This window comes from Gymnogyps californianus, chromosome 1, assembly GCF_018139145.2.
Source record: "Gymnogyps californianus isolate 813 chromosome 1, ASM1813914v2, whole genome shotgun sequence".
Classification (NCBI taxonomy): domain Eukaryota; kingdom Metazoa; phylum Chordata; class Aves; order Accipitriformes; family Cathartidae; genus Gymnogyps; species Gymnogyps californianus.
The window spans coordinates 180,099,668-180,676,383 of record NC_059471.1 but is presented as its reverse complement, the minus strand read 5'-3'; the positions used below and the strand labels follow the sequence as shown (position 1 = coordinate 180,676,383).

At 40.7% G+C, this 576,716-nt stretch overlaps 5 protein-coding genes across 10 annotated transcripts; 2 read left to right on the top strand and 3 right to left on the bottom strand.

Annotated features, from left to right (window-relative positions):
* Positions 1 to 75,686: 75,686 nt before the first annotated feature.
* On the bottom strand, positions 75,687 to 80,386 carry LLPH (LLP homolog, long-term synaptic facilitation factor). Its single transcript, XM_050906124.1, has 3 exons — positions 80,336 to 80,386; positions 79,994 to 80,177; positions 75,687 to 76,567 (listed from the first exon to the last, which is right to left on the bottom strand). The coding sequence occupies exons 2-3, from the start codon at positions 80,172 to 80,174 to the stop codon at positions 76,404 to 76,406; spliced, it is 345 nt and encodes a 114-aa protein (XP_050762081.1). The 5' UTR covers positions 80,175 to 80,177; positions 80,336 to 80,386; the 3' UTR covers positions 75,687 to 76,403.
* A 303-nt stretch (positions 80,387 to 80,689) lies between these two features.
* TMBIM4 (transmembrane BAX inhibitor motif containing 4) lies at positions 80,690 to 89,169 on the bottom strand. Its single transcript, XM_050898924.1, has 7 exons — positions 89,063 to 89,169; positions 87,208 to 87,316; positions 85,809 to 85,914; positions 84,258 to 84,291; positions 83,147 to 83,264; positions 82,610 to 82,655; positions 80,690 to 82,006 (listed from the first exon to the last, which is right to left on the bottom strand). The coding sequence occupies exons 1-7, from the start codon at positions 89,157 to 89,159 to the stop codon at positions 81,800 to 81,802; spliced, it is 717 nt and encodes a 238-aa protein (XP_050754881.1). The 5' UTR covers positions 89,160 to 89,169; the 3' UTR covers positions 80,690 to 81,799.
* Positions 89,170 to 145,171: 56,002 nt separating this feature from the next.
* Positions 145,172 to 162,173, top strand: HELB (DNA helicase B). Its single transcript, XM_050902872.1, has 14 exons — positions 145,172 to 145,219; positions 145,276 to 145,405; positions 146,734 to 147,108; positions 149,594 to 149,820; positions 151,197 to 152,069; positions 153,101 to 153,272; positions 154,058 to 154,199; positions 155,176 to 155,306; positions 156,352 to 156,436; positions 157,917 to 157,976; positions 158,564 to 158,768; positions 159,651 to 159,785; positions 160,036 to 160,482; positions 160,989 to 162,173. The coding sequence occupies exons 1-14, from the start codon at positions 145,172 to 145,174 to the stop codon at positions 161,076 to 161,078; spliced, it is 3,120 nt and encodes a 1,039-aa protein (XP_050758829.1). The 3' UTR covers positions 161,079 to 162,173.
* Positions 162,129 to 396,794, bottom strand: GRIP1 (glutamate receptor interacting protein 1). Of its 5 annotated transcripts, XM_050892301.1 has the most exons (25): positions 396,662 to 396,794; positions 272,740 to 272,820; positions 246,099 to 246,234; positions 245,012 to 245,157; positions 241,444 to 241,527; positions 240,505 to 240,580; positions 238,976 to 239,121; positions 212,413 to 212,560; positions 210,621 to 210,790; positions 206,373 to 206,528; positions 205,526 to 205,681; positions 200,140 to 200,326; positions 199,205 to 199,350; positions 197,506 to 197,586; positions 189,731 to 189,800; positions 189,333 to 189,478; positions 184,696 to 184,840; positions 183,454 to 183,602; positions 183,102 to 183,290; positions 179,485 to 179,638; positions 174,999 to 175,110; positions 174,809 to 174,853; positions 172,115 to 172,348; positions 164,862 to 165,008; positions 162,129 to 163,798 (listed from the first exon to the last, which is right to left on the bottom strand). In XM_050892301.1, the coding sequence occupies exons 1-25, from the start codon at positions 396,792 to 396,794 to the stop codon at positions 163,562 to 163,564; spliced, it is 3,474 nt and encodes a 1,157-aa protein (XP_050748258.1). In that variant the 3' UTR covers positions 162,129 to 163,561. The 5 variants fall into 5 exon arrangements, with proteins under 5 accessions (XP_050748258.1, XP_050748266.1, XP_050748273.1 ...); XM_050892309.1 differs by lacking the exon at positions 206,373 to 206,528; XM_050892316.1 differs by lacking the exon at positions 206,373 to 206,528 and having other exon boundaries at positions 205,526 to 205,678.
* A 151,547-nt stretch (positions 396,795 to 548,341) lies between these two features.
* Positions 548,342 to 576,383, top strand: CAND1 (cullin associated and neddylation dissociated 1). Of its 2 annotated transcripts, XM_050895650.1 has the most exons (15): positions 548,342 to 548,569; positions 552,671 to 552,814; positions 563,587 to 563,741; positions 565,537 to 565,660; positions 566,079 to 566,335; positions 566,420 to 566,525; positions 567,034 to 567,179; positions 568,122 to 568,414; positions 569,096 to 569,237; positions 569,871 to 571,364; positions 572,148 to 572,243; positions 573,967 to 574,136; positions 574,235 to 574,399; positions 574,637 to 574,744; positions 575,828 to 576,383. In XM_050895650.1, the coding sequence occupies exons 1-15, from the start codon at positions 548,502 to 548,504 to the stop codon at positions 576,050 to 576,052; spliced, it is 3,693 nt and encodes a 1,230-aa protein (XP_050751607.1). In that variant the 5' UTR covers positions 548,342 to 548,501; the 3' UTR covers positions 576,053 to 576,383. The 2 variants fall into 2 exon arrangements, with proteins under 2 accessions (XP_050751607.1, XP_050751615.1); XM_050895658.1 differs by lacking the exons at positions 563,587 to 563,741; positions 565,537 to 565,660 and having other exon boundaries at positions 574,039 to 574,136.
* Positions 576,384 to 576,716: the final 333 nt, after the last annotated feature.

The following is a 576,716-nucleotide window of genomic DNA, read 5'->3' as shown; positions in this document are numbered from 1 at the left end:
AGTCTCCTGAGAACTGTGTTATATAGTGAGGCATTAACTGTAATTTATATTAGTTTTTTTTTATGTTTAGGAAGAGGAGAATATATTAACATTGAGGTATAAATTGCAATAAATCTGTCTTGGTCCTAAAAGAAAACATGTTTTAAACACACGTTTCCACCAGGATACCTTTTCTGATTTGATTATAGAATATAGATGTGTTCAGCTGGAAAAGAAACTCCCATAAAAGGTTCTATAATCAAAAGGAAATAATCACTATCTATTAAGTTGGACAGCCCCACTCACTTTGAATCAGACTATCTTGCTTAGAGAAAGAAAAAGCTTCGCCCTGTGGTAGCACGGATTGCGGCGCAGATGGAGCTTGAAAAGTTGGGTTGCTGCTCTGTGCTGAAGAGGACCATACTTTATCGCCCTTTCCACCAGATTGTGTGGAGATATTCAAGAAGTTGAAAAAATCTTTAAATGCATCACTCTAAATCCTTTAGGAGTTGAACATATTAAGATGACAAGAAGAGTATGTCATTAAACCATAACTACCCTTTTTGGATTACCTGGTATTTGTAGATTTATTGGCAAGATGGCTTAAATTAGGGATATATTTTTAGCCTGCAGCATTACATAATAAAATAGCAGCAGAATTCTTTGCAGTAAAAAAAGGGAGGGGATGGGGGGCAGTTTATTAAAACCAACACAAACTTCTCTGATTTTGCGCTTTCGCCTGCACAAAGAGGTGCTCCATGGTTACACAATCAGTAAAGTTTGCAAGAAAAGCATTTCCATTACCCCATTTTGCTCAGGAGTCGTCGCCCTGCCTTTCGCTGCAGACCTGCTGTTTAGTCTGAAACTGAAAATTAAACCCAGAACTTCAGCTCTCAAAGTTAAATACTCTGCTTTACTGCCAGCACACAGCCTCACCAGTGTCTGTGTGGTAAGATCTATGATTAAACTCTTCAGACGTTTTTAAAAGCATTTTACAAGTCTGTTAAGCTTTAGTGTTTTTGTTTTGGTTTGGTTTTTTTTTAAGAAAAAAATCATTTAGCTGAATTATACCACAAAGTCTCACATGAACTCTGCTGAACCAGATCGGAGAACCCAGCTCGCTATCTTTCAGAAATATGTTTCTCATTTGGGGGGGCTTTTCTGAGCACAACCCGGGGAAGGTAGAGCCCTGTACATTAAACTCTCTCCTTCAGAAACAAAAAAAGAAAGGAAGAGAAAAGCTGGGGGACACTGAGGAAGAGCGACGGCAGCGGCAGAGCCCCCCGCGCCCCTGCCCACCCTGAGGCCTGCACTGGCGGGCGGCAGCATGGCGTGGGCTGCTCGGCCTCGGGGCTGGCACTCGTAAAAATGTCACCGGTGCATTTCCACTGTGAAAGGCTCTTTTATCTTCCCTTCCCGCAGCCCCTTTCCAGTGGGTACGCGGGGCCGGGCCCGGCGGCTGCCGCTCGGCCTTCCCGCATGGCTGGGCCCTAATGAGGTGTGTGCGGCTCTTGGCTGCAGGTTTTCAATCTCTTTCTTATTACTTCAAAGCTGCTGCTCCGAGGTTCAGACAAGTTTGATCACTTGGCAAAATCTCTCAGCTGGGATTCAAAAGCGAAGACGCTTTATTTTATTATTTATCATTACAGATAGATAGCTGTTCCCAAACCGCAGTTGCCAGTGGCTCCATGGACGGAGCCATAATGCTTTTTTAAGTGATAAAGGATTGGAGGTGAACAACGTCTGGCAGTTGCTTCCTGTCTGTAACAAGCAGTCGTTTTTAGCGGGGGGAAAAAAGGAGAATAGAAATCTAACAGGCCTTACTTTATTCTCCTTTTCATGTTCTAAAGTAGGAGGGGGCAAAAGGTAAATGATGTGGGTTTGACCTCCATTTCAAAGCCTGTCCTAGTGTTCCTTTCCCTACTCCATTCTGGGAGACCTTCACCGTAGTCCTTCCTGTCTCGCTCAACACAAAATATGCACAGAAATTGGCGCTGTTTCAAGTACTACAGGGGCTCAGGAGGAAGGCAGACTCCCTCAGGTTTACCTGTGTGGGCTCCAGTATCCTTTTGGGCTTTGCCGTCTCCACTGCCACAAGAAAGTGGAGCTAATGCAGTGACCCACAGCATTTCAGTGAACTGTACAAGCCTAAGCATTTTTAAAGATTGGCATCCACCTTTTTTTGCTCTTTCATCTAATTATGGACATATGTATTAGTGATTAGAGACTATTATTAGAGCCTTGCTTGCCTTACACTCCAGTCTGGATTTTGGCTTTGGAGCGTGGTGTGCTGTGTGAATGTAGGGCAGTTTACCGCTCCTCCAGTTTACAGCCTCCACAAGAGGTTTGTAAGAGCAGCTTCCCAAAGTTGGGGTTAGTCCAGCTTGGTTGTATATGTTTCTAACAGCACCGCTGCCTTCATTTCCTTAATATTTTATTTCCTTCCCACCAGAACTGTTTACATCTTGTGGGGTTGAAGCTCTCAAAGACAAAATACATCTCTGTCAGTGTTAACACAGCACCCGCAATTGCTTCAAGCACCATTTTCGCTTTGGATCTGTGCTTTGCAGACTTTAAATGGTGCTGCCTGCAAGATTCTTCTGACCGGTACTGAGATTTTGCTGGAGATTTTCACTCCTTTTTTAATCACATGAGGAATAGGTTTTTTCAAAGTGTTTTGACCTGCTTAGGTCAAAAAGGCACTTGCTATAACTCAGATGCCAAAACGCATTTAAGAAATCTGGCCTGACGTAATTTAGACAGCTGAGTCTCAATTTCAAAAGGCTTCAGTAGCGCAGGCTTCAGCGCTGAGCGACCTGCTGCCTTGCAGAAACCTCATTGATGAGTTAACTTCAGGGCTGCTCTAAAATCTGTGGCAAAGTTGGGCACCTGGAGCTGAGGTTCGTTCAAGCCCATCTGTAGGAGATGTTGAGAGGCAGAGCCTAAGGCAGGTACTTTTTAGGGTATCTAAACGTCGGCCAGCCTAATTCCTGTCTCTGGAAGTTCTCAGTGTGAGCCCTCCTGGATTTAAAAATCTTGTGTCAGATAAATCCTTTCTCTCAAAGTAACCAGAGAGACTCATTATCACTCCATTATATCAAACAGTTCTCCTAGTGGGAGATAAGCTAGGAGATAGAGAAATGTTTTTGAATCCCCCTTAATCTAACAGGAAGAAGAGACTTGAATCTATGTTTAAAGAAGGCTGTTCTAACTTAAAGAGGAATGTCCTGTCTTGTCCTGTCCTGTCCTGAGGGGATCCTCCTGAGCACTGTCCTAGTCCCCTCCAGTTCTGAACCTGTTACTCAAGGACCAAAACTTGGCCAAGCCTTGTGAGACGCTTCCTCCAGCAGCAAAAGGGGATCTGTAGGAGCGGTTCCTGGGTGTGCAAGGATGGTAGCTCTCTCTGACCTCTACCACTGTTGTTGGCCTGGGCTGTGCTCACCAGCAGCTGAGTTCCAGCGCAGCCCCAGCAACTTCGCTCTGGCTGCCCCAGGTAGTTCCTTTCCTCCAGCAGCTGGGGGTGTGGATTATCCAGTAATCTCCATGAGCAGCCTTTTTGCTAGTCAAGCAGTGTTGTTCCAGCAGTGAAAGGAGAGGACACCCTTAATTTGCTTACTAACTATGCAGCTCAAAAGTCACAGGCTGGTCACCTGCAGGACAGCATCAGTGTTTTGCTTTATTCTCTCTGCTCCTTTTGCATCCCTCACAGAATATTTGATTATTTATATAAAAGTGGAGTGGCTTCAACAGGGAAAGATGCATCCTCCATACACAACAGCTTGGTGGGTAGGCTTCTTCCTAGAAGGTAGAAAACCCAGCTTGAAGTATCTGCTTCAAATCAGAGAGCATGGGGATTTCAAAACAAGTCTGCATATGAGTTTCCAAACCAGTGCTATTGCATACATGCACACTCAAAGATAAGTCTTATTCTTGCTGTCTGTTGTGCATTGCCTTCTTGAGCATGGAAACTTTGCAGACATCTCCAAGTCAAAATGATCGTTAAGGCACTTGCCAGCCCTTAGACTGCTCCCAAGAGCAATAGGTAGCTCTGCACATGCCCACCAGCATGCACTTGGGCATTGGGAAAGGTAAGCGGCAGCTCAGCAAGGCTTGCTGGTATCCAAATATTGAACTCACGCTATGGCCTAGACTGTAGTCTTTTGAAGGCCAACATCCTTACGTGACAAGGTGGACCATTAGAGGCTAAGTCCATGGGAACTTACACATTTAAAGCTAGAATGTTGGTTTCCAGTCTTTAAATCTCAGCCCAAACCTGCCCCATCAGCTGCCATCTCTCTGTTTGTCTCTCTGTTTATGTTTAATGTCATTTAAGTACCAAGAGTTTTGCTTCCTTGGGGGGACCTGCCTGCTCGCTACCGCCAGGGCTGTCCCATGTCTTAGTCAATGACTGCAGAAACAGTGCTGGGAGAGGGCAGGGGGTCTCAGAACTGCTCTGTAGGCAGTTTTTAACTGTGCTTTTAGCCACCAAGTTGGAGAAGTTGTGCTCCTTCTTGCGTGCTAGCAGTGACAGCACACACAAATTGCTTGCTTTTGGGCTGGTTGACTTATATGTATTCAGATACGGAGTTTCTGTATTGAAATAATTTCCTTAGGTGCCCTTCTTAAAAACATACTATAATCCAGCAGTAAGAAGAGTTGTGTGGCCTTTCTGTATATGGTCATGGTGATCTCTTCTGCCCTAATAAATCCTTTTATTGTGATGTGTGAAGTAAATACCTGCAACAATTTGAGCTCTGAATCCAGCTTCTGGAATTAAACTTTGCCTTACTGCTGAGTGACAGCTGTCACTGAGCTCGCCAGTGCGCTTTGCCGAGTGAAGTAGCTCGAAGCAGCAGATCCCACCCGAAGCTTCAAGCAGAGCAAACCTACTCTGAGTGTCTGTTAGTGCTGTAAGAATTTCTGAAGCAGTTTGGTGCATTGGCTGTGGAGCAGTCAGGATGGCACTGTGTCTCAGCTGGGCACAGCCTGGGCCCCTGCGTCTGCAATAGGAGCCACTGGCTTCAGGGACTCCTCTGAAAATATTAGCTTGCATGCCAGGGGATTTCAGACAAGTTAACAGCAGACAATGGTCCACAGTTTGCAAGTTGCTCTTGTCAGCAGTTCTTTTTGACATATCTATTCAAGCATACCCTCTCAGGCTTAGAAAGCAGCCAGCAAAATCTGTGCCAATAGCTAATACTTTGTTATAAAATAAAAGCTCTGACAAATTCAGAGGCTCCATATGTAGCATTACTGTGATCCTGCAGTTCATCTCACAAAATTGGTTCTAGTTTTTTAAATCCACAGTTCAGAAATTCATGAGCAGAAGGTGAAAAAACTGAATTGCCTGCTGAATTGCCAGTGAGTTTCTTGAGACAAAGACAATTAACCTTGAAGTAGCGATGAAGGAGCTTTGCCCCAGGGTATAAAAACAGAACAAACATTTTTACAAAAATGCCAAAGAGTTGCCCTTCTGCAGGTGAGGGGAATGTTCCTCTTAAACACCAACAATTGTCTCATCACCCGGCTTTGTTGTGACCACTTTGTAGGGGTCCACCAAAAAAAGGAACGCAGAGGACATACAAAGACCGAACTAAGCCTGTCTGTTTCTGAGGACATCAGGATGCTACTGGCTGCTTGTGCTGCCAGAAAAATAGCCTGCACCAACCAAATGTGGATCACCAAATGGAGGTCTTGGGCGGCAGGTAGAGCTACATTTCACCCATGCAGGATGTCATGGGAAGGAAGACTCTTGGGAACACGGGGTGACTCTGACCTGAAAAGATGCTGTAGTTCAAATACGGTCATTCATTGCACAGCTGCATTCTGGATGGTGCCGTCTCGGAGCTTTAGGAATGAGGTGCATGTGCTAGTGGTTATCATTTCGCATATTCCTGCAGTATACACCAGTTTGTTTTTCCACCGTGGAGAACCTTCAAAAGCAGAGGCTTAGTGGGTCCGCGCATCTCGACACTGCTGTTCTGTGCCCTTTTAGGTGTCCCAGGGGATCACAGACATCCACACAGACCAGGCAGGCGTGACACAGGAGACCAGCAGCCTTCTGGTCTGGCTGCTGGATACCAGATGAGATACCCAGGCATCTAAAACAGCCCCAGGCTCCTATCTTCAGGCAACCAGATCCCACCAAGGATGTCGTATTTTGAAATTATGTGTTGGGCAAGCCCAAATAGGCATACTGGCTGCAGACAGCACTTCTAACTGAAGCCTGCTGTCCTGCCTCCTGGTCCTTTTTGTTACCTTCACCACTTAAATCAGGGCTAACAACAGTGGTGCCAGCCCCCTGCAGAGTAGCCCTTCTGAGGGCAGATACCTGCTGTGAGCCATTGGGAAACATTTGTCCTGTCTCTCCTGCTGGGGCCCAACATCAGTGAGAGGCGAGGGTCCCAGTCCAGTGTCCGCATCTGCCAGCTGCTTACCGGTGATACCCCTCACGAAAAGACCTGTTAAACATTTGTGCACATAGGAGCTTTGGAGAAAGCCTTCTTGCTGCTCTTTTTTGGGAGACACAGCAGCTCGCCATCACTCCCTGCTCGGGAGGGCAGTTATAGCAATTAAGGGTGGAAACAGCACAGGGTGCTGGCTTGCAGTTTGTCATACAGTATCACGCTATGACCTGTAGCAACTCAGGATAAATGTATCCATGCACGGGACAACCAAGGACAGGAGGTGCCAAGTGTGGCACATCCCCGTGTCAGGCCCCTGAGGATACATGTATGGGGGGCACACGGATGCACGAGGAGCCACCTGGGATATTGTCTTAGCAGCAGGGAGTAAAGCCTGAGCTATGCATGTGAGTATTTACCCTGCCCTTCAGGTGCTTGTCCTATTCACCCTGAGCTCTGCGTGGCTGTGGCTCCCCTGTTAGCCGGATCCGACCTGGTTAGTTTGAAGCTTTCTCAGGTTTCTCTTTGCAGTCTGCAAGGCCAGCCTCTCGCTAGCTTGCTGCAGCAGAAAACAAATAACCAGGGGAGTAGCTGTTCAAGGCAAAACTGGGTCGATGAACATTTACGCTCAATTAACACATGTCACCATTCTGTCTCCACAACTACAGTGAACGCACCTAAAAAGTGAGAACAACCTGAATTAAGGCTGCCATGTAACCTGAAACCTTTGCTTCTTGGCTGAGCGCTTCCGGTGGTGGTGTTGCTGAATTTATGCTCTGCATGGCTATCACGCTGTGACTGAGTGACTTGGATTTCTAACGTCTGCTCTAATGACCGTGCTTTCCTCCTTGATTTTTGCCCTTCTCTTCAACTTGATCAGAAGCACATCTGGACTTACAAAGTATTTAACTCCAGCCCCAGTTCCTCCTTTGACTTTTGACTCGGGGACTGATCCTATGATACATGGCTATGCCATCGACCTTGGTGGGTCTGTGAGGACTTGTAAGTGCCTGGAGGGTGCTAACTGATGGTAAAGTATCCTTTCCCTGAGGTGCCCAGTGCCCTGACATGCCAAGCAACGCACTTCAGTGAATGTCTGCCTGAAATGACTCAGCACAGAGCCAGTTTGCAACTTCTGAGGGGTACACAGTTTTCAAAACGCCTGCCCCCCTCCATCTTTTGGGGAGAAGTGTGTGGGGGGGTGGGTGCTGTAGAGGCAAAGGGTGGGTTGAGGATCACACCTGCACAACCTTCTGGTATTTGCAACCAGTTTTTCACAAGTGCAAGAAATCCCTCTCTGTTCCTGTCTTATACATCTGCACTTTCTCTTTCAGAACCTCTACTCGCTTCTTCCTTTGGGTCCCTCTATGCATATATGTCTGATTTGTATTAGCCCTTTGTTTGAATTGTAAGCACTTCAGAGCAGCAGTCATGTCTCCATCTGTGTCTTGACAAGGGACTTACATGATAGGTTGGCTTAAAACCACCCATCTGTAACTGAACTATCTTAGGCTTTTGCAAGGCATGAACTTAATGAAGGAAAGTTTTCTTTTTGCTGCACAACAATCTGATCCCTTTGCCAGCTTTTCTTCACGAAAAAAAGTCTTTCCCAAGACTGAAGTGAATTTGAAGTCTGCCAGTCTCAAAATTTTTTTAATAATTAGTTTATTATTTAAATATTTGGGGGAGGGTTAGCTTGAGTTTTGGTTTCTCATCCTTCCAGGTACTATAGGTACACACATTTGCATGTACATATGCAGATGAGAGAAACTCATCCTTCATTACATGAACATACATATATATACATGAAAGAAGAGCTTCTCATTAATTTTCTTGGGCACTGTAGCAGGGGCTACAAGGAAAAAAAAATATTGTGAGATTCACAGTAAAAATCACTAGAGTGGGCAACTCTTTAACTAAAAACAGCTCTCTGTGGCCACCCTGGCTGGGCTCTGAAGTATGTCCTTCCACATACTTTGCCTCTCCCCCATCCTTCTTATGCTGTGATCGGAAGTCTACCTTCATGGAAAATGAGTCCATCAGGTTTCAGTAGTCTCCTGACAAGCCAAGCATAAAACAAAGAGAGCTGCTGCTCCGCGCCGTCTTCTGGGAAACGATGATGAGAGGCTCAGGGCTGACTGTGGTGCTGTAAGGAATTAAGCACGTGATCATCATCAAATACCAAAACATGTCTACCTGTATTATGTTAAGAGCACAGAACCCACAGTCGTAATTTTTAACTGAAGTACTTGGCTTGGAGGCAAAGCCGGTGTTTGCCACAATCATCCCGAGTCCTGAATTACCAAGGCTCAAACCAGCATATTTCGCACTGTCTCTCCACATGCAGCTCACATTAGCCCTTCGTTAGGTGCCTGTAGATACCATTTTTCTTCTTGACTGAAATGTTGTAACAGTCACAGTCCCGTTCTGCGGGGAAGATAAGCAGGGAAAATGCATTACGCGTTAGTGGGATTCGATGGAGTGTGAGCTCAGGTCCCGCAGTGCCGCCAGGGACGGGGTAAAATTCGCTTAATCGTTTCGTGAGTCGGGGATCATTTTTGTAGCAGCACTGTGAATATAACCCTGCTACAAGTGGACACAAGTTGTTGTGAGGAAGAAATTGTTCATCTGCATGATCGATCGGTGTCTTCTGGAATTTAAATATTAATTGAAAATTCAAGGTCAGAGGGCAGCTGACACTTGACTTTGCTCTCTTTCCTCCGTCCACGGCTTTGATCATGCTACATCTTTCTTTGTGCCTGGTGCTCGAGAGAGTACCCCAGGGTCATGGCCTGTTTCCTAGTCAAGAGGTATAAACCTACTGGCTTAAATATCTGAGGCCCAAGCTTTAGCGGGGGGTGGAGGTATGAAGGGAGAGTGGGGAGCATTTGCTTCATGCTTTTCACATTTCCCACATAACCCAAAGCAGACTAAACAAAACCAGTGTGAAATCTCATGGCTTGATGCTGCTATGGTTATATTTTTTAAGCTGTCATCCATTCATTTATACTTATGTTTATTCCCTGGATTTACAGCTTTTTTTCAGCCTTTTCTTGCGGGGAGGTGGGGGGGGGAGGTGGAAACCTTTTGAAAGGAGGATTGCAGTGAGCAGTGGCCTATGATTAAAGCCCAGTGTTTTTCCTTGATGCCGCTCCTCCGCAGCAGTGTCACACATGGTAGCATTTAGGAGCCCTTCACAGCTGAGGTGTTTCAAACACTAATGAATGGAAGTTTGGTCGTATAACGCAGGCAAGCTTTAAGGCATGCTTTGCTGAATGGTGTACTGTAGTGGCCTGGGAAAGGAAGAGAGTTATAAATTGTGTCAGTTAGCCACCCAGACAAAATGAAGCCATGTGGAAAATCAAATCTATTAAAGTATGAAGACTGTTATAAGCTGTTTTAAGCTGGTCATTCTTAAAAGGTCTCAGTTGGCTGAGGGGGTAAATTCCTCTTCTTCCTAGATCTTTTTCATGTGCTGTCTTAGGCAATGATGTGCAGCATTTGATAAAAAACAACTTTTCACTGACAGCACCTTTTATCAGAAATGTTTATTGCCCTCAGTTTACCGCCTGTGTCCTGAAAGGTACTGCATATTTGTTAAATAAGCAGTGTAAGAGCATCGCATTTGGTCAGGCTTGCTGAAGGCAAACATGAAGGCAGCACTAGAGCGGCGGAGGACAGCCTATGAGGAAGAGAAGGCTTCCCAGAGCACCCAGAGCACATCGGATTTCTGCTCAAAATGCTTTCCATTTTCTAGCTGCCCACGTCTGCTGGCCGTAAGAGGCCCATGACAGAGCACGGCACAGATTACTTTCTCTTGGCACCTCCTGGGGCAGGAGGAGAGCCTGGCAAGGCAAAGTGGGGGGATCAGAGAGCAGGGGACCTTCCCCTCCTCCCCAAGGTGGCTTCTTGAGATGACACAGCAGCTGTAAAGGGCATTTTGTTAGCTCAGGAGGTAATTGTCAGCTGCGTGAGAGAAGAGTGAGGTGGCAGCCTGAGATGCACAGTCGCCACGGTATTTATTTTTTCTGTTTGTGTATTCTAGGAAGAGACTGAAGAAACGTCCTCACAAGAGTCTGCAGAGGAAGACTAGGAGACCGCACCATGCAATTTCTACCTCATCAGCAGTTGGGTCTTTTGAAGGGAGAAGACACTGCCTTGACCACTTATTTTCTATTGCCATGGTCTTTCCACTTTTGCCTGGGGGGAAAAAAAAAATCGCATAACCTTAAAAAGGATTTGACTAATCATCATCTTTGTAATCCCTTCACAGTCCCAGGTTTAGTGAAAAACTGCTGTAACACAAAGGGGACACAGATTAACGATGCAACTTTTAATTACTGTTTTCTTTTTTCTTAACCTACTAATAGTTTGTTTGAGCTGCTAAGTAAGGGTGAATGGGTCAAGAAGAGCTCCGAATCAGGTTTATGTCATTCACTGCACTGCATATAAACAAGAAACTTGTAACATAGTCATTATAATGGGCATTGAAATAGGAAAGGCTGGGTGTATAACACTAAAGCCTTGCAACACTTCCAGCAACCCACTCCCTACTTAGTGAACTCCCTGTTTTAGAACACCAAAGATAAGGGATAGATACTACTCTTTTTTTTTTTTTGTAACCTTCTTGTAGACTTGTACTTGATTTTTTTTTTTTAAGACTTACTGTTATTTCAGGAAAAAAATTGAAAGCTGATCTTTCACTTCATTCAGCTGGTAATCGGAAGAAAGAAATCAACACGAAAAAGGTACTTTCATTTTTCAAAAGGGAAGAAAGACAAAGATACGTTGTATAGTTATAGATACAAACATATCAGCAGAAGTAGTAGTAAACAAAATTAACAGCCCTCATCTTCTGGACGATAGGAAGCCAGATGGAATCGGCTTTCTGTAGAGTCAGGCGTTTTCTATGGAAACAAAAATGACTGACACCAAACACTCTTAAGCCATTAATGACTAAGTCTTTATCGAGAAAAGTGTTTTAAAACATACAGAAAGGTACCTCAAAATTAATCATGAATTCATCTGAACAAAAATAATCCAGATGTTTTGCTTAGTTTCAACTAATTCCACTTGCCCTGTACCAGTATTTCAAAAGAATTGAATCTCTCCTCATTACTCATCAGTCATGATGTAAGAACCAACACCATGTACCTCAGCTAAGCTCGTGCATTACTTTAAACAATGTATTTTGACATAGGATGGTTCACTGAGCACCTCTGTGCCAGTGGCATTTCTCCATCTTTTCATTCAAAGCAGCACTTTTAGCACCAGATGCAATATTACCCCACTATTCAATACTACCTCTGATTTTTACAAATAACTCAACAGACTGATAAATACATGCTGCTATACACATTCAATGCAGGAAATTTTTACTGGGTAGATAATCATGAGTATCTGCATTTTCCCCTTATTTCTACTTCAACACTTAATTGCAGTTAAGGAAGCAATATCTTTATTGTGTTTCGGCATGACTATGTATTTTTCTTTCTCTTGGTTTGTTTTTGTTTGTTTTTTTTTTTAATGTACTTACCCTATTCTCTGCTAGACTTCTGTGTAATGTACTGTTAACTTGAATATATTTTTGTACTGAATTGCTGATAGGTTTGTGAGGATAATTTTCTTCAATGACACTACATGACATAGAAAAAAATTTAGCTGTAATGTTTAAATATTACTGTCCAAGTTTGTACCTCAAATGAATTGTTTAAAGAAATGGACTAATTGATTGACAAAGACCTACCTCCAGACTTTAAACGGAATGAACTTGTTACTTTCAGCATTAGTTTTGAGACGTTTGAAACAGTTAGGACTGCAACTAATCCCTAATTCAAAACTATTTTTGTAAAATAACTTGTGGAAAATGAACACATTTTAAATTACTTTCGTATTAAAAAAAAAACCGAACAAAAAAAACCCTTCAAAGAAACTTGAAGCTTTGTAGGTGGGAAGCAACAAGCTCAGCTTTTGCATAATGCAATCACAAATATGTGTTTTTAAAAAAATAATTAGTAGATTGTAAGAAAATACTTGACAAGTATTTTCATGTATTTTACACAAATGTGATTTTGTAATATGTTTCAGCCAGATTTATTTTAAATGCTTCGTATGTAGAGGTTTTTTATTCTCTTCTCTCTCACTTTTGTTGTTCTTTCTCTCTCTCTCCCCTCCTATTTCGTTTTCTCTATTTCTGTTTTATTTCCCTTCTTCCTCTCTTTCCTAGTCAGTACTTTGTACCATTGTATTAATAACTGGGCCAGGGGTAGTTTCTCAGGAAGGCGTCTGTTGGTATGGCTTTAGTACCGAGCCAAATGCAGTTAAAGATAACTACTTACTGGCTTCTTCCAAGAGGCAGTGTCAAGAAATGCGGACCTCCTCGAAAGCCCACGGAGGTTTCAGTGACGGAAATCGCTGAGAAAGAGCTGATCCGAGTATTACAACTAGGCACGTTAATATTAAGTGAAAGAGAAATAATCCTAGCTGTACAGTAGCTCTAACAGGCCAAATCCAGTATCACTTGAAGGCAGTAGAAGGAATTCTGCTGACTTCAAAGGGCATTGAATCAAGCCTTAGCAAGTCCCTTTTGGGGTTTGGGGTTTTTTTTGCATTTTTTAAAACCACAGTATTCAGTGGATGACACAGAAATAATCGCTGGGTGTGTGTCACACTTCAACCTCCGAGAGACTTACCACTCTGATGAACTGAATCTTATATTTTCTATATATTGTAGTACAATCAAAACACATTACTACCTCTTAGGGCCTACTATACCTCATTTTTTCAGACTGAAAAATTGCATGTGGCCATTGAATCAGTGAGAACATCATAAAATTTTTTATATATATAGTTTATTTTTGTGGGAGATAAATTTTATACGACTGTTCTTTGCTGTCATTGGTCACTGCTAACTAAGACTGGACATTTAACTCTTCTACCATTTCTGCAAGAGAGGTGTGTTTGCAGGAAAAAAAAAAAACGCTTCAAGATGTTTGACTACAGTTTACTTTTTCTTTTGAGTGTCTTCTAACTTTTTGCTTTGTTCTTCGTGTAGAGTTGCTGTCTATGATTGTACTTCGAATCGCTTGCTTGTTCAAAACGTTCCTTTGATGGATTATCACAGTCTGTTCAGCACAATAAACATAATAGCCTCTGTGATCCCCATGTTGTTTGATTCCTAGACTTTTGTCACAGTTCCATAAAATGGGTAATAAAGTTTGGTCACAGTGACCAAATTTGTAAAAACTTTGCATGCAAGTAGTCTTTTTTTGTCCCAGGACCGTAGGCGCGTGCCTGAGAAGAAGTGCATTTGCTGTTAGGGGCCCCAGGGGTGGGCGCTCGGCAGAGGGACACGTCTTATGAGGCTCCCCTAAAGCTGAGGCACCCATTCCTGGCCTGAGGCTCGCTGTGCCGAGCTAAGGGCTAAGCCGTGCACTTGGGGACCGGCGATCCTACCCACCAGACAGGAAACACCATAGCATGGGCCAGGCTGAAATGAGTTTTGTTGCCTGGCCTTGGACCTGCCTCTCAGGGGTCCACCAAGACGGTGAGCCTTCTCCTCTTTTTAGGCAAGATCGCAGTTTACATCCAAGTTTATGGAGTTTCCATTATGCGGCCATTAGGTTAAAAAGAGCAGGTACTCAGAGCCGCAGAGACAGGGATGTGGCTGGGTACGGTCTGGGGCACAAATTAAGGAGCTCAGGAAACTCTCCATTAAAACTTAGACTCCCCAAATTTGTCACAGGTGAGTTGGGCAGGATTCTTTTGGCTTCTCTTCATTTGCTTTTACACGGTCCTCTGGCCTGTTACAGTGAGATTTAAAGATTGTGGTGCATGTCCATTGATTCGTATTTGCAACCACGCCTCTCTCACCTAAGGTGACTGTTCGGATATTAATTCCTCAGATGTTTAGGTTTACACATTCTTTGTGTTCACCCCTTTGCAAACTCTCCACCTAATCTCTTTTGGCCTAGTAACCTCTGCTTTCCCAGGGGCTTCATGGCATGTTCCCTTTGGACTCGGTTACTTGTAAAATAACCAAAATACAATCACAAAAAAAGCATTAAGTAGTAACACCCATTCAGTCCTGAGTCAGAGATGTGAGTAATTGCATTCATCACATTACGTATCCTCCTCTCCTTTCTCACCCTAATCAGTGGTATTAAAGGATCCTTCCACTTTTCAGTCTTCCTGGTGGTCTTCCCTGTGGTTGCCATCACTCGGCTCTTCCTGTTATTTTATCTGATGTGATGCTCCAGCTGTAACCCGCCCACCTGATGGATCAGCCAAGTGGCTGAACTTCTGCTACCCTGTGCTTAACTCCCGTCTACTTCTTATTAGTCATTCCTCCAGCTTGCTTCACTCCCACTTCCCTTCTCGGGGCATCTTCCAATAAACTTCTGCACGCTTTATGCCACAGTGGGACTATTTGTGTGTATAAAATTAATCGGCTTCTGCAGGATCGAGGCCTGCGTTTGTCTAGCAGCCAAGAGTGCTTTATCCAAGAAGCCTGTGGCAAGGGTCATATTAAGTTTCTGCTTTTGCTTTCCACTCCCACCACATCACATCCACAAAAAAACGGGGAATTACTGAAAGCTGGCGCTGCCAGTGCCTTGCACAGCAATTTAATTGTCCGTAGCTTTTTTTAAAAACCAAAACATCTGGTCTGGTCATCATTAGAGACAGGATCCAGCACAATGGCAACAACATGTTCCTCTGATCACAAGAGAGGAGTCAGATTTGTCACACCTCAAACTTCACCTGAAGCCTGAATGAAGCAATGTTTCTCACTGTGGCACCTCTGCATAGATGGATGTAGAATTTCTGTCTCTCAATTCATCCTTTTTTAATCTCCCACCATCTTACTGTTCACATTAATTTTTAAACATACAAAAGTACTTCGGCATATAGCCTTTAGTACAAATAAAGGTCCAATTGCTATACGCCTGCTTGATTCAGAGATAATACCAGTTGAAGCTTTATTACATCTACTTGCTCAGTCAAACGAATGTCTGCCACTGTGTTATATACATTGTCTGAAAAATGCAGACATCCTTGCTGTCTGGACATTTCATAGCTGGCACAGTCAGTGTGGGTTAAGGCTCTGTTCCTGCCTTGCTCCTGGACCCACAGGCTGTGTGCCATGCTAGGAGACACTAGTGACAAGGAAACCTCGATCCTCTTGCCACCCCACCTCACTCGCAGGTGCACGAGGAGCGAAGCCGCCCCGTGCACGCACTCCACCTTGCCCTGGGATGTCTCCGGCATGCAGGTCCCACTGTAGCGGAGTTGCTGCTCTGACCGTCCTCACGTCCTTCGGTCGGTGTGATGACCTCTGCTGTTGCTCTTACCCTCCGGGCTGATTCACCTCCATGTGACAACAAGGTTTAACATGTCTTTTTTCTTCCTACCTTTTATTTCCCTTTGCCACCCAAACAATCTTTTGGCCTATTGGAAATTTTTTTTTCATTTCTTTCCTTCCCACCTGTGATTTAATGCTTTTTCCCTCCTTTATTGCTCCAGACTTGCAGTTCACTTGTTCCAGTATTCAAGAAAAAGAAAGCATCTTCCTGTAATTAACATCCTCTGAAGATACATGAATGTAATTACGATTAGCCTGAAGATAACAGTCCACTGTGGTAGCAGTTGAAGTGGGAAGCAATCTGCCTGTTTACACTCTAAAACAAGGCTGCAGATGGTTGTGCTCCAAACCTGCAGCATGGGATTATCATCAGCTTTTATCTGCTAGCAAAAGGGGAAATTGAAACATTAGGAGATAAGACACAAGTCTTCAACAGTGCTTCCCTACTAAGATGGGTCTAATTAAGCACAGCTAAAAACATTCGCATTGTCATATAAAGGAGGAGCTTTACATCATTGTTAATAATGGCTAGGGTAAAACTGGAGCAGGAATCCAAACATATGCTACATTAAGGCACGCTATTAAAATAATCAGTGAAAGAAAATAACAAATGAAAGCTGGGTGGATCTGAAAAATCAATGGCAGGCAGAAACATTAATTAGTCAGAGAGGAAACTTAGCAAAGGCAGAAGTCCCATCAAGAAACAAGATTACATTACATTATATACGAATGTCAGCTACAAAATATTATGTGGGACCACCAAAGATTATGATTTTAATCATAGGGGTTTTTAATTCAGAAAATCTATTAAATATATATAGTCCCTTAAGGCATTTTATTCTTAGTTCAGGGAGTAGGCAGAAAAATAAGCACATTTTTATTGCATTGGAACACATTTGCCATAAAACCATAGTTTTAGCAATATCACATAATAAAAACTAAAATTTAAATCAACATTTGAAAACAAATCATCTCAGCAGATGCATAGAGGGAGTTACTTTGGTCCTACATAACTGCAGAGTATTGTCTTTAAAGCTACATCATAGTCTAAGATAGGGGTTTTATGAGGCCTAACATGCTCTAAAGGTGTTTACAATGAATTACCACTCCTAGACTGCAGCTGCGCTTGGGGCCAAGACAAATTAATCTCTATCTGAGGCACTGTTATAAGACTATTTGTGCCAAAGGTTCGTGATGTGCGCAGTTTGGGATGGTTTAGGTCTGGCATTTATATCCCAACAAGCACACAGTAACTTCAATGAGATCCAAGACCGTGGGGAATGTCACCCACTGGCGTCTCCCCCCGCGATCCAGACTTTTGGTCTCCCCAAAGCAGGAAAAAAGCAGGAGAAAAGCAGGACCACATATGGCTGTTCTTGTGTTACTAGCAATGCCCTTGAGATCCACCTCACTGTCCAGTTACAGTCCCCATAGGTCTCAGAGGTACCACCATGACTGGGCAACAAGTCACCTTACTTCTGTGCAGGGAGAAAGGGGTCTTGCCCTGAACAACACTGTGCATGGCAAGGCTCATGACACAGAACTTGTGTTTGAGGTGGCCATAACAAAAACCCCACTCTCACCTTTGCAAACAGTTTACAATCACGAGATGCATCTCTGTTTGTCTTTGGGTGCATGAAACTATACAGCAGGACCATAACTGTGACTGTATCTTTTTAACACTTTTAAACAATATATATATTTTAGATTTTTCAAAGGCTTCTGGTGGTTCTCCATCACATGTGCCTCTGGCACACTCAGCAAAGTGTTATATTGTATTTAAAACAACAACACAGCAATGACACAGCACACGGTAGGAGACTAGAATGAATGTCAGAAGCCTTGTATTATCCAGACCAATAAGGACATTTGTTTCATAAATAAGTTTCAGTGCATCATCATTCACAGTTTTATAGGGGCAAAAGTTACAGTTTCTGATTAAAATCCTTAGAATTAAATTGCTTCATCAGCACTTAATTATCCGTGCTGGGAATGGAAGCCAGCTTCCTTCTGTCAGAATTTGACACAAAACACCTCGGTTTGGTTGTACGTGTGTGTTACATGAAAATAGTCCCCATCTTTCTTAACCAATACACAAAATTAAATGGTATAGCTCCTGATTTCGATAGGAAATAGGCTTAAGAAAGGAAAATAGGAAGTTTTCATTTCCTATGGAACACAGGAAGCATTCATAATCTTCCGTCTATCCCCTTTCCCTTAACAACTTCAAGGCTGTTTCCATTCTTTTCAGTAATTAGCCTTGACCTGGAAAGGATGACCTCTACTATTGCCTTTTTCTCATGAAGTCTTGACTTAGGTCAGCTTGTAATGCATAGATTTACCTTTGTACTTTTCTGAACTCTACATTATGGGGAATCTCAAGGTCTTAAATACACTCCTAGGACATGCAGCCCTGAAAGTAACTCGTCATGGATAAGTAATGACTTTTCTGGTAACACCAAAACCTGCAAAATCATGAGGCTAAATAGGCACAGATGGAGGTGCACACAAATGACAGAGGCAGCGATGAAAACAGTGCTGGGGGGTTGGGTGAAATCTTACTGGAGTTGCTCACGGCAATGAGTGTTAGCAATAATTAATCTCTTTCATGGAAGTAAAGGCCAGCTAAAGTTGCAACCTCTGCTCCGTACACAGAAACTAGTGAAAGACATTTTATTGTTATTATAGTAAATTATATGTGAAAAAAGCAAGAGAAAAACAGAAGCGGAGAAAGGAGCGACACAGCGATGCAAAAAGCACTGGGAGCGTGGCTGGAGGAAAGCTTAGCAAGAGTGCTTTTGGCCCAAGTGCAGACTACGAAGACTAAACCTGTGAGCAAAGAAGCTGTGCATGTCTCCTCGGTCCGCTCCTGCTCTGCTCAGGAGACCAGACTCAGTGCGTTCCTCACGAAGAGGCAGGCTTAGGTCAAGCAACACCTGACTCAATTTGTCTTTCTAAATGAAACTACATCCAAGGCCCTGAATTTGGGCTAATTGCTTGGCTTGGAGCTGGGAAAGTGTTCGAAACCAGTCACATGTACACATGCAGAGCAGAGCAGAGGGCATCCCAGAGTGTATCAGCAGGTTGGGACTGCTGCCCCTATTCACACCAGCTGTTTGAGATGGAAGGCTCCTGATATTGTGGTATTTACACACCTTGCTTCTCTTCTGCTCAAATACTTTATGGAAATTCAGAGGCTAACACACAGCTCCTAATAAATTTAACATTCTGCTGTTTGCTTAAGCATAGGTGTGAGTTACTCCTCATTAAAAATGAGGAAATAGATCAATAAACTATTCAGAAGTAACCGCTCCCTGCCTGCTCCACACTATCACAGCTAACGCACCAATTCCATTACACTCTACAACAGAGTTGCTTTGAAATACCCTTACTGGTAAGATCAGGACTTCTGAAGCGCCTTTGAAAGTTCACCAAGCATGGTACAGTCTAGGGGCCTCATTCTAGATGATGCTGATCACCCTGCCTCTGGGACCTGGGGGACTTAGCACTTCGCAGGATCTGGTCTTGAATTTGGCCTCGCTTTAGTTCCCTTGCTAAGGCTGCTGTACTGTATATAGACCGTTACATTGGTTTACATGAGGTTTCCCTTTCACCCATTGTTGTGGGTTTCAGTAAAACTATCCAGTGGAGACTAAGCAGAGAAAAGCCAACCTTCATCTGAGAAGCTTCCAAAACACTTCCTATTTTTGTAAGTTCAATGCACCTGCACCAGCCCCACAGTTTTGCAATGGGTGATCGAGATGTACAGACGCGATTTTACACTGCCGAGAAGGTGATGTACAGAGACGTAAGGCTACAGACACCTTGGGTGTGTGTCTCTCTCTCTTTCCCAGTGACAAAAGTCCAAAGGCTTCCCTGTTCCGAGGGGACTAAGTCCCCCAGTGACAGAGCCCTGCAATAATATCAGCAGTGCAAAACTTTGGGATAAGCTCTTCTCCCCCACCACATGCACGAGGGCAGTTAAAGACACTTTGACAGCTTCAGTAAAATAGAGCGGGTGCCCTCGTAGTCTACGGAGGTGCAGGGGATTGTACTAGAGCAGCCACACCGTGTTTTCAATTGAGGCAAACGCCCACAAGCTAAGGAGGGCTGACCCCAGGAAGCAGTGGGATAGTAGTAAATAAAAAAGTAAACTTACGTGTTTGGTGTTGATGAAAAGTTAGTGGTTTTTTTTCCAGATAAAGGTCAAAAGAGTAGCCAAATTAAACAGGTTTTCTGCATTTAGAAGGAGATCTGTGTCACCAAGCTTTAGTCATTTAAAAGTTAGATGTCTCATCTAAGGTTTTCATCAGCCAGAGGGCAATTCATTCCTTCCTAAAATATGGGTCTAAGCTGGGTGGGATGAATCACTGATCCCTCCCCACTGACTGTTCAGGAAGCTGAGACAGTGTTGTTAACCTAGCTCCAAAAAAATGGGAATATGGGTTGTTTCCAATTACATTGCTGAGCTGAGAGCTCCTACTCATGAGCAATTGCTCTAACCCTTGCACTCCTCTTCCAGCTGTGTCTCCAAAGGGAGACAAGCCTGTTGTCTTCATCGCGTGCACAGGGTAGGTGCATAAAATCCAGAATAGGGTTCAGGCTCTGTGTCCCAGTTTCACAGAAATAACTAACTGCAGACTGGGAAAGGGACAGAGTCAGTATAGACAGACATCTCCCCTCTGAGCAAGCACAACCCGTTGCCTGGAGCAGGCAGGCATTCCCATACCTGTCCCTTGAATGCTACTTGTCAAAGGCTACGGTAATTTCAAACTTAAAGCTTAGAAGTATTTATTCACACGCACCAGTCCCTCCTTTGATGCCCCTAGTACATTAGGGGCACTAAGATCACACATGCTTTGAAGTCCTGCTGTACAATGCTGTCACATACCTGCAAGGAGATGTTAATTTCTTATATTGTCAGTTCAAGCCTCAAACAAACTTGGGTATACATCTAAAACGTGGAAATAAAAGGCAAAAATACAGTGTCACGTTATCACTACAGTTTCTTATCATGGTGTATTTTGCTTATGATTTGTCCAGCCCTTGGTACGGCACTCCAGAAGTGGGGGGAACACCATCAACAGTCAGAGCAAATACCAGAGCTAATGCGAAGCTTGCAGTCTCCCAAAGGATGGGTGGGCCAGGTGGGCTGCACCAGCTGAGCAGTCAGTGGGAGGCATTTTGTGTAGTATAAAATAGTTGTTTTCTGGTCTTTCTTCATCTGATTTCTCTGATTTTTCAAATAGTTTCCACTTAAAATCACCTGGAACAATTCATTATATAAGAAAGGCTAATTAGAGGTATAGACTAAAAAATGTATATGGCCTCAATCACAACTCATCCTGCCAAAGTACACTTCTACACAAGACATCCTTACCTTCCCTAAAAAAAGTCTCATTGTAGTGAATGTAACACCTACATGATTTAACTTCAGGCTCTTTCTGTCCAGTTACGTTCCTTGTGGGCTGAGGATGAGACACAGGAAAAAATCCTCAAAGTTTTAAATTTCTGGTGGAAAACAACCATCTCAGCTGAGACTTGCTGCTCAGTGCGTGCACTTACGTCACAGACAGCAAGGACAAATATTTCTAATAAGAGCCAGCAGCTTCTTTGAGACTTGGAAAGTTCATCAGCGCTGCTCTTCCTGATTCAGAGCAGATGACGGCATCAGGGCATGGGAGACTGCAAGCCCAAACCTGATCAGATTCCCTCAGCTATAGATAATATCGCAATTAAACATACCAAAACATGCCAGACACTTCCTGCGATTTGGATTGGTTCCTTAAAGCCAATGTTCGTTTCTACCAACACTGCCGTCAGGCTTGGTCCTGCTGTGCCGACTCTGCCCGTGCTGGGTTGAGTTTGAGTGAAAACTACACAGTCGAGCCTTTGAACGGAGCCTAAACCTCCATTTATGCAGCCCAGTAAAAAGGCTATAAAAGGAGGCTTTTGAATTATCATTGTCTAGAACGTGATGTCATAATGATAAAACAACATCAGGAAATGATAAAAATATGATGTACCTTTTTCACTGTAAATCCTTTGTGTCAGCTTCCCAGATGGTGCGAATCTGTGTAGCTCTGGGAAATCAATGAAACCACTCTGCCTTACGCCACTGAAGAAATCAGCCTATCAAACTCAGGCCAAAACACTTTCAGAGTCTCCTCGGCTGAAAGGAGGAGAGGGGAGATGCACAGGAGCAGCAGAGGTAATATCTAACAGCACTTCCCTGCAGCTGGGGGCAGGTGCTCTAAAGGCCCATCTGAACGCCTAGATTAGACCTCAACGAGGTCCAGTTAGAAGGCAAAGGCATATTCTCATTGTACGAGAATAAATGAGGAATGACCCTGCAGAAACCACACTTACAGTCATTTGAGCACAATATGTATGAGAAAAGTTTCAAGCCTTCTGAGATTTTTTTATTTTTTTGCATTCATGGGTTATACGAAACACGTTCATGCTGCCTTAGATATCCCATGGGTTGTGGTATCTTCAAAACCCCCCAAAACATATGTTCTGCCTTCAAGCGTTTTTGGAGTCAGAGCCTGAACTCAGCAGTATACTCCACACTGGGTGTTACTATGCCGAGACAGTGCTTACTTCTCCATATGGAATTAATTTCAATAGATGCTATCAATTCTGTATGAATCAAAAGCCTCCTCTTCTCTCCAGCCTTGGGATGGTCTGGATTGAGAGCATGGATGTCCCCAAAAGCAATAAACCACAGACAACGGGGGGTTTCTTTGTACCCTCCTTTGAAAACCTTTTGAAAACCTCCCTCATCCACATGCTGCATCCCAAAACCATGTCCGGGGCAAACATGGGGACGGCGCCGACCCCCCAGCTACAGCCCATCCCCTTGCTGCCCCCAACACTGTGTGCTTCGCCTCCTCCTCCACATCCTGAAGGTGATGGTGACCCCAGAGCCGGGGTGCTGTCGTGGAGGTGACCAAGCCGAGCACCCCACCAGAAGGTGCATCGGGGAGGAGGTCCCGGCTGCAGCGGTGGCCGCGGCATCAGCGGGGCCGTGCTCTCACCTTCAGCTCTTTGCTGAATCATAACTTTACAACCCTGCAAGATCACAAGAACAAGCGCATATGGGAAAGAAAAGAAAGAAAAGAAAAATATGAACAGGAACACTAAAAGTAATATCTAACAACCAGCTATCACTTTCCAAATATTTTTCTTCTATTAATTTTAAGGGGGAAATCATTTGGTGGTAAATGGGGAATAAACTAAAACCATCTGCACCCTGCTAGGCAGCTGTCAGAAAGCCAGGCGAGCTCTTTGGGTATATAGGCCTGATGTTTAAATCCACTGAAGCTATTCCAGCAGTGTCAAGCACACTGATGAGAGCCCTTTCCAAGCGCCACGCGCGAGAGGCCGACGCTATTGTTATGGGAAGAATATTGCTAAGATTAGAAAGGTGCGGTAGAAAAACCACTAAAATGATACAGGTTTGCAAGAAATGCATTGTGTCAGGAGATTAGTCATATGGCACCCATCTATTTTAGAATAAAAGGAAACTAGGAGGGCAGAGAAGAGATCTCATGGATTGATGGGATAAGATGCCTAACACCGTATGTAATTTAAAAACCAGAGGTCCGGACTCGAGCAGAAAGGGAGGGGAGCAGCCTATAAACAATTTGAGAAGAATGTCTTAATCCAAGAAGTAGTTAGCAGATAGCCTGATGGCTAACTTTGGCAGTTTGATCTAAGCAGCGAACACCAGCAGTCCTGGAGGAGGGAAAGGCTTTTTGAAAAAGGAGTAAACTTAAGAGTATGTCCCATTGACTAGATTTTTGAGATAAGGTTAATGAGAAATAGGTTGATTTGTACTTCCTGAGTTTAAAAGTGCAGATCTCCATGGATCGTAATGTCCTGCCTGGCTGCTAATGTTCATGTGTTAAATAAACACAACTTCTCTTCAGAACATTAGGATAGCGCAATAGTACTTTTTCAGGGCAAATCTAAAACGTGTCTTACTCATTTTATAGGATCGGAGTTATCTGGGGAGGACGGAGAAGGGTCAGCATTTATGCTGCAAGGTACTGAAAACACTTAATCTGAAGATTTTGTAACTCTACTGGGACAACCAGCAATTCAGCTGGTATAACTACAGATGTTACTATTATCCATGAGTTTAAAATTTTTATCCTACTGACCAATCTTTTCAGAGGGTAAAAAAGGATGTATTTATTTTAATCCATTTTAGATCTCAAGCTGCTTCCTTTCTCCTTGCTCACATAGTGTAGCAAAGGGCACATAAAAGTCTTGATCAGCCTTGCCTGTATCCTTCAATATTGCTCACAGCCTGGTCCCTGCACCCTTTCTTCACAGAGGAAATAGCCCGAGGGGGAAGTGGGAGCCCTCCCATTGAGTTTCACAGGGCCAAGTCTCTCCCGCAATTCTCAGGCCAAAGCTTGGAGTAAATACAGAGATTTGCACTGAACTCCAGGCATTTTGGATTACACATTGCATGAATTACAATGTTTTGCCAATTATTGTTGCCTCTCTCCTTCAGCTCTTTTCACTATGCAGCCTGAAGGGGCAGAATGGAAACGTCACTCGCACGCTGGCCGCCATGTTTTGTGCTATCTGTCACGTCTGGTTTTGTACAGCCGTACCTCGTCCAGAGCCACGGACCCATGTACCAAGCTGGTCTGAGTGAAGACACTCAGTTGTATGCCTGCAAACAGGTTACTCTGCATGCACCCAGCAGATGGTGCCAGATGGAGGAGGTGGAGGTGATGGGCTACAGGAGAGAAAATGGTGGGAGGTGAGTAATGGAAGCTGTGGAAGAAAGGAAATGCGTGAGACAGAGGAAGAAAAAGGCAAGTTAGGCCTGAACTTCTAGGAATCAGAAGGGAAAAATAAAAACCAAAAGAAGGGGTGTAAAGGAACATGAGGTTGGAGCTGCACAGCCACTTTAGCCGGGCACAAATCTGTGCTGCTGCTAGGAGCAGCCTCTCCTCTCCCCTCTCCCCTGGTCGTTTCCACCATTTTCCTGTTCAATCTAAGCTGGCTGGAAACAGCTAAAACAACAGAAGTAGAGATGCTGTCCCATGATCCAGTTCAGGGGCAGCCACAGAAGGGCTTGTGAGGTCAGGCAGGAGCCAAGGGGACCAGCAGCGGGAGGCTGGAGCTGGGAGGGCAGCACTGGGTCTCTGCCAGATTCGAGTGCTTGGGAGGGGTTGGGGCTGTCAGGGTAACTCCTGTGTGGCTGAACGTGACATCCCAAGCCCTGCAAGTGCCCACCTTGCCATGGCTCACTAAGCTGTCTAGAGAAGCCCATCTTAGTTGGCACCTACCTTAATGAGGAAAGCAAACCTTGTGTTTGAATGCACTGACTCCTGGGTGAAGGCACTGGGCTGGATTTTCCCAGTGAGGACCTTGGGCTCTACAATCACTCCGCTCCCCTTCAGATACTCAGGGAGCTCCCCCTGGACAACCCCCATGAGCACACACAACTGTGCACGTACCCGAAGTCACCAGTGTTGGCACCCTGCAAAACTTAATAGCCACATCTCCAGACTGCCCTGACCCTGGTGTCATGCAAACCTGCTGAGTGTCATGGAGAGAGATGCATTCTCCAGCACCTGTGAATCAGACTACAGCCCTCAGCAGGAGACACAAATGTTTCTATTAATTTCCAGAGGAAGATTTCTGAACTCCAGGGAACTCCAAAAACACAGCTCTTTTCTATTTCATCCTGTAGAGTTGTTGCATGGGAAAGAGAAGTCTTTATTTTAAAGGTTGTTTCCTTTCTTTCTTCAGCCCCTTTTTGACAGTGCGTTTCCCAGAATAGGTGCTTGTCCCTGGGCCAAGAGCACCCTTTTTGCACCTATATGCCCTTACCTACATTAGGTATTGCAACCAAATGAGATTCTCACATCTAGTTTCTCTAGTCAACATGAGCAGCCAAAGCTGTGAGTGGGGAAGGCTGAGAGCCGGCTTGCATGGCACTTGCTGAGGTCCTCCCTGGTCATGCTTGCACCTCAGCTTTCAGAGACCTGGGTCAAACTTTGATTCAAAGGCTCTGGGATAGGATACAAGTGAAGAAAAAAATTCCCCTGTCCTTGTCTGAGTTCTCCTTTGGCCTTGCAGGGTGGCCAGTCTCTCTTTCTCCTGCATCTGCGAACAGTACCTCTCGTGAAGCTTAAAAGTTAAAACACAAACAGCAACAGCGCTTCAGATCTGTGTTGTAACGCACCAGGTTTTCATTACTACTTTCATCCTATTTGCTTCTAGCAGAAGAAAGTGAAATTAACAAAAAAAGGATTAAAACAGTACCAGAGAGAGAGAATAATATAGATATGGTGAACTTTTCTTCCTGGATTTTATTAGTAAACTCCAGTAATAGCAGCTTAAGTGCTAATTATTGAGAAATAATCTTTCTGCTCTTAATTCCGTACCCCTGAGCAGAGCACGTATCGGCGCTGAGAAAAACCTTTAGTTCCACATCCATTTGTAATTTGTGGAGACATGCAATAAAACTGTAGTAATCTTGGATTACAGCAAATTGCTAACTCTCACCCTCCTGTTCCGTGATCAGTTCCTACCCTGGAGTTACGGCAGGCGGGGACTTGTTTGTAGCCACAGGGTTCGTGCTTGTCTGAACCGGGGAAGCGTTCAGAAAGACTTGCATGGACTTGCTGTGGCATTCTTGAAAGCTTTTTAAGAATTTAAGTATATGAAATCTCATTCATACTTTAAAGGGCCAAGCTTTATAAAGTGTGGTACAATCTGTAACCAAAATCAGAATAGACTTCTCTATATTGGAAAGCGTCTTTCTAAACCTTTGGGGAAGTGAACCTTTTTGTTCAGGTGCTCAGCAAGTAGACTTCTCTTCCTAAGTGCTCCTAAAATGGTTTTGCTACAGATCCACCATGTTTCTTGAATAAAGCTATAAGCCAAGAGAACCTTTCTGTGAAGGTTTATGAACATTTTCCTGTGAAGCACAAGTCAAACAAAAGATCAAAGCCATACACTGAAAAGAAAAAGAAGTCAGGGGGGAAAAAAGAACGGCATGTTTTAGGTGGGAAACCTATTTGGGGCAATTTAGAAAAATGCTTTAATAGCTTCTTAATAAAAAATGAATTACTCCATCCCAGTGGACACAGTGTATAAATATTAACATTTCAGCTTTATAGTAAATGCTGGTCTTGTAGTACTTTAGCAGTCACATCACAGAGCAGTTTGAAAGGAGGTGCAGGGCTTCATACTAACAGTGAAACCCATCTGCTAAGTGCTGTTGGAATAAAGCAAATGCCTCTGAGTTTTGCCTGAAAGTTTGCCGGAGCCACGATTTCCTCTTTCCTCGCAGAGAATAAGGGTACTTATTACACCAGCCAGTTCTGAGCACTGGCCCAGCTCCAAATATAGGGTGAACAGGGGAGCCTTTTTGCATGGGGGGAGCAGGCAGCGTTGGGAGGTGCTATAAGAAAGGGTGCTGGGATGCAGTTTTCCCCTGGGCTTCCCCCTGCTTCTGTGCTTAGAAACCCAGCAGAGGACTGCCTGCTGCCTGTCCCAAAAACGCAGCCCCTCCACCCTCGCCGTGTAAGGATGGAGTGGATGTGTTTGTTGCAACCGTCCAGGTGATGGGAGCCAAAACATGTTGTTAGTGGGGTCATCGGATACTTAAAGTGCATGGAGGGACCAATTGGTGGGGAAGCCAGGCTGCCAGACCAAAGCGTGAGGGCAGCATTAGTGCTTGTGACAGCAGCACTGTCCGGGGTGAGCAGCGGTAGAAGCACAGAGCAGGACTGGGTCGACATTTTCTGGTTTGTATTTCGCATAAAACATTAGTTCGGGAAACACATACGGTATCCCACATGTGGTGGGTTAGGGTAAAGCTGTCAGATGCCTTCCCCGGATTATTTAGGAGCCCACGCTGCAGGCAAAGGCACTGATCTTTACGACCTCCAGTCGCTGCCAGCCTCTCCCGCCACTCGCATGCCCTGTCCAAAGCCCGCGCCCTCCCGGGTGAGGATTGCAAGCCCTCCGCCGGGGACGAGTGATGAGCTCAGCCAGACTCCTCCTTTCAGAGCAGGAGACAAATCTTCCCTTTTCCCCTCACCAGCTGCAGAGCAGCCACCTCAACCCTGGGGCTGCCCTGGTGTGTCCCCTGTGCATCCGCAGCAGTGGATCATGCTGGGGGGCTCGGACCTACTGGGGACATCAGCAGGATTGTGGTGTGGGGGATCTGCCACTTCAGCACAGCTCAGGTGACGTGTACGGGTCTAGATAGACATGTCTAAACATGACTCTGGTACCAAAGTTATGGCATTCACATGGATTCGGGTCCCTAGATGATTTCTAGTTTTCCTCCCATGACTCGCTAACTACTTGGCATCTCCTCTGGACTAATCTTGATATGTCTAATCACTCACACACCTTCCCGACGTATTCTGCTGGATGGGACCAGGGCAGGATACCGAAACGACGGTGGTCTGACTCTCTCACACCATTGGAAAGCCGCCACTAAAGCTGTTCATAAAGTGATTGCTCTTCACATACAACAACTGTTCGATTACTGAGTGTATCCGGACTGAACACATATTGAAACAGCTAAACACACACCAAATACGGCCAAGAAATGCTTGATCATAAATACATCAGTTGTGGAATAGTCTCATAACAGTGTGGGATCTTAAAGTTTTGAGGAGAGGAAGGTTATACATGGGATAGTTATTACATTGTAAAGGAATTTCATTTCAACTATTAATGGGAAAAATAAATCATGTTTCTGGTATTGTGAAAATAAGATTTTAAAGCAAAAAAGGAGATGAGCATAGTATGGGATGGGAAGAGGATGAGAACACTGAGCCACACCAGAGTTGGTTTTAAAACATTTCCAGCTGAAGCAGTCACATACTGTTGTCTTAACTCGGCAATATGTGCCCAAAATGGCTCCCACCAAGGACTAAAGGCTGGTTACGGTCTGGCACCAAGCATGCTCGAAGGGATGTCAAGGTCTGGATAATCACAGTTAATAACAGTTTATCCCAACAAGGCTCAGGGATACACCCAAACGTGCCCCGTATGTCCCTGTCTGCGTAAACCACTAAACTTCTGTGCCAGGGCTTTGGACCAGACAGGCCAAAGGGCAGATGCTCACTGCCACAAGCCACCAGCCTGAAGATCATCATGTTGCCACTTAGCCCCAATCCACGGGGTCTTTGTGGTGCTTGCTGCCAAGCCGGTGGGACTGCCCCTTACAGCAATGCCTTTATTGGGGACCACTATTTTTTAATATATTGTAACACTTGTAAAGCACTTTGCAACAATAAATCTTTTCATTATTTATGACATTTTCCCTGCCTCCTCTCTCAGCATGATAATATACTTTTAAAATAAACATTATCAGTTTATACCTTCATTAAAACTCTATATATGCTCTTCTACATCCCCAAGGCATTCGCTGGAGTCATAATTGTTACCAGCGTGTGACGTAAGAATTCAAGCCCATAAAACCCGTTCATAGACACTTCGCAGCATATGCCGTTTATTTGGCTTTCCATTAAAGGTATTATGTTGCCATACTTTGCAACCATAAAAGAGTAAATAATTTCAAAGGATTGCTTGATAGGAGACTTCTGTTTTAAATGGAACTTGGGTATATGTGGGAAATTGCTGGCAAAAATGTACCTAATTGACCCATTGCTGTGTACGTCTTCTTAACTCCCGTTTCAGCTCTGCAGGTAGATCACACTACTGCAGGGTGTTTTGGTGGGGTGGAAAAGGGACTACGTGGGGCTCCCCGTATGTTTCCAGTGCTTAGCACAGTGAGCCAAGCGTTCCTCATGGTTTGTTGTGTCCCTGCTCCGGGTCCACTGGAAAATCCTTGGGCATAGGCAGCCTTCTGCTGATGGCTGCATTGCTGAGACTGTCACCTCTGGAGAGCCCTCTGCAAACCTGCCCTCCTCTTGAGACCCAAAAGGTCTCTAGGCCTTGCACATTCCTGGCTATCTCACAAGACCAAAATATTCATTAAAAAGCCTTGCCTTTTACACCCTTTTGGTTCCTTCGTCATAGTTCTTTCCCTAGTTTCACTACCTGAGGCAGCTTGTCCCACTTTTTGATTCTGAATGCTGCTGCATTCGCAGTGAATGGGCTGAACGAGATGACCAGAGATGAACAAATGAAAAATTAATATTTCAACTTTTTTTCAGAACACATTTTCATAAATAGCATTGTGAAATATTTCCGCCATTTTACCACCCAAAACAACTAAGCCTCGCAAAATCCAATTTTGCTTCTTAATGAGTTGTATAAAAATCTTGATGAAAGATGCAAGTTCTGTTGTATCTGTTCACTTTTAGAGATTGTCCTGTTAACACTGTTTCATTATTCAAGCAGTTTTAGTTTTATTCGTCATTATATCGTTATCAGAGATAAACAGAAAACAGGTAGACTCACATGTAAGCACTGAATTATGCCCCTGGTCAAAAGCGGAGCACATGATTACTATGACTTTGATGCATTTGCTATTCTTAGGCTAAAGTATTTCTGAATATTGTAAAACAGCAGTTTTATCTCAGCTTTCTGCTTCCTCCCAAAGAAAGTCCCAACGCTACAGGCACACAACTGAATAACTGAATGCATATGGATAATTCCACTGAATTCAATGGAATATGCACGTCTGGAGACTAACGTGTATAAAAATACTTACAAATGGTGGCTTACACTTTACAGTTTGCTTGGCTAACAGACTTATCTTTCAACAAGATTTAATACCTAGCATTGCTAATACTATGACATAAAATCACATCTTTTTTTTTCCCTTCCCTATTTTGGAGTGAAAGTATGCATAGCAGAAACCTAACAGAAATATGGTGCATCGCTGCCATTATTTTGCCAGATTGCAGAACTGTTCATTGTAAGCCAACATTTTCCTCATTTGCTATTGTTACAAAGTGTAACAGATGAATTTTGTGGCACTAAATCATAAGAGAAAACAAACAGCATATTGAATTAGAAACCCAACACTTACTGCTGGCACCAAACCCAGCATTTCAGCAGACAATTAGCACATCTGATGTTTGCAGCTCCAGATACATTCTCATTAGAAGCTGATTCCAAACCAGCATGCTGCTCCAACAAAGGCAAGTTAGATACAAAGAGGACCCAATTCTGGTCCTGCTGTAACCGCTGGCAAACTCCCACAGTTTTCAATAATCAACTAGATTGGGTCCAAAATGCAGACGTTAGATATACCATGAAAGAATGACTGTTTGGAATTTATTATGCAGCAGATATGCCACCAAACTGGAAATTCACACAGGAAAAAAAAAAAAATCACATTGTGCTTTTAGCTTGGATAGGTTGGAAATGATGTAATAGAAGCATTATGATTTATAACAAATTTATGAGCTATGCAGGCAAGCCGTTCTCCGGGGATATATGTGGTAAATGGAGAATACCAGTGGCAAATAGAATTTACATCAAAGCAATCCTGTAAACCTCAAACACTTATTACTCTATTCATGACCTTTGTTAGTACACAGAAGTAGAATACAGCTTAACATAATGTTAACATTTACCTAAAATGAAACATTTCTGTTTAAACGGTTACTGAAAATGAGATGAAAACTTTACGTAAGCTACATAACATATATTTTTGACATTATGCACCATTATTTGAAAGCAAGTTGCCTTTAAAGGCTGATGTAAGTTTATTGAATCAATACACTTCAATGCAAGGGGCTGCTTTTCTGATAAAATATCCGTGGCGTGCCTCAGAGGGCACGATGTGAAGCAACGTGTAACGTGATTGCAGGCTTAAGCAGGTTTTCGGCCCTTTTTTTGTGGATGCTAGCCCACATAGCAGACAGCAGCATGTAATTCACAGCTAATGGCAAACTCCTTCTGCAGAGATGTGGATTTCTGTACCGCTGGCCCCAAAATGAAGTTACTTCATGCCCCTAAAAGGGGAGGAGCAGCAGTCTCAGGGTAGTTTCCAGGGAATTTTTCCTGCTATTTTGCAGTTTTTGTACTACCAGGCCTGGTCTATGAAGAAATACTGCATAGTAGCAAACACAGGCCATACCAGGTGAAACTCTGCATCACACCGGCACACTAGGCAGTAAGGATTTCGTACAGACACTTGGCAAGGGAGGTGTGTGAAGGGAGGAGGGCTAGAGGGGTAAAAAGGCCTCGGTAGGGCCGTGTACCAGGTCGCTCTCCCTTTGGCTTGCACTGCCTCTCTCTGAGATGACTGGTGAAAACATTTATCGCCTCACCTCCACTTGCTCTTTCCAGCAGGGCTAATTTATTAAAGTTTTCTGGGCCTTGCACCAACCCACAGCGGCCAGGAGACCGTGGCAGCTGCCAGGCTGGAGAGGTCCCGGCTGTGCTCCACCAATGGATGTCCTGACCCGGTGCTGAGCAATCACGGACTCTTTTTTGTGGATGATGGACGCTGCCCATCTTGCTTGCACAGGCTGGGCTTCCCCTAGAAAATTCTCTAGAAATTCTGTTTCCCTTTCCCCTCCCGATTAAGTTTTCTAGATTAAGAGGTATTTCTTTTGCCAGTGGTGGACTTGTTTGCCTGAGTATCAGTGGATCCAGAATATGCTCTTTTTCTAGGTGTGATCAGGAGACCAAATTAGAAAATTAGATGGCTGTGAGAACACTAAAACACTGGAAACCCTCTAGATGCTGAATTATGTCAAAAGGAACATTGATGGTAATAAATGCCTCCTGTTGCCAGCAGGTTGAGGGAGGTGATCCTTTCCCTCAGCACTGGTGAGGCCACACCTGGAGCACTGCGTTGAGATCTGGGCTCCCAGTAAAACAGAGACATGGACATACTGGAGAGAGCTCAACAAAGGGCCACAAAGATGATGAAGGGACAGGAATATCTCTCCTATGGGGAAAGGCTGAGAGAGCTGGGACCGTTCAGCCTGGAGAAGAGAAGGCTCAGGGAGGATCTTACCAATGTATATAAATACCTGAAGGGAGGGTGCAAGGAAGACAGAGCCAGGCTCTTTTCAGTGGTGCCCAGTGGCAGGACTAGAGGCAACGGGCACAAACTGAAACGCAGGAGGTTCCTCCTGAACATGAGGAAACACTTTTTCACTGTGAGGGTGGCCGAGCACTGGCACAGGTTGTCCAGAGAGGTTATGGAACCTCCATCCTTGGAGGTATTCATAAGCCATCTGGACACAGTCCCGGGCAATCTGTTCTAGATGGCCCTGCTTGGGCAGGGGGGTTGGACAAGATGACCTCCAGAGGTCCCTTCCAACCTCAGTCATCCTGTGATTCTGTGGCAACCCTGACACTATACCTCAGCCAGTGCACCATCCTAGGGCACAGGAATTGAAGGAAACTAGATCAGAGCATCGAAGCTGGATCCCTCAGTCTGAAGAGCAACTGAGTGGGTTATTCCACTAAGGTTGCTCCTGCCATTCTTTTAATATTCAGTCATCCAGCAGGAGACTGAATAGTTTTTAAGTCTTCATGAAAACAATGGTATATTTATCTCAGACTTAATCAACAAAGGAAAAGAAGGATGCTACAAGGGTAAGCTATTCAAACATAAGTGTAATGTTGGATGTCAAACAATAGCATATTGTAAGTAATACCAAAAAAGGTTTACTCCTATAGCAACATTTAGGGAAAACATATGATAACAATAAAAATGATTTCCACAACCTTTTCACCACTTGTTCCATGTGGGAACGATAAGTGATACTCCTGCTCTACATTTTTAAAGAAATATTCCTCACAAATTATACGTTGCAAGCTTTGTGCACTGAGCCTCTATTGTGCGTGTGTTCTCCGTTATTGCTTTTCTGGAATATGAATTGTATTATGAACACCAGTGTGTAAACTCCACTTGGGCTCATTTAAAGTCATTTCAAGGGGCTGTTTCTAGCCCTGAGATCTACCAGAATTAAAAGAACAGTTTGGTTTTGAGTCATCTTCCCCTAGTTTTCATTTGAGCACAAATATTCCAATTCGTTCTTTTTTAAATCAACACTGGATGAGACCATTAAATAATATACATTCGTCAAAGAGATCATGGTCATGATCTGCATCAAGGCACTGCCAAGAACATATATGTGTATTATTGCTCAGTTCTGTGCTCTGGCTTACATTTTTAAGCCTGCGTCAATTCACAGCAATAGTTTTGCAGCCAGAAGAAAGTGGATAAGCAATGGATTTTGTTTTATTAAAGGATTCCTCCAGCGGCAAGACACATGCCTCTATCAGTGGGCTCAATGAGCAGAAATATTACAGTGTCTTGCATTTCCATGCTTTTCGTCAGAAGACCACAAAAGCTTTTGCAAACTCGGATTACGTCAGTCGTTGCTACAGCCCTTAAAAGAGGTGAAAGTGTATGATGGCTCTGGTACAGATGGCTAAACTGATGCAAAGAGAGCTCGAGGGCATGATTATATGAGCTGCAATCACACCTTTGATGGCAGCATGGACGTAAAGACTTGCTCCAGATTACACAGTCAAACCGTGGCAAAGCTTGACACGAAATCAACAGCAACTCCTTTGTTCTAGTCTGGCCTCCTTGGGCTGGGTTTCATTATGCTGCTTTCCTCATATCCCTTTCTCTTAAATACTGGACTAGATCAGACAATGAGATTTTTATGAAATGTAAAGTCTTCTTCTCAACTCCCTAAATCATTTTTAAAAGAGGGATGGTTCAGTGATCATATCTTGTGTTACTAGCCTGCCCTCACATTTCAATTAACAAGGCTGTTGTTTCTTTCTGCTTGTCCCTGTATTTCATGTTGCCGAAAATAGCTTTTAAATATGAGATTTTTGCCTACACAAAAAGCAGCAATTTCAGCAGAGCAGAAAAGCACAGAGAGAAGTGGTATTTTACTCCTCCACTTTTCTTTCCTCTTCATCGCTCTCAGAGTTATACCCAGGTTTATCTGAAGCTGGGGAGCATAAAGGAGCCTAGGCTTTGTTGTTGTAACATTGCTTTCTATGTTCCCTTTTTTATTTAAGATTTTGAGCTTCAAATCAAAGCCACACATTTGCAAGTGGCCAGACCTAAGTGCCCCTTAGCCTTTCCCAGCCTGAGGTAGTCTGGCAAAAGGATCTCCTTCGCACTAGGCTATTTTTACTGGTTTATTTTTAAATTCAGAGTTGATAAAGTGTCAATTTTTCTTCTACTGTAAATCAAGATACCCTGGTCTTTGTAATTAACTCCAAATTGTTGGTCTGGACATGAACTTCACAGTGAGTCCCTCCTCTATCCTGGCTGACATTTTCCCATTAATTTCTTTTTCCTTTTCATCCATTCATTGGCTGATGAGCCTATAAATACACTTCATCTGCTTTTACTTTGCTTTTTAAGCATAAACCAATACTGAACACATTGACTTGATTATGTCCAGAGGCAAAAGCCTTGCATGTTTCTTAAGTCACAGCAATAGCTTGAAACTTGACTTTTTGCTCCTTCGGTCCGTTAGGATAATCAGTGGGTCACCTCCTCCTACACCCAGAGTAAATAGTGTCATGCAGAAGAAATGCCATCTTTGAAAAGCGATAAACACCATCACCGCTTACAGCAAATGGAGCAGAGGGCAGAAGAGCGCAGAAAAGCGGTAAATAGTGACCAGGTGCTCCCCTGCTCCCTGCCCCAGCGCGTTTTGCAGGCTGCAGGAGTTTCCTTCCCTCCTCCCCCAGGAGACCTCTGCCCTCCCCAGTTTCTACTGCTATATAGCAACCAATTCTTTCTGGGAGGTGCTGTCAATTTTATCCACAGCCTGTCCATGCACTGACATCCCCTACCTAAATTAACGCTTCCTTCCTCTAACCTTAATGTCCAGGCACCCTTCTTGAATAGAGCCACTTGGCTCAACTCATGCAGAGCATTAAAACCCCTGTGAGGATCCCAAGGTATTTTTTCACATCTAACTTTTCCCTGGTGGCAGGGGTTAGATATCTCAGCGATTTTTAAAAGGTGCAGTTTGTTGGCATCTTTGACCTTTTGCCTGGTGAGACCACCACAGGCTCAGCTTGATCGGCGGTCGTCACCGTAGCCCTGCCTGCAGCTGTAGCTGGAGTTGGTCTCACCAGCGAGCTCCAGGACGGATAACGCCCCGTGCAGGCAACCCATGGCCAAGGAGCTCATGGGGGTGGCAAAGCATGATGACATGGGACCAAGGTCCTCATCACTTGCAGGAGGCAGCTCCTGCTTGGGGAGTGCTCCTAAAGCTGCTCCAGACAGAAGCCCGCACTAGCCAGGACCCACAACTTGAAATTGCTCAAAAGGAGATCTGCCGAGCTAAGAAAAAGCTAGGTACCCCCATCTGTTGGAGTTGCCCTCTGCGGGAGGGCAGCAATGAACTGCAGGGGCCAGGCTGGAGGGATAACTCCTTATCCAGCACAGCCACAGCCGCACCAGAACGGCACACACAGAGATAAGCTGAACGTGGCAGGCATCGGGAACATAACACGTATCCTGCAGTGTATTATCACAAGCTCTTCTTTTTCTTGCCTCCCTCCTGAAGCGTTTTTAAAAGGAGAATCATTGGGAAGTAGCTGTCCTAAAACAAGAAATGTAAAAGCTGTAGTACATTATTCGTAAGAATTGCAGATAAGAATCAGATTGTAAAAAGTGGTTCACTTCTGACATTGATTAACATTACATTTTGCATTACATTTACATACATTAAAATTACATTTTGCATTATCTTTGCTTTCCCAGATGGTTTAGCAGATTTAAATCCTTCAAAGAAGTTAAGTCTCTTGCTAGCAAACATATTGCAACAAGCTTGATCAAATGATAGCTCTGGTTCTTAATGCAAGTACCACAGCAAAAATAACATTCCTCCTATATCAGCAATTACAGGCAGAGAAATTGATCCAAATCCCAGAGAAATCACAGAAAGTTTACCATTGGTTACAGGGGACTTTGGATTAGGTCCTCATTTTGTATCAAGTCCCAGCCCTGTGCAACGTATGCATCAGAAAAGGTGATTATAGCCCATCTCTAAATGAGGTTTCCCACGAAAAGCAGCAATTCAGTCTCCATGATAACAGCAATGCCGCGTGCTGCTGGAATAACAGGATGCAAAACATCCTTTTGAAAGTGTGCGAGTGCTCCTTCTCTGTTGTGAGCTTGGCAGTGTGTGTTTAAGCTGCTGCTGCGAGCTTTCCTGTAACTTTCATCAAAGGGGACATTGGGTCCTAGTTCAAGGAAATAATCTAAATCATGCCCCTTTTCAGACTAGAAAACCATAGTTGGTTTTACTTTGTTTAAATTTAATTATGTGATCTGTTGTATTCTGGTCATGAATGGCATTAAAATAATCTATCGGTAATAAGCAAACAAATCAAAAGAGTGCAAGAAAATGAAAACCGGGGCCAAACTGCTAGAATTCTGAGATGAAATGATAAAGCAATCCCTTGTCCTTCCTACCAAGGTTTTGCAGATTTCAACAGAAAGGCATATGGAGCTGAGGCTCTGACAGGGAGCTTGGCCCCTCTTCCCACTGGCCTCCACGGTACTGGAAGTTTTTTCTTCCAGCTGCTTGTCAGTATCTGTAGCACAGTGGCTTCCTTGAAAGAAACTTTCCAAGGGAAGAAGTACTAGACTTGTGCTATTTGTCTATATTTTATTGTGTGTGAAGATAATTCTGAAAGCTCCATAGCTTCTGTTGTTCACTCCTATTCTTGTGATCAATACAAGTCGTATTTAACTCAATCCCAGCCAAGCAAAAGGGGCACTGATGCCTTTCTCAGATAACAACAGGCCAGATGCTTTCTGGTACCAAATTTCCATTCCCAGATTTCCCCCCCTGGCACCCTCTTCCCGCAGCATGGAGCACATGCTTTCGCTCTCACGGCTGAGCATGGCTGCAGCCCCCTCCCCATCCTCACTTCAGTAGTTCCTGGTGAGAGGTTCCAAAAGGGACCTTCAGCTATTCCCAGGACATTGCCTTCATACAACAATTGTTTGCTACCTTCTTCCTCCTCTTCTTCCTCCCTCGTCCCCTCTACACCTGCCTTCTTTTTCCTTCCCTATTCCCCAAAGTGCTCTTTCTTTTCCATTTAGCTGCTCCCTTCCTAAACAGGCTTTCCATGACCATGACAAGGGGAGAAACCAACGTGGCTTTTGCCACCATCCCTACTTGAGTAGATGCTGCCTGTGGATCCCATTGCACCTTGCAAGCCTGGGTGAGCTGTCAGTGCGAGCGCAGTGCCATGACATGGTGGCAATGTGGGCTCTGAGACCTCACCAACAGGCGTGGACCTGGCTGCCAAGCCAACCGACCGGCAACAGGGTGCGAGGTTGGCTGCTGGTAAGAAGTAGCGCAGCCATGTCATGGTGGCGGGTTCCTGAGTTTCCCAAAATGCATGATCTGAACGGGACTGTGCATATGAAAGAAGCTCAGCTTTAACCCCAGCACTCAAAAGGCAACACAGGTGTGGCCACAGGGTCGAGGATGCAACAGAGCATCTCTCTGGGAGAGCTCAGCTCATGTGCTTTGAGAGTGAGCACGTCTCTCCACCCAAACCTATGCTTACCACTGTGTCCTCAGGGAGACAGTTTGGCTTTAATATATCTGTAGAGCACTTGCATGCCAATAGCATGGCATAAACAACAGCACTGTTCTCCAGTTGTACAATCCCAGCTCGTTAAATAGCATTAAAATCCCATGCGGAGAGAAAAGGAGCAAGTGCGTTCTCCCTCCGACCAGACTCCGGTTGGCTTTGGAGGGTGGGTGGATGCCAAGTCTGTGGGAAGATTAAATACACAAAGCACCCAGTATCGATACCTTCTTGCAATATACATATTGCAGTGGTATGTCACCCGGCCCGGCTGCTCCACGTTATTTATAACTGCCTACGTGGCTGATTCATGTCTCCTGAAAACTTACTGCCACAGCCTTGTTTTGAAAGGAATGCAATGTCCCACTCCCCCAGCAGCTCCTGCCGGACCTCTCCTTGTCTCATTTATTAATTCATTCCCTGCCAAGAACAGCACGGTGATGTAATAATGAAATGTGCTTTGAAATCAACATGATATAAAGGACTTCTGCAAGGCTTCAGGCCGGCAAAGCACTTAAACACACGCATGACTTTAAGCATGTGAGTGGTAGTCCCGTTGGTTTCAACAACGCTACACATGTGCTTAAGTGCTTTGCTGGATCGGGGCCCACATTTGACAGACAACTCAGGTTATGCCTTAAACAAAGAACCTCTTTGACACAGGATTTTTCGCAGAAAAACACGGAGTTTCACGTAATCCTTAGAACCGAGCGTAGAGCCGGCGCTGAGCCCACAGGAGCTGATAGCGAGACTCCCATCGGTTTCAGCGAGGTGAGGCTTTTGCTCCGAGATCTGGAGCTGCATGTACATTGCGGCTGCTCTGCCCTTCTGACTAGGGAAAAAAAATTACACCATTAGTTTTTGTCAAAGAATCGCAAATAAAAATAACTGACTTTTATTGGTTACAGGCCATGTATGTGGTAGCTGTGCAGATTTTAGCTGTGTTATTCTTGCAGGAAAGTCTAAAGAAATGATTCTCTTGTCTACAAATATAAACCTGTCAAGGTTGAACAGTTATGTTCAATGTCATCGTAAGCAAAACTGACGTTTTATTTACTCATTTGTACCACCAGAGTGTCAGCTCAGCAATGATTAAAGCTGTCAGTAGAATCAACAAATAGTGTAAAAACACCGAGCTGCCAGTCCAAGTTTCTGTTTCATTGAACATGTTAGTTTGAGTGAAGCTTTGCCTGAATGTTTTGATGGTTTTGTGGCTTATTTTCACTAATTAATTTGCTTGGCTATTATCCTCTGGAGGCAAACAACATAATTGACAAATAAAATGGCTCTCATTCATTCATTCACTCAGTCCTCCAGAGGAAATCCTGTGCGACTGGATGTGAACTTCCAGCTGATCTGTAATTTTGACCAGAACCGGTTTTTTATGCTGTTCAGATTTCTGTCAAGGAGTTGAAAGTCACCTGTCTAAAGAAGAGATTAATCCAAGTCTAGTCGCTGGAAGATAATGTGCTTGAAAGAAATGACCTGTGGTGTTTACCTGTAGAGAAAGACGTAGGTTGCAGAGGCTGTTGGAAGATTTGCCTCAGTCTGTTTATTAAAAAGGAAGAGGAAGGGAAAAGAGGGGAAACAAGAGGAAAAAACCACCCTGGCTTTTCAGACTTCTTCTCAAACCTCAAAGCTTCGCTCAGGTTGGCCTGCAAATTTTATTGCTTTGTTCACACACAAAATTTAGCACTGGAAGCACTTAAAAGCCAGGTTCAGAAAAATAATTTGCTCTTGCTGCCAACGAGAGGGAAGATTTTTTCCTCGATTATGTAGACATAGAGGGTGATACCACTAATTCCAAGATTCGTGAAAAGACAGATATGGGGCAGTTGCTCAAAATGGGTCACCAGTGTGGTGTTCCTAGACAAAGAAATAACATTACACTCTGTGTACTGTAATAAAATAGCTAGGACTTGCTGTGTGACTACTCTTAAATCACTTCCATGACAGCTATTGACTTTCCTGATGGAGCCCATCAATAGAACTAAAGCTACATGAGCATTTTACAGAAGAAAAGAAGTTTTCTTGAGAAATGATTCAGGCAAGCATCAAAACAATCAATAAAGCAATCCCATTCGTGTGCAGGCGAGCCTGATCCTGCAGGAGAGCACCCATGCCTACAGACACAGATCCATTGAGCTGCTCCTGGTAGGAAAACTGTGTGCAGGACTACTGTGTGGCACCGCCGGCATTTGCACTTCACTTCCTTCATGTGCCGACTTGTTGGCAGGACCTGCCCTTTTATCACAATGCTTACATTAGGCCCGGTCAAAAATAGATCATGTAAGTATGTCACTGAATGTCTGACGTTCACAGGCTGGTTTCCACCATGGTAGCAGATAAGATTTCTGTGGCTTCAAGCAGTCATACCGTAAGTACCTTGTGGCTTTCAGAGTCAAAAGTTTATCTAATTCTTCTCAAAAAGTCCAGAAGCCAGGGAGAACTTGGACCAGGGAGAACTTCTTGGACCACGAAAGTTACAATAACATTTACAACATGTAAGTGATGTTTTTGTGTTTACAGCTGAGTGTGTAAAGACACCAAGGCAGGGTCACCAAAGCTGTCTCCAAAGTAAATTTGGGTTAAAAATTACTTATTTTATTATTATTATTTATTTTATTATAAAATTATTAGTTATCAGCTACAATTTGATAACAGTCCAATAGTAGTATATGTTTGTGCCAGCTATCTAAATGCTAATAAAATGCCAGGGATGAGCAGCCACTGATATGCTTTATTCTCTCATTTAGGGGATACTTCTATTTGGTTCCAGGAACATCTCTAATTTTAACAAAAAATGCCTTCTGAAGTCCACTTTCAAAGCATTCTATTGAGATCTCCTGCCCTCTTCATTCTGTTTGTCTCACACTTTCATGCTGCTGCAGCACTTAGTGTGCAGCATGCTCTGTATTGACATTGTTCAGCAGAAGTAAAGTCCTCAGTAGATTCCTGTAAGCCTCTAAGTCTTCCCTCTATAAGAGATCATGAGTGTGGGTCTGCATTCCTCTCAGAAAACAACAGGATCCTATTCATAATAAACAGCCATTTTCCAGCACGTCCTTTTAATATTTGTTGTTGTTATTGTTCTTTAAAAAAAAAAAAAAAAGAATAAAAACCTGGAGAAATTATTTAGTCTGGCAAATGCTCTAACAGGGCACACTTGGCTTTACCTTAGGTGACCACCTACTCGGTAGGTATGTAATGAAGCTGAAGTATCAGGGGGACAACATCTGGCAAAGGCTTGTGAACTACAATTTTCTTTTGCAAGTGGAAAACCATATCCTGCACCAGGTCTCAGTGGGGTTTAATGCTGTCAGAGCATACAAGGTTTGTTTTGATCTGTTATGGAGTAACACACATAGCTTTCAGTTCACACTAATAACATCCCCGTGCCTGGGGTATACACCAATCCAGAGGCTACTAATTAAAGGTTAGAATTAACCAAACACAGTTCCTCTACAAAACATATGAAACTTATTAAAACTTAAAAGTGACGGCTGGTTCTCAATATAAGCAAAGCAAAGAATGCAAGAGTATTGTGGAGGGTTATTTAAGCACATTTTATTTCAGCATATTAAAAATTTCCTGTGTGTGCCAGTTCAGCACATAACATTTTAATGTTTCATGTGAAAATACAGAAAACTTTTAAAGAATCAATTATCGGTCCTGCATATCATAAAATAAATCCTGTTTTCAGTATTACCATAAAGCTTTTTATGTTATTGTGATCGATCTGAAGGAGGTTTTTTCAAAAGTTCACAATTTTAAAAGCAGAGCAGCACAACCGTGTTGCTAGCCACCTTTTATTTATTCCAGTTACCAGCCGAGCATTTTGGGACTAATCTCACGAAAAGGGGTACTCAGACAAATGGGGTGTGTAGCAGCTATTTCAAGCTTATGATACTATTTCAATGAGTAAGCATAACCAGGCACTCCTGTACTAACAGGACTTGATCTACAAGCAGAAAACCCCTTTGAAATAGGGGGAGCGACGTAACCTGCTAACTTTAACCCTCTTTTCTTCCATAAGCCAGCGCGGAGGGCATACGATGAGTGTTATGCAATTTATGTGCCCACTAGATCCTCCTATTTACATTTTAAAAATATACCCTCATTAAGCCCTCCAGTGTTATCTATGATCTTTGAAGTAAATGCTTTTGGTGCAGATAGGCTATCTCTGTTGGCAGAGCCTCCTTTCCTCTGAGGCGAGTGTCTTCAACATGTTGCAGTCTGTACCCTCAGCCTGATAATGTCTTCACATGGAGCTTAATGAACTCATTACCCTTAATGCTGTCGTAACAAGATAGCTTGTAAATGTACTTATTTTTAATTAGGTCTATTCAGCTGTGTGAATTGAATTATATAAGACTAATTAATTAATGTAATTGAAGACCTCGTAAGGATAGGGCTTCTCAAACTGGCAAAACACAGTTTTGTCAAATCCTTCTGTTCCCAGGATTAATTAAGGGAGACCTGGAAATAGCAGCTTCAAAGCTGGTAGAAAAACTTAAAATCTGTTGAGGAATAATAGTTACTGCAAGGGTTTTTTCCTTAACAGTGATTTTTCTCACTGCTTCACCTCAGTACAAAGAAAATAAAAGGTAAGACTATAAAATCTGCACTTGTAAGCCATTTAAAATTGGGTTAGGGTCCTATAGCTTCTAATTAAAAGATAAGAGCTGAAATCACTGAACATAGATGTATGTTATTAAACTGTGCACGTGTTGGTTTACAGCCAACACAAACCTTCCTCCCACAGGCTCCTTTTTTTTTTTTTTTGGATCAAGCTGAAACATTACAAAGACAACACCACCGCACATTTGTGCAGCTCCGAGCACAACAGGGCTCTGCTCCGTGGCCGGGGCTCCTGGGTGCTATGGGAAAACTACTAATCCCCAGTAACAAATGCTCTTAAACATAGCAGTGAGTGTTACACCCCTGTTACCAGAGCTGGCCCCTGAAGCCCACAGCTATGGAGCCCTGAGACAAGGAGATCTTAACCACTGTGTGAGGATAAACAGAGCTTTCTTCTAGCCATTTGGCGCAATTTAGGTGGTATTGAATATGTACAATAATGTAGGCTGTGAGATTACTAGTCTCTTTTCTACCCAAAGATAGTTATCTTTTTATCCTCCTTAATAACAGGGTTTTTTTTTAAAAAAAGTCATGTTTTTGTTTGAAAACACAAAACCAATATGAATAGTTGGTGTATGTTAGTAGGAGAGGAATGATGAGAGGTCCATAGCCCTGTCCCTTCCCTCTCCCTCCCACTACCAGTTCAGCATAGAGACACCTCATCACCTGAACTGACATCGTCTCATCCTTCAGATTAAGCCTCTGTCTCACCCTGGATAATAAAATCTGTCAGACAATGGTATGGTCCATGGTCACAAGGGCCGTTGTCCAGAGGTAAACAGGGTCTGCATTGCCAGCTGATTCCCCGAGGACTGCTGATAGCTACCTGCCAGCTGGACCACAGGCAAATCATTGCGCGATTGAGGAGCAAGTTTAACCATTTAAAAGAAAGTGGTAACAGGAAAAGCCATTTTGAAGTGTGTGTCCTTTAGGAATAAGCAAGGTGCTGAGGCTTTCTGCTTCTGGCTTTCACAAGGACACAGATATTAAACCTATCATATACCTATCATAAATTAATATATATATGCTATTATAGCTACTACCTATCACACAGTAGTATCACCTATAAGTAGTTGGCTGGAAATAAATGCAGAGCTTCAATAGAAGAATGAACATACAGTTTCCTGAGTCCATCCCACCTCTGAGACCCGTGACTTCCTCAAGCAGAAGGCAGACACTACTTTAGGTTAGAAATTATCAGGAGCTACCCACAGCTACTGCAGCCTTGGGTACCACAGTGGGGAAAGCCTGGTTCCTGGGTGAGCTGCTGCAGACTGCTCACATCTGACATGCTCTAGCCCTATCACAAAGTATTTGGCACAGGGCTTCCCTGGGCACCATGTCATAACGGTAGCTTTCGGTGGCTTTTCTGATCACAGTGCCCAAAATAACAAGAACGCTGCATTGCAGCCCGTCAGACTTGTTTTTATGGTGTGACGTGAGGATGTATCCTGTCACGTCCTATGGGGCTTGGTAGGAGTGTGCACGGAGATATGTGAGGGTTCAAGGCTTCCTTTGATACCCTCCATGTGGAGGAAGCTCTTATGGCTAAATAAACTCACCAAGACTTGGATAGTTGAGAGTCTGACATGTTGACAGAGTGTTCACTAGTGTTCAGCTCTGTATTAAGTTCTGCCATTTTCCCACTTACGATTTGTTATTCCTTTTCATATTTAAAAATGTCTTAGTGGAGCTTAGTATAGAATGTAACGTTTGTTTTCTTTTCTGTCCTCAGCAAGGAAAAGATATGTTTATAGCTGTAGTATTGGTTATTATATTGCCACATTTTTCAATTCAAGAAATTGATCTCCCAGAGGATAAACATTGTAATAGGTAATAAAACCTGAGAGCCCAGTCAAGGTCTTTCTAGTAAAGGATCAGTCATCTTTACCTGCAGTGAGTTTCAGGAGGTTCTCTCCATTCGAGCTGTCAGTTACATACTGGGGAATGAGCAGTGGTGTGTGGTGATGAATATGTTCTTTCTGCACAAAAAAAGGAATATTATGCTAAAGCAACTGGCCTCTTCACCTGAAAGAAATACAGTTAAAAATTGTTATGCAACAGCATTCTTAGCCACCATAACACAAAGCGAACTACAAGGGAAGGTAACGGTGTCTTGCTCCCTTTCAGTCAACACTCTCTCTCTGCCAAGTATTTCTAAATGTCGCAGGAATGTAGTTCATGTGTTTCACAGATTATGAGCTACTTTTCCCAGTGCTTGACCACCAGACACAACAGCATCCAAATGCAACACAATGGTAATTCAAACAAGACTGCAGTTCTTATTACATTATAGGTGTAACACTAGAGTGGGAAAAAATAGATCTGTGACTCCTGCACAAGTCCAAAAAATGCCATAATGACTCCTACCATACAGAAGAAAAGCCAGGGGAAATAAAGTGGTAAGATAAAGAGCAACACAATTAGCAGGGCTGAGCCTCAAATCCCTTTGATGGATATAGCTTATCATCAGGATGAGCTCTGGATGCCCAGCTGAGTACACAGTCTGTAAGTTGTCCATAATTTTGATTATTTTGCAGATAAGGGTGCCAAAACCTTGTACAAATTGCATCTATGGAAAGGATGCTTCCAGCTGAAGCTGGTTCTACAGCATGAGCCTTGTGGTATGTCCTCCAAAAAAGCAAAGAGGGAAGGAAGCAGGCTACAGACACAGCTTTCCTGAAGACCTGCAGTACTCTGCACCTCCAACTACTCTGGCCACAATCCTGGAAGAGCACAGGCACGAAGGCTTACCTTATTATCACAGATAGTTCCAAAAATGCTCTCTGATCGCTCCCGTAATACAGAAAATAATCTCATCCAGGATTAGAGACACAAACTTTAAATAGTCAAATTGTACCACACAGGCACACAACTAACTGATTATGGGAGAGAACATTCTTTAGACAATAACGCTTAAGACCATTAACATTATTTTCCATTCTGTATCCTTAACCTGATTGTGAACCTTCCACTCCTAAATGTGAATTTCTTGCCTTTCTGTTTTCTATGAACGGCACTTCCAACCAGACCTTGAACTGCAAATACGTAAAACTGTTTTTGTCAGAAAGCGCTTACCCAAATGTCTCTGGATTTAGTGTAAGCTTGCCTGCTTAACCTCTCAGAGGTCAAGATGTTTTGTAATAACTAGATTTCACCAGGAGGTCAGATGGTATGGTGAGGACCTCAGGATAAAATCTTGAGGAAGCTTGTGTAATGCCCAAGGGACTGGGAGAAAGAGTAGAAAGAAGAGCCTGGGCATTTCTAGGATGAATTCTAAATTTGGCAGCACAGTGACTCACGCAAGTCTCTGTTCGAAACAGCATTATAATGGTAGTTACCAGGAAGCACTGGAAAATATCCAAACGTGTGAAGAAAGTGAAATGAAAATTATGAAATGGAAAGCTTTCATTTTTCAGAGGAAATAGTGACCATTTCAGTCTGTCTGAATTGCAGAAGCGACTGATATCATGTAGGAGACATACCTGCTAACACACAGGGTTCAGGCACCACCTCTTGCTTACCCTGACCTGCGCCATGCACTCCCACCCCCAGGTCACCAGCAGTTGCATACCAGAGCAATACTACTAAAAGCCTTCGAGGGCTGCATGGATTTGCTCCAAATGAGTCACTGCCCCTAGCTCTTCTTCTGTAATTTTTATTTTTGTTCGTGTCTTCTTTTGTCTGCATTTAACAGACATTGGGAAGGTCTTTTTCAGCTGATTGTATTCTTCTTGCAAGGTACAATACTGACTATACACAGCAGAGCTGATGGCCCTTTCCACTGTGGTTACAAACCGTGGGTGAAGGCGTGAAATTAATCTCCATTCAAAGTCAGCACCTACCCCACCGGGGTGGCCCAGAGTTAATCCCTGGCCAGGATCTCAGCACACCTCGCCAGTCTGCCATGGAGATAAGGACCTACTCCCAGCTCCCAGGGAGACTGTAGCTGGGAAAAGTCTTCCTAAAGTGTGCAAGGTGGTGCTGAGCACGCTGTGCAGGTGTCTCTCTCCTCACCGAGGCTGTCTGGATTCAAGGAGAAGAACAGGCATCCCTGTGCCTCCTTTCCCAATGGACCTTTTTTGCTTGGTGTCCTCAGGCCAGTGCTTGGCTCGGCTGAGTGGATGTGGTGCAGGAGGAGTGGTGGAAGAAAGAGGGTGCGTCCCAGGCCCTGCTTCCTATGTTGTTTTTGTCTTTATCTACAGATTGAAATAAATTTATAAAGAGGCCTGAAAGCAGGAACCAGACAAATAGGTTCCCCCGCTTCCAGTCAAGACCCTTCACCATAAGATTAGAGACATAGGCTCTCTTTAGCAGGATCTTCTTCCAGATCCACGACGTTTGCACATCTCTGTGCAGCTTCAGCGGGGTGCTGTGCTCTAGTATAGCCTAAACCTGGTGGCCAAAGTACTCACCTGGCTACAGAAGCTGAAGTTTCAAGTCCCTTGAACCAAGGAGCACCTGGAGCATGCATCTCCCTCCTTTCTGGGCAAGCCACCAAGCCACTCTGCCAATGGGGACAAACAGCACCAGTGTTTCCAGAGAAACCCACGATTATTATGGTGCTTATGCCTAAAAATTGCTTTTATCTGCTGAATCTCACTTTTGCAGACGTGGCATTGCCCACGTCCATGGTCAGCAGGTTTCCCAATGCAGCTCCGGCCTGGGCACCCGCAACCTTCCTCTGTCCCCTGCCTCGTGTGACTACTGTGGTGTCCACCTCAGCATCCCCAGGGCTTCACCTATACCACTGCACTGACTTTTCAGCGTGATGCCAAACTGGCAGCATCTCCAGCCATGCACTGGAGCTCCCAAACTGGGACCACGCCAGAAAAATTTGGGGTCTTGGGTGTTCAATGGAGCTGCGGAGGAGGGAGAGGAACTTCTCAGGTTGCTGTCACAGATGTAATCTGCACTTCAGGTCCCAGACTCATCCCTTCTAATTTCAGGTGCTTAACTGAGGTGCCTAAATTAGGAGCCTGGTCAATTCAGTGTCCCTTGACAGCCCCTGGAGAGAAAGCGGGAGAAGGCGAAGCAAGGGGTTGCGGGTGCTGCTCTCCTCCTGCCAACTGCTGAGGGAGCCACAGGGCTCTGCCTCCAATTTTGGGAGCTGCCACAGCCCCATTTAGGGAGAACAAGCATGACTCTGGGCGCTGGGAACCCCTCTGAGCCTGGCATCGCTGCTCCCAGCCTCCCCCAGCACTTCAGGCCCGCAGGTCCTTACCACAGAAATAACATTTCTTTCTTCAACAGAGACCTTCCTTCGCATAACAGATGTCTCAATGTAAGTAAAGTTGATCAAATGGAATTCCAGTGAGTAAGGGTCTGCCCTCTTTGGGGGAAAACAGGACGGTGCTCTTCTTGCCAACGGAAAGGTGCACAAACAGGCTTTTCTGCAACATTCTGCTTCTCTGCAAAACCTCAGCTGAAGAGGACCCAAACTTCCATAACCCAAAACATTCAGATAATTATTCAGGGTTTCCACCAAGGCCCTACAGGGTGGCGGCCCACCACAATTTCATTTTTTACCCCTACACATTTCCTTCCCGGGAAGCCTCCACCCACCATTAACCTCATCTAAGATAATGCCAAAAGAAACAAAGTTTTCTTTTTTTTTATGTATAAAACATTCAAGCATCTACCACAGAAACCACCTGATGGCTCAATTTTCACTCTTCCTTAAAAATCCTGCGGATAACTCATGGTAAATACAAAGGCAAAAAATACTGATTTCTACATACAGCGGATGCAGAACCTGCAGCTTTGCCTTAAACTGGCTGGTTTCTGTCACTACTATTTTCTAAAGAAAACATCTCGGCATAGAGTAAACAGTTTAAAACAAGGGAGTTTTTGAGGGTGATAGAAATGCTGAGTGGAGGATGAGCCAACTTCACATTTCCTACCAGCTACTGAACATAAGTGGAGCTTTCTCAGCTCTGGCTTTGTACGGGGAACGGGTGTAGGTGTCAAATCGAGGGGGAAGTAGTGTAATAGCAGGGAGTGTATTAGTAATATGTACTTAGAAATCATAATAAGGCTGAATCACAAGTTACTCAGCACTTTCCCCATTTATAATCTTGAAAGCTTGTTATGACTAATGCAATAGGCACTGATCTGGCTCAGCATATGGCTCTTTAAACAAACATAGACACTGCAGGGCCAAATCACCGTGTGCCAGGGCTTGCACCACCTAATTTGAGATGCCTGTTATGGATACAGGAGTCTGGACCTTTTCCCTGGGTGCTGACCTCCAGCACGTGAGGGGAGTTAGTGGTCTTTGGAGATGCTCCAGAAAAACCCACACTGAGGAGAAAGAGGGTTTAAGAGGTGCATGCCACAGCTCCCTCTCCTCTGAGCTCGGAGGCTAACCTCTCTCCTTCAAAAGCAGGGCAAGCCTACTTTTTTATGCCCTTAATAGCCAGCTGGCAGGGGCAGCTATGTTTCTTTATACAGTAATGCAGTGGCAGCAGTGCTCATCCAACATGTGGGAGATCCAAATTCGATTTCCCTGTCTGCCTGCAGCCACCCAGGCTCCTACCCCCCCTGTAGATGGAGAAGCCATTAGGTAAGATGTATAAAAAGATGCTGGAGCAGATGCCTGGATTCCTCCACCCTGAGGAGCACAAAGATGTACCAGCTTTTTCTTCCTGGCCAAGTAATTTCTATTTTTGTTAAGCAACAGGGGTTGCCCCAGCAAGGGCAGAGTACGTGGAAAATTGATCAGGGGATTAGCCCCACCTCGCATGCAGAGGGTAACCACAGGACAGCCAGCACAGGGCGGCACATTGCTCTCCTCATCTTGCTGCCGTTGGACATTAAAAGAGCTGTTGCTGGGTTAGTGAGTGACCTGTTTTGTTAGGCACAATATGACAAGGAGAAATACCTCCTCCACGGGTCCCAGTAGACCTTCAGTCCAAGGCAGACACCCGCGTGCCCAGGTCTCTCAGAGGCTGCCTTCCCCGTGCGCAGGAGCCGAGCTACCCCTGCCTGGGGTTTGGAAATGGAGAACTGAAGCGCTTCCAGAGTTTCATCCCCTGCAGCACCGGGCAGTGGAGGAGCGGCAGATTTGAGGCTCTCAGCCTTGGAACAGCTTCCCAAATTCTTTCTGATTCCTGTTGGAAGTGCTTGGGCTCCTCATGAACCTGAGCTTTAACGATTTACTGCTGCTTACCTTTCTGTTCAGAAAGAGCAACCTGTTGTGTACAGCTGAGGCTCAAACCTGCTTCTGTTTTGAACTGCAAAGCTGTTCCCACTATTAGACACAATTTTTTGAAATTCAAGGAAAGGAAATACACTACAATTAAAAACATAAAAAGTGTATTTGATTGCTTTCAATTGATGCTCTTTCTGGAGAAAGGGATTAGTGCTGTAATGTAAACATACTCTACTCACGGAAAAATAAGTAGAAATTCTTGTGTTTTGCCACACACGCGTTTAGCGTCTCAGCAGACAAAATCTGAATCTCTTCCCACCTCATTCATTGCTGATCCTTCATACACAGTCTGTATTAGCAGAGCCACTGGCTCCAGAGATATGTCCATAAGTAACCATTTGTAGTACACAACTTCAAAGAGGAAGGAAAGATGCTAAAATTAATTTAGTTGTCTAGGAATCTGCATTGTCTCCATCCCTGTAACACCTGAGCACCTGACCATCAGCAATGTTTTTATTCTCACAACATCCTCGTGTGGTCGGGAAGTGCTATTATCCTCCTTTCTTAACCCAGTTGCCTTAGGAAACTAGGTTTATGCAACCACACTGTCCATCTGCTGTCAGTCTCCTCACAAACAACTTCTGCACAATTTCAACCAAATTTAACAGCATAACCCGTGCCCAGCCAGTCAGGGTCCCAGGCCCTGCTGAGCCAGGTGAGGACCACAGCCCCCTCAGCCTGAGGCGCAGGGTGTCCATACCGTCCTGTGGCGTACGCTCAGAGCTGTAGGGACAGCTTGGGCAGCAGCTGCCTATGAATCCTGTTTGCTTCTGTAGAAAGTACCCGGGACACATTTGGAAAGGGTCTCTCAGCCGATTCCCCTGCCCAAGGCTGGCTACCTGCTGTCACCATGAAGGCAGCTGGGATAACAGAGTATGTCCTCCCCATCCAAACTGTGGGTCAGTGGATGCTTGCATCAGCATCCATAGTAGCAAGAGCCTAACTTTTCTCCCCAGTTTTACTAAAGTAAAGCACCTGAGCATGGCATTGCATCCATACAACGTCAATGCAAAAGGGGTTCGGTCTCAGACGTGGACCTGCCACAGGGCGTACTTGTATCCCAAATAGCACGCACTGTGGCAGGGAAGATACTTGTAGCAGAATCAGGAACTGAGCCCACTCTTTAGCATTTCGGATCAGTGCCTTAACTGCAAGCCTGTCCTGTTTCTACCTTTATACACTGGAAATTAAATAAAAAGTCAGCAATAGAATGATTTTCTGTGGGGACATTTTTCTGTGCTTTGCTAGTTGTGGATGATACTTAGATACTGTTGCGCACTTGGTATGTCCAAAAGGAATAGACTACCTGCATTAAGCTATTCAAAAAAATGTCAGACCTTCAAAATGTGTTTTGCTTAACAGCCCTCATAATTGGCATACTCACAAGGACAGCCTCTCCACTACCTCTCCCTAATCCCTCACAAATAAAGTGACAGAGAGCATACATGCATATGACTATGATGTGATGGATTTTTCTTATGTCTATTACATGTTAGAACCCTTCCTGTGAAAATGAACAGTCACCACAGTATACATATACTGAGCAAATGAGTGAAAGTATTTTGCTTTTTGTCTTTGCAAATGGAGTAAACAAAATTCAGCAATCTGTGAAAAATTATTACTAAAAATTGGCAAAATTATAATTCTATGTCGTGGTTTAACCCCAGTCAGCAACTAAGCACCACGCAGCCATTTCCCCCTCCCCCTCCCAGTGGGGTGAGGAGGAGGAAAGGAAAGAAAAAAAAAAGTAAAACTCGTGGGTTGAGATAAGAACAGTTTAATAACTAAAGTAAAATATAACACTAACAATAGTAATAATGAAATATAATAATAATAGTAATGAAAAAGAATACAACAAAAAAAAGGAAGGGGGGGGGAGTTAAAAAAACAGTGATGCACAATGCAATTGCTCACCACCCGCTGACCGATGCCCAGTTAGTTTCCTGAGCCACGATCCGCGCCTCCCAGCCAACTCCCCCCTGTTTATATACTGGGCATGACATTCCATGGTATGGAATAGCCCTTTGGCTAGTTCAGGTCAGCTGCCCCAGCTCTGCTCCCTCCCAGCTTCTTGCACACCTGCTTGCTGGCAGAGCATGGGAAACTGAAAAGTCCTTGGCTTAAGATAAGCGCTACTTAGCAACAACTAAAACATCAGCATGCCATCAGCATCATTCTCACACTAAATCCAAAACACAGCACTGTACCAGCTACTAAAAAGAAAGTTAACTCTGTCCCAGCTGAAACCAGGACATTCTATAATATAATATTTCCAGATTTCTTAACAAGGCTGAAGTTTTCCATTATCTGCTCTGAAAAAGATAAGAAAAGCATAACATCCTCAATGGATTAGAAAGGGTCTTTAGTATTTATCTGCCTGACTGATGAAGGTTAAGTATTTTTAAAAAGTGTGGTATTCTGACATCAGTCCAACAACACTACATCTCTGAACTGTACTTAAAAATAAATTCTTTCTTCTTTCATTATTCCATCACGATAATGTGACTAATGTGAGCTACAAAAGTATTCTTCATGTTCCAGGCTGGATGTGAATGATAAAAAAGAAGGGACTATATTTCAACCTCTATTAATGGGCCTATCCTTTTTTAAATCCTACCTAAAATGCAACCAAAATAAAACAGACACAACGACTGATCCGCATAGCAATGAAAAACTTGCTTTGTTGCAGTGAGTAAGTCTTGCTTAAAGCACATTAGCTGCTCTGCTGCCCTCGTCAACATAAAATATACCCCAGCATACGGGTATAAAAAAAATGATTGTTTTGAATCCTCATGAAGCTCCATCCTCATGGTGTGGCTATGCATTGTCTGCTGAAGATCACCTGAAGATTAGGTCCCCTCTTTTGTTACTTGAATCCCAACTTACCCTGACAGAAGCGAGAGGAGAATCGGACCCTTCAAAGAAAGAAATTATAGGGCCATAAACTGGGAAAAGACTTAAGTGGCAGTCTAATTTGTATGTACATGGGAAGACACATAAGTTCTAAAATCGCTAAGCATTTGTTTAAAATAAGTGAGTGCTTAAACAGTTTGTGTTTATGGAAAAAAGAACTTCTTGCATTTTCCCATATCACATACTGTAATTTTCATCCAGTTTAAAGGAATTCACTCATACTTACTCAGAAACTAATTCTCTTTTAGTTGGGGGTCTCAGAGAAAACATCAATTTTTTATTTTATTTTCTATTTTCTTAAGAGCTAAAATGTATTTAAATAGTCAAGAAAGGAAGTGGAGTCTGAACTTGTTAGAACATGTTTCCACTTAATGCAAACAAATAATACTTTAAAATATTCCATTTGTTTTCCAGTTGGAACTGACCCATTCTATTTTATGTGATGATTCAGTTATAACTCAACGAAACACACCGGCAAACTCAGATCTTATTTTGAAATAGAATGGTCTCTACAACACGATACTTTTAATGGCTTGCTTATAACTTTTTTCCTTCCCTTTCTTTTTCAAATCGCTTAGAAGTTCCTAAAATATCTATTTAAAAGCTTCCCTGCACAAAAAGAAAGAGCCCAAAAGAGTTGGTTATATCTTTAACATCAGGAAATGCATGTAGTAAGAACATAATAAGTAATAAAATCAGTGTTGATAGAAAAATAAATATAGCACTTTTGCCTGGGTTAAATGTCAGATGTAAGGAAGTGCTGAACATCCTTACTTCCTATAGAATCACTCATCCTTCCTCTACTGAGGCTGTTTCCAAAAAGGCTGTTATTAAGTCTGGGAAAGGATGTGGCAGCAAAAGACGGTAAAACACTTGAACACATGTGCTTTGTAGACCTTTCTACTATGAGCAACATTTATTTCACAAAGAGAGCAAACGCAATGTCCGATGAAGAAAAGTAACCCACCGGTTTCCATAATTGTAGCGGGGCTTAGGTAATGCACTATGCAGTGTTTGATTTAAAATGTTAAAATATTAAAAGAAGTTTTGTATAGCATAGTGTTCCTATCAAAGTGAAATGACTCATAAGAATGCTAAATTCAAACCAGATGGGCATAAACACTCACTGAAAAAAATCAGATATTTAGAGGTCAGCATGGGTCTTCATAAAAATGAAGACCTTGTCTGAGTTACTGAAAAATGAACTTCAGTGATAAAAGAAAAAACAAGAGAAAGTATTAGTGATTTTATTTTAATTATACAAGCCACTGTCAATTAGGAGAACTAACATTTACAAAACTTTACATTGCCATTTTAATTTGAAAAAGATGGCTGTGGCAGTCCTTAGACTTCAGACAAACAGCAGCGTGGTGTCTCCCGCACAGGGAGGGAGTGAGGGATGCGGGAGTTCAGAAATGCTACGCTAATATTCTGCAACAATCCCTGTGCTTCCCACCGAGGAGTAACCCCGATTACGGATTTGTATGGGACAGAAATCTTCCGCCCCGGCTCAGCGGCATGATGCCAGCCTTCGCTTCCCTTTGAACCAGACCACAGAGAGGGGAAAAAACTCTCATTCATGCTATCATACCAAAAAAGTTCATACCACCCAACATTGCTGCTGCTCTGTTGTTAAACGTGCGTGTTGTTTTGTTTTCCTTTCCTTGTTTCATCCATTTCTCTCTACCATTTACAGATTGTCTGGAGCGTGTACTTATTTTAAACTTTTATACCCTACCAGAAGAAAAATATGTGGGCTCAAAATTAATATTGTTTTTGACTTATGGTGAAATTCCAGTAATGTTTGACTTGGATCACTAGACCTGCGCGTTTTACAGAGAGCAGAAAGGAATACTTTTCGAGCTGAAATGTGTAATGGGAGTTCCCTACTGTTTTGTTGCTGGGATCTTGGACAACAAAAAAAAAATGATGAGCATATAACTTATTCCTTTTAAAACATACAGACTAACTAAGTGGAGAAAATAAGGGTTCTACCTATGCCATAAGCTATAAAGGCATATGTTTGTATCCCTGTTCCCTGATTAATTTGTTAACCGCTACCATTCAACCTCCTAATAAAAAATGATTGTTCAATGTATATTACTGTCAACAATTTTACATTCCAAACCATAATCTCTTGGGGCACAAGTCAGCAAAAGATATGTGTGGCTTCCATCGTGCAGAAGCCCACACAATGCTGTGGAAACCAATTTTTCTGGGCTTCTGGGGCCTCCTGCGAAAGGGCCATAATTTTATTTTGCAGAAAAAAATGCCTGTACTTTTGGCCTATGTGTTACTGCCATTAGCAGCATTCTAAGACTAAAGGTAAGGGGTGAAACTTGGCCCCAGCAGCATCACTCAGAGCTTTGCTGGTGAGGTCAGAGAAGCGAGGGTTGCCTGCAACGTGCAGGGTGATGCTTTGCAGGGCAAGCTCCAGAGCTGTCATTACAGTATCCTGAAGGCTGCATAACGCAAATATTATGCATCTTCCCTTTGGCGGCTCTTTATGATTGATCCTTTGTTTTGCTGTAACTGAAAACATTGAAAACATTGCTTGGAGATCAGACCCCTTTATCAGGCATTGCTGCACACATCTAACTAGGGAACTTGCCTTTGAAATGCTTTGGGTCCCAACAGATCTCTCCAAATCATACGCATGACTGTCACAAGTGGGATACTTGCAGCATTCATTCTTAAAAAATGTTTTCAAATGTTTCACTTTCTGAGGCATTGAATACCGTTTGCACTCTCTCACTACAAAATTAAGGGAGACAGTCCTCGTCCACCAACCTACACCACTACTATTACCCATTTATTTCCTAAGGCTTGCTTCAGCCTCGTGCTCCTTAGAGTTGAACACTATTAGCCATTTCTTATTAATACTATTACTATGGCTTAGAACAATTATTGTCAAATGCTTTGCCAGCCTCCAGTCCAAAATGTCCTCTTGATGCCCTTCAGGTCCAAACCACTAAAACCTCTCCCTGCCAAAGGGTATAAACTGTCAAAAAGACAACAAAAAAGGTCCCCAGCTCTGAGCAACCGCAGTGCCAAACAAAACCACAGGACTCTTGGCACTTCCAAAAAATCAAGCAGTGTGCGTTCATTTCACTGTACCCCATTGCTGGCACCTGGTCTAGCACAAGGAGTCCACATACACACATAAACACATGTCTGTGCATACGCATGCATACATACATATGCACCCTTCTGTAATGAACACTGCTCCTTCAGCATCCTCATGGATAGGCCTAAATATTTCAGAGAAGGCTGGGAGGAAAACATGATGGTCAGGGCTTTAACATTTCTGCTTCTTTGAAACAGCCCAGAGCTTTTTTTAAAAACCACAGGATAACCCGGGGCAGGCATCAATGAAAGTCTCTACATTCTAAAGCTCAGATGCCTAAAGCCACATGTGATGGATTGCAAAACTTGGACTTGCCTCTGTCTGAAGGGCGAGGAGGTAAGAGTTCAGGTGCAAGGAAGTAGCCGGGTGGGCAAGAAAGGGACCTGAAATGAGGGGGCAGGGACCTGGTGTGATGGCCAGAAGGAAAAGGCAACAGCAGTGAGGACTGGGGGAGAAATGCGGAGAACTTCTGGCCAAAGGGAGAACCAGGCTCGAGATGAACCTCAGGGTGAGTCTGCTCGCCAGGTGTGACGGGGAGCTCGCACAGCACAGTGAGAAGTTTTCAGTGCATACAGTGACCAACAGCTATGGGAAACTCCGCTGCATCATGAAATCCCAAACCAGCCATCGGAAAAGGCTGGAAGAGCGCTCCCTGGTCACCAGGGACTATTTCCTCCATTTCTGACAGGGGAGCTCCCTGGAGGGTATTCAGACAAGCACTGTGTCCTGGAAAGTTAAGAAACATTTTGTATGATTTGGCATACCTGGGCATTGCCAAGGGTACAACGTGATTGTTGCCCCAAATGAGAATCGGAGCACACAAGGCATCTTCCCTGAGGCACCCTGAAAGCCACGGGAGTCAATCAAAGCAAAGCTGACCATAATGACGTTCCAAAGCCTGAGGGTGAGGGAGGAGCATGACAGGGAAGAGCTGGCGAAGCTGGCCCACCACAGCATGCCTTAGCAGGACTGGCAGGAGATGCCAAGCACAGGTTCTGACGGGCCGGAAAACCAAGGCACAACTTCCAAGGAGGTAGATTTTGGTGTCCCCAAAACTATGGGCAGGTCACAGGAGCAGTTAGAAAGATGCCAGACTCAGCAGTCAGATACAGCAAAGGAGTACTGAGATCACTGCACGCTGGGGGGATGCCGGGGGCCTGCCGGGGTGTGGCGGGTGAGGGATTCATCCTTCTGCTCCCTGAAATGACACAACAAAACAAACGCTGACAAAAGAAAGATGTAACAACCTGGCAGAAAAAGGAAGGTTGCGGGAGGGAAGAGACATCAGGAAATCAGTCTGTTTGCAGAAGACTAGCAGGTCAGCTGTGCTGGCAGCATCTTCATAAACATTTCTCTTAATGCTGAAGCAGTTTAGTTTTATAAGCATGGGGTCCTCTCATGTGGTTACTGAGCATGAATCAAAGACATTGTGGCTCAGCACTGCCCTATTTTTTTATTGTAATTTCTTGAACATCTTAGGGTTGCACAGCCCCAGCAAGCCCAGCAGGGCTGGAGGCTGAGACGACTCCCCTCCTCTTGCCCCCCGGTGAAGGGGCCCAAGGGTGGGGAGCCCTGGGTCACAGAAATCCCCTAGAAAGGGGGATTTGAGAAGAAGCGTGAGGCCAGGCCACTGAGTGGAGGAGGTTGGTGGGGGAAACGGGCAGGAAAAGGTGCTGGGGAGACACAGAGCCCCAGTGAGCTGCGGCAGCTCAGGCTCAGCACGGGGAGCTGCTGCTGTCCCATCCCTGTCCCCTTGCCCACCCAGGTGGCCCACCGCAGAGGTACAGCTCTCCTGCCTCACGCCAGTTGTCCTCCCACTTCTCCTCACTGATCGTCCTCATGTTCCCAGACCTCAGGAGCATCACTGCAAAAGGGAAGGTACGCAGGGCCGAAAGCCCAGCAAGGGCAGAGCGTCCCCGAAGGACAGCGAGGACAAAGCCTGAGCGCAGAGTGTCGGCTCTGGGACAAGCAGAAAAGAGAGAACATCTGCTCCGTCTGAAATCGAAGGAAAAATAATGAAAGTGGGCCATTCATTTTTCTTGTGTATCTGGCTGGTTTCACTTTCTAGTTTTCCTGCCACAATTTTTGAGCTACAACTAATGGGAATTTTCCAATCCAAACAAAACAAGCAAACCAAACAACACAGCCCTGCGGGATTACTGTGACGGGCGAGGGGGAGAAGCAGGCTTATGAGAAGGAAAGAGCGAGACTGCAAGTGCAACGCTCTTATCTGCTCTTTTGTTAGATGATATTAAAATAGCTGTGACCCTTTTTTTCTTCTTTCTTTTTTGGGGTGGCAAATGAGACAAAAAATTGTTTTGAGCAGGGGCTGTGCCTAAGCTTATTTCTTGGTTCTGGTTGACAAAAGGCACCAGACAATTCTGGTTCCCCAATTGCCCTGACCAGCGTGCCAGAGCCCTCACCCACCTCAGGACATGGCTGGGGAGACATCAGGATGCCCGTGGTGGGAAGTGCTCCCCCTTGCCCCCGGGACAGCTATCCTCCGAGCTGTAGAGCCCTACGCTGTGCTCAGACACGACAGGATGGAAAAGCTGGGCTGGGCAGAGCCGGATCCTCAGGTGGATGCTGTCCCACCCCCCCGTGAGGCAGTGAACAGACACCTCCTCTGGGTCCAGCCATGCCGGTGGAGAAGACAGTCACCTCCCACCGCGTTCTGCCGCTTGTCACTGCCCCTCCGCCGGATGCGATCCCTGCCCCAGGCCTGTGGCGGGGCTGCTCACGCCAGCACTCCCTCACCTCTGCCAGTCAAAACGAGACAGTTAACGTCAACGGCGCAAGGAGCGGGTTGCTGCTAGCTTGGAGCCAGGGCGGTGAGGGGACGGGGTGGTCACCTCCGCTGCTCGCAAAGCACCCGCCTGGCTCTGCCCTGAGGGAAACCGCACAGACAGGCCCTGCAGCAACGCGCCGGCCCCGTCAGCGAAACACTCGCGGTGCTGGTGTGGTGCCGTGGCCTTCCCCACTGCCGAGGTGGAGAAGGGAGGTCCTCTCTGGAGAGCTCCAGGCCATACAGCCTCCTTCGCAGTGAAACCCCGGCCCCGCTGAAGTCAGTGTAGGAATCCACTGGACGTCAGTCAGCCCAAGGTTTCACCCCGCCCGTCGATTACTAACACATTTTGTAAAAACAGACTTAGATAAGGTTCAATAAATGTCTTGGGGTGATTTCAGATTGCTTTTTCTCTGTTTTAGGAAAGCGATTTGCTTTCTGAAAAATGCCTGCGCAAGTTTCACACCTTTTTTTTTTTTTTTGCATCGTCTGTTGTTATTTATAGGCTCTACAGATGGAAAAGACCCATTAGGTCACCCAGCGCTCCCTGCCAGCGCAGGACTGTTCTCCAGCTAACATTTATTATAGTCTTGTTTAGGCTAGTTTCACATGCTCCAAACAACGAGGTTTCTGCCACTTCCCCAGGGAGAGCAGTCAGCAAGTTCATACCACTGACCCACAGGAAGGCTTCTCCTCATTTTCTTCAGCCCATATCTTCCCTCTTCATATATCTCTTTCCATTTTACACTCTAATATCTATTTACCATGAGGTTTTTCCCTCGGTTTTGCCTATTGCTATAGGCCCCGCTGCTCCATGGTGCACAGAGCTTTTAAGACTCTGTATGCTGGTAGCGTGGCCCCTAAACCACCCCCTATGTACTCCCCCACTACATGAATGAGCATCCCTCCCCCCCCCAGCTGTTCCCGTTCTGGTGCTCTCTTCTCTAAGCAATTCTCCAGTTTGTACGATACTTTCTGTTGATCACTAGCTTGGAGTACAAAAGCTATATTGCAGGTGTGATTGTACAAGGGAAGAATTACTTCCTCTGCTCATCTGTATGCTGCGTCTTCAAACACAAACCCAAATTGCAAAGGGAGCTTTGCTGGCAGAAGGCACAAGAGGTTCACATCTCATTTACTGCCAGCTACCTCCACAAAGTGTCTCTTGATGGTCCTGTTTTCTGTACTTCCACAGCCAATTGAATGTGCTTCGGAGTATTTCTGTCCCATAGAGTTACTCAGGTTTTTCCAACTCAATGCAGCTTATAACTTTTGCATTTTAAAAATAAAAAGCAAGTTGCCTTGTAATTGTTTTCTCTATTCTCTGTAACAAACAGTGAACTGGGAAGCAAATGAGCCTTATATAGATAAAACACGAGGTATGAGTATAATATATATAATGGCGGGCCTAACAGAGTAACTTGTCTTTGGAGGAATATTTGGGGTTTGCCAACAGTAAACAAATCAGACAGATTCTATTAATAAAGTCATTCTGAGTGTCAAATTATAGAAATTAGCCTTCTTCATTTATGTGACGGAAAGCAGCGTCTGCTGTTCCAAGAGAAAATGAAGTAGAAATAAAACTGTCAAGAGTGTTAAGCATTTCTCCGTCAAATTAAAATACAATTACAGAGTCAGTGCTAAATAACACGTTGGTTTGCATGGCACACGTTGCACATGTTCGCACAAGAAAAACAAACAGAAGAAAAACATAAAGAAATAATTTTCTTTGTCTGTTTCACAATAAAGTGTGCAGAGCTCCACAGTTCACTAGTACTATTTATAAAGGAAAGTAACACAAAGCCAAAGCTGGCAAATTGAAAATACAGGGAAATCAAGACAAAAGCTCGCCCAATAACCACAAATGGAAGGGATCATCTTGTCAATTGAGAAGAAACATGAGGAATATGAATACCAGTTTTTTCCCTAAACCCTGAATGCTGATGACTCCATCGTGCTTTAATTTTCTACCCCTACACATGCCCTGCTCTGCAAACTTCCCACATACTTTCACTTAATTTCAAAGTGGAGTCCCTCTCTGAAACGGCACTGTAAACATTTCATTGTGGGGTCCCATGTTTGACGTCTGTCAGTGATTTTCAAATCAAAACTCCTCAGTTAACAAGTAAAAACCAGATTTCTTTTTGTCTATTTCTCAGCGTTGTAGTCTGCAGTATGAAAAGCAAACTTGGTGCTGTCCGATTCACATATCACCCGCAATAAAGACTGGCATCTGGGGGAGAACCCACTCATGGAGGAACAGCTGGATTAGGATCTGGCTGGTTTACCCTCCTGCTGCGGAGTCACCACAGCCAAGAAGGGTAAAACACTGCCGGGGCAGTATGGCCTCCATACCGCAAACCTCCGACAGTTGCTTGCAGTCCCTTTCCATGAGGTTATCATCTATGGAGCTCTGCTGGCAAAGTGGTGGTTTCAGCACTCGCTAATCCACTTTCATGCAAAATCTACCAGGTTAGCTTAGATGGTTTAAATTGAATTAGCCCTGCTGCTGTTGCCTAAAGTAGATTAGGAGATGCTTATATCATTTCTCCAGCCAGAAAACGCTAGCAGGGAGCAGTCAGAGGAGGGAAGCCTTTTTGGCAGGCACGGAGAGACCTAAAAATCATCACCCTGCAGCCTTAGCCTCTGGCATGCCAGAATGCAACACCCAGCCGGATGGCCCATCTCCACTTGCCGCCTCATCTGTATAACGTCACTGTGCTCCACCTGACCATTTCCAGAGCTCCAGTGAATATTCCAGACTTCAGCGACCAAAACGGATTTGGAGAAGAATCAGGATACCAAATCCTAGAGAAAGAAGGACATGTGGACTGTTGCCATCTAGGTAACAGAGCTATGATGCTGCAGAAGACCTATTGCTCAAATTAGTGATGTTTTCCGTCATAACAATACCACTCTCCAGGCTGCCCAGCTCACAGCTAATTGGCATCCTGACTTCACTCCAAGGCAAACAATTATTCTGAGTGGAGAGAGGAAAGGGAGAAGAGAAATCACAGTGTGGAGAAAATGGGAGGTACTGGTACAGTGTGCTGGTTTTGGCTGGGATAGAGTTAATTTTCTTCATAGCAGCTGGTATGGGGCTATGTTTTGGATTTGTGCTGGAAACAGTGTTGATAATTCAGGGATGTTTTTGTTATTGCTGAGCAGTGCTTACACAGAGTCAGGGCCTTTTCTGCTTCTCACCCCACCCCACCAGCGAGGAGGCTGGGGGTGCACAAGAAGTTGGGAGGGGACACAGCTGGGACAGCTGACTCCAACTGACCAAAGGGATATTCCATACCATATGACGTTGTGCTCAGCCAAAAAAGCTGGGGGAAAGAAGGAACAAGGGGGGATGTTCAGAGTGATGGCATTTGTCTTCCCAAGTAACCGTTACGCCTGATGGAGCCCTGCTTTCCTGGAGATGGCTGAACACCTGCCTGCTGATGGGAAGTGGTGAATGAATTCCTTGTTTTGCTTTGCTTGTGCGCGCAGCTTTTGCTTTACTTATTAAACTGTCTTTATCTCAGCCCACGAGTTTTCTCACTTCTACTCTTCCAATTCTCTTCCCCATCCCACCAGGGTGGAGTGAGCGAGCAGCTGTGTGGTGCTTAGTTGCCAGCTGGGGTTACACCACGACATACAGAAAGAAGGGGCTCAGAAAGCCCTTCTGTGAAGGCATCATACTGGATTTTTGCTAAAGGTGTTTGCAACACAGAAAGACTCCCGTTAGTCCCAGCTCAGCCACTCAAGCATTTGGTCCTGTGAGCTCAATTTAAACACATACTTGCATGTCTCACCAAATGAAGTCCCAACCCTGCAAGTTCCAGTCTCTATACAAAATAAAGTGCATCCCCGAACGTTACAGGGCCAGGGCCTAGGATGGACTTGGGTTTGTGCTGAAGTACTTTGCTGAACCAGACTATAATAGCACTACGATTCATAGCATTTGATAATGAGACATTGTGTGATGTGATGCAGAAATTAAAGATGAGAAAGGAACTGAAAAACTTACCTCTCTAATAAGGAGTTATGCTACTAGTATTAAGGTAGATGCTTCCACCTAGTGACTTATAGCAGTAGCTTATAGATTTTTACTTTAGAAGGCTGGATGGCAGCTGCAGCAGAAAATGAAATTATAGAAAAATATCATTCATCATCTGTAGTCAAGAAGAGACACAGCAACTTACCTTACAAAGGGGGTCTGTACATTCAGACATCAGCAATACTCAGAGTATCCTTTCCACAGACAATGCTGGCCCAGTGCACGCACTCTGATTCACCTCTGGATAAACGGCCACCCCACTATTTCTGGCTGTGCTACTGATAATCCTGCCCCCTCCAAGCCAACATATGGCAGAGCAGGAAGGATAACTCCTGGTGAGAGGAGGTGTTTCTGACATCCTAGCGGTAGGGAGGTCACCAGAATAGCAACTCCATCGAAGGTATTGCCAAACTTTTCCTTCAGTTTTAAAACGCGAGCGCTGCAGGTTTTTTGTATTCTTTAGTAGTGCAAATGCACGTGTGCTAGGTTTGGCCCACCAGTGCATTAGCAGCAGCAGCAGCTTCAGAGCCCAGTACTGTTACCCTTCTCCTCTACGCTATCTTCCTCCTCTCAAACTCCTGAGACTTTATACACACCTGCATGTGCAAAAGTTACTGACTTGAGCGCTTACAGCAACAGTCAACAAAAAAAGAGAAGTGCTCAATGTTAAGCTTCAGGATCGCAGACTTCAGCGGAGATCCTTAGGCTTTGATGCCTAATGACTCTTTGCAATAAACGGAGAGCAATAAGTGGCTATGCAAAAGAGTCAGTCTGCTGAACAGGCAGCTGTCTAAAATCAATCCCATCCACTTTAAGATGCATCCTGAATCTTGTCCCTCTCTGGAAGTGCCACATCCAGGACTAACAGGAGATGCCTGCTCACCTGGAATTGACAAAGAAGCTCTCTAGAGGCTTGCCTGCTGCTTACATCCTTCCTCCCAAAAAACTTAACAGTCTTGTCTTTTCAGATACTACCAGAGGAGAAGCCCCACTAACGCAATAGTTTCAAGGCACAAATTCTGCTTGCAAGGAGTCAAGCCCTTCCGTCCTGTCACCCTGTGGCTTCAGCTACCAGGTTGTGGGCTCTACTGGTTGGGAAGGGAGTGTGGGAGGGAAAGAGGAAACTTTGGGAGAGAGACATTGGGCATCCCTATGCTAAAGATCTAATCTAAGTAACTCACCCGCGGCTTTCACTGCAGTTAGCGAACAGAAGTGGGCAGAGGACAACACATCAGTAGATGCAAAAGTAGTCAACAGAAATTAGATTAAATATCCCCTTGAGCTGTCCCTTACTTCCTCCACTGATTGAAAAGGGAGCTAAGGATAACCAGCTCTCATTAAAGCATCTAACATAAAGAACCTAAAGCTGGAGCAAATGAATGCTGCTCTGATTTCCCAGCTGTGCTTAGGGAGGTGCTATCAGTCTGCAATAGTTTTGCACATGACCAGAGACACGACTATAGGCACCAAGTGAACAGAAGAACCCAACAGAGAAGAACGGAGGAAGCTTTGGGGGCAGCTAGGGCATCTTTTTGCTTCACAGTTTTGAAGTTAGGGCTCCCATTTCTGTACATTTCTGCCTCTGTGTTCCCGGTTTCCATTGAACCTCATTTTTCTTTGGCTCTGGCTTTACTCCCTTGGTCATTACAGACTGACCTGTAAGGCAGTGAGCAGTCTACCCTGAGCAGATAAGTACCAACCTTATCTTGAAGCCCACAGTTTACCCCTTTGAAGTTAAGCAAGTATCTGTGTGTTTAGCTGACTCGGGACCTAAACCAGCAAATGCGTGGCATTGACAGTAGAACTCAATGACCTCGGCTCCCCTGGGCAAGAAATCAAGAGACAGCGGCAAAAAAACCACTTGAAAATTGTTTTAAAAAAAAAAAATTAAAGCTCAAAGTTAGCGGTGTGCCCAAAAGTATGACAATTTTTAAGAAGAAAACAGATTTACTCATTTTGGTAGATGGCGTGTAATCTCTACGTAGCTTCACTTCTCATGAACTTCTGTAACAAAGCTAGTTCCCTTGTTAAAAGGCTTGATGCACTCCCATCATTTTAAAGTGTTCTTATTCTCTTATTGTATAGCTGTAGTCATTGCAATGTTAATGGTTTTGCTAGTGTGTTCTCTCTCATTTATGCTTTACTGAACCGACATATATATATTAACCTCTCACTAGTTAATGAACTCTGGTAAGACACGGCTCTACATCCAGCTGAGGTCAGAAAGGAGGGAAAGCGCATTATCATCTGGCAACTTCTAGCTATTTCATGTAAATGAATTGTTAATTGTACTCCAATAATAGTGTCAAGGTGTCTCAAAACGTAAAAAACCCAAATACATCACCATCAAGCACAGAGAACTTGGCAAAACTGTATGTCATTAAGATTCTTACTGATAATTTCAATTACAGCAGGGAGACATAGGAAACAACCTTCTATCTACTGTGTAGGTAAACAAGAGCTTTGGTCATCACCTCTCTATCACCTTTAAAGGTCATTAGCCTTAATGATCACAACCCTCTGAGCTACTCACCGGTGGCAAAGCCAAGCGGGACTATGTTGTTCATCCCATCAGAAGCACTTCAAGTCATTGAGTCAACTCCTGAGGAAAACATGAAATGCTTCTTCAAAGCTCTTGTTCTCCTAGATTTATACTGTACTTTAATTTTATTTACAGTCACTGAAATCTCTGTATTTTATTAAAGTAAAATATTTGGATTTATAACATTTGAATGTTTAAGTTAATACTACTGTGTGGGTATGCACACATACATGCATTCACACATGTATAGGCATACATATGTTAAGTTTTAATTTTTTATGTTATAAACAATAAAAACATCATATAATTTATTGAAGTGCAGAAGACCTATTTTCCCTTCCCTTCTTCTGACAGTTTCTCTCTCGCCCACATGGTTTATATGAATGATATTTATAACGGAGCTGGTTTGATCTGATAGAGCCTCAGTGAATTTACTGCTGTTTCTGTCCCACTGTAACTGAACCTGACAAGAACCAGAAGAATCCGCAGTTTTATTTTGGGCTTTATAGGTTTTTCCTCACTCCCTTTTCTCATGCCTGGATGGGGTCGGCAGCTAAAGACGACCCACACATTCTGCAACAACAGATAGCTGTTAGGCTGCAGGACTTGCAGGATGAGATGAATTGCTCCTTTGATCAAAACCAGGGTCGATTTGCCCTGGCTAATAATTGGTTTGTCAAAGAAAAAAAAAAAAAAGCTGAACAACAGAATTTTTTTCTTTACGAAAGAAATGTAATCTTTCCCTGCATGTAATTAATAGTTGTAGTGTTCACAAATAACATATGCTGCATACAACCATTAGCCTTACTATTTTAAATGTACTGCTGTATTTTCCAAGAATTTATAGGATTTTGAAAATGGATGAGCATTTCCTCTTTGTTGAGACAAACATATGTTTCTGTTCCTCTTAAGATTTTCTCCCTAACACTGCATATAAAAATGAAACGACTTGCCTAAGTGCTCTGGATGGCTCAGAAGAAAGATAAATGGGATTTAGATTTCATCCCACTAAGGAGGAAAGCTGTTCAGGCACTCACTTGATAATTAAAGTTGTTTTTTTAGGGTAAGCACTTGGTAGCTACACTCAAATATAAAATTGTTTTTAATGATTGGTTTTGCTTTTGATTTTCTTATAAGTGTTTTTACATAATAATACATTTTTGCTGATCTCAAACACAATTCTGTTGCAAAAACAATTGCTGTAGAACAAAAAAAAATTAACTGAAGGCTCATGTCATGTTAGCAACGTGTTCCTTTTGTCGAGTTTTCAGGTACTCCAAACTCAGCTTCCCTGAAGCACATGAACGAAACTTCAAGAAACTGCACTCCCAGTAATTCATACTAGAATCCAATACAAGCTCTTTTCTATCAGAATGTATCCACATTTATTAGCAATCACCAGATGGGATCCCAGTGTAACCTCAGGGAAGAAAACTAATGGCTTTCCCATCAAGTCATATTTGGATATGCTCCAGTCACTGTTAACATATCCAAATTCATTAGGAGCCACTGAATCCAAACCCTGTTTAACGCAAAAAGATACTTGGGAAAGATCATTTTGGAAATTATTTAATTTCCTTCCACAGCAAATTCACATTACATCTAAAAGTGAATGAAAGCTATGGGTCCTCTGTTTCTCATGAAACAATCTCTAAAGATATCAGGGCAGACCAGAAGCTGCATTCGTTGGTTTCTATTTTTGTGTTAGTGAGGTTTCTGACAGAAATAAGATCCTAAAATGTAGAGACTGTGAATGAAAGAGAACAGTAATGATAATATTTTAAAAATTGTTTCAAATTTATTTAGAAGTTTAATTTACATTTGAAAAAGTTTTGCAAAAACTTTTTGCACATTTTATTTTCATTTGTTGTTCTTTAATGAAAGCTGGAACTTCAGCTTCTCTTTTTTTTTTTTAAGCTTTAACCTTTGTTTCCAGGCAAACCAATAGCAAAATTCCCATTCACTGAAATTGGCAAGTTTAGATACAACATAAATTTAGTTTATTTGTATAGATTTATGCAAACTAAATCTATATCTAACTTACATTTTTTTCAAGTATGAATCTATTTCTCCAAGTTAAGCAACATTTATTTTCTTATAACTTAAAAAATATTTTTCAGTTTTAAATATTATTCCATAAATTCGTTCAACTGTATCACTGTGTATTTGTTTTTTAAATTACTGTTTAGATAAAGAAACCTTGTTTTCTGTGTTTTTATTAGAGTGAATCTTGTATTTTTAAAATGTTTTTTTCTTTCTAATTTTATATTGTTTTACTTTATCTTACTCCTGAAATGCTTAAGATTATTTTATTTTTCTCAGCTTCAATGATAGTTGCAGGAATGGATGCATTTGTGGTAACAGTGCTTGTTGGTATAAGAACAAATTTTTTTTCTATGCATTCCTAAAAATAAAAACAATTTTTTTTGTGTGAATGTATAGAAAACAGTTTTTGTAGTTTCAAAACTAACTCTACCCTAACACAAACAGTTATCCTTTTCAGTGTTTCTGAGGTTACTTCTAGAATTTTAAAAAATCCAATTCATTTTTAACCATGTGAAACTGCTGGTTTAAATTATTGCACATCATTACTTTTGGACAATGAAAACAACACAGGCATTTTTACTTGTCTCTGGTCAACTTCACTTCTGGGTTTCCCTGACACAGGACCTTAGTTGAAATCACCACGTGGAGATTTTAAAATCCAAATAAAACAAGCAAATATAAAACAACTCTCTTTCCACTGAGTTTCTGAAATTTTCATTAAAGCGTTTCAGTTGATTGATAAGAGGCTTTTCAAGAATCCTCCTTTTAAAAACAAAACACTATATATCAGAAGTTGTAGATCCCTTTGTGTCCTTTTCTGGAAAAAGGACATGTTTAAGGGGGAAAAAAAAAAAAGAATTAGATTGGGGAAGCATTCACATCAAGTAGCACTTTTAGTATATTTTTAGAGGGTAAGTGAAATCAGTAGAAATCTGAAGTGGTTTTACACATTTAAATGTCACTACTTATTGGGACAAAAAAACCTGACAATAATTCTAGCAGTTTTTCAGGCAGTTAGGAAAACGGTGAACCTAAAAGCACTAGCAATACCCACAGCAACCTGCCCCCCCCCCCCCCCCCCGACTATTGCAGAATATCGCAGTGTTCTGCAACATACACAGCGTTAAGCGTTTTCCTGCAATTCATACGTGCCCCGATTGGAAACCTAATGATATTTCTTAAAGGAAAAAAACATTGTACAGGGTGTTAGAGCTGTGATTTCTCACACGGTCCTTGAGCTGGGGACACACGTTCAAAGGTCGGTCTGGCTCCCCCCCGCTGCCCGCCGGGCCGGGCCGGGCCGGGCCGGGGCTGCCGCGCTCCCCGCCGCCTCTCCGCCGCCGCTGGTGCCACCTACCGGGCAGCGGCTTCCAAAGCAAACCCCGGGCTGCACGAAGGCTCCCTGCCCACAGGACGGGCACAGGCAGGCTTCCTGGTCAGGTTGCTCCTTGGAGGGAGGCTCATTCGTCAAAGCGTCTTTCTCCAAATATCCAGAGATGATGGTCCGGTTAGCGATGCCGGTAACACCTTTAGGAGGAAAGGGACTGAAGCCACTAACTCATTTCATCTGTGTCACTGTTGAATTTGAATCGCTCTTTTAGGAGGTGATGCCATTGAGCACTAAAACAGATAATCCAGTCTCTCTTACCGGTGAATTTGGATGACGCTGTTACAGACAGTGAAATGCTGAGAAGGTGACTGGGGAAATACATTGCCCGGTGTCCTTTTTGCTTCCTCCTCCTCCCATCACTGTTACAGGGCAATCACCAGACATGGAAGCACAGATTCATTTCCCATTGCTGGGAGTATCTGTCAGGAGCTTGTTAAGGAGTTAGACAAAAAGCTTCTTTTCCATAGGAAAAAAAGAAAAAAGATTACTTCCTCAAACTCCAATCTCTCTACAATTAGCAGGGGATGAAATTCTGGAGATGAGCTTTGACAGCACGTGTTAAGGACGTGCATTGGCTGTTAGCATCTTACTGGCTGGCTAAAGAAACAGAACTGCAAATTTATTTTTTTTTAAAGTTTTATAACAATCTTTCTAAAATACTGGACACTTAGAGGGCTTAGGAGATTAGTATTCATTTTAAACAGCAAGCAAAATAACAATAAGAAATCCACATGCAATTTTCTCCCTCAAGAGAGAAAAAGAAAAAGCCTAGTGCTTGACATGCACTTAGTTACCCCTTTAAAAGGGATGGATAAAAACATAGGTCTCTGTGTATAAACACGCCGTACCATATATTGGAGCGATGGTTCCTAAAGTTATTGCATCAGCAGACCAACCTGTAATCTTTCCCATGGATGATCTTACACCCTGGTCTTACACTCAAGGAATTAAAATTTTTTTGTCTTCAGCACAGTAACAGCTAAGGCTATGATGAGCAGTCCAGGCAACTGCTAGTATATGGACCACACTTTGGCTGCAGTTGCTCTAGAATAAGCATGGCTAACCTTGCGTCATTTTCACAAGAACTCAGACAGCCTTAAGAACATTTAGGAGAGAAAAAATAATAAGTGTCTGAGGGCACCATGCTGGGGTTCAGATGGGTCAGTCTGCAGCTCCACCATCAGCTTCCCACATAACTTGGTGCACTTGGGTCTCCAGGTTCTTTCTTTGCATCCTCTGACAATACCACCCTTCCAGGGGGGTGCAAGAAGTTTAGAAAAAGCAGTATGTCATATCTTTCATAATTATTTCTCACATGCAATTTAGTTTTAAATATCTTTTTGCACATATCATAGAATCACAGAATGGTTTGGGTTGGAAGGGACCTTAAAGGTCACCTAGTTCCAATCCCCCTGCCATGGGCAGGGATACCTTCCACTAGACCAGGTTGCTCAAATCCCCATCCAACCTGGCCTTGAACACTGCCAGGGAGGGAGCATCCACCACTTCTCTGGGCAACCTGTTCCAGTGCCTCACCACCCTCACAGTAAAGAACTTCTTCCTAATATCTAATCTAAACCTACCCTCCTTCAGTTTAAAACCGTTACCTCTTGTCCGATCATTGCACTCCCTGATGAAGAGTCCCTCCATCTTTCCTGTAGGCCCCCTTCAAGTACTGGAAGGCCGCAATAAGGTCTCCCCGGAGCCTTCTCTTCTCCAGGCTGAACAACCCCAACTCTCTCAGCCTGTCTCCATAGGGGAGGTGCTCCAGCCCCCTGATCATCTTTGTGGCCCTCCTCTGGACCTGCTCAAGCAGGTCCATGTCTTTCTTAGCTGGGGGCCCCAGAGCTGAATGCAGTACTCCAGGTGGGGTCTCATGAGAGTGGAGTAGAAGAGGAGAATCACCTCCCTCGACCTGCTAGCCACACTTCTTTATATAAAGTGAACTAACTTGGATTTTGCATTTGGGGTGAGGATATTCAGCAGCAGTAGTGATGATGATCTAAACCTGAGACTCTATGAGCAAGAAGCTGTTGACACACACAGCCCTCCCTCTAATCCTTCATGGAAGTCTTTTGTATTCACTTGCGAGACAAACTGCGGCTCTGATCCGCTCTGCACTGAGTTCTGTCACATTTTGCAGAAGCAAGATGGACAGAAATTAACTGTAAGGCTTATAGCGCCAGGCCAGGAAGCGCAATCAATAGATTTAAAAAGTTCTTGTTTCGTGCACAGATGTTACAATCCATCAAAGCCAAATTTACAGAATTTCTGTTGTCAAAGTAATTTGAAGACTCAAGGTAGCAAGCTGTAGCATGGAATAGCTGTTGCACCTATACATTATGAATTTGTCAGCTTTCAAAAAAAGAGACATTATACATTTTTCACACAATAGCGACAGGTATGAATGGATCAGCTGGACTGAGTGGGATGAGCAGTACTGAGACAACAAACGTGCCTTTGTTTTCTGAAATACTGTCCACAAACCCCATTTCTGGTTAAAGGCAAAAGTTTAAAAATGCTATAAAATCTACATCCAGACTTTAGAAGCCTTGCAAGAAAATTAACTGCAATTTGAGAGAAAAGATGCTAAATAATAGTTTACCAAACCAGAATATAACTCATAACCTTCATAGTCTCCTGACTAGTTGACTAGATTGAAATCAGAGGAAAACAAGTCACTGATTGTTTGCTCTCAGTATACAAGCCTTTCATAAAGCAGTCCTCATGCTACCTCGTGTAGGACCCTTGATACACAATCCTCTGTTGCCATACCATGTACTGTTTCTAACATTTCAGACCTTTTATATCGATATACGTGCATCAGAAAAATTAGAGACCTGCGAGAGTGATGGTAAAGTGATTGGGAAGAAGGAGAGGCAGCAGCGCAAAAATCATCCTCTTCCCATTCTGCCTTCTTTTCCTTTGAATACTGTTGCTATTGATAAGGGAGAGTTGAAATCAGAACACTGGAGTAGTGTAGGAAGAATAAAAGGACAGTGGGAACGGGGGGCTTGTCACAACTCTGCAGTGTTTATTAAGCGGAAGAAAGTTGTCAGTTCTCTCTCTTAGCTCAGGGGGAAAAAAAAAAAATCCCAATGTCTATTTCTCCTGAAGTAGGAAATCATGAACTGGGCAGCGCAGCTGGAGAAGGGAAGGGGAAAAGTTGAAAAGACGAGCCTCTTCCTGCAGCAGTGAGCTTTTAGATGGCTCAGACCTCCCCTGAAACCTCACCCTTCGATAAGTTAAAATTGATGGCGAAACCCTGGCCTGAAGAGAGCAATTCATTGCTTCAGACTCTAATCATCCCCACAACCGCCATAACTCAATTAAGACCATGCCACCCAGAGGAATAGATTGCTTTGCACCTCTCAGATTTCTGCAATGCTAAGGCTGTAGTGCTATCATCTCTAATACCAGACAAGTTCACACTACAAATCTGATACAGATCAGACATCCAGCTTCCATCAAATTCACTAGAACCCATGCGACTCTTTAGGCTGCAGGAGGAAAAGGTAGCATAGTAGAAACAGACACACAGTATAAAGCCTTTGTATAGACAGAGGGCTGCTTTTGGTTTTAAAAAAAAAAAGTTGTGACCATGTATCAGAGGAGCACTTTGCATCATGTGGCCATTACATTCTTCCTCCAGTACTAGACATCCCCAAACCAGATTTAGACTACTCCATAACCACAGCGTCAGCTGCAGGTAAAGCCAAAGATAAAGCAAACGGAAAGAATCTGTAAAAGCTTCCAGCTGACTATATGCACCAGTGGAGCCTATGTTTTCTGAGCGTTACAGCAAAACATAATGGGGACTGTAAGAAAGAACACCGACCTCAATTATTCTAATACTATACCCTCCATTGAATAACACTTTCAAAACCACTATTCAATGCATTTGCTTGACCCCATCTCCAGAACCTCTCCCCATCTTCAAAACGCTGCACTGCGTGGTGGCTGCATTAAGAGCCACTGGTGCCACAGGAGAAAAGGCGGCACATGAGATCAGTGCTTAAGCAACAGGACTCTCACACGGCCCTGCCTTCACCAGCCGCGTGTTCCCAGTCTTGGATTGCCTCCTACTGACGCCGCTTCTTGTACAGTAAGGCTGTAAACAGATCCAGCTGAAAAAAAATGGGGGGAAAATAGGAATATTTTCAGTGTATCCCAGCTAGATTAGTTCCCCAACCCACTTGACTACACAATGCAGAAAAGAAGGTGTCCCAGCGCAAGAACGAGTTACCAGAAAAGCCCAGGAACTGCACCACCACCACCAGTTATTTTAGGCATCTGAAACAATTCACCTTAAAACCAAGTCCTGCATACCGTGTCAAAAAGGGCAGACATTGTCACCTTCTCAGGAAACTGCCAACAATCTGTAGGACATTCAGCAATTTGCTAATGTAGTTTTTATACTGTATACACACACACACATTTTATACACATAAACATTTCAATAAAATGACAGTATTGAATTCTTTCAGTTCTGGCATTTATGCTTGTAGTTCAAAAATGCCTACATTATTTCCCCTACCTTTCGTAGGTGCGTGAAATACAGCCACCACAGCACTCTGCAGGTAGGTGGCAGAGTTAAGCGGTAGGAAGTTTCAACAAAGCAGTTTCATAATAGCAGTTACACAATTTAAAAAACCCAACTCTGACAATGCCATTTCAGTTACACACTTTCAGACTTCCACCAGTTTGTTTAATCAACTGCAACCTTTTCTCTGTCAATCACAACCTAAAAATTTTTTTTAGATAAAGATCAACAACTTATGATACAATTAAAACACTGTTTAGAGGCAGATGGCTTACTACTTCAAAAATCCCTCTAAGGACTTTTCCAAAACCTAATAAGTTTAAATTCATTTTCTATTTTAAAGAAACACAAATTATTTTTTCATTAACTGATCAAACAGAATGTGTTTCAGATTCAGCAATATAAATCAAATATTCAATGACAACTAAAAATTTGGTATTCACTTTCAAAAAATAGAGCTGCTCAAAGCAGATCTAAAGCAAATTCCAAATACAAAATTACAATATCCATATATAGTATATGCTCAAACCCTAAAAGGTAAAATTTTCCTGCTGCATCTGTGACTCTACCTCTGAGGTTACATCCGTGCTGCACATTTAGCCAGGTTCCTGCTTTATCCTGGACACCATGAAGGAAATACCTCACACAGCCAGTATTGTTTCAGCTGGTAGGAAGCAACTGCTAAATAAAAGATCAGTGCAGCGTCTGCCATCCCTCATTTGAGAGTCAAATCCTTAATCTGGTCACAAAAGCAGCAGACTAATAAATTTGTGCAACAAAGCTCAGGGCTAGGTCATAAAAGCAGAAATAAGAAAAGAGTACTCAGTTGTGCAGATCATTTTCTCTCATAGAGGAAGGAGTAGAGGCAGAACTGGAACAACTCCAGAGAGAGGAGAGGGTAAGACAAGTACAGCGGTGGCAGCCTTGATTAAGATGAGACAGAGTATGGCTGCGCACCGAAAGAATGAAAATAAACTGACTCTGAAGCCGTACATTTAAATGGCAGTACGTTGCCAGTATGATTATCTCCACTCAGGAAAAGCAGTCTGCTTTCCCAGCAGCAGCTGCTTGAAAGTAATCTGATTTACAAATAAGCATGTAAAAAATAGCACCATGCTTACTCTACAGAAAAACACCAAATTGTTAGCACTTAAAACCAAGAAGCTCCCCTCCACCACTCCCCAAAGCACACATTAAGCAAAATACAGCCTACGTCATTAAAACAGTAAAGAAATACAAACTGACTGTTCATTCCATTTCTGGATAAACATAATTATGAATCCTAAAGAACACTTTCCTCCATGTTAATCAATTTTAAAGTAGTACTAATCTAAATACTAACATTTGATACTGAAATCTAGACCCATTTATCTAATAAAAAAAAATGAATTAAGAGAAGCATCTGTTTTTTAGCGGGGTTATCATCAACTTAATGGTATTATTTTTAAAGTACGAAGTTATTAATGGCATATAATTTGGTAAACTTTGATCTATACATCTTACCAAGTCTCATTAACTGTCAATGTATGTGAAAACAGAAGATGCATTGGTATTTCCTCCACCACCTTTGTAGTTCTTCACCTGAGCAACAGAATACTTTCCCCTTAACAATAGTAATAATAAAAAACCCATGTATTTTTCCAGAAAAACTGAATTTTCTATCAGGTTGAGTTCTTCTTAGTGGATTTTAGCACAATTTAAGCTAGCGTAATTACTTTTAGAAGAATAAAGTGGCCATAGGAAATAGGATTTATCACAACAGACACATATCACAATCTGTGGGCAATTACAGAACGTGGATCCCATCCTGGATGAAGCTGGACAAAGGTTATACTCTGTATCGATGAATGGTACTTCAACAGGCAACATACTGCAGGACCGGTACTGTAATTATTTCCATCCTTGAAATAAGAGACATTTTAAAACCACAAGCTTTCAGGGCAACTAATTCTTTCATCTGTCATCACATGTTATTGCCGAGTAATACGCAACCAACTGTAGCTAATCACATATAAATGGCAGCTGTTACGCAATCATGCCATATTTTATCCTATGCCCACATTGTAAAGCATGATAGATGAATACCTTTTTAAGAGGAATAAAAGGCTACTGAAAATACATATGGAAAAGTGAATTCTCATTTACTTCACTAAAACTTGGAAAATGTCTTAAATAAAACTTTTATTTCCAATCTGTGCATTTGCATCTCTCATATTAGAATCAGTTTTACTTTCAGTTATTTAGTTCCTACAATATTTCAGTTACAGAGAGCAGTGAAATACCTCTTTGTTCCAACAACTTTCTCTTTGAGAATTAAAGTCAGACTGACACTTTTTTACTTACAGAAGCCTTGGTGTTGATTTCAGTGTATAATCTCTTTTAAGTTACATGTTAAAAGCCCGTTTTTGCTAATTACCAGATGTTAAAAGCAACACAAATTGGCGTAACAAAAGTAATTTTACAGAATAATTTAAAGGATATGGTGAGTTTACAGAATCCTTTGGTTATATTTACTAAAAGACAAGTTACATTGACAAAGACCACAGTACAAAAAACATTTACAGTTGCATTATTTTTAGGATTTCTTTTAGCATTTTCAGCGCGCACAATATAAAAGATGAAGACCCTCCTCCTTCAAGAAAACAGATAACCACAGACACTTAGTCTATTCAAAGGCACTCAGCTTGCTTTTTGTATTTTTTTTTAAGTTCGGCAGACACCAAGTTGATATTACTTTCATCATTTGCTGGCCTGTCTGTCTCTTCAAAGGTTCATGCAACACAATAAATTATACTCGTTGGCCAAGTACAAAAATATCATGTACTTATTGGGGATATTTATTTTGTGAGTAAAATATTCATGATCTTACAAAACTCTGCTTTTACCAGACTAGGCCTTTGGCCAATTTTGGTTTTTTTTTCCCTTTAACACGCTGTGCCTTCAGCTTCTTTCTCTGCCTGGAATTCATCCATATTGGGTACTGTCCATGCTGGTCTAGAAGAGTTTTTTTGTTTCGTTTATTATCTACATCCATTTTGCAGTCATCTGAAAAAGAAAGGTATTTATAGTGAGTAAAATACATGAATCCGCCTCATAGAAGCTATTTTATTACCAGATTCACAAAAATGATACAAAAATATCCCTACACACAAAAGCATGTGTGTGTAGAGAGCTGAAGGCTTTATACACTGAAAGCGCTTTCCAAACCAATACAACTACAACCCAGGAACTTCGACAGCTGATAGTAAATATGCAGAATTTTCCCTAAAGGCCCATGTCTGGGCAAAGCACCTTATTCTTTAGTCTGCCATCTGTTCCAATACTGTGTCTAAAAACATTGTGTGTGGTCTCCATCAAGTGCTGCAACCATACAGGAAGCCATAGGCTTACTGAAACATATGCACAATTAAACACCTTTTATGATGTAATGTTTAAGATCTGTTCTAAAAAATTAAATTGAGTGGAAGATGAAGACAGGTAAAAAGAATAATAAAGAGAAAAGCTGAAATACAATGACGGTACTGAGCATGAGCCAGTGATGCTACGCTTGCCTCAAAAAGTGAGCACGAGGTAAAGTCTAATATATTTAGAGGCAGAAATAGAGGATTAATCTCTAGGATCAGGAAGACTGCCTGTGACATGGTCACGCCAAGAACGGTGTCCCCAGCTAGCTAACACCACATGAACGTCACGTCTCGGTGAGACAACAACACTACAAGGGGAACACCTTGTTAAGTATAGATTTGAACTGCACCCTACTATTTAATTTCAACCTTGTTTCCAAACCCTCCGCGTGCAACTCTAAAAGCTTTATCACGAGCTTTTACAGACAGGAAAAAAGACTTTTTTCTGTTGTGCCTGTCTGATGTTGGGCGACAAAGTTCATGAGGAAAAGGCCAACATGCTGCTTCAATAGTTGAAGCATGCTGATAGTCTACAGGGATCTGCACCACAGAGATGTGCTTAGGGAACCCTGAAGTTGGGATACAAATACTTGCAGTCAGCAGAGAATCAGCAGAGGCCTACTGCCTGCTGGCACAACCAAAGGCTGATCCAGCATGGGACAGGCAGCAAAAAAAGTCCCAGCTCCAGAATCCTCCTGAGACATCAGAGAAACACAACATGACGCCTTCTTAACAGCGTTGGTTTCCAAATGTCATAGAAGGAGAGATGGCCTTCAACAACACAACACAAAAAAACCAACACCCCAAGAAAACCAATCCTACATAAGCTGCTTCTCTGATTCCTGTCCTATTGAGGTTAATCTGTTACACGTATTTTGCTGCAAAAAACCACATCCACAATAAATGTCAGCTGCAACGTTAGCTAAATGAAGAAATACTCCTGGACAAAAAATACCAGTTGTTCACATAGCACAACATTTTCATCACACTTTGCAATCTCAGCGATGCTGTAGGAATCAGTAACAGGAAGAAACCTACTGAACAGAAGTGATCCAAGGACATAAAGAAAACCTATCAAAGGGGTTAAAGACAAAAAGACCAAGAAAAAAAAAGCTATAAAAGTAGGAAATCAAAGCAGACTCAATGGATATGATTACTTTGAAAAATAACATGCATGCCCACAAAGTTTTAAAAACAGCTACAAAACCATTTTTGATGAAAGGCTAGCCAGACCTTCCTTTTTTTTTTCCCTAACAACAAAAACTGGAACAAAAAAAAAAAATTTCATAGTGTGCTGTGAAAAATACCTTAAAGTACCACAGGAAAATACCCCTAACACATACCTTCTTAGGCTGGAAAATTATTCACCTATCTATGGAAAGCGCATATTCTGCATGAAGCCTTCAGCTACTTCAGTCCCTTGTAACATTTTGCAATGTGAACTCCCTTGTGTCCACAAACAGTGCTGAAGAGTCCTCTCAAAGAAGACACCATTATTTGCACAAAGCTTGCAGTTGTTTTGTGAAATATATATATACACTTTGGTATTTCTGAGGCTGCTATCTCTCTGCAAACGCTGAGTGAAATTGGCCACTTGTAGAAAAGTTGCCAGCAGAGTTGGAAGGGGGTGCAGGAATAACAGATAGCCAGGCATTTGCTTCAGAAGCTAGGTTTAAGACAACGATGTTTCCTCTGGCTTCAGCATCAGAAGGCTGACAATGTCCCAAAACATTTTGGAAATTCAATCCTAAGAATCTCATGAAAAACAACTTTTACATCTGGTTTATGGGACAAATCAGAACCATGGATAAAATTACATGGATAAAAGTACAAATTACACTCCAAGTTACCCTTAATTGGGCAAGTATTTTTATATAGCATTCCATTTTCAATATAGTTTACAGGCTCTGCTATTCAACCTCACAACACCTCCCTGTCTTTCCTAATTTCTGAAACACTGACAAAACTGGCTGCGTGACTGACAGTGATTACTAGCATTATTCTGTATCCCCAATGTGGTGTCCCAAGAGACTTCTGCATGCCACATAAAAAGCTTACATCAGCAATATCATAACAGCTTAAGTAGCATAAATTGGAGAAGAAAAAAGGACTATGATTTAGTTTAGACTGCAGTTTTGGAAAGAGAAGGTGTCTTTCTGACTCCTGTCCAATATGTAGCTATTTAAAACCTTTGTTTCCACTTCCTGGGCTACTTCCGTTACAGATTACATCCTATTCAAGGAATAGAGAGGAAGACGGCTTTATCTGTACCCACCTAATGCCACCTACTCCCGCAAATAATGTGCAATGCAGCATTAATTAGCATACAAAAACAGGGTCCCTACTACCTCTACCTTGAGACAGTACATTTAAAAAGGAAAAGAAAAAACACACTCTGTTCTTGATAAATCTCTGTAAAATTACTTTATATTTAGGTCCAACTTTCATATATTTAGTGTCCTCCTTAAACTAGGAAGGAAATTATATGCTATCTCCAGTTTAACTGCAAATATAATGCTGTGATTGGAACAACTGCTAAGTGATGAATCCTCACTCATCTGTCTTCACAAAGAGATGTCTCGCTATAAGATATTACATACTTTACATCAGAAGTTAATAAGCTTGTTCCACAAGTGAGTGGATGCAATACAGAAGCTAATGTTGGGAGATGACCAGATTCAACGATTTAACAGCACCTTTTGGCTTTAAAAGATAAAGATTTGGTTTTCCAACTCACTATTCTCGGCCTGGAATAATTGTAAGTCTGATCACGACAGTGAAAGTCACAGGAACAACAACAAATAATACCGCAGGACGTCCCTGCAACTAGGTGACTGCAACAAAAAAACCTGGTATAGCGAAAAAAACGCTAGGACTGTGACCGGGGGCGGGGGGGAGAGGGGGACGGGAGGAGAAGATAGCCGGGCACCCGAAAGACAGGTCTGGGGCCACCCAGGGCCCGCATGACACCCGGCGCGGGCACCTCGGCCTCCCGCGGGGCCTGGTCTGGTTTGCCAGCGGGGCCCTCCCCGTAACTCCAGCGCCGCCCAGCGAGAGCCCAACTCACCCCCTTGCTCGAGGACTTTCTTGGCGGGCAGGACGGTCGCCACCTCCTTGACCTCCTCCATGATGACATCGGCGTTGGTTCCCAGGATTTTTTTCAGCCTGTCCAGCTCCTTGGGCGCGTTCTTCTTCCTCTTCTCCGCCCGCATCTTCCTCTTCCATTTGCTCCTCAGGCTCTTCGCCATGTCCTGAGGGGAGGGAAGAGAGAAACAGTGAGGGCGAAGCAAGCGCAGGGCAGAGGAGCCGTTAAGGCGGCGCGGGCGCCATTAGCTCCGCTGCCGCCCTCCCAACGGCCCTAACGGGCGGGCAGCGCGCGGACACGGGGGCCGCCCCTCCCCCCGCTCACCCCAGCCACGCACGAGGCCCGCCGTCCGCCCTCGCGCTAGGCTGCCCTCGCTGTCCGCGCATGCGCAGGCCGGCGCAGGCTGACGCGTCAAGCCCCGCCCCCGCAGAGCTTCCCCAGCCTTCCGCGGTACGGCAAGTTCTACTGTAACTCTCCGAGCGAGCGCGCAGGGGCCGCTCCGGCTCCCGGCCGCCAGGGGCGGGAGGAAGCCGAGCCCCGCCCCGCCCCGCCCCGCCCCCTTCCGACTTGGTGCTTGTGGCATGGACCAGCCGTGTGCTGCAGGTGTGAAATTATGTCCGACCACCACCGAGTGCAGAGGGTGGTGGGGATGGATGAAAAATAAACACGTATTCCATCACAAGGGAAAAAGCCGAGTTTTATTCTTAGCTACCACCACACATTTCTTCATGAAACCCTAAGACACAAGAGAGAAATCATCACACTCGCTCAAAACAACTCGCAGTCGTACTTCAATAGCCTCAGTCACATTCCAGCACGGAAAGCATACGGTGTCACCGCTTGTGGTAGGACACGGGGCGTTTCCCAAGTACTGCGTTGCCTTTTTGCTAACCTCTCACTGACAGGACAGGCAAGTGGTAACAATACTTCGACTTCAACACTGAATATGAAGTAAGAAAGCCTTTCGACGTTGTTTTTACCCTGCCTGCCCTTCCAGGATTTCAACAGCTTGGAAAGCAGCCACTGTCGCGGCGCCTCTCCCCTGTCAGCAAGCGCTTGCCTGTCCAGCAAGGGTTTGCAGCGTTCAGTCTCCGCGCCCTGAAGCTCTCCAGTCTCAGTTGCAAGAACAGACTAAGTTTTCCAACTTTTATTGACAGACAATTAACCTTAATATACACAAGTCCTTAAAATGCCAGAATCCACCTCCAAATGATTTTTCAGAACACCGAAAGGCAGGCAATAAATAATACTTAAATGAAGAACACTCCCTTTAATTGTTTTAACACCCTCCCAGCTTACATAATAATCTGACAGCCCTTAACAAGAACAGAATATCTGTTAGAGACAGCATTCCATTTTACCAAACAAAAACTAGAAAAAAATTTTAGCTTAGTAAAACATTGCACAATCATAAACTCAGGCTACCCTTATGTGGTACACACACTTAAAATCCCAAAGGAAACATTTCCAGCACCTACAGAACAGCAGAGAAAGGCTTACTCTGGAGCAATCAGAAGTTGACAGACATTTTAATTGTGAATTATGTCAAGTGCAAAATGATTAAAAAAGTGACTGAAATGACGACAGCATGTTAACTACATAAAATATATATTCTAGAGAAGAACTTTAGCTACATAAAAAAGCCTTTTTTTTCCCCAAGGAGGGATCAATATTCATGGAATGAAAAAGTAATAAAGATTCAGTCTCTAGAAGACAGAATTACACAGTTTGCAGATCATTCAAATGCTTAACTTTATATACACTATAGTCAAACCACACCGCTTTTGACTACTTTTTATTAAATGCCTCCAGTAAACGCAGCAGGTGTAAGAACAGATTGATGATGTCCAAGTAGAGATTGATTGCAGCCAGTATGTACTCTTCAGGGGATAATTTGTGCATCAGCAAATGAGTGTCATAAATAACAAATCCACAGAACAGAAGAGCTCCAGCAGCAGCAAACACCAACTCTATTGTCTCACTATAGAAAAACAACTGGAGGCAAACGAAACATGAACAAAAATTTTGTAAATTTCATTTTCTTTTTAATATTAAAATCCCTGCATAATGATATGCCACACTTAAAACAAGGATACACACTGTCTTTTTACTGTTAGGCACACGCAAATACAACATTACAATGACATTTCAATGTTCTTATTTCATATAGTCCCCAGTCACACAATCTCTTGAACTAAGTAAAAGTGCCTCCACTTAAGAGAGAGGAAGCTCTGGTCTCCCGAATATTCTGGTCTCCCAAATATTAACAGCAGAAAAATTAGGAAAAAAAAAAAAAACAATTAAAACCCAAATCTCCTTCCCATTCTCTCAGTCAAGTAGTGGATCTTGATTGACAAATTTTGTCAATCAATGCAAGTACCACTTTTACATTAGCAAGAACAGCATCCAACAAAAATTTGAATTGGAAATGAATGGTTAAAAGATCACCAGCATGATCTACAACAGCAATGGATCTGGTAAGGAATTTTCTTTCATTAAGCTATATTGGACTGTCCAAAACCTTTTTGTTATACTAGAAGTTAGTAAAAGATTTATGTTAAAGAATATTTTTTTAACCTTGAACACAAGGTATCTTACCCTCAAGAAACCTGAGAAGATTAAAATCCACAAACAAGCGAAGAGGCTGAAAAAAAAAAAAGAAACTGTGAGCAACAGTATCTTTTCTTTCAAATTTTACTTAAAATCTTTTCTCTTCTTATAAAACCTCTTCACAATATGTTTGGTAAGTAAATGTCCATAATTCTTAGATGCCAACTGTTCATTGGTATCAGCAGTAAAATTCGGTTTTATAAAGCTGTCAAAAGTCATGTTCTAACTTTACTTTTTTAAAAATATTTGAAGCAGCTGCCTTCTGCCTCAGTGAAAAATCCAGGTAAACTAGTTTTCTAGTGTAATACTATGGTTTTAAGAATCATAATCACAGAAAAGAATTTCTTACCAAGAAAGCAGAACTGCATAAAATTAATAATTTAAGATAAATAACACCCTCACCATTCCCTTGCAACAGGTTCTATTGACCTGTATTTCTTATTATATCTGCAAAGCTCGCTTTAAAAAAGGAAAAACTATCTTAACAAAAAAACGATTAAAAAAATGATCAATATGACAACATACCCTGCTCCAAATTTGCTGAAGTCTCTCTTTGACTGCAAGGTATATGCAGTCAGTCCAAGAAATACAGCAGTAGTAAGTATAAAGGCTTGCAAGACGATGGACACATCATAGAAACTCACTATAAACAGAAAAAGTAAACTGTCATTTATAGAACACTACACTATGTATTTGCTAAGTTATCTTTTGAAGAAACAGAATTTTAAACTTTCACAGACAGGAAAAAAAAAATCTTAACTGTGAACAAAAAAAGTAAATTATGCCTGAACTTGTCTTTGCACTTCAAAATCATGATCATAGGACTCATGGACCCTTGCGCTAGCGAAGTTTGACAGTTACCTTATAGCTGTAGCTTCTTAAATGGAAATAACATATCTTCCCAACTCACAATAAAAAAACAAACAAAAAAAGAAAATAAGAAGTATTTTAAGCATAGATATGTGAGATCTTAAGGAAAAAGCTATCTGAATTTTTCATGATACTGAAACAAGGAAAAAAAAAAATCAGTCCTCTGTAAAGGCTCATAAAATTTTGATTAGGTGATAGGAGGGGAAAGATAAGAGAAATGAGTGGAACCTTTTTCTTCCCTTCTTCCTCCTTAATCTTCCCTTTCTGCAAATGATGTTTTTTTTCAGGAGAACATAAACCACAATGAAGAGGTTTCACCTTATGCTAGAAGCTACAGTGCAAGGTGATGCCATGACTTGTGCGCACACCACCCCATCTCAACCCTGACAACGAAGTACAGAACTCTCCAAACTCAAAGTCCCTTGGAGGAAACTGAGGGGGAAGATGAGGATATTTCACTTGCAGATCAGCTCTGCTGAGAGCTGCCTTATAGGAAAGAACATTGCTAGCTGTACCGAAAGAATGGATGGCACAACTCATTTCTCACTTCAGGTTTGTACAGTTTCAGTTCTGGATCAGAATCCAGTTTTCGTCCCTGATTCCCTGTTTTTTGCTAAACTCATATCACTGTCATTAAAATTTTCAAACAGGGTATTTATTATCATTTTAGTCACATCTAGGAGCCTCAGATGGCAATTAGTACAACATATTGGATTCCTTTTCCAATTTCTTTATGGAATCAGACAATAGGATGGCTACCATTTACCTGTAATGGCAACTGTCAGTGCTTCCAGTAGGGTCTACAAAAAGTAAAAACAAAAAATTACAAGCATAAAAAAAACCCACCACAAAACACTTAGACGGAGACTTCACATGCAATAAGTCCCATTCTGCTACATAATCCCAGCATGCGTTACATTAGCTCTCCTGTTAAATCTTTGTATATGAAAACCTGTTTAGTTTTCAACAAAATGGCAATCATACTGTCTTACGGTGCTGGAAGTTGTTGTGTTACATAAAAAGAATACAATATAAACTCAAAACGAATGACAGACAGCCCGCATAGAAAAATGACATTTAGGTTTTCTACTCAAAGCACACAGTATTCTTATCACACTTCTTACAAACTATTCAAGAGGCTATAAAATTAATACACTCTTCATATCTTGTTAGACAGCTAAGTGTCTGCATCAACTTCCTCTTCCCACTCGTCCTTGTTTTGAAACAGCTAACTTAAAATCAAACATATTATTGATGCCTGGGCTGAAGGCCAGTATGGGCCCTGAGTTTTTCTAAAAGATAATTTCAAATTAAGTTTCATTACAATAAAATATGAGAAAAATCTCTATGCCATGAACCAAGAGGTCAGAAATAACAGAACATTCAACCCATATTCTGTCTAAGCCAATTTATCACACACAGATTTGAATCTGTCTATTCCTACACAATGTAATACTTAAACTGTCATACCACAAACTCCCACACCACATTCGGCCAAACTATTACATCACTCCTTGTTACAGGTGCATTTTTGAAAGTTTTTAAACATTTTACTCTCCTGCAAGAGTTCAGAAGTCAGGGAGCATATAACTGTGTTACCATTTAAACAGTCTATTTACTTACACAGCAAAGGTGTCTTCCTGTTATATCACAAATACAATTTAGGCAACTCCTAAAGCATCAAATTCTAATTGTGCTACTGTGACTTCTTTTCAGAAGACTCGTTTGCTACATAATCCAAAATATCCAAGAGCAACAGTTGGCCCATATCTACAAATTTGCATCATCAGGCAGGAGACTGAAATTTGAGGACAGGTCTAATTGACCTGCCTGTGTTGGAAACATGCTCAGAATTCAGCATCAAAAAGACAACAATTAAAGAAATAAACACATATGGCTGGTTGCATTTGGGTCTCTGCTGGAGGCTGTCCATTAAACAAATAAGGTAACAGAAATGCCTCCTCCTTTCCTACTGAATGGTTTCACAGAAAAATCACTGACATCACCAGAACAATGAAAGCAGATACATAGATATATTTATACACACACACACAGAACACCCAAACCTTGCTCAACCTGATTCCAAGTTCTAACACTCATCCTAAAAAGATGCTGGAAGAAACCTGACGTAGAGGCTATCTAGGAACAACCTGTGGACAGAATCTCCAAAAAATAACTCAGACCTTCCTAAGTATATAGGGTATCTTTCAAGGTATACAAGAAAAACAAATTACCCACCACTAGTTTGCTTCAAGGAGTTCATCACAATGAAAGATATTCTAGGGACTATTAAAATTGAATTTATATAAATACTTACAAATCCAAAAAGCAGGTATAAATTAACAGGATGCTGGTGTCTGTAGAGGGTCAGTGCCACGATTATAGCCAAAGATCCAAACCCAGATATCAAAAGCAAGGCAGGCCTGTAAAGTTCCATACAAAAAAGTCATAAAAATGAAAATAAAATATCTGGAAGACTAAAAAACAGTTTACATAAACCCAAGTTTTTAAGTGATCACCTAGATAAAGATACTGCTCCATATATCCAAAGTAAATGTAAAGCAAGTTTTACAGTAAAACTGCTCTAAAACATACCACCACAGATAATCAGTTACAAATAGGTGTGTCACAAGTAAAAACAATTTTTTCATACTGAAGCTAAACACTGCCCAGGAATCCATCACCTGGAGATGAACCCATATGAAGAGGAACATCCATCTGTACTGAACTAACAGTTTTAAAGTATATGCAATATTTTGCCTATTAAGAACTCCACATTCAGGGAACTGTTTTTTATAAGCACCTGAATGCAACAAACATGGGCACTAACTGCACCAAAGAAAATCAGTACTGACCAGTAAGTATCACTATAATTAAAACATTCAAGCAGCCCTCCAAGCAAAAACTGGACCAAGATCAAACACAAAATCACAACAGTTCTAAGTGAGCAGGACGATTTTAAATTATCAGATTTAAGTAGAAAATTGTAGTTTTACAACCTCTGTTGTATACACTATAGCTTATACAGAAACTTTCATATAGTGTTTGATGCTCCTTTTTTATTTGGGCTTTAAAGTGAAAGTAAAAGCAAAGTCTGCAAGTGCACTTGGGGGAAAACAGAAACGGGACTCAGTGCTCTCCTCCTTTCCCCGGTTGTTCTTTTCCCCTGCTCGTTCACCACAGTTTGGATTTTGAGACTTGTTTTTTTCTCAGGAAAATCTGAGAGGCGAAAAGAAGCAAGCCCACAGGAATTTTAGCAGACTACTTTTCAGTAAAAAAACAAAAGAAGATGAGGGAGGGAGGGAGAGGAGTAAGACATGATTCAGCTTTTTGGAACAGGTACCTATAAACAACAGCATTCCAAACAGATCCTAAAAGTAGATACTTAGACCATAAAACAAGAAATGTCAATTATTGAGATGTTCTGCAACTGATGTATAGGTTTTCATAGTGTAAATATTAAAATAAGCACTATTAATAACGTATTGATTAAAATAAACTTTAATGATAATAATAAAATTAAATTTTAATAATAAACCAAGGAGAAAAATGTCAGACAAGAGAAGTTATTTCCTAATCAGGTTACAAATTTTCTCTTACAGAATCAAAACACAGGGTATAACAACGATTAGGAATACTGAAGTGTTCCAGAGCAACAAACTATGTAAGCTATACTTAACACACGATGAACAGCTCCGTTTCATTTTAGTATTTACCTTTCATGAACAAATGCCTGCACTCCAGTAGAGTACAGAAAAATAGCAGATGTGACTGTGGTCAAAAGAACTTGAATGGAAAGAATGGTGTAGACTTTCCGTAGAAAAGCTAGAATAAGGAAAATAAAAATGAAATCACTTTCGAGTTACACTTACAAAGTTCAACAGTCAATCAGATACAAGTTTTCTATTTGATAAGGAACCATTAGAAACTTTTTATTCAGTGAAAAAGCACAGGGTAAAGTGGTAAGAAGCCATTTTTCCTTAAAAAATTGACACAGTATTCCAGCAAAATCACATTTATTCCTGGACATCATTACTTAAACAATAACAATGATGGCAAAAGAAATACAAAAAATATTTGCAAGGAATTTACTTCAGACTATTTTAAAAACTACATACACCTAATCTCAATAAGAAATTACTAACAATATACCTTCTCCATCAAGTTACTGGTATCTAATGGACCTAAATGAAGAAAGATTAACTTGGAAGTTCTGTGGAAGACAGAAACAGCCATAAAAGTTTAAAAAGGAAAAACTTTTACAGTAATATCTATGTGATTGACCTTCTGCCATGTTAAATATCATTCATCGTCATTTGCGACTTGCATTGTACTGAATGGGTATCTACAGATACAGACCGCTAGAAAAAATAAAAAATCCCAGAATTAAGCTAACAGGCTTCATAATTCTATAATTATGAAGAGTGGAGAGTGGTTCAGCACATACAGATCTATCATACAGATATTCTCTGTTCTGAATGGAAGGAAACCAAATGCATTAGGCAAAATGCTCTGAAAGGAAGAATAAACTTACAGGGAGAATCAATTCAATCTTTAATAGCACAGCCTAAACAAGTTTAAGAGCAAATACTGTGAGAAGCTGAATTACCTGCTTGCAGCAGGTAAAATTAAATATACTTGTAAGTCATGAGGGACTGGCGTCTACTTTGTTGTAATAAACTGAACCAGCCTAGAAGTAGCCTGCCAGCTGGCATAGCTTTCTCCCCACATTATTACGTGCATCAGCAATTTTGCTAATGACAATACCTGTTTCGTATTTCCTATCGCATCCTTTATTTTCCAAACAAGATAAAACTGTATTTTTATAGGAAGAAGTCTCCTGTTTATCACAAATATCTAATAAAAAATTCACAGCACACAGCTGTTTTTATTCCAAGATGTATCCACTAACACTATTTCAGCAAGGATTACTGATTAGACACCTTCTACAAGAGTATTCAATGCATTTGAGACCTGCGTATTAACAGCAAAGCAACATTTCATGGCTGCTAATGTGACCTTAGAGCATGCAAACGCTTCAGCAGAAGAGACAATATTTTAATACTTCACAGAAGAAATTCAAATCCCTCAGTCTCCTGGTTAAACTACTGTAATTATGGGCACCAATTTTAGCATTTATGCATCTCACGTATCATGTTTGGGCTTCAAAATGCATCACTCTGGGGAAAATCAAGTCTGAATCTATATGCGTTTAATCTCTTTGATAAAAAGGCCCACCCCCTATACACTTAGATGATAAAATCTTTCGCCAGCCACTGATCTTTCTCTTACCCTTGATGCTTAACCTGGACTAAGTAATGCCCTGGCTCCCCACTCACAGCCTTTACCCAGAAGGTTAAAATATTGCGGAGAACCTGAATTCAGCTAAACGCCACAGGCGATGGGGTTAACAGAGAGGAACTTGTTGGGAGCACTGGGGTACGACACCCCCTTTGACCGCCCAGCAAGGGGAGGCAGCAGGGGCCTCTCCGCAAAGGCTGGGGGGGGGGGCGAGGTGGAGAGACTCGGGGGAGGGGGTGTGTGGCAGTCTTACTCATCCCCAGTCCCTACCCATGCGGATATGGACGCTGGCCGAGGCCACGTTGCTGCCATAGTTGAAGTCATCTTCGATGGAGCTCCGCGGGTAGAGCTGCTCCGCCGCCGCCATCACCGCCGCCGCCGCCACCTCCTCCCGCAGCAACGGCGACAACCGCCCCGCTTCCGGGAGAGACAGTCGCACTCCGCACCGCCGAGCAGGGCCCTCCGTCGAGCAGCCGAGCTCGTCGATCGCGGCTGCCCGCCTTCCCAGGGGGCGCTGTGGGGGCGGCGGCGGCGGCTCTGCGCGGCACCGGCCCGTAACCGGCCTTGCCGGACTCACTCGGCCCTTCCCGCCCGGCCTCCCCCGCTGTCCCTGCAGGGTGGGCAGAGCCTGCAGCGGGAGGGAGGCAGGGCTGGGGAGAGCGGCGGCGGCCGCGGGTGGCGGTGCCAACGGCTGCGGCCTGACGGGTGCCGCGGGTGGCCGGTGGGTGTGGGACTCGGCGTGGTATGCCTGAGCGGGGAGTGACCTTGGGAGAGAAGAGACACCCGCGTCCTTTAGCTTTTACATGCGGGATTTGCATGAGTAGAGTAGGATTGGGTTTCCTACAAAGATCTGTTCAGTGTACTGGCATTTACCCACGCAGGCCTGCCCTGCGCATGGTTCACGATGGCTTGAGGAAGCGTTGTGTTTGTGTTTGTCTTAAACACCATTTCCTGTGTCTATTTTAGGTCTGAAAAGGTCTCGAAAGGAAGTTCCAGTGACTGAAAAATCAGCCCGTGTACCGGTTTTCACCTTTGGTTCCACTCTAGCTGCTATGTGGAAAGAGTTCTCCAGCAAGCTGCGGCTACCCACAGCTACAAACACGTAGCTGCATTCAGCAATAACTGATAAAAAGAGTCTTTGGGTGTTAATGCTCTCCATCAGTGTACAGCCCCCTAGAGATGAGTTTCACTTCTATAAACCTTTAATGCAAAGTAGAATTTTATTAAGGCTTTCTCCTGTTTTGTGTCCTGTCCTTCAAAGTAAACTCAGTTCAGTAGAACACAAAGACGCTCAACATTTCTCAGGCGTCACGTAGCACTTTGTACAGTCAGACTTCATACTTGTGGAATTGCCCCCCAAAAGTTACCCAAGATGGTAGCTCACGTTTAGGAATCCACAAAAGCTAAGATTTTGGGATGTGGGATGGGGAGCACAATATGTTATTCTTCAACTTGTGAATATTATCTAAAGCATGCCAAGAAACCAAAGTGATAGACACTTTAGAAATGTATGTAATAGATCAGACTAAAAGTGCTTTTAAAAATTGGAAAATAGTGGCCTCTATTCAGATTCTCAAGGGAGAAGTAAATAAATTATATGATTCTGTGATGAAATAATTTTGAGCACAGTTCTACTGAGTTGACTTAAGATATTACATTTCAGTTGCAGATACAAAAATTATGAACATGACTTTATATTCTGGGAAGTATTTATGGTTCTCCTAATGTCATTTTGCATTTTTAGTTGCTGCAGAGCAGGATCTTTCAGCTTTAATCCCGAATTTGGAGATTTGTGCATTGTCTGCATTGCTGAATAGTAACTGTCTTGAAATAATTACGCTGTCTGCTTTCTTGCGCGTGCCTCTGCAGAAGAACAACACTGATGTTCTACCAGAAGAAGCATTTAGAGTTCTGGACAGGCATCCGGTGTTGTCTTCTCCTAATGTGTGCAGTGCACTTTTCTTTAAAATGCCTCTTGGAGATGGCGTCACTTCTGTGCAAGAAACAGAAAATTTCAGAGCATTGCCGCAGAGTCGACTCCTGCAAATAGTTTGAGCCTAGAGATGATTGAAGGAGAGACATAATAGTAGTCTTCAGATACTTTATAAAAGGCTGTTGCAGTTCTCCAGCTGTGGAGAAAGTATCACATAAGAGGTAGTGTGGCTTAAACTGCAGTAAGGAAGGTTCATGGTGAAAAGTTGAGAACTAATCAGGGTAAAGCTGTAGAATAGTTAGCCTGGGGTTTAGGCACAGGCTGGGAGACAGGAGGTTGCAGGAAACAGGCATGTGCACCTTTGCACTTTCGCACACCCACCTCCTGTGTGGAAGATGTTGGTCTGATGTAAGCCACCAAGAAGCAGTAATGGGCTTATTCAGAAAGGCAGGAGACAAAGCAGCAAATGATTCAATGACGCTACTCATGAGCACAATCTGCCAGGGTTGCCACAGATAGGAATGGAAAAATAATTTACATCTGCAATACCGATAAAGCCTGCGATTTTCATGCCAAAAGAGAGCATCATTCTTGTCTTAAGGTCTTTTCCTGTTACTTGCAGGCACACACAGAATGCACTGTGCAGTGGGCAGTGCTTTGGAGGGACTGTACTGAACCAAGGTTTAGTAACACCGAGCCTGGCTGAGTGCTTTCAATGTCTTTGCAATTTTCCATTCCTCACTTGGGAAAGTATACCTTATAAAACGCTAAATATGCCTTATAAAAAGCAAAGTATGTTTTACATTGCCTTTCTTTTCTGTATTTGATGTTTCCATAAACATACCTCCATCACACTATTTTTATTTGAAACCGCTGCAGTCCCACAGTGACTTGCTTAGGACTGGCTAGACGCTTCCACTCTGCGTGCGTGCATGCAGGGGTGAAAGAGCTTTCTGTTCTCCAGGTTCTGGTTTGGACTCCGGTATGGGGAAAGGAAGCTTGCTCTCGCTAGAGCCCTGGTTAAGGACCACGAACTCGTCTGTGCCTTTTGTTCTGTGTTATACATAATCGGTGGCTTTGCTGGAAAAAGCCCATCTGGCGCTCGGAGGTACTTGGGAAAGGTACTTGGAGCCTTGCCAGGATTCTGCTTCTTTCCAGAGGTTTGTTTTTAAATCATTGTGCCAGAGCCCCTTCGTTTGCTGCAGCTTTGAGCAGTGTTCCCGGAGTGACCCCTCTCAGCATCGCTTTGATACACATCTGTGTATCTTCACATCATCACGGCTGTTGTTGCGGCAGGACTAAGCGGTCTCCTCTTCCCAGATTGCAAAGTCCGTGACCTCTGCGTGGCTCCGTACAAATACATGAGACATGACTGCTGTAATATTGCTGGAGTGTGGGGTGTCCGGTTCCAGGAGTCACACATGGGGCCCTGTGGCTGCCTGCCAGCCTTTCAACAAGGAGGTAACATCCAGGCAATTTGTGTTCGGAACGGCACGGCGCGCGCAGTTTGGATGCGAAGCGATATGGGAAAACAGGAGAGAAGTTTGATTATATAGGTGCATCCGCATGGACGTTAACCATTAATTTATCCCTGGGTGAACTTTGTTCTCTCAATTTCAAAATAGCTGGCTACTTAAGTTAGAGGGATCATTTTATTGTGTGACCCTGAGGAATCTTAATTTGAAGAAACGTGAGTTACTGTGAAATTATCCTCACACTCAAAATATGATGTTTTCCATGAGTAGTGGAGACAATCTCATAATTGCAAAGTTCTTCCAAATTATATTTCAAAACGTACAGTACGTAGCTGCGAAATTGTCATGATGTTCTTACAGGGCAGGAAAATAACAAAGAAACTCAGGAACAGATGTGGCATCTGTTGCTCTAAAATCCCTGATGGTGAATTTTCAAATCCACTGATCAAGGGAAGAGAGTTCATCTTCTTTAGTACTTACAGTTTCATGAGAAAGGCTCTACCCTTTAGCAAGCAGGTCACCAAGCCAACCTTTCGTTATTCCAGGATGAAAAACTTCTCTCAGTGTTGCTTCAGTTTCCTAGAGCCCACATCTTTGCCTAATGATACGTATATTCTTTTTCCTATTAAATCCCAGCTGCATTATATACTTTTTCATTATACCTCACCATATTGTAACTCGATTAGCTCCTTTATTTTTTTTCCTGTGCATTGTTGATAAGACATGCCAGGTTAGTTTTGGGTCTTGGACTCACTGGAGGTCTTAGATGCAATAAGAAACGGGTTGCGGCTAGGACCGGAGCTATCTGGTGGCACTAGTCCATCAATGTGGGGGGTACGAGCTTACCTGCCAGGGAGCACGATGTGGAAGTTAACTGCCTGGACCTCTATTTTAAGGATTGTGAACAGCCCTTGAACAGACATGTTGGTTTGACTGATGCGATTTGGTGAGACATTTTGAATGGGGTCAGGGTGGGTATGTTTCCTTTTGAAAACAGGACTTCAGGATCAATATATCTCTGCAGTTAATAGAGTAGTGCTGGTAGTTAATAAATTAATCCTAGCATTAAAAGTCTTCTCCCAAGGTGTTTGTCCATTTATGCAAGTCTCATATTTTTCAAAGGTGCAATCTTATTTTGACAAGCTCAGGTATTTTATATTTTAAGGTCGGGATCAAGCTGAAAGCTATCTTTGCTTATAATCCCACCTTTGTTATTTTAGTAACTGCTGGAGTTTAAAAAAGAGTGTTACCATTTTATTCCATGTGTAGGACTGAATCCTGGGGAAATATAGAGTGCTACACTGACAGCCCAGTTATAGGTAATTTTTCCTTTTTTATGGAAGAAGGGTTCTTTGTTGTTTTTTTTCCTTTTCTTTTTCCTTTTCTTTTTCCTTTTCTTTTTTCTGTTTTTTTTTGCATGGAGGTAATGTTACAAACTAAACCAATTTAATAGCTGCACTGCCTCATGAAATAGAAGGGGAAGGATTCTTGAATTTGTTTCTCTGAATGAAACATCAAAACATACCCTGGTTTGAGTTTGCTATTATTTTGTTCAGTTTCAATTTAGCAGTAAGAGCTGCTTGAATTTTGGGAGTGCCATATGGAGTCTGTTTATAAAACACTTAACTACTCTTTCTGTACAAATTCCAATGTGCTTTAATAGTCTTCACTGGACAGCCTACATCACCTGTAATGGCTAGTCATTCTGTCATCTAAAACCTGGGTGTACTCATGTAAATTAGTTTATCTAAACCTTTGAGCTTATTTTGTCATGAACACTTTTAATTCTGAACCTTTTTTTTCCTGGCATTTTGAAAAGTTGAGGTCAGATTTGCTTATTTGTTTGAGTGTCTAGTGCAATCGGATCCTGATAAGAACTCCCACATGTAACAACAGTAATAGTCTGTATGCTGTTAAAGGAAAAAAAAATCCTGCATTTAGAATAGCAATGGCTTTGCAGCTGTTGGTCGGGTCTACTCTGCAGAGATTGAAGAGCAGGATTCAGCTCCAGATGAAGACAACTACATTTAGGTGTCTATAAATAGGTGTCTACATGTGTACTAAGTGCCTAAGCAACCATTACAGTCAATGGAAATAGGGGTGGCATGCAGATGCCTAACCATTAAGTGTCTGGTGCCGTTTTATGGCCCTCAGGGTATTAATCTCAATTCCGTTTGCTCCTCCAGAAAGGCACTGAGCTTCTGTAAATCCTCTGTTATATCTGCAAAGCCATGCAGATGCCTTCGGTACCCCGGAGCATCCTAAAAGGCACTGGATGCCAATTCTGGGATAGGGACATGGCAAGGGCAGAAAAGGGGGAGGAGGAGCTGGCAAAAAACATGAAGGCCGTTATTTCTGTGAAAGAGCAGGCTTGTTGCTGTAGGTTCACCCATAAAACCAAGTCAGCAAACCTCCTTTGATGGAGATGCAGTCCCTGTCTCTGCTAGGACAGCTTTATCAGGGCAGAAGTACCTACACAGAGTATGGCCCCCTCTATTCTGGATGCATATTGGTGTTAGGAGAGCCGGGAGGAGGGCACAGCTCGCCCTCAGGCACTGCCTGCACCAGGGTTTTGTCTGGAGTGGCTTCATAAGGCACAAGGCATGCCTGAAGTTACCTCATCTCCTCACGCTGCTATCACACGCAGGTTGACCCCAATGTGCAGAGGCTACTTGCAACTCCTGCAATGCCCTGAACAGGCTCTGGGAAAAGAAACTTGAGATGTTCAGTGTCTTTCACCATCTTCAGGCAAAAATGCCAAGAGCACCAAGGGGGCTTTGGGCCATGAGGTGTGGTTACCCATCGAGGAGCCCTTAGTTTTCCCACGCTTTTTTTCCACAGGCTTTCAAGACACTTGCTGGAGCTTCACAGCGTTGAAAAATAGGGAGGGAAGGACGAAAGTGGTGTCAGAGGTTTGTTCTGATGCTGATGGAACAAGAGTGTCGGCAGCCTCATGCAGGCTCTTCGGGAAGTGGGTCAGTGGCAAATCCTTTGCTTATTCACGAGGTTAATTATTTAGTTGTGTGAAGCAGACCAGCGTTAAGTCTCAGTGTATGTGTGCCAGATATATAGTTACTGCTCATTTTGCATGAGGCAGAAACAAAGTTCATGGCTCCAGACATAGCAAAGTAGTTCCACGTTGCTTCAAGGCACTTTTCTGGAACAGCAGTCAGAAAAGAATAGTACAGATCCCTAAATACCACACTTGGTCCAGCAAAGGAGAAAAGAGTTGAAGACAGGTCTCTCATCTGAGTATTTCCTAGTGTTAATTAATATTTAAATACCACTTTTAAGAACATTAGTGAGTCTTGTGTAATCTTGACATTCTCAGACACTAGCAGGAAGAACAGTGTTTTATTAGTCAGCCAGAGGTTTGAATAATCACTGTTGAATTTTTAGCTAGATGTTCCTTTTAAAACTTGCTTTTGAATGATGTGCCTGAGAAATATTAGTCATTGGTGTGTGGTACCTTTGTAGAGATTATGGGCTGGACAATTGTCTTTGTTGAATCCAGCGTTTTTTCAGCACTCATGTCTGCATCATCCCCATTTGTCCTGTTGAAGATGTTGTTTGGACAAACCCTGCCTCCTGCGAAAAACTGCTCAGGTTTTTTGGCAAGTGGAATTAGGGTGAGATATTTCCAGTGCTTTTAGGATTGAGATGTATTAACGCCGGGTGTTAACGCTGTGACTTAAAAAGCAGAAGCATCACTTCTCCTGCAGCAACAAAGCAGCTCAGCAGCCCCGGTTCATTTAAAAAGAATGAATTACATATTTCACTCCATGTCCAACTCATCAGGTTTTGCCTACAAGGACTGCTATTAGTGGCATTACCTCTACAAAACATGTGTTGTCCATTTCAGTAAAAAATCCATGGTGCTGCCTTCTCCAGAAGGATGTCTCTACTAAGAGGTGAGCAGGTTAGAGTGTGGATTTACACCCAACAGATCTGTAATTTCTGTGGTGGCTGTCAGCCCACTACCACTTGGGATCAAAATGTCCACACTGTGGTTAATAACAGCCAACTTTCGGATATGTGCTGGTTGAGTGGGCTGTAGCATGTAGGTCCTGTCTTGGTCTTGCAAAAAGGTCCTCTGCTAAGACACCAGCTGTGCTTGAGCTCTCACCCTCCTAAAAGCGAGGCATCTAAGTTACGTAAACAAGGGGAAGGGGAAAGTCCATGTTGAGACATACCCTGTATGTCTTTTGCTTTTCAGGAAAGCACAACCATATCAAATTGATAGGTCAAGTACACTTATTTAATTTAAGGGAAGATATTTTTGACAGCACTGATTTTAAGCCTGTTTCAGAAATGGTTGATACTGAGCATGCAGAAAAGCAGCCAGAACTATGTAGTAGTGGTAGTTATGCTAAAAAACCTGAGTGATCCAGGTAAATTTCTACTGTAAATCCCTAAACTTGGCCTACTGTCATCTGTGTGAGATCTTACTGACCATTCTGTAAGCATGCATCATTTGGAGCACATCTGCATTGTATTACATCCTAATCCAGTTATCCAATACTGCTTTTGGTTTTGAGAGATCCCTGCCTGAGAAAAATAGATTTTAAAATTATTTTAGAAGATGGTTGTCTCTATATCGTAATGAGTCAGCCATTAAAGTGATTGATTCATTAAATCTAATACTTGGTGTTAGACATCTAATCTAATTAGAAATCTAATATCTCTGCTAAAATATTAAACACATTCATTAATCCCTGCCAACAAAAGAATTGTAATTGCAAGTGAACCTTTTCAATGGTGCTTTTTTGATTCCTGGCCAAAAGAAATAATTGTTCACAACTGTTGTGCATTACTTTAAAGCACTATGTCCGAAGTTAGCAGCTGTGTTTTAGATGCTACCACTTTAACTGAAAATCACTGCAGGGGCAGGATTCTGCTCAATCATCTCTGGAACAATGAGAGAATGATCTGTCAGCTGGCTTCCGAAGCATCACTTCCAAGGTATTTTCTAAGAACTGGATCTCAGTCTGAAGACCCCTGTGCTCTAGTATATAGCAGGATTGAAATGTCTGATTTTACATGGCTGTGATGCAAGTCATTCCAGGCAAAAATGCCAAAAAAAGGCCCCCAAACCCAGCATAAGCTCCTCTGGCAAATTAAAAAAAAAAAAAAAAAAAAAAGGCTTTTATAAAAAAATCAAATGTCTTCAAAAAAAGTCAGACCCAGATGCCCTCTGCCATGCCTCTGTGTTCGTTCCTTAAATACTAGCAGACTCTCCACAAACAAATCACACAGTATGGACTTTAACTCCCAGGGCTGCCGAGGCAGACTCTGAATTTCCCAAGTCAGTGGAGAGTTTCTGTGTGGAAGGCTTCCTTGCCTAGCGCGTGCCCTCCCTGCATTAGAGCAGGGGGATTGCACCTCTGTTGGTATGCCTGGGACTGCTTTATAGTTAAACTGCTGGGTTTTTAAAGTGCTTTGCAATACACATGCATACACAGTTTATTATGAAGATCTGTATACTTTTTTGAGGGTGTGGAATAGGGCTGTATTTGAGATTGCTTGAGCCAGAAGTTCATCCCAGAAAGGTGGGATTTACAGTCCCACTTAAAAAAGCCTTTGATCGCCAACATTAAGTAGTAATTTTAGCAGAGTTTGCATGGCTTTGGGACTGCCTTATGACTTTGCTCTCTCCTAAACTGGTTCCCTTGTTTGATTTTTATACAATGATTTGTTTACAACTGCATGTTAGCCTAGGTTAGAAGGAATGCGGATGGAAAGTGCAGCAGCTCATCCTGAAGAACTTCAGGAGCAAACATTTCCAAAGATAAATTTTAACAGACAACCATATTTTGGTATAACTCTGTACTGAATAACTTAATGTGTAGATCATAATCACTATGAGCTGATCTGCGTGGGGGCTGCTGTATGTGCTCACAGGAGGAGGCGATGGGCACACGGGTTGGTGGCAGGGAGAGGGTGTTGCCTTTTTGGGTGGCAGCCTGCGTTCCAGCAGCTTAAACTAATTATAAAGTCACAGTTTTAGTTAATACTTGGCCCAACTATTTCCTTTGTGGAGATCACATTCAAATGTTATTCAAAGCAAAAAATTAGTCTTTCAGTAGTGTTTAGGCTTGGGACAGCATCAGAGAAAATAACTTTTCCTGTGCAGCAGGACTGGAGCTCTGGTACACGCCAGGTACCAGTGCAAAAGTGTGTGGCTCAAGGCACGGGACAGGACCAGCTGGTTCCCAGCCATGCTGTGGTGCCAACAGTTTGAATATTTCTTTGCCAGTCTCAGAAATACATGTTGTGGCTGGTATTTCATGTTGGGCTGCTTAGGATTTTTGCCCAGAGATGGAAATGCACACGCAATCTCAAAATACTTTGAAAATTGCCATGTCTGCATCTATGTCCTGCGTGGAGTGGATGACAGAAGTTAGGTGTTATCTGGATAGTGAATTCTCCCTTAAACTTTCTCCAAAATCGTGTTGCTTTTCTCTTCACGTTCCTATGAAATTTGCACGTCGCTGAGAGTTTGCACTGCTATGGTTACACTCGGGAAGCACTTAGGAGGCAGCTGAAGGTGTCAGTCCTGTCAGATATTATTTTGGGGGAAGAAATCCCAGGCAGAGCTCCTCCTCCATCTAAAATACACATCTGGAACATTTTCAAATGCATATGATTTTATTGAAGAGCTAAGGGGAACAAAAGTTTCTGACCTCATGATGTTTTTGTCTTTCTAATACAAAAAATGGAGTAAATTTTGCAGTGCTGGAAAATGTTACCTAAACATTCCTTGCATCCTATGTTCCAGGAAGTAGAGGGCATCATTCATCTAATTAAGGTTGTGTTAATGGCACTTTAGGGCAATATTAGGGAACATTGTTTTGTCTACTAGGCACTCCAGAAATACAATACCTGCATGAACCACCCCAAATATTCTGTAGCTTTTTTCAGAGAAATGTGTAGAAACAGCTTCGGGCATGTATGCGTTCTTTTTGGGGGGACCAGTTGTAGTGGTGGTTATGCTGATCTGGCTGGTTGTAGACAAGAGCTTTCCAGAGGCCAGTTTGCAACATATGCATTTTTTTAACTCATGTTTTTAATTGGCTGTGCTCTGCTGAATTTTGTAGAGAAATTAATACACTAAAGTAAGCTATGAAATTCTAACGATGCACTGATAAAAATATATAGAACTCAGTGGTTTCTTTCTCTTTTTCTTTTAGGAAACAATTAGTGTAGTATCCATCCCTGAATCTCATCATTAAGGTAGAAAAAACTTAAATATGCTTTGATTGACAGTTTCTAGCAGCAGTGATGTGGGAAAAGATGCTTTTCGTCAGCCCCACATATAATTGTAATTCTCGTTGAAATTCTTTCTGTAAATAGGTTGATGCTGGGAATATAGTTTGAGAAGCTCGCATGCTTTCCTGAAATTTATGCTTCCCATGATGGCAATAAATTACAAAACTCATGTTAAGTGCCTTTGAGTTCTCAGAATACAAATGTAGATTTTTTCTTCAGAGGCTTACTGTCATTCTGCATCTGTGAAGTTTGTTACTTCTACACAGAATAGAAAGCAAATATAAAACTGCTGCATTTTTGTAATTTTATAGATGTTTTAATTCATCAACAATCTAGCAATATGTAGATACCATTTATGGTATCATTGATGGTATTTCTAAATACAGACTAACTGTAGCACAGTTTTATTTTGGCTGTGAAACTGTAGCTTCATCTCTTAGGTTACATCAGGCTAAGCACTAGATGTGTACCACTGTGTCCCATCCCACTGATACCACTATCCTGAAGTAACAAAGGATAAAGCTTCTACTTTAATTAGTAAAAATTAACACTGGGACTGTGTCTTTTATGTGAAAAGCTCTTGATTAACAAAACCCCAATCAGGTTTCTGACAATAGAGAAAGTGGGTTTATGTATCAAAATATGTATTGCTTTCAAGCATAAAATGTTTTTAAATTAATGTTTAAAAAATTACATACATTTTAAATAGCAAAAAAAGAAAAGATTTTGCTTTCCTAATAAGTCCATTACCAATGCAGCAACATCACTCTTGTGACACAGATGAAAAAGTAGGCTAATATAAGTCTTTGTGAAATATCATGGATCCACACCCAAAGGACAGAAAATTGGCCACTGTACCTCCGGCAACATAAAAAAATGAACAGCAATAATGCTATTTTGTTTACGTTGCTTTATTACTTAGCATTTGGTTCTTCCTAAAAATGCATTACCACTTCATTATTACTATTTACTTTTGTTGTAAACCTTGTTTTGGTCTTTGGAGAGACTGAAGAAGAGGAGAGATTGAAGGGCTCCAAAATGCAAAGAACACAAAAGAGGCTTGAAGTTTCCCGTACGTCTCCAGCTGTGTTCCTGCCTTCAGCACAGGTGTAGGTGGTGAGTCCCCAGTGCCTGCCAGCAGTGCTGGTTCTCGATCACGGCATCGCTGCTCTGAACTGCGGTATCTGGAGAGAGGGAAAATCCCCTGCAAGAGCGCCTCACTTTTCTCTCTGCCTCGTAGTCCCAGAGACCAGCTTCAGCATCCTTGTACCACTCTCTTTTCAATTATTAGTTTTAATTCTGTGGACACAGCAGTGAAAAGAGTGTAATAGTGGTGACAAAAAGAGGAAAAGAACCATGAAGCTGTTATAATTCTATAAATGGTCGATAAATAATGCGCAGCTTTCCATGAAAAACCTTGCACCCCCATATCAACTTAAAACCATCAGAGGTGAAACAGAAAACTTCAGTGAAAACTTGCTGGTTGGAGAGGAAAAGTTCTTTGAAGTCCACAAAGCAGATACTCAGAATCAAAAATATGCTATTAATTTTTTGAAGCAGGTGTAAGGTAGAAATAATGGTGCTGTATGAAAACAAGATTGCTGCCTTACTAAGATCTTGCCCACTATTTCCTTATCTTCTCAGCTGAAAAAGTCTTAACTTTCTTAGGCAATGTATGTTGCACATGGATAAGTGAGGGCTTCCAAAGAATGGATTGGTGCTGAAGATACTGATGAGATATTCTATTATTTCTGGCAGTGGTTTTGATCTACACTAGCTTTAAGGCTATTACCTGTGCAATTTCAAAGATTTCACATGGAAATGTTGGACTGGATCTAACAGTGGGTTATGGCAAAGTGGTCCAAATACAAATATAAATAACAGAAATTACTTTAAAATAAGGCTGAATTTTGGTTTAATATTGACAGTTGCATGTTTTAATAATGTGTACTCCTTGAGTCCAAAACATTAATATTTTGCACAATTCCATTCAGGAATTGTATGTTTTTTCTAGTTTTCTTTATTTGCTAGTGCTTAAGAGTACAGAAGCCCAGAGACTGACCTTGCTTGTAGTTAGAAATGTATTCACGAGCGGCTTGCACATCTTGAAAACAGTGTGTGTTTCAGCTCTACTGTTTCAAACTTCCTGGTCATGTTGAGGTTTGATTTCAATATGCTTTAAATAATAATAGTTTTCCTCCAGGTCTGGCTGAAAAGAAACATCATGAGCAGCGCAACATTAAATAATAAAGGTTTTCTGAAATTTGGGGTGAGGATCTTTAGTGATAAATACATATCAGTAAGGGGACTTTGAACCTACTCTGTACTGATGGGGGCTGAGATAACTAAGCGGGAATCAGTAGAGATGTGCCCTCATATTCCACCGCATGTATGTACAGTCTTTGGGTGAGGGTAGTGGCCATCCCTTTGAGCTAGCAGGCCAGGCAGGTGGTGCTGTACGTAATCTGAGTCTTTTAAGTGTTAATTTTATCTATGTTTATTCTGGTGTGGGTTTTTGAAGGCTACTGGGTGGCTTTAACAGGAGGAAAATTTTAACTAAATGACTTGAAATTCCACTCCCCGGGATGAATGCTTAGAATAGAACAAAAGAAGAAGGGAAAATTAACTTGCCTTTTGCTGTCAAGAATGTTACAAATAACTCATTGGCTAGTGGTATTGAGACATCAGAGATGATAGAAAGCATCTGCACATGGTTTTATCTAATTTATGTACATATGGAAATACTGTAATAATTTTCTTGGGTTTTGTTATGCGGTGTTGTCTTGCAATTTTACAGCGGTGACTGAGAATCCAAGGTCCCTGCCATTGAAGCTGAAAAGGCACAGGCTTTTTGCGTGCTTGTTTTTTGGGGGACTTGCTATCAGTCTGATTTCTGTTAAAGATGGTTTAATTAAAATACAATTGTTGAAGAAATGGTACTAATTAGCATATATGTGCTCCCACGAAGTGTAGCTTATTCCCATTCATTATGGACAAGAGTGTGAACTGGATCTCTTACAGCCGTCCTGGAAATACTCCCAACGCAAGAGCGCTCCTGGGACCTTGTGCCTGTCTGCAAGCAAAGGAAAAGGAAAAGTCTTTGGTATCTTCCCTGGCATATGTTTATTCTTACCTTTTATTCTGGCAAACACGCGACTTCTTGCACGTTCCCCTGTGGCCCGAGTATTGGATGTAGGCGAGGTAAATGACTTTGCATTTTCCCTTTATGATAGAGGAGTTGCATCCCACATTAACAAGTCTTAAGAACATCTGCGGACTGTAACTCACATACTGATTATATATGTTTCCTGCCTAATATATGGGCAAAACATATGAAGAAACAGTGGAAACTCTTTCATTCAGAAATTGAAGCTTTGCAGTTGTGAGTTGATTTTATGTTTTAGCTTTTCCTTTTCACATTAACTTCTTGCCAAGCTGCTTGTAAACGTCCTTTGTCTAGAAAATGCAACCTTTTCAAGAGTAAAATATTCCAGGGGTTAGCTGAAACCGGTCTTAACAGTGCTATTCTTCTGGCTTCATGCCTATGGAAGTGGTTAATGGTTGGAATTTATGTCTCAGAACACATAATAATTTCTTAGAAGAAACTGGATTCAGTCACAGCACAGGCATTTTTCTCTTCCTGTCATTATATTTTGTGAGGACTTACTTATTTCCTGCAATCTCAGCCCATGTGAAGAAGAGAATGATAAAATTTCTGCATAATTTTTCTGAGAATACATTTATACTCCAGATGACCTTTGGAGTAAATTTGAACTATTAGTTTTTCCCACATATTTATAGCTCTGGCCGTGCATCTTTGCCAGCAAATCTTACAGGCTTTATCCACCAAACATTTATTTATGGTAAAAAAAACAATTTGCACTTGGAACACTATAGAAAAAGTTCAAAGCCATTACATTGACGTTAAGCTTTCATTTATAGTCTTATTTTTTCTGTATTGTCATCAGCCAATGTTACATTCAAGTTCATAACACATTTACCTAAGATGACTCTTTACTTCATTTAATGCCTTTTTGTGGTGATAATTATCGTCTGTGAAAGTGATTTTCCTGAGACCACACTGGCATATATAAAATACTGGTCCTTTTCTTTCTACTGAGCGATCAAGGATTCAAAAGCTACCTTATGCCTAGGTTTCTTCATCCAAGCTTACATGAACTAGATGGATATTTCTCAGAGAATGGGCTGTGCTGCTTTATATTAAGAAAAAATAATGTGGAAATCTTAATTTACAAATAAATACTGGCAATTCCATTTTGAGTCAGACTTTATAAAAATATTTGCTTATACTATACAAGGTATCCTGTTGTTGACTACATTAAAATATATTCCCAAAGAAAAAATGTTTGCTGGAGAGTTGTATTGGGTTTGCGTGGCAAGGTTTTGGTAGCGGGGGGGGCTACAGGGGTGGCTTCTGTGAGAAGCTGCTAGAAGCTTCCCCTATGTCCAATAAAGTTAATGCCAGCGGGTTCCAAGACGGACCCGCCGCTGGCCAAGGCCGAGCCAACCAGCAACAGTGGTAGCGCCTCTGTGATAACATATTTAAGAAAGGGAAAAGAAGTTACAGGGGAGTAGCAGTTGCAGCCAGAGAGAGCGGAGTGAGAAGATGTGAGAGGAACAACTCCGCAGACACCAAGGTCAGTGAAGAAGGAGGGGGAGGAGGTGCTCCAGGCGCCGGAGCAGAGATTCCCCTGCAGACCATGCTGAAGACCATGGTGAGGCAGGCTGTCCCCCTGCAGCCCATGGAGGTCCACGGTGGAACAGATATCCACCTGCAGCCTGTGGAGGACCCCACGCTGGAGCAGGTGGATGCCTGAAGGAGGCTGCGACCCCGTGGGAAGCCCACGCTGGAGCAGGCTCCTGGCAGGACCTGTGGATCTGTGGCCCCATGGAGAGAGGAGCCCACGCTGGAGCAAGTTTGCTGGCAGGGCTTGTGACCCCGTGGGGGACCCACGCTGGAGCAGTCTGTTCCTGAAGGACTGCACCCCGTGGAAGGGACCCATGCTGGAGCAGTCCATGAAGAACTGCAGCCCATGGGAAGGACTCACGTTGGAGAAGTTCGTGAAGGGCTGTCTCCCGTGGGAGGGACCCCACGCTGGAGCAGTCTGTTCCTGAAGGACTGCACCCCGTGGAAGGGACCCATGCTGGAGCAGTTCATGAAGAACTGCAGCCCATGGGAAGGACTCACGTTGGAGAAGTTCGTGAAGGGCTGTCTCCCGTGGGAGGGACCCCACGCTGGAGCAGGGGAAGAGTGTGAGGAGTCCTCCCCCTGAGGAGGAAGGAGCAGCAGAAACAACATGTGATGAACTGACCGCAACCCCCATTCCCCGTCCCCCTGCGCCGCTCGGGGGGAGGAGGAGGTAGAGAAAATCAGGAGTAAAGTTAAGCCTGGGAAGAAGGGAGGGGTGGGGGAAGGTGGTTTAAGATTTGGTTTTATTTCTCATTATCCTGCTCTAATTTGACTAGCAATAAATTAAACTAATTTTTCCCCAAGTTGAGTCTGTTTTGCCCATGACGGTAATTGGTGAGTGATCTCCCTGTCCTTATCTTGACCCACGAGACTTCCATTTTATTTTTTTCTCCCCTGTCCAGTTGTGGAGGGGGAGTGATAGAGCGGCTTTGGTGGGCACCTGGCATCTAGCCATGGTCAACCCACCACGAGAGTACTTTTGGTTTGAGAATTTGATCTGGATTTGTGTTTGGGATTTTCTGCTTCCATGGTGTGGCTACACAGTGCTCTGTACATCTTGCCACACTGTGGGACACCAGGGCTGTTACGTTACTTCCACCCTGGACAATATCCGTGTAAGCTGGTTCTCGTTAGATATAACCAAATGATGCTCCTGAAGAAACCTGGAATGTGGAGAAAGGAGGGACACTTGCGTGCGATTGAGCTGAGGCCCCCATGGAGAAATACCTGGGTGTACAGGCTCCAGGGAGAGACCGCGCTGGGCAATACAGCTGCGTTACTGGCATGCGGCATGGAGGAAGTGCTGCTCTCCACAGATTTACGTTAACTCATGGTTTCCTTGAGCAATGACCGTGAACGTGTGTTAAGGGCCCAATTCACCCGTGCCATTAAGAACTGTTTCTTTTTAAACACACCTTTAAGTCCGGTCTCAAAATATACATTTAAGTGCTTTGCTGAACTGGGGATTAAGTGTAGCACCTGTGTTATCTTATACATTGGGCTTATGCACCGCAGGCATTGAAGAGGGTCAAACGGGAGATCATTTATCCTAATTACTGTGATGTAGAGGAGCAGCAGGGGGTAGAGAGGCAAAAAATTCTTTAATCCTGCCATGTATAGAACAAAAGCATTTTCAGCACCCTTTCAAGACGTGTGATGGCGCATAATCTCCCACGTCTCTGTCAATCCTTTTATAACCACACTGAAAATGGATTTGCCCTGTCAACATTAGTTGAGAAACCCTTGAAACCTGCAATAGCAATAGATTTTTCCTAACATTAAATGGGCTTTGAAAGCCTCCAGTACAACTCAATGTAAAACACTCTCCGTTACCACTGGTGTTCATACCAGCCCAATCTCTTCAATGTCTGTTTTAAGCATTTCTTTTTTATAAAGGTGAGAAAAAGAAGGTGTTGAGAGTCTTGGTATTGCAAATACATTTGTACTTCTTTAGCAGTATTGTCATAATTTGTACTGAAAAAGAGTAATATGAACTTCAGCCCCTCTGAAAATGTTGCAAGGTTATTTCTTAATTTTGATGATGATTTTTAATGAAGAAAAACACATTAGACCATTCAGGTGGAGGGAATGTATAGGAGAGTCTACATCAAAGCCCATCAGTAAATATTCAGTCTATATTCAAAAGCAGAAGGGTAGCAATTATCATATGGTGGTTTTTTAAGTTTGCCATTTACTGTTGTGCTTTTTGAAGTGGAATTTTTGTATTACACAGAGCACATGTTTAGTTACAGTGCCTCGGTTTTTATCGTGACGGTCTCTCACTATCCTGGCAAACTTGTCTGAATATATTAATAGGAATAGCCGAAGCTTTTCAGTATTTGCATACTATTCAGCCCTGCCCTGTTACATGTGTCAGAATAGCAAGGTATGTCATAGAAATGACATTTTCATACATGCTGTATAGTATGCATACACAGACAGAGCAGTAGGAACTAGCATGGCATGACATGTATTTAGAAAGCAACTGCTCTATACAGTATAACTGCTCTAATTCTGTCAAAACTTTTTGGTTTTCAAATCTTTGGGTAATAAATAATTTACTTAGTGTTGCCCAGTTGCCTAGTTTTCTGAACAGCTCTTAGCAGAATAAAAGGCATTAAAGTGACCTGGTTCTGCGTCGGGGACCCCATTTCAGCTCAGCCCAGGGCTGTCCGTCCGTGCTCCAGCTACAGCGTAGGTGACCCCATCCCCATCCCTGTCCCAGCCCTGCCTGGCTGTGGACTCTGATGACCCAGACCCTGACTTGCAGACTGACTTTCCGGCTTGGCCTCGGACCTGTCATGTCATGACAAATGTATCTGGCAGCGGGGCTGGGGGATGCCCCTGGCTGCCCCTCCAGCCTGCCCTGTTCCCTTGCTGGGTCAGTGGGATGGGCCCCGGCCTGCCCACCCCCATGGGGGTCCCCCATGGGTCCTGGCACCCTAGTCCTTTGCAGTGACTGTGGGTGCTCAGTCCTTCCATAAACATCATACAGGTGAAATCTTGATCCTCCTCAAATTTTTGTTGAGCTCAGTGAACCTGTGAGTGGGAGTCATGGTGCACCTGCAGAAGATTCGTTGTAAAACAAGAGGCTGAATTTTGCAATTTCAACCATGGTTGAAACTTCATGGCTATTCTCGGTTATAGGAAAGAAAAAATTGAGCTGGTTCATGGTAATCACTTCTGTCTTCTCCACATAATATGAATTCAGATGGATGGATTTTACAGGAACTAATATACAAAGATGGGCTTTTTGCATGAGGCCAAGTATTTGTAATTTAAGGTCAAAAAGGAATTTGGTTTTGGAAGTTATGAACAGCTGAAGGGAGAATTTTGAATGGAAGCAACTATTACATTAGCGACGCACTACTACTAATAAATACTGAACGGTGCAGTTAGGCACTGATCCAGTGTATGCTTACTTTAAGCATCTGCTCAACTTGAAAAAATTTAGGGAATCTCACTGAAAGTGATAGACTTTTTCAGCTTGTTCTTCCAGCACATACAAATGGAATTGCTTCACTGGAGCTATAATGCGCAATAAAATATTAATATAATAAACAGAAAGAATTTGATGCATTAGGAAAATATAAGCATTGAATTTCCTTTGCCTGATTTTTCACCCTCCCTCCCTTCTTTCTCCCCCCCACTTTTCTCATATGTAAGCTATATATACATCTATATATAATTCCAGTACAAATGTACTTTTGGATGACCATAATCAACCAAAATTATTGGATTTTGCTGTGTCATGTCTGAGATCCCATGTGGTACTTCAGATTTGCACTGAAAGTAAGGATACCAGTAAGTTCTGGAGATACATGCCAGAGGAGTTATTAAAATGGGGCAAACCCTCTGTAAAATTATGTCTACAGCTATGGAATAGCAAATACCAACTTCTGTAAACCAATAAACAAATATTTTTTCTAAATTGTCTGATTGAGAGAGGGGACGATCTCAATTTAGCATTATTTGATATAATGTTAAATATTGTGCAATGATTTTACCATTATAAGGAATTTAAGCAATAAAGAATAAAATCATTTGCTAAAAAAAGATAACTATTAAAAGATATTTAATAGCTATAGTTGGTTATTCATGTTTTATTAATATTTTATGATCTCAAAAAATAATGTAACTTTATTTTATACAACTTTAGGATATAATGGAAGTTTTGACAGGTTTTGTAGCAGAGATAAAGAGTCCAAAACACTCTGTTGGTGAGAGTCACAGTTTAAAAAGGCATGCTATATTCCTAATTTTCTTATTTTTGAATGTAACTAGGTTATACTTTTTCTAGCCAGAAAGATGTGATGGTGAACATGATGGAGAAAAGTAGCTTTGATTCATGCCTTGCAAATGCTTGGCCTAGTATGTCAATGTACATCATGTGCAAAGCTGAGGCCCACAGTGGTAGAAGTTTGTATGAGATGATAACTTTTATGATTAAAATGGTATTTTACAACAGTAGGAGAAAGCCAAGAACAGGATCAAAAGCTGGGCACAAATGACTGCATGGTCTCTACCAATTAAAATCAGATACCAACAACAGAAGATGGGAAGAAGATCAAATATATATAATTAAATACAATTTTTTATATTTACTGATCTTTTCAAAAACCCCATTCATTCTCCCCAACTGCCTCTCTGTCACATGCTATGTCAGGACTATATGGATTCGGGCACCAGTATTGCTAACGTGCTGCTCGACACAGATGGCTGTATGTGGAGTGGGAAGAGCTCCCAGCCATGCTGTAGATACTCTGGAGCAGTGCGTGTGGACCCCGGCCTATGCAAGAGTTGTCCAGTATTCTGGTTTTAAAGATTGCCAGCACGGTAATGGTGGAATGCCTTCACTTTAGCTGGTTACTTTGCAATCCTTAATTTAAGTTAGGTCAAGGTAGAAGCAGCTAAAAATATTTTTGCATATAAAGTTGAAACAGATCACACAGCTACAAAGATCAATGAAGACACAACTGGCTTAAGGATCATAGGATCACAGGATAATTCAGGCTGGCAGGGACCTCAGGAGGTCTCTAGTCCTACCTCCTGTTCGAAGCAGGCTCAGCTGCGAGATCAGACCACGTTGCTCAGGGCTTTGTCTAGACTGGTTTTGAAAACCTCCAAGGACGGCAACTGCACACAACCTCTCTGGGCAACCTTAGCCCTGCCTGACTGTCCCTCATGGTGAAAAATGTTTTCCATATAACCGGTCTGAACCTCTTCTTTCAACTTACTTTCCTTGTCTCTTGTCCTTTCACTGGGCACTGCAGGGAAAAGCCTGCCTCTGTCTTGATAACCTCCTCATAGGTACTGGAAAGCTGCTATAAGGTCCCCCTGAAGCAGTCTCTTTCTCAGGATGAAGCAGCCCTGGTCTCTCAGCCTCTTCTCACGGGGAAAGTGCTCCAGGCCTGACCATCGTGGTGGCCCTCTGCTAAACTTACTGCAGTTCATTGATATCTTCTTCTTGTACTGGGGGACCCAGATCTGGGTGTGGTATTCTAGATGCAGTCTAAAAACACTTTGATTTTAGTTGAATCACGTCTCTGATCTGTCTCAGCCGGAGGCTGCAAAAGCACTGGTGCCAGCACAAGGCAAGGAGGAGGCCCAGGCTGGTGAGGGAGCGAGGAGGACAGAACTGCCCTTGCTGGCAGCCGTGTGCACTGAGAACAGCTTATACAGCTCTTGTGCAGTGTTGGGAAAGGTGTCAGCTTGGGGCTGCCCGTGAGGACAGTCTCCTCTTCTTGCATTGGCGAGGCTCTTCTGGCACTAATGAGCCTCGGGTTCCCTTTTCCATCCACACCCCAATTTTTGTGCAACCCCTTCCACACAAGGGTTGTATTTCCAGAAGAAAACCTCAGGTGGCAGCAGCATCATAGCTTTTGTAACCGGTCCTGGTCTTCGTGCAATTCTCCCTTGTGCCACCAGTCATTAGAATTTGTTAACCAGGGGCCCTTGTGCTTAACAACATTATTAGCAAATCATCAGCCTATCGAAGAGTGAAAGTGTTTTTTCCTGGCTGATTTAGTGATGTACAGATCTCATTTGGAAGGCCTGCATCCATGTTTTATATATTCATGCAAACAATGCATATTTTTATGTATTCATGTAAGATGGATTTGGGTTACTTTGGGTTGATAATGTGTTTGATTTGAGTTAAACCTCTTAGAGCACGCTCTGAAAAATTTTCTGTCTCCTTTAAGATAGACAGTCATCCACTTTCTGATTTCTTGTATGTGACGATATGTGACCAAAAAGGAGGGAGGAAGGTATTCAAAGGATCACTAAAAGGGCAGTAGGGAATACAGAAGGGAGGAACCTGGGAGTAGAACAAGCAACAAAAAGTTAAAAGGAAACATGGTGAGAGATGTAGGAAATCAGACGGAGAATGCACAAGGGAGGAAAAAGCTTGAGCGGAGTTGGAATAAGAGTTGTTTCTCACAGCTGCGTTTTCGGGGCTCTTGAACACCTGCAGTTCCCTTGCACTGTTTCAAGGCACAGTATCGCAGAGATCAGCTTTGGGATTTCCTGCTATTCTCACTTGCAATGACTGTGTGTCTCCATCTAATTGTTTTTTTTTAGGCACTGGGCACTAGAAAATTCTATACTTTGAGTTTCACTGCCAGTCAGCCACAATCTTTGAAGTCTTTCACATCATTTCCTCTTTCAGGCTCCTGCCATTAAAGTATACCTGTAGAAAACAATAAGCACCAAAACTTTCTGTTCTCTCCTCCCAAAACAGACAAGTGAGCAAAGAACATTCCTCTTGAGCATACTGGTTTTGAAGTCACATTTTTGCGACTGGACAGAAAAAGAAAACAGTTTAAAGATCAGCAGAAATATTGCCACTGAAAGGGGACTGGCAATGGGCCACTTCTCCAGCCTGGCCCTGAAAAGACCATGCTTCCTGATACCCACAAGAGCTTGCGACCTTCTTTTACTTGACTGCAGCATTAGAACAAGATTGTCGTGGTCTTACAGGAGTGAAGAATGGACACCAAATGACATCAGCTCCTTCTGCACTGGAAAATAAAGAAAATGGTAAATTTATTCCGTTTTACTGGACTCTGCGGTATTTTTGGTACATCTGCTACATTTGATAGTGATTACAGCAGTGTCTCTGACGCTGCAGTGTCCATCTGTTAATGTCACCTTGGCCTGGTTTAGGCACAGGTGAAGCGGTTATTTGGAGGAGCTCATGGGCGTAAGGTGACTGAAGGTCTGAGAAAGGGGCAGTCCCACTCCCTGCTGCTACTTTAACTATGCCTCAATGCAGCACTAGAGGGTGGAGTAGAGAACTACAGCCCTAGCTGTATCCTCTCTGCCCAGGACTAGGATGAGAAACGGGAGCAGTTTGCATCCACATGTACCATCTCGTGCTATATGGGATTCGTAACGGGAAGGAACGAATGGTAGACTGCATGCATGGCATTGCTGTTTTAGAGACTACTGCCAAGTATGGGTAATGCCACTTCTCAGCACAGTTTGCAGAATGCATCCAGGAAGCAGAGAAATTAGAATGGAGCGATGCTGTGTAGTGTTAAGATGCCAGTGGCATCTCAAAGCTGGTGCTTTTTTTCAGAGTGGTGGGTGATCTCAGTAGGCTGGTCTCCCAGGTCGGCATCCTACAAACGCTGCATCTCGTTATGCAGCAGGCGGGTAGGTGAGCAAGGCCAGATGTCTCAGATGGTGCCCTGAGATGCAAGGGATGCCTATGGAGCAAGCCAGCCTAAACACCATGTTGTGTGCTTTTGCTTACTGTCATGGTTTAACCCCAGCCAGCAACTCAGCACCACGCAGCCGCTTCCCCCTCCCCCCTCCCAGTGGGGTGGGGAGGAGGAAAGGAAAAAAGTAAAACTCGTGGGTTGAGATAAGAACAGTTTAATAACTAAAGTAAAATGAAATACACTACTAAGAATAATAATAAAATAATAATAATAATTAAAAAAAGGAATTAAAAAAAAAAACAAACACAAGAAAAGACAAGTGATGCACAATGCAAGTGCTCACCACCCGCTGACCGATGCCCGAGCAGCGATCCGTGCCTCCCGGCCAACTCCCCCCAGTTTATATACTGGGCATGATGTTCCATGGTATGGAATATCCCTTTGGCTATTTCGGCTCAGCTGTCCTGGCTGTGTCCCCTCCCAGCTTCTCGCACACCTGCTTGCTGGCAGAGCATGGGAAACTGAAAAAATCCTTGACTTAAGCTAAGCGCTACTTAGCAACAACCAAAACATCAGCCTGTTATCAACATGATTCTCACACTAAATCCAAAACACAGCACAATACCAGCTACTAAGAAGAAAATTAACTCTATCCCAGCTGAAACCAGGACACTTACTCAGCAGAAGTACAGGCACATTCTCACACTCCGTCTAGATTGATGTCATACCTGAGCAGATCCTCCTTGAGTCCCTGTTGCTCAGATCAGCCAGGCTCTGACCTGTGAGAGGTCCCACAGGCATCAGCAGGGCTACTCAATCTGTGGCACAGCTGAGCACAGCCACAAAATTGGATGGTGTGGTGGGTTGACCCTGGCTGGATGCAAGGTGCCCACCAAAGCCACCCTATCATTCACCTCCTCAACTGAACAGGGGAGAGAAAATACAACGGAAGGCTCGTGGGTCGAGATAAGGACGGGGAGAGATCACTCAGCAATTACCATCACGGGCAAAACAAACTCGATTTGGGGAAAAGAATTAATTTAATTTATTACCAGTCAAATCAGAGTAGGATAATGAGAAATAAAGCCAAATCTTAAAACCACCTTCCCCCACCCCTCCCTTCTTCCCAGGCTTAACTTTACTCCTGATTTTCTCTACCTCCTCCCCGCCAGCAGCACAGGGGGGATGGGGAATGGGGTTGCGGTCAGTTCGTCCCACATTGTCTCTGCCGCTCCTTCCTCCTCAGGGGGAGGACTCCTCACACTCTTCCCCTGCTCCAGCGTGGGGTCCCTCCCACGGGAAACAGTCCTCCATGATCCCCTCCAACGTGAGTCCTTCCCATGGGCTGCAGTTCTTCACAAACTGCTCCAGCATGGGTCCCATCCATGGGGTGCAGTCCTTCAGGAACAGACTGCTCCAGCGTGGGTCTCCTGCAGGGTCACAAGTCCTGCCAGGAAACCTGCTTCAGCGTGGGCTCCTCTCCCCATGGGTTCACAGGTCCTGCTAGAAGTCTGCTCCACCACGGCTTCTCACGGGGCCACAGCCTCCTTTGGCATCCACCTGCTCCAGCGTGGGGTCCTCCACGGGCTGCAGGTGGATATCTGCTCCACCGTGGACCTCCATGGGCTGCAGGACGACAGCCTGCCTCACCATTGTCTTCACCACGGGCTGCAGGGGAATCTCTGCTCCGGCGCCCGGAGCACCTCCTCCCCCTCCTTCTTCACTGACCTTGGTGTCTGTGGAGTTGTTCCTCTCACATATTCTCACTCCTCTCTCCAGCTGCAGTTTTTTGTTTGGTTTTTTTCCCCTTCTTAAATATGTTATCCCAGAGGCGCTACCACTGTCGCTGATGGGCTCGGCCTTGGCCAGCAGCGGGTCCGTCTTGGAGCCGGCTGGCATTGGCTCTATTGGACGCAGGGGAAGCTTCTGGCATCTTCTCACAGAAGCCACCCCTGTAGCCCCCCCCGCTACCAAAATCTTGCCACGCAAACCCAATACAGAAGGGTCTCCTGGACCAGCGCTGCTGAATCTCGGTGCAGAGCAGAGCAGGGGTCTAACTCCAGTGCCATCTGCTGAGCCCATCCTCCTCCAGCACACCGGCACTTGCTCCAGAGCCTTCTCGCCTCAACCACCAGTGGTGGTGTATAATAAACATTTTCTTTGGGCAAGACGGTAGGCGATTTTGAATCGCAGGTGAAGTATATAAGGCTCCAGTTGCTTCAATACTGGAAAGAATGGGATGAAGAGCAAAAGAACCTCAGAGTAGCATTTCCTCCCATAGTAACAGTTTTCTAAAAACTTCAGAGTTATTTCTAAGTAATATACATATAAATAGCCCTTTTTAAATTAATTATTCCCTAGAGATTATTTTACGTCACTTTATAAATGCATAGCCTAATTAAAATATAATTGTCGGTCTATTAAATACCTGATTCGCCCATATTTCTTTCTGTTTTATTATTACGAAGCACAGTATTTTAAATTGTGAGTTGACTTCAGCATGGGGTTTATATTAATGTATAATTATTGGGTTTACTTATATTTGTGAGGAGAATTGTGAGATTTCCCTGGACAGCCTAACAGATATTTTGCATAAACTGATTGTTTGCCGTTTTAAGCTTGCATAACTTCTTCCAGTTTTGGAAGAAATAATTGCAAAGCTTCCAGAATTGCATGCATTCATTACATGTGAATTGGCACTTTTATTTAATTTGAGTCTCTTACAAGGTGGTCTGTGGTCCCACACACTGTATCTTGTTCTTGCATATTTTGAGGGAAAGTTTCTATAAAGCATCGATTAAGTCACTGTGAAATATGAGGCAGTCTACACAGGCTTGGGGATTGAAGGAGTGGGGAAAGGACTTAACTCCCAATAAGAAAGCTAAACTGATTAGAAAATAGAAAGGAGAAATATTTGGATGAATCTGGAGTGTACAAAGTGACTAAAATTGGGTTCTGGCAGGTTTTTTTTCTGTTGCAGTGGGAGGACTACAGAGTCACAAATGGATGTAAAAATAGAAGGCCCAGGCAAAGGTTGTTTCCTTGTGATGTGTGATAGGGAAAATGGGTGAGGAAGCCCAATGTCTCCGGCCTTCTCTGCAGTGGGAAGTTTTAGAGCCGTTTTACCAATGTGGCAACGGCGTTGTTGCTTAAAATGGAGCAAACACTGCTGTAGACAGGCTTCGGGTGCTTTTACAAGGTGTCACCGAAATCTGTCCAGATCAGGTCCCCACGTCCCAGCTATCAAAATCCACCTGCTCTGCTGCTGGGCTCCACCGGCGGGGTGCAGCAGTGGTGTCCTGGTTTCGGCTGGGACAGAGTTAACTTTCTTTTTAGTAGCTGGTACAGTGCTGTGTTTTGGATTTAGCGTGAGAATGATGTTGATAACACTCCGATGTTTTAGTTGTTGCTAAGTAGTGCTTATCTTAAGCCAAGGACTTTTCAGTTTCCCATGCTCTGCCAGCAAGCAGGTGGGCAAGAAGCTGGGAGGGAGCAGAGCCGGGGCAGCTGACCTGAACTAGCCAAAGGGCTATTCCATACCATGGAACGTCATGCCCAGTATATAAACAGGGGGGAGTTGGCCGGGCAGCGCGGATCGTGGCTCGGGAACTAACTGGGCATCGGTCGGCGGGTGGTGAGCAATTGCATTGTGCATCACTGGTGGTTTTTTGTTTGTTTGGTTGGTTGGTTTTTTTCCCTTCCTCCCCCTCCTTTTTTGTTATATTCCTTTTCATTACTATTATTATTATTATATTTCATTATTACTATTGTTAGTATTATATTTTACTTTAGTTATTGAACTGTTCTTATCTCAACCCACGAGTTTTACTTTTTTTTTTCCCCCTCTTTCCTGCTCCTCACCCCACTGGGAGGGGGAAGGGGGAAGCGGCTGAGTGGTGCTGAGTTACTTACTGGGGTTAAACCACGACAGGTGGGAACTTTAGATGGACAAAGTCAGAGTAAATTCTTGCTGTCTGCTGCAGAGAGCATGGGCCTTTGAGACACTGAAGGAACTGCCAGGAGTTTGTGTCTGACCAGCATATGTTTAAAACAACAGCCATGGTGCAAACGCACCTTCAGGCCAGGATGGCCCAAGGAAACATGTAGACGATTTCAGATACGTAATTACTCTCTCCAACTTCAGCAAGACTTCTCAAATGCTTGATATTTCAAACATGTTTTAAGTGTGGGCCAGTGTCACAAAACTGTGACAGCTTGACATCTCATGCATGACTGATTTGTGACAGAGGTGGCAGAGTGGCCAAGTGCTTTAAAAGGCTCTGTTTTTCCATCCCCTCTTCCCTGGAGGAAGGGGGAGCATCTTTCTCCGGAGATACATAGGTTTATAGTCTGTATTTTACTAATTATTCAGATGCAGTGATAATCAGTGCACACACATATACATGCACTTTTTTCTTTTTCCATGTCAATAGTTATACTTTATTTTTATACGTATACAGAGAAACAGAAAAGTCACAGAAATGCAGCACAGAGAAATAAGTGAGTCATACAACAGTCAAGACAGGCTGTAGTCCAGAACCTGCAATAAGAAGGTGGAAACAGTGCAGAACTTCACTGATTTCAGTGAGATGGCACATACCTTCTTCGCAAATCAGGATTTTAAATAGGGTGGGAGAAGATACAGTGAAAGGAAAGACATAAGGAAAAAACAAAATAACACAAAATCAGTACAGCACAGAGATCACTGTGTGCTAGGACAAATCATAAGAGAGAGGAGACCCACCATATGACAGCTACAAAAAAATTGGGGGAAAAATATGAACTTTCCAGACAGTGAAAGTGGCAATGTAAAATCACAGATCAAAGCACAACACATAACATCATACAGGTGCAATCAAAGCTGCCCAGTAACATTGGGTTATAGTTTTGAAACTGCAGAGCAATATCCTATGCAAAAAATGTGTCATTTAATACATAGCTTTGACAGATACACAAATTCTGTTACCTAAGATGTGAATCTGGATTTATAATGGAGTGGCATCAAGCTAAAATAATCTTATCTTGATGAAGGTTTCACTAACTGTAAAAGCAAAGTGAACACAAGGGCAATACTAACTGTTGGCCAGGACCCCATTGTACTCGGCACGGTATGAATGAAGACTCTCAAAGCCCAGTGCCTCAGAGAGTTTACAACCTAAATAACATAAACCAGATATTAGAAATCAATCTGTGACCCACTGAAATTAACACAAGGTTTGCACTGATTTCAGTGAGGCTGGCTATCAGCCAGGCTCTCTACGCAGTGTAAGAATGAGATTAATAGATCTGAAGGCCAGAGGAGACCGCTCTGTTATCTAGTCTTAACTTCTCCATAATGCAAGATTTAGGATTTCCCTAAGTCCTTTACTTAAAATCCAACTGCTATTGACCTAAGGCGTAACTTTTAGAGAAGTGTCCATTTTTATTACCTACACTTTTAACGGTAAAGAACTCACTAATTTCCTTAGGAACAGGCCTATTTACCAAAGGTTCCCAGTTTTCATCTTGAGATCCATCAGTGGTTAGTCCATTTAATGCATGACGTTGGCATCTCTTTAGCTGCTTAGTCAAAATGTCATGCTAGGTCATGTCTCATACAGATATCTACATGTATTACATTCATACCACTCCCTTGCCAACAAAATCTATAATCTGTAAAAAAAAGGCATGTTAGAAAGCATTGGGTTTTTTTTTTCCTTCAGTCCATTTTGATTACATCCATGATAGTATCCTGCAAATAAAGAGCCAAAAATGGGTTCAGCACTACAGTGACAGAAGGCCAAGCAACCTGCAAGTCAGCATTAGTCCTTTAGACTTCAAAGACCACCTAACAATTACAATATCTCCTGCCAACCACTGATAAAATATAGCAAAATTCACCAAAAGTCTTTTTCAGACCCAAATGCCAAAGATCTTTTCTGTCAAATGAAGCTGAGTGCAGGAAGAAATTACCAGACTACCTTTTAACCCTGCCTGTGCAAGGGCTGTGATTCAGAAAGCTCTTGGGAAAGTCAGTCACTCTGACTCTCAGAGTGCCAGCAGGGACAATGTGAAGCCCTGGAGTGTTTGTCTAGGGCAAATATTACAGATGATGATATTCCAGAGTAAGGAAGAGGTGAAAAAACCCACAAAGGCTGAGGTAGGTAGATATTGTGTGATGTCAAAATGAGTCAAGAAAATATAAAGTATATCTTGATAAACCATAAAAGATGATAAAATTTCAAAATTCAGAAGAAGCTTCAAATTAATTGTGTTACATTTGATTCCGCATGAGACCATGGATCCAGATTCAGTCGATGAGCTGGCAATTCTGGGTATGCCTAAACCATGCAATTGAACAATGCAATGCTTTGTGAACTGTCTTTCAGACTGAGAAATCCAGCATGGTTTCAATCAATGACAGCTCCAATCTTTTTATCTAGCAGGGGGACTCGATAGAAAATTCACAGGAGACTCAAGTTTGTGTGTGCCTGAATGTCTGTCTTACAACGCAATGGAGGTTTAAGAGGACAGGATCATACAAAGTAAAAATATTATAGATTATTTATTATCAAGATAACACGAGCAAGATGAGAATATTTAATTGCTATATGTTGGGAAACAGAAAAAGCAACCATTACTGTAAAGGACCTTGTAGCTTTCTGCTATTTGTTCCTTTTTTGCTCAGCCAAAGTTACCACATGCATATCTCTGCAAGTTTGGGAATGGTCAACAAAATCCTCTCTGATAGCTACTGTGTAGGTGCATGGACACACAACAACTTTGCAATTCAGCATTTGCTGAACGTGTTTTTCAACACAAAAAAAGTCTGCTTCATTCAACTTCATCATAAGATGGAGTTTTGAAGTTACACAGTCTCACTGCTTACTTCACTAAAGAAATCACCAGACAGCTGGGGTGTCAGGACCATCTAACCTTCTCCCATGCATGGCTTCAGCCCAAGTTGAGCACGCCGGTTTCTATAGCTTTAGGGATAGCTAAGGAAATCCCCACTGAGGGCTACTTCGCAGGCACAAATACGTGCCCTGTCTCAGTGCGTGCTCCCTGTTGTGGTGTGCTGTGGGGCTGCATTGGTGTTAGCACATGCACTGCCCCCACTTTGCACAGGGGAAAATAAGGCTTAGAAAGATTTTACCCAAAACGCCGTAATTTCCAACTCGAGCCACTCCTCGATTTGTTCGATTACAGGAACTGTATCAAGACAAAGCAGTTGATTTGGCAAAAGCATGCTGGATCCCACCAGAAGGACATGCAGGATGTTCTGCATGATGTTTAGTCCAAGTATGCTCCTCTTTCATCCTTTTCTGAGACCGGACTTCAGCAAGTTCTCTTAAGAGCTGAAGTATTAAAAAGAAACAGTTTCATTAGAACAGGAGGAAATATTTTTATAAAACCCAAGTAAATAGCATAAAATTTTATGTAACAACATTGTGAGTGAAATAAACAGCTTTTAGGTAGGCAGGAAAGTAGAAATGCAAATCAGTTCACAGAATAAGGGACAAGAAGGTTGTTTACCAGAAGGGTGTCATCCCAGGAAGGGGAGAAGACATTTAGCAAGAAATAGATGTGTACTACAGCTCAGGATGCATACAGTTTAAGAAGAAGAATTCAGGTAGAGCTTAGACACAGTATTAGGCAAAAATTTAGAAAAGATGCTAAAAGGAGTGCCAACTCTATCCCTAACCTATTCAAAGTGAAGACCTTCCATCAAATGCTCTAAGTGAAAACAGGCAGCCTTAAGGTGTGAAAAAAGATTCATTCCAGCTGAAGAATGGGACCACAGGAAGGAAGGAAGGAAGGAAGGAAGGAAGGAAGGAAGGAAGGAAGGAAGGCAGGCAGGAAGGGAGGGAAGGAAGAGAAGGAAGGCCGGCCAGCCTAAATAATCCCTTAAGAAATGCAGTAGTAGTGTGGCAAGAGACTGAGAAATCATGCATTTGCAGTCCCAGTGCCCAAATAGCAGCCAGAAATGGTGCACCCTACCTTCCACTGGAGTAGGGAGTCTGAACAATAAATAAATCGTGTGAGTTTGGGAGAGGCTGTGATTCCCACACTCTCCATGTATGGCTGAGGGCTTGGCTCACGTGTGCCCCTGAGCCTAATATTGAGGCAAAATGCTCCAACCTTCCCAGCTCAGTATCCACCATAACACTCTGGATTTACACTTACACCAGCACTCACAGGAGACCGTTGCTCTCCGTGTCTTCCATGGGTCAGTCATGGCGCATCTCAGCAGCTCATCTTCTTGGGGAACTGCTGTCAGTCCTTGGTGGAGGTATCAGGAATTCAGCACAGCCTCCCTGTTTTCATTCTGAATGAAACAGCAGACCCTTACACTACCATATTAGCCATGGAGTCAGATAATAGCTGACTAGTGCGTCTGAATATGTACTCTAAATATTATTGTGCAGGTGTAAGATCTCTTTAGGAATGTTAATTTCTGCCCTTTTCCCCTAAGACAGTAGCTACTGTATTGAAAGAAGGAGACTTCCAAAATAGCAGTTATTTTCCCTTTGTGTTGCCTGTGATGCACATCTGAATTTCAAATCCACCTTTTATCCAGCTATATATAAATTATCTTTCCTTTGCCATCACCTTAGTCAACATGAAGTCCATTTACATGTTAATATTTTCTCCTCATGGACATTTTACATTTTTTTGCTGAAGTATTGTATCATAGATGAATATCCTGTCATTACCTTGAAATGCCTATAGCAGCCTTGGTAATAGGCTGTATTAAAGAACTGTAGACAGGGAGTACCCAGCTTGCCCCAAGAACACCAGACCTATCATGGGAAATGAGCATGCAGAAGGCCCTGCCCAAAGGATCTGGATTTCCACCAAGACTGTGTTATATGATGTGTTGTTGACATGTTGGCTAATGACTAAGGCTAGTCATGTTCTGGTCACAGCTGGTGAGCACAGCACCCAACTGTCACATGGTACTAGCTCTCATTTTTAAGTTTCTAGATTATGTAGGAAGCAGGTTAAAAATGCACTTAATTGTTACCTTTCTTTGTAAGGTGTGTGACATGGGAGCGGAGTGAGTCTCATTACAAGATGAGACATTGCAGAGATCTGCTTAGTAAAACACCATGGAAATAAAGCATCACTCTATAGATGGATTTGACAACAGGGAAGGTTAAGAATTCATGCACGTCTTCCCGGAGTTATCTGTGGCAGCATCATTTCACTGTACCATGCCACATGTCACTAACCCCTTTGCTCTCCAGGCAAGGACACAGCGCAAGTGACCGGAGAGGGCTGCACCACCAGGTTGCTGCAACCTGCCACCATCCAGGAAGGCCCCTTCGAGGCAGCCCTCTGCTTTTCTGCAGCACAGGGCTGTGGCTTTTCTGTGCAGGATCCTGCTGGCCAGCAGATCCAGGTAGCTGGCTATGCTGGGATCTTGGGTCTGGAAGCAAGCAAAGGCTTTCCAGGCAAAATGCCTTTGGTGTTGCATGTGAGGAAGTTATGGTGCTCGTTGCAGGTGCTTCCCAGTGCAGATCCAGGGACACAAGAACATTCATATGTAAAAGGCAAAGGATTTGGAGGAAAATGGTGAAGTGGCAGGATGTCTGAAGCTGACGGGGTCTTGGGCTCTGGTTTTGAGTACAACTTGTATGATAGAGAGGACAGAGAAAGGCAAACAAGGGTGTGTGTGGTAAAAGGGGAGAGAAACACGTGAAGATCAAACAGGTGGGAGACCCCTGTTCAGCAAGAGGTTTGGCTTCCTTGTGGTTTTTTTTTAGCAAAGGTTTCTTGTGGCATTGAAACGAGTTCACCCAAAGTTTCTGCCAGGGCAATGGCCGAGGGTGGGGAATCACTAGCCATACAGGAGTGAGACTAAGGATTTGATAACACTTCCAAGATCACAAATCAGACCTCTGTGGATGTACATTCCTTATAAGAGTAATGCTATAGATAGGATTCTGAGCTGGGATGTCAACACTGAACTGAGTATTACTGTGGGCACCAGTGAGGGCCACAGAAGTCAGGCAGATACCAGGATCTATGGTGCTGTGAGGTGCAGACCTTGCGTGTACAACAAAATCTTCCAACAAAAACCTTCCATGAACATGGCGGTTGGCATTCATCCATCCTGACAGCCCCCAAGGAAGGAGCTGGAGCCAGTTTCTTTCTTGTGGCATCTTGCATAGAGCAAGACAGGCATACGTAGTATTAAGAGACTGGAAGGCAGACATAGTGTTTGCCACATTCCAGGCAGCTGATAAATGCTTTGCCCAGTTGAGAGGGATTTCTATGGCTTTGCTCCTTGCCCAGAATGGCAATTATGCTGGGAGGGATGGAGGGGAATAGTTTCTAGTAACGCTGTTCCTGTGTGTATACAAATATTCCCTGCCTGGGGCTGGCTCATCACACAAGATGGCAATCCATGCTTCCCTTCCCCCTACCTTCCCCTCCCTCCTCTCATCTCTACCAGCACAGCAGATTCCAATAATAAACCCATCACTGTGAAAGCCAGGTGTCATCCAAATTCATTTGCTGCAGCATTTGATCTATCCTCTGCTTCAAGATACAGGTTTCAGAGTATTTTATGAGATACACTTCACAGCTTTGTATCATACAAGACATTCTGCAGCATTTTATGAGCTGCATTTTATAAAATTTTATCAAATATTATGTAGAATATTTTAGCAATAAGATCTTTTTTAGAGGATCAGTTCCAGTACAAGCTTGCATACATATGAAAATGCACAGAGAAAAAATGGGAACATCCTCAAAACACTGTTAACACTTAACCTTCCAGAAGATCTTTGCTGGGCTATTTATTTTGTGATGGAGCTTGTGCACAAGGAAAGTAAAATGGGGTTTAAGGCACAGTGACTGCTTTACTATGGCTATTTAGCTTTACAAAGCAGAGATGCCTCAGTTCATCCAGTGTCCTCTGCACTGCGGAGTAGCCCAGGAGGGATCATGGGCTGAATAGCATCACCTTATTCCTCACTGGGCTCCCCTCAGCTTTCTTGAACAAGCATCATCTCTGTCTCCAGGTCTCATCAACCACTAACACATCCTCCATTTGGCAGACTGACTGTACAGGTGCATCTGCAGCTCCGACTGTTCTCATTGCAATTATTTGTCTTCCCCAGTGCTAGGTAAAGCACATCACGTGCTGCCAGGCCCCGCACACCTGCAACCCACAGCCACCCCTCCACCTTTCAGACACCCCGAAGTACTACAAGAGCTGATTACATCAGGGATCTGGGAATCAAACAGTAAATGTCCCCCAAGAGTGGGAAGAAATTAAGAAGTGGCACCTGAAAACTGTGGGAATCTTTTTTTGTCATGGAAATGGAACAAAAAAACCAGTCATTATTTGTTAATTTTCTCAGCTTGTATCTAAACCCATGCACAGGTAAGATCCATCTCAGCTTCTCAAGGTCTAGGGAGGGAAGAGGAGGATGTCCGAAGATCTCCTTGCGGTCACACGAAAACAAGGCCAGGTGCTGAGGAGCAGCAGCACTTCTCCAGTCTTTTTATGATGCTGGTCCTTTCCGCGGGCTGGGTTTCAGATCTTCAGGGCTGTGCTCCCCTGGCTCAGGCAGCTGAGAAAAGCCTTGCCTGAGAAGTGCTGCTGTGCAGGAGTCCCTGCACACCTGCAGACGGACATCTCGGACACAGCCCATCTCCGCCTGCCACGAGAGGTCACTTTCTGTACAGCTCTCTGGAAGAAACAGACCAGTCCCATTTAGCAAAGTCACTATGAAATATTCAACTTTGTGTTTAATTTTTAAAGTCTTTTCCCATTTGTTTAATGGAAGCTGAAACACTGCCATCACTGTCAAGCCCAGGAGCAGTGTTGTCTTGTCAGATCTTTTTGGGTTTACAGAAAATGGCAATATTCATACTTGCATTACAGCAGCAGAAAATAAAATTGAACATGGCATTTACATTTGCAGCATGAAAATTCAGATCACTGAACGCAACATCAAAGTTATTTAAGGTCCTAATAATCTATACTTGCACACTGCTGGTGTTGTGTCATGCCAGTTATTTTGAAGGATGAACTCTGTTTAGAGTTACTGCAAAGGAAAGGAAAAAAATGCTGAAAAATAAAATCCATATATGCCAAAAGAAATCCAAACAAAAGGAAAGCTGAATAAGAAGAAATATAAGATATAATTTTCCTCCATTAACCAAGGAAAAAAACAAACCCAAAAACTTCAGGGCTAGTTTTTGATAATTTATTCCTAAATTGCTTTCTGTTATTTTGAAAATTCCAGCTTTATTTACTTTTTTCTCAGGCATCAATTGCTAGTCATTACTTGGTTATGTCAATGAAAACAAGAAAATCCTCAGGTAATAAATTCTTCTATTGGAAGACAATAACAAACCAGACCATGTTCTCTAATAATACTGTAGCAAAGGATCATGAAATATAGAAGAAGCACCTTAAAATAAAAATTGCACTGTATTAAATGTATGGTTTAGGTGGTCATCATGTTTCAAGCAGAGATCTGCTATGCTTACAGAGAATTGAGCAATTGTGAGCTTTGTTCCATCTTCACAACCCCTGTAAATTTTGGGAGAAATTGTCTCTGAGCTAGCAGATGTGTGAGGAAAGCATTTTGAAGAAAACTGTCTCTCATTTATTAATATAACAAAATGAGTCTGATGGCTTAAATGAAAGAACAACTCTGGCAGCTGTCGAGCTCTTACAACCACTATTTTAAAACAAAGAGGAAGGAAAAACCCTATATAGAAACTCAGTGACAAGCAGGAATCTGTAAAGCCAAGGATGAGAATGGAGTAGAAGAGGGACACGCATATATTGCAAAGGCAGGCAAGCAGGAACATGTCAGTGTTACGGATAAGGATGAGTAAGTGATACTGTCGTTTTCACAGTACACTAACAAAGAACTAAAGCGAGCTAGGTAACACAGTCATTCCAGCACATTCAGGTTTCTGTTGTTTATACTGTTCTCTGTTTTATATGACTATTTAATCCCAGTTAGGCTTTTTGATTTTGCGCCAGTAGTCACAGATGTAAAATACAAGTACAGTATACTTCAGGCGCATACCCTGGTAGGTCTGCTAATTAGCTAAGGGTCTTAGGAGGAACATGAGAGATGGTCATAAAAAATGTCAAAACCTCCAAAATTAACAAGGTAACTAATTCTGTCCTGAAACTGGGAAATATTTCAAAGCTATGGGAAGTAAAAAATGTAGCTGTCATTCAGCAATTCTAAGATGAAAAATACATCTTAATCTTTCAAAAAGATGACATAAAATAATTGCTTTAAACATCTTTGAAGAGTCCTCTTGGCACACTTCTACAGTTTCTGGCTTTCCAGACTTTGGTTTCGACTCAGGAGAAACTCAGTCGCAGATGCACGGCTCTGCGAGCTCCAGACCCCTCTCCTGCTCCAGAGACTGGATCACTGAGAGCTCGAGCTGGAGCTAGGCTCCGGCACCCCGTATTTTGGGCACTAAAACCGACCCCAGAGCCCTGCCCTTGTTTCATGGCAGGTGCTGCAGCTGGGAATTGCAGCTGAGCCACACGTGAGGCCAAGAGCCCGAGGAGGTGGCCAGCAAGGAGTACTCAGCAGGATGTTTTGTGGGCCACACGTGGTCCGAAACCCTGTCCATCTTGGTAGATGGGCACCCACATCAGCTTGGAGCCTGCGGCTCAGGAGAAAGGCTTGAGGAGCTGATCTGGCATGAAAGAGCCATCGGAGATGTCCACCGAGACCCAAGGACCTCACTGCCCTGTACCAGCTCTCAACATCAAGCTTTGATCTTGCTCCTTTTCTTTTACTTTCCCCTATGAATCTTTGATTTCACTAGGGGATTAGGTATCTAGAAGGGCTGCTGAAGCAGATCCCATGGGGAAGTTAGGAGAAAAAACACCCCAGCTCTGGATCCTCACTGGGCTTTGGGCTGTTCAGATCAGGTCCATGTGCAGAGACATGGGAAGCTTTGAAGTAAATAAGCTAGGTACCCAGGGTGCTTCAGTAATTCCAGAATGAGGGAATTACAGAGGGGGTTTGAGTTGTAATTTTGGTTTTATGTGCCTAATCTCTGCTTAAATTCAGGTGCCTTTGGAGATTTTAAATCTGACTCTAATTTGAAACGTGCTGCTACAAGCTCTTTTCTCGCTGTCAGCTGAAAAGCAAGGGCTCTGGGAAGTTGTCTGGGGAAAGGTAAATCTTTTCTATCACACTGAGCTACTGTGGGTGCCAAATAGAATGAGGCAGCTTTAAAGGATTTTCCCAAGTCAGCTCAGAAAAAGTGATTATATACGATTTATGAACCAGCTTCTCATACATTTAATAATGACTCACCATTTCCTCCACTTGCTAGATTGCTAAGCACTGATTTGGATGCTCTGATAGAGCAGCATTAATAAGAAGCTGCGTGATTTACCTTGAGGTGGTATTTCATTCTCTGAAGATAGTTCACATCTCTGATATCAGAATGAAGGAAAATAATGCTTGCATAAGATAAGGTATAAATATGGTATATTCAAGGAATGTTTTTAAACTGCTGTTCTCAGAGGTGTTTCAAATGAATCTGAATTTCTCCCCTAAACCCTGTGACAGGTCAAGAAGAGAGCCAAAATGCCCTGATCATAGGTAACTGATCAGAGAGTCTCTTTAAGGTGAAAGAATTTAGGAAGGTATCACCTCCAAACTGTTCTGTCTGCTCATCTCATCATGTTTAGCATGACTTGCACAATGACAATCTGTGTCATTGCAAAAATAGTCAATTTAGCCTAAACTGCTGCTGAAAGCTGCTGAACTAAACTGACTGACTTTGTGCAGGAGCGGATGAGTGCTCAGGCAGCTGGGTGTCTGGCTTCACCTGGGTGGAGGCTGACAGAACCGGAGAAACAAATGGGCTGTGATAACATCTGGTCCATCTGACCACAGTCTAAAGTCTCAGCTCCAACATTTACTGGCATGGCAACTGGACAAACGTGTCGTTCATCAAGAGATAGAATAGCAATATAAGCAATATATCAACATATCAAGGTCTTAATGGAAATAATTAAAAAAGGAAGCATGATTACTAGGAAAGAAGGAAACCCCTGTTCTGTTCCTGACCAGTACTATGTTGGAGGGTAAATATCCTGAATCCCATTGGGCTGGTCTTACAACCACTGAAAAATCCTTTTTCATAAACACCTTCTTCTTTCAAACTTAGTAGCAGCGGACTATGTTGGCACAGTTCAAAATACACACGTGAAATTTGAGTTCTACTGTGAAACATATTGTGGAAGAATGACCTGGTACATTTGCATGTGTGTTGTCTTTCATTAATTCAATATCAGATTCAATACATGAAATTACTGACTATACCTTCATTAGTAATAAAAACACAGTCTGAATATAAGCATCTGTTGATACTGTGTTAAAGAATTCAGGGGCTCTCCTGTAAGCAGTCTCACTCATGAACAAAACAAGTCAGAACGTAGCAAACACCATTCTTCATTAGAACTAAATATACAAATAAGTTATCACACAAGTATGCCTCATGGGAACAGCTCTCCTAAATTAAAAGTAAATACATGAGAAAAGTTTTAAATTTTAAAATCTATCACATTAGTATAAACAAATTTGTATGATTCTTGGAATAGCTGTTACATGAGCAGACTGTCGCAGAAACACTAGACTGATAGCGATGTATTTTTAAAGTCTATTTTCCTTAATGATACCAAAATGTAACGGTCACATTGAACAGGAATGTTATGTTGTAGTGAGGTATAATGGCCAGATGAAGCAGCAATATTAGGTCATAACACTGTGACGAACACAACTTACAGGTTCAGGATGTCAGTTGGGAACTAGTACTACACGAACTCTAACCAAATCTAAGCTGAGAACGATGACTCAAAATGCGCCATCGCTCACCGATAAGGCGAGGCTCTCAACCTGCAGGAGTTTTTGCGGGCAGCGTCCCGACCCACGGGGAGAGTCCCCGGCTGCAGACCCGCTGCTCCGAGGAGGACTGGCTCCATGTGCCCTCCGGCGGGGCTCCATTTATACCCTAGGTTGGATCGGGGCTTGTGGTCATGTATGGTCAGTGGTCTGGAAACTTCTCTTAAGTGAGGGGTTTCACTGGTTGAGGTGGTTTTGGCAGGCTCGGGTGGCTGGGGCGGGTGGCTTGGGGCCCAAGTCACTCTGCTGGCCAGCTTGACCCCCAAGCCATGGCTTCTAGTTTAACTCTTTCCTTCCAGCGGTTGAGAAGTTTCGGCCTTTATCGGGGCAGGTGCACCTGCCACACTCCACCCCGTGACCACAGTCACGATCCAACTGGTTTCTTTGGAGTGGTGGTGCAGTCACCTCTTGCCTCCAAAGTTAAAAGGGAGCACAGTTTTGGTGAGGATTGATGCTCATTGTGAATCATCACTTTGTCAGCTATTTTACAATCATAACGGAACATCTATTAGGGCATCTACTATTTGGGTTAGTTCTAAAGGAGCATATTTAACAATGGAGACAGACCGCGTTAACGTATACTTAACACAGCTTATTACAGTGCAAATGGCAATAATTAAGATTACAATCATTATCAGGGATTGCAAAAGATTGGTTAACCATCCTGATAGGGAAAACCCGAACGCACTGAAAATCTTTCCCAACCAGTTGATGTTTAATGCGGCAGCAATTGCCTCTGAGTCCTTTGCTACTTTCCTCATTTTGTCAATTTGGGTTTGGAAGGGTATGGATACATTTGGGATATAAATGCAGCAGTCGTCTACTGATAAATTCAGCATTCCACACATGCCTTGTTCCTTTAGCAGCATCAGGTCTAATACCACTCAGTGTTGGGCAGTCATTTTGCTGGTGTGTTGTAATTGCTCATTCAAGAGTTCTAATCTGTCAGAGGTAGGATTGGCAAAAATAGACACTTGCATGGTTAGGTCATGAACGGCTTGTCAGTTTTTGACAGAGGCAGTCCCCATTCCGAATGAGGCTTACAGCCACCATCCCAGCGTTTTTGCTCTTTGGCATGTTCCCTTCTGTAGCGGTTTTATCTCCCGGGGGCTGCGATCCCACCGCTTATGGGGTATAGGCCCTTCTCGGCAAATGGGACAAAGGGAAGGCACAACTAATATGCAAGCCATCCCAGGAACAGTTGGGTATAGCCGGGAATACAGATGGCTGTCGGAACACGCCCACAGTAGATTGGGAGGGGCAGGCACATAAGACATTTGGCATACGCCCTGTATGGGTATATGAGGAGGACAGTCTCCATAAGCATTACATTTTAAGGCAGTGGGCTGCACATAGCTGGTTTTACTACACAGACAGCCCCGTACCAGAGCTTCCCGAATGGGGGGGTATAACCACAATAATGGGATTTTATCTATGTTCTTGCATTGGATTTCTGTTTGGCAATCCCAAAGTGGGGATGTTTTTACTGGTGGTGCCCCCCTTCTTTGCCCAATCCAGTCAGGTCCCCAAGTGCAACTGAGGGGGCATTCTTCCAAGGCTCCCTTGAACCTTGGTTCTTGACAAGTGTTGGGGCAATCACTACCATTATGCTTGGGGTGTTTAACACACCAGGTGGTGTTTAACGGTTCAGTATATTGCAAGAATGGTCGTCTGTTTTCCATTGGTCATTGGGTTCAGTAATTCCCCAGGGAACATTAAAGCATGGCATTGTACCATTAAAACTCCACCCTGTGGCTTTATCAGGGGGTAGGAAGAGGTAATTACATTTTGCCTTCCATATTGAATTGGCACTTATTGCGCCAGGTGACCAACTATAGATGGTGTGTGACCTCCATCCTTTCCATCCGTTCCCCAGGCCTAGCTGTGATTATTGCGCTGTTGCCATGCAAGTTCAAGGGTTAGTGATATATTAATATTTTGCACAAAGATTGGTAGGGGGTCCTCAACTGACTTAGGGGTGGGCAGACAGGCTGTTATCGAAGTTAAGTTTACCATACGCACAAATCCCACTATCAGCTGAGCCACCACATTGCTGTCCAGATTCTTGTTGTCCATGCCCGCTGTTGTCACTGCTATCAGCAGGAGTGTCCGAATGGTTTGCTGTTGCTTTGCATGGTCCTGCAAGAGAACAAAAATTGCACCTCGGGCCTTCGGACCGGGCCTCAGAAATCAGGAATTATCCATCGAGCACTTACGCGATGGCCTTTCCCATTCCTATCTAAGGCCTCCCAGGCATGCAAGCCTCTGGGCTTTGTCAGGGTCATAGGTACAATGCCAACAGAGGGCAGTTTTACCATGATGGGTTGGCCTGCATGTTTTTCTGTTGGGAGCCGACTCCTTTGATTGTCAGGTAAGGGGATGTCGCTTGTTAATGGTTCAGTTGGGCAAAAGGCTTGAATTTTTGGGTTTCCATACCCTCCCCAGCGGTTGTTAACAATGAAGATGGCTTGTGGTAATCGTGTATCCCAGTTGTGACGTGAGACAACAACATGTTTCTTAATTAAACCATTGGTGCGTTCGACCATACCATTAGCTTGGGGGTAATATGGGTAATCAGAAGCACCCATCTGATACCTTCTCCTCGTGCCCAGTCCTTTACCATAGTGGCCGTAAAGTGTGACCCGTTGTCACTTTGGATACATTCAGGGAATGGGTAAAACACTAAACCATTCTTTCAGGACTCAGACTGTTTGTTCCCTGGTAGCAGCATTAAGTGCTGTAGCCATAGTCAATCCCGATACCACCTCTACTCCTACCAAGATGTATCTTTTCCCGCAGGACGGTTTCAAGGGCCCAATATAGTTGACTTGCCAGGTGCTCCAAAGGGTCTTTCCTTGTCTAATATGTTGGGGAGGAGCCTGGTTTGGGTGGTTGGCTTTAAGTCTTATTTGACACTGTGGGCAAGCAGTAATGGTTGCCTCACATGCTTTCATTGATATTGCCCAGCCTCGGGATCGGCATTCATAGTAGAGGTCTGCTTTGCCTGAGTGGCCTCGCTTAATGTGTAACCACTCGACTAAGCGATCCCAGTCTCCCTTTTTGCAAGCAGCTACTCCGATTCATGCCAAATAGTCTACTTGCTGATTCCATTTAGTGGTGGGGGTCTCATCCCGCGCATGGCCTTTCACCCACCCTATTTTTAAGGGTCGTGATATTCCTATTTCCAATAGACGCTGCCAGTCCTCCGCTCTCCACACCTTAGTACGGCCTATTTCCCACTCTTTAGGTTCCCAGTGGCATATCCGCTCAGTAGCGCCCTTATAGACTGCATAAGAATCAGCATAAATAGCAGTGGCACCATTTTTGGCGGCTAGTAGGAGGGCTCGTAGCTCTCTGACTTGCACACTGCCTTCTCCCTCTTCCAGAACAGTCCTCCCAGTACCAATTTCTAGTGCTACTGCTTTGTATTGCCGTTTTAACCCTATCCGCCTGGCAGATGCATCGGTGAACCACACCCCCTCTGTTTCTGAGTCAGTTGTGAATTCGGGTGCCTCCTTGAAGGGGGAAGGCTTACAGGATCGGTTTAATAGGGCTGGATCTGGGTTTATGGGTTGTTGTAGTTTGGACGTTTTGGCTGGGCCCTCCTTCAGGGGTAGTAGCTGGCTAACTGCCTCTACATACGCATACCACTTCCGAACTGTGGCCTTTTGGGCTACACCCTCAGGCGGGGGTGATCCACTGAGGATCAAATTTAAAAGGGGGAAAGGGCCTTGCACTACAACATTTTGTGAGGTACGCAATTTTTCTGCCTCTTTGATTGCCCTGGTAAGGGAGAGAACTCCCTTCTCCCAGTCTGAGTATCACAGCTCGGTCTCCTTAAATGATGTGGAGGAGAACAATAATGGTCTAGCTGGTCCTCGTGGTCCCTTTTGGAACACGTTGCAATACGAGGCGTGGGCGACAAATCCCCATTCCACTCTCAGTGGGTCTCGCGGATGTAGGGGGCCTAATCTTTGGTGGGTTTTAAGCTCGTCCTTTAGAATGTTAAGGGCTTCAGTGTGCTGTCAGGTCCAGTCCCATTCCCTGCCTTTCCACAGCAAGTTATAGAGTGGGCAGGCGATTACTGAAAACCCCGGTATATGTTTCCTCCAATAACCCAATGTCCCTAGTAATTGTTGTAACTCTGTTTTGTTGTTTGGGATTAGCCCCTTCTCTATGGCGCACAAAATGTCATTGGGCACTGCTACCACTCCAGCTATCCACCAAGCTCCCAGGAATTTAATTTCCTGTCCGGGACCTTGACATTTGGAAGGCGGCACGTCCAGCCCATTCTTGGTTAACAAGTCCCATACGGCTTCGGCCGTTTGTCTCACCTGTTCTCTCTCATCTCCACCAATTAAGATGTCGTCTATGTATTGATAGATGTGGATGCCCGCTGGCACTTCTATTGTATTAAGGAGTTCAGCCAGGGCCTTGTGGGCAATGGTGGGGGAGTGTTTGTATCGCTGTGGGAGGTGGTTGAAGGTGTATTGTGTCCCCTCCCAGGTGAAGGCAAACTGGGGTTTGTCCTCTTCCCTTAGGGGAACCATGAAAAACACATCCTTTATATCTAGGGTAGCCATCCAGGCGTGGGCAGCAGCTTGTATTGTGGTCACTATGGAGGCTATGCTTGGTACGGCGGCAGTCGGTGCCAGGGTATTATTATTCAGCTTCCGGTAATCAATAGTTAAGCACCACCGTCCATCGGGTTTGCGGACTGGCCAAACCGGGAGTTACAGGGAGAGTGGGTACGGCTTATAATTTGCCTCCTCTCAAGATCATCAAGTAGTTCGATAATACCCCGTCTTGCTGCACTGGGCAGGGGAAATTGAGGAACACAAGTTCATTTGGAGTGTGGTAGCACAGGAGCGGTTTGCAGAACTCTTACGTCTGTGGCTTCTGCCTCTCTGCTTCCAAAACTCCACACCCTGCCGCCAGGCAGGCACCACTGTCTACCTTCTAGCACATTGAATCCCAATATATTTCCCTTATAAGGACTCAAAGCCACTTCCATAGCCGTCATTCTCTTTTCCCCAGGTAGCCAGAGTTGAGTTCAAGCTATGGGACATTTCCCTGCCACCCCTGTCACACCTATTATGTTTATAGTCTTTCTCGATGGTTTGATTCCTAGCTTATCAGCTTGTTGTCTCTTTAGAATGCTCATTTGGGCCCCTGTATCAATTAAAAATTCTAAACTTATTCACCTTGGGCCCATGGGGATATGTATATAAGGTTCCTTATCAGCAGACCATTGGCAGGAATTTACCATGCGGAGTGGGTGGCCCGAATCCCAAACCGCAATCTCTAGTTTTTTAGTTTGTTTGGTTCCTCTTGCAGAGGTGCAAAAGGGTTGGCGGTAGGGTGGTGAGGAGGGGCGGTCACCTCTTTGCTTCCGGGGCCCTTATCCTTCCCCTCCAGCAATGTCACTAGCCAGCAGATGTGGCTGGTGGGCTGCCCGTGCAGCATCGTTCGAGGTGCCCCCGGCCTAATGCCTTTCACCAGAGATCATTCCTCTCCAGGTCATGGGCTTTCTCAGACCTCCCTCGAGAGGGCTCAGTCTGTCGGGGGGCGGGGGAGGGGGTCTGCTTTGACGGAGGGTTTCATATAGTTTGCCGGACCCTCTTGTTCCCGTCGGCGCCGCCACCTGGATCGCTCCACCCCATCTCCCCCCCATAAGTAACTATACGGTGCAGCACTTCCCCCCAAGCAACTACATGCTCTGGATTTTGGGGCTCCCGCCGATTACATTCTACGGTCCCTTGAGTCCTATCCCTGAGGGACTGGACATGTATTTTTAACGTGTCCGGTAGTCCCCTAATGAGAGGTCGAAGGTGGCTGGGGTCCACCAGTGCAGCCATGGGTATCCCTTGCTGCCCCCTTCCATACATCGCCCAAACACAGGCGGCTTTTTGCACTCCTTCCGCCAACTCCAACAATCCCTTTACCTGAATAGTAACAGGCTCTCCTCTCTCCTTGGGGTCCACACCCCCAGCCCAGTAAGCTACTGGAGACATTATCGACCCATCACCTGCCGGCCCGTCACTCAGAAAAACACTCGTCTTCGCTTAACAGCACCCGATCTCCCCCCCCCCCCCGCCAAAGAAACGCCACACGAGTACTCCGTTTCGGTTTCGCCCGGCTTGCGCGAAAACCCGGCTTCAAGTTTGCTAAGCTCGGGTCCTGTCCAGGGGGTCATGCGAATGGTAGTGCGGGGGTTGCCACCATGGCGGCCCGTATGTCCCTCTGTCTTAATAAGCAGCCGTACGTCCTTTTCTTCCAATTCCTCCACCTCCTCAGAGGCCCTTTCCTCCGGCTCTCTGCAGTTATTTTCATTGGGGTCTCCCCAGATGTCCCCATCCCATTCCTCCGGGTCCATGCCCGTAATCAACTTCCGAATTCGGACAACACTGGGGGGCTTTTCTGCTTGTGCTAGCATTAGTTCAATCCTTTGTTCTAACAAACGTGTATGCTCCTCTTCACTCTTTATCTACCTCTAGCTGTTTTAGTTTTTTTCCTTCTAGTTTTTCGAAGTATTGATAATGATCTTGTGCCCGAGTCAGGCAGGCGCCAAGGATAGCACACACAGTTCCTTTCCCCTTGCCATCCCGACGTTTACTGCGGCATTGTTCTATTCTCTCCACGACGGCTGCTGGGTCGGACTGCTTCTCCTTTGCCCAGGCGAGTCCCAGGGGAGAAGGCGCACAGCCGTGCTGCCGTAGCAGTTCCTCGATCGACATCCTGCCGACTACGCCAATTACTGTCACAGAAACACTAGACTGATAGCGATGTATTTTTAAAGTCTATTTTCCTTAATGCTACCAAAATGTAACGCTCAAATTGAACAGGAATGTTATGTTGTATTGAGGTATAATGGCCAGATGAAACAGGAATATTAGGTCATAACACTGTGATGAACACAACTTATTTACAGGTTCAGGATGTCAGTTGGGAACTAGTACTACACGAACTGTAACCAAATCTAAGCTGAGAACGATGACTCAAAATGCGCCATCACTCACCGATAAGGCGAGGCTCTCAACCTGCAGGAGTTTCTGCAGGCAGTGTCCCGACCCACGGGGAGAGTCCCCGGCTGCAGACCCGCTGCTCCGAGGAGGACTGGCTCCATGTGCCCTCCGGCGGGGCTCCATTTATACCCTAGGTCGGATCGGGGCTCGTGGTCATGTATGGTCAGTGGTCTGGAAACTTCTCTTAAGCGAGGGGTTTCACTGGTTGAGGTGGTTTTGGCAGGCTCGGGTGGCTGGGGCGGGTGACTTGGGGCCGAAGTCACTCTGCTGGCCGGCTTGACCCCCAAGCCACGGCTTCTAGTTTAACTCTTTCCTTCCAGCGGTTGAGAAGTTTCGGCCTTTATCGGGGCAGGTGCACCTGCCACACAGACTGATACACAAAGGAGCAGGAAGAGTAAAAATATTCCTTTATTTGTTAGAAAACCTTTGCCACATGTCACGTCAAGAAATAATTTTTTATGTTTTACATTTTAAAACTAGCTTTTCTGGGACCATCTTATTAAACAAATAATTTTGGATGCAAAGATCTCACTGTATACAATAGGTGCATCATTACTGTTTGGGGTGTTATGAATGCTGTGTGAGTAGTGCTAATACAATGAAAGAGAAATCATGATTCATTACTAGCTTCATAAGGTATGGGATTTACCAGTGGATTCAGTTAGTGTTTTGCCTTTCTCCCTGGAAAGCTGTAGGTGAAAGGAAACCTGCTCATAATTACTAATCAAAACTCTAGCCAGGAAGTGTTTTCTAAATAGGCTTAGGTGGAACAGTGTTGCTTATTAAGAGCGGAGATTTCAAGTGTTGCTTTTTTTCCTTGAAAAACTGCTATGGAAAGTCTACCTTCCTGTCCTGGTTTCGGCTGGGACAGAGTTAATTTTCTTCTTAGTAGCTGGTACAGTGCTGTGTTTTGGATTTAGGGTGAGAATAATGTTGATAACACTCTGATCTTTTAGTTGTTGCTAAGTGGCGCTTATCTGAAGCCAAGGACTTTTCAGTTTCCCATGCTCTGCCAGCAAGCAGGTGTGCAAGGAGCTGGGAGGGAGCAGAGCCGGGGCAGCTGACCCGAACTAGCCAAAGGGATATTCCATACCATGGAATGTCATGCCCAGTATATAAACTGGGGGGAGTTGGCCAGGAGGGGCGGATCGCTGCTCGGGCATCAGTCAGCGGGTGGTGAGCAATTGCATTGTGCATCACTTGTCTTTTCTTGGGTGTTATTTCTTTTTTTTTGTTATATTCCTTTTCATTACAATTATTATTATATTATTATTAGTAGTGTATTTTATTTTGCTTTAGTTATTAAACTGTTCTTATCTCAACCCACGAGTTTTACTTTTTTTTTTCCTTTCCTCCTCCCCACCCCACTGGGAGGGGGGAGGGGGAAGCGGCTGCGTGGTGCTTAGTTGCTGGCTGGGGTTAAACCACAACACTTCCTTTGCTTTGCTTTATATTGATTTTCTACTTTTTCTTTCTGCATCCTCAGAAAGAAAGGACCTCTTTTTCTTTTCAATGCTCACATCTTCCCCCATTCCTCCATAATCTGGCATCTTCTAAAATTCTTCAGCTTACAGTTCGAGGTAGCCCCCAGATTTGCCTGTGTTGGCCCTCATCCCTCTAGCTCTGCGTGCTCTGTCAGGGCTTCCCCAGAGTGCCGTGTGACTGGAGATGCTGGGAGGAGACTCCTACACACTGCGGCCACCAGTGCAAACTCTTCCATCACTTACGAGAGAAATCTTGGTTAGGTTGCAAATGTGAGAGCTCCACATTAGACTTACCGTTCTATTTTATCTCAGCCTATTTGCCATACCTCATGTCAAATTTTTTGCTTCAGAAGAAATAAAAAGCTCATTGCAAAAACCACACCAACCAGAAACTAGGAAACAGCCCTACAAAAAACAGAGCACACAACTCACTACCCGTGAAGGTCACTGTGTACCAACAAAAGGGGAACAAACGTGTCAGTAAAGAAAATAGGTTCTGGTTTCAGGGTGACAAAGGAATTGCTACGTTCAGTCAAGAGTGAAAAATCTTTTAAGTTTTGAAAAATCATCTTACAATTTTATTTCTCAGATATGACAAAGTCCTGGCCTACAGTGATAGCTAAAGGTCTAACACATTTCCAAAGGAAAAGGAGATTAGGTGCAGCACTACATCAATCCCAAAACACAGTGCATTTCTACCAATCCATAATGTCCCTGGCATTTTGATTGGGAAAACTTAATTTTCACTCTGTGTGAGGACCCCAAAGGGAGCTTTATTCTTTATTTTACTCTCTCCTATGCTGAAACCCCCCCACATGGTTTGAGCAATTTGGCTGTCATCGTGCATTCATTTTCCATGATATCTTCTGATCCATACTAGATGTGTGACCCAGCACAGTGTTATGTGAGCATTTTAACTTTTTATTAAGTTCAGAGCTGCCATATCCCTCTTGTCAGAACTACTTCCATTCTCCAGGTGATTTATTTAGGATGGAAGCTGGTCACAGAGAAAAGTGCATAGTGGCATTAAATCCCAGTGGATTAAAAATCCTCCTGACCTCTATGCCCATTGCTGCTTGACAGCATCAATCAACAAGATCTCACCAGTCTTCTCAGTTTTTCTATTATTCACAAGCCCTTTGTATCAGAGTGCCTTACACAAAAACAAAAGGAAGGGTTTACAGTCTGTTATTATCTATCCAGACCTGGAAGCTGTTGGGATGAATGGGAGGACTGTAAAGTTCTTTCCTGTAATGCTGGGCTCTATAAGTGTCTCTCATCTGCTCCCGCCCCATCCCTTCTCCTCTGTAAATCCTCCTTGGAACCCTTGTTTTTCCAACAGAATACCTATTGGGAATGGCTGTTTGAGGAAAAAAGAGAAGAATGAAAATCAGTGAGAAGTTAATCTTTGTATTCATTAATTTTGTTGTTACAAAAGAAGATGAAGAGTTGCATTTAAGCTGTTTTTAGCTGTAATCCTAGCATTTCCATCTGTTCATTATGCTTGTAAGACCACATGAAGAATATTGCATTAAATTAATTACCAGGAAAGTATAGAAAAATTGGAGGAACCGTAACAAAAAAGGGTTAGTGCACAACAGCGATTTATTTATGAAGAAAGATTAATAGCTAAATTCAGGAGCCCAGCTGAAGGGAAATAATTGGACAGACTCTCAAAGGACCCTCTGGAAACAGGCTCAAACCTCAGACTGTGAAAGTCCTTACTCATTTTTATTTAGTCCTCGTTCAAGAAAAGCTCCGGTTAAAAATTAAACGGGGGGAAAGTGGCTACAAATATTTTCCAGATCTGAGTATCAAGCAAGTCTTTATATAGCTAACGTGAGGAGTGGCCTTTGGTGGCAAACAGCTGGAAAGTAGAACTGTACGCAGGTAAATGACTTCTCTTGGGAAGCTTTAGTGGCTATCTCTGAACCAGAAAAGAAAATAGCCAGGATTGGTTCTTTGGTCCTGAAGCTGAACCACGAGAAGGGGGAGAAATGCACTCCGGGCCCAGGCATCTTCTGGGGTGGTGCTTGTTGGCACGGGCCAAAATGTGCCAGGGCGCCCACAGCTGCATACAGTGTGGACGATGGCACACCTCTGCTTCAGCCTCTGTTCTGGCCCGGGTTAGTTTGCAAATATAGATGTAACTGGGCCCAGAATCATGTCCTGACAGTCACGCAGTATCATACTACTGGCAGTAGGGTGACCTTCTGCTTAGGAAAATAAAAAAAATACTGTTAAGCATAGAACATACTAACTTCTTCAGTCAAATCCTGAGGGAAACATACCCCCCATTTATTCCTCCCCGTTATCAGACAAATAATCTTGAAAAGCAAAGATGAGCAAGTACAGAACAGTATTTAAAACATATTTACTAATATCCTTTTGTTCGACAGTCTCAAAAGACAGAATTTTCCTTTTCTGAGACCCCGTTTTAATTTTGAGTTTATTAACTAGATCTTTGGTGTTTGGTTCACCAGGAATGTAGAGATTACACCATTACAGAACAACATAGCTCTGTAAGTTATAAACATAAATGAACAGTCTTGTATTCTCTTGCAAAAATGCAGACTTCTGCAATTCACAAACTATTTCTCCTCTAAACCATTAATTATGACAGGATACTGGAGGGGAAAAAAAGCAAAACAAAATATTATCTCATGGTCATTATAGTTACCCAAACTTTCATTACAAATAGCACTGGGGGATTTCAGGAATTTAATTTCTGGGTTTTTTTTCTCTTTTCCTTAGCCTTTTCATTAATGGAACACATTGGGATAGTGTAGTCCTTTTTTTTTATATAAGCCACCAAGATATAGACTATTTTAGAAACAGCACTGCAAAGTATTATCCACTACAAAACACTGTTAAGGGAGGTTTTATCTGTTCCTGGAGAATTATATAACAGTTCTGGATTTCTCTCCTGAGAGATACAAACCTGTAAGCATGACACGGAGCCTGGTAAATGAATGTAATATATTCAAGCAGAACTCTGTACACATACATTTAATTATAAAAAGTTATATATTTTTAGGTCCGTAGCAGCAGCCATTCTATCCAGAAAGTTTTTTGTGTTGGCGTTACTTTTTCCTCCCTCAGACATAGAAAAGAAACTCGTAACCCCATTTTTTTTAATGCTCTGCAACAGTGTGGTTAAGTTAAAGCAACCCTGATCCTACAGATGAGGTCACCATTCTGTAAGGGGAAATATATGCCAGATGCTGCAAACATTTTGTGGTCTTGGGACGAAAGAAGAATGAGACCTCTCTTCCTGCTACCAGTTTTTTGGGGAAGTTAGCCTTGCAACACCAAAGAAAGTATTTTTGAATTTGCTTTTAAAAACGATTCTGTCATGCCTTTGAATAGCAAATAAACGGCCATAAAGAACACTGCCTATAAGAAAGGCAGGTAAGGGCTTGTCAGAGCATATTTAGTATCCATTTTCTTGACAACCTTGAGACTAGAAACTTTCTGATTTTTAAAAGTAAGCCTAACATTCCTATAGCAACAAGTTTCCAAGATCTTACGCAAAAGAAGAAAATTCTCAGCAATGCACCTAATCTCAGCAAAAATAACACGCTCATTAACAACAACTAGGAATACCAGTCCTACTTAATATTCATAGGATCTTGAATCAAGTTTGTCTCTCTTGTGTCTGATCAAGAGAGAACATTGTTGTCTGTCAAATATGCTGTACTTAGCATTTTGATGCAGCACAAGCTGATGTTACTGTGACATACTGGCAAAGCCCTTTTAGATAGCTTAGATATAGAGAAAATTTAGGATGGCTGCATTAATATCAAAGAACACGATAGGTGGCCTTACACTACACACTGCATTAGGTTCTTAAAGTGTTACTAGCCTGGGCATGTGAAGAGCATGAATGTACACAATAAGGGTTTGATTATATCCAATAATAGTTGAGCATTTTCTATTTGACACAGCAATTCTGGCTTCTGTGTTAAATACCATGTGCCCTGAGGGAACGCTGAAACAGATTCTGTCCTATGTTTCTTACAGACAAAAGAATAAGAGGATGCTGAGACACTGCACAAGCTATGAAACAAGAACCAGTAGTCAAGGCACAAAAAAAGTAATTGCTGAACTTTTTTAAAAAGAGATTTCATTGTAGAGGGCTACATAGAGGACTATATGGGCTATATAGAGGACTACAAGCTTTATGACATTACCAAACATGTTTGTTTCTCTACTTTTTAGAAACAGGTCTTTTTAAGTAGGATTTTTTGACACCTATTTCAAACCATTTGCTCTGCACACTGCATCAAGGCTTTATCAGGTTTTTTGGATAATGAAAAGGTTGTGTTGGTTTTTAGATTCTTCTGAAGCCTTTAATAGGGAGCAGTCCTGTGTTAGAACTTTGAATTAAATGCAAAGAACTTGTCTTGCTTCCTAAAGCTCTGATAATGCCAAGCATGTTTTCCAAGCAGAGCTCAACATTCTTGCTAATGCTATGGTTTATATTGGCAGAGTTCCAAGTCAAATCTCTGTATCTGTCCTGACCAGGAGGATCTATCCTACAACTCTCAAGTTTTCAGAAAGCCCTTCTTCTAAACAATGATTAAGTATGCTGCAATATGAGATTCTTATAACAACTCTCACCTTTTTGGTTTTTCAATGTTTACATATGTCTCAAGCTCTACTAGTTTGATACTTAAAGCCTGTGAGACAGATATATCTCATTCATGGCATGTTTGACATCTTCTGAAATTTGTTGTCTGGGGAAAAAACAATTTCTGTGGAATTATCACTTTCTGCCTTATCTATAGAAATGTCATCCAGCTGTGACGAGATGTCACATGAGAAACTCTGGTAAGTAGCAGTTTTAATTTATCTGCAGTCAATTTACAGCCCCTTTTCACTAGCCACCACCTTCCAAAAGCTTCCGTATGTTGGCACCTGTTTATGGGATCCCTAGATCTCCAAAATCACCATCCTCTAATATTAGGTCATGCTGGTGGTAGCTGACAACTCCTGGGCCTCATGTCGTCTTCCAGGAAGCTCACTACTAGCAGTAAGGATAGCTCACTGTCATTCAGATCCAGCACATGAATTTAGCATCTTGAAAGGCAGCTAGGCTGGCTTGCTGTTGTCCATAATTTCCCTTCCTGAAAAGTACTGCTGTGGAGATGATTCCTCTATGGCACCCTGAAAGACCATAGGGAAAAAACAAAATCCTTCCATCTCAAGAGGAATGAAAGTTTAAACCTCTCTCTGCTACTCCTGCCTCCTGCTGTGCTAGATACATCCCCTAATTTCATGCTCTGAGGGCTTCCAGTTGATGCTCTTGAATGGCAAACTCAGACTTACGGAGTTTGGGAGACAAGAATCTCTGGAATCCCAGCAAAGTATCAGGTAGCAATGAGTATCCAAGCGAAATCTGAGACTGGGGGATCCCCCCTGGTCCTATTCAGACTCAAAGATGGGCTGCTAGTCATCCCTTTAAAGGGGATGTCTGGCGTGGGGCAACACTAAGAAATGTAGCAAGTCTTATTTAATTCTGGAGGCTGGCATTAATATAACCCTTAAGTGTACAAATGGTACCTGCCAGGATGTTCTTAAAATTGTCTTCAGAATAGGATTTCAAATACTCATTTAAAGGATGGAGATTTGTATGTGCATACTTTTTATTAAGTGAAAACTTGCTACTGTGTATCAAGACACAAAGCAGTAAGAGGCAGGACGAATGATCTCTGCTTGTTCATTGTGACTATTTGCTTTTTAGGGCGTTGGATTTTTTTCCCACTGAATGCAGCGATATTGAGTTCAAATTTATAAACAGATTTTTCCCCATGGACAGAAGAGTAATAACTTCTTCAGTATCATGTCAGATTATACTCTAGGAGTCATGAATTATCATGGCAGTGATATTATGGTGCATTAGAAGGTAAAATGATAGGGTTGTCAAAGCGTGTTTTCCTTTTACTGTACATTCTTGGGTTTTGGAGTGGAATTTAAAGTGAGACATGATGGAGAGAAAGTTAGTCCCCAAAGCTGATCTAAGATTTTGAACTATTTTTCAAACTATGATTTAAAACCTTCATGACAGAGTAATTTTTGACTGAATCTCCTGGCCTTGTTCATCTGTTTTTTAATGTTTAACAATCTTTTCTTGCACATATGTGTTGTAAATTTCTAAATCTATACAACTGCTCATTTATTTTTATATTTTTCACTCTTATAATATGACTTTCATGGATGGAATCCTTCTTGTATTAGCGTTAACGATTCTACCATTGACTTAATAAAATCGAAGATTTACTTTAGCTTCTGTCTCTAACTGTATAGGTAGCAGTATTGAGTAAGGGGAGGAAAGAGAACCAAGCAGATGGGAACCTTAAACTTGGCTACACTGTGGAGATGAGCAAATCATTTAGTCCCAAATTTTCAAAAGGATCCTCTAATTCTCAGTGCTTGACCACCTAGCTCTAGAAAACCAATCTTACTTCACCTGAGCAGCAAATAGTCACATTTTTGAAAATCAAGGCTTACCTATTTAAAGCTGGGCATACAGAACGCCATTCATAATCAGGATGCATCTAACCCTCGTTATCTGTTCCTCAGCCTTTACAAAATAGAATATTTCCTTAATTGAATGACAAAGAGGAATGGAAATGTAAGACACTATACAGGAATTCAGCATGTATAGTACGGACTGTAGAAAGACAAGGAAACTCCAGAGTCAGGCTTGCTGAATACGGTATTAAATTTGTATTTTCAGAATAGACTGGGGCACTCAGACACCCAGTTTCACTTACACAAATACACAGTTAAATGTGAAATGATGTTTCATAAGAAAAAAGTATTTTAAAGCACTGACTCAAATGTATCACTGCATAACACCATTAAGCACTTCAGTAAGCTAATGCTTTAAATTTTTTAGATTAACACGAATGTCTCTGTCCCCTCTCCTGTATCCCTTTTATAGGCCATGTGTTTTCAGCCTGCCATATAAAAGAGTTATTTCATTATCTGTGAATTAAGCTGGAGAAAGAATACCATTACTTAAAGTTAACTCACACTAGATCTGAAAACAACTATTTCAAGAGTCTATGTTTGCATGAGACTTGCAGCTAGTTTTAAAAATCATAAAAGTTGTATTTACATGTCGTCTTTTTATAGATATTACTTGACATAGTAATGTAGCTATTCCCAGAAATGGAGAAGTGGCAGAGAACCATGCCAGGACAGAGGGAGAGTCCACGCTCCTGTGTGTGATTGAGCTGAAGGCCCCTCAGTTTTGCAAGAAGGAAGGTGGTGAAGAGAGGGCCATTGTTTGTAGGGTAGTCCTGTGGGTGGACCGCCTCCTGGATCGTGCGTGGAAAGGGATCATGAAACAATGTGAAAAAGGATCGGGTCTCTTTTAGCTTAGACCAAAAGGAAATGTTGTATATTGATCTATTTTATTATAGATCACTTTTTCTAAGCATATGTACAAACAACATTTGCTACTGTTTTGAAGGGTATACCTATGCTGCTGACAGCTTCTCAGAAGCTGGGCAAACTATCTGCTGCTGCGTCTAGACTGGTACATTATATTTAGTATAATATTGGGCCTTTCTACGTTGCACTTTGGTCTGGAGTGCAAAAACACCCAGTTACTTAATTTCAAATGGAAGAATCCATCAGCCTTTGCACCAGCACCTACTGCTTTTGCCTCTCCTTTAACCTGCATGCCAGTACTCTGAAGTGGCAGCAAGACATCCATAGTGGCCTCCAGTTTAGTTAGTGTGACATCAGTCCAAAGCAAAACAAAGGAGAAACTGGAAGAAAATACAGTTAAAAAATTAAAGAGGGGGCAAATGAAAACACAAGAGACAGCAAAATGAATTTTATTTTTTGAAAATAAACCTTATCAAACAAACTCCATTTAATTCTTTGATGAAAACATCTACTAGCTGATATGGGTGAACATGCAGAAATACAACTATGTGACATTTTGTTAAAAAAAACAGAGCTACATAATAACATGGCAAATATTAACCTGTTAACTACCAACCAGTGAAAACCAGTTTAGAACAGATCCTAGAAATACTTGCTTTCATCACTGAATAGCAGGATTTCTGGTGGACTTCTGGAGAGATCAATACTAAACGTGATATGGCTTGGTATTTTCATGGATGAGCTGCAAGAAAACATGAAACTACTGTTTGATAAAGTTTCAGAAAAGGCAAAGATCTGCAGTGTTGAACAAAAGCGAAGACTAAGCAGCTATGTGAACTGCCTGGGTTACCATACAGGGAAGTATGGATGGTTTTAAATGAGGACCTCCTGGAAAACGATTTGCAGTTATACATAGTATTATACGAGACTGGGGGGCAGCTGGGTGAAATATAACAGGATATATTAGAAATCTGATTTTATGATTTGATGGTTTTGTGATTGGGGTCATGTAAAGACACAGGATTATCACCCGATTTATTAAAAAATGCACTGTTTCTGCAGTAGGGTACCAATGCACGAGTACAAATGATGGCGAAGTGAGAGCTGGGGGTCGGGGCTCAGCCCTGCCCACGTCCGGCGCGTGTTTCTTCCACCCCCGAGAGGTCCCACCGCAGTTACCAATTCTGTGCCCCCCCGGTGCACAGGCGCCACTTTTGTGCATTACCCCGTTGCCTCGAGCGCAACTCACGTGCCGGGCTCCAGCCGCCAGTAAGGCCCGCACCTCCAGAGGCAGCACGGCCTCCTCACGCTGCCCCGCCGCCGCCGGGAGGAGAGCGGAGCCGCGGCCACCACCGACACCGCGGCGGACGCCACATAACACCCGCGCCGCTGACGAGGCCGCCTCGCTGCTCCGTCCCGCTCGACGACTCCTTCCGCGCCGGCTTGTGGAAGGGCCGGGCACGTGGGCTGGGCGAGGGATCCTGCGGGAGGGCGCGGGCCAGTGGCGGCATGGCGGCGTCCGGCCGGCAGCGGGAGCCGGTGGTGGAGCTGTGGGGGGTCTGCTGCCTCCGCGGCGGGCTGCTGCTCCGCGGCTGGCGCTGCCGCCTCCGCAGCGGGCGGCAGCGGCGGACTCGGACTCGGAGGCCGAGGAGGAGGTCGAGGAGGAGCCGCACTTGGAGGAGGCTGCCCTCCTGGAGGCTTCCGGGACGAAGCTGGCGGCCGCGCTGCCCCCGCGCCGAGGCGGTGAGGGTCGGCGGGAGCGGAGCGGGGCCGGGCGGCGGGCGGGCAGCCGCCGGTGTCCTCCCGTGCCCGCGGCCTCCCTCGGACGCGGGACGTTGCGTTTGAAAGGAGTGAGCTGTACGCGGCCTCCGTGCCGGGCCCGGCCCTGCGGGAGTGGCGGCGGCGGCGCGCGCGCAAACTGCGCGGGTGGAGCGGCGGCTCTCCCGTGGCTCGCGTGTTTGGTCCTGTGCCTGACAGCCTCCTCGCTGGGGTCGGGGGGCCCTTGTCTGCTAATGTCGAATGTTTTAAAAGTAAATCAAATCGAAACTGGCTCCTTCCCCGGTTACTGAATTCATTACAAGTAAAGGGAAAATGATCCGAAGCAGGATAAATCTTACACAGGTAGTAGAAGGGTAATGTAGTTTGTGCTTTTGTATGGCCACATAAGGAAAACATAAAGTTTTTCCATTCAAGTTAACTTTACACAAAAAATGCATTTTTTTTTTCTTTTATGACGTATAAGAGTGTTGATACTTGACATTAATGATTCCCTACTTTCTATTTAGTACTTAGAAAAGCAGGTGACATTGGAGCAACTTCTGCCTAGCAAGAATATTTTATCTGAAAATTGCTTTAAAAATGGGTAAATTGAGCTAAGTAACAAGAGGAAAATAAATGGACAAGTTGTTCTAGACCCAAGAGCTACTGGTACTCTGGTTTGGTGAGAAAGAGATCCTGCTAAACATAGATGCTCGGTTTGTTCTGGTCGTAGCATTTAGTCCCCAGTCATGGATCAAGGAATGGTGTATTAATTATTGAGAGGGGAAGAGGAGGCAAACCAGGTCATACAAAATGTTAAGAGTTTATTGTATTAATTGCTTATAATTTTGGTGGTTTCAGTTGCAGGAAGTATTTGGTATACAAATGTATCTGAAGAGAATGCAGGCATTGTGATGCAATACTTCGTGGCAAAACTGTTTAAAATTGAATTGCAAACTTGGCTTGGCATTAATGGTGTAATATTAAACCATATGCCAGTGTGTTTAATTGGCTTAATAAATACTCATATGCAAGTTTAATTTTGTAGTTCTGACACTTTTAAGTTTCAGATGCTTTTAAGAAGCAGTTCTGGTGCTTGTTTCTGAGGTTGGTTTTGCTTTCATTTCTAAATAGTACTGGAAAGACTGACATCAGGAAGTTTATGAAAACCCCTGCTTTACTTTTACTGCTGCTGACTTATACAAAAAACAAAAATAAGCTTTGAACAAACGAAACTCTTTTAATCAAACCAAACTTTTAATCTTTATAACTATCAATTAACAATGGTTTTCTTTTTCTTTTTAATGATTCAGTTGTTATACAAGAAGACAACTCCAAAAAGGAGTATGTAGTAGTCGGACGTTTTCCATTAGTTGACCCTTGGTGGAGAGTTAATGTTAAAGCTAAAAAAATGGGGTCGAAGTACTTTGTGCAAGGATATCCATCGTATTTTCTGCGGACTGATATAGAAGAAAACAACCGACAAGTCTTTTCGCTCTTTCTTAAGGAATGTGCTGTTCCCGAGGATTTTAAACAAAAGTTTTTTACTTGGCTTCCTATGGAGTCTATGCTGAGTTTTAGAAATCTTGAAGAAAAACTAAAACAGTTCCAAGTTTCACACTTACAGACAGGGGAGAAACAAAGAGACACCAAGGCTTATGACATCTTTTACTATGTTTCGAAATCATGTAGGTATATCCTGTGCTATTTTGATTGTTTTATAAGCTACTGAGTTCTGTCTCAGATACTGTGTTCAAGCTAACATGTCTTCATATGAAATGTATATTCAAATTAATTTTGAACATGCAAAGATTCTTTTTTTTAAATTTGAGGACAGTGGGATAGCTGACCAATTAAAGATAGGCATACAGTTAGAAACACATAAGGACTTTCCTGAATTCTGTAGGCTTACTAAGTAGAATTGTCTGTGCTAGGGATGCAAAAACACTGGTGCTGGCTTCCTGTAGTTTATTCAGATATAACAAGGCTTATCAAAAAATGGGTTCAGCACTGCTTAGACATGGTGGTATGGCTTTTTAGGAGAAATACGTGCTCAGAAATAGTATAGCTGCTGCTTTGTAGTACAGGGGAACAGCGAATGAGCTCAGTGGAGTCCACATCAGCTGCACTAAATAGGCTCTGTAAGTGTATTTGAATCCTGCCCATCAGCAGATTGGTATGGCTGGGGAGCAGAGTGCGGAAACACTGGAGTGTCCCCACATGGAGATAGTTCAGGACTGCTGAGGATCCTGTTGGTGTGACTACATGAGTGTTAGAGATTGGATCAGGAGCGTGCTTTTGAAGCAAACGTCCCTCTTGTCCCCATTGTGATGCAGTATTGACTGTATTCCTTCTGAATGAAACCTAAAAGATGTTTTCCAGTTGCACACCAAAGGTACTCCAACCCCTAATGGGCATTCAATCTGGGGGACCAGACTATAGCTGGTCTGAAGCAAAACACTGAAATACAGAAAGTCAAGACATCTGAGACATGTCTTCTGCACTAGCTCTCTTGTTTTGCTCCAATGATCTGTTTCCATTATACCGTGTTCCTGATGTGGACACAGGCAGTCCTGGGTTGGTGCTGTACAGAGCTACTTACGTCTCGGTGCCATGGGACTCAGTACTCTGAATTGGAGGAGGTCTTTTAAATTCAGCTGGAGCTGTGCATAAATCTGTACAGACACGTTGGGTCTATCTACTGTTATGTGCAAGCAAACGAAGTCTTCCAGTACCTGGTTTACTGGAGTGTCAGGTCAAAAGCTGGAGGTGACTATTTCGGAGATCAAATCATGTCTTAACAGGAGAGTTCAGAGCTTCTGCTGGACTTGAGCTGACTTTACTCCAAATCACATGTGTAAGGAGAGGAAAATTTTCACAGTCCTATGGATTTTCAGGCTTTTTGTTCTGTTTTTGTAATGGTAGAAAAGTTCTTAACCCCTGTTTACAGACTTTACATCTTTTCATGACCACAAAGGGATGGGAATCGATAGTGGTAGAAACTCAGATCTAGTTTGCTGGGTGAGTTTTAATGGGATATATGGATCACTTTTGATTGAGCCTTGTCCAGTATGTTCATGAATCTTCAGGGGTGAAGATTGCACAGTGTGCCTAGGTATCCTGTTAACTGTTCTTGTAGTTGGTGGATTTTTCCTAATATCTAACTTAAATTATTGTGCTACAAATTAAGCTTTCTCCTTTCTCTGTCATTGGGCAATAGAAACAACAACCCACCCCCCTGTATGTCATGTTGCTACTATTACTATTGTAATTTTTTTTCTGGTTGTCATTAATTGTTACGGGCTTGAGCAGTTTGTTCTTCAAGCCTTCATGATATTTCTGTGTGGAAATAATGTGTGTTGATTCTCCACGTGTAAATTAAGTACTTGCTTTAAAGGGAAAAGGTTTTATCTTTGCCTTTCTGTAGGTAAGACAGTGATAAGAAGAAGTACTTAACTGAGAAAAATTGGTGTTTTAAATTTGGAACCACAAAGTTTCCTTAACACTTAGTTAAAAATTGCACTGTTGTTTTTTTTTCTTGCCAAGAGATAAAACTTCTAAAAGTCTCACTTTCTTCTGAAATTTGCTTCACTTTCTTCTGAAATTTGTTTTTTAAAGCAAGGTATAGAGCAAATCAGTTTCATTATCCCCCTTTTGCAGATCCCAAGACTGATACAAACAGGGAAAGTGATAGCTTAAGTTTGGGGTCATTGAGAAAGCCAGTGGAGAGCACTGTTTTCCTAAGTTCCTCTACTGATCTGATACTGCAAATTTAGAAGCCTCTTTTCTTTTTTTGGATTTTAAACGTTCTTCTGTACGTCTGTATGAAAATTATCTTTAGGTAAGAGGCAGGTGTGGTAAGATCCGAACTGACTTTCTACAAAATGCTATTGAGTATGCGGTTTAAACCAAGTGTATAATACATATTTTCCAAATGAGTACATTTAGTTGCAGTTTTTGTCATCTGTTTACATTATTTTTTCCCAAGGCGGTTCAGGGAAAATAGGCTTTAAAAGAATTGGAAAAGGATTACAAAGAATAAGAAACTGAAAGAAATTTGAGATGTTTTGGATGTAGGGGAGGCAGAAGGATAAAAGCCAGAGTCAGTTTAAATTGCCTTTACAAGTATCTTTGTACATTGCTTAAAACTTTCTTGGTTTATGGTGCATACAGTTGCAGGAAAGGCAGTATTGGTAGCTCTGACTTTTCCAACGATACTGGAGTTCTTGCCGATTCTTCTGCCACGCCATTTTTGTTGTCTGTTGGATATGGTGTCTTGGCAAAGAAAGACTGAAGAAAACAATGGTATGGATGGTGAGGAAGTACATTTTCAAGACAACATGCTAACAAAATTGGATGAGATATTACAGAATGAGCCATGGAAACTTGGATTCAGCAGGGTAAGTAATGTTAAGCAGGGTAAAAAATGTGGTGTTTGTTACATTTGAGCTTCATTAGAATACAGTGCTGTTTCAGTTATGTTCAGTTTATTAACTGGGCATTTGTAGGAGGTAAGCTTAGTTCATTTGGAAGTGAATGATGTATTGGACTCAGTTTTAGCAAAGGGGTTTTTTTTCCAGTTGGTCTATGATAAATTCATCTCAGAAGATTTTAAAAGTGGTTTTGTTACAAGCATTTGTTTAGTCTTTTCTACAAAGAACAGAAAATTAAATACTTGAGGTTATTGGGCCAAAAGTAGGAAAGCTAATTTAAACCCCTCAATTGTCATGTTCAGTTTTATACTGGCAAATGACATTTTCTATTCTTAATACATAGAACGGTATCCGTGCTTTCATAGTAAGGTAGATAAGGTAAGTAAGTAAGGTGAATACTCTGTAAGAGGGCATCTGATCTAGTGGTTCTCCATTTTTATAATGGGATTTGCAGTTGTTGCTTGCCTTCCTGTTTTCCTTTGCTACGCTTGCTTTGCAACTTTGCTGCACCTCACCTTAGCACTCCTGTACCTCAGATGGGAGCTATAGCTTAATAGTTTAGAAATGTGATTAGTTAATCCCTCTGCTTCAGCCCCCCAGTGCTTTTACTGACAGGTGTTCTGACTTGCCTTTAAGACCTCCAATTTCAGAGGTTCAGCGGTCTAGCCAACATATTCCAGTGTTTCACGTCCTTTCCTTTAAAAAGCTTTTCCTGATGTCCAATTTGTCTATTCCTTGATGCAATATAGACTTGTTGTTCTCTTGTTTCTTGTACCAAGGACCTGCATTGTCACTGCAGTTTTTTTATTGCTTGAAGACTCTCTTCAGCTTTTTCTCTTAAGGCTCAGCAAGTCCAGTTCATTTTTCTTTCCCTCAATAGTTCATCTTGTTTGCGCATCTCAGTCTTTCACTATTTTGTGGTAGTCTCTGTAAAGGTTGTGTGTTTCTTGAAGTAGCACGTTCAGAATTGGGTACAGTATTCTGGCTAATGCCTATGCTCTGTTTTTGCAGTTTTTGTGCCTTTACTTGAAATTGTGCTAATTAGGTGTGCATGAGTTCTCCCTAATACCCAATTTCTGCGCCAGGTTTTTGATTTTTGAAGTTTCTGTTTTATACAGAAGGGCGACTCAGAGGAATTATCATTCCATCTTACTTTTAAGTATCTTGCTTTCATATAGCTTGAAAAGCATTATAACTTCATACATTATGAAAAATGCATAAGTTTTTGTAGACTTCCACCCTCTGAATTGCAATTTGTATTTACTAGGAGGAGCGTTATTCAGCAAGAGGCTAACATCTTCTGAAATAAATATATGTTTGCTTTTATTCTTTTTGGGGAGAAGATTACTTATAGGGAACTGAACCTTTCTTACTGTGAGGCAACGTGGGCCGCCTTCTGTCAGTGTGAACATCTCCTCTGGAAGATTCCTGAGTTGCAGAAGAATGCATTAATTCTGTATGATCAACTCAAGAAACAGTGTAGAGAAATGGGACACACTTATGAAGATCAAGATGAATTAGCTGATTTTGTATCTAAAGATATGTCCGTTGAGCATGTTTGGCAATCTCTTGAATTTTTGAAAGATCAGAACGTAGTGATTAGGGAGAAAAAACTAGTGTTTCTGCCTCATCTTTACAAATCTGAAAAAGACATTGCAAGGTATATAGGTGAACTTCTGTCAAACCACTCGTGGCAACTGGATGTTGATGCGAGAAAGATACTTAATGTTTCCCAGACATCAAGAGAAATGGTAGATAACAAAATGAATGTTACCCAGGCTTGTGAAATGGAGCATCTGGAGGAAAATAGTCCGGACAGCCATAACTGTGAAAATCACTTTCCTGAAAAGGAAGTGGGGTCTACATCTGGTACCCAAAGTAAAGCAGAGGTAGACTTAGATCAGGTGATTGCTGTGAAAAAGATTTGTTCTAATCCTGTCACAATCATAAGTGGAAAAGGAGGCTGTGGGAAGAGTACAGTAGTTAGCTGCCTTTTTCGTCACTTAAAGCAGATGGAAAAAGAAGTGGAAGCTGCTTCTAAGGACTTTGAAGAAGACCTGGATGCGTCTGAGGAGTGGAATACCTTTGATCGTCATGGGGAGTCAGAGCATATGTACACAAAAAAATCTTTGAATGTACTATTTACTGCACCTACAGGGAGGGCGGCAAGCCTTTTGAGTGAAAAAACTAAGCTTCCTGCATATACACTCCATCAGGTAAGGAATTTTTTTTTTTTTTTTTTTTTAAATTTAGTTCTGAAAGACCTGTTGGCATTGTCCATTCTTGTTTTGGAAAAAAAGCTTGTTACTGAACTTTCCTTATGAAATGTGTAGCTATTAATGATAATGCTTAGGTACAGCTTGTCAGCATTTGAAAGTCAGTGTTACATTTTGGGGAATCATAAATCAATCATTTGATATATGTTATTTGCTGTAACTTTGGGGGTTTTTTTCTACTTATACACATCTCAAATTTGTGTCTTTCTAGGGCATCTGGTCTTTTTAGCTTCTCAGTTTGTTTTTTTTAATTAAGGCAGAAATACTTTCTAGATGGCAGAGCTGTTTTCTAGTGTCCTGTTGTCTGGCAATCATACTGATACCTGCACATACATGAAGAGATCAGTAGTCTGGGGTTGAATAATGAGATAAATTTTGTTCACACGGTGTTTTCTTAATTACTGTTAAATATTGTGCAAATTTTTTTAGAAAAAAGTGTAAAGCAAACTCTTTGTTAGTAAACTTAGGTCAAGTCTCTCTTGTCCCAGGTAGTGGAAGGTGCCAAGAAGATGTTGGAGGTGTGGAATAACCTGTATAAATCAAAATTGTAATAACGTAAAAAGTACTGTGGGCTTATTTTATCTTTGGGGACTGGATAGTTGCTGGTTCCCCTTCCCCATGCAATGTTGGGGATTTATTAATGTCAGCAAGTTGTAGTAGGAGGTGTTCTGTTACTGAGCAACCTAATGGCTGACCTTATATCCTTTAGGGTCCCTGCAGAAAAAAAAAGGATGCATTTCTGTGCTTTTTTTGTAAGTAAGTGTTGATAATCTCAGATAGAAATGTATTCACCAAGGAGGAAAATAAGACTGAATGGTTGAATCTTCTGAGTCTTTACAGGTTTCAATTCAGAATTTCAGATAATAGCTCTAAATACAACATTAGAAGATACCACACTCTGGCTACTTCTATAAGACAGTTGTTTACAGCTGATTAGTGTCAGAGCTTGATTTATTTTGATTTGTTTCTAGATCATCTATAGTTTTAAATCGTGGAGGCAGAGTGAACATGTACAGCCATGGAAGTTTTCTGCTGTGACGATTCTGATTGTGGATGAAGGAAGTTTGGTGTCTGTACACATTCTTAGTTTAGTTTTAAAACTCTTGTGTGAGCATGCTCAGCTTGCCAAACTTATTATTCTAGGTAAGTGAACAGCAAATTTAGCATCATACAATATTTAATAATACACAATATACAGTGTAAGTATCAGAGCTGCCACTGGTCTCACTGAGTCTCTTAAAAACCCCAGAATGTTCCATTGTTCTGTACTTGGCTATTTCTGCTTATTCATAAGGTCAGATGAGATGGACAGTTTTCCATCTCAGCTGTCGGTATGAAAGTATCAGTATCTCCGTTCTCTGTTTAGCAGTGTTTTGTCTGATTCTGAAAGTATTATAACTTCCATGTGGTAGCTTACTACATCTTGCAACTGGAAAACTTTTCTAATTTCCTTAAAGAAGCTAGTGTTAGCATGTTAATCACATGTTAGAAGGGAGGTTTCATGTCATTCTTAATGCTAGGATCATCTTGTTTTAATTCAAAAAGGAAAACAAAGTGAAAAATCAAAATTGTCTGCTTTCTCAGAGGTTTGCTTTTTGGCATGCCATTTATGGCATTTGTTTTTAAATATGTAACTTTCAAAATGTATTTAATAAGATGTGATCACTATCAGCGTTCATCACGCAGAGTGATTTGCACCTGCTAGTGAAGCATTACTGAGTGAGGAATATGAAAAATTTACACTACAGCTTGATTCCCCAAACAAAATTAGGTTCTTAAAAGTTTTATTTCATGTGAATTGTATTGAGGAAGCATGTTACTATGTAGGGGGTTGATTATTTATTGATTCCAGTGGTTTTTTTTCAAGACAGTTTTTAACAGATGATCTGTTACTGCTTGTCACAAATACTCATCTGCATTCTGTTCAGGTGATACTAGACAGCTACCAAGCATAGACCCAGGAAACATGTTAGCTGATATCTTTGAGGGTCTAAAATCAAGAGGCTTTTCTGTGGAACTGCGAACTAATCACAGAGCTGAATCACAACTAATTGTAGATAACGCATCAAGGTAGGATTTCCTTATGTATGTAAGAAGCATTCTTGTAGTAGGCCTTGTCCTTTACCTGCAAAATAGTAGTGCATCCAGATTTGACTCTGTAGTACTGCTTCTGTTACAGTTTCTTATTCAAAATCAGTAAAACTGGTTTTAAAAACAAACAAACCAACCCCCAAAACAAAAACAACAAAACCCCACACATTTTTCCAGGAGTATATGTATTGGACAAAAAAATGTGTGTGCTGGAACGCTCTTGAATTTTACAGGATGTATTTCACTATCAAATACTCTCAGTTGTTTTCAAATGAGTTGTGCATGCACAAATCACTTTATGCCTTCTGAAATGACTTACAATTGCTTCTCTAAAAAGGAAGTTTTAATGACGTTGCTGGTAAGTGTGACAACAGCTAAAACAGGCTGAATTACACTGAGAGTTTAGATGTTAAGGGCCGTTAAATCATAGTTTATTTTTTTGCTGTATTAATACCTAGAACCTCTAAATGTTTCCAGCATTTGCATTACTTTTGGTCTGGAAACAATCCTGTTTACTGTCAGTGCATGATTTCTTTTTTAAACCTCAAACAACAAAATCTAGGTCCAAGTGCCCAAGACCTTTTGATGTTGATTAGAATTTGAGAATATTCTGAACATTTGCAAGATGTCCAGAACTACTAAGTGTTTTACAAACACTCTTACTTTTTTTTTTTTTGATAACACTTCTGTGTTACTCCAGTCTGCTCTGATGAGAAGAACTGTATAGGTGATACTAAGTATCTACTGCAGTGCTGAAGGGTTTAGAGAATAAATTACCAATTTTTTAATGTGAAATTAAATTTTGCTCAGAAGAAAGAGTTTTTGGTGTATGTAGTGTAGCTGACCAAAAATTTATAAATTGTGAACTTGAGGCTGATGCAGATGATGATACACTGGAATCCTTTAACTGGAAATAATTTTTCTTTTCTGTTTTTCCTCCACTGCTCTGGTCAAGAATCTCTCAGCGGAAGCTTCCTGAATTTGATGAGGTGCTGAAAGTTTCTGGTTGGAATGAGGAAATGACAATGCCAAGCCCGGAGAAGAAATTCATTTTTATTGCTTTGCCTCCTGGCGGGGATTGTGACGGTACGTGTGTACAATCAGTTTGTGATCTTGACTTTCCCTTTAGTAAAGCATAGACTATTTGGCTGGAACTAACATTTTGAAAAGACTTTAGTCTGGTTTTGTTTGTGGTATAAATTTAAACGCTAGATTCATAGGTTACCTTTTGTGTTATGTAAGTGCACACAGCACGACCCGTAAGTGCAAAGGGTACACTGTAGAGCTCCAGCTCACCAGTTATGTTTTGAAATGGGGTTGATACAGCTTCCACCAGTGTAACCAAATGTGATCGTCTTTTTATGTTGTAGCTGGAGCTGTCAAACCTTAAAAGATTAAATTTTTCAGAGGTGAATCATTTAAGTAAACAGCAACTGTAACAGGATGGGGTGTTGGACAGGAATGTGCTCCCAACTCTAGAATCAAGTTAGGAAAATGGAAGCAGAGGGGACACCAGTATTTCTTTAAAAATGTTTTGGGGTCAGGGTTAGGGCCATTGTTTTTGGTTTTTTGACCTTTATTGGGTAAGTGGATTGAGTGGCCTCTACTTTATATGCATCAAAAAGCTTCAAGGGGAATGTGGAAAAAAAATAGTATGAATATTATCACCTTATTTTACTATAGTAACTTACTCAGCAAACAGAATACTAAAAACGGATTTCTTCTGTGAAATCTAAATGTATAGATCTGTGCCTTAAAAATGTTCTATCTTTACCTCTTTAATGTGCTGTATCAAAACTTTATTTTGCATGAAAAATGCTCTATGCAGCTGTTTAACACAGAGAAATAAGAATTTCTCACCTTCCATATCACTCTTGTCTCTCAGATTTTAATAGTGGGATAACTGCATGATACTTTTTGGGGGGAGTATATATGTGGGTGTTTTGTGGTGTGGGGTTTTTTTTGGGGGGGGGTGTTTTTATGTTTTTTTTTTTATTGTTGTTTTAAACAAGTTGAAATGTCATTGAAGCAAGAAATAAGCAAAGGCAATTTCATATTGAATTATGTTTTTCTTTCTTAATTTGTTTGTTCTGCATATTTAATGCCTTACCTTTTATGTCTTCTAAAACAGATTTGCAAACTGCCATAAAGACTTTACTTAAAAAAGGACCAGGATTGCAGGATGCCAAAGAGTCGCAGTTCATTGCTTTCAGAAGGTAATGGAGCATGCAGGCAGACATTGAAAAAATCCTTGCTAGCAGCCACAATCTAAAAATAGCTGAATGTGTTGAGTTGGAGAGACTAGTGGCAATGTCATAAAATTACTAGAGAGAACAACAGGCCAGGTGTCTTTTCCTGTACCTTCCGGTTTCCCCCAGTCTCTCCATGGAGAGTCGCTTCATTTTTCTATAAGCTTAACATTGTTTTGCACCATGATTTCTGCCTTCGCGTTCATGTTCGTCTGTACTGTTTATGTTAAAGAAACAAAGGATGAACATAAGTGGTCAGTTTTTGTAGTAGATTCTCTGAGAGCCTGTGCTCTGGTGTTTGCTAACAGTGCAGTGTTCTTCAGAAGCGAAAGGTGGGGGCTTGACTGCAGGAGGAACCCACAAAATACAAAGAAATGTCCATATTCAAATGTATCCCATCGTGGCAGATGTGAATTCCAGGGTGCGTGATGGAACATGTAATCTACTGTCTATGCATGCTTCTGTCACAGGTGGACATTGACCAAATGCCAGAAGATACTTGCATTGTGACCATGTGACAAGGGCCAGATTTAGTCATATAATCTGATGGGCATTAGTGCTTCTGCTGGGCAGTGGTGAATGCCTACAGTTTGGATATTTGGAAGCACGATACTCGCCATTTCAGAAGGGATGGAGTGTAGGGCTCTAACAACACACTTTGAAGAAAGATTGGAAAGGTTAATTATCACTGATAATGTGAACCGTCACAGCAGCGTGAATAGTACGGATGGCCTCACAGAAACACTGCAGGGATAAGTGTAATGTCCAGTAGTAGTACCAGTAGTCCGTAAACTTACACTTCTGCACAAATGGGTACTTAAGAAAAAACTCTTCCGCTTTTATTTGTGAAGAACCTTTTCTCAGCAATTAAAAAACACCCACTATTTACAGGTTACTCGTGTGCAAATAAGCGATTTATAAGTTTTAGCTAGTTCACCTGTTTGTTGTGAATGCCGAGTAACTCTGAAATCAATTTTATTTCTCCAATCTGCATTCAGGTACAATACTCTTATTAATGATTTCCATATAAGATTCTTCTAGCATATATTTATAGGTACTTAATCTGCATTTAAAAGTTAAAATTCCAGGTCTTTAAAAAGCAAATAAATCTTCTGACTATTTTTAATACATCCACAGACAGAAAATAATATATCCAGGCTTTAGTTTTTCTTTAGTTTTCTTCTTTATCTTAAAAACAAGTCTAGCTAATCTAGGTATGCATCGCAAACATCCTTGCCTCACTTTCTATGGTATTTAGACAAAACTGTTCCTTTACTGCTCTATCTTCTAAACTCTGAATCAGTGATTGTTTTAATTGTTGGTGGAAGATCATAGCTAAAGTGGGCTTTTTCCATTATTTATAAATTAATGCTAATGTGACATTGCATGTAATTGTATGTTTTGTATATCATGATTTTTGTTCATGTTCTTGTTTTGTATGATTTAGGCAAGATTGCGATCTAATAAATGAACTTTGTTGCCTGCACTATTCAAATCATGTAACCAGGTAAGCCAGTGTTTTGCAATTTTTCCTGTGAACAATCTCACTTTGTTTTTGAAAGTGTTACAGCCAGGCCAACAACCTAAAATAAGACTGTAAAACTTTTAACGTTTCATCTAGATCTGGTTATTTATGTTAGAAATCATTTGTATAATAATCTTTCTTTGATGGGTTCTTTAATCTCAACCTGGACTGTGAACAGAGATAGCATAAACTGTTTGCATTTCATTTAAATTGTCATTATGTGAATTCCAAGATTTTGAGTTACTGCTGAATATGTAAAATTGACATAAAAGCAACTTGAAAAAAACCCTCAAGGTTAATTATTTTTTGCCACTGTATGATTTCTAAATAGATTCTGAAATATTTTTGCAGGCAGGATTTTGGTGCTACTCTATATTACTGTTTTTGAACAAAAGGTTTTACGAAAGTTCAAGAAACATCTTTTAAATGTGAGTTGTCTTAACTGTTTTGAACATTATTAAGGTTTTTAATCTGGTCCAAGTATAGAGAGGAGAAGGAGAAGAAATACTGAGAAATGGTAAATGCATACTTTGTAAATACATTTCTCCCTCTGTTTTTCTCTGACCTAGAGACCATAAAAACCGACTTTTATTTCAAATCAATGACAAGATTGCCTGCATGCGGAATACATATCTCAAGGATCTCTTGCCAGACCGTGGTTTCAGAGTGGATCCTAATCTCCATGAACACAAAAGTGGAGAAACAGCCCTCACTACAGAGGCTGCTGAGGAGGGCAAACGACTATGCAACGGAGATATATTTTTCATAACAGGGGTAAGTCCTTGCTGCAAGAACTTGCACAAAAAACCCCAGTGGCAACTGATTCAGTCCTTGTTGAATCCCCAGAACAAAACAATTCACGCTTTATAATTTTAGTCCATAATATATACTTAGTTCTTCTGCGAAACTATCATGTGAAAGGCAAGAAAGAGGCAGACTCACAACAGAGAATTTAAAAAAAAAAAAAAAATCTCTGGGCATTTTTGTAAAATGTGTTTCAGTTGGTCTGCACGTGTCCAGTGTAAATAAATTCTGTAAATACTCAAATGTATTGTAATTGAAATGCATAATGTTTTGGATATAGGTAGAAACATAGTCTTAAGTAAAGAATAAAGCTAATGTTACAGCTTGAGTTCTCCTCTGGCAGAAAACTAAGCTGACCAAAAAAGACAGCAACACAAAACCCTGTGTTTTTCTGCTGGGTTCAGTGAGTTAGTTGAGTTGACTCAGCAGAGGGTCCGGTGAAAGTACCAATATTTGTGCATGGGAAAGGGGGACCGTACAGGGTTGGCGGGAGAGAGAGGCTCTTCTCCGTTTGTGGTAACAAATTGTTAAATGGCCTCGCTGGTATTATTTCACTGTACCCTAGGATAATCTAAATTTTCTGGGGGTTAAAACTGCCTTTCTCAGCATTTTTCTTACTGAACAGAAGGAGTTAGGGTAGGCCCTGTACAGTGAAACTATTTTCCTTTAAGGTGGTCAGTGAAAGATAGCAATCTTTTGGGTTTAGCGTCTTCTGAAACTATTTCACTCAGTTGACATTGCGGCTATTGTAATTGCAGGGAAAGCTAGCATATGGACGTATGCAGATGTATAGACATTGATCAAACTGCTGATACAAGCTTACTGCTGAATGTTCTTGTGCTATTTCTTCAGGATGTAGAAATTGATAAACAGCGCTTATTGACCATCAGCAGCACATATGGCTCCACTTTCACTGTGAAGTATAAGGCACTGAAGAAGCTATGTCACATAAAACATGCATGGGCCAGAACTATTCACACATTTCAGGTAAAAAAAAAAAAAGCTATGAGCTGATAAAACTTTCTCATAGCTTTATCTTCCTAATGCACTGTATTTTCACATGAAAGAATAAGCCATCTTGAAACTAAAATTCCTTGAATGCAGGATAGAAAATACTCTTGAAAGTGTCCCCACTTGTCTCCAACTTCCTTGTTCTTGTAAGCTGTCTTTTTTTTTTTTTTTTTAAACTACTTATTGGAGATCTTAATTTGATAAGGCGTTCTTAAACACCTTTCAGGGTTCTGAGGAAAAAACCGTTGTCTATGTGGTTGGCAATCCTGGCCGTCAGCACTGGCAGCACGTGTACACAGCCGTGACCAGAGGACGCTGCCGTGTCTATGTTATAGCCGAAGAGCAGCACCTCAGGAGAGCAGTCACTAACAGGAACGTGCCCAGAAAAACTCGCTTACAGAGATTTTTGAGAGAGGCAATCGCAGAAGCAAGCAACTGTCCCAAACAAACTTCCTCTCCCCTGATGAAGAGCTGGCAAAGTCAAGAGCTTGAGACTCGGTCTGTTTCAGTAACTCAAGGTGCTCCTGACCCATCTGAACCTCTGACTGACTTGATTAAACAGGAAGGGTCAGCAGTTCTCAATAAAGAAGAGCAGATGGGCAATTTGCAGCAAAATCTGTGTAAAAGACAAATTCCTGCAGAGAATCCTGAGGGTGCTATGAAAATACCCTCTGTAAGTATCGGTCTCCTTACTGAGAAAGTTCAAAACAAACTTTTGCGCACTCTCTCACCACTGCAAGTCACCTGGATACTGTTAGGGTTGTTTTATTATTTATTTAATAATTTTCAGGATGACCGGTAATTGGTGAAGCAGTCAAGTTTGGCAGATGTTTTCCCAGAGCAATATATGACTAATAGGGAAAAATAAGTTACAGTGTCAATAGCAGAAAATTTATACATCGTGTCACTCATTGGAGTGATCTGTTGGCTAGCTTAGCCTGTATTAGCTTAGTCTTTGTGTACAGAAGTTAGTTTTTAGGAGCTGACCTGCTGTGAAAGATCTATAGAACATGTAGTTGTTGATTGTTATACAGTCAAACATGCTTAACAACAGATGCTTTTTTCATTATATCTGATTTCTGAGCTCTCTCATGGGGAATGGGTTTGTTTTTTTGAAGATGTTACTGTATTTTAGTGCTGGTTCAAACTCTGATAACATTTTTTGTTTCGTTGTGACAGGCAACAGTACAGGATTCCCCACTTGGGTCTTCCAGACTTCAGAATCTAACTTTGCAACAACCGACTCCTAGGAAGCTTTTCAAAAGCTAACAAACAATATTAACTGTCCTCGCTATGAGCCCTTCTTGAACCTGTTCCGTTCAAGGTTTTTGGAACAGAGAAGCTGGGTATGCAGATGATTTGCAAAGCCTTTCCTGTATTTGCACGCTCTATGAAGAACAGCTTGTTTTAAAGTGAGCCTTTAATATTTTCAGTGATCTGTTTTCAGTAGGAGATTCCTTGGTGCATCAGTCATCAAAAATCATATCATTCTTTTGTTTTGGTGAAGAATGAACTTACAGGTCTTGGAGGATCCAGACATTCCCTTAAATACATGGGGCTTTCTAGATTTAAAGCCATCCATACCACGATTTATGTTATCTCCTAACACTACAGCATTGATGAGAAGCTGTTAGTGATGTGCCAAAACTGCAGTTTGCTCGAGTCAAAAATAGTTCACAAAGGGGCCACCTTTAGATTTTTCTAATGTGGCAGAATTATGGGCATTAAGCTTTGATGGGTTATGGATTTTAATCTGGTTATGCATAGAACAAGAAAGTTGCAATCAATCAGTGACATCAAAAATTTTTCCCACTTCGTACTTGAAAGAGATGTAGACCTTGCCATCACTGCTTTAGCTAATAGTTACATGCTGATCATGATCTTGGTAAGAAAAGCAGAATTCCAAGTCAGAGTTCAAATAACATTCCACTTACTTTCAACCTTTTTTTCTCTACTATGTGACTTGCTGCATTGTCATTTTTGAGATTAATAAGTTGAATGTTTAATCAAATGTCAGACAAATTGTACTAAAATTTGGACAGCTTCCTTGCTTTTAACAGTTTTTTTTTTTTTTAAACACATATGATAGGAAAAAGTGTATCACAAATATAAACATGGTATTTTTTGCTAAAACTGTGGAAAAAATATAAAGTAGGAAAATGCTATCTATCTCATTTTTAATGTCTTTAAATCACTGTTTATTTCAATTTATACAGTTTTTCCATACAAATATTTGCAACAGTTTGAATTTCAAAAAACATAACATAGACAATAAATATCATGCTATTAAAGTATTAAATTTGTACAAAAATACTTTACAGTTTAATACGTATTTGTTACAAATAAAAATACATATTTAAGTGACTCATGAAGGTTCGTTTTGTTTTTTTGTTTGTTTGTTTTTTCTTTTTTTACATGATTCAGCATTGAATGTCATTCTGACCTTTTCTGGCAGTGCTGAAATAGAAATCGGAGATACTTGTGTGTGCAGGGCAGGTGAGCTTGTTCATGTATTGGAAACAGCAACAGGGATACAGTTAAACAGCCTAAATTGACCAGAAACAACTCTGTAAGGTGACTGCTTAGATATGGAGACTCTACAAATGTACAAATCCAGTATCTTTATATTCACCAATAACAAGAATTACTAATAACAACTTGAATACCGGAAGAAACCAAAGCAGCTGCTGGTGAGCATATAAAGCAACTGGCAGTATTTTATTGCTTGGGGGGGAGAGGGGAGAATTTGTGTAATGTGTTTGTAAAATATATTTACAATTTTAAATTCTAAAAACGTGTTGCAGGGGGTAATGTTTATCATAAAGAAGGCTGAAAACAGCATATTAAATGGGACTTTTGTCCCTTCAAGAAACCGTTTGACTTAAAAAGCTCACGTGTGACAGTACAAGTTTACAGGGTTATGGATCATTAAAGAGCTTTTGTATCAGTCTTCCACTGACATAGTTTAAAAAAAGCCATTTTCTTTTAAAACCTTTCTAATTTGTCTGAACTCATTTCAGTTTTACTCTTGTCAGTAATCCTCCTTCAGAGGTTTTATCCCACTAAAAAAGTCTCTGCTTAAAAATCCCCACAGGTTGCAAGACGTACTATTAAATATTTCATTGCATAGGGAATAACATACGTTCTAACAGAATTTACCAAAGTGGGGGAGTAACGTTCACCGCGTACTGCAGCTTCCTACAAGCATTTTGTTAAAACATCCAAACTGCGCTCTGTCTGAAGAGTGCACCCTTCTTGCCAGCAGAATAAAGGTCCCCAAAATTACAGATCTAGGCATTTAACAAGAAAACCCGGTGCGGCATACCCCTCTTCCTTGTCCATCAGCCCCCACCTTTCTGATAAAATGTTCTTAAAAACTATGTAACCTGGACACCACTGTTAGCAGAGGTTAACTCCGTGCTTTTCCCTCAAACAGCAGCTGCTGATGGAGAGGAACATTTAAATCACGTTTAAAACAGCTCCCCAGTTTCTTATTGGGGAAAAAAAGGCCCTTACGATTTTTCGTACTGTTGCTAATGCTAGATTGTTTAGAACGGAATGACTTGACTTAATGAAGAATTAAACTTTTTCAAAAGTAACCATGAATTAATACAAGCCTTGAGACAGACAGACTGACCTCCTGTGCTTTTTAGTGCTATATAGCATCTGAGCCTCAATCTCAGAGAAATCTTAAAGGGATTTAGCACCATAATTGTCTTTCATGACCAATGTCCCACTAAAATGGTTTTCTGCTATAATGTATTTGTAGGATCCCGTGTCTCTGCATTAGCATTAGCGTGTCCACTCTGCTGAAGGCAGGCATTATTCTGATCGCTCCAGTCCCCACTCGCTGAAGTCTGTTGTTCTGAGCTTCCTTTCTGAGATGCCAGTGGGTTTCTGCTAATCACTAGTTCCAGCTTATTGCCAGATTCTGCGATGAGGGGCACAACCAGACAGCAGTCAAAGTCTCTGGTGCGAACGTGGTTTACCTGAACAATCAGAAGATTGATTTTTGTTCCCGTTTTAGGAAAAAGAAGTGAGATCACAAGAGAAACAGATTTATCCTTGAGACTATGGAACCTTATTTAAATATTCCAGGTAGAGAATCGTCTATGCAAAACTATTTAACCATGGTGTCCGGTCTGAAGACACCAGTTAAGTTTTCTACTCACCCTTGAACAGAACATAGCTAAAGTGGGCATATTTACACTGGTGCCAGGTGTTGGCAGCTGTCACAATGCCCACTCCACAAATGACATTGAACAGCACATAGTTTTCCTGTCTTTCACGGTGTTCATTAATTTAAATGCAACAGATCACATCTAAAATTTCAATTCAGTTCAGGTCTTCCCTGGTTTTAATTAAGATACAAAGTTTTTTATTGGGCTAGTTGACAGAAATTTAGTTTTTCCATCATGGTCCAACTTGGCACTGTGGGAAGCGTGGCGCTCAGTGAGTATTACATTAGTACAACTACGCCAATCAACAACTTGGATTAAGCACAGAAACTATTCTCAAGTCTGTATCAAGAACAGCAAAAATTACAAATCTGCCTGGAAACGCCTTGGGAAATTCCAACTTTCCAGTGAGCATTTGTATGTTTCCTTTGGAGTTCTGAAATACCTAACGTTCTGAAAGAATTTGTTTCTTCAAATATGACTTTACAGAAAAATCTAGCCTTAGTGCCTCTGCATAAAAGCCCAAGTCACCACGAGGTGTTGCCTTTCCTTACCGAGGCTCTAAGCGATTTACATGGCCTGCAGCACAGAGCAATTACGATCATTTGTCCTTCTTCCCGTCCCCCTACACACATCCTTTCCCAGCAGAAATACGAAAGAACAGTACTGCTCATCATTTAAAATATAAAAAGCAATGTAGATGATAATAAGGCTGTTCCAAATAAGTGATGAAAACACTTCGTGCAGTTCTCTACAATCGCGTCTGTGTAGACGGATACCCAAACACCCTGCAGTGTGGTTACAAATCTTTTTACAAAGTAATCCGTATGTCATGTCCCTTCAGGCTAAACCTGTGTGGTGCCGGAAACATTACCTGTAAAAGTCTGTCGTATGGTTTTAAACCTCCCAGATCGCCAGGGCCAGCTGGTCGAATGTTTTTAACATACACTCCTTTTTCCAATAAACCATCTGAGACGCTGAACCCAAAGTCGTCTCCATCCGAGTCCTTGTACAAAGTTACCTGTGGAGGTGATGTGACATGATGAGAAGGAATAAGAAAAGTTTGTCCACGTTTCTACAAGCATTAGGCAGGCTTTCTTCCTAGGATGGTTTTGGTGGGTTTTTTTTCACATTAGAGAGATCACTTACCTACTATTTGGTACTTACAGGATTAGAGTTGTCCCCATTTTGACATTATATTAATATTCTCAGAAGCCACCTTATTCTTCAGTAATAAACAGCCCTTTTCACTTCTGCTTGTCAGCTGGAAATTTGTGGTATTTAGCCCACCTTTTGTGGTGTCCTTATTTTGAGTCTTAGTTTTTTTGTTGCCCTGTTCTCTAGTTGCCAGGATCTGAGTACAAGATTAGGTTTAGTTTTGCTTCAGGGATGAAGACCTGGCCTCAACCGAACAGCTGGTGTCGTGTCTTCCAAAACTTCCAGAGGCCGTAACCACCACCGGCACCGTAAGCCCTAGCCAGCCTGGTTTTGGCCAGGCAATGGTCCACCCTGGAAAGCCTAATCTCAAAAGTGCTCAGTATAAGAGTTTTAATGCAATCTTTTAAGAAAGTACGAAGAAGGCTCCTTCTGAAAGAGCTTGCAGGCAGTGTTCGTACAGTTACATAGCCATGAGAGGGTCATTCAAAAGCAGGAAATAGAAGTTAATAAAACTGTTAGGAGAAGGTTTTTCAGCTGTTCAGAGAACAAGTCCTCACAGGTAGTTTTTTTAATTCAGTTACTTGATAGAAAAAGATTCAGAGACTTCTTTGTAGGTATGTGGTATGCTTAGGGTTTTATTTCTGTGAGGTTTTTATTTTTTCGTGCTTCTCTCTCACGTCAGGAGTGCAGACCTATGCAAGTAAATTGTGTGAGTCAATGGTGTGACATCTGACTGATGCTGGCACAAAACGCGTCTGCAGATAGATACAGTCACACAGTCAAAATTGTGCTTTTACTGCTATAGCTTATGTCACTTTGGGTTCAAAATACTGGTTTTATCATACCTTGGCTGATAAAATGACAACATTAAGAGTGCTCTGTAATTTTATAATGGCTTGGTACTAGTAATGCTCCACATGCTGCATCCTCGTGTGTGCCAGCCACTGAATTCCATTCTGGTGTTTCTGAATTACGGAATCATTCAAATTGAAGGGGACTTTGGGAAGTGTCTAGTCCAACCTCCTGCTCAAGGCAGGCCAAGACCAAATTCAGATCGGGCTGCTGAGGACTTGGTCAGTATTTCAGAGAAGAATGCCAAGGCGCAGCAGTGCTGGGGCACAGCGCTGGTTGGTGCTGCCTTCAGAAAGCTTCTGAGATCCTGCCTTAACTGCCATTGTGAAAAGGTAAGCAAGAACAGGCAAGATGATGATTGTCTCAAAGCAGGAGTGAAGGATTTGGTCAGATCAACAAAGAGCACAGATAGTTGGTTTTGGGTTTTTTCCCTGCTCTCTGCAGTCTTCTTGACTTTACTTGGCTTTAGTGGTCTATCAGCAGTGCTTTAACCAGAATGAAACCAGACTCACTAGGAAGTTTGGTAGCTATCCTGTTGCTGCCAGTTGAGAGAAGTTAGATATAACGCCAGCTGCTGCAGCATTAGCACTGTTTTGTCTGTAGACGTGGACGGTGCATCGCTGAGCTGCTGTGAAAACACCTCTGTCTCATGCCGTGGCAAGCACAAATACCCACACAGTATTCATCCCTTACTTTACACCAGTTCCCTTGTTTTTTCTCCCTCTGTACAGCACAGCAAAGCAGAAAGCCACACCTAAAGTCCCATTAACTAAGCTGAAGGCTTTCTCCCTGCCAGTGACTTTTTTGGGTATGGGCTGTCATTTTAAACTTCCCAGTGGCTGTTGTGTTTAAGCTCCTTGTCTTCTTTTCTCCCTTCTTCCCCCAAAGTAACTTGTTGCTGAACCTGTCATACCTCCCTCCATCTCAGCATGGATTTTAGGAGTCAAAGGGCATTTCAGCTACTGACAAACCTATCTGCAAATTCAAAATAATTCATCTTAGAATGACTTTAATTTGTATCAACAGCTGCTGTACCAGCAGGACTCTGGGAAACTTCTAATAATTTGTTATCAACAGAGGCTTTTCTTTGTGATATCATAGCATGTCTAACATGGCTTTGATCTGAAGCATGTTTGAAGCTGCTATGAAAGTGCCCTAAGACTACCATTCCAGCAAGACTGAAAAAGTTAATAAAGCAGGGAGATACATTTTATTGACAGATTTGTGTGTATTTCCTGGCAAGAATGAAAAATAATTAGCACTGGACCAAGACACAAATTCTCTTCAAATGAGATGATAACTTTTTTTCCACACCATCACAAAGGATAGGAGTGCTTCATGTTAACTGCTTCTTAAAGAAGCCTTGAAAAGTAAATGTAAAAATATTATACAGTGCCTAAGAAGAGAAGACTTAGAATATTATGTACTGTTCTAGCACAGACAGCACAATTTTTAAAAGGAACTTCCCCTTTCTGCTTACTCCTTTTCTTTTCCCCTTCCTCTTCCTTCAGGCACTGGAGTTAAATGGAGCTGGATCCAACCTCAGATGAACTACAGAAGCATATGAAACAGGGGACTCCTGAAGTCACCTAGACTGTATTCTTGTCCTAAGGCAGGATCAACCGCATCTAACCCATTTCTGAGAGACATTTATTTGTCCTGCTTTTTAAAATCTCCAGTGATGGAGACTCCGCAGTCTACTAAAGTAATCCCTTCCAGTGCTTCTGATGTTTTCCTTGGGTCTAAACTAAATCACCCTTGCTGAGAGTTAAGCCTGCTGCTGTTCACAGAGAACAAGATCACTTCATTCTCTCCTTCTCTGCAGCGATGTGAAACAAGGCTTGTTTTTCTCTGGACTCCGTTCAGAAAGTCAGCATCCGTCTTTAATTTTCAGACCCCAAATGGGACACTCTTTTACAGTCAAGACTTCATCAAAGCCAAGCTAGAGTGGAGAATAATTCTGCATGTACTACAGATAGTGGTCCCATCTGTATAGTCTAGGACAGTGTTGCTTTTTTCCTATTTTTAGTGAGTGTCTATTAGCAAACAAAATACATGTAAATTCTGTTCTACAGATCTATAGGAGGTGCCAGTCCACATTAGCTCACCTTATCTTGTGTCTTGTCTACAATAATGCCCGGGGAATACACATCCTACTTCATGCCCAGCTTGTGAGTGAAAAAATGGAGCACTGCAAATGATAAGGGGCACGAAAGCGGAGTTTTGCTGTAGAGGGACAGTGGGAAGTACTGCAATGGGGGGGGGGGGCAAGGAGGGGAGCCGAACTTGAGAATGATCATCCAAAGTCTTTTATTGCCCCCCACTTGTTGAGGTTGGACTTTCCTGATTTATACAGACTGAGCACTCTGGAAGGGAATTACTCACTACCCTACAATCACAACTTTCATGTATCAAAATATTTTCTCATTTCTGTGGTTCTTCAGATTGACAGATCCTAGAATATTTTTAAAAACCACTTCCCTTATGGCTCTCTTGTCTTGACTTTTGGTTTATTTAACAGGAGCTTGGAAATTAAAGAAACTGATGCTTACTCACTTATAGGATGAGGTTACGATTTAACTTTGTTGCATGTTTGACAGCTGTAACATTTTATAGGTGCAAGTCATCTGCAGAGAACTTTCTTTTGTATTATAGGTTATAATTTTGGGGCTACTTCTTTTTAGGGCAGCATATATTCTTCAAAGGGAATCTCAGAGTAAAAACCCTGCTATCTGAAATACCCAGATTTTTATTTAATAACAGGTATGGGCAAAGCCCTACCACACAGCTTTCTCATCTTCACTTGCCAGTAGCCCTTTCTGAAGGGTATGAGATTGCAAGCAATTCATGCAACACCTAAATCATGCTGGTTTATCTGTACTTCTGATCACAACTGTTTGGAAGGTTTGATCTCAATAGCATAATCTCCATTATGGGCAATTTATTAGACTTTTAAATTCACATCAGGAGCCTAAGGGAAAAAGAAAGCTGAAATGGAAATCTGATTTGTATTTCATAAGCAATTAAATAGTTACAAAGTTAAAACAGAAGCTTACAAGTTTTGAGTCTGTTTCTATGCCTCTCCCCCCTCTCAAATCTACGGGAAAATGCTTAATTTAAATTCATACATCTTGCACAGATCAGCTATTGAGGTATTTTAACCGACTGTAATTTTAGGTTAATGACTACTTGCAATAATAATATTGAAAAATTATCTGATGTCTAGTGCATATTTTTGCTCTCAGAGGAATGCACGCTCTATGAAACTTTTAAAAAATGGTCTGCTATGACTTTTAGAAAAATATTAATCTATATGATTACCTAGGTAGATAAAATCAATTAAAGGCGTTAATTGAGTACTGATATAGCAATATGCTATCCAGCTAAATTAAAAGTTACTTATTAAACCATCTAGAACAAATGTTTGAAGAGATTTGTATGACACTTATCTCAGTCCTAGCTTCCTCAGGACAAAGACAGTTCAAGTACGCATTTGGTGAATGTCATGCAGTGAAGTAAGAAAGAGCAGTGAAGAATTCAGGTTAACTTGCTGCAAAGTTTGCAGCATTCAGCAAAATAATCCTCAGGGCTGTGTTACCTTTCTGACAGGTGTATATCTGAGAAGGACAAGCGAGTAATGTCATCTGCTCACCATGCTGTTCCGTTAGACTTACTCATTTGTGTTTGTAGCCTGAGCAGTTTTCATCCAGTCTTCTTCTCTCTTACCCTATGCAGTTGGACTGGCAATTGATGTATTTCATTTTTATGGCTTTTTCTTTGGTAGAATCATATATTCTTGCTCTCTCACAATCAGATTATGAAAAACCAGTGGAACATCAACCTTAGCTGGCCCATTTTCTGCAATCAAACCTAAGGTATGAACTCTGATCTATAGGGCACACAGGCCCTGACTCAACAGGCATGCAGACTCATCGCACTGAGGCAGTAAATAGGCACCTGACCTGTCCTGCTGAAGAAACTGGGAAAGCTCAGCAGCATGCAGTCAAGTACATGCTTGAAAGTCTTGCTGAGGTAAGTCTTGGGCAAGCTATGTCTTAGCTTGTATTTGAAAGACTGTTTACATCATCACAGTTTTCCAAAACAGTTCTTATTTCACTGGTTGTCCCATCAGTGGCCCAGCTGATGAAGACATTTGCCTGCAGAAGGCAGAGCACATTTGCCAGCAAGACCTGTTATGAAAAATACTTAAAACAACGCATTTATCTGACAGTGAAATGAAGTCATTCCTGTGGCATTGCAGCTCTTTTGGAAAACTATCATTGGACAAGCTGTCCATGAGAAATAGCAACTGAACAGGTTATTAGTGTTAACCTAGAGGTCTAATACAAAAATAAAGGAGGAGAGAGAAAGTAACAGGCACGTTGCTACACAAGAACCGGTAAGAAAACTAACAAATAAGAGCTTGCTAAGATGGGCATGAATACAAAAGCAGCCCATGATGCTTGGGTTAACCTGCACGTGTGATCATAGGGGTACAAGCCCACTTTGGTGAATCAGACCGCAAGATCCAGTCACTAGTTTCTGTTTTTCTTAAACAACTATAAGGATTTGGAAAATCCTTGGTGCAGGTTCAACTTTTAGATTTTCAGAAAGGAAATGACTCTTTTCTGGATGACAGAATAGACAGTATAAGCAAACTCAACATCACTTCAGCAGACAAGGGAAAAGTGGGTATATTGTCTGAACAAAAACTGGAAATTATTAAAACGGAAGCTCACAGCAATCTTAAAAAATAGACAACTGAAGAGAGAGAAAGCTCAAGGACAGGGTATTTTTTACTGCCCAGGACTCTACCAGCTAGCAGCTATCATAGAATACCGAGTCATTAATAGAAATCTGACTCCTCCTTTCCAGGAAAGGATTTATTTTATCAATCATGAAAGGCTGGTTTTATAATCCATAGGAGAAAACCGTGCCTTTGCTGAATGTGAGCACACCATGAAATACCTGCTGGTGTAATTTTGTTCTATATTTCACATTTACTCGCCACTCAGGAAAACTGAGCACAGTAACTAACTCCATTAATCACTTCACATCAAGCTGGAAATATGAATAGCTTAAAACTATCACAACACATCCTATTGATTGTTTACATTGGCAATGGATTCATTTTCCGTATATAAGATCCACTCTCTACTATCTTCTGCAAACGTTCATCTAGCCCATACTCAGTGAGTCCTTACCTCACTGAACTAAACTGAATGAACTACAAACTAAACTCAGTCAAACCCGCAGGGACTAGGAACCAAACGAGCTCTCTTGAGAATGACAACATGTGACATCTTAATGAAATTTTTCCATGCTTCTGCCTCCTCCCTGGGAAGATCTCAGACCTTTAAGAGGATGATGGGTGCAGGAGATGGGAGGCTCATTTCCATCAAGTAGAACAGCATTATAATGTCCCCCAAAGATTTGGAAACTCATTGCTGTTGTCGCCTCACGGGACTTGAGACTTAAGCTGGAAGGTTGTTTCCTCTGCATATCTAAAGATACTTTATCCAGTACTTCCTCGGGGTGCAGAGCCACCTTCATATCACCAGGTGATTTCAAAAGTCCTGAGCCGTGAAAAGTTGCATAGAATGAAGATTATTTATCCTTTTTAGAGCAAAGGAATTATAAAGAGAAGAGAAGCAATAGCTAATTTGAAATAACATTCTATTTTATGTACTTCGAGTCTCATGTATTTGATTCAAAATGAGTGTTAATTTGAAAAAGGACCAATGGGAGCCCCAAACCCTCCTGAGTAATTTCCTAAAGAAATGTATTTTCTAGAAATTAAACTTCGCTTTCTTAATGAACACATTTTGCAGAGATGAGTTATTGGTATTGTCAATTCAAATCACCAGTGGATCCTCCTTGCAAAAGAGCAGTCCCTTTTGAGGATTTGTTGTAAAACGAAATAGTAGACAAGGATGCATCTTATTTGTTTGTTTCCCCCACAAGGATATATCATTAATGTGCTTGTAAGAACTAATATGCATGGCCCCTAAATTACATCTGTGGAGTCATTATAAAAAGTGCTTACTGTATTGCCATATAATTAGATTCCCTATGCTGAATATATTATTTCAAAGCTGTCAGAAGAAAATTACAGACCTTGTGTAACTCCACAGGAGTTGGTGACATGATTTCTTTCATTTCTTGCTTCATTTTTCTCAGAACCATGGACTTTCTCCCCACATCTGACGGCAATGTGTTGCTACGAGTAGCTTGACTGTAATGTGGCCTTACAGTACTTCTTTCCTGGAAGCTGGCTTGTCTTCCCAGCTGGTTACGAGGTTGTGGGTTTTCATGATTCAAACTCATTGTACTTCCTGACATAATTGTGGCCTAGAGCATTAATGAATAGGTTAATTTTTAACACAGAATGTGGGTTAAGTAAGTGGTTAATTCATAGCAGTAGGAAAAAAGTCTCTATTCTTTGTTAAAACACAATCACTCAGGGCACAGCAAAAGGCAAGAGGATAGATGTTCAATCTGCTTGCAAGTCACTATAAAATAAAGGACCACAACAAAACACAACAACAATAACAGAACCCTACGGGCAAACGTTTTCAGATGGCATTTCAAACTAAAATACTGAGCACTAGAACGGCTATGCTTGTAAGCTAGTCCCCTGGCAGACTGAAGAGTGTGTAGTATAATTGCTTATTTTAAAAATATTTTACATGTAAATAAAATGTCATTTAAATTGCGGCATAATTGCATTTGTTGGAATCGGAGCTATAGGAAGGCATTTACAATTCAGACTGTGCGTGCAAGGTAAAAAAATGTGAGTCAGCAGAATATGTGGGCAGCTCTAGAGTCAGCACTGGCAGAGAGCGTGCCCGGATACCATCCCAGGCCAGAAAAAGCTCAGTGCAGGTAAGCTCACTGCCTGGAAAGAAACTTTGCATAACATGCATATTGCAAGAATAACTGCCTTAGCTTAGCACTAATACTTCAGAGATACAGGCCCCTGTCTCACTGCTGTTTTTAATCTCAGTAAAAGCTAGCCTTTTATGTTAGATGCAAGAATACATGGAGGGTGAAATCTTGGACGGGAGTTGTCTCATCCACTGGGTGGAATGGACTGACACGTAAAGCACCCGTGCACAGCAAGGAGCCTCCTCCCTTGTGAAAAGCTTTCTGCTCTGGGGAATGGGAGGCAAACGCGCTTCGGCGCAGCCACCGTACAGAGGTGCCACTGCTGGGATAGGGTACGCTGAATTTCCTATTTATTCTCCCTGGTGCCGATGGACGAGTGAAAAGGGAAATTAAAAGGCCGTAACTTGAACTCTGACTGGGACAGGATGCAGGCAGCCTGCTTGAAAATGAGAAGTAAAAATGAAGGGGGAAAAAATAAGGGGAAAACAGGCAAATAAATGTTTGCTTCTGACTCTGGTGAGCATGTCTGTCACCCTTCTTTCTCCCAGCTCCAGCACTACTTTCACTACGAGATAATATGTTGTAGCCTTAACAGTCTCTCTTGTGCTCAGTAATGACTGATATTACTGCCTGATGGAGCAAAAGCATCCAGAGGACTTGGAAAACAACAGTTTTCTTTGCTCTTTGGCGGAAGACCTTGAAATGAAAAATGATAAGGAGTCCTTGACTATGCAATGGCACTTCATAAAATAGAGGCATCACCATTCTCAGCATCCTGACATACTGAATGAGTCTTGCTGTCTTTTCAGAGCTGTGGGTTGTGCAACAAGGTGATGCTATAAATGATACAGCATCTACAGTTCTGAATTTCACTTTTGTGAAAGGCTGAGGAAAATTTGACGTGTTGAAGTAACTGAATTCTGGTCAGCATGAATGATCTATTTCCATTTCGGAATTATCTATTTCCATATCCTTTTATTGTGCTCTGAATATTGAAAATTGCAAGAGAAGCCTGCGGTACTGAACCATATCTAACTATGGAATTAAACCAGTATAACATTTTCTCCTACATTTCTCTGGTTTGCAATAACAAATACATGAGAATCACATTTTGCTACCCATACATGCAATACAAAAGCCATAAATCTGAGGAAGTAAATTAATCTGAACTGAAAAACTTTCACCCAGTTATGCCATTCACATTCCTCCTGGCTGCTAAAGGACTTTATATAACATAAAAATGAAAATGAGATTCTGCCAGTTTTGCAGCTCCAGAAATTTAAAAGAACATAAAAGAAAATATTTTAGGACCTTTCATTCCATAGCTTTAAGTGGCAGTATAATCTTAATTGTTCTGATTAGACAACTTAGAGAGAAGGTGATTAGAAAAATAAAGACTCAAAGTTACTCTGTCTCTGTTCCCTTCCCACTCTACCCCCCTCACAATCTAACACAAAGCATGGTTAGATTTGCAATTAACTTCAGGATGAAAAGTGAAAATTTTTTACGTAGTGAAGAAATTGCTGTATAACGAACATTTCTCACATTGGCAGCTTTTTTTGCAGAGTGGTAAGGTTATAGGTAAACATTTTGAAAAGCCGATTTTCTTTTATGTTCATCTTAATCACATTAAGTTTCAATTTAAAAGACAACCTACAACATGCTAAGAAAAGCTGCATAAAGCGTCTGTCAGAGAATGGGATGCATTGCTGCAGGAAGGTTATGCCCACTTAAGAAGTTCTGCGCCATTTGCTGCCTGTGCAGACAGCATCAATGGTTATGCACAGCAGAAGCTGCAAGTCAAAAGCTCTGGGGTGAACATGTTTATAGAATTTTGGTTGCATTGTACAAAAGAAAACAGCTCTGGTTAGGGGCGGGGGAGGCAGCTGCACAAGCGAAAATATAAAGGTAAAGGGTAGGTACCAAGAGAGTCATGTTTCTCAAACACAGACGCCTGTCAGCCTTGTCCTGTGGAGAGGGGTTAAAGCTTTTAAATGAATTGGTGTGATTAGTGCAACTTAAAAGAAAAAAAGGAGAAAATAAAATGAATGTAAACCAAACCAAAACTATTATATTTCTCTATAATTGGAAAGAAAGGTTAAGATTGTTCTACCTCTAGTTCCCTCAGAATTCCTGACTGGCCACAGGTCTCTAAATCCTCCAGAGCCTGAGACCAGAAATTTTCCTCCTGGTCAGCCTCGGTGTTATCATGGGTACCTGCGAAGCTAGATTTACAATGAGAGGTTAAAAAAATGTGGACTTTTTTCCCCTCAAAAAATATATTTTACACATGTGCCTTGCCACAGATTGCAACTTGAATGACAGAAGGTTACGGTAGGTAGGCAGGAGAGTGGGGAAGAGTTGCCGATCAGGAGAGGCTGGATGAACATGCAGAGCACATGACAGACAAGTCTTCTCATAACCTGGCAGTCGCTAGCAGCTGGCAGGATCTGAGCAGCCAGTTATTCAGTAAGGAGATAAATGGATTCCAAGAACAATTCAATACACATTTTTACTGGATTAAAACTGGGACGCCCCTATGAAAATTAATGAATCAACCAGTAGCGGTGTGCAGAGCTGCTCCGTGCAATGAATATTTGCAATAAAACCTTTCAACCTCACAGACTTCTCCCAGGGGATATGAAAAGAGCCCTCATTTTTGCAAACAGCATTTTGCAAAAGAGGGATGGCGGTGCTTTTTACCCGATTCCTTCAGCCTAAGCTGCATTTATCGTTATCAATTTAAGCCCACCTGACTGCCATCATATAAACTGCTCCAGTCATTTCATACACAAACACAGAGAAACTTTCAGGGATGCAGCTGTCTTGCATGAAGACTTAGGTCTCTGGTGTTTCATAAACGCACCGAAGCCGCCTTATTAGCACTCTTGAGCAAGATGTTGGTGACAGCGATGCTTTGGGAAGTTGCCCAGCAAGAGAGGTCTGATAAAAAACGCCAACTCTGGACAGCAGCAACACAGCCCAAAGCAACACCATTACAGTGTATGTGTGTGTGGGGAGGAAGCAGTTTTTTGCTGTCTTAGCATGAGGAATCAGCTCAATGAAGGTTCACACAAGCGTCAGAGCTGCTGCCCCGGAGGGGGCTGACTATGTGAAAGGCACAGGGGAAGGATGAGGAAGGACAGAATGAGAATTCACCCTTTTGGTGGCAGCAAGCTGTTACTTTGGAGCAGCTGCCCATGGACTGCAGCTAGTGGTGCTTAACAGCACATAAACAGAGAAAACACTATTATGGAAGCATCTGAGGCCTTGCTTGACAAACAATGTATTACTGAGAACAGCATGAATGTAACACTATTAACAGAATAGCTTCTAAATAGGAGAATTGCCCAGCACAACGGACCACAGCTTGAATGCTTCACACACATGCTACTCTGCCTTAGAGATGCTTTCTTACAGTTACAATCAGTCAAGCAGACAACGGTCAGCAATGATTCTCCATCTAGCATCAGTGTCTCTTCTAAGATATTGCAATAGATACAGCAATGGTGAGAATACCTACTCAGATCACAGATGCAATTCCTCCCAGGCAAGATAAGGAAGTATTTAAAACATGATTTTAGAAATATCCTTGACTTCTGAAATTAGCTCTTTCAATAAACCTAAGTAGTTGTTTTAATAGCCAATGTTGAACATAGACTAATTTATCCATTACAATACCTTTCTTTATATTGCATACTAATATTATAATATAAAATGCTACTTGAATTAATGGACAGGATTATTTGAGGCAATTGTCTGTGACAGCAAAGACTGGATTTCTGAGAACTGGAAGTCCATTTCTTCTCCGACTTCTGTGAAGTCTGAAATCATGATGTCTATACGTCTGGACCTCTTTTTAGCTGACGCAATTCCTTTTTCTGCCCTCACCTCCTCTTTTGCCTTTTCTCTGAGTCTTGTCTCCTGGCGTGTGAAATGCTCAACTTTTGCATCTCCATTACAGCCATGTGAATAAACTGATTTGTAGCTGAACTACTGCACCAGAAAAAAAGAGGTACCAAAATAATTTCTCATCTAGATGGCTTTTTTTTCTGAAACCTGAGAGATTGATTTTATGTCATGTGAAATATTTTTTGACCTATAACAAATATATTTGGTTTTCTGATGCTTATTCAAAGAGCCATCAGAAATTTAGATGCACAAAAATGCTGAAGGAGAGGTAGTGGGACAGATATGAAGACACAGGTGCCTATGATTTGGTTCTTATTGCCATATGAAAGACAAAATAATTTTTTTTTTTTTTTTTAGTTCAGGAGGTGATAGGATGTTCTAGGATCTGGCAGACTCATTCCTGTAAGTATTGTTTTAACGTGCAAAAAATTTGCCCTGGAGCAGGAACTATAACAGACTTGTTCTTCTTGCCAGTGATAGGCAGACACCAGGCTACAGAGCAGTTTAAGCTCTCTGGTTTCATTTGCTTTCCAACTGAAATTTCATTGTCACTCAACGGCATGTTAATGATGTGTTTTCTGCTTTTACCCTGTTTTTCTCCTTTTTCTCATTTCAACTGTTTTTCCTTTCTTCCCCCTTCCTCCCCCCCCGCCCCCACCTCAGCCCAGCTGGATCTCACTCCTGTGCACTCTTTGTTCTCCTACCTGGAAGTATTCCACTCTTCCAGCTGTCCCCCACCTTTCCTTTGCCCACCAGAGGCACCTTTCCACATCTTGCCCTCCTTCTTCATGCTCCTGATGCTCTCTCCCCCTGATCTTTCTACAGAAGTTTGCTTTAAATGGTTTTCTTGATTCTCTCCCAATGTCTCAGTCTCCTTCTGTTGCCACATATTCTTGGAAGCTGTGCTACACAAAATAAAGGTAAGAAAAACATTACTTTTTAGTGTTAAAGAAGAAGATAAGTTGCTTAGCTAGAGGCAGACAAGAGGTGGTTTTCTGGGTATCCCTATAACAGGCTGGAAGAATAGACATGCCCTTCTCAAATACTCCAGCACTTGGTATAGGAACACCATCAGGTGTGGCATAATCCATTTTACAGATACAGGGTTAAAATAATAATTATTTTAATTTGTGTCATATATCGCAGGTGTAAGTCACATTAATAAGTGACAAGACTCTTTAATGTGCATTCTTTCTGTTGAATAGTGCTTTAAAATGGTAGTAGAATACATGCTTTTCATTTAGAAGATTCTGTATTTTACAATCCAGCTTCCCAGTTCACTACTCATCAACTTTTACAGCCTATTACTTATGTAACTGCAAAACAGTAGGTGTTCTGGAATCTATGGCTGCATCTCATCTGCAAAACAAAATATGGGCTTTAACTGTGGATAAAGATGCTGCTATTAAATTAAAGATATTAACTTACCAAGAATGGGAGATATGAAGAAAACTATGGTAATTTCCTTTATTAAATATTGTCCACTACTAGCCTATGAAAGCTTATAGTATGCTTCTGGCCAGTAGGGACCAAAGGAGCTCGATACGGACTGAGCGTTCACACTTGCCTAGATCTTTGCTATCATCTTGCCAGACTTGTCTCCAGACAAAATGCCACTGGGCAATCTGCTGTATCAGAGGATTTGTCATTCAGATTCTGAAAAGCAGCATTGGCATCTAAGCTTTGCCTTGATTTGTATTTCAAAGGTAACAGACTGGACCTTATGGATTTACTTATCCAGTATGTTTATACAGGAACCAGGAAGGTTTTCCTTAGTACTAAACTTGAATTTTTCACAGACTGGGATCTCAGGCTCATTGTGCTGCTACATCAAGAAACTGTATTTCTAATGAAGGACATGCATGTCTGCAAGTCCTGAGGATGGGTACAAAGAGCACAGAAATCTTTCTAACTGTGATGTCTGTCTTCCCTTGTCTGAGGAAGAACTGTTCTTTGGCAGGAATTACCCAAGTCTCTGCAGTGGTTCCACTGCCAGATCATCCTTAAAATAGAGAATGAGACTTTTGGGTCTTTCACTATCTCCAAGCATTGTCAACTATGCATTTTTCCCTCAGGAAGTTCTTTTGCCTGCAGAGAAATTCATTGAAAAGGAGATTTACTTCTCAGAAGAAAAGGAATGAATGCATGGCAAACTACCATAGCTTTGGACAAGACATTTCTACCTGGATCACTTTGTTCTCCTACTGAGTCACTGCAGATGTCTCAAGCATTTATGGAAGAAGACTGTAATTTCTGCTTCTTTGCCCAAACCAAAATGAAGAATTTTCATGGAAGACAAAAGATTAACATGTCAGTTGTCTTTAGCGGATTTATTTGTAGGTTTATTTTTGTGGAGTAGAAAACAGAGCAGGTTTTTTCTGAAGCTTACCCAGGGGAATGCCCTAATTTTTTTGTTTGTTTATTCTTAAGAGATAAATGCTGTGTTTTTTTGTCTGAAGTAACTCAAAATAAATATATGTCTTGGTTTTGGCATCATAATCTTCCATAAATGTCACTAATCTATCCTAATAAGTTTCATGAAGTATAAATACTATATCTCGTATTTAAAGGAAGAGCTGTTACAGCTGCATTAGGAAAACATAATTTCATTCCAGACAGTAAGTGTTCATTTTTGAGGCACTGCTGCAGCTGCAAATCAGAAAACAGAAACTTGTATGGGAACTTACCTGCTTGCTGTAGGTCGGTCCCATTTGTCATCACTCAGCCCTGTATCATGAAATGGGTGGTTTCGTGGTTTGCTTGGAGGGGACAAACTAGTCTGTTTAGGACTCCTCCATTCATAGGCATTGAAGTTGTATCCTGAAGCCTGATAGCTGTGTCCTAAAAAGATGCATTATATGTTTACAGCACTGTGTATGTTGTAATGACAGAAAAGCACATCTCTGAAGCTGGGTTCTCTAGAACTTGGATGTTGACTTATGATTGCTACCTTTTTTTTGCAATAGTAGTCAGATTATTTATGACCTAAATTATGCCTGGAATTAGGTGTGCTCTAGAGCTTCTCCTGTGAAAGTCCATTGAAAGCAAAATCTTAAATATATCTAACACTGTTCTCCTACTGTTTATGTCTCAGCTGCTTCTGATGTTTAGTTCTAGACATCTTCACAATTTACCACTTTCCAATTTGACATCATACATTGAATACTAGTGAATAAATCACGTGTGTTACGGATGTGTTAAATATGTGTTAACGTGGTCATGCGCAACATGCCCCAAATTAAACCTAAGCTATTAAGAAAACTGCGCTTCAGACCTATTGAAAAAAGAGTTTGCAAGGATGCATTAAAAAACCCCATCAGCCTGACTTTTCAGATGACTAGCCAGAAAGTTTTTTCTTCCTCCTGGTAACTTTCTCAAATTTGGAAGCAATGCAGCCAAAAATTAGTGACATATTAGTGTCAATTATGCACAATACTACCAATCTGCAGAATGGCTACCTAGATGCAAAAGTTGGCATGGTGCAGAGGCTTTGAGTGACCACTAACTGAAGTAACGCCAGAACAGGAAAGAGGGCAGCTGTCTCCGCACCGCTGAGGCAAGGACTCATTAATACAAATGCAGGACTGTGCTGTCACGGCCCTGCGCTGCCCTGCATAAAGGCCAACATGGGAATCTCTGTACCCATGCCCCTTTGTGGAAAGGGGACTTGCACTTAGCAGAGCTACTGCTTTTTGCTAGGGCTCCGAGAGCTGAGAAAAGGCCCATCTCACGATGGGCACACATGCCCGGGACCAATATACACCCTTGGAAAGCTCACTTTGCAGAAAGTGATTTCTCTATCAGCCATTTCGAAATACCTCAAGGCCATGTAAGTGGCATCAGACAGCCTTTATATCTGAAGAGTTTATTTCTGGGTGCTTTTATCATACAAGCAATGTTGGTATTAGTTCAATAGTATTTCTTTAACTGAATTCTGCGTAATTTGAATTCTAGGTAGGAACCAGACAGTCTGGCTTCCAAGTGATGTATCAAGAAGAACACATGGATCGACTTGTCACAAGCTGATGCTGATCTGGTAAGCAAAATCCATTATGGTAGAGCTGCTATATATATATTTCATCTTGACATATTCCTTTTCTAGCTCTATAGTTGGCGTTTTCTGATGTGCATATTGGATTAGGAAGTTCTATTTTGTTGATGACTAACAAATATCACTGCTGTCACCTCTCTAAAGAGGGCAATTTGCTTCCATAAATCAGTCTAGACCTGTCTCCCTCAAATCCCATGTAACTAGAGTTGTATGCATTTTCCAGCTACTTGGCAGACATAAACATACTCCCAGATTCTAGGAAGGGTTTTGGTTGTAAAAATGTAACTGCTGTGTGGGGAAAGCTCCGGATTAGTAAGGCAGACACATTAGACAAAGGTACAAAATGGGGTATTAATTCAAGGAGAGAAAAGACTGCTCACCAGCTGTAATTAGTAACTAATAGGATAAAGCATTATCTGGTGTTCCAGAAACATTCCCCGAACTCCTCAATTTGCTTACCCTGTGCTTATGCCAAGAAAGGTTTGGAGAGAAGCCAAACTCAACTTGACAGGTCAAGACAGAATGAACTTTAATAGAAATGTGGGTCACATTGGTACCACAGCAAGGGATAAGGCGCAAATCTGATTACAGTCAGGCTGTTTAGCGGAAGTGCCATGTATCCAGCCAAGTCTGGGCTGATTTTTTCAAGGGAGTTAGAAAAAAATCTGCTTTGAGATACTGGTTTAGTTTTGGCATGGCATCCGAATCATCAGGACTTTGGAAAGCAGTCTGGGCCTCAGTCCTTTCCACAGTTGAACAATTTGCTCCAAATATCATCAATTCGCCCAGGAAATGAGAACTATCATCTTGGCACTTTTTCAGCAATACTTCTCCTTAAAAAATATCACAAGAAAATCTAACATGATTTATTTTGGTAAACTAACCAAAACAGTTAAAAACAGAAAAGGCGACAAATTCATCTCAACTCTAACTCCAGTGAAATACAAATTATACAGGGGGACTATAGCCCAATACATTGAGTACTAAATAAAATGTTATGTGTAACAGTAAATTAAAAGTAAAATGTAGAAAACAGGAGTTATAATTAAATGTATTGAGACTGTCTTGTTTGAAGTAAGTTGATGCCAAATATATGCAGTAAGGCTAAGAAATACTTAAAAATTAAAGAACGGAAAAAAATGGCCACTAGCGGTGACATCAGCTACTTCTTGATCTCAAGTAGCTCAGCAGATTTCAAAGGAAACGTTCTGCTTTCCAGAAGAAACTGCCAGTGTTATCACTGAGCAGGCATATTAGAGAATAGCAGTGAAAGTCATCAGCACAGAACTTCAGTCTATACGGGAAATCTGCTGGGCAGAGCTCGGTTTCAGTTCTCTCTGTGAGGGTACAAAACAGCTGTCCGTGAGCTACTACCCACACTCCTGGAAAGCAACAGAACGAAACAGGGAAATAAAATTGAAAGGATGTGTGCAAGCAGAGTGAGTGAGAAAAAATTATTTGAGGTAAGGATCTACCTGTCCAAATACCTGCCAGGTAGTGGGAATACCTGCTTTACTACGGAAATAAACATTTTAAAGAGAGTTAAATAAAACACTGAAGCTGTGTGGAAGTTATTTTTCTTGTTATCTAGAATATTACAAGATGTCTGTATCCATCACTGCCTAAATAAATCTCTTACAAATTAAAATGAAATTATTTGAAAATCCTATATAAAACAATAGCCATACAGAAGTAGAAAATTTAGCATTAAGGAAAATCATGTATTTAAACAGAATGATTGTTTTTGAGACCTGAAAGTTAGATGCTAATCCTGCAGGAATGAGGAAGAAGCAAAAGATTTACAAATCATGAGCAATGCTTAACGTTCCCTCTTCAGCAGTTTATAATAAATCTGTTGTCAGCTAAAAATTACTGCATATGGGCATCAAATTCATGAACAACTTCAGTGTGTTCTGTGCCTTGCATTGATCTGTATTTGAAGGATAAACTCATTTAGTTGTGGATGAGCTATGGACCGGGCTATTCAGATGTCAGTAAAGCTAACAAAAGCCTGTTAATGTATTGATAAATGCTTCCTAACACATCACATTGTCATGAAAGAATGAATCTGAGGCCAGCCAAGTGTAAGAAATCATGCTGCCTGGTGAGGTGTGTGGTCATAATGAGACACTGGCACATTACAAAGTACAAGGTTTAAAGTTGGTACAGATAAAGTTCTCTTTAAGGCAAAGGCAGGTCAACCATGAAGGCGATAATTTCCACTTTAAATGTCAACTGCATTCTTGATAGTACCTTGATTTCCAAAGCTGGTATCAATACCAGAGCCATCCCACGACTCTACTGCGCTGTCAACACTTGGGACTGTAGTGGAATAGATGTCTGAGAGTTTGCCAGATTTCTGTGCAGCAGGAGTTTCATCTTCAGCATCAGTCAGTTCACTTATGTGACCCACAGGGACAGAAAATTTCTTGGGACTGGTAGCTGAATAGGATTATAAAAAAAAAAAGGGGGTGGTGGTCATTGCTTTACAGCAGTTCTAAGAATATGCTTTTTACTACCGACACGACATTTTTCCAGGGATGGCCTAAATGCTTGTTAATCTGTAACAACACATGTATTAAAGACGACTGATGCTACCCTTGGCCATACTCACCATCTGTCTGCTTCTTGATTTTCAAGGTGACAGTTTCTCCTGCCATCTGTAATAAATGAATGGCTTCACTCAAAGGTTTTCCTTTCAGACTGCTACTATTTATTGCTAGGATTCTGTCTCCTATGTGAATTGCCCCAGTCCTACAATAAGAGAGAGAAGTAAAACATTGAGAAGAGAGCATAAAAAGCAACAAAGGCGATTTCTTGGCATATTTGGAGCATGAAAGTCTCATCTCCCTTTCTTTCTTTCATTTTGCTTTTATAGCTGTGTTAGAGAGTAATTCTTTTGTTAGAAACACTTAAAGCAAGTCACCTTTGTTGCAGTGACAATAGCAGAGCTGAGGCATGGAGATGTGGATTTCTGTGTTACTGCGGTAGCTGAGTTAATCACCTATGGATGATATTCATTGCAGCCCACCTGTTTAAGAGCCATCTCAGACAGCTCAGTAAGTTCTGAAATGAGTCAAGTTTCTAGAAGTCTCACAATATAACAGATAATGGCAGTGTGAGCAAGTAACCAGCTATTTCACCAACATGGCTTTCAGGATGGATCATATCAAGAGAAGAAAATAAGTTCTCTTTGTGTAAATGCACTGTTTGTTCTGCCTGTGCACAGTATCATGTTTTGTGTGCTCTAAGTTCTCTCTGAAACCACCACCAAAGGTACCAGTTGCAATGACTCTACCTATCTTAGAAATAACAAGTGATAGAAAACCTTAGCATTTTCATTATTCTCTATCCATCACTTACCACGAGGACCATTTCTACTCCTCAGATAATGCTCGCTATGGTGTACGTAAGTGCACGTACAGATGGAGTGTGTGTATACAGTAAATGGCAGATAAGTATACCATAAGTTCAGATAAACTTAGACACATGAAGTGCTTTCCTTACCTATTGTACTATACAAGGCTATTGCTTTTAAAAGGCTGCTAAAATGTTCCTGTGACTGAGCAGTTTGATTGACTAGTCTTTCCTAGGTGATTTATAATAAGGACCACAATCCTCTGCTCTGTCTTGTACAGTATGTGCAAGAACATCCTGTTAAGACATTGCTCATGCTCCTGAACTTGGCAATGATCAAAAAACAACAGCAAAAAGATTATAAACTCAGATTTGGAGAATTATAAAAAAATAAATTGCTAAACCATGAAAATTAGCATCTTCAGGTAAATAAAATAAATCTTTGTCTTGACAAAATGAATGTTTAAAAATAATTTGCTTTCCAATTTACCTTTCAGCTAATCCTCCTTTTGTAAGGCTGGAAATGATTATGGGATCAAAGGGCTCTTCAGTACCAGAGATTGTAATTCCAAGAGGCCCACCATAGCGCTTGAGCTCGACAGTATAAATAATTGCTCCAGAGCTCTCCTGTTCATCTGCAATAAATGCCAAGGGGATGCAATTGGTTTCTTATGAAAGAGGGAATGAAAAAAACAGCACATTCAGTGTAGTGACTGGTAATCAAACAACATTTTCAAAGGATTACATTTCAGATGTACTTCTTAATCATATGCTACTGGATTATTTTGAAGAAAAAATTCTCTCTTGTGCAATTTCTTTTTTATTGCCAAAACCTGATTACATTGAAGTCAATAGAAAAAATCGCCTCGTTCTATTAAGACTAAATTTTACTCTGTTTAAAATCTTTATGTCTTCTTTCCTATTAAAATACAACTTCAGGCTATTTTGTTACAGAATCACAGAATAGTTGAGGTTGGAAGGGACCTCTGGAGGTCATCTTGTCCACCCCCCCTGCCCAAGCAGGGCCACCAGGATCAGGTTGCCCAAGACTGTGTCCAGACAGCTTTTGAATGTCTCCAAGGATGGAGACTCCACAACCTCCCTGGGCAACCTGTGCCAGTGCTCAGCCATCCTCACAGTAAAAAAGTGTTTCCTGATGTTCAGGAAGAACCTCCTGTGTTTCAGTTTGTGTCTATTGCCTCTTGTCCTGTCACTGGGCACCACTGAAGAGAGCCTGGCTCTGCCTGCTTTACATCTTCCCTTCAGGTATTTATAGACATTGATAAGATCCCCTCTGCGCCTTCTCTTCTCCAGGCTGAATGGTCCCAGCTCTCTCAGCCTTTCCTCATAGGAGAGTTGCTCTAGCCTCTTCATCGTCTTTGTGGCCCTTTGCTGGACCTGATCCAGTATGTCCATGTCTCTCTTGTAGTGGGGAGCCCAGGACTGGATGCAGCACTCCAGAAATCTCTCACCAGTGCTAAGTAGAGGGGAAGGATCACCTCCCTTGACCTGCTGGCAGTGCTCTGCCTAATGCAGCCCAGGAGGCTGTTGGCCTTCCTTGCCCCAAGGGCACATTATTAGAAAAAAGACAAGTTACTACTATTGTATAAATACTGGTACTCATCTGTTTCTTGAACTGAATGGAAGGTATTTAGAATCAAAGATAATTCAGAAGTTTTAAAACCAAACTTCCTTAAAAGAATTGTAGGAAAAGTCACAAGTCATGATAAGATGAGCAGCTGTCTTACTAAGAGAACCTGAAAAATTTCCCATGTTTTTGATGGACAAGTTTTAAGCTTTTGTAACAGAATAAAAAATAGCTTCTGAATTCTGAATTATCAACTAAGTTGAATAATAACTCCATTAGATTTGATTTCATTATATTGCATGCAGTCATTTGCACTATTTTGAAATTTTAGTCTTACCAAACAATCATCAGAAATGGAGAAGAACTAATCACTGGGTAAGCTTAAATACAACATATTTTCCTTAAACAATACCCAATAGGTGTTGCAGCAACAAGAAAGGCTCCTGTATTTATACAGTGCATGCTCTTTACATATTATAAAAAAAAAATCACAGCAGGAGAGCAATCAACTGCAGTATCTTTGAGTTGTGAAGGGATATTTTAAAATTTAAAATGCCAGATTTCTCCTCAGATCAAAATAACAAATGCTCCCTTGCCCATCTTATGATATTGGTATACAGCCAGGATGTCTGGCCTGGCGGGCAACTTTTCCTGGATCTGTGGGTAATGACATTTCGAATGGCTCAGCGAGTGTGGAAAATGTCTAGGACGCACATTCTGTAAATGTTACTAGAACTAACCTGAGACAAGTTAGAAAATTCAAATGTTCCCATTTCTGTTCCTGTAGATAGAAAAACTCTAAAAGGAAAAAAGACACCTGCATCGCTAGCAAAGGTTCAAAGAGTTGCTTTCTTCTAATGCTGAACATGGTACTTCAGCAGAGCTGGAGAAATGCTAATATCTTTGGAGCTACTTTGTTTCTTCCCAATTTGCAGAAAATATAGGCCTTTAGCTTCCCCCCACCCCAACCCACTCCTATTTCCCCCTTGAGGTTCACTTTTTGCTACACCTTTGCTACTGTTTTGCCACTGTTTTTTAAAACATTTTTTCTTTAGCATTTCAGGAGACCCTCATTCATTTTAGATTTCAAAGTATCTGAAATCTGCTATAAATAATTTCAATTAGACTTTGACACTTAGTCAACTGTTACAAGAACCATTTATATAGAGAATTTTGTTCTGTAGGTCTCTGAGTAGCTGTCCATTTACATTTGAATCTGTTCAGTTACACCAATCATGTCTGGATAAGACACTGTAGTTGTGTGAGAATCTTGATATAGATATATGATGTAACTGTAAAATAAGCAATGTGAATGTGTAAAAGAAAACCATGGAATAAGAATCCCACTCAGACTAAAATCTGTACAAGCCAAGAGAGCAAAGATGTTATTTTACATGGGTGGAGACCGAAATCCACGTTTCAGTGACAGCAACAGAAAATGTGTACCAACTTCAATGGAAATGGAAGCTGTCCTAGAAACATATTAAGTCCACAACGTGAGGGGGAGTAGGGGGACGACATGACACACACAGGACAAACCCACAAGTGTTTAAAAGTGTGGTAGAAGTTATTTCTTCTTCTACATGGCTCTAACTCATGCCCCTCTTCTATGGTCTGTTGGTAATTTCTCTGCAGGGTTATTAATGAGACAGAGTCTTCCAAATGAGGGGAGGAAGGTGAAGGAGGGATCTTAGGTGCAATGAACACTTAAAAGACAGACTCCCTCTTGTGCAGGAGAAAACTCAAACTTCCTTCTCCAGGCATTTTTCCTGTCAATCTTCTGCCAAGTGTAGTTGCAGTTTGCTCTTCATAACATACCTGGTTTGCTCAGTTTTGCAAAGCAACTGTCAGTCAGGTGTCCCTTTGGATGTACAGCCCATGGCCAGTCTGGCCAGCCTCTGCCCAAGATGGATCAACTATGTGTAGCAAATCCCACCTCACCACCTGCGGGGACCTAACCACAATATCCTGCTGAGCAGTGGCCATTCACATTGCTGGCTCAAAATTTACTCCTGAAAGCCAATTTGCACGAGGTGCTAAGTGCGTCTGCCTTTGCTTTGTACTGATCGTACTGAGAAGGTACTTTCTGTTTGCTTTCAAAAGCATTAAAGGAAAAGAGCATTCTAGTGCAATTCTAAACACCATTTCAACAGTTGCACTTGATTTTAAATAATAAAGTGCAGCAGGCTGTGCCTTTTTGCTGTGAGATTGTATAGAGCTTAAGACAAGTGAATCTGCAGTTCATGCTTTTGTGTAATGCTGTAATATAAATCCCAGCAGTAATGGTAGTTATAATTCTCTAACTTCCTTTGCCACTAGAATGCATAACAGAACTCACTTTATTATCTCCAGATAGAAATTCTGCTCTTAGGGAATCCATAATGGGGAAGATCCAGGAATATTAATAGATGTAGGTATGCAAAATAATGGCAGCTCCATTACTTCCACCGGCCTGATCAGACATGGCTCCTCCATCAGCCATCCAGCACAGCGTGTAAAGTACTACTTACCTTTAAGCATGTGAGCAGTCATACTGAAGTCAAGTTTGTAAGTTTATGGATAAAGCACGCACTTCACCACTCTGCTGGAGAACTGAGGCCTATGGATCCATGCTTTGCTAACCATGATTCCAATTTTAAAAGCAGAGAAAATCTCAATACACTGATAAGAGAAAGATCAACCTTATATGGCTGCATCTGAGGGGAAACAGCCTTTCCAGATGTCCTGGTTTCGGCTGGGACAGAGTTAACTCTCTTCTTAGTAGCTGGTACAGTGCTGTGTTTTGGATTTAGTGTGAGAATAATGTCGATAACACGCTGATGTTTTAGTTGTTGCTAAGTAGCGCTTATCTTAAGTTAAGGATTGTTCAGTTTCCCATGCTCTGCCAGCAAGCAGGTGTGCAAGAAGCTGGGAGGGAGCAGAGCTGGGGCAGCTGACCTGAACTAGCCAAAGGGATATTCCATACCATGGAACATCATGCCCAGTATATAAACAGGGGGGAGTTGGCCGGGAGGGGCAGATCGCAGCTCTGGCATCGGTCAGCAGGTGGTGAGCAATTGCATTGTGCATCACTTGTCTTTTCTTATCTCTGTTTTTTTTTTTTTGGTATTCTTTTTCATTATAATTATTATTATTCTTAGTAGTGTATTTTTATTTTTACTTTAGTTATTAAACTGTTCTTATCTCAACCCACGAATTTTACTTTTTTTTTGTCCTTTCCTCCTCCTCACCCCACTGGGAGGGGGAGGGGGAAGCAGCTGCGTGGTGCTTAGTTGCTGGCTGGAGTTAAACCACGACATCAGAAAACTGAAGACCTCATTTTGCAGTGCAGCTCCTACAGGCAATATAGCCACTGAGAAAATTCAAAACTTTATATGCCATTAAAATTCTTTGTAGTGTAACATTTTCTGATTAGCATTAGCATAAATCAGCCATGTTTAGAAAAAACATTTCACTAAAATTTAAATGCAAAAGAATAACCCTATGTTCTAAAAATCCTGAAAATACACAAGAATCTGCAATAGGCTCATTGCTAATACCGGAATTATCTTCATCTTTGCGGATCTTTAACTTCACAAGGTCCTCACAGTGCTGAAGGATCTGGACAGCATCTTCCATTGAGCAATTGTCAAGTCGAATGTTATCTATTGCAAGCAACTTATCACCCAGTTCGAGTGTCCCAGTTCTGTGAACAAGCAAACAAGCGTACATGAAACTCCAGTAACATTAACGCAAGGTATCTTAGAAGGTATGAACATTATTATAGAAACAAGATGGATTTTTTAAAAACAATTATTTCTTAATACGCTGGACTTTTCATTTGTAACTGCTTTTTACAAAAAAACCACACGGTCTCTTACAAGCTCTCTCTGTTTAAATTGAGTCTGGCTGGCTACACAATGGAAACAGATTTTTACTGGGAGCTTGAATGTCTTACCTGTGAGCAACACTTCCTTTCTTGATATCAGAAATAACCAGAGGGTCCCCTGGTTTTCTACTGGATGGAGCTGTAATAAAGAATACATACAAGTATCTGTTTTTATTTCTAGATATGCAGATGGGCTAATTCTGTCCATAAATCAGTACTTCATACACATTATTTACCCGTATTATATTCCTCCCCTTCCCCTAAATTGTAAGTACATGAATACATACAATCATCATCAGCATACTAGTAAGACTGCATACTCCCCAAAATTAGAAAATGCCAGAATTAAGGTGACTGACACAAAGTGAATTTAACCTGATATGTCTGAATTCTGGGTTAGGCCAGGACTGAACCATGCGAAGATATCACAGTACAGCTCCAGTGATCTATCATAAAATGCTGTGTAGCTACAACACATAAGGAAGACTTTCTGTTAGTAGAACCTTTCAGCACAACTACTAATGCTGATCTTTTGCCAGAATATTTCTGTCAGTCATAAATCATGTTTTATTATATCCCTAACCAACAGAGCTGCTCTGGCAAAATATCTAGAGTGGGCTAGCCCACATTCTTTACATCCACTTTTGTCTCATTCAGTGCTTCAGGCAGAGGTATGAAGATAATGCTGCCTGGGTGAGAAGGAGGAATCTACTTCACAATAAATGAGATGCTGTGGATAGTGGCCATGCATACCATTGGGCTAATACACAGCTATCACATCTGCACAGATGTAGCTTACATCACACAGATGCTTGCTTCACTGTGACTTGCTGCTTCCTCTGAAGTAAACACGTGCCTCTTGATGAGTAACCTTGCTCCTCTCTACTGCTGCTGGGCCTTAGGCATTGTGGACTTTTCCCCACTTTGTACTGGGGATACCTACTAGAAGCCCTGCAATTCCAGCAATGGTCAAATTAGTAAACCCCCCACCAGTCCTCTCCTTGCACACTTAACTCATTTCTTCTTGGAGGTATCTGACATAACTTTCAATTTTCTGTCTGTCCATCATGGTTAAAAGGATGCTCTGCTCTACAATGACAGTCATTGCAATTCTTTACTGACTTGTGCAAAAGTATTTGACAAGTTTCCCTTGGCCAGGAAATTTGCTTAGCAATTTTGCTTGACTTTTGGTTGCGTAGGAAGCAGTTAACTACCCCAGAGGAAGAAGATGATGATTACTACTTCCAGAGGACTGTTTTTTGGAGCAGCTTCACGGAATGCATTGTTTTGGAGGGTTCATCCATTTGCTGACAGAAGACTGCACTGAAGATCTGATATGGTAAGCAGTAGGCTCAGAACTTGAGGGTGATGAAAGATACATTTTTAGACAATGGTGTGGCACCGGCTCTCCGCCATCGGGAAGTATACCACCTACAGCTGCTCTGGCCAGGAGGTAGTCCATGTGGTGAATGCAGATTGACTTTTGGGACTGCTGTTAACAAAGAGTGTGCTAATATTAAAACATTGCCACGTGGTATAAGGCTCTCAGTTCTCCTGAAAGCGCTACTGGTTTTTGCACATGTAGGGCTCTTCAGTTGCCCCAAGCCATTTCTGCTCTGTGTACTGAGGCCTCTGCATTCATTCACAGAAGGTACTTTTCATTTAGGCTGCAATGCCTAACTGACAATCACCCAAAAAGCTACCCATATTGGAGGATCACCTACAAAATCCTGATGTCAGTTACTTTAGCAGCTCATGATTCTTCTCTTTGATGGAAAATGACAGATCTTCACCTACAGCAACCACAAGGTGTATTAATAATGACATTTCCAACACAATATTCTAACAGATCTTGTTAACCTTGGCTGCCCTGACCGAGAAAGCCTTTGAATGTCCAAAGGAAATGTTTAAGAACTGCTAAATAGCCATATTTCAAATGCAGTGTCTTGAAAGTCCAGAAGACAGATGTACAAGGACTTTCAAGAATTTTCAGAAACTTGTCTAAAACAGCACGCTTTCAGGAAATGCCTATGTTGCAATTTAGAGAACAGCAACTAACTTTTTGCAAGATGTGTAATTTTCATAGCTTGTTTCTCATACTTTCACACCATGAGTCAACTATATCTTATACGACAGTTCCATGATTTACTTGAATTCTTTGGGTTTGTTTCACCAGTTAGTATCTTGTTAAAATTTTAAAGTATCACTTTGGTGAACTTTTTTTAATAAATTCTACATAAAGGTTGCCTTATAAATCTCTGAGGTTATATACCACCCACTGCACAATGTCTGCAGTTTGAGATTTGAGTATTGAGATAGTTTTTATGAAACTGCTTTATAAAAATTACCAGTACTAAAGAAAACAATCCATTATTGTTCCAAAAAGAAGAGAGAAGGAACCAAAATGGGGGAAAGAGCACAGCTCAAAGTGCGAAGCCACAGAGTACATCTGGATGCAAAGGGTATGATATTGCACACAAAGTTATTACAGTTTCAAACTGAGTAAGTGTGAACCAGCAGTATTTTGTCAGTTACCCTGGGCTATTAATTGTGTCTGGTGGATGAAAACCTTTTTGTAGGCAGCAAACACAGCTCAGTGCGAAATGAATCCCCCCATGCTGACAAGCCCTTAATAAGCAGCTACACCACACTTTGTTTTATTCTTGTTCAATGCTCATGACATACTTACTACAAACTATTCAAGTTGTGTTGCAGAGATAGAATCATTAATTTCCTCCTGAACTTTTGTACTGCACATCACCACAGCCTAAGATTGCCTCCCAAACACTAGCGAACAGATGCTGTCCCCAGCAAGAAGATTGAGTACTATTATCCTGATTTTACAGATGAGGAAAGGAAACACAGGAACATTTAGGTCAAAGTATGACAATTTTCAGTGAGCAATTTGAGATATCCATGCCTTTCTTTCTCACAATAGTTTGTAGTATATAACAGCTTCTATGCCCAAAGCACAACTACTGGTATTTTCAGCAACAGCTGCAGATGCTCAGCATTTCTGCAAGTGTGACCCCAGGATCTCAACGGTTTCCACAGAAAATCAAGCAGCCACCTATGGAAAACGTCTCTCTCTCCCTCTCTCCTTTTCCCCTGCCCCGTGAAATGACTCATCTCAGCACAAGTCTATTGCAGAGAAAAGGAAAAAAACCCTAATTTCTCCAGGGTAGCATTAAACCGTCTTGACCATGCGATCACCTCCTTTTTCTTTCCACAATCCTCCACCTCATTCATTATGCAGCCTCCATCCCCTTTGATACACACCACTGTTTCATCTCTCCCCAGAGAGCAGAGAAGCAAGAGACTCAGTGAGAAAGTAGTATTTGACCGCTTAATTAAAACAGATATCCTCATGAATTAATGCAAGTTTGAAGTGACACTGTACAGCTTTAAGTCTCCATTTTTATGTTTCATGTCAGAATTATTTTTGGTTTTAAGAAGCAATTAAAACCAAAGCACCTTACCACTCACCCATGTCCAGCCTTCTTGTTCAAGTTCCAGCTTCCCCTACCCCTGATGACACCTCAGCCTCTCCCCTTGTCTGCTGTCTCCCTGTTATGGCTCTCCACTCATTTTCTCTCCTTGTCCCATTCTGCTTGTCCACTGAAGATCTCATCTTTTCTCCTCTCTGGTCCAGCTGTTAGTCTACCTACCGTTGAGCTTTTGTAGAGACCTTACACAGTCTGTATGATGAACTACAAGTGGACTGAAGAGTGCATAAAGTTGTACAGATACTAAATTTAGTGTTGCAGCTGGAAGGCTGATCTTTAGCAAGTCGTTTGTTCTCTCTCTTTAAATTACTCTATGATTCTAGGTTTCCGTCCCAGGCTTCTACCCTACTTCTACTGGTAAAGACACACTTCCCCTGCCTATCCCCCACCACTTGAAAGCAAGTTCAGTGAAGTGTTGTCAGTTTTATAGATCATCTGTTCCATTAGGTTAAAAAACCCCTCAAACAACCCTTCTTTCTTATTTCACTGCTAACCCAAAGAAAAAAAACAATGTGACTTAAACAGATTTTGGGGTGGACATCTCACCTACCACCCAGGCAAAACTCACTTACTAGTCTCAGCCTTGCTTCAAGTTTTGGAGTTTGATCAAACTCTGAACAAACTGAACAAGCAGAGGAAAATGCTCATGGGATGGAAAAATACTTTTTATACAAAGTCAGTTCACTTATCCACAATGCTGGTTAACAGCTACTAGACTTTTTAAAAATAGTGTGATTATTAAACAGATGAAAGAGCTTTTTAAAATTAGACTGATGTAGCTCTTTTGTTCCTTAAGTATTGGTTCACGTGGAGCAGCTGAGAAACCTGCTGATTCTTCAGGCCCCGTCTTGAAAATAATTACTTGTAACATTGCAAAATGAAGTTGAGTTTGCTAGGTGAAATCCCAAAATATACAGAAACATGCTTTAGAAAGTAAATTGTCATAGTCAATGCTAAATATCTGTAGATATTTACAAAGCTTGTTTCTGATGAAATACAAAAGCAATAAAGCGGACTGTAGTATAGCTGCTAGTCAAAATGACTTAGAATAACTGATGGTAGTTTGGGTGAGATTCTGATATTCTTACCAGCTTTGCAGCTTCTTATTCCTTGAGTAGTCCCATTAGCTTCAGAGAGATTATTTATGAAACAAGGTGCTGCTGTTCATTACCAGTAAGGATATCAGAATCTTACTTAAGAAAGAAAGAAAAGGAAAAAAAAAAGAGCTGTTAACTACAATTACCAGACTGTACTAGTAAGTTATTTTATTGGACATCATTCTATGTATTTAAAAAATATTAGTCTATGGTAAAGTAGCCAGTGACACAAAAATTTATCTTTTAAAAAAAAAAAAAAATCTATATTCCATTACATGGTCTAAAATCAATGACACTGGCAAATAAATTGAAACAGATTTGAACAGTACTAGATCTACTTGAAAGCCATCCTTCTTCTAGGGAATGGTTCTGTTATAAAAGCATAATCACACACACATGGACACTGCTGTGTCACGCTTTATTTGGATGACATAATTTTAACAACTGAGACATTCTAATTGCTCCAACCAGGTAACTGGGTGTGAAAATGATGGTACCTGAAGCACGAAATAGATAGTCACTTATATTTGCAAACTGTGAAACAGGCTCTTTATTGAGTATAAGTAGCTATTAATAGGAAGATTAGACAGATATTGCAGAGATAAGGGAAGAATGATAGGATGATAGCAGTCCAGTATATGTGTGAAGGCAGCAATGGGTAAGGCCAGTATACTGCGAGGTAACCAACATGCACTATCCAAAACTCAGTGCCCTGGATTAACATTAACAATGATGTTCATGAAACTTTCTTCTGTCTTACTTTCTAGTGGTTTCTGCTATCTAAGGGGATTTTGATTTTTTTTTTTTGTTTTGCTTTTTTTCTGGCATTAATAAATCTGAAACTAAGAGAAGCTTAGTCTCTTCCCCTATTACATGTCATGTTTTTCAAAGACCATGAATTAGCTTAACTGTCTTTAGTGTTGTGTGTCACCTCAGATATGCTTTCAAGTACCTGGCTGTAACTCCATGCAGCCACACTTGGTGTTTATTACCAGGGAAAACAACACAAAGAAAGAGAAATAAATTCCTCTTCCAGGATGTCTGCCTCCTAACAGCTGACTTAAAAGAACTCTTAGACTTAAAAATAGGCATAGGGTCAGGTACCGACCTGAGGTGGGCTTACATTTCCCTTCTGACAAAAAATGTCTGTCTTGTCTGTCAGGTGAGGTCACTTCCTGACTTTCTCATCCAAATCCCGAACTAAGCTGGGGATATGGAAAGCAAGACAGGCGTTTCTCTGTAATGTTTTTATAGAGACAGCACTTTCACACTCACCATTAACTCCACTACCTTGAGAAGAGAGAGGATGAAACAGGTCTCTAGCACTTAAACAGATCAAGCTCAAAAGTGAATAAACCTGATCTCCTCTATCCCCCCTGTTTAAACCTGGTCATACCAACTCTGCCAAGTTTCCCTTAGTATTTTTTTTTTTAAAGAAATCATATAGCTTTCTGACAATATTAGTAATAAATGGCATGCTAAAGTGCCCTGACAAAAATTTGACAAAATGAAAATAAAACGCTTATATTCTTCAAATCACACTGCCTCATTTAGGAGTTAATTAGGTAGAACAGAGCAAAGCACTGAAAAGCAAGCATGAAATGCAGCAATTCAAGACTTCTACCAAGCAAATTTACAAACTTTCAGTTATTAGTATAAATCCTTTAAAATCAAATAAATAATTAATCCTAGACACACTTCATATGCATTAAATACTATTAATAAGTGGGATTATTATATATGACAGATCATTTAATTTAAACATTAAAGATACTGCAGTATACTCAGAAGAGCAGAGCTAAGATCAACCAGGTGTTGCTCTGATTATATAAAGCACTAATTTTATGAAGCACTAACTTTTGGAATTAAGTTCCAAGTCAGGAAGGTATGCAACGTTTAGAAGGGGAGTGCTAAATACGAAATCCCAAGAACATTAGCTTTCCATTCAAAGTTTACTCCTACAGACAGAAAAAAAGTACAGGATGTCTGAATTCCAAAAAGCAGCACAAACCAAATTACTAGGAAGACCGTATTTTTACAATAATCCTACAAACCGTTACCAATCCTAAGAATAACATTTAAATAGAACAGCCTCTCTCCAGGTTTTCTCATTTCTCAATATTTTCATTTGCACAAATACATGTAGACCTATGATTTTGCTTCAAGCATCACATCATATCTTACAGAGTCTAACAATTACTCATTCAAGTGTGCAATGCAAGCAAACAGGCCTGCAGTGTCTCTCATTTGTTCCTCAGATGTAATTCTTAGCACTGAGTTCCCGGCTGTACTTTTGATTAACCTTATTCCATTGTGCTGGTAAAAGCTTTGAGAATATAAGTCAAAGCACAATCTTCCCCCAAGACACATGAATAACTCCAAAGAAAGACTAATAGTCTAAGAAAGGCCACAACCGTAAAGGAATGTTAATGCTGGTGAGACCAGATTCTGCACTGTCATTAAGTACATTAAAAAAAAGCCCATTAACTTTGATATGGATTGTTCTTCTTTCCATCAAGGGCTGAACTTGGTATGCTGGAGTTTACCTGGTCAAAATCCAGTCCTAACACAGCGTTTACTGTCTGCTCCCAAAATAAATAAGTATAGAAACACTTTGATTTCAAACAACAGTAACAAATACTTTTTGAGAAATAGACTACTGCGGACCCTTGTTATCTTCTTTAGCAATCTCTGAAATCCCTAGTGAAAGGGGATTTTGCTATGTGACCTGCATGTTTAGGACTGCCCACTAGTTTTACAGATTGAGGATGTATCTTCAGACTCTGGGTTCTGAAGCAGAAAATAACCCCATGTATGTGGATCCTCATGCCTGTGAGAACCCTTGAGTTCAGTGGGGTTCTGTTCAAGAGCCTGTGAGAGACCATGACAGAGTTTGCTTAAAACTGCCCGGCTATGGAAATGCTTTTGCATGGGCCTAATTCTATTGACTTCTTTTTTCTTTTTTTTCAATAATTTTAATGGGAGTTAAATATGTGCTATGCATTAAGGAACAGGTCAAGCTTTAGGCCTGGCGAACTTCTGGCTTCTTTAACTACTAGAAGGGGAGTATAAACCTGTTACAGAATGGTCTTTCATTAGAGACAGAGCACTGCTAATCATCCCTTTCTAGAAAAAGGAAAAAGAAGTTTATACCAAACCAAACATGAGTCTATAGCTACAGGACCTCCTATCTGCAGATTACCCCATAAACGTGGTCTTAAAAATAAGCACTTTCACTTACAACTTATGGTGATGCCAAGTTCCACATTATGCTTCTTTGGTAGTTTTACATGAAACGTTCCACTGCTTGGTATAACTGATTCTATAAAAAAAATATTTAAAATGTTAGATAATTTATAAGGCACAGCAATTCCAAGTGCATGGAACTAAACATGTAAGTTGATGAAATCACATCAGCATCACAAGCCACAGATGAAACACAGGTACTGAAGTGAAGGAAGTAGGACATACAGATTATGATTTATACCTCTATTGGTAATTTCATGGTAACTCAATTTTTTTTAAGGTTTAACTGAATTTATGGAGATTGCATGGGCCAGCAGCCAGCTGAGACCACAGGTTTTTAGCTTGTATACAAGTTCTGTGAGCACATGTGAAAATCTTAGTGCTGGCAGATAACTTTTAATTAAAAGGACAGGAGATCAACTCCTAAGGATTTCAGGCCTTTGTTGCTGTAGGTCTAACACATTTTTAACTGTCCGCTAAGGTAACTGCCATGGATTTTACATCTATTGGGAAGAAAAGGAATCAAAACATCACTAATGGAGAAGTGCCTGGAGCTGACTGAGGCAAAAAATACTTGAACACACAGCACTGTATTTGAATCCTGACTTTTGGCATCACTGCTAGCAAAAGTTTGGGCCTTGGCCTGAAAAGGAATGATTGAAATTACAGCTATGGAAACATACATGTGGCAGAGAAGTCTAACCATGAGTATGAGTCTGCTGTCATGGAGCAAATGGGAGGAGCACAAACAAGTCCAGGCACTGAAATGCATGTGACTTCAGGTGCATTTAAATGACTTTCTCATTATTTGGTTTTCTTATTTTTTAATATTTCACTTCCTATGTATATGAATGTACATATTGCATTTGGCTTTTTTTTTTTAACATTATACTAGATGCATGTATACTAAAAGATTATACAGAATTACTCTAGGAACCTTTAGCATGCTTTTGACATCATAATTTACAATACCATTAACAATAATCACACTATGCAAACTACAGCGCATCTGACATTGTCATGACTTCAGAGGAGCTACTGTCAGATGAACACAGAAGTCTTAAAAGTTTTTACTATTTACATAGTGGGGTAATGCACATACATAACGTGTACTTGTTTGATTTACACAATTTGTGATTTTATAGGTGTATTCTGTATGCTTAAGCACATTACAGAAAAAAGGAAAGCCATTAGTAATAATAAAGACTCACCAGCAACATTAACAATGATTTTTCTGGCTTTTATTAATTCAATTTCTATTATTTTATTTAGATTGTTGGTTTGAGATACTGTAAGTGAAACTCTTCAGAGTTTTCTGCTTATCCACCCTTTTATAATACTTTTCTGTTTAGTAAAACATTTCATTAGCTGGCCTGTAGAGGATTTGTCTCTGCTCAGCAGAATATTTCTATCTCGGCAGAAAAATGTCCAGAAATGGAAATAACTCAGAGGAGGGACTGTCACCAGATCTTACTACAGGACTTGTAATTTCTATTTGCGTTCTGAAGCACGCTGCAGGGCTACACGAAATGAGAAAGCTGTACAAAAAGACACACGTTTCAAATAGGTCACTTGAAAACTGAATGGTGTATATGTGAGAAGGAAGTCTCCATCTTGGATGCTTAACACTCGCAATGTAGCTGGGATTTATTTCTTCACTTTTCTTGCAAGACAGAATAACAGTGCATTCATACCTGCAACATCAAATTCTATTTCCAAAGTGACCTTGTTGGTGATAGAGGAGTCTCTGAGCAGTTGATTGGCCTCATCAAATGTGCTGTCTTCCGTCGGGATGCCATTTATTGCCACTATTCTGTCTCCAATTTGCAGCACCCCACACCTTGGTACACAATGATACGAAACGATCATCAGATGTGCACGTTACCAGAACCAGGAATATCAAACACATTCAACCTAACCTTGAAGGAGAAGTGTGGCATAGCAGCTCAACAGTCTACCCAAGCACAGAGGGAGACAGGAGCTGCTGCTGCCTCTTTGCACCAAGACACTATCAAGCACTCCCAGCATGGGTCATGCTCTCCAGGTGCTGGGACCCAGGAAGAGGGGCACAGCCTTCATGCCTCCACCCCACCCATGGACATCACCTCTGCCTCTGACCCAGGGCTACAGGTGTTGTAGCTCTGCAATGGCAGCTAGTACTCGCCTGTGCAACTGCTATTGTTCTCATGCCATGATTAAAGACATACCTAAGCATAAAAATGCAATTGAAATGCTGCAATGAAACCATTAGTAAGTCAAAACCCTGGTACTCCCTAAGATTTGGTTCTGTACCAAAACTGAACAGAGCTGGATATGGCCTCCCCCCATGGCACGCTGAATTATCACTATTTTGACTTCAGCGATGTTTCTGATTTTTTTTTTTCCTTTTGCATGAATATAGCTTCCAGTCTCCTGCTGGAGGACTCTGGATAAAAACATTGGTGCTTGTCATTCTTCTTATAGCTGATCAAGCATAGGAAATATCATTGTCAGAACAGACAGTTTATTACTTGCCACACTTCCACTGAGCAAGGCCTTGCAATTTATCACAAATTGAAAGCAACAAGCCCGAAGTACCCCGAGGAATGCTCACCAAAACGTACTTAGCAGTCAACTGAAAGAACCTCACCTTTCCGCTGGACTGTCAGATTCAATATAGGAAATGAGAGGTGGAGAAGACAAGGTCTCAGTAGCAAACACGCTACCCTGGAGCTGTATCCCAAACCCTACTATGGGGTCAGCTGTCAGCACTACTTCTGTGGTTTCTGTGTGGACGACCTGCCCAGCCAAACCAACAGTGCTAGAGGCTAAAGACACTATAAAACAGAGCAGACCAGGAGGAAAGACATTCATACACAGCAGAAATTTCATTGCACTCTGAGAAAATTGATCTGTACAATAAACCTAGTCAATGAAACATCTCTTTTAAAGTCAATTTAGGCTAAAGTTTATAAATTATGTATAAACAGTTACGACATAGAAGAGAATAGAAAACATCTGGTTGTATGTTAGAATGCAAAAAGATAGTTCTTGTACTGAGTAAAATAAATGCGTTTGACACCCCCACCCCAAAAATCTCAGAACATCCTTGAATTCTGTTTGCATTAGGTTTGAGGCGTGGATGAGCAGAATTTTCACAGGAGCTAAGGGAGTTGGAGGCGCAAGCCCAGCTGTTATTCAGGCCGATTCCCACAAATATTTTTGAACATCTCACAGCAATGCATTGTTGTTAGCAGCAAAGCACACGGCCCAGGCTTGCTTGCAAGAAATAAGGATGCCTTCCTCTTGTACGTGTCTACTACATATCAGCAATTTGTCAGGCTAACTGGGTAGTGTAAGTTGAACAAACCCCTCTGTTTTAGCAACGAGTATATCTCATGAGATTGTGAGACAAAAAGTTCTTTGGGGTCTCTCAAAGGAACTGGGGGACCCTTCTGTGAGAAACACAGGCAGCTACTTCTGTACTCCTGATTTACTCCCTCTCTCTATTCTCACTCTTGTTCTGAACAGGCTGCATTACAGAACAAACCAAGATAAAAACAACATTGAGATTCAGTGCAATTATCTATGAAAGGAGGAGACTGCACCTTTGGTTCTTTGATCTCTGCCTAAATGTCTATTGTATCATTGTTCGAATTCCCCCAGTGACAAACTACTGCCTTTCATTATGTCATACACAGAAAGCTAGAGTTTTTCAATTCCCGTTCAGACCAGTAAAGTAATGATAATCCTCCAATGCCGAGGATTCTGAATGTTTTCGTGTTATAAATCTACGCCATTATCTCTCCACCTCTAATTGCATTCAAGATCCATTTCTGCCTGCAGTAGCTACTAAGAATTAGACAAAAGTTCATGGTTTATCTGAGGGATAGTTTAGTTCATGGTTTATCTGAGGGATTGTTTACCTCTGGATTCTTTTTTTCTTAGATGTGGGAAAAAATTAGTTCATGTTTTTACATTATAGATAATATTAGCACAGCTGTACAAAGATGTCAGAGATTGTATAAGTATTTTCCGCACTTTGGGGCTACAAGCATTAGACTTTTGCTCTGAAATAGTCAGTATAAAATCTGATTAATGTGGCACAGTTGGCAATGACAGTTCTGTTGCAAAAGTTTCACTTGCCAAAAACCTCATGAGTTTCTGTTTTCTCCCAGCAAAGCTCCTTTCAACTCTGAAACCATCTTTTCTAAATTACTGTGAATTCTCACTCATATCTTGTTTTAATTTTCCTTTGTAAGAATTGTGTATTATTTCAGTTACTCAATAGCTTCCTTCTTACTGTTTCTTTTATTTGCACTCAGTAAAACATGCTCATACCCAAATGTAAATACTAGTAATCTGTTCTTACAAATGGCCACCAGCTTTAGCATTTACTGCATGTGAGAAATAGGTTTCTCCAGCCCTCAGCGCTGCAAAGGCTAAAATATGACTAAACCAGATAAATTCAGAGTTAACATAATACCAGATCCCCTAATGCACCTTCTAGAAATGTCTAAATTTAGGGCATCCAAGCTCAGAAAAGTTCTGTTTTCCCTTTCTTTAAGGTGATACAACAATTACTTGTTAGCTGCACCTTGGTTTCCCATCACTTATATGGCCATTCCCCCTGTGCAGCAGGCATCTAGCTGACTGTAACTTTCTTACTCTTTTTCTAATGCCCTACCAGGAACTTAAAGGTCTCACAACATTTACTTCAACTTTTAGGACAGCTAAGGTTTTAATTCACACTGGGAAATTAAGTTACTATTTGTGGGATTTAAAACTCACCCAGATAAATATTTTGATGATGTGGACACTTAAAAGTGACAATTAGGAAGTTCTCCCACTCTCAAAGAAAACAAAACAGAAACGAACAAAAAAAGCAGAGATGAAAATACCATTTCCAAATAACGTAAAAATAGCTATCTGCTAAGCCTCTGTAAAATGCCACAGGTACCCAAAACCATGACTTAGAGCATGTTTGGGTTTGTAACTCAACAATAACCGCAGCAAGAAACACTGCCATTTTTATGGCTGCTTGGATTTGAAGTTTTACAGGCCAGGAAGCAGCCTCATTGATTTAAAAAGGGGGCATGGATGTGTATGTAGTTCCAGTGAACTCTGGTTGCTACTGCTAGGGATACATTTTAGCATACTTGTGTAGTCTTTGTCCAACTCTTAGCAACAGTCCTGTGGGCTGGTTTACTATATGCTCTGCAGTTATGTAAATAATATTCTTGAATTTGAAGACTATGTACTTGTTACTTTTATTCCTGCAGCCATACAAGAAGCAGAGCAAGATGTATTTAAAGCTACATATATGGATTACTATGCCTGCAGTCTCCCGCTCTGACCCTTGAGAAATTGCAAAACGTTCAGTATTCCTCCCAGTAGCAGCTAACTTGGATGTGCTGAGAAAACAGCACCCATGCACATCTAAGACCCTCTCTAATTTCTACCAGATATGCAGCCCTAGTAACTATCATGTAGGTTGGTATAAAATTGTATCTCACTTTCAAGTACTAATATGGACCTATTACAATGTACTTCAGGATTCAAACTTTAACCAAATAATAATCTAAGTGTTTCTACAATGAATACCATACTTTAAAACCAAAAAAAGCAGAGGAAGAATAAAAATTGAAAACAAGTGGCATAAATAAAGCACGTGACAGCAGGGCATGCCTTCAATTTTTACAGCCACGTGTTTGGAAAGATCTGTGTAACTAATGCAATGATTGTAAAATCATGGCCATAAAAGTCTTGTAACCCCCTGTACCATCACACTTCATCATCATGAATTTTGGCATGATCACATTAAGTTATGCAAGTTTTCCTAAATAATTGGCAATGTAAACCTTATAGCACCCTTCACCAATACATCCTCTTCTTCCCAAATGACATCCTAAAAGATTAATTAAAACTTACATTAATAAAAACCTCAAATGATCCAATTGGATTAAAGAAAAAAAAAAATCCCACTAAAATTAAGAGTGTGCGCTATTCCTGTTCTATGAAAAGGACAGCAGTCGATACTACCTGGTTCTCATGAGTCTCCCACAAGGGGAGAGGGGCAAGGTTTTCCAAGTCCTGTCGATGGAAGGTGGAAGGGTACGGGACCAGTCATTCTCTATCATGGTCACCTGTAGCACATTCAGTCCAGTGTGGGTCTCCTAAGTTGGCTGTTACTGCAGTCACAAGTATGGGTATAAGTCTAGCAACAGGAGTAAGGAACTCTGCATGGGCTGAAAAGCAAGCTCACAGAAAGGGCAAGCAAGCCTGGCTGGCCAACCAGTTCCTCCAAAGCCAGCTCTGATGCAGGCTGATGTAGTCACTGCTCGTAGTCAGGTGCACACTCACTCAGTGATGGGGCCAGTTCCACGTATTTTGTAATGGTCTATATCCAGACCTCACAATGCAAATGCATAATAAACTACCCCACAACAAAGCCTCATCCTAATTCCTCCTAGCTAGAGATTTGTTTAATTACAGCAGCCTGTCATCCCCAGGGCCTTCTGACTTGAGGAACCTTTCAGGTGGGCTGCAGTGCTTATGTGACTGTCCCACTTAAATCTAATGTCACTGGCCTTGTTTTGAACCTTTGCAGGATAGCAAATTGCAGGGCAAGGCTTCCTTGAAGGAAAAATATCTGAAAAATATAACAACACAAGTAACAGCTGTCTCCAAGACCCATAATAGGATTAGCTTTCAGGATTAACAGTCCTTTGGTGGATGGAACAGCTATAATATAGCACAATCAAAGAACTATTTTTTGCATCCAGCATTATTTTACTATTCAAATCAATTACTGTTAGTCTAACATTACTACTGTTTCTCATGTGCATGTGAGGACACATAAGAGATGGACCCCTACTGATACTATAGCATGGATGGACGCACTATCTCCCCGTGACCCAAAAGAATGCATTAGAAGCTAACATGTCAACAGATGAGTTGTGAAAAATGGCTGATCAGATTAAAAATCAAAAATGCACTTACAGGCAAACATTATGTAAAAATATTTGCTTTACGAAAGAAATAAGAACGAGCAAGCAACAAAAAACTGCAAGAAAGCAAAACCTCAGTTCCTCTCTCAAATGTTTCCTCGCAACTCCATAGTGACTGGCCTTAGTTGGAGGCTGCTGGTTTGCTCTGATTTTGCTATGCCCATGGGAAATCTTTAATACAGGGCAGCAGCGCTGTAATGTGCAGCAGCTCAGTTTTTCCAGAGTGGACCTGTGAGCATTATTAGCCGGAGCAGACGATTTACAGAGCAGTTCTCACTTCCCTGCTCTGGAGGAACTGAGCTGCTGAGAATCACACGAAGATGGACAAGCCAAAAGGAGAGGTGGCACTTTCATGGAGTCTGGGAAAGAACGCGCTCATACAGCCATACTCTCTGGCCCAGTGAATACTTAGCAATATGCAAAGTGGAACAGCCTGAAATATATCCACCCTGGCTTGGCAAATTACTGACTCATGGGAAATCCATGCTTTGAATCCCAGAGAGTGGTCAGAAACAAGACTATTTAGGCTTCGCTGTTATTTGTCGCTCTTCCTCACAAAAATTACTGTACAGGTTATGGTGTAGATGTAAACATTAAAACTATCTAGGAGGTACTGTGGCAAGCTCTTCTCCTTCCATAACGTGATAGTTGGTTGAGCTTACCAGCAATCTGTTTTTGACTATTCAGCTATGAATTCTATTCCCTGATGGAAACGGGAAGAGTTGAAAAAGGAATTTGAAAATCACTTCAGTAACGGTATAACAAACTCTTCCAGAATTGTCTGAAGAAAACATTGCTTTATATATTTCAGATGAGATAGTTAAGCTGCATGGCCTCTACTCATCTCATTTTAGCATTGGAGAAATATTTTTACGCTGATGTTTCCCTACATCTAACAGAAACTCCAATTGTTCTCTCTTCTGCCTAGTATATATATTAATTAAGGTACTTTGTACCTTTTTTCTGTATCTTCCCCCTCCTCCACCCATTCACTGCACATTTTGAGCAAATGCTGTTACCACCTACAGGAGCTTTTGAAGTCCTTCTTTTTCATCCTCCGCCTCATCATTGTCCCACGCGGGCTGGTGGAGTAGAGGCTGCGAGGTAAGGTCCCCATGTTCAGGGAACTCAGGCTGTATGCACTCATGGAGGTAGGAGAGAAGGATGAAGACACCAAAGCTGCTGTAAGAAATCAAACACTTGGCATACAGCACTCAGTCTTCACGGAAGAGTGCGGCACATGCCTGTAACTCATCAATGAATCAAACAATGTGTATGATGCACAGGAATGGTTTGTGCATTTCCAATAACAAAGACATTAAACCACATAGGTGACCCTACGTAAAAGTATAGCCAGCATTTCATGAAAATACCTGCTGGAAGCTAATAAAGGTACTGTAGATACAAAAAGTACATTCACAGTATACAACTTATTTTAGGCAAAGCATGTTAAATTAAATTTTTCAACACGTATCCATGAATCAATGCAGATCAATATGTCTAGATACACTGATTTCAGAAATGCCTTTTTGTAGTAGGTAATTTCTGACAAAAGATTTGTAAGCAATGCTTTGCATTCAAAAATCATGCTTTATATACACTACTCAAATCTAATGGTCTACTCATATATCAGAAGAGCTGATTCATTCAGAATTTTCAAGCCTTTTCCTGTCTACAAAGGTTGCCTTGTTACAGAAAGGAAAAGGTGTAAAATGTCAGAAATAACCTTGGCATGGCTATGAAAAAGTGTAGCATCCATAAAAATGAAAAGGTTTTAGTGCCTGAAATGGGAAAAGTATGAGTGAAAGAAGAGGGGAGGGAGGAGGAGGCAGAAGAAGAGAATATGTCAGCAGGAAAAAGCGTGGAACATTACGAAGGCTTTTTTGAGGAGGCGCTTTCTGGAATTTCAAGGCTGGCATCCTGCAATGGTCAGGGTGGTAGGTGTTATAATGGTGGTAGGTGAGGAGGCTGCTGTGGCTGTTGGCACACGAATCCCAGGTAAGTTGCCTGTTGCTTCTTTGAACCTTCACTGCCCGCATGAAGGGATGATGGAAAATCAGAAAACAAAAGGACCAGAGAAGAGGGAAAAGTAACTGAATTGCACAAACAAACAAAAAAAAGAAGTCCAAAAATGAAAATAAATTGAAAACAAAATAGAATAAAATAATAAATAACCTGGTCTTGTCTTCTTACCAGTGGGTGCTAACTTGAGGAACAGAAATAATATTTTTTCTCAGAATAAATGCTTCTGATTGGGTTTTTTTGTTTTCTTGTATTTGTTTTTAAAAATATTATTACTGAATCAATTTATAATCTCACTCTGGCTTTAGGAGCTAAGGTTGCAAACTTCCTTAGAAAATACTAAGGTATTACATATGACCACTAACTGAAGGTTAATAAATCTCTGCTTGCATTCATCTACATTAAAAAGACCAACCAGATACTATACATAGCACTGCTTAGAGTGGAGATGTTTACTTGCCAGTCATTTCAATTTACCGCATTGACATTTTAATTTTGCCACCATCTATTGTTGGCATTACGCTATTCTGTGTGGTAAACGACTTCCCTGGGCCAGCAGCAGAAAAACTCTATCCTGAAACCTGGTTAATAAAGAAAAGAGTTCTTATTGATTAGCTGGATGTGCAATTTAATGTTTTTTTTTAAACTTGATCTTCAAAACTTTAAAATGATCCTTTTCTGGATGAAATTTGAGACCATATTTGATTGCTGATTCTATGTATGGGGAGTCTGGGATATGCCAAAAGCGAAGGCCAGTATTTACCAGGAGAACAGGAAGCATTTCAGTTGATGTGTCAAATATTAAAGGAAAATGATTGAAATCACCCTTCATTAAATACAGTCTATTCATCATTAAATTCAGCATAGCTGTGTCCTTGCTGAACTGTAGAGGAACACTTCAAACTGGGAACTATTCACTGAATTTTTTGTCTTTAAAACACCGAGGGATTCACCCGTACTATGAAATGTAAGTTACAGTCTTTGGCCCATGAGCTGTATTACCTATGTCTCTCTGCTACCTGCTATATCTATAATGGCTGCAGACACATATGACCCCATGCTGGACATTAATAGTAGCCAAAAATCTTGGCTGTTTAGGCTGGACCCACACCTTGTTTTCACACCTTACTCCATGAGACAAAATAAGGGGGAAAAGGGTAGCCACCACAGCAAGCACTGCGCAGTGCCAGAAGAAAAGCTATCCTTTTGTTTCACTTCATATTACATGAGTAATGATCTGCTAATTGTCTGAATATATTAACCCTCCTCTGACTCAAAAGCAATGCCTGTCACAACAGCGAGGAGTAAACACCAGGGACAGGAGAGGAAAAGGAGAGTACAGAGGCCCACCATGTCCCCGCAAGCCTTGTGGGGTGGTCAGGACTCTGGAGGCCCTGGCACTGCCAGGCCCGGCCCTGTGTCCTTGATTGGGGTGCCCCGGGCCTGCGTCCCTCGCCGAGAGCACCCCTGCTGTGCCCTGACATGTGTTTGAATCAAAAGAATTCTTCCCTCCCCCCCAACAGATAAGAAAGGGCAGGGTGGGGTGCGACACCAGCACCAGGAGGACAGCTGGGCGCCACCCTGGGGTACCTCACCCACTGGCACCAGTGCCAGCAACCTCAGAGACTTTGGAAAATCTCACGTCAGCCGGAAGAGTCCCAGAAGCAGCAGCAGTAGCCTGATATGGCCATATGTATCTTACAGACTTATCATATCTTCTCAGATGAAACTGTCTTTGATTACGCGCACAGGCAGAAAGATTTCCGAAATTTAACTATGGTGTAAAAATTAAAATCTGATATGAACAATGTGGCCAGGTGTATTTTCATTATTTTCAAGTTGCTGTGAGCCTTGTTTAATTAAAAAGACTGCTTCCAGCAGGAAATTATCTGGTAGTCTTTGATTTTTTTTTTAATGTTTTATTTTCACACTGAGAGTAGAGATAAAAATGTCCTACAAAGTGGGAAGGTACACAAATTCAGTTTGCTCAGCTTGTAGAAGGATAATCCCAATTCAACAAAAGTTCTGTAAAAGAAAATCCTATTGTGTGTAACCATAGTAATTTAGTGGTAATTTGAGCTATTCCAACCCAGGGTTGTGTACAGCAAACATAAAACTAATGGGGCAGCAAGAGAAATGAATGTTAGCAGCACAGTATAAAGGAAAAAAACATGATAAAAATATCTGATCTTTTATAGTGCTCTCCATTTTATTTTAGGGCTAAAATTTCAATTTATTTTATGTACTGACTTTCCTGCCCATTTTAAAGTCCTAACATGTTCCATAAGACCAATAACTGAGCTCAACAGATACAGCCCTAATGACTCAGCTTATCCCAGACACATAAAGGGAGCTTTTCAAACTCTGCAGCATCTAGGCCATACTACACCTGATGAAAGGTTGTTTCCAAGAGGGTACTTGCTCCCATAAAGCATGTTACATCTTGAATTGGTCGTGATATTGGAGTAGCACCACTTGGTGAGGGGCTGGGAAGGGCTGTAAGCATCCTAGTTACTCTGTCTTACTTGAGAAAGCAACCTTAGCAAGATTTCTCCCCAGAAGATGTTCTTATGTAGCTTTTGCAGATCCCTTTGATAGGATTTCATAACGGCCAGTTCTTAACTCTGGCATGGCAAGAGCATTGCTTTTTCTAAGCATCTACACTGGGTTAAGGTGACTAGCACATTAACAGCATCAATTTGTTTTAAATGTTGGTTGAGAAACCAACTGCTTCAAGTAATACAATCATCTACACAAATCTTTGGCCCTAGTACTCATCTTCCCAAAAGAAACACTCTTCAAAGGTTCTTTAACCAGCCAGAAATTGATTGTGTGACATCTTTGCTTCAAAAAAATGAAAGATCTGTTTGCAACGTACTGTCATAACTGAAAAGAATGGAAATATATGGCAAAATTTGGTCTCCATCTCATTCTGCTTCTGCAGCATCACTCCCTGCTCCCTCGCCCCTCTAACTGGCTTAAGTAGAAAGGTGAAAGAGGTGCAGCTGAATAATGGAAGAACATGGTATCACAAGGGCTACTTTTTGTTCACCCTGGTCTAGGATAAACTAGTGTCTCCTCAGCCACTAGTTCAATATTCACCACTCTGACAAACTGACTAGAGTGTTGCTTATGCAGGAACAGCCTGGATCTTAGATAGATGTCGAAGAACATTTACCATCACTGACATTTCTAGGCCTCAGAAATCTTGTCTTGGTCTAAAGGAGACAGAAGCACAGGCTCAGAAAATGGTACCACTGGTTCATGCTGCAACACAGGTGCCTATTCTCTGTGTATTTGATAACTCTTGTTACTACTTCAACGTCCATCAACATGTGGTATTTTAGACTGAATTTATGAATGCTGTGAATTAGCCACTTTCTCAGGATTAGTTAGAAGACAAGACAGGCAGCCCCCGTCTTCAAATACTAAGACATTTTAGATATATTTGATTTGAAAATGGAAAGACATTCTCTTCAAGCATGTTGGTATAAAATAAATATCATCGTGAAAAAGGGCTGGGATCTAGGGAACTGTTTCCAAACAAACCTTTTTCATAAGCATTGACAATGAACCCATGAAGCAATCTCAGAAGTACTTTAAAATATGATGGCAATAAATAATAATGCCATTAACAAAAGAAAATACAGGGGGGTTTTGAGGTATTTTAGGGGAGAAGAGGTGTTATTAATGAAGTGGTCATAGCAGACTATCAAGTCAATATGCTGGGAAGAAGTTGGCTGTGGTCCTTCCTCCCCCCTCTAAATTTAAGAAGCAATTTAGAGATTCATTTACTGAAGTACCTAGTTGCCCCCAATGATTGCAACAGTAGAGTCAACAGGTATCTTTATGTACACCTACAAGTGTGCAGAGCCATTTCTCAGTAAAACATTTCCCTCTCTATCCACAGGAATCTCGGAGGGTACATTAAGGCCAAGAAAACACAGAGCTTCTCAGAAACTGCAGCAGCATAACCTGGGGAGCTGAAACAACATTTACAGACATAACTGCCGCAATAGCTTTCTTGGCCATTCAGCAAGGGCAGGCAAAGTAAAAGACAGAAAAAGAAAGGGGTATTTGGTGCTACAGATCCTCTTACCATGCTCTGGGCCTTTCAGCGCTAGCCGTGTCTGGTGGTGAGGAAGGATCTCAAGTTTGACATTATCCGCTGCATTAGCCAAAAATTGCGTTGCTTCTGCCAGTGTACAGTACTCCATGCTGGTGCCATCAATGGACAGAATATGGTCTCCTACATGTAATGCACCACATCTATATAAAAGGGGAAAAACTCGGTATGATCAGGTATGCTCTTTGCTTGGAAAATGAGTTTTACTGCCTTCAAACTGGTCATGACAACTATGAACGTGTTCTTTTTTTTCGAGAGAGATTTGTGCTTTGTAGGCATTGTCACTGGTCAGACTTTATATCTATTAGTACAAACCTTAAAAACAATTCAGTTAATACAGTATATGCCAAGACATCACTCACAGAACTGGAATGGGGTAGCTGACTATAAAAATATGTGTGAATGGCAGCAGAATAAAATGAGAAGAGCTTAAGGAGACTCAAATAACTTGGTCACATATCCCTCACACAAGCACCCAGTTCATCATTTTTTGAGTTATAGTTCAAACATTTATTAGTACAAAAGCTGTAAATGACGATGAAATTATGCAGTAGTCAAACAAATAATGAAACCAGGGCTAGCATGGTGACTTGAGGAGTGGGGTGGGGAGGGGGCTATCTGCTAAATCTCGCTGCACTCAAGAGACTGGCTACTGGATGAGTTGAGAAATGCAAACACAGCAGTCAGCATCCCGACGTACCAGTCAAGTGGACAGCTCCTTTAATTGGTTACCCCCTGCGAAATGGGAAAAAACAGAGGGAGAAAATTAAAGCATCCTGCACCATTGAACTGGAGAACACCCCTGGATCAATGGCCGTCACTCTCAAAGTTTCTACTGTAGGGAAAAGCCCACAGAGGAGCTGTAGACTCACTGCTACAAGTGGGTGCTACCAAAAGCACCGTTGTCAAAGAGGAGTTACAAGGTAGGGTGACTGGGGACATGCAGGAGGAATTTGCTGCTGAAACATAATATTTAAGAAATTTTTAGATAGAGATATGTATATAGAAATATACTGTATATGTATAAACACATACACACACACACACACACACACGCGCGCGCGCGCGCGCTCCAGAAAAGATCCCACAGCTCTGTTACAGAAGTTTAGACCACTGGGGAAAAATATCTATCTTTTTTTTTTTTAATGGTTTAAATGGTTTTATTTAAAGGTTTAAATGAAGTGGAAAAATTACAGCAAAATAACTTCAAAATACAGAAGCCAGTCTTCCTAATGCCTCAGTCATATTCTAAAATATCAATAAAAAAATCCAGACATAAGGAGTTCCATTTCGCTGTGCCACAAGAACGAGTGATATATTCTAAAAGAACACTTCAAGGTTGCAAAGCCTCAAAATTTACTTCCCTTGACAGCTGTTCCATATCGTGGGCTTACTTTAAGAATTCCAGTGGATTATTTATTTTTTTAAACACTAATATCTACCACAGCATTACATTTAATAGTCAGAGCAGACCTCTAAACTCCTGTGTTGCATAGTGCAAGCAGATAGTCACATATTACATGGGGGCTGGCTTATGTCATTGAATACTACATGAATGAGCTAAAGTAAATGTAGTAAAGTCTTAAACTCAGCGGTATGGAACAACGATCTGACAAAGTGCTAATTTTAAGACCTGCAACCTTGAGAGCATCTGGTTCAGTCAATTTTATCAAAAAAGGGAAGGGTTTCTTTAAAACCACACCAAATGAAAGTAGAAATAAAATGGATGTATGGACCTGCAGTGTCAGCCCTCTGTCACACTCACCTGTCTGCAATACTCGCAGATTTGATTTTGTCTATGACAATGACCTGTTTGTTGCAGCACATCGAGGTAGTTAGTGCAACCCCAAGAGCAGCACCAGGAGTTTTGGCAACTTCAACTAGCAGTGGCCCAGATGCTGTCGCTACTGAATCTGTTAAAATTAGACAACAAAAGATCAGTATTATACCAATGTGGTACTTATGCCATTTTCTTATTTTCCCACATAAAATCTCCATGGCTATTCTATTTCTCTAACCAGACAATGTGCCACTTACAGAAATTCTGGAATAGCATCAGTTTAGGTGTCAAGAATCAGCTCTTAATGTTGAAAATAATAAAAGCAAGAGGAAGCTTGTGAATCTGGGATGTCTGGAAGCTTCTGAGTGTGTCAGAATCAGAGACGGACCAGGTCAGGGAACCAGGATGTGCTAGCAAATAACTCTCTTGAACAACTGAAGCTAAAAATTACCTGGAATTTAAAACAGGCATGCTGAAGAAACAGAATCAATAAAAAAAGTAGAAACTGATCTGAAAAAAAATGAATAGGTGAATAGGTTAGAGAAGGATGCTAAATTAATTTTCAGAAAAGAAGGGGAAGGTCTGTGGACAACAGCTATAATAATCAAATGAAGAAGGCGAAGAAAGGGTCTACCAGAAATCCCTTACCAAAAAAAAGGGCAATTTAGGAGAAAATGGTGAAAGTGCAGGAGGCATGGCAGCTAGAAATAGTAGGAGTTAAAGCAAAATGCATGTGAGGAGGTTCAGAAGATTCTTGTAATATCCTGTCACTGGATAAAGTACTGCCTTGCAACAGGGCACAGATAGTAAATGACCCACACTGAAAAAAGAAAGCAGAAAAATAGGCGGCAGCAACAGTCATGATTGACGACTGTGGTGAGGAACTATGCCCAAGAGAGACAAGTGCTAGACAGAACAAAGAAAAAAGACAGCAGGCTGCTTCCCAAATGCCAAAACAAAGCGGGCAGTGATAAGGGTGAAGTGTATTCTGGAGACTGCCTGAGAACTCCTACTAACCGATACCCATCGATCAACAACTGATCTCAGTGGAGTAAGATACAGTAAGTGAAGGTGTCCTTTAAGGACATAAAAAGACCGAGACAAAGAAAGTGATATCAGAAGCCTTTGGAGGTGTTTACAATCAGAATAAGGAAAAAATGAATAAGCAAAGACTTATGCTGGAACAAAGTTACCAAATGTCCTGCTAGCAAACAGGATACATTTGTATTCACAGAGTACTGGAGCCTACTGTAAGAATACTAAGAAAACATTCAATTGTGATGTCTCTCAGAAGTCCCTGAGATTGAAGCTGTAAAAGAACTGCAGCTGGGCTTGAAAGTATGGAGGATAAGACAGATATAAGATATTCCATTCAGTCTTAAATCTAAAAAATCAGTCCAAAAATGTCATTCTGACACAGAAGAGAAAGACTGTGAAACAGTGTATTATCGTACAAAACTAACAAGCTATATGATGATACAAGAAATTGAATGAGAGCTTGATTAACACTCAGCTAAGGTGCTTTTCCTAGTTAGAGAGTAATGTAGGTAAATTGGATATAGAAATGGAGTGAAAAAAGGTGCTTGGATGGAATAACATACAATACTGTAAAGCATCAGTTAATTATTATAGAACTCCTTTTTCCCCCACAACTTGAAATCATTTTTATACTCTTGTTGTCTTTTTTTCCAGTTAGAAACCTGAGGGTTTGAAGGGGAGATTTAGTATTTTTGAAAATGCCCATTAAATCTGAGTGATTCATTTTTGTGCCCAACTAGGACTGACTTTTTAAAGGCTGAACTTCCACGGGCACTACCAAAATAAGCTGCTCCACAAATCTGAACCGAACTTTAAATTGTGATCCAAAAGAAGAGAGTCCACCCAGCAGCATTTCTGCCTGGAGCTTCAGGCACTAATTAGCTTTAAAGCTGGATGAACTGCCCTCAGCAGCTACCTGTCCTTCTCTAGCAACTAAAGGAGGAGGTTATCACAATCAAACTCCTGTCTTAGATGCTTTGGTTAAGGGTCTAAGTAAGGCAGGACACATGCGGTGACTTGCATACAGCCAAATAAGCACGTGCAGCAGAGCAGAATTTAAGAATTCCCGATTCCCATTCCTGTGCTGAGAAACAATTATTTTCTTCTTGAATATTCCACTGGTTTCTAGAGCTACAAACAAGCTCGCGTTTACAAACATATGGGAAGAAGACTCAAACGTTTGTCATCAGTATCGTGACAAAGGTTTGAACTTGCATCGATCCAGAAAACGGCAAAGCTCAACTTGTTATTGGCCTATCGCAAGTTCTTTCTGTAACGACTGCCTTGAGGAGAGGAGAGGAAACTAAATGCAAATATCTGTTGAGAATGAGTAAATCTTTCAAGATGCTGCTCCAGAGTTACTTGAGAAATGCACGATCAGCTTATGCCCTAGCGTGATTTCCCAGGTGCCTGTTGAAATGCACAGGGAAGGCAAACCAAGGCAGACAGGATGAATAAATAAGGTAACTACATTAGAGGAACCAGAAGAGAAGAAATGGAGTGTGTCTAACCGTGGAAAATAAACACAAGGAAGAGAAATCAGAAAGCAATAATCAAGCACACATTCCCTGACAGAGAAGGATTAGTTCATCATGTTGAAGTAAAGCATGGATATGAAAAATGAATCATACAGGTATAAATTATTCATGTGTGAAGATGTTTCAGTCATTAAGATATTTACACCGTGACTGAAGCACTTACACACTATGTTGATTTATTGGCTATGTAATTACATAAGATATACTGATGAATGTTTGCGTGAAAAACGCTCTAGATTTTTGATTTTGTTAATCATTTTTCTCACTTTTGAGCACTGCATCTCAATCAGTACAAGAGGCTTGATTAAAACCTCCCAGAGGAAGCAGCATTGCTTTCGGCATGCTAATACATTTCTTCAGCTAGATAGCAGCATACCTTTTTTATTTGACAGTTTAAATCACTGGCAACAAGGTTTTTTATTCTGAATAGACTTTTATGATGTGTAAATATACTATATGATATATAAAAAGTTTTGGATAAAATAAGCAGTGTCACCACCCTCCCTCACCTCAAAACATAATCACAAATGATTTTTAAAGTTGAAAACAAATATTTTTTATCCTGATTTCCAATGGAAATAAAGCCTAAGTGATCACATTACATGCATTTGTTTGCATACTTGTAAATATATGTACCTGCTAATCCTTGCCTATCCTCATGGCTTGTTGAATACAGTTCAAAAACTGATGGGTGGTGGAAGACAGAAAACCTCTTTAGGATTCCCACAGTAGGGCAAGCCAAAAAGTGAGCTGCTTGTATTAGGCAGCAGAGAATCTGCATGTGAAACAGTACTTAGAAATGCCCTAAAATGGGAAGAGCTTCAGTCATAGCTTGCAATCAATATTGCCACTAAATCCATAGGAAACCAAACTTTATTAGTCTATGATGCTTTTTTTTTTTCTTTTTTTCTTCCCAAAGCCTTCTTGTACTTCAAGCTGGGAAGTGCTGCTATACTGTGAGCATCTTCCTGTAGGAACGCTGAGCTCTGTTGCTACTATCTGTGCTCTGCAGCTTCTCACTTCTCTAACTGGAAGGTTTTGGGTGCTTTCTTATTTTTTTCAGAAGTCATGGCAACACAAGGCACAAATAATTTTTTTGAGCAGCTTAAAAGAGCCAGACAAGGAGGAAGGATGTCAAAACACATTTTGACCTTAAAGGGACAGCTGAACCAATTGAAACACACAGCTCCACAAGACTGCTATTGATCTTGCCTGGATGCTGCTGAATCTTCTAGCAATGATGTGAGTGACAAGTGGATATCTTACTATCTCACACTAATATTCCTCTTGCCAAGCTTCTTCCCTATTAGGTGTCCACAGGCTAACAATTTTTTCACCTTAAAATTGTATATAGCAGGTCCATGTAGCCTTCTCTGTTGTTGTCGTGATTCTCTGACTGAAAGCAGTGAAAAAAAATATAGCAAGTCTGTGCTGGTTCAGATCAGTAAATAAATGCATAGTTCCTCAAACCTTGCAGTTCTCCCAATGCAAAGTTTTAATGCTTTTGTAGCAATGCATTCACAGATCTAAACGTGTCTCACTCCTGTCAAACTAGAAGACAGTATTTCACAGAAATAATTTTTCTTGGTCAAAAAAGTGTGCTCTCCTGCTCCTCACACCTTTCTTTGTTCCTTTCACACAAAATCTTTGCAGCCCACAGATAGCAAGTAGACCAATCTCTCCCTCAGGTAGGAGCTTACTTTTGTCCATTCAGTTCTTGTAAGTACACCCAATTCTTTACCTTCTCTCTCTTTTTCTGTAACCCTAATTTTTATACCCAGTACCTGTGTGCCTCATGCTCAGACTAGTCAAGAAAGCATAATGTTAATTAGAACCATGGGACACCCAGATTATATTTTCAGAGCAGTAAGCCTCATTAAGCTCAGGTGATATGACATCTGGATATCTTTCTACAACCCTCCTAAAAGGAAAACCTCTTCTAACCCTAAAGCGCAATTTCCAGTACCAATATCCAAAGACTGGACCAGTAGGTAGGTGGATCACAGAGGTGTATTTTACCGAAGTTAGGGAAGATTGTTGAGAACTGGAAAAAATCTGAAATTTCTGACACTCTCTCCTTTAAGGGCAAGAAGTTGGAACATTTACAGCAAATCAGCTTGAAGAAATCAGTTTGAATCCCCCCATCACCCCCAAATGCCCTACACTTTATTCTTGCCTTCCTCTACTCTCTCTGTGCTCTTTTTTTAATTCACAAAAATCAATTATTCTTTTCCAGCACCCGCTCAGCAATCATACATGCTACAGCTCTGATATATATGGGACAGTCATTGATTGTTCCCCAATGAACCTGTTGAGTAAACTCTCATAGAAAGACCCTCACAAGTCCTTAAATGCAGAAATGCACCACAATTTCCTTAAACTCGCTTTCTTTAAGAAAAATACAACAGAATGTGTGTGGGGGGTGTATTTATGTATGTGAGCCAGTGCAAGTTACAGAAAGGGTCCAATACAAAACACTCTATTGCAGTCAGTTCTTACTTTAGAGAGGTTGAGACAACTGACACGCCACCGTCGGCACTCAGCGCACAAGTGGAAGGTACTTAGAAACTGCAGTGGTGTGTCTGGTGTGTAAGGCACAGAAGGGGATGACAGCAGTCCCAGCTCCTGCAGCCAAATCTGGGCCTTTATTTGCCATATCTCAGTCTCAATCAAGTATTTACAGAATAATCGATGGTGGGGAATGCACAGCACTTGCAGTTGTGTCAGTCCATTCAGAATCAGCGTGTTAGGGATTAGCACCCCTGTTTTCTGTATTAAGTAGCAGGAGTTGAAATGTTAAAAGCTTTTTATTTTTTTTTTTTTACAGAAATGGCTCAAAATCTCAGGTGTCAGACATACCATAGGTTTATCACCAGGAGCTTTGAGTATCTGCCATTCCTTTGGAAAGCTAGATTGCTGAATGCAAAAATCAGAGTTGATACATTTCTTACAGGGCATTTAAAATCCATGGCCAGTTGTACAAAATTTGAGCCCAGGTAACCAACCCAAAGAACAGGCAGAACAGACTGGATGAATTTTGTTTCTAAAACCTGTGGCTCTAGCGGTGACACTCTCCACACAGACCATTTTGCAAGGCCCTTTACAGCACTTCTCAGCTGACAGTGGAGCAACTTAAAAGCACTCAGGGATTCTGTGTGCATTCACATCCACTTTTCTTCATTAATCAACAGACTATTCATTATTGTCAAACAGTATCTTAAACTGCACTTAATGAATCTTGTCATCCTCCATGTGGTTTGCTTATTGTATTCTTAAGGACTATTTTTTTTAAATGAAAACCAACCCAGAAATAAAATTCTCTGTGTCCATTAAAAAGCTCTGTCTATAAGACTGATACACTTAAAGTTGTCCCAACTCCTCACAGTCCAGTAGCAAGATTGTATCCCTATCTGTGATAGTGAGACTCATAATCCGCTGTCATACCGTGACCCCACTATTTCCCTTCTCATGTTTCCCTGAGACTGCCCTAGCGATAGGTGGTCAACCTCCTCCAATTGTCTGCCTTTTCCATGGTCTCCAGCAAAACAAGAGCCCAAACCAGAAATAGCTAGTTACTTTACTGGGTAAGAGAAAGATTTGCTGGGAGTGGGGAAGCTTTTCTCCACCTTTCTCCTTCTTCTGTGCTTCTCTCTACTAACACCTTCTTCTTTCCCCAGGTTTGTAGTTCACCAGGGCACAGATGCAGAGATGAAAAAACCCACTTTTGGCACTGTTTTTCAGCCACATCCTAAAATATTCCTTAGGCTACCTTGCTAACATTTTAAATTTCCTTTGTAGGGGCATTTTCATTCACTCATATTTAACACCAACCTGATGATTAGCTAAGTCTCCCTTACACACACAGAGCTGACTGATGGTTATTGAAATACTAAATTTTTGGGGGTGGGAGGCTGCTTATTTATGTAATACCCTTTCCTTGTACTCCAAAGATAATTTGATCTCAACAAATCCCCGATCTCCATTTTGCAAAGAAGGGAATATTAATTACATATTTTTTAAGATGATCTAATTAAGAAATTGAGATTGGGATCATGGGTCAATGGTTTCAAGAGGGAAAGTAGCAGCAAGGAAGAGAGGCAGGAATAAGACTTCTGCAGTGTCTAAAGGGCACAGGAACAACGTTCAAGATGCCCTACAGCTGGGTAGCGCCATTATTGCTCATTCAGAGCAATATTATTTGATTCCCCATACTTTTGTGACTGTAAAGGTCATAAGTGAACTACACACAGGGCCCTGATGCACAGTACTGGCCTTGGTATTCTGTTCTACTAATATTGCATAATGTTTGCACCCTGGCTTTGTTCATGCTTCATTTAGCAGAGTAACCTTTTTTCATCTCAGATCTTATGGGAAAACTAGAATCAGTGCCAGCTAGCAAGCTCTGATAATGATTTCTGAAAAGCTTAAAGTCATTGACAGTGTTTCTAATTCTCCCCTGAGAGCTAGAATACAAAAAATACTAATAAGCTTAATGACATGTGAGATTTTACCCTAAAATATATTTTGGAACAGAGTAAGCTGGCATTACATATTGTGAGCAATATTTGGGGAGAGAGGGTGGTAGTTTCTTTAATAATAAAACAACTATTTAAAAATTAAATATTGTTCTTGTTCAAAGGGTCAGCGGCAGTCTCCAAGGCCCAACTTACAACCTACCACAAAATATGCGTGCTCCTGGTGTTCCCTTGATTATGGAGTATCTGTGTGTTTCAGGCAGGCTGCAGTGAGCAACATTTATTCTAATTTTACCCGGCTCAGCTAGAATTAGAGGGGCAAAAACAGTACTAAAAAAAATACAAAATAGTGTCTTTTTCCTTACTGACAGTACAGCATGGCACTGGAGCTGCTGGGCTACTAATTGAAAGAAAGATCACAGAGTCCACGGAAAAACATGAAACTGCTGCTAAGGAAAAAAGCCACCAATGGCATTTTACACGCTCTCACATTTAGAATAATCAGATTTCAAAAATGAAAAATAGGGATAATTTCAAGAGGATGCCAACAGAATGAGTAATAGTGAAATCAGAGGGACCTCTCAACCTCAGAATGGAAAATGGAGACATTACTCTCTAAACGAATGTGCCACCTATCTCATCCCCTATACACAAGCAATTTCACATTCTTGTCAACTGACTGGCACAGTCTTTCCATTTTCCCCTTCTCGCATAATTCCTGCAGTTCATTTATATGCCTCTAATTCAGCCAAGTTCTTCAAATCAAAAGCTTAGGAGCTGCCTTTACCTACTTTCATACTTTGCAACCTTAGCCCCATCATCCTTCTCAGCTAGGAAATGCCTGCTAACCAGTTGAAGAACCATCCCTGCCCTTCAAAGTGCTCACACCAGCGTGGGTGGGGATGTACTCAAAATCCGCTTGGGACTTTCTCAGACTTTCTCTCATGTTCAGACCACAAAAGCCTGCCTAAACCCCTTTCACTTAAAAGACTTTCCCCAGTTCTTGGGACACTCCTTCCTCCTACTAACTCCGTTTCATGCTCAGACATCTTTCATTTTTACTAGGCCCCTTCTCTGCTCAAAAGCTGTATTAAATCCCAATCTCTTCATTTATCTGTATCTTTCTTTTTGTGTGCCCTGTTAATCTAAAACCCGATTTATCTATTGCTGAATTTACAACAGAGAGGGAACATGGTGGATGGAGCCTGTACAGAAGATCCTGGATCTGCCTCTTTGAGGCTAGTCTGAATGCATTTTAAATAAGCCCAGGCTCTGCAATTTCTTTCCTTTGTTACCTTGAAAATGAATACTACATAGAAAATTCAGGTGGCACTTAAAGAACTACTGAGAACTCCAATCTCCACCCCTGATGGCAGCACATGGTTTCAGAACTTGGGAGCCTACAATACACCTTTATGGTTAGTTTGGCAACCTGGGCCTCAACCATCACCTTTCTATTGAAGGATGGCTCCTGAAAACCACCCTGAAACACTATATAGCATTAGATTGATTGTGAAATGTTTGCCAAAGTCAGCAGCGATGGAATTCTGCCTGCATTTCATTCCAGGAATGGAACTCACATATAATTACTTTTTAAAACCATCTCCCCAAATAAGGAAGACCCCCAAAATGGTGCAAATAATACGTAAAGTCCTCTGCTGAGACCTTGCAATACAAAACACTATTTTCTCTATTGCGCAAAGCATAGATAAAATCACAGAACCATCGAATCATAGACTGGTTTGGGTTGGAAGGGACCTTTGAAGATCACCTAGTCCAATCCCCCTGCCATGGTCAGGGACATCTTTCACTAGATCAGGTTGCTCAAAGCCCTGTCCAACCTGACCTTGAACACTTCCAATGATGGGGCATCCACAGCTTCTTTGGGCAACCTGATAGATACATACACATGTACAAAAGAACTTCTCATACTTATTTTTTCTTGCAAGTAGGAGAGGAAATAAAATACACAAGAACTTTGATTTCTTCAAAACACTCCAGCTCTTGCACGATTTTGTACCTGACTGATCACAGCAAATAGAACAAATAAGGACAACACAATCTGCATCCCTACCTGCAAACGGAGACACAGCTGGTGCATCAAATTTTACACCTGCCAGCCTCAAAAGTATGCCTGTAAGTACACACTACTATAGATAATATAAGGTGCTGCAGTACACATAAATAATGCCTATTTGCCATAATGACCCTAAGTTTCCATTTAATGGGAACAGTAATAATTAGAGCGGGACTGGATTCTCTTCAAAAGCCTACAGAGCACAAAGCCCCTCGCTGCCAGCACTTGACAGATGGGAACAAACACTGCGAACATCCAAACTTTGTGTCGAGCTGACAGTTCCCATCTGCCCAGGGCTCTACCAGGATAACGACGTCTTGGCTAATCCCAAAAGCTTCAGAGCAAAGGTGTTACCTGGACAGTTTGGACATCTTGATAAGAGAGCTGACATGCACACGAAACAGTTAAGGCAAATAAGGACATGTCAATGCTGTGGTAGTGAGATGGCTGAGCTGTCCCTGTCTCCCCGCCACGCCAGTGGGAGCTGAAGCCCTGGAAGCAGCAGAGCCACACGAGCGAGGTGCTGGGCCTGTGACAGCCACTTCTGCTTCTCACCAGGGTGGCTGACCCAAGTGCAGCCCCACTCCCATATGGCTGGGCTGCTTGGCGTACTTGAGGTGCGTGACTAGACCTTGCTCAAGGGTCCTCTGTAGTGAGCCATACTGTCTCATACATTCACGATTACTTCTTATTTGCATGTGTTAGTGACCTCTGCACACAAGCTAAGCACAGTCTCTGCCTTGGAAAGCTTGGTGTGCTTCTGCTAACACTGAAAGCAACAGGCTTGGTTTGGTTGAACAGAGGAGTCTAAAACACTCGTCTGCAAAGCCTATTAGGTGAGTATAAACCAGAAGAAAAGAAAAATTAAAGTAAACTCTACATCGTTGTTCATAACAGGTAATATGAATTTCTGATGTTACAAGTTTGTACTATCAGTACCACTTTTTTCCCCAAAACCTTTGGTCTCCTTTCAATAATCTGTGCTCTAGCACAGCTGTCTTATAAATAATTGGTGCATTGGCACAGCCACGGTATAAAATGCTACCACGCAGAAGGCTGAGACTGAGATCTGACCTTGACATTTATGCACCGAGGAGCAGAGTGAGAGTTTTGCATCTCTCAGGGGTTGCACAGGATATTTTGCTGTTCAATGCCAGCCACTCATGAAATGGAACTTTGGTAGAATGAGTCAAGAAACAAGCTTATGAACTGCCTTCTCTTTCCGCTTTGGTATTGCCTGAGCAGCAGTTCAGCAAAAACATTTCAAAGAAATAGAGAAAGTAATTTAGGTAAATTGCCCTCAAATCCAACACAGAAGCCATGGTTCTGAACATAAGCTCTTTGATGCCACATTGCAAAAATAATCCAGGATTGCTTACCTGTTGCCTATACATTTCCAGCTTTTCCCTTCCCAGTGCTTCTTTCAAGCAATACAGAAACAGTACTACTGGGAGTATTCACACATTTAAAGTAAAAAAAAGTTTCTATATCCCCTGTTCTCTGCAGCGTGCACTTCCAGCAAAAAGAATTCCCGACATTTCTTCTCCCAAAATCCCAACCAAGCAATAACCTCTAGAAACTCAAGCACCCCACAACAGACAGAGTCCCAGCAATGAGAAGTGCACTCTTTCATCTGCTTCCTCAGTAGGCAGCCTGCCAGCTTGCTGCCAGGGTCACCCTTGGCAACATTCCTATGCGGCTCCTCCTTTGGCGCAGGACAAGCCATTTACCTCCTGCCAGAGCAGCTCCTGCTGCCAGGCTCAGAGGGACTCCAGGTCCTCTCATGACCCTGTCTGATGACTTTTTTCTTTTTGAAGATGTTCCAGTGCTCATAAGGTACACAGATTTGTAATTCAGTAACTCAGTAATTACTGAATTTGTGTAAAGGAGAAACTGTGAAAAGACTTTTCCGGGTGTGTTTCTTTTTTTTTTTGACAAGTGAAAATCCACCCAAATTTACCTAAGCTGTAAAGACCTTGAAAACTCAGAGGTCACAGTGCTCAGAAGGCGGCTATTCCATTCAACACTGCTGAGCTGACCATAACAGAAAGACTGTGCTTATGCAAATTGTAAAAACCCAAATGAGGAGTTGATTAAAATCAGCAGAACATCAATATAAATCATTATAAAAATACATGCACACAAAAAAAGCTCAGAAGTTTCTGTTTACAAACAGAATGACATTAAAAGGAAAATATTACGGTCACCATGTGGGCACAAAGCACTTCAAACTTAATGAACCCCAGAACGAATATTGCCTGGATGAACTAATTTTTACCTCCCTTCTTTAATTAAATAATCACATATTCTTCCTTCTTCAAGAGCCTCATGTGGAAGGTAGACAGGGACTATCTAATGAGTAGCAACACTTTTCCCATTTTTTTCCATGCTCATGCCTTAATTACTAAACAGTGTTCTCAACCTTCTCTGAGCATATGTGGTGGGGGGAGAGCTGGTATGGTGCAGCCTCTGAATATTCATTATAACACACGTTTATTAATGATTTTATCTTATAACCACCCTTTAGAGCAAAAGCATGGCGTTTTCCCCACTGTATAGATAAGCAAATGAGGACCAAAGAAATGAAGGTCGAAAGCATCCATTAGTCTGGAGAGGATGATTTGGGACACCTATGCTGGGATCCACTGCACCAAAACATAGGCATCTGTAGAGCAGACCTGAGGTAGCTACACCTGAGCTAGAGGCCTAAACTCCCTCTACAGCCATCAGAGAAAACTGGCATTTAAAAAATGTGTTTCACCTGCCCTAGTTTAGGCATCTACAACAAGATGAGACGAGCTATTCTTTAGAACATTCCTCTCACTTGACTGTTTTTCAGATCACTTAGTACTATGCAGCAGGTGACTGATGAAGGAAAAATGTATGCAATCATTCCAATTAAAATCTATATCATAACACATATGTTCCAAGGCATCTGAGTAAGGCTGCATGGGCATCTTTAATTCTTGCTTTTCCCATCCCCGAAGAGCTGAACTGAAAGGAACTTTGCAAAGACAAGAAAAAACTTTCCCCAATATACACAAAATCTTTTGGAAAAGTCATCACAAAATGCTGCTTCTCCTAAGCACACTGAGCTGTACCCTTTCAAAGACTTCCAAATGTAGCTGAGTCTGGGTGGATTATCACTGGGATAAGCCGAATAGACTTTCCTGAAAAGGGCTTTCTCTCCCTCAACCAGTACCTACTGAATTGCATGTCCATGTTCCAGTGCTTTAGAAAGACACATCTTCACAAAGAAAACTTTCTCCAGCTTTCTCATCATAGGCAAAATAATTCTCTAAACTCATTCCTGGAAATGGCAGAACAATTTTGCCTGAAAATGCTTAAAAAATAATAAATTAAAAAAAAATGCAGACTTAGGCAGTTACCTGGGGAAGGTGGAAGAGGGCCACAAGAAAAACCTTAGCATAAACTGCTGAAGTTTTCACTGTTCTTAAAATCATGGGTTTAACTGTGAGGCAGTTTAGAGAAGTCTCAAAAAAGCCATTCCTCCTGCAAGGGGGATCATAAAGAAGCACAGAAACAACACATCCTTTCTTCTTTGTTTTTCCTGATACTTCTCCCACATTCCATATCTAACTAAAGAATGGCAGACTGCATTGAGACAGACCAGCAGCACCAATGCCTCGCCATGACTTATAACATCAAATGCTAACATTTGAAATCTGGTCTGTTATGTTGTTGTGGTTTAACCCCAGTCAGCAACTGAGCACCACGCAGCCGTTTCCCCCTCCCCCTCCCAGTGGGGTGAGGAGGAGGAAAGGAAAGAAAAAAAAGTAAAACTCGTGGGTTGAGATAAGAACAGTTTAATAACTAAAGTAAAATATAATACTAACAATAGTAATAATGAAATAGAATAATAATAGTAATGAAAAGGAATACAACAAAAAAAAGGAAGGGAGGGGGAAAGGAAAAAAACCAGTGATGCACAATGCAATTGCTCACCACCCGCTGACCGATGCCCAGTTAGTTCCCGAGCCACGATCCACACCTCCCGGCCAACTCCCCCCTGTTTATATACTGGGCATGACGTTCCATGGTATGGAATATCCCTTTGGCTAGTTCAGGTCAGCTGCCCCGGCTCTGCTCCCTCCCAGCTTCTTGCACACCTGCTTGCTGGCAGAGCATGGGAAACTGAAAAGTCCTTGGCTTCAGATAAGCGCCACTTAGCAACAACTAAAACATCAGCGTGTTATCAACATTATTCTCACACTAAATCCAAAACACAGCACTGTACCAGCTACTAAGAAGAGAGTTAACTCTGTCCCAGCCGAAACCAGGACATATGTGAAAGCCAAAAAGTAAATAAAATGAAATGCATGGTGGCTGTTCATCTAAGAGTTTCTCTAGCATACTCGAGGGTGGAGACACTTGCTGTGATCTAGATCCAAACTGGGACAAGCTATAAAACTTATCACAAAACTGGTAATTTCATGCACGTACACTCTGTTCCCATGCTAATGCTGAAGTACCAGAAGAGAAATATCTTAGCAAAGAGGCGAAGAGAAAATGGGCCTGGCATGTTCCCTTTTCGTTAGTACACAGGAGAGGACTGAATGGTAACTGGGTACAATTAAACAGTGTAAACAGCACTATTTTTAAATAATCTGCATCAGAGTTAGGTCCTTTTTACACTTCAGACTTGAGTTGGCTGTAGTATACCTAAAGTAGATGGTCGTATGCTGGCAACGAAATAAAACATTGATTTAGTGGTGCAAACAGTGCTTAAACTAGAAGACTTCTATGATGGCAGAAGACATTTTTGTTGGTATAAACTGGGTGTCCATTTCATGAGAAATGAGGAGGGAGGCAAGAAAGCACAGCTCTGCTATTTATTTCCCTATGAGCAAAGCTCTTCAAAGGTAGGACAAGAGCCAGATTTTTCTCCTTTGGGTCCTATTTTAAATCCCAGCTGAAATCAATGAGAACCTTCCTACTGAGTCAAACAGGCTTGGACCAGGCCTTGGCTAACCTCATGAAAGGCACCTGATGGCTGACCTAAGGATTAATAGTTCTTGTCATTCTAAACACTTCAGATGACAGCACACTGCAGCACTGCCGTGGCTAGGGATTAGATGCAGCTTCATGTGCATGCAAAAACTAATAAATTCTGTGGAGGGAATCACCTAGCAGAGCATATTCAACAATCAAGATAAAACTAAACATTTAGCTAAAAATGCAATTCCAGGGTGTATTTAATACTTGAATTAAGCATTTATTTTAATATGAGGAAGTTAAATGTGAATAACAACAGCTAGTTATAAGTTGCTGGTGGCCTCCCTGAGCCAAAAAATGGCAGGAGGAATTGCAGGGAGAGTTTGTTTTAGATTTTCTTTGCAGCTATGGGGGATTTTGTGCCAAAATCATACTAATGACAGAGGGGAAACCACAGGCTCAGTGTGTCTGCAGTCCAGGGTTTTTTTTCTTTCTTTTTTTTTTTTTTTTTAATTTAAGCTGCTTGAAGCCTTTAGATTTCAATTAAGGACTCAGGCAAGATGACTTGAATCAGCAATAGCTTTTGGATATAAAATAAAGGATAAAGAAGAACCCAACTAGGAGTTTTTAAAGCAAGTGTTGAGGGACTTCCTAAGTAACATAAAACAAGTCCCAAAGCTCTGCCGCAAGGTGTACATATTAACATCTTTTCATGTATATAACCTTTGGATTATCTGCCAGAAAAAAGTGAAACTAACCCTGTAATTCAGAGGCAATATGGGTTATAGATGTTTGTATGTAATACAATAGGAAACCTTACCCTAGAAAGCCCTTTCTTTCTCATTAGCATCCCTATCTCTGTTCCCCCATTGTCTGTCTCTTTTCTCCCCAGAGCCTCATTGCCTCTGATGCCCTACAGCCTATTTCATCTATTGGCAAAGCCCTACTCTGCTTCCAATTTCATGCAGGTAACCTGAGGGTCTGGATCACCACGTGACTTGACTCACTTCCAAGAACGAGTGCTTTTATACTGGCGTGGGTTCTGCATGTAAAAATGCAATTTTATCAGCCAGGGAAGAAACATCTGGAGGCACATAAGAGGAAGGAAGAAACCTCAGCTTGCCACAGCTTTACCTGTAACCTTGGGAAGCTGTCATACCCTTCATTACTCATCTCTTCAGGAGGGCTTGGCACTCTTTTTTTGGCTGCAGTGATCCATGACTTTTCTGCTAGTGTCAGAATTGCAATTAAAGATGAAACCGGTGAATGGTCTAGATAAGTACTCTTTATAAAATCACTGCCACCCTCTTCTCCTCCTCCAAGAAGAAAACAGGTAAGATTTAAATGAAACCTGCAGTCAGGTGCTTGCCTTCAGTTTACTTTGAATGCATGCCTAATTATCACAGAAACATCATTTTGTTAGGGTCCTCCAGCATCTACATTGAAATAGCAACATGACCAATCAATAATAGCTGTCAGAATATTCTTGCCATTTTCCTTACAAATGAAAATAGTGAGGCTCACAGAAGGTCAAACACCACTAATGTGAGTCACCAATGAATTGATTAAAAAAAGAACAATCCAATGATTTTTTGGCTGAACATAGGCTAACACACAGAACAATTTTTATCCATACTGTTTCCCCCAACCAGTCTGATAAATATTGAGTTCATAGGCTAAAAAATGATCTCTTTAAATGAACAAAGCATGGTAACCATGCATTTAGGAAAAAGATGCAAAGACAGGTTATTATGGGTGTTTAAAATTACTGTAGGGCAATGTGGTTTGAATAGCAAATGCACAGAGAACATAACATTTCACTCATCGTGCAGCTGAGCAACACCATCGGAAGTATAATTCTGTGTAACAAGATCATGTTGTAAGATGTGTCACCAGTGCAATTACCTTTGAGTAACTATGCTGATTTCAAGATAAACTCACTCAGCTTAGATGTTGATTTTTTTTTCCCTACGGACACTTCCAACTCACAGGCCTTAGTACTGTCTTCTCTGAGCAGTACATGTCTCCCATGTGCTGAATACTACATGGTGCAATCTCACAGGATCTGCTTCAGATCTCATTCACACTGGTTTTGCACTAGAGCACCATTAATTGAGACAGTTTGTATTTAGGCAAAATACCTAAAAATATTCATACTTTAAAATCCATCCTTTTTCAGCATAAATGTTCTGTAAAATGATGAATGAACCATGAACCTTAGTGTAAAGGGATGGAAATCTGCCCTACTGCATCCCTATTTAACCTCTTAGTTTATGCCCAGTACAGGTGTTCCAGGAAATGATCTGAGGGATTCTTGGGTTTTCTCCCCTTGGCCTAACCTGTCAGGCACAGTCTGGGTGTGTCATACCAATAAAAAAACAGTCAAGAGGATGGAGTAGTTCGGTTCTGGATTTTTTAAACTTTTTTTCCCCTCAGGGAAAGTCTTGGGAGACATTTAGTGTTTTCCTCCCCCTGGAACGGAGGCAGGAATGGAGCCTTTGCTGCTGCTGTTACTTAACTTAGAGATGGGACCTATTAGAGACAGCTTCCGGGGTTACAACCCAAGTTCTCTGTAATATAAAGAAAATCAAATCTGTCTCTTATTCCTTAGTCTCTTGGATGACTGCGATGCTACTAAACCAAATCCAGGGCTGAATTTTTTTAATTGGATTTTTTCTGATTACAGAGTTTCTCTTGCATTGAATTGCATGGCACATGCAGAAGATCCTTTAATCTCCAAGAAGCTTAATTATCATCCTCTTTGTAAAACTTTCACACCTGCACTCTGAATTTAAGCACTTCAGCTACCTGCTCAATTTTTTTTTCAGACCAGCACAAATCAGGATACTTCATTATCCTTGTTAGTCTGCTGCTGACCAGCACGCTAAGTAACAGATAAGCCAACTTACTGAAAGACCTCTTGACTAACTTCCAGCCAACCAGAGGTATAAGCATGTAGCAGAGATGGCAATTCTCTTTCCCACTGCATTTCATGGCACATCTGGATAGCCCTCATGCAAAGTGGAAAGATTTGATTGATCCTTTTTTCCCCATCTTTTACTAAATATATATGAGGGTTATTTGCTCCTTCCCTCTGCTTGCTTGGAGCCTGGATGGTGGACTGGAAAGGTTCTTACAGCAATCTCCTCCTTCCATCATTTGTTTTTAAATACTTATTAAAAGAAGCACAACAGCATATTTTTAATAGGCAGAGGCTGCTTCCATTTGAGGATCCAAACCCTTGTATTAGCATCTAAAAAATTCAGACCACGTGCTTTGTGAGGAGATAGGAGGATAGATTAGGAAGGCTCTACTTTAATAAATGCCCATCATGAAATACATTAGATTTTCAGACTGATTTTTTTGAGTTGTGCACTACTTAGACTAACTGCATACAAGTACAGGTTTCACCTTCCTGACAAGTCTTTGAAGACAAATTTCTCTGTTACTCTCAGTACCCAGTAAGTAAAACATAGAATATTTTCATATACGAAGCGGAACTTGGAAGATAATAACCCCCCCACCCTTTCCTAGTTATTTATGACAATTAAATTGTATTTTTAGTTTTCTGTTACAGGGACATCTCATTTCACCTTTACAGTTTTTTCTCCCATACAAAGCAATGTTTATTAAGCTGCTTTTAATGAGGCCATGGTTTCAAAAGCACTAGAGAGAAATGTTAATTGGACCTGTTAGAGTAATTTGTAACTTATATGGTTCAGCTAAACTCCATTTATTTCTCCCTAGGGATGATCAAGAACTTAGTAAAGAAAGAAATATCTGTAAGATTTATGAAATCCTTGTAAAACATGACAACTCCTCCCTTCTGTAATCATCTACTAGCAACATGGCTATCAAAGTGTAACAACAAATCATAACCAGGCAGAGAAAAGAAAGTAAAAAAATTCTATAGGGCAAATACACTTGGGAATCATAGACTTTTCTCATTAAAACATCTCGATTTTAATTGCTTACAGCTTACAACTTGGCCACAGTTCAAACATTTGGTGTGATTTTTTCTTATGATGGTTACTTCTCTCGGGCTGTATTTTTTTTCTTCCCTTAGTTATTTCAGCTGAAACAGGTCAGCTGTATCTGAGAGCATCATTAGGGAAAACCATACTGTTTTGCCCTCACACAGAAAATTCTGTAGGCTTTATATTGAAAATTCATGTGTCTTCATTACCTGACAGATCTGGCACAGAGAATCAAAAGAGCCAGGAGGAGGGGAGAGTAGGACTTTTTGGGCAAGAAGGGGTGGAATTGAGGTGAGAAGGTGATTGATCTGAAAAGAAGCTGCAGTACAAGAAACTTGGGAATGGTTTGCTAAGAGACAGGGACAGGAGAAGGGGGTAAAGAAGGACAGGCATGAAAACTGTAAAAGGCCATTATGGACGGAAATCAGCAGTGTGAGAGAAATGTGTTGGAAAACTACCTAAGCCTTACTTGGCAAAAGACAGAAGAAAAAACTGGGCTGTAACGAGAGGGAATAGCATGTTGGGGACTTAGGACCTTCTAGAAAAGACGACCCAAACTAGGTCAGTAAGGAAAGGGAAAATCAAGCAGCTGCTGGGAAAAAAGACAGTAATGCAGCTAGGAACCAGGACAAGAACAAAGAACAGAGGAAAAAAGCATCATGCTTGCATGAAATGGACAGGAGGGAACAAGGGATCCTGAACATTTACATTCTCCGCTGTCAGCAAACGTCTTTGAAACCCACTGGTCACATGTGTCTCTCAAGTCTTTTCTGGTCCCCAGGAAGACATACGTACTGTGCTGGACAGCTGGCCTGATAAGCTGGCTAACAGGGAGCAGACTGGTGGGCTTAATGGTTCTCACTCTTTTGAGGAACTATTTGGGTACAGACGTAATGTCAGATATAAAGTTTTTCCCACAGAGAAACCTAGGTAATGGTACATAAAAATGTGTCAACATTGTTAAGGATGTAAGCTCACACAAATATTGAGAAACGACAAATTGACAGTTCCTTATGCAACACAGTGATACCACTCATTAGACAGAGAAATACTGTTTTCTTACAAGGCTGTTTTCTTTCCATTCCACACCTCTTTCACTACTCAGCAGTCCTCATGATGAAACAAGTGTCCTATCCATAAGACAAAGCACTGTAAGTTTTGAGACAGCTAGCAATGAATGAGTTGGGTGGCATGTGTGTAAGGCATAAAGAGGGAACTGCAAGAAAGAGAAGAAGGTCATGTAACATGGAGGAGACACCTGAGTGCTGCTTTGAAGTACCAGATTCTCTTTCTGTCACAATTTCTGTACAGGCTGAAAAGGACATTTAAACCGTATTGGTCACTAATTGCAAGCATTTTCTTGTTTCACTATCAGCAGTCAGCAGCAGTATCTCTTGATCACACAAAGTACTGATGAATCAAGAACTGGGTTTTGAATTTGCCAACCCAAAATGCTGGATTTTTTTTTTTAAAACCATAATGCCTATTTACCTTAGGTTTCCATGCTACCCATTTGTCTCAAGAGGTGTTAAAAAGGTATTTATCTTCCTTTTAAACCAGGTAAATAGAGTGGATAAAAGCAGGTAAGCAAGCAGGAACTGATGCCTGACTGATAGATATCAATCCTCTTATAGGCTCATGATGAGACTCAGTGAAGTTAGCATGTCATATTTAGTAGCAGCATGAGAGATGAAGGGTTAAAAGGAATAACCCCCACTTGCTATTGTAAAAAAGCAGTCCTGAAAGCCAGAAAACTCTATAGCAGAAAAAAATCACAAGCCTCAGACTTCTCTGAAGGAAAAAGCCTCTTTGGATTCCAAGGATAAGTCATATCCCAAAACAAGTATCTTTCGCTAGATGAAATCCTAACAAGCTAGCACTACAGAGAGAACGAACTTATTGTATACCATGTATATCCATGTCTGACTGTCAGTTCATACTAATGTCCCTGATGCAGGCATCTGGCACTGACAGCAGAAAGCACAGTGTGTTTGATAAACAAGGAACTTGTACAGTAAGATGAGACACTAACGTGCCATAGCATGTAGATTTAAATATCTGCTTAGTTTGCGCAGTGTGAATGTGAATCGTGCACTGGCCTCCAGGAGAGTCAAAAAATCCCACGTGTTTAACCTAGTGACACATCTGCGAGTGGATATTTCTGTAACTATTAGAGAGAGGTATGTCTATGTCATCTTCTGCCTTAAGAAAGAGCCAATACATTTGGAATGACCTTGGGACACTGAGGTTTTCTCCTTGAGATCTGCATATTGCCTGAAGCACTCAAACTGTGGCAGGATTAGGGCCTCAGGAAAAAACCACCAGGAAATTAATAACTTTGCATTCAGACAAGGATCTGGGCAGTGCCTTCAATAAGCCTGTGGTCACATACTGAAGACAGAAAGAAAATTCAAAATGAATAGCTGCATAAAAAGGTTATCATCTCTCCTGTGGGTCTTGTGACTGAACTGCATGCACATCCAGCTGGACAGAGGCTGAGCAGACAATCTCAATCCTGACATTTCCCAACTGGCACATTCAAGTTTTTGACTTCAAACATTGTCTTCTAGCATAACTTGTGTATGTGTTTGTGTAGCAGTATTTAAAGTAGAGTAATACTTCAACTGATACAGCTATTGTGACCTTTGCTTTGCACATGAATTTTCATTCAGTTTGTCTCTGAAGCAACATAAAAGAGGAAGTGTTCTTTAAAGGTTTAAGTAACTAATTCATATTTAGAATTTCAAGGGATCTAGGTCTGTTGCTCTGTGACAGCCAGGAGACCTGCAGTTGCAGTCAAATGCTAGAGTACACTACCTATCTGTTCTGTCAAAGACTTGTAAGAGACAAAGGAAATGTTAATTTTAAGTTTGTAAAGAAACAGAAGGAAAAAGGCAGTGTGGAATCCTACAGGCTTCCTGACTTTCCTTCAACTTTCAAGGTCTTGCAACATTTATAAGGTTTATGAGGATCTTGAGTCTGTCCTTGGAGTCTCTGGAGGTCCTGTTCCTTGGTCTTGTAAAACTCTATAGCTCTTAAAGGTCTCCACAGCTCTGGACACGCTTGAGTGTTACTGCTTTATGAAACTTAAGGGGCAGCCCGTAAGTTGTTTTTTCTCCTGTATTTCTTGCCTTGCACAAATTACTGAAAGTCTACACTGGATCACAGATTATCTCACCTGATGTTTAAACTATGCAAGCTTTCTCTCCCTAGTGCTCTTCTTGTCAGGCAGAAATACTCAAGGGTGAGGCAGATTTCTTTAAATGTACTCTCATAAAATTGTTACGGCCTTTTGTTTTTTGTTTTTTTTTTTTGAATGGGTGAACTTAAAGAGGCAAAAGGCTTGGACAGTGTTTGTTAAACTGCTGTCAGATTTACTAGCAAATGATTGCATGAACAATTCCCTTTCTAGAAAGTTGTATCAGTGGTAAATGTCAAGTTCAGAAAATTGAGGGTGTTGCTCTAGCTAAAGTTGACCGGTTCTATGTCAGGGTGACTCTGGTAGCTTGGGACTAAAAAACAAGCTGATCATATCTGTTTTGCAGAGAACAATTACAGGATGCCACATCCCAGCAAATCTATTCTGGCTCAAATAAGTGCCAGAACTGTTAAAGAAGCCAGAGAAACATATGGAATTTGAATGTGCAATATGTTCCTTCATTCCTGAAGACCACAGAGTGGTTTGAACTAAGAAGCACCCAGTGAAGAGATGAGAGAGAAAAATGTTGTGTCTCTCAGGTGCAAATAGCTAACTGTCGTGGTTTAACCCCAGCCAGCAACTGAGCACCACGCAGCTGCTTCTCCCTCCCCCCTCCCAGTGGGGTGGGGAGGAGGAGGAAAAAAAAGTAAAACTCGTGGGTTGAGATAAGAACAGTTTAATAACTAAAGCAAAATAAAATACACTACTACTAATATAATAATAATAATTGTAATGAAAAGGAATATATAAAAAAAAGAAATAACACCCAAGAAAAGACAAGTGATGCACAATGCAGTTGCTCACCACCCACTGACCAATGCCCCAGCAGCGATCCGCCCCTCCTGGCCAACTCCCCCCTGTTTATATACTGGGCATGATGTTCCATGGTATGGAATACCCCTTTGGCTAGTTCAGGTCAGCTGCCCCGGCTCTGCTCCCTCCCAGCTTCTTGCACACCTGCTTGCTGGCAGAGCATGGGAAACTGAAAAATCCTTGGCTTAGGATAAGCGCTACTTAGCAACAACTAAAACATCAGCGTGTTATCAACATTATTCTGACACTAAATCCAAAACACAGCACTATACCAGCTACTAAGAAGAAAATTAACTCTATCCCAGCTGAAACCAGGACACTAACAAAAGCTTACTTTTGTGCCAAAGTCCTGGCAATAGCTAATAGTTTTGTTTAACTACAGTATCCTTGATTCAAAGATTACCCCAGCAAGAACATCCAAGATTTAAAACGTAGATTGCTCAAAAGCTCAGCAGCAGCAATTTGTGAATCAGAGTTACATAAAAATGTTATGGGCCAGAATTTAAACTCAAGGTAGTCATTACCTTTGAACTTTTCTGAATGCTCCCTTTCAGAGTAAATATGGAAGATTACCCAAGCAGATGCAGTCCCAATTACAAAGACAACAGAGAGCCCAGTAGCACCATGGCAGATTTAGGAAAACCTGAAGGCAACCTGCATCTGCTCTGCTTCCAAATGAATGTAGTGATAAACTTTTATTTCTCGTTTTAGACAGGGGCAGTGTGAATCTCTGTTGGCAGCTTGTTATTAGCATTGCATTCTCATTCTCATTCTCACTCTAACTGAGGATGCCTGACCTATAGCTTTCAAGCTGTGAGCAGCTTGTTAGGGCACTTCACCCAGACCACTGCCAAACGGTGAGAACTTCAGTCTTCCCAATCGAAGTTTATAGCTTGGAATTAATATTTGCTGTTTGGTTGCCACAGGAAAAGATTCAGGCTGCAAAATTATTTTGGCGGTGGCAGCAAGTCATTGCTAGCCACCACCCTGCCTCTACTCCTTCCCCTCCACAACATGAAGGGCACATATGTAGTCATATGGCACAGAGAGCTGCAATATTCAGATCTCTCCCACTACTGGATGAAAGTAGGTGATCCACATGACCATAAAGGTTGGACACTTCGGGTGTAAGGATTACAAAGAAAAGTGATAAAGCCCACAAAGTTTATGTTACTTCCACACAGCTGTGTGTAGGGCAAGTCACCATATCCACCTCCTCTGCAAACACTGAAGCGCAGCATGATTAAAGCCTCACAAAATTAAAAAATGCAGGTCGTTTCCTCTAAAATCAACAAGGAGTATAAGCAACCACATTGCTTCATGATTGGAGGAGGTGTTTTGGAAAACAGACATTTGGAAGACTGCTACCTCCACAACTTCAAATGTAACTTTTATCAGGTTATAAAATATTTTCTCAGAAATAATGTTTTCCTATTTTCTTCAGGGATTATCTTGGTATTTCCAGACTCCTACTATTTCAAAGTGTCTTTGAAACTATGCAGCAGTACACTCCACACACCAACCTGGAAACATTTTCTGCAGAAAAAGAAAAAAAAGACCCAACAAGCTAACAACATCTCTTCCAAGAAGCTGAATTGACAAGTTTATTTCCTAGGACCCAGCTGAGCAGGATACTTCAGGATGTATTTAAGCAAGCACAAGCGTAACCCCAGAGAGTTCAATGGGACTAGCGACATCTCCTACATTATATACACACTTAATTACCCTGCACAGAACTCCTTGATACTTTTTTTACTCCAGTTTGTCTAGGTTCCAGAAACAATAAAATGTACAAGCTTCCCAGGTGACCTCTTGAAGACTTCAGGTGAATGAACTAAACTTCAAGAAATATAGCACCTTTGAAACAGCTTACGCTTACAGGAGTATAAAAAGTCAGTTACACACTACAGGACTGTAGCTGAAAAATAGTTCAGGATTATTTTCTTCATCTAGTGTAACCTTTTCAAATCAAGTTCCAATTTCATGCTATCAGAATATATTTTATGGTTCTTTCCAGTTCTGGCCACATGGAATGCTACTTTACAGGATATAACCATCTGCTAACAGAAGAGAAGATATTAAAGCAAGTAACGTTACAATTATATCTCTATGAGTAAGATATTCTACTGAAGGTTTATAGCGGGAGGACCCTATAGAACGCACCAGACTTAAAACTTTTGGATTGTTGCCCCCTCTCAGCAGGCTAACCTACTAAATGAGTTTCAAGCATGAGTTATTGATAAGCCACCTTACCCAATGTTCTTCCTCTTGTTTTAGCCTAGTTTCATATTCACATCAACCCTGAGGTGGCATTACAAATAGCTTGTCTTGTGGGTAACACAAGAGTTGGAGGAATAGAGTAACATTTCTGTAATTCTTAAATTTCTGTTCATGGCTCATATCCTCCCTTTCATGTTACTCCCAACTTTGACTTCACTGCTCTTGAGCAGAAGTAAGTGAAGATTCAAGTCAGCACTGTTTTCCTGGGCCAGGAATCAATGGATCAGGATGAGTGATTTTCAGCCTTTGTGCCATGGTCATAACATAACTGCAAAAAGCAAACAAAGCTTCCCAACAAAATTTTTCACACCACTGCCAGAAAACTATGCAGGGTGTGCAAACTGGAAAAATCAAAACCTACTGGGGGCTAGACAGAATCTAACAAAATCATAATGCATTAGAAAGAGAGCCTACTGGATCCCTCCTTATTTCTTCTTGCAGACACTGCAGGACCACCATCCCATACATTTCGCAGTGTTTGATTCCTTTTTCCTTTCTTCTTTCTGACTACACAAGTCTCAGGTTCTTCTACCTCCTTAAGTTTCCATAGGATAACACATTCGTTGCCAGGAAGGCAGGAACAATAAATCCAGATTTGTTACTGAGAACAAAAGGGAGATAGTTGAGTTTATTCAGAGAGAGAATGACATGAAGAGACTGACTGGTAGGTACTGCCTGTACAGTTGTAAGCCTGCAATTTCCAACTAAGATCTGTATCCTCCTGCACTGAGCTCTATCCAGATAACACTGAAAAGAAGGTTCCTGCCTTGAACAACCTGCAATTTAGAGCACAACAGAGCTTCTCATCATGTGGTCTTGTCCTCACACAAACCTGCAAAGATTTTTAAAAGATCCTCAGTGAAATTGAGGCTGATTCCCTTCCTGGGGTATACAGGAGAATGGGGGTGGGAGTTTTCTCTGAAATGCAAGCCTCGCTGGGAACTTTGTCTGTCTAAAGCCAGGGGTTCTTTTTTCAATGAGACCTCGCTCTTAGAGAAAGTGCAATATAAAGAATCTGGTTTTAACTGTGATGATAGATAGGGTTTGGTCATCCATCATCTTCCAAAGAAAAAGAAGAAATAAATGAAAACACCTAAATTCTAGTTCTCTTCAGGTTACCCTGATCACCTGCTTTTCCATTTTCTGCATGGGAGGTTCCTGCCCAGATGCTGAGCCGTCTACACCTTTCTGGACGTGAACCTTGCATGACTGTCCAGCAGCCTGCCAGACACCGTGCAAACCTGTCACTCCATTCTTGACAGTTAAGTAAACAAAGATATATATATATATTATAATAAAAAAAACCCCCAACAACTGTGTCTTGGAGAAGAACAAAGAGGGCTGTTCCAGAATAAACAAATATCTGACATTATTCTTCTAAGTATTAATCTTTTCCAAGGCTTTGAAGTTTGACAGTGCTATTTCACAAATTCCTATGAGGCTGCTTTACTGCTAGGCTAGAAATCTGACTGTGGAACTGAGGAGGAAAAGAAGAGAAAGATCCCCAAACAGAGAAGAAATATTTTAGTCTGACTGGTGAGTATTTCCATTTCTTGCTGCCGTGAATTTTCTGTGTCTTGCAAAAATGGTGGGGATATGGCACCTTCCAAAACAAATGGAAATAACTCAATCCCAAATCTGTTGTGAAAAGTCATCTGCTCTCCTTGACTTTCCAAAAAACCTCCCATATCTTCAGTGAGTTCAATCAAAGTTTGTATAAAGCCTAAGCTCATTTTTCAAGCCATGATTTGCCACCTCTGCATTTCTTAACATTTTCTCTTCCCCTTTCTTTTCTATGTGGCAGTTTTGTGACTTTTTAATAATGTCTTGGCCACCTAGCAGCACTGGCAAAAGGCAAAAGAATTCCTGTAAGAGCAAGTAAACCTCTCTTTCATGTGACATAGAAATGCTTACACTTCATTAACCTTTATTATAAACTAGTCACTGGAAAAGTTACTTTGCTAGAATCCACACTATGGTTTCAGTCTACAAACCATGAAATGTCAGAATGCTAAATTACAGTAAAATACTGCTCACCTCCTTATGAACCCAAGATTAATGACACGGTGCAGAAGGGAATAGCAGTGCTACTAGGAGCGTAACAGGTCACAACCACTTCTAAAATAGCTCATCAAGAACAGGCAGCAAAACTTCACAGATGGTTCCCAGAACTAAAGCCCCACTTCTCAACCTACCCATCACTGAGACATCGTATTCAACCAGCAGAGTCGCCTCCTGTCCGCACTGTTTGAGAATACTCATGGCTTCAGCATGTGTCGTTCCGAGCAGTCGGATCCCATCAACACTCAGCAGTCTGTCCCCGGGTTTGATTGTGCCCTCTCTAAAGGGAGATTAAAGGAACGATCTTTATTAATATAAGATAAATTGATTTGGAGATAATACCATTTTTATGCAAAGCGATTCTCTCGCACCCTCTCTGACATCCATCCCTCTTGCCTTAACACTTAACATTTACTTTGACAGCGAGAACGTTCAGAGGGCGCAGTGGAAAGGAAATTGCTTTAATTGGAAAGTCAGCGACTGGAAAACGGCTTAACACATAGCTAAATAATCAAGTCATGTTAAATTGCAACTAAGTATAGCTTCTGCTTCAACATATGCTTTCTTTCTGCCTTGTCCACACAACTCCTTTTTCATACATACATAAACACCTCCTCCCCCGATATTTTCTTAAAAATAAATACAAGGTGCAAACACATGGGTGCAGAAACAGATTGCCAAATGTGAATGTCCATTTACTGATTTTCTTCAAAAATATCCCTTACTTGGAGAATTCAATTTTTCTTCTCTTCCTACCTAAAAATAATTTGGCTATAAATGTACACTGTCTCCCAGGCGTATCTCATAACGTATTCAGAATTATAATAGAAAATGAAGTACTAACATTGTCAGCTCAAGAACTGGGGAGACAAACAAGGAAGCAAGGGGGATGAGGGTGGGAAGAAAGGGAGGGACAAAAGACAAACGCTCTCTTGAAATGTTTGCTTCTCAATTAATGTTTCCAAGGTCAAAAATGTCAACATAGGCTACAGAAAATCGGCCTGCTTTAAAGAAATTGCCCTTTAAGTTTCTTTAAGGGTTTAAGGACACAAATGCCATTTTTGAAAATATAATTCATACATATAAATAAAGGGAACATTCTTTCTTTATGTAGATACAACATGGTATTACACACAAATATGTTCATTGGGCCAAAACATAAATCTGTACTCAGAAGTTGTCCAGGTGAAGTTATGTGTGAACTCACATGCAGATATGTACAAACGTCTTAAAAGAATAATATAACAACACCCAAACACATGACAGTCTTTTTCTCAAGTGCAAGAGAAAAAGACTGTGGTGTTAAAGAGTATAAAAAGCATAATTAAGAGCTACGCCAGTTGTCTGAAGGCTGCAAAAAAATGTGCTCTGACCTATTGCAGGCATTTGTTCTAATTATTCTAGGTTGATTTTTGAAAGTGTTTAATGAGAAAGTCTTGAAACATGCAACATACTAAATTAAAGTCCACACACGCCATGATGTGCTGAGCCTCTGTGGTTGCCTATTACTGTTATTATTATTACAATTAAATGCATAAACCATTAATTTCAAAGGAATAGGTTTGAACATATCTACTTCACTCCAAATCCTAACTTCTGTCCCACATAATTCACCTTTCTCCATTTCTCTTTCACATGCACTCCAGAGAAAGATGAATTGTACCTGTCAGCAGGCCCTCCAGGTCTAACACATGTTATTACAACAGGACGAGATTTATTTCTGTCATCGTGTGCTCCACCTAGAAAGGGAAAAGTGAGAGAAAGCACACCTTCATTTTATGCTTTTTATGAAAGCTCATTTCCAAAAGGCAAGCCTAAATCTTGCAGCATGCATACTTACAGATAGGCTAAAAAGGTCAAAAAATGGCCAAGCCATTAATATGAACCTCCACTGAATTTTATGTTAAATAAAATTGACCTACTGTATGGTATAGATGATTCTTTATAAAATATTTCTACAGAGTGATTCTTAATAAATGTATATTCTTTTCTTAGAACCTCTACTCTGCAAATCCGATCTCAGTATGAAAACTTACTGTTCTGCAATGCTTGCTGCACAGAGAAAAAAACATCCGTACTTCATGTATACTCAGAATAATGAGTAGTCACTAAGGAATTTATATATTAAATTTAAAAAAAAGTTTTCCCTGAAGAAACTAATAATTCATCATTGGGGTATATTATTTAACAGCTGCATGTTTTCTTCTGTTCTCTAAGTCATTGATAATACTTTTGTTGTACAATTCAGACTATCAGCATGATTAATCAGATTTCATACCTAATTTACACAAATACTATATGTGAATCTTTTTTAAGAACTACAGTCTTCCTGCTGATTTCAGTGGTAGCAGAATCTGGTCTTGTGTGAAACGAAGTTTGTCATGTTCTTGGCATAGTTGATTAATTACTGTTCTTCCATAAACAAAAATTAGAGTGGTTCATAAAAGCAATACATGAATGTATGGAAAAAGTAATACATAAATCACAGAGATTTTTATGAACTGTAAGCCATAAATCTTGAAATTATTTCTTATTGCCATAAAAACTTATCGCTTTTTTTGCTGATTTAGAAAATACAAACAGTTCAAATTTAATAACTCACCTCTTATTACAAATCCAAAAGTGTTCCCCTCTTTATGTAAAGTAACTTCCACAGTTCTAAAGATGAGACCTGATCCTTGTACAGCTAAAAGAAAAGATTCCAAAACTTTATTATTATTATTTTTCTAATTATACACACAGATTTGCACCTTTTCCAATTTAAGCTAGCTATTGTATTTCTGGTCATACAATTGGAAAGACTCCACTACAGAACAGTCAGATTAAAGACCTATAATTAAATACAACTCATCCTCTTTTTGAGAGAATTTTGGGCCAGATATTTTGCAGATTGCCAGTGGTTTGGAAAAAGAGCCATAGATGCATGTAACAGGTGAGGAATTTGAGCCTTACTGTTTAAAATGTGGCATAATTTTGCTTTTCTTATAGTTACAGAAGAGAGCTAGAAAAGATGGAAATACACAGTGAGACACAAAAATGACAAATGAAATTCTTAAAGCTATCTATGGAGTTGGTTGTTCAGCCATGAAAATATTTGTTTGTATTGCTTAAAGTCAAGACAGTCAAGATTTTTTAGGGTGTATCTCTAATCTCAGATTACTAGATTAAGATGAAAAAGGTATTTTGTAGCATAAAGATTTGTTATTTTTTTCCTTTTTCAAAATGTTACATGCTCCCTCATCACTAGCGAGTAAAAAAATCTGTGACTTCTAGTCGAGTCAGTATTTTCTCTGTAAGCACTAGAGGAGTGGTGCACAGCTGCGTTAGGAGGTGAGAAGCCTAATGCACAGACCAACACATTTGGGTGTGATAATCCACTTTGCAGAATTTGAAACCACCGCTGTTAAGAGACCAGCAGCCAGTTTACTATTAGCTTTTACAGGAAAAACTTTGGCAGGGTGTAAGAATGCCCTTTTCCAAAGGGAAAAGGACACTGGGCAAAATCACACGCATGCACGCTTCCCAGCTTCCAGTAAGATACTGCAAACAGTGCAACACACATAAAGATTAAAAAAACCCCCTCTCTATAAAATAAATGTTCTGTGAGCAGCAGAACTAATGAAAACTTATGTCCTTTAATGCTTCTGCCTGCAGTAATCAGAGTTTCCCTGTCCCCTGTTAGGATACCCCGAGGGGGCAATGGACACCACAGGCTACACAGCTAGGGAGGCGTGTGCTGCCGGCCACGAAAGGCCCCAGGAAGAAGTGGTGCCCCCTCAGTGTTGCGTGCCTCTCTCTCTGAGGACTCCCCTGCTCGGGGACTCGCTCAAGTGTCTATTTCCATTAAATGCCCTGTAATGTACTTTTTTTTGGAGTCTTTCAATCCCTATTAAAAAAGTTACTGCAGGGAACCAGAAGAACCACCCAGTGAAATCACATAACTCTCATTTCCTTAGGAAAACAGGTGAAAGATGGCCCTCCAAAGCATTCCTCTGTATTGCAGTAATTCCTGCTACAGCTTGAAGATCAGGATCGTGTTACTGAAGTCCATGCAGTTGTTTCCTTTTCAGCTAGAAATGTTTTACTCACAGAAAAGGACCAAATTATGGGGAGGAGAAGACAACTCTTGCCTTCATTCCTATCAACAGAAAGTGGCACTGCGTGTAGCTCAAGCTGAATCCACACTTCCCAATCTGCTTGGTGCGGCCTGTAACCTCCACTGGGGACAGGCAAAACTTGTCATTCAGCAGTGAGGAATGGCACGCAGCATCCTTCCACTTGGGCAACAACCATTCAGGTGGCTGTCCTTCCACCCCAGCCTCAGCCTGGGAGGGGAAAGAAGTCTGTAGCCTTTAGCAACAACACAAGGCAGATGCGAGGCAGGCATGGGTCATGTTCCAGTTTAAAACGTTGAGGTGGCTCATGCTGAAAATGGCAGCTGGATGCTCCTGCTGTGAACACTGCCAGACAGGGAAGGAAGCACTAGGGAGAGTGCAATTACTAGGGCTCAGCCAGATTTAATCCATCATTATTAAAGTACTGGCATTTCCCCGCTCTGAAACCATGATAGTCCTCTCTCTGAGGGGGCAACCATGAGAACAACAGTAGAATTTCATTATGTACGGGGCAGGGAAGGAGGTGCCAGGACTTCACCATGTGACCTACTGGAAAACTTCTGCATATAATGAGGGCACTGTGTCTAGCTTGTTCACTAGAAGTTAATGGGAACAACTAGACTGCTAATTATCTCCAACTTTATTAGCTATGCTTGCATGAAGAGATCAGAAATTCCAAAGAGTTCAAGAAAAAGTTACGATTGCTACTGTAATTTAGCATGTCAAAATCCTGTTTCAGTGGACAAGAGTGTCACATATGCCCAAAGCGGGTTAAACGGAAGGAAGCCCACTTGGTTAAGTGCAAAACAAATAATGCTCATAAAACAATTACATCTCCAGCAAAATAATTCTGAACTCAGCTGACTTCATTAACTCAAATACTGTTTTTGAACATGAAGTTCCCTTACCACAAGTGAACACTAATCAACAGAGAACATTCAAAACATATTAAGGTGGTTGTCAGGAGGTCATAAAACCAACCAAATTCCGTAATTAAACTAACTCTCCAGCTGCTAGAAAGCAGTGGGGAGTTCATCCCTTCTGAGCACCAAAGAGAGTGATGGATTTTTTGGCTTCTATTGCAAGGAAAGTCTTTATTTAAGGAGACAAGAGCTTCCTAGTTGGCTCCGCAGATTTTTCTGGCCAAACACCAGCAAACCACATCTTCTCCCCTCCAGTGAGCAGCATGAAGGAGCACACACTCTTTCAAAAGTGGGACTGGTGCAGCCCCCTTGGTGCCAGACAGCCACCTGTCACTCACTCCTTCACTTTAGGTCCCAGGTTTCCAACTCACTGTTTCTCTAGCTTTCACTTCATACCTGATAGCCTCAATTCCCACTGATTTTCTCCTACAGACACACAGTCACAGACATAAGCACAAAAAGAAAGAGCAAAGGAGAGGCAAGGAAAACATTCAGTAGCACTCTGTGACTTTGGTGTCAGCATAAACTTGTATTTTGAAGAAATCCTCCTCAGCAAGAAGCCCTTGTTTAAGTCACTCAATTTTTGCAGGTTTATGTATCCCCATGGCCTACCCCACTGGGTCTTCTGCTCTAGAAATGAGATGTTGCCTAAAAGTGATGTCAGAAAAGGCTGGAAAAGTCCCAAAGTATGCTGTTTATCTGGGAGAGCGGGAGGGTGCTGCAAGTGGAGAGAAGGAAGGAAAAGGCAGAGGCAGAACTCACAGATATTCATTGGTCTCACATCTCAGAAGATCTTACTGTAACAAGAAGGATTCTCTTGCCCTGGAATCTACCTAATCTAATTCCCAGTATTCAAAATTGTAAACAAACGAACAACAAAAAAAATAGTGGAGGTTGACAACTCTGCTCTGTCGTTGGTGGGATTTATGCTCCTAAACCACCTGAGCATCTCTAAAAGCATCCCCCTGTACTGCCAGTTCTTTTGTACTTCTTCCACGCTCTGTGATAAGCCAGAGGAAAAAATTATAAGAAAACAACCACTACCAAAAATGAAGATCACCAACCATGCCTGTCTCACTGCTGACATGTCTGCTATTCTGCATAGGTTTCAGTTTGCTCTGCTATTACTTACAGACTGGAGGCAGCTCATACTCCACTTCTAAAACAACCCTCTCGCCAACGTTCTTGAGCAGGCTGATGATTTCATCGTGGCGAAATTTGGTCAGGTTGATTCCGTTCACAGACTTGATGTAGTCCCCTACATCCAGCTGGTCACTCCTAGGAAAAAGTACATATTCCTTTTGTTAAAGACAGATCTGCTGGACCAAACTAAATCCTTTAAATTACCGTTTAGTGATGGTAAGAAATATATATTTAATTCATCTAGATTAAAGCAAGTTGATCTTTCAAATGGAAAGCGGCATTTTAAGATCTTAATCTAGTCTAGCTTGTTAAATATTAAAAGAAGAACACTGTTGCATTATTAATTTCTGATGTACAAAATCAGCTGTACAATAAAGGAGTTGGATGATTTGACTGGTTTGGGCATAGGATCTGGGAAATTGTCTTCTTCATGTCCCCACCTTTCTCTCTCTTTTGGGGAAGCATTCAAAACTATTTTTTTTGGACAATAGTTGCGTTCACAGCTAACATCACAGCTACAGGAGACAGGCCACAGCCCAAAAACATGTTCTGCTCAGTTACTTGAAATGATTTAGCTTAACCTTTATCTTTTGACTTGTTTCACTCATGAATAACAGCTTTTTTGTTTCCACTGTAGTAGTAAGCAAGGTAGCTATGATTTTAGATGCTTAATCTTAAAACCAGCTGATGAACATTTTTTTTTAAAATTAAATTATGGTAGTACTATGGTTAGTTTTTCCATTTTAATTTTTCCCCTCAGTATTTTATGCTGCTTCTCTCAAGTTTTTGTTCAAGGACAAAAAAAGAGAGAAATAAAATGTATATAATTTAGAAGAAATTTAATTAGTCTTATGACGACTTTCAAATATCTCACTGGTATTTCTAGTTTTTGTCAAAGTAGTCTTGAGGGAAGAGGGGGACCAGCTGTTGCTGTTTCTCTCTGAGCTTCTCCAGTCTGATGGGCTGCCATTATAGATGCATCTAGTCACATATTTGTTAGTGACCTTTCTGATGCGGTACGTATTTCTGAAGCAATCACATCTTATAATGCATTTTGCGGCTTGAGATGTGGTTACCTAGCAGCAATTCCTCCTTGACGAAGGTTAGATACTCTTGGTTTCCCATCCTTGTCGATTCCACCTGACACTGTAAGCCCGAGGGTGGTGCCTTCTTTTTTCATTAATTCAACTATTGTTGAGCCCTTGAATTCCTCTGTTGAAAGAAAATTATTGGCATTATTAAAATTTAAGTGATAACACAGATGTTGCCTTTCTAAAATGTCATCTACTTCCCAAGAAAATCATTGTCTATGTTAATAAGGAATAACGTGTACATCTGGAGATTCTTTATGTTACAATTCACAAGTTCTGTCTGCAAGGCTCTGCATATAGATAAATCTGAGACATATGTTCTGTAAAAGGTTATTAAAAACTACACCAATGTGCTAGTATACTATACAGAACCAATAAATACAAAGTCTGGCAACACTTACAACTAAAGGCAGTTGTTTCACATTTTTAAAAAGCTATCTTTTCTTGTTTTCCGCTTTCTCCCTCTGAACCCTATGTTTTATAAAGTACTTCAACTGATTAACTAAATAGAAGGGTAAAAGACACAATGATATAACAGTACTAGAAAATTTTAGATCCAGACTCACTTTGAGGTCACTAGTAGATGTCAGCATTAATCAAAACAATTGAACATAACAAGAATCCAGATGGAGACCGAATGTAACGGATCTTAACAGCTTTATTCCATATTCTTATACAAATAGATCTCCACTGTAACCCTGTGAAATCTCTGCAGAACAGGTATAAAGTAAGTGAAGGGCTTTCATAGTTATAGTTGTACATAAAATTTGCCTCACATGTTGTCTAGGACACCCTCTCCTGCAGTTTGCCCATTTAGCATTCTTGGAAAATGCCAAGCTAATCTCACAGACCTCAACAAATGCAGGTCACCAGCAACAGAAAGCCTCGAGCTCTTGCAAAGAGATGTCCTTATTGCACATGGCTGGATAGGCAATCTACATATGCACAGTTCCAGCAGGGCTGCAACTGTTTGGAAAGCCACAAGGCAATCATACCTCATGTCCAGTGTTCCTAGTCAGAGAAGACCTATTAAATCCACCAGCTGTTGAGATATTCTGGAAAAATGCATGAAGTCCTAAAGATCCACTCAGAAAATGATGACATCCTGGAAGGATCATCTGTCTCTCTCATCATTTCCATATGACTGAGAAGATGACCTAATATATCTTGACCTCAGGATGAGGAACAACTGCCCTGAATGAGAATTGCCAAACCTGAGCAACACAGAGGTAATGGTGGCAGGCAGAGGAAGACATTCAGAAGAGCCTCCAGCCCTGGTGGAATACCCTGTAAACCTTGGTAGTACTTCTAATAGGGTTAACTGCTTAATCTTTTGTAGACATAGCATCACCCTATGCAATGTTCCTACTCCTTTCTAGGTGGCTGACAGGCTCTTCTTTCCATTCTGGCTGATGATGACCTCACTTCAGTTATTCACATTTTTACCATTATACAGCATGACTTAAGTGCTTGGGCAAGAATTCTCCTATGCTTATAAAGCTGCTACTAAGACAAAATCCTGCAGTGTATTCGGTCAGCAGCATGGGTTGTTGAAATGAATATTTAAAAAGTGGAAGGTGTATTTGTAAAAAGATAAGATTACAAGAGACTGTGGGACTGTTTAAAACATGCCTCTATCCAGTCAGAAGCAGACAGTAGCACAGCTACCTGGTGCGTTCTCCAACTTGGCTGACACCAAACCATCATTTGGCATAATTTGGAAGCTATTGAGCTTCCACAATATTTGCTCACATCTGGCCTTTTGACAGTTCAGAAAGATCAGATGTGATTACCTGCATCTGAAAATGTAGACATGTTGCATAGCTGTAGGAGACGTTATGGACCAAAATGCTGCTTTCAGTTTTATAAAAACCTGCAAGTATTCATAATGATTACAAGAGTTAGTCATGGTACTTACTGCAACCAAAAATACTGTACATTTGCACCCATGATGCAACCTCAGGTGCTTGGCCAGGGCGTCACACTTGTTTATTCAGGGTTTACTCAGTCGTGAGATCTGGAGTCAAAAGGAGAATTCTCCTCTCTCCCCCACCTCCCAAACTGAATCCTTCCTTTGTACTTCTCAGTAGTACAATCTGGTTCTCAGGACCATCTAAGATTTTTTTTTTAACACATACTTTGCCAGAATGTGTATACAGGACATCAACAATGTGCTGCACATGCCTAATCTTTTGCCATAGCATAATACTGCCGTGTGTTTTGATCTTTTATATAGGTTCTGAGTTTGCAGTCCAATGCTGGGAAATACTCTGCTGCCTGAAGTGACATGTGGAACAGATGATCCATGCAGTGTTTTAGGCTAGCTAATGATTACACAGTTCCCTGCAACTACTGGCATGGAAAGTAACAACCAGGCTTGTTCCTTCTCACCATCCATTCTCACAAGTTTCTGTATACCTCTGCCAAGAGAACAGGGACCTCTAAACACTCTTCCTTGGTAGGCAGGAGGGAAAGATGCACCAACACTAGAAGGGAGTGGTGGTGTGAAACACTCATTGCGAACTGACAGATAAGGTCATCTAGGAGTACGCAACAGTTTTGTTAGGTTTGCCCCTCTGAAAGATTTTGTAGCTTTTGTTGTACATAATCATAGCAGGAAGAAATTAAACTACCTAAGCTGGTTTTGCTTATAAGAGACTGTTATCCCTGGAAGTGCTCTGAACCAGGCCCATTTGATACCCCAGTCTCTCTGTTTTTCATCTTTGCTTTCTTAAATCACACATGATTACTGTTCTTATAATGCTATATATTACATGTTTACTCATCTGCATTGCTTTGACATTATTATTACAGACTAATCCCACTGGAGTATTATCAAAAATCCCAATATCAGAACAACCCTGGGACTTCATTTCCAATCCAACAAGCAACCGCATCTGTACGTGCTATTCCCCAACTAATGCAAGGTCAGTCTCTATTCTCTAGTTAACACAATGCTATGTTACTCTTTGTGGGTCAAAAATCAAACTACTTCATGTATCACCTCACTCAGAATTCATTACTTGTGCCAACCAGCAAACTCCTAATTAGTTAGAAGTCTCTAGGGTCTGTTCTTTCCTGCATGTACTCCTACATTGCTAATAACATTAGCATAGCCAGCATCAGAAGGGAAGGCAAAAAAGTTATTTCCAGATTTCTTATGAGTAAAACAGGAATTGAATTTACAAGTCTTCTCCTTAGTGGTAAACTGAATATAGAACACGAGCTTAAGAAATGTCTTCTTACTCCATAACAGTTTATGAAACATCAGAACACCACTCCTGCAGTACAGCTCTGTGATATGAACCAAATGAATTATTCTAAAATGAAACTGTGTAGAGAAAAGATGGCTCTAAGTCTATAAAAAACCCAAACCAATACCATTTTACACTTCAGATGGAGAAATGCACTTGAGAACTTCTTCCCCTCCCACCATTAACAACTCCAGCAGCACTCAGCGAAATGCAGCTCACACTGGGTCCTGCCTTCCCTTGCCCTGCGGAGGGTTTCGGGACTGCCCTGGGACTTCCATCGCTTCCTGTGGCTGCAGGGGCGATCCTGGGCACACGCCTGTCCATGCTGCACCAGTCGCCCTACAGCTTTGCTGGCATCCACCTACCTCCGGTACGGGCCTCAGGAATCCTGCTGAATACTGGAGATGGGCTTGGCAAGGGGAGTGCAAACATGCAGACTTGTACGCACACACATACTGGTACACACATGCAGACATAAGATGGAAAAGAAAGGTTCTGCTCCAAAGAACTTCGTTTAAATCTCCAGTCCTGTAAGGTAGAGCATACACAGCAGCTGAACTCTAAAGAAAACATTACGCTGCTGTTGTTTTCTTAATTCCTGGTCTGGATGCTTCTCTTAGGTTTGCTGCTGCAATACCATAACTGTGTGTGCCTGACCTGCAGCAGGGTCAGTTGCTGTAACGAGACTATGATCTGCCCTGCAACCTAGAAGACTACAGGAATACTCAACATAGCACAAGAAAACTTCAAAGATAAGCAGGTGCTCAAATACAAGACTGGGCAAATCTTACTGTAAGAAGATGAATAAATGGAACAACTTGCAGGTAAGTAAAAACCAAGAAACACCATGTCAAATTAATTTTTCTTCAAGGAAAATAGTATCATGATAAAGCTTCTAGAATTTTATACATGATCACACTTTTTGTAATTTCCTACCTTTTGCTGTATGTAAATAACATGTTTTAATGAATAAAAAGCATGGAAAATAAATTGACGCATGAGATTTCTGAACCTGGAAGATATTCACTTCTTCAAAAAGAAAATTAAATACTAGACTACAGAAGAGATTTTTTCACAGAACAACATTTGAAAGCTGAGAGAACTCTTAATCAAAAGTTTTATCATCTATTTCCTATATTCCTACAATTTTATGTCTTAATTTACATATTAAAGTAAAACTGAAAAACATTTGCCTTCATTCCAGATATTGAGTGTCTTTTCCATCTGTTCTGTGAAATTTCATTTTAAAATCCAAGAAAATGCCTAAAATCTACACAATCAGGTTAAGTGCTTGTATCCTCCACCTAGTGAATGAGTTTGTGCAGCCGGGACAGGGCATAAATGGAACTTAACCTAAAAGTAAAAAAATACTTGCTGTTATTGATCATTTCCTACCAAAAGACATACATAATCAATAAGTAAGTAATTGGTAAGTCTGTTGAAAATACAGTCAATGCTGTCCTTGTATGGATTTTCCCTGTATGTCAGCAGAAATTCTGCAGAGGAAACATTTTGCTTTACATTCTAGTAGGCATCTCATGGCTTAATAAGAAATCACATAAAGTCAATTCTTAAGAAACAGATAGCAGTTTGTTATACTGGGGACATCACATCTACTCAATGTTTCAAGTCCTGTGAGCAGGTGTATTTCTCTGAGTGTGACAAGAGGGATGTCAAGAGATGATGAACATACTATTCCTTTTTGCCCTTTTCATGACTGGCTGTCATTAACTCCTAAAACACAGAAATTTTTATTAAAAACAAGCAAACATGAAGCTGACCTTAACCTACTCTGTGCCGTCTCTTCCAGCCTGTGGAGGGACAATCCCCAAATCAGTCCTAGTTCAGAACCCAGCAACCCACAGCGGAAGACACACTGGTATGAGGTGCATCAGAGCGCATCTATGAGGCACAACATACTGCAGTTACCAACGGGACTGTAAATTTAAAACAATGCCAATGCAGGTTGCCTTGGGTCAGCGGCCGGGCTAACGTGACTCTGAGAGCTTGGATACATGTTGTAAAGGTGACACGTTGTACCATCTTCAGTGAAAGCAAGGGAGATGGGTAAGGCTCAGGTACTTGCAAAAAAATGCCTCAAACAGACTCAGTTTATGCCAGCAGCTATTTTGGTTGTGTACAGGGCATTAGACAAACCTTTTTTTCTTTTTTTTTCAGCTATAAGAGCACCTACAAGATGACTTTGCCACTGCAGAAATACTATCTAAAACACAAATACCTTCCACCAGTGCTTATAAACTGGAAAAAGTCTGACTGTTGCCTGGCCTAGGCATGACATAGAAAAGCAAATAATAATATTTTATGATCAACCACATGCCGTGATATACCGGATGTGATCACATAACTCACTGAAAACACCAGGCCTGCAGGACACGGCAGCACAGCTCACATCTGGGTCGCTGGTTTCCTGCCTCAAAAGAGCTTAGTTCTTGCGCTATTTGGTTTTGGGTATGTTTTTCATATTCTAAGGCACAGAAATAGATACCTTGGCAGCCAACTCTCTCTAAATCAAAACTGAGGCATACAACAGGGGTGGTCTTCAACTTAGCATCAAACATAAGCATTACATTTGAAACTCTGTTTATAACTCAAAGATTAGAAATTAATATAAATATCCCAAACCTGAAATCAAATAACCACCAACTGAAAGTCAGTAATGGACAAAAAATGCCTCTTCATTCTTAATGACATGAACCTCATCAATTTCTTAGCAGAAGAGTATTGGAAGAAACACTTGATATACGACACAGGTATTGACACAAACCACAGTAACTTCAGTAATTACATTTCAGGAGTGAAATGTTTAGCAGGACTGTACGAGTAAGACCCTTTCTACAAAAAGAACTGTTCTTTGTGAGTGTGACAAAGAAAAACCCACAATCAGCTGTTGGAGAACTGCATTTCATTTTTTACAGTGACCAGAGTTAAACCATTATTACCTTCCAAAGGCTTAACATTTCCATCCCACAGCCTACAGTGTCATTATAACAAACTGTCCCAATGCTTCTCCAGCAGCAGCACAGCCATGCTAGCAATGGCACATGTTCAAGAGCCAACATCCTGCTTGTGTCCGAATCCACCCCTCGTAGACAGGAGTGGTAGAATACATCCGCCAGAAAATGCAAAAATGGCATGGCATGGTGTAAAATCAGTTTTCACAGAGAAGCAGCTTCATACAGCAATGATAAGAACGATTTCTGTACAGCAAACTTAAAAGGGATGGTGCCATATGAGGATGCAAAAAAGGCTGCTTTAAACTTAGAGAGAAAAGTGGTCCATGGAAGCAGCTGTGTAAAAAGCAGAGAGGTTTCTCCAGGCTAACTGCAGCAGATATGCAGACTAAGGTGGGAGATGGAAGGCCACGTGGCTAGAAGCTTCTTCACAGCAAGACAAGTGCTGGTGAAGGAACAACAAGCTTTTTGGTCCTCCGGATAGTCCTGCTCGCAGAAATTCCATAATGAAATACTGTTTTCAAATATGTTTTTTTAGTTTGCTTTTGTTCACAATTGGGTTGCACAATAATGCCAGAAAACAACAAATCAAGAATACATGTCAATACTCAAAATACTCCCAAACATTCCAAGTACTAGCAGCCTAAAATTATTCATGATGTGACTTTGACAGGTACTGTGCATTCAAAGAGATCAACTTGAGTTATCTCAATACAGATGACGGCACCTGATTCTTCTAAGAGCTGGGGCTACTAGGAATTTTTGTCAGTGACCACTTCTGAACTCTTCTCTCTGTAGTTTGTTTTTCACCCTACATCAAGGACTGAAAGTATCAGGCCACACACAGTCAGAAAAACAACAAGCCCTTCCCTCTCTACATTTTCTTGAGACGGCTGGTGACAAGGCTTATGGAGGAATAAATTGAATGCAACTAGTAAGGAGATATGTGAAAACAATTTTATTTTTTCACTCCACCTAGTGGACTGGACTGTGTGGGAGAGCCCAATGGGGGGGAAGGGCAAAATCACAGCCACTGAGAAAATGTTTAAAACTGCCATGCCATTTGGAGGGGTTCTTATTTTTAAGGTATCTTTGTCATTTTTTGCTCATATGCTTCCTGTTTTCTTAACTTGTGTAGATGTCCATAAAGGTGGAACGTAATACAATGCAGAACATCTGTGTAGAAAGAAATTGAAAACATACAAGTTTTATAATCCCCTATTATAGGTAAAGAATCAAATTACAACTTGAATTCTTGTAAGTATATTGCAGAACAATCAACATATCTTAATTAAAATGGATTTAGATAGTAAGGTAAGTTTCAAGTTTAAGTGTCAAAAATAATAGAATTACCATTCACAATCCCTGCGCAAATCTTGTTACAGAAATTCAGTTAGAGGAAAAATTATTAATAAAATTATAAAATATCAAAACATCTGGCTTCAGTAAATATGAATACTTTACTATTGTAAGTAGATGCGGATTTAGTGGAATCACAACAAAAAACTTTTTTTTTGCATTATTACCTACGAAAAAGATATTTTTAGCCCTGACATGCCACCTTGCAACAGGGTTGGAATAAAGATGCAGTGTGAACTACAAACTTGCTCAATGATGTAGTCTAGTTAAAGCACATCTATTCCTTGAGCTAGCTGTGAAGTTCTAGTGTTTTCATTGATGGCTTTCTACACTATCCATTGATCACTACCTGCACGCTTGAAGATTTGCAATGACCAACTTCCTTATCTTCGGATAAGGACCCATTCCACCTTGAGGCACTTGCTAGGTTTCAGTAAGTTCAGGCATTTTTCTGCTTCCACATTATCTGTGGTGGCAGTCAAATCCCTGAACATGTGCGGGGCCCAAAGCAGCTCACTAAACAGTCAAGGTGGAGCTTTCTGAAGCAAGGACGGACATTGGAGGGTAGGGCAAAACAAGCACAATGATGAACGACTCGATGGTCTCAACCTTCACAACCTCTTCAACAGACGTTACAGGGCTTTCCAGAGCTCAAACCTCTTTGCTTCCACACAATGTCATTTTTTTGCTTGGGTGGGGAACGGGTAGTAGAATGTACTTTTGAGCTAAAGCTTACACCCACAGTTATCTCAAATTTGTATCTCCCACGTGAAACAAGTGTCTCCTTTTGAAAATTTCGCTTCACGCTATAAGCAACAAAGTCTTAAACTCAAGAATGGCTTGTGCATCAGCAGTGCTACCCTGAACACCTCTGCATGTCTCTGTTAAACACTATTGATGAAGAAAGGACAGAGCTCCATGACAACATCAGTCCTCTCTAGATTTCTGTCTGAATTGGATGTAGGCTTCAGTAACTCTCCTCCCTTGTTAGTGGAAATCATGCTGTGCAGAACAGCACAGAGCTTTGACACTGATGTGGTATTTTAATTTATAAAACTTCTTCCCATAATTCTGATGGATTCACTTCCAACTTCCTCTCCATTTCCTTTATTGAGAAATTAGCACCAAGAGAATTCTTGCTAATTAGTGTTTATTTGTACTGAGGTGACACTATTCACAAAAGTGCGGCCTGACTGTTTCAGTTTCTCTGCTTTCTACAGTTACCAAAATGGATCAGGCAGGATTGATTACAGGATTGATTGCAATTGTGCATTTCAAGGCAGGAAGGAACCACTGAGAACAACTCTCTCGCTGATCTCCCGAGTGACACAAGCAGAGAAACATGATATAGTGATATCTGCAGCTACGGATTACCTTTTAGAAAGACATCCAACGTGGCTTTGAAAGCATCATGTGATGGAATATCTGCTACATGCGCAGCTAATTTCTATCTGAATTGGGAGTAGACAAGTCTTCAATCCCAAGATCTCATTATACTACGACTATTACATTCAGGATATCCCTGCAGATACAGAACTGTAACCTCTGGTCAAATCACCTCTTAATCTTCTGTCCATTTTAGATTAAGAACTGCCTGAATTGCTTATGTTTTTGCCATTTAAGACATGTTTTGCAGCTCCTTCCAATGTTTCAACATCCTGTGGCTACCAGGTAAGTTTTAGCAATAGTGCCATTAAATCCCATTTCTCCATTTGAGCTGTCATCCATTTTTACTAAACACACTTTGAGTTGCCTGTTATGGTCTACAGTTGCTACATAATTTAACATTTTAGTTAGTACAAAACATCAGTTTTCCTTTTTATGACATGGAGCCGAGACCACTAGTATCATGGCAAAATTGAAGCAGTAAGGACCAGAAAAGAATATAGTAATGGTGTCACTCCTTTTTAGATAAACTATTGTGCAGGCATTCAAATAATGGATGGTGAATTTTCAAATACATATTATGATGACTGAAATTTGGAGGAATGGGCCAGTAGAACTCTTCCTAGTACTTAGATTAAGGAGCAGATATTTAAGTTTTTAGGGGTCATATATGTCTTTGTTTGTAGAACATACGAAGTTGAATGATACACATGCCCTGTCTTTCTACTTGGTAGTATTGAGGGAGATTCAGCATGACAAAATGGTTTATCAAAGTCTCTGTGTGGAAGATTAGACAATCCTTGGAAAAATGGAAAATGAATGAAAAAAATGGAAAATGAGAGTGAATACTTCCTACAGATTTTACCTTTTGTCCTTTGTGCTCAGTGATCACTGATACCTGTATGGTTTGCTTACTCTCTATCTTTGCGGAAAACCACAACTCAGAAATGCCCGCTTCTGGGAGATGGTAGTTCAAAAATAGGCTGAAAGAATGCATAGTTATGAATGTTTTAAAAAGTGATCTGATAATGACTCATTCTTTTTCTATACTTCAGTCTGATATAAAACTAAAGTTATAAGGATGGCTTAGGGGTGAATTTAATATGCAACACCACCTGACAAATAGGATGCACTGAATTTTTTTATTAGGTGTTTATAGCAGAAAAAAACGCCTGTGACAAAAGGACCATTAACTTACTCAACATTCAGGGTGAAGAAAAAATACAGTTAAAGCCAAAGGAAAAGAAGGGTTAAAGAACTACTAAATAAGCTACTGGCTTATATTAAAATTTGCCAAATCACAGGAATAGTGATGACTTTAGCTGTCAATAAGCATTTAAAAACCCCAAGGATTTACTATTTCTGTAAAAGAAGTTTGGCAACAGGAAAAAAAAAAAGGAAAAAAAGAAAAGGAATAATTCAGGCATTTCTCGGCTGCTAACCTGTGCTCTGTAACTCTCTAATCAATCTCCTTACTTATTCCCTAAGGTTTAATGTATGCATAATGAACTAATGGCAAAGAGGAATGAAGACAGATGCATTCATCTGCATGAACTAACTTATTAGATAGTCAAGCTTGCTGAACAAATCACTGCAGCGAAACAGTAAAACGCACAGCTGCAAGAATGTACCTATGTGATTTCTTTTGCCATCTAAATTGCCAGCATATGCCACAGAATTAGCACAGAAACTGAAATGGCATCATATTAGCACCTAGTAATATTGCACGTATTAGCCTGTGAGACAATAGGAACATTTTACATGTTCAGGTCACTGCAAGAAGCTGTATGCAGGTCTCAGCGAAAATCTGAATGTGACATCAATGTAAGAGGCTTATATTATCCTGGAGCAGTCTCATTATAGTATGCCGCAGGAAAAGAAAGACTTTCCTCTGTCAAACTCCAAAATGTGATGCATGTTTCACAGGCAAGTTTTTTGGTTTTTCTTTCAACATTTCCTCTTACCCTCCAGAAACTTCAGGTGAAAAGGAACAAAGATGATTACACCTACCTCCCTCTCCAAAAAAATTAAGACGTTAGCTATATATTCTGGTTCACGTCTACTTCAAACACACATCTTGTTCATTGTGTCTATTGCAATGGCTTTCTCTCCTTTCAGTGACCAGGAGGTTAAGACAAAGACAGACAGGTAAGTGTCTCTATGAATTGAAGCGATAGCTAAAATCTTCAAATAGACTGAAAAAGATACATATTCAGCTAAACAGTACTACCTGGAGGCTTCAATGACATCTTTCATTTCAAGCAAAATGCAATGTACAGAATCTCAACAAGGATGCAAATAGGGGAAACTGCTAACACAACTCAAAGCACGCCTGTTGAAAATACTTACTTATTTTAAAGTGAGACAGTCTGTGAAAAAGAGCTGTCACTTTAATGAAGGCTGTTCTTAAACAGAAGGAAACTGCCTGCTTGTGAGCACTTCTTCAGGTTGCTGAATCCATGCAAACAACTCACAAGATGTGACTGTCCCTGTTTCGCTCCTCCTCTGCTGTTAAAGGATATACTGCCTTTTTTTTTAAAGGAAATATTTAAATTCTAAATAATTTTAAGCTTACAAAATCACCTAAGGAACCTACCAGGCCTCTCTCAATACAGAGACCTCAGCACAGAGATATTCTGTTATCCTTTACAGTACAATTTGCAAACCAGAACTAGAGGAAAAACTGTAGGAAAACTGTGTTTTTACATTTGCTATAGTTCCAGTTTGGTATAAAACTTCTGAAAGTTACACAAATAAGTGCATTCTGAAACTTTTTTCTTTTCCAGATATACCAACATGTGGTGTTTTTGAAATGAAATAAACTTCTGCTCCCTGTGACCTGTATCTTTTTGCTTCACTGCTGCTTACACTGGGCTGCTCCCAGCTGTATGCTGTACTGCGTGCCCAGAAGCCTGGAAAAGCTGGGGACCCCACACCAGAGTAGTTCACGTGCAGTTCAGTTATCCTTCATCATTGGATTTATGAACTACCTTAGGTTTAATAAATTGACGCTTTTCAGCTGAAGTCTGCATCACTGGGAAATTTCCATCTAGATCAGGCACTGAGCACCTGCAGTTGCCATTCATTTCACCTGAAAAGACTGGTGCTCAAATCTTCTTTTTCTTTGTATTACCATACTGTTAAATTGCTTTGAAAAATTGTGATAGGCTTACTCATGTGACTAAAGCAATCACAATGGCATAAATCATACATTGCTTGCCTGTCCCAAGTACAATATCAAATGCGTCAACCTAAACTAGTTGGATTCCTTAACTCCCATTTTCAGCCACTTTAATGCAAAAAAGCACCATGATTTAGACTTTAGAAATAAAAAAACCTAATCCCCCCCTTTGTTTTTCTGTGTCAGATTAACACTTTGACAGCAACAACAAACCATTCCCTTTGCTTCCTTTTAACCCATTAGCTCCTGGTGAACAAACTGACCAGAGATCTAATTACAGACTCAAATTTTACAGCTGTAACTTCTGAAATCTTTGAGGATGTCACTCCAGTCCTTAACTTGTATTAGATACTCAGATTTAACAGCTTGTTTTTTTCCTGACTCACAGCCTATCTTGTAGTTTGGGCATACATATGAAGGATACCATATGACAAACATGCAGATGTGTTTAGCATTTCTGCCATTTTTATAACATCACTTACCTTAGCACTGTTAATGGGAACATATCATACCAGTTTGAATGTACCTTATGAGCTAAGATTTACACCAACAAAGAACATCTGGCATGATAGGATCTGTTCTTACTCATAAGTACGCAACAAACAGTTCATTAAAATGGCCAGAAAGATTAGCATCATCTATAGACGCAATTTGGGATTTACTAAGGAGAGCAGGAGAGGCTGCTGATGGTATCTAATCCTGCACAGAGCTATTTATTTAATTGGAGAATTCAGAAGAACCACTAATGGTAAATGTTTCTAGACAGGATCTATCTAAATTCCCAGAATTTAGCTTATCCTGAAGGTCACCTCCTCCAAGATTTTTTTGACTGAAAATAGATGGGAAAGGTGATTTCTGCCTGAACAGAACTATCCAATAAACACAGTTGCCCTAATTTTTTCTTGGCATTTGTAAAACACAGTCAACTATTGTACGGATTTTTCTTCTAAGCCCGCTCTGCATAAATGTCTTGCAGGTTCCACCCCCAAAAACCTTTTCTGCTAAGGGCAGATTTACATTAAAAAAACGTCCCCAACATGACTATATAAGTGTGGATATAATGTCAAACCCTCCCAGCAGAGATTAAGTCATAATGGGGGAAAAAAGAAGCCAAAAAAATTTAGACCAATTTGTCAAGCAAAAGAAGAGAGACAGCACTTCTGTGCTGACGTCACTTTGCCCACCCGACGTCACTTTGCCCACCCTGAGGCTTTGCTCATTTAGAAATACTGCAAAATTCTTACTGCCAACCAACCCAGCTTCACCAGCAATCTTTTCCAGGAAACACCTAGTTTATACATCTTACAGAATGCCTGTAATAAGAGTCTTTGCTCTGGATTTTCTTTCCCTTCTTGGCTTAGCAAAGTCTGGAGCAGGTGATCTTCAGGCCATAACAGGCCTGCACATTCTTCATGTTTTTCCCCAGTAAAGACCCAGAACTTATGATGGAGATAGAGATACCAGCCGAATGTTAACTGCTGCCACTTGATAAGAATATTTGGTATGGTTTTGAGTTTATAATGTTTAATTTTAAATCATACATGCATTAGAAAAATACAAGATGATGCCCTGATGTCTTCTGATCACCACGTATTGACTACTGGTCAATGATATTTTTATAGGGGAGTGGATATATTAAAATATGCATTGGATCAGCATATAAAATGTTCTAGACTCTACTCCAACTTTGTACATAGAGAGAATTGGGACTATAAAATGTATCCACAACTTGTCAAAAATACTCTGAGACTCCCAACACCCTTAACTCAGACCATGAAAAGCACAGCTGATCAAACATCATAATCATGCCCAGCTATCATCCTAGTTGGCTAGCACTTAAGCTAGACTTACTGCCTTAAACAGCTTGTCTATTATTTTCTGTGGTGTGGGATTAAGTAAGTCGAGCTCCATGATTTTTATTATGTTCCCATCCACTATATGCTCTCTATTGCATCATTACCTTTTGTTAGTGGCTAAGGAATAAAGCTCTTGGATTTTAATGGTCTCATTAGACTTAGGTACAATCCTCATCATAAAATTGCAGAAATTCCTTACTAGGCATCTGGTTTTGTAGCTACAAGTTTGTAATGACTTTCAAATACACTTGCTAAATTTTCAGTTCCAGAACTAATGACATATCTTTTAGCCAGAACTCAACCTGAACACTTTTTGGAAGAGCACGTTTTTACTCCCATGTGAATATGCTCCATGCAAGTTATTCAGAAATTATTATTAATTTTAATTGTACTGCAGCATTAGTTATTCTTGATAGATTTGGTCTATTTTGCTGCAGTCTTGGTCTAATGGCAAGATTTCCCTATATGACCTCTATCAGTTTTTACTTCTCACTTTCATTTACAGAAGCAATATTTTGGGGATCAATATTCACACTGTGTTACCAGGTATGATCACTCATGGTTTGTCAGTGATATCTAAAATTCAGCTGCAGCATGTGTCCCTCATTTTTCTATGACATTGGGTTTTTACTACCACAAAGGTCATTGCTTATTTTCTATATCATTTATCTGACAAGTATTTGGGGTCACAATGTCATCTAATATGGGAAGAAGGTCTTGGCAGGATCTTGTCTCAGTTAACTGTTAAGCTGGGCTCATTTTGCTTCACTGATAAAATCAATTAGCACTGAAGATTGGCACTTGTTCCTGCTTGGATTGGTATTCACGGTGTCCTTCCACCAATGTTTTCCGTGAATAAGAGCATTGAAATCTCTTGATTTTGGCCTTGTTGCTATTTTACACTATTAAAATACTCCTTGTTTTGCTTTCGGTACTCTTTTTAGTTTGTTAGTAAGTGAGACTTTACTGAAGAGCCTTCTTGACGGTTTTTTTTCACACAACATTAGTGGATTCCCAAGACCATGCAGATACAAAGTGAGAATGATATCTGCAGTTTGGACAAGGACAATAAATAAAAAAGATAAGCATCTGTGTTCTAATAGCCTGTATATCACCTACAAAGTTAATAAAGTCTCCCACTCTATTAATATAAGAGGTACGAATGGATGTACGTACCTATATATATAAAAAAAAACAGGTGCCCAGTAAATTAATTATGAAATTAATGTGGACAGAAAAGGATTTGGGAATCCTGACAGGTGATCAAAACTCTCACTGGCCAGAATAATTAATGCAAACCATGAATATATAAACAAGACAGTTTTACACAGCAATACTTAGTACCCCTTTGTATTTAGTGAAGTTGTGACCATCACTTGAATGCTTTATCTCATTCTTGTGACACGATTCAACAGGATTATTACTAACCAAAGAGAGGGCAGGAGAGTCAGAAAAGAGCTTTCAGAATAGTTAAAGAAAGACGCCTGGGAGCAAAAGACCCCAGAAAGACAATTTGTTTACTTTAAAAAAGGGAAGATTAAAAAGTGATTTCATAATGAAGTACCTATAAAGGATGAAGGGAATTTTGATGAAAAACAACTCTTTATCACAAATGAGATGAAGCTGAAACCACACATACTTAAGCTAGAAATAAAAGCAGTGAGGCTAATTAACCACAAAAGGCTGCGATGGATTTTGTATCACTGGCAACCTTAAAAAGATTGAATGTCCTTCTAAAATATAATTCAAATACAAGCTGAAATATAAGTAAATTCAGGGAAGTTGTATATTTAGTTTAGATGGTCACCAAGGTCTCTTCTGGCCCACAAACTCCATGTAAATTCACAATAAATACAGTAAAACCTGAAAGGATGAGCTCTTTGTTCTTACCACAAACAAAAAACTAGTTTGTAATGATGCTATAATTAACTTGTGGTCTTACAGCTCCTACACAAACCAGACATGCCTAATTCTTATTCTACACTATGAGGCACAAATTCATATCTCTGTCTGCCCCACCTACCAGGGATGCGATGAGGAAGACACAAAAGCACCAAAATCTCTTTGCCTCGATTCTAAGAAGGATGAAAATGCTATTAAACAAACAAGCAAAGAGACAACCCTTTCTCCATCCACACGAAACACTTTAAACCACTTCATATTGGCAAAATAGACATAAAATTTTGTAACAAAAAAAAAATTAGATTTTGATGTAAAAGTCAAGGTTTACAGTGAGAGCTAGTAGCTTTGACTCACTGATATAGTTGAGAAGAAGAGGCAAGCTATTATCCAGATCTGGGATAGCATATTTTGGTGTGACAGTGCTGCTATCTTGGTAGATGATATATTATTTCCTTGCTGTCTTCATGCCCTGAATTTATAATCACTGCAGAAACTGAATGGGAGATTAAAAAAAAAAAACAGATGGAAAGCATGTATTAACTCCTTTAAAGAGGTATTGGAAAATACATTAGGAACATCATTTAAAAAATCAAGTTAATTATCTACAACTTGTAAGATAAAAATAGTCTGTCAACTGCAAAAAGACCCAAGTAGGCAAATGATAAAAAATTATCCTCAACTTCTCAGATTAGCAAATTACTCAGACCTTAAAGGAACATGCCTGGATTTCTTTTGCTAGTCATATGCTTCTGCCTACAGCGCTGTGGGACATAGGACTTTTGAAAGACAGCAATGCCCTGCTGGGTCAGACTAACACTCCATCTAGTCCTGCTCCATCTTGGAAAGCAAGAAAAGGAGGTCCTGTTTAGGGAGAGAATGAGAGCCTGCCTACTTTGTCCAGTCCAGTCCCGCCACAGCTCCCCAACATCCAGTACCATCACACTAGAGGGTACAATTCCTCAGTCTTTGTAGTATTTACCTGTGAATTTCTTGCCAATTAATTTGTTCAATCCCTTCTGAATCCACAGACTCAGTCTGCATCCACGGGTTTACTGCTTACTCTTCCTCTCTTGTGATACTGGATCCAGGAGGACTGTCTCAACTGAATGATGCTGAAATCAGTTTTTCTGTTGAATCCACATTTTTGCTACAATACTGGACTGATAATAGTATAGATAAGAATGTCTAAATAGATTTCCACCCAAGAAGAAAAAGATATTGCCTGAAAATTTTTTAATGCATTTCCTCACTTCTGAACAGAGTGGGGAACCTGAGCATCCTCATGGATCTTCTCATGTAATTTCCATTTTTCTGAAGACACCCTCCCTTCCTCCCCCATGAAAACCCAGCCGTGCTATCCTGTGGAAATGCAGTGGTTTTCAAGAGGTCAATATCGAGCTTTAGCTTCTCAGTTAACTAAAACAACAAAGAACCTCTGGTGGCTGTAATGGGCTGTTCTACTCCACAAGGGCCAGTCAAAGTCCAATTTCACAAAAGAAGAGTTTTACAACTTCTTGTGGACAGCAGAGATTATAGGGATTGATGAGTCTTGTGTTCAGCCAGGAACGGACTGTGATCAGTTACACAATCACAGGGTTACAGATCTCCCTGTGCTTGTCACCTCTTGCCATGACCTTTAATGACCACATGGCTTTCCTCCCTCTTTCCAAACTCACCCAGACTGTCCAGCTTCTCTTTCCATACCTCTCAAGCCCACTCTTGACCATTGTTGTTTAGCTTTTCCTGGTTTCTCTCTCCTCACATGGCCTCTACAGCCTGCTCCCTCTTCTAACTGAAGCCTTTAGAGGAGAATAGATTTTTCAACAGACGTCACCAACACTTTGATTAAAGTGAATGAAAGCAACCATCACAAGGATGCTTTCCCTTCGCAGAGTTCAGAGAGCATGCCGAAGTTGTGCAGGAAAACAACCAGGAGATGGGACTCCCAACCTCAGGAGAGGCACTGATGCCTCCCAGCCTATTTTCAGGTCCCAGGTGCCATTGAGAAACCCTGTGGTATCACAGTGACAGCAAGGCAGGTGCTAGGGTCTTGTGCTTCAAACTAACAAATGGCCAATGGAGTACATGCACATGTACACACTGCAAGCACATTTGCTGAATACAGAACGATTCACTCAAAATTGCCATCTCTGCCCCAAAAATGCGTGTGTGCAAGGGCTAAATAGCTGAGACAGTTTTTTTAATGATGTTATAGATACTATATGGGACTTCATCCTCATCATACTACACATAGCTAAACTGATTTTGCTGGGAAAAACTGCAGCTGGAATAATTTAATACATTTTATTTTGAAGTGCTGAAGTTTAGTAAAATTATATGCAACTAAATCCAAATATCCATAAATGAAGGTGTTTGGTACCATCAGCAACAAATCCTGCTATTGGCTGTGCTCATAATCAACTTTTATATAGAAGTGAAAATAGTTTAAAGATATTTAACTTTTCAGACCTCATATCAGTTGGATATTTGAAAAAGTGCATGTTCCTCATGTACAGTATTACCTTTAATGCATTTTCTTCCTCATTTATGGTGAAAGGAATGAAATTAGATTGTTCTCTATTCTAATCTTTTTCAGTATTGAAAAGCACTAGCATGGTAGCAGATCTGTAAAGAAAATGTATAAATAAACCATCAACAATCTCATTTAGGTAAGAACGCAGTAGGCTTTTTTCATTTGCTACGAGAGCTAAACTTCTTTTGGGTTTATCTGTGTATGAAACATGTTTACATGAATGCCATATATGAAATCGTTCCAACAAAGTTATTTTGGTGGAAGGGAGGGAGGATAAGGAAGAAATCTTACTTCTTTCAATATTAAATTTGTGAAAGCAAATTCAGGAATTTCCAGTGTTGATGAGAAGTAAAAGACATGTAGCTCCACAGATGCTTCACAGACCATTTGATAAACCTCCAGCAGGTTAAACAAACACACAGGGAAGACTGTAAATAATACAGCAACTGCAGCCTCTCATCAAACATGAAAATCAGCAAATGACTTTGCAGATATAATAAACACCTCAAGTGCAGAAAAGCTCACTAGCCTGTGATCTGCATTTCACAGGTCAAAACATTTGCTTCTGCTAGGAAATCAGCCAAGATAGTTACCATAATAACTGTGACTGCAGAGGTTATTGCTAATGGATTTCTAAACACTAAAAATCTCTTCAGTGGCAAATCTGAGCATTCTGTGCTGATTTTAAAAAGTACACAGTAAAAGGAAGTGTCTATGAGACAAATGCAAATTGAGGGAAAAAACTGCTTTTGTAGACCATACTTCAACTTCCTAACTCGGCCTTTACTGAGATATATATATTATTTTCAGGTTTTATTTCTGCAATGAATTATTTTTTCCACAATGAGAACTATGAAAAAGGTAGGGGATGATTTTGTGACAGGTTTCCTCAGGCAAATCATGTTTTTAATCTGCAAAACCAGTTAGCCAGTGAAGACTACTTAGTATTTTGGTAGGGAATGAAGGATTAGGGCAAGTCAGCACAGCATCCGTGAAATCGGAGTGCTTACGAAATCTGAGGGAAGCTGAAGTCAAAGGCAAGGCAGGTTTCTTTTGATGAGGCTGGAAAAGGTGATTGAGGTCTGCACAAGTCAAGCAATGCTGCTTGAGAAGGTGGCTGCCCTGTAGCAAATGATGCAAAGGAGGCTGCTGAAGTTAGCAGCGCTCTGTCAAAAAATAACGTGATCGTTTACATCTTCTGTGGTTTTACTTGACACAGGAGTCTGAAGGAATTGGACCAAGTTAACTGCAAGCATGAGAACAGCTATTTTTGAACACCCGCTGTCTTGCCAATGCCATATTAATCACAGAGGAAGACAAAACTGGCTCTGGAGGTGTGTTTGCACATAGGTAAACATCTACCCACCGGGGATGGATCATCTGTCTGTCACATTTGTCAGTCACTGTGAAGCTGGCTCAGATGTTAACAGCTGAGCTACAGCAAGAATAACCTGGGAGCTGTCTTCCCTCCTAAGCAGTGTCATTTAAGGAAACTTGTATCCTTGGATCACATCAGAAGTATTTAATTTTTTTTTTAATCCACGTGGATTTTTTTCCAATTCCTCCTGTCTCTCTTTATTACTTTCTATATTTCTCCCTTATTTCTGAGATTATCTTGTAAAAGAAAAATAATGCACTCTATCTATTCTAGTATTATACTATGCTGTACAGACCTTTTCCTCATTTAATTGTAGCACAGCACACACTGATGTTGAATTCAGCTAACACAATTCTATTATCAGCAACTCAAGCACATCGTAACTGGATCACATGTTCTGCCTCTAACTGCAATCTATACTGGATCCTGGAATTACATATATATTTTAACTCTCAGTTATTTTCTTATTTCTTCACAACGTTTGCTTATTTTCCTACAGCAATATATTTTCGTTTTCAGGATTAAACAGACATTTCTATATGTTACAAAAAACCCAAAATCATAGTGAAGAAAGTAGAGTGGTCTTTAAAATTCTTCAGCTTCCAGCTGACCTACATTCGAGTTCATTAGCTGTGGGCAGTAGACAAACCCCTCAGGAAAGCCACATTTGGTGTAGCCTGAGACAGAATATGAACATATGCTGCACAGCGGGCTGTGGGTCAGGGAGGGGAAAAAAAGGCGTACTTTTGTGTTTTTGTGAACAGCTAAATAGCACCTGTATGTGTTCAGAGCCAAGGATCAGAAGAAAACTGCCTTACTGCTTTCTACTGACATATACATTGTGTATTTAAACATTTCAGGGCCTGAAAATTCCCAGGACATTAATTATTGGTTTTATTACAATAATTTAGTATTTCATGACTTCTCCTATGAATATTTTGTGTCCTAAGCAATTACTGAGGACACTACATCATACACTAATTATTTTTTCAGTATCAGCTCTGTAAATATTATCCTTGCAAGGCATTTTAAGGTTCTTTGATTTGCGTGTGCGCCCTTCTAGCTCAGTAGTTCAAAATTCAGCCTACCCTAAAATTATGTTTGCTTAACATTTCATTTTTGCATTAAAATTCTGTTACCAAACTCCCCAAAAACGAGGCTGCAAAACTGCTAATAACAGCAATACCAGAGCTTGAGCCATTGCAGAAGATGCACTCAGGGCTGTGCATTCACTCTGTGTTTTCCCTCCAGTTTGATGGCTAGCCCTGTTTTTGAGATCAAACACTGCACTGAAATAGGAAACCTGTATTATAGCATGCTTCAAAGAATCAGGTAGTGTGGAAAGAAAGTGCAGTAATCATGCATGTACAAAGGAATCGAAAAATCTGGTCACTTTAATTTCAGACTTCAAAGTCTTGACAATTTTCCTTCAGAGTAAAGTGACCCATTTTAACAAATGACCTGTTAGTACATCCCTGCAACTGCATACAAAACTTGCAAATGACAAATAGTGAAAAAAATGGTTAGAGAGAAACACAGGCTCCCCATGGTGTAGAAAATGTCAAGGGAATGATATATAACATCTAGGTTTGGTCCTTCCTGCTCTTCTCCGTAAGGGTTGGCATGCACTCTCACCATAAATACAATCAATTTGCCTATTCAGAAGATCACGTATCACCGTGGAGTAGAAGCTGGCTGGAATGAGATTTGGGAAGGTGTAACAGCTCCTGTGGGTCCCAGGGGCCAGCACAGCTGGAGCACAAGGGTTATGTGGGAGGTGAAACAACAGCGGATCAAAGACAATATGATGGACAAGACTTCAAGGAACTTTTGCTAGGTGCGTTGAGCAGGGCAGAAGGCAGGCAGCTCTGTTATTCTTCTGTCCCAGAGAAAAGGAAATTTCCTCTGTTTGAGGAAATATTCCCAGTATGTCTCCTCGTTATTTGGTGCCGGTTCTTTGAACAAGAATTTGCTTAGGAGAGAGACAGCTACATGACTGCAGTCCTCCTAGCTAAACTAAATCTCTGAATTCACAGATGATGCAAATAGCTGTCCCAGATTACAGTTTGCATTATAGCTGTTTTGAGCCCTTGACCACTTCACATTTCTAGAAGTCTCCCATAGCGCAGATGTCTAAGTCAGTAGATGCAAGAACTAAAAAGTACGGATTTTTTAAATTTAATGTCAAATAGACAGGGTACAAATTAGATTTTCCCTAAAAAAAATAGACTTTTGACCCAATCAAAACTATTTGCAGAATTTAAGTGAAACTTACTAATGATTTCAGCCAACAAAAATAAAACATTGAGAAGCTGAAACATTTCAGCTCTTTAAAAACTGTGGGGTTTTTGACTATTTATTTTAAAATGTTTTTTTAATAATAGTAACTTTTAAGACTCAATACAAAGCACGTACAGAATTGGACTAAAAACAAAATGAAACTTTTGTTGCAGATTTTATGAAATATTTTAATCAGTCTCAAATTTATAGTGTCTTTTTTTGTTTCATGGAGGAATTATTTTTATGCTTGTGTCAGGTCATTTCTTTCCCCTCCATCCGCCCAGTTTTCAGTGAGTGAATTGAAAATAGACAAATAAATAAATGAAGTGAACAATTTGCACAGCATTAGTGTTGACAGATTTCTCCATGTTGTTAAAACAGATAAGAGGGCATTGGATTTTAGTCTGGAAAGCATGGGAGCAGCTATTCAGCCTGTCCATATTCACGACAGCACTGAGAACATGCTTATCTTTAAGCATACGTTAAAGTCTCCTTGATTTCAAAGTGCCTCTTTAACAGTGTCATCAGCTCTTGACATTGTATCAGTACTGTTGGAATATTTCATGCCCTTTTTAAAGCTCCCGCAGGAATAAGCAACCACAGGAACGACATCTTTGACTCAAGTGCTATTGACCTAATGCTCCCCTGTGGCTAGGGACCGCTTCGGACCCTCGGCAAGCCAGGAGGAAACCTCAGCCCAGGCACTCAAGGGGAACTACGGCCATTTAAACCTTGATTCAAGAGGTTAGCTAACAAGGGAGTACCAAATACTTTATTTTTACATGACAGATGTTTTTAACTTTATCTGTGATTCTGAGGGAAGGGTCTTACCCGTGAATTTTGAAATGCGTTGCTTTCATTTTTGTGCCTAAGTGCTAGTCCGACAGCGATAGTTTCCTGAATGAGGCAGAATACACACCCCCTTGGCTTCTGTAACCTACTACATGGGCAGAGTAGCAATAAGGTTTCATTATATACTGGTCGGCAGCCCAAATTTAAAGGTTCAGAGGAGAAAATCTGTTTGTTTCTTACTTTGCAGGCCACTTGTCAAGCTGGCGTTACCTCAAGCCTCACTTCTACGTGAAAAAATGCTGACTGTAAAGCTAAATAATGTTTCAAACCATGTATATATAACTAAGCACCTACACATCTGCAAAATTAAGTCTAAGTTTCAAACTGCAATTATATTAATGCATATAATTTGAAATAAATATAATTTCAGCAATTCTGTAAATCCCTTTGAAAGGATCTGTTGCTTGTTGATTTTGCGCCATGTGAAGACATGATAAATATGACATGTAGTCTCATCACATGAATAATGCATTCTGCATCTTAAGCAAGCAAGTTCTGCTCCAGAGAGATGCTTAATCCATTCCCTGCTTCTGGGGATGAAAGGAATTAAACACAGTGCACTGATCTCACAGTATGTGCTCATTTGACTTTAATTATAAAATGATTATTTCAAGTTTTTTTTCCTGTAAAATAAACCAAGCCTGAGCTCCATCTAACCTCTATAGAATTATATTACTTCTCTGTGCATTCAGTCTTTGCTCATCAATACTGAACTTTCAATACAGTTTCACATGGAAGGATAAAAACAACCTCTTGGGGTTTACAGTTGATATAGTAGTTTCAGGTTTCAGTAGTTTCACAGCAACAAAAGCTCCCCTTTTTGATATCTGGCCAAAGGAAGGAGCACTGGAATCCTTTAAAGTGAATTCAAATGTCATGAGAAGGAACTTTCACCAGGCACAGGGAGATGACATGATCCCACTCTATGCTGGAAGATTTACATGGTGCATCCCGGATATGTATTTTCACCAGTATTTTTTCCACAGACTGTTCAAACCCGCACAAAGCTCAGTATAAGATCATTTACCTTGCTAAAAACCAGAAGCTTTCTCTTGGCTGATTCAATGGCCAGAGCATTCCTTGGGAATTGGACACCTGCTGTCCCTGTCTCAGGAATGACAGAGCGTCAAGTAGATTAGACAGCTATACTATCAAAGGCACTGCCATGCTTCAAGCTTGAAAAAACATTACTTCAGGAATGTGATGTTTTATCAGGCATACCATCTGGGGGGAATAGAAATGAATGCTTTCCATGCAGTGTATGCTCTCCATGTAAGGATCACTGACAGTAACTCCAGCTGACATGTCTCCATCCAGGTCTAGAAGAATTTACCAGGTTCATTGCATCATACCTTCCAATTCAAAAGCTATTTGGAGCTGACCGACATACTGTCAGAAGTGCGATCCTGCCCCCAAGCAAAAGCGGCTGTACTACTTCTGCTCTCAAACTAGTTAACGCTACTAGTTAATACTACTAGAACACCTCCTACTGCCGAGCCAAGCTGGCTAGCTGGGATGCTTCTGCATCTGTGTCAAGACTATTCCATAATGTGGATAAACTGCCCACAGACAAGCAAGAATAGATGCTATTTACAAGGTGCTAGCTTACATATGAAATGCGGGGTCAAATTTTCTCAGTGTCCAAGTGATATAAACGTTTATGGGTTGTTTTCAGAAACTTCAGTCAATTCCTAAATGTTCAAGTTACTTCTCAAAATAGTACTTAGTTTTACAAAGCTATTTATGTATCTAAACCCACAACATCCACTGTGCTAGAATGTGAATTTGTCAGGGCATGAAGAAGTTTTAATTATTTTTTTTTAAATATCCGACCAGCTCAATCTCATTTATCCTTTGGAGTTCCTAAGGTCTAGAGATGCAACAATGCATTAAGATAAATGTCTTCACTATATTAAAAGCTGAAGAACATACATAAGCTTAGATCAGTTTTTTCAGAACACCTGAAATGAAACAGAGTACGTCTCACCAAACACTTGTCAGTATTATCTTTCTGAACAAACTGTGACTTATGCAGAGCACACAGGAAAGATTTATCTGCAATGCTCTCAAAAACTCCAGAATATACAGCAAATTTTTAAAAAATTCAAAATAAATGGTCATTAGTCATGACGACTATTCAACACTTGAAATTCCTAATCTTATCAAATGCTCTAAAGAAAAATTGCACCAGTTCAATTTTCATCAAACCTTCTCTTTAAAGAACACAAGCAAAAATCATCAGTTCTCAAAATGTCATGTGAAACCATGAACTTCAGTCTGTATTCAGACCTTAGCATAAGTGTTTTACAAATACAGTAACCACACCATAAATGATAATTACTAAGTTCACAGTGAAAAAAATCAAAAGATTTTTTAAAAAGTAGCTACTTAGTACATTAAATATTAGTGACCTATAAGTTAAAGCATTACCTGAAAAAGTACCTGTATAGAGGTCTTAATTTACTCTGAAGAACAATGAATCTTGATTTGTATTGACTTGGAGAAAAAAAATCTGGTTGGTGTTTGTATAAGTAAAGATTTTCTCGTAACAATAACTGCACACTGGACACTAGTCGTGTCATTTCACAATGGTTATGATCTTCATGATTCTACCATAAAAATAACAACCTTTAAATCACTAGGATGTTTTCAACAGACAAAAATGTTCATTATGAGCAACAGTAAATCATCCAGCTCGCTCTCTCTCACACATGCACACAAAGCATCCACAAAACATGTACTTTGGCCCTTCAGAAACACTATAGCTATTGGGATGAGATCTGAGCCTGGCAGTGGCAAAGGTCTGAGCTCCATCCCCTGTATCCATAGCCTCCCTGTGGGTTGTGTGACTTTGTACAATAATAAGGCCATGGAGTGCAGAGAATATTAACATTAGTCATTAGAAGGTGGGTGACATGACCTTACAGTTTCTGATCTCTATTGCAATACATCTTCCCTCCGAGTCAGAGGTTACTGTGCTTGAGGTGAGACTGGCAACACCAGTTATTCCGCCTGTGCGCAACCTTTGTCAGTGTTCATTTGTTTTCATTAAAAGATCTCTAAAATTTTACTTGAGGTGAAAATCCCTTTAGATTGCTGCATAACATATACAAAACTTGCTTTTCATGGGCATATTTTGCAGACTTGTTTGAAGTAATTAAAAGAGACACAGGTTCAAAGATCACATATTTTAAACACTGATCTAGTGGTCCAGCTTTGTGCGATGCAATGACAGAAAAGACAAGGATGGGCATACGTGTGGCAGAAAATCACATGAAGATGAGAACTCTGACAGAGTGTTGCTCTGCTAGATTTCTGAGCCTGTCCGATCAGCAGTGGAAAACATGAGCCAATCCCCCTATACCACCGAAACCAGATATCAAAGAACAGATTTCATGGGGCCTGAAAATACGTAAGCCTCTGATGAAAAGGTTGTTGCGATCAATGTCTGAATTCTGCTGCAAAAGACAGAGACACAGGGATGTTCTTCATAGCAAAAGCTCGAGGTAACCTAACTGCGGGAACTCCTTACAGCTCCCATGGAACCTTCCTTACAAAGTTGCTTGGTAGTAACTGTAATTCATTTGCTTTTTATAACTAGTTGAATTTTGACTAGTATTACCTTGCTGTTCCCAAACAAGTTAGGTGTTATAAAAAGCAAAGCAAGTCTTACCTGGAATACTCTGTCTCCTCACAGACAGTGCTCCATCAGGTGCCTTTGCCTGGTTTGCAGACTTTGTGTAAGGACTCTCATCTAAACAGAAACAAGCAACACTTCCAGTTACTGTTAAACATAATGTTAAGAACAACATAATTTTTACCCAATACTGTGTGAACTAGCAATGCAGAGCACAAGAGCTGCTGTGAGCTAGATGAGGATGGGTATTTCTGAATGCTGACTTAATGCTCAATGTCACGTTTAGACTTGATGACAAAGGCTCTGAATAGCAGAGCTGGAAAGGATGGGGTAAAACTCAAACTGGAGATAATGCTTAGTTGATGACAGGTTTGCTATACAAAGGCCTTTTCGGTTTTAACATAATCATAGAAATTTCCTTTTTCTCATGTTAAAAAGCTTCCCATGTCAAAGACTCAAGTGAGAGAGGTACCATCCCCGTTCAAGAGTGAAAGGCTTCCAGAAGCTTTTGAATATTCCAGCTGTAAAGATGCACTCCTTTTCCTTTGGGATCTGTCAGTGGGTGGCTCCTTTTCTGTCGTAACGATTGATTGGGGAAAACATCAGAAAGCTGTTGCCAAATAGGCCAGGCACATTTATGCCTGAAGAACAGCACTGTAACAGTCTGTGTCTAAATAGGAGGCTACGTGGAACACCTACTGATCAACCTCAGCGCATAAGAGACCACTAATGGTGGGATGAGCAGATGAGTCATCAATTAAAGGCAGCATTAGGCAGAAAGTGAGTCAATTCTACATCCCTCTTAAGAGCAGAACGACAGCAGGGAAAAAATCAACTATATTGTAGCTTTAAAAAAGACAAGCTATAAGCTCAGGAAAGAAATGTGAATAAAAGAGAAGAAATAATATTATGCATTTTATTATTTCAATTGAAAGAAAGGAATCAGAAGAAATTAGGCTTCTGTCTTGCTTGTCCTTTAATCAAGTGCTCAAACACTTTAAAGTACTATCAAATCCTTCTATTTGCATATTTTCCTCAGGTTGCAAAGGACCGATGCATTTACAGCATGTGCATGAATACATGCTTAAATACAGATCAATGAGTAAAGGAATCAAAGACTATGATATCTGGTATAGCATCCTCAGATCAAGTAGAAAAATAGAAACATTTTCTGGAGAATCGGTTTTTCTTTTCAGCTGACACTCTTGACATTATAAGCCTTCTTTGCTGATTACACTATTTACGTCTTGCAAAGTCTCAAACTCCTTTAGAAACTTGCATCAAAGACAGCAGTCCATTTTTATACAAGTGAGATAAGGGTTTGGTCAGCATAATTTAACTTAAAACCAGGTCTCAGAAAGAATTGACTAGAAGAGCTGGCTGGCTTTTAAAACCAGAACCTCTGCAATGAACTCTGCTACTGTTAGGCGGATGCAGTAACAAAAAAACCTAAATGAATTAAAGAAAAAGAAAGAAAAAGGCAAAATATTGTTTTATAGCCATGCACCTTGATGAAAATGCAGCAAGTAATGAAGAATATATATGGGTAAAATACCTCAACAGCCAATATAATTGTTTTTTCTACAGTAAAATGAACTCCCATTGCTTTAGGACTACATTGTTACAAGGAGAAAGATAACAGGCTTGACTATACTGTATGCTAGTACAAACTCCAAGAAAATAAAGCTGTCAGCTACAGGAAATACAGAAGCATGAAAAAATACAGATCCAGCTACACAATTTAAGAAAAAGGTAGACATGTAAAGCTTTATTCTTCCATTTGAGGAAAGTGGAAAAGCTAATATTATTTCATATGCAGAATATACATCCCCTCATTAAAGAAAAAAAATAAAATAAGAGTGAACTAGAGCTTCTGTAGGAAGTAGGATTACCTTTTTTCTTTCATAGAAGGGGCACTGCTGAGCTCAAACTCAAGACAAGGCTCTCCGAACAGCCTTGATAACTCATATCAATACCCAAAAAATAGAGCTCATCAATAACATGTGGCTTACATGTCCCATCCATTATTATTTATTTGCAGGTGCTGAACGTGACAGCAGATAGTGTGACACACACATTTTTCTATTAAAAAGTGGGCAGGAAACATAATACAATTTCTCAGGAAACAATGGATGGTGATGACTTTTGGGCCCTGTTTGAATGTGTGTCCTACACATGAAAAAATCTATCAATTTACAGAACAAAACAGTCCTCTCCTAGTCAGACTTATTACATATGAATTCTTTTCATCAGATCGGAGAGAGAGCAAAAAGTAAAGAAGAATTTCCACAACCAGACCTTTTTCATTGAATCTTTGTCACCGAGTGTCCTGGTTTCAGCTGGGATAGAGTTAATTTTCTTCTTAGTAGCTGGTACAGTGCTGTGTTTTGGATTTAGTGTGAGAATAATGTTGATAACATGCTGATCTTTTAGTTGTTGCTAAGTGGCGCTTATCTGAAGCCAAGGACTTTTCAGTTTCCCATGCTCTGCCAGCAAGCAGGTGTGCAAGAAGCTGGGAGGGAGCAGAACCGGGGCAGCTGACCTGAACTAGCCAAAGGGATATTCCATACCATGGAATGTCATGCCCAGTATATAAACAGGGGGGAGTTGGCCAGGAGGGGCGGATCGCTGCTCGGGCATCGGTCAGCGGGTGGTGAGCAACTGCATTGTGCATCGCTTGTCTTTTCTTGGGTTTTATTTCTCTCTCTCTTTTTTTTTTTTATATTCCTTTTCATTACAATTATTACTATTACTATATTTTTATTATTATTATTGTTAGTATTATATTTTACTTTAGTTAATAAAGTGCTCTTATCTCAACCCATGAGTTTTACTTTTTTTTCCCGATCCTCCTCCCCATCCCACTGGGAGCGGGGAGGGGGGAACAGCTACATGGTGGTTAGCTGCTGCCTGGGGTTAAACCACAACACTGAGCAAATGAGTAAATCAGCTACAGTCTCTTGCTGGAATAGGATTTTCCCAATATTGCACTGTGCTGGGAGTACCTGCGGTTCAGAATAAAGGACAAACCTGCAAATCTTTCTGGTTAACAGCACCAATGAGGGAAGGGGAGTGCACGTTCAAATTACTTACTAGGGAGCCTGAACAAAAAGTTTAATATTTTCTACATAACAAATAGCAGATACTAAAGGTAATGGAGACTACATATGTAAGCTAGTATCATAATTTAAGCATATTAACATTGAAGACTTCTCAGGTATTTATATTGTTTAGGTACTGTAGGCATGCAATTGTGTTACATTTCTTAATCTGTCTACAGACTTTCACAGCAAAAAAAAAAGAGGCCCAAAAAGCTGCTTCATAAACTTTTGAATCCCTATTAATGCAAAATACACCCAATTATTATTGGGAAAGAATAACGAGCCATTGTATCATTGGTGGACTGGGAAGCTGTTCCCAGGACAGGAAGGAATTCTCTTTCAGTCCCCATTTAACAGTAAAATCACACTGCAACATAACTAGAAATCAGTGTAAAGGACTCCCAGAAGCAAAGGAAAACAAATATAACCAACTGGAGAAAGAATGCTAACAGCCTTATTGAGATGCTTATTTGAGACAGAAAAGTAATAAAAAGAGCAGACAGATGCAGAAATAGATGCCATCCTAAAGAACAGAGTAACTAAAGAGACAAGGAAGCCCTGATAGCACTGAGATGTCAGACACTATTAATGCTGTCAAAAAGGGAAAAATCTGTTTGTATGTATTAGCAAAGTCGTATGTGTGGCCACAAGAATTTATTATCAAATTATAATTTATTGATGTCCCCATCTGCTCTATAGGTAGCAGGGAGGGTCTTAAAACACGCAAAAATGTCTCATGATAGCAGTACCTAGAGAGATTTGTCTGAGTGTTTTGCATTACCAGCTTCCCCCTCTACAGCAGAGTTAGCCTCCATGGAGATGAGACCCAACCCAGCAAGCCAACACCCTGAAAAAGCAAAGGAGCAAATGGATATGAAGCATTCCCCCACAATGGGAGACAATAACTCAAAATTAGGTAAAGCTGCAACGTATTTAAGAAGCCACACCTACAAAGCAGAGGGAGAAACAGGCTAGATTCAGAAGCATAAATCTCATCTAGCTACACCCCTAATACTAATATAATCCAACCATCAGCAGGGAGCGAGCCATAGTCTGTAAAGAATTCACAGGCCAAACTGTGTCGTCCCTGAGGATGGAAACGCCTTCACCTGGAACACGCAGACAGGCAGCTGCAAACCCTGCCACGCACTGCACCAGCTCCTGCCCGCTGCTGGAGGAATCGCACTGCAGGTGGCCATGTTCCCTACAGCGCGACTAGCGTAGCTATGCGGATACACTCTTGGAGCTGCATTAATTACATCACTGGTTCTTTTTTTTTTTTTTCCCTTTTTTCTAATTTCCTCTGGCTAAGAGATTAGACAGCCCACGGGAAACAATTTCTAGCAAGTCAGTAGGTCATATTACGGTGACTGCTATGCCAGCAGATCTCTTCCCTCAGTGACTACAGGAAACAAACCCTCTTATGCTATTAACAGGTGGGGTCATTTTTCCCCCAAAATCATACTTGCATATTGTTTGCAGTTGCCAATGTGCAATAGTGAACAAAATGCCCACTGTGTTAATTCACCTCCTTCCTGGCAGAACACAGTGATAATCTCGGAAGGAACATCTTGCAGATTACCGAGATTCTTAACCAGCAAAGCAAAATGATCTTCCTGTTTTCTCCTTTTGCTTGTCCTTACGAAAGCAACAGCCACTAATACTGGTAACAGCAGCTCACATATCACCCTTTCAAAGCTCTGCACACAATTCTTCTAATTAAAGACTGCAAAGCTAATGATCAAGTGGACAAGCAAGTAGTCCTACTGCTTACAGCTATTACTGTAGACTTATTGCCTTTAGCTATTGACTGTGAGGCAGATAAACAGCTTTTTGCACTTTCCTGCCTGCTTTTAACCTGGTGGCATCTCTATGCTGTAACTGAATGATTCATTCTTTGAGTTAGGAACATGCTGTGACCCATTTATATCATTCTGCGTTGCTCTTACTATACGGGGGGGCCTCTGTCCAAGACTAAGGGCTCTACACGCTGTAACAAACCAACAGTAATGTAACTCTACAAAGATTATACACTGGACAATGTGTATAGATATATATAAAGTGCTTGGTACTGTGCTAGCAAAATGACCATATGAAATCTTTAGATATTTGCTGTATTCAGCTTAATATCCTTTGAAGGATACCAACTGGGAACACGTAAGAGTGAATTAAAGGAAAGCCTAGAGATATTTCCTCAACAGCCAAGTCTAGGCATTCAACGTATCGGGCGGTTTATGGCCGCTGAACCGTTTGCTTGTCTCTCGAGGTAGCTGTGAAAGCTGTTGACACAAAGATGTTGTTTACAGATGTGGTAAAGGCTAAGAGCACTCCCTCCTTCAAGTCTTCACAACAGGTTAGAGGATGTTTCCTTCACTGCTGCTGCCGCATGTCCAGGCGATAACTACTGAACCCAGTAAACATGTCCAAATCCTGTGCAGCACCAGGTGGCCCCAGGAGGTGACTAAGCACAACTGCGTCCTGTTGGATACAAAGGGGAAGCCTCTTCCTGCCCCGCTGGGAACAGCTACAGAACAACTCAGTGGCTGCCACTTTGGCCTTCCTACATGGAGAGGAAATATGAAGATCTTTCACTGTCATATCTTGTCTCTCCCACACAACAGCTCGTTCTCAGCTCTACGTCACCACTCGTACCTGCTTCTCTTCTGCAAAGCCTGCATTCCTCTGGGAGAAGGGGAAATAACATGGCACCAAATTTGTAAGTGAGGGATTTCAAACGCAGGGGAATTTTTTAATATTGAGGAGCTTGGAAGCTATGTTAATTTTTTTCAACAGTAGATGTGAAAGCATTATAAGGGAGAACAGAGAGTTTCTGTCTTTCAGTTTTTCATTCTCATTCTTCAACAGCTTACTTATGTCTCGCAACAGGCTAAGCCACTCTTTGGCCAAGGGAGAACTGAATTTAAACCTTTTTAGAGTTTGACCATGTAGCTCCTAAGTAGACTTCAGAACCCAAGCAAGTGAAATCTGAGGTGTTCCTCAAACGTTCCCCACTGTGAAGCATCTCCAACTAATGCGAGTCCCAAGACTCCACAAGGAAGCACATTACATCTTCAGCTGGCTACACATCCAGCTGTCTCAGTGTACGGGAGGAGTAAGATTGACTGCACCTGTTGTTGCTTACACCATTTGGGATAGCACACACCTCAGACTAGTAGAGAATCACATACCTGTACAGAGGTAGAGGATGACAACACAACAAGTTGTCAAGAAGGTAATTACAGCTGAGAGAAGAACGTCCCCAAGATTAGTTTCTCAAAAATTAAAAGCACCAGGGTCACAGTTATTACTTCAGGCATTCCTAGATCTGTAATATCCCATTCACAGAAATTTGCCACTCATTAACTTTATAAGGAAGAATATTTTTCACTAAAAGCAACAGATCTTTATGAATCCTGCCAGCACAGCACAAAATACCATAGGGTCTCATACTTCCTATATCTGAAACTTATCCTGAATTTTATCTTTAAATGGCATAAAGCTCAGCATTATCTAAAAGCATCATTTTTGGCACAGTACCATACCCGTGACAACTGGTAAATTCTGACCTACAGCATTCTCGGTTATCCCCACAGCTTGCAGCTAGAAGCTTTCCGAGATAAAAATAAACATGTATCCACTGATGTCTGTGGTTTACAGAAGCTCTGAAGTTGAGGAAGGCTTACACAGAGTCTCAGTACAACTTTTAGGACCACTCCTGCAGCAACTTACTCTCTTCTAAACTCAGACCTTTCTGTTAAAGATCTTCCATTCTGTAAGAAAGCTGAAATATTTACTGGAGCAGGGACTCGAACCCCAGTCTCACATTCATAGATAAGTACCCAAACTCCCAGCTACACAATCATTCAGTCTTGCTTGCTCACTCTGACCAATGTTTTAGGTATGTCATACAAAGTCAAACAGATTAAAGCTATCTCCTTTACCATCAGTTCCAAGCACTGCACTGGATCAGGTAGAAGAGGGAATCTGAACTCAAGAACCCCTGTGTATCCCTGTAAGCAACCTAGCCACTACAAAGTCACCAGGACCGCTCTAGAAAAATGCCCCTGATCCCACGTAAGCTCATCTCCTCAATTCCAGTTCTTTGTTTCTGGTAAAAATGCAAAAACATTTGCTCTGAACTGTTGCAAATTCTGGAAAATCTAATTTTCAGGTTGATCTACAGTAATGGGAAGGGAAAAAAATATCAAGAAGGGAGTTGAAGCTTGGTTATCACATTGCCCTACAGCTTCCAGCTGAGAGGATTTCTACTGAAGACAGCGAACAAATCTTTCTCCCTGAACTTAAAGACCAAATAATTCTGAACAAGAACTGACTAAATAACTCTGAATATTTATGCAATACCCCAATCAATGTAACCAGTAGCAGTCACAATCAGTAGATACCAACATAACTGAATCTATAACAGCTGTAACAGTTACAACAGCTGTAAATGAATCATAGCAAGAATACTACTACCCAGACCTTTTTTTTTAATAACTAAAGCTTATAAAGGTAAATGGAAGTTCTAAAACTCTGATAAGTTTTACAACTGAATTATTAAATACACTTGAATCGATAAACCACGTTGAAATTTGGTGGGAAGCAGTGAATACTAGGAATTTTACTTTGGCTGTTGATGGGAGATTTGGCACAAATGTTTTTAGCCTGGTGTAACTTTTATCCTTAGTAACTGTTATTGACAACAATAATGAAAAAATATCTCAGAGAATGTATTTTTTCTGGGAAAGGAGGATGTTTTTAAAAAATTTACTTTTAAATAATGCAAAAGTCTAGAGAAAAATTAACATCCTGGAACATTCATGGTTACCACAATGTCACCACAGCTGTGTCAGAGCATAATGGACTATAAACAGTTGAAAAAAAGAGACAAAATTGGCTAAGTTCTTTCAGCAGATGTATAATGTACAGATTTTGAATGTATATGCTTCATGAAACAACAAAATGCCAACAATTTGCTTTGCCCATATTCTAACCCTTTCAGACTTGTTATGGGAGCTCCAACCGTGAAAGAAAGCATTAATTTCTCCTACTGGTGCAGAGGAATAACAATTTTTCGAGTTCCTTTTAGAGCTATGGCTTCAATCACTTCCAATGAGACTTCATTTTTGAAATGGCAATGCTGCTGTTCGAAGTAGTGCTTAGAAATATCTAAAATTTCCTAAGAGCTGCATGTAAAGTAGTCATTAATGAACTAGGCTCCAAGTAGGACAAATATGAATGTATTTCATCTTAATCCTTTCTTATCAAACTCTGTGCTCAGTGCTCTCCAGCAGTCTTTATTAAGAAAACAGAGTTTCAAATGCTTCCATAAGTAACACTTGTTGGTGTGTGTGACATGGAAGAATTATGAGAAGGAAGAGTTAGAATATCCTTTGGTAATTTTCTTTCCCCTATTTAGCAGACGTGTCTTCTGGTTTTCTTAGAAACTTAATTTTAACAGTTATAGCACCCAATGAATAACCGTGTTGTCTCTCTAAAGTGAAAATGTATTCAATTTTATTATACTTTATGTAAATTTAATTCTCTTTTTTCTGAATTATATGATTACTTATTACAGTAGGAGCTCAGTTTTAATCTAGAAGCAAGAGAAGTAGAGTACTGTGATTAATCATAACCGTGAATCCATTTCCTATTGATATTTACAATACCTCAGCAAGCTTGACCGTTTGAAAAATGATCTGACTATCCTCCAAGTTTGCTTGTCCAAAGTTAATTTCCTAAGCCTGTGCTTAGGCACCTGAATGGAAATACTTGGTTTCCTAAATGGCTAAGTATGCTGATCTCCTCCCAAAGCTATTTTGCTCAGGAAAATTCAGAACTTTCCAAGACCATCTAAAACATGCAGGATCTGCAGAAAGCTGAAAACATGTCTTGAGATATTAGCATATGGTGAAATTCACTTCAGTGTATTATCTAATAAAGAAGTAATCCTATTTAAATAATACCCCAACCACAAACTACTTCAAATCTGATAAATATGTCTTTTTGTTTATAGAGCATCACGCATTTGTTAAGGGATTAAACGCGAATGCCATAAACCAGAATCATTACTGAATCGTTACATAACTTTAGGATTCAAAGTGAGTTTCACTCCCTTGTCCTGAGCTTCTGTTTATTGTTTCGGGAAATAATACAGGCATCACATAAGTGAAATGTGTGATGCTTAACCAGAGCAGCTAGAAATTGAAGAAGCTGGGACAGTGAAAAAGCTCAAAGAAACAGAGGATGTAAACTATTTTCCTCTGTGAGACAGTCTGGAATTTTTCTGTACATATAACTTCTGCAGAAAATCTTATTCTAGAGGATGGGGCTATAAACTTTTTCATTTAAAAGGAAATGCCTAAGTCACACAGATCTCACTGACAGGAAACATTTCCAGATATTCAACCTATAGTTTTTGTTCTGAACACCCACGGTTTGTTAAGAGTTGCATCTTGGTCCATAGGAAGGTTTTGTTGTCCTCCCTGCATGTGTGTTTAGGAACATCACATCGCTCTGATGTACCGCTGCATGCTGGCATTGTGTGAAGGGGCCATACATAAGCTTTTTGGAAAAAAAAAATATTGAAAACTGTTTTCTTTATGAAGTTCTAATTATTGAAGAGATTCAATTATATTGTTTAACATTGGTAAATGCTAAATCAGCATCCCTCAAGAATATTTGAGCCAAACTTGACAGAGGAACACCAATGTCAAGAAGATGATAAAAGTTCCAACAAGGCTCCTGGAGAAGGGAGTTGAGCAAAGGAGCGAGACCTGAGCCAAGGCAGCGGCCAAGGGCCAGAAAACCAGATGGCATTAACACCACACCTCATGGAAAAACACTTTTATGAATAGATACTTACTTTAAAAATACATCAGTGACCTTAATATTACCTTTTATTCTCTACCCGTGGCTCAGCTACCTCTTCCAGATGGGATTTTGCTGGGCTGGGAAGACAGTGATAGCTGATTAGGGGAAAAGAGGCCAAGCCGTATCCTGTGGCTCCTGGACGATGCCCTCAAGCTAAGCCAGCATGCTCCTGACTGCCATGGCTGCCCACGACCGTGCCTGCTTGGGATAAAAGGCAATTGGCTTCCTGGCGGGGAGCATTTCACCGTATATTAACAAAAGACAATGTGTGGTATGATCTGCTATTACATTTGTGGTTAAAATGCAACAGGAAAAATATATACTGGTCATTTGAGCTGTGCATATACTGCATGGCACCTCCACTGTACCAGCAGATCTTAACAGCAACCTTCTTGTGCTTCAACTGTTCCTGTGCTTTCTCAGCCCAGCCTTGGTGGAGGTTTTCCCTGCAGTCTTACTGCTTGAAAATTAAAAAGTAGAAGTCATGTTTGAAACTGCTGTTAGATTCTTTTAAAGCTTTCTGATTTTTCCATTGGGGGAAATAAAATTATATATTCCCCTTTCCCATCAGTATATATGTATATGAATAATGATCGTCTAGGAGTACTCACGAGGAAGACACCTAACACCTTCTACCTGTGCAGACCATAATGCAAAGCAGATCAGGAACATCTGCCCAGGCTGCTAGCATTACAGTTGACATGGATTGGGGGCAGAGAGGGTATCAGCTAGGAACTTCTCTACTGCACGCCAGGGAAAGCAGAAGCTAGTTGCACGTGTGCTGGGGGAAGGCAATGATAAAGGTTAATAGCTGAGACAGTGAGACTGCCACTGAAGTTGTACAAAAAGTAAGTAAAATATGTTAAACTGTTTAGAAAACAGGAGTTTAGTTTGCTTCAGGAAAAATAAGAATAAGCAAAGTCACGCTACTATGTTCAAAGACAAGAAGTTAGGAAAGGTAATTTTTTCATGAGGTTAGTTATCCTGCCTCCATTCCAGTGCTGTACTAATGCTATCTGCAGTAAATTATATCGTGTATTTTTCAGCCTACTTGTGTCTCTGTGTGTCTCTAGTGATGACATCTCCATTGCTTTCCTCTGGAGACTGCTCCACAGGATGCATCAGATCTCACAGCTGGAAAATAGTTCCCTCCATCAGACTACAATTTTCTTTCCTTGCTTTAACTGTCATTCTATTACTCCTAATAACATTCGTCCCCTCTTCAAAAGATCTTATAAAAAAATCTCTCTCATGTACTGTTCATTCCAGAAATCACACAGATTACTGTGCTTACTGCTTTAGGCTAGGATCCCACCAGTTCTTCTTACTGGGCATGACTTACAACAAAGACTGGCTGATCTTGTCACTAAAGCACTGTGTACACGCTGACTGGGATATCCATTTGGTGAAGAATCCATTTGGTTTCTTTAAACCAAAAATTTGCACAAGTGTAACGCCGGTGTGGACAACATGAAGAGTAAAGCATACTTTTGCATCTTAGTAATATGTTGTATGAATTTACAGCATTATAGTTATCCTTTTTAATCCCACTAACAAGCTTTATTTGATTCATAAAATAATTCTAACACTGCTACTAGGAGCTGCATAAACATCATACCAGCACCAGTGTATTTATACTGGCATGCCAGTGGGATTGCCCCACTTATTTATAGTCCAAATGACGCACCTTAGTCCAAATTGACATGGCTCAGGCTTAGTGAAAAACTGATCTTTCAGAATGTAGTTCTTTCAGGAGTCAGGCTATAAACCTGGCACCTTCCTCGTGTCCTTGTGAAATACTCTCCTACTTTCAGCCCCTACCCTGGAAGAGTTTACTCTATATATCCACAAAGACTGTGCTATAACTTTGACTAAGTTCAGTTGTCAGCAAAACTTCACTGTTTTTGGAAGCTGTGACAAGTTTGAACACAGTGCAAAGTAAGTCTTTTTAAATAAAGTACTGTGTGCTTTTAGGAGTGGGAACAAAGCATAGTAACAAAAGAGATGTCAAGTTGACAAAACAATACATACATATTTGTTTTACTTAAAGCTCGCATAAAGCCTAGGCCACCTTCTGTGCTCCAGACAGCATCTATCCATGCATCTGGTTCTTTATGGCAAGCCTTTTAACCTGTCAAATACTCTTTATCTGCCAGTGCCTCCCGAGTCCTATTTAATCTCAAAGCTTATTTAGGGCAAGCAGTTCATTGTCTGCAGTATTCCTCAAATGCTGTAAAATGGTAATTATTAGAACTGCTTGCCCACATCCTTGCCTACATGCAATGTAGCCCATGTCTGAATCAGCTTTTTGTAATCCTATAGAAAATACAACAATAAGGAAACAGATACAGATGGATGTGTGACATACATGAAAAATTATACCCCCACAACCTTCAAGAAGGCAGGCAAATAATTTTTAATCTTTCCATGCGCCAATCCCCCAAGCTTTTTAACCAGGACTCCTTCTCCTTTAGGAATTCACAGCTGCACATTTACGACGTCTTTGGCTCTGAAGCTCCTAGAAACAATGACAGCATCAACCTATCACCTACCACAACTGCAGGTAGAATAAACACGGATTTCATTTTTGCATAGTATGAAAACTCTACTTATACTTTTTGTCCAAACACTACAGTAACGGTGAGGTAATTATTAAGTCTTTCTCTGTATTACCAGTATATTGCCAGCACTTTCAGATCCATCATAACACTGTGTGTGTGTGTGTGCACGCGCACGCATGCACATGTGCTTAATTTTAATGACGGGTTTATTTGATTTGTAAAATAATTTCAAAACAGACAGCAGAAAGCAATTAAAAATAACAGGAAATCTCACACATTAAAAATAGCTTGAACCAACCTGACACAGTATCAGATAAAGGACTCTGCAGAAACACAGCATTTAAGGCAGAAGCTCAAACAAACCATCCAGACTTGCCATGTTCTGAAGGTCAAACAAGCCCTGGTTTTGGCAGACCAACAGCATGATGAATGCCAGAGTCCAGATCACTCTATCATGGCCAGTCTGTGCCCTGTCCAGGTTTTTACAATGAAGGACTGAGGGAAACCAAGCTGTTTTTAGGAGCCAGAATAGAATATAGGCAATTAATAAGACATGGTGTATAAGACTTCAGACCCAAGCAAGTGCTAAATATATTAATATCTGCACGCTATGCAGTCAATGAAATACATCTGTAGTAAGCTCCTGAAATAAGAAAGTTAAGCCAAATAGGCCACACCATTATTTCACAAAGACATTACATTCTTCATTATCTGAAGTCTCTAAAAGGAGAGCCTGGTGCAGAATACAGTAGACATTAATGTAAACTGCCATTGGCAAGGAAGGGAGAAACACTCAAGATAAGAAATGACAGAAAATATAAAAACTGCAATTCCTAAGCAAGAACAGACCAAATGCTTTCAATTACTTGCTGTAGCTTTGAAATCCAGATGACAACAATATCTTATTAACCATCTCAAGAAGCATCCGTATAGCCAGCATCACTACCCCTATCAACCAGAAGATACAACTGCAGGCACAGCTGGAATTTTATTGACCAAATCAACAAGAAAACACAGAGGACAGGACCTATATCAATAACCGGGGCACGATGTCTGACAGATGACAGTAGAAGTTTGATCTTTAAGGTATTTCAAGAAATAACTGGTATTTTAAAAAAATGCCAATGAGTCCAAGCTATGATTTCTGTATTGCACAAAGCAAGCACTTTGCTGCAGAGTCAAAGAGAACGGAAGAAGAGCAAAGCAAGCCACTGAGACCCATAAGAATTGCTGGTTAAGGCAGTGGCCTTTAACCTGTTGTCTGTCAAGCCCTGAAAGATCACAGACTACTGCGCCACATCTCTTGAAAGGTCCCTAAGAAAAAAGATGCCTTTACTCTGTACTGCAATCTAATTATGGAACATACCTATCAAGGTGTGCAACACCACTAAGTATCTAAACAAAGAAGAATGAAGCCATTAAGACTAACAGGCACAGTCGGCTGCCCCGAGAGCCTGAAAAAAGCAAGTTTCTGCACTCCACAGCCAATACATTCTGCCTTCCAGGTCTTATAAAGGCTCGAAGATAGGCATTGGTTTTGGCTGGCTAGAAATGTAAATGCTTCTGAAAACAGTTCCTAACAGGAGTTAGGACAACAACCGCTGACTGCAGAACAAGTATTGTTAACTCCTCTGATGGACAGTGCCTGTTCAATGTGCTTTCAGCTTCCCTGGTGCATCCTTTCAGAAGAGAATGTGGGGAGGAGGTGCACTCCCCTGGAGGAAGGGAGTCTTGCTTCTACTATTGGGGTCCGTGAGCACGTAGGGGGATGGAAGCATCAGCAGGGCATGGTGTAGTGGACGGAAGAGAGCAGAAAGCAAAAGCTGATAACAAGAATCACTCGTGAATGTGCTGCATGAGCACTGAATAGGAGGAGGACCTCCTGGGAACCCGAGAAGCCCTTGCAGAGTTTGCAATAAATAAATGAATAAATAAATAAATAGAACCTGTTTGGTCCAAAAGTCTTGCTTGGTGGGGGGGAAGGGAGACTGCTTACTATAAATTAAACGTCTAGGCAGATTTACTTTAAAAATAACCTGGGTTCCCATCAGTCACTTTGAAAAATAAACACATTAAAACACACCAAAAGAGGTCTTCCAGCAGAAAGAACTGCCTTTCACTACGCATAATACAGGACTCACTTGAATTATTCTTTGTGAGGCGTATAAAACGTCTTGCTAACTCTTCCCCCGTCTCCTATACTCCACAAAAATTCCATTACTATTCCTGTCTTCTTGCCTTAGGAGAAAAAATAATAATAAGCTCATTTTTTTTACGAGGTTTATGGGTGTTCAAAGTTGTCAGTCACCTGCCATTTCCATGCAAAGTATAAACCCAAGCAGACTTGTCCTTGAGGGAGTTGTAGGGCAGCTGAGCTGGTGGTATTGACCCTAGGCTTTCTGAATCCATACTGTCTCAGAGCTTATCATAAAAATGTTTCTCTTGCCATCAAAAGAGGCTTCCACTGAACAGCTCTGTGAAAGCAGCTCCTACACCTCATACTCCTGTATAAGGTCAGACTAGAGGCGAGGGATGCTAAATAACAGAGCTGTGCTTTTGCATGTTCCACAGCAGCATTCATTCTGCCTGCTTCCTTGTGTCCACACTCCTTCCCTTCATAGGGGCATTACATTTTAACAGCATACGTGGAATAGAAGGAATAAAAAAAGGAGATGAGATCTGACAGAAAACATAACAGAAAATAAATATATGCAATGCATAGGATGCTGTGTGTCAGATAAGGAAGAGGGAGAGAAGAGGAAAACAAAACTAAATCAGGTTGCAGAAGGAAAAGAAAGGAAGGAACAGTATGGAGGGATGAATGGGAAGAGACTAATCCCACTTCTCAACTCCTTCTCAATCCCCTCCCAAGCTCCTCTAACAAGCTATATTTCCTTTGCTAATTACACAGTAGAACTGAAGCAGCCTGATTTGAAATCACACAGAAGTTAAAAGTCCTCAGCTTTGAGTTTCTACTCCTAATAGCAGAAGGCCAAATTAGAAAACACTGGAGAAGCTGGTTTGGCAAGAGACACCAAGAGACCAGTATCACAGCAGGAATTAATACTTTGCTGCTTTCCCTTCCCGAGCTGTCTCCTCTGCTTCTGGGCTAATGATCCTCCCTGTGAGAAGCAAATGAATAAGGAAGATAGCAAGAGCTGTAAATATATTTTCTATCACCATCACCAGCTCAAAGTACCTGAGTGGGAACTGAAAACAAGGTATGAAGTTCAGGAAACAAAACTCTTAATACTTTTCCAACCATGCAGGAATTTTTGGTTCAGATACTTTCTTTAATATTCTGCTTAGCAGAGAAGCACAGATAAAAATGACAGTGTTACTGCTAGCATTATATGGACGGAATAAAAATATAAAAGTGTCAATGACAACCTAAAGACAAAACAAAGTGAACATAAAGTCTCAGCACAGAAATTATTTCTTTAACCATCACTGTTTTGCACAATTTTTCCCTTCTAGCATGATTTTTTCAGGGACTGGATTAGCCTCAGGATTGCTTCCAGTATAAAATAAAAGTCTATTGAGCCTTGCATGTAAAAAGAAGTTAATTAGAAGTTGAATAAAATTACTACAGATATCAGACAATGTCTATTCCCCAAGTTCATGCCAAGATCCATATACATGTAATGTTTCATACAAATAATATAAGTTATTTCATGATGTTCTTTTCAATAAAAATGATGATGAAGAATAAAATGTTCCCATTATCCTTTCCTAATAGATCTATTCAAAGTAAATCAGAAGTTAAAACAAGTAAGTTAAACACAAAAGGATTAGTCTATTCATTGACATTGCCAGGATAATATCTTCAGTTCAATCAGATTGGTTACTATATCAATAGTAAGAGCAACTTTTTTCTTTAGCCTCTGCTCTGAAAAGTGTGTCAATTTAAGGGACCATTTGTGCCTATTAAAGCCCAACAAAAAGGCAGTGGGAATTTAAAGTTAGTAGGATGCTTTAGACTCAAACATGGGTTGGATGCTCTCCTGATTTGGGCTGCTTTCCTGAAGTGGGATTACATGCCCTGGCTTGGCAGATATTCAGGCACATGCAGGGCTTTTTGCTCTCTAAGTGCATTTTGAAAATCAAGACATGTACTCACCATTAATACATTTTTCTGTGGGGCTATGTCGTATCATGTTTTATAATGTAAGGAAAAGTATGCAAAAATCCATCACAAATGATATCCTGTCACTTCTAAACACACTTCTAAAACCTGGAACTTAATATTAAGTTCCTAAATGCAGCTATGACAAAACAAGCCACTATTGTAGCGGGTTCCCACTGAATACACTGGCAAATTGCAGTGAGCACGGCTGTGTGCAAGTCTGACACACAATTTCTATGTAAGAATCAAAAAATGGATACTGGAAGTCATACATTCATCATTTTAGTCTCTTTTAAAATGAATACTGTAACATTTATTCTCATAAAGATCATAAAAATAAATACTCCCAACATAGAGATTTATGATACAAAACAATACCAATTTCAGAATAACAGCACTTTGATATAGAAAGGCCATGAAAGATCATCCAGCATTTTGGTATAAACACACAATCTATTTTGAAATTCCCAGATGTGTGGGCTACCATCCCTTTCTTCGAAGATTTTATCCGATATGTGCTCATATACACTTTAAAATAGACCAAGGTCTATTAAAGTGCATCGAAGTCCTGAAAGAGAAGAGGCTGCTATCCGTTCATGCGTATAGACAGTGAGCTACGGGCAAATACCACCATTGTAGAGGCTTTCCATTTAAAAAAACCTCAACTTTATTTTCTTAATTTCCCTTCTCTGCCCTAATTTACTGTAAAATTTAAAAACTTCCTAACCATTTATGCATTCTTTGCAATTAATCTCCAGTCTCACACAAATTTTAGCCTTTTCTAGTGTATTATGGAAAACAATGAATTTGCGAGCAGATAAACAACAGAGCAGTGCACATTCGTAAAGGTATGGGTGCTGATTTGACTGACTGAGTCGTTTTATGAAATCTTGGCTAAATGAACAGAGAATAGCTGTCATGGATTATAATTACAGCTCCCCTGGACAATCTTAGTCAATCATAATTTCTTCATGTTGCTATTTTAGCTTGCCAAAAAACCCCCAACTCTGGTAGTTTTCTAGCTCCCCATGCGACTTACAATATCCCTAGTCCATTGTAATTTTTTCTTCCCCTGCCAATTCAAGTCAGTACACTGAAAATCCTCAGGACACCCCATGGAGTATAATACTTTACACTTAACAGTGACACTGGCAAAGATCAAGGATGGAGAAAGACATTTTAATTTAGCTGATGGGTTCAGCAGGCAGATATTTGGCAAATGTGACACATTACCCAGATCTGTGCTCCTATTTCTACCACCTCCAGCCTTTTACCGATTAATTTAGGCCAATCGTCCAAACTCATGAAGCACCATGGAGTAAGGCACAGCAGTCAACCCATCCACAAGATAGGATGATCAGCACTTAAAATGCAACTCTGTGAACCTCTATCGTTATTTTAATGACACTTTATGTGCTGATTTTAAATATAACAGCTGCTTCTCTCAACTTCTAGCTACAGGATTTTGCTAAAGATCACCTTTAACATTACAATGTAAATTCAGTGAGATCATACATAAACAGAAAACATATTAGCTACTCAGTGAACAGTAAGATTTGTGGGTTTAGGGATTTGGCTTTTTAAAACGTTCTATATGAACTGGCTAAAATCAGGAAATAAATTGTGGTATCAATACTGGCACAAAAGCCAAATAAACATGAAACCAAGCATTTAAATAATAAAAAAGTCTACAGAGCTATGCTCACAGCTTAAATCCACATTTTTCCCTAGGAAAGGACTGCACAGTTAATTCCAGTTATGAGACACTACACTTAAAAATGAAGCAATAAAGTCCCCAGGTGGTAAAAATACATCTTTGCTTTAGCTGGCCTCAGAAATGCCCCCAAAATAGTGTATCATCCGACCCATCACTAGGGTTTTACAGAACAACAATTATTCTCTTCTTTTCTTTCTTCAACAACATTGTGCAAGGAAAATAGTTCGATTCTGTAAAATATATTTTTTAATTTGAGTTTATCAACTATTTATCAAGTAATTTGAGTTTATCAAGAACTTATCAAGGGAAAGCCACTCTGGAGAAATTAAATCTTATGTGGAGATCTTCATGAAGTGCAACTTATGACCATTTCCAGCTCTTGCAGGAACAAGTTCAGTTAATCTAGGTTCAATTCACCACAGCCTGATGGCCGGCACTGACCCAGCTCCACTTGTCATGGAGTTTTTCCCCGCTGTCAGACACGGCTGCTGAGAACAGTTAGCAAAAAGGAGAAATGATCCTGCAGGCAATTACATGTGTCCTCCCAGAAGGGCTTCAAACAGGAGAGAGATCTTGAACTACATCGAAAGAGAAGACCCCGTGCAGAACAAAGTACAGCTACGTAGTGACCCATGTTTCATCTGGACTGCTGCATTTGATGCTATTTGGAGATTATGGGTTTTTTTAATGTGTGCAGCCACATAAGCCTATGCAAGAGATCAAGCTTATGGCTTACTGGGACTTAGAATTGTAACTGCCACCCAGAAGCACTGTTTTCCCCCCATAGCAGGCGACATCACCCTCCCCAGCCCCATAGTAGGCACATTTTCTATTACAGCTATCTGAAACATTCACTAAAACAGGCAGAAATTTTCAAGGCTGCGGGAGCAAGCTGACAATCTGAAAACAGATGATCTCTGCTGCTAAGAATGTTTTTAGGAAAAAAAATGGTATTTTAAAACTTTCCTGCTAAAGCTACCAGAGATAACTATATCTCCGACTTCCCCCTGGTCTCTTCAAATATACTGCTCATTAGCCTGCCTTCATCTTTGGTGTCTAGCTACCACCTCTCCCCAGGAACACGAGCATGAAGGAGGGAGGGAGACTGCCCTCGTTCCCTGGGCTGGCTTTTGAATGCAGCTCCCCATCTAATCATGCTCATCACTATTCACCCTAGACCAACAAAGTCATAAAATCAAATTTTAGTAACTTGCTGTAAAGTAAATTTCAACAAGATCATATTTGTAGATCTGTATTATTAGATCTTTCTTTAACTGGACCAACTATGTCTATTGTACTTCTCCTCTTCTCTTCATCTACCACAACCTTCCCAGCAAGCAACACACACGAGTCTAGCCTGAACACAGACCCAGCGAACTGGTGCATACACCAGTGTGCAAGCTGGCTACAAATTTAGAAATTTGGCTGACAGCAGAGCTCACCTTTGACAGAAAAACTATGTACCATGAACCTCTCAGCTATCCGCTGATGTGGCCCTGCCAGGAGAGGCCATGAACACCGTAGTGAGCACTATACTCTGTGCTGCTCATTGGCTCTGCAGTTGGGGGAGGACTTGAGCCAAGGTCCCCCGGATGTGGGACCAAGAGTTTGGGAGGTAGGAAGAGGAGAAGAAACATGATTGTATTGTCTTCAGATACGAAGACTTAGCTCCTCAGATCATCCAAGGCCAGGCTCTGTCCTCAACCTGAGGTAAAATGCAGAAGGGAAGGTGCTAGAAGATGACTTGTGGTATTGGAGTCAATCTGCTAATTTCTCTATTGGCTTTTTACAAAACTATTAAGTTTAAAGCTTCCACTTGCTTTGACTGTGGGGTCCAAATAAATATTTCCATGGCTAATTGAAAAAGAGGTCTGAGGTTTATTTGGAACAACAACAACAAAAAACCCCTAACAAAACAAAACCAGAAAGCCTGCAGCTACTCACACTGTTACAGACAGTCTCTTCCTGCTTTCTTCAGCTTCCTCTCCTCCTTTCTCCTGCACAACAGTCTCCACAACTTAAAACCCAGCCCTCCATCCCCAAGCAACGTAACTACAGATTCAGTCTTTTCATGTGCTATAAGGTTTCAAATAGGAGACACAGGTCACCTCCTCGGTCCCCCAGCCGCAGGGCTTTGGGATGTCCGACTTCGCCCCCCGCCAGGGAGGTGGCCGCTCTCTAGACCTACTCCTCCACCTGACAGGAGGATTGCCTACGCGCACGCTCCCAAAGGCTGTACTGATCCTTCAGCCTCAGGGAGCATCAGATCTTCACAATTAAAGTCAGGAAGGCCTATTACAGAATATAGCAGGCAAGGAGTGGTATAAAGGGAGTATCACTTTTTTTATGAAAAAAAAAAATTAATTCATTCCAATTGCCTTCTCTGAAGCAAAAAGAAATTAAATCGCCACAACGTTCTTCTGAGCTGTAGGCGCCAGCCTATGCTAAAGTCACTGTTTCTGAGTGCATGGAGGTTGCCAGAGCCAATGTTAACTCAGATCCAAGAGGAAACAGCAGGATCGTGAACAGATACAGCTCATTTTGCACTAAGCTGGATGGCTCCGTACCCTGTAGTGCACGCCATGCCTCCCACTGCACTTGGGCTCTTGCAAGCTCAGAGCGTGCCGAGCCCCGAGTTGTCATGCTGGTGTATTACACAGTCAATGGCACTTACAGGCAGCAATTTATGTTTTTATGGTTGCCCCTTCCTCCGTTTCTGTTACACCAGTGTATCTATTCAGGTTACCCTCAGCTCTTCCAACTGAGGGTTGTGTCTGTTAGAGCCCTGCACTAAGCCATCCTTCCTCTTGTCTCCACCCTGCTTGGCCATGCTGCTCCTGCCTCCAGCAGGCCAACATACAGAAAGGTTCAACGGCACACCTTCTTCAGTCACAAAATGCAAGCTTTCTTGAAATTGAAAACTATGACAGAAATGCATTATTTGCTGGTATTTCCTTGAGAGGAAAGCCTGGCAGACGCAGGGTTTTTTTTGGTGGGGGTCTTCTTTAAGAGAGTAGACAAACCACTCAAAGGCAACAGTGCAGCCTTTGCAGATTTTGTAGCAATCAGGGAATTTCAATAAAAACTCCCTGCAGTTGGAAATTACTATCCATTCACAAGCAATGCAGACCTCCATAGGAATGCTTATTGTTTTCATGCAAAACACTGTGCTACAGAAGCAAATGCAGTTTGTGTAAACCAAATCTTGTGAAGTAACAGCTAAGCTCCAGCCTCCCCATTCTGGGTACAACGAGTACAAAACGCAGTAGTCAGCCATTTTGAGTGAAGATTTGTGCCTTTGACCAGGATAAAATCATTGAAGCCATTGAGGCCCACAGGGCAATGGGCAAAGACAGGGCGTCTGCACCTGGCTGCTTTCCCCCCAGCACGGCTCCCATGGAGAGCCGCAGGCATGCCTGGTGAGGTCTGGGCTGCAGCACCCCTGGTGTGATGAGATATGTCACCTCTCATAGATGCCCAGCAGTTTTTCACCCTCTACTTAGACAAATGTCTGGCATCTGGATAAAAGCCAGCTGGTGTGGGTCCAACTCAGATACACTGGAACTGTCGGCCAGCGCAGGGATGCACTGAGATGAATATCCAAATGCAACATCTGTTCCCTATAGCACATCCTCCCAAATCGCCATTGATCTTGAAACATTATTAGGCTTCCCCGTGGTCCAAGATTAACCCAGCGAACAGATGTGTTAGCAACCCTCAAAGGCAGAAGGGTTTGCTTGTGTGGGACATGGCCCATCTTCTTAAGGAAAAAGGCTGATAACCCAGATGCCCTCCAACTCAGCAGAAGGGGAGCCAACCTTGCAAGAAATAGGTCAATCAGGATAATAAAACTAACACCAAAAAGGAGAATGGCTAGAGAGAACAAATGAATATTCATCTAGCATAAAAATCAAGATTTGAGAAACAATTTTATTTGAAATTCCTAAATATGGAAAGAGAAGATACTGTGTCTGCATCACAACTAGAAATCTGTGTGCTAGACAGGAGATGTCAGAACAATTAACATATAGCGAAAAATTTAAGCTGATAATAATAAAAATATTGGGGTGATAAGAAAAGCATGATTAGATAATTAAAATGAGTAATTAAACCTTTTTTTGGAAAGGAAGTGTGAGCAAGAGCAGGTTAACGGATGATACACCATCTAGAAATGCTGTTCCTAGTTTATGAGCCACTGATATTCCATTGATATGGGAGAAAGTGGAAGTAGATGGTGATGCACAGAAGCCACAAACTATCAGCTATAGAGAACTGCTATAAGAGTTTACAGGATTCAAGAAAAAGTTTGTGATTAGCAGAATTAAAAAACAACAAAATCTCCGTGCAGTATTTTAGGAAAAAGAATCACGATTGTCATATGGCTTACCAAGTATAATGCAAACAAAGAAGTGGCGATTACAATATTTCTCTTCTGTAGCTGAGAAAACGCTGGATGACATAATATATCATGATAATGATAAAAGAGTATCTCTAATCCAACAATAACTTAGAATGACGTTAAACAATGTTAGCAAGATAGGCAGTCCGGTATTAGCAGGTCTGGATGACTTCAATTCAACAGCTAAGCCAAAAAGCTCTCTAGATCATCCATACTGATTTTCAGTAACATTTTTGTAATCATGTCAGTTTTCCATTACCAAACATTTTTTAAAATTGAGATCAATATTTATCTACAGGCTGCTCAAATTTAAATAGGATTAATTCCTTAATTTAGGGAAATCGGAGGCTTGTGTTACACAAGTCATACTACAGGATCACTGCAGACTTTTTTTGTTTTAAGTCTTTGACTGGTACATTGAAGATAACCACAGCAAACAGTGATAAACAGTGAGATTAACTGGAATCAGGTGGCCAGTTCCATGGATACACATTGTCTATGACCCATGAAAACAAATTAAAAGGTACACAGAGGTAACCATCACTGCTGAACTGCAGCGCTGTGAAAGCCACCAATGCACAACGCTGCCGTGCAGGAATTGCCCGAGCCCCCAGAACAGACGCTGAAGAGCTGAGAAAGTTACCTGAAGGTGAGGCAGGAGCCCTGATGCACTGGGCAGCAGGGCAGCTGCGCTGTGGCGTGCCAGAGAGTGGCAGGGAGGCACAGCCAGCCCCTGCTGAGGGACGGGCAGACAGCAAGGGGAGATGGTCAGAGGGAGGACATGCCCCTGGCCACGCCACCGAGGGCACACTGTTTCGGCCAGGTCGCCTCCGGCAGTGAGCTGCGGTGCTGACTGGCTGTAAGCCATTTGAGAGCACCATGAAACACAACTGTGGCTTGGCGTCACCGGGACTGCAGCCACCCTTGGCAAGGCTGGAGACGGTGCCCCTGGCACAGCCCCAGTCCCGAGCCCAGCCCAAAGGAGCACGAGAGGCTCCGGCATCCCTTCTTCAACCCCATGCCAGCGAGGCACCACCAGCAGCACTCGTACTTTCACGCTGGACAGATGAGAGGGGTCAGTCTCCTACACAGTACCAGACGAGTGGATGAGCTGCACATAAACAATGAGATTTGGCCAGAAAGGTGTTGGGGAGTTATCACGGGCTTAGCAAATGCCTGCGTGAAAGGGATACGCATCTCAGTTTGGGAAAGTATGGACTGTGTGGTCAGCCAGGAACACACAAATAAAGACACTAATTAGTAGTAGGTGCACAAAGAGTACCACAGATGGAGACTCTATAAAGCACCCCCCCAAAACCTCTATAAAATTCCAAACTAATTATGGGAGAAAACCCATCCTAAAGCGGTTCACATTTAAGGACAGGACCTTTACAACCATAAAAGTCATTCCTGCACTGTCCTTGAAGGCAGACATGTGATAAAGAAACCGGTGCTGTATTTTGCTATCTATGCCACGCTTACCTCCGTATAAGCAGACACAGTGCTATGCCAGCCTGCTGAGGGACACGAATGAGCGTGTGCATAATTCTCGCGTAATACATGAATGAATTGCCAGCGTCTTTCCCTATGAACCAGCAAATAAGGGAGGGAGAGCCACGACCACAGTCAGAGACCAAGACCAAAGCAGAGAGAAGAGGCTGGAAGAAGCAGGTTTCACCTCTGAAAACACGTGGGAAGGGGACTGTAAGAAGCCACCACCGGGAACAGGCAGTCTCCCTGGGGAGGAGGGACAAAGCATGGGTGTAGTCACTGGCAAATGCAAGTGAACGCTTTCTCGTCCCCTGGGAAACACAGAGCTATCCATTTCCCTCAGCCTGCACTCAACACAGACGGAGGTGAACATCTCCTCCTGCAGCCTTCAGGAAAAGGCAGGGCAAGGCAGAAGCTCCATCTTCTCCAGTGCTTGGAAATGACTAACAGTTTACATGAACAGGGTTGCACAACCCGCTGTGTGTGCAGGAGCATGTTTATCTTCCACTACAAAATGGAACAACTGCTGCTACAACTGTTTCAAAGCACAGCTCTTGGAAAGGCCATGGCATTACAATTCTGTGTTTTTTTCCCTGAGTTTCTCAGCTGTTTCAATTTCTAGCAGAATTAAGTTGTCTGAAGTTGCCCAGCTCCAGCCATGCACAACAAAGATACATGGAAGAGGCATGTACAAAAAATCTGTGTATTAAAGCGTGATGCACAACTATTTCTGTTTCAGGAAATTTATTTCTGTAGGTGGTAGGAGTTTCCTGGTGCTCGTAGGAACATCATGAAATATTTACTACACTTTTATTTCTCTTAACTGCAAAAAATAAACAATCCACGTCACCTCCCAAGGATGCACTACCTTCTTGTTGTACTTTGAAGTCAATAATGAAAACCTGGAGTTTGAAACATGGGGTTTGCATCCTGGGATGTGAGGTGGCAGATGAAAAGTACAAACGGGCAAGAACACAAATTGCGTTGCCCGCAAGGTCACTCACCGGCATTCCCCAAACACATACAGCTGGCACGCAGTCATTCGGCAGATACCCAATTGATATGCAATAGCACTTTTTTTTTTTTTTAAATTAAGGATTTTCATATGTTCTCAACTGCAGAATATGTGACCTGACAAGTACATGCAGGCACAAAAGCTTACGTGAGATGACAGGAGAACAGAATAGAGAGGAAAATATATCTGAAGTGTACCCAGTAATAGCTTCATTTGCCTGTTCCCCAGGGAGATCTGAACTGTTTTCTGTGCAGAGGCTGTTAAACAGAAAATTATTTATTGGAAAGTTAATACAGCACGGTTAGAAGCATTTCACGTGAGCTGTTTAGGTACACAACAACCTCTACTTACCAGAAGAGAAATTGCATCCACCTAATCAAACAGCTGGGATAAAACTTGATAATTTCAGTGGGAATAGTGAAGAGGTTAAGCAAGGCGAGCCATCCCTGCCTTACACACAGAAGCTCTGAGGACCCCCTCGCAGGCAGGAAGGGCTCCAACGAGGGCAGAGAAGGAAGCACTCACTTCAGCATCTCCACATCTAAAACCTGCTCAACAACACGATGAAGTTGCCCTCACAGGCCATTGCGTGGACCTATATAAACCAACAGTCCCTTTTCTTTCAACGGCTGTCTGATCAGAAGGGATACAATTAAAACTGATATTCAGTGCAATCATTTTAACCTTCGGAATTACTACTCAACCGAATGAATACAGACTGATCTGCAGCACATCAGAGCAATTACTTCGGCTTTCATTCATGATGGATGCGGCCGATTCTCATCTTCCACGAGACTGTAGAGACCAAGAGACTTCTCTGAACCCCACGACAGCAGCCATCCTGGCTCAGCCGCCTGCGATGCAGCAGGAAAAGGGACTGAATACACCACCTCATAAGGCTGAGCCTACACCTTCTGAAAATGTGGACTTCGATGGGGACCACCGATTCTTGGTTTGCAACTCTCTCCAGGAAACTGGAGGAAGCAATGAATCTTCTCTCAGATCTGACTTTTATAGAACGTGTTTCTAAAGCTGCTAACATAAACCAGCTGTTTGGTAAAGAGTAATATTACCATAACATATTCTGATGCAATTGTCTGTTTTATGTAGAGATATTGTACATATTCTGAAACAAATTACATGCATTTTGCTGGAAACTTTCAAGTGATTTTTCATACAAACTCTAGATTAGAGCTAGGGTGGTGACAGATTTGAGAACTCAAAGCAAACAAAAAAAGTTTAAAAAGGGGGGGAGAGTTTGAATTTAAAGAAAATGGGTATTGCTGCAAAATAATACAATAATAATACAAATAATAAATCTCATTTTGAATCAACCCGAAACATTATCTTCAATCCAAAATGAAATGCTTCCTTTTATTTTCAAGTTATTTAATCCTTAAAAACATTCTTTCTTTAAGGAAAAAAAACATTTTTTTAAAGTAAAAAGCTCCAAAATATTTTGAAAGAAAAGAGTAAAGATCTAATTTTGAAAATGCTGAAACAAGACATTGCAGCATCTGGGGAAATCATCTTTCTTCTTCAGTCAAAACTACTGGCAATAATCATCCTTGAAAATGCAAATACTTCTGATCCCTATCTAACTCTGCTTCTCAGCAAATTTATGACTTGTGAGAAAAGAATTTTCCCAGCTTTATTCATGAAGTCGGAGGTAATTATCACTTTTTCAGCCGATATAAGAGTGAATGTGTTGCTAATCAAGCCCGTGGGAATTAGAAGAGGTACAAAGCAGTTTGCACAATTCACAATTATTCCAGTGAATTGTAAATGATATTAGAGCATCACTTTCAGTAGTAGCAATAGAATACCTCTCCAAACCTAAATGAAACAAAGAAATCATGCACGACACGTGAACTCTCAGGCAAAAAGGAACAACATACCTTTTTTTCACCAACAAACATAAGAGCCATATCCTGCAACGCCATTACAAATCTGATAGCGCAATGTCCGAACCAATGCTAACAGGGGTGACGTGATGGGGTAAGTGGTGGTTTATTTTTGTCATCTTATGTCAGTTTTCAAGCAATCTGACCTCGTCCATTTAAATGCCATAGTTGGCTAAGTTGGTATTTTCCAACATCTGTAGTTATACCCAGATGGCTGACTTGAAATGACTGCTACTAATACGTGCATCAGAGGCATTGTTTTCCATACATGCCAAGTATCAGTGATGCCCAATAAAATGAGCTGCAAGCACTCAATGCTGTGTAAGAATAGGTTGATTAATACTTTCAGAGATGGAGAGATTATTTTACACCCAGCGAGGACATGTGCTAACTCTGAAAGGTGCGAAACTACTGTTTCTTAGAAAACATAATTCCACTTTTGTTGATTCATCATTGCTGCAAATGAAAACTGATAGCTGAAATTTTTCAACTAAAAGAAAACACACTGTATTTAATAAATACATTTATAAAGCACACATCTATTTGCTCTTCTTTTCACTGGGTTTGAGCTTATTACAGTATTTTGACATTATTCCTATTAGGCATTACAGTCATGGTCGAAAACGTACACACGGTAGATGGTTCTGCATTAATAATGGAAAGCCAGGTGACACATTCACGTATTGGATTCTGTGACTCCTATGTTGTTCCACCTACAGTGGGGAAAAGCATCCTGCTGCTGTTCCAATAATATTCAGAAGATTGTTCTAATGGTCTTTGACTGTTCCTTCTGTTTGTGGATACTAAGAGGTCAAGGAGACAATTTTGCACCCAGGAACGCACGCATTGAAAATTTCTGATTGTTGGGATACATCATTTAACACTACTTCTTTTTTTTCTGATGCAGAACATTTCGGTTTGTCCTCTCTTGAGATTACTGTGCATTAATAAAATATAACACAGTGAAAATTATAACTGTCTAATTACAACTTAAGTGTCCAAAACTTAAAGAAGTTAGAGAGCAATGAAGTTAAAAAAGCTTCTACAAAGCTAAGTCCCCTTTTCAACTGCAATATCTCAAAATCTACCAGAACCATAAAACTATAGCAACATAGATAATATTTCCAAAGAAACTAGTTGAGGAATTTTATAATTCAACGTAGTACTTAAACATACCAAGTCAGTGAGATTTAAGCAAGTCTATAAAGTTAAGTTTTGTGTATTTAAATGCTATCCTGAGTTGGAGGGGGAGGTCTAAATTCAGTATATAAATATTAACTGTAATATATTACAGCAAAATTATTTCAAAAACATTCCATAGAAAGACCTCTATGCTTCATTATGCAAATATATACTCAGAAATGCCTTGCATGGATTCTTAAATTGGCAAGGATACAATTTCCATCATACCTTATCCCAGACAGCTGAATGTTGGCAGCCAAATTTCCAGACAACATTTAAGAAGACAAACAACAACAAACTTCAAACCTTTGAGAGATGCAGTTTGCATCTGCCACGTTATATAAAGACAAATGCCAATGGAAACCACATTTGTTTTTACTGTACCACAGAATATGAAATATTCTGTGGTACAGTAAAATATGAAATAAGATTCAAAACAGCCTAAGGGATACAGCCAACGTCGGTGTTGGGTACCTACACTGAGACTTCATAATGGCCTTTAGGTCTCCAGATTCCCATAATGTGATCCTAAAAATCCTTGCTTAGCTGCCACCAGCCTCTGAAGGCATGACAGACTCCTTAGAGAGAGCAAACCACAATTTCCATGTCAAGTGAGGTCCCATAATACCCGAAAGGACAGTTTCTGCATCTTGTTTTTGACAAGACAAAGCAGCTGGAAGTATTCGATCAGAACTCAGAAATCAGGCACCCTTCTGCCTAAATAAGTCTACCATATCTTTGGCTTTACTCAGAGATTTTTTTTTTTCCTGCCTGGATATATAATTAAAGCAGATCTTAAAGGATTTTAAGAAAAACATTTGTCACTGATTGGACAAACTGCATACTAGAGGAAACATGACCTACTGTTAAGGCAGTATCTCAGGAGACAGGACACGAATTTGGTTTTATCTGCAATCTCTTTCATGTGGAACACTGAAATACTCCCAGAAGGAGAAGCCAAGAAGCCCTTTTCCCAGGAAGGCAAGTTTCTGTAAGCTGCAAGCGTACAACTTCTCTTCTGCCGTGTTTCATCTTTGTCCAATACTTTTAGTACAAATGCCACCACTGTGCACCATGAGAAGAAAAAGAGTATGTACTATCGCAGCCAAGCTTGCAATGGTGTGGCACTGGGACTTCTTTCATGATGTGGAGGTAGAAGGTATAGGCTTGAATCCTCTATGATTAAAGAGTGGAACCTAAGTCCCCACATACTGGTGAAATGGACTATCATACAGGAGCACACAGAGAGAGATTTTCAAAGAAAAGAGTGACTTTTTCCATTCCCTGTCCCACTTAAGTTTTTTAAGAAAGGCTATGGGCATGTGCCTTCAGAAGAGGAACGCACAGACTGTAGAGCTGGGGCGGAAAATACCATATTCCTGCAGACCCAAGAGAATCCCCCAACTCACCTCATTCTCAGAGTTACCTCCTGGCTAATTCAAGATACATGCAAGTGGTGTGACAGTGACAGGTAAGCTCTTGCTTACTTCCTTGTCCGGCTCAGGTCTTACCTTGTGATGGTCAATTCTCCTTGTACACTGCAGAGAGAACGTGGGCATCTAACACAAGGTCTGTGTTCTAGTTCAGGGTCAAGCATACTAGAGATGCACCTACTTTCTTGGCGTCAAAGCGCAGATCTAGCCCTAAATGACACACGTAACATTTTCAAAAGTAACATGGGCACTTATGTCCCCAAGTCTCAGTGAAAAACCCTGTTAGATTTCACCTGCCAGCTTTCACATACTTCTTGTTAAAAGAAGTATTTATGGTTTAAGAACTTTTCCCCAGCATTTGTTATATTTGAGTGAGTAGTTCCTTCAGAAAGAGACTTTTTAAAAAACTGTTCAGACATTTTAGATGTAGAGCTGCTGAACAATAGCAGTTACGTGTCTAAATCTTACGCATGCTACGGATTTCTAATATTACATTTATTAGTCCAAATTATTTTATATGGAGGGGGAAGATGACTAAGTTATTCCTTCAAGTACATAATTAGAGATGGGCCATATTTTCAGAACTGGTAAATACCTAGAGGCTGTTAAAATGAATTTAGTAATTAAACATACTACAGAATATTTCCATATTATTTCTGTAATTTCAAGATCATCTAAGGAACCTGAAGGTGCACAAGTCTGTGGGACCTGACGAGATGCATCTGTGGGTCCTGAGGGAACTGGCGGATGAAGTGGCTAACTGACTATCCATCATATTTGAGAAGTAGTGGCAGTCTGAGGAAGTTCCCACTGACTGGAAAAGGGGAAACATAACCCCTGTTTTTAAAAAGGGAAAAAAGAAAGACCTGGGGAACTACAGGCCAGTCAGTCTCACCTCTGTGCCTGGCAAGATCATGGAGCGGATCCTCCTGGAAGCTATGCTAAGGCACATGGAAAATAAGGAGGTGACTGGTGACAGCCAACACGGCTTCACTAAGGGCAAATCATGCCTGACAAATTTGGTGGCCTGTTACGGTGGAGTTACAGCATTGGTGGATAAGGGAAGAGCACCTGACATCATCTACCTGGACTTGTGCAAAGCATTTGACACTTGTCCCACATGACATCCTTGTCTCTAAATTGGAGAGACATCGATTTGAAGGATGGACCACTCAGTGGATAAGGAATTGGCTGGGTGGTCGCACTCAAAGAGTTGCGGTGAATGATGTCCAAGTGCAGAGCAGTGACAAGTGGCGTTCCTCAGGGGTCAGTATTGGGACTGGCGCTGTTTAATATGTTTGTTGGTGACGTGGACAGTGGGATTGAGTGCACCCTCACCAAGTTTGCTGATGACACCAAGCTGTGTGGTGCGGTCAACACGCTGGAGGGAAGGGATGCCATCCAGAGGGACCTTGACAGGCTTGAGAGGTGGGCCCATGCGAACCTCAGGAAGTTCAACAAGGCCAAGTGCAAGGTCCTGCACGTGGGTCAGGGCAATCCCAAGCACAAATACAGGCTGGGCGATGAGTGGATTGAGAGGAGCCTTGAGGAGAAGGACTTGGGGGTGTTGGTTGACAAGAAGCTCAACATGACCCAGCAATGTGCGTTTGCAGCCCAGAAAGCCAACTGTATCCTGGGCTGCGTCAAAATAAGCATAACCAGCAGGTCGAGGGAGGTGATTCTCCTCCTCTACTCCACTCTCATGAGACCCCACCTGGAGTACTGCATTCAGCTCTGACGCCCCCAACATAAGAAGGACATGGACCTGCTCGAGCAGGTCCAGAGAAGGGCTACAAAGATGATCAGAGGGCTGGAGCACCTCTCCTATGAAGGAAGGCTGAGAGAGTTGGGGTTGTTCAGCCTGGAGAAGAGAAGGCTCTGGGGAGACCTTATAGCAGCCTTCCAGTACCTGAAGGGGGCCTACAGGAAAGCTGGAGAGGGACTTTTTACAAGGGCCTGTAGTGATAGGACAAGGGGTAATGGCTTTAAACTGAAAGAGGGTAGATTTAGATTAGATGTAAGGAAGAAGTTCTTTACTGTGAGGGTGGTGAGGCACTGGAAGAGGTTGCCCAGAAAGGTTGTGGATGCCCCCTCCCTGACAGTGTTCAAGGCCAGGTTGGATGGGGCTTTGAGCAATCTGGTCTAGTGGAAAGTGTCCCTGCCCATGGCAGGGGGGTTGGAACTAGATGATCTTTAAGGTCCCTTCCAACCCAAACCATTCTATGATTCTATGATAATACAGAAAAAGTTTCATCACTGCCATTTTCTTTAGCACTGGAATTTCCAGAGTGTTGCACTGAAAAAGACTTAGAGCCAGAGCACAGGCTCAAAGGTCTACAGCTCTTGCAAATAAGCTTCCTCTCTGGAAGCCAATCTTTAGAGAAGTCTGAATCACCAGGACAATTATGAAGATTTTTACACAGGACTTGAAAAGGCGATAGATAATGAAACCACAACACTGATAAAAAAGAGGACAGGCCAAGGTGCTTTTTTGGCATTCACAGAACTGTCAATCTCAAATAAAAGCAAAAAGAAATCTGATGTGCAACATGTCCTAGCCTCCTGAAGTCTTGCAGAGGAGACAGAAGTGTGAAACTTGAGCTCTTTTTGAGAAGAAGGTTTTGAAAATCTGAATTCATAAAACTTACAGTAAAAATCCTACTATTTGTTTCAAAAGAAATTTGCTTAAAGAAAGTATGAAAAACTAAAACCACAGAATATTTGCAAGTTGAAGGATGATTTGCAGAAGCCCCTAACTGCAAACTAAATACTTTTGCCAAATCTCGCTATGATCTATATGCATGAGAATGTTTTCTAATGTAGGAACCTGAAGATGTAGTAGTGCCTGATCTATTGCAGTTGGACTGGATATACATACTTAGATGTGGCAAGGGGATTCGTGAGGACTGACAAATAAGACACTTGCCATACATCAAACGTTGGTCTAGTGCTCAGCACATGCTTCTGCAACAGCAACTCAGAGTGTAACAGGTGTCATAAAATAAGTTTTTCAAGGTTCTTGCATTGTAGTTTGATTCTCTTGGGACTGATTTTGCTTTTAACAAGTTTCATATCTCTCAGGATATGCAGGAACACAAATCAGTATGTATGTGCACGCCATATGTGTGTTCATGTGTGTTCATGTGCGTGTATATGTGTATATTGATCCAAATGTCTAGCCTACAAATACATGTTCGCTGTCTTAATAGCCACATAAATACGGTACACAGGTTTTTAACAAATACAAAAGATGGTCACACTAGCATGTAAGCATAATGCTGCAAAGCCACCAAAAAGACAAAAGCAGAATGCATAATTAAGAGCTTCTTTTTCCTGCCACTAATTACATTCGCATGAGAACGACTCCAACCACTATCATTTATCATTTCTGGCGATGGAAATCTACAGTTGTATGGTTACATATTCTATCCAATTGAGAACCCTACTGCAGCATTAGAAACATTTGTTTTAGCTTATTACAATATCCTTGAGAAGTCTTCAAGAAATATTAAAACATACAGCTACATCTCTTGCAGTACTTCATAGTTTACCAAGCACATAAGACTGACAGGCAATAAGGACGCAACTGGCTGCCAGCCTAATCTCCGTAATGACCTGCATTTCACAGTTGTTAACACAGTTATCAGAGTCACACTATCACCATCATTCTGAAGAAACGAAGTGGGAATGACAGCAACACGCTTTTTCTGGGGAAAAAAAAAAACCAAACCACAAAAAAAAAACCCAAACCAAAGCAAACAAAAAACCCAACAAAATCAAACAACCCCCCCCAAAGTCCCCAAAACCTCAAACAAACAAATAAACCCCCACCAAACCTAAAATTTATCCTTTAATAACAATATTCTCAATACATATTTTAATGTGATTTTTTCCAATGAGTCTTACTATTTATATTAAGATGCAAGCTGCAGCAGTATTTTCACTGGGGTGTGCTTTTTCAAATACTTATGCAGATGCTTGGAGAATCAAACCCTACAAGACTAATTAATATACACAAAATTCAGGTAAAATTATTCGTATCAAAATAACTTTTGAAAGAACACATGCAAACATACTGGATGGCTCATGCTAATACATGGAAGATAATTAAAACACAGGCTTCTGAAGTAAAACTCATGAAGAACCAACTATAAAACAGAATGTGATCTTGTTTGAAATCTTTCATCTCAATCTTTGAAACTTTTCCTCATCCCGAGGAATTTAGCTTCTTTATAAGGCTGGGAATTATTTAACCCCCAATTAGAATTTCACCTGAACACCTTCTCTACAGCATTCCTCCATCTGTGGCATAGTAAAAATTACTGTGTTAAAAACTGTTAGCAAGTAAAATGTCACAATTTTATATTTTATGGTTTAATAACTTCCTTCAAAATGAATGCAGTACTTAATCTGTGCCCAAACACTACTTGTGCATGTACAGAAACAGTGAATATTCGTAATTTTTTTATTAAGTCCTTGCAAACTTGGGAGTCACTGAAGTAGGAAAGGTCTTCCAATGTCAACTCCTATGTCAAGATCCAGGCTGGTAAAAAGACTGATCCACTTAGTACTTCACCTACTACGTTGTTCATTCTGAAGCTAAAGCTGAGGGGAGCATAAAATAAGTTTTTCAAGGTTCTTTCATGGCTCTTGGGACTCATTTTGCCTTTAATAAGTTTTATAGCTCTCAGGATGCTCAGAAACACACAACAGTTCCTTTCTTAGAAGCCTGTATCAAACTACACCTGCACCCAGCTTAATATTTCTCCTTTACCCTTGGTGTCTGCACCGAGCAATGATGGGAGGCCATGAAAAACTCTCACAGACATGGTGCTTTCTGGGCAGTCTGACTTGCCAGTCATCTTGTGACCAAAATTCTATGATTCTCTCTCCACCTCACTACCTGTTTTTAAGGTAACAAAAGAAAGGTCACTGTAACCTCCAAATAAAACACACAAGCATCCATTAACATGACATCTTCCCATCTTTCAGATTTTATAAAAATATGGTTGATGTTTCCCACTATGTATAATTCCTTGCAGAATCCTATTTTTCAACACTGAGAAACAAAACCATTTCAGCAAATAACTGGTGATTAATCATGATCAATTGTCACACCTAATTTAACTTTAATTCTATGAAAAAGTTTTCTGTACAATCCAAAGTGAAAATATACATTTTAATGTGCAGATGAAGAAAGTGCCATAGCATACCCAGCATCCATCAATTTTTTTTCCACCAAGAAAGTAGATATGCAGGTTTTAAAATACTAAACGATTGCTTCTTTTTATGAAGTTATTTACAAAACTACACAAAATACAGATATATTCGGCATTATTTTTCAATTGCTTTCATTTATTGCTATTTCTTTGAGTCCTAGCAGTTTACAGTACTACATTTAAATGTTTCAATTGAGAGGATGCATCAGACCTTACCAAAAGCTGAGCTTACTTCAAAACTAGAAAAAAAAAAGAGCTTTGTACTTTTGAAGAAGGAGCTTGCTGCAGATTCTGAATATATTTTTAAAAAAAGATGAACAGACAAACTGAGAGAAGCCATCGTAGCACTACAACAAAGTGACAGGTACAAAACGAAGAGAGAACTGCACTGTAACACTGCTCTATTAAGCTGATAGAGCTGCCTGTGTATCCTTTTAGAAATGGTAAAACTACTAAGGTGGTGTAATTTAATGCAGTGTATCTTTCCTATCATCCTAATTTCCAGTAATGTCCCTTTTCGTATCTGTCCTTAAAAAAATTACTGCAGCAATTTGTTAGTTGTAGTAACTATTCTTTCAACTCTTGGCTTAAATACACTACACAATTCACAATATTAGAATATGGTAGGAACTATGCACTGAGCAGAGAGTTAGGTGCCAGCAAATAAATGAAATACACAGTTTAAAGTTTTGGGGTGACACAAGGACAACCGCATATATCCCCCAGGAAAGTAAAGCTATTATCAATTACTTGATTGCTCAATAGAACTGTCCACTTATATCACAATTTGACCAAAAGCACTGGAAATCCATACCAGCACTTAATGATGCATTTAGGAAAATAACATTGCATTAATAGTTTGAAACGTGACTTTGGGTCTATCCTCTGCCTGGGAAAAGATGTAACTTGAAACATCGTTCTCCTGAACGGTATATGCCAACATGGAACTTTGAAATTTCTATATGTAACATGAATTATTCAGCATATGTATGAAAATGACATCATTTTATACTGGGTGACATGTGGATATTGAATGGCTATTCCCAACTGCAGCAAGACTTTAATTCCTGAAACATTTAATTCATCTTCCACAAATAAGATATCTAGTGAGAAGCAACTAAGATACCTAGTGAAAAGAAGCAACTTAAAGGAGGTCAAAACCAAATTCAATGACAAAGATGTGTTTGCATAGAGACAAGTCCTAGTGGTTAAACCAAAAAATCATGAGTCTGGAGATACCAACATCTTCTCAGTTAACGTCTGTCACTCAAGTCCCTCTCCTTACAGCTGCTTCTGGAAAGCTCATTTGCTTACTTATACTTAAAGAAATGTCAGGATCCATAGTCAAGGTCAGGTTATTTACCTTTCCTTGCCTCCCAAAATGTTAAGCAAGAAGCGTGGTCAGGCAACATGAGGTTCTGCTCATCCCCATCAGATTCATCCTCACCGTGTTTGTTTCCTGTGATGGTGTAAATCCAGAAAGCCCCACGGGCAGTAGGTGGGAATTAAAGCACAGAAGCCTCACACGCAAGTCCTGAGGTGAAATCATGGCACCCCAGCTCAAAAGCAAACTACCACAAAGCATGATAACATTTCTACTCTAACCTCTATAAAGCTTTAAGAAAAAAAATTATAAGAAGGACAAGCATCAAATGATTTTCGCCACGTCCTGCCCTAGGCTGGGGTTGTATCCATATCTTTGTCTAACATCCCTAGAGAGAGGATGAGAAGAGACTGGAAACTCACTCAGAGCCCATGGGAACTGCTGAGGATGAAGTGGGGACTTGTCCGGACCACAGCTGTTAGTCACGTCTTCCTTTTATTTTGTCCAATACACAAGGCTTCACAGTTTGCACATGCAAATAGGAGCCACTCCTGCTCCTTACGTCAGGGTTGTTTTGAGAAGGGAAAAAATGACTATAGAGAAGAAATCAGTATGCGGTGTACACAGAAGCTGTTACCTTTTAACTTCTTTAATACATAAGCACAATTGCCTTAAGGGACAAACATCAACCACTTTTACACTATAAAAATAGTATCTGCTAATTTGAGTTATCTTCTGCACAGCAAACTAGGAGACAAAATGCTGGCCTCTGTAGATGCTGGCATCTACACAAAAATCAAAGAAAACTCCTATTTTAAATTAATTATTGCTGTTACATTACTTTAGGGTTTGCAAAATCAGTTACAGGACAGATTTTACTCTGAAGAGGTTCCCTCAAGTAACGAACAAGCAGGTAATTTCCAAAAAACTCTTACAAAACTAAACAGAGATGATCTCAGACACAGAGAGGAGACAGGGAAGCACAATTGCCAAGTGCTAAAAGCTTACAAAACCCTAGCAGCTCTCTGTCAAATGACTGACCTGGAGTGCAGCAGCGAGTGATGTTCGGCAGGCTTGATGCCACATAGCCATGAGGAATTAAAACTATTTCCAGATAAATCAGAATATTCTTGTCCATCCTCGGAATGAAATATTGCCAGCATCCTCTTAATCGTTCCTCGCTCAAAACAAAGAGTTATAATTCTCTACTGTTGTCAGAATGAACGTTCACAAAGTCAAACCCCCACAATTCTCTCACCATTCTCCACTCACAACGTTTTTCATTTTCCTCATAAATAAGAATACCAGTTAAAACCAAGAACAAATGAAAAAATATATTACAGGATGTAACACTGATTAAAACTATTTTTTTTCAAGGGATCTGTAAAATCAAGTTTGAAGAGAAAATACAGTCAACTTGATAGAACATCACAAATACAGCTGTGGATCTGTTCCAAAAAATGAATTTACCAATTTTCTATAATCAGAGAGTTTCAGTCAAAAATATATGACTTCAGCCAAAAACCTTCTCATAACAGAAGGATGAACTCTGTACAACTTCAATGCGTAAAGCGATGACTACCAGTTCTCAACGGTAGCCCAAACTACTGCCTTGTTAAAGCATTAACAATCCAAAATACAGCTACCTAGAAGTGCTAGAAGAGGTTCTGAATAAAAATATATGAAACAGTATAACTGCTAAGGTTTGAAGACTGACAGTTTAAGAGTTCAGTCAGAAAGGCACTTGATTTGTATAGAGTAAAAAATATATTTATATAAATATATCTATATAAATATATAGATATAAAAATATTTTCCCAGCTAGGCAGCAGAAGCGTGAATGGCCTGCAGCATTTTATTTCACAGTGTCTTCCACTCCTGAGAATACTATACTACAGTGGTATTAAGATGATTACTTGAGAAATGGTTGAAGCAAGCCATCATTTGCCAGAATATAAACCCAGAAATTAAATTACGGCCAACATTTCTCAAGCAGTTAACATTTTAACTAAGTTTCTAAAACAGCCAAGTAGTACAACTAGTTGACAGGTATCTGCCACATCAGTAAAAGAGTGTTTTAACACATTATAAGCCATTGTTATAAAGAAACTTTCTGACTCTTGATCAATGTAACTACGTATTAACAACTTGTTAAAATATCCACTAATAATTTATTAAGCCTTAATAAATTACAGCCGGATATAGCTGTGACCTTTAATAACATGACATGCTAGAGAACAGAGAGGCGTTAAAAGACCAAGGACTTTTAGTCCTTCGGACAAGGACCTTAGGATACGGTCTTTAAGTGACCAAGGATCACTTCAAGAATTAAGACTACTGAATGCTATACAAAAGTCGACGCATTTCTCCAGCTAAGGCTATGTGATGAATCATCATGTCTACATTATACTGCTCCTGCAGCATTACAGCTGGAAATGATCTAGGGATCAGCCAGAGACGGAGTCAGCCAATTAGCACCCCTCAAAACTCCAAGCTATGACCTTTTACCTATCCCGAGTGCAATAGATTTGATAGGAGTTGCAGAAATGTTCTCCCAACATTAACTGTCAGGTAGCTGCTCGATCCCCAGTCTATCTCCATTGCAGATAATGATACGGCTCTCCAGTCAACCCATTAATGAAGTTCAGCTCCATTTCAGGTGAGAATCACTGACTCAAAATCCCTTCCAAATCTCACCTGGCCCCTCCGTCCTCTGGAAAGGCCACTGCTCTTTCCCCCGTTTCAGTCAGTCCAGACCCGATCAAAACTTCCATCAGAGGATCTTGCAGGAACTGTTTCAGACACATTTGGTCCATGGTTTTCTCCACATTTCTGGACCCGTAACTTTCAGTCAACTTTGCCAGACATGTGTCTCAGGAAAACAGTTTTGCTTAAACTTTGGCTTCCAGTATCAAACTAGCTCCCCTGACATAGCTTTCCTTCTGGTGATGCAGGAGCTCATTTATGTTTACTTGTTGTGGTTTTATATGATGCTTGAGCATCTCCTGAAGAGGACCTATACAAAGTTATTACACCCACATCCTTAGCTATTTTTTGCAATGCTTGCAAGGACTGTTTCTTTACTGTGTTTTCCAGCTACTTCTGGTGCCTCTGCAGTTTAAGGAAAATTTCTTCTTACTCTCTCTGCACCAAGATTATCTCTTCCAGCTGATACTTTATATTCACAAATGGTGTGAGAATACACTTTATTCTCACAAATGTCTCTTGGCTTGTCCTGTCACTCCATCCCAAGTTTCCCATCATGATTATCAGCGAATATTTGCACTGGCATATATACTTGCCAGCCAGTCAAGTCATCACAGAAAAATTTCAGCTTCCTTTTAGATAAGAGCTTTCATCCCACCAGGCTTTGCTTTCATCCACCTTTCTCACAAGCCATCCCATCCCAAGTTTCCACACCAAGCTACAGGTTCCTGAGCTTTGAGTGGGACAGTGCTCCTCAGCTTTCGTTCTCAGATCTATTTCTGAGCCTCACCGGCCAGGGCCAGCATTGGGGTTGCAGGGCAGGGCCAGCTGAGCTTGTCTCTCCTCTTTAACTCCTTCTTTACCATGGCAGCTTTGGCAAAGAATGCCATGGACTTAAAAGTGTTGAGAGGCACGTAAGAGGCAGCTGAATTTAAAAATCAAATGCAGGAAAACAATTACTGACCATATAAGTATTGAATTACTTTGGGCCTTATTGTCCTTTTTACATGGACTACTGGTTTTTTTTGAAAAGCAATTAATGTTTAAATCACGGGGATTTCTAGTATAGTAAGATGCTATTCCATGGGCAACAGATAAATTTAACAGGGTTCTGATTTCATTTACAGGTCTCTTGCCAATACGATCCCAGGGGAAAAATTAAAATCCTGAAACAAACCTAGGATTCCCAACCATGAAAACAAATAGCACCTGCAGTCAGTAGTTACAACTATCTAAGCCATCAAAGCAAGTCTTTATATCGGAGATGACCAATCTGTCTGGGCGTACTCCTGCACAAATAAAACCATCACAAGGAGGACAGCCACCCCAGCACGGGCACCACCTACACTGGGAGACTGAGGAAAGTGGGGATGCTCCAGTGGCTTCCCAGGAGTCCTGCTCCATCGGTGCAGAAGAGGCTTAGGCAGTGCAGAGAGCTTGTTCCCAAGGCAGTCCAGTGACCCCCATCTCATTACTTCGTCGTTTCCTCCTAAAAGTAGTGGTTCAGATTAGCCAGCAGCCCCGGTACTAGCACAGCCATGCTGCTGATCAAATACAGAGCAGCTCCAGCTATTGCATATATTATATAACCATTGCATATATATCTCTCTAGCATTTGAAAAGCTTCACAATCAGACTCTTGACAGCTTTTCCGTACTAAAAGGATTCAGCATATGATCTCTTTATTCTTAATCTGATATCTGGGGCTGGAATGCAGTATGGATTCAGATTTCCAGCATTCGTACCTACAATTTTGGTTCTCCAAACTTTGTTTGAAAAGCTACACAGAATGCTTTCAAAATCAAATGTGAACTAGTAAGATCAGAAACAGAAAAATAGATTTGGATGTGCTCACTGGCACAGACACCACAAAGGGAGCAGCTGAAGAGAAGGAGGTTAAGAACAGAACCTTAATGTAGTTCACGATTCAAGGAGGTGGTATTAGATAAGCAAATGCTCCAGTAATATGCCGAATCCATTAGCAACTCCAAATCAGACAGACAGTCCCCATGGATTCGTGTTACAAAACCTACATTTACAGGAAGACTGTTTCCCTTTGCAGGAAAGGCTTACCAAGAATAAAAACCCTTGTAATGAAAACCAGCAGAGAGAATAAATTACCATAAATTCTTTGTATTGCAGCTGCACGGATAATAACGTGGGTATGAGCTTCATGCTCTCCACATGAGAACACTCCTGAATATCCTGATGACACCCTGATTGCAAACAAGGATGAAGAAGCTTTAATCCAACCACATTCTCTCTCTTTCACTCACACAATCCATGCTTGCTGTTCTTCCTATTTAAGACAAAGTTGATTGTGAAATAGTAGGTCTGATTTTGTTTATCTTAAGATCTAATAAAAAAACCCCTTGACAGTGCATACACATCTCCACCCCCCACCCCACACATGATTTCAGGAAAAGATGAGATTTTGAGAGTCTCTCTTATACATGACTGAATTTTCCAGATACGTAATTTAGATATTCACTTCATAAAATATGTAGCAGATATGTTTTCCAGAATATTCTCTTGAAGAAAGAGCATTAGCTATCATTTTCCAAGTCTTTAAGATGTTTATGGAGTGAACACAACTTTATTCATCTTTTGCTACATGCTGTAAAGTTACCTTCTAAACTACTACTATGTTTTACCTATTTTATATTTATCATCCAAATCGGAACAACAGTGGTTATTTCTTTACTCTCATAAATTCAGATCTCAAAGAAGAATCAGGAATTTGAGACTGATTATTCGAGTGTCCTGCTACACTCTTCCTCATATTACAGTATTTTTTTAAACTATGGATTAATCTATGTATTAAAAATTCATCTATGCAGAGGTCAAATTTCGATCTTTTTGCATACAGATATGCAACAATGCAAATGTGACTGGTTGCAGAGAACGTGACTGTTCTAGATTTTAGATTTATCTCACTCTTCTAAGGAAATTAAAATCTAGAATTATTCCCTCCCACACTGTGCAAATCTTTTATTGTAATTATTTGGGATTAGGACTATTGCATTAGCTATAATCTCTGGTTTCAGTAGTATGAGAGCCTTTGTATGTAAGTGTCCACACATGTGTATATATAGACACATGTATATTTACATAAATACATATATTCTCCATTTTTTATGATTTTCAGATGCCTTAATATTTTCCACAACAGTGAAAATTAAATGCTGAATTTAAGTTTGCGTTTCTTGATTTCATTCACAGATCCCTTGAAAGTAGTGCATGGACTGAATAGTCCATGGGCCGCACATTGAATAACATTATTTCCATCTAACCCTTCGCTAAACTATTCTAACTCAAAAAACTTTAACGCATTTAAACCATTCAGATCTCTACATCTAGATTTAGTTTCCTAAGTTACTGCAGCTTGGAAAAACTGACCTTTTTCACCTCATTCATCTTATGCAAAGAATTTTCCTCATGTCACTACCCATTACATCATTAAGTTTTGGTGGAATTATATGCAGATTTTCCATCCGAGTTTGTAAATTGTTCACGATAACTTTGCAGGAGTCACTTGGTGTGACGTCCTCAGCTCTGTAGTCACCTACATTCACCTACATTTGCCAATCCTAAAGTTTGGTTCTGAACAATAATTGTCTACTCTATTCTTTTGTTATTCACCATAATTTTTGACATCTTCAAATATTCTTCTGTCTCCATCTGTTAAGGCATAAGCTCCAGATATCACGGCATTTGATGTCTCAAAGACAAATGGTGGAGTTATACAACACATTAGATAGAAAGATATTTTGTTCTTGGATAAGCAACACAATGATTTTAGTTCAATTTACTGTTTTTCTTCTTTCTTCACAACTAATCACAATGAACCTCAAGTGTTAACAGAGTAAAAGCAGTAAAATTAAATCATATTCTGATTCTCAAACTTGGGCATATAGTGAAATCTCGATCAACAAAATAACTGAAAATATAATTATTGATCAGCTTGAGAAAATAAGTAGAAAAGCATATCAATAAAGAAAATCTGAAAATTCTTTCAGCTAACCATAAATCACTCAAATGCCTGAAAACACAATGTTTCAAACAGGTTACCAAGCTTCATCTCTTTTGGTATGTGTACACAAAAATGTCACCGTGGGACAGACTAGGGAAATTAAGAGGAACCACCATAAATACAAGCCAGCTTCGCTCTTTCCAATATCATCCCTCTGCTATTTCCTTTTTATGGTAACACTGATAGTAGCATTTGCTGTGAAAAGATCAGCGGAAATGTCACTTACTTCATTACTCTATGACTAATTATGATTAAATAGATGGGGGGGAGCTAATTACAGTAATTTTTTGGCTCCTGAGTAATTCCTGAGCAATACTTGAAGCAGAGAAACTTCTCATGCAGTGAATGAGCATGCGAGTAGACGCATGGCTGTGCTGAGTGCTACCTTCAGTAGGACAACACACTGGAAATGTTAAGTTTGGCCCTAATTTCTTCTTAGGCAGCTATCCATCAGCTTTCATCAGTATCAAAACCAGACAAGTTTAAAATTGCAACAAGTAAAAATTCACATACAAAGAGACCAGATTCTTTGATTTGTAATGGGTATTTAGCTATCAGGCTCCAAACTTTCACCAAACATAAAATCACCAAAAGCAAAAATACCCAAGTGCTAATATATTTCTCCTTTTTACACACCTGACTTTTTTTTTTTGGTTCTTTCTTCTTGACATAACCAACTATAAAATATTCTATTTTAAAAGTAAGTGTAGCAGAAAGAAGACACTGTCAAAGTAACTTCAAAGTTACCTATACACACTTGGTGTCCCACAGATGCACTTAAGTCACCTTTTTTTTTTTGCTACCCAGGGCATCACTTGAACCCCTGACAAACTGAACTAGTGCCTCAGCACGTTGACCTGGAGTTCTCAAACTGGGATGCATGTACAGACACAGCATGCCAGACACAACATGCGAACCACTTCAAAATGGTACGTAGCCTGTGTGGCTAATGCCTATTCAAGAAGGTCCTACCTCCCCTATTGTCCAATGGTAGAAATCAGGTAGAAGTTTGGAAGTCGGTTCCCTAATCTGTCGGGGAACCATGAAAAAGAAATAGCCTGGATTCACTACTGCCTTTATGACCTCCTCTACCCAGCTACTTATTTGCAAAAGTAGAGGCACTTCTTTTGACAGCCAGGAAAAAAGAAACAACACCAAAACACACAGTAGTGTGGAACAACACGGCAGGTCTTAAATATGCATTGAAAGTCAAACTGACTTGGCTAGAACTGTTAACTACCATTTGACTTATGGCTAAATTGAGATCTGAAATCTTGAAGACAGATGCAAAGCTCAGTACTGAGTGCACCACATCCCAGCCTAACCACTCCAAGCTCTCAGTCTGGGTAAATTGTGAGGATGTGAATCCCATAAAGAGTAAGGGCAGAGTTTATACTGTGATCAGAAAAATTACTCACATTTCTGTAGGGACTACGTGAAAATTGGATGAAGATTTTCTGTTATGTTGGACAAAGGAGATCTCCACACTGTGCTACTGCCACAGATGCAACAAAAGAGAAGTCAGTCTTACTCCCTGGGGCTAAAGTTACTACCTCAATGCAGCTGTCAGCCAACACAGAGCAGCTGCTGTTCAGTATTACATAGCATATGTGCATAAGAAGTGGCTCTCAGACTTGCGTTTGCAGGAACTCCTGCTGCTGGTGGTTTGATGGCCTTGCCTGAACCATCCTGACATGGTCCATAATAGCAGCGTAGAAGAGGGAACTGTATTCTTCCACAAAGGGAGCTCAAGCGCTTCCTAAGGCGTAACCTACCTTCCACTTGCTCCTGCTGGCGTTTGGAAGGGCTCCTGCTGCCTTGGAAGCTCCGTAACACTGAGTAAAAGTGGCCGTCAGGCACATTTATTACTGTGTTACACAGCTCCAGAGTGAAAACAGAGACAAGATGCAACTAGACAGTCTTCCGGACTGCTAAACTTCCCAAGGAACCTCACCAACACTGCACTTCTCTGCATTTTTTTTTAAGTAGTAAAACAAAACCTAACATAGAATCCCTTTTTTCTCTGTTTCTTCTCATTCTTTGAGAAAACAGCTATTAATTACAAAGTTTATGTTTGTTTCTTTTTGAAGCATGCAATTTCTTTTTACTTTCAAGGATTTTTTTTTTTTTTTGGTCCGGTAAAAAAGAACTGCTCATACTACATATTTGCTCAGGTTGTCATGCCTTCTCTCAATTACTGCTTTTAGCTCAATGGAACAAGAACTGTGATAATGTATGCTTAGGTTCAGCAAAATGGAGTCCTGACCCACAGGTGCTATAACAATATCTTAGGTCTACAAGAATTTATGTACATGTACATAAGCATGTCGCTAAAGGAAAAAAACATTCACTCTGTCACTGGAAAAACTGAAATACTCAAAAGGTGCCCTCCTTTTGACTGCTGGGGAGAAGGCAATGATATATCAACTTAAGCCTCATAATGTGGTAGGAAATTTCATCTTTGTTATTCATGACTGGCTTGTGATATAGCTGAGAACAACATGCCCACAATATCTTTGCAAAGCTGCACTGGTCTCTGACAGGTCACAACACATGCTGGATGCCCAAAAAAAGAAATCTAAATGCCAGAAACAATTTATTCTGCCAGACAGGGCTGTCAAATTCTAGCTCATTAAAAGCATAAATGTTTCCTTGAGAGTATTGTGGATTTAAACTGTATTTTACTGATGACATTTACCAATGCACTATGGTAATTCAGTCACTTGAATAGCTGGTATTTCTTTGCTAAACATCTTTCTCTATTCACCACTGAGAAGCAAAGGCAGAGGAAGCCTGTTAGATGAGATGTTATTTCCAGCAACACTTTTTTCCCCACAAAATTATGCCTTGTGTTTGCCTCTCCATAATTAGTCCAATCTGGAGTAATTTTTCTGCCCCAAAACACTTTCAGGGAAGCCTCCTTTTCTACTAAAAAAGTATTTCCCAACAGCATTAATAAAAACTGCAGATGAGCAGTTCAAGGGATAAGATAAGAGAGGTTGCAGTGGAGACTTACATAATACTTCCCCTTTCTCTGTAATAACAACCTTCTGGGCTGAAGCTTTCTTTTAACCTTCGCCCAGGGCTGAATATGTTGAAGACAGAGTCTTAAAAGGTTCCTAAATATTAGAGGAGTGATCCTCTAAAGCAAACTCCCAAAAGAAGAAGGGAGACGAAAAGGATGAGCATCTTTAAAACTTCATACACTCACAAGAGGGAATGACACAGTGCCTGTGGTAACACTGTGGTAACTCAATTTGATGATCCAGAAGGTCCCATTCATTTATATTCCTAATAAATTTAGAAGATTTTATATAAAACTTTTAATTACTTCCAAAGCTAACTATCATATTTTCCCTTGGGGGGAGTGGGGGGGGAAGTTATGAAAAAGTTTCTTTTTGCTCACAACTCACATGAACTCGGCCCTTCGGGATAGTCTTCACCCAGGGCAGTCCTCCCTGTGTGTCCCCCGAGCAGCCCCCTCCCCGGGCCAGCAAAACTCCCGCGGGGAACACAGGTAGGGCAGCAGAAATGAGGTTACCTTTTGTCGATTTACTTCCAGCTGTTTGGAGAGGTGCTGTAACCTACACTGACAGAGAGACTCGCCCGCTTAGGGGCTGTGCCTACAGCGGGATGTTCCGGCGGCAGAAACACATCAGCACCGCCACAGTGGCGGAGAATGAAATGCAGACAGGGCACTACTCCCGGGAGTCATGCTGGGAGACAGATTAAGCTGCAAAAATGCAGAAATCTGCCTTAAAATGCAGGTATGCTCTTATCCCTATTCCACAGAGTACCTCAGATTCAGCAGATCCCCAGACAAAGTATTTATAAAGCACATGAGAGAGTGAGTCCATCCTTCCCTGTCGCACCTGGGCACCCAAGGAACCAGAGCCCATTTCCACCTGAAGCCTCACCTCGCAATACATTCCTAAAATGTCTAGGTAAGTACTACTAAATAATTGTAGACTTTAACTTTATATGGGATAAAACATTTTCATAAAATGACCAGTTTTTAACCTCTGCTGTTTAACCCTCGGCAGCTCGGGTCCCTGTTTCTCCTCACATGGTGTGCACCTTTCCAGCAGCAGAGGCTGTGCCCTCAGCACAAGCCACGTCTGCTTCACCTCCAGCTTCTCTCACATCCCCTTCGTTTCTCTTCTTTTCCCCTTTGTCCTCTTTCCCGTTTGCTCTGCAGAGCTCCCGACAGCGCTGTATCTCACGCTCCTGCCGCTCGTTCCCCCGGTTGCAGCTCAGCTCACCTTCACTCGCCACCAGAGCACCCACAGCCCCCCAGAGCACTTGGGGCCATGGGCCCCACCAGCTGACTGCAAAGCAAAGGCCTGCAATGCGTACCATCTCTTTTCTCCTACCCTATGCCACCCTTCTCCTTTCCATGTTTCCTTCATCTCCATTCATGTAATTCTGTGGAATTCAGATACTTCATTCAAAGCAATAAAAATTCCCGTGGGCACCAGATAGGCACAGGCAGAGAGCTAATTTGGTTGCAAAGAAAAATCCAGTGCTCTCATGAGAATGCAAGGATGGGCGTATGTTTTTGCACAGTGGCAAAATTTGCAATGTCTGTCCCACTGTACCTAATACATGCTCCCGCCTAGCGCTCTGCTCCAGCCTGCCTCACACTTCTGTGCCGCTCTGGGACGCTCATCCAGATTGGGTTCCTGACAGAAACGAGATGCTGCAGTATTTTTGAGTCTCTGCCCCCTGATGTCTGCTAGAACTATTTGAAACAGCAATGACACTGAAGACAAACTCATGAAACATTTGCAACGCACTTCTATCCTGTGGCAATGCTGATACTTGGAAAGATGCTTGTGCAACACCCCATCCATGAGCCAGCCTGGGGTTTCATTATTTACAGCTCAAATGTCTCGCCTGCATTCATATTAAAACTGGCACCACTTATCAATAAACTATTTTTTTTTAAATTTCAATTAATCTTTAATATTTAAGAGAGCTACAAACTGCCACATAATAATCTTTTTTTTTTTTTCATTTTCCTCAGAATACTTTTGAGAGAAGTACTGCTATCCCCATCACACAGCTAGGGACAAGGCACAAAGTCCAAGACACTTGCTGAACTTCTGTGCAAGAAGTTCAGCAGGAACTAGCCAAGAACTTCTATAACCCACCCAGCTCCCGCAAATCCAAACGTGCTGGGAAAAACACTCCCTACATCTTACATTTGCAACAGATACCAGAGCTGCCATATCAGATATCAGCTACTAATATCTGATAGATATCAGATAGCTAATGGCCACTTACCATCTCTTTCTATGACTGTTTGTGGCTTTCTCTTCACACCTTGCAGGCGCCTGCACACAATTAATTCAGCTTATCTAAACCAGAGATAATTTCTCTGCAGAACTCCAGCCATACACACATTCTCAGACCATCAGGGCTGCAGCAGTACTCCTTTAAGTAGTACGTGCTTGATTTGGGAAGTAATGTCTGTCTTTTCTGTCAAAGTTTCACACAGATTGGTTAGTATGCCGCTGCACTTTAGATCATCCTGAATAATTAATAAAGAGTTCGCCAGTTCTTGAATATATTAGCAGTGAAGAAATATTACTTGAACTTGTGAACTGTGATTAGCTTGCTGCAGAAGAGAAAATCTTTTCTCTTCCCTTCATTACTTCTTAGAACAATAAGTTCAAAGAATTCTTTTGAACAAAAAGACAATATTGCAAACTACTAATACTCATTAAATATAATAAATCCGCCTCTTTTGTTCTACACATACACGGCGCTGGAAAGCCTAAACAGCAATTACAGAAGGAACATCTTCTTAACAAAAATTAATCTCTCTCCCTCTCCTTCAGCGATCATAACACAGGCACTTACCATTCCAAAGCAATCTTAAAACAATCCTGGCTAAAGGCGTTCTTAAGTGCAAATAAAAAAGACAGGACGGGTGAAAAATCTAGAAGGGAAAAAGTCATGCAGTCTTCTCTGCTCTCTCATAGTCTCTGCCAACTTCAGTAACTGTTCCTAACCAGTGATGCAGAAACAGGAGTAAGGAGGCCGGGGTTGTACCCCAGACTGCCATGGACCAGCTGGGTGATGTAGGGCAGGTCACAGCCACTCTTTGCCTTCACTTTCTTATCTGACAAACTGTTTCTCAATAAAATATATTCTGAGTTTTTTTAAATAAATACAAAACAAAACAAAAAATCCAAGTCCCAAGGAAAGGGATTTTTAAAAAAATTATATTTACTTCATTACAAACACTAAAAGCAATGTCAAAACTTCCCTTGCTGACAGACTTGTCTACCGCTCTTCCCCGTGGACTCTCTCCTATCTTCTCTTGAAGTACGCACTAATGGCTGTTTTTGAGGAAGGGCTGCAATGCTGGAGGCGGCCCTGAAGTTCCCACATGCTAGCAGAAAAGAAAGTTTCCAGATTTTGTTTCCACTCTTTATTCTTTCACCGCAGTTTGTTTACTAAGTCAGAAGAAACACAAAAGTCACTTTTAGAAATATAATGGAAAAAGATTAGAGATGTGGACAACTTGGATAAACAGGTGTTGAGTACGAAAAACCTCAAAGCATATTTCCAAAACCGCAACTGAATGCACAAAGCCAGCAAATCCATGCTGACTGCCTATTTATAGAACCTGTCAGCACACTTAAGAGTTTTCTGAACATTCAGAACTAATTTTAGAAAGACAGGGAACTAACCTATGTTCAAAAGTCCTTACAGATATTGTTACTTGTGATTTTTACTTCAAAGCAAGCTGTTGACTCAGTTCTATTACTGTAAACTTGTAATTTTATAAACAACTTAATGACAAAAAGAGACCACATAGTTAGAATTACTATTAAAATAATGTACAGGCTGGTAACTTGCTGTCACAACCAGGGTTGATTCTCTGGAACACTGGAAAGTTTGTAATAAGATACTATACAGCCTCGTTGTCAAGACCTTAACACCATTTTAATTTCATGCTGTGCTGGTTTATATTATAACATATATATGCATATGAATTATATATGCAAGTGCAGCAGTGACCTGACCTGAGCTTGCTTTGGTGCCCAATAATTCCACACAACACAGCACCTCTCCTGTCCTGAGTGACCACCATAACAGATGGAGCCCAAAGTCATGGACTAAATGAACTCAGCGGACATTTTGTGGACATTTGTGGACATTTTACAGACATTTCACAGGGGTGGTCCATAGACTAAGGGAATGATATCTGTGTATTGTATCAAAGGTGGTGGTTAATGAGGATGCATTGGATAGTGTGGAACCTGAGCATGATGTAAATGGTATGGAATAAGGGGTGGAGAATGTGCTGGTTTTGCCTTGGGTAGAGTTAATTTTCTTCATAGTAGCTAGTATGGGGCTATGTTTTGGATTTGTCCTGGAAACAGTGTTGATAATTCAAGGATGTTTTACTTATTGCTAAGCAGTGCTTACACAGAGTCAGGGCCTTTTCTGCTTCTCACCCCACCCCACCAGCAAGGAGGCTGGGGGTGCACAAGAAGCTTGGAGGCGACACAGCTGGGACAGCTGACCCCAACTGACCAAAGGGATATTCCATACCATATGACGTCATGCTCAGCATATAAAGCTGGGGGAAGAAGAAGGAAGGGGGAGAGATGTTTGGAATGATGGCGTTTGTCTTCCCAAGTAACCGTTATGCGTGATGGAGCCCTGCTTTCCTGGAGATGGCTGAACACCTGCCTGCCAATGGGAAGGAGTGAATGAATTCCTTGTTTTGCTTTGCTTGCGTGTGTGGCTTTTGCTTTACCTGTTAAACTGTCTTTATCTCAACCCATGAATTTTACTTTTTTTTTATTCTCTCCCCCATTCCACTGTGGGGGGAGCGAGCAAGCGATCGGCTGTGTGGTGCTTAGTTGCTGGCTGGGGTTAAACCATGACAGATGCTTTTAAAAAAAAATTTCTGAGTTCCTTCTTGTTGTAGTCGCTTGTGCACAAAGAAAAGTATAACCTACATTCACAATTCATCCTTCGATGCTTTAAGCCCCTAACCAATTTTTAGATAACTGATCATCTTGTAAACTGGAGTGCACCATCCTGCCTTTTAGGCTTGCTTTATCTCACTATTGGAAACATATTGGGAGCATAAAAATCTATGTCTGAGGAAAGGATCTATATGTGCAGTAGGTGATAAATTATCCCGAAGATACACTATAAAGCTTTGATGGGTGAAAGACAGACCACTCAGCTCCTTATGCTATGTGCTGTGTAACAGCAGCTGACATCTTTATCAGAGTGCTCTTATTCTGTTTCCATTACAATAATATCCAGAACAACTTCACTGATCTGGGTATGTTAAAAAATGCATTCCTGCCTCTAACAAAGAGACACATTTCTGTAAGCAACTTTATGCAGTAGACACAGCTTCCTAAAAGGCCTGTTCTTGGGGCTAATAAAGGAAAAAACCGAACATGTCCCTACATAAATTAACCACAGCCAAGGCTCTGTAATGCACTGCTTGAAAGGCAATTTTTAAACTATGAAGTGGTTAATTTAGCTGTAAACCTGACCAGCTTACACATTTCAGCAACTTTTCACTATTGTACTACACTGTTATACTTAACGTAATTATTGTAAATTGTGCAATTTTGATTTAGCATGTATATTCAATGTGATTACCACAGACTCTTTGGTATGCGCAGCATACTGCTCAGTGCCCAAGGTCTTACAGAAATAAATTTTTGGGAAAAAAACTTAGTATTTCTCCACCACACACACAAAAATTTCTACAATACAAGCAGCTGTACAAAAAGCAAATTTGTGGTTGCACTTAAAACTTCAAATGTGGCATTTCCTTATATTCAACTGGTCCGAATATAAGGTACTGTTCTCTCTGAGCCCAGTACCTCTCACAGGGAGATCTATAAAAATGGCTACTACTTCAGATTCTTAATATAGCTCTTGGCTTACCTTGCTCTTTTGGGATAGGAAAGAGATAAAAAATTAAAAGAATATATAAAAATTAAAAAAACCTCTTCTCAGTGCAAATTTTAGTAGCTAATATGGTAGAGAAGATACCTTTTCTCTTTTCAGAACTGCTTACCCACTTTTAACATTGCTTAAAATATATATACATACACATATATATATCTCCAAATACATATAGATAATCACAACCAAAAAGAGACAAAGCCAGCAATATTTCAGCTCAAAGGTAAATGCATAAGAGATTTATGCATGAAAGAAATCAGGTAACTACAGCACAAACTCCCATCCACCATAACCATTTTAACTGCTATTAAAAAAATTTGTAACTGAAAAATAGCGTAGAAACAACACACTGGTGCAGAAAAAAGGATTTTTTTTTGGTTCTTAACTAGATAAGACTAGATCTAAATTCAAATCATGTCTCAGCAGGTATGAGACAACGGTCTCACACAGCATCCTTCTTGCAAATTGCATCATCAAATAAAATAATACTTTTCTTCCATGGTTGCTTGTTAATGGACACAAACATGGAGCTTTGCCTCAGCTTGGTAATATGCAATTTCATTACTGAAAATGTACTGACCTCCAAAATAAAGACTTCCAAAACTGAAGTGTAATACCCATTAAGGGAACTGATCTCATAGTATTTTAAATTTCCTGCATGAATAATTATCGTGCACTTCTTGTTTGCCACATATTTTGCCCTAAGAGGGGGTAGTTGATACAGTGGAAATATGGAAGAAGGCTTGGTGTACAGCAGCCTCAGCAGATGCAGTGGCCCTTGTACCCAGAGAGGCAATACGGCACGAAAGGAGTGCACAGACCATGGGCAGCGGTGAAGGAGGACCGGGGGGGCAGGGAGGTTGGACTAGATGATCTCTGAAGGTCCTTTCCAACCCAAACCATTCTGTGATTCTACGGTTGTGCCTGTGTCCTATGATTGGCGTAAGTTTGAGGGTAAAGGACAGGGAAGGAGATCACTGTTTCCATCTGGAGATGACCCTGGAGTTGAGGATGAGAGAGGTACGGGTTGTCATGCTGCAGGGTCTGACTCACGGCTACGGGAAAGAAGAGAAGCAGTGGGTCACTGACCAGGTTTTGGAGAGCGTGCCCACACCTATATGGTATTTTTGCCTTGAAATTCACTCAGAACACTTGAAGATTCTCCTGCCAGAGATTTTTAAATGACAGACTAAGCACGTGTAGCAATCCAAAGAGACACAGCTCTGCTTTTTGCTTTGAAAGGTTAAGATGAAGCACAGGAAGAGGGGAGTGTAATTGTTGTAAAACACAATGTTGCCTGAACATCTCCCTGTTGGGAAGAATTGCTTTTGGAGAGTCTCCAGTTGCCCAGATGAGGCATTTCGTTTACATCCTTATCTGGAAGAACAAGAAATGAAGTTACAAGCTTACTTTGTCAAGACAGGCATGAAAAATGACATACACAAGTAAAGGAAAGCAGATATTTCCACTTTTTGATGTACCATTAATTGCATGTGTATCATTTATTAAAAACACAAGACACTAATCAAGTGTGCAGCATACCTATTTCTTTTCACCATAGCAGGGCCTGAAAGATAGTAAAGAAATGATTTTGGGGAATTGCACAAAGGTACAGGATTAGCACAGAAGAAAAAGACCCTAGCAGAGACAGGCTGGGGGAAAGTACGCAAGCAAGCAAAAGTGCTTTTGGAGCAAAGGAATTCAATGAAAGTGCCAAATCCCAGGACTAGCAAGCTAGAAGAGAAGGGGATCTCCCAGCTGATGCAGCAGCAGGAAATTGCCAGCTGGTGGCAAGAGTCCGCTCCACACTAACAACGTGAAGGTCCACCCCTGTCCTCAGCTAGCCTGACTGTGTTGAGCAGTCCGTAACTGGTGTCTAAGATGCAAAAGCCAAGGCCATAGAACGCAGAAGAGTTAGCTAAAAGAACAAAGGTTTTACTCAAAATGGTGAAAATTCAGGAGCCTGTCAATTAGGACAGCAACACCGGTCCGGCATGCATAAGGCTTACAGGAGAATGTATGAACATACCTCTAGACTGCCTTTTTTTTAATCGACTGTTAATTGTAAGACAAGCATAAAGCATACTTCTTTAATGCAAAAAATCAGTAGTATCATGCTAGGTCCTATTGGGAGGGAGTGGGAGGAGCAAGGAGTCTCAAAGGAAGTTAAGATTATTTCAAAGGAGAAAAAACCACTAGCCTGAGTTCTGTTGAATGACAGAAGCGTGAAAGAATTAAGATGGCTATGATGTATAAGAATATTGATTATTCCCAGGGAAACTGTATTTAAGTGGAGCAACAACTCTCATCAGTGAGAGACTAAATTAGTGCCCAGATCTGTCTTACAAAGACATCAGCAGACAAAAAGGTTCCTCTACTCAAACCAGGAAAAGAGAAAACGCTGACTTCCAACCTGATAAATGTGTAATAGAGCTACCAAAACAGAAACATTTTACACATACAACAAAAACAGGCATTATCCAGCACAGATTTGAAAGAGAAGCAAATCTACAGAGGAGGGGATGATTAATAAATATTTGAGTTCATATGTTTTGAACAATGTGGCCCCATACAGCAATCTAAAGAACAGGAAAATGCATTATATAAGTTTGGTTGTGATACTCTTCTCTTTTCCCATTACTGACCTCATTGTATTAGCATCTTACTCTTTCATGATTCCGCAAAATAAAATACTAATTGATTTTGGGCTATACTGACTAATAAAGATTTCTGATTTTTCAAGCTAGGCTGATACAAATAGTTTCATTCACATATGGATGTGTTTCCAGCTGCACAGTAATGGCCATTAAATGTTTCACAGTACCCAAGCTAAAAAACAGAAGCTTCTTATTTGCAGACACATAATGCTACTATAATGTTGGAAGTTTCCACCAAAAAACTGAGCCAAAATCCCAGACCAAACCTTTTTACACAGAGAAGGAAAAATTATCAAACATAACAGAATTTTTTTTTTAATTAAGTTATTTTTAGAAACTAAGATATGGTCATTTCTGAAGAGGGAAGGTGTCTTATCCAGACAGGTTTTCACATAGCTGCTTTAATAATCACACAGGACTCAGAGTAAGATGCAAGTAGTATTTTAAAGTTCTGAGCGATAAAACCAGAGACTACAAAGATTTACAGTAACATAAAATGCACACTGCTCTAACAGGCAAATTAACTTCACAAGTGTGAGTGCAGCCCTGAAAAAACACACGCTGCTATCCATACTTCATCCCATACAACAGTCTTTGGCATCTAAAGCATAGATAGAAATAGCTTACGAAAGACATTAAACAACAGAAACTCATCCTGGATATAGGTCCTGAATATCACTGTCGGTTGTTCCCAGTAAGGCAGAGCATGCACTGACCCAGGAGGGACTCCTCTGAGTGGTTAGCAGAAATACAAAACAATTATACCCCACAATAACTTTAGCATTTCACTTAGAAAAAAATCCTCCTTTTAGCAATAAAAAAAAGAAAAAGAAAACAGGAACCTATCTTCCTAGCAGGAGCACAGCACGGGACATGTAAGGATTTCAACTGAAAGAGCCCCTACACCTTTCTGTATTCAGAGTTCTTTGTTGCCTGACAGTAAATTGCAAGGACGGTCATATTTAAAAGTAAAAAGATCAGCCTGTGTATCTGGAAGGCTGCAACGGAGCCCCTGAATGAGTAAGAAGGAAAGCACGTTACCTTTAGCAAGTCTCCTCAGGATTTGACATCGGCATTTAAAAGAGACAGCTATCATTCTCGCTGCCTGCCTCCCCTGGCAAAGCGCGCTCAGGGCTCTGCTCGGGTGAATGCAGCAGAAGCCTGTGAATTCCTCCTCCCGCACATACCAGGCAAAAGGTAGCCCCGGCGGGGAGTGACAAAGCTTAATTCCTCTCGGCTGATGCAGAGATCAGCTCTGTGTCATCCGGCAAAGCTGTGTCATTCACTACTACCACCACCACCACCTGCATGGGGAGATGAAGGGCTTAAAAAGCAGTATTTCTTTAAAAGCTAGAAAGCATCCAACTGCAGGGACACGGATATTAGAGGGAGCCGTTCCCCAGTCTCTCACATTCCCTGACTGTGCAGGGTGTGATGGTTGCTGTGCCAGGCAAAGGGCCCCATGTTTCAGCAGACGTGGTGATTTTTCTCCTCTTTCCTCACATCTTTCCTTTCCCTTACTGTTCCCTCTGGATAAATAGGGCAAAACCACCAGGAATCCTACTTCTTGGGGAGAAGGAGCCTATTTCAAATGGAAAACATTCTAATCAAAGCATATTAAAGATTTAATCTTACAGATCTGTAGGGAAGAAGAAAAGAAAAAGCCTGATTTTATCACCAGGAAAGCTTTTTGACAATTGTAGACAAGTATATTACAGCTGTTGAAGCACAGACCACAGGGGGAGGGAGAGAGTCGGAGGGAAGTGATGGATTGTTGTGTGTGGGCAGGACTGCCAAGCATTTGATCACACCAAAATAAATAAAATGATGCTGCACAGAAAACACACAATGAATCAGGTTTTCTCCCCTCACTAGAGAAGAGAGCAGCTTTTAGTGCACCTGAGAATTTATTTTGCCAACCATTGCACCATTTGTAAGATTTTGTAAGATTTCTTCGGCACACCAGGAGTTGTGTGTCCTCTTATGCCTATTCAGACAGCAAATTAACCTGCTTTTAAATTCATTCAGAAAACGATGAAGTGGAGCACACCACTTAATCAAGAGCTCCATCCCACCTTTATGGAGCCAAAAAATTACTGAAGGACAAAACTCCACACCCATTCCAAAAACCAAGCAAGCAAACCAAAATAAGCCATATAAAGTTTGTCAAGTCAGATTTATGCACAAAACCCAAGTGCTGCATCAGATACTCTCCTTTAAAACAACAGACAATTATTTCTTTGTAAAGACTTCTGCTTCACTTGGGTGATATATTTAAAACTGTCTTCATATACTCTGTCCCATTCACTTGCTTTGATTGCAAAATTGCTCAGTTTATCTTCTGCCATCTTTTATCCATCACTACATTTAATGTTAAGGTCCAGCATTAGGGTGCACATCTTCTACCGTCACCTACAGAAAGCCAGGAGGAGGTACGGACAGCTTTCACACTTGGAGCCGTTTTTCTCTCCCTGCCTGCTCCGCGCTGCATCAGCAGCTCCGTGCTTCCCATATTCCAACTCACTATTACAGTGATTGTTTTTCTTATTTTTGTTTTATTGGTTACAGCAACAGCCGTATTTCCAAGGCCAAGGTGAAACATTCCATCAGCACAATTGCAATTGCCCAGACAGGCCCGGTGAAAATTGATTTTATTTCGTTGTCATTAAAACCAGATAGGGGTAATCGAGTCATCTGTTCGCCAACCTTGTTATCGCTTCTTGTAGAGGCTGTTGTATCAAACAGCTGTAAAATTCAACCAGTGGAAAAGCAGACGCGCCTGAAGCCGTGGGCTGGTCACTCCAGCCCTGTAATCGCAGACCTCCGGCCAGGGATGGACAGGGCGTGCAAGGAGGGGTGAAACCAGGGGAAGAAGGTGGAGGTCTAAGCCAGTGTAATTCAGTGGTCCGGAAAGAAAATGGAAAATCTTGGACTATCATGAAGGGGAAAGAGGAGAGGAGTTGTGTATTCTCGTCCTCCCATAAAGACAAAATCAAGAGAAGAGTAAGCGACAGTGTCTGCCAATACGCTTTTTGAGGAGAAAATTTGCCACCATTCTTCCTTGCCACCTCCTGCTCAGATAACAGGACTTCACACCAATAATACCAATCAATACCACCCTGTATCCAATTTCCTTTCTCTCTGCTCTACTGGAAAAGCTGTTCCAGAGACCATCACAAGGCTACGGCCTCAGCACGCAGCCCTTGCTCACGACTCTTTCAGGTTTGAGATGCTGAAGCTGCCCTGAACTTGCTGCTCCCTTTCTGCAGACCAGCATCCAGAATCCTTATTACTGTCTTTTCATCTGCCAGATGCCCGTCCTTGATGCCGTAAATCTTGTTGCGCTCAGACAGACCCATTTAAACACCTCCCAGAAGATACTGCAAGATGATTGTTTAGCTGCCCTAATATTGATTCTACCCAGTCAATACAGTCAAGGAAGACTGCGTAGAGTGTGGCGTCAGCACTGTCTACATCAGGTAGACAGGTCTCCACTCCCACCTCTTTGGAGACGGACCTTGCCATCACCTGCCAGCATCAGAGCCCGGTGAGCCTGCAGTGCTCCTCCCGCCCTTCAAAAGAAGGTGTTTTCGGTGAGCAGCTCTCAACTTGAGAGTCCGCTTTTGTCTTCTCTCCTTCAGAGTGCAATTTTGACATCCTTGAGGACTTCTGCTGTGCAGAGGACAGCAAGAGGTTGTATCTACACCATGAGAAAGAACTGCTCACTACTGACCTTTGTGGTCTGACTCCACAACTTACCCTGGTTCAGCCTCCTTGGTAGAGGCGGCAAAAGAGAGCACACTTACGGAGTTGGAGGCTGCGAAAAACAGACTTCAGACACAGGAGAAAAATCAAGCCTTTGTGTAAGGACATGCTGAGCCCCAATGGGATTATGTAAAAATGTACAAAACTGTAATAACAATACAGAAACTGTGATATATATGCAAAACCAGCTGCAGACCTGGTCAGATAAGGCTTTACTAACAGAAAAGATGTAGCCCTTGATCCGAAAAGCTTATTGTATTGTTTACTACTTCTTCTAGATGACTGATGCATATGCTAAATAGCCTCTGAAGCACAGCAATAGTCACTTCCAACCAAGTCAATAGAATTATTTTTTGTTTATGTTTCTTCGGACAATTTTTCTGTCCTTGCCGAAGGAGGTCATGTGCAGATTTGAATTCCTCAAAAAGATTTCGTAAGACAAAGATTTTGTACTTCAAGTACAGCACTGAATGTAATGATATATTGTATTTACTGCAGGGTTTTTTTTCCTGGTTTTTGGCAGTTCAAGAAAAGTAATCCAGTTATTGGAACAATTTCTAAAATATTCACTTACGATGCTCATGGTTTTACCACCTTCTTGCAGGACAGTGATCACTAGGATTGCCAGAACTGTTCTTGCCCAAAGTCCTGCTTCTGAAATGAATTTAAGTATACCTCAGGTATTCTTAACTGTTCAGAATATTTTTTTTTTTACCAAATTAAGGATTTTGTGATTATTAAATGTCTCAACTTTCCAAAAGTCAGCCATCATTTTCTGAGGTGTCAGTCATTCAGCTCTGCAGATGGACTCAACTGGTTGTTTAGGAGAAAAAATGGGGGAGGAGGTAAAAAAAAAAAAGGGGTGGGGTGGGAGGAAAGGTAGGTAATGTAGTATTAGGAGATCAAAACCATTCAGACATACTGAAAACTTATTTATACTCTACATACCACAGGTTAGAGTCTTTACTAATTACATTTCTTCCTTATTAATTAACAGAGGTACAAATTTTATTACTATTTTCTCTGGGCTTATCTGTAAAAATCTCTTTTTTCATTTTGATCCTTTTGGACAGCATCATGAATTTGTATCACATTTATTGCTGCACTCATTCCTTTCTCCAGGAGTCTGAAAGGTTATTTATAAACTCTAGGATATATATAACACACAAATATTTTCTCAACTGAATTTATATTCATAAATACTCAGTAGAAGGTCACTAGATGAAAGCAGCTTATATTTCCATATGATAAGACAGGCAGTATAATATACGTATCCTATTTAACACCATCTTCTGGTTAATCTTATCAGATCACATTAGCTGAAATAAATGAATCAAAAAAAAGTTAAGATCTATTACACTTCTCTGCAGGATAAAAAAAATTATGTAATGAAATTTCTCTAAATTAAATTGAAGATTATAACCTTTATATAGCATGACATTTAGATACAATCAGGAAATTTCTGTGAAAATACAGTATTCAATGAAGAATCCAAGTTCTGCAAAATAGCACATTGTGTTTGCAAAAATGGAAAAATGCATTTTTTTATCCAGAAAACCTAACTCTAATATTCACACCCTTCCATTTCATAGGAATATATACACCCAGAAGATACTCACTTGGTCATAGCGATGTACACCAAAGAGCTAGACCTTTAAAGAAAGCCAACCCATGGGGTTCAATGTAGACAGTGATATACTCAAACTACAGCCTCAGTAAAACATTAAGGCAATCAGAAAGACATACAGCTATCAAATGTTTCATGTGTCAGGAACACAATGATATCTAGTGGATCCACCTGCATAAGAAAATTGAAATGAAATATGAAGTCTGAATGCATTACGATTGTGTACAACTCAATATTTTGTCTCACCGTTTTAAAAGATACCACTGGCACCTACTACATTATTCAAATCAAAAGTCAGATTTTTAAGCAAAAGGAGAATTAATTTAGCTCTGAAAATAATGAATGACCGTATGGATACTTCTGTTTTGAAAACTGAAACATTTCCACTATTGTATTTGATACATCCTTATATCAATCAAGAACTAGCAACAAAACCAAGAATCTCAATCTTAACAAAACAAAATTTGAACATTTTTCATCCCAGAGAGAAGAGCTGTATTCCCATGCAGCAGCAGACTCAGTCAATCCAGTATTTTGCTGGATACTGCTCTATTTCAAAGATATCCCTTCACTACAGGGAAAGGGAATAAAAAGGAAAGTGCAATAAAACCACCCTGTTATTCCCCAGCACTCAGATTATAAACGCAGACAACTTGTCAGCTTTGCATAATTTGGAGGGTCTTATAAATTTATATTTTTATTAAATCAACTACAGCAGTAATTTCTAGCTATATTAACCACCTTTGCAACACTATCGGGCAATTTCATGCAGACATTGCAGCAGAAGGCTTTAGAGGTCATTAGAAGTCATAAAAGGTGCTCTGGCTTCAAAGGATCATTGCTGGAGAACATTTCATGGAGAAGGTGCAGCATGTTGGAAAGCAAGGACATGTGTGTGCTGAAAGTGGTAACAGATGACAAGAATAAATCTGTTAAAGATCTGAGTTGATGCCAAAACACCATTGCTGTGGCACCATACAAATATGGTGGCTTCATTGCCTAGGAATAGATCAGTAAAAAATAATTCAGAGGCTTTCTGGATAGAAAAAAATCTTAACTTACTGGCTCCAAGCAATGTTAGCCTTTTTGAATTGGCAGGTATTAAACAACTGATGGTAAAATCAGTCAATATTGCCACATTCTGGGATGGCTTTTTGTTAAAGTGTTTTATAATACAGCAAAGAATCACATTTTAATTGATTTTTTTTTAAAGTCTGATTTAATGATATATTTTATAAAATTGATAATGTAGTATTAAAGGAAACAGAATACATACACCTTTTCTGTATGAAAATAACTCTCCAGTACACACTACCCTCTAGCGTAACATAAGGAACGGCATTCTCTACGTTATCCTTCACAGCAATCCCATGCCAGAGCTTCACAAAAACGCTTTGTCTTACCAGTCCATATCAATTACTGGCAAAAATTAACTGTCCTTTTCAGCGAAACTGCGTTGATATACAAAGGTTGAGAGATGTTTCTTACTGGAGAAACTGTCCTCAAAAGACCTTTGAGATATGTAGCGCAACTCTTGACTTTTCATTCCTAACCTCATTTCAGTTGCTAGCAAAACAAGCTGTTCAGCTTTTCCCAGGCTTTCCTAGCTCCAAATCTTTGTTTAAAAATAATTAGGGACTTAAGAGAACTATAAAATATAAAGATGCTGCATGTACTACAAAAATTAGAAACTTCTATTAGCACAAGTATGTTGCAGTCTCTCAAAGGTAATTTCAAGCATAGCCACAACTAGTTGAGATTTAATTCAGAAAGAAGTCTCTTCACGAAACCAATAGCTTGTGAACCATTTCAGATATCACTCCATTTCTAGTATGTACATGTGTCTGTACCCCTTCTTTGATTTCGTTTACGACGACAGAAGAGAGTGCTTACTTTCTGGAGCATTACTAATAATTTGTCCTTGCATCTTCTGAACCAGCAATTGGTAAAGAACCTATAATTTTTTAAAAATACAATGAAATAAACCACAACCAAGGTAGTCTGTCTGCCCTCCCAGCAGAAGAAGCAGTGAAAGGACTAAGAACCACAAACAGCACTGCGCCTTCCAGGATGCTTGCAGATCTCATGGAGGGAAACAACAAGTAACGACCCTGTTCAATGAACACAATCAGCCCAGCATGGGCTCCTGCCAGCAACATGCATATAATTACAGGCTCTGGGATTTAATGTAATCTCAAAACTAAAGGATGACTCTGTCTTACAAGTAGCTTCCACATGCTGCACTACATGGTTAAAGAATCCTGTAATTACAATTTCTGTAAGGCTTTGTACTTTGTAAAGGCTTTTTCAATTAGTCAAAATGATGACCTTGCTATTGCTAGATCAGTCTTTAACAAAACAAAGCTAAGCATTTCCTCAAAATTACCATACTGGAAGTGGGGACAATCTCTTACACTTGGCAGAAAACAGCTGTTTTTACTCTCATTTAAAAACAAAAAAATATTATGATTCCACTGAAACCACTTGAACAAAAGTGAAATAATTATACCTCTCTCTAGCTATACCGCTTTGTTTCCATATTTTTATCAACCTATTTAGCAGCCATGAAATTGGAATATCACACGAGAAAATGAAATGTGTATTTGGAGGGATGAGTCTAGAATATAACGTAAGGTCATTTAATCTACTACAAGAGATTTTTAGGAATTAACTCAGTAAGTTTTTATGTGCAAGTCTTTGTATTCAAGGTACCGTCAAAAAGGACGGCAATGGAAGATTATAGCTCTAGAGATGCAGCACAAAGAAGGGATGGCGCAAGCAGAGTTTCAACTGGCAATATCTCCAAGCCTTTGCAAGACGAAGGGAAACGCCGATTCACCGACACAGTTGTATTCCTACCTGTGCAAGCTGCAGGAAGACATGGTAGCAGCTGCTTTTCCAAAACAGAGTGGGTTTCTATACTGAAACTGGGTCACACACTGAATGTTTGCCTGCGGTATGAGCAACAGCCAGCCAACTGGCACCAACTACTGCACCTTCCCAGGCCACATTGACTATTTCATCCCAGAAGCAGAACTGGTGTGCCTGAAAACCAAAGATAAATGGAAAATCCAGAAAAACTGATTGGATATACAGGACAGAGAAAAACAAGCATCAGGGGAAAGAAAAAAAAATTATTGCAGTTTAAACAACGGGTGCTGACTCTCCCGATTACAATGTGTTTGTTGGATAGAGCTGTTGACTTGCTAGCAGGTTCACATTTTACTCCAGTTCCCAAACTTGCGCAGCACTGTCCTGTCCCTACCAAGCCGTGCTACACCGTGACACTAGACACACAAGGGGGTACCACCCTGGAAGCAGACGGGTAGGTACTGAGCAACCTTTGGATGAAGTTTGACAATTCCCTAACAGGAATGGTGTGATCCTAGTGCTGATGTAGGCTTGTGGTATGAACCTTGCAGTTTCCAGTTTGCTGATCTCTGCAAGAAGAAACGATCACTACCTTTTGATCTGTTTGTCTGCAACATACTTGCACACTAGGTCTGCGTGCGCAGACCTCGTAGAGGCTTAGAGGTCACATTACAGCACACTGCATCCCAGGCTTGCCCTGCGTACCTTCCAGGAGTTTTTCCTTTAGTGATACAAAATTTGACTCGTTTGGAAATTTTGCCATCTTCTGAGGACTGACAATCAGCCACCGTTAAGGAAGAATGAAAAACACAGTGGTCTGTTACTGTAGTCTGGTTTAACACACAGGGAACTGGAAAGACATAGCAGACTTGGGGTGAGGAAGGAAATCTTCCTGCCACGTGAGAAGGTCCTTCCATGCCTCCCTGGATCCTTCTGCAGCATGAACACGCTCTGCTCCCCTACCGTCACGTGAGAGCACTACTACACCTCACCAGTGCTGGTACGGCTCTGCCTGATGATATTTTACAAGATTGGTGCCAGGTATTCTGTGGCCTCCTGAGACGAGCAATGTCAATACCCTATAGACTGCCCTGTACTCAGGTTCTATTGCATAGCAACCTGTGACTCAATGACCAAGTTATTTCCTCTTGTTTCGTGTTCTGAAGTAAAATTTGTGAGAAAAACATGGCTTTAGCTGGCCTCAAATTTGAAGCCTAGCATCCACACCAGGTCTTCTCTGGCATCTTCTGAAACGACGCACCTATTTGAGAAGGCACAACCCTGAAGTTTCCGTGCAAATACATCGGCGTTCGTAGTCACAGGCAGAGTGTTGTATCTTTGTACAGCAGTGTATCACAGCATATGGCCAGTATCATTGACACTTCTGTACAGCCCTTAAATCCCAAGCCTCTGTTTTAGGTGATGATTTTTAAAATGAAATTAATGAATAATTAAGGCATTTTGGATCACCATTTGAACTATAACTGTTTAAAAGGTATTTAAACCTCTGAGCAACAATCACAGATAAAAAATAAGAGCTGAGACCTATTGAGACTTGTGTGCTCTTCCACTGCAGATATTTACATCCCACTAGGGACTGCTGCACCACACAACGCAGTACACTTTGAATTCACTAGCCTAGCTCAAGACTTGGAAATAAAGTGAGTTAGTCTGAATTAATTCTGTGTTACTATGACCAGACTCCATCTGGCAGCTAAATGAGAACTAGCTTGGGTATCTCCCAGTGCTGCACACTGTAAAAAAACCTCTGTGTGTTACCAAACACTTTTATCATCATAGTTTAGTGAAAAGACACACAATTAAGCATACAAACACAAGACGTAAGAACAAGGAACACAGACCGCACCTGCAGTACCAGGGAGCGTATCCCAGAATACGGTGACTCTGAAAATGACTGAGCAGATCATTCAAGGTAAGTAAATGAACAACTGCGACAACAGGTTTAATGTAATCATTGCTTGTATAAATGGGGAAGGACTGAGTACAAGTACCAAAAAGATTGCTACCTGCCTTGTGTAGGGAGGCCTATACTAGAACCCGATATTCAACTCCAGGATCTATGCTGGGCTTTCTTTGGTTTGGATTTATTTGTTTGTTTGTCTGTTTTTAAAAGGTTGAAAAACTGGACAGGGTGCAGAGAAGAGTACCAAGAGTGATTTGAGCAATAAAAATGCCTCATGCAGTGAAAGACTCAGCAAGCATAATATCATATTGGAAGAGTTTGGACAGTGACCTGATTACACAGTGCATAAGAACTGTCACAGGAAGGATGTGTTGCATGCTCAAGAGCTTCTCCATCACTTGATGGACAAGGGAGGCAATGAAAAGCTTCACAGGAAAAACAAATGGTTGGAACTTAAAGACAGTAAAATTCAAACTAATCACCACCTTCTGATGGGAAGATCTACTGACGGATAAAACTATCAAAATGGTTCTCTGAAGAGCCACTGCCTGCCTGCCTTTCTGGAATGCGCATTTTTGCAAAATATCAATTATTGGACTTGCTGTAACAATAACAGGCTAGATGCTGCATCCTGCTTACACAGGGGGTAACCAAACACCTTACATGTCTTTTCTTGCCTTAGAAAGTATACGAAGCAAAAGATGAGATTGTGATGGCCTCCTGCTGTCTGTATCTACTTTAAACTGCTGCTTTGAATAAAAGAAATGGACACTTAAAAAATGGACTGGAAGAGTCTTCAGGCTATTTTCATCCTTAAAATACTAGTCAGGTTTGCAGAATGGTGAAATCTATGCAAATAAAATGTAATTAAAAGATAGGACTAGCTACAGAACATGTTTTATCAAATATATAACTAACAGTCATATAAAAATCTTTTTATAATCAGAATTCCTAACGTGTTAGAAAAACTGCCCTATTATGCTCCAAAACTGCTCCACATTCTCAAAGTGCCAACACTTCAAGAGCAGGGAAACCCTTTTGTGCACCACCCTCACCCCCACACATCCCTTCCCTTTTGCTGTAAAAGAAGGGACAGGATCCACAGCAACAGACAGCAAACACGCATGTGCAAAGTAGCACAAAGCATGTTATTTACATCAGAAAAAGAGAACATCTATAACTCGTATGACTCAAAGGAAATTATCACCATGCTTTGCTCTCAGGAAACAGTTAACAAAACAAACGAAGGAAAGGTTCCTAGGCAAGGGGTTGAAGTATTTGTAACATAAGTCTCAAAAGCAAAAGGTTGATAACCTCAAGCTTGTTTTAGTGTCATTCCTCCATGGATCATTAGTGCTTTAGTGGTGTCCCGCTGCTATTTATCACACTTTTTATAGCTCCTTCTAAAACACTCTTCAAAAAAGTTCGAAGCTTGGCCAGATAACATTAACGCTTAAAAGTCTGCATACATATTTATCAGGTTTTTTCCCTTTTTTTTTTTTTAAATCAGAGAAATCCTACAATCTCCTAATGTAAACATATACAGTAATGATCAATAACAAACTGGGAGCAGCTAAATACAGAGGCAAAACAATGCATTCAAGAACAGCCCAACAGAAAACTAAAATATGCCAGTCAGCAAAACAAACGTTACTCTTGGAAAATTAAAAGGATAACCGAAAGAACCAAAGCACCAGATGTCTTCCTATAAAGAACAAATTCTTCCTGTATTATTGTAAACTTATCACTTGTAAACTATCAATTAGTAGTAAAAAGTCATTGTTTTAATTATTTTTCTAATACTCCAACGTTCTTATACAAAAACCCCCTCACATATTTCTTTTGCACTGTCAGGTATGAATTAATAGCTTATCAACAGACATCAAACTGCAAGTTCTGTATTACATTTCCACTAACCAACTAGTAATTTTGCCTGGAACTTGCATATATTTTTTTAAAAGCACAAACAACCCCACCTTGAATTCCTGACGAGTTCAAAGCTCTCAGGCTGGCTTTAGGGGCTTAAGAAGAGTTACAGCCTGGACCGGTCCGAACGCCCCCGCCAGCTGCCCAGGCTCAGAGGGGAGACAGACAGGCTGTACCAGCTGCAGCCCACCTCTGCCACCCCAGCGCTGCCCTGAAAGCTGCCACTTTGCTTCATCATGTCACACAGTCAAAAATCATCTTTTTGAAGATGTTTCACATGATTCAATAAATCTCAGTGAAAATTTCTTAATACCTCATTCTAATTTTTCCCTTATTTTCCCACCCTTTTCTGCAACTATTATGACCTTTCAAAATTTCCCTTAAAACTTGTCTCCTGTCTTCATAGATATCTGGGCTCTTCTAATAATTATCCATTGGATACAAATACATTATACGCATAAATTTTTATCTTTTCTCATAACCCAGACCTGAAATCCATCTGCTGCTTTTTACTGAACCCTTTCTGTTTGCTCCTGTGTTTCAATCTGGGAAGCAGCCGTAATTTAATTTAATAGTCTTGGTGCAGTCCAACAGACATTTAAGTAGGGGCAGTTACTTTCCTGTGCCTGTGACATGCCCTTTCTTAGTACAGCATTAGTAACTCCTTTTTGCAAGCATTACTGCTATTAGTGTATAGCAAACTTAACTGCCATTCATCCACACTTGCCACTCCCTCTATGCACCACTGCTTTCCCAGCTTTCCATTCATAGTATATGATCATATCTTGTATTATTTCCCCATAGATCCATTAACTGGCCAAATCATATGATATTCTTCTGCATATTACACGTTTCTAGTTGTTTTAAAGACTAGTTAAACACATCTCCACTCTTATTACTATGTAGGTCTCCTGATGTAATTTCATCTGCTAATTTTATCAACAGTTAACAAGGTTGTTATGTCACTACTGCCTTCATTATCCTTGAGTCAACTCCTGGGGCTGTTTCTCAACCAACTCATTTTGAGGTATTTTCCCTTGTTAGATCATGAGCATTTAAAATTCACCAAACGTTTCAAAAGACCCACAAACATCCTGAAGTATTGCATCAAGCACTAGTATTTCTTCCATTAACTTTGTATTATATTCCAAACTGTGACAGAGTTTATTATTTACAAATCTATACTGCTTATTAACTATGGTCACATTATCTTCAAAACCTGAAATCCTTCTCCCTCTTTAATGTTTATTCAATATTTATTTCATTACTGAAATTTTATAGAAACCAGCACTAAATTAAAGAGAAGATCGCAGCCAGAGGCACTTCTCTCTTTTTTTCCCTCTCCTCTTTTTAGGTGCACGTATTAACGTATTCCATGGCATGTCACTAGCTTTCCGTTCAAACGTAAGGTCAAACTCTACCTGGACGAGCACAAACAGGCTGCATCTATAGATACCAGAGATCAGTGTGTTCACAGCCAGAGACAGAAAGTTGGCTATACTGTACACTTGAATTTCTTTGTATTTGTTCATATGTCACAGGCTTTATGAACTGGCTCGTACAGCAATCACTATAAAGCACTTACTTTGTTTTCCCCAACATACATTTAGGTTTGCATCACGCCAGCTGCTGCACTTCAACAATGAAAATAAACTTGGTACCACAAAGAGAAGGCTGTGTACAGATTCTCTCTATGAACTTACTTGGAAAGAGCTACATAAACTTAATTGATCAAAAGGGAGTCACAAAAGGATGAAATATTTTGCAGAGGCATATGCTAATGGTACTGCACCAACCTCCAAGACCTGCTGCCTTACCGGAAAGGTCCATAAAACTGTTGAGGTGATGGAAATGCTCCCGAGCTGCCGCTTGGAATGCAGAAACGGGATGGTAACTGTGCCATTTATTTATTTATTTTAAAAATAAAGCAAGGAGAAAGGGGCCCGGGCGTTTTAACAGGAAATTAGAAAGCTAGCTGATATAAAATCACCACCTATCAAAGCTTTAACAGCCCAAGTTCCCCTCCCCCCACTCCCCATTCCCGATCTCTCGGCTGTATCCAAACGTTCACAGTGCTGCTAATGGATAAAAATGGAAACAAATGTATGCAACAAATCACAGCGGGCTCCTGTGCCAGCTTCCCCCTTCTGATTCATCAGACCCAGATCTTCATACTGCTGCTATGTATTAAAATCAATGTTCTGTCTCTTCATTATTGTCATTATTTCTCTTTCACTTCAGAAGTTTCCTTTCCTTCAGATTGCTGCCTGACCAGCCTGTCAGGACATATTTAAATCAATATTTTGTGCATACGCGCGTGTGTGCCATGCATCTGGATGCCACCTCATTACCATCTGAATTCCTGCCATTTCTGCTGGGGCACAAAAACATAGGGGTAAAAATCATGTCAAATGACAGAAGATTACAGCCATCTATCTCCATCATTTAAAAATCTGAAGTAACTGCAGATTTTGCTATCAGCTCATTTCATACCTGATAAGAAAAGCTAAATAAAGATTGAATGCAGCACTTTCTGTGATGCATGAAAATGCAATGCAGCTCAAGCAGAAGGCATTAAAGATTCATCCTCTACTTGGCCAGAACTGGGGCTTCAAGCTGCTTATGTCAACATTGCCTACCACACCTGGGGCTCACCTTCCAGGTCATGGAGGAAAACCCCTAATGGTGCAGGCTGTTAGTAGGGAATTCAGACATTTGGAGTTGGGTGAGTGGTAAAGTTACTCTTTGGGAGGGAGAAGCCCTACCGAGAGTAAATGCAACTGAGACAGCCCATGTTTACGAAGCAATTGCTATCGCTGGTTGAGCTCCAGGTCAGAGAGGTTCTGCTGGTACTGCAGTCCGGCAACAGGGATGCTGGCTCCTGCAGTACTGCCAAATGCACACTGGAGGAAACGAGTGAGGCTGCAGGAAGTTAAGATGCACAATCCTAGTATAGTATAAAGAAACAGAGTGTAAAAAAATATATATAAATAGCAAATCTCTGCTTGCTTTCATTTGGATACAAAAAGCCTCCAAAAAAGGAAGCACCTTCCTTAAGTTGGTCGTAACGGAGGTACCCACTGCACTCCCTCCCATAACAACATCCCTGTGTCTTGATTTTCTTCTTTTAATTAGAAGCACAGCATTCTCCTGAAAGAGGTGTTTCATTTATGCCAGTTCATGTCTTATTGACATGAAGACGAGCCTACAGCTACTAATGTCATTTTCACATGAGGCTTCAGTGAGGATGCTAAATTTTCTCCAAAATAAGTGTAAAAAAATTCCCCTAAAAATAATAATCCACATTTACACACTTAGCCACACACAGAGGCACACATTTTCCACTGACACACTCATTTCAGGCTGTGCATTTTAAGCCTGTTAATCTATGAAAAGATGATGACCAAGGATTCTTCACTTGGGGGGTCTCCGAGTGGTGCACATGTAACACCCTTCTGCTGGGTGCGTGGTGCTGCACTTCCCACTGGCCTCTTCCCAGGCATTTTAAATTGACAGATTTGGGATGTGCCTGCATCTGAGCTGTAGACAAATCTTTTCCCTGCCATTTGCACAAAGATAGGGCAGATATTAGAAGGACTACTTGGAATCCTGGAAATACTGAATTTATTACTTCAAGATCCTATCACCAAAAGCAGAGAGGAAAAGTAAGCAGTTTTCATAAATTTTGAAGTACTTCATTTATATTCATTTTGTCTGTTCTTTCCTAGTCCGTTTTCATTTTCTCTGATAAACACACATATAAACCTCAACTGCAAAATACAAGACCCTTTAAATAAAGTATCTGGGTCCCCTATCAACACTGAACTTTTTTTTTTTTTTTTTTTTTTTAATTAAAGCCTGGAAACGAACCCTATATTGACTGTATCCCTTTAAGGTCTGAGGAGAGGTAAACTCAAGTTCCTTTCTCCACTTGCCTTCATAGGAACTACTGGCTCTAATCTTTGATGTAACATCTGGAAGCCTGTATGAATAAACATATTCACTGATATTTTCCCTTAAAGTTGAGTTTACGACCTAAAGCTGTAATGCAATAGGCTACAGTGCTGAGATCATCAGAAGCACAACAGATGTCTCATCCAGAATTTGCAGTTCTGGATCCAGTCCTTGGCGGGATCTGTTTTAGCCCTTTAAGCCAAAGAGGAGTGGGAAGAGGGGTAGGACAATACTGAAATGCCTACATGGAGTCTGGAGTTCAACCCCAGCTCAACGGAGAGCTGCAAACCAAGGGAAGACTACCCACTCGCTCTGAGCAGAAACAAAGACAGAAGAGAAAACGGGAAAGAGGACTATAAAGGTTCATTTTATCAGAGTCATTAATATTCAGTTTATTCCACATGAAACATTTGTTTCAAGGGACTGAATAGCTCAGAAGATTGACTTTGATTTTGGGAGGCTTTCATTCGTAAGCTGTCAGTTTGGATCCAGCTGAGGGAGGTACTGATGGATGGTTTCTAATATCCAAGAGTTGCTTAGTAGCTTATGACAAATGACAAAGCAGTTGCAGAGTGAGTTATATAGTGAGTCAGCAGTCCTTTCCCAGAAGGTTCAATACTAATTAAGAGGCAACTCAACACCCTTTGTGTAAAGCTGCTTGGAAACTTATGCCTAGATATCAGAAACAAATCACAACTGAACTAAACACCTTAAGCTTCAGCATGGAAATAAATAACAGCCCTACGGTTATATCATAGTGCATCCTTCAATACCCCCATTATGTTTTTATTGGAACAGTACATTTAGCATAGTTATATGATGCCTGGCTAACAAAAAGCCACTTTTTGTTCGCTCAAAAATACTGTTAGTGTTGAAATGTTCACCTTTTATTTAAAATAGCACTTCGGTGGACAGGCTCCTTCTGAAGTCCATCATCCAAATCCGATAAGCGCAGTCATATGCTAAGCAGGACTAAGGACGAGGTCCTGCAGGAAGGCACTGAGCTATGGCTACTGCGTAGCTAACCTCCTCCTGGCTCCCCGGACAAGACAGTTCAGGCTGGGATCAAGCCCCGTCTTTGGCTCTGGAAGAAAACTCTGCCATTAGCAATGGACTTGAATGATGGTTCGCATCACATCCCTTCCTCTCCATTTAACGTTATGCTGAGACCAACAAGCTCATTTCAGTGACATTCAACAAACAGACGGAGACTGCCAAAAAAGAAAAAGGCTTTTTTTTCCCCTTTTCTTTCTGAGTTGCACTGGTTGCACGGTGAGTGATGAGTAGGAATGACAGACACCCACAACTCACCCTCAGTCTTTCGCAGAGAATTTTCTCCTCTTTTTAATCCATGCCAGCTCTGCCCCAGCCGCAGTGCACTTGCCTGAAGTGCTTCAAGCACTGCAAAGTCCTGCCTTGGGGGCACCGGTTTCTGATACTTATTTTTTATTGAACACAAAAGTCCTATGAAAGGGCTCATGTAAAACTTGTGCTGTGCATTTTCACAAAGAAAACTGCATTTCAGGGATGGGACATATCTAATTGCAAGGAAATGAGTTACAGCAAAATGGCAATAAGAACAGTAGTTCTTACTACTACTAGTAATAAAAGACAGCCTCAATTAAAAGTTACAATAACAATGCAAGGAAAGATACAATATGATACACATTAATAGCCTGCTCGAAATCTCCGCACAGAGTGGCGTTAGACACAGGAAGTCATCTTCTGAAAAAGCTAATGAATCATTTCTTAACAAGGAAAGGTCATGCCTTTGATCAATGGGTCTAAGAATTATAATTAAGCAGAAGACCCATATCATATATACTTCACAAAAGGCTATTGTGTTTTAGAAAATTGCTCTATTTTGGGTTTGGTTTCTTTTAATACTATGAAAAGGTGTTTGGGGTTTGTTTGTTGTGGTTTTAATTTTTACAACCAGTGTTGTTTTTGCTCCTTTCTTCGCATAATATTTAAAACATCTCCCTGGCACAAGTGACAAAATCTAAAATTCCATCTTTCCTTTTTTTCTCCAGCTGCTTGTGAACCATGTGGTGTTTCATTCATGAGTAAGGAGAACATGTGAGTTAAGTCAATAATGAACCAGCTTTAAAAACAAACAAACAAACAAACAAACAAGGACAGCCACAAAACAATAAGAAACTCAATAAGACCCAATAAGAAACTCAAAAGAACAGCTATGTAGTAGCTCTTGTAAATTTTACTATACCAAAAATAAGTCTCCCACTACTTTTTGTACTTGGCCACAATGAAAGTTTTTTCTAAAACTGAAAGCATACTTTTTTTGGTCTTTTACACCATTTCTCTATTGGAGAGCTATAAGAGTTCACATCTCAGGAGAAAAAGCAATTCAGTGGATTGTTAAATTTGTCACCATATAAATCCTCTTCACAGCATTTTTTCTGAGTTGATTTTCAAGGTTAAGAGCTGTTTCCCATACTCCTCTGCTATGTTAGATTATTAAACAAGTGTCATAAAAGAAGGCTTTAATTTTGTAAGAGATTAAAAAGAAGTTTCCCTTCATACCTTTAGCTATCAATATGCTACAGTATATATACTCAACATTAGAGCACTGGTGAACCTGCTGCAAACAAAAATCCCTGACGATGCAGAAGCTTCCTTCACCCTATACAGGGTGCAAGAAACAAGCTTTCAGGGAAGGCAGCTGTGGTTTATTTCATGCATCACAAACAACTTTTGGGGAACATCTATTTATTTTGCATTTAGTCATGTTCTTACAGTGCTCTTTTTTCAGCATCTTTTGGATGCTACTCAAATGAGGCTTTCCTCCTCCATGGTCAGGTCTCTCTCCTCCTCACTTTCAGTTTGTTGAAGGAGCACCGGAGCAAAACGCACCCGGACGTTTCTGCACTGAGTGTTTGTTGGGAAGACAAGACTGAAAACCCAAGATTGCTCCATGTTTGGAAAAGGAAGCAGAGAAGGTTGGAAATGTTTCAAATCCTCTCTGAGCATGAACTGGCTTTCAAAACCGCCTCGGAGGTGGCTCTGTCACTGCCAACACATCGCTTCTCTCCTGCCGCAGACTGGTCCACTGCCTCCACAGGACAGATTCCTTACGCTGGCTCGAATGCCTGTGACGAGGTCATGTTTTAGCTCCTCCAGGCCTAGGACATAGCGTGCCCTGCGACAGCACCACGGGATTTGAAGTGACGCATGCCATCAGATGCCAGAGCAGTGACTGGGAGACAAACTGAGTGACCAATACACAAAGCCCCATTAGTTTGAATTACGTAAAGATAAACAGGAATATTTTCCAATAAAAACATTATGAAGATTGTTTTACTTATGCCAAAGCAGCACTTAGGGGTTCTTTTTGAAACAAGACAGTTTGTTTCCAAATACCTCAGGAAACCCCACCACCACTCCCACCCTCCAAGAAAAAAAACAACTCAGGAGACAGAGTCACAAATGTGGAAAACTGCAACCTTTCAGCCCATAAGAGGACCATGCTCCTCTTTAATCAGGTATCTTGCTGTGACAATGTTCTTTTAAAGACCAGGACCGGCATGATTTTTGTTTAATTGGAGTTTTTTGCATGGTTTAAAAAAGATTTTCTGTGAAGAGAATTGAGTAACAAAGAAAAACGACCTTATTTTGCTAAATCCTTAGATATTACCACAATTACAGCAAAACGGTGAAAACAGTCATCTTGCCTGATGTGTCTGCAACAAGGTGATAATTATTCAAACTCTCTCTCCCTTTTATTTAAAAGTGAAATGTGATAACACTGATGCACTTATTCACCTTTTTTTGATTCACAAGCACAAATCCCTATCAGGGTTTTCTCAACAGAAAATACATTTCTGCAGCATACGGAAAAGATGAGTATGAGAACACACAGCAGAGAACACACACCTGCAGACCCATACACCAACACAAGCACCCCCTGTACACCGATGAGAAGTCCCAGATCAGTGTCCATCGTCTCCCTCTACTGGCAAGAGCCGCCGCTTTCCTCTTCCAAAAAATACGTTTTTGCTGGCTTTGTAACTTTTAACCAGCATACAAAATGACAGTGTTAGTCTCATTAGGCCACTTCGAAAGGCGGGGGAAGACATAAAAGCCGTAAATTACTCCAAAAGGCAATCCAAAATACGAACACTGCAGTATACTGAGCCAAATCTTACCCAGTGCTTGTGACTGGCTGCTTTGCAGTGCACGTTTGCAACCAAGATAACTTAGAATCTAAGCAGCTTCCTAGCAAATTCCAGATAAGCCTAAAATAAGTATCCAGTATTCATTTTAATTGTAGTTTGCACAGTAATGTTCATGGAAATGAAATTGGGCTCTATTTGCTCTTCGCTCCATGCAAACTTTCAGATTTTCTTATTAAATCCAGCCTTAAAATAAATAATGTAAGATTCATGAAATAGTACACTGTGTTTCATTTAAAATATTTATGGAATTCTCTAAAAAAGAAAATCACTACTTGCATTTTACTCTGAAACTTGAAAGGCGAGAAGCTGGATATGCATGAGGGAGCCTGAAGGGCTGCAAAGCCGCCCCAGCCCTACCATCTGCCTGCTTTTACTGTGCCTGGGATGCAAGGGACCAGCCGAAACCAGCTGGGAGAGGTGACCAGCCTGCTTTGTTTTTGGCTAGATGAATTACAGAGACAGGCACATTATTTACTCCGTCTTCACTGTTTAACAGAATAAATTCTTATGACCTGCCTCTCATTTCAAACCTGTGAATTGTTGATCTATTGGATTTTTTTTGTGGCTGACATCACAACATTTCATGGAAATGTTGTATTACTCTAAAGTAACGCTCACACTATTTCCATAAATGTGAGCATCCAACAAACCCCCTGTTATAGACAAATTTAGAGAAGTTTGGGAAGTTGAACGAGCACACTACATGCATAAAAGCCTCTTTTAATGTTTCCCATCCCCTCTTGTCCCCTGTGCTCAGCCGCTAGCACCACGAGGCACAGCATGCAGGGAAGGGGAGCCCTGGTTGCTGAGGTGCCCTGCCAGGGTCTCCAGAGACACAACCACATCCCGTTGTGCCAACAGAACTACAGGGAAAGTGGCACAAAACAGCAGCCAGAAACCAGAAGGGACAGGGACCCTTCACAGGAGATCGCTACAACCTTCAAGGAGGAGCCCCACAACCTCCAGCCCCCTTATCACTCCCATGCAACACCCGGCTGTTTCAAGACAAATGCATGGAAAAAAGAGGACCCCATAAGTTTCTTGAGCAAAAACAAATCAAACTTCCACAGTCAAAAGAGCGCAGCCTTTCTACACTTCAAACAAGATGAGAGTGGGCCCAAGGAGCTGTTCGTGCTGTGTGAGGGATGCCTTCTCATGGAGAGGTGTTCCCACAAGCACGACCACTAAACCACATTTCCAAAACCACTTCATCTTGGGGGTCAAGACTTGTAACAATTCACCAACTGAAGGCATTGCAAAGTATGTCAAGCGGAGCGACATCTTGCTTTGTCCCAACAGGCTGTGTGTGTTGACTTGACCGTACAAGGATGGCCAACAACCACATCTGGAAACGCACAGGCCGGCTGACTGCCCAAGACCTGGTGAACGCAAACTCCTTTGGCTATCTGGGATCGCCACCAGACCACCATGTCTAGAAGCACTCAACTGCCTATATCAAGGGCACAAACCTCTGCCAGACAGACATTGACCTAGGACCATGACTACAACTACAAAGCTACGTGTGCACTCCAATGCTGCTGTAACAACCCTGCCATCCCAAAAGGCTTTTCTTTAAAGTTAAGAGAAAATTACAGAGCTCCTTTTCCCTTCTTCAGGACCACTCTGGACTTGTAAGATACACTAAGTAGCAAGCCTAGGTCTCTGCATACTTCTTTCGGGTTTTGAGCATGTAATGGGATATTTTATTTTTCAAGGGAGGATGGAAAACTACCTTTTCTTTTTTAAGTAAAAACAGACTCTATGTAACCATAGGAGTCCAGGAGCTGGACCCATTTAAGAGAGTTCTACAAGCCTCTACATATTAGAAGATAAATTTTGAGGTAGCAACACAGGTACATAGGAACATGGTCATTAAGATGATAAAGAAACAGATTTTATGGCTATTTTCAGGAAGTTGTTTTAAAGCTTGCTCTCAGTGTCTCCCAAAATATCTTTCTAAAAAAATTTATTTTATATGCTGAAGTAATTATACGGTTGACACAACTCGACAAGCCTCTACTACGATCACAAACACACAACAAACTACTAGTTTCACATTGTTTATATAACTTCCCTCATACCTAAACACACAAACATTCATCTGTACACTTGGTGATCTGCACACACAGTAAAAATGGTATCCAGATGTCAATATTATCAACTTCTTCAAATCATAAGCCTGATACTACAACCACCATTTAAATAATTATAAAAATCTGTTGGGTTTTTTGCTTGATTACTACTTCAGTTCCAGAAATATGCTTAATATTTTATTTAAACTCTCTGAACATCGCATGCTTCTTCATAAAGGCCTTTGTCAGAAAAATCAGAAAAGAACTGGATTTTATACAATGCCTGTCATCCCAGAAGGCTTTATATATAAAATAAAAAGCAGAAGCGCTGGCATGCTGTTTATTTAGGCAAACATGGCACACATGCATGATCAACAACGGCTTCTACAGGCACGAACCTGCTTTTTTTGAGAGAAAGGGAGTATTGGCTACAATACTGAGGTTATTTTCAAATTTCTTTCAGAAAGTACAACGGGCTCCTTAATTTGTACACAGCCAGATGCCACAGGTGAGTAAGGGGAACTCTCATTTATCACAACCAAGAGATGGTTCTCCTCACAGAAAGCATGGCTGTAATATTTCATTACAGTCTTAGCAATACAGTAACAACCCAAATATCTTAAAAGCAGGGATTTTAAAACATGTCGCAAAGAAACTTTTATAACGGGAGGGAATTCCTAAGATACACCAAGCTAACTGCATGCAAGTTTTGCACTGATACAGGTTAAATGCTGAAGATACAGAGGAGCAAAATACGTTTCTTAAATTCTGTAGGCAGAGGGCAGCATGCTCCAGCCATCAGCGCTGTCTCAGTGCTGCCTGCCTTTTTAATTAACATCTCTCACAAAAAGAAGATCATCTTTGTGTAATGGTGACTCTGAAACCTGAGGATACTTAGTCATTTAAAAAGGAAGCTGACTACATACATGCTTATGATTTCAAAAATGTGCTTTTTATTACAGATGGCATCTCTGTGTAGCATAAAAGAAATTAGGTTGCGGTCCTAATAAACGTTAATCTTCTCAAGTCAGTAAAAACTCTGCTCCAAAACGTCACTGCAGCTTTGCAGAAGGAACACATACGAGTGATGAAAACCAAAGTGCGGGGAAAACAGAACAGGCATTATAAATGACAACTTGTCTTGTCAAGCTCAGCCATCTTTTAAATCCAAGAAATACAGTGCCAAAATGATTCATATTTTTGGAACCGAAAAGTCTGAAGAATTTGATCTTAAGCAGATCATTTTTTTAATTGACTCTATAAGGCTGTCTGCAAGAGTTCGACATTTACACATAATGATAATGTATATGAGGCAGTAATTACCATGGACTTTTCTTTAATTATAACTGATAATGCAAATAAATCCTATGTTCCTAATTGAAGAATGTAATTAAGTCTGAGTAGTTCAGGGGGAAGACATGCAAACATTGATTTTAAAATCAGGAGAATGGCACACATTCCCACGTGGGAAAAAAAGGACTGTTGTGGTTTAACCCCAGCCGGCAACTAAGCATCACACAGCCGCTCGCTCACTCCCCCTCGGTGGGATGGGGGAAGGAATCAGAAGGGTAAAAGTGAGAAAACTCGTGGGTTGGGACAAAGACAGTTTAACAGGTAAAGCAAAAGCCATGCACGCAAGCAAAGCAAAATAAGGAATTCATTCACTCCTTCCCATCGGCAGGCAGGTGTTCAGCCATCTCCAGGAAAGCAGGGCTCCATCACGCATTAACGATTACTTGGGAAGACAAATGCCATCACTCCAAACGTCTCCCTCTTCCTTCTTCTTCCCCCAGCTTTATATGCTGAGCATGACGTCATATGGTGTGGAATATCCCTTTGGTCAGTTGGGGTCAGCTGTCCCAGCTGTGTCCCCTCCCAACTTCTTGTGCACCCCCAGCCTACTCACTGGTGGGGTGGTGTGAGAAGCAGAAAAGGCCCTGACTCTGTGTAAGCACTGCTCAGCAATAACTAAAACATCCTTGAATTATCAACACTGTTTTCAGCACAAATCCAAAACATAGCCCCATACTAGCTACTATGAAGAAAATTAACTCTACCTCAGCCTGAACCAGCACATTCTAAATCTTTTTTTCCCATGTGGGAATCCATGTGGGAACACAGAATTCCCTTCCTCTTTCTACTCATGTCAAAGAGCATAAGAAATCCATCCACTCTAACGAAAATGAAATTATTAACCCTGCTTTGCCCTGCTTACTAATGATACAAAATGGTTTCTCACATAGCTTTATCCAGGATTTGAAAAGTCCACTTGCTCACAAAGAAGAGAAACCATTTTGATTTTGACACATCAGCACTGTGAAATGTTCGAGGACTCTGTGAGCATCCCCAAGCAAAGGGAGGATTGTTAATGAATAGAGAAAGGCAATCTGGGGACTGGGGACAGAGGGGAGGAAGACTGAAGGTAGAGGTGAGATCATCTGAGATCCAAGAAACATCCCTAATCTAAGTTTAGTTCAAGGAGGTAACTTAATAAGTAAAAACTATCCTAGGTTATATTAAAAAAAAGTTGTGCAAAGGCAGTATAGAGTGAACTTTCAACATTTCAGGGCATGCCATTCCCCGTGGGACTCACTAAAGCTGACAGTCCATCGGCTTGACCTTCCCTGCACAAGCACTCCCTAGGAATTGGAGTTTGAAAGTTCAAGCTTTACATTTTGTATCGGCTGGTACTGGAACAGCCCCAGCAGGAAAAATTCAGCATCTCCGCTGAGACTCCGCTCAGCTGGGCTCACGGCCGCAGCCTCTTCCAGGAGATGTGGAGAAAGCCAAAGGTGATCACACCAAAGTCACCCACCTTCAAAGCATACTAATACATCCTCTGGAGAAGCAGAGAGCAGCAGACTGGCTGCCTGGTAAAAGACAGAAGAAGGAGATTTCTAAGGGAAGAATTTCCATGGAAGTCTAACCTTTGAGATTAAAAGACAGCATGCCTAAACCAGCAACACCTTCAGCAGGGCCTCCGCCTGACTTGGCTCATTCTGCATCAAAGAATCATGAGGAATCCTGTAACACAAAGTATTTGCTCTGTACAGCGGACGGCTCTCATCTACATCATCTTTGGTTCAGCTATGCCTGAAGTTGAGGGACAGATCCTTCTCAGTTAAATACTTGGGATAAAGACTTAGATTCAGGCAATTAGTTCATATGAAAATGGGACTACAACTTTGCAGATGATAATCTGAAGAAATCTGATCTATGAGTGAAAAAGAAAATTCTGTGCAATGCTGCAGGTTTTTTTAGAAAAACACCTGCATTACCATTAGCTATAATAAACTACATTGGTAAACAGTGAGCATCTCAAGGGCAGCTTAAGCAGCAGACTATATTTGTCAAATGATATTTAATATAAGCTTGTATTCTGAACTGGACTATAAAATGACACCTCAGGGAATCTGTGTTTCTTGTTTCTCCATTTTTGTCTCAAACGTGATCATTTTCCTTTGTTTTCTAGGTGCAGACATCAGGCTTTCCCTGTTCCCTCCTGTCCCATGCAGTCTGTAGCAAGACTGCAGGGTATATGAAACGATGCTCAACCCCTCTGCAGTCAGAGGGCTTGCACAGCTCTCCTTGGCTAGGACAGACTGAACAACGCTGTTAGCACGTAGCACTGGAAAGTATCAGCCCATGTTATACTGGTTTATTGTTTGCAGAAAGTTCACTTCAAAAGAAAGCAATACCTCTGGGTGAAAACAAGGCGAACTCCACAGCCTGGCAGGCAGACCTGCTGCATAAGAAAACTCACCTGCAACTGTGATTTTATGCATGGCCAAATGCCACCTGTATGACAAGAACAAGAGTCCCTGCTTGAAAACCATCCTCTGATCCCGTCTCCCCCTCCTCGCTAACTCTGCCTAGCTCCTGAAACAAGCTGCCATTCACTACCCAGAAAGCAATACCAAACAAGTTTCCCCCAGAGACCACAAGCGCCCCTGTGGGACCTTGCTCACATCATTAACCCGGGCAACAACACACCATACAACTGCAGCCTGCCACTAGCCCAGAGATTAAAAAAACAGAACTAAGCTGTGTGCTATTAAAGAAAAGAGAATGTTTAGAGCAAATTAAAAAAGTCTCCCTCGTGCTTTTTCCTTCCCTCTCGTGTATGTTGCACACAGTAAGGGAGAGCGCTCTGCTTCCACCCCTCCCAGCATCAGGAGATTCCTTACTGCTATGTGATTCCATGTGCATCAGCAGCATCAAGAGGTTTTGAACCAAACCTTAATGCTCTGGCAGGTGAAAGGGATACTATTTTTGTTTTTGGAAAGCACAATTGCAGTGACTTCAGCCACACCTGGTTCAGAAGCACTTCTTTAGTCCAGCAGATACTTAAAATATTCACCCTTATGCTCTGTTACAGAAGACAACTGTTACTATAGTTTGCAACTAGTTTGTAGTCATCTCAGGACTACAAAATATGCCACAGGTATTTCACACACAGCAGGGCGTTGTTTGGAACAGAAGAAGAAATTCTGCAAATAGAGCCGATACTGAAGGAGTAGACTTTATATGGAATACTGGGGGAAAATCTGCTTAGATATTATACAGTACATAGATTCTCATCCTGTCTTTTTAAATCATTAGTCACTCCAGTTCTTTCTTGCTAGCTGCATTTATAGCTTTTTTTCCCTGTACATTCTTCACTCTATTAATAACTACTGCAATGCATTATAATGCCATACAGAAGTTTCAACATGTGATAAACTATCATTCCAGTCTCAGAAGGAAAGATCTTCTGAGACATGAGACCCAACAGAATTAAAAACCCCAGGAAGCTGCATAATCCATAGCCAATTAATATCATCAAAGGCTCAACAATTATCAGATGACAGTTTTCCACGCATCTTGTCGCAGAACTGAGGTGCGCAAAGCTCCTGCGCTTGCAATGCTGCTCTGCAAGGCAGGGACTTGCACATGGCATTGAAAGCACGTGTCAGCTGGACACTTTCCACCGGGCACCATCAGTCCCTACAGCAACAGAGATGATCTGACAGGCTGACCGCGATAAAGCTGGCAGTTTGCTGACCTCACCTTCATAGCTGTGGCCCACTGCTCTGGCAGATGATGCCCAAGTCTTCCAGAGCAAACCAGAGACTGCAAAGCAGCAGCGCTGTTGTCCAAGAAAGCACATCAGGGGGCAACCTAAGAGCATCCCTGGTGGAAAACTGCTCGCTGACCGAGTTGTTCTTTAGAACATGAACAAGATGGCAACTTTGGGGAATCTGAGTTGGCATTTTTCCTACAAGAAGGGGGAAAAATACCAAAAAAGGAGTTGGAATGAAGTAGGTGTCTGAAGGGAGCATAACTGGCAAGGCAAAGGCTGGGACCGGATCCTCTGCAAGAAGAGGAAAAGGCAGCATGGCATCAATGTGTGGGAGAGCCTGGAAGGCAAACTCTCACTGACATCCTAATTAGGGGTTATTTAAATAGTAAGGTTATGTGCAGTGCTATTAATTCCAGTGGGGGAGAGTAGGAATAGCAGGGTTGAATTAAGAACTTAAATTCTCTTGCTAAGAAAACAGTCATACCCCAAAGCTCTTCAAAGTTTTTCCATTAATTGTACAGCTCTTTGAAGTATTTTTTGTTTTGCTCAGCTTCATAGTCTGTAATTTCAGGTGGTGCTTCTTCCTGGATCTAGTCCAGTGGATGTGGAATGCTGTATTATGATTTGAGTAGTGGAATGTTTGGTGAACTGATGAGTCCAGAAAAAGCAGGAGGGAGGGTTGTTTTAGAAAACATGATGTGAGACAGGGCTGAAGGAATTACATTTTTTTACTTGAATTTAGGAATTTACATGTGTTCAGTTTGTCTACCTCTTTCCTAGTGTGGTACCCAAATACCACAGACAGCATCCACAACGGCTTCACCTGGGGCATACAGTCTTTATAAAACTCAGCAAGACTCGCGCTCTTTGCAATGGCATCTCACCACTAAGCTGCTTAATTTGTCATCCACTAAAAAAGAACACTGATTCTGCTCTGCAGCACAGCTGCTTAGCTTCTTATTTCCTGTTTTACATTTGTACATTTGATTTTTCCTTCCCAGCTGTGGCTTCCACTGAATACCATCTTACTCATTTCAGACCCTTATCCTAATTTATCCAGAATATTTTAAAGTCTGATCCTGTCCCATCTTCAAAACATTCATAACCCCTTTCAGTTGAGTGTCATCCACAATTTTGATAAGTATCTTCAAATTCATTACGCATATCATAAAAGAAATATTGAAGACAACAGGGCACATGACAGAGCCCTTCAGAAAACTGACTCCCGCCACTTGGACTATCAAGTCACTGAAAGCCAAACCTTTGCTGCAGTCTTTCAACCCCTGCAGAAGTCACTTTATAGAGACTTCATTTAGACTACTTCCCTGGTTTACATAGTACAATGCTGTGCTGGCGAAATAGTGTCAAAAGCCTTACTAAAGTCAGAATGGATCACATCTAATATTTCTTTCCTAGCCTTTCTGCCCATTAGTCTGTCAACGTTGGGAATTGGACTTGTTTTTGACAAGTCCCTATGGTTATTCCCTCGCTACTTGCTAAGTACTTGCAAATTATTCAGTAATTTATTCTGGGTTTTTTAACACCTGATCTATAATTATCAATAAATTCTCCTCTTTCCCTGTCAGAGACCACATCCATCTCTGCCCCTCCCTAGTCCTCTCAGACCCCCTCTCTCTCCCTCCATGAGTTCTTAAGAAATACAGCACTAATGATTCAAAGATTGCTTTAGCTAATTCCTTAAATACTCTGAAGTAAATTCCAACAGACACTCCTGACTTGAAACCACCTACACCTTTAGCCTCTTCTTCTTCATTCTTGCCCACACTTTCGGTTTCCTTCCTAAAAGCCCTGAGCACTGACCACGTAAGCTCCTCCCTTCCATTTCTCTCCTTCCGACCCCAGTATCCCTTTTCCTCAAGTAAAAAGCTTTTCAATGATGATAGATTGTGTCTTACCATAAACTCTGCTTTTGTTTTAAAAAAAAACCCCAACATTGCAGCTGGGCATGGCTGCTGAGGCACTCGACCTTGCTCAATTATGAAGACATTTTGTGGCAATGCCACAAAGACACCTCAACGGGTAGGAAGGCTGAGAGACGCTCCTTTTCCCTGGAGCTGGCTGGAGCCAGCTGTGCCAGAGCGGGAGCAATTCCTCCCTGTGGTGGCAATGCCGCTGCCTTCCCATGGGGAGCGGGGAGGGGATGGGCAGCCATAAGCTCCGAATCAGCACATCATCCACTTCCCTGACCAGGCACTTCTGCAGATGTCTGTGTGCTTCTGGAAGGGCCCTGAGGGCTGCATCCTGGCTGCACAAACCCAGCACCGAGACGGCAACAGAAACAACATTGACGTTTTAAAAGCAATGTTACAGGTTGAGCACAGTGTTATCTTCGCTACTAAATCAGTATCAAGATCATGTGAAAACCGACTTGCATAGCTTTTCTGCGGATGCTAGTGAAGAGTCAGGAAAAAGTGTGGTGAGTGGAGCTAGTGCTGTGTGAAATTGGTGTAAATGACTGAAGAACTGACCCAGCAGCCTTGTACACACAGCCCCTGCGCTGCCAGCATCACACCACTGTGGTGAAGAAAACCTCATCCTGCGAGTCCCTTCTAGCGGCAGGAAAGCAAATGTCAGTTTAACATTACTAGCCAGTGATTTTCATAAAAGCCAGTTAAAATAGGAAATTTTGTATTGTTTCAGTTCGTTCATTCAGGAGTATGGGACATATGAATGCTCAGACTGCTGAATGAGGGAGAAGAGATGCAGCCTCCTCTCACTTGAGAGAGGATGAGGTTGAAATAAAAGAAAAAAAATGTATATTCAGTTATACATGCCCTGATTCAGCTGAGCTCTAGTGCCCAACATATACAAAGCTCTTTTTCATTTGAGCTAAGCAATGATTTTAACTCTTCAGCAGTTGTAGAAAGCTGTTTCACCAAGGTGCGTTTCTGAGGGGGTTAGAGGAGTTGCTGCCTATTGCCTGAACTTGGATTTATGAGGCAGGAGCAGAGCTAAACATGGAAAAGCTTTGCTTACATAAAATATTCCTATAAGGGGACCACCTGCTATTTATGCCTGGCAAAGAGCAAAAAGCCATGCTGCAGGTGCAGAAAGACAACACTGATTTGTTGCAAACCTTCAACAGCCACTGGAAAGCCACAGCGCAGCGATGTGAGTTTTATCAGCTCTTTGGACAGAAGACAAAGCGAATGATGAGGTGATGACCTACATGCCAGCTCAAGAGCAATTAGCCTGGGAACTGCAGCACTTTCACCATTACAGTGAAGTGCACTGGAGGATGCTCACACGAAATAGAAGCCTGCAGTGTCGGTTAAGTCCTCTCAGGCTAGGAGGAAGGGTGGGGAAAAAGAGGAAGAGGAGGGAAGAACAGAACCGATATGAATGGGAAATTATTATTCAACAAGCAAGCATGATATGCTAAGATCCTAAGATGTAGTGCAATAAAACCTCTCATTTATTTTTGAGGCATATTCTCATTACCACACTCTAGGCTGTATCAGCATTTTCATTTTTATCTATTTCCAGGAGACTATAACCCAACTCTAAAAATGTGTTTGTGGTGAAAACTGGCACACAAGCCTCAGCCTGAAAGAAGCTTTTCATTTCTGTCAAATAATTTATTTGTCTGAACAAAATGGTAATAATAAAAAATGATAAAATTTAGAACTCCTAACCTGTATTCTCTCTGTTCAAGGCCTTATATTTAAGTGTAGTGCGCTACTGTTACACTCATCAGCAACTGATTTAATTTTTTCTTTTTGTAATGAAACACTTCTTGTGTTTTATTACTTTCTTCCTCTGTCTCCCCCCCGCACGCTTCCTTTCATGCCACGTTTTCCTGTGCGAATTCAGCAAGCATTTCTCATTTTATTTCTTTCCACTTCTCTCCATCATGTTCATTTACCTCTGAAATACACTCTCTCTTCTCATCTCTTTCTCTCCCTCAAACCATCCCATCTCACACTGCACAGACCTGTTCCCTGAATCTATCCTCTGCCCCTCTCATTCATCACGATGGACAAACTAAAACCAGCAAGCAGAGGTAAAAATACCCCTCATAGTATCAACGGCGAGAAGGAAGTATCTTCTACTACAGCCATTGAAAAGGAATTGCTCCCCTCCATCTCTCTTGAGACATGGAGATGATGAAGAGCAGCATTGCACAGGTTGCAGTAGCCCTGCCGCTGTGCCCAGCATGCCTTAGGTACAAGGGCATTTGTCAATTTTTTGCAAAGGTAAGATGGGGAAAGGATAAGTTAACAATTGTATCTGATTGGAGATTTCATGATGGAATATATTCGGTTAGAAAACGCTACTCTAGCAAAACTGAAGCACCACACCTTGGATGACTCCTCAAGCCAAGTACAGAGTAGGCTTTCGGAGCCTTTAGATAGCCAACTGTCTTGAGCGTTTCTGCTATTTCTTACCTCAGTAGAGCCCTTAAGCCTCAGACATCTCCACCTATTCATGGCTTTAGACACTACTGCATTATAAATACTAAACAATTACTAATGAAAACGTGGGACCTGTAAGCTGGCATTTCTTTTCTTTGGGGACGCTTCACTTTTAATTGTCATTTGGAAAACTTGGCAGTGTTAGGACCTGGGACTTGTAAGTGGAAACACAACTCTTATAGCATCATAAGAATGACGCAAGAGGTCGGTCAGAGGTCATTTTGGGGAGCTCACCCGAAAGTCTATGCCTACCTTAAAATAATCAAACCACAGCATATTTAATTTTTAAGCACTAAAGACTGATTATAGAAACAAATATTCTAGTTAAAAAAAACCACAAGAAAACACAATTCTTAGGAGTAATGTCCCAGAACAGCTCAGCTATCTGTCATACTGCTGACAGTTGGAGCGCACAGTCTATTTACTTTCTTGCAAGCTTGGTGGATACACTGTGAGCCATCCCAGTATCACATAGATTGAAACTATTGCCACACATCATAAACAAAATCTTATCCTACTGTAAGACCTTGGAAGAAACAGTATTTCTCCTCCATTAATACATTTTCTGAAATACGCAGACTGTGGATATATTTCTACTTCTGAGATAGCCTATATTTATTGTCATCATTCAGCTCCGAATCTGTTGCATGGCAGCTTTCAGGTGACTCTGGAGATGGTACAGTGCCACCTGAAATGAAGGGTTCTCACTCACAGCACACACAAAATGTGTGCTTATTCTTCATTTACGATGATTTTACTAATGCACTGCCCTCTGTGCAAAAGATAGTGAGCTTCTGAGGTGCAATTCAAATGCCCCTGACTGCTCCAGCCATTGTGGTCTCTAAGCTCTGTCACTTTGTGCCTGTTCTGACTCTACAATGCTTGCCCCATCCTCCTCTCTCACTTATGCATCTTTTACATCCTTTCTGCGTTTCTTCACTCTCAAGACATACTGCTCCTATACCAACCAGCCTAGATTTGTTTCATCCTCCTCCTCTCCAGTTCCTGAAGCTTGTTTTAATTTTCTCTTATTTCTGTATGTTAAAGGCAAATGAGTAAGATTCTCCAGCTGATACAGAGCTGAGCTCCATTCCTGCATCCACTACAGCTGTGTGACCCTTAGCAAATCACTTAGGGAGAGCTCCAAGACATAATGATATGTTATGTCTAGAAAACTCACACAGCCCACTCCCGACAGCTGCATTTCTGGTGGGCTCTTTGCCCACAATCCCATGATGTCCTCACCAACTTGCGAGGGCAGGTTCTGGTGGTGGACACCCAGCCCAACTCATACAATCCAGGGTACCCCGAGCACTGCCAAATGACTTCTCCGAAAAGAGAGCCGGGATTCATATGACGGTCAGTTCTGGGAAGCCACACCTAAAGGCTGAGTACACCTGATGAAACTATACTCCTACCAGCATTTTAAATTATTGATGATTGCTAACCATAGTAGCTAAGAAGCCAAATTATGTTTCAAAAACTATTATGCTGAGAAAACAGTGAGTGTAGCACAGAGTGTGTGTGTAAGCCCCAAAAGAGCCTACGGTGCCAGGCAAGACAGAAGGCAGCAAACGGATACACGGAGATGGTCAGAAAAGGACGAGGAAACAATCAGACAACTCTGGTCCAAGCCCGTCCACGGCCCAAACATGCCAGAAAGCTCACCAACAACCAAACCATCACATCATGGATACTGCCTTACAGAAGTGAAATACAAGGTTTTATATTGCGTTTCTACTTTTTTTGTAACAAGACATAGATAAATAATTCAAGCATTTGGTGAGTTAAATAATAAATGCAATTGAAAAACTAATCTAGAGCTCTGGATAGGATACATTTCTGTCTGCAAACTTTCCCAGCTTTCCACATCCCTGTAAGAGTGTACCCATTGTTGTCTTCTCATGTTTTCTACAGAACTTAATTGCATATTGTGTATCAGACAGCAAATCTTTTTTAAAAAGGCATTTAAGTTTTTCATACTTCTGTAATTGAGCATAACTAACTTACCAAATACCCATTTCTTTACGAGATCTGGTTTGTATGTTTTTTCCTTGCTGTGGCTTCCCAAAGTTAAGATACAAAATCAAAGCAGCTCACTTTAGCAAAGAGAGGAGACGAAAACTCAATTAAAGCTTTATTTACAAAGATCAAGCACTCTGAAAAACTGAAGCAGAATTTAGACATTTGCAGTTACACTGAAAAAAACAAACTAGATGGCTTGAAAAAGGAACTGATTTAATTCTGTGGTAAAATACAACACAGAGATACAGATCTCCAGCAGCGTCTGCTATGAAAACCCTAATTTTTAAAGTGTTGAAGACCACCATAATATGCTTAGTTAGTTTTGCCAATCTGATGGTGAAATAAAAAACAGTAAGGTACTAATATTTTTCAAGCTGACAGGATATTAAAAAAAAAAAATCAATTTAAAAATTTCATCAAGGTGACCAGGGTATCTGGAAAACAGGATAGTTTTGAATAAAGCAAGTACATTACAAGGAACTGCAAGAGGAGAGGGGAAGAGGGCCATGTTATGTGAAGAGTAAACAAGAAGGATTTTTTTTTTTTTGACAACTGTGAAAAAGGATCAAAAATTCAAAACTGTGAATATGTATTATCATAAATCTAAGTAAAGTCGCAATGTGTAGGCGTTCAGTAAGTGTAACTGGGAACATTTTGGAACTATTCATAGAAACTGTAAGTCTCAAAATAATGAAAACCACAAACTTGAATTAAAAAGTTTTTAAAAAAATCAGACATACAAATTGAAAAAAAATGAGCAAAGTGTATAAGAGTCCAGATGGGGGTGGGGGACAGAAATCAAATTTTGATGAATTATTACACTAGACAATGAAAATGTGCAATTGTATTAATATTACAGGATAGCCTTGCATATAGAAATTGTATACAAACACATAGTCTACATTTATGCCATTTGTACTGAAGCAATAACTGTTCAAACTAAACAAACCCTCTAAAATGGAAGGAAGGGAAAAAAGATGAAAACTTGGGGTGACCTCAAATTTCATTTGGGCTGAATCGACATGGGGAAAGGATTCACCAGCTACAGAGATAAAGCAGTTGTCATAAAATGTATGCCAACATTTGGCCTGGTAACAAAAATTACTTGCTATGAATAAAAACAATACAACAGAACCTTTTAATTAGCAACCATAAGCAATACTAAAGGAAGTATGTGAAAAAGCTTCTGTTGACTGTGGAACTATGGAACACTGATGCGGAGAGAAACTGTAGAAAGCACAGTGAAAATAGAAGAAACGTACAGCATAAAATGTGCCAGCATTTATATTTATTTTCTTAAGTTATTCTGTAAAATGTGGACATTTCCATATAGTTTTGCTTGTCAAAGCAGACTTGGTTGCAAGCTATTATCTGGACACATTGATGCACCATGACAGCTTTTCCAAACAGCATCAGTTATGAACCAGAAGACCTTAGCCAACGGCTGTGGGGTGACCCAAAACCAGGGAATTCATTCAAATATAAAAGTATATGTATATGAATAGTTAATTAACACAACTGTAAAAATAATTAAAAATACATTTTAGCATAGTGAAATACCAAGCAGTACAAAAAACAAACCATAAGGCCAAGCACAGGCCTGGTGCAATGAGCACAACACTCGTCATGATTATAGAAACAAATGCATTTATTTCAAGTCTGAATTTGGTGCCTACATAACTCAATGAATCATGTTTCTCCAAGAAAAAAAAAGGAGTATAACAAATAACATGAACACTATGTTAAGAGTTATGAGACATTCAAACTTAAAATCAAATGAACGATTATATTTATATCATAGTGAGTATGGAAAACAACAGAGAATAGGGACAGCAAAGTATAATTCATATTTGAAATGCGAAGCTAGAAAAGGAACAGTAACAAAACAAAACAGAAAAAAACCTGCCAACGCCTTCATTATTATCTGATCTTCATTGTATTTTTGAAGTTTCAGTGAGACCATCAGTGCAAAATTATATATAACCAAAAATCCCAACTTACTACCAATTTTGTAAGCTAAATTTCTGTTGTGCCTCTCTGAAAGCTTTTTTAAATATCTTCAATTGTTATGGACAGTTATTCTTCAGTAAAATGAGGCTTTTAAATACTTTATCATTTGTCTCAACATGTTGCTAAGCCTAAAATGATTTTCAGTTGCTTAGATTAAATGACTTTCTACTGTGCTGAAAAACAACAAATAAAAATAAAATGCCTTATCACTGTGGGCTTTTTACAATTGCTTCAGGAAAATAAGCTTTGTGTTAACGCCATGTTTAACTTTGCTTCATGCACAGCAGACATCTACGATGACTCTAAGCCAGAAGACTGGTTAGCCAAAATAGTCAGAGGCTTTCCATGCTCAGTACTTCTTTCTCCATCAACGCCATCTTTCCTTTTAACTACTGCTCCTCATATCATCTTTGGAAACATCCAATCACGAGTGAATTTTGTTCTAAAAATTAATTGTGCAGGAGGATACTGGTGCATTACAAAAACCTACCAGAAGTCTGAAGATAGCATTAAACGCAACATCCACACTACATCTTCATAGCTTCTATAAAAATCACAATTTTTACAGGACCATAAAGGAAGCTGTAGAAGTTATGTCAGCTTTTTTTTTTTTGTCTGCAGCCAGACCAACATATCGAGATGTCCTTCTAATTGAAAGTAACAGGAGGTCTTGAACAGTGGAAAGTTCTGTGTAGTAGAAACCACTGGCAAGAAATACAGTGCAGAAATGTTTGGCTGCAAAGAGCCAGCCTGCATTCACTAGAGTTTGTTTATTAGGTCTGGATCAGTGATGGATCAGAGCCAGCTGCTGAGAGGTGGCCAGACTGGCCACTCCGACCTTCTAGAGAGATCTCAACACAGATTAAGAGGCAGGTTCACACTCTATATAAACCCTTCCCCACCTACCCCAAAACAGCCAGCTCTCTATCCCAAGAATAAAAACAACAGGAGAAGCAGCGAACAGGAGACTGCTCTTCACACAGTGGGCAGCAGACCTGGGGAACTCATTGCCAAAGGACACTGTAGTTGCTTAAAGTTTTTCAAGAGAAGAATGGATGAGACCATGAAACAAAGCTGTGTTGATGGTTATTAAGTATAAAGCCACTTCTTCAAAGGTCCTAAAACAGAAAAAATAATTGAGGCTGGGAAAGCAGAGTATTGTCTATGCTTGCACACTCTGTTCTTGCTACTCCATTGGCATCTGCTTACAGGTGGAGACAGGTCAGTAAGACACCACGGCTATTCTTATAGGCAGAACCCAAGTCTTCCAAATATCCCCTTAATTTTTCTAGATGTCATGGTGCCTTCCCTGCCTTACATATTGTCTTCTTGGGCAATGGTTCAGGCACACCGTAGCCATAGTGCCTCCTAACGCAGGAGACATTTCTCTCACCCAGACTGCTGAAGAGTGATGGTGATCCTCAACTCAGACACAGACCCAAACCATGCCAGTCACATATCCCCAAGTCCACATACAGCAATCAAAGTGCACTGCAAATCTCCGCCAAAGTGGCACTGCCCCTCACCCTGGTCTGTATCTCCTCACTTCAGCATGGAGTCCCAGCAGGGAAGCTTCTGTAGCACACATCTTCAAAGCTCTTCAGCTTTCTGCATGGTGCAAACCCAACCAAGGCCAGATTGAGCTCTCTGCCCAGGGCTCAGATCACCCCGCTCAAAGGACCTTCCCTGTCAGCATCAGTCTTGCCCACCTCCTCCTTTCCCACTCAACCTGTATCCTCAAACAAGGAACCTACCTGGAAAAAGGGGCAACACTGGATGTTTCATGAACCTGCTGGATCACCCCCCCATGCCACTGCTCACACTAACCGATGGCTGTGTTTGGCTTGACCACCTTGTATTACCATGGCTTCATACTGCCTTGTGAACCAGATTCAGTCCACAGACCACCTTTGGCCACCTATGGGTTGCACAACTGAAGGTGTGTGCATGTAAAGAAATCACTGACCACATAAAAGTTTATCTTATCAACAATAACCCCTTTATTCTCTAACAAGAGACAACTCGGGGAAATGTGCCCTTCAGCAGAAGCAATCCATAAGAGGTGCAGCAGAGCCAACGGCTTAGTCAGCAAGGGCAGAGGGGGAGAGGCAGCCCATCCATTTCAAACAATGGGAGAAATAGGGCACGGGGGAATACTGTGCCAAGGAGAGGTTTTACTTTATTATCAGTTCACATTAAAATATTGTTATTATTCAAAAGTATTTATTCAAAAGACATAAAATGAGGGTAGAGATTTGGGTGAAGAAATATTGTTCAGGTTGTAAGTCTTGGGTGACTAATATTGGGGTGTTAAATCTGGTTGCCAAAGCCCAAGCGGCCTGAATTTCAAAGACACAGAGAATCTTCAGTTAACACTGGTTTTCATGACGTTTGGGGTAGGCAGGGCACCAGATTTTACAGCAATGAGAAATATTGCTTAGGAGAAAAATATTTATCAGAAAAGGACATATTTCCTATTACCATTATGAAGAGTTAGTTCATAAATTGTATCAGTTAGACTTCTGTCTCCCATCAAATCTTAGTTGTGGAAATCTCAGGCTGCCTGAGTGGCTCTACCAGAATTTGCTCAACGGTTTTCCTGTAAAAATGAAAGATTTTATAAAGATTGGTAGTTGGTACAATTATAACTAATGATAGATAACTTCACGGGCAGCCTTCAACAGCAGTTCTATAACAAGACGTGCAATGAGTCCTCATGAAAGCATGCAGTGATGGTTGGAAATTCACCCCTCACCACAAAACCAGTCATCCATGAATCGTACCAGAAGTACAGCTGAAAACTGTAGACTGTACAGCTCCATCAGAACAGTGGTTCTTTGTCATCCTCCTTTTGTTTTTTACCCCTCTGTGCCACAGGCTATATCAAGGATCTCTTTAGGGCAGGAATTGCCTTTTAATTACATACACAGGGCTTAGAGCTGCAGGGCCTTTGCCTTGTTGGTACCTACATTCTCCTCTAACACATACTAGAAACAGTAAAGACAGCAGCGTCCGTCTGTACTTCTGACCAGGCTTTCTCACACAAATGCATGCAGTCTAAGGACTGCACATCCAGGACTACTACACTGTGCAGTCATCCCACATGGGTGCACATCAACCAAGCTGTGTGCAACACATGCACCCAACTACTCTTCTCCAAGCAGTGGACCAACTGCACGGAACCTTTCTCTGAGAAACTTACATTCGTTCTTTTTGGCTATTGAAAATTTATCTTGCTAAGAGGAGACTTTTTGACTTGTGTTTTGCTTGGTTTTTATTTGCTACCCAAAATGACTGTCTTATATATTACTTCACTTGCATTCACATGACAGTGTACTGATACATTTTACTTTTCAGGAGGAAAAACCCTCAGTATAATCTCTTACTTCTGACAGCGTTTTCAGTACCTGAACGCTTGTACACATTGAGAATGATGGCAAATAATTATGGTCTGCTGTGATCTTTGGCAACAGCACCATTTTTCCTACCAAAAGACCAAAAAAAGACAGATGAATGATTCTGTTAGCTATTCAAGCACGTTGTATGAAAAAAACATGCGGAATGATCTTTAAGGCAATTGCTTAAAATAGCTTTCTAGATACACAATACCAAAAGCCATATTTTCATCTAAAGGACATCAAATAATTTTCTACCTTTTAGGTCATAATACACAATTCTCCATACAGCACAGAGCCTTACTGCTCTTGTTTGCAGCTGGTTGTCAAGGGGTTTTTGCAGGGGAAGGTTTTGATAGATCCATTCTATACAATGGCAATGGTACATTCTCTCACACACTACAAAGCTATCGAGTAGTTTTTTTTAGAAACTACTGTTATTCCACTCAACATGAACTGCTTATGCCTCCAAGAAATCCAATTATTGTTACAGTGAAGCAAAACACTAATGATAAAAGGTAAGTAAAGGTAGTAATGACTGTAATAAATGTTGTCAAGCAAAGACAACGGTAATTGATGTTATGCAGTAACATAAGGAGATACCACTACTGGTGTGACAACCCTGAAGTCAATAGGGTTTTGCCATAACGGATATAGCCCAGTGTCTCTAATCCTAAGCAGTCACAGCACAAAGAGGTATTTATCACAATTTTAAAACAGTCATGTAAATTCAGAACTGCAGACACATTAAAGAGTGCTGCATAGTTTAACACATGGATGAACAAGTAATTAGACTTATTTGCTTGTGGATTAAATGCCTGCAAAATAAAAGGCTTTTGTTCAGTCTGATAAAAGAAAAGAAAAAAAAAAAGAAACTCTTTTCTCACATTTGCACTCTATGCTGCAAAAAATAAAGAACAATGAGATTATGCTTTAATTTTCAGTACAGCCATGCCTGGAGGATTTTGGGAACCTTACTAGAGAGCAACAAAAAGCCGTGTGTCAAAACAAGAAAAAGCATACTGGATTGTATTTTCAGGAGTCACTTAAACTCTGGGAAAACTTATACATCATTTAAATTTTCAGTGTCTTCAGTGAAATGGAGACTGTATCACATTCTAAGGAGGTATATCACATTCTAACTGCAACATCTCCTTGCCAGGTCATGTGAAAATACTAATGAGTAGACCAAGTGATACACCATTCTGTGACCTCCTTTCTTAGAGAAAAATATGATCTGAGACCACGTATGAGCTAGATCTCCCCACCCCGCTTCGCCCCTACCCACAGACTTCTCGCTATCAACACAAGTGGAAAACATTCAGCCCTCAATGACAGTTCAGAGTCACAGCCTCTGCGCCCTCATTTTTTAAATTCCAGTAAGCAATGGGTAATGTTTCCAGCAACATCCCAAAGAAAGGGAAAAATCCTTTTTTTCCTCACAAAATAAGTATCCATGTCTCAAACTCAGTCATATGTAAAGATGGAGACTTTATATGGTGGGGAATAAATTCCAAATACTATGACGGAAGCAAAAAGGGAAAAGGAAGGATACCAAGCAGGCTAGAAGTAAAGACAAAAAACCTAATTTTAATCCTTCAGCTTTTAATCTTGATAAATTTATTTTATATGGCTACTGTGCATATCTTGCAATATCTTCCTCAAATACAGTATTTAATCAAAACAGGAGGAGGATAAAGAACATGAGCAAAGAATAGAAGTACTCTGGTGAAATCTCCATCCTCCATTTACGTTTCACCTCGTGGGTTTTGTTATATTAATATTACAATCAGATGTGTAAGTTTGAATATTATCTATTCATAGAAATTCCCCAAATAGCTTCTGACTAGAGACAGAGGAAAGATCTCAATACACTAAGCATATAACGCGTAGGAAAAAACAGGAAACCAAGACGACAACAGAAGAAAACAGTACGCGTACGCCACTGGGCTAGCCAGGATGTGTCACAGCGCAGTAGACCCAAAGTTTCCTCAGCAGTCCGACAAGACCAATTAGCATCTTGTAATAAGACAGAGAGTATCACAAGACTCCCGAAAAACACTATTTGGGTGATTTCAGACGAGTCAGTCATTTTATCAGCTTGTATTTTGAAAGTAATGAGGCTACTTTAGTCCAGCTAAAAGTGAATAAATCTTTAACTGCCCCCAACAATCTTTTGCATTTCTAGAACAACTGCAAAATGGATTGAGATGTTCCTATCGAAAGCATAAAGCTTCTATTGCTGCACCCTTTCTGGAGAGATTTAATAAACTCTTTTTCAATTGCACTACTTGAAAAAGGAACATTTGCCTGCCTGCCCACCAGTAAGGAAAGCACATCACAGTTTGGCAAGGAGGAAGCAGGCAAGATGAGAGGAGCTGCTTCACCCCACACTAAACATTACTTGGTTCCCACTGGATCCCTATGCTATACTTTTCCTTTGTGTTATGAGGACAACTTCAGAAAGCAGGACAACATAATAAAGCTAGGGACAGACAACCCTGTTATTACTGCTGCAGAAAATAAAACACAGATTAATGTCACTAACGCACGTGTCAAAAGAGATAATAATGATGCGTACAAATGAATCTTCTCATCAGGAGCAAGGAACATAAGCACCACCTAAAACTGAATAATAATTACATACAAATCAAAAATGACATTGCCAGCTGCTAAGCACACATTATTCTCTCAGATTACCAAAGGGTTTGTTTTCCATTTTTTCCCTAAAACTTGCTAAGTCTTCCTTTTCTATTCAAGTGACACAAATTATAAAGTAGCAGAGCAGGCACTTGCATTCCCTAGGAAGAGAAATGTTAGCGCCATCGGGTAGCTTGCTGCTTAGAGCTCTAACTACCCATTGTGCCAAGATGAAGATGCAGATGTGCAGTGGAAGCTGGTAACAGAAAATAGCTTTTCTGAGTCAAAACACTGAAATGGGTTATAAGTTGCGATAAATGCCCAGTTTTTGTTTTCTGAAGCATTTACTAACTATGCACCCCAGATTTTTCAAGTCTCTCTCTTACTTCTTAAGATTTGCATTTATGCATGCTCTAACCACTGATGTTGCACTAAGATTCAAACACAGGGCAGTCACATTCAATAAATACACACGAGTCATGCCCTCCCAACCTCAGCCAAGAAAAGTCTGGCATATAAAATCCTGCTTTGGTTGTATTCTTCTGATTGCATTACTTGCCATTTTTATAATCACTATTTCATCTATCTTCCAAAGACAGAATATAAGATCAAGTACCACAATCACACACTTTTTGAACTAATAATTTCTTTTACGCTGATCCTTTTTACTCGAGTTCATACCCTGAAGATATAACTGAAGACAAGCACCAGATAGCTTCTAAGCAAGCTATTTACCAAAGGCATATAATTAAAAATGTAGTATCATGAAGACAAGACCTAACACAACACATAAAAATAAAGCATTGAGCAATGTTAACTTTTACTGATGTCACACTTTATCCAGGAGTTTATCATCTGCATCCAATCTGTCAGCTGGATGAGACAAGATTTTATTACTGAATGGACACAGTAAGAGTTTGCATTAAGCAGTCAAGGCACTAGAAAAAGACAGACCACTTTATGACCTGGACTAGAGAATTGCTTTCTCCTGTACATCTTTGCTTAGAAATTGCTACAATCATTTTTGTAGTCTGTAGGTATGGAGGTACATTAATCTTCTTTACATTTTATTGCACATGACCTATGAATTAAATCCTCTGTCCCATAAAGATTACAACCTTCCTATCTATATTATGACACGATCATAATTTTAAAGTACATATATGCTATTTAATAGAAAGGGGTATGTTAAACAAGAATAAATAATCACCACAAATAAAAACTAAATAATAATTAGGGTAGCAAGTAAGTATGTGAAATTTATTAGACAAGCCGACTGAAAAGAACACTTTTGGCTGGATGTTAGTATGCCTTTTCTGCTAGCAACACACACAAGCACAAGATACTTTCATTTACTTCACTCACAAGACTGCTGAATTTTATATTCTTCCAGACAGTACTTAGGACGTAATAATTTCTTTTTTGACAAACACTGCTAAAATCATGACAGCATTCTTAGCAGAAATTGGCACAACAGCAAAATGAAAAAGAATCAACTCATTTTCTGCTGAACATTTATTTTCAGTTGGTCTGTAAAACCAAGATCAATTTGCTACTTACAATGATTAATAACTTCCTTGTCCTTGACAAGGCACTCTATAAATTGTTACAGGCACAATAGTACATAGCAATACTGTTAAGGTGTCTACTTACTGTGTATTTGTTAATATTTTATTGTGGCAATCTCTCATTTTATACTTGTGAGACATTTTTCTTATTTTTAAGTGGAATTTCTCATATTTGTTCCCGTTGCCTCTGTCCTGTCACTGGGCACCACTGAGAAGAGCCATCTTCTTTACTCACTCTCATCACACACATTGGTAAGATCCCCTTGAGCTTTCTCTTCTCCAGGCTGAACAGCCCCAGCTCTCACCCTCACCCTCTGTTATGTCAGGTGCTCCAAGCCCATAATCATCTTTGTGGCCCTTTGCTGGACCTGCTCCAGTATGTCCATTTCTCTCTTGCACTGGGGAGCCCAGGACTGGACCCAGCACTCCAGGTGTGTCTCACCTGGGCTGAGCAGAGGGGAAGGATCACCCCCTCGACCTGCTGGCAACGCTCTGCCTGATGCAGCCCAGGAGGCTGTTGGCCTTCTCTGCCACAAGGGCACATTGCTGCCTCATGGTCAACTTGGTGTCCACCAGGACCCCCAGGTACTTTTCTACCAAGCTGCTTTCCAGCTGGTCAGCCCCCAGCACGTACTGGTACATGGGGTTACTCCTCCCCACGTGCAGGAGTTTGTACTCTCCTTTGTTGGTCTTCATTAGATTCCTGTTTGCCCATTTCTCCAGACCGCCGAGGTCCCTCTGAATGGAGCACAACCATCTGGTGTATCCGTCTCTTCTCCTAGTCTTGTGTCATCAGCAAATGTGCTGAGGGTGCACTCTGTCCCATTGTCCAGGTCATTAAAGATGTTAAGTAGTATTGGTCCCAGTATCAAACTCTGGGGTATACCACTTATGGCTGACCTCCAGCTGGACTTGGTGCCACTGATTACAATCTTCTAAGCCTGACAGTTCAGCCAATTTTCCGTCCAGCTCACAGTCCATTTACCTAGTCCATAATTCAATAGTTTCTCTGTGAGGATGATACAGAGGACAGCGTCAAAAGTCAAGATAAGGAACATCCACTGCTCTCTACTCATCCATTCAGCTGTCATCTCATTGTAGAAAGCTATCAAGGTTGGTTAGGGATGATTTCCCCTTCTTAAATCCATGCAGACTGCTCCCAATCACCTTCTTGTCCATCAGATGTTTGGAAATGCTTTCCAGGATTATTTGCTCCATCACCTTTCCATGGACTGAGGTGAGGATAACCAGCCTGTGGTTCCCTGGATCCTCCTTCTCGTGAGCTCCTTGCTCATGCATGCAGGCCTCCTATCGCCTTTCCTTCGTTTCCTGCACATCAGGATGGACCAGGCTTGAGCTCGGAGGAGGTGATCCTTGAAAATCTACCATCCCTCTTCTCTCCGGCACCACATTCCAAGAAACTCTTCCAAGCAGGTCTCTGGATGTGCCAAAGTCTGCTCTCCTGAAGTCCAGGGTCGTGATCCTGCTATTTGTCTTGTTCCCTCCTCACAGGATCCCGAATTCCACCATATTATGGAACCTGCAGCCAAGACTGCTGCAACCTTCACATGCCTGGCCAGTTCCTCCTCATTTGTAAGTATGAGGTTCAAGAAAGCACCTCTCCTCTTCAGCTTATTGATCATGTGAGCTAGGAAGTTATCATCAGTGCACTCCAGAAACCTCCCGGATTACTTGTGCACTGCTGTGTTGCTCTTCCAGTAGATGTCAAGGTGGTTAAAGTCCCCCTGAGGACCGGGTCCTGCAAACGTGAGGCTTCTTCCAGCTGCCTGAAGAAGGCATCATGTACTGCTTCTTCCTGATGGGGCAGTCTGTAGCAGACACCCATAACAACGTTACCTACCCTGGTCTGTGCTCTGCTCCTGACCTATAAGCTTTCAGCTGACTGATCATCTCTCTGAAGGCAGAGATCCATGCATTCCCCCTGCTCTCTCATATGAAAAGCAGCAGCCTCTCCTCACCTTCCCAGCCTATAGTCATTTGTAACTGTGTAAGCAATTTCTCCAGCGATAAATAAATCCCAAACGTGTTTCATCTGGAGTACTTACTAAATTAGCAATTTTGAAGTACCCTTGTGATGCTGGTAGGCACTTCAGTATTCATAATCAAATCATAGCTAATACCTGTAATGGGCTGCAATAGTGCTTCAGCACCAAGCGAGAACTGGATAAGGTTAACCAAAGACAGGCGTAGCTTGCCATCCTTCTCAGAAAAAAACCAAGGCAGTAAGTGCTAACCGGATATAACATTTTGGGGAACTGGCAAATAGTTCTAGCACCCGAGCCAACAGGTGTTACAATTACTTTCCGTTTCTCCTTCTGTGAAAGTCAGAAGAGCAGCTTTTAATTGTGTCACAAATAAGACATTCCGTACGCTAAGGCTGATGTTCCCTGTTTTCACTCATCTTTGAGCAACAACACGTTACAAGTGACATCCTATATACAAAATCATACTTCTATTTCTCCGTCAGCCTCAGTTTTCAATATTTAATATTCTTTTTCTTTTAAGTAACACGTTTAGATCTTATGGGCAACACACTACAATGAGACATTGTCTAGGGATGACTGGTCTAGAGGGAACGAGGAAAAAAATAAATCTGTTTTGCTCTACATTTCAAACAGACCATTTTTGTTTTAGTGGGCATTTCCATTTCTGATATCGGCTTCTCCAGCTTAACTTATTTCTGAGCCATGTTCTTTGTGAAAAGTGATTTTGGCTCAAATATCCCAAGAGAACAAGGCAGAAAATACCTGTACATGGACGTTTTCCTTTTCCGATGAAGGCTTTTGGACAGAGACACTTACAAACAGGTTTGGACCCTTTCTCACCAAAAATATTCAAAACACACTGACCCTCTCAACTGTTAGGGAAGATAGAAAATAGCATAAATTGTTCATGCTTTTAGGACAGGCTCTGATATAATACTGGAAACCCTGTGGATTTCAGTGTAATTTGCCACATCCCGTCATTTGCCAACTGGCTGTAGACTGCATTTCTCCAGTATAACTCTCTACTGTGTCCAGTGACTAGAAAGAGCATATATGCTGGACATCACCAGAGTAGAAGTCCATGTGATGCTCCATCTTTGCAGGCAAGGTTCAGAACACATGAACAAATGACTATTTTGACTAAAAAGGGTCCTGTTACAACTGGATAAAAGCTTATGTGCTTTCATATTTCAGCTCTCAGTCACAATAATAATTCTATGGTGTCTTTGACAGACAACCTTAAGTGTCACATCACACAAACTATCTCCTAAAGTTTACATATAATCTTACCTTTCTTTGTTGCTTGGATTTATTTAAGACAGTTCTACTGGGGATACCTTGAGGAATTTTTCTTCACTGGATTCATTTAAAAGCTGAAATTCCACTGGGTTGCAACAGCTTTGTCTTGAAATTTAATGTGCACAGACAGCAAACCTGCAGGAGTTTCTTTCAACAATAGCAGGCTTATTACTTGCACTGCATTTTTGAGCCTCAAACAGGAAGATGATACAGAAAGCACAGGCTCACATACTGCATCCTGGAACATACAGCATCCATTAGACTCTCGTTTGGGAATCACCTATTTCAAAATCTCCTGATTTCAAGTACATACCAGTCCACCATTTGGCTAACCAAATGTTTCATGGCATGAAAACAGCTTGAGTCCCACATATAACTAGAGTATGAAGGTCATTTCAACAGACTAGATGAGTGCTCTGTTTAAGAAGCTTGCCTATGCTAACAAATCGGGCAAACTTCAACTGGGCAAAGGATCCAGCCCTGCTTCCAGGCCAACAACCACACTAGGAGGTGCATGGATGATAAGTTTCTTTCGAAAATATATCTGGGAAATCCTTTGACATTTGCATCTAGTTCACAATACCATTTGTTCTGATTCTCAGTGTCAACTCAAAATGTCAAAATTTCTTTTGATTTGGAGTCCACAGCTATTTGAATTTTTTTCTCACAACATCTTGCCAAAGCACGGGCTTGCAATGCTTCCCAAAATAAAAGTTACAAAGATTTCAGCTGATAGTTTCCTCACCTTTTTCCCTTACAAACAGCCTCACCATCTTCAACATTAGCAGAGCTGAGTGCGCAGCTTATGGACAGTTCCTCTATCTAAAGATAACCGTAGCGATCTCCTTTATGGGCGCTGCTGTTAAAACTAACTTCTATAGGAAATGACCACTACTCATTAGGGACAGACTTAGTTTTTATTCAACAAGGACTACTGGGATGTACTTTCTGTGATATCCAGCTATGCACTGTCTTCAAAGCGGGTGGTCATGGTCATTCAGCTGTTCCTCATAGGTTGGCAAGTTAGGGAGGATGTTTGTAATTGATGGGGAAAACACTGAAAAGTAGGTCGAGTACAACAAAAGGTCACCGGAGGGGAACAAGGATGTTCAAGAGGGAATTCAATTCTTCCAAGCATGCGCAAATGGGAGCTTTGGCAGCTGTGGCATCCAAAGACTACAGTGGGGGGGAAAGCACACAAAAACGAACAAGTAACCCCCCTTGTAGCCACAGAGGAATTTATCTGTGTTAGTCTCTACTATCTGCATTTACATTTTACAAGCAATCACACAAGTTCAGTGCTACAATTCCTAATTTAATTAATAAAAGCATGTGCATTTTAACAAGAATTCGTTCTCCAAAACAGACTGCTCTCCACAACCTATAGAACAACTCACTGATCGATATGAGCCCAGCGCTATGCTTGCACTGGGATACATGACTGAGGGAAAACCTTGAGAGCAAAGACAGAGTAACACAGTTTCTAACTTTTATGGGGAGTACTTGGAAAACAATTTTAACTGTCTAGAGAACTGAAAATTAGTTTCATATTTACATACCTACATTGTATGTGTACACTTGTGTGTATACATCCATCTCATGTCCACACCACTTACCCGGGGGGGACAGGTTGCTCCCCCATAAAAGCAGTTTTGGGCAGCAGCAGCTATGCTTCCAGTAACACACAGCACAAAGGAACGACCACCTCTGGAAGCATCTTCCCATTTGGACCATTTCTAAAACTGCTGCTCAACAGGGCTGGAATGAAATCAGGTAAACATTTAGGAAGATCTTTAAGGAGATGAGGAGAAAAAGGATGCCCGTCAGTTTCTTACAGTCAGTAGAAAAGGACAGCAGGGTGGGAATTTACTTTGGTTTGTAGGTTTATTGCACAGTTTGACCTGGCAAATGCAAAGCATGACCCCATGGAGCTGGGGCTGCTCCCATGTGCTGTAGGGAGGAGGCTCTTTCTAGACCACAGGTTAATACTATGCTCTCCTGTAGCTTAATCAGCTCTGGCAATTCATCTCCCCTCTCGGTTCCTATACCTGAAATTCGGGAAGCAGGGATGAAGGTGACTGAAAGCAAAAATGCTCTGAGGAAATGAAATTAATCCCAGAGGGTTTCCTGACAGAAGAGTCTTTCAAGCACTCTGACATGTTTTCGGGGCAAAACCACTGTCACGCCTGGCAGTCAAGGCTCAAGCGATGCCTTGGCGTTGCTTCACGCTTCAGTGGAACGCATCGCTGAGCTTCTCGGGGCCTGGGCATGCAGCCGGCGCTGCTTCAGCTCTGCCTACTCCCTCTCCTCACAGAGGCAAAAGGGACACACTGTCTTTTTATGTATTCTATATACATGTGTGTTGGTAATATCTAGACATATAAAACATATATAATTATACATGTAAGAAGGAAAAGTAACAAGAAAGGGTCAGACTTCAAGGGGAACCCAGGGTACAGCTGCATGAATGAGAGCAAATAGACCCAAGCTCACCCTGCTCTGCTCTGTCTATCTGCTGCAGTGGATGGAACTACTTTTTTTGTCTATTTTTAACAGTATTTTTAACTCTCTCCTAATTTTACAGCAAAGGTTGACAAAAACAAGGACAACTAATTAAGTGGTTGTAAAAGAAAACTATATAAAGTAAATATTATGAGTGAACATAGAAGAAAACAATGATCTTCGATATTTTAATCCCTGCTTTACCACACTGAAAATCTTGTACAAACATGAAAATGTGTACAAACATGGATGTTAACTTCAGATTTCAGCAGAGCAAAATATTTTTGAGTGTCTTTGCCTTATGGGAAATTCTAGCAGAGTAAGGCTTTAAAAAAAAAGTCACTGTAATTTCCGTTTTAGGTTTGTTAAACAGTCACATCGTAACATTTAATTGCATCTTTTTGTAATGTACTTTCTTGCTACATCCAGAGTTGAGACGTTTCTCAGTAAAAGAAAAATACTTCCCACAGTCACAAAACACTTTCAAAACCTCAAGTGACAGCACAGTTTCAGTGATAAAACAACACGGTTTTGTAGCACACAACTGCCTCTACTGCGCTCTATTAATTCTTGCTCGCTGACATTACAATCACCCTCTGCATTGTTTGTATTTTAATAAACCTCTCCAGAGCCTGCTTTTAATTAGAGATATATATACACATACCAAACTCCTGGTTCTTACTCTTTTATTGGATAATTTTATTTAAATTAGTGTTCAAGAAGCACTGAAAATTCCCACTCCATCTAGCAAGATTTCCTCATTACCACCAAAAGCTTTGATTTCTGCAAGCCTGCTTACAGTGTCCATCACTATAACTCGACATATCTAAGAGCTGAACTTTAAGACCATAGAGAATACAAGGAAAAGAACTGTTACTTCATTGCATCTGAATACAAACCCCAATGTTTTGCTTTGGTTTGGAGGTGGGGGTTTTTTAGCTTTAAGAACGTTGTTTCTCATTTCTTGGGCCACAAAATAGTTCTTCACAATGGGCATACTGTTAAAGCCCTGCCATACATTCAAGTAGCACAATGACGCTGAACCTATGGGTCACCAGAAGTATACATCCAACCAGGTGCAGCATCCCAGCTGCTCCCTTCTCCAGGGGCCTTTTGGGCAAAGTCCAGCTGGCTTGCCAACAGCAGTCCAGTTGTGGTCCATGCCCATCTACCAGCAGGTGCTGAGCACACATCAGATGTAAGAGCAGCTACCGGCTCTCTCAGAAGGGGGAGAGGTGGGAGCTCAGTGTTACGGCCAGAACAAAAAACGCCTCTGTATTTGAATTATGTCTAATAAAAAATACAAAGTAATCTGTAACTTTATTAGACTTAATTAGTAACTTTGTGAAGCCCTGGAAAATCAATGTCATGAATAAAACTCACGGGGAGACAGGAGACATGCAGCTGTACAGTAAAAGGAATTCTTTCATTACTTTAGTGTATTGACTAACTGGATTAAGTATGATCTTTGCAGAAGTAAAATGCAATCACTCTTACCTACTTCAAAGGCCTCTTATTCAGGCCATGTTTCCACTAAGTCAAATCAACGTTTATGTTGCAAAGATTTTTGTGCACTACTCCTATAAGGTTACAGGCAACCGCTCACAGGCAGATGATGTTTCTGAAGAAGCATACAGCTTCTGAGAGATCACAACATAGCTAATAAAACAATCACAGCCACCACAGATCCTACTGCCTTCTAATTTGCCTTTTTAAGGCCGTTGTCTTTTTTGATGCTGGACTTCTGATAATTTTGATCATTTAGAACTTCAGTTTCTCTTTTTTTTTTTCCCAGACTTTTCAAGCTGTGTGACGCAACTGCCATCTCTGACATGAGAAGCTATGGGAAATAACAAATGAATACAACCTGGCAGCTTCCCTTGAGTGACTTGAGTCCTCAAGGAAACAATGCTGTCTACTGACTGAGAGCATTAATAGCCCTCTTTAGCCCATTATGACACGGATTCTCTCAACACAGTATCCCAGCTGCCTAGAGCATCTTCCCTCAAGCACCAGGTTGAGCCACAAGCTTGCGGGAAGCTCGCTACCAAACCTTATGTTCTGGAGCCCTTTCTGGCCTGTCTACCCCATGATTATATGCCAGCTGCGTTACACAAATATTTGCTACTAACATGACTGCTTTATTGTAACGCATCAAGTATATGCCTCTCTCAAAACCAGGGTATTATGAAGAAGCTGGAACAACTGTTCAGTGATTTAATGCTGCTCTAGAGAGCACTGCAAGCCACTCTAGACAGCATGCTGTCCTGCATGTAAGTGGATTTTTAGGAACTGAGTGATTTCCTTCTTCCCAGAAGGCCGGAAGACTTTTCTTAAAATATCTCAAGTATGCGCATGTGTAAACCCACACACAAAGTAAGTCACTGCAGTACAGGACTACCACCAACAGCACACAAACACAGGGACACCTCTGTTAGGGCAAAAGATTTGCTTCTTTTCCATGACCACAGTCATGGAAAGACATGCTACAAGTTGCAATTTCAGATTATTTGTATCACATGTAACTATCAGAAATTTCTTGCATTACCATGTCTGATGCCTCAAACAATCCATGGACACTTGCGCACATGTGTATGAGATATTGTATCATTTTAATGACCTTCTACAGCACAAGCATACCTTGAACGACCTCATGAATAAACGTGCAACTAATACACAAGAAATACACAGAAACCACCAAGCCAAATTCTATCAGTCAACGTCACTATGCTAAACGCAGCTCTCTGCAACCCAGGCATCTTCCTTGCAACATCTGCTATTCCCTTAGAGCAGCACAGGGAAGCCATAGGGGAGTGACAGCGGGAGATGAAGATCTGGCCCTATATGTTTGGGTTCAATTCTGAAAAGAAGAAAAGCAATCTCCAAGCAAGATGTGGGTATGGGCTAACTCATTTAAAGCACTCCCTATAACCACTGCTTGTAACAAAGTCCAAGCTGAAGAATTTGCAGCAAGAATGTTCAAGAGGTACCTAACCTTCCAGTGCACTAGCATTACTATTACATTACAGATCTCACTGTGTTAATCATTAACAGCCTGGAAACTCATGTTGAGAGAGAGGTATGATAGCAATGCACAGATATATTCATTGACATTTAATATAGTCACTTTGATTAATTATTAAATCTCTGAAACGAACTTGGTGCTTGAAATGGCTTTTCAAAGCGTCCAGCATTCCCATTAGCAAATTAACTTCACTCCCAACAGCTGGCATTAGTTGCTTGGAAACAATTACATTATTTAAGACATCTAAACACACTTCATTTAATCCACCAACCCCCAAACTGGTTTCCCCAAAACTGATAGAGTCATCCTCTGTTCAACAGATTTACATATTTGTGGTATTCACTACATAGCCTGACATTAAATTTTCAAAAATAGCATCTTTGCAATCACTGAACCTACACTTAATTTCATCCAGTATGCCCAGCCATTGTCAAAGTTGAAAGTAAGAAGCATGAAGATTGCTCAAAAAGATGATTCAAATTTTACATATTTTTATATATATATATAAATATATATATATAAAAATATATAGAAATAAAAATATATAAATAAGTATCTCTCTCACAGACAAAATTTCTACTCAGGCACAAATACATGCAGATGAATATAAATTATTCAGGCTAGCCAATCAGCCAGTACAGGAAAAGGTACTGAATCAAAACACCAAATATATCTAAGGTAAAAATATAATAATTGCAAAGTGGTTTTGTTTCCCTTAAATCAGTAGGTGTCTCTCTGAAAAAAAAAAAAATTTCATACAAACAGCCAATATCTAACCAGTATTAATTAGACAAGAAAAAACTCACAGCTACGAGCATTTTATGACTGTAAACAAAGAGTAAATATATCTTGCTGACAAGAAGAATTAACTATTTTCGGTTTTCTTCCTCACCATTTTCAGCAAAATTTTATTTTTCCCATAAACATTTTAAAATGCACTCTTCCCTAATTCTCAAGAAAGTACTGGTTAGGTAAGCGCAGGATCTGATTTGACCCAAAAAGGCTAAAAATGGGAGCTGCTGCATCGCCAGTGCCCGCCCGCTAATGGAGCTTTCAGGAAAGGAGACGAGGGAGAACCGGGGCTGGGCAGAGGCAGAGAAAGCCACCCCGGTGCAGGACAGGTACCTGCCCGCAGCCACCCCGGCGGCTGGGAGGCAACTTTCAGCCTTCGCTGTGGGAGCAAAGCCAGGAAGCCCCACCAGCCCCTACCACCACCTGCACCGCAGCAGCTCGGCTTAACACCGACGCACGTGGATCTTGAGCTTCAAGCAATAAGAAAAGGTAGGAAAAAAACGGGTCTAGTTCTTGGCCCGACATAGTCCCTCAACAGACCAAGATAGGATGTGGCTGAGATATTGGAAGGAAGCTCTGGCCTTCTGCTGGCCACTGTTCGTGTCTGCTGTGGCAGTGCTCCAAACCTGCTATTTAATTTTATACCATTCATCAGTCTTACTTGGGGGTGCATGTGAGCCAGTTAGTTTAATTTTTGTAGAAACAAACCTCATTCCCTCACATTTTTCAGCATCTTGGTTTCAAATTAAATAAAGCAAGGAAGTTAAAACAGGTCATCTTCATTCTCTACAATAGTGGTGGCTCCACTGGTGGCTTAGTAAAAACAAGGTTTCCAACACAAAAATACTGACGTATTATTTTTAGGCAGCTTTAGGTCTTAGAATATTGGAAAAACAAGTTGTAGACAAACTGACATTTTTAAATAATTTTGTAATTCTGCATCCCTGAATGGCTCCTGAAGTTAAAGGTTATCCAAAAGTCACAAACCTTTTCCCCAGAGTAGACTCACAATCTTGAGATTGACACATGCTGTTCTGTACAGAAAACAATACACAGAGGGGAAAAAGCCCATCTATTTGCATCCATTTGCATACTTCATAAAATCCTATGTAGACAAAACTGTTCTTAGCCTTCAAATTCATCAGCGTGTCAAGATAAACCAAAGCACACATAGAAACCATAACATATTTTGCCTTCAGTAGGACTGCATCTGATGTACCGAAGGAGAAGGTGACCTTAGGCCAGACTGGGTGCTAAGGTCCATCTAGGAAAACAGTACTTATGCCTGCTAATGAGCACAGATGGGCATAGAATGGACATGGACACTGTCCTGTCTCTGGCACCTCCTCACCCAGTGCCTCTGCTCCCAATTCCCACTGTAAACAGCAGAAATATATAGACTGTCAATGAAGTAAAAAAAAAAAAAAAACAAACAAACAAAAAAAAGGGGGCAAAACCCCTCCAATTTTCTCCTACATTTCAATCATTCTTCAAGAAATGACAGGCTAAGATTTGCTTTACTATTTATCAGCAATTAGTATATATTAGTAAAAGAAATTGCTGGTGTCCCCCCATGCCAAGTGCTGTCCATCAGATCATGAGCACCACAGAAGTATCAACCCCAGGGGACAGACAGGCAGCCTGCTGGTGGACAGGCCTGGGAGGGAGACGTCCCCAACATATGCAATACGGAAGAATGTCTTCATGTCAATTAAATATTTATTTTCTTATTCCCCATGGCAAAAATACAGAGCTGGGGAAATAATTTCCAGATAGAAAGCCAAAGATGTTTGAAGTGGTCATAACCCTTGAGGATACAGGAACTTTGCCTGTTACGGAGGTTGCTCATTTTTTTTCCCCCTAACAATTCAAACAGGCTCGCTGTGTGGAAATGCAGCTTATCTACACTTGAGGAGCAGCATAAGGGGATTTTGTACATGCTGTTCTTCAAGTAAGTTACTGCTTGAAACTAATGATTCCCGCACGATGTATATACACACACACACACATATGCATTTGAGTCAAAATTTCAACATCAAGTGGTTTTTCCCCTAATAATTGCTCTCACAGGAGAAGCTCAGAGGAAGAAGTGCCCATGCCTGCCCCCTCCTCCCCCCCGGCCCCACAAACACGACCATGACCTTCACACAGCAAGGGCAGTCACTCAGTTCTGCATTAGACTTAAGTCTAACTGCAGACACAGAGACCAAATGTATGTTTGATCTCTGCACTGCAACCCTAAGCTCCAGACTTAAATGATTTACTCCACAGTGACTGCACCTCAGAAGTCCGCTTTGTTGCAAGTTCTTCAGGTCTTTCTTTTCACACATCTGAAGAAACAACACTGAGCTGCTCTAGCAGAGAGATCAATATAAACACACAGCTAATCTTTTCCCGCTTCCAACCTTTTACGCCATACCAAAAAACCTCAAGCTGTCACTTACCCACACATGCATTTTCTACGTATGTATACAAACATGCTTAGCTCCTGTCCAAAACTCAGTCTACCACTTCAGCATCCCCACTGGCCTCCATACCAAAGGAAGCACACCTTTGTTTGCTTGGATTCTGTAATACTAATTGGCTTTCATACAGTAAAGAGCAGCAGCCATCTCTTCTCTAAAGCTTGACCTGAAACCATTTTCCTCCAAGTGAATAAAAATTTAAAAAAAAATCACTGTGCTTGACAGGCAATTTAGCACATTTAATATTTACTACAATACATTTATCTACTTCAGTTTTTGCTTCAGTGGAACAGCATTTTGGGGTCAGCGTTAAATAAGCCTCGCTTTTTTTCCTTTTTTTCCCCTCCCTTCCTTTCCCGCCCCCCAGCAACATTACAGTTTAAAACGTTATTATTATTACATGTTAAAATTTCAAATTCTAAGTGAAGGCTCATGTATAAAAGATATTGGCAAGAATAACTGGCTTTTTCAAAGAAAAGAAATCAGCAGTAAACTGTATTAATCAATGATTATTGAATTCTGTGCTCCAGGCTAGTGGTTCCTGTCAACAGTGGTCCTTCAGCTCCAGGTTTTCCACTTCAGCTTTAATGAACAAGGCTGAAATCATGCACTAAAATGAAATAATGCAGAACTAATCAACTGGCTTTGTTTTTGAAGTCTGAACAATTTCACTTGTGAACCAAAATGAAATAAAACTGCGCATGCTTACAAATTATGTTAGAGGAAACAATCCAGGGATGCTGATCTCTCAGCCAAAATATCCTTTTATCTCTGCCTGAAAGTGGAACAGAGTACAGAAACACAACACAAACAACAAACATTTGGAAGAAACTCTTAGAATTACTATTTTATTCTACCCATACACACCATTTTCTTTAGGGTTCACTGCTACAGACCCCTACGTCTAACCTCTGCCAGTGGGACTGCTCACACTAATGGAGTTACTCACATACCCAGCATTTGCAGGACCAAATCTTTGGCTGGCCTACAGCAAGACACAGCTGAGACAATACAAAACCTCACAAAAAACACTGTCAACTCTACAAATCTGCTTGATAAAATAAACACCAACCAGGAAAAGTGCAATCACTGCAGACAGATTTTTGAGCGCTTTGTTTTCCGTGCAGCAGCTATAAATAAACAAACAAATAAATCTCCCTGTGCATTTTAAGATGCATGGAAAAACACATCAAAACCCAAGACCACAATCTCTGAATAAAACAGCTGAATTTGCAGATGCAAAGGCTATTTGAACTTCACTTCCTCTGCTTCTTCCCCGGACAGCTTCCTATTCACATTTTTTTTGACCTAGCCTTAAGCTAAGGCATCCCCAGCGGCCTTAGGTCAAGCCTAAAGGCAGGCCGTATACATCTTGAGCTCTAGACTATGCTGTCACATCAACAACCGAACATTCTCCTGGTTTGCTGAGCAGCACATGCAATTCTGTTTAAATAAATAAGTAGAAAGAGCAGCTGGCAGTCACAATACTAGTGCTTTTTAAAAGAAAAACACATACTGTAGACCATGATCAGGAGTTTTCCGCTTTGTATTAATAAGACACACATCTACGTATCCATCCTTTCTAGTCCGATTGCGACTAGAAAGCCCTTGTTTGCATGAGGGTTTAAGTGACTGCAGATGGGATGTGTTACCTTTCTCCCCTTTGCAATGATTTCATTTTATGACAAAACTGCAAGAAAAATCTTTCTTAGATTGCAAATTCAGGGGGTACTGTGTACTGTAATTGTATTTTTCAAGTACTTTAAGGGACTTCAGGATATGTGAAGAGAAAGGGATTCCAGGCTTATAATTCAGAAAATTAATGAAATTTCTGCTTTGGGAAAACAAACAAACCAATAAAACAGGGTCACTCAATTGCCCAAGGCCCAGCTGAAGAATTAAAGAACTATATACATCAGTAAAGGCGGTGAAAAAAAGGATAAAAAAAAAAAGACGCCACAGTACACAGTGGGCTGAATGTAATACCAAAATACCTAAATGTGTGTTCTCTCATTTAGATATCCTCACCTAACCTCTCCCTCCACACCCTGGTCCTTGTTACTATATTAGACTGGGCTTCAAAAATGGACAAATTTTCCAGATTCCACAAGCTGAAATTAGGAGCCTACAGACAGATAAACCATCCAGTGATCTTCTGGGAAACACTGACCATTTCCAATCACTACAGTAATCAAAAGAAAAATTCAGGACAATTCACCTATTAAACTATTACAGATTTTTAAATATTGCTGGTTTCTCAGATTCTTTTTTAAGTTTAATTTAGCTGTGCATTTAAAAAATATAAATTGCTACCAAGAAAATATGAACAGTAATTATAGGAACAATTTTAACTGTTTAGAGAAGCAGTTAAAATGAGCAGAAGTGATCATGAGTGTTTATTAATTACTTTCTGGAGGTTACTCAAAACCAAGTTACATTTTTTTCCTTATTTGTACATGTCCCTATATCAGTTAGTGGTAGTTCACATATACCTAAGGCCATAAAGCTGCTGCTGCTTATTATCCATTAATTAATCATATAAGACATACTTTCCAAGTCATCAGGACTTAAAAGACGTTTTGTCACAAAACAAGAGATCAATGACCAAAACTACATTTTCCTTACCTGCAAATTAACTGACAATTTACCAGTGCACAAAATACCAACCTGTTGAAGCTATGTAAGCATTCATTGCAAGCAATTACTTTCACAGAATTTTAAATATTGTCTTAATGAAATATTGTGAGAAAGATATAGGGTTTGAGCATTTTCCATATATTAAAGCTATTTTCATACAATGGAGCAGTGTGTTACCTTGGCTGCCTTCTCTACTCACATTGATGTAATCTGAATAATTATGCCACCAGCACTACATTTTTGTAAGAGACTTAAACCAACAGCTAATAAACTTCTGTCATTATCTATGAGGAAGAAAACAACCTACTGTGAATGGACATGTGGCTGTAAAAAGCCCAATTATCTGTACAGCACGAAGGACCACCAACTCTGGGCTGTAACTAGAACAGCCTTCGACAGTTGTGCTCAGTCTCTGGAAGCAATTTGCATGACACAGTCTGCCCTACAAAATCCACAGCCGTTCAGATTCCTTTTAAGAGCCTAAGTTCAGAGAAGTAGTGAAAAAAAAAAAAACCAAAAGAAAAGAAACTAGAAAGGAGCACTGTGTTCCATCCACCCAAGACCAAAACGCAAACACTGAACTGCAGCATGCAAATCAAGTACCAGTTACAAAATTATAATGTTCAGTGCTTTCTCCATCCCTTGCGATATGCTCAGGAGTGGCGGTATTTTAAAGGGATGGCCGTACTCCTTCCAGTAGGCAACCTCTCCCTCCCTGCTCTCCTGTAGCGCAGAGCTGGGTACTCCCTGTCTGAATAAGCCAGCAAAGATACGCACGACAATTGAGAGAGCAGAGGAATGTTATCAAAACCTACCACATTCCTAAATATACTTCTATTTTTGTAATTATGTTTATAGTATACCAAGAAAAATGTAAGCAAATCATTAACGCCCTAAGCTCGAGCAGACTTCTCTCTTTTTTCCAGGCAGGGTATGGCACAAGTGAACGGGAACAGATTTAGAAGTGCTGGGGATGCCTGCGTAACTCCTCTGGAAATCTGGGAAGCCCAGGTGAAATAAGGGTTAAGTTACAGAGGGAGCACTTCAGAGACTACCAAAGCGTCACTAAATTCATAGCGATTTCAGAGAGGCCAGCAGTTCCACCATCTTGCTGCACCCCACTTCATTTAATTATTGATGGGCAGTTGTAACCACCAGCCTGAACAGCTTTGGTCTCTCCATTTCAGAAGCCACTCCCGTCTCCTTTTAGCAATGAAAGGGAACGTAGCATTTTCATGACAAACCACGTGAAATTCTACCACTGCTCAATGGAAAATCCATGTTCCTGCTTTCCAAATTGTAAATGCCACCAGACGTATTTAGATTTACTGACAACCGACCTGAGCACTGCTGCTGCTGCTGGCAGCACTCTGCCAGAGATGCAGGCTCTCTCCCAACTTCCCTTCACAGGCATCTTCCCGTTTCCCCTAAACTAGGCTGTCAGATGCAACATCCCTGTCAGACAGCATGGCAAACATCCCTTTTGATTTCAGCGTTAATACAGCTGGCACCGCAGCCCGCAGCTCCTGCTGTGCTCATCTCTTGTTGACTACACAACTTCAACTGGGCTCCTACAAATGAGGTGCAGGTAGCAGGTCATCAGGGCTTTAAATTATTTTCTACTCTAACCTGCAGAAAGCAAGGGCAAAAAGCTAATATCACCCAGTATTTAAAATATGTATTTGTGTACCATTCATTTTTTACTGCATTTATTTGTAATACATTGTGAATTTTTTTTTTTAAATAGAGATGCTGCCAGCTGACAGAATAGCAACAAGGTGTATTGTTGAGTGAGGAGTTTCCCCCTCTGGGAGAGAGACGGTGTTATCAAAATAACATAGACCTGAGCAGCCACATAGCTTGTTAAACACACCCAAAGGAACAAAATTTGACAACGCAATTTACTGAGTTAATACTTCACATGGTATCTGTATACTTTCGATTTCACTTTCTTTTTCATAGTTTCAGTCAAACAGTATTTCCCCCAGAGCTGTCTTTAATCTGTCTTTTCTTCTTTCTGCCTTCCACAGTCCTTCCTTCTTCTCCAACCAAAGTTCCCTTTCATAAAATCACATAATATTTGAGGTTGGAAGGGCTCTCTGGAAGTTCTCTGGCCCAAATCCCCTGCTCAGAGCATGGCCAGCTTTGAAGTTGGATCTAACTTAAATAGGTAGATCAGGGTGCTTGCAGCCTTGTCCAGTTAAGTTTCGAGTATCTCCAAAGAAATTTCTCACTGTACCATAAATATCTTCCCTTCCATCTTTGTCCTCCTCAACTCCACACCCAAGCACGTACACACAGGTCTTACAAGCACCAGGCCTACACCTACAAGCCCAATTTTGACACCTGGAAAACCATCTCTGATGGCCTATCTCCAGTGTCAGCTTTATGCAGAAGACATGGTATCCGTGTGCCTCACACAGGGGCTCCAGATTTTATATCGTGTTTAGCAAGTACAGAACAGGCTGGGCAAATCTGAAGGGTTCATTCCTTGCTTTCCCTCTGTGGGGCTGTAGGAGCAGAGCAGCAATGTTCTCCACACCCCACAGATTCCTGCAGGGTGGTGAGATCTCACACCTCCTCTAGCACCCTGCTGCTCCCGTTCAGTTTGGCTCTTCCCTTCGCCACCTTTCCAAGGATAGTTCTCCTCGAACGTCTCTCATCATCTGTTCAAAGTGCCCAGGGACAGCCAAAAAATAAACCTGATTCTTCCCTCCTCTGTCCCACAGCTGCCCACAGTGCTCCCGGTGTCAGCATGGAGACTGTACTAAAAAATGCACTGAAGTGCTACGTGTGTGATCAGATCCTATGGCCACTCACCAAAATTTACTTCTGCCATCTTGACACCAAGGAAATTTTGGTTCATTTATAGCAAGTATTATGTCCGTAACCTGCTGTTATGGAATTTCCACTGCATGCTAAAACCCAAGGAACTGCTGCTCCATATTCTCTACTACATGTGCACACACACACACGCAAACCATTAACAAACTGCAAGCTGCAAGTGCCAGATTTGAGAATTCCTAGCAAGCCTCAATTCGGCCTCCTTTTGCATATGCATTACAACACAATCTTTAATTACCTGATCTCCTACTTTTTGCATGAGACCTTGTCTCATTTAATGCCCAAAATAAATGATTTTAACTACCCAAAAAATTATTCAAGACCTTGTTTTCCCCTCATTGCTCAAAGTGTAATTCCATGCCTTAGTTCCCACACACTATTCAAGCCCTTCTCTCTGGACAGACATTAATTTCTTTCTGAGCTCTTCTGTGGTGCTCATCACTGTAGCATTTGAGAGCTTAGCAAACACTAATTTACTTTCATAGCATACCTGTGAAGGAGAGGTAGCATTAATCTCATTTCATAGGTGGAGAACCACAGCACAGAGAGATTATGATCAAAGGTATGCAACAATTTAAAGGTTGCAGCCTGAGATGCCTTATGACTGGATTTTCAGACTAGTCAGGCTTATATAATTTTTTATATATACAAACCATACTTCTCTTAGCATGCTACAGCAACTTGTGCCAGACATCTGCAAATTCAAGCTCTCAAGTCAGGGAAACGAGGGATGAGCCCCAACGGGAAGGGTGGTGGGAAGGCCGGGACTCGGTGCAGCCTCTGCCACACGCTGAATCCATCACAAGCGCCACAGCAAAAATGAGCAGGTAGTCCTTCGTTAAAGAGAAGCCAAATTAAGGCTCTGTAGGCACCCTTAGTTCTACTGCCTTTTAAATTTGGAGTATGTGTCCTCAGAACTGCAATAGTCTTGTATGCTGATTTGTGTATAATTTCCTGGGTTTCAGAGGGAAACCAGAAAATCCTCCGAACAAAATCGGTAGCGTTCAGCTGCCCGCGTCATCAGCAGTCTGGTCACTCTTGTGCCCAGCCACAGCACTACCCCTGCCCTTTTCTGCTGAAAAACATTAAAAAAAGTTGCCTAGTAATTTCTGCACATATGATGAGGACTACTAAATTTGCCTTATACAAATACTATCTATGGTAAACAGGTGTTTATAGTCACGCTGATGATTAATTATAGCTGCTGGCATGCCCTGCTGAAGAAACACAGCAATCATTCAATAACTGTTTATAATCTCATCAGCAAGGGGCTTATATTGTTGTTTCCTTCTTTGTTCCACTAATTGTTTTAAGTTTTCCATTGGAACTGAAGGCCAATATTAAAACTGACACCTCAGTAGTTGCTTTTACCTCTCTCTTTAATCTTAGTTCATAAAACCTGATGTTTCATTCACTTCACAATATCCAAGGGGAAAAAATAATCGCATCACTACATGTTCATGATGTAAATTGACAAAGTCATGATTAAAACCATAACTTACACATCATTTCAGGAAGTGGGAAGTCCAGACCTTTCTAAATTCCATTGTTTGAACCTGAATATCGTATATTCTAGATTTACTAAAATATAAAGGGTGCCAAATTCTCTAAAACACTGAAGGTACAACCTCATACCAGCAACCACTCTAAGAGGAGGAAGACCTATAACAAATACATTTCTTGAGCAGGGACAATCAGGATCTTTAATTATTCAGTAAAGAATACAACTGGAAAGTAAATGAAAGAAAAGTAGCACAGAAATTGTACACTCGTAATTGCTAACAGGGAGAAGTGTTTACACTTCATGCAAAGAATTATATAACTCGGGTCTCATTATTTCAACGACTTAAAATAAATAAGCTGGTTTCCCTCAAGTAACTCTAAAGCAATGTTTTACCATCCATGCTCTGCGCTGCCCCAGGAGTCTAAGGGCCACTTGTAGAAGAGCAACAAAGGGTCATTTAAAAAAGTAATCCTATTGCTAACAAACTTAAACTGGCTGTTGCACCACCGCTTTAGGAAAAAACAAACGTAAAATTTCTGTGGCCTGTTTCACGTATAATGAAAATGTTTCACCAAAACCGGCACACACCTGCCTGGCTAGAACAAATGCATTGCTCCAGTCCTGCAGGGAACCCCACAGCCTTGGGTGCCTCACTGACAGACCCTGCGACTGGGTATCACGCTACTGCACGAGTAACAACACCAATTTAATTATCTTTGAATTTATATAAACAACGTAACGAGGCTAAAGCCACTATTCAAACAGCTTAAGCATCTACAAACACAAGCCCCATCCCAAGACTTACATGCTTTTAACTAATATAAAACAGGAAAGGAGTAAAATAAAATTTTAATATATGCATATTTCTTACGGGCTTGGAAGACCTAAATAATTTCATGGGATGCTGAAGAGCTGCTAACATTCTCCTTTTTATAACCCATTCCTACTAGTTTGCTATCTATAAAATGAGAATCATATGTAGTTCTTCTCCACCTCTTGGGTTCTTCTAGAAAGGATACATTCACTAACAACCATGATAAACAAGATGGTAGATAAACAGGATCACCTCTAAAACACACACATAGTTCATCAGAAGTCAAGCGACCCTTTGCAAGAGGATGCTTGTCACGAAATACAAAACTGCACTTGATGCAATGACCAACTGTTTAAAAAAACCCGAGAATCTAACACACATGAAGATGAAAAAGCAACAGAAACAGCATGAGGGTACAACACCTTTATCTAACGAGTGCCTAAATTTTATCCAAAATGGAAAATGTTGTAATTGGCACCTGTACAGAGGGTTTTAGCCTGGAAATGGATGCAGAGACAACAGTCACTTGCTACAGAGAGTTAACTCTGGCCCAGCCGAAACCAGGACACACTTTTGTTTCATTCAGAAATCTCTGAATGAGAAAGTTGATACTGTCTGTCCCAGCAGTAAAGCTCAAATAGAGTTGCCGCCTTTATCACCGTGCCTGGCTTGCAAACTGACACTGGATGGTAGCCCTGTGATGACAGAGTCTCTCTGGACTTGGGCATCACATCCCATTCCTGCTGAACCCGTGGTGTTGGGGCTATCCAGACCCCAGGAAAAAAGCGACTTATGGAAAAATAGACAGAAATACTGAAGAACTATAATCCATTAATGAAAATCTCCAGGGTCCAACAATCATGAAACAGTCATTAAGGAGAAGGAAATAAGAAGCTTAAATAAATTTTAGTTATTTTTAAAAAGATTATTTTCATTGTGTTTTCAAGACCTGCCATATTCTCTGCTCAGGTTACCAAGCCTTTTTTCTTGCAGACTGCAACAAATGTATTACCTTTAGTTTCAATGAAAGCTGAGATTTTACTGTACTGACGTAATAAGATCTGTGATGGGAGGAGAACCCCCCCCCCACGTGCACACACACATCCAATTAAACTGCAGACTAGCAACACACACAGTTTGTAAAATGAAAAGCGGTTGTCCTGCATTCCTCACCCTTAAGATCAATTAATATCTCTGCAACCTGAGCTAGAGATATTCAATGTCCTTGTCACCACATTACTCATAAAACCATTAACTCTTTTACAACTCCAATCAAATCTATGAGACTGCCACAAACAAGAACTATTTGTACCAATTTACGAAATGGAGAAAATCTTGACAAGAGCAATGCTGCTACTGACCGAAGCATTAAGAAACCATAGGCATATCACTTCCCTCGGTGTTTTGTCTTAGTGCTATTTCAGTAGCAAGTCTCTTCTATCAATATTTAATACAGCTTTAAAGCCACCCTGGGTATGAAATGCAAAGACATTTGTTAGTAAGATTTTGGCAGCTGAGGGAGTTTCTGCACTATAACATTGAGTCATGTTGGAGAATAACACCCAAGCGAAGTTTTTCTGCTGACATCATCCCAAATAGCGTATCATATATCCAATACTCATTTTAACTAATTATTCCCAGATTCCAGTCAACAAAGAGGACATTTTCAACTCTGAGTTCTAGAAAACTTTCAGTTTTTCCTTTTTGCCTTATTTGCTAGGCTAGGAGCCAAACACCTTACCTTCACTTTCCAATGATGACACAGGGAGAGATGGGACAATTAATGGAAAGAAGGGGAAGATCATCACATGCATTTTGGAGGCAAATTTGAAGAGGTTGACTGTCCTAAAACTGAGGAACCAGATAATTCTCACGCAAGAATTGTGGCAGAATTAATAAAGGGCATCACAGAGAAAAACGATACATGACTTCACCGCAGATACACTATAGCAGACTACTTTGTCTAAAATATCAATGCTCTTGTCAAACAACATATACTAGGCCTTGACAAAGGATAGAAGAAAATCATTCATGGGACTCTGAGTGACTAAATGGAACATTTTAAGGTCAGGCCTAAAAAAATGGGACCTTTCCGGTTAGTGGGAGTTTACTAGTAGAATTCTTTAAACATTGTTTTTTGGGATCATTCTTTAATATTTTCATTGCATCAACACAGAAAATAAAACCTTTATGCCAATGGACTATGCTGCTGACATCACGTTGGGAAGAACAACATAAGAAGAAGAAGAACCAATGAAAACAGAGTATCTCTCAGGAGGAGATGGATGACAGAAACCAGAAGTGACATAAATAAGACAAAATTTAACAGTCAGCGTTCACAGCAATGCCCTCTGGACCTGCACGGGCAGATCATGACAACCACGTTCCGTGTGAACTACAAGGTTCCAAAATTGGTTGGAAGAAACCCAAACCCTTCCCAGTGTTTTGCTAAATAAAAAACTTAGTGCTGAAATCAGATTGGGGTGGGGAAAGAAGGGATTTGTGTTTGTTTTGGTCAGAGGTGACCAAATCCAGCTGGGTCCCCAAAACACCTTCCTGCTCCAGACTAGGCTGAAACTCAAAGGTCTTGGCAAAACACCCTGACTTCAGCAAAAGGACATATGTCATTTTTGGGAGCGTTCCAGGCAGCTCTGCTACACAGCATTCCCGACGTTCGCTATCAGTCTTGGTAATAATATAACAAGGGCCTTTTTCATGCAAAGGCTCATTAAAAGGAACAGGTTGAATGGCAGTGCCGTAATGCTGCGCAAGATAAATATAACGCTTTTTAAAGTGTTTTATGAAATAAGCACCAACTTGTCTGAGTAGGTTGGGTAGCAATTTCATCACCCATTATGTTCACACTGCAAAGTCTCACTGAAATGAGTATTACGCCTGCACTACTAATGTCAATATGTGTTTGTGTACCAAAATTATTATTTTTGTTATACTAGCATTACGTAGCACAGAAGGAGACTCTTCAGAAAGATAAGAGAGCTGATGTTGCATGTCAAGACAAGGATATCCATTTAACTGAACCCAAATGGATGAAATGTCCAAGCAAAAAGACATCTGACTCGAGAGCTGGGGTCTCTTTTTTTACCCAGGGAGCTTTAGGCACTACTGCACCTTCCTTTCATCCAGCTGTGTCCTAATATCACAGCTAATGTGGTCTTCCATGACAAAGCTTCAGAGGAGTAAAGACAGTATACCTAACAGCACAAGCTACAATATCCCAATATCCAGGCACAGCTGGGCTGAGGACAAACTAAAGTCACCTTTTTCCTGTGATTCCCAGAGGCCTATTCTATTTTTAACTTTGTTTTCTTTCTGTTTGATCCTTTGGTTATTCTAATGTAGTTTCTGCATTTTCCCATTAATTCTGCCTCCATACAACCACTCTGAGCAATACTATGAACAGAGGGAAGAGAGAGTAACAAGCTTATAAAGTGATTGGCTCAGACAATCTTCAAATGCACTGGCTAATTGGATATATAACTCATAAATGACAGAGGAGGGATGGATAACAATGCAGGGAGAGGAAACTAAATCTAAAAAAGCTCCAACTCCATTCAGTTGAATGAACAATAGGTCTTTGATTTCATTAGCTCTGATATTCTGAAAATCGTACCAATAAATACGCTCTTATTCTCAAGCACACATTCTTCTAAACGTATGAATGTAGAAGGAATGGCTATTAAAAGCTCTGCAATTACTCTAAATTTGCACTGTAAACAGCATAACACCAGACCATAATTAAATTAAATATGAAACATTTCATTGTCCCCATTACATGAAATTCAATTTCAAGAGAGCATTTATAGTAGCACCAGCAGCATCTTTTCACATTTTGTACATTGCTTTAAGTAGCTACCACACCTATCCAACCAAAACAGTGACACATATAGCACACGGAAAGACCAGACAAAAGAAGCACTTGAGGAGCAATTGTGTTTGATGTGGTATGTCTATAAAGACTCCACGGCTCAAATCTCCTGTGACATGTTTGGTTTAAGTATCTGCGAGAAGTTGCGAACTCCTTGTGCATCCAACTCCACAGGACTGTGCACTGTTTTGACCATTCAATCTGAGTATTGTGATCACTGTTGTAAACACCGCTTCAAAATCTGACACAGATTCATCCAGTCTGAAATACTTATGACCTCCACAGGCTGAAGTGTGTACTATCCTTTTATTTTCTAAGTAGAATAAAAGGAAAAACCTATTAGATAGTTGGCTTAATCTTAGTGCCTCACATTAAGTCAAGTGTTAATAATTTATTAATGAGCATTCAAGAAATCCTTATTACATGTGACAGTTTTTGGAGGAGTTTTGCTTTCTTATTTAAAAGACCTTCAACAACAATAATCAGCTAGGGAAATATTTTGACATACTGCTTTGACACGTTCCTTTGATTTACATATTAAAGCAAGAAAAAGTTACGTGCTTTCACTAACACGTATCATTTTCACAGTTTTCAGTGCTAAGTAGATTTAAAATTTTTAGTTCTTGTGTAGAAGATTTTATGTCAATATGTTACCTGTTAGGACTGCATTGTCCCCAAAACAGGTCTTTTTCTTATAAGAACTCCGTCTTAACAACATAGATAAATTATAAGATTATCAGCATGGTAAATTTTCTTAAAAATGGAAAGAGATCAAGATTGTATTAAGGAGAAACCCAGCAAACAACCAAACACCCTACATTAGTTTACTTTTGGAGATAGGCTAGCATGGTGCACTGGGAGAAAACCAAGAAGAAAATCTCTTGCTTCTTAATTTTCCACGGGATAGCAGTACTCTGGTGCCACAGGGCACAATGACATTCATTGTTTTGTCTTAAAACAAAGGTAAGGTTCTTATGATTTATTTCAGCAAAGTGGAAATGAAGCCAAATGATGCAAAAAGATACCGACAGCCACTCACATAGTGCAGAACAACAAAACAAGCGTGTCAAACTTCAGCTGCTCAACTAAAGGCACAGCTTCACTGCAAAGCTCCCAAACCACCGGCCAGAACAGCAGAAACCTTTTAAAAAAGGTAATTTCTGTGCATGACTGGTTCTACTGCCACCACCTCACCCCTGACAGCACTGCACAATACCCAGGGCAGGGGCTGAGCGCAGCTTCCCTCCCACCGTCCCCGTGGGCACCTCTGGGCACGTCCCCTCCTCCGGGAGAAGCCCAAGGCAGACAGGCAGCTCCAAAGCCTGACAGGTACAGGGACAAACCCTAAAAAGCTGCAGGGAACAGCGCACAGTTTGCACAGGGACTTCCGAGCAGGCGGTTTGTTTTGGTTTCGGGCGAGCTGCTGCTGTCACGTGAGCGCAAGCAAACAAAACCCACCACTTAATTCTTCACGAGTGGTCCTGGACCCGCAGCGAGGAAGCAGCCCACTTGAGTTACTCGCTCCTGAAAAGACCAGGTCACAGTCGAGGCTCAGAGGACTGACTCTCCCTCGATAACAAACATTAATCACCAACTCCAACTTACAAATGAGCGATCGCTGCCTTTATAGTGCTTTAAAAATATCCACGCGGCTTTCCGAAGGCAATCTACATGGGCTACCGCCATCCTATCGCTTCTTAATACAAAGTGTTTTAACAAAAGGTTTCCAGCAGTCAGACTGAATTAACTGCACCTGAAATCTTACCCGGGTTTGCAGACAGACCCCGCTTACTTTGAGAGTGGCTGTGCCACTTCAGCTGCTTTGTATTGTTCATCAGCAGTCACAGCCAGATAAAGCCCTAACAGGAACCGATGTTTTAATACTTGCATGAGGCTCAGATTCTAGCAAGGGAGGAATATTGTTTGCGTTTTTTGGGGTTTAGGGTTTTTAAACATCTTAAAAGCATAACATTTATCACAGCCAAAGGAAAATGAGGTTATGCAAAATACTTACTTCGAAAATGCTCTGAAGCATAATAGTAGACGTCCTCATAGCCCTCGTGGTAATCCTCCTCTGGCCGGTACTTTTTGCCTTTTCTTCTTCTCGATCTTCTTATCTGCTTGACGAAGCCCAAGAAGCGCTCCATCTCCTTCCTCAGCAGCACCAGCCGGCAGTCCCCTTTACCCTCTGCTTCACAAAGAGCTGTCCCAGCATGAATCAACCGCAAGCACTGGAGCAAAGCTGCAGCCTCTGACCAGCCACTCCAGTACCATTAAAAAACCCCTCCCTTATCTCAGCTGTGACTAGGAAGCATACTGTTTTCCCTTTAAAAAAAAAAGGGGGGAGGGGGGTGGACTTTATCAAATCTACTGACTGGAATAGTTCAACGTGAAAATACACAAAGGAGGAAAATATTGAAGCAAAAGGAGAAAGTCAAGATTCCAAGCAGTTATTAAACAGCAGAGGACAAAGTTGAAGAGACCTGCCTGCCAGCAAGGGGAAGCACAGCACTGAGAGCTCCCTATCCTGTGTCTCCATCATTTCAAGAGGGGCTGGGAGGGAGGGATAGATGTTAGTCAATGGACTGAACCATATCAAGGCAAAACAGGTTTTCATTTGCCAGTTAAATGCTGCCCTCGTATTTACCCTGGCACAGGCTCAGGAGCCCGTTTGATTTCATTTGTTGTAAGAAGAGGAAACACACCGATCCATTTCTGGTATCACATATGCTGGATGAATAAATAGCAAAGTGGTTTAATCCATATACACAGCCCACTCACCGGCAAGTGTGTGCTGAATGTGTTAATTGGAGCAGCAGGGAGAAAGCTCGGCAGCTGTTAAAAAATGACACATATACCCACTGGGCATTAGTGTATTCTAATCACTGCTAGATCTAAACATTAAAAGGCACTCCACAGACAGGTCTCCTATAGAGTTGGCCAGGCTATATGGCAATAGGCAAACAAAGGAAGCGACATCACAAGCATACCACGACGATATTAATTTAAAATCCCAGCAGAGTTTTAAAAACTTTAAAATTAAGGTACGGCAGACTATCCTTTGCACAGGATGACAGGAGCAAAAAGCCTGAAAAGGCGCTGGCTCTCTTCTCTTGCTGCGTGCCTGAATCCCACACGCATTCCCTAAGATAAGGCTGGAATTTCATCCGTGCTTCTGATGAAGTTTCCCTCCCGCACAAGAACAAAAGCAGCGCCTGCTCGAATCCTATCACGTTGGCATCCGCCACGGGTTTTTTTTTGTAACCACGCTCCCGCGAGCCAAGTGAGTTCTCTAGCCCAGCAGGACCTCTCTGTCTGCTGGCACAAGTCGAGGATCAATCAGTCGCCTCAGTCAAACCACGTGCCAAACACGGTCGCCTGCACCCATGCTCGCAGGAGATACCATTTTGCACCATGAGCATGAGGAAGTCAGAGAGTCTTCCTGTAAAACAGATTTTACAGGATCATCATCTGGAAAACGAAGAGCACGCAGAGGTGGGATTAGTTTCTGGTGATGCAGACATTTCAGTGAGTCATTATTTTGCAAAGAGCAAACCAGGGCAGTGTTTTTAAAAGCATAAAAGTAAAGCAAAAGCCAGGATTGCAATTTATTATTGTTTCAACAGAAGTATGCAGAGATTGATCAGAATTGAGTTGGGATTTTCTAGTTTTGAGCATGTAAAAGTTATTGGTAGAGGTCAGCTAGACCGGCTATCTGAGGGTCCTAAACCACACACACACTGAAAGCAGGCACTGGAACTCTTCTGGGCTTGTTCCAGCTTCCTAGGTATTTTAAAACTATTGTCACAACAACATACCCATTTTATCCATAAGGGCTCAAAAAACCCTGGATGCTCCTACCAAGCTCCCCACAGGAATACAGACTCATCCTCCTTAACCTTACCAGCCCCTGCTTTTCCACTGTGAAAATGCAGCCGCTCTTGCTAGCTGATGAACACCCCGAGGGCACTACCAGAATTATTTTTAGTGTAACTTCTATAAGGAGGTTGTGTTTTATTACAAGTCTGTTTTTATCACACAGCTTTCAACTTTCAAAGGGTAAAGACCTTAGAGGAATATTATGGGCATATTACCAAAAATAAAAACGCCAATAAAACTTTTTATATGGATCTTTAAGAAGGCACCACTGTATGTTCTGAAGGTTTCAATTCACGTGTCTTTTCTGTGCTCTGCCACCAAGCAGCAAAAACATTGCATTAGTATCATGAAACATGAAAACCAAACACTTAGCCTACAGCAGAGGCAGCACTCTTTCTTTCTGGAGAGGGAAATGTTGTTTTGATGCTATATTTGCTCCTGTAGAGCACTCTCCCTGACAGATGTGCAAAGAGTTATTTGTAGGTGTCAGAAACATTCATCTTGAAGACAGAAGTCTTGCAGCCATCACCGTTGCCTAAAGTTAAATTATAAAGTTCAATTCTAAATGATACAGCTACTTTTTAAAAAAGAGAAAATGTAAAACTTTCTTGCTCTTAAGTTGTCCTCTAAATGAGAGCTGGAAACTGGAATCGAGCCGACACTTTGCTTTCATCAAGTAAGTACACCCTTCTCCAGCGCCGCTGTTGCTAAACACGCTGCTGCAGCAGAAGCTTCTGCTGGAGAAGCAGCTTCCCCAGTCCTCAGCGCACCCCAGGGAGACTTCGGTCCTTTCCATAACAAGACCAACACAGCAGATAAGCAGACAAGGGAGCAACCAAATGATCTTAGCTAGCACTGTAAGCACCAGATGTAGTGTACCAACTGCCTGACCATTTTCTAGAGAGAACCGATCTAAATTTGGGCAAATTTTGAACTTTGGAAAGCATGTCATTACCTTGCGCAACGCACCTTCCCTTCTCTCCCCATGCTCATGAGGTGCGCATCACATACAGATATGGGTAATGTAGTAAAGCAGAAAAAAATGCACTAAATGGTATTATTGGTCAGTGCTCATGGTAATGGCTGCCACTTATCTTGTATGTAAAGCATGAAGGGGTTGAGGGGGAGCACGAGCACTCCTCGGATAAGCACAGGGGGTTCAAGCTCTGCTGCTCTGCACTGTATCCCACCAACTACTACTGTCTACAAAGGACAGGCTCCATCTCCCACACCGAAGGTGCAGAAGCAGGCCCACAGTTTCTAACACACAAGCTGACAGCCTTGCCAGCACGTAAATTATACACCTGTTTCCTTTTGCATGAATGCAAACAGCAGAGACAAACAATTTCAGCATCTTTATATTTTATTTATTTATTTATTTATTTATTTTTAAACCTAGAACAAGCTGAGCTTTTGATAGGATTCTCCCCACCCTAAAATATTCTGGTATTCAGGGCAATTTAAAGAGAAGGAAATACCTTAACTGCGGGCAATGTTGTTATATTTTAATAGGAGTCAGAGTATTAAATGTTTTACTATACTATAAAGATTTCTAAACAAAACTCATGTTTTATATGCATTACATACTACCTCTACTGCTTTGCTGAGAACACTGGAGACATTCATTAGCCTCTCCTCCTGCCATACCTGTAAATATTTTATCATAGTCCTACTTTCAAAGGTATAAGCAGAGAATTCAGTTTCACAAACACAGTTTACTGTAGTTAGAAAAAAACCCCAAACAGCTAACTACTGCTTTCCCCATTGCTCAGGATTCACCCTTCTGCAGCTTCTTGTGGTGAACAACTCATTCCTTCATGGAAATGAACATGGCTCTTGCAACCTTCTGCTTGAAAAGGAATAAAAAAGCAGAAACATAATAGACGCATACTACAGTTCCAGAAAGGCATATTGATTTTATGGGAGGAGCAGAGAAAGAAACAAACATTGGCTTTCAAATTTTGAAAACGCAAAACATCAGAGATGACAAGGAGTTTCATCCCTTAATGACAAAGAGAATAGGATCATTATGCCCAGAGGGCGTAAAATCAGGTGTTGGTTGATATTCTGAAGCGCGCTCTGAATTAGAATTTGGAGAATCAATTTTCTGGTGTTATAATGCCACAACAGAAGTTGCAATGTAAATATGTCTCAAGCTCTTTGGCTCATCCTTTCTCCATGAATACGCCTACTCCAATCAAAGCAAGTGCTCTCTTGCCATTTCCAAGGTGGCTTCCTTAGAAAAAACAAGGACTGTCAAGCTGTCTCAAGCACGATTTGTATAATAAAAATTTTGCCAAGTGACACCAATTAGATAATATTTACATTCTCCATTCTGATAACTAAGTTAAGTTAAGAAGCAGCTCCATCAAACTGGATCTGTCTCAGGTCAGTGACTTACTGGAAAAGACTTCATGGCAGTAATAAAACAAATATACCATTAAGACACTGTCCTTTTCAAATAGTTGAGCTGAGGCATAAATGCTTTTGCAGCCATGGATAATTCTCTAGAAGACAGATGCCAGCATTTAAGCTTTAACTTGCCTTTGTACCCATTGCAAAGATTAGGTCTCTTATCATGTAAAATACCTGCATTTAACATTGTACTTGCACAAAATTAGCTATGCAGTTATCGAGGTAAACTTTCACAGGTGACATTCCTATTTTCTGCAGCACTTTTTCCAGTATTTGGGGAAAGCAGTAGGAAAAACATTTTGGTATCCAAGGATAAGCTGTTAAGGAAGTAAATATTTAATATCTGAGTGGGCTTGCAAACATGATGCTTTGAAACCAGAGCCTGTGTATGAAGCAAGCCTCTCTAACATTTTGTATCACAAATACAGAGTGGAAATGGCACCAAATATTAACAGTTCTAAGCAGGTATTTTGCATCCTGTTCATCAGCATGTTTCAGTGTTTAAAAGAAAAACATTTTAGATGGAAGAACCCTCCTGTGTCTCCCTCTGCTTCTCCAGGCAGCCCCTAAAAGCCTTCTGCTGGGGGAAGGAACGCTCCCACTGGGAGGCAGCCATGTAAAAGAGCACACAACGGCAGCCGCAAAGACCTACCTTCTTCAGGTTATTCTCTTGGAAAAAAACCCACAAAATTATAAATGCACAATACAAAAATTAAGATGAATATAAACAGTTCTTGGAGGTTGGCTGAATAGAGAAAATAGTTCTTTTCCCTCTTCCCTCAAGCCCCTAACCATAAAGATACAGCAAACCTCAAAAGGAAAGAACAGACTGTTTCTTTTCTGGCGCTCTTTCAACTGAGGGATGTCTTTGATAATCTGCTGTCGTTGTTTCTGGAGACCAGCAATAACAGACAAAGGAACTATTCCTCTTATTCATCTTACAGTATCATCTTGCCTGACCTTCTAGTTTTTCAAGAGCAGATGTTTGTTTACATGCCATAATTGCTCATGTTAAGGCTGCAATTTTCCACTCAAAATTTGCCCTAAATATCTTGGTGTAAAATGTGAGCTTATCAATTTGAAAATTATGAAATGCCTGTAATTTACAATCTGTTAAGCACTGTAAGAATGTATGGCCCATATATGCCAAAGCAGTGTCGTGTACAAAGTCAATATTGTGTGTGAGGAGAAACTAGCAGCCCACCACCCTCCTGAGGTACCACCGTACCACATGAAACCCTTCTTTCTGAAGCAAGCTTCTGAACACAAGTTCTGTGCTCTTCCTAAAGATGCCTGGAGAGACCATCAAAAGCATGGGACATACTAAATATTACACTGCACATCTCTCTCATTTGACAATAGAAAAAAAAATGCAGAATAACCAGTGCACTATCTCTGGAATATTGCTGCATGAGAACTGGATGGTGATAAAATACTGCTCATCCACTACTGTTATTTTGAAGATCTGAAACTTTTTATATACTGTTAAATTATCAGTTTGCTCTGTTACAACATTACACTTGTTTCACAAGTCATTCATACATTCTTGTTATTCGTTGCTCACAGACAATCGTAGACCATTGTTTTCTTCTGCTCCTGAATTAAAGAATGCAAGACTTAAGAACTGGAGTTCAGCTTTTCTGTCACCTAGTTGTAAATTAACTGGCAAATTTTTTTTTCTTTTTTTTTTTTTGCAAGTGAACACACACATTTTCAAGAGAGACTTGCAACTGCCAGCAAATACTTGGAGGAGTTCTTTATTGTATTTTATCATCTATATATTATTTCGTATTAACATTCCCAATGGTTTTGCTTTTTGCAACATTTTCTCTCATGTAAGTGTGCACATAAAATGGTGAATGCCAATGCAGTGAATGAGGATAAAGTAGAACACAAAGGATAGAGGAAGAGGCTACATTCATTTAGAGGGAATCGGGGGGCTGCTTGTGGGTTTAATACAAGAATGCTGCCTCTCGTATATGGAGAATGCTGAGAAATCTTTGTAGCACTGTTTTGAAAGGGTCACTTGTCAAGTTGAATTTCATGCAGAATGTATGCTTCGGGGAAAAGAAGCTTCCCCCCCGCCTTCAATTCCGCTGAAGCAGTTTGCATACATTCTGTTTTTCTTCTTCCCTTTCTAGCCTATTTGGCTTTAAATAAGCGAGTAATCAGAATACACGAATATGCAGAAACAAATGTTAACTTGACCACCACCAAGGAAATACAGCTTAGGTAAAATCAAGTACAAAAAAAGTTTGAATTTGCTTAATATTTTGTGACACCAATAATCATTCTACAAGAAAAGCTAACCAGAGTACTACTCTAACCATATTTAAAACCCCTCAAGGGCTGAAGCAGTAGACTGATATTTTAAAATACTAAAACTAGAACATAATTCTTTGAGAAGTCTGAATTAAAGGTGTTTTCATCTTTCTAAGGAAACGTAGCAAATGGCTAGAGGGAACACTACCAAGACTTTGCATACTGTGTCTGTTTTATGCCCAAAGTATATCTCAAATGAACTATGAAATACATATGGAGAAGTGGATTGGAATATGGATATGGTTTTTACTCCTCACTGAGTAAAAAACATTATCTTTCCCTAATTTTCGAGTCTTCAAAAACTGCACATTTCAATTCTAACCATAATTAAAATGTCTGTAGAGCACTGGAAAGAAAGAATAATTAATTAATTAAATTACAGCTCACTAGAACAAAAATACCTAGCAAATACATTAAATGAAGTTCTTACACAAAAGCATCAAAATATTTTCTTAGGCTGCATACCATAGACTACAGGAGCTATAAGGTGCCATCAAACAAGGCTGAGGTAGGTGGGATTTCACAGTTAATTGACAGTGGAAGACCTGAATGTGATGTGTGAGATTTAACTGAACATCTCTTTCCATGTAAAAGTTTATGCAAGAGACTTTTTAGTAAGTGACATTAAATGGCTTTAGTTTCTTTTACCTCGTGAGATTAGCAAAAATGGTTGTGGAAAAGCCTCCTGCTCATCCTCCCATAGATGCATTGTATCCTACTCACTGAGACTCTTCCCCACCATCTGTGGCCACAGCCTCATTGAGCAGTGAGCTCTAAGTACACACACACACACAGACGTATTCCCATAGATTATCCCACCCTACTTCCATGGGCATAAAGAGGTTTCATCTTAAAACACAAAGGACCAGCATGACACGGGACACTAGAAAGAAGCAACCTCCACGTGCCATTTCATATAAATCTCCCTCTCTGCCCGTCTTCTGTCTGATATCAATTCTCTGTATCAGAGATATCGTATGAAAGATTTAAATTTACGAACTCTTTGGTGCAGAGGAATGTCTGTACTCCCCAGCAGCACCATGATGGGTGTTCTACCCCTTCTCCTTCTAATACTTAATAACAGTAACCATTTGGGAGCAGTGAAAACCTTGTTATGTTTCATTATTGAAAACATCCACCAGTCATGTATTGTGCATTTCTCTGATCAAAGAATTATTGCAACAAGAAACTTTTGTAATTTGTTTAATAAATTGAAGGAGCGGTTAGAATTAATAAAGGACGGGCAACAGGAAAGAAATCTGACAGGGAAAACTGCAACTAGGAAACTGGAGCAATGAAAAAGCCCCTCTGGGAAAAAACACAGGCATCCAGAAAGTGATTTGTATCCTGAGCGCCGTATGTTTTATCAGGGTCAAGATATGGTGGATAAATAGAAAGATTTTATTGCAGGTGAGCTCTGAAAAGAAGAAAATTCTGCTCAACAGTCAAGAAAAGACAACTACAGACAAATTCTCCATTATGATCATGTGAATTTACAATTAAAGACTATGTAAATATATATGCAAATTAAACCATTCATCTGGAGTCCACTACCCTAGAGGCACAGGCCAACATGATGGCAATGAAGAACCCAGTTGTTCAGATGGAATAACCCTTCTCCTTCTCCCTAAATACCCTCCACACCCAGTTGTTCCCTTTTTATTTTTAAATCCCGAGTTTTAAGTAATTCCTGTTGTCCTTGGACAATCTGAAACCGCAAAGCATACCAAGTAGAACGAACACAGACTTGAAAAGCAAAAGGACAACTTCACATGTAACCTTACGTTAATGAGGCCCATGTCCACAGAACTGAAGGATCACAGTTTCCATCCACAAACTCTCGGTACAATAGCAAGGCCCATTGAACATTAGTGTGGTACTTCATCTCCCTCATGCCAAACAGCAGTTTGGGAAATGAGAGCTGCTGACACCTCTTTATGGATGAGGTTTGACTTCCCTTCTGTCCCCATCCCAAGGGCACAGAGCAGGTTCTACAGTTCAGATTGTAATTTGTTTCCTAGTGCAAGTCCACCTTCTTCCATCCAGGAAAAAAAGAGAAAATCTGCTTTAAGCTGCTGCTAAGAGGTTAACAAAGAAAATAGAGACAAAGCAAATACATAGACTTCAAAACTGTCTGCTCCATTCTCCTCCATGAGAGCCAGTGTTCCTGGTTTTGAATGTTAAGAGGCAAACCACAGGGAAAAAAATGCATTGCATCCTGGGCTTGTCAAACTCATCCACTTGTGCCACGAGTTTTGACATTTTCTGCTGGAAATTCACTCTTACAAGTAACAGCTTTGCCATATAAAATTGTGGGACTAAATATATAGTGATCATTTGTTCCGAGTTGCACCCTTCACAGGGTAATACAAATACTTCTGTTTTTGTTTGTAAAAGACTATGAGATTATTGACCTTAGCAGACATTCCAGAAGCGATAGGATTATTGAGGTTTCTTCTCTTTGAAAGCTGATCGTTCCCAAACAAAAGATTACTTGGAACTTACATTCTGTGGCACTTAGCAGAGACAAAATAGCCTAATTTTTCAGACTCCCCTTTGATGATGCTTTGTACTTCAGGATTTACTTCATTCCTCTCTTGTGGCCCCCCTCGTCATTGGTAAATACAAATGCTTGTCAAGGTGTTCTCAGGAAGTCATCCCTAATGCATCCACTTTAACACACTTTTTAACACACATTTTCATCCTCACACTCTCTTCCCTGTTCTCTTCAACCAGATCCATATCTTCAGGCGTTTCTTTCTTGGTCTACAGGTTACGTTGCAAGAATCTGCTACTGCAACTATTGGAGTTTTTGCTCCCTATGATGTATTTGGACACCTGAGTAAAAAATGTGCATATCAAGAAACACATAGCATTCCTCTTTGTTAATTAGGAAAGCCACAGAAGATGAATACACTGCTCAAAGAGCAAGTTCCGTATTTCCTCACACATACATGAAGTGGCAGAGCTCGTAATTAATCACCTCAAGATTCAAGAGACCAAGATACTCGAAGACTTCAATTTTTGCCAACACCAACCAAATGATAAAAGAAAAAATTAAGGAAATTTTACACCAGACCAGATAAATTATTATCAGTCAGTATACAAAACCGACACAGCTAACTTCCCTATCCTAAAGAGTTTTATAACTCATTGCAGATATCCCAGCTGAGAAGCATTTTCACTGTTTTAGATGCTCAGTATATATCTATAGACAACAGTTCTAAAAGATGAAAATTCGGACTGGATGTGTATTTTACAAACTGACTTGTTAATTATTGGTATTTTGATCACTCAACCATTAAAATTTTGCTCAGAAGCACTAAAGCAGCTCTGTAGACACGCTCATGCATTCTCCCTGGTTTTATACCATATTGTACAGAGTATCACATGGTATTGACTGACATTTAAGATTCTTTAATAAACTATTCTGGAATTTGCAATTCTTCTTTCTCCTTAAAAAAACCATAGGTCTGAGTTTAACCCCTTAAAAAAAGGTGTTTCAGGTAGTTACAATTTACTGTTCTACTCCCTACTCTTGGAATTGGCTTGCCTGTAAATTATTCCATGCACTACTTGTTCAGGTGGAGATCACAGCCTTTTTGTACTTCTATAATATAGGATCTGAATCTACAAATTTTCTAAGAGCTTAACCTCACACACTGTCCCACTGAGCTGAACATGATGCCCAGTAGTAGTGAGCGCTATGATAATGACCAGTTGCTGCATCAGACGCTCACAGCTGCACTGGTATTGCCACATCCTAACTTCAGATGCAGTTGTGCCACAAGTTTTGTTTTACTTAAGAAAAACGTAACTGAAATGAAAATAATCTCACACTCATTTAAAGAAGAAAAAAAAAAGGTCAACTTTTTTGTCGAACCTAAAGATCGTATTCTGGAAGCTGAGGGTGATAGCTTGACATTTCGTTTTCCAAGAAGTCTAAACAACCACAATAAATTTACAAATGTAGACATGCCACACTGTTAAATTTCATTTCACGCTCAGTAAGCAAATATTATCAAACTGTAAGTACTGTCATCCTCTGTCTTTTTAGTTAGAAATCTTGTAGCCAATAAAGGTTTGACCTTGAAATATTTCACAGATGGATGAAGTCGCTTAATTTGCTAGTCACTTTGTTACAGATTTTGCAGAACTGCAAAGTTAGGTCACATTTACTCTAATTTCACTTTACAATAACTTTACAAACTGCATCATCAGTAAGAGTCACTAAAAGTGCATTAATGAACCATGTGTCTGAACTGTCATGAAAAATTCAGTTTTGAAATTAAAATGCTGAGATAATACAGAAGCTAAAGATAATTTTCTTTATATTTAGTACTCCTAGAATTATTTTTAGTGCTAAAACATAAAAAGTAAACCCGTACACTATTTTTGTGGAGATTCTAATACATTGACAAAACTACTAGAAGTTTTCTTTTTATGAAGCCAGTGGAAAAACATGGCCTTGTGTGAAGGGCTGACTGACTGTTACAGTATGTAGACATAAAATTCTGTTCATCAGGTATTTTAACATGGGCTGAGTCTACACTGATGTGTAATTTAAAGGGAAAATTCCAATGCTGTTTACTCAAGGGACAGCTATTATTTTCTGATACTCCTACTGCATGTGATATACTACACCAGAGTCACTATACAAAACAAATAACCAAATATATACAACTGCTACCTTTTTAATGATTTAGCTAAAAAAATCCTGTTCAGTTACAAGACATCATAACTCATTACCACCTCAAATCTCAGAGAATACATTAAATCACATTTTTTTCAAAGAATAAAGATTCGTTTCAGTCTAATTGTCAAATAAGACTAATTGAATAAGAATTGTGAAACTCTGAAAAGGACTTAGGAACTCTAATGAGTTGTAAACTACTATAAACAAACAAGGAGGTTGAAAAATAAGCATTTTTTATCTTCCAAGAAAAAAGAAAACAAAAAGCCAACAAAAGTTAATTTGAAGTACTGCTTGGTTGCTTCTAAGCATGTTCTTTTCTGTCCCAAATGATTCCCTTCTGAAAGATCCACCATTTCCATCGCACCAACACATATCCCAATAACTGATTCCCCGCAGGGCATACAGCTACTCTGAAATCAGAAAGACTCTTCAGAGAATAATATCAAGCTCCATTCTGCCCATGTCTGGAAACAGTCTCTCTCACACTTTCGTTCCCTCCTGCCTCTATTCTCACATAGAGAAGCCCGTTTGAATGGAGTAAGACCACTGCCCGGCACATTGACTCATACTGCCTTTTATTCCCACAGTCACAGCTTCCATCTAAGTTGTCCATGGTTTGATTTTAGACATAAAATGCAAAATATTTGGACCAGACTCTTCTTGGTCAGTATGTTTAAATTTTTTATTTTGGTTACTGTGAACTTTAAAAATAAGTTCTCCAAACACTATCATCTACTGACGCCAATGGGAAAAACTTTCATTGACTTTCAAGGAGTTTTTTGTCAGATCCTGAATTCAAGCTTTAGGGGTTACTCTACAACAACCTAAAGGAAATCGCAGGCATGGAAGGGCAGGTGGGGGAAGACCCTTTCTTTTGCTGCTTGTGTCATTGATGTCATCAACTGTTACTCAAGAGCACAGAGTCTAAAAGCTGAGACCTGGCAGGTAACGGCAAAAACAAAGCCTGCAAGAGTTGGGGGAGAAAAAACACTTACAGATCTCATTTTAAAAAATGACGACTTTTTAATACAGTGTATCTGCGTTACAGAACTGATGACTGTTACGGCGCTATTTTTTTGTAACAAGAACAAAGGAATGGAAGAATTTCTGTCGCTAATTTTAGAAAAAGACTAACCATCTGGTTTAGGAAGACTAGTCTATACTCCTTAATAGTAATTACGCTAGCTGGGCTAAAATCAAGTCCTGTACTAATGCATGCATTAATGATTTATGAGCATTTATGTCTTTTATTTTACCTAGTGTATTTAATAACCTCTTGAGGGAAAGATAAAGAATTATGACTCACATTTAAATTTATCAAATGAGGATTTAAATTCAATTTAATAAGATGGGTCCTGTCTGCCAATGCAGCCGATCTTCCCAGGATCCCTTCTGATGCCACTTCCAAGAGATGAAAGGGAAAATGTGACACTGGATATTAACTTGGAGGCATTGTTTCCAAAAACTACATTGTTGAAGCCTTTGTGTGCCTACTAATATTTGATAAGCTGCTTTAACACCAGCTCCTGGACTAAAGTAAATGAGAATTTCAACTTGTAGTTCAAGTACAAGTTTAAAACATACAAAATTTGGGAGAAAAGCTTGAAAATGTCATTTAAAGACATTCTTCATGTCAAAAGGCAAAATCCAAATAAAGCCAGACCCTCCCCTACTAACTCTTCACACTTACTCTCCCCCCTATTTTTCCCACTTCTACAATAATTTGAAGTCCTATATTGGCAGTATTGTTCAGTTCATCAACTAACTGTCTTGAGTTCAGAGTCCTTCAATCTTTGTGCAATGAGAAGCTAACCTATAGAGTGGGCTACCATTCCAAATAATCCATATTTCTAAACAGAGGGAGGGGGGAAACCACAAGAAAACCAAAATACACACCCATTCACAAAATACAAGGTGAAAAAACATTCCATATGTCTGTGAGAAATCAGCACAGGACTGAGATATTAGAGTTGGACTATGCTTTTCGCACTGGGCAGAGCACCACTGACTTCAAGCCAAGCATCACAGCGATTCATGGAGTCACAATAGGTACCAGCACCTTGAAGCCATGAAATGATGCATACAGCTTAACCACTGCCTCATCCTACCAGCTCCTTTCTGTTTCTCACTCATCAACCCTCTCTGGCCCCTAGATGGGCAGTCTGAGCTCAAAGGGCCAAATATCACAGTACCACCAACATCAGGAGTCATACACAGACTGACAATTATTCACCAAGGGAAAACATTTTCAAGGGTTTTTTTACACTCTCAGCAAGTTAGTAGGTAGTGAATGTTCGAGCAGATGAAGTCACAGTATTTGAAACAATATTAAATTGGCAGCACAGAGTTGCAGGGGGTTGTCTAGAAACGGGGTTATGCTAATGCCTGTATACGTTTGCTCAAAAATTTACGCAGAACAATGTTTAAATTATGTTAATGGCCTGACTGCAAGTGAAGAAATGCAATATTCAAGCCACATGCAGGCCTTCTTCCAAGCTCATGTGTATTTATTTTTAACGGGCACATCAACATCTGTTAAGCACAAGGAGAATTAATTTATTTTGCCCAGTCACAATTATGGTTAATATGACTCAGACTCTTTCATTAGTCTAAAACCGGACCTAAAACTAAGGACCAGTCATTTGTGGTCATTAAAAGAGTCCATAGCACTTTCATGTAAGACACGTGAGTACAGATGTCCTGGACAAAATCTCAGCAACTGCTGGTAATTCCACTACATTTGCATGAGGCAGATTTTCCTCACTATTGCAACTAGAGAAGCTATGGCTTGGCTTGTGATAATTCAACAGTCTCAAAGCCATTAGTAGTCATCTTTGAGAACTCCTGGAGATGCGAGACAACTAGAAAAGGTCAACTTCAGTCTTAAAAAAAAAAAAAAAGCAGAGACAGGGAGGGAGGGAGAGGAAGATCTTTATACAGTTGGCATTAAACTTTCATTCAAGGAAATACTGGAATTAAAAAATGAAACAGAACAGCTTGAAGGCACCTGGAAAAAAACCCAGCCAACCTGGATTTCTCATGATTAAATCATGTCAAATCAGCAGCAAGACAGTAAACCATGTAGACAAAGAGAACACAATAGATGGTATATGTGCTAACTAAATATTCTCACAAGTACGTAATATATGTCACTCTGTTAAAGAAAGTTTGCCTATCTCAGGGTGAATGCAAAACTGATTGGAAAGCTATACCAAGTCCAAACAGAAAAGCAAATAATTTGGAACTTTTTGGATCCACAGCTATTCAATATTTTACCTTCTATACATTATACATATTCAATCCTTTATGTGAAATTTCAATACTTATCTATCTAGGTCATGAATAAATCCCAACACAACACCAGTCTTAGACCAACTGCTAGCACTCTGGATGAGCAGATTAGAATATAAAATAAACAGATTGAAGTAATCATCTGAAAGAAACAAGATGCCTTTCAATAGAGAGAAAATGCAAGATATTCCAATAAGCAGGAATATTCAACTATATAAACTGAGGATGAAGAACAAGTGATTAGGTAGGTATTACCCTGAAAAGCATCTGGGGACCACAGTCATTCATTAGTTGAACCCAGCTCCATAACACCCACTATTTGCAAACTAGGCAAACATACAGATGTATTTAACAGGATTATACCAGACACAAAGTTATTTCTCTGCTCTCTACACTTGTAAGGTCTCAACTGGATGTTTCTGTCCACAGTTAAGATGATGCAGTTCCAAAAAAAAGTGTGCATGGATTAAAGATCTGTGAAATTTAATCTGAAAAAGAAACTAAAAAGAAAGCAGAGAAGACTGATGTGGAAACAGAATAAACAGTACAGAAATGTCAAAGACCATGAAAAAGAAAGAAAACCTATTTTCCATTATCTACAGAGATGTCTGGAAGATTCAGGTGGAACATAAGGTAAAACATTCAGCAGATAAGGGCAGTGAAGTGTGGGATGGTCTGCCAGAAACCCCAAGAAATTCCACTAAAGCAAATGCCAACTCCTGCAGCTGAGATGGAGTAATCCCACTCAACAGCCCAGGCACCAACTGGAAAGGAAAGCCGCTCTACAGAAAAGGACCAGGGGGTCCTGGTGGACAATACATGGTACATTAGCCTGCAGTGCATCCTTGTAGAAATGAGGAGCAACTCCATACTGGGCTGAATCAGTAAAAGCACAGGCAGCAGGTAAAGTGATCATTCTCCACAATTCAGCACTTGTGAGACTGCATCTGCAGCATTTTGTCCCATCTGGAGCTCCCCAGTAGAGAAAAAGATAGACATATTGAAGCCAGTCCGGTGGAGGGCCACCACAGTGATCGAGGGATGGAGCACACAATGTATGGAGAGAGGCTGAGGGGCTTGAGTTTGTTTAGTTTCTAATCTTTAGAAAAAAGATTAAGGGAGAATCTAAGTGCTGTTTTCAAGATTATGAAGAGACAATCAGGCTCTTCTCAGAGGTTCACTGTGAAAGGACAAAAGGTAACAGACACAAGTTGCAGAAAGGGAAACTCTAATTATTCCAATTAGATAGAAGGGAGGAAAAAACCTCATAATAAAGATGGTAAAACATTGGAGGACATTGCTCATAGAAGACTTACCATCCTCAGAGTTATTCAAAATTCAGCTGAATAGGGGCCCTGAGCAACTTGACCCAACTTCGAAGGTGGCCCTGCCTTGAACAACGGGCTGGACCAGATGACCTCCAGAAGTTCCTTCCTACCTAAATTATTCTGTAATTCTTTGTGATACAGTGTCTGTGAGGAATGACAGAGATAGTGCCTTGGGCTAGGAGACCGACTGTACAATCTCCAGAGGTTCATTCCAGCTTTTTTCCTTCTGAAATCCTGAAGACTGAAAGGCGCTAATAAATCTTCAGACAGAGTACGTGTTTTCTCCTCTTTGCATGAACAGTAACTCATTTATTTTAGCTAACAGGTTATAACCATAAATAAATATACAATATTACATACTTAGAAATTTAATACTGATAAACTCAGAAATTAATTTCAGATACAAGACTGCATGAAAAACAAGGGAGAAAAAAAATGACAGAGGAGAAAGTTACCATAGTCAGCATATAAAATAACATTTTCAAATACTTCCTTATTCCCTCTGCAATTCCCAGAGAGGCTCACAGGCACCTTGCTGACAGCCAGAGCTGGAACCTCTGCTGAGTACTCGGCTGACAGTGTGTAGTGACAGCGGAATACACAGTGCACAGTCATTGCAAGCAACTTTAAAATTCTTTTTTAACTTTCAAGGCCTTCGCAGCACAAAAGACAAAGGGAGATTGGTTGTATCACATAGGGAATTCACCTGTGGATCTTCCAAAAAGATTCAAGGAGGGAACAAAACCCCTTCAGCTGATCACCTATAAGCTTTCTAAAACTAACTTCACACTGGAAGTATGATCATACAGCCCTATTTTCTGTATCTCACAGAGTCTAGTGGCCACTGGTGATGTATGCAGTCCACGGAGGAGAACTAAACCTTAAGTATAAAAGACATTATAAAGTCAGAAAATCTTGTAACATCCTGTCTCACATCTGGATATCGTTTTGAATGTTCAGAGGCAAAATAAAAATGCTTCTTTAAACTTAAGACCAACACTAATTTCCTTCAAGGTGCAGATGTAATGTTTTGTCCTCACTATAAATAATCTGTTGATAAATGTGTCATGGAAAAAAATGAAAGAGCTTGGAACTGTTTACATTAATCCATTAGTGGCAGGAGAGACCGCAGTAATACCAAATACCTAATGTGACTGATTTGTCAGCTTAAAAGAATAAATATTGCTTGCATGATCAAGGTCTGTAGTTTTTGCCATATTTTGTGTAAGGAAAAAAACATGACTACCAGGTGAAATATTGGCCAGCAGACTTTTTTTCATAACTCTCTTAAAAGGCAGTATTCCCCTTCCTCCAACTACACCTGTAAAAGTCTTTCAACACTACAGTTCAATTTGTACTGAATACTCCAGCACAGTTCCCAAACTCTGTGAAGAAAGCTTTTTAGATGCACCTCATAGGCAGGCAAAAAATCTTATTTTCATATATGCAGAAAACAATAGAATGCTCACTTTCTGAGAAGCCTGAAATCTCGACCTGCATATAAACATCTATTTTTTATATATATATATGTCTCCTTTTATGGTAATTCTCATTATTTTTGGTGATTCAGCTATATGAAATATGCATATATACATATTACCTGCAGAGAATAAAGGCAGAAACTGGTATGATCTTTAAACTTGGAAGTGTGTATGTATAACTTGAATGAAATTAACAATTCTGCTACAATTTAAAATTAAACAAATATATATGCCTATATACTCCAGAACCTATATACGTATATCTAAAGACATGCACACAGAGACCTTTGATTGAAATATGAAATCTAGATTTTAAAAGCTTAAGATTTAGTAAGATTTTGATAGTTCCATACTTATCTGAGATTAACTTTTCTTACTTTTACCATGGTAAAAATTTGCTTTTGTAAAACATGTTGTTGCCTCGGAAACAAGAACAAGTGCATGTGCAATATGAATAAAAATTCAAAAGCCTTGGATGAAACTACATATACTAAAAATGACTCATTTTTCTCTCACTACCCTACATCCGAGTCAAAGATTTAATCATTACTATAAATAATGTATTTGTGACCTCAGTAATAATTTAATGGTAAAAAAAAGACTTGTTAACCCTCCTGAATAATAGGAAAAAAGGTATTTTATTATTTTATACTTATGATACCTTTTCCAGCAACCATTACTGGAAGTTTCTCTCTTCAAAACCAACTGGCATGCTGTTACAAAAATTTTAAACTAACGGTACAAGAGAACGACATAACTCTCAGAAGTTCACAGAAAACTAAATAAATTATGCCCAACATGACAAATTGAGAGAAGTGCCAAGATGTTTGGCAGAGGCTCTCTCTAGCATGACTGGTTACCTACAAGAAAAGGAATTTCTGCTTCAACTTATAAGGGAAACCTACTATTTGCAGGTGTAAATTCCAGAGATGTTTTTCTTTGAACTACAGATCTCCCATGAAAAGCAGAAATTGTCACAACATTTTTGTGCGCTATCTGAACATGACATTTAGTTATTGACAGAACAACACGCACAGTCAGACAGCAGTCTTTGTCAATAATGATACTTTCACATAAATGCTGTTTGGCTGGGGTTGGGGTTTTTTTAGATTTTGTACATTAATAAACTATTGTGCATCTGACAAAAAGAAAACCTCATTTTTTTATACTGTTCATTCTAATGAAATCAGTTTGCTTTCCAGAATATGGAAAACAGGTAATACCAATGACTTGCTTAATTTTTAAAGTATTTTCCTTAGCAACAGGAAACTCAAGATAATTGCTGATAGAAAAATTGGTGTAACCTGATCCCATGAAATACAGTATTTAAAAGACGTGCAAGAGAGGATTCTGACGCACTGACTTAGGAAAGGGATTAAGTTAATACCACTTCTCTTCTGAACACTGCGTTTAACACATTTCAATTATATATCTTTGTTAATTTATGAGTTCTCATGTCTGGGCTAAACTTGTTACTAGACCACGAGAGGTATGAAAACAGTAGTGGGATTAAGTTAACAGCTGGAAAACTTAGGTCGATTACTTACACCTACAAAATTTCAAGAAACTGCCCGGACTACTAACTAGACATTCTAACTGTAAAACCAGAAGTGTCATCAGACAGAGGTGCTTTGTGGCAAGCTCTGCATTGCAGAGGTAGGAAACAGATCAGAGGGTTTGTTGTTGTTCTCATTTCTCAGACATAAGAATCTTGATCCATCAGTTTTTATATTACGCAGTGCTATTCTAATGACTTCAAACACTTGCAACTAGAAAGTATCAAATTCTTTTGCATGGAAAATAATAAAAGGCTCCAAATAACATCAGAATAAATGCTTACCCATTTGGTGTATTCAAAAGGAAAGAAAAACTTAAAAGCTACCCAAGAGGCTAGAAAAATAAAGCATTAAAAGTTAACCCTACCAGTTACAAACACACTCAAATATAAACAATAACCCATGTGTTAGAAGAGATGTTTTTGTCATGTTTAGAAAAAAATATTTGAATTGTCATAGTCTCCAGCTGTCTTTCTAGTCACCATTCCAATAATTCTAACATTTCATACATGAAATCTGTTTGTGCTTCCTCGTGCTGTTCATCCCACTTGCCTTTTGCTTGACTACAGATGACCTCTCTTGCAGTCTTGCCTTTTTTCTTTCTGCCTTTCAATTCTCCAGACTTTCTCAGCCATCCTTATCTTTTCCTTATCCTCCAACAATCTTTCTTCCCTTCCAAACTCAGTTTTACTCTTGTAGTTGCCCATACTGTTTTCAATGACCATATAGCCCGCTGCTTTTCTTTCCCACGGAGAGGTTAAACGTGCCAGCAGAAGCACAGCAGGAACTGAGAAGAGCTGCTGAACATCTCGTGCAAGAAAGAAGCTGAAGGCTCTTCCAGCCAAACGGCATTTCAGCCACCTCCTTCAGCACCTGCCCTTCCTCCCTGCTCCCTTCACCCCCAGCTCCCCCATCTCTTTCTTCCTGTTGTGCCGCTGCCTCCCTCTTCTCTCCACTGCCTCTGATTTCTGCTTTCTACCATGCCCCATATATGCATTTTCCCCTAACCCCAATATTCAGATTTTATACACATATATATGCACGTGTCTATGTATTGACATACATCTTTATAAAAAGATAAAGCCTCTGCCTCTCCTTATTACTTTAACTTTATTTCTGCATGTATTTTCTTCTCAAGAAGACTCATGGTACATCATACTCAAGAAGCACAAACTAAGCTTACTTTTCTTACGAGTTAGTGAAATTTACATAGCCAGACTCTAATTCCTGGGTAAATATTCCAGATATTGCAACAACTGTACTCATTAGAAGAGAACATTGCTTCTGAAATAGTAATTACAGCTGTTCTGAGCCCAAGAAAACTGTGTCTCCAGCTCAAAGTCTTCTGATTCCTTTAGTGCCGAGGCTAGCAAACTTTCAAAGCAGGGTGACAGGCAGCTGTGCTTTTGTTTTTCAAGTTAAAGGTTAAGCATGCCAACAAAAACCCAGCAGGAACTGGGAGATGCTGCTGAGCATCCCATCTCGCCTCAGCACAAGACAGCAACTCCTGACTCCTGCTGAACCAGGCTCCCTGACTCCAGAGATGCTTCTGCTGGTGCCAATGTCAGGGCAAGCAGCCTCAGCTCTCCCCTCCCTCTCCTCACACCGCCTCTGCGGCTCCCATCCCACCACCTCTGCGCCGCTCCCTTTGCTGAGCTGGGAGAGCCATCCAGGACATCGCACCGTGAACCAGGTCAGGGATCAGATCCAGGTTAAAAATAAGCTTTCCTAGGAGAGTCTAGGACCCATGCTATAGGCAGCTGTCCCCTCCTCTCATGCACCTTACAGAAATTCCGAAATGGTAGCACAGCTGTAGCTTTAATGTGGCCATCTGCCACTTGAAAAGACATTCTCCATCATTAGACTGTACTTATTTTGGAAGGAACATTGAAACCTACAATATTAAATTAATTTCCTCTTTTCTCCATTGCCACTGCTGCTGACGTACGTAATTCAACCTACTCTTTGCACAAAGGGCCCGAAATTCTCCATTTCCACATCCTCTTGAGTAGACTTTTTTCTCCCTAAAGCTCTATAAAGGCTGCCTGATGCAGATCTCTCGAGTTGTTTTCACTGTTGTCTTTGAAGCGGATTCATTTTCTTTTCTTCCCCAGCTCTTGCTCTGTAAGAACAACTCCAGGTAAAACCAGGAGGGTGTTCACGCGAGTGAAGACAGCGTCACCATGAGCGATGCTCACCACCATGAGCAAACAGGGCAGGCTGCTGCACCTGTGCTGAGCTACGCCATGGGTACGCAAGGCAGCACCTATCCGTGCCAGACAGAGGCCCAGGTAAGGACTGGGATCTTCCCACAAGAAAAGAGCGGCCATTGCTAAACCTGTCTGAGCTTCCTCAGTGAAGGATGGACTATTCAATAATAATTTTCAGGCATCTGTCACTTTTGGACACATCTCAGAGAGATACAGGAGTGCTTAACTTTCCAGCTCAATGCATTGCTGAGACAGGTATTTGGAATGTTTTTTTAATTATTTGGCTTTGAAAAGGATCTGAACGACAAACACCTAAAATGAATTTGAAAGCTGGGATCTCTATCATTGAGCCTTTCTCTCTGTTTCCTACCTGTTTACATTTTTGTCCTGCTTTTCATCTCTAATACACCCCAGGAGAGCATTTCTATCCCCTGCTATCTCAGGAAAAGGGCGATGATGCTCTGCTGAGCTGTTACTGCGCCTGTTAATCAGCAACAGGACTTTTCAGAGGATGGTGGAGGATGGAGACACTGGGGTGGTGGGAAGCTGGGGACTAGCATGCCTGTGATGATGCTGTCTACAGGAAACACAGTACTGTGCTACTGGCACTGGAAAAAAAAGTTCTGCACTTCCATCTTGCACAGGTTTTTCCTGTGCTTTTAGCTTTGCTGCTGAACGCCCTCCCAGACCAGACCTCTTTAATGGTACAATGCACAAGGTAGAAGTGAACACAGGCAGAGGTCAGTGAAGGACCTCACCTCTTTCAACTTAAAACTTTCAGTCAAAAACCACGTTCTGTGAGCAAAGCTGTGTGACAAAACAGTCTAAATAAATATCAACCAAGTAAATATATAATGAGATACAGTATTTTTACTATTAGGAATTTGAATATTTTACACATCTCTAAAAAGATTCCAATTTTTTTTAAAAATCATAAGATTGCAATGTGAGAGGTCTGAGTTTTGGAGTAAGATTCTTGGCTAAGTATTCCCAAAGTCAGAGAGCTCCCTTCCAGGGAGCCTCGGTCCTGCAAGCATTTCTTCAAGTGACAACAATAACGATGAGAAACACTAACCCATGACTTGGTTTGGACCAGATAACAAAATGATCCTCACTCACAAAAATGTTAAAGCAAAGTGTGAATAAAGCTAAAAATACCATTTGAGCAGAGCAACAGTAACAGAGAAACTATAACATGAATTCATGAAGCAGCTTCAGTGTCTGCCTTGGAGACACTTGCTCACTTGCCAAGTCTGTCAGAAAGAATTAACATGTCAGCGAAAAAAGGGTATAGTAGATGAAAACATTTGTTTGAAAGTTATACTGCTATTTTTCATCTTTCCACAGACTATTTCAAGCTTTCAGGCATGATTTGCTGTTTTTCATCTTGTTTACTGTAATTCTATCACAGTATCTATGGGCACATGCATCCTGTCCTTGATGCTTATATAACAACACCCCCAAAAGAGAAGAGATTAAAAAAAGGGGATACTTTGCAACTTTCTTGATGGCTAAGAACAGGCAAAGGATTGTATTAAAAGCATCTGGAATTTTAGGACAGAAGTTTCAGGTTAAGGATCTGTTAAGAATAAAGAAGTCTGTCTGAAGCAATAGCTGAAGATGTGATGACCTGAACAACAGAATTACTGTCCAGGTTTCAGAGCCAGGGGCCATCACAATCACCCCCCAGCCAGCAAGGCCACATACAACCCCAAGTTCAGGTCAAAAGATTTGGTTATGAGACATCCAGGGAATAATTTAAGAAAAAGAATGTACAGATGCAAAATGATGTCCTAGGTTAAGTGTTTGGAGTAGGTTTGCACTGAATGAATTGTCTGATGGAGTTATTTGGATAGCTTTTCAATCAGCATATAAGCGGTGTCCTGTGTACCAGGACTGGATAGAAGAGAATGACAACATACACTTGTGGATTCAGGTAACCACATAAAAAAGCCAATTTTAACTCTTCTGACCTCAAAAACGGACACTGATAGAGAAACAAAAGGAAAAAAGGAGCATGTGGCTTACTGCAGAAATGCCTTCAGCAAAACCAGCTATTAAACCAACTTGCAAAAGTATATTAAACTGTAATGCAATGGAGACAGAAGGTTCATCCTCAAAAGTCAAATAGTCATCTTACCAAGAATTAAGATGCAAATCAATCAGAACTTACATGAAATAGGTTTACATGCAACTTCCAGTGGGAAAGGATCGTCAAGGCTGGCTCCAGCCAAACCCCTGTACTGTGAAGTGCAGCATGTGTACCAACAAGAAGAGACTTCTGTGATGGAACACGCAAACCCAGGTTAGTTATCAACAGGTTGAAGCATTTCTGCTGGAAGTACAAGGGATTTTTAAACAGAAATTTTACTCTTACTGGTTGACAATCTTGTCATGGACATGTCCAGGAATACTTTGATTAATCTGACACAGAAGTAACTAGCCTCCATTAAATGGAGCGTCTGCCAGCAGCAACCAAGTCTGAAAAATGCACAGCCCTCCACTTGTCTCCCCTGTCCAGCACAATGAACGTGCCCTGACAACTTACACATCGGTATTCCTGTAAACATCAGCATAACTGCTCAAGCAGAAATCATCAGGCAACGAAACTTTTACTTTAGTTTTTTAATTTCTTCTTCTCAGAATATTATGAAGCCGAAGAAGGAAAACAGCTTTATAAATCTCATCAGAACTACTGAGGGAATAAAGCCAGGGCAACATGAGAACATTCACTTGTGTGGGTTCATGCAGACCTCCTCCCACAGAGAATATGTCTTCCAATGCAACGGTCTCGCAGCCAGTAAGCCCACCTGAGGCAGTGAAGGAGCCAGCACAGTCCTGCTCCAACGCCACTGCCTGCCAGCTAGAAGGTAACCACGTCTTTGTCACTTTCTGAGAGACGTCCCACAGGCAGTCAGCTTAGTAGGGTCTCAGGTCCCCCTTCTTCAAGGCTTGAAGGATTTTGAGCTATAATATTGAACATTAAATTTAGAAATATCAAGCCAAATTCCTTCAATGCAGCCTTAAACGTAAGTATTTAATATTTGCTTAATGGTGGACCAAATGATCTCCTCATTCTCTGCCAGCCAAGAGATCTGCTCAGCCCACATCTGGAATTAATCACCCTTATGGACAGGAGCAGAAGATCTCCTGTAGATCAGACAATCTGTCCCCTCCTGACACTGAAAAAGCTGACAGTCACTAAAAGGTGCTTTCCTAAATTATTGTAAAAATAAATACAGGCTCTAAATTAAAACATCCTCCCACTCTATCAGAAGTCAGATGAAGTAGACAAAAATAAAATCAGCAGTCTCTATTTCAGACATTTATTTCTTCAAGAGGTTACTGACTGTATCATTGTTGGGGAGACTCACTCCCAAAAGTAAAAAAAAATTTTGTACAAATTCCAATCACAGTTTCTCTTACAAAGTTAAAGCTTCTAACCATCATCTCATTTAGGTAGAATCCATGAATGTATTAGTTGAAAAAAAACATGCTGGCAGTTCATTTTCAGTAAACTGGACTCCGCACTTAAAAATAAACACAGAACTAACATTAAAAATACTAAGCAGTGACATCAGAACCAACTATTAGATTGTTGTACTCTGCAGAGCACTACCTTAGATACTGATACTTAGATACAGCCCATCTTTTTGGGAAAGAGAGAGTATAAAACTGAAAAATCAGAGTTGACAAAAAAAAAAAATCAGAAAGGGTATCCAATAAAAATTCAATATTAACATTTGAAATCAAGACTGCACATCAATATATTTTTCCCCAATAATATTTTTTTTAATTCTGTGAGATTTAGGTGATATTTACAAATAATAACGTTATTTAGCAGGGGTAACTTCAGTTATTTAGTGTCTTCTATGTAGACTCGTAAAAGGGAACATCTCCACCACCGGGCTTAACCTTGTCTGCTCTGAACTGAGACCGCTCTGCCTTCCTCCACTGACCACATGGAGAAACTCATTGTCTTGGGTTCATCAGCCTTTACCTCCTTCTCCAAACAAAGTGTTTTCCTTCAGTTTAATTCAATACTGAAGAGTACCCACACAGCATGGCCACAGACAGACCGGGAGTTGCAGTTTGGATGCTTCACATCCCATCCTTCCTTTGACAATATTTCCCATGGTAAGACCAGGATCATGGGACTGGCTTGATGCTACACTGAACACAAAACTGCACAGCACAAGGGAGGTATATGCAAGCCAAGAGAGGAGTCCAGCCGTAAAGAATCAGGTCACAAAGTCTCTGAATGAGAAGTCCCACCAGACATTGCATCAGTCCAGGCAGATTCTGTTCAAATTCACCAGGCCTCAAAATAAACATTTCAATATTGATAACTGATTGTTTGGTACCGATTAGCTCAATGTAAGGCCCTCCCTGTAAAACAAACAAACAAACAACCTCACAGAAAAAGAATGACAAAAATATTAAAAATAAGGTACTGGGAAACACTTTCAAGTTTTGTAGAAACTCTAATTTTTCTGATTTGAAAATACAAAATGACAAAGTTCTGATAAATCCTTTGAGTTTAGACATGACACAAAGAAAATCTAGGAGAACTGTTCAAGAAACAGGGAAAAAACGACAAGATAAACCTAACAGCATGAAAGAATCTGCTCTAGCAAGAAAATAGGTTTGTCGCTTAATATTATTGTCTTGAAAGATGATACCTAAACCAGCTAACAATCACAGAGCACCCTAACATGCTTTTAGTAATGTCGCCCTCATTCTTTCATAGATATCAAGGATGCAAGTGGTGATGATGACCTCCAGAACCAAATGGAAAAAATTTGCAGCTGAAACTGATCCAAGAAACTTGTAGTTAAAACCAAAAAATGGAAATCTAGTTTTTAAAAGACTCTGAGTAAGTGCGAACATGCTATATTTCTACACATTTACTAAAATGGGAAATTACAGCATTACTGGTTGCACCTAACTTCCAAATGTTCAGTTATAATTCATTAAACAAATTAACTGGAATGTCTGATGTTATTTCCTTTTGATATAAACACAACAGCTTTAAACTCCACTGGTACACGTGCAAACACATGCTCTCCTGCAAATATGCAGAAAAAAATCCAATGATGCATCAAAATAGCAGCAACACAGTTGAAGAAAAGGCTTCTCCACTGCTGGGTTAACATCTCACTTCTTTCTGTCACCTGGACAGTTCCTGAGCCTGCTCTTGTTTGGCAGCTATTGTCTCCTAGTCCACTTGGCTTCAGTGGTGTTCTTACTAGGTATGCCTCAAGTGTTCTGTTTGCCAGTTTGACTGGGAGAAGCTACTGGGGATCACAAGAATTTTCAAGGTAACAAGACGCCAACAGAAATGCAAGGAACAAGTCAGAGATGAAGTCAAAACCAGGGTCAGAGCCCAGCAGAGGTCTTCAGGAATGCAGAAAAAGTGGCAAATGGGGCTGGGATGATACGCATGGATCCATAAGCAGCACAGACTATGATTAGAACGACAGCTTCGCCTGCATCACATTAACTGCATTCTGTGTCATGCTCTCACTTTGCTTATATATAAGCAAAACCATCATCTGACAAATATTTTCTTCCTATTCCTTTCACTCCATTCACCCCCTGAGTTCTAGCTGTGTGGTCTGGTGTGTCTCCTGAATGGTAAAATGCACTGTGTGTGACAAACTTGACACAAATATCGGTAGCTGATTGCCAAGTCCCATTTTGTCAGTGCTGGGAAATCACAAGGCTAGCAGCTTGAGGAGCCACACGATGCCACCACTGCTCTCGTGGCCCCGCCGGGGCGGAAAGCAGGCAGCCAAGGCAGGGGGGTGTGCGAGCCATTTTTTTTCATTAGCTTCCCTGTGGCAGGAATCGTTATTCTGGAGCATTTCTGGTGGGCTGCCACCGCCTTGCGTAATGGCATTCAGCAGTTCATACCATCTTTGCTTCTGGTTTGCACTTGCCAAAAGCCCTCGGCCAGGACCGCACAAAGGACTTCAAGTGCGGCATCAAGGAAAGTCACAGCATCTGGCTCAAATAAAATAAATAGAAGCCCTGCCACTGAAAAGGTCCTTTGCAAGCAGACAGGAGCTTGTGCCTGGCTGGTCCCCAGTGCCCTTCTCAACTCAGGTACTTTCTTCACTCGTATCATCAGCAGAGCAGGGAAAAAAATAAAACAGGGAAGGTAAAGAGGGAAGGGGAAGAACATGTCCACGTCCAGAGGCCAGCTGCCACCTGGGAAGACGAATGCACATCTCCTGAGGGACTGGGGGGAGCTGCCCATGTGGGGAGGAAAGAAGGTGCATTTGGGGAGAGCGTAGGAACTGGCCAAAATATGTTAAAGGATGCAAACGATATGGCGGCAGAAGCCACCCTGATGCTTACAGAAGAATGGAGAGCAGCTCCCATGCTACCATTTCCCCTGGAAAGTTGTGCCACACGACACCTTGGTTTCTCAAAAAGGCTTTGCTGTTACAGTTAGTCCATGGGCACACTGGATACCATCTGCGTGAAGGAGATACAGCGCACTGAGGCACAGGCCCTCCAAAACACCCCTGGGGAGGGGGAAAGCCTTCTGCACAGCAGCAGGAACTTGTCCTCCACATAACAGCTGCAGTAAGAAACCAAATGCTGGGAGAGATGGGCTGAAGCCCTGTGTGAAAGGACTTCATGCCTTCAAATTAGCACCTAAACTTTCATTTGCTCATCCCAAATTATCACCCCAATTGTTTTCCTAAGTGAGTTTCATCACAACTCGAAGAATCTATCAGATAAAGCCTACTGTGCACTGCTGCAAAGCCATAAGAAACAATTGAGTTTGTTGAGTTGAACAATACCAGCAATGCCCTATTTTTCACCCTCCAAGCCTAATTATGTCATCTCCACTAAACTTCATAGATAAGAAATCACTAATCCCTCACTCTGTTTTTAAGCTTCCTAGAAAAAAGAAAAAAAAAGTATTGGTATTTTGTTCAAGAGTTTAAGGGGAACATTTTTCATGGCGATGGAGAGAAAGAAAATATATGTTACAAACAGAACTGTGTTCCCTAGAAGAGACTCACCTACCCTGGTCTAAGCTATTTACTTCTTGTTGTATATGTCCAAGCCACCAAATCCAGAAAGCAAACTGTTGCTTCTGTTGACCCCAGGTTTGTAAAAACACGTAGACATTGTCCAACTCCGATGACGCCAGTCCTGCAACTACAGTGTTCCACACAGAATTTCCTCCAGCTATAAGCCATACAGAAAATTTGCTCTTAACCTCCCTGATGCAGAGGAACGATGGCTAAGATGCACTGGATATGCTGTTTTTTGAGAACTCTGTGAGCATCCCACTGGGGAAAGAGCTCTGTGCCATCAGCTTTTGGTAAGCTGGGGAAAATACTGATATCAAAACACTTTATTCACATCTATACTTATCCAGAAATCTTCCAGTTAATACTTTTGGGAGAAACATCTAAATGCCAAATTGGTAAGTGACCTGAGGTGAAAATTATTTCGGAGAAGGATACTTTGTGGCAGGGATACCACCCAACGTCCTAAATTCCAAGGAAAACTTTGCAAATAAATAACACTAAGGCAGCTGTGAAGTAACAGCAAATACAGAGGTGGCTCCCTGTGAAAGCCAGGGAGAGCAGCAACGGAACTGAACCTCTGAGACCTACCACCTTTGTATAATTAAAGCTGAAATCATTATGCAGCTTTGTTGGCAGGTTTCTCAGCAGATCGGCAGCAGCCTTTTCCCCAAAAACAATGAGAAGCCTGCTGAAGTGTCCCAGGACAATGCTTTCCTCTGTGCTATCCAGCTAATGAGGAGCAAAGTGTTACAGGATATCTGCTTAACAAACACTCGGACCTCGGGGATGGGGATCCAAGACATTAGGTTACCAGTTTGTCAAAAACCTGATCTTAGGTGTATGTTCAGTCTCTGCATGACTCCTCAAACAGGGAACCCCTCAGAGATGGATCATGCCGCTGCTCCCTGAAGCATCGCTTTTCTTTGTTTAATGAGGGGTCACAAAGACTACTCATAAGAAAAGGTATATTGGTTTTGGAAGTTGACAAATTACTGCTGCAGGTGGTGATGCTATGAATTTTTAAAGAAACCCAATTACATCACTTTCATTGCCCACCACATGGCATAAAGGTCAAACACACACAAACATACATTTCTCTTCACAGGTTCAGCCTTGTTGTTTTTTCACTTCTCTTCCCTTACACAGAATTCAAGTGAGGAATCAAAGGGCTTTTTCTCTATCCCTATGGCTATAATACCACATCTGACTTCTTGCCCACTGCCTTAAATATCTATTGACAGGTTAGCTACAGTCATAAAACAAGTACCCAGAGCAAAGCAAATGAGAAGATTTAAGAAACAGTTTTTACGCTTTATGAGCCATTATTTGAGCAAATGGCAACTGTCCAGTACTGAGATAAGGATTAGTACAGAAATAAGATCCCATCTTATGAAAGCAAACTTCTATAAATCTAACTCTCAATGGCAATATCTGTAGTCAGTTTGTTCTTTCAGCAAGCAGGAATTGATAAACATCAGTAATAAGTTATTAAGATCTGTTATTACAATGAAAAGAAAGTAGGATTGATTTTGTAGAGGAGATGGGTGATAACCCACTCGTAGCAGCCTGGAAACTGGGCAACTGTGCTGCATACTGTACATGTGGGGCCCTTGGAAGTGGTGCTAAGGTCAGTCTTTGAGAGTACAAACCTCATGTCATACAGCAAAAGTAAATTCAATGCACCTTGCACCTCTCCTGTGGTTGACCCACACCAGTGGTGCTGGCATCTGCACCTGAGATGCCAGTTCAACGGCTTCTGGAGGCGCCTCAAAAAAAAGGAAATGTTTTCTTTGAACACCACTGAATTCTGTGAACACAAGGAAATGCAATGGTTGCATAAAGGTTTATAAATCTAATTTATTTCTGAATAGCCTGACCTCTGGTAACGAGCAGGGACTCAAAGTCCTTAGCTTGCCTGCAAATGTACTCAGTGCCTTTATCCTGTCTGGTGAGTCTAATGGAGGAGGCAAGTAGAGACAAAAGAGTCTGCTTGCAGATCTGATTTTGCAAAAAGAGACCCCTCGTTAGCACAGCTATGATGACAGATAGACATGCGCCAGGACCCCAGCTCACATTTGATCAAGCATCTGCTCTACCCTGATTCCAAATCCTCTTCTCCTCCAGCCCAGCACCTGGGACAGACAACAATCCTGTACCTGAACTCGGCAGCACACGTCCCTGTGTCACAAAGCCATGAGAACAGGGAGCAAGAAGGTCATAGACCCATAGATCATAGCTCAGAGCATATGGTGGATGCGTATCATTGCAGACAAATTAAGTCCTATGATAATGATGGAATCAAATGGTGTAACTCCAAAAATATGAGTTGTACAGGAAATCAAAGTGAACTATCTTAATGATTTTGCCTAGAGACATAAACAGCTGCTGCAAACTAGCATCAACTGAAGCAAAATTGAGGTGTTTATTCTCAAAAGCTGCTTATTTCACATCCATTTACAATGAAAGACTGATTATTTCCATTCCAGGAAGAACTATATAATTTGAAATACATTTTTAAAGTAGACCTTTGATAAGAGCACCCACAAACCTTTAAGGAAAACTTGGGTCCAGTAGGCTAAGCAAACTTTATGGTGTGGTCCTTGGGTCTATAATGCATCAAAATGAAATGCTAAACAGCATGGCTTTCAGGGACTTAGATTTGGATCTTAGCATTCTTGCCCCAAGTTCTTTATAGGTTCAGGCAACATTTGCTTTATATTGTATTCTCTTTTGGAAATACTTTTTCACGCCCTCGATTTACTTTGCTTTCACCACCAACTGCAGAACTGACACAAGTACGAAGTCTGATTAATAAAATTATCTTATGGCACAATGATCTTTCAGAACAGTACTTTAATCTGTCTTGGTCTCGAGATGAAAAGCATTCAGAGGATGTGACTTATTGTTCTTAATTTAACCTTTGTTCATCAGCTAGATTTTTTCTTCTAATCTTAAGAAATTGTTTCTAAATTTAGAATCAATGTCTACTCCTGATATAATGAGCAAAAATTCACCTGATAGCTATAACTTACTAATAAAGTATAAAAACACATCAAAGGCCTACTTGCTAAGGACCATGCTCTGGGGCTGGCAAGTTTTGCCCCCATTCTAAATAATGAGCAGATTATATATATATTTTTAAGTATTATGAAACTCTTGGGTTTTGTCACATATCTCCCCTTTCCTGCAAAATTACTACTTTTTGGAATTCTGAATGATTTCACTCAAGGAGAAAAAAAATGAAAACAAGTTTTCCTGAAGAAATTAAACACCCAGAAACCCTTTTTAAAGAGAAGTAGATTTTGATAACCAATATCTTTAACTGTCCCCTAGATGAACAATTTCTTCAATTACAAGAATGCCCAAATGAAAATTCTATATTTGTAAAGCACAGATGGTTGGGACTAGGCATGACACTTTGAGAAATATAAAAGCAATTAATTTGCTAATTACATTTCCAAAAGAATCCTTTTTACAATTTTGGGGCTGATTAGAAACAAACTCTCTTTTCTCTCTGGTTGCATTTTCCAGGCAGTTACCCAGTTGTCCTGGTTTCGGCTGGGATAGAGTTAATTTCTTTTTTTTTTTAAAATATTCCTTTTCATTACTATTATTATTACAATTTTTTATTATTATTGTTAGTGTTATATTTTCTTTTACTTTAATTATTAAACCGTTCTTATCTCAAAAAACCCCCCCCAAACCCCCCCCCCAAAAAAACCACCACACACCCAAGACAAGTGATGCACAATGCAATTGCTCACCACCTGCTGACCGATGCCTGAGCAGCGATCCGCCCCTCCCGGCCAACTCCCCCCAGTTTATATACTGGGCATGACGTTCCATGGTATGGAATAGCCCTTTGGCTAGTTCAGGTCAGCTGCCCCGGCTCTGCTCCCTCCCAGCTTCTTGCACACCTGCTTGCTGGCAGAGCATGGGAAACTGAACAGTCCTTGGCTTAAGATAAGCGCTACTTAGCAACAACTAAAGCATCAGTGTGTTATCAACATTATTCTCACCCTAAATCCAAAACACAGCACTGTACCAGCTACTAAGAAGAGAATTAACTCTATCCCAGCTGAAACCAGGACACCAGACTATAAAATCACCTCCCCACTTCCCACATTCAGCATACCGCAGGGATGGTAGACAGCAAAGCAAAAGGGTTTCTGGCTGTTCCCAGGATCTCAGAAGGTAAGTGCATACACCAAGAAGAGGCAATAGCAAGACCAAATGACTAGGAGATGCAGTAGGATCCAAGAAACTTAAGTCACAGGAAGGGATGCCATTCCAACTTGGGCTTAGCCTCACAACCACAATGATTATCTTCACTTCAGATAGGACCAACTTAGATACAATCTGTATTTACTTCTTTTCAACCTCATAGTAAGCAGAGACAGGGGATAAAAAAAGGATCATTCCAGCTATGAATTGTTCCAAGTCTTGTTCTGAGGAACGTCAGTCTCCAGAGGCATTCCTTATTAATGGATTCCTATGACTGACACTTTCTTTGTCATGAAAGAGAAGCAGCAAAACATGCGGGTTATGGATTCAGGTGCAGAACATTCCTGCTTTCCTAGTTTAGGGCGCCTATTACTTACCACATTATTATTTCAAGACAAAACAAATGCTTTAAAGCCTTCCTCATTTTTTGGATATTGTTGATTTAAGATAATAACATTAATAATTGTAATTGTCCTGGTTTCGGCTGGGACAGTTAACTCTCTTCTTAGTAGCTGGTACAGTGCTGTGTTTTGGATTTAGTGTGAGAATAATGTTGATAACACACTGATGCTTTAGTTGTTGCTAAGTAGCGCTTATCTTAAGCCAAGGACTTTGCAGTTTCCCATGCTCTGCCAGCAAGCAGGTGTGCAAGAAGCTGGGAGGGAGCAGAGCCGGGGCAGCTGACCTGAACTAGCCAAAGGGATATTCCATATCGCAGGACGTCATGCCCAGTATATAAACTGGGGGGAGTTGGCCAGGAGGGGCGGATTGCTGCTCAGGCATCGGTCAGCGGGTGGTGAGCAACTGCATTGTGCATCACTGGGGGTTTTTTTTCCCTTTTTTTTGCCCCCTTCTTTTTTTTTGTTGTATTCCTTTTCATTACTATTATTATATTTCATTATTATTATTATTGTTAGTATTTTATTTTGCTTTAGTTATTAAACTGTTCTTATCTCAACCCACGAGTTCTGCCTTCTTTCCCCATTCTCCTCCCCAATCCCACTGGGAGCGGGGGCGGGGGGGGGAGTGAGGGAGCAGCTGCATGGTGCTTGGCTGCTGACTGGGGTTAAACCATGACAGTAATGAAAAGGAATATAACAAAAAAAAAGAAGGAGGGGAAAAAAAGAAAAAAAACAGTGATGCACAATGCAATTGCTCACCACCCGCTAACTGATGCCCGAGCAGCGATCCGCCCCTCCTGGCCAACTCCCCCCAGTTTATATACTGGGCGTGACGTTCCATGGTATGGAATAGCCCTTTGGCTAGTTCAGGTCAGCTGCCCCGGCTCTGCTCCCTCCCAGCTTCTTGCACACCTGCTTGCTGGCAGAGCATGGGAAACTGAAAAGTCCTTGGCTTCAGATAAGCGCTACTTAGCAACAACTAAAGCATCAGTGTGTTATCATCAACATTATTCTCACCCTAAATCCAAAACACAGCACTGTACCAGCTACTAAGAAGAGAATTAACTCTATCCCAGCCGAAACCAGGACATAAGGTAATGTCGTGGTTTGACCCCAGCCACAGGACAGGTAAGAAGATGATTTGTTGAATACACACAAAATAATCCATTCAATTAATATAGGCCCATTAGGTCCTTAGACCTAATCTGAATGCAAGATACTCTTCAATGTACTGAAAAGTCTTTTGCCCTCTTCAATAAACAATGAATCATTCGAGGAGCTCCAACAACCAACAATGCAATGGCTCTGCCTCAGAGGATCCGAGCACTGCAGCCCAGCAACAGGGCAAAGCCCTCAATGCAAGGATGGAAACGGAGACCCTCAATTCGGCAAGACCTCACCTTATTCACTCAGTGTTGGAGACGCAGTCAGACAGCAGTGTCTAAACACAGCCTGGTACTCAGTGTGCCCATGCCTTGATCGGGATCATGGATGAGCACCAAACCAGCCCAAAGAGATGACGTGAATTCACAAGGCTTAACTGGAAAGTTAACCAACTGAACTGCAGTGGAGCTTAGCAGTTGCCCCATTAAACGTCCAGGCAGGGATGAGCCTTTGTCAGGCAGACACAAGAGTTCATCCAGGATCTCTTCTACATGAAGTAAATCCTCTGCAGGCTGGTGAACAGGGAAACCAAATCTGTAAGCATCTGCCTTGGACAGAAGTTTGTGCCCTGCTTGGCAAATTTTACCACCTAAATTATTTACTAAGAGCTTCATTCCTTTAGTTAATAACAATAACAGGTGGACAGGAGGGGGTTTTTGTTTCAGTTTTTTGTTTTGCTGGGGGTGTGGGAGCTTTTTTTTTTTTTTTTTTTTGCTATGGGCCATATAGGGTGAAACACAGAAATGCTTTTAGTCAAGAATAGTAGCACTACATGCACTACGCACTCAGAACTGCCAGCATAGTGATGGTTTTAAGATACTTCATACATTCCCTCTTGGAAAAATGGTTTACCCCAGGGATATACACACATCTTTGAGAAGCTGTAGATTTTTGAGCATCTGCAGGGACAGCTGGCGCGATGGTTACAGCAGCTGTTGCACTTGAATTATGAAATTGTGCATTGCCCAAGGAAAGGATCAATGTCATGCAAATCTCACAAACCTGAACTCAAGTCACAAAGAAAATGAAGGTGGGAGAGATAACTGTTCTGATGTTGCAAGCCAGACTTGTTTGAATCAGTCTGTAATTTCAAATAATACATTATATACTATGTGTTATAATATATACTGCATCTCTAAGGCTTCTATCTGAACAGTCATTTTATTTTGAAATGTCTACTAAAATTTTATTAAAATCTTTGGGGGAAAACAACATCATTGGGGAAGCAAGAAGGCTACGGAGTTTTTAAATCAAACTTCACTAAAACATTTTTTTTTTTTTTTTTTTTTTCTCAGACCAAGCAGGAGATGTTATCAGTCCTTCAGCATAGTTCTCCTGCTTGAGAAAATTATGCCTTGGTTCACAGCCGATTAGTTCTGTGACTGCCCTGATTTATTATGTATCACTGCTATTTCAAAAGAAGAACAGCCCTGAACAAAGAAACAAAAGTTACATCAGTATAAATGACCTGTCTGTGTTAAGTGATTAACAGAAATAATTACATTTACTATTTTTTAAGTTGCTATTCAATATTTACTGCTTTGTGTGAAAAAAAGAACTCTACTCTTAATGAAATCCAGGTAATTAATAAAATAACAGCTGAGGTTGTCTGCTCACACGTTGCACGCAGGAACAGAGGACTTGTAAGAAAGCCCTCTCCCCGAGACTTGACTTTGCTTTTGAGAGATTCCCACAAACCCAGGGAGCCCTTGGGACCCACAAGAGGTCACAGCCAGCTGCTCAAAACCCTTTAACACCCCACAGCTGGATCTGGCCCCTTTTACAGCACAGTTACATCAGACTTTTGAGGAATTACAAAAATCACACCATTTAGTTCCTCGGGAAAACATGTTGGGAGGTTTAGAAGAAAACAGCCAAACAAGTGACAGTTGACAGGTACTTCTTTTTCCCCTCCATTTTTATTCTCTTTTTCTTTTCCCCACGTAATTTCCATAGACCAAAGATCTCATGCAGTGCTAAGTTCTTCATGTGAGGAAGTTATCAGGTCCCCCCAGCTCAGGAAGTGCAGAACTTGCTGAGGGTAGGCCTTCTGGATACCAATTCATCAGTGGAAATACACATCTTTTTTTAAAAAAAAAAAAAAGCTGAAAAATCTTTTATATTATTCATTTGCATAAACATGCACTAAAGATCCTCTATTTAAATAATCTAGGACATTCAAAGACAAAATCAATACTACTTTACATCCCATGAATCAATTTCAATACTATTAGAGGATAGAAACATCATCCTATAATCTACCCTATACAGTCTGGACACTAATAATAAATACAACATGACTAGAAACTCATCACAGGACAAAGATTTGTTTTTTCTCGGTCAGAACTTGCCTGGATTCAAACAGGGGAAAAAAGTCAATTAAGTATCTTGTATCTGGATCATTTAATGATTTTTCCTCAAGTTTTCTCCCCTGTCCATCTTTTTAAGACATGAAAAAGAATTGAAACAAATGTTTTTTCAAAATTATTTACTTATTGCAAAATCCTTAGTGCTACAATCAAAACACATACAAGGTACAAATGAATACAAAACCCATCTGATTTCAGTTTGCAATGGTTTGCTTAATCATCAATAAAATGTAAAGTTTAGATGAATATATATTCATCTATATATTTTTATATTTTAGAAATTACTTAATTCATTATTTTAAACCAGAAGTAATTGCAAGTGAAGACAAGTTCACTATTAAAGTACTGCAGACCATCAGTGCTAGCAGTACATTCCCTTCTCTAGAGAATTATGTCCACTTTGTAAAAGGGAATCACCTTCAGTTATTGCAACAAATCTAGTGTGGGCAAGAATGCTGAGCTAGCAAAATGTCATTTAACTATTGCCATGACGAATTGGCAAGCAGCAGCAATCAGAGGAATATATTCAGAAGAGCCCCCAATAATCAATGCAATGAACAGAAAACCAATAAAGTGTTTTAGTGTCCTTTCTCAGGATCATGCAGTTGATTAATTTACTAATAGATTTACACATAAGAAGTTACCCATATATATCGCTGTCAAATTTTAATGGAGGGTTCGCAGAAGTGCTTCGTGATTAACATCACACACCACTTCAGTTAAACAAGAAAGGCCATTAAAGTCACTCTAAATACAGCCTGATTTAATCTCTTTAGCAGCACACTAACATGCATAGAAGAAAACATTCTTAAGCAATACTTGCCATGCTTAGAGAACCTTATCTGCACCACTCCATGATTATTGACAACAGTTAATTCCTTGCATTCACCACATTCTTAGTCATATTCCCATTTCAAATTTCTGCTTCTGATAAAAGCAAAGCAGCAAAGCAAATAGATCTTTAAGTATCTTTTTTAATTCCTATATATTTAAATGTACAAGAATCAAACACCTTCCACTGACTTAAAAGTTCTGCTTATAATGCTAAATAAGGATGCAATGAAACATGAAAGTTCAAGAATTGCTACTCTAAAGAGAATTTAAGAACTACAGCCACCTAGGACATTATGAAGTACGCTAAGGATTACAGTCCTCCACAGCAGATTATTCCTAAATCAGAGATACAACTGAGGCATGTTCCTGACCAACCAAAAGGATGTGAACTGGTAAATTTACCAGCGTTCAAACTGGCTGACGGTTTCTGCTTGGGGTCCATCAGTTCTGAAAAGGCCAATGACTCCTCCTCTCTTATTTCAATTTTACTCCCTAAGACCCAGATCTGTTCATGACTTTACCCCAGGATCCCTCAGGAAGCAGAAGAACCAGGCTGCAGCTGAACCACACCACCAGTAAGCCTCACAAGAAGGGGGTCGTTGGCCGTAGCTCAAAGTTTGCAGAGATGCTGTCTACTTTCAGAAGAGACACTGAGAAAGCATCAAATTGAAATCATCCTAAGGTCTCAAAACCCTTTAATTTCTGCTTTTGGTATGGGACGCACATAACATTGACCCAACTTTCCCACTTTTGAGGCACGAATGACAAAGAAAACTTGCACCCACTAAGCCTTTCAGATCCTTCACAAGTCATCTAGCGCTACGGATCACAAAATGTCGTCAACTCAACTCACTACGAGAGGTAGTCAAGGCCACGCTTAGTTGAAGGGGCAAATTCCAATGAGGTAACAGAATCACAGTGACGCTGAGTAATTCCTCACTAACTCCAATGAAAAGCTATCCAGGTTTATCAAGCCTCTTCAATGTGTACATGTAAGTGGAGAAAAACCAAAAAGGCTGTTTGAGGGTTGCCATTCCTTACCTATCATCATTACATGTATCACTCCCCTCTGAATGGAGCAATGAGGTCACTCTGTGTTCTTACACAGGCCATGGGTGTGGGAAGAAGAGGACTGAAGGGGAGATGACAACACCTTCACAGAACACTCTCTTTCCTTGTAGCTGAATTTGTTTCTTGTTTGTTAATAAAATTCACAGTTTTGGCACATTTCCTAGAGCCTCAGTTGCCCCTACATCTCCAAGTGGCCCTCTGGCAAAACTTTTTATGACATTCATCTAGTAACCCAAAAATGTTTTGTTTTTTTTTCTGGAGCAGACTCCAACTTTCTGACTACCAGATGGAAGTACTTCCATGCAGACTACACGCTGCTTCTGGAAACCACTGCTAATACACACAGCAGTGTCGTGTTGGCTTGACAGTGTTATCAGCAGAAATGACTTCAGTGTCTTTACAGGCTTCTTACTCCTTTCTGGACGAGACTCAAGATATTGAAGTTTTCACATGATTTGAGACATATATAACGAGAAGACATTTCTCTTTCACACGTTGTTATGACAGTTCTTAGACCTGAAGGAATTAGACTGGGGGTAGGATTCTCAGCAGATAATGGCATTACTATTTGCACCTTACTGGTCTGGCGCAGCCCGTTCCATTATCTGAAAATTTGCCACACCTCAGCTTATTCCTTTCTCTGTATGATTTTCATTCACTGAATATTTTTTTTCTTCAAACACATAAGAAATGTTTTTAGTAAGTCAGTTATAAATACTGCAAAAATTATTGTCTGGCGCTATCAGGTCTCTCACCCCAAGGCAAGGAAATAGCTTACATCCTGGTTACCTTAAGCTTGACAACTTGTTGTGGGGTATTTCGACAACTAATACTAATACATAGATCAATATACCATCGGGTTACCTGGGGATGTTACAAAGCGATCTTTGTGGTTGTTTTTACCAGTTGAAGGGAGAGAAAAAATAAAATTCAGAATTGCACGTTAAAGGTAGTTCTAGCACAATTTTTAACCATTTACAGTAAGTTCTCCACACTCTGTCCTGGCAATTCCTACCCAGCTGAAAAAGCTCCTGGGGAAATTCTCTTGTTTAAAACTTCTACGCACTTTGATCTGCTGTGGTGCAGTGGAAGAAAGCTGTGTGTGTTGGTTAACTTTAGTTTCAGTGTTTTTCAGTAACACCTAAGCTCTTAGGCATTTACCAGTAGAGCCTCATTGAAAGCTGAAAAGATCATTGGAAGCAGCACTGAACATCATTACTAAAGAACCACCAAAGCTTCACTTGACATGTGTGCTACACAAGTTTACACAGTTCTGCTTTAAAACACTTTGGCCTTCTAATCTTCTATCACTGTTTACAAGAAAATATTAATTCCATACATAGGTACAAACTCTAAATGAACACATTTTTTCCACCCAAACCTCTCATTCTATGGTTACAGCATAGTGCCATCTGCTGTACATTTGTTTATGTACAATTCTTCCAACCACCAAAATGACAAAGAAAACCTCATGATGGTTATTTAAAACCTTTGAGCATAAGCAGTCCTACAATGCCCAATTTTGTCACTAGCATTTTATACAAAAATAAGATTGAGCACTGCATTTTCTATTCTGCAAGTATACAAAAGGCTACACAGATGTATGCTAACATATGTGTGGCTGCTGAATAAAGAAATCAAATGAGACCATAGGGAACCACTGCTTTTATTTCTCTCAGAAAAAAGCCGATTTTTATGGTCACAGCTGGGGTTTACATGAATCTTCTTCAATTAAATATTAATACGCATTTTTAACTGCATTCCCTCATTAACAACAAATGATGCTGCTGACTGTAAGAAAGCTGCCAATTTTCAGAGTTCACTTTGCTCCAGCTTACAATATCCGTCACAAACACCTAATTTTTTTTTTTTTTTAATATATTTTAGGGTAAAACAGGAAGAAAAAAAAGTGTGTCCTTGGAGACAGCCAATGAAATGTTCACAGTAAATCTTTGGGATAATATATCTTAGCATATTTACTTCATCAGAGTCTGCACTGAAATGGATAATATAGTGAGATGCACTTGCCTTATCTGTAGATATTCCTACTCCATCCTTCCCTTATCAAATGAATCACTCTCAAGGTCTCCCTTCCTTTTCCGATGAGAATTTTATCTTTCCCTAGAGACCCTCAACAGACCTGCCTTTCAAGTGGCTAAAAAGTTCACTTCGGCCTAGAGAACAGATGTATTACTTCTGCCTTTGCCCGTAGAGAGACTCCAGGACTGGCTAGCAAGAGCTGCTAATACAGGAAAAAACCACCCTCTAGGTAGCACTTAATCGTATAAGCACACATCAGAAATATCTGAGGTCTCACAGTACTTCTAAACCTCTCTCCCCATGACTTACTACTGTGCAAGAGCCAAGGAAACGCAGCCAGGTTTTTAACGCAATGCCTCATTACAGCCTCGGGGAGCTCCCTGCAGTCACGGCGAGGGATGCACCTGCAGCACCTGCAGCACCAACAGGCACCCGGAGGCGTGCGGCAGCCTCCAGGCACGAAGTTCTGCTGCTGTGCTGTGACACCACTGAGATTTTTTTTTTGGAAATACCGGTCCATGCTTCTCTTCCTCCAACACGTTCTTATTCGTGCAACTGAGTCCCACAACAGCGTTCATGTTGGTTTGTATTTTAAATTAGACATATGAACCCATTCTCAGGAGCATTTGGTCTCCTGAAAACTGATTCCTAAAAACATAACGTCTTTCATTAAACAGATAGAGAATTCAATCTACTGCTTTATGCATTTTCAGTTTCTTTATTACACGAACTGAAACATGCTGCATGTACGGACAGTTCATCGAGGTTATCCCAGGAGGCTGTGTCTCAGTATTTCAAATACTACTTATAATTTCATCACAAGCAAATTTCTTATCAGATCAGGTGACCCTCAAGTTTTCATTTTTACAGTCACAAAAATGCTGGAGAACACTATTTGTGCTCAGAAACTGGAAGGTAAACTTCAAATAGCAAAGAAATTAATTTTATATTGTGATTTTTCAAATGCTTGGGTTTGAAAACACCGCAGATGGTTAATAACACTGCAGCTGAACTCTCTTGACTATCTCAATAATAGCAAGTGCATCTAGTCGCAGTTTTGTAAGGAGAAGGAAGCTGGAGTTCTCCAGTCTACGCAGCAATAGCAGCAGGCACGGAAAAAAAAAGATTTTGAGGTGATGAAAGATGCTGCTGTCATATTAAATGTATCTGATTTGCCCGCTGTGATATTTCATCGATTACAAAATGAACATGCAGAGAAATAACTATAGAAAGGTACAAATATTTCTCTGGAGTCACACCAGCCCTGCCAACTGTGAAATGTATGCTGCTAAATTACTGATGCTGCTTGCAAATTAATGTTCTCTACAGAGAGAATTTTAGAGCAGCAAAACATTTCGAATAGCTAATTTGCAAGTTAAACAAGGAAAATAGATAAACCTAAATTATTCTGATGAAAAAGTATCACAGGTAAGTCTTGAAAGTCTTGATGTACATAGTCTCAGCAAGAAGCAAAGGTTCCATGCCTCTTTCTAGCCAGCATCCGCAGAAGTTACACAAACGCCAGCCATACCAGGAAACTCAATCCCAATTTTGAAGACAGCCAGAAACTACTAACGCTCCAGAAAATGCAGAGTACTTCCTTTGCTCTAAAACACCCGTAAATGAACATGATAAAGAGTAAAGATACACTTACAAAGTTGTGCCCTGATATCCCCTTTGGGCCTCAGAAGTGTATGTTGAAAATTAAACTGATTTTTGTAAAATAAATGTATAAATTGATACCTTGCAGTTCATTTGAGAAGACAACTTTTCAAGTAAATCTTTTGAGAAAGTATTACTGTTTCCATCCAGAAGACAAAGTTTCTGTTAATTGAAGCCCTGTTTTATTAAAATAATAATAATCATGATATCCTATTTCTGTCATTCTTATTTGTGTAAGACAGCTGCAGATATATTACCCACAGGTGACTCTCCAGGCTCTGATTTCTCCCTACCTTTCTCCAAAGCCACTGGCTGCAGCAGAGCCCGTGAGCACGAGACACAGATCCCCTGTACACAACATTTTGCTCAGCTGACTCTTACTCTGAGCTACCCCTACTTTCAGCCATAGTCAGCTTATAAATTTCAAAGGTGAAGGTAATAAATACTGATTCCTTAACAGCATGGTTATTTATGTTCTCTATTAGCCATGTTTTTACTCCTTCTGTGTTCCCACTCATTTTTGCAGGAAAACAGAAGCGAGTGTAGTTGGTCTTGTAAGACTATTTGAACACTAGTAGGACTTGAGCATGAGCAAGTCATCCTGACTCCCAAGCTCTTGAAAAAAAACCAGCTTATTTCAATCAATAACTTGACATGCTAAAATCTCTCTACTCTAAAACTGTGAAAATCACACTTATACAGTGTGACAACTGCAAAACCTGTAATACAGATTCGCCTAAAAGTAACACATTCATTCAGCACTCTGAATTGTCCTCCTTCATGGCTTGTACATAATAAACAACCATTGGTGCCAACAAATAATGTTACTTCTTAAATTCAAGCAATAGAGGAATCTGCTGATGAATGCTGTTGGCAGTATATTTAGAAAGTTCATTTCTCAGATCCTTTGCACAGTAGGTTAATCCCACACCTCCATCATTCATCTAGCGAACAGACTAAGAATAAACGCAAAACTCTCAAGCAGTTTCAGATGGCACCTTACATGATAACCGTTTCCACTCAGGTATGACTGCAAAACATCCCCTAAAACTCTTCAGCTTGCATAACGTAACCGCTGAACTATAATTTTCTGAGGTTCTCATGTGAAACTTCATTGGTCCTTTTGGGGAAAAAAAGGATAATCACCGGATCTGCTTTTTATTCTGTACTTTGTTTTTCCCCTTTTTTCCCATATGATCTGTTTCTCCCTACTGAAATTAAGGGAGTCAGCATGATGCGGCCAACTAATTCTGTTCAGATCATTAGCAAGTGCAGCAGGAAATGCACATTAAAAGTTTATCTAAAGAACAGAAATTGGTGTCTCTTGTGCAGAAAAAACTTTGGGGGACAACACAGCGCTTTCAGAGAAATTGTCTTGACGTTAGCTGAGCTGCTGCTTTGATTCTTTACTCTTAACAACCCCCTCACTTGAGGATGTTCTAAAATGGTCAAAGCCGAAGATTTATGATTCTTCACTCTATACAGTATTATTTGCTGGAATCTGTTAGCTTGAAAGAGGACTGCTGGGGGGGGGGGGGGGGGGGGGGCGGGGACAGGAAGACAAATCCCCACGATCAAACCTAAAGAAATCAAATCTCTGTTAACACACCAGAGGGTTGTTTTGGAGTTTAGCATTCTTCATTTGGTTTGGGGGTTTTTGTTGTGGTTTTTGTGTGGTTGGGTTTTGTTTGGTTTGGGTTTGTTTTGTTTTTTTTTTTTAAAAACATCAACTCCCCAGTACAATTTCAGTCCACGAAGTTGATTATTTCTTTTACCAATGTACTTGAATGACAACTTCTGATTAGACAACTCCATGTTTTAAGGCCAAAATCAGTATGAACTTTGGGGGAATTATTCAGTCACATTCACAAAATGTAATTGTAACAAGAGTCACTTTCCAGAGTAGCACAGGGAAACATAGCTGGCGTGAATTTGGCAATCGTGGTCTGTCTTTCAGGCTTAGCCTTCAGAAACAAACCCTCCTGAGAAGTTGGTGCTGAGTCTCTCTGTGCTGCAGACGGCCCTGGGGATCAAGACTGCCCATTCAGTCTCCAAGGCAAGAGGACAGTTGCAATGCAGCCCCAGGGCCTGCGGGGGGTCTGGGACTGGATTACGGGACACCTCAGCTCTGTAGGATTCCCACATAAAACTCATTTGCTTAGGCTTTCATTAAGAGGGAGTAAAATTCACTCTCAACACCTATTCCCAGGAAAACCTGCTCAGTGTTGGTGTGTCATGGTTTAACCCCAGCTGGCAAGTAAGCACCACACAGCCGCTCGCTCACTCCCCACCCACCCAGTGGGATGGGGGAGAGAATCTAAAGAAAAAAAAAAAAAAAAACAAAAACAAACAACCAAAACCTCGTGGGCTGAGATAAAGACAGTTTAATAGGACAGAAAGGAAGGAAAAATAATCATAATTGTAATAATAATAATAAAATGACAATAACTATACTAAAAGAATTAGAATATACAAAACAAGTGATGCACAATGCAATTGCTCACCACTCGCCGACCAATGCCCAGTTAGTTCCTGAGCAGCGATCCACCCCTCCCGGCCAACTCCCCCCAGCTTATATACTGGGCATGATGTCATATGTTATGGAATATTCCTTTGGCCAGTTTGGGTCAGCTGTCCTGGATGTGTCCCCTCCCACCTTCTTGTGCCCCTCCAGCCTTCTTGCTGGCTGGGCATGAGAAGTTGAAAAATCCTTGACTTAGTGTAAACACTACTTAGCAACAACTGAAACCATCAGTGTGTTATCAACATTATTCTCCTACTAAATCCAAAACACAAACCTATACCAGCTACTAGGAAGAAAATTAACTCTATCCCAGCTGAAACCAAGACATGGTAAAAACTGTTTTGTCTCAAAAATGTAAATTTTTTTCTTTTCCATAAAATTTACTAAAACAGAGTCTATGGGAAAATAGACTTATCTAAATCAGGTCTATCAGTAATTCAGTGGCATTAACACACTGCATGCCAAGTAGTAATCTGGGTTTATTAACATGTATTTTTATTACAGGGGTGCCTAGGTTTAAATTTTATTGATAAGTGAAAGAAAACAGTCATTTATAAGTAAGCAAAGTACAACTTCAACATTTGAAATGGACACCACAGACTGTTTTTATCTTTCATTTTGACTGTTGGAGAACTTTCACAAGTGGTATTTAAACGCACTTTATTTACTTTAGTTCACTTTCAAAAAGCTATTGTTTTTAATATAAAGGTATATTTTAAGACAACACATAAATCAATGAGAAGTAACATTGTATCTTTTTTCTTAAGAAAACTTCCTTTTACATAGAAATGGAAGAATTTTAAGCCTAATGAAATACCAGGTTCGTACACTAGGGAAATGACTCAGTCACTCTAAACAAAGTGCCTGAGAGCAAAAGCAAAGCTGCAATTTTATACAGTAAGTACAATAGTATTCCTGACTGATAGCTTATAGTTATAAAAAGAGTAAGTTGTTGTTGTCTAGACATATATTAATACCACATATAGCAATGACCTGTAGGCTTCATAGTTATTTCTTCATTCTGTTAGACTGGAATCAGGAGTCCCCAGCCCTCCAGGGTAACAACAGTGCCATGGATTTGTACCTTCCTCTCTCTAACTGAATGAACTGCTTCTAATACATATTTTGTACAGACAGGCCAGAGCTGATCCAAAACCAAAAATTCTTTCAGCAGAGGAGACCCCAAGACATTTCTTTTAGTTTTCATTTGGGCAACAGGCTGAAAATCTTCCTGTCTTGTAAATCAAATCATTTTGCCAAAGGTGTCTTTTTTTTTTTAATTAAGAAGCATTTCGTTAAGTATTTTGATCAGCCTCAAAAATGACCATTGTAACCTGTATCAGCATCAAAAATACAAGTTTATGTTTGGAAGACTGTTGGTATTTTTCTTGCTCAGTCTCCAAAACACTAAGATTTAAAGCTGAAAGTTAACTTCTTCCTTTATAAACCACATTAAAATATCCCCAAGCAAAATATATGCACATACATAATCCTATCATACCTGTTTTGTTTTGTTTTTGCTGATGGTTTTACATAATCAGACAATCAGGAGGCTGACAGGTTCTATTTTCAATCCTGTCAGACACCAGCGTGGAAAAAAGGCATTTGAATTACTGATAACCCACTAGTGTCTTCTGACTAAGACAAGACAAGCTAAATCCTAGTTCCCCAAAGACCCTTCTTGTTTTTCCCCGTACAGTTACTAGAAAACATCATCACTTTGAAATATGATGGCAGCCTACCCTCTGCTACTGAGTGCAACAGAAACTGGAATGCATGGAATAACCTATGTAAGGTTGATACAGAATGATGCAAGTTGTGCTGTAAGAGCATGCTTTCATCCTTAACGAAGCACTGTAACAGGAATTTGTGAAAAAGAGGGGACAGCTTTAGGAAGCAGAGAGAAGAGCGAAGCAACAGTGCGGCACAGGGCACCCTGCGACTCTGGGGTGAAGACAGCTTTGTCCTCCATCCATCCCGGTGTGGGGAATCAAGAGCTGGTTGTTCATTAGAAAAAAATTAAAACCCTTGTTTCATCAGTTTTGCCCTCTGCACAGTCAGCTGTTATCTCCTATATTCAGCAACTGGAATGTTTTTACTCTGATTAGTAGACTAGCACTCTCTTTTTGAGCCAAAGCTGGATGGATGTTGTTGTGATATACATTATCCACACAACTGACTTAGCTGTAAGACTAAATTCCACTTTAATTACTAGAACTAGTACAATTTCACTGAAGACAGTTAAGCTTCATCACTATTGCCCAAATTACAATGTATCATCCAGAACTGATTACTCCGACTTCCACATTGCACTTTGGATTTGTCAGGAGCCTCCCAAATCACGTAACCAGCCATGGAAGTCACTCCGGATAAGGCGACAAGGTGTCTAAAGCTGTGAGCCTCAAAGGACCCAAGAGCTCATTCTATTATTTGCTTTCTTAACCTAGGAGACCATGGGAAAATAAAAAGTAATTTAAAAAAAAGAGTTCCTTCACATTTAATGGTGAAAGTGTGAAGAAAGAGACTATCAAACCACCAAAGCCACCCTGATTATGGACATCCATTCCACGTTAATTTTCTGAGACAGGCTGAGAATCACAGAGAGCCAAGCAGCCAACAGATTGACAGGCCAACTAAACTATACTTGGACAGTGACTGTTTCTACTCCCCACAGGTTATGGAGAAAGGGTTGGCCCATATTATTTTTCGTGGGTGTGTACAGTTTACTCTCTGTTTTTCCATCAGCGCTAAAGACGATACTAGTGTCTGTCTGTTTGACTCCCATTCTGCACCAAGGCCCGTCGTCCGTATAGGTTCTGATTTCTTGTCAGGTCGTGGAAACATCACAATTAGATGTTTCCTAACACTCTTCTTTTCCTGGGGACACTTGTCAGCAGATGCAAGTATAGCAGACATTAAAATGGGAGAAAACCTTTCAAAGGAATCAGCGTGTCAGAGTTTTCTGGGGGTTTTTTGTGTAAGATAAAAATGAAAAATTGTGACAATTTTAATATAAGCATTAATATTTACACACAGCACATGCATTAGTCTGTTCAGTGGTTAACTTTGATAACTGATGGGTTGGTTCTGCAAAAATGTTAAAACCAACTGCCAAGCACCTTCACATCCTGGTTTACCAGAATAAAGACAGACCATAATTACTTCTAGAGAACATTGCTTCACCCTCCAGAGTGAGGTTTCCAGAAAGATACATGTGCAGCAGTGCTGTGGTAAGGCTGCTTCTTCACCAAGGAATTAATTAGACATGACTCTCTCAAGCCTGTTTAAAAACGTAGTGAAAGAAATGGGACTACTCCCATTTAATGATAGAGGAGTGGGGAAAAAAAAAGCTCTAAAACTTTTAAGAGCCTGGCTCCAAGAGGAGCAAATCTGCTGCCTTGCATTGCATGCCTAGGCTCCCCAAGCAGCACACCAGATGAGCTAGGAGCCCTGGCATGTAAGTCACAGGATCGAGCAAGTGCCAGCTGAGCTGGGTACACTGCCCGTGCTCAGGACAGTGAGGCATCCGAAACTGCTCCCATCCCTGGGGTTAGGGTCTCTCTGCAGCCTTCAGTCTGACATTCACACACACCTGGGACTCAGGACTCCACATCCTTCCTGATTTTAGGTGCTCAAGTCTCTTTTGTGGGCTTGGGCTAGTTTTTGGGTTTTTTTAATGCCTTCTGTTTGTTTGGGGTTTTTTAAATGCATTGTAAATTTTAAAATTCATTTTATTCAATGGTGTAAGGGCTAGAGCACTTTCTAAGACATGGGTCAATCCCTGACTCAGCAGAGCAGCATTCCAGAAGAGGGCCATGACCACCAAGGGAGGGAAGGCGGAAAGGTGGGAAGAGGGAGTGGAAGCAAGTGAAGCAAGAGGCACATCACACTTTCAGATCCACTTTGAAGAACACGGGATTTATGGAGCCACAAAGAGACAATACAAAGCAATTTGTAGCTTAGCAATAGGAGCACTCTGCTGAAAGAGGGGATACCTGAGACAATTCCCAATACTATTTATACAATTCACCCAACTGCTGCTTAAAATCAAATAAATGAAGCCCTGAAGACAAAAATTGGAGACTTTTCTCCAGCTGAATTCTCTAAAACACTAGATTAGAGGAGTTATGCTCTTCCACACATATGTTTTCTCTGGCTTTATGAATCTTGAGTAAGTTTTTCCTGCACAGCTTCACTATCTGGAGATAAGAATGACCCTGCCACCATCGAGCATCTCGCCTTAGGGTAAAACCTCTTTTGTGAGTCTCTTGGGTTGACAAAGGCACTGAATCAAAGTTCCTTCTTTCAGAACAAGCATTCCAATCACTACACTATATAAATAACTTATATAATCTAATCTATACAAAAATAAGGCCCTACCATCACCTACGTTTTCAATGGAGAGGGCTGCAGCTGTTGTGTTTCATGCTGACAGTGTTAGACACAGAGAGAACGAACTCACCACCTCAGGCCCCTCAAGAGGCCAGCACAGGGCCAGCCAGCATGCAGCTCAGCTCGATCACACAGATACTGGAAAGATTTTGACTAAATCTTCTGTAATTAAAGCAGGTGACAAATCAGATGAATTTTTGCAACATTTTCACTGAATTTCACAAGCTTTCATACAGAGAAACAAGACAAACATCAAGCAGCCTATTGCCACTCACATCCCTTTCCACTTCAGCATTTAACTTCCTACCTCAGAATTACCAGATTTACAAGCCTGAAATAAAACGCAAAATATGTGTTAGAAATGATGATCATTAAAGAGTTGGAGAAAACATCAATTACGATAAATAAGTCATCCCCTTACCATTAGAGTTTCAGAAACCTGTAATTTTTGCTGATGTTTTTGAAAGACACTCAATCACGATCACCTATTTGCTGTCATGCATAAAATACCAACTGAAAACTAAAAGTTAAGCATGAGCCAGATGTCTGACATACATCAATTTTACAGTTTGTTTCACAAATCATTTGACTAAATTTATGTGCTTAAGAAAAAATCCTTATGAATTTATTACAAAAGCAACATATGTCCTGCTTTTTATTCTTATACTGACACCAGGACTGGTGTCCGCATTTTTAAAGTAAGGAGGTGTCACTGCCCTTTTATACCTGGAAAGATACAGCTTACCTTAAGAACTCTCAGCATTGGACTTTTTCCATTGGCTGCAGTAAAATAACCACAACAGGTACATACCATGTCATCCCTTCCCCCACCTCAACAGTCAGGGAGGGCATGTTTCATTTACTGTATGTTTTATGATAAAAAAAGCCAACCACCAACAAAATGACATTAAAAACTATCGGGTTATCCTCATGAATCCCAAAACTGTGTCTTAGACTCTGCATAACCTCATTGCTACAGCCTTGCTGTCTCCACCACTATTTCTTGATTTCAGTTAAATCATGTTTTCCACCTCAGAACAAACAGGGTGGTCAAGTTGCCAGCTAATATAAACTAACATAGCAGTCTCACCCATTTAAAAATAGTAAATAAATTTGGCTCAAGAAGCCATCATTTGGTTTGTTTTCTTCTGCTGTAATGCTCCATTTTGTCCTACCGTGCAGTACACGTGCAGCTCTCAACCAGCTCCAAGACAACCTTCCCATGGGTAAAGACAGGCTGCAGGCAGCAGAGAGTTGGCCAGGGAGAGATGGGAAGTGGGGAGACAGACAGGAAGGGATCTGGGAGGTACAAAGGACACCACATGAGTTAACTCTAAAACAATCTTCTCTAATACTTTATGTTATCCACGGATGACTGGTTGGCATTAAAAAAAAATAAAAATACAGCTGTAATGGGTTGATCCCATCTGCCCAAGAAGATAAAGTCTTCCTCAAAAAAAATACCAATCTAAATGCTTTAGCTCTTCGTGTTTCATGGCTGAGCATAGAAATCAATTTTAAGAAGTGCAGAGTATCTCCAAAGAACCTCAGGCTCTTGCTCGTCTTTGCCTTCAGACCTTTCCTTTCTCTGTAACCTCGAGTGGCCAAGGCCCCACAGACCCACTCTCCTGCCTGCTTCCTCGCCAGCGCTTCCTCCCGCCCCTGAGCCAAATTCATGAGAAGTATTTTACAGCAGCTCCTGCACAGCACGACTGGAATATGTGACCAAAATGACATCATATAACTTTAAAGTATCCACAATAAAAGCACATATAAGCAGGGGTCCCACGGCTCAGTGCCCTGTTAAAACAATAATAGTTATTATGAAATATAACATATATGGAATATATGAATACATGAAATACAACAATTCAAATTTTTTTGAGCTACCAAAAAACCCCAGAAATATGCAGATTTATCAAGTTGAAGTGTTCTGATTTAAGATTTCCTAAAAGATATATCAACAAATACTACCTGTCAGGAGTGACCTTCATGTTGGTCTCAGCCTTACCACCAGCAACTGAGCTAAGGCAACATAATGACATCCTAGCAGACCCTTTACTAGTTGTACAAGGAGTGAACCAGTATGGATATTGTACTCAACAACCATATGGTGGCTATCTCACAAGGAGCTGCTCAAAAATCTGCTAGGAGGCATCCCTGAACCAGGGCCAGAGCACGCAGTCTTCAAACAGCGTGGCAGACAACCCCGGGAAACTTGAACTGAAACCCCAAACACTACTGCTCTTAGCATCCTCCTCATCCTAAAACAGAAGCATGCAAAGGCATTTAAAGCCATCAGAATTTAATTTCCTGCTAGGTAGTCCAGAATTTATCCCTGGTCCTGCAGAATAGACACTAAAAAAAAAAAGTTTCTTTTAAAAATTGATGCATCTCTGCCTTCCTAGTTTGATGGGGGTTTTGACAGTTACAGTTACTTTTGGTCCATTTGAAGTGGAAGGTAGCAAGACAAAGAGGACGGAGACTACAGTCAAAGGTTCTAAGATGCATTTCTTCCTTTAAAGAGAGGAAAAAGAAAAAACACATTTAAGGTTTCTGGTTTTGTTTTAAATAAGGACTTATTTTCATCACTATCAACAGGGAATTATGCTTTGTTGTACTACCTCAAGTCATGGTTACCACCAGAAAAGAATTGTATGTCACTGTTAATATGCTAGAAGCAGTATTTTGGAAGAGGAACTTCAGATTTTTTCTTTAAAAAAAAAAAAAAAGTAAATACATAGATTCAGGTCAAATATCAACGGGGGGGGGGGGGCGGTGTCATACCTACAATAGCACCTCTTCTCATAACATAATCTTACCCAGAGCTGAAGTGACCTTTGCAAAGACAGAGGTAACTACATCTGCTACTGATTTACCTTAAGCAAATGGATCACTGTTAATAAATGAAACTTTTCTGAATGAGGGGGGCGAGAGGGAGAAACACTCTTACAGCCTTCTTTATAAAATAAGCATCTAGTTGATATTCATAGATAAATCTCCTAGATGATATGAGTTGCTTTTCGAGGAGAACAGACTCATTTTGGAACCAAGATGGCCATAGTTCATCCTACATCACAAAAACAACAGGATATAACTACCACAGTGTACTATATAAGCGTATTTACCAGTTGCATGCTGTTTCAATGTTTGGAAAGTTAAGCTGTTCAAAGAAATGAATGAACATTGCTCCCTATGGTACACAAGAGCTTTCTTAGTATGAGAAGAAAAGTTGGAGTGGTTTTTTACTTCCACTTTAACAGAAAAGTTTAATTTTTACTGCTTCAAATTTTTTCTACTTTATTAATTAATACAAACATGCTAGCAGTTGGAGATCATTCATAAATTCACAATTTTATTTTATTTTTTTGTTTTGAGTCAGAATTCCCTTAAAAAATCCTCCCATGTAAAAGAGCAAGTACCAACAACACTGTCACGGTAATTAGGGGATCACATCAAATATACTTAGCCTGGTATAAAACTTCGATTACTACCACCCCCACCCCCTGCACAAATAATAGTTCTTGAGTCATAATAAGACTTGAGTTTTCCTTGCTTGATCTCTTTTGAAAATGCTTTTGTTTTATCTTTTGAGGTGGCTCCAAGTGTAAAAAATTAAATTAATTAATTAAAAAAACACAGAAAAATATTTACTCTGTCAGTTTATTCTTTTGGCTTAACACAATCCTCCCTGAAGTCACGTAGATTGTACTGAATTTTAAGGAAGAAAGGCTCTTATGAAGCACTTTCACAATTGTACAACATTCTTTTAACAGAAATATTCCTGTTAATGTGGTTGCTACAAAGCTGTGATATCCTCAATGTCTCTATGTTGTCAGTCACAAATGCCTTTGATTCTGTATGCATGTCATCTATGAAACAAGAATTCTGGTGCAATGTTGAAAGTCTCATTCTGCTAAAATCATGTTTTTCTGCCTTATCTGTTATGAGGGTGCACTGACACTGAATTTATTTCATTAGAAATAAGTTTTACAGGTGCACAGGGAGGAGAAGAAAGGAATGGTGCTGCCACTGGGAAGAGAGTTGACAGTAGCATGTGCAGGCAGAAAAGATCAAGGATGATTGATTAAAATCCTGGGAATTCATTCGGGCTCCCCAAACCTCTATTATGATCACTGCCTTTTAGCAAGACCACTCAAATACGAGGCACAAACCCCGTCACACATTGAAATGAGTGCAACAGACATTTGAGGGATAGAAACAGAATATGGTTGTTACTTGTTTCATGCCCAAATTCTATCCAGTCATCACTGACATATTCAGTAGCATATTTCAATAAAGAAATTATTAAATTAGTGGTAAAAGAACATTATTTTCAAACAAACATCAATAAATAGCATCTTTTCATTAATTGATAAAAAATATGCCTTCTGCTAGAGACATTTTAAAATGTATACAACTTCACAGCTGGGTCTTAAAAACCCGTTAACCTTTGCAGTCCTGCAGTATGATACAGCCAGTTCAGAGCTAGCTGCTGATACATTATTGGTTTTGACAAAGTCATGAAAGCTTAGATTAAGCTTCTATTAAAACTTACAGTTTATGACAGATTTGTCAGGTTTAATTTATTTCTGGTTCAGTTGTATCAAATTATCCCAATTTGAGACTTTATGATACGATTTCTACCAAGGGAGAACATATTATTTGGTAACAAATGATATAAACTATTGTAGTTTGGTTCAGAGAAAAAGTCTTCTAAAGGAATTTACTATCAGAGGCAAATATGCATATTTTATTCACTCAGAACGCCTTTTTCCACTTTAAAAATAAATTTCCATATACTCTACATACATTTTATATATTATTATGAAGTCAAGCACATTAATTTCCTTCTGTATTCATAAATGCATGATATAGACTTCCTTAGGTCAGCGATCTGGTTTCCCATCAATTCTTATGTTTCACTTGCACTGCCACTAATGAGAATTATGCATAAACAAAATATAAAAGACCCTTCATAAGAAATTGCCAAGAAGTAAACAAAACAGCAAAACCAAAATGGTGTAATCCAGGGCTGGATGAGACTCACAAGACTTTCTCATACCCTCTGTCTTAAGGATGCCCATCTTGTTCTCAGCACAGATCTCTTGGTCAAATGCTTCACCTCACCAGACACATAAGACACTTTCTCAATTATTTGAGGAAAACATGGGAGGGAGAATAACACAGATAAACAAAACCTCTATATTCAAACATGCAAAGAAGGCTAGAAGGAATTTCTGTAGTTAGTATCAGCTTTGAAAAACTGAAGATATAAAACTACACCAGCCAGGTGTGGCTCGCCCTTTTTTTTTTTTTTTTTTTTTTTTTTTTTTTTTTTTTTTTTGAGCCCAGCACTGCTAACCTGCACCACAGACAGCAAAAGCCTTTCTGCTCCTCCCTGGAAGACCTGCGCTGGCCTAACACTTTCTGTCAGCAGTCCTTGGGGTGTCACCTCCCCTCACTGTATTTCGGGGAGCCTCAAGAGACAGAGGGGCAGCTCCTGGGCTGAGCTGTTCAGATGCCCCCAGAGGAAGGGCAGGAATGTCCCTTCTTCCAACCAGCCCACTTGGGAGTCCCTTCCCTCCTCCTCATCACAGAGGACGATGAAGAAGGGGTGGCAAAGGAACGTAAGCACTGGTGTGGTTTCAAAAGGCAGAGGGTCTCTCCGGACAGAGCAGCAGGACCCACCACGGGTACTGGCGTACATGGGAGGGTGCGCCTTCTCAGGCAGCACCAGTGGGGCTGGGAAGAAGTGGGGCTGTCTCCAGGGACCGATGGCAGTCACCAGGTCCGCTCAAAAAAAGGAAGCCTCGGAGCTTCCCTCTTCTAAAGTAAAACCCTTCCAGCAAAGCACAGAAAGCAGCAGGAGGGAAATCTGCCCCTGAGTTGACCCAGTAACACAGGGTGTTGATCAGAGACTGGGTTCAGGGTGGTGAGAAGTGAGGACAGCCACAGGCCAGACCTGGAGATGCAGCTTTTGCAGGAATATCAGTTCTGGTTTTCTCCACCTTTTTTATTCTTACACACTACAACACACACAAGTCTGCCAAAATGCTTACCTCAGGATTTTATGCCTACGCCAGTAACTCTGCATTTATCTGTGGAAGATAATTTTCAGCACCACACAAACATGGTGTCAATTAACCTCTTTTAATCATATCACAGAATTAGTATTTACATTTAAACCTACTAAATTATCTTTCCTCCTTTTTTAGAGGGGGAAGGTGTTGGGTTTTTTTGTCTTTGATATCTCACCACTTCAAAGAGAAAGCAAGAGATGCATATGCCACTCACTAGCTCTGGTGCATCACCTAAAGGCTCCCAATTGCTCTCAAATACTCCACTGGTAACACTGTGGACTACCGAGCCAACCACTGAAAGGACCATCTTGGATGGTACATGGATATTTTTGGTCAAAGCATCCAGAATTCCCTCCCTCCAAACCTCAGTGAAGGCTCTCTAGTGCTTGCCTACCCAAGGCAATGAGAATTTAAATGTGTATTTACCTCTTGCACGTACGTGTACTGCAGTATATTATATGCAAGGCTCACTGCTACTGAAATTCTGATTTTCCCAAATTAATTATATGGTCTTCCACCTACTTACTATTAACTGTTTACTTAACACACACTACCTCTGATCATGGTCATGAATTCAACTCACACAAATTAAGCAAAAAAGTTAGATATGAAAAATCAGGCAATTGCACTCACCTTATTACAAGTAAGAAAAAGATCTCACCTTAAGTAAGGTTTGTCACCATAGTATTTGAATCTGACTAATTCCAGCATTTGCTCTCTCAGTTGAGCTAAATCTTTGCTACTATAAAGAATAATGAACTACAGTAAGGCCATCTGATGCTTTCTGACCATTAAGACAAAAACTGAATGCAGTCTTCAGTAATGCAAGACTTAACAGGCCAGCACAGGCCTGCCTCAACAACACTGGAGTGTACAGATTTTTCTGTAAAGTTTAGGTGATAATTGGAACAGTGAAACTGAAAACAATGTACTACACCGCAGGAGAAAGAGAAGACTAATCAAGTTGGGCATACTTACTATATGTGAAAATTTAACATATTAAATAGCAAAAGAGTTCCACTGAGTTTAAAAAGGATCCAAGCAGATATGAGGGGAAAAGAGGCAAGGTTTTGAGGCAAAGATTAGCAAAAGGCCATAAAACAGAGAATCCTGGAAAATATTGACTGGGGTACAAATACTTAGCCCTTTACAACTTCCCACTCCTTACATTTATATGTATATCTGACAAGGCAGCACAGTTTACATTAAAAAAAAAAAAGTTTTTATGTGTTGACTAGACTTTAAGGGGGGTGGTGGTGGGAAAACCCAAACAACATAAAAAAAACAGACAGGGAAATTGAAAGCTTAGGCAAATGCCTGGAAGGTGATTTGATGTCTGTTAGCTGTAAGAAGTTCCTAGGCACCCATCAAAGCATGGATGCTGACAATAATAACGGCTTCCCATGCAGACTCAAAAGACACAGCTACTTCTCCCTTATGTCTAGTTTTCCCCAAAACTTTTACAGTTTCAGTTACAAACATGAAAAGACTATCTTGGTGGGATGAAAGGAAAATTCGAATTATTTTTTTTTTTTAAATATTTAAAGAAAGCTGCTGAGCTGCAGTTCAGCAATGCAACTGATAGGAGGAAGCTCGCATTCCCCAAGGGCAGCCGATGCACAGTGGCAGTGATCAGCGTGCCCATGGCGGAGCACCAGCAACTTTGCCAGCCACACTAAGGGAAATGCCTGACTCCACGTGTGAGTCTGTACGAGTGACAGTAAAGCACAACAGAAGTGCAGGGAAGATGCCTTGTCCCAGGATGTCATAAAACAAGCAATGACTTTGCGAAATATATGCTATCCTATTTTCATCCATTTGAAGTTTACAGGAAAGCAGAGTTTCTTTCTATTTGAAGTAATTTTGAACACACCCTGAAGTTGCGCCTAACAGAAAATTAGATTGTCGAACAGAAAAATAAGTTTTCCTTAAAATGAAACAAAAATACTGAACACAACATTATGTCTCTACTGCAAACACCAAGTGGTGTCATTGCGTTCTCACGCTTGAACAGAGACACAGCCTTAAATACCTTACTAAACAGTCTCCACTGCGTTGCAGTAGCTAATCAAGTTTTAGCCTCCTTTTCATTTCTGTTCGGCTTTATTGCATAAAAGGAACATCCAGAGGAAAGCCATTATATGAAAATCCTGAACATTTTGTTTCATTGTTGTCTACACTATTTGTTACCTTTGATTCCACAGCAATATCCCTAACTCCTAGATCTGAAACCAAATCAGCAAAACACTAACAATATTACCTTCTTTCTTTTTTTCCAAAGAGAACATCAGACAGGATATTAAAACACATTTCATCTCCAAATATGTAATTACCATATATTTAATATATGACATGCAGAAATAATACTAATAAAAAAGCATCAAAGCAGAATTGAATGAGAATTTATACCACCCTGCAGTCTGCTCTCACGCTGCCCCACCCCTCTTCTCTGGGTGCACATTACCCAGTGAGAAAACGAACATTGCTTCTTACTTCCAGCATATTGCAAACCACCATTAGCTCATCTGAATGCAATACAGAGGAGCTCCACCTCTCCTTGAAATTATGTCAGTTAGTAAAAGCTTTCTAAAAGTGGTTCTGCTACCAGACCATCAGACCAAACACTGAGATCCATGGACTGTATCTCCAGCCCAAGTGACCTGAAATGCAACACTGGGATGGGCTTTTGGCTCATCACTAACTGTCCTTAAACTGCTTCAAAATTTCCCAAACCTAAACCAATTGCTTTATCGAATGAAGTTACAGTTTTACCAAAACAATCAGAATTGGATTTTTGAGATACAGGAGTCTACAAAAAAGAAGTTTAAATAAATAGAAGCATAAGAGACTATTTTTAAATGTTCATATGGTCAAATAATTTCAAAATCACGCATGGCCTAGTTTAAGACCATAGCTAGAGGAAACCATGAAAATAGGAGTTCTGCAGGTGAACAACTCCTCAAAACACTTGGCTTAATTTTCTCAGCCAACTTTGGCAATTCTGCAGGCGTTACCTCCGGGCACTACATGCCCTCCAGGAGAGGTGCAGGAGCCCACACACGCTTTCCAGGGACCAGCGTGTGCTTTACAAAAAGCCAAAGCGCGTACAGCCCCAGCAAGAGGTTGCAGAATTCCACCCGTGGTCGAGGGGGCAGCCAAACACACAGCTCCGTGCAGTCTCAAAGCCCAACCAAATGATAAACCACAGCCTTCCGCAACCCAAAGGGAAAATAAAGTTTGAAGTAGGTCAAACCTCTCTGAAATGCCTTAACTACAAATATGTGAATTAGATGACAACTGAGATATTGTGCACAAACAGAAGCATCATCCAAAGTGATTGCTAAGAAATACTAAACAAATAAAATCAAAAACCTAGCAAACTCACACCACACCTCAACATATTGCCTCTGATAAGATTATGAAGGAAGTTATTCCTCCATGAAGCTGTAAGAGGATAAAAGAAATGCTCAAGGGACAGATAAGGACAGAGAGAAAACAAGAGTCGGACAGTAGCTTTGTGCCCTTCCTTTTGCTGTCTTGAACTTTTGCAATCGAGGGCTTGTCCGCTCACGCAAGCGAAGCGGGCGCGAGCTGATCACACGCTGCTGCCGGGCTCCAAGCCCCCAGCCTGGCCTCGGGTGCACTGAGCAGCCAGCCCTGCACATGATGCACAGCAATCCTGTGGGCTGGAGCTCGAGGCAGCCCCGGGGACAGAAGGCAGAGTATGCTCTGCGCCTAGGGAGATGTCAGGAGGTCACTATTTCAGACCAGTGCGGGCAGACCTGCTCAGTGGCAATGTCGCTTCCTCCCCTCTGGAACGGGGATAAGCATGCCGTTATGGCATGGACACAAGCAGCCTAACTGCTGCAGAGCCAACCGCTTTAAAAAGCCAGGAACAGTTCCCAAATGACATAGGACATTGTCCTTAGGCAAACTAGGAGCAGTTTTCTCATGTTCTTATTCAAGCACCATCCTTTCAATATGCAGCCTGGTTGTTTCTGATGTTTAAAAAGTCATGGCCTAAATATCTGTATGCAGCTGCCACAGCATCAACTGTTCCAACTCTGCCTCTCAAATGCTGTTGTCCTGAATAATTATCAATAGCCTTCACTCACAATAAAATGATGCACACCCAAAAAAGCTAGTGTAGCTAGCTAACGTAGCTAGTACATCTCAAGTTTACACCATACCCTACATGCACCAGTATTCTTATAGGTCAATGAATGCTAAGCTTGATACCCCAATACTGCTACGGTGACTTTATCCAACCAGAAGATAGGAGCACCTTGAGCTTAAAATGTTTTTTCTTTGTATTTGTTCTCTGTAGTTCATAAACACATTACTTTGTTCCACTTCAACTATAGTTTGGATTTGACTGTTAATGTAAGCTTCCAGAAGCTGACTTCATGTCCCAAGAGATGAAAACTGCTTTACCCTCAAGGAAGAAAGCAATAACAAGTGAGGCTGACTTGCCCAACGGGCATATAAGGTCAAAATAAAGTGTCATATAGTAACTGCAGTCTCCATCCAAAAAGCAAGGCTTCACATGGCAGCTTGTCCACGCTATCAGAGCGCCCATAGACCATAAGCATCTCAGGGCATGGACACTCCAAAATACACTGGTGCTACAGCTACAAAAACCAACCCAGTATGAATAAACTAGGGCGTGATTTGCAACCTATGATATATATCACCACAACTACACCGGGAAGTATGATAAAGTTACCCCGCATTTACCAGATGGGGTAAATCTATTCACACAGGCAATTGCCATCAAATAGCCAACATACCATAAAGCTACGGGTAGCATCCACCAAGGGAAGTTATTTGTGTAGCCATACCTTTAACTGAAAAGAGCAAATTAGCGTGAGCTTGGAAATTAAATCATGGGCTTGGAAATGAAATTATGAGGGAAAGCCCTCAACAAGCAAAGTGACTGATACGAATCTGTATGCTGCAACTCTTTCTCTATATGCAGGTACTTACCACAAGGGTTGGGTTTGTTGGTCAGTTTGGGGTTTTTTTGCGGGGTGTGGGTCTATGTCCTAGCATATAGGTAAGAAGATAGCTGGACGGAAACTAAGCAATTTATACTTTTAAAATAACTTGACCCTAAATACCAAAGTAGAGAGAATAATTCTTGTGATGACTGAACTGAGCAAATCAGGACACTGAGGATATTGCAGAGGATAAATATACATGAAAGCAATTTTTTTTTTGTCAGTCTGTTTTCACAAAACAACTTCCACTAGGGAAGCATTTTCATTGTGGCTGACTTCTTTTAGCTGATGAAAGGAAGGTTATGTCATTTTCTATCAGACTATCAGACAGAGTACAGAAATGTTACAGGAAGACTTTCTCTCCCTCTGAAGCTTCAGTTGCACAGATCTTCAAGGTTTCCACTCCAGCCTGTTTCTGAAGCTCTCCAAAGTTCTGCTGATCAGATTTGATGTCTGCATCCAGCGTTAAGATTTCCATCTAATGATGAAGTACAGACAAAACTCTCCGATACACACTAGCTACAGGGATATGCTACAAATTAGCAATGTCCTCCTACTGACAGAACAGGTGATGTTTGGCTGGATGCAGATTTTTTTTACATCACACCATCCCTTAAAGGTTACCTAATTTTCTACCCTCATATGGTAGGACATTCCCACTGGTAGTCATGTAACTGGCTATTCTAGCCCAGCAATGAAACCACCAAGAAGGATGAAATCATACCTACTTAGGAGGTAAAACTTTCATGTTGGGGACAATTTTTCACCGCACCCATGAGTTAGGATGTCCAAGTACTATAACTTTTTCCTGTCACTGTGGCATAAGTTGAATTACTCAATTTAAGAACACCATGTAAAATACTTTTTTAAATTATCCATATGGTTTCCTAAGGAAATCCAGCTTATTTTATCACATTATCTGCCCACTCACCCTTTAAGTCTGTTGGCTGATTCTAGCCAAATTTTAAGAGGGATAAAAACCCTTCAAAATAATTATGCTCCTACAAATTTAACGAAAATCAGCTGCTGGGAAGCGTCACTAACTAATGCCTCCACAGAGCAAAGGAGGAACTGCAGCACCGCTCGTTAAGCGCTGCTTGGCAGCAGCCGGCTGCCAGGCAGCATCAGTAGGTGCTGCGCCTGCCACCTCTGCTACAAGGGACAGACAGGTTTTAAGGATGCAGCTGGGAGAAGAGGAGTTTTTGCTCTGCTCTGGACAGGATGTCGGCAAGGGGGAACGTAGGGGCCGGTAGACAGTTCATGAAGTCGGGCTTCATTAGTTTTGATGCTCAGAGACCCAACTATTACACCTTATGATTGCTATTTACCTCTCGTACATTTGCTTTTTCACTAAGGATCCCATTAGCCATGACTAGACAGCATCGCTGAAAGAGGCAGTCAGTAAGTCCTATCATCTAGATTTTGACAGGCTTAAAATCTCATCCTGTGCTGAATAATGGGGTGATGAGATTGAGAAAAGGTTTTTTCCCCAGTTTCCAGCAGCTGGCAGAATAGAGCGCACTGGAAATTCCCCAGAAGCAAAGCCAGGATTTGTTTGATGGTGTTAAGAGGTACATGTATGAAAGATGTGAAGAAGAGAGAGATGAATCTTAGGCAGTGGAGAAAAGAGGGAAGCACACATAATACAGAAAAGCCACGTTAAATTTGCAGGCCAAGTTTCTGGATGCTCACTGAAATGTGATCTAGAGCTCTAAGAAACCTGATGCACAGAAAAATTGAATAAAAGCTGTAAAGACATTTAAACAGTAACTGTGTATATTCCTTTTGCTGGAAATAATAAATTTTTGCACAAAGTAATGAATATGTAAGTTCAGAAACAGCTTCTATGTGTCTATCAGCTTTACCTACCAGGTAAAAATAAAGTCCAAGGACTTATATACTTGAAGCATTTGAAAATGATACAAAAGGGTCAAGGTCCAAGACCTCTGGAGAGGGGTCTATGGCACCTGGACTATTTGTCCTACGGTACTGAGGAAGTAATGGGGAGAAGCTTTGTGCTCAGGATGGCACCAAGGAAAGAAAAAATTATTCAGTTTAATCTGAACCAGAAGACCTTTTCCAGCTAGGGTTGCTGTACTGCAGTCTAATTCTCATCATCTTACCCAGATTTGCTGAGAGCCTTTCCCATCTGTTTTAGAAGATTTCATTACTCCAAAACACCCAGGATCCACTCGAAGCGGTCAGCAATTACTCAGATGACAGCAGCAATGGCAGACGGCACACACTGCCACCACAGCTCCACCAGCCCTGCCCAGAGGTACCACCTCCAACCCTCGCCAACAGCATCAGCCAAGCGCCTGGCTCCTTCTGCCAAGACGCTCCTTCCAATGCAAGTGATCCCTTTGAAACTCAGTTTCTGAAACCATATTTGCAGCCTTAAAGTGAAACAGCAATGCTGTTAGCCTTCTCCAGTGGCATCTGTCAGTATAACAGATGCCTAAACAACACCTTATGGAAGCAAATACACATTTTTATGAGTAGAATATATCAGTCATCATCTGTCTCATAGTCCACTGCAAGGGCAAAGAGCACTACCATCTCAGAGCCCTATTTCACGAATCCAGCCTTCACATTGTCTCCAGATAAGCTGAGAGCAAAAGAACAACCCACAGGCTGCTTTTCACCCATGCCCTCGTGTTGGCCATGAATAGAGCACAAAAGAGGCCACCCGCTCCTCTGCAGGGGCACTGTTAGCCCAGGGTGCTCAAACAACTCCACGCTGCAGGACACTCCACGAAACGGGAGGCTGTCTTGCTCTTTTGTTATTTTATTTTGTTGCCTGTATAAAAATGCTACATTAATGAAAAGAACAGGGTGATGATACATACAGTTTTTGAAAAAGGTCATGGATGGATGAGAAGAAAATGGATGCCTGTAAAATTTAAATTAAAAAAATCTAGATTTGCTGAGGGATTTCTTCCTTTGATTTAATACAATATCTAAACAGATGAAGGAAAAGTCTCATTCTTAAAGGTGTATTTTTGCCACTCTCCAAGGACTAGCTGCCTCAAAGCATACACTGCTTTGGGCTTCAAGACAATAAGAGAGGTCAAATGTGTTGTTTTTACAAATGCCATATGCACTTCAGTTTGTTTATTTTTATTCTTATTCTTCCCAACTCCAAGAAGTTATGCCAAAAGGAAAATACTGTGAAGAAGGAGATAAAGAAAGATAAGGTACAGTCCAAACAGCAGGAAGAATCTGTAAGGAAACAAAGGCATCCCAGCACCTGGAGAATTGTCCCCAGCTCTGCATGGACCAGCAAAATTCATTCCTCAGAGATACAAACCGAGGATGAAAGGAATCAGTCAAAAAGCTGCCAGACTTAGTAGTAGAAATAGAGTGGTTTATCAGAAGCCGAGAACTAGAGAAAGTTTAAAAAAAAAAAAGTTTAAAAAAGGAGGAAGAAATGACAGTAAGCACCTTCTGAGAGCCAAAACTGGTGGTACTGCTAAGGTCTGCAGAAAATTCAAGAGTTTTGAAGAAATATGGCAATGTAGATTCAACTATACAAGTCTTTTTTCTCATCCTATTATTTCTTTACTGTGCATGCTGTGAGCTCTGGATGCAGAAATAGTTATTTATTTATTTAGGAGAAACAGTATAGGTTTGCCTAAATCACATGCTCCCAGAGGAAAAAAGAACATAAGTACCAAACCCTGCTGAGTCAGCCAGAATATCGGCACTAGAAAACAAGCACGAGGCTTCTCGTATCTGCTAGAACCACACGGATCTACCAAACGGGTGGTGAAAGCAATCAGGTTTTGCACTGGAGGGGGTGACACAGGAGCAACGGAGAGGGACGGCAGCCTTTCCTTCCCTCTGAGCCCAGGCCAGAGTAGCAGGAGCTGTAATTCACTCTCCTCTAGTGGCAATTTCTGAGGTTTTGGTAACAGTCCCCACAAAATCACCACTTGTCGTGGTTTAACCCTAGCCAGCAGCTAAGCACTATGCAGCCGCTCCCTCACTCCCCCCCGGCTCCCAGTGGGATTGGGAGGAGAATCGGGAAAGAAGGTAAAACTCATGGTGGAGATAAGAGCAGTTTAATAACTAAAGTAAAATATAATACTAACAATAATAACAAAATATAATAATAATTATAATAGTAATGAAAAGGAATACAACAAAAAAAGAAGGAAAAAAAAGGAAAAAAAAAAAGTGATGCACAATGCAATTGCTCACCACCCGCTGACCGATGCCTGAGCAGCGATCTGTCCCTCCCCGCCAACTCCCCCCAGTTTATATACTGGGCATGACGTTCCATGGTATGGAATACCCCTTTGGCTAGTTCAGGTCAGCTGCCCTGGCTCTGCTCCCTCCCAGCTCCTTGCACACCTGCTTGCTGGCAGAGCATGGGAAACTGAAAAGTCCTTGACTTAGGATAAGCGCTACTTAGCAACAACTAAAACATCAGTGTGTTATCAACATTATTCTCACACTAAATCCAAAACACAGCACTGTACCAGCTACTAAGAAGAGAATTAACTCTGTCCCAGCTGAAACCAGGACACCACTTCAACCTAATTGCAAACTCAGGACTAAAGAACTCCATGGGCTGTTGAAATTGAGCTGTAAAATCACTGCTAGAAAAAGCACCTCCAGAAAAACTGCTCTTCTTTCCTTTTTAAGCCAAGGCTTGTGATCAAATGCACATTAGATCAGTAGCACGTTTGCCAAATAATAATAATAAAAAAAAAAATATACACACAGTAGTAGTGCAACTCGGAAAAACAGAGGGAGGTACTTTTAATAAATATTTTTCACTTAAAAAAAAAAAAAAAAGAGAGGGGGGATATCCAGATCAGTAACAGGACACAAGTTTAACCAAATAATGAACTTGCAAAATACTCCCTTCATTTTCATTCTTTTCATTTTTCTTTACTGGAGTTTCAAATAAACAGAAGCGTATATATAGCCTTATTTTCTAAAGAGGCAAATTTTACCAAAGAAAACTTCAAGAATACCAGCAGGTGACACTTGGAAAAGAAAGTGTTTCAGGTTTGGCTTTTTTCTAACTTATTCACAAAATAAAACTACATTTAAAAATTTTTGTTCTAATAAGACATACAAAAAAATATTTTTTTTTAAAACACACCTTTAAAGGAGATCATAGCCTTTTAAGAAAAATAAGGCTCTATTTTAGTGTGTATTACAAAAGCAGGGGATGTAGTTATTAATTCTAATTTTAAATGATACTTGATTTAGCTAGTTTATGTAAACAGATATCCAAAGGCAAGTACTCCATCATCCAAAAGACAAAAAAATATATAACAAGAAAAAGTGAAATACACACAAGGTATGTAATAATTATACTCAATCACCTACAAAAGACAGGAGAATGTGTGGTAGGGGCAGTACCACTAAGAGGAGGCTGGGATGGGTGTGAAGAAGCTACTCTTGCAGGTTCCCTCCATGAGGAACGAAAGGAGGCTTTTAGTAGGCTTTATACACAGCGGGTGCCACAGACACCACCGGCAACTTCTCCTCGAGGAAGAAAGGTCTTGAATTCTGCCTGTCTTTTCGCAATATACACATCACTGCAAATCTTTCAGGAGTTTCCACAATGCAAATGATGATATTTTCAAAAGACTGAGCCATTTTCCAGTCTATCGGTCTTTCAGCAAAAACTCCTAAGTGAATCTTGGGGGGAAAAAGTTGGTTTTAATATGTGGAAAACTGGAGATAAAACACCTATAAAGCAAACACATTACATTTTAGCTTTCCAGTACTCTGCAAAAAGCAGAAGCTACTTTGCAAGTAAATTGAACATGAGGTCAAGAGAGAGAGGGTCTATTACAAATAGTGAAATACCACGTTATATTAGATTTAATCTGGGTTTATTATTTCTAAGTGAACTATTAAGCAACAGTAACATTTAGAAAGCTGTTTTCACCAGTGCATTCAAGAGGAGCAGCAGTGTAATTTTCCAGGTAACTACCTCTCTCTCAAGCAATTCTCAGTCATTTAATCAATAACTCAGTAAATAGCAAATTAAATCCATCAGCTACAGTTTGATGAGGCAGTATCGACTCAAAAGTTTGAGAGAGCTGATTATTTCCCACATTCAACTAAAAACAGCATCACCGTATACATAGATCACATGACAAATGTGCTGGAAAACAGTCCTGTAATTAAGTTGACGACTAATTATTTATAAAAACCATTTGCTGATTGACTAGATACAATCCAAACTTCACGGTCCATGAAGCATGATAGTATTCATTTGTATATGCAGGCAATAAAATCTCAGCTCCTGCCTGAATTCCAACTGACACAGGACCACCTCAAAATTAAAAAAAAAAAAAAAAAAGTATGTAAACAGATAATTCAAATGCATAGACAATAATGAAAGATTTGTCATTAAAAGCAAAACATAGGGGTGACAAAGAAATCAGAAGACAGTCAAAGCAATGTTACTGTGTTAACTTAACAAAAACTTTACTGTCAACTCATTCTTTGACCATGACTAAATCTGGAACTTGAAGGTTTGATGTATTTCCTCGTGGAAGTATAGGCCTCAGCCACATCCTTACACTTGACTACCTTAGAAGTGAAATAATTTGCAGGACTAGACTGTGATAAAGTATTTTTTCAATCCATTATATAAGGCAAAAACCAAATCGCTGATAGGCACCTTACTCAGCAATTACACATACTGTGCCCTCTTCATTCTCCGTACCTACTATGCTGGCTGGCTACAGGTGACCTACTCCCATATACCATGCTAAAGAGCCAAGTTTTTAATTCCCGTGGCATTGCCGCATCCCTGCCGGAGAATCTGGCTGCCGGCAGGAACCACCGTCTCCGCCCCGGCGAGGGGGTTTGCAGCAAGAGCGGGATGGAAGGCCATGGAAATGAATGAGAGGGGACAGGGATTATAAATGCAATGGGCTCGGGGGAACGGAAGCAGGGTGGCTGCAGTGCTCTTTTTTTTCTCTGGGATTCAGGATGAAAAAGAGAGCAAGAGGATGGGAAGGGATGCTGAGGAGTACGGTCAGGCGGGAGTGATAGGAAACGGAGAGAGGGAGAAACAGTGCTGTTACAGGGGCTTCCTGGGATGCCAGGAGCCAACTGAGCTGGCTCTCCTCAGGAAGGCTGCCTCCTTCCACAGACATTCAGACTTCTCCCTAACTTCATAGCAGAAATTTCATTTTTGTTAAGAAGTGACAGGATTGCACACCTGTGATCAGTGCTTAGAGCCAGAGCTCAGGAAAAGTTGTATGAAGCCAGAGGCAAATTGTTCCACATCCCTCAGAGGACGCCCTGTGCTGCAGACCATAATTCAGAGAATTAATGGCCCTTTTAGTCTTTCTACTCTGAAAGATAAGCACTGAGCTGCAACAGGTCTGCAAGGCTTGCACCATATGCTCACCAGCACAACCACATCAGAGTACAGCTGAAGAAAATAGAGGCCACAGCCTTTAGCTACAAAGATACTAAACGAGATTGCCATGCTCAGTCCTGGGCTGTCACATTCTGAAATACACAGCAGATCTGTTGAATTCTTCAAAACTCCAAAGACTTAAGGGTACTCCCTTTCAAAATTAAATTTATCGTTAAATCTCTGTAGCTGTACAGACAACTTTCAAATACTAAAACTCTTCTTGGTTCTCAAATTCAAATTTTAGAATTATGAATCTCCTGTCCAGCTTATAATTTTAAACCGGAAAGCTCTTTATGTCACTAATCACAGGAGTCTCAGTTCTGCCAAATTCAGGTCCCCCTAAAATTTTTGCATCCTATGAACTCAAGGTTGTAACATTTTAGAGATCAGCTTTTACCATAGGAAGAAGTACCGCCTGACCACCGACTGAGAACAGTATCTCTCCTTGGCTTGGCAGCTTTCTGGCAAAGGCACCCTTTGAAGCTACGTTTATGCAGCACACCTTTGCAAATACTGACTCTGCTGCAGCCATGCACCACAGGACAGGGCTCTTCCTCCATGACAGCTCAGGAAAATCACAGGGGAAGGAAAAGAAGGAAGAGATTTCCCTCTTCAGGAAAAAGGATTATTGTGGGGGGAAAAAAAAAAAACTTTGGTAAAAATATTTCAAAGCTTTTATCACTTTTTTCTAGTAAAGACAAACTAACACTTAACTAAAACACCGACCCGCTGCATGTGGAATGCAGCAGAGTCTCCATTTAGTTTTTAACTGTCATCGGCAGAGTCACGGAAGACAGTTTCGGGCTGGAAACATGGCTGTTTGCTGGTCCTGCGGTGTTGCCATGACTGCAAGAGGAGAAAAGCTGCAGGGGACCAGGGAAGGAATTCCCTCTTCGTGTCTGAGAGCACACCGCAGCCTCAAATCCCTCCTTCCGTCCCGCACCGTATCCACTTCACAGCATTACTGACCACGGAGGCAGCTTGGGAGCAGACGCAGGGATGCTGGGATGCTCCAGCTGCACCCAACTGAGACATTCCCATAGTCACAACTGGTGCACCAGGGAGGGAACTACTACAGCATTAAATTACTATCTGCCTTGGACATCTCAAAGTGAAAAATATCACACAATTGTTACAGGGCACTTTTTTTTTTTTTGTAAATGGAAGCAGTACAGAAGTTTTCAGGATCTAATGTCATATAAAAGTACTGATTTCAAATTATGAATTGTTCTATCTGACAGCACAGTAAGTGCCATAAAGTGGGATTTAGTACTCATGATAAAATTTTCATTTTTATATAGATATACATAAGGCAAGGAAAAATATCTCAAGGGAAATCTGCACCAAATCGTAAACCACAAGAGGGACATGGAGATTAAAATTCTGGAGGCATTGTGTATTAAACAAGCAGTATACTATTAAAAAAAAAAAAAATCAATTGACGCAAATTCAGTACTTCTACAATTATTATAGCACAATAACTGTCATTTTGAAGGATGAAGGTTGGTTATTTCAAAGGTTTCTATACAGCACTTCTCTGCCTACTTGAAATGTGGTATTTTTAAACTGCAGTATCAGGCAGCCAAATAAATGTATCGGACACCTTCCAGCAATGCACTTAAATGAGAGAATATTCATTAAGGATTTAGAAAAACATCTCAATTCACTGACCTAAATATTACAAAGCAAATCACCAGACTGTCTTCTATATGCAATCACATTGGAAAATTTCAATTACTTCTTATCTTATAATTAAACTCCTGGCTTAATACTTTGCATTTCTATGGTACTTTTCACCCAGGGAGCTTAACGTGCTTTACAAACATTATCAGCTTTTACAGTTAGCTGGCTTTTGTGATGAGACACTGTATTGCAGACTTCCAGTTTGAGGTTTTATGTTAACTACATACAAGTAAAAAGGGATCTCAAGTCACACCAGGTAATGTAAAGTTCATCCAAATAAACTGAGTTACTATGAATTCATTAACGAGAAAGCAAACACAGAAAAGCAAGCAGGAGGAACACACCACAAAACATACCTTCTTTGGATATTTTGCTGCATCATTGCTGCCATTTTTAAAATAATATTTCTTAATAGTAAAGACACAACAGGATTTTAAACCCTTTCAACAAATCTGCACTAAATAAAGCAGAAAAAATTAACATGTATTAGTTAGTATGTTCGCGTCTACCATTCCTTCACATTGCAAGATATGAAGAAACGGATGGCATTTCAATGTTACACAACCGATACTCCTTTTTGGCAGGGTATGTTGACTCAGCTGTTTAAGGTTTCATTGCTCCAATAGCACTGTTAAAACCCAAGTGCTCCAAGATGTAAATCATCCTGACTTTTCCTTAGAAATCTTGCTAGCTCAGGAGGAACGAAGCAACGCACAAAAGTCTTTGAAGTTCATCTAAAACAACCTGCAGCAATAAGTACCATAACTTCCACGACTGGTGCTCAGCTCATGAAGGATAGCAGATAAGCGCAGAATTCAAAGTTCAGCATGTTGCGCTATTAACAAAATAAAATATTTAAACAAACACTTTAAAGTAATGAATAATATATATGTACAACTCACTGCTGCAGAATGAATCATCCTTACAGGACAAAATGAAAATATTTTATAAAATTACAGATTCAGAAAAAAACAGAGAATGAATGCTGAATTGCTGAGGCACTGAGTATAGACTTTTCTAAGATGGTCTGACCCCAATGTTCACGAGGTATGCAGTTCATCTCACTTAAGTCCTGATGGGGGGGGGGGGGGGAGCAGAATCTTTAGAGTCCAGTAGGCCACATATTCTACAGACATCATATAATTTTACTGAAAAAACTACTTAAGCAATGGTTTAGAGAGCTTTCAATATTTTATTGGGACCATTTATTTTCTCTCTCCACCTGCAAAACACAGCACTTTATTCTACTATATGTTCAACACTACAGGATTCACAAGGAAAGAAAAATTACAGCTACCTTTTTAAAACCTTTAAGAATAGCCTAAAACAGCTTTTCTGAATATAAAAGCTGCAGTATTTTAAATCCAAGATTTGGACTCTTGAGTATAGCCAACCACTGCATCCCAGTAGAAAACAAAGACTACCTCACTTTCCTAATGACACAAAATTATAATCTTTTGCCCTCTAAGATCACAAAATACCAGACCCACACACAAAAAAAGACAAAACCCCCAAAACAGAAGCCCAAATTCCTTTCCAGGAATTAAAATCCTAGCAGAGGAATTGATTTTGGAGAAAAAACTCACAAGTAGTGGGAGAGAACATTTAATTTCCAGATTGATATTACAAAGATGCTACAAAAGAATGAAGACAGAAAGACAGAATAACGAGCAAGGCATATGAGGCATTCAGAGCTGCATGACAAATAAGTATACAAGTCCACCACTCATGTGATTCCTCAAGTCAAACATACAACTCTCTCTCTGCCTCTCTTTCCTCCCTTCCCATCTTCATCTCACTGCCATTAAAATTGCATGATAGCACTCCTCATATACCCTATAAAGCATGTACACAATGATACTGAAGGGAAGGTGATGACGTTTTTTGGACATATCTGCAGTACTGAAGCTACCGCTCCCCAAAGCCAATCCCCAGCACACCCTGCATCATCCACTCACTCCATTTACAAGACCCGGACAAAGAGTCGATACTTCCTCATACCAACAAAACATTTCGCTTTTCGTAATCCATTTATTTGGAGAATTAGTCTGCTTCAACAATGCTGAGGTCACTATTATGGTTTTGAATGACAGCAGGTAACAACAGGTAGATATTTGGGGTCTGCTTGAAACCTTGTGTGTTCACAAAGCCTCTTCTAAAAATCTACAGATCTGTTACGTGACCCAGTCATCACGTGTGTATGTTGAGTTAATTCAAGAGGAACTATGTTGGAAAACACAGTTATGAACGCAGGTAAGAGCAGTGCTGGCTTCCACCAGCTCCTACAAGGCAGCCCCACCTGGCGTAAGGAAACTGAAAAAGGACAGTAGATTTGACAGAGAGACTGTTAGGGGAAAAAAGAAAAAGGACAAGCATAATGGCAAACCCCAGCCTTCTCACTTCGACATGCTTTGTCCCTATGGCTAAAGATTACATAATGCTTTAAAAAAAACAAAGCAAATCAAATAAAGCTGTTCTGCATCACCATACTCGCTCCCAATGACAAGCTCTTGGGGAGGACAGAGCGCATGTGCTGAGCCCCACAGGGCTGCCAGGTGGGCAGAGCCCGGGCACAGGACCCCGTCCCACACCTCCTCCGGCTCTGCCTTAGGAAAGATGCCACCGGGCAGGAGGGTGGGCAAAGGATGCGGTCAAAGCAAGAGAAGGGGCAGCCGTGTGGCATAGCAGGCAGACTTTGCCATTTAAAACTATTTCATATCTGCTGACTTCTATTTCATATTTTACTATAACTGACCGCCAGGCAAATATTTTTTTTTTTTCCTGTGGTTAGGTCAAACATATCACCAAACAGCTTCAAGTAGTTTATATTAAATCCGTTAAATTGCACTGCTGCAAACGATGAGGCTATATGTGGCCTGAAGCGATCATTTAAAAAAAAATTCTCTTTCAGATCGGGTGGAAATATATGACTCGTTAAGCCAGGGTAAAATCAGTTATGGCCTGGAGATGAATCTTCCCTTCTGTCTGAATAAAACTGACATTTGTGTTCCACACTACAGATTCAACAAACAAAAGTTAATTAATTTAGGACAGCAATTCTTTTAATGCTTTTGGCAACATCCTCAACCAGTGAATACAAATTTAAGTATTTATGATGTCCTGAAATCTTAGAAGAGAGTGGCAGCTGAACAATTGAGGACACTGCGCTCAGATCGCTATGCTTCCACTCATTTACCAAATGCCATTTGCATCTAGGTATTTCTTCTTTTCCAGCTGATTCACATTGTTGCTTACTTCCTTAAATTCTTACTGCTGCAAGGATCCATTCAATTTTATAACTGATGCTCATTTCTTATTTGTGAATTATACCAATAGCTTGCAGTATACGCTTAGAAACACAAATCACCGTACGCATTTTATATGCGCACATATAAAGAGACAGAGAGAGAGAATATATTAGAAAGACAATAATGTGTTGTAACATTTACCAGTCGCTTGCCAGAATCAATTCCTGATGAGATGAGTGGACTCATTTCCCCAGAGACAGATCATACTGTATCCTATGTGGCTGCAGTCCTACTGCCCTGAGAATAAAGCACAGCTCCTCTACCAAGCCTGGAGACATGAAACAACACCTCAAGCCCTAAGCTGGCCTGTAACAAGTGTTTGTGTTTGGTGAACATGTTTAGTACTGCTGCAGCTAATTCTGTGCAAAATATTTCTTAAATGAGATGCATGACATTTAGTATTTTATTGCCTTTTACATTCCAATAACATCTGCAACTTTCAGTTAAAGGGTATTCTAATTTTATTTTATTTTTTTCAGTAACGGAGTCATATGAAAGTCTGACAATTAAGTCATGTTCTACCATGCCGAATACTTGGGCTTAATCCTCTCCCCTCCTACGGGCTCCCAGTCTGAAGTTACATAGTGTTAAGTCACCCTTAGCTTCAACCATCTGTCTTTAAAAACGGAAGAGCAGAGCTTCTCCTTGCCTGTTCTTGACCTGTTCCGTATAACCAGTTTGTAAGCACAGGCTCTTGTGTATATGGCACACTGCTCAGCACAGAGAGAGCTCGGTCTTGGCTCAAAGCTTCCAAGCAATAACTACCATTCTAACACATGTTTTTCACTAAATACACAAGGAGACGGATGATCAGGAGACTTCACCCCTGCATTCACAGGCTCCGCACTACCTACAAAAACATCTGCAAGGTGACAAAAGCTGTCCAGGCCCACGAAGTCACTTATGAGGAGAGCCTGTAGGAAACCTACTTCCAGTTCTGCAAAACATTTTCACTTACAAAATCCCATTTGATTAAAACATCCTCCTTTATCTCTAATCACAACGAACTTCCAAGCTTCCATGTTTTAGAACAGAGCTCCAAAGGAACTGCACACAAGAACCTGGTATTTGAAAGATGCAAAGCTGAGGCAGACAAGTTTGATCCAGAAGAAGAAGATCCAACGCTCCATAATGGCAGAAAGAAATGTTCTTGCTTGCAAAACAAAAAAAATAACAATTCTGAGGGACTGGGCACAGGCATGAAGACTGGTGACCAGAGATGCAGATGTCTTTGTGTCTGAACGCTTCCACTTGCCATACATAGCATAGCACACACAGCATCAGGGCATACTATTCCTTTTCAGCTTGACGCACGCTCCAACTTCAGTAACCGCACTAGGAGGGCTACAAACTTTGTGTTGGCAAGACAAAATGACAGATACTCAGCCACCCTCATAGAACCGTTATACTAAGTTTAATCAGTAATTATTTCCAGAGCCCTGGGCAGAATTTTATAGGATCCCTATACCAGGACATGTTAATGCCCCAGCTCGATTCTGGCAAAGAGCAAGTATTTCCCACCCCATCTCCAATGACAAAAACTCCAGACAGGAACCGATCACTAGTAGCCTGGGGTTAGGAAAAAAGAAAAATTTCCTATATGAATGTTTATTTGTCCAAAGGACTTTAACCCAGCGAAGCCTTTGGTGCCAGCCACTGCAGCAGTGCATCAGCTCATGAGGCGATTCACCGCCCTGCTGCTGTTCCCACAGTGGAGTTTGCAGGACTTCAGAAAGGACTGACCAGAAGCCACAGATACACTACAGAAATACAAAAATCTTGACAAAGAATATTCTTAAAACCTGAAGAAAAATCAAGTGGGATGACGGGAGATATGGATCTGATATGGAATGATCAAGAGAGGCATCTTTTATTACACTTTCAATTGCAAACAACAGTCCTGCAAAAATAATTCAGGAAAAAGATCAGAGCTGGGTATGCTCATAAAGCAGAAAATGATAATGCAAAACACTCAAAATCATTTTATATTTGCTCTTCTCAAGACAGACTCTTGTAGAAACTGTCAGGAAGGAAAAATTTTGTAAAATTACTATGGTTAAGGTAAATAAGGAAGAATACATAAATTATTTGTTTATATGGCTATGAAGCTTACTGTAACAATTTTCTAAAAAAGAAAGCAATGCCTTTTCTCAATTAGTGTACTATGCCTGTGGGTTTTGTCCCTAAGTAAAACAAGGGCCAATATAAAAAAAAAAAGTGTGTGTGTGTGTGTGTGTGTGTGTGTGTATGTGTGTGTGTGTGTAAAACACTAACACTCAAAACAACATTTACCAAATGGGGAGTCTCAGACTTGTCCAAAAACCAGAGTGGGGCATTGTGTAATACTGACCTGAGATGCATTTCTTGCACATGGCAAAGAACACAGATGGAACAAGATACTCAGTTCTGCTGGATCCTGGAGGGAAGTCTTCAAGACAGGAAAAGTGAGGGAAGCACTGAATTTATAAGGAAAAGTCAGAAAAGCTGAATATATTTCATCTGCTTAACAGAGGTGCATAGGAACGTCCTTACATTGAAGGATGACAGGACTAATTCAGAAAATTACAAGGGTTGGGGAAATTATTATGAATGATAGAATAAAACTATTGAGTACATAAATTCTGACAAAAAAGGTATTAGAGTATGAAACAATTTCCAAAAGAAAATGACAGAAGCATCATTGCCAATGACAAGCCTAAAATTACACCAGACAAAAATCCTGAAAATAAAGACAGACAACTTCTGTATTTGCTAAATCAAAACACTACCTAATTTACCTTGCATAGATAATTTTTAAAAAATAAGGAGATGGGTGGTGATCAGCTCTCAGAGGGAGGTCATCAGTAGTTTTGCAGATCTGTGTTAAGACCTATGCTACCCAATATATTCTTAATAAAACTAGGGAAAAAAGTGAACAGTGAGGTGCAAGGTTTGTTGACAATATATAAATTAGCCAGGAAAGTAAAAATACGGAGGGATTGCAAAAAAAAAGTTTAGAAGTTACATTTATGAAAGGCCATGCATGTGGAAAAAAAATAAATCTTAGTGTCACAGGTGAAATAATGGGCTCTGATCTGACCACTACCACTTGGGAGTACAATTTTGGGATTATAATTGTGTTTCATCTACACAAATAACACCCCACTCCCAAGCCCATTAGCCCATCAAAAGCCCACCCCCACCAACTCAGAGAGGTAGAGAGGCACAATGGAAGGCGGTACCCCAAACCAAGGAGTCCTGCTGAGAACACCCCATCTGTCCCAGGAGAGCCTCAGCCCCAGCGCCCAGGGGTGGAGCCCAGCAAGATGAGTCCCGGGGAGCCGCTGTCCTCGTCACCTTTTGGACTAAGGAGGGTTGCTGCCTCAGGGTGCGGGACACACGACGGGATGCAGGGGAAGGGCATTTCGGGATCGCATTGGGTTTATGAGCGTGCGAGCGCTAGCAAAGACCAAGCTGGAGAGCAGGTGAAGTGGCCTGGGAGCGAGGGGGTGAGCAGGTCTCCAAGGGCCAGCTCTGGGCATGAGAGCGCCTGCATATCTCTATAGGTGAGAGCACGGGGGGTGTTGGCTGTGGGACCAGGGGGCTTGTACGCCCAGGTGCCAGCAACTGGGGAGACTGGGATCCAGGGCAGCTACTGGGCAGACTGAGTGCCCAAGCCCAGCTGCTGGAAGGCTCCTCCTTGTACATATGTATATACATATTCCCACTCACAGACCTCCATCCTGCTCAGCCAGAGCTGTCTGTGTCCGTGTGAGTGCTCTGCATGTCCGTCCACGTTATCTCTGTGCTGGCTGTATGCATACACACGTGGTGCATACCCGTGCCTGCTGGGGATACATTTCAGCCTCACCACCAGTTGGACCTGGGGGCATGGAGCAGCAGCTGCCTCGCCTCTCTCAGGCTGTTGGACCTGGCATGACATATTTTCCTCCAACATAAAATACATGTTTTCAGGCAACCATCAGCTAAACGCTTAGCAGCCAAAACAAACCAGCAGGTTATTCGGAGTTATGCAGAGGAGAGAACAAAATAGAGACAAGCTTAACATTGCCGATAAACCCACTGTGGGCCTGCACCTTGAATGCTGCCTACAGTTCTGCTCCTCTCCCCGCACAATCAACGGTTAAACACCTCGAACCCCACTGCCTGGAAAGGGGATGAAGGAGCCAGGATATAACAGTAGCTGATAAAATTCACAGGCAGCACACCCAGGATGCAGAGGGACCAGTTGTACCTCTTGTAGCCCAAGAGCTAGGGAGCAAACAGTAGCATGTTCACAATGAACAAATGGAAGTCATCTTCACGCAACTTAGACCTAAGTCGTTGGACTCTGCCACAAGATACTGTGGACACTAAAACAGTACAGCCTTAAGGAGAGGCCAAACAGATTTATGGAAGAGAAATGCAATAAGGTTTAATAACCACACAGAGATCACCCCTACCTCAGGAAAATATCCCGAGTCACATACCACTGAAGGGTGGGAGAGGAGGGATGGGGGGGTCATTACCTTGTTGCTGTAATCTTCTCAGTCCTGTCACTTTTGACCACTGTCAGAAAGGATATGGGGTTAGATGGACCTCAGGTCTGACTCAATGTGAGTAATTCCTACATTCTGTTCTTATTTTGATTTTTAAAAAATTTAAAAATAGTAATAATACAGAGGACAGCTCCACACAGTGCTGATACTTTTCTTATTATGTAGACAGATCTGTTTGAAGCTTCTTCTCTTTTTTCAGTCTGCAGTTCCTTTTTTCACCTGGATCATTTCACAGACCAAGGTTAGAGAAAGGACCAACACAAGAACTGCCACAACAAGGAAAACGAACATCCTTCTCTGGGGAAATGGAAAGAGGTAGCTGGAGAAATGAGAAACGGGAAAACGACGCCAGTTTAGATAGATCTGCTATTGACAGAACAGCAGCGTGGAGCCAAAGCACCCCTTGCCTTGCTATACATATATAACTGATAAGAGTGAAGAAAGGTTAAGGCACAGATGCATGGGAATCCTCCTGCACCCCCATTTACATAGCAGAGGGTCCAGCTCCTATGGCCCTTTAGTAGCAATCACGCATATAATAGCTTAGATTTTTCCAGTGAGGGATTTGCAACCTCAGTGCTGCCCGTAGTCCTTGCAGTACAGCTTCTACTGGAACAACAAGATAAAAGTTAGCTTTATAAACATCTGAAAGAACACCAGCTGACTCTGACAGTGAAACCAAAAATCATGATTCATTAATTCCACCAAAACATCTGCCTCGCCTGAGGCCCACCTCCTGTGTGACAGAGGAAGTCCAGTCCGTACCTCCTCACACCCACACTTTGGGAGATACCCCTTTTTTCCACACAATGTATCCACCTTAGACAAGCACAATGACACAAACTGCATCTGTTCCAAGAAATATTTAAAACCCCAGTCATGCACCACAATGTCACTAGCAAAGCAGAGAAGGGAGACATGGGATTTCATTCAACTAATTTTCAAACAGTTAGGTAAAAAGCACAGTACAAACTTCAAAAAATTATCTAAAATGTTATAATTACACGGAGTCACCTCAGACAAAGCTTTCAGAAGCAGCAGAGACGATTCTCCCATACTGGAGACAGCAACCCAGTCATCATGACAGCACTTTGTTACTGTTATTTAAAATGACAGAGTCTAGACCAAAGACACAGAATCAGCAACTCCAAACTCAAGTTCAGTGAAGTAAGATAATTCAAATGCCTGCAAGTAAATAAGCAATAAAGGGGGGAAGGAAAAAAAAAAAAGTATTTGAAACAGTAAACATGCACTCACAAAACTCACTGCCAATAATAGTAGTATTTCAAAGTGCAAATCTACAAGACAATGGCTACTGATTGACAACAGCTTTCAATGAACAGACATCAAGTCTGGTCAAGTAAGAGCTCTAGTGCATGAGAAGACAATAAGCATACATAATAAAAGACCTCAGTAAAGGTAATCCATTTCCACTTCCAAAAATTAAAGTCAAAATAGCATTAAGATATATTTAAAATACAAAAGATAAATAAGAATACTCTTCATAAAACTTTGACTGAATCTGATTTATTTATTTATTTTTAAAGAAAAGCAGAACAAAATGCTCTGTCTAAATCCTGACTGAAGAAAGGCCCTCTGGTACAAACTGAAGCTCACCACACTTAGGGTCTGAGGGACAACCAGGAGAAATTAATTTCCAGAACATGCCCAGATCTTCCAGAGCTTCATGGAAGTGGAATTCTTGACATGTACAAATCCTGAGTCTACCCCTGGGACAAACCATCTTCCAAAGTTCTCCGATGCAAACACAGGGAAACAGAATTACTATGCACCATTAGCAGAGACACAGAAACTGAAGATGGGGCAATTTGTTACTCTCCTGCAATGACACATAGGACTTTCAGCACCATGAAGGAGCACATATGGATCTCAACAATGTTGCACCTGGTTTGAGCACTCTGTACGCTATCCTCATCTAGACTTCCACTTTCTTCTCAGGTGGTTAATAACAGTAGGTCATCTGTAAAAGCTCAAACAAAAGATGCAATAGGAGCAGAATTTTTTTGCAGGTGGTTGGAGGCAACAAAGTATTTACTTCATCCAAACTAGCAGTGAAGATACTCACTGCTTTACAACATACATGAGGGGAAGTGGGCAACATAAGACCACATAGTACCTCAAAGCAGAGCACACGAAGCCCTGGAAATACAGTTAGTTAGCACTGAGAGTCAGCTAATAAACTTCACTGAAAGCCTTGGCACAGTGTCATTCCTTTAAGACACAGCATGTTCACATCATCCTAAAATGCAAATACCACTTGCTGACACTGACTTTCCAATTGAATTTTGTTTCCAGCTAAAAAGCAAAAAATGCAACTGGGAAGCAGGGGGTTTTTTGCCAATATTTTTGGCACATGTGTCTATACAGTCAAAATCCTATTTTATTTTGTAGTTCTGGCATAAAAACTTCATCCACCTGTATTCTTCACAATTTACTTACTACCAGAATTGTGGGTTTAATTAAAAATAAATAAATAAAAAAATAAAAATGTACACACACAAAATGACCAAGTATTGACCAGAAGTGGGAAATCTACCCATGGTGGTAAAACATTAAAACATGTCATTTGCAGTCTCTAGTATTAAGTGTGATGATAGAGAAAGCTAGGAATTAATGAACCATTCTATCCTTGAGATTAGGTTAGTCCCCATAAATGGTAAGCAGTTGATTTCAGAATATGTAAGAATAAATCTTATTGATGTGTAGCACTAGCTAGTGTTTTAATAAGCTCTTACTCTTAGATGGGGCTCCTGATGCATCCTATGTGCAAAGCAGGAGAATGGCATCACTTCTTGCAGATACCACCCAAACCTCCTCTTTCCAAGCAAGATATATATTGCTCTCTCAAATCACACAGAAAGAATGCAACAGCAACAATGCAGTTTACATGGCCAGAACTAAAACCAATCCAGCATACCCAACCAGTATACAGATTAAAATACAGAGGAACCATCTATTAATTAGATATGTTTCTGCCTCTCATTTCCACAAAATATTCTGTATGAAGTTTTGCCACATGCTAGCAGTTGAAGCCAGTCAAAAAGAAGCATGACTGGAAATAAACCCACTCTAGTACAATTGTGTCTAAAAGCTTGAGATCTATATTTTTCTTTTTAAGCAGCATACAGATTATCTTTAATTGCTTAAAATGGAAGCTACCAGAAGAGCAACTTCATTAGTCTTTCCCTTACTGCAAGGGAAAAACTACAAAAGGCAGGGAAGAATGTCAGATGTTATTGTAGAGTGTTGTCTTTAATACTACGATGGAAATCACAAAAATGAAAGTTGGTTAAAAACATGAATTTCATTAAAGCTATTTTTCCTTCAGGAAAAGAGAAGAATCAAAATTTGAATTTCTGAAGCAGATCCTAGCAGAAGCTGAGATTGACAGGTGAATGCAAGCCCAGCAGAAGCACGGGTTAGAGGATTTGGAAGGGAACGATAGGAGAAAGCCTGCCCAAAGGAGAGATCTAAATGTTAGAAACAGAATCTATCATTTAGCCACTACAAAAATAAAACTTAATACAGCCAAGTAATTTGCTCTGTAAACTCTGCACAAGCTAAACAGTCGGCTGCCAGTCCAACACGGCAATCCAGTTGCAGTCTATAAATGCAAACCCAAGTCCAGCTGAGTTTGCAGCTTGTCTAGTCTCAAACTACCAGCAGTAAGCAAGGATGACAGCCAAAGCTAAAGCCAGCAGCCAGCCCTCATACAAAAATACCTGTGTATGGTCTAAATTAGCCATACTCCTGAGCAACGGCCTCCCCCAGGATTGTAACTGCTCAATATCAGCAGGTGGAAGAAAGCACTTAAAATACTCAGGGAAAATTTAAGACAGACAAGGCTTATGATGCTTGTTATGTAAGCAAATAATACGTGCTGAAATTGCTTAAAAATCATTAGGAAATTAAGGCAATCTGTGCTGAGCCCTTAACCCACTATACCTGTTAATTTAAAATGTTATTAAATGCAGTGCACGTCTGATGTCGGACAGCCCGTGTTTTTCAAAGTGTTTGATTTTCTAAATATTTATAACTATACTTTTCAGAAATGCTAAACCAGGTTTTTACAGCAGCATGGTCTTTCTATTTTTTTATTTTCATTCATCTAATAATTTCATAAAATTATAGTTTTCCAAAAATCAGGTAGGAGTTGTACAAGAAGTTTTTTTCCTTTTGCACCTCCTTCAATTTCTGAATGCTAGTTTTGAAAGAAATCTATTCATCAACATGTTGCACAAAATAAGCAATAACCAAGAAAAACAAATGTGCCACCTCATACAGAGTTTAGAATCCAAAACATTATTTTAATGAACAAGTTCTTCTGAAGAATCTTATGCACAGTATATTTGTTCCTCCATGAGGTCAGACCGCGTAACTGTCCTACATCATCAGAGTAGCGCATGTAAAGAGCACCCTGGAAAGTTTTGTTTTGCAATATTATAGAACACTTTCAAATAATAGGTAGGATGAAAAAGACTACAGAAAAACAAAATTGATATTTTCATTACCCCAAGTTTCATCCATTGCCAAGCTCTTCTTTGTTTCAAATTCCCAGCAGACCCTTAAGTTTCTAGAGAACCTGAAGGATCATTTTCCAAAAAAGCGCTATTGGAAACAAATGCAACAGGTCAAGGTATACTAGCTTTGAACATAATTCATACTAAGTATTGTCAAGCACACTGCTAGGACCTATGCAACCAGCATTCTTCAAGTTTCATTAATGCTACTGTAAAAAGAAATATCCTATTTGCTCATTTATTTTCTGAGAAATGACACACCAACTCTATCTCCGATCTCCCTCTGGGAATCAGGACTGATGTCATGAGTATGAGCTCCTCAGGTAGCAGGAGAAGCCAATCCACTCTTAGCTAGAGACTAAAACCTTTCCAATTGTAACATTTATAAAGGTATTTATTCTAGTTGATATCAGTGCCAACAATTAAAACAGACACTGCCTTTATGTGCCTCTTGCTTTGCTCGATTTTAACTGGTGAGCTGAAATTTCTCATATCATGTTCAGACTTAAATGACAAATTCCTTCTATTTTTATTTTTTAATAGACATTCTGAGGGAAATTGAGTGCTTTTTATGACATTAAATTTCTTTTTGGGCAACCTTTTCTTTTGAAAATTTTAAATATTCCCTTTTCAGCTCAGGGATTTGAAGCCCAGCAGAGAGGGCTCTGTACTAGAGATTGGGTAGACTTTCGAGAGAGCTCAGAAACCCTACACAGCAAGGACTGACAGATCAGACAGACCTCTCACAGATCTTAATCTGCACACATTCATTAAAGCTCTAATGGAGTTTAAAAACTAGTACTTTTGCAGAGTCCATTCATTTCGTCGGTGCTTTCGGGAAGCTTGTCCACAGACAAATCTATCCAGGGAACCCAAGCCTGGAATGGGCCACCCATTCCCATCAGCCTGGGACTATAGGGACAGAAAACGTCTTCTTCAGCGGTGGATAACAGATCAGGAGCTAAAAGGGACATGGGGGAACCTGTTCTGTCCGTGAGACAAATGGTGCTGTAACAAAACCCAAACACGCAGATTGGAGCGAAGTGCCCGAGAGTGTTGCAGGAGCAGAAGCTCAGAAAACTGGGAACCAATGGGCAAACAAATTAGGTGAGAAAAAGAAAAGAAAAAAACTAGAGAGCTAGTTAGGAGCTACAGTGAGAAGGCAGAAAATGAAGAGCATGCACTTGTCACACAGAACGGGAACCACTGGAAGGGGAGCCAGTATAAACCGCGAACGTCTAAAAGGAGAGGACTGAAGGCTACAGGAGGCAGGACTCCAGAGTGAGTATCCACGTGCTGGTCCTCTTGCCACCCTGCACTACAGCCTTCAACGTAACCCTTCATTTCCCCCCAATAAATCCCTGCACCCCAGTTTCAAGCAAGACTGACCCTGTCCTATCCAGTCTCCATCTCTTTTTCCCAAAGCCTGAAACCAGCTACCTGCAGGGACTCCCTGCGCTCTGCCAAAGCCTGAATGCAGCTGCAACTGAGGCCAAGGGGAGCAGTGAATGAAACTTTTACTTAATGCTGCCATCCGATAAGTGAAGTGGAAGAGTCTCAGCAATGGCCACAAAAATTAGCAGATAATTTTGATTTTAAGCTGTTGGTTCCTTGGTTTGCCACCAATACAATGGGGATGATCAGAGTTTTACCTAGCCTCATAAAACTTTGTTAGGTAGCCAGATAACATGGCAATGAGGGCCACAGAATTCATTAGAAAATGAGTAATTCTGAATTTGAAGAAGAATATTTGAATAATGAGGCGCTGGCCACATCCTGAACAATGAGAAGAAAAAAGACATTAACTAACTGCTCAGGAAGTAATCACTATTCATCTTTGCACTTAATACCGGGAGGGGGGGGGGGGGGGGGGGGGGGGGGGAGGGGGGGGGGGGGGGGGGGGGGTGTCTATATACTGTAATATATACCCCACACATACACAGTAATTAAGGAATGTTTGTAACACATGCACTCAGTGCAGTCTGACTACTGCCTTTTTCTAAGGCAAGTTTGACTTTACTCCCTTTGTAAAATTTTGCATGCACAATAAATACAACAAAATGGTCTGAATTCACCCCTTGTTTCTAAATAGCAGCTAAATTAAAAAAACAATTTACAGAAGAAACGAGACCAAAATTGAAACAGGAAAGATATTTTCCTCCCAGAGACCTGTGATAAAGGCAGATTCTGCTTTTGTAACAGTGATAAGGGCAGAAAGTACAACTGAAGCAGCAGGACAGCAGCTATAGGACATAACACAATCAGTTGTACCAGGAGCAGCAGAACTACAGGAGTTTGCTTCTCCACTGATGAAGTCCTCTCCTCAAATCCCAGACACTCCCCCTCTGCCCCTTTCCCCACTACTGACACTTTTCCACCATTATCACACTTGAAGCTCATTTCCACGTCCCTTTTAACATCCCCATGGGGCAAGGTGGTGCGTGCTGTGGCCAGTTCAGAGCTATGTACATGCTAACTGCTAGCCCACACATGCCAGGTGTCAGCCCGTCAAATAAAACACATTATTTTAATGACTACCTTAAAGATGTATTAATTTGTACCTCTCTGCTCTACTCAGCCTCCAACACGTATGAAATCTGCTGGAACTTCTCTATGAGATTTCCACCTCCCTCCCAAAACATGGTTGAATATTAGGCTGAAGGTTTTAAAAGTTTTACTCCCAGTTAAGCCAATACCAAGATTCAACCCCCTGTGGTGATGCGAGTTCACTGCCAGAGGACATTGCTACTTGTTGGGACCAAGCCATAAAATCCTGTCCTGCCCTGTGGCACACCACCTTGACATGTCCAAGAGCACTCATGAAAACGCACCCTCCAAGAGCACATTTACACAGCACCGATTTGTGAAACCCACTTGAATGATACCCATACTGCCGACACACTGTGGCTGTGGTCTTCAGGCTCAGAGCCCTGAAAAACCTACACAGAATCTAATGATGCCTGGAGCATAGCTGATACCACATGATTTCTCCTGAGAACTTCTATGTATTTATCTATTTATTTCCTAGAACAAATTTCCCTGTTCATGCAGTTGGTATAACAGTTTCTTTTGTGAGCAAAGCCTCTGCTCCATATACTTTGGGGAAATGAATATGAAACTGATTTTTCTTCCTCAAACCTGTAAAGTTTCACACATTGCCTGTTTTATTCAGAAGCTCCCATATTACTTTAATTACATCCTCCCGAAGCAGAGTGGAGAGTAATGCCAGGTTCCTTTGTGGGTCCTAAGGGGAAATATACACTAAAAAGGCTCTTTATCAGCTCCTGCTCATTTTGGATGTCAAGAATTTTAATTACATTTTTGGCCTTTATCAGAAAGTATTTTTTTGCATTAGATAACTCTTTCTCCTTGAAAGGATAAAAGCAAGAATACCTGGATTTGTTCATGGCAGTTTTCTTTCTTAATATTGTTGAATCCTCCTCTTCTTGGAAGAGGGGGGTTGACTTCTATTCCTTACCACGTAGGAAAAAAAAGCATAGACAGTAGAATTTGTACCAGTTGACCTCATTCTCCAATATCCCTTCAATACACTGAAAGTCAGCTTCTAGCCACTCTGCAGCAACTACTTTCTCCTGCAACTCTTTCATTATTAGTACTACCTATTATTACAGTTGCTACTTACAACATAGGACTTCTGTAGGTATCTGTTTCTTTGCCAGATCAGGACTGAAATCTGTGCTAATTAATTGCCTCTGGGTGACTGTTGCTCCTACTGTTCTTGTTTCAACCAAATGGGTCAGAGAATTGGAAGGATTTTATCATACTTGAAATAATTCAATATACCTGAAGTCTTTATTTTCCAAAATAGTCAATGCCTTTTCTTTAGAACGTCTTCCCATTTACATGCTTTAGGGTAAGGATTTCAAATTTGCTTCACAAAAGTGTCATGGAAAATTACCCAAATTTAGCTACAGTACAAAACCAATCACAAAACAAGATATTTAGACATGTTCACTAGAAAGAATTTAGCACGTTAATTTCTCAGATTTCTGATGCATGCCCGTAAGAAAGTATTAGCCCTGATGTCATTAAGCATGCCGTATTCCAAGGCTACAAGGACAAAACTGGACTTTTCCTGTAAGGATTACTGCCAAAAGCTTTACATTCAGATACAGAAGGTAGGTGTTAGGACATACACAATACAGTGATCATTATGACCACCAAGAGCAGCTTGACAGCAAACATGAAGAATATAGCAAAAAAATTGTCAGACCAGGGTAAGGAAAACATTATTAGCCAGGTGTGGTTGGAAATGAAGCATAAGGCTACAAAGAAAACTTGTAAAACCTGGGATTATGGGACTAGGGCATCTAAAACTATTCTACAAGCAGACAGGGTGTTAGGCATGGAAAGCAGCCTATAACTCACTGCAGAAGGAGATCTGGACTGCAAGCCAGAGACAGTGACTTCCTCAAGCAAGAAAGCTCGAGGTTTAATTATTGTATTGGCATCAATACAATAATTGATTGTATTGGGAAGTTGAGAACAGGGATACCTAATATTTAGGTAAAACAACAGAACTTTGATAAATTCAGAACTGGACAGCAATAAACATTTTAATGACACTTGGACAGCGGCTGGGAGCCAGCTGCTGACTGTACCTGCCCACATACTCGAACACAATCCGCTGAGCGTGTGGGAGTGTGTGTGCACCTGGGGCATTTTATAATTGTTTCAAGGACCATTCTGCAACGATTTATGGACCAGCAGTGATTCATGAACCACAGGCTCAATAATACTAGACAAAATGACCTTTTCAGTCCCTTTTTGGCATTTTCCCTCTTGATTCTATGTAGATGAAGCAGTTTGCCCACACACTCAGTTATTGTTGTACTGCGGGGAAAAAAAGTTGTAAGTTCTGTGCAGATAACAACAAGCATACGTCTTATTTAGCTTGTCTTCACCATCATTACAGTGCAACTTATTTATAATGCATGTCCTAAAGAGGTAACTCAATAACAAGAAAAACCTGAAGAAACAAGGACAAAAGATGGCAGAAAAAAAAAAAAAAAAAAAGATTAAAGTGACAGAGAAAGAAAAAAGAAGGAGAATAGGCGAGATGGAAGAGGGGAACGGTTCAGAGAGCCTTTGCTATTAGGAAGCAGGAAGAAGAAAGCAGGGAAAAGCCCTGGGATGACAAATCACATGCACAGAATCTCAAGTGCAAAAAGCTTTCTGACATCTCGAGTAAATCAACAGTTGAAATTGTTCAGGAAGCTTTGTAGCTATTGCTGGAAATTCCTCCTGTTGCTGGGTGCAAACTACAACGATCGGTGCCCATTAAGTTGCTGAAACAGAGAGCTCACTGCCCAGTACTGCCAGGCATGCTCCTTCATGCTACAAACCAGGCCAGAGAGAAAGCCAGCTGTGGAGTAAAATCAAAATACATACAAGCTACTATATTGATTTATTATTCATTTTCATAAATAATTACTCACAAAAAATTTTAAACTTTTAATGCTGTGGCTGCCACAGTACTCCCAGCCTGCTGCTCCAAAGCAATGCATGGACCAGGAACACTGCCAGAGCAGCTCAGTTCTGTCTACTGCTGAACACACGCGTTCTTCATAGCGGTTAAACTCCAACTAAAGACAAGACAAAAAAGTGGCTTTGCAAAAGCTGTGCACACTTTTGCTGACACCACTCACAACACATGCAGATGGCTTACAGTGTGACAACCAGATCAGTTTACAGTCTTCCTCTAGAAGTCCCTCCAAGGCACGTCAAATCACCTATCCCACTTCCAGCGAGACGACCGCAGACAATACCAAGTAGACAATTCCAACTGTTCCAACTTCTAGAGCAGTAATGGTCTTTTACACTTGGTCTTCTTCCTAGAAGTTACCTCTCTCATCATTAATGACGTATACTTTTCTGATACGATCAGACGGTATTTTTCTTCATTACGTTCTCTCTACAGTGCCACTGAACTTATACTTCTGGGTTCAAACAGTAAGACCACATCTTGCCAGTGATATTAACTTTATTTATTACTGATCCTTACAATTAGAGTTAAAATTTTTCCAACAAATTACTGATTTGTCAAAAACTAAATGTTTCAAGGAAAAAAAACATAATCTCAACATACAGAAAGTATTATAAAAAAATATATACATATGGATTCTGGTCATTCCCATGTTGAGCTACTGGATCCACGACTTTAGGATATTCCACCATGCAGACTGGCTAGCGACAGTGGGCTCCAGAGTTCCTGTGTTAGGTTTTGAAGTTATTTGGGCTTTTAGGGTTTCCCTATTCCCAGCAACAGAGCTTAGAAACATGCAGCTAGAGTTGTAGCTCTAGCTGGAATAACTTCCAACTCAACAGCAAGGAATCTGGAAGCAGAGAACCCTCAGTCTCAGTCAGAGAACCCCAGTTTTTCCAAGCTCTCTGACACATGGGCAGAAATACTTCTGTCTTCTCCTGCCTCCTTCTCTTACCATCTCCTCAACAGTCAAGTTAACTGACTGTGACAAATAAATTTAAAAAAAAAAATCATCCCACAGGAAGAAAAATCAAACATTTAGCCCAAGCAATATGAAAAATCTTAAGTGACCAAAATAAATTAGAGTCTTCACCTTGAAGATAAGAAGTTACAAGGTTCACACACAAGCAGGCATATGCAACTCAGCAGGGAAAAAAAACAGAGAGATTATCAGCCTTATCAGGGGTTTAACTGAATTCAAAGAAACGTTCATGGACAAGATCTGACTTTCCTTAACTCCATGACCAGTTTTCATCAGTTCATATGAGCCAGGAAGGACTAGGAATGTGCTTAAACTAGGAAAAAGTGATCTTCTAAAAAAAGAAAAGTACAGAAAAACATTGAAGACCAACATGAAAGAGGGATGATTGACGAGATTAAGATGTTTACTGATCACACAAGAATTATTAAAGGATAATGAAAAGAAGAGCAGACTATGAGCAATATCATGGTACCTGGGGAAAATTAATAGAAGGGTAACTTAACGGTAGAGGACCAATGGACAATCCAGTGAGGAGCTCTCCTCAAAAAACAACAGTGGCTCCAAAAGCAGGGAGGAGGATGGATTTGTGAAGAGTGAGAGGGAGAACTTCAAGTTTACAGTAAAGGTACATCTGGATCTGGACCTGGGTCTGGGGCTCCAGTCTTCCAACTTCAGAAAAGACACTGACTAACTACACAGATGCAAAGGAGAGACAAGCAACATGCAGCCTAAGCGTAGCAGGCCTCTACAACAAAGAACACGGACAGCAGTGACAAGGACAGATACAGGTGAGGGCATACTCCGGGGGTAACTTCCGTTTACCTGTTGTCAAGAAAACCAGAACATTCATTACAATTATCACGTAATAAAATAAAGACTTTCTTCACACAATGCAAAATTAGGCTGTGAATTTCATTTCCATACAATACTACTTAGACAACAGATTACAGGATTAAATGAGGCATTTGTAGAGATGACAAGCATACTCACTTTATAATAGTAAGCAATAAAATATAAACAGAAGTTTCGAATGTAATACAAATTCTCAAACTTCAGGACAATAATAAATTTCTAACCAATATCCCCAAGAGGAAGGTTATCCTGCATTTCACTGCTACAGAGTTTATTGCCTTGAAGCAGGATATACCAGACATAGTCACAGACAAAGTAGATGAGAAGGACCTCTGCCCCAATGAACATGGAAAACAGAGTGTTCCCATTTGAACAGTATTTTCTCACTCCTTTTCTTTCTGTTAAAACAAAAATAAAACAAAAAAAAGATGCATTGCAATAGCTGAAGATTATTACAGGAAACAAACAATGAAATATTATGAAGCCATTAACGTGAAGACATCAAGGTTAATAAAACAAATGGAAATACAAAATATTAGATAAACTAGGGGCTTAGTCAGGGTTACTTAGGATACTGGAAAACCAATTTTGGGGGTTTTTTTCCTTTTAAGAAATACCTCATTTTAGTACAACTAGAAATAATATAAAAACATATTTTGATTATGTTTATTAAACACTTCACCACAAAAGAAATTAAAACATTTGCAGAATGACGAGATATAATTAAAGCAGTTTCAAACAATTTCACCCCATGAATTTTTGCTTATTCCTAAGTTTAAATATCCTAATTCGACTTTTAATGAATAAAAATTAGAAATGTTTTTTCAAAACAAATCATGTTCTGAATCTCTATGCTTACACAGACTATACTGTATGTAAAGAAGCAGATGAAGGAACCACTAGACCTTTAAGTTGTTCTTTTCTCTAATCAAAGTGACATTTTGTTAGTATTTCCTTGACTAGGCAAATATTAGCTCACATCTTTGAACACCATAGCACAATCCCTATTTACTGTATAACATTTTGCAATTTTTACTTTTTTTTTTCCCCACTTTTTGTTTAATAAAACATCTTATGAAGAAACATTAATCAATCTGGAGTTCTCACCATTGCCAGTTTAATAAGGCTTCCATGGCAATATATTCTACCTGTTTGCCTGTGTTTTTCACTGAGCCTGTATTTTGCCTTGAAGATCCAAATTCTTCCCATAGCTTCCCTAACTCACTTCAACCTCGAAATACCACAAAAAGGATCAATTATATAAAACTACATTCCAAAGTCAGTTTTAGAAAGAAGCAGAACACGATGCTGATAGCTGAATGCAGAACCCAACGTAAGAACTATTTGCTTCTCGTTACCAGATGATGCCATAGCTTAAGGAAAGCTGAAGGGTGGTCATGTGGAAAGTGAGCAGTACCTGCTCAGGTCAGACAGAAAACCAATGGCAAATGCTCTGTGTTACACAGTATTGGGGAAGCAGCCAAATCACCACTGAAAAGACAACCCTAGAAGCTCAGTAAAGCATGAGTCTTAGGAAAAATTCAGTAGTAAAACCTAAAGGTGTCTGAGACCAATCTCAGAAACTATCTCCAGTGTAGTCCAAATTACTGGGACATCAGGAGGAAGGGTGCAAATTACCTGCTAAATTGGTCTCTCACAGATGAACTTAGAATCATAGAATCATTTAGGTTGGAAAAGACCCTTAAGATCATTGAGTCTAACCATAAACCTAACACTGCCAAGTACAATTTGGTACTATTCTTCTGTACATGCTTATGTACCTTGGTGTTCACATCTTAGTGTTAGCTGAGTAGATTTTTACAAGATTAAATGTAAATTCTTGGTTTTACGTGCAAAGGAAAAAATTATCTCCTCTCTTCTGTGCAACTGGGCTCATAGATTATCAGCCTCCAAACTCTGCAACGGCAGATCATAAACTTGCTCCTGGAAGATCAAATAAGCAAAAGTGCTTTTATTCTTGTCTACCTTTTATGCAGCACCTCAGTTCAAGGAGAAAGATGACATTTTCATTAGGAAAAAAATGCCTCTCTCCCCTGATTGGACATTTATGTTCAAAAGACATTCCTTGAGGACTTTTTTTCAGGGAAACCTTCAATAAACACATTGAGATGCACCAGCAGACCAGGAAACTAGCACACACAAATAAATATTCATATGGTTTAATAACTTATACACTAATGTTCCTTACCATTGCAATACTGAAGTCTGTTTAGAGACAAATGCATGAGTATTTTGTGTTAACAGAGAATTTTTTTTTTTTAACTGACTGGAAAGCTATAGAGCACTAGAAGAGATTTATAGCAGTGTCATATTGCAGAACAATATTGGTTTTATTCAGCTTTTTTTTATTATTCAGCTTACGTCATGTATGGCAACATAGAAATGGAGTTTCCATTTGACACTGGCTTCCTGCTTCTAAGGATGAGCAAAAGGACTTGCAATCCTTCCTACATATTGTATTCACACAAGTGCAGCTTTTTCCCCCAGAAAAAAGTGCCTCTTTTTCTTCTAGTTGTATTTTCTAACCAACTATTAAAGAGAAATCTTGTACAATTCCTGCACACAGGAAAGACTACAGACCACAGTGTTCCACTGACTGAAGAACCAGACATGAGAGAGTTCAAACTGCAAAGCAGACCTATACTGTGATCTTGCACGAACCACACCTCCATCCCTTTTTTTTTCACAAAATAATAGCTACCTCACTGTAAAGAAGGAAGGCTAAGGTTTATAAACCACTGCTGAAGATGAAACGCGCTAATGAACTCAAAGTTCTCTCTTCTGCTGCACAAAGCAGGAAACATTAACATTTGTCTGGGAGCATTTTATGACTTTCTTTGGAAATTTTAATATGTCTATTATTACTTAGATTTCAGTAACACCTGCCAGGTGGCAAAGCATTTTCAGAGCACAGACAATACATCAGAAGTTCACAGAAATAGAGAGACTGGCATACAAAATCAAAGTAGGAAGGATTATCCAGAAGTATATGTATTTTAAACTGCCTGGGAATTGAGGTACAAAGCAGAAAAACAGCATTGCTACTGTTTTTCCTCGAAACACCTTTCAATGCCAATTCACAGTAACAGCCCCACAGTGCTTAAATCCCTCTTTCTCAACAGGTGACCCTCTCATTTCATCCAACACAGTACTCCAGTTTCCAAAAGAATGAAGCCAGAATTGCAGCTGTCCCAAATGACAACAGCACAGACAACCGACTGAAATTCTATTTTCAACAAATTCAACACAAAATTCTCATTGATTTCAACCAAGATGCTACCCTATTTTGTACAGTGATAACTTCTGCTTCTAGGGCTATTATATTTAAATATGCAGTGGGAAAAAGCTTGTATTTTTTTAGGATATACATGAAAGATAAATTTGGAAAAAATAACTCTCAATGTCTTCACTCTGACAAAGATTTTTCCTCCTGCTATGATACGTAACAGCATTTTTGTGATAATGAATCAAGCAACTCTGAAAACGCACTGGGATCTCAGACCTGGTCGGGTAAACGGTATGTGTCACTTTTGGATAAAACTGCCAGCTCCGAGTATGCATTTTTTGCACACTACTTTCATTCATGATGCAACATTTTCCAATAAGCGGAAATGAAAAGGTGTTTTTCCACCAGAAAAAAAAGAATATAAAGCATCTTGCAGTTAAACACATTTAACTTCTCTTCTGACAAAGAATATGAGGAATAAGCAAAGCAATACCACCAAATAAAAATATATTTTACATGTTCTCTGGGAAAAAGGCTTTTAACAAAAGGAAATGGACAAAATTCAGGATATTTTAAATCCCTTTTACTCACTTTCTCTTCCCCCCACAAAACGGATATTAGCACATATCACAAGAATGATCTTTAATTAAAGAAAATAAACAGTTTCTTTTTAGAATTATCCTTTGATCCACTTCAGAATATAAATTACAAGCCTAAATTTAAGCACATTGACTTCAAAGGGATTATTCATTCTCAAGTATCTGTACACTTAAGCAGCAAAGGTTTCAGTGGCCTTGACTTAGAGATCTTTTTAAGATCAGCATCAAATGAACTGGGACCATATGCATTATCCATTCATACAGGTAGAGCCTAACAGTTTACCGAGTGTCATGATCTGATCCAGAAAAACATGTGTATATTTTTTAAATACTTTGCTGGATTAGGGAGTCCGTACAGGACAGTTTGCTGGTTCAAGCCTTTCACGTGTGAATTCTGCAGATAAATAGACCTCTGACATATTATCAATTCATGACAAGTTTTTGTTTCTCTTGTAATCCTTAGTGTGCTATTGATTGAGGTAAAATGATTAATATTTGATTATCAACTGGAATCCGCATGCAAATAAGATAATTTATGTGTTTGAACTTGAACACCCAGATTCATGACAATGGGCTAAAAAATTTTCTGTTTAGAGAATATTGTCACAAACCATGACTTCAGAACAGTTCCAGGAACAGACCTCCACTTGTGCTTATCATGTATTTTACTCTACTACTACAGCATGCCACAAAAAGTACATTTTTAAATGTCATGAAAATGCTCACCTTTAACCTTGCAAACACTTAAATGTGTATAACTACAACCCTGAGTATCCTAATTGTGTAGGAATAATCTACAATTCAGTATAAACTCCCCAGAAAATTACAACATAATCATATAACTGCATAAAATCCAGAATTTGCCAACTAGGACATTTAGAAGTTCCACATAAACATACTGAATTTTCATTTTAATAATCGAAAGCAAAACCGTACAAATTACAAAAAGACACTTTATGTAATTATTACAGGCAGTTAGGCTAAGGAAATAATAAGCAATGCTTGAAACAAGTCAATTAAAGGCTACTTTTCAATACTTTTCTTCAGACTATCAGCCTAAACACCAAAGAGTTTTTCAGTTTCAATGAACAGGCCCATCATGCTATTTTTTCTTTTTATGCTGACTTCTTTCTTTGCAGTTAAAAAAATAAATTAAATATGCCTAGTTACAAAAAAAGGGTCAGAAAAAAATACTGCCAACCCTGGTAAGATCAGAAAAAAGCAAGGAGTGATGGAAGAGCAAAGAAATGTCAAAGCTAGCCTGATTTATATTATAAGCTGGGAAAGAAAAGTATTAAGTTTTTCAGATGACCTGGAATTCCATAACTCAACTACAAGGATGTTTCCTATATTTAAGCCACCTACCCAAGGAGGTCATCATAAAATTCTCAGAGGTTGTGTTTTTTAAAATTACTTCAATTACTTTACAAAAAAGAAACATACGTATAGGAATGTAGCTTCAAGCACTACTTACCTACTACCCTGATCTTTGACGAAAGCAGAAAATAGAATATTGAGCCAGCAGCCGAACCTTCTTCTTTTTCTTTGGTTTGAAAAATTTATATTTAATGACAGAGGGCAAGTCATCTAAAAATTAAGGCTGTTTTCATATTAAAGTGTTCTGAAAGCAAGAATCAGTTCACACTAAATATTTAAACAAATAGCAGTGAACAAATCTAAAATGTGTCTAAGCAGAATGATGAACGAACACAATATACAGTACTCGTGGTATTTTTTTTTTTTTTAAACAAACACAAGTACCCACGCATGCCTGAATCTGTGGACATGTGAAAGCAACACCTTAGGCAGACAGGAAATTTCAAAAACTTTAGGGTTAGTACCTTCAAGACAGACACAGGAAATAAGAGAGACCATAAGAAAAGCCTGAGCTAGTGCACCATTTTTGTCAGCATTAGTAATGACAGGAAAGCTTGGGAATACTAAAGCCTTATAATATTCAAATCAAGATAACATGAAACTTAAGTTACAAGATGTGTTTGTTCAATAAGCAAATATGAACACACAAAAAACACAAGCCACTTTGTGCTTGAGGTGTGAGGGGGGTGTTTGGGGGTTTTTTTGCTACTAATAGTGTTCCTGAATTAAGTTATCGACTCACAAGGATACAAGTATAAAGCTACTGAATTATCCTTATACATTATCCATTTCATTCTTTCTCCCCCCTCTCCATACAGCCACCCACACCCCAGCTGAAAGCATTTAATCAACTGCTTCACTTTTGACATGCAAATCCTGCAAGTTTATCTGGCTCCTGCACATTTTGCAAACGGTCCTAGTAGGAGGTGAAGTTAAAAGCACTACAAATTATAATTTCAAAATACATTTCTGTAAGAGAGGAGACACATTTCCAAATCATGATGTACGTAGAATCTTTTACAACACAGTTTACTTAAAGCCTACATCTTATATACTGTTTGGTTGGTTTGGGAAAGGTTAGCATTACAAAAAAAAGTCAAGTAATTTACAGGTATATTCCTCTCAAAATCAGAAGTTTTATCAAATAAATCAGGTGTTTTGAAAAGGCTCAGGCTCAAATCTTCTCACTGCATTCAAAAACATTACGATATTTACAAAACCACCAGAAGATGTAAAAATACAAAAGAATAAAACTGGCAGATACATCTGAAGGAGGCAACATATTTTTGGGCAATAGTTTTCTCTGACTTTTCAGAAGAGACCTTGAAGTAAGAAACGGCCTCCACTAACAGCTACAAGGGCTCAGTAAATTTGCTGGCACAAGTGAATTAACCTCCAGAATCCAGCAGAGTTGCATCCACTTACCAGGCAGTGAATTTCACTCCCCAGAGTATTTTCTGTGTGACTACCGCTCTACTTTCTGCCCAGCTGCTGTGTAAATAATCCATTCCTAACACAAAAACAAGCCAAATACTTCACTGAAAATGCCACTGAAATTAAATTTTTGTCAGAGTAGTAAAATGGTCTGTTTATTCCACAACAGCCTCATCTCAGACTCAGGTCCCAACCTTGTCATGAGGAGTGTGGGTACAAGTGAGGACAAAATCCCGCCAGTTACCAATGCTTTAAAGAGATTTTGAGAATGCAGAGTATAGCAGGGAGCTTGATGCAACTCACTTGTTGGAACTATCCTGGCTTCGCTCAGATGCCAAAAAAACTTCTCAGGTGAGAGGCAGCACCTGTGAGCACCAGCTCATTGCTGATCTTTAGTGACCAAGAGCTGACAATGATGGTGGAAGACAGAAGCAGCAGAGGAAACTCCTCTTTGCAATCGCAGTACAAAGGACACAGTATCTGGTCCACAGAGATGATAATCCAAATAGAAAAGAATAATATAATGCAAATAGTCCACAGGTGTGTTATTCCTATTTTAATAACAACTTTCAATAAGGCCTTCCATCAGCAAACACCTTTGCTCTCAACCACAGGCAGTCACTACCCTAAGGACCCAATGCACCTCCTTTCTTCCTGCCCGTGCAGAACACATTTATCCCACACACATTCTTGACCACTATTAAAGGATTTGGCACAATGTTAGCCATTACTGTACCCCCCCCCAAAAAGTACCAGTTATTTTTCTTCATTTGTTTGCCTGAAAAAATTGTTCTCACGAATATTGTCCCGCTATAGAAGCGGCTAAACTGACAAACAAGTGTCGGACTGTGGAACACCTGGTCTCCATCACAGGCAACTGTAGAAAAGCTGGCATCACTTCTACATCTTGCTAATTGATATCCATAGAAACAAAAAGCTTGAAACATGAGGAATCATCTCAGATCTGGCTCATTTAAACACATGCTCCAGTCACCGATACGATGTTCTTCATTTTGTTTGTTAAATGTAAATGTGTTGGTTTTAATTCACTTTACATTGTGGGACAGAGAGATCATGTCTCACTGTACATTCACCTACCATGAAACTGCTTCAGGAAGAAAGTGCTGCACTACACAGTGTGGCTCACTAAACAAAAATAAGCATTTTATGTAGTGCCCGCCTTCTTAGGAAACATAGTTACTGGGAGGACACGTTCTGGCAATACTTTACAACATTCAAAATACTGTCTGCTAATAAGGAAACGTTCATATTCAGTTATACAATATTCAATTAACACCCCACAAAATGGTGGCATTAAAAATTCAGTCTCATCCCACTGGTAAAAAAAAAAAATAATGAGTAAGTTTCGTTGACAGTTATTTTTAAACCGCCATCATTATATTTCTATCTTTAACTATATTTCAGGGAATAAAGAAATTATGTTATTTTGAGGAAAAAAGAAAAAAAGAGTTAAATTTTAGGGAGACAACTGTGGAACTCCCTAAATGTCTGTGGGATCCCAGTATGAAAAGAGGATGGTAAAACTATTAAAATATTCTCTGCAGCTTTCCCTGCACAGTAGCAGAATATTCTCAGTGATGATTTTCACTGAGAACAAGAAATTAAATAAGGTACAAAAAAGATCGAGATTGTGTCAGTCACGCCTGTCTTTCTCCATTCCTGTGGTAATTTCCAAAGAGAGAAGACAACAAAATTCCATGTGAAATACGTATCGGTATCAAAGGTGTCAGCCCCCGCTTACCTGTTTTTTCCTTCCTGTGTTCTCTTTAAAATATTTCAACAGTAAGCAAAGAACATTGCTTCTAACTTGTGATGCAGAATCGGTGAAAAGCAGAATTAGCACTGATAATGACTTTAAAAAAAAACAACAACACAAAACATTAGATCGTCAGCCTCATTCAGAACCATAAAACCTGGCCACCCGGTACCACAGGACACACCAGAATGGTTTTGTGTTGCCCAACTACCCAGCACAGCCTGGGCCAGCGGGAAGTGGAAGGAAAGAAGAATCAATAGGGTGATAGAGTAATCAAGATTACTTGTATCCAACACAAACGTTACTATTTTACCCTCAATTTCACAGGGTGTCACACTCATTTCACCAGACTGAAACGCTGAGCAGGTGATCGCCCTGTCCCCACCCACATAGGATGCTGACACATCTCATGAGTCTGTTTTTGCATAAGCCAGGACGGATGGTACTCTAACATTTCAACATGCATAAATTCAAATGCCTTAGGAAAAACATTCAAACAACACAGAATTTCACAGCCACAATCATAAGACCCTTACAGACAATTGCTGACCTAGTGCATCCTTTTTCATAAGCACCAGCATGATTAAACAGGTCTCAGACATGTGCAACGTGGAGAAGGTGTACCATCAAGCCCTGCCTACCACAGCCACTTGAGCGCAACATGGTCTTGCCAGCTCTTCCTGGAGAGCCTTGAGCAGTGGAAGCTCAGGTAATTTTGACTCGTACAAAAACCAACCCATAGCAGGGATATAGGTATGTGTTGAGATTCAAGAAAAGTTGTCTATGTCTAAATTACTGAAGGATCTAACACTGAAGCTTCTATGTTTCAGGTGTTGTCTGTCTCTTATGTTTCAGTGCACAGGCAACTCTGATCAAGAACTTGTGTTTAGAGCTTATACCCTTCACGGCTCCCAGATACCCGCAAAAACAACTGTGCCCGTCAGTGGCAAATATTGTTAGTGCTTCAAATTCTACATGTCGCTGTTCTTTGAGGGAAGCTAGAGTGTTTCCTGCTGTATCAATAAGTCACCACTCATTGCTAGCAAATCTAACTCCATTTTTGATGAACATTAGCAAAAACTGTTTCGCCTCTGCAAAAAATAGAAATCGTTTATTTGCACCCAGTATCTCACATTTTCTTTCTATACGGGAAAAAACCTTGGTTATGACCCAGACACAGTAGACAATCATCCCCCAGCAATCAGTGAAGACCGTATCGTCATGAAGATTCTGTAACATTTATCAAATTCTTTTAATACTGCAGGTCATAAAATGCTGTTAACTTGGCTGTGCAGATCAGAAGAGATGTAGATGCTTTTTGCTTATTCTCAGTTCCTTTCATGCTAAAAGGGCACTAGGGAGCAATTGTTGCCTCCTTCCCATCCCTGTGTTAGAGCCCTCCCGGTCCCAGCTGGTTTTAAGAGAAAGAATGAAAAAACTGACACAGCGCCTGTGTCCTTCGCATGCTGATGAAAACCAGCTCTCGAGTGTCACCTTATCCAACTTGGCAAATGGTCTTCACCAGCGTTCAGTTTAGCAAACGGAGAAAGACCAACTGTCCAAGATGCAGTTCAGTCAGACGGAGGTGAAAACAGGCAGAAGTCCTGACAAGGACAAAATACATACCGTTTTTAATTAGTATTTTGTTATTAACGTGTCTTTTATTATTAGTGTTTTCCAATTTGAGATTTAGTTAGTTTCAGATGCTACTGGAGGACTGGAAGGCAGCTAGTTAAGCCAGCTTCTTATGTCATGTCAGCAGCTAAGATACAGTGACGTTTCCTTCCATTTTTGTCCTTACCACTGTTACTCATGACTTCTTCACCTTAAATGGAAGCAACTACAGTGTGCTTTGCACACTGACCAAATGTCCCAATTGTTCACTCACTAGATATCTGTCTGGACTCTACACTAAGTCTAGGCAATGCCTTCACTGGGGTAGAGATGATCTTCCAAGCACGTCTCCAAACATTCGCCCCCAAGACCCAGTCCTGAATCTTAGAGCTGTCACTGTAAGCACATCGTCTCCTCACAAAAGGTTTTCTGCCCTCCGGTTTATACTTTAACTTTTCAGGAGGCATATGACACAAGTAAGAAAACACATAAAGACAGACAGAAAGCCTTTGCACAAGGTTTTCAATCCTAGGTCTCCAGTTCTTATTTTCTTCAGTTTCCGAGGACCCACTTAAGCTCAAGAAGGAAGAGATTCCTCTTGCCTTATTAGGCCAGAGCTTAAAACACAATGAACAGTCACCCTCAGCCTTCTGTGTCGAAAATATAAGCTCATTTTTAACATGCACCTGGAAAGAGTATGAAGCATATCCTCTGTTAAAGTGGCCTCATTCGATCAGATGTAAATTGCTAACCCACAATAACACAATTAAGTTCAATAACGGGCCCATACCTCTCCCTTATCTGAGAAACTGATTCTCCTTCAGCATAAGATGAGCAGACAAGCTCATGCAGCAGTAACCTCAGGGACAGATGCTTGTTGTCAGAATATCTTCGATGAGAACATGCTAGTTTTGTACTTGAGGCAGGATTCACAAAATACTTGCATATTTTTTTATCCTTGGGTCCTGGGTTTTAAAACATTTCCTAATGTTTCCTTTAAAATGCTTCCTAAAGTTCACCTAGTTTCTCTGAGTGTCAAGAACTGTGAAGATGGACAGAAGAGCAGAAAATAAAAATACAGTCTCTCCTTCTTCCTCGATATAACTGGGCTACCGTGTTAAGCATAGAGGCAGAACAACAGTGGAAGGCATAATACTTTTATTTTTTTAAATCAAGACCAAAGTGTACTTAGATGCATTCTTAAAATTAATAACCATGTACATTAAGGGATCTCAAGCAGTCCCATAGTGAACATACAAGATATACAAACACTATTTTCTGTACTCTTGTCAAACTTTATTAGCTATAAAGTTGAAACAGGAGTTCCATAAAATGCCTTCATTTAACTTGATTGGAAGGTATATTGAACAAAATTAATTCGAGGAACATTTTTCTTCTCAAGGTATTTGCTCAGATGTCACCTCAAAAAGTGTTTTCAGTTGTTTATAACAAGATTTGATTTAGCGTCTTAGGCAGAAAATTGGGGAGGGGGGAACTGTGCCCTGAATTTTAATGACACTGTCTTATACTGGTAAGTCTTCACATGTCATTTTTTAAATGACAGGGTTTACTGCATCAGGCGTACGTTACAGTTCTTTTACTCAACACAGAGCACAATTCCTGTCCTCTAAAGGAGAGGACTCCTTGTGATAATCGCGGCGGTGGAAGCCAGAAGCAGCACAGCCACTGCAGAGTACTGCTCGATTATAGAGCAGGCGGTAGAAACCCAGTAACTGTGCTGCAGTATGCACAAAAAAGCAGCTATCCACTTCATATTTTAAATATGGGTTTAGCCTCTAAAAAACGGCACAATATGATTTTTTAGTTGACGTAAGTATTCCACGTAATTTCCGCAGCAAAGACATCTAAAAATACTTGTTGAAAGACCACTGATTGCCACCCCTTGGAAGAGAATCTTCTCTACAACAAAGCACTCTCACAAATGCTAAACCCTATGTGCACACACGCGCTCTGATGCTTGAAACATTAACCCAGGTTATTCTCCTTCAGTCAGGGTATCAGTTATTGCCAAGGTGAGCCAACAGCGTTGACCACCTCTCTGCTACTTCATTTCAGTAAGACCAGCCAATTTCCATCAGCAAAATTCTGGTTTTGTCGGTTTTTGGATAACCTCCATTTCAGCACATGACTTGCAGGAACGACAAAGACAGGCTGAGGTAAGGACTTTTTGAGGTAGGCATTCAACACGGAAGGGGGGCTCTGAAGCAAGGAAGGGGCAAACAAGGATACTGATATACTGAAATAACCCTGCCTGGAGCAAACCCAGTGTTTGCTGCACAAGGATATGACTGCAATATCCCGACAGCTCCTCACATCAAAACAACAAAGCTCCACAGATAGTTTTTTTGAGTTGAGTCCTCGTACAAGAAACATGCTGCTGCAGTAGCAGCACCATCCAGTTCCTGACATAGTAGACGAACTGAGCACCAGGGGAGATAGATACAACAGCATTTGAAGTGCTCCCCAAAGCAACGCTGCATTGGTTTGGATGGAGACAAGAGTATCGGTACCCAGTGAACCTTTTACGCTGCCTCAGGGATACAGCAAGATTTCCACGCAGCCCTCACATCCTCTCTAACAAATCCTCCCACCTCTCAAGCCTCACGTCTTAGTGCCCACAACTTCTCTCCTTTCCACAGCTGAGGACATAGGGGCCTGATCAGCTCTATAGAGGTACATGCGTAGGATGCAGAGCTCCTGAGGAGAGACTAAAAGGAAGCCTGTGAGGTTTGAGGGTAAAAAGCCTGGAGAAAGATGGTCTGTACAAATCACTTGTGGCTCACCATAGGGAAATCTTTGCCTTCCCGGTTTTCCCAGCACCTCCAGTGACCTCTTCTTTTCCAGTTCAAACCTCCTGCTACAACTAGACTTAAAATTAAAGCTGCACAGTAACTGTTTATGATGACAGAGAAGGGGTGTACAGACTGTGGATACAATAAACTGAGACTGAAGGGGAAAGCCAGCGGGAAGCCAGGGATGAACCAAGGTTATTTAGCTACTCACTTGTTTTCTGAGGTTTTGTTTGATTTGTGGTTGCGTTTTTTTTCTCATTTGTTTTGTGTGGTTTTTTTTTTTTCATTTTTATAGTCTACTTTGGGAGTATCCACCACCAAGAAACTTCAGCACCAAATGAACTGAGCAGTTTTGTGTTGTTATACAGCAAAATCACTACTAGTCAGTCCTGATGGTGTTCGTGGGGTTGAATAAAGACTAGCTCCTCTCAATAGAAGAAAACAGTAGTTTAAGCAATCAGATTACAGGTACATAAAATCAAAGAAAATACACACGCATGAAGTGTTTCTTATTCTTATATTCTATATAAGTAGTACTATCTACTATACACATGCATTTGGGATGGATGGATAAATGGATATTTTATATCCTACATATGAGTGTGCTTGTATGTGTGACATAAATACAATTTATGTTACTAAATATTTTACATCCAATATTACTCCATATCTAAATCATAGAAAATACTGGCTACAATGTTAGTTTAGAATAACAGCATTTACATTCACCAAAGTCTTCTGATAGCACAATGTACATAAAATGTTTTGCGAAGTAACTGAATGGAAATATTTTCTAGAAACAGCAGAGGGGGATGTTAGCACAACTGGCCTTGAACCAGAATTTAACTGTATCTGTAATTGCCTTTTAACTCAATGCCATACTAAACTCCTACATTAGCTAAAGATGCACCTTCATTTCATTACTGCACTGGCCATTTTTCTGGCTAGTTTGAAAGCTTTATTTCATCTGTTCTTCATACTCAAGGACTATTAAATTCAACACTGATTAACTATTTTGACCGTTTAATATTTTTCTGAGTCTAAAGCAGAAAAGTTCCAGTAACTGGAATCCTGCTAAATTACTAGCTAAACTTGAGCAATATACAATGCAACATACTTTAGAAGGTAATCATTTACTTTAGGCACAGAAGAGCTTTTTTATTTACGCACTGGAAATACAATAAAGAAAAGCATCTGTGATAAGACTATTGACATATAAATCTATCCAGCTTCATAATGAAGATGAAAGAGATTAAACAGAAAATAGGAATAAACAAGAGCTGTTAACAAATCAGTATTCTAACTGGCATTAAACCTATCAGAGCAAAACCATTACCATTGTTTACTTCAAATAAAGACAAGCCCTCATGCTACAGCTCATGACACAACCTTTATGTAGAATCAAATGAGAAAATCTTTCCAGTTTCTGACATAGCCAGATTAGACCCCTTCTAAAGTTTCCTCATCTGTAAAAGCATCTGATATATTTTGACAACTGTCGTCCATCCTATTTCTGCGATTCCTCAGCTACAGAGGCTCCTGACATAAAGAAATATGACCACAAATTTTAGTAATGATAGTATTTACTAAGAGGAAAGACTAAAAATCTAGCTTTTCACAGCTGGAATAACTGCTCCCATTTCAGCCACTACTTTTATGATGTCATATGTTTGCGATGAACTTCCCATTAGGGATAAGATTTACTAGTCAGAAGCACGGCAGCAGTTCTGCAACAGACTTCCACAACACTTCTTCCACAGAGCAGCCAAACCCTCGTCCTTTTTGATGCTCAGTGACTTTTTGTCCCCGGCAGTACAGCTATCTATCCAATACGGTGGCAACCAAAACCACACGTCCTACTTCAGGGCTCCATACGCTACCACGGAATTAACGACCTGTAAATCAAAGATATACGACGACGGGCATACCTGAAAGTTCCCAAGCGTAAATGGCTTACTAGCCTTTTTTCCTTTGACTCACAGACTGAGGACAGAGCAGTGACATGACAGCCTCCCATGACGGAAGCCCTCTTTGAGGAAATGGCAAAGTTACCTTTTTATTAGAATAAAGAGGCTGTTTATTTTGAAAAGTGACCAGAAACTATCCGCCTTCCGGCAGTACCGACCCCTACGCCGGGGTTTAGGGACCCGAGGCCACTCCTCGGTCGATGGCGGGACTGGCGGGGCAGCTCCTGCGGGCACTGCTCGGCGCCAAGGCGCGATCGCTGCCGGTTCGCAGCGGGCGTTCGCGGCTCCGCGGTGCCGGCGCCCCCCGGGGAGAGAGAGGACAGGTCCAGCCTCGCCTTCCGCCGCCAGGAGCGGCGGCCCGGGGGCAGAACCCCACGCGGGGAAGTTTCGCGAAGTCACTTCGGAGCCCCCCCACCCCCCTCCGGCTCACGCCCCCCTGGCTTTAGGAGCCCAGCCCAGGGGAGCGCGGGCGGCGGCACCGCGGAGAAAAGTTAGTTGCTGCCGGCGCGGAGGCGGCGGGGCCCGGCCCGGTGTCCCCCCACCCCGGCCCGGCCCCCGGGTGCCGGCCTCCTGCCGCCGCCCCGCGCGGCCCCTGCTCTTGCCGCGGCGGCGGAGCAAGATGGAAGGCGCAAGGGGCCGCCCGCCCGTCCCCCCGCGGGGTGGCTGCCGCCGTGCCCCGGGATGGAGCGGGGGGGGGGAGGGGGCACCCGGCTGCGCGGCAGCCCCCCGCCCTCCTTCCCTCGCGGTGGCTGCCGCCCCCGGTGCTTCGCGCTCACCTCGCTCCGGCTCGGCTTGCAGGCAGATGGGGATGTTCTTCTTCCAGCCCGGCATGGCTCCGCGCTCACCCGCTCAGCGCTGCTGCGGCGGGGGCGGCTCATGGCAGGGCGCGGCGGCGGCGGCGACCCGCGCGCGGGGGAAGTCGGTGGCTCCGGCGGGCAGCGGCGGAGGGGCGGCGGCCGCGCGGTGGGAGGGAGGACGGGGGGAGGGGAGGCGGCGGAGCTCCGCCAGCTGGAGGGACGGGAGGGAGGGACGGGAGGGCGCGGGGCGGGCTCGCCCCGGTTCAGCCGGGGACAGGAGGGGGGATTGCGGGGGGGGGGGGGGAGGCGCGGAGGGGCGCCTGGTCCCGGCCCCGCCCGCCCTCCTCGCCGCCGGCAGGTGGGACCGCCCGAGCCGCCGGCTGCACAATGGAGGGCCCGCGGGCGGCCCCGGCTCGGGCACGGCGGGACCAGGTGGGGCGGGGCGGGGCGGGGGCCGCCGCTGCCGCTCGGCCGCCGTGCCGCCGCACCGGGAGCAGGCCGCGGGGAGCCGCTCCGCGCCCCGCCGTGCCCACGCCGCGGGCGGAGAGGGGGCGGGGGGCTGTGGGTGCGGCTGTGACACGCGTGTTCACGGCCGCGGGGACGGCAGGGGGGCGTGAAACGCGCGCCCCCGGGGTCGCCGCCTCCTCACTTGTGGAGGGATCCGAGTTTTGGCCCCTCCGGGCGCCCGAAATGCGGGGCACGGCGTCGGCTGCCGTGCGCGACCATCGCGCCCTGCCCTTCGCCTCGGCCAGCGGCTCCTGCTTCACGGATGCAGCATTAAAATGGGCTCGTCCCCCTTCCCTTCCCAATTCCCGACTGGCGAGTTTGCCCGCACCCACATGTGCGAAAGCCAGGAAATACAGAGTTAAAATACAGGCAGGCTCCCAAGGAACGGCACTGACAGCCCCTTGATCAAATAAACCGGAATTTGCACCATAAAGAGTCCAGGACCCGGTTGTGACAGGTCGGATTTCTGTCGTTATTACAGCCAATTCCTTACGACCTTTTGACCAAAAGACCTCGGATCTCACCACTAAAATTATTTCTGACACAGCCATGTCCTAACAGGAGACTAATGCTGTGGCGATTAAATATTCCTTTTATTTTTTACAGAAAAAAACCACTATAAAAATTCAAAGTGGCAGGTTTGAATGTTTTTTTAAAATAATGATAGTAATGCAAGTGAAGATTTTTTTTTCCCAAGGCACTTCTGGGGGTGGACTGCTATATGAGCTTCATCCTGCCTAGCAGTTATGTTGTGATTATTTTTGTATTGTCTGTCATTTCCTCATATTTATAGAAATTATATAATTTTACATGGTCAAACAACTGCACGTGAGCCCTTCATTCAGATGAAGATTTGAAGGGTTTCCTGGATTTAATTTCTGCTGTAAACACAATGACAGTTTTCTGACACAGCATTTTTCTGCGTTGACTTTGTGCCAGCGCATCAAGCAGAACGCGTGTCTTGATACTCATGAAAACGCCTTGATTAAAATCCCGTTGATGAGAGCTGCAGCTACTGGCTTTTCCTGGATTGCACTTGGGCCGTGGTCTCGTCCTCGGTAATGCTGCAGTCGCGCGTGGCAGGATCACCGACCAGTACCAGTGATCCAAACGAGGAGTAGGCATATTTTGGATTTCTGCTGAATTAAGAGTATACAATAAAGAGTTGCTTTTGCCGGCAACTCTCTTGCTGCCTGCGAGAGGACAGGTGCTACCTGATCTAGAACAAAAAACAACAGCACGATGTTAACAAACCAAAAACATTTTACCAAGTTAGAAGCGTCAGACTGGGTTTATGTCAGGTTTGAATCATGTGACCACTGATATTTTTGTTTCGTTATTGGGGGCACTAAATTTGGATTTCCTGCGTCTTTGAACCACAGTCTTGTGTCCTTTCTTCAAGAAGAGACATATTTATGCTAATATTCTCCTTCCTTTCATAGTCCCTTTACTTAAATAATGTTGGGGGGTTTTTATTGGTATTTCTTAAGAAAAATGTGAGTGTGCATGTGAATTTCTAAGCATTATAAAATAAAGATCTCCAGCCAAATGCTTTGCTCGCGGGGCAAAGCTTCCAGAAGATGCCTTTGGGGCGTGCAGGCAGAGCAACTGCACTGCCCGGGCAGGTTCAGATGGGACAAGACTCTGCCACTGCTCGGCCCAGCAGGCACCCACACAAGGAGCAGGTGCTGAAAACTGTCCCGAGAGCTGCTGGAGAATACACAGCCAGGAAACAGGTTTCAAGGCAATGAAGTGGTTTAGAAGCCATGTAACTACTTTTAAAAAATTTCTTTGGCACTTACTCTCCTAACCTCTGCCATTTCTTAAAAGAAACCTGGGCTTTCAAGTGCTATGGAATGAAATAAAACTTCAGATGATTGTATGTCATCCATGTCCTAAATCTTACCTACTACCTCTGATGTCCAGCTCTTACTCCTAGCCTTTCCATTACGAATGAAAAAAATACAAACATTGAGCCTTAACATTGTAGTTCTGATCCTCCAGCTAATTTTTTGCCAGCACTGGAGTTCTGCAAAATTGCAGGTCAGAGGAATAAAGTAGTAGATTGCCCTACTCTTCAGTCCACAATAAGCCATTTTCTAGCTATTTTTTTAATAGTGCCATCACTTTGAATGTGAGTAAAAGTTCCTTAGGACTGAATGTGGGATTTTTCAGGGTCCTGCAGGAGTCATAAAACCCCAGCTGCTGGTTTGGATTTGCTCCAGAAATATGTTTCAAAATGAGGGATAAGTCCTATTTTTTCTAAATATCACTGGCTTCTCAGGAATAAGTGTGCTACATATTAAATAGCTGACAATATTCACATCATTGAGTGGAGTATGTATGCCTCTCTCTGTCTTATGTAAGACTTCACAAATAAATCCTTTTAGGCAATGACACTCCGTAATTCCCCATTTCTGTGCTACAGGAAAAGCTTGCATGGGTTCCTGGCTCAAGTTAATTTAATTGCATTCTCTTACTCACATGAGCTGTTTTACACTGAACAACTGCTTCTGCGTATCCCAATGCTAGTAATGGAAGAAAGCAGTCACCTGATTTAGATGTGCATTTTATGGTGAATATATCACATCGGCAGCATATAAACTTCCTGCCAGTTCTTTTCTATCTACAGCTTTTTCCCCCAGAGAATTTTAAATTAATCGAATCTTGATTTTCAGGGAAGCACCCTTTCTTCTTACTTGATGCTGCAGCATGGAGGTCAGCTGAAGCATGTATAATAACACCCTAGAATTAATCAAAAGCAAAAGAAGTATAATATTTCTAAGGAAAGGTTTTATTCTGTGAGTGTTCTAACGAAGAGATGTATTTTTTTATTATTTCCTGTTCTTATTTGTTCCCTAAAAGCTAGGTAGGAGAAATATGCAGATGGTGGGGCTGAGGGTTCAGTTCTGGAGGACTGGAATGTTTCTCAGTAACTGCAGATTTGTGCCAACAATTACCTCTAAGTTACAAGAGATGCCTCAGCTTTTAGGTCTTTGAACTTCGCTTTTTTTGCTCAGTGACTGACACTCACTATCCATGTTTGCATACACGTTTGTGATTAAAAAGAGCTTTAGAAGGTGGCAAGGAGAATATCTCCTGCAAATAAAAACCCGAAATGACCTAAAATAACTTTGATAATAGTAAGATATTACAACTTCTTCAGGCTCCTGGTCATTCAAGCCCTGGAAACTTCCGTATCGTTCTGAATAGATGGAAAATGCTTGAGCCTACCGCATTGTTCTTGGTGGCTCTGTAGCATTTGCCTGTGCCGTCTGGGAGGAAGGAAGGGTAGGTTCTGATCCTTTTAGATGGAGCGGTCACCAATGCATGCCTGAGACTGAGGTGTTCCTACTAAGGGTTACATAAACGTGTATGAGTCACATTAAAATGTGATGTGATTTCATTAAAAAAGTGATACCAATCTTGCCAGAACTGAGCACTGGGCAGACCGGAGATGCAGTCTATACAGCATTATCTTCCCTGCACACTGCTCTTTTATTTTCTCTTTCTTTATTTTCCTTTTATTAAAAAGGTGCCTTATCTTGAAAGCTATTTGTCACATTGCTGAACATCAGATCAAAAAGTTCATACATGAGACAAAAGGAGTATACCAACAATTGAATTTTTTAGATGCATTTTAGCACTCTTATTAACAAATGTTAAGAAAAAATAGTAGGACATCCTGCCGCAGAGGGGTAGCCATTTGTTGTCAGCCTCACTGGGGAGTATCCACCTTAGGACAGTGCAGAAGACATGGTCCCTTCTGCTTGCTCTGTTTGTGGCCCCATGAATCTCTCATGTTGGCACAGTGGCAGACTTCAGCAGGAGAGGAGGACGTCTCAGCCTGCCTACGGAAATGGGCCCTTCAGGAAGTTACCTGGTAACTCAGGTTACCTGGTCTGTCAGTCCCAAACAGATTTAGGAATCAGACAAAACATGAGCACAATTAGTTTAGGCAAGTTGGCAGCAATTCCGTGTATGCTCAGTATCAGAAATTTAGGTACCTAAGTAATTATAGATAAGCACTTTGGTAGTTACAGCCTTCCAAATAACCAAAAGGGAAGGTGGGAGTTTTATGGATTGTGTTTGTGGGTTGAGGAACCTGCATTCTGCCTGTTGCCCATGTTATGTGTCTGTGTGCCTTTGGATTTAGTCGTCTAATGTTTTGAGGAGGCAGGAAGATTTTCTCTATTTCCCTTAGAAGACAACATTTTTAAGGTTCTATATCTCGGATACTTGAACTACAGCAAACAAGCTTACAGTTAGCAGAAGATGATCTGTAGACTCTTGGTCATGCCAGCATCCTTGTGCCAAACAGACATACAAACCCCACCGGACAGCAGACTTCCTGGGGCTACCTCCTTGCCTTTTCCTGTTTCTGTAACCTACTTCAAAACAAAGAGACACCATTTCCCAGTATGCTGAGGCTTTAAGCTCTGGACTGATATAGGTACCCAAGTTCAAAATTTTGTTTTTCATGTGCTGCTAAAATAAAATACTCTAATTAGTGCTTATAACTGCTTTATTTGCACAAAAATGAGTTTTGTAAATCAGTTGCAAAGGGCTACACAATTACCAATGTAACGAAAAAGGCAAATTACACAAATATTAAATAGTCTGACTTATTGCTGCCTTTTTGTGCTGATATTGAAGTATAAATAAAATTAGAGCATTAACTAGAAAAAGACTTAAAAAATTGGAATTACTTAAAACTTTCACCTTTGCAAAAGATGTCTCAATAAGTAAGCAGCTAAAACAAATATAAGGGAAAACATTAAAAAGTATCTGAAAGTACCTAATGATTTTTGATGTAACTTAAGCCCCTAACCAATATAACTACGTTGCCAATGTGCCCAAATTACTGACAATACTAAAACTCCATGAATGACCCTCACATGCTGACATCTGCAGGCATTCCCACCTCTGGTGGTGTTCCACCACCCTCACAGTAAAAAAGATTACTCTTATGCTTAAACTGAATGTCCTGTATTTCAGTTCATGCCCATTGCCTCTTGGCCTTTGACTGGATACCGCTGAGAAGAGTTTGGCTCCATCCTCTTTACTTGCCCCAGTCAGGTACTTATACACATGGATGAGATCCCCCCAGAGCTTTCTCTTCTCCAGGGTGAACAGCCCCTGCTCTCTTACCTTCACCCTCCATATGTCAGGTGTTCCAAGCCCATAATCATCTTCGTGGCCCTTTGCTGGACCTGCTCCAGTATATCTCTGTTTCTCTTGCACTGGGGAGCCCAGGACTGGACGCAGCACTCCAGGTGTGTCTCACCTGGGCTGAGCAGAGGGGAAGGATCGCCCCCCTCGACCTTCTGCCAATGCTTTGCCTAATGCAGCCCAGGAGGCTGTTGGCCACCTTTACCACAAGGGCACATTGCTGCCTCATGGTCAACTTGGTGTCCACCAGGACCCTCAGCTACTTTTCTACCAAGCTGCTTTCCAGTTGGTCAGCTCCCAGAATATAATGGTACATGGGGTTACTCCTCCCCACCTGCAGGACTTTGCATTTCCTTTTGCTGAACTTCATGAGATTCCTGTTTGCCCATTTCTCCAGCCTGCTGACGTCCCTCTGGAGGGATGGAGCACAACCATCTGGTGTATCTGCCACTCCTCCCAGTTTTGTGTCACCAGCAAACATGCTGAGGGTGCACTCTGTCCCATTGTCCAGGTCACTAAAGATGTTAAGCAGTATTGGTCCCAGTATCAACCCCTGAGGTACACCAATAGTGACTGGCCTCCAGCTGGACTTGGTGTCGCTGATCACAACCCTCTGTACATTCCTGCTCAGGTGCCCCAAACTACGTGATACCCATCACTCAGTGCTCTGCCGCCTGCCTGGAGGAAGGCTCCAGAATTCTATTTAATTTTTGTGGTCAGTATAGAAAAGGCTTTCATTTTAAGGCATGGTTCTCAACACAGTCAAGCTGAGTTTTACAGGGAGGAGATAAAGCCTGCAGCAGAAAAGGAATGCAGTTTTGGGAACAACCCAGGGAGTTAAAAGCTCAGGATCAGCCTGCAGAAAAGAACAGGCTGTGTGGCATCCCGGGATGAGGATGGCTTAGGGAAAAGACTGAAGAAGACGTGGACCTGGAGGAATGAAATCCAGACCCTGGTAACTGACATTCATTGTGTTTATTGATGCAGGCATTACAGGGAACGATTTCTGATTTCATTGTGACCAATGAGATTGTTATTGTCAAGGATACTGCATGTAGTAAAATGGGATTTTGCTTCAGTTTTGGGGACAGGTCACATATTTCCTCTTTCTCCCTTCGTCTTCCGTGATCCAAGGCAGACTCCATGGAGGGACAGGGAAAATGAGACAGAGAAAGCAGACACATAACTGACAATCTTTCCTTAAAAAGATAAGGATTACAGGTAACCTGAGTGGTAAACTTCACACAGCTATTTTTCCTGGGGTGCTGGTTCTGCGTGTTCTCGGCATGCTGCCTGGGTGGGGGCACAGGGGTTTAGAGGGTGCCAGTTGTGCTTTCAGCTCTCCTGTGCTCCTTGTTCAGCAGCCTGTCAGGGTTCACTCTGTGTCCAGAAGACATAGTACTAGAGAACGGCCCATGCAAAACAAACTGAATTTGGCCCCTGAAATTCCCAAGGTGGATACCCTTTCTTCCTGTGCCTTTCCTGCATATTTCATTTTGATGCTTGTCTGCATTGGATTCTGATAAATGTATTTCCTTACTTTTTCTGGCAAGTGACTTGCAGCCATGAATACCATTAATGACACTCAGCACACTTTGGGAAGCCCATTATCAGAAAGCCAGCTGCTATTTCAGGCACGTTAGTTATACCCATTATCCACACACAAGCCACACGATTGACTGTCTCACGCATCCTCGCTAGCCCAGAAATAATGACTTGCCAGTACTGAACCAGTCATGAACTTAGAGCAGTTAGGGGTAACCAGCTCTACAGGGCAACTGTTTCCACTGCAGGGCATAGGTGTCCCATTCCTGGAGGCTTAGGGCAAGCTGATGAAATGTATCTGCCTTCTGGGATGGAAGATCTGGAGGTGCTGCGTGTCACCTCAGGTCTCCACGCTGATATGATCCTACCCCTCCTGAATACACCTTACACCTGAAGAGCTAATCTGTGCAGGATCCAGCATCTCACAGAACATCTGCCTGTTGTACGAGCTCTTGGCAAGTATAGAGGGCAGCTGGAATCAATGGCAGAGAGATGGAGGGAAGGAAAACGACCGGTGTGCAGTCTCAGGAGTGCCTCAAATAAGGCTAGAGCTGAATTAAAGCCATTGACACTTTACAGGGAGAGAAAAGATGGACTCAGTTTTACACAATAATCTAAGAAATATTTCCTAAAATGGATGCAAGTTTTGAGACACTACACCCCCCAGCATCCCTAACACCAAATCTTTGTAACTGTAGCCTGAGGGAGGAATAGCCTTCAAAAGCTATGAGCAGGCTCTGCACTAGGGGTGTGAAAGACTTGATGTTGTGCCAGCAGAAGCAGGTGAGTTGGAACATGAAAGCACATGGCAATGTAGGTGTGCTCCAAGTGCCTTTCGAGAACGGGACCTCAGCTGCGTAGATGCATTTACAATTTTCAAGTTTTACCCCAAATCTTAAAGAAAAGGTTTTTATTTTCTACATACTTTAACAAACAGCCATAAAGCTCATGCTCAGCTAGGGCGCCTATCAGAAAAATGTTGGTCACACTTTTTCATTTTTTGAAACGTAGATTAAATTTAGTCTTTTAAGGAAATTCAGTATCATTAATACAAATTTATGTGAATTATACTATTATCTGCATCTCCTACAGTATCCAGAACATTGAGCTGATCAGAGAGAAGCTTTTCTTAAGGTATTTGAGATAATGTAATGATCTTACAGAATGTGTTTGTAACCCTTGCACCAGACAAGGAAGAAAACCTGCAATTATACTTTACAGCAGCAAAGACTGTTACATAAATTGTTTAAAACATTCAAAGAACATTAAGATTAGAGAGGTATAATAAGGTAAGTATTTTATCATGAGTTTTCTGCAAAGAAGACATACTATTTAGTATGAATTACTGCTATTATCCAGTGCTAACAGCCCTGATCCAGAAGCGGATGTATGACAAACCGTAACTTTAATGACATGGTTAGTTCCACCAACAGAGTGAAAAGAGCTTTCCTGGATCAGGCAATCCAGCAGGTTCTGTGTAAAGCAATACTCACAGTGACATTTAGAGATTCATACTCTCACCTTAAAACAAAAAGGGGAAGGTGTGGTATAGAATAAACTGATATGAAATATCCATATCTGTGTCTATTATACATGTTTCTCCTTTGGACCATGGTAAGGTGTAGTTTCTTGATAATAAGCACAATCCATTTATAAATCTTTTTGTTCTCAAGCTAGGTACTAGTACATATCTTGCCTTAACCATCCTGCATAAAGCAGTACCACTTCAGAGCTAAAACTAGCAGCATGTTTCAACTTTATTGTAAAGTCTCAATACTACTAGGTAATACTGCTGTTTTTTTCCAGACTTAGAAAGTGCAAAAAAAGGTCACAAAAATATTGATTTCCTTTATAAAATTAATTAATTGCACCATTTTATATATGTACATAGTCCTGTTCCCTTATAAATATATGTAAGGTGAATAAAGATTGATAAGAATCAGTTGGTAATCAGAATTTGAGTAGAGGAGTTTATTCTTTAATAAAAACCATGAAGATCCTGTGTTTTGCTTATATAGGCAAAAGACTTGCATGTACTATTTTCCTTAAATTTGGTTGACTGTAATTTACTTGCTGATCAGACCACTCCAAAAAGGAATGTTGGATTTCTACGGCAGAATTAAGCCTCTTCTTAGTTTGACCAAACTAAGTAATCATTCAATTGCACTTGGGAAGTACCTATTTTTGAATCCACTGCATTTGACTTCCAGTACTCTTCAAATATAGTAGTAATAATAATAGTAGTAACAATTAATTGCGGTACATTTGTTAAAGGTTACATTTAAGGATCTTAAATGTCCTTGCCTTTAGCCCTGACTTGGACAATAAAATGTTCAACTGTTAATATCAAGAATTTGTATATTCGATTATTCAATCGGATTTGCAACCATGCAGACCTACTAAAGTTAACTGGACAGAAAAACTGGACCATTGATTACCCCTGTTACCCATTTATGATATGATTATTTTTAGCTTACTTCTTGATTTTTAAATATGTACTGGGAATGCTAACTTTGCTGCTCCCCCTCTTGTTGTCATCCCCCTGCTAAAAAGCTTACAACACATGTTGTGCTTACTGTACATCTGCTTTTATCTTGAACATTTAGGTGCCTCTTCATAATTAATATGATCAATTGTTATCGCAAACATCTTTTTTAGCAATCAATATAATAATTTACATTTGCATAGGAAATCCAAAGCAGTTCACAAACTATTGGTGTAACTGTTTATAGTTACTAAAAGTTAAAAATAGTGAATTTTACATTTAAAGGGAATAAATTGAAACTGTCATTTTTTTTAAATGAAGGATGGGAAAACAAATTTAGAACTAAAAGTAGCTGTTACCATGACACAGTCTAAATGTTTAGGGGAAAAAATACCACCAACATTAAAATAGCAGTGTGTTTTTGAGAAACTTGAACTGTTGGGGAACTACTTGATCATTTCTCAATGGAGACCGAGTCCTGGAAGGAGCCAGGTGGTCTCAGGTCCCTTGAAGAAAGAGCAGGAGGAGGCTACCCAGCCTGCTGCTGAACAGAGCCTTCGGTGCTGGAAACCTTATTAAGGGTTGGTCTAGAAAATGAAGAAATGCAGGATAATGATAATCGAGTAACATATGCCTGTCAGAGAAAATGGCACCTCTATGGCAGCCAATGCAAACATGTCGCTTTGAACCTTCACTCATATAATGCAATAAGCAGATTGATATCAAATAATATTTTAATAAAACTCCCTAGCTAGTAATTTTCACTGTGATACAACTTGAGGGTAGCATGATATTATGGTACTTGGGAAGGAGCTTTTCATTTTCCAGCCTATTCATTGCTTTCTCTCCTACAAGGCTCCTGTACAAAAATACCAGAAACTCTCTCAAAGCCTTTGTAACAACAAAGACTGATTAAAAAAAAAAAAAAAGTCCTTTGATGCCCATTTGTGATCCATAGAACAGATTACAGACACCAAAACAGTGTGATGGCAATGTCTCAATAACAAAGTAAAGAAGTTGAAACTGCACAAACAAGGGGGTCTGCAGTTTTATAATGCAATAAAGTGTCTCATTAAATAAAGTCTAATAGAACCAGCTTAGAAATTGCAGCTAACCATTTGTGTAGGTCAACAGATTAGCTATTATAAGCAATTCAAATGCAACGTTTCAATCTACTCCAGTGGCTTGTAATGGATATTTACATTGGATGTTTTCTGGGGGAAAATATCCCAGTTCAGATTTACCAAAACAATAGCCTCTGAGGCTTCTGAAAGAAATCCAATGTTACACTTCACCGTACAAGGCATCTGAGGGAGGGAATCATCTAGGGGAGCATTTCTGCCAGCCCTTCACCCACCACTGGCTTCCTTCTTACCCTCTGTCCAAAGAGCCATGCCTCAAGCAGGCAGGTCCCAGCAGGCAGAGGTCCAGGCTGGGGCACGGCACTGCCACTCCTGACCCATCTCCTGGGGCTGCCACAGCCCATAGCTGGTAGGGTCATTACTTTCATACCCAACTATTAGCTCAAATTGGTCTGACAAGGTCTGTAACATCTTCCAAGACACCTCCCAATGCACATAGGTAGGCCATTTACTTGCATGGCAGTCTTAACTCAAACTATGTTGAGTAGTATTGCAGATAATACTATCAGGGTGCTTGCTATGGCACAAATACAGGTAACTCGGACCTGTGCTTGTGCTCATGTAAGTACTCACATAAGCCATGCCACTGCCATGCTCTTACCTTTAAAAAAGGAAATTCACAGGGGCAGCGAGAAGCAGCCACCAAGCAGAGGATTCTGCTCTGCTTACCTGCCACCTTCTTGTTCCTCCCAGCCCAGCTTATGATGCTTCTTTAGGGTCTGAAAAGAGAAGATCTAGATCTCCCTCACACTCCTGAGAGAAAAAAAGAAGGAATCAGTCAAGTTATTGTTAACAGAGTGAGATAACAGTAATGCTGCTACTGTAGGAGGTCAAGCACTTCTCTGCGATTGCTGGCTGTGTCTAGCCCCCACTGAATTGAGCAAGTGCTGAGGATACCAAACGTAGCCCAGGTCTGTGAGGGAAGCAACTGCCCCTTGCAGTAGCAACTAGCACCAGGACCATATGACAGTGATTTGTAGCATAGATTTGTTTCACACAGGACCAAAACCTACAGAAAAGCATGCACTGCGCATAAGGGAATTACTCTGTTTCCACTGCCTCTCCCCAGCGGACCTCTGCCAATGGTATTTGGACATCAATTTTCAAATACGACCATCTCAGTCCAACTCCTGCACACCAGCTACTGTACCTAGACATTTATGGAGCATTTGTGGTCAGTGAGTAAATAATCACTGTCTGCATTTAAATATAGAAGGTTTCCAAAGGATATTGCTGCCCATGTTTAAAAACAGAGCACACAAGCTCACTATAAATTTTCGGAGGCTTTGCCAAGCTGAAGTTCTTGGATTTGCTTTACGCTGACTGAAACAATGAATCTTTAAGGTGCTACTCTAAAAGCACTGGTTGCAATTGCTAATTCACACAGGAACTGTAACTACACAAAAGGAAAAAAGTAAGCAGTTTATGGTGATAAAGCAAGTTCAGTATGGTAAGGGGTCAGAGTACATCTTACTCCATCTTTTTTTGCTACGTGCATGGTATTTTTTTTGTGGTAGTTTATACCAGTTGCAAATTCTGGTTTTGAATAAAAGGCAGCTGGCAAAAAATAATTCCCTGTTTAGTATATGTGCAATTCTGATTGCTCTCATGCCATGAACATACTACTGGGCTTGTTTCAAGATGTGACAGATGGCACTTGTTTTACTTTGCTCACAGCGATGGCATCTCCTTTTAACATGGTGTGGCTGGGTGGCAAGGAAGGCTTCTGCTCACCATATCCTGCCAGCAGTACGCTGGTTTCAGTGTGTGCTGCTCCCTTTGCAAGGACATGAGTTTCCCCTTTCCTAAAGGCAACGAAGTGCTCACAGGAGGGGAGGCTTCAAGGGTGCAGGGGTATGGAGGATGTGGGGGAGCCAGCAAGGACTGAACTTGCAGTCCCGCCAAAACTTTGTGGGCTCAGGAAGCAGGTCCCTAGGGGATCCAAGCCTTACAGGTTACTAAAAGAAAGACTTCTTTTAGGGTCCAGAGGAGGTTTTATGGGATTTCTTACAGCCCAGGAGGTCTCTGCTGGACTGAGAGGAGGCCTGAAGGAAAAAATCTCACATTGCAAAAATGCACTTGGCAGGCAAAACAGGGAAACTGTTTACAAACCCCTGCACCAACATTTGGTCTTAGCCAACAGCTTGCTATTTCAAAAAAAGCTTACAGATGCAGTTTCTGTTCAAACAAAATGCTACATTTAAAAGCTGAAAGCTATTTCGGTGCATTTGGATGTTCTCTTTCAAGAGGAGATGAAGATGGATTCACCTTGGACTTCTGGCCACTTTGGAGTCCTATTATAAACAGCAAAGGAAACACATATGCCCAGAAATTCTGTAGAAAGTGGTCTAACTATAGAAATACATAACAAAATAAAATAAATTAGAAAATAAGATCTATATGTAAAACATCTTGGAAAACTGTTGTTGCTGGAATTTTATTTCTGGAGGTTTGATTTCCATACTGTAGTACAGTTTCTTTCATGCTATTTTGTTCCTATTTGCCAAACTTGCAAATCTTGTCTGGTCTCTGAGAAAGAAAAAAAAGAAGGTTGTATTAAAGTTCTAATGAATGATGAATTATAAGCCCAAAGTGGTTACAATTTGTTTGTGGATAGGTATATAATGTCTTTGAACAGCTGGAAGCCAATAAGAATGATAATTTTCCTAAGTCAGTGCATGAATATACAGGATGTTTCTCCATAGACTGCTGAAATACCAAGAGTACTGTGGTGGGTACATAATCATACTGGGGAAAATAAATTTTACTTGCATGCTCTACATGAACTGTTGACATGCTTTTCTTCATGCCAGAAAATTTAACGAAAACAGAGCAAATAAAGAACATTCACTGGGAAATCATTTTGTATTTTGCAAAATGGCAACAAATGTGTTCCTCCTGCATTGCCTGAACAATAGCAAACATCCACTAGAAAATCTTGAAAATGAATACTGACAGTGCATTTCACATATTTCAAAACAAGCACATTCTACATATTAGGCCTATTCTACAAATATAATTTAAATATATGAAAGATACATAAATGTATACATCCCCCATAACTGTATGCACACATGAGTTTTCTGTGTTCTTTAAAATATATTGAGCTTTTCCTTAATGAACAGTAGGCTGCATGTCAGGAATGCGGAGTTTAGATGTTTCAGAGCCTGCTATATTCATGTGTGAGCTTGTCCTGCAATACTTGAATATATAAAGTAATTTTATAGAGAAAATTGAGGCAATTCCACATGCGAAACAAATTTAATGTCTTTTATCAGGAAAGACAATGGCATGTGGTTGAATAAGAATCGCCTCTCAATAGTTATGGAAAATAACTTTGATAAGTAAGTGAAAAGGGGCTATTGTAGAGTGCTAAAGAGTTAAAGAGTGTTCAGGAGCATAATGTTCTAATTCTGCCCTTCCCCTTCTTCCCCTCCTCCCTTCTTCCATCCTTCTCTCCAAGGATGTGCTTCCCCACCCCTGTTCACCTCTGTCGCCTTCAGCCTCACCTGCCCCAGGGACCGGTGTCCTTCTCCTTGTTGCTAACAGCTCTCGGCTGCCTGGGTGCTGGCAAAAGGCACCTCATGAGCTGAGAAGGGAGGAGGAGGAGGAAGAGGCAGAGAAAGCTGGGGCAGGCTACTGCAATCTTCCCAGTCCTATTACACAAAACCCTCCCTTCTCTATATGCTTGGCTCTGATGCTAAGACCAATGCTGGTGGACTGGAGGCACTGGTGTTGGGTCCCCACATAGTGCAGGACTTGGTGAAGGTTTTATTCAACATGACTGGGTGAAGTGGACAGCAAGTACACAGGTGTTCACCATGCCCAGGAGGTGTGTTTTGCTTTCTGTATGCTTTCTGCATAATCCGCCAGAAGAAAATGAAGGCCCCCAAAAAGCTTCCCTGTAGCCCTCTGTCGCTGTAGTACACGAGCAGTGCGATCTGTCATAAATTCCTGTACATCAAAGCAATATTAGCACTGGGGCTCTACATATTTTTTCTTTTGGAAAGAATTTGACTAGACTCAGTATGGCCTGGATTTGTCAAAGCACGACCTCTGTTCCTTGCTCTTGTGCAGGTGTTACACTGATGTAAACTAAACACAGTGTAAATTAAACACAATGTAAATTAAATACAATGCCACTGAACTGGAGTAAAGTTTGCAGGTAGGGAATTATGCAATAGAGATTATAAAGAAAAATGAGTTTGTAAAGCAAAAAAGTGTGGAATCTTTATTTTCTTTTAAAACAGAAAGGTTAACTGCTGTTTAATTATTCTTAAAACATATATTGTTCTATGACAGGTTCACTTCCAGACAGCTTGATTGGCAGTTCTTTACTTATCCATACTGAGACTGTGGGAATGCTTTTGGATTAACAACTCCACCAAGGCATCTGACTACTGTCTTCATTACTGATTTTAGTACTCAGGACAGAAGAAAATATGGCTGAAAATGTTTAAAATATGACAAAGAGCACTTAATAAATACCTCCCCAACATTTTACATTAATTCGCATATCACATATATTTTGAAAATGGAATCTGACTTGTTTTAAAGTTGTTTATGGTTTCTTTTTGTTTCCCAGTTACAATTTACAATTCCAGATACAATGATAACTTTGTAAGTAAGGCATGCCCTTAATTCACGTGTACAGTCAGTGGATAGTTCTCTGAATATCAAAGTATGAATTTGCCTCTGAGGTTGCTTCTTTCAGAAGCTGTATCACATCTGATACAGGCAACATGATTTGCTACTCCTAAGGCAGAAAATGAATGCTCAGAATATACTGATCTGTCTTGGCTAAGAGCCACACTTTCAATTTATCAGGCATCCTTTTCACTAATGGGTTAACCCTTATAGACAGTTAATGTTCACTCTGCTTCTGCTGGAATACATTTTAAATAAAATATTTATACTACTCCATTGGAATGATCATTAAAAAGGCAAGATTGTTCAAAATAATGGTCTAAAAGAGGACTAAAAATGAGAGCCCAAAATAGGCTAATAAAATCCTTCTCAAAAATGTAGATATCCAAGGGAAAAAAACTGAGGATTTTTTTATATCTCACATTGATATGGAGGAAGATTTGGTATCACTGGTCAGCAACAAGCTAGAACATGTTGACAAGTACAAAGTGACTCATGAGAGTCTGCATGGATTTAAAAGGGTAGATCATGGTTAGCAAAATGGATTTCATAAGAAGGAGACACAGAAGAAATTAATGACTGAATGCAGACAGTTTGGCTCTGTCTTCCTTCTGATCTCATATATATATATATATGCATACAGTTTAAAAGATGAAGTGACTTTTAGCCTGAGTAATTTTGCTGGTAAAGGTATTCAGAAGAATGCTTGACATTTTCATATGTAATCACTGAGAGGAACAGGACAGACTCTCACGGTACAGGGCTGCACTCTCTTGCAAACAGGGAATGCTCAATGGCGAGTGATATGAAAGTCTGAAGACAGATCCCAAATACTCAGAATGGCCACCTCACCATGATCCCCTGCCTTTAAAAGATAATCAGATCAAAATGTCTGTACGGTCTCCATTAACCTACCCAGGTGTGAAGTCATCTGATAGGGATTGCACACGTGCCCAGGGCTGTTTCTTCAATGAACTTTGAGTAAGAACAGGAGTTTCTCTTGTGTCGTGGTTTAACCCCAGTCAGCAGCCAAGCACCATGCAGCCGCTCCCTCACTCCCCCCCCCCGCCCCCGCTCCCAGTGGGATGGGGAGGAGAATGGGGAAAGAAGGCAGAACTCGTGGGTTGAGATAAGAACAGTTTAATAACTAAAGTAAAATATAATACTAACAATAATAATAATTAAATATAATAATAATAATAATAGTAATGAAAAGGAATACAACAAAAAAATAAAATAAGAGGGAAAAAAAAAAGAAAAAAAAACCCAGTGATGCACAATGCAATTGCTCACCACCCACTGACCGATGCCAGAGCAGCGATCCGCCCCTCCCGGCCAACTCCCCCCTGTTTATATACTGGGCATGACGTTCCATGGTATGGAATATCCCTTTGGCTAGTTCAGGTCAGCTGCCCCGGCTCTGCTCCCTCCCAGCTTCTTGCGCACCTGCTTGCTGGCAGAGCATGGGAAACTGCAAAGTCCTTGGCTTAAGATAAGCGCTACTTAGCAACAACTAAAACATCAGCGTGTTATCGACATTATTCTCACACTAAATCCAAAACACAGCACTGTATCAGCTACTAAGAAGAGAGTTAACTCTGTCCCAGCCGAAACCAGGACATCTTGTAATGTAAAACTGGCAAAAGTCTTCAACTGGAGTAAAATGACTCTCCACTGTTTATACTCCTACCCTGGCCATGTGATGGGTACCACTTCCAATGATGGGGCATCCACAACTTCTCTGGGCAACCTGTTCCAGTGTTTCACCACCACAAATCAGAGTCTCAATAAATAAGTTAGACTTAATGTGCCTTCCCTTCCCATTCAGCCCCACGCCTGTAGGATAAATGCAGCTGGAAAAGGGGATGGTCTTACCCTGGGCAAAGCTGGACCCTTCCTCACAACTTTGCATCTGTAGAAAAGAGAAAGCCTGCTCCCACACACAGCTCATCATTGCAGATCACCACTCCTGCAGTTTAGGGACTCATACCACCACCCAGGCTCTGCTGGCGGCTCTTCTCTTCAAGAAGTCCTAAGCCCCATAATCAGGATATCCCAGTGCTACACTACGGTGCAAGTAAATAGCAGGGACAGGTAATTGCTTTCAGCTTCTAGCATTTTCGATTTCTGCTACGAATTTACAAATGCGCATACGAAACTGAAGGAAATAAAGTAGTTTTTTCAGCAAGTAATGTCAGTGTAAAATTCAGTGCTGTGCTGCTGCACAAATCATAGAATCACAGAATGGTTTGGATTGGAAAAGACCTTCAAAGATTATGTAGTCCAACCCCCCTGCCATGGGCAGGGACATCTTCCACTAGACCAGGTTGCTCAAAGCCCCATCCAGCCTGGCCTTGAACACTGCCAGGGAGGGGGCATCCACAGTTTCTCTGGGCAACCTGTTCCAGTGTCTCACTACCACAAATCAAGGTCTCAACATATAATTTAGGCTTAATGTACCTCACACTGTTAATGGTTTCCAATTTACCACGTCTCCAAAACCAGAAAGCTGTTCTGACCTTTTCTCCCTTGAGTTTTTGTTATTTCAAAAGAGAGAAGCCAGTAAAAGACCTCCCAAAGACAAAATAAGGATTACATAGCAGATGGATAGGCAGACAAAACAGATAGATGGATAGCTATACATGGCTCAGGCAAGGTCCACTCTTTCCAAACTCTTACTGACTTCTGCAAAACACATGTATTGATCTTCTAACTGAATAGTGCAATAATGTGATTAATATAAAATCTATACACTTATTTAGAAATAAACCTACGCAACAGCCAGGGCAATAGCTGCACTAAGTGGAAACACTGGAAAAAGTTCTTCTAAGCCACTTTAGCAACATCATCAAAACAAAAGCATTAACCTAAACGGTAGCCATATGTTAACCGACACTCCTCTCTCTCCTTCAAAAACAGAAACCTGAAAGAATAAGCAAGAGTGGGGGGTTCATGGCCTCCTTTTCAATGCTGGTTAGCTTTTGGGTGATTTTGTCATCTAACTGGAAAGATAAGAACTGAATAGTGGGAGAGAGAATAGTGGAAACGCAATAGTGCATTTAATATAAGGTAAAATAATTAAGTTGATAGCAATTATTGTGTAAGTCTCAAGCTGTGATCTAATCAGCTATCACAACCTAAGCAGGATTGGGCTGCATTGGTACTTAAGGGGGAAATCCCATATGCCATTGGAAACACAGTCGATGATTCAATAGGTGTAAGTCTCTCTTCTGACTCACTTAGGGAAACAGATCACAGGAAGGGTGTAGAAGGAACTTGTATATATTTACTACCAATTAGCATAACAGAGTCTTAATTTCAGAGAGAATATTTATATGCTTCTTGTCTACTACACTGCTGCAGTTTCATAGGAACATGATGTTTTTCACACCTCATCTTAATCTTTCTAGATCTTTAATTTTTTTTTTTTTTTTGAGATATTAAATAGCAGCTGTATATTATGTCACAAGTGGTTCTGACGTTAGGGCTGGGCACAGTGATTCTCACATAAATGCCATGAGCTTTACACACTTAACACACTTAAATAGTACTATTAAAAATTTATGAGACTCCTGTGAGAGAGCAGCAAGGTTTTACCCAGAGTTTATGCAATCAGGATGAAAATCTCCTAAGCAGACACTGAGCAGCTGGGCCATGCATCAATAAATCACACATAAAATCTGTATTCTCTTGGTTGGCAAATGAGCTGCATGGGAATGAGTTTCACCCTCAGATTGTAACGTCCTTTGGGAATGAGTTCAATAAAGTTTTTATGTTAATATATAATTTTAATACTATTAGAACAATATGAATGACCAGTTAGTGAACTAAGTATAATTAGAGACACCCAGACATCATGGAAGAACACTTTGTGGGAACATAGACTACAAGTCTTGGGTCTTCTGTTGAGCATAATGCGTTGTTACACTGGAGAAGAGGTAATAATTCATTTTACATGCTGGAGGTAATGTGCTGGAGGGGGAACAAATGGACCACATCAGTTAAGTCTGCTACACAATGTAAGGAATTTTAAAAACCACATGTCTTCGTTGAGAGATAAAGCCCTCCTGGAAATAGCGCTACATCAGTTAACAACAGAAGAAGAAATCTGGATGTAGCAAAGAAATTTTATTTAAAACACTAATGAAATATATTGTACAGTTTAGAGTGAATGTGCTTTCATCAGTCTTTTGTGTATTCAGACATTAGAGTGGCGGCAAACATCTCTGTCTAAGAAAGACTTAAACAACCAGAGAATATGTTAAAGTTTGTACAGTTTGGCACTTGAGCAATGAAGTCTGTCTTGAATATATGTATTATTAAATACAGTCTGACTCAGATGAGCTGAAGAAAAGAGGGATGGCTCACATTTGAAATTTCTCTATCTGTTTATGCTTAGACATTAAGGCCAAATTTCTGCCGTGTAATGAAGGACCTGAGTTACAGCCAACTTGAGCCAGCAGGACCCCAAGCCGTAGCCCAGCACTACGCAGAGGCAGCAGTTCAAGGCCCAGGGCAGTTCAGATGTGTTTGCAGAGCATTTTAGCTCAGGGCAGTGCCATGCCAATGCAGCTACACATTTCCAGATCTGAACGGCTTCTGCGTGTTTCTGCACAATAGACTTTTGTATTTCCTCATCAGGTTAACTCCAGAAAAGCCAGACTCCAGACATCCAGTCTGGATGTCTATGAGTGACGGTGTCAATATGGCCAGAAATCTTAGCCTGGTCACAAGATGAGCCTTGCTGCTATTTCTTACTGATTTCTCTGGCAGCAAGTTGCGTGAAAGAGAAATGTAAATACGTTGTCAAATGTTATTCAAGGTATTCAACATGTACTTTCCAATGCTTTTCAATTTAGGATACCCACTTTTAAATATATTGGGTGACAGAGTTTATTTTTATATTTATGGTTTTCCTAACCATCAGTCAAGTTAGGTAGTGGTGTGCCTGCTATCTAGATAACTTTCACTGAAGAACAGTGGTCCAGTCTTTGGATCCTGCAATCTATACTTGGTGCAGGGTCTGAAGAGTGATATGGAAAAAACAACCCAACAGTCAAAAGTGGCTAACCAGTCCCACTAAATATTTAGGACCAACTTGCCTTAGGGATGGCTCTAACTTGCATTAGCCAGTGCCCTGTCTGTGTACATTTGCCCATGTCCCATGTATACTCAGCTGCCTTAAGGCCTGGTTGTACTCCAACGCATGCACTCGGGGTGCTCTAAATCTGCACGTTTCACAACCAAACTCCTTGACTGCATATTTCTAGTCTTCCTGTTGAATGCAGTGTCTTATTATGACACCTACTCCAGGAGGTCTCCAGAACCTGGTGGTGAAATCCTGGTGTGGTACAAAGTGGTAAAAGTGGGGGCCCAGTGGTGAGTCTCATGGAGAAATTCAGCTCCAGATTATGAAACCTAAAGGCAGATGCCTACATGTAAGTGTCCACAGGTGAGCCATATGTCTACGCTGACATGATAGTCAATGGAGTCAGAGACTCGTGAGAGGGAAATTCAACTCCTTTCAGAGCAGAGGGCTAGGAAGGTGCTACATACAAGTGGCTGGTGCTAAGACGCACTAGTACATCCCTCCTGGCCTTCCACCGCTGCTCTGGGAGGACATGGGTCTCCTGTAGGTCCTGCCTCATATCCACCATCATGGTGCGGATGCCTCAGTTACACCTCAGACAGCACTAGGTACTTCAGTGCGAGCAACTCACTTGAGCCTCCCTGTGTGGGCCAGCTGAAATGCTCTCCAGGCTCCTGCATTGACTAGATCTCCACTGCCTATAACAAGCGCTTCAAACCCACATGTCGACATCCATGTATAGACACATACATTTAGGTTTCTTAATTCTGAAGTGAATAATATTCTCAGTGGTTTCTGCACAAAAAGGATTAAGTGCACAAATCCTGAGTTGCTTATTTATGAAACATTTAAAGCCCCCAGTACAGGAAAGGTGCTTGGTGTTTCTGAACTAAGCCAATGTGGCAACTATTTCCCCAACAGATAACTGCAGGGGTTAGCTGCTATGTTGTTGTAAATCCAGAAGACATTGGCAAATAAACACTTATTTTTGTTTCTCTCCACCCAGAAGATGTGATGCGACCAGGACCTTAAAATAGAGTTGGAGCTGGAAAGGATTTGGGGCAGCTGGAGAAACTGTCGGTGATGTGACGGCTGTACAAGCAAATGCCTCAGAGCTGAAATTCGTATGAACTAAAGGCTACAAGTGAAAAAGATTCACAGAAAGTACAGGCATTGTCAGCATGCTTCTTCCTCTTCCCCATCCTTTGAAGCCAGCCAATATTGTGGAAAGCAGCCAGAGCAGAAAAGGAAGCAGTCTGTATTTATAAGCCCAACAAGCAAGCATAAGACTTTGGGACTAATTTAAGAGAGCGATGCAAAAAAAGTGTGCCAAACCCAGTTCTCAACCACTTCACAGCATCTTTTTTTTTAGAAACTGGAAGATTCATCTTTCTGCTTGGTGTGTAAATAAAGATATCAGCAAAATGCAGAGCTTTACAGGCCTGTGGATATCATGGCCACTATCATCCTTTTCTCACATTATTGGAAAGCAGGTATTTTATCCAGATAATATATTCACAGGCAATATTGCTTTTTCTCACATCAGTCTCTGAGCAGATAAGAGAGTTCCTTTCCATTTGGTACAAAGAATTCCACAAAGGTCTAAAAATGATAAGAGTGGATAATTTTTTTTCTTTCCAGTAGTAAAGTTCATAATATAAACTACCAGTCTTGTGTAGATTTGGGTGAGGTTTTGCTGGAACATAATCACACCAGAAGACCAGAGGGAATTTTTTGATTCAGCCTAAAGGTAGAATAATAACTTTTGCATTCAAGCAGTAGTACATCTCCTTTAACTAAACACTGCCATTTCATGGTTTCCTTTAAACTAACAGGAATTTCTTAATAAAAATGCATACAAGAAAACTGGCCATCTTGGTAAACAAAAAGAAATACGCATGAGATTGGCAGGAGTGTTCATTTTGGTAACTTTGAGATGTGATGCGGAAAAGCTACAGGCAACAGTTCCATGTGTGATGGATTTAATAGCACATAACAGTCATTCAGATTAGAAGTCACAGAGAACGTGGATGCAATATCTACTAAGGAAGAAGCTCAGAGGTTTTGAAAGTGGTCAGTAGTTCAAGAACCTTTATTTATCCAGAAATTCAGACTGTATAAACACATCTTTGATTTCCTGAAATTGATTCCTGTATGAAAAGGCAAGCTGGTTTTTTATAATGCCACACTTTCAGAAGGCAGGAGAAGTGGAAATGACAGCAGGTGATTACATCTAATTAAACTTTATTAGGACACACATAGCCAATGGATTGAATGCTATATTTGCTTAGGTTCTTTCATTTTCAGTGAAGATATTTAAAATCAATTATTATGTCTTTTACTGCTAAAAATTCTTTTTATCTTTACAAAACCAAAAGAACTCACTCATTTTTCAATTATTGCAATTAATTAAAATGCTTCAGAAAGTTGTATTTTTTATTTTTATATATTTTTAAAAGGACAATATTTTTGTTTTCAAACAGGACTGGAATCCACAATGTTCCATAGGATTTGTGACATTTTGTAATAAAATGTGAAAAGTTAAGCAAAGGGTGGGTGTTGTCTGGACTTCTTGGTCATTCGGAAACTTTTTGAAGGGAAAGAATAATGTGTAAACTAAGCAAGTGTGATAAAAAATATTCTCCAAAAGTTATGTCATGTAGTATACTCAAAGAATTTAATGCACAGTTTGAATAGCATTTTCAGTAATTGATGGTACATTCTATATTAAGGGAGAATAATAGTATACTAAGATGGAAGCCATTTTTCATTTGATTACCATTCAGTTCTGGTGAGTTGAAGGGAACCTTGAAATTGTCTCACGTCCTTACTGTTAAGAGACCAGCTATAATATTATCCAAGGATATATTTTATATTTAGCTCCCTTTTGCTTTTTTCTTTTTTTTGGCTTTGCCTTTATGTTCCTCTAAAAGTAATTTTCCTATTGTCTTCTTGCTAATAAGGAATGAATTAATCCAGATGAAATCAAATTCATTTTAAAAGGAAAAAGTCAAAATGTGATTCTCAGGGTAGATCAGTTCTACTGCACATTTCTATTATTAGTTCAGAGTGTTTCACTTGTTAGTCATTTGTAGGCAATATCTCATGCAAAATCATTTACCAGTAAAACACACTGACTCAGTGGGTCACTGGTATGAAACACACTAGGGTCAACTCACGGCTCCTGTGCACTTCACATCATAGCTATTTACACAACAGCAGAGTGAGTGCAAATGCTGTCATTCTGATATGCAGTTATTTTTCATGGATATTAATAGCTGATAAAAATCAAGCTTCAGAGCTTAATCTACCTACCAAAATAGATGTCTAGTGATGCTGATCCTTTCCCTGGTTATCTTAGGGTGAGAAAATACAATATTCAGCTTCCATCACTTGATTGATCCACCATGGAAAATCTGACTGAGTCAAGATTCACCTTATCAGCTAAATGATCAGACAGCAAATTGAGCCAACAGCTTCATCAGTCATTCTGCAAGCTTAAGAGATTGCATTTGAGAATAGGCTTTGTGTATTGCATCTGTAAGTAATATATAAACTAAGACCCTGGAGGAAAAGAGTTCTTCAAGATCTCTGGGAGAGCTACCTTCAGAGATAAACACATTCAAATATCAAACGATCAACAGGAACAGAGGGTAAAAAAAGTATGAAATGTGTTCAAGGAGAAACAAAGTATAGTACTCCTGTAATCACCTTTTGTCATAAAAGGCGACAGGAGCCCTTTTTTGTTTCTTTAAGATTAAAATCTCAGAGACAAAAAAGAAGGGGACTCCTGCAAACAAATCATAACTTATTAAGGAAAAAATATCACATTGTTAGCAGGAGTTAATGAAATATCCATTGTCAATTTGGGGTCTTTATTTTTCTGTACCTTTGTGTTCTGACAAAAGAGGGATAGCCTAGAGCACAGGTAGTGGTATATGGAGATCCTTCACCTTGAACTCTCTCTGCTTCCAACACCAGCCACTAATCACTAGTGGCCAAGGACTGCTAGCCCCTAAAGACCACCCCGTGACCTGTATGGGATGTGTTGGGTGCTCTCAGCCCAGCATCCATGCAAAAAACGCTAATACCATGTGTTTGATGCTAGTCACAAACCCCAGCAGCATTTTTGGCTATGAAGCCAAGAATTTGCCACGGTATGACAAAGTATTTTCTGCCCACTTCCAGATTAGTTTTGAGACAAGGCAGCATATGGAAGCTTACTTGGTTGCAGCAGCCTCTGCCTGCCAACTGACTGGGATTGCATGTCTATCACCAGCTCTAAAATTCACATAACACCAAATGTATATTGTGCATTTCGCCTACTCCAGAGCTGGAGCCTCCAACTTTCAGAAGAACAAATATCAGACTTCCTTATCCATGCAGAGTAAACAGCCATTTTTTTCTTACATAGCCTTCAAATACCATGACTGTATCTCACTCTTGCATTTTATTAAGACATCATCTTTGATGCATTACTAACACACCAATTCAATGAACTATTAAGATGAAATGACCTCGTGTTGGCTAGCAGAAGCCAGGCACAGCACGGAAGTAGGAACTGGAAGTGTTCAGACTATTTGCAGTGGCTCCTTCTGGAGATGTAAGACATTAGTTACATATCTCAAAATAAAAGACTCTCCGTTCAACCTCAGTTATCATGATACAGCCCCTGAAGATACTGTTTAAAGCAAGGGCAAATATCAATGGAGTGACAAAATGAGCATCTCTGAAAAGAAGATATAGTCTCAGTCTTTTATATTACCTTAAATGAAATAATTTGAGCTTTCTAGCCTGCATGTCTTTTTTTATTAATTCATGTGGTCATTCTGAATTTCCTCTCATCGCTTTTCAGAAATACCTTAATGATGAGCAACAGGAGTCCTCTGTACTTGCTACCAGTTACTATTACCTGTCCTATAGGAGTGCCTAGAGATCCTGCATGAGATCAAGAACTACTGTGGCAAAAGGTGCTGTACACAAAAGCAGTAAAATATAATTCCCACGGCAAATATCTGCAATCAGGGATAGACAGAAGTGGCACAAAAGAAATAACCTCATTATCTCCATTCAATTGTACTAGTATTTCCAACTGAAATATACATGTATTGCTTTTTTCTTTTCCTGTATTAATTTCTGTGTAATAAAGAAGAAAAAATATAGTATTGCATTCCTTCACTTCCTTGTGTATTGCCTTTTCACTCCACTTATCTCTGACTCAGGAAGAAGTACGTCTTCAGGCCAGGTTAGGGATAACAATTGCATGCTAAGTGCAATCATTAGAAAAAGAGATACGTTATCATATGCATAAAGGCCTTCTTGAACTGGGACCTTATGAGTTAATGGTCTGACTGGCAGGAGCACTGAATACAGGGATACTGCTTAAGGTCTGTTGTGTAAAGGAAAGATTTACAGAGAGCAGGGACTTGCCAGACACTGCAATTCCTGATAGCACACTGCAGAGGGATGAGTGTCCTCGTACGTAAAGACTTCTGACAGCATGGACATTTTCCCGGCTTTGGAGAGAGAAAAGGCCATGTAATTAGTAGAGAAAAATACAGCAATGCCTGATCAGCCAGCACTACAGCAATGCTTCAGATTTCGTGGCTGACACCGCAAGTTCCCTTCCCTGCATCCTCAGGCCCAAGCGCCCTCTGGTAGCACGCTGACCTGGCAGGAGCTGCTGTTCAGATGTGTTGCTAAACTACCACTGTCCTCATTTCTTATAAAAACAGAAGAAAAAAGGAAAATACACTATAATATAATATGTAAAGAAAAAATCTTTGAGGGGAAGAGAGGGGAGGCAGGGCTGCAGCAGTTGGCAGGCACACCCCAGCGCCTGACTGCTCCTCTCATCTCGCCCACCTGCACCAGACACTGCCACGATCCCAGTTTGAGGGGATAAATAAGCACTGGTCTCTGGCTTCTCTGAACATGACAGAAAACTTCTGTACAGCTAAAACTGTATGTGCTTGAGGAAGATATTTAGTGTAGGGTCTGAGCTTTAAAGCAGTTGGAAAATCTGTGTTAAATCTCAGCACAGGATTTTTTTCTTTTTGGCCTGCAGGCATTTCTAATAGTGGAACATCACTTTCCTGCCAAGACAAATCCTACCTCTTGCTTTTATTTTCCCATGCTGCTTCCTGTGCCAATCAGCCTTTCAATTCTCCTGCAAATCCTGCTAGAAATGCACTTCTTCAGCTTCTCTTTTCACCACTGATTTCTTCTCTAGCACCGTATCCTACCATATGTAGATTGTAACCTTCACCTTAAATGTTAACCTTGGTCTCCTGTTGATAAAGATGGTACACACTGCTAAATAATGGGTGCTGCTAAATAACAAGAGAGAAACATTTCCCCAAAGTATTTCTGTTTCTGTGCATTGATATCATGTGGCTCATCATGTGGACGAGCTAACAGATTATTCCTTCACACATTATACTATATTATATTGTACTTTCCTTTTTCTCCTTATTTTATAAGGAATGAGTACAGTGGAGGTTCAAATGCATGTTTGAACAGGGTAATTCACAAAAGGAGAGAGGCAACTGTATCCATAAAGGATCTGGTTGTGGCCCCTTTAATTCTGTGACCATAAATGCTTCTTGCAATCAGCTAGGAGGCTTCAGTGAAGAGCAGCTCACAGATATTTTTCCACCAGGACTGAGTACACCACCAGTATCATGTCTCAATAGAACAGCTGGTGCTTAAAAGGCTGGTAATTACAATTTTATTCAAAAAATCAGAACTGGTGGAGCTAAGAAGATCATTGATTCAGATGGATGACCTTGAAAGGCAGATTGCAATGAACTTGTTGAACTTTTGAAAAAGTAAAAAAATTAAATAAAAATAGATCTCTACGACATTTCTGGTACTTTCTGGTAACAAGCTACAATCTTCAATTTCCCCCCAAATACTGTCATTATGAAAATTGACTGAAAAAAAATACTCTGAAAAGCCTCATTATTTTACTATTCCTTCCAAGAGTAGGGATGATGTTCTAAAAACTGCGCTTCCCTGTAATTAAAAACTCTGCAAAATTTTAGGTTTGAAACAGTAGTTCAGGCTGATGGCGTATTTTATAGAAATAAGAACACAAAAAGAGCTGTAATGGTTTGGGAGATGGACAGCCAGCCAGATGGATAGCCCAGTAACCCATCTCTGACAGTGGCCATAAGCTGCAGTCCAAGGAAGAATATGAGATTATGGCAAACCTACAGTAATATTTCCTCTTAACATTTCCCAGCCTCCAAGTGTTTGGGGTTCAGACCCAACACATCAGCATGTTTCCCTTTAGTGATCCTGTCCAGCTTCTGAAACCTACATTGACCTACAGTGTCTGCAGCATCCTGCAGTGGAGTAGTACAGCTTAGCTGTACATTGTGCGAAACACAGGATCACTAGATAATTCAGGCCGGAAGGGACCTCAGGAGGTCTGTAGTCCAACCTCCTGCTCAACGCAGGGTCAGCTACGAGGTCAGACTAGGTTGCTCAGGGCTTTATCCAGTTGGGTATTGAAAACCTCCATGGCAGAGACTGCACAACCTCCTTGTTCCAACATTTCATTAGTCTCATCAGGAAAATATTTTCCTTTATACCCGGTCAGATCTGCCACTTCAGCTCTGTATCACTTCATGGCCATTGTCCTTTGTTCTCCTGCCATGCACTACCAGGAAGAGCCTGGCTCCAGCTTCTCAGTAACCTAACCAGTAGGCACTGGTAGTGGTTGGTAGGTACTAGTTAGTTAGTACTGGTTAGTAGGTACTGCTGTTAGGTTCCCTCAGAGCCATCCCTTTCCCATGCTGAAGATGCCCTGGTTCCTCAGTATCTCCTTTAAGGGCAAGTGCTCCAGCTCTGACCATCATCGTGGCCCTCCACCGAACTCACTCCAGTTCATCGATGTCTTTCTTGTACTGCAGGGCCCAAAATTGGATACAGCATTCCAGCGGTGCTCTAATGAGCGCTGAGTGAAGGGGGATAATCTCTTGGCCATGGTGCTCCTACTGATACAGATGAGCATGCTTTTGGCCTCCTCCACTACGCAGGGCATGTAGCTGCCTCATGCTTTAGCCTGCTGTCAGCCAGCTGCCCCAGCCCTTTCCCTCAGAGCTGCTCCCCAGCTGCTCAGTCCCCCCATACCCATCCAGCTGTCAACCCAGGGCCCTCCGCATCCATAATTTACACAGCAGCATCAGGCTACTCTCTGTTTCCTTCTCTATTCCAAATAACTCCTTGTATTCTGTTGGCTTGTTTTTGAATATTTAGCTAAGAGTTGCCTAAAACCACATATAGCTCCTAGATCTAACTCCTGAGTTAGAAACTCCCAGTGTTTCATTTGTGAAATTAAGACTGTTTTTTCCCACATACCTGGACTTACTGAATTTTACCTGTTATTTTAATGTCCAGTTACTGAATTTTGTAAAAACAGTCACACAAGAAATAAATCAAAAAACATTTGCAAAGTGTGTATTGGATTCATGCTGTTTATATTTCTAGAGATAAAGCAGATAAACCTCTTTGTAAGGCTTTTTGATATTCTCCAGTAATCATAGCCCCCAGTCCTGAGAACATTTACAGAGATGACACACTGCTTTTTATCATAGTGATCAGCTTCATGATGCTGCTGAATTCATCTGGTGTTGCCTCTGTAATGTACCTACTCATCTCCTGCTTTCTGCTTGGATTGCAGATACATGTGCTGCTCATATAGATGGCATGAAGCTTCTCCATGTTCTGGCATTTAAGTATTTGCAGTCTACCAAGATGTCACTTGTCATACATTTGCTTAACATGCAGCACCCTGAAGGGCTGCCAAAATATGTACAAACATTATAAAAAAGAAATCCAGAGGAAACATTATTTTAATTAAGGCAATTTTTCATGTTCGTGTTCCAAATAATTAAAAAGGGGAAAATGAAAGTTGAAACTAAAAAAGAAACGAAACCAGAGGAGTCAGTCATGTATCATAAAGTCTAACTACTGTGAAATAGCCAATGGGCTACTGCTCATCCCATCCCATTGTGTGGTTATAACCTCTTAAAGCCATGACCCATGTCAGATAACAACAGTCCAGAAATAAACTTTTGTCTTGCATTTATTTTTCAGAAGGAAGGAATAAATATTACAAGGGACAAAGGGGCATGCTCTCAGCATAAACTCAGGCATCTTTGTTGATTTTGATGGAGATGCAACTCTTTGCTGCAGCTAAAGGTCTTGCCCTAAATGAGCTGATTTGGAAGACTATATTAGTGGTGCCATGGCATTTTAGTTTCAGCCCTTGGTGTGCATGCTGACACTGTTACATGGGTCTCGAGACACTGTTTTCTGCAGTCTTCCTGCCGTACGCCATTTCCAGGTGTCCCATCTCCAGCAATGCCCAGTGGCTTGACTAGCAGGATGTGATGATGCTCTACATGATGAGTAATTACTGAGCTCTGCTGCAATCCCACCTCCTGTCCCCTATTTAAATGCATATGCACTACCCAGGCAAATTGTGGCAAATTGGTGCAATTAGCCTGTGCATCAAGAAAACACTGTTCTAACGGGGAGTATCAATGAATGGACCTTGTCAGGTTTTATTGATACCTGAGTTATACCTGTATGTATTATGTGAATGCAAACACATACACATACATACGTACATGCATGCATTTTAACAGGTTGTATAACTTTTCTTCGAAGCTGTGGGTGCTGGAGGCTAGATAATCATTCCATGCTGGCCATCAAGCCACTACACGGTTATCATGCTAATCAAAGCCCGCTTTCAAATGCTGTTTAGTTTCATTACCATCACAAAGGAGCAACTAAAGGACATCTAAGGCAGGCTGGGGCGGGGTGGGGGGGGGGAGGAGGGAAGTGAATGCTCTGAGACACTATAATCTATTTGAACAGCCATGTTTATTGGAAACAGGAGGGGAAATTATTTAGCATAAGCTGGTATCAATGACTGAATGGTTTCTGTTCCTTGCTATTAATGCACAAGCAGCCGGGCAGGGAAGAATGAGCTCTGTGGAAAGACAGACATCTCCCCACTAAAGGGGGAAAGGATTGGTAACCCCCACACATACCACACAAACCAGATGGACTCCTGCAATCTATCATAAAGACTAATTTTTTCCCAGACTAGGACAGAGAAGTCATAACATCTCAATGCCTGAATGATCCTTTGTTATTTTGAGAAGTTCTGTGCCTTTTTCGTATACGCAGATTGAATTGTTTTTTGGGGGGCAGAGATCTTCTCCAGAAAGGACCCTCCATCCAGTACAGCAGGAGGCTCTATTATAATATAAATAAGTAATATTGCCTGGCTAACTATGCTTTCTAGCCTCTGTGTAGGTGTAAATGTTTTAAGTGTCTTATTGCATGGTTGTCTCTTATTTTTTTATTAAAGAAACACACCCTTTCTCTTTAAAACAAACTTGTCTGAATGGTTTGCTGGATTTATCTGTTTTGACTTAGGGTTAGCAAATTAAAAGTGAACATTGATTTCAGAGGAATTAAATCAAATGTCCACAGTTATCATTCTGCAACAGATCATAGGTGTGGAGGCTACAACCTCTTCTAGTGCAGTAAAACTGCTGATAAGAACAATATAGGCAAAGATCTATAGGACTTTGATGCAACAAGTACAGCCATACAAAAGCTTTCTCAGGCTCCCTGATTTTGGCTTGAAAGCTCATTATGGAGCCACAGTTGTGTATATTCATGATAGATGCTGGAGGATGTTTTTCATTACACTTAAATGCAAAGCAAACAAGAGTTTCCTGTTATGTCAGTTAGACCGAAAAAGTACTTACACATGCAAATAAATCTAAAACATACCACAGCCTCAAAACTGATCCTCTCTGCTTTCCTATTAAAAACATCAGTGTACTTGTTCATAATGAATCAAAATGCATGCTCAGGGTTGGATGTTTAAAATAAAAAGTGGACATGTTTTCTTCTGCTGAGTTCTGAAATATTCCAAACCATACCTGCCAGGCTGTAGTCACATCAGATCTCATGAGCGAAATGAGTTTTGATTAGGTCAATACTTGGTTGGAAAGACACAGCAGGTGCATCAGAAAGGAAACATTCATCAGTACATAGCAGGCTCCCTTTTGCATGAGCCTTAAACCAGTATTTGAAAGGGCACTATGCCACTGCAAGTCTTCAGGTTGACACAGACAGCTAAGATCTACGTGGCTTTTCAGAGGAGCAAGGGCATTAAAAGTGTCTTGTTTTAAGGCAAGGGCATTCTGCTACCTGCCCATCTTAAAGGGATCTATGAACTTGGGTCCTTATCTCAGTCTTTTCTTTCCTAGTATTACTACACAAACTGGTACCAAATTTCTTTGAAATGACTAGATTTCAATCATAAATGTACTGAGTTTTCTATGCAGTTTTTGGTGGGATGGCTGACCGTAAAAAGTGATAATTGATAGCAAGATTTACACAGGAGAAGTGATCTTGCATAACTGCAATGTAAACCAGGCAAAAAAGCAACAGACTGAAGTATCCAATATTAGAAACAAATCAAGCCTCAAAGCCTGGGGGGTGTCTTCTCTTTTCCAGGTATTCTCCTTCTTTTTGGTTATCCAGCACCATCTTCAAATCTTTTCTCTGATGCACACCAGAAGAGGCAAAGGAAGTTGATAATTATTCTTATAAAACTGGTAGTGCCTGTGCATATTTTTGTCCATAAATAAATGGACTGAAACTTTTCAAGCCCAAAGGGCTGTCAAAAAAGTGAGGCATTCTGGTTCCTGCTGAGTCCATGATCAGAGAGATGTTCAAATACTTGCCCTGAACTTCTCATTCAGGATGAGCTCTTCATATTAATCATCAAATCTTTTCGTTCTTTCAGATATGAACTGATTGATGAGGGTTCTGCATTTGCTGGCCTAGTGACTGTGCTTGAAATGGCAATATTATTTTTGGAACACAGAAACTATGTTCCTGCAGACAGATAATTCAAGTTTCTACTAAAACGAGTATACAAAACAAGCACAGAAAACCTCCATTGATCTCAGTCACCACTGGGTTTATCTGACTAAGAAATATCATTTATGCTAACTCATGACACTTGGGCTATTTTCTAGTAAGAACAGGAGGCAGCACGTGGACAGGTCACTCAACACAGCGATGAGCAGTGAAATTAGGTCTTGATTTTAGGAAACACCTGATATACTGCATGCCATTTAGGTAACTGTCTACTGTACAGATATGATTTTACGTTTAATACAAAGATAGGCTGGAGAAACAGAGACCATCTCAGCTGGAAGCTCCACTGGAACAATATCACTGACATGAAGTTTCATTTGGTGCAGTTTTGCATTGATTTATAGGGCCCCATCACTCCCACAACCGAGAAGTCCAATGGGCTGGAAACTTTCAGTCACCTCTGAATGGTAAACAGTTCAAATTATAAATTCTTTGCCACTAAATTGTCTGCTGCCAATTGCTCTTTTGCATGTAATCATTAGTGAGGATTTAATAAGTATAGAAATACTATTACATGCCAAAAAGTAAAAATAAAATGAGAAAAAGCAGACTTAAAGAATGTCTGGCAGACAAACTCTTTAATTAATCCTGGAACACCATATTGGCTGACGTCTCTCTCAGTGAACATCTTTGGCAGAGAGATGGGTTTTTATAATACTTCAAGCAAAACGAGTAATACATTTGCTTCTACAGCTAGAAAGGTTTTGGCCTTTGCCTCCAGGTTATGAATTTGAAAAGAACATCGATATAGGTGAGAACAAGACTGAACACATCAAGGGAAACATAGAAAATCTTAACATATCTTAAGAATAGTAACTTCTAATAAAGCACCAATTCAAATGAGAGAGAGGCGAAACCTAGGAGGGATTTTGAACTGTCACTAAGCTTTTAGGAGTAGCTCTAGCTTTCACCTTCTTTACATGATCTGTCTCTTAAACAACCACATGGTTTATGCTGCAGGTAGAACATGGGAGACGGGGATGAAGAAACTGAATTATCCTCTCAAGGATTTTCCTCTTGTTTCTGATTGGGAAAAGGAGATCAAGATGGACAAATAACTTTGCAGTGATACTTTCTGCTTACTGTCAAATGGCAATGGAAGTTGAAATATCCTTGAAACGTCCCACCTGTGGTCACAGTCATTAGATAATATTGATCAGAATATAATCAGACTCAGCAGATAAGAAGACTGTACACAGACATAGTAAGGGTCCCAAATCTAGATCCTGTGTAGTTAATAGCTAAACTACTGTTTGCCACTGTGAGAAAAAAATCTCAGTTCATGTATTCCCCTAAGCTATCAAAGAAAATGAAGTGGAAGGAAGATTTGGTATTTTCACTACATTTCTCTAAAGGGAAAACATCTAGATTTAGGGTTGTTAAGCAGGTTAATGACCTGTTGCACAAGACTGAAGAATAAATTATTACTGAGAGAGAATGAGTAGAATGCAAATTTGAAATGTATTTTCTTGAGTGGAAAAAAATAGATTTCTTGCTTTAATTTCCTTAGTTGCTGGCTTTTTAGCTGTCATTTAGTGGTTCTATGTAGACCTGAAAATGCCTTTCTAATGTTCATGAAGAATACTGAAACAAAATTGACCAAGTTTGGCTAAGCATAAGGCTGGTACTAAAAGCTGTAGGTGGGAAGCGTTACTAGCTTTCTTTTGCTATTCCTGGCCCAATTCCTCAATGTAAATCTGTTGCCCAAAGGGGAACAATCTACAGAACTAGTGAGAATTTTGTTCTTCCTCCTTGCTCCAGTCTATATTATTTCTTTCTCTGAGGATTAGGAGGGTGACAATTACGGTGAGACATTTTGTATGGGATATAATACCTGTTTACCAGGAACTCTGAGACCAATTCACCAAGAGCAGATGTGGCAACAGAATTCAATCACCGTTGTATTCACTTATTTTGGATTTGAATTGCTACCCTAGATGCAAAAGAGGCCATGCCCAATTGTGAGCACACTGAGCCTTCTAGATCTTCATACTTGGTTGTATTATTAGTAGCAGAAAGAGACATCACACTTCAGGACCTCTGCATTTGGCCAAATGAACTCTGAAGACGTTCTGGTACACTCTATTCATGTTAGCAAGATTTTTTTGACATAGTTCTTTAGGCATAGGTTTGCTTACTACCATTAGAGAGGATGGTCTCAGTCTGGGAGCTGTTGTTGTAACTCATGCATGAAATTAAAATGAAAATTCCAGACTTCTCCCTTTTTGCGGGTTCATTATTAATTCCTCTGAAATATCATTACTGAAGCTCTAAAATGAAGATAACACCACCAGGATGGGTTCAATATCTATTATTTTCCCTGAAAGATTTCTGCATGCCATTTGTGACTGATTTTGTGATAAGGTAACTCTCTGGAGGGCATAGCTTTAGTCTTCAGATCATTTTTTTGCTTTCTAAACTAGAACAGGAAAAGAATAAACCCTGGCTGATTGGATCGCCTTAGCAGCATATTTCTTCAGGACTTCTGCATCAGAGCAAATTAGATCATTCTGCACTGATGTGACATATAGTTCCCGTATCTTCTGTGCCATCAGCTCCTTGGGTTTGGTTTGAAGGGATAAGAATTAAGCTGCAGCATTTGAGTGAAATTGTTTTTATTATTGGAATCACAAGATTTTTTTACGGGCAAGAGAAAAACTACCACAACCGGCACACAGTGTGACGCAACCTTACATATTGGGAACCTTAATTCTGTCAGCGTCAATTGGACATGAAGCACATCCATTGCTTTGAGACTTTATTTTTATGTAGCCCTACTAGCAAAAAGAAATTATTTCCTGTTTGCAATTCAGTGCACGCTGGTTTTATTATTTCCTTTAACACTTCCCCATTTTTAAATCACTGCTTATTAAATAATCTTCCAGCATTTCCTTTCTAAGTGTGTCTTGGTGCACCAGTTGAGCACAGATAAGTTAAAGACTGGATCTGCTGCTTGAAAATATTTATTGATGGCAAGTAATGAAAAAGTAATGACAGCTGAAACAATAACTGTCTATAAAAATCTGATTTCAGCTGTTGTTGAACTTGTTGATCTTTAGTGAAAAATGAAATATGAACTTTAATGGAATATCACTCCCACTGCATCTTCCATCATCGTATTATAGGTCATGATTGCTACATTTTTCTCCCTCCACTGTAAAAGATGACTCTCTGGAACAAGAAGGGCTGATTGCTCCATTAGTTCTTGATATCATTCAGCACTCAGGACAACATTCATTTCTTTTGCACTTCGTTTGCATTCCCTAATCACTGGAAATACCCTGGAAAATCTTATACCATTTGATGACCCAACCAGACAATACTTTTTCGCTGAAGCCCTATTTTGCTCCCATTCCTAGAAGCGCAGTCTTATTCTTTAGGCATTTATATTGAGCATAAATTATGATAGCTCGTAAGATGAGACATGTGAATTATGGTAAATACATTCTAAACTTCTTGCATTAGATTTTCATGAGAACAATTGGTAAATAAAACAAATATTCATGAGATAGATAGCAAGTTTGGCGGAATTCAGGTGGAAGTAACTCTGAATGTATACCAAGACTGCGAGGTCTAACAACATATAAAATCGAATTACTAGCTTCCATTTTGAATCATCACCTGATTCTGTTTACATAGAAATTTTACTCCCTGACAGGAAAAAGGATGAAAAGCTGGGGCTTACTTGACTCTATATGCCACCAACTGTATGTGCCAAAAGAGAGACAGCTTGAGTAAATGATCTTGTCAAAACAGAAAGTATCACGAAGGAGGCAACACTGAGGGACTGAGAGATTCAGATCAGTTTGTTAAAAGCAGTGGTGTATATTCAGCCATTACTCCTTCAAGGGCTCTGATTAGTCAGCTTTTTCATATTACAAAACTGTGAACGTAGATAATTCTGTAGTTTACTAACATTGAATGTTACTGAGCTTATGTCCATAAAGCAATTATTCTAGAATAAGACCCGTACAAAGTTAAAGAACTACAGCTGTCATCAAGTAACTTTCTTAGAGGAATATTATTTTACATTAAGAGTACCTACCCACATTATAAGCTTTCTGCAAATATTCTAAAAGACATATGTTGGAGAATACCTCCATGTATAAACCTTATTTTTCAGAAGTAGCCGCTGTTCTTACTTTCTCATTCCTCGTATGCTATATTCTGCACACATCAAGAAGGATGCTGAATTGGTGCTTGACATAAAGATTACTTTAACAACAATGCCATTAAAAGGGGTGAGGGTGGCAGGGAGTAAAGTACTTACCAGAAATGACAGTGAAAGAATACAGTATTTAACAATGAGAATATATAACTTCTTGGGGTACCTAAGTGGTTTTTGGATGAATACAGAATTACTTATGTGACTGAACTATTAATAATACAGATATATTATTGTAGTTAAATCTAGGAAAAAAAAATGCCCTCTTTTTTCTTTTTTCCTGCTATAAAACTTAAAGCCTCAGCATTTTCACTGGCTCCAAAAAATTATTTTATGATGAAGATTCACAGTAAAGCTCAAAATGAAGAGAAAGGATTCCTAATTTGGCAGCCCTAGCTGCACAAATAAACAAAAAAAGTCATTTGGTAACATATGTGACCCCAAGTGGCAGCTTCTTTACAACAGATGTAATTTAATCTTTGAGCAGCAGGTGCAAAAGTTATCTCAAGGCAGAAGCTACAAATAGAGTAATTTTACAGGAGACACTTTACTTGGTGGGAAATGTAGGAATAATTGCGACACGCAGCTCTTTTTCCTTCTGTCTTCCAACAGCGGATCATACATGACCCAATACTTTATCTTGGAAGATATATATGTATTTCTATCCCCTGCCCCCAGATTAGAACATGGTTCAGCATAATATTTGCTCCTTTGGTCAGTGTTTAGCAATTGATGTGAAAATGGATTTTCATTCCAGTTGTTTCTAATCACTCAAAGGAACACATTTGTTCTGAATTACCTATCTGGACATCCAGGCGGTTGCTAATAAAAGAGAATCAAATGGATTTAATGCCACATTCGATCATTTCCCATGGTTCTGGAAATGTATTCACCACCCCAAGGCTTCGCTTGGTTTTGCAAATGTGTCAGTTAGGGTTTTATCCTGCAGGATGCTGAAAACAGCATTTAAGTTGTACAGTGCTAACTTGAGCTAAGAACTTTAACCAGCTAGGCCCTCATTAAGGAAACTGAAAAACGATTTTTTTTTCCTGATCGCTGAAGCATGTAAAATAAATACACTAATTAAAGTTCTGAGCCTCAGACCTTATACAGCAAACAGTGATACAGATTTTCTTCCTGTTTGATATACCTGCAATACACAATAAGATCTTTCTCCAGCAAAGTACGTAAGCACACGCTTAACGTGAAGCCATAAGAATACTCTGATTGGTTTAAAATTAAGCAATGTGCTTAAGTGCTTTGTGGTATTTAAGCCAGCCTTGAATCAACCAAGATGGCTCACACAACCCAACCATGTTCCACAATTCACTGTTCTCCCAGAAGTCTGAAATACCATGGACCACTGCCAACCTCCTTTGACTGCCCCGCAGGTACTGCACTACTGCACTACTAGATGAGTCACCTCCACAAAATGTAATTTTGGAGTTGGCTTCTCGAAACAAAAATTCTTTGCATCGGTTTGTGGACAAATAGTTCTGAACAGAAAAAAATTACTCCCCTAGGTATTCCTGTCCTTCTAGTAATGCCCTGGTCCTGAATGTTGACTAAAATGGGATATTTCCATTGCAATAAAATAGCTATATTTACAAGCTGACCTTGAAGCATGTACAAACTATTCCTCCAAGATGGTATCACAGCTTCTCAGCTAGATGCCTCAGACTATACACTGCTAAGGGATAATGAAAATTCTCTTTCAGCCTCAGCTGCTGATGCTGAACATTTCAGCCTCAGTTGCTGTTATGAATTTAACATAACACAAACCTCACGCTGTTCTTGGCCTTTGCTGGGTTCCCAGAGTGACCCTGTTAACACCACACAGAAAAGCAGAGCGGATGAAAGAGCATCGAATGGAAGCAACACAAGAAAAGGCCCTGAGAGCAATGAGCCTCTGTGGTTTATTCACAACGGCAAACGTGGAAGGGATAACATCCTGTATCTCAAAAGGACAACAAACTTGGCCACACACGAGGCTGGCAGATTACAGTAGGTGCTTCTCCATCTGTTTCTCTGCTCCTTGGCAGCACAGGTTTCAAGGGAGAGTTGAGGGACACTAGTTCCTGCTCTCACAGTGGTTCTGTCTGGGCAGCACACTTGGACGACCTCCCGATGGAGGATAAGGCTGCAAAACTGCATCTTCCTTCCGTCAATGCCCATCGCAGCTGCAGACAGTGCCACTATTCACAGTAGGACAAAGTGACTGCAAAATGCCATCAGATCAGCTTTTTCACACTGAGTACACGCTGGTGTAAATGGCGACATCAGGTACAAGAAAACAAAGAAACAAGCTCATTTCTTTCTATTGCTAGAGAAAGCACTACCTCCAGAAACACTGTAGGAATGGACTTAGAGGACATTCTTACAAATCGTCGAGAGACAAAATCATCTTTATCTTGCGATATGTGAGCAGACAATTGTCTCTCTGTATCTCAGATCTCCTTCCAATGACATTGCTTCTACAATATATTTGTTCCAGGCTCTCTGAAGCACTGGCTAGTAACGCAAAAATGTTACAAAAATGACTAATTTTGGCCTCTAAAAGATGATAATAGAACAAAGCCCTGATCTAGTACCATTATAGCTGAATACAGAGATAAAATTATGCCCTTAAACTGGCAGTACCACAACAGTGCCAAAAAAATTAAAAATCATATAGGTCACCTTGACTGTGACAGGCAGGAGATGTTGTTTCTAACATAAGTAATAGGACTTAACATTTCAATGGATGAAAAGACTAAGAAGTTTTGGAAAACTATTTTTGTTTTGGAAATTACATTCCTCTGTATCAGATTGTAGCAGCGTGGGTTGACTTCTGTGATAGCAGTTATTAAAAAATGCCAGTTCTCTCAGTGAGAGCTACCGGCATCATTAACCCCCCGAGAGATAATGAAACAACAGGAGGCATTTCTTAAGACTGTTTTGAAATTTAAACATATTCTTTTCAACGTATGTTTTTCTTACTGGCATGTAATGATTTCAAAAGTATTATAACTAATTGCAGATGTTTTCTTTTAAGAGCCTCTTCCCGCTTGAATAATGCACATGAGATATATGAGATTCTTGGCTGGTATTCTTGCTTCTTTTGATACTTTTGTTTTGTATTTGCCATTCATATACATAAATTCACAAATGAGCCACCAATACTTGGCAGTCCTACTCAATTTTATACATATTCATTATGAAGAGAAGAGAAATTGTACATACCCAGAGGGTTTAAAAATTCTAATAGTGGCTCTGACAAGTTCAAACATACACTATATCTCGTATATCTCCTAAACTTAAGACTATACCCTGCTATTATAATACATGGCTACTAATCCTAGAATGATACTGTGCTGGTTTGGCTGGGGTAGAGTTAATTTTCTTCACAGCAGCTAGTATGGGGCTATGTTTTGGATTTGTGCTGAAAACAGTGTTGATAATTCAGGGATGTTTTTGTTACTGCTGAGCAGTGCTTACACAGAGTCAAGGCCCTTTCTGCTCCTCACCCCACCCCACCAGCGAGCAGGCTGGGGGTGCACAAGAAGTTGGGAGGGGACACAGCCAGGACAGCTGACCCCAGCTGACCAAAGGGATATTCCAGACCATATGACGTCATGCTCAGCATATAAAGCTGGGGGAAAAAGAAGGAAGAGGGGGACGTTCGGAGTGATGGCGTTTGTCTTCCCAAGTAACTGTTACGCATGATGGAGCCCTGCTTTCCTGGAGATGGCTGAACACCTGCCTGCCGACGGGAGATGGTGAATGAATTTCTTATTTTGCTTTGCTTGCATGCGCGGCTTTTGCTTTGCCTATTAAACTGCCTTTATCTCAACCCACGAGTTTTCTCACTTCTACTCTTCCGATTCTCTTGCCCTTCCCACCGTGGAGGGAGGGAGTGAACAGCTGTGTGGTGCTTAGTTGCCAGCTGGGGTTAAACCACCACAGATATGAAGAGCCTAGTAATATGTATTTAAACAACTTTCACACTTATGACTCTCTGTTAACTAATTTTAGCACACAAACATGGAGCTAATGCATTATATCAACAAGCAAACTCATGTTGAAAGACACTATGCCCCAAGGTTCAATAGGTTACAGTGAGAATATTGGCAATTAAAATTAATTCTTGTTTCTGTTCAAATGGTTGTTGACACCCACAAAGCCCTTCAGTGTGGAGCTGGAGAGACCAGTCGTTGCCTCTTCTTTGGTACCACCACTTGTGTGCAGGACAGCCAGAAAATGGAAAGACCTCAGAGACTCCAGTCCCTTCAGCAGCCCTACCTCCAGGGTGAAGTGGAAATGGTCATGGCACAAATGAGCTAGGCTAAGTTAACTAAGTTTGGGTAAAGCTCTAATGAGGACAAGGAGGTTTCTCACACATTAGCAGATTCATATGTTCTGGGGGTCGGATCTTGACTTTTGTCCTTTTAAAGGTTTCAATTCAAAGCACTCAAAGATTTTGAAGGGAGAAGTGGCAGTTCTGTTGGTGCAAACGGCAAAAGCAATCTTACAGCGGTTTTCCAGTCTGTTACCATGCTATGCCCTTGTTCTCTTTGCAAAAATAAGTAACAAGAGGAAACGACACAGACAGGCTCTAATCAGTACTTGAACTTAGTACTCCTCTAACAAGATTTTGTGGATAATAACCACTTACTATGTGTTAAATACACTTCAGTTCACTAAAAAAAATCAAAGAACTTTTGAGTTGATCAAACGTAGAGCTTCTCAGTCCCAGAAGAGCCTCTAATAAAGACCAGCAAGTGTGTGTTCCTGCTCAGGAAGACCTGAATGGTACAGGTATTACATATCAGATTTAAGAACTGCAGTCAACTACGTAAAGACACCTGGAGAAATCTCTCCTGCAGAGTGTATGGAAGTCAGGGGATGTTTTAAGATTCTTCTGCTGTGAGAATATGGATGACAGTGTGTATTGAGTCATTATTATTAATTTATGTCTCAAATAGCAAATTTAAAAGAAAAGAATACATCATGTATTAAGAGCCGTTCAGCTCCAGCATGCGAGTTAAGGACTAATACAGCCCTTCAGTAAAACATCCCCAGAGTACAAAAAAGATCAAAACATGAGTCAGTTTGTGCCAGCCAACAGAGACACATCTTGACAGGCAGCGGACTATGTTCGTTGTTCAAGTGATGGTAGGCTGGCAATGGGTGTCATCTGCTTCAAGAGGAGAGTCACTGAGTCACTTTACCTTGGATGATCCTGTGGATGAGTCAGTTTTGCTCCAAGAAATCAGACTCTGCAAAGTTACGCTCTATTCCATAGATTCATTCATTCCAATTTAGTTTTAGCCCTCTCTGTTCACCTTGATTCATGGAAGAATAATTATATTTGTATTTTTTCACCTTTGCTGTTACTGACAGTCTCATAAATGAGGGAGGAAGATAGCACATTCTATTGGCCTGAAATGAAGCACTCTTAAGCCAGAATCAACAAAACATCAGTGGTGCTTTAAAATGTCATGAAATGAAACAGATTAGCCCTTATGTCTGCTTTGACAAACATTGACTCATATTGTGATTAGCCAATGCACTAACACTGAAATTTCTAAATTATCGGTATGGTCAAGGCTTTCCCGAAATGTGGGATCCAGAATATACAAAATCCATAGCACAGCTACCTCCAGTTCTAATAAGCATAAATAGTCCAAGCGCTTAAAATAATTTGTATTTTTACGACTTCTGAAACACAAAGAGTATTGTTCAATATCAGAAGTTCCAATTAAACAAGCGCTTTTAAGTTTACTGGAGACAAGCGTCTCTAGTACAAGCATTGCTGAGATCGTTATATAAACAAAGCTGGGTGTGCTGACACAAAGGGAAACATAACTGGCTCTGAAGGAATTACAAATTTAGAGTTGTGATAAGGAATGAAAATGCAAATGGTCAAGCAAAAAGAAAAACAACCTGGACTGATTTTCAGAAGAGGTATTAAGGAAGAAAAAAACCTTTTGTTCTGTAAACCAAGTTCATTTGGCATGAAAATAGTACAATAATAAAAATCTTTGAATCTAAACTTCTGGCTCACATTTCAAATCAGATTTCATTTGAAAGATTCATTTTATTTTTTATTTTTGGGTGGCTGTGGTATGTATTTGAGAAATTTTGACCACAGATGCTGCAAAAAGCTGCGCAGTGTTTAGCAACCAGAAGGGAGATTTCTTTTAGCATTTTTTGTTTGGTTTTTTTTTCTTTTAATTAAAAGACTTACATTTTTTTCTTCAAGATATTATGTTTCCTGAAACTTAATCTTATGATGAGATTGCTATTGGAGCTCTGTTCTTCTGGAGAGGCAATTTCCGCCCATTTGACAGTTGCTTCAGTCCATTACTTAACCAGATGCATATATTATTTTCAGCATTGTTTTCCTGATCTTTCTCTTTTTAAAGCTGATGGAATCAGACACCCAAACACTTTGCTTTGCTTTACTTTGATTTAGAGAAGTGGATTATCTGGGTTAGGAAGGAAAGGCCAGGCAGTTCACAGCTGTAGATATTATTTATTCTTCTTGGTAAGTGCGTAGAAATCTCTCCTAAATGAGACCAACAGTATCTTCTGTTGTCCAGAAACGAAAATCTTCAGTGAGAATCAGCAGAGTAGTAACAACTGCTTTTGGAAAGATGCTTTGGGATTCTTACTTAACTTGCATGTGAACAAATTTTCAGCTTTAGGAGGAAAGAAAACTAAAACTTTGGCTTATGAGGCGAAAGGCAGCTGATGATTTGTTTGTTCCAGATATGCCCTACTTTGGAAATTGCTATCATTTGCTACGCAATGTCATCTAACTTTAAAAATAAGGAAAACAGAAAATAAGGGGGAGAAAACCCCCACCCTAAAGAAAGCATTGTTATGATTAAGACTCCAAAGCCAAGTTTTTAGTTCTACAGTTAACTCATCTTCATCTCTTGGAATATAATATTTTACACAATGCAATACAGTGATAACCTTAACACCTTGAAACACACATTTACCCATGTGACTGTTCCAGTGTAGGTTATGCTGCTTTTTCAATTTGTTTGCTTTAAGTTAAAGATTGCCATACCATTCCTTTTTGTTTCTTTCACATTTAAATCTTGATCACTTCTCTGACACCATCTGTGGTTTGTTAATATAATCAGCCAATAAATTTGTAAAGACTTTCTTTCCAGGCATCTTCTTAAAAATTCAAAGTTCAGATGTATAAAGTCAGTCATGTATCTAAGTGATAAACCACGACTGTAAGATTCTCTGGCTCAAATATCTGCTTGCAGCGGTGAGCAGCTTTTGACCTAGAGCGGCAATTTTCCTTTTATTTCCCCAAACCCAGCTGTAAAAAATGATAACCAGCTTTCAACTTGTCATCCTAAAGGATTCCCTTTAAGCTGAGTAAAGCTGTGTGGTATAGCTCTTTCCACGCTGATAGATGAAGATGCAGCACATTCCCAATGTCCTCTGCCGATCAGTGGGCTCACAACTCCCGTGTGAAGTGAAAGGGCAAATTGGTGAGGGTTCAAATTCTAGTGCTGTGAATGCATCTCTAAACTAACTCCGCTCTTCTCTCATCTTCAGCATTTGGGGAATATATTTGCAAGTGTAAAGCAAGATAAATCCTTTCAGGTTCCAGCATTTAATTAAGCTTTCAGCTATCTTTGTGAATGAACCAAGAGCATCTAATATGTGTGTCTACAGGGAACAGATCGGGAGTACCACTCCATCTGTGAAGTTGTTTGCTATCAGCTGGAAAAAATCTCTTCTCAATTAGCCTCTCTCTGTGTCTGACTTCCTCTGGAACACTGCATCTACTATAGCTGAATCCCAATTGTAATAAACGTACTTGAACAAAAAAATACTTTGACTTCCTCCATGATGGCCTGTGTTTCTGGTAGTAATAGGAAACCAGGTTTAAGCAGTGGCAGGGTAAGCTGGCTGAGGTATAGAAACCAGCAGGGGAAGGATGATGTTAAATGATTTTAAAATAATTTAAGAAGTGTTCAAGATTGTATAGCAGATCAGAGCAGAATTGTTCTGTAATTGTTCTGATTTTTTTTTCTCTCATACACTCTCTTATTATAAGTAAATGTATGTAGGATTCCCAGAGCGGGAAATAGCTTGGTTTAGTGTCTAACTGGAAACGGTAAGGACTTAAGAAGTTAAATCCCAGCTTGAGTGGATCTGCTTACAGGGACCACTGGCAATGCTTTATTCCATAACAGCAATCAACATAAAGACCTTACCTACCATAGAGAATTTTCTATCGTCTGCTTGGTCTAACATGCTTATCCAATAGAACGCATCACGGTAACCATGTGGGCAGAACATTTTTGGAACACATGATCTTTCACCACCCCAGAACCACCCGATCCCCATTCAGTACCAAAGTTATGAATGTAAATAAAGACCAGGTTAGAATGGTCTTTTCCCGCAGTTTGTGAGAACCAATAATATGACACTGACATCTCAGAAACAAATTGTTCCCGGGAACTGTAAGATGCTCAAAAGTCACGGTCACCAAAATGATTTAGAATAGCGCTAACATCCACATGGCAAAATATGAATCAATGTGCCAAATGTCGAACATTTGTACTTTTAACTTTTTATGTCTTGGTACTTCAAAGAGGAGCTACACAGTTTTTCTGTGTGTGGTATAATATCATCACATCATCACAATTCAGACGTCATAAACCATTTGCAGCTGTCACAACCAAGTCAAGACTGAATCTATCTTCATCTGTATTGTTCCAGCTGGCTTCCTCAAATATCCAACACAAGTGTTCAAGCAAAATGAAGTAAAGAATTTCCCTCTCTAAAGGTAACCTCTAAATTAAGTATTACCAAATCAAAGGAGCAAGTGGCCTATTTGAAAATCAGTCAGCATTGGGCCAGCTCTCCTTCTGAGTGCCTCCCCTCACTGCAGTTCCTCTGCCCATACCGACCTTCCCCCATTTCTCCTCGGGACACCCGCCCCCCTCCTGACTACTCCCATCTTCCTTAATCCAGCCCTACATCACACCCCACTGCAATGCCACTCATCCAACACCACACTGCCCACCTCCTTCTTACCCCGGCCATAATTTTCCTGCACAGTGCCAACCTACCACCGAGCTGCTCTGGGGAACGAGACCAGTACATATTAAGCTCTTTCTCCAACGCAGCTGCTAGACAATTAACAGCATCAGTATCTTCCAAAATAGCTGCTTGTACGCTGTGGCTGGGTGACAGGCCATGGCAGTGACACACGATTTCTCTCTACAAACTGAGTAAAGAGCGCATGCTTCCCATCAGCTGCTGTGCAAGGCTGCCTGCAAGCTGCATGTAATAAATGCCTATTTTAAAGAAATTTTCTTTTAATTCAAGTCTTTTTTTAAATATACATAAAGGGATCAAAAAGCATTTCTTTAGGAGTTTTGCTGTACACACACATAACTGAGAAGGATTAAGGCTATCTAACGTTCTTGTATTTTAATATGAACCTTAAGGAAGATGTAACATGAAAATATTTCCCCAGTTCTCCTCCTGCTCTGTATTATCTACCCACGCATGGACAGATCACGGATTAGGTCCAGAAAAGTAATGAGATTGACACGAACATTAATGAGGTACGCAAAAAAAAAATTTCTCTAAAAGGTGCCCTTTGCCTTCCAAGACCTCTGAAAGCACTCACATTTTCAAGCTGCTTTCTGCAAACCGTGACCGATGGAAGCATGCCTTTATTTACCAAGAAAATTAATTTTCACACCACCACTTTTGGCTTCCATCAGCCATTTTTCAGAGCGTGCTCAGCTATGACGGGAGCCATTGCACATGTATGAGAGGGCCTGGAACAGAAGCTGCAGCCTCTGTAACACCAGGATACGTCGTGGGTTTGTAATGGCCACAGTACAAAAAGCACCGTATCTGGTGCCCCACGCAGGGCACCGACAGGCACTCAGAGCGGTGGCGAACCCTTTTGATGTGGACACCATCTAAGTTGGAGGAGAAGTTTATTTACAACTGCGTTTCAGCCGGCTCCCCCTCAAGGTGAGCCGAGCCGAGCCGAGCCCAGCCCTGAGGGACACCAACTCCCACCACATCCCACTGCGCAGCGGCCCAGCCTGGCACCAAAACGAGGCTCCACATCCCAGCGGGCAACGCGCCGCCGAGGCCCTGCCGTCCCCCTAAACTACACGTCCCGACGCGCACCGCCAATAGCCCCGGGTGCGGCGCGGGCGCGATGCACGCTGGGAAGCGTAGTCCTCGTCAGCCTTGCCGCCGTCTTGCCGCCATCCTCCCCTCCCTTCCCCTCCCGCCACTCTCCAACGGCGGCCTAAACTTCCCGCGCACGCTCTGCGCCACGTACGCTCTGGCGTCACACGGCTGCGGGCACCTCCTGCCCGCTCGCAGAGCCAATCAGGGGCGCCGGCAGCGCGAGGAGGGGGGGCCCTCTCGACCTTTGACCCGGCGCCGAGCGCGAGCGGCTGCCCGCCCGCCTCCCCGCCCCTCCCGCCGTGTCAGCCGCAGCCGCAGGAGGCGGCGGAGCGCCCGCCTTCCCCCGCCGCCCTCGCCCCCGCCGCCGGCCCCGGGTCCGGATCGCCCCGCCGAGCGTCGTCCCCAGCAGCGGGCGAAGTGGAGCCGGCGAGGCCGGGAAGACGCCGCCTCCTCCTTCTCTCCTCCTCCTCTCCCTCCCCCCCCCCGGCCGGGTCCGTCAACATGGCGAGCGCCTCGTACCACATCTCCAACCTGCTGGAGAAAATGACATCCAGCGACAAGGACTTCAGGTGGGAGCCGCCGCCGCCGCCCCCCCCCCCCGCGCCCTTGGCCGCCCGCCCAGCCCCCGCCCCGCCGCGCCCGCCGGCCCCGCGCCCGCAGGCCCCGCGCCGCCCTGCCCCCACGGCCGCCTCCGCGCCGGCCACGGGCCTGGCGCCGCGGCTGTCAGGGCGGCGGCAGCAGGTGCCTGGCGGCGGGGAGGCCCGCGGGGCCGAGCAGGGCCCGGTGTTGCGAGCCCGGGCTGTGCCCGCCTCGGTGCCTGTCGGAGTGGGAGAGGGCCCCCCTCCCCGGGCCGCCCCTGCGGGTCTGGGCGCGAATCTGCTCCTACCCCGGGAAGAAAGTTCCCGGGAGGGGAGCGCCTCTTTTCGCTGCCCGTGAAGGACGGGGCGCGGTAGCTGCCCGAAAAGCCGCGGCCTCCACGCGTCGTGGTTAGAGATCCCAGGCAGCCGGGAGGAGCTAAGAAGTCACAGGTTTGCTGACCTGCGTGGGGATAGGAGAGGGAGGAGGTCAGCGTTTGAATTTCTGTCCTTGCAGATGCTCAAAAGCCAAATGGACGAAGCCCTGAGCAACCTGCTGTCGCTGATCCTGCTTTGAGCAGCAGAGGTTGGGTGAGATGACCTCCCCGGGTCCCTTCCCAACCTCAAAAAATAAGAATCCTGTCATTCTGCGAATAGGAGCAGGGAGGGCCACCCAGCACAGCGGGCTTGAACATCTTAAGCTCACATGCTTCCTGGATGCTGCATCTTGTAGACAGAGGGGTTTTGTGCTCCTCACATAATTTGGCACTGCTTCTAAAAGCCTGTGTGTCCAAAGAGAGAAGTCCGGTTGAGTCTTATGGGGACAGGACTGGTATATGTAATTTTGAGCTTAGGATCTGTCACAAGAGCGCTACTTTTTATTGGATCGTTTGCTTGCTTTGTAATAAATTAATAGCAGATAAAATGCAAATATTTGAGTATCGGAAAATGAAATGGTATAGGTAAGCTATTAAAAAACAGCAGAGATAATACATTTACACAGTAGTTCTAGCAAAGCATTAGGTTAAAAATAATTACATTTCTTTGTATTGTGTGCAACCAGAAATTCACATTTAAAGCCTGTATTTGTCAAAGAGGTTACATGAATACAGACAGGGAAAAGGCATAAAATACACTTGGATTTTGTTGCTTTGCTGCAGCATTACAATGCTTAGTTTATAGTTAAAGAACACGTTGACATCTAAACAAGTCTCTTGTTAATATATTAAAATCTAAAGGAAAACAGAGGTGATGATTAAATAACCATAGAGTTGGATTTTGAATAATCTTGTTTACTTTTGACAAACTGTTGGAGCACTGGACACAGATGTGATAAATTTATGTTTTTTTCATGTCGATTTCTTTCAGATTTTAGTAGCATGATATTACCTGGAGAATTTAGGCTAGAAATTTTGGAAGTAGAAAAAAATTGATTAGTCTAAAAAGAGATGGTCCAGAATTGTCTGATTTATTTAAATTATACTAAAAATAGATTCAAACATTTTTTCCTCTAAACGTTACTGAAGATTTTTTTACTTTTATCATGCTAATTTGTTTCTGTGATTAAGTGAGCTTTCCATTTTGTGCTTATGGGGAGGATGACTTACAAAAATTCTAATGTATTTGTGACTAAATACTGATTTCGATGAGTTTTAAAACTTTCTGCATAAAAGGGGTAGGTCAAACCTGTCAAATGCAGTTGTAGCAAGCACTCTTTTTCCCAGCTACATGCAGTTAAAACTTGTTTTGTAGTTGCTTTAGAAATGACCTCTTCTAGGAGCTTTGAACAACTTTGGAATTCTCAAATATTAAAAAAAATTTTCTTAGCATAGATTAAAATCTGACTTTATAAACCATAAAAATGAGTGATTTTAGACATTTACAGGCTGACTGTTATGCAATAACACATTTTGTGAAACTTTGTGTATCGTGTATTTGCATAATGGATAAAATAGTATTTAGTACTAGTAATTGTAAGTGTGTTTATTCTTAGATCATGTATATTCGAAGAGGGACAGCGTAGTTAACTTGTTGATATCAGGGAGTTGAGTATAAACCAGTTTAAGTAACCACTTTACTGTAAAATTTAATCCTCCGTTTTTTGGATAAACTGCCTTGTCCGATGCAAATGTTTGTAGCTTTTATTGTCCGGAAACTCAAATTCTACAATGGGCAGTAATGTAACATGGCAGTTTACTGTGTGACTGTGGGAGAAGTAGTGTCCTCACTGCAGGAGGAGAATGACTACTCTGAGTACAAGGTGTGAGGAGCTGCTGACATGCTGCTGCTTTGCACCAGGTAAAGTTTGATGCGCCTGAGGAGACAGCAGATGTGACTAAAAGCCACATCTAAACTCTCAAAACCATGTTTCTAAATACCGGCTACTTTAAACTAAAGTTGCCAGGCCTCCCCACACCATTGTAGGGTTTGGGTTGGGTTTTTTTTTTAACAGAGGAGTCTGCCAGGAGGACTCCTCAGTTGTAGCTGAGTGCAGAAGCTGCTGATGCACTGAGGATGTGCAAGCTCTGCTTAGTTTAGGAACTTGTCACAAGTAGGCGATGAGTGCATGTGAACTCGTAAGGCTAGGAAATGGGAGCTATTGACCAAGGAAATGAGGGGAGGCTATTAGAAGGTGTAAGAAAAGGAGGTAAATATAGCAGTAACATGGATGCAGTTTGTGAATGTTCTAGTACTGCGTGACTTTGTGTATATCCTTATTCCCATCCTATCTGTCCATTACCTTTATTTACCAAGTAGCTTTTTTCCTTGCTGTGCTTAAAAGCTGATGCCATTCGCATTCATCATCTGTTTATGCGCACATCTGGTTCCTGTCAGATTACAGGCTTGCTTCAGTGGGACTGTTGGAGTGAATGAAAAATGAGTGAGGTCTTATCTTAGAAACACCTTGAGACTATTAGACTGGAATGACTGTATTAAAAGACGGGACAAGTTGAGGTCCATTATGTGAGGGCAGGCATCTGGCGTTTGTGATGCATATTAAGATTATGTGGCGTCTTGGCTTTCATTTCCAATAAAAAAGTATCTGGCGTGTCAGGCTGTAGAGATAACCTTCCAAGTATGACCTGAGCTCAAGTGATGTCTGCTTGAGGCTGATGTGCCTGAAGTCCAAATGTCAACCTTAACTGTTTAATTACAAACCGTTTTTGTCTGGGGCTTTGAATAGGGGTTGGGATTGGTACCGAAGCCCATGGGATTCGTAATTGAGTAATACATCTGTATTACTTCTTCTGAGAAGAGAGGGCACTTACAAAAGAAGAACAGATTGGAAAACAGACTTCAGAAGGAAAAGAAACAAAAGGCATAAAAGCAATATTTTTGGAAAGTCATTTCTCGGTATGTTCTTGTGTTGGTGGATATGACTGTTACTGAATAGTAAATTAATTGATATGAAAGATGATTTTATTTACTTGATCTCTCAAGAATTAATCTTGGTCTTTAATGTGGCATCCCGGATTGAGGGGTGGATAAACGTGATTGGCCGTTGTCTGGACTATAAACAAACTAGTCTGTACAGGGCAACAAAATGACAAACACATAAAATGTAGCTTCACTTTTATTTCTTCCTTCATTAATGTTTGGCTTTTGTGAATTTTGTGGGAGAATGTTTGAAAAACTCTGTATTTTTCTTCTTGCTTAAAAGTTGTTTTAAAATAAACTCAGAGCAGAGATTGATTTTTTTTTTTTTTAAACAAACTTTAAAAAAAAAAAACCTGTTTTTTTACAATATCAGCATAGCTAATGAAAAGACTACTTAAAATCCGGGAAAGTGTCAGTTTTTCTTTGTGGAGATCATTTGGAGTATAATGTAAACAGTGGAAGTAAAATATGTAGCTGTTCTCATCAGGGAAGGATGATGACCTAACTAAAAGTTACTGTCATTTTTAAATACAATTTTTCTCCTTTTTATTCTATAACTAAAATAAATGCTACTTGCATCACGAAACAGGTAACAGTAATCCAACGTTAAATGTGATTCATTTGATAACAAATGGTGGAAACTGAGAATCTTGAATCCTGAGCACTGTGAATAACCCGTATCCTTTTAGTAATAATTATCTGACTATCTTTTGTCAGGTTTATGGCTACTAATGACTTGATGACAGAACTACAGAAAGATTCTATCAAGCTGGATGATGACAGTGAAAGAAAGGTGGTGAAGATGATTTTGAAATTACTGGAAGATAAAAATGGTGAGGTGCAAAACTTAGCTGTCAAATGGTAGGTATTCTTTTTCTATGGTGTAAAGAATTGTTTAATGACTGAACAACATAAAGCACTTTTGAAAGACTTAGAGGAGCACTGCTACGCAAAATAATTGTGAAATTGATGTCCACAAAGGAACCCTTGTACTTGTAGGCTACCTGCCCTAATTGTAGTTTCTTACAGAACTATCTTTTGTTGACATTGTGGATTAACATTTGGGGTTTCAGGTGACAAACAGTGCATGCAATCCTTGCTGAAAGTATATGAATGACGTGCTTGTTCTTTGGTGATAATTCTTGAATGCTAAATAGATTTAAAAAGATTATAATTCATTGGTAGTTGCCACATTGATATTTGACTGTGAGAAGGTAGATGATGTGTAGAGGAAGAGTTGTAGTACTGGAGTAGTTTTCAAGCAGAGATAAAAACATTAAAACGTAAATATATGGTCTTGGTTATCAAATATGGAACTTACCACTTCACTAACATTTGGAATACTGTGTTAATGGTTGTGCATGCTTTACAGGAACTGTAAATGTTTTATGGGTCAGGGTGCAGTTACTTGCATTTCAGAGACTTCTGTTGCTTCAGTACCCTCTCTTCCTCACTTTATTTAACTTTACATGTGGTGTGGCTTTTGCAGAGCACCCTTTGAAGATGTGCTACGTTTATTATGACTGACTTTTTGTTCCTGGCCCTTCTGACTTTTTGTGCCCTTTAAGGAGAGCCTCTCTGTTAAGAAGCTTCTAGTGTTCCTGAGAATGTTTCTTGTTCATGGGCTCAGGTTTTTTTTAATATTCCATCTCTGCTGCTTATATTCCATGAGGCATCGATTGAAGTAAACTGGCTACGCAAGAGCTTGGGACAGCTTTGAAGAGAAGTTTCACGTTGTGATTAGCTGAGTTAGTTTGTTTCAGCTTGTTATTCTTTACAGTTTGCCCTATCAGACTAGCAAAGCAGAAAATTAAAGCCTGTGTGTACATCTTCTTGTGTACTTAGAAGCAGTGCTTGCTTCAGCTTCTGAAATATTTTAAGTGATGGTAACCAAAATCTTGCACAGAGAAACTAGTGTAGGAATAGCAAGTTTCAAGCCAAAGTTTAATATTAGCAGTATAGTAATATAATTGTCACTACTTTTTCACTAGTCTCACCAGGGTTGCAGTATTGTTAAAATGTGTCTCCCCCGCCCCCTTTTTTGACAAAGAACACAAAATGCCATGTTTCTTTTTAATTCAAACTTTTGAAATGTCAGAGTTCCTTGTGGTACAGCTTAAGTTCTATGGCTTTGAAACAGATTGCTTGTACTCAATCAGAAGAGTAGGTTATTATGAAACCTGGCTCAGGCTTAGAATTGTCTTTTGTGTGAAATAGCATTTTGTGGAAAAGTTACGTTGCAGCATACATGCAGTATTCATCTTTAATGTACATCCTGAAGTTATCCTGAAGTTTAGATTAATGCACATAGACACAGCTTATATATCACAGTCTTTAATGGCAACATTAGAATTTTGGACCTAAAGTACAAGTAATGTTTATTAAAACATTAAAGAAAGATTGCAAAGGGAAGAGAATGAGACAGTAGATGGCTGCCTGTGTATATGCACATGTGCACGTGTCCTGTTCTTTTTATTATTAACCATTCTTCTATTTTTAAAGTTTACTTTGACATACTGATAAAATTATTGGATTTAATTAAAATGACAGGATCTATTTAAAGTTTGGAGTCTTTTCAAGAAATCCAAATAATGTTAAAGAACAGTGTTAAATTTACTGTAATGGGATGAGAAACACGATGGAAAAGTTTTCAGGTAAATTGTGAACATTCATCTAGAATGTGTACATTCTTGAACATTTCAAGGTTTTTTTTGGCATCCCAATCACTTGCAGATATGCTTTGAGGACCCCACCCTAAAAGCGTCTTGTCTTCTTAAGGCAGCTTATACTCACGGTATTGTTCCATGCCAGTTTTAAGCCAGTCTAAGCTAATGCTGCTGGTGCTCTGCTGTTCTCGCCCTCCTTGCCCCTTTTCTTGCACTGTTGCTTACCTGATTTTGTTGTAGACTGGTTTGGGGACTTAGTTTTCTTCTGGCTTAGCGCTCTCCTCCTGCAATCAGATGAGCATTGGTAGAAACAGTAGTGGGGGTGAAGGATGGGAGAGGTTGAACACTATTAAGTTGTAGTTTTTCTAAGACGGTTCAAGCTGATCTAAAGTCTTCCATCTACTACAACACTGCCTGTAAGCCCAATTCATTGGGAAGTTAAATTCATCCAGCATATTTTTCTTGACTTTTTGGTTTTTAAATATTTTGTGTTGTCATTCTTTACTTGTGTATTTCTGTTCCGGATTTGCTGGCACTTTCAGCTGAGGAAAACATAAACTGTGTTTAGATCTCTATTAATTTAAATGCTCTGGTGAACTTTAGAGACTATCAGCAGGAACTTTCATCAGACTGGTACTTGATGACCCATTTAAGTATAGATTCCCTCTCTCATAGAAAAAGGGTTTAAGACAACCCTATGTACCTTTGAATCTGTATTTGAGACAGATTTTTCCTTGAGGAAGGGAGGAAAGATTTGTAGTTTAAGGGAGCTTCCTCTATAGGTAGATCAATGGAAACACTGTGAATGGCAAAGGTATTGATCACTCCTTGAGCAGGTAAGAATCTCTTGCAGGAGGATCACTCTTTCAGTGTTTGATTCTTGAGGTCACTGAATAGAGCAGATTTAAAACAAGTTGGAGCAGCCTTAAAGCAGCATTTATTTTTAGGCAAGCATGGCAACAAGTAAGCAGCGTTCCTGGTTTTGCCTTATCCGCTGTTTGCTTTCACATTTGGGTAGGAAGGGCTCTATTGGTTAAAATGCTGATGAACTTGTTTCTTATTGTCTCTTCAAAGCACACTAGTGATTTTGTTCTTGATCCTTTCGGTTATATTACACTGTTTTTGGACAGGATAAAACATGTTGTTCTTTGGTTAGCAGAAGTCAGGTTGAGAGTTCATGGATATTTGGGTAGCTACCTTGCAAGAAGATTGTGCAGTTCATTTCTGAGTAAAAATGAAAATTAATGAGCTGCCTTAATACTCTTGGAGTAAGTGTCAACCTGCTCTAAGCTTTGACCCTACAGAAGGGACAGGAGTGTATTTGTCAAGCTTCTGTTATTGCAGGCAGTAGATGCAAACTAGGTCAGTAACTGCAGGTCGTTCACCTTGTTTTTGTTAAAAGCATGTAAAATTTAAAATGTATTCTTGTTGTCTACATTTTTTCTGAAGGAGTTGTTTTTTGCTTCATCTGATAGTCATAGGCTGTTTTACAGTCAGCCAATGTAGAAAATGGACATTCTTACAGCATATTCTTAGTTTAAGGCTGTTAGTGTAGTCCAGCATGGTATCCTGTGCACCCTATGGCAGCAGTAGTTATACTGCCTGTAGCTCTATCCAAGATTATGTGCATCTGGATTAGACAAGCAGTATGGTTTGTCTAAGCATAGGTATTGTGTTGGATGGACAGTTTGTTCTTCATTGCGGATAATGTTGGTAATGTGCAGTGTGGGGGCCAACAGAACATTAATTGTTTCGTATGTTCAGTGTTGGAGTTTAAGGATGAACTGCTTCTCATTTTGAGCAGTTATCTATGGTTTGATATTCTACCATTTAAACCTATACTTAGAAATTTTTATTGTTTCACACTGTGAAATGTTTCCTGAAACCTGTAAAAACCCAAACAAATGCATATATATATGGACAAAAAAAAAGTGGGATTGAAGTACGTACTTTCAGCGATTCCTCCCTTGTGATACTGTAGTTTCTCTGCATTTATCAGTGTGACTTCTCTGGGCAGTAGTTCAATATAGGGGAACCCTGCTTCATGCTGTGAGTGTGAGTCATTAGTGTGAACAGGATGATGCACATATTGGCTGTTGTGTGGCTGATCCGGTTCAGCAGCTTCAAAGCGTTTTGGATGCTGTGGTAATACACTGCTGCACATCACGCTATACTGGTGATTTGAATCAATTTTTTTTTTTCCATTTGTGAATTTTAACTCTTCCCTGTAAATAAATATGCTTATTTGATAGCTGTTAAAATATGCCAGTTTGAGACTATAATTGATTATGAATTGGTGTCCCTCTTCCTAATAAGGAGCTACACTATGAACACCTTTATTTTTGAATGTTTGTAACTTAAGGGAGATAGTGTGTTATAGTCACTATTTATTTCCATAGGCAGCTGAATGAGCTTTTGACTCTAAAAGAAAGCGGACACAAATTATTGGCTAGTGAAAGGGAAAACATCAAAGAGCACTTAAAACAATATCTGAAACTACCTTCAAATGTGTAAAATACATGCTTAAGTGCAAAAGCTTTGTATTCAGAACTGATTTTATAAAAGAAGGTTATGGTGTATTTTCAACTTCTGATAAGCTTACTTAGCAATCTGGGACTAATAATAAGGTCTGTAAGTGATATCTACTGATTTTAAAGGCCAGAAAAGCTTGAGGCAGTCTTTTTTAAAATTTACATCATAATTGGTATGTCAGCTTTACTGAACTAATAGGCTGAATAAATAGGACTGAAGATGCTAATTCAGGTAAAATCTGGTTTAACACTTTCTAGAAACTGCATTTTCAAGTGTTTGTGGTTTGGTCATCTTTAAAACATCAGCAAAGAAGTCTTTCTTATACTTAATTGAGATGGATATAATTGACCAGCCTTTGCTGTGATTATTTTAGTTACTCATAGGTTACACTTGAAAAATAAATGTATTTAAATCGGAAGAATTTAGTAGTTGTTCAATAGTTCAGGTTTAAAAAAAAATCCTTACCATCATTTCAGATGTTTTCACTTATGGAGCAGCTGTTTTTTGGTGGAGATCTGCTTCTGGTCTGTCAAAGTCAATGTATAAAAGGATGGTGTCAGCTGCAGTTCTCTAGGATGTTGAAGATACATTTTCATAGAGCTACACAAGTCATTGCAAACTGCAAAAAGCAGAAGACATGACCTTTCTAGCAGTGAAAGGAGGGATGACATTGCCACCTGGAATCTCACCAACCAGACAGCAAACTCACTCGCTACTGATCAAAAGCAAACTTTCAGGATTGCTACTCTGAAGGTTTGCCATATTTTTGAAAGGATCCCATTACTCAGTTTTATGTGACTATGCTGCTGTAATTGTACATGTGCTTGTTCCTGCTTCCTAGTGCTTCTATTTACAGTACTTCTGTTGGAGCATGCAGCGTTACAGATGTGAAATGGTTTCTACAAATTCTGCACTCACACCTTTGTATACTGTAGTCTGTTGACTGAAATGCACAGGGAATTTCTCTGGACTACAGTGGACGGTCATCATACCTTGGAATTGTGATTGTTTCTGTTCTAGGTGATTTGTGCTTGTGTCGCTTGCGAAACAATTTACTATGCACCAAGGGCAGAGGAGTGCAACAACACCGTGAATAGCTGTTGACTGAAGAGTGTATATTTGAAGAGAAACTAGTGATGTGTCAATGAAATGCTGTGAAGGGAAAGCTTGGCTGAAGAGTGAAATCAAGTTGTGGAGAAAGCTGTGAGCTTTTTGAGCAACTGGAGAAAATGTTTCAACTTAGGAATGCAGTCAGGGATGGCTTGATGTATTTGAGTCTGGGAGATAATTCTTGGTAATAATCTGTGTGTTGGCAAATGCTTGTGTACAAATTTATGAGGAATTTATTTGTTGGAGGAAAAAGGTCTTTACCAGTATCAGTGTCCAGAAATTATTTTAATAAGATTGCAGTATTAATTTAACATGATTGAAGCAGTAGAATGACCAGCTTAGATTGTGGATATGGTCCTCTAAACCCCTGCTCTCAGGGGTTTAGTAGCTGTGGAGATGGTTTGATGGAATCTGAAGATTCCAGTACAGTGCCCTTTTCCTAAATTAAAGGGCAGTGTCAGGTTAGGGCCTGAGGTTTGACTGCTTTTAACAAAGGGTGCTCTGTCAAAGCTGTTCATTTCTGCAGGAGTAGGTGTACCTCCTGAAGCAAGTAAGAAACCATTCCATTACGTCTTCGTTTCTGTGCACTTAAAGGGCTTCTTTTTATGCCCTTCATCAGATACCAGTCAGTATCTCAATTAACAGTTCTCTTGAGATTATCTGTATGCTGTATCTTCTAGAAATGTTGCACCAAAGTTGTTTTTGTGTATTTATTTTTAAGATATCTGTGTATCTCCGTAAAATACTCTGCAAAATGAGTAAATTGCAATCTTCCTGAATTTGTGGCATCGGGGTGATCATAATGCATCAATTTCAGATGTCTGTGGCCTAATTTGACTTATGTCAAAATGTTTTGACAAATGTCAAATTAGTTCCAAGTTTTGTGCATTAACAAAACTGAGTTAGTTGTGTGTGATATTTCAGTGCATGGTTTTGGTAAATATGTTTTGCCTTTGCTTCCTTTTTTTTTTTTTTTTTTTTTAATTCCCAAATGGCCAGTATTTTCAGCAGGTTTTAGCACACGAGTAGGATGATGGTGGGTAAGGAGAGAAGGAAACCAAGCAGGTTACAGTTTGTGAAGGAAAGCATGGAAAGCGGTAGGTGTGATTGTCTTGGGAATTGCATATTCCTGGGTGTTAATCTAAGTGCTGTGCCTCGAGTGCAAACACTGTTCTGAGTTCACGGGGGTAAAGCATTATGAGCATGGCCATTGAAAGAGAAGCTCTTAAGTTTGCCTAACATGGTGACAGACCACTAATGCCAAAACTTTGAACCTTACTCTGGTTACTGTTGTATTGTAAGTCACACTTAGAGCTTGAATGCAAGGGCTTGCTTTATATAATAGATAAATCTCCTTTGTACGTGTCCTCCTTCTGTCTGTGCTTCTTGCTTGCTGCATTTTGCTTCTGTTCGGCATTTTTTTATGATAATTAGCTCTTGCTGCTGTGAATTCTTGGACCTGGGAAAGAAGGGTAGCAGCAGTGGGGTATGTACAACAGGTGTTGGGATGGAAGATGTATTTTGATTTTGTCCTACTGTATGGAGCTATGTCTGCTAGCTGTCCAAGAGTGAAGGCCGTAGATCTCAGCCCTTTGAGTCCAGCTGGAATTACTGGCTTGCAGTCTTAATCTGAGCCTCGTGTTCCAGTCTGGCTCCCTCCAGCGGCTGTGTGTAATGGTTTAGTTTGAGCTATTGGAACACTGTCTTTTTTTTTTTTCAGGAGTGGAGAAAATGGGTGACCAGATTGGGTGGAACAATGATTTTTGAGGGTCTACAGTTGTCCTGTGGTGTGAGCTATATGGTGGAGAGGGATGGCTTTGGAATGACTGAGAGGACTTTTAAGGCAGGAAGTGTGAAAGGTGTGGAGAACTCCCAGTGTGTTTGGGAGCCTTTGTAGCAGGAGGAATGGAAAACTTGATGCTCTGAGACTGAAGAGAAGAATGAGTTTCAGAGGAACTTGGAACATGTAGGTTTGGATTTACCCTGTAGGTGCTTCTAAACTGTGTTTGACCAGACTGTTCCTCTTTTTTTTTTTTTTTTTTCCCCCCATGCACACTCAAAAGGACAATTGCTCTGACCAGAAGTGGAGGTTGCTAAAGTGACTTGTTCAAAATGAACAAATTCATTATCAAGTTTGACTATACATTCAGAAGCTGATTCAATATGGTCCAAGGTGCCAAGTCACATTAAAAAATGGTGAGATAATACAAAGAATGTATAGGTCAACAAGTAAAACTAATACAAGATAACATTTCCTTGTTAACGGTGCTTTGGAATTAAGGTACACATCCTCAGATCTCCACTGCTAAAGCAATGCAGGAATTTGTCTTTTTTCCCCAGCAGTACCAGCAAGGTAGTAAACGTGGGGTTGTCTTGCTGTTGTTCTTGCTAAATACAGTACTAAGCTCCTTAAACTAACTTCAGTGCCTTTATGCTGAATGCCATAGTCTTGAGCCTTTCCTTCTGAATAGTGATCTGTGACCTGTGTGTTCCCTCACAGCTGGCTGGCTGACAGTTTTATTAGCTAGTAGTGAACCCAGGGTCCAGTTCTGTTCTTGGAGAGTTAGACTTAAACTCCAGAGCCATTTCCAGTAAAACAAGAAAAAACGTTTCGCTTGTCATCTTTTACATTGTGTGCTTGTCTCTCAATACATATAAATTAAAAAAGGAACTCTCCTTTAGACTGTAAAGACTCAAGAGTGATTCTTCTGTCTTAAAACACATGTGGGTTTCTGTAATACAATAATGTGGGAATTAGATTTAAGTGCTAAGGTTAAAGTAAGTTTTTGGCTGAGTGGCATAACTTAATTTGGATTTTGGACTATCTACTTTCAGAATAATAGTCTTCATTGAGGGCTTAGTATCTTGCTAGCTTGGACAGAATTTCTTGCTTGCCTATAGATGCTTTCTGCACCTCCTCCCCCCCAGTTGTGTGCAGTTGACTTAATGCCTGTGCTTTTTTTTAATGTGAAACTTCAGAATAATTTTCAAAATCTTATGAAGTAAAACCAAAACACTTTTTTTCCCCATTGTAATCACTAAGGTCTGAAAGGAAGTACTTTGCATCCAGATAGTTTCTTTCCAGTAATCTGGTACAATTAGAATATGATGTATTGAATTTATTAATTTTACTAGAACTACATACTGATATTTGTTAATTAGGGTTTAGCTCTGTACCATGATCTGGCAACTCCATTATTACATTGTACAATCAAATGTATGAAGTTGGAAGTTCTCTTCCCACCTTTTTCCTGGTGTCTTGAGATTGTTTTGTTTTCTGTGAAGTGCTTTGAAAGGCTAGTTTTGGGGAGGGGGGGAAAATATTTACCCTTGTGTATCAAACTAACTTGTGGCTGAACTGTTTTTAAAGTTTGATAATTGCTGTTTGTTTCAAATCAATGAAAGTTTAAGTGCAAATTTAATATACTTTCCAAATATTACTTTTTTTTACTAAGCATGGGAAAACAGTCCATCTTTGGACAGGATACTCCCTTTGCACTTGACAAAGAGTTAAACTAGGCAAATATTTCTAGTTGAAAGTTGTTTTATTGTTAATTATGTTAATCTATTTTACAAATAATTTGATCATCTGCTTGTAAAACTTCTGCATACTTCTGATGTTTCAATAAGGTCGTGACCATATGGTCCTAAATCATTGCAGTCTTAAAAGTCTGACATACTTGTAGTGAATAGTGGCATATATTTGAAAATTTAATCTTTGCTTTCTTGATCTTAGTCTTGTTTTGATAACAAGTTAGTTTGTTCATTTTTCCTCTAGGATTTCAGTTTGACTTCAACTCTCCAAAATCAGTGTTTACTAACCCTATAGACATCACTTTAGTCTCAGTTAGCTTTGCTAGAATCAACTTTAATGAAAAGCAGATGTATACAGTATTAAAGTTCAGTGTGGAACAGGTCCTTGTCCTCCTGCCCTTGCTTCTGTCAGGGTCAGTGCAGAACCTAAGCTTGGTAGAACTTTAGCTTCATGTCACATCTCACCTCTAGTGTTGATGTCTCATTAGTAAGCATACTTTCTTGATTGAATAGTAATATTATGGATGTCACCACAGAGAATTAAAGAGAGAATAGCTGGCAAGATTAACATATAGAGAATGGAAGCTTACAAAACAAGGGAGCTATGTCTTTCAGAGTCATTACTGTATGCGTAGGCTAACTGTTCTGTTTTTTGATGGAACATGGTAGGAATGCCTATAGCACAGCTTGTAACACTCTTTTTTTTTCAGAATTTGATGTGTTTGTTGTTAATGTAGTATATTTGAGGGAGTTGAATTAGATTAAATTATCTGGTAATTTAAAGTCTTTCAAAATTAACTTCCCATTTCTGAGACGCTTTGTCTGAAGGCAGGTGTTTTAAAAATAGGGAGAAACTGGATAAGCAAATTTGGAGTGAGAAGTGGAAGGGGTAGTAGGAGAAATAGTAAGTCCTTGGAGTTCTTACGGAGTTTTTTTGCAGGTGAATGGACGGAAATAGAGACAATATAAGGCTCTGTTTTTGCATGACTTCCTTTTGGAACAGAACATTAACAATGGAGAGATGCTGAAAGTTGGTGATAGGGCTAGGAAGATGGTGAAGGATGCTATATTTCTTAGCAATGAACTAGACTTTACTAGGACATCTGCGGTTTTAGTATTTTGAACAAATGGGAGCATTTGACAAAGGAATACAAGATTGTTATGATCCTCAAAACAGTTGGAATGACTAAAAACTCACAATTCAGAGGAGGGAGAGGAAATGTTACTATGTGCTGCATGTATAATGGTGCTTGGAGTCTGTGTGAAGGAGGGCATGCCATGTCATTGTTTTTTATTTTACCATTTGCATTCTATTAAGGAAGGCACTCTAAGGTATAGAATGCCTGAGTCTGAGTGTATATCAGATTGAACCCAAGCGTTGCGTAGAATAAAGATGCAGTAACTAAGAAGGTTGCGTACTTGTCTGTGAACTAAGCAGGCACTGATGGTCAAGCACATAAACTGATGGCTCTAGCTAGGTAACTTTTGTTATAAATCTTGGTGTTAAGTGAGAAGTAAGAGGGACTCTGGTTTTGAGACTGAAGCAGAACAGTCATGCAAAAACCATTTCCACCACTAGATAAAGAACATGTACTAAACCAGTATTTTGTTACTAGATTTATGGAGACAGGTTATCAACCCAACCAATTGAAGGTTTTCAAATTTTAAAATTCTGCTTTATGTTGCTACCAAAACCAACCTTAAGTTTGTGACTTGAATGCAAAATACTGAAACAAAATGAGGGGTTTTATTTAACGTTGCAGATTTAATACTTTTCTTCTGTTTATACAGCCTTGGCCCTTTGGTGAGTAAAGTAAAGGAGTATCAAGTGGAGACCATTGTAGATACCCTCTGTACAAACATGCTTTCAGATAAAGAACAGTTACGTGACATTTCAAGCATTGGCCTTAAAACTGTGATTGGTGAACTCCCCCCAGCTTCCAGTGGTAAGGCATTTTGTACTCAAGACTATCTAGTTTTATTGTTTCATTACTAATTAAAAAAATGCAAAAGCTGGGTCCTTTAGTGAAGAGGATTCAGTTCATTTAACATTGGAACTAATTTCTGGCAGAGGAAAAATGTGTGGCACAGATATCCTTTTAGTTTCTTCTCTGACTGTATTTCCAGATTTTACTAGTTTAAAAACTTTTTTTACTGAAGAATTGCATTAATGTGAAAAACAAACTTACAGTATATGAACTTCTGTATAACAAATTGATTGTAAAAGCTCCTATTTTAATAATTGCCTGGTGGAACATTTCTAGGCTGTAGTAATAGCTAAATCTCATCTTGCTTTTTGATTGATAGTGTACTTTAAAATTGATTATAACTTGGGTATTTTTCTTTAGTGATCTGATTTCTTGTCTCAGTTTCTGGTGTGTGTTTTGGAAGATACCTTGTGTTTCTAACAATTGCCTGTTAAATTACTGAAATGCTTACCTGCAGTTTTAAATGAAGGCAGTCTTTCCTCCAAAAGACAGCTCATCAGTTAATGGCATTACTTTTCTATTCAAGTGCTTTTCAGCTATCATAGTGTAAGATATGAATGAGAATAGAGAAGTGATTAAAAAGGCTTTGGAAACGCAGTTTTTAGAGACTGATGTTTCTTAAACTAAAAAAAACCCCTCTGATTTTAACATCCTTTATTGAAAGTCCACATGTAAGTCTTGCTTTTATCAAGCAGTAGTGAGGTGTGTAAACTTTAAATAAATAACTAATTTTAAGTAAATCAGTTTAAGCTTTTATTGTTTTGTTTGCCTACACAAAACAAAAGGAGATTTTGGGGTGGAGGTAAAGCTCAAACAAAAATGTAGCAAAATCTTTCAATATATTTAGTATTCCTAATACAAAAGGAACGTAGGTGTTATTTCTTGCTCTCAACTCAAACATGGATTGTTGTCTTTTTTCTTAGCCTCTATGGTAGCACATTTGATTGTCCAGTTGTTATGTTTAGTTTTAGTCATATAATTAAGAATAAGCCATAAATATGTAAAAACTTGATTTAATATAGGTTGGAATGGTATTAATTTCACATTGTAATGCCCAAAGTGTGATTAAAAAAAACTTCATGCAAATGGAGATAAGCGCTGGCCATTGGGTAGCTGTTACCATGACATGAGTTTCTTCTCTTCTCGTGATTACTCCAAACAACGTTAGACAGTTGGGGGAAGGGGGAACTATGGAGTTGTGGTAAAGACCTTTTTACTTGAATTTTAAAATACTTTGGGTATACATTTTTTTTCCCCTTTCTCAAATATTTCAGCAGTATTTCAGGTACTTATTATTTAAGTAGCTTCTTATGCAAAATAATTTTATTTTGCTTTTCGTTACACAGCTGTTCTTTAGAGGTGGCTCTATCTACTTCTGTACTTCCCCTTACCTTTTAGTTTATTCCTTTATTTTTACCTATAGTCCTTTCATTTATTGCTCTAGACTTGTCTTGGCCTTCACTTTGCATTGCTTGCCCTGCAAAAAGCAGTGTGCTTTCTATTGTATATACCTTATGGGACAGTTAAGAAGCCCTCCTTCTCAGCATGTTTCTACATAGATAGTCTTTCAGCTCTAATGCAGAGCATATGTTACATTAGCAAACAAACTGGCTGTTCAAGCTTGTTTTGTTGGGTGGGAAAAGCTTCCTTATGTTGAGATCAGGTTGCTTTCCATAGTCAAAAACATAATCTCTGGTGTTAAAAACTGTATTTTTTTAATTATGAAAATGCTGAGGTTTTGTTGTACTTTCAGGTTCTGCATTAGCAGCTAATGTTTGCAAAAAGATCACAGGGCGTCTCACTAGTGCTATAGCCAAGCAGGAAGATGTGTCTGTTCAACTGGAGGCACTAGATATCATGGCTGATATGCTGAGCAGGTAAACATCCGTCTTCCAAAATGCTAGTGAATGCTGATAAATGCTCCTTAAAGGTTAAACTTTAATTTTCCAAATGTTAAATTTAAATTACTTTAAGTTATGTGAAATAATACGGTAAGGTATTAAGTATAGGTGAAACTTCATTTAGGAAAAAAGTGAATGTACTGAAGATAAGTTGATTGATAGATCAATTACTTTATTATTTAATCTTCTGAGAACTGTAGTTTTAAGCTTATTTTAATGTTTATTGCTTTGAGGATATATTTTAAATTAATTTAAAAGTTCCAAAAGCTTAAATTTAAAGACTTAATTGGAATCTTTGTGATGTTTTGGGAATATTTAAAGGAATTGTTGTACAGTATATGAACAAAGTTATCTAGATTCAATTGGTTTGAGTTTGTGTTTTGTCTGTTTTAAGGCAAGGAGGACTGCTTGTTAACTTCCATCCTTCAATTCTGACCTGTCTGCTCCCCCAGCTGACTAGCCCCAGACTTGCTGTGAGGAAAAGAACCATCATTGCTCTTGGTCACCTGGTTATGAGTTGTGGCAATATGGTTTTTGTTGACCTCATTGAACATCTGTTGACAGAGCTGTCTAAAAATGATTCCATGTCAACAACTAGGACCTATATACAGTGTATTGCTGCTATCAGTAGGCAAGCAGGTCATAGAATAGGTAAGAAAAAATATATAAATTATCTGTAACTTTAAAAGTTTTTAGATAAGAGTAATTACTTTGCTAATTTTTTTCTCTTACCAGGTGAATATCTTGAGAAAATAATTCCTTTGGTTGTAAAGTTTTGTAATGTAGATGATGATGAACTACGAGAGTATTGCATTCAAGCCTTTGAATCCTTTGTTAGGAGGTAAGTTATTCTCGGGTACCTATTTCAGGCTTTCTTAAGATCTAATAGTGTGCCATTTGGTTGTAAGCTGTCAAGAGACAGTTTCCTTGGTACAAAATATTTTTGCAAGCTTTGAGCTGGAACTGTTCCTATAACCCTATCTTGTAACTTAACTGTTAAGCAGTGTGTTACGTCTGTACTTCAGAAACTTTCTACTGTGCCATTACTACTTACACAAACAGGAAGGGGAAGTATTCTAATAATATTTGTTGTCCAGTAGTGGTGACAAAAAGAATTGATATCCAAAGGCATACCTTGGTCCTCTGCAACCTTCTAATCTAGCAGATCCAGTTACATAGTAGCATTTCCCGTTTTGACCTTCCTTTCTGAATTTCTGTAATTCAGATAGATGCATTCATGGTACTTGGTTTGGCTAATGTCTCCAAAGTACAGTATGTGTCATGAAGTCTTTTAGAAATATTTTAATTCTTCAAAGTAATTTGACATTGATTGTATTTGTCTTATGCAGATGTCCTAAAGAAGTTTATCCTCATGTATCTACTATTATAAACATTTGTCTTAAATATCTTACCTATGATCCTAATTACAATTATGATGATGAAGATGAAGATGAAAATGCTATGGATGCTGATGGTGGTGATGACGATGATCAAGGTATATTCTCTTTTTGGTTTGGGGAGAGGAAGAGCTTGTGAACCTGCACTCATCTGAGAAAATTGATATGGGTGGTATTGCTACTAAGTACCAGCATTTGAATGACTTTTTGTATTCAATTTTTGTACTGTTTTTAAACATACCTTATGAACTCACTTCTTGGAATAAAAGTATGGATGTTGTTGCTGGAGATAAATAATTCCAAGGGTGAACATAAAGTACAAGACAAGTATTTAAAAATACTTGAAAGGTAGAAGAAGGCAGAAGCATGTAGGATGATGACTGAAAATTGCAAAATACTTATTATTGTTCTGTAGGATAAAAAATGTTTTAGACTGAAAGGCGTTTATTGTTAATATGGTAGCAATACCTTGCCATATGTAAGCTTTATGAAAACTTGGACACACAAGTAATCTGAACCCAGAGCATAATGTTCACATTACTTTAAGAATGAATGAGCTGCATAGTTGTTGCTTTAGTGCTTAAAAAGTCAATTTGTATTGCTTATTGTACATGTTTTGTTGTCACTTTTGGGGGCAGAGTATGGTTTGATTTACTCCTAGAAAGAAACAAACAGAATAATTTGTTGAATCTTGATCAGCTAGTAATTGTTGTTGCATTGTCACTTCTGTCATGAATAACGAGGAATATGCTTTAAATCAGTAGTCAGGCTGTAGATATGATGGGAACCACCTTGTCCTGTTTCCAGTTTAAATTAATATGTGTAAGACGAGTGTGAAAAAATTGGCAGAGAAAATAATTAGCCTTACGATTTAGGCAGTTTAGAAGGCTTTTTATGTATGGTTTTTAACATAACTTCTGAACCTATTCTTTTGTGTGCCTTATGCAAAGAACCCAAATGTGTTCTTATTAACTGTTTAAAATAAAACTTGATGCTTTGATTGTCTAGACTTGAACATATGCATAATTTATTTTTTCAAGGGAGCGATGACGAATATAGTGATGATGATGACATGAGCTGGAAAGTGAGGCGTGCAGCTGCTAAATGTCTGGATGCTGTGGTTAGCACACGACATGAAATGCTTCCAGAATTCTACAAAACTGTATCTCCTGCTTTAATAGCCAGATTCAAAGAACGTGAAGAGAATGTTAAAGCAGATGTTTTTCATGCATATCTTTCTCTTTTAAAACAAACTCGACCTGTGCAAAGTTGGCTTTGTGATCCTGATGCAATGGAACAAGGAGAGACACCTTTGACAATGCTTCAGAGTCAGGTTATTTGTCAAGATTTGTGTTATCTTTAAGAAGAAACACTGAAGTTGTGCCCTGTTCATAAGGATAGTTCTTGAAATGTGCCATATCATACTTTCTTCATACACATATTTAAGTTTATTACTGTAGTACTAACAGAGAGCAAGTCAGGTAAACTGCCCTGGAAAAGCGCAGCAGTCTTGGAAACTGAGATTACCAACTCATGCAAATGTGCTTATCCGATTTCAGTTGTTTACCATCACCTGTAAAAGTTGCATGTTCTATGTAGTTTAGCCAAATTACCAAAGCAAAATAGTTATTTTGTGCATTCTGTAAGCTCTAACAATCGAGATAAAACTTGATTTGCTACAGCATATTTTATTTGCAGAATAAGAAGGATAGTGCTGAAAAACTTTTTCTAAGTGAATTATTTGGGTGACTTCTCAATTGTTGCTCTCTACAGTTTTACTAATGCAAATCTAGTTTTGCTTTGTTTCATCTCACCGTTTAAAGTTAAATTACTATTTTTTTGGATAGCCATTCTTTTGAATCTTCATTTCCCCGTGTTTATATAACTTCTCTAGTTCTGTAGAGAAATCAGAAATAGAGGGTAGGACGCACATCTTCCTTTATATCCCCCCAGTGATCAAAGATGAAAGAAATGTCAGCTATTGAATCAATTAACAGATGTGTGATGATTACAGGTCCCCAACATAGTTAAAGCCTTGCACAAACAGATGAAGGAGAAAAGTGTGAAGACTCGTCAGTGTTGCTTTAACATGCTGACTGAGCTAGTAAATGTATTACCTGGAGCCCTAACACAACATGTTCCTGTACTTGTACCAGGTATGAGAAACATATTATTAACGTAAAGATTTATTAGTAAATTGGATGTGAAGTTTCGAAATCTTTAAATCTTGACTGTGCTTTTTGCAAAAGCTTTTAAGTGTTGCTTCTACTTAAAGAAATGGGCAAAATAATCAGCTACTGTGTGGATCCATATAAATATTTTAGTGGCATATTTCTGTTAATCTTGAAAACAAGGGTTGGCTCTAAGATTGAGATTTTTTTCCTTCTATATCCAAAAAAAAGTTAATTTGCTTCTTAATTGCAAGATCAGACTGCCTTCTTTCTCATCTCAACAGAGCAAAATACTGTCCATATTTTAGCTTTTGGGACCTAAAATGTTGAATTTTGAAATAACAAGGAAAAGTAAGTTTGGAAATGTTAAACGTTCAGGATCCCTTTATAATTAAGAAAATACATCACAAACCTTCAAATGGCCCATGTCCTCTGTGTAGAGGAAACTTGAAAACTAATTGATGGAATAAAATGGTGAAAGGGCCTTGGAAGCATTCAAGAAAGGCTGGGAGCAGGAAAACATAAATTCAGTATAGCTGCCTTCCTTCAGAAATTTTGAAGTGTTCTAACAGAATATAAATTCCTAACCTAAAAATACATTTTTCTTTTTTCTTCCAGGAATAATTTTTTCACTGAATGACAAATCAAGTTCTTCTAATCTGAAGATAGATGCTTTGTCCTGTTTGTATGTGATCCTCTGCAATCATTCCCCCCAAGTCTTTCATCCTCACGTTCAAGCATTGGTACCTCCAGTTGTAGCTTGTGTTGGAGACCCATTTTACAAGATAACATCAGAGGCGCTTTTGGTTACCCAACAACTTGTGAAGGTCATTCGTCCTTTAGACCAGCCTTCTTCCTTTGATGCTACGCCTTACATCAAAGATTTGTTTACTTGTACGATCAAGAGATTAAAGGCTGCTGACATTGATCAGGAGGTGAAAGAAAGGGCAATATCTTGCATGGGTCAAATCATTTGTAGCCTTGGTGACAGCCTAGGTACAGACCTGCCTAGTACACTTCAGATCTTCCTAGAGAGACTGAAGAATGAGATCACTCGGTTAACTACAGTGAAGGCCATGACATTGATTGCTGGTTCTCCTTTGAAGATAGATTTGAGACCAATCCTTGGGGAAGGAGTTCCTATTCTTGCTTCTTTTTTGAGAAAGAACCAGCGAGCTTTGAAACTGGGCACTCTTTCTGCTCTAGATATTTTAATTAAGAATTACAGTGACAGCTTGACAGCTGCTATGATTGATGCTGTCCTGGATGAGCTTCCACCTCTGATTAGTGAAAGTGATATGCATGTATCACAGATGGCCATCAGTTTTCTGACAACGCTGGCTAAAGTATATCCTTCCTCCCTGTCAAAGATTAGTGGGTCCATTCTCAATGAACTTATTGGGCTGGTGAGATCACCTCTGCTTCAGGGTGGAGCACTTAGTGCCATGCTAGAATTTTTCCAAGCTTTGGTTGTGACTGGTACAAATAATTTAGGCTATATGGATTTACTGCGCATGTTAACAGGTCCAGTGTACTCACAGAGCACAGCACTTACTCACAAGCAGTCTTACTATTCCATTGCCAAATGTGTTGCTGCCCTTACTCGAGCCTGCCCTAAGGAAGGACCGGCTGTTGTAGGTCAGTTCATTCAAGATGTCAAGAACTCAAGGTCCACGGATTCCATTCGGCTTTTGGCTTTGCTTTCTCTTGGGGAAGTTGGGCATCACATTGACTTAAGTGGACAAATTGAGCTGAAGTCTGTAATATTAGAAGCATTCTCTTCTCCTAGTGAAGAAGTCAAATCGGCGGCATCTTATGCATTAGGCAGTATTAGCGTGGGCAATCTTCCTGAGTATCTGCCGTTTGTCTTACAAGAAATAACCAGTCAACCTAAGAGGCAATACCTTCTTCTTCATTCCTTGAAAGAAATAATTAGCTCTGCATCAGTGATTGGTCTCAAACCATATGTTGAGAACATCTGGGCCTTACTCCTGAAACACTGCGAATGTGCAGAAGAGGGTACAAGGAATGTTGTTGCTGAATGCTTGGGCAAGCTTACGTTAATAGACCCGGAGACTCTGCTTCCACGACTCAAGGGATACTTGGCATCAGGTGATTAGTAGTAACTCATGTACATATTGTAGCAAATGGCCTTACGCTATCTAGTAATAAATTGATCTGGTTCTGCAAATTATTTGCTTAAATTTTGTGATACTCTTGAAGTTTTGCTCCCCCCACCCCCCAACAGTGTGAAGCTTAGATGGTTCCATTTTTACCAGAAGGTGTTAGTCATACATAACATGAATTACTTTTAAGTTCTGCTTTCAGACTGTGGTATTTCAATTAATGATGTTATGTTTAACGAAGAGCTATAAACTTAAATGGAAAGGAGCATGGGCAACAAAGGGACAAATTAACAAACCAATTGCAACATGTTGACCTTTTGGTGGAAATTACAGTATTGCTAATTTTCAGATAAGAATTCTGAAATTTTTAAGGATTAGGAAGGATTGTTGTGCATAATTCATGAACCAGTTTCATATCAAGAACTGTATTGACGTGTTTTCTTCATGTTCTTCTGCTTTAAAGAGGAGAGTTATTTGTAGGCCTATGTGTGATCATAAAAAAATCTGTTCTAATAGGCTTATTACTTGAATTTTCTGTAGCAGATAACATTAAATGTTTATTACAAATGTTATGGTATTTTTCCCCGTTTAAAATGTTTTCTCCATAGATTTACTTGAGTTACATACTGCATTGCTACTAATAAATAACATTTCTTTTTTAGTGTTCTTAAGAGTATTAGAAGTTTAAAAAGAATGGCATTGAGCATGATTTAAATTCTGTAGTTCTGCTGTTTTAATGTTACATATTTACGCTTTTGTTTCATATTAGGGTCCTCATATGCTCGAAGTTCAGTGGTTACTGCTGTTAAGTTCACTATTTCTGATCATCCGCAACCCATAGACCCACTCTTGAAGAACTGCATAGGTAAGTTCTTTACTTTTACCAACAGTCTCTACATTTTCAGGCAATAGAATTGCATTTAAAATTTGTTCTTTGTGTTTTCAGAAGTAAATATTTTGCAGGTATTATAATTAGCTGCTAATGATAACTGTTGGCACAGTTATAAAATGTTTCCATAATAGCTGGTTATTTCTGTTAATCCTAGTTTGTTTGAATTCTGAGCAGTAAAAGTTGTGTGATTAAAAATAATATGTATTGAAGCTGTGATGGGCACTACAAGAAGCTAGGGCTTTTAGGAAGATGGGATCCAAAAGTTGATTTCCTTTCCCATGCTCTTGCCAAATTATATCAGTTTGATGTAGTAAGGTACTGTCTTTATCCAGAAGGGTAGTCTTGGAAATATTTGACGTTCAGTCACTTAAAGTATGTAAGCACTTGTGAATTCTGAGTATTACCAGGTGGTGAATTGTAAATTTAGGTCCTTATGATTCTGTAATGCTTGTGGTCTGAAAGCATTTGGAAGCGTGTGTATTTTTACAGGGATAAGGTAGTCGGAGCTTTCAGTGTAACATCGGTGTGATAAAGAGCTTCGCAATGCTGTGGCTTTTTGATCTTTTCTCATTTGTATGACAAAGTATTGTAGATTTGTTTAATAAGCTATGGTGAATGTTTTATAGTAGATTAATTACAGGTTTAAAGATCTGTAAAAAATTGTGTATACTGCTAAACCTAATAGGGGAAAAAAGATTAATCTTTAAAAACATAAGAGTTTCGTGGAGAGCAAGATTTTTATTTATGGGGAAGTGGAGTCAGTTCCTATGTGTTATTTTCATCACTAAGCCTAAATTTTTTTTTTTAATAATATATTCAAGAGTTGATTATGCTTGTGGGTTTTTCCCCCTGCTGTCCCTCCCACTGAAGCTGCCTTGCCCCTTTGGTTTCTTGAAATATTTATTAGTTATTCAGTCAAAAAACTATTGGAATCTAGTACTTAAAAAATCTCAGTCATCTTCAGTTTTGTTACCCAGTTTCTTTTGTGTGCGTAGAAGTTACTTTGATGTTTACACCTTGTTGTTTTTCTCATTGTAAAAATTTCACTCCTCATGGAAGTTGCTAGTAAAACTTCACAAACGTTGAGGACAAATACGATATATTTCTGCAAGCATTTATTTTAACAAGGTTGTGTTATAGTACTATAGAAATTCTAATTTGAAAATGCTTGAGGGTGGGGTGGGATGAGAGAGATGCTACTACATTAATATATACTAAGTAGGCTTATTTTATAGTAATTTAGGAATTCTCAATATATGCCAATTTAGGGGTTAAAAATCAGTATGTTGATAGTTTCCTTAAGAGGTATTCTCTAATTCTTGAACTGCAGAATTGAAATTGGTTTTCTAATGCATATTCCGAGAGACTTTTAATGGAGAAAAGGAAAGGTTAAATACAATTTTCATTAATTTACACGCTATAAGTGATGGCCATTCATTTTGATGGTGGTTTTTCTACTTCTGTTTCATTATATGAAATACTATATATCAATTATATTAATAGTTTTCATATGATTATAATTAATAGACTTATTTATGTAATCATGCTAAAATAGCAGGTATTAATCTCTATTACATGAAAATAACTCCTGCACTAAATATGTCCTTTTGAAAGGTTAAAACTAAGCAAAGATATTTGTAAAGTAGCAAATAAAGAAGATCCTCATAGGTTGATTTATTTCTGTACATGATTGCAGGTGACTTTCTGAAAACATTGGAGGACCCGGATCTCAATGTCAGGAGAGTAGCGCTAGTGACATTTAACTCAGCTGCACACAATAAACCATCATTAATAAGGGACCTCTTAGATACTGTGCTTCCTCATCTTTACAATGAAACAAAAGTCAGAAAGGAATTAATCAGAGAGGTATGTTAACTAAGAAAAACAGTGCTAAATATATCTAAGTAGATTCTTTGTTTTTCTAAATATATTACTACTTAACTTTGATTTTAATTCACTGACAGGTGGAAATGGGACCATTTAAGCACACAGTTGATGATGGATTGGACATAAGGAAAGCAGCTTTTGAGTGCATGTATACTCTTTTGGATAGCTGTTTGGATAGACTAGATATATTTGAATTCTTAAACCATGTTGAAGATGGCCTGAAGGATCACTATGATATTAAGGTTAGCTGTCATTTTTCTCTGTGTAAGCAGTGACTTAGTCAAAATATTTTAAATAGTGAATAAACTGAAATGGTAAAAATATTACTTTATATGCTTAAGTACTTCACTATATTTGCCATTTTCATTAAAGTGTTGCTGTTAAAAAGGTTACACAGCATTGTAGGAAATATATCTCCATATATGTGCTGAGCATAACTAATTCTTGAATTGGTTTGGTTTTTTTTTTTTTCAACCTAGATGCTAACCTTTTTAATGTTGGTGAGACTCTCTACCCTTTGTCCAAGCGCGGTGCTGCAGAGGTTGGATAGGCTTGTTGAACCTTTGCGTGCTACATGTACAACTAAGGTATTTAAATTTAAACTTATTTAAGTTATTTATTTTGTATTGTCTTATAGAAATATAAATGAACTCACGTATGAAGAATACTTCCGTACTGTTGCAGCATTTCCTGAGTTATAGTTCTGCAGTAGGCAGAATAATATAAATATGTGGGCCTTTATATATATTTTAAATTTCTTTAAATTACAAACAGAGGGGTAGACTTTTAGTTTCTTTTTAAAAATCCTCTGTTTCTTTGGTGCCATTTCTTTTGTTCCTTAAAAATTTAGCTGCCACTTGGGCAACTTGTAAGTCTCACTTCATTATAAATAGTGAAACTGGAATACTGAGAGTTTTTCTGACTTCTGATGATTATGTTGTTTCAGACAAGCATTTTGGTGATGAAGGGTGGAGTCAGTGTAAAGTAGTCCTCTTTGTTGTTGTTTTTTGGGTTTTTTTTTTTCCCTCCTCTTCATTTATATTACAAGATTCTTGGGTCTTGGCACAGTTAGTCTCCTTCCATTCGTGCTCTTGTCTTGATCCACCTGCATGCTCTGGCAGTCATTTAATGCCTAATTTACCTTGCTTTTTCATTACTGTAGTCTGTTATATTTCAGATCAAGAAATTTGACTGCTTTGAACGATAATTTATGTTTGTATCACTGAAACATCTTTGAGAATTGTAACAGAGGGTTAAGCAGTTACTCTAATGAAGGTCAACTTTTTGAAAAAGTTCTGTTCTCTGGAAGCTGGAAGTACTGTGATAATACCAGTTTAATGTCATTTACTGACCTTACTAGCTAGAGATTGGCTGCTATAATTGTTTGATTTGGTAATTGGTAGCTTACAATCTTTTTCTGCTTACCTTGCAGTATTCAAGTTTCAGTCTATTTGTAAACTGCTGGTAAAAAGTCTGCTAAAAAGTAGACGTTTGGGGTTTTTTTTTTTTGTTTGTTTGGTTAGGGTTTTTTAAGAGATTAGGCCATTTTGAAAGCTGTGCAAAGTAGTAGTATGGAATGAAATAGGTCTTTGTAAGATCCATTTTTTTTAAGGTGGTTGTAGAGGGAAGGTTAAGCAAAAATTTCAAACATATTTTAATTTTTTCCCTAGGTAAAGGCAAACTCAGTGAAACAGGAGTTTGAAAAGCAAGATGAACTGAAACGATCTGCTATGAGGGCAGTAGCAGCGCTTCTAACCATTCCAGAAGCAGAGAAGAGTCCACTAATGAGTGAATTTCAGTCACAGATAAGCTCTAACCCTGAGCTGGCAGCCATCTTTGAAAGTATCCAAAAAGATTCATCATCCACTAACTTGGAATCAATGGACACTAGTTAGATGTTTGTCCAAAATGGGGACCATTATGTTGAACCATATGATGCACTGAATTTGACAGGTTATGAGTAAGAAACAGAAAAAGTATCTAATCTACACATTGTTCCACTTTATTTACCTTTATGGAGACAGTTGGCTTTTCCCATTGTTGCTTTTCTAGCATTTATTCCAGAAATGTATTTCCATAATCCAGAGTTTGTTAACCACTCTTGTTTTAGTGGATTTGGCCACATTTGGGAATTAAAAAGTTGACGCATGGTGTATGGAAATAGGTTCCAACATCCATTTGCCCTGTAATGTTTAGGATTAAACTGTCAAAATTTTGTGACCATGATTTTTTTTTCTTTTATTCACTCTTTCTACTTGTAAACGAAAAAGGGGGGGAGGTGGGAATCAAGTGTCCAGGTGCACCATGTTTTTGTATAACTTTTTATTCTTTTTTGTTTCAGCTTCATAAATTGGTTTGGCTGGCAGATGAATTCTGTGTAAGATTTATTATATTAAAGATAGGGTTTGGGCACAGTTCAAAAAAAGCAGACATAAATGTCATTTTTAAAGGTGTGGGGATTAGAAAACAAATATCCCTGTTGTGCACACTAATTCTGCATGAGCAAGTTTACAAATATATATCGTCTGTAAAACAGCATGTGCAGTTTATTCGTAATGC

Excerpts from the sequence above, each read along its gene's own strand:
- CAND1 (XM_050895650.1), top strand. The coding sequence starts at position 548,502 with ATGGCGAGCGCCTCGTACCACATCTCCAACCTGCTGGAGAAAATGACA. Across the intron at positions 552,815-563,586 it reads CAAAACTTAGCTGTCAAATG|CCTTGGCCCTTTGGTGAGTA; the intron begins GTAGGTATTCTT and ends CTGTTTATACAG. Across the intron at positions 565,661-566,078 it reads ATGGCTGATATGCTGAGCAG|GCAAGGAGGACTGCTTGTTA; the intron begins GTAAACATCCGT and ends GTCTGTTTTAAG.
- HELB (XM_050902872.1), top strand. The coding sequence starts at position 145,172 with ATGGCGGCGTCCGGCCGGCAGCGGGAGCCGGTGGTGGAGCTGTGGGGG. Across the intron at positions 157,977-158,563 it reads TATTCAAATCATGTAACCAG|AGACCATAAAAACCGACTTT; the intron begins GTAAGCCAGTGT and ends TCTCTGACCTAG. Across the intron at positions 160,483-160,988 it reads GTGCTATGAAAATACCCTCT|GCAACAGTACAGGATTCCCC; the intron begins GTAAGTATCGGT and ends TCGTTGTGACAG.
- GRIP1 (XM_050892301.1), bottom strand. The coding sequence starts at position 396,794 with ATGGAGCGCTTCTTGGGCTTCGTCAAGCAGATAAGAAGATCGAGAAGA. Across the intron at positions 246,235-272,739 it reads GAGGAGACAGAGTATTCCAG|AGGAATTCAAGGGCTCAACA; the intron begins GTAAGACTTGCT and ends TTCTTTCAACAG. Across the intron at positions 241,528-245,011 it reads GTATGAGCTGCCTCCAGTCT|CTGTACAAGGATCAGGTCTC; the intron begins GTAAGTAATAGC and ends CTTTTCTTTTAG.
- TMBIM4 (XM_050898924.1), bottom strand. The coding sequence starts at position 89,159 with ATGGCGGCGGCGGAGCAGCTCTACCCGCGGAGCTCCATCGAAGATGAC. Across the intron at positions 85,915-87,207 it reads CAGGCATTTGTTCATGAAAG|GCCTGCCTTGCTTTTGATAT; the intron begins GTAAATACTAAA and ends GGAACTTTACAG. Across the intron at positions 82,007-82,609 it reads TCTTCTCAGGTTTCTTGAGG|TTGTTTTTCTATAGTGAGAC; the intron begins GTAAGATACCTT and ends GTTTGCCTCCAG.
- LLPH (XM_050906124.1), bottom strand. The coding sequence starts at position 80,174 with ATGGCGAAGAGCCTGAGGAGCAAATGGAAGAGGAAGATGCGGGCGGAG. Across the intron at positions 76,568-79,993 it reads GAAAGTCCTCGAGCAAGGGG|ATGACTGCAAAATGGATGTA; the intron begins GTGAGTTGGGCT and ends TTTCTTTTTCAG.